Genomic DNA, 487587 nt, shown 5'->3' with positions numbered 1-487587 from the left:
CTCCTCCTGGGGAACCCCCCCCCCCTTCTGCTGAGGTCCTGAGATGGTAGCAGAGACTTCATCTTCCCAAGGGTTTTCTGACTTTCCTCCACATGGCCTGGTCACCCTTTCAGTCCCTTTGTCCATACTGAGGCGCCCCCTCACCAAGATGTTGTCAATTCCGTTTCTTTACTCAGTGCTCCTCACGGGGGTGGGGGAGGGCTTGCACCACACCCGTTGCATTAGCATCTTCTCTCCTTACCTTCCTTGTGTGGCTGCTGCTTACTGAGTTGGCTATTTAATGGAGAAGGTTCTGATCCAGCTTTACGTCTCCTGCTTGGATCTGCTAATATCTCCACGCTTTTTAAAAAGAAAATCTATTGACTTCCGGTCAAGATGGCGGGTAGGTAAACGCGGTATCGTCCTCCCACAACCACTCAAAGTTACAACTCAACTACAGAACAACCATCATTCAAAACCGCCTGAAATCAAGCTGAATGGCAGTCCTACAGCTACGGAATTAAAGCAGCAGCCGCATCCAGACTGGCAGGAGGGGCGGCAGCGCCGGAGGCGGAGGGGCTGGTCCCACACCCACGGGTGGCGGATAAAAATCAGGAGGACACCTCGGCTGGGAAGGTCCTTCCTGAGGACTGAGAGGTCCCCGTCCCACACCAGGTGCCCCGCTCAGGGTTCCAGTGCCAGGAAGAGAATCCCCATCACTTCTGGCTGGAAAAACCAGCGGGAACTGAGGCTCAGGGAGGCTGAGGGGCTGGAGCCCCAGGCAGCTCCTTAAAGGACCCGCGCACGGACTTATCGGACTCTCTCCCTCTGAGCTTGGAGGGGAGGCAGCTCGAGGGGCGCCAGAGACACACAGGGAAGAACTGAGCTGTTTGGCACTGGAGTGAGGGCTGGAGAGGGGGCTTTCTCGGGGACAAACGTGCTGTCAGAGGCCTTTGTTCCTTTGGTGAGCCCTTCCCGGGGGCGGGCAGCAGACAGAAGCCATATCTGGGACTCCAGAAACCTGGCTCACACTGGTAGCCCCGCCCTGGTGACTCCCTGAGGCCCCGGCCCACCCAACTTTCAGGCCCGCCCAAGCTGTTGCCACTTGCTTAACCATAGGATTGGCCTGTCTTGGATCCTGCTTCAGGTTTTCCTAAATTCTTTCAAACGAGCAGCATCGGGTCTCAGCTAGCCCCATACCTCTCGTTAAGTAATACACAGAAACAAACAGGGAGGCAGCCAAAATGAGGAGACAAAGAAACAGGTCCCAAATGAAAGAACAGAACAAAACCCCAAGAAAAGAACTAAGCGAAATGGAGATAAGCAATCTAACATGTGCTGAGTTCAAAATACTGCTTATAAGGATGCTCAATGAACTTAGTGAGGCCTCAAGAGCATAAAAAAGGACCAGTCAGAAATTATGGATGCACAGTCAGAATTGAAGGAGGCATTAACTGAAATAAAGAATAATTTACACAGCTTCAATACTAGAGAACGTAAATCCAAGAAGCAAACCATCGATTTGGAATATAAGGAAGCAAGAAAATGCCCAATCAGAACAACAAAAAAGAAAAAAGAATCCAAAAAGATGAGGAGAGTGTAAGGAGCCTCTGGGACAACTTCAAGTGTGCAAACATTCACATCTTGGGGGTGCCAGAAGGAGAAGAGTGAAAACAAGAAATCGAAAACCTGTTTGAAACAATAATGGCAGAAAACTTTCCTAACTTGGTGAAGGAAACAGACATACAAGTCCAGGAAGCACAGAAAGTCCCAAACAAGATGAAGCCCAAGAGGCCCACACCAAGACACATCATCATCAAAATGCAAAAGGTTCAAGACAAAGAGAGAATCTTAAAAGCAGCAAGAGAAAGGCAGCTAGTTACGTACAAGGGAGTACCCATTAGGCTGTCAGCTGATTTCTCAAAAGAAACTTTGCAGGCCAGAAGGGAGTGGCAAGAAATATTCAGAGTGATGAAAAGCAGAACCTACAACCAAGATTACTCTATCCTGCAAAGCTGTCATTTAGAATTGATGGCCATATAAAGACTTTCCCAGACAAGAAAAAGTTAAAGGAGTTCACCACCACCAAACCGTTATTATATGAAATGTTGAAGGGTCTTTTTGAAAAAAAAGGTAAAATATATGAACAAACAAAATGGCAATGAATACATATCTATCGACAATGGAATCTATAAACAAAATGAACAGGTAGAACAGAAACATTCTCATAGATACAGAGAACATTTTGTTGGTTGCCAGATAGGAGGGTGGTTGAGGGAATGGGTGAAAAAGGTGAAGAGATTAAGAAGTACAAATTCATTGCTAGACTGACAAACCTCAAAGGGAAAGGGGTTGGGGGGGGTGGGAAGAAATAAACCAAAAAACTTATATGCATAACCAATGGACACAGACAATAGTGTGGGAAAAGGCGGGAGGGGGGCGGGAGTGGGGAGGAGGGGGTCAATGGGGAGAAAATGTGGAACATCTGTAATACATTTTACATTCAACAATAAAGATTTTTAAAAAATAAAATAAAAAGAAAATCTATTGAAAAATGTAGGGTTTATTGAGTAAAATGTGCTCCATATTATGCATCTATACAAATTACTATAATGTAACAATAATAGTGTTTTTCCAATAGCAAAAAAGTATCCTCCGAGATATTTACAGTAGTTTTCTCTGTGATAAGATTATGGATGATTTTTTTCATTGAAATTTCTCTCTCTCTCTCCCCCTCCTTCCCTCCCTCCCGTCCACTCTCTAAAAAATCAATGAAAAAATATCCTTGGGTGAGGATTAACAAACAAACAAAAAAACAACAAAAAAAATGTTTGGAAACCTGACCTATAGAAACGTAGTACACAGCATAAGACAGGCCATCTACCTAAATTTATTACCCAATTTTAATGCAGCAACTGTTCTCGCCCCTCTTATTGCTGACCCATTAAGAAAACAGTTGCCCTATCTTTCAAAGATATGTAAAAAATAAAATGTTTGTAGTAAGATTTTTCATAATCCAGTCATGAAAAATCAAGTTCTTACCAGATTTTGATTTAGAAAGGTCTGTCTTTGTAAGTGCAGACCAGTGTTATAAATGTCAACAGGTCCTACCTAGGGCTGTAATTCCCATGTAAAATTAAAATAATGTTTTCACAAACTGGCAAGTAACTTCTTCAAGCATAAAGAACAACAATATTTTATTACCAATAAACATTTCACAAAAATTTAGTTGGGAATGTATAGGTACTGTCAAGCATAACACAGAAAACATAAAGAAATAAGATATTAAAGCCTAAAATATCATTTATAATCCCATCAACTCTATCTTATACATAGTAGATATTCAATACAACTGAACTTAAAATAAACACTTTATAATATGTGCTTGCAAAATGTGTAACGCTGTAGTAGTAAAGTACAATTTCCAAAAATGAGACTTTTGTCAAATTTTTAAGAGCCTTTAAAAATATGATATGCACAAGCTTGCCCTGAGGGAAAGTAAGATGGAATATAGATTACAAAATCTTCACATATTTTCCACAATAGCATTTTAAAACTTGAAAAGAGCAAACAGTTGTGGAAAAAACTGAATGAACCAATTACTAAAAATTCAGTGCACTCATAACTACCTGATGGAATATTTGGAAGCACCTTTTCTCTCGCCTTCTTATATTATAATATGAAATGTATGAATTATAGGCCTTGAACTTCAGAAACTTAAGAAAACTTCAAGTTATAAGCCAAAATGCCATCAGAAAAAGAAAAATCTGGTATAAAATTTGCTACCATAAGGCCACTGTTTCAAGTTCTTTCATGTACAGACACTATACAATTCAGATACTTTTGTTTTTTATTACATAAGCAAAACTTTCAACATATAAACGTTTCAATATAACTCAGTTAAGTTCCCTATGAAAACATGCTCAGAGAAAAATTCAACAAATAATGCCCTTTTGAGACTTTCTGCAAGAGAAACTGTAGTTAATACAGCTTTTCAGTTGAATACTATAATTTAAAAGCAAGTAAGTGTAAAAAAGTTGCAACATTCCACTACAGAAAAATAAAGTTATTTTATCAAGAAAGTTACAGTATTAGTGCTTTAGTGCCAATTCTAACTCCTGACAGAGATGCTCTCAAAGATCGTCCTGTAGTGTTGATTTCGTTGGAAACAATTCTCCATGAGACTGTTGTGGTGATGTTTGTATATTCCTGTTGAAAGAAAACAAAAGAAATACAGACCTCAATCAGTGGGGGGGAAAGGAGAAGCATCTGTAACAAAAAATAATTAATCAATAAAAAAATAAAAAAAGAGAAGCATCAGGTACAACATTTGAACTAGAGCTTTGTTTACATTGCAATTTGCAAAACATTTTAATATATATAGTACTGCTTGCATCCCAGATACCCACAAAGGTATGTGGAACCCCAAACACGCAAAGTAACAACACACATCAAAGCAGGTATCAAATGATGTCAGAAGGACAAAGAAAATACATGGCACTTGACCCACTGCTATTAGTAAGTTGATGAAAACAGCATTCTACCATTAGGTGAGTTTCACTGGGGACATCCCTGGACAAAAAAAAAAAAAAAAAAATCAAGGCTCTTAAACTTTAATCTCTCAAGTACAGAGCCTGATCTGACACATGTACAACTTTAAACTGGTATTTTATCTTTGTCATCGTATGTTATCTAATTCTAAAACTATAAGGGCTCTTCCAGCTTGGCTGATAACAGCAGGGAAGCTATGGGGGGAGCTTTCTTGCTTTTGGATGGTTACTTTCAACATAAATATATGTAAGGCTTCAATAAACAGAAAAAGAAGTTCATAAGAACAGTAAGAGTATGACTAAATGGTCATGACCATGAATTCTATACTGTGATGTTACGTAAAATATTAAATTACTAACCATGAACTAGACATAAGACCACACAACTAATAAAGGAGCAACAATGGTAGAGTGACATGTTTTTCTGGGACATTAAAAAATCATTAATACATATATCCTTACCTTGTACTGGGATCTTACGTTATTAAAACTGAAAGAAATTTAAAAGTTGATTTATTTTTTGGCATTTATATTAGCATGCAAATGTTTAATTCCAAACAAAAACAATAGTGATAAAAAAATTCTTATTCTTCTATTTTGGTTAATGAAATATTCAAAATACATGCATATATATTTGTAAACATTATTCCTTTAAATAGAGGTAGACTTCATTGTATCCTATTTCTTTATTCATTATATAATATAAAAATTATAATCATATAATATAAAAACAACTTAAAAAGAAAACTCTATAATAATTCTTAAAATTATTTCTACCAAAATACCTTGTTTATAAAAATATACAATTATTCTGAATCATGTTCACCTTTGACATAGCTTCTTCTGTACCATCTCTTGGATTGATCCCTCCATTCTTCTAATCATTTGAAAATCTGACTAAGCAGAATGCTGAACTAGCTAAATGAGTATCACCCTCATCTAGGTTTTCTTAACTTGATACTTACATCATTGCAAATGCCCCTTGTTGGTCTTCCTGCATCTCATCTCCTCCCCAGAACCCTGCCTACCCACTGCCCACCAAGCGATTATCCTCAAATACCACTTTCTCCTTCTCAGTCTAGGAAGATGTCCTATTACTGCATCACATCCTGTTCTACCCAGATTTTGAGGTCCTCTATAACATGTACACCCCTATCTCTACCCAACTCTACATTAAATGTGGATCTTTGGCCATAGTCCCTTCTGTGTCCTGCTCTTCCTCCTCTGTGAAGAGAGTAGAAATCAAAGTACTTACCATATATTCTGACCCTTCCTAACATACTGACCTTTTCCTCCTCTCTTTAGGCATTTACCATCTGCAAAATTAAGCTCTTCAAAAATATGGTTGTACAGTGAACAATTAATATAATATACCTGACTGCTATGCTTTGAAAGGCCTGCTTACAAGGTTGGCCACTGGCTGGCATCTGGTAACTTAGATTTTGAGAGGGTTCCCACCATTGATGAGTGTCTAAACTGTGCAAATAATAAAATATATGCTGAACTCCTGCTTCCCCTCTGAGAGTCTGGAATTTGGGTATGTGCCTGGCAGAGGGTGCCTATGTGACTGGCTCCCAGGAAGTCTTCAATGAGCACTGAGTCTCTAACAAGCTTCCCTGGCTAGCAACGTATCACATGTGTTTTCACAGCTCATCGCTAGGGGAATTCAGCAAGTCCTGAGTGACTCTACTGGGAGCAGACTCTTGGAAACTTGCGTCTGGTGTCCCCTGGACTTCGCCCAGGTACCAATTCCCTTTGCTGACTGTGCTGTGCAGCCTTCTACAGTAACACATCATAGCCATGAGTGTCACTATATGCTGAGGCCTTGAAGTCCTCCCAGTGAATCAATGGACCTGGGGGTGGTCTTGGGGACCCCTGACACAATAATTGCTGTTCACTAATTTTTTAGAGCTATGAATGGATGGATGTGCTGTGAGTGTATGTATGTATGTGGTGTGTGTGTGTGTGTGTGTGTGTGTGTGTGATTAGATTTGATTCATTCAACAAGGATTTTCTAAAGATGGGCTACATGAAAGCCAATAGGGGAATACATGAAAACTAATAAGGCACCTCTATCCTCAAGGAGTTGACCATCTATTCAGGGAAATAGAAGGTAAACAACAACAGTTAGAGATCAAGTGAAAGGACAGCTAAAGAGGGCAGGGGCTTTGGTAACGCTTTACAGTGGGTCTCAAAAGGAAATCAGGAATTCAGTAAGAAAAGATTGGGGGTCAGGAGGCTATTTCTAGCCAAGAGAACAGCAGGCACAAAAATACAAATACGTGAAAACATGTTATGCTCCAAAAAGCAGAGGGCCCATGGAGAAGTATGGTTAGAAAGGTAGCTTAAGGCTGGACCTGGCTAACAAATCTAGTCTCTTTTTTCGTAGAAACAAAACCCTTGGAAGGTGTCTGCAAAAGAGTGATATGATTCAACCTGTGTTTGGGGACAATACTGTGCGAGTAGTGAAGAAATGGAATAAGCAAATCATAGAAGGCAAGGAAACAAGTTAGAGGCTCCCAAGAGCCCCCAAACAGATCAGGATACACAAGAATGTAGCATACAGCGAAGATGGCATTTTCAACCAGTGGGGAAAAGACAAATTATTAAGTAATTTGTGTTAGAAAAACTGACGATCCCCCATTGGGAAAAAAAGTAGATCCTGACCTCACATCATATCATAAAAATATATTCTAAATGGAATAAATATCTATGTTTAAAATTTTATAACCATAAACTTAACCATTATAGTTATAAAAACAACCGTAAGGAATTTTTATAAGCATAAGCATGATGCTTGACAGATTTATCAACATTTACAAGTTCTGGAACATAAAAGCCACCAACACAGACAGCTGACAAACATCAAATACACACACACCAGCAAAATGTATGACAGATGAATACCCTCAGTAAATCAGGAGCTCCTACAAGTCAACAAGAAAAAAGTACCAGCCCTCAACAGAAACAAGGGGAAAGCGAAGAAATAAGAAAATCGAGGAAGAAATTCAAATGGTCAATAGATACATAAAAATATAGTCACATCATGAATAATCAAATAAAAGCAAAGGAGAGCTTTTTTTTGCATCAGATTGGCAACAGAAAAGAAAGACTGACAATGTGGAGTGCTGGCTAGGGTGTGGGTAAACAGGCCCCCTCGTGTACCTCTGCCGAGAGCAGGAATGAGGAAAAGGGGCACTATGGCAAGGTACCAAAGTGTCAATGTTTCCAGTGGTATTACCGAAAACAATGAAAACCTGTAAGCTATCCTGGAGTCATCAACAGAGGCCTGGTTAAGTAGGTCAGCAATCATCAAATGAGGGTATGCATATCCTTGGGGGTATATAAAGACTTTCCAAGGAGTATGCGGGTACAGCTAGTTTGGAGGGAATTAATTTCTAGATCTTCAAATTCCCAATGCTTGCTGTACAGAATTAACTTGCCTGCACATCTGATGAAGTCTGATGCCCCATCTCCCACTTTATACAAAAAAGATGCACCTTCTCATCCCGAATCTGATTACATTAGCTGGGGACCCCCCAAAAGGGGCAACTGGAAATACTGGTGATAGTGTGAAAACAAACCCAGCCTAGCAGCTAGTCATAAATACCATACTTCTGCAGGTGCGATGTTTTCTGATTCTTTGCTTTTGTTTAACAAACATAAAGAGGAAAAATTGAGCTATCAGTGAAAGAACACTCTAAATACTTTTTGATGATAGATCACTAAGTGATTTTCCTGGCCTATAATTCAGAGCGTGTCCAAAGAACCAAGTGGCATTGCTATAATAAAAGTCCTTTCATTTCCATCTATATAATCATATAAACAAGGTTTCTCAGGACTTATATCTATAAAAGGAAAAAATAGAATTAAAATGAATACTTGAACACTATATTATTCTACCAGCAATAAGTACTACTTATTTATGAATACATGAACTATTAAAAAGAGAAATATATTTCTAATAAAACTTCTTTGTCTAACAAATACTTAATAAAATATGAAATATATTTATGCTATTTTGATCAATAGTAATGTTAACTCAATCCAGAGGAAATATTTAACACCTCATAGTCACAGAAATCTATTAACATTTTATGTCAAATTTGATTTGGTTATCAATAAAAGACTTTCAAAGAAAAGTCTACGGGGAAAATAAAATGAAATCCAAATTCATGGGGAAAAAAAGGAATGATGTAAAATTTGTCACTGTTAAAAGAGTTTGTTTATACATATTTTTAAATGGATGATGTTAATTATCAAATTCCTGTGATGGGCAGGTTCCACTGAGATTTAAAAGAATGCTACAGTTTTATTTAAGACTCAGTATTTATAATATGCCAGATATTATATCCTTCATAACAATTTAAACTTATAATAAAAAAGTCAGATACCAGGTTAATAATTTTTCAAAACTTTTGGGTATGTAAGCAAAAAAAGTTTGAAAAGCAATAAAATAAATAATACATAGAGAGGAATAATATGCAGCCATTAAAAGGAGTGAGTTGAATTATGGAATGAATGAGTCACAGACATAAGAAGACTTGGAATGGCTGACGTTGGAAGGAGGACTAGGGAGACTAATGTGACAAGTTTCTGGTGTGGCTGTCTTGCTGCAGGAGCTATGGACTATGAGGAGAAACCAGTGATCTGAGGAGGTGAGCACATTTCATTTTGTTTTTAATAGTATTACTGTGATGTAATTCACATACCATACAGTTCACCCATTTAAAGTGTACAATTCAAAAGTTTTTAGTGTATTCAGAGCTGTGCAACCATCAGTCACCATTATCAGTTTTAGAATATTTTTCTCACCCCCCCCCCAAAAAAATCCCCACACCATATCAACAGTCACACAACCTCCCAGCCCCCATTTCCCGTTGCATCCTAGTCCCTAGCAATCACTAACCTACTTTTTGTCTCTATGGCTTGGTTTATTCTGAACATTTCCTATAGATGGAATCATACATTATGTGGTCTTTTGTGACTGATTTCTGTCACTTGGCACCATATTTTTAAGGGGTGACCACGCTGTAGCATGTGTCAGTGCAAGTTTGATTGTGATCATGCAGAATTTGAGGCACTTTCAGGACATCCACATGAGGGTATCTGGGAAGCAGCTAGAAATATGGGGTTCTGGAGAATATTTAGGGTTGAAGACATTACCAGAGGTGATGGCCAAAATCTTGGGAAAAGGTGAGGCCAATCCAGGCAAGTATAAACAAGGAATAAACAAAGAGAATAAAAAAATATAACACTAGGGAATGCTTACATTTTTAAAGGCTGAATGGGCGAAGAGAAATCACTAAGTAAGACAGAGAAGTAGGAAGTGAAATTAGAGGTTCCAGGTCACAAATGTTTGCAGGTGATGATGCTCCCATGCGACACTTGCGCACCCTGGCACATTTCACTTTGAGGAACACAGCAGGTATGTAACAGATATTTTGTTCATTCATTTGATCTAGGGTCCTGTTCTAATCTTTGTAACCCATAACTTTCAAGGCTTTTTTCAACTCAAAAGGCCATAAATCCCAGTCTCTAACTTCCTTCCGACAATGTCATTATGCTCTCTCCTTTGTCCCTTTCCTATCCATAGACAGAGCTCTGGTAGGTACCTGGTTCACAGGCACCTGAAGACTGCTGGAGAATCTCGGGTGCTAAGGGACTCCATGTATTCCTGACCAAATGCACAGCTGCTGACAGTTTTTCAGAGGCAATCCCAGAGGTGGTTTCATGAATTCTTAACTAGGTTCTTTGTCCTGGTTCATGGTCTGACCCTCAAGGGTTTCTGCAAACTTTCTCTGACGACAAGAGGATATTTAAAAGGGGCACTTGTGTCCTGGCTGGTTTGGCTCAGTGATTAAGAGCGTCGCCCATGGACTAATGACTCGTGGGTTCGATTCCAGTCAAGGCCACATACCTTGGTTGCGATTTGTCTCCGGCCCTGTCTGGGATCATGTGGGAGGCAACCATTCGATGTGTCCCTCTCACGTCAATGTCCCCCCACACACACACACACTCTATCTGAACAAAAATGGAAAAATATCCTCGAGTGAGGATTAAAAAAAAGAAAAAAAAAGGGAATCTGGGTGCCCAAATGTGATTGATATGACAAGTACATGATGAATGAGGAGAATTTCAGTTCTGTAGTTTCCTACTACTGCGTGGGAATCTTACTACTTTGTAGGCAGCTGGGGAACCAAGGCAGTTTTAAGCCACAATCATTCTGGTTAGTGGGGCAAGAGGACTTACTAGGAGCACATCTCCCCGACCCCTCCCCGAGACTGCTTGGAGACAGGAAGCACATGTCTGATTCACAGTAAGCAGACTGCACTACAGTTGAGCATCACAAGACTTTCAAGCCATAAACGATCAGCCCTGGTATTTCAATATGGTGGGTGAGTGAGAAGTCCAGACAAGATCAATCTAAACCTTCCTGGTGGACTTTGAGGCATGTGGGAAGAAGTTCCAGGGTACGTCGATTAATTCACTGATCACACATCCTTAATTAATCTAGGTGGTAGTCTAATAACTGGGACGGGAGCTTCAAAGTTCCCTCTAATGATGGACTTAGGATGAAAAGTGATGTAAATGGTACCTCACACCCAGTAACCCCATTGGAGCAAAAGTGCCCCTAACATAAGAGAACGGGAAAACAAGCAAGATTCGAAGAAACCAAAGACTCCAGGCTTATACCCCTTTTCTTTGGGGCATAAAGGTTGAGGTCAAATGGAACAATAGCCCTAAATCATCAGTTTATACACGTGGAATGGGGTTTCAGAACAGCACACTACTACTGAGACAGCGCTAAGGCCAAGTAAGCCTTAAGTATCTTAGTTTGGACCTTGGCAGAAACAGAGCAGCTGCAATACTTCATTACTTTTCCTAAAGGTTAGGAGAGTGTAGAACCCAACTATTAAGTAGGGTGCCAATAGCAGGAAACCTCATACAGTTGTGCCTTATTAAAACACAATCTATAAAAAGCCTGGCTATGCCCTGGCCGGTTTGGCTCAGTGGTAGAGAGTCGGCCTGTGGACCATTTGAGCCTCAGGTTTGATTCCGGCCAAGGGCACGCACCTTGGTTTCGGTTCGTCCCTGGCTCTGGTCAGGGTTATGTGGGAGGCAACTAGTCAATGTGTCCCTCTCACATCGATGTTTCTGTCTCTCTCCCTTTCTCCCTTTATCTCCCTCCCACTCTATCTGCAGATAAATAGGAAATAAAATAAAGTGTACCCTTATTCAGAAACTCATAAGAATTAAAATAAATAAAAAAAAATAAAAAGCCTGGCTATGGCTTGCTTGCAGGCACTGACAAGTAGCCAGACTGGAAAAACCCATGGCAAAGGAGCTACAATACAAAGATATATGAAGTAGCATCCAGAAGGGTATGCCTAAGAAAAACAATAGTAGACACTGTTTTCTTTTTACTCCAGTGTGTTGGGACCACAACCAGATGGCAGTGAGAGGCAACAGGACAGGACCGTGACCTGCATTGGCCCCTAACCATAACTGCTCCAGTTTAGATGACACAAAAAGCCTAAGCCCTAAAGACTGGAGACCTACAGCAGGCTGTGGCTCCTTCTAGAACACATTTCTCACTTCCTACGATGAAGGCTTGACATCTGGTTTCGATTTGCTGTTAAGCGAGGCTGGTGGTCAATAGGAACTGGGAAAGGTGAGGCAAAGAAAAGAGTGATGAAGTGGAGCATGTCCAATAAGGGTCCAGAATGCGCAGGCGGAAGCAGGCAGTCAATTACACACTTGGGAGCCCCAAATCATCGAAACAGAGGTAAAAATGGGAGTTAAATGAAGCTAACACTCCAAGTTCAGCAAAGAAATAGAGGAGGAGAAACACATCTGTACCTGAAACTCAACCTTAAAATTAAGGAATAAGTTTGCCTCGGCCTTCGTCCTCGAGTGGAAATCAATGACTAGCTTCCCTGAGACCATTCAGGCTGCCGCCTGTGACTGGGGACAAACATGTAGAAGCTCTGCTGCAAAGAAATTTGCGACACAAGAGAGGAAGAGCAGCAGCACCTCAATCTAACAGCAGGGAGGTGCACAAGAGGGATAAATGATACCAATTACACTCACATTTTTATGTATGTCACCTAGGTTGACACCCACAGTGAAATTAGAAACCTCTTCTAAGGTACTCAGTTAAAATTAGGGGTAAGAGAAGTTCAGAAGATATTATATTTAATTCGAAAACTTAAAAAAAATCAGTTGTCAACTCCATTCTGCTAATCCATGTTTCGAAAAATAAGTTTTACTAAAATGACTAAGCAAGCTCAGGGTAAAGGCTTCACAGGTATGAATATTTAAGGAAATATTTATGGTGAGGAAATTTATAAAACCACAGTTGGAGTATTTGATAGCAACACTAAATACATATAGATTTCTCAGAAGATTAGTCCATAATTATTAATAAAATTGAATAAAAAATTGATAAAGACACTTCACTTAACTGATGTAATGCTATTATTCTCATTTAAAATATAATATGTAGAGCCCTGGCCAGTTTGGCTGAATGGTTAGAGTGTTGGCCTGCAAACCAAGGAGTCCTGGGTTCTATTCTGGCCAAGGGCACGGACCTTGGTTGCAGTTCATCCCCGGCCCTGGTTGGGTCGTGTGGGAGGCAGCCAATTGATGTCTCTCTCTCACATCGATGTTTCTCTCCCTCACCCCGCCCCCCACTCTGTCTGAAGATAAATGTAAAAATGTCCTCGGGTGAGGATTAAAAAATATATATATAATGTGTAGAATATAATTTTATATCATATTTATGCTGTATTTTCAAATACCAACAGGGCAAATTTAAATAATATCTATCTACAACTAAAAGAGTATGGAATTCAAATTATCAAGCAAAGAAACATTTTATTAACATTATGAATTAGCATAAAGTGGTGATGTTTGCACAGCATTCTGAATGTACTTTGATGACATTGAATTGTACACCTAAAAATGGCTAAAAAGGCAGATTTTATGTTAAATATTGTATCAAAATAAAACATATATGAATGTGGGAAAAAAGAGTTAGTGTATCTTGCAATTATGCACTCTTATAAAGTCAATTCAGTATTTTTTGGTACTTAGATAATTCATATTTTATAAGGCTAAAATATATCAGTTAATAGTCTTTACCTGAATTTCCATTTCAAAAACTAATCATATAGCAGATATTCTAAAGTAAAAAGTTTAAACAGCTGGCATATTCAAAGTATTTGAAGTATAACAGCTAAAAGCATTTTAAGATTAAACAGTCTCACAACTCTATTACCACTAGTCCTTGAAGTTTTTCTGCAACTATCATACAATAAGAGTATTTTTGAAATCTAGGCTGTTTCTCAAGTCAAATTAAATTTTTAAAAAATGTATCTATTAAACAGAGATAATTTAGGAGTTCAAAAGTCACTCAGTATTTTTAAATAATCACAATCCAACTAACCTTTTTGTTCCTCAGTAATCTTTCTCTGAATTTATCAGTGATAAATCCCCTTGAACCAGCAAACCGTAAACGCTGATATTTGGCCTGAATGTACAAGCTCTTCTGTACTAGGCCTGATTTACAATGGGACTGGAATCTGCCACCTCTAAAGCTGAACTGTAAAGAAAAGAATAACTAAATGTTAAAACTACAGCTTCCAAATCTACTTTATTAGCATAAGCTGCCCTTGATTCTAGGCACTATAAATATTAAGTTAATTTTTTTTTTATCCTCACCCAAGGACAATTTTGCATTTTATCTTCAGATAGAGTGGGAGGGAGAGAGGGAGAAAGAGAGAGACAGAAACATCAATGTGAGAGAGATACACTGAGTGATTGCCGCCCACATGACCCCAACCGGGGCTGGAGAAAAGCTGCAACCGAGGTCCGTGCCCTCAGCGAGAACCGAACCCGGGTCTCTCTGGTCCGCAGGCCGATGCTCAAACATCTGAGCCAAACCGGCCAGGGCTAGGCACTATAAATATTAAAAGGGAAGAGGTTAAATGATGGTAATAAAGCACATTCTTCCTATTTTTTTTTTTTTTTGAAACTTTAAAAAAATTTGATTTTAGAGAGAGGGGAGAGACAAAGAGAAACATCAGTGTGAGAGAGAAACATCGACTGGTTGCCTCCCACACACACCCCAACTAGGGATTGAACCCGAAAACTAGGTATGTGCCCTGACCGATAATCGAACCTGCCACCATTCAGCACACAGGATGATGTTTCAACCAACTGAGCCACCCGGCCAGGGCAGGCCAATCTTTCTTTAATAAAAATTCCATTGCAGCAAATATTTTCAAGATAAGAGTTATATTTACAAAGACCATTTCCTCGCCTGCATACTGCCCAGTATTACAATGGATGTAAAAGGACAACAGATATTTGTGTTTCCCATGTGGGTAATGTACAAATGGTGCATTATAATGGAATTTCTATAAAAACTAAGTACATTCCTCTTTCCATAATTATTTAATAAAGGGTATGTCATACATAATGAAGCACGTAAGTTTATAAAAAGTATTTATGCCATTCCTGTTTTCCAATTATTTTCTTAAGGCTACACAAAATTTAGGTAAAACAGAATTATAATGAGACTGTAATTTTGTTAAAACTATCTGCACAAACTAAATAGATCAGAGCTAATCTTCGGATTTACACTGTCCACGTTACATAGCTAACAAGGTGGTTACTAATTCTGGCTTTGAATTAGTCCAATTAATATAAAAATTAAATTTCAATAATAAATAACTCCTTTTCTTAGGAGGGATTATTTCTCCCTCCTATTTTACTATAAAGAATTGTGGACTTGCCCTGGCCGGTTTGGCTCAGCGGTTAGAGCGTCGGCCTGCGGTTCAGAGAGACCCGGGTTCGGTTCCCGGTGCGTACCTCAGTTGCAGTTTGTCCCTGGCCCTGGTTGGTCGTGCGGGTGGCAGCCACTCGATGTGTCCCTTTCACGTTGATGTTTCTCTCCCTCTCTCTTCCTCTCTCTCTCTCTCCCACACTATCTGAACAAAAAATGAAAAAAAAGTCCTCGAGTGAGGATAAAAAAAAAAAAAGTAGTGGACTTCTAAATAATCATATGATATTACACAGCTTCAAATGAATAGTCAAGAAAATTATTGCATATATATTTTTTAAAAATTTATAATCAATGTCAAATAACTTTCCATTAAGGAGAAAGGGTAACAAGAACTAGATCTTATAACAATTGTAGAACAATACTACAATCAATTATATCTGACCAATGATTAGAACAACATGTAGGAAGCACTTACATCTGAAAATCCGGTGACGTAATCTCTAAGTTATGCAGACCTCACATTTTCAGTTAATGATTTTATGCCTCAAGAGATTTAAAAATGGTATAAGACATGTTTATATATTCTATGGCCATGGCTATTTTTGAAAACCTAACATCACGTTTTTAAGTACCTGAACCATTGGCTAAAAACGTTATCTACCCAATGCCTGCTAATTGTGTTGCTCCTAGTGGGAAAAAAATCTTTGACATCTAAAAATTTTGACTCTCAGGAAGCCAGCAATTAACAAAAGATCACTCCTACTCTGTGGTTTGGAGATAGTTTATATTACCTTTCTGCTCATATTAACTTCCTACTAATGAGCTAACTACTCCATTCAGCCTGCTTGCTCCTTTCACAAACACACACAAAAACTCAGAGTCTTTTCTTTTCTGCGGGGAGGGGAAAAAGACACCGTGGAATGAAAAAAATGAATAAAGTACCTATCACATAAGCAGGAAAATCCATCCAAATGGATTTAAAAAGCACTTCAACTTCTGAGAGCAAAGAAAGGAAAATACAATACTTGGCACTACAATTTTTATCCCATGTTTAGGGGATGAGGTTATCTGGATAATCAAACATGTTGGTTGATTAAAAATATCACTTACATCAGACACAGCTGTACAAGTAGAATGCACTGGAATATGCTTTAACAAAGCTTGCTGGATCAGAATCTTTCTCTGGTGACTGATCCAGAAGGCCTCTGAGGGCTGCATGTCTGTCTATGGGCAGGGTTTTTCAATCTGTGAGTCCTGGAGAAGGCTCTATAGCTATGCACTTATATCTTAGAGGTAAAGGGACAGACTGAGATGGAGGATTTGGGACCTAGCTTGCCTCCTCACCTAAAGCCATGTTATCAATATCTGTTTTATGTATTTGTATTTCCATGTAATATTTGTAAAAGGATTCTACTGGTTAAAAAAAACTGAAAATCAAGTCCTGAGAAAAAGGGTCATCATTAAATTAATTAAGGTTAACTATAAATGTCCAGAAATAATAGTTTATAGCTACTATGTGAAATATCACAAAACAGTTTTGAATTTACTAATACTTAGACCGTTATGTTCAAAGCATAAACCAAAAGCTAGAATTAAATAGAAAATAACACTCAATACTTAAAAAAATCGTCTGAAGTCTCTTGTGTTTTGATGGTTTCTCTCAACTTCAAATGGTTTGTGAGTAATGTTTTTTCTCTGCATAGTATAATTTTGAATGAAAAAAGTATTAGCATGGGCTAATACACTTTCAAGTTTACTTTTAAAACTTCATTTTATAAAACAACAACAACAACAACAACAAAACTTCATTTTACCATTTGAAAACACCCATTTTAGCTCTACCTTTGTGGCTCAGTGGTTGAGTGTCAACCCATGCACCAAGAGGTCGCCAGTTCAATTCCCGGTCAGGGCACATGCCCAGGTTGTGGGCCAAATTCCCAGTGGGGGCATGCAGGAAGCGGCCAATCGATGTTCTCTCTCATTGATGTTTCTATCTCTCTCCCCCTCTCCCTTCCTCTCTCACTAAAATCAATAAAGAAAAGAAAATAAAAATAAATAAATAAAAACACCCATTTTAAATGTACAGGATTAAGAACATAAAACATGTAGCATGTAGTTTAGCTACAGGAACATACACACATCTTCCTTCACATAACCCATGCTAATTTGTGAGGGGTTAGTTTAATTCATGATTGTGAGTAGTGTTAAAAAAAAATAGTCCTGCCTAACACAATAGGTAACTTTTATAAATGGACTAAAAATGTAGTATTTATTCAGACGTGCAGAAGAGAAACAAACCTATTATCATCAGGAGTTGCTAGAACTCCCTGCTAAGAAAACAAATTCTCAACACTGCAGGAGGCAGATTTTGCTGACTCAGATAACTGATTTGAAGAGATGATCCTGCCATGACTAGTAAACTGTCAGAAGTCAGAGTATTAAGATGGTAACTACAAAGAACCTGAATCCTTTGATGGGAACAGAAAAGATCAGGTCCATTCTGAAATATGGTTTCTTTTTTTCAAAATAATAGTCTTATAACCTTCTCTTTATTCCATTTGAGTCTATACTTCTCACATATCTTCCTCTTTCATACCTTTACCCTTTACCTCTCTCCTCAGTTTAAAAAAAATTGTCACATAAAACCCTTTTTATAGTAGTCATTTTGAATTTATATCAAGTCTACAAATTTGAGTAAGTGCATGAATATACATGTAGTGAGATAAAACTTTTGGGGACTCTGGGAGGGAGCAGGTGTGTTTTACACATGAAGGGATGTGACTTACTGGAAGCCAGTGGGAAGACTCTACCAGGCAGCTTCTGACCAGGCCCCCGATCACATCCACCTTTCAGTATTCAGATCCCTATGTCATCCCCTTCCTTTGAGTGTGGGCTAGACCTAGTGACTTGCTTCTTACAGAGTATGGTAGAAGTGATGGAACGTTACTTCTGAGAGTAGGCTACAAACACACTCTGGATTCTTTCTAGCTGTCGCTTGTTCTTATGGAAGCCAAGTGCCATTTGTGAACTGCCCTATGAAAAGGCAAATCCTGTTCAGTTGGTGTGGCTCAGTGGTTGAGCATCGACCCATGCACCAAAAGGTCACTGGTTTGATTCCTGGTCAGGACACATGCCCAGGTTGTGGGCTCAATCCCCAGTGTGGGGGGGCATGCAGGAGGTGGCCAGTCGATGTTCTCTCTCATCGATGTTGTTCTCTCTCATCGATGTTTCCATCTCTCTCTCTCCCTCTCACTTCCTCTCTGTAAAATCAATAAAGGAAAAAAAAATTGTTTTTTTAAAGGCAAATCTTTAAAAACAAAAAGTAGCCTGGCTGGTATGGCTCAGTGGTTGCGCATCAATCCATGCACTAAGAACCCTCCAGTTTGATTCCTGGTCAAGGCACATGCCCGGGTTTCTGGCTTGATCCCCAGTGGGGGGTGTACAGGAGGCAGCTGATATCTCTCTTTCATCATTGATGTTTCTATCTTTTTCTGCCTCTCCCTTCCTCTCTAAAAATCAATAAAAACATTTTTTTTTTTTTTTTTTTTTTTTTTTTTTTTTATCCTCACCCGAGGATATTTTTCCATTTTTTGTACAGATAGAGTGGGAGGGAGAGAGAGGAAGGGAGAGAGAGAGAGAAACATCGACGTGAAGGGACACATCGAGTGGCTGCCACCCGCACGACCAACCAGGGCCGGGGACAAACTGCAACCGAAGTACGTGCCCTTAGCGGGAACCGAACCCGGGTCTCTCCGGACCGCAGGCCGACGCTCTAACCGCTGGACCAAACTGGCCAGGGCTAAAAACATTTTTTTAAAAGGTTGATTAGTGATTAGTATGCACGAGGGCTCTTATTGAGTACACAAAAATGTTCTAAAACTGGATTATGGTGATGGTTACACATCTGGGTAAATTTTATAAAAAATCATTAAATCATGCACCTAAAACAGGTGAATTTCATGGCATGTAAATTATACCTTAATAAAGTTGTTCTTAAGTAAAGAAAGCCAGTATTATAATAAATGCAATAAAATCCTGCTAAATCAAGTAAGAGATGACCATTTCTTCTGTCATAATAACTATATGCCTCAACAGAATCTATTTTTTTTTAATCCTCACCTGAGGATATTTTTCTATTTATCTTCAGATAGAGTGGGAGGGGAACAGAGGTAGAGAAAGGAAGAGAGAGAGAGAGACGTCGACATGGGAGGGACATATCAATTGGTTGCCTCCTGCAGGACCCCAACCAGGGACAGGGACAACTGCAATCAAGGTACGTGCCCTTGACCAGAATCGAACCCATGACTCATTGGTCCATGGGCCGACGCTCTACCGCTGAGCCAAACCAGCCACGGCCCTCAACAAAATCTTAACGTTGAACAAAAGAATTATAACCCGCCCTGGCCGGTTTGGCTCAGCGGTTGGAGCGTCGGCCTGCGGTACAGAGAGACCCGGGTTTGGTTCCCGCTAAGGGCACGTACCTCGGTTGCAGTTTGTCCCCGGCCCTGGTTGGGTCGTGTGGGTGGCAGCCACTCGATGTGTCCCTTCACATCGATGTTTCTCTCTCTCTCTCTTCCTCTCTCTCCCTCCCGCTCTATCTGAACAAAAAATGGAAAAATGTCCTCGGGTGAGGATAAAAAACAAAAAAAACAAAACAAAAAAAGAATTATAACCCATATTTACCGAATAGTCACAAACATGAAAAATATTGGTCATCCCTGAACATGTAGATATATGTGAGAAGGAGAGTATAATGTACAAAAATGAAAAATTTGCAACTGCAGTCTTACCATGTAAGGTTTCTGAATAAATTTTTGAGAAGTTGACTTTATAATACATTCAGATTTTTGGAAATCCTCAATGTGAGATGAAAAACTGGAAGGCTGATCATTCCTAATAAAATGAGAGAGAGATAAAATAAGAATATTTTATTAGTTTACCTTTATCCAACAAATAAACAAGAGAAATCAAATTACCCCCTCCAGAGACAATTAAAGCAGCACAACAGTAAAAATAATCTCAATGCTCTATCACTACAAAAATTACAAATGATAGTTATCAGGATCAGAACCCTCATTTTTCAACAAACATTATTTAGCTAAGTTGGAAATTAGCAATAGGGGTAAGCCAGTATTTCTTTGACCAGAGTTCTCAATATGAGGTCCAAGGACAGGCATCCCGAGGGCTGTAACCCCTTAAAACCATACACAGAGTGTGTGTTTTCTGAGGGTAGATAATAACTGCTCTCAAGCCTTTGGCAGCACTGGACCCTCCTTGCTGGTGAAAGCCCTGGAGATGAAGTGTGTGATGGGCTCAAAATCCCCTCACAAACAGAGCTGGGGCTTCTGATACTGCTGGTCACAGCAACAAAGGACAGCTCCCCTCTACTGTTGCCACTAAGTCCAGAGGCCAACAAGGGCTCTTCCCAGAGGGAAGGCAGCCCCACGTGGGAGGGAGGGCCTTCCCTGGGCTTCTCCTCCAGCCTTGGGGCCTCCCTGCCATAGCCCTCGGGGAGTCCCCTCCCTGTCCAACCCACATCTCCCCAGGATGCTCCTCAGATCCTTTCTGCTCCACAGTGAACAAACATCTCACCGCCTGGGGCCTGCTTCAGTCCCTCCCTCAGTGACTCTGGGTTCAATCCACACTCTTCACCAGGACCCTGCCCCCCGCCCCCCGAGGCCCTTCTTGCTCTGTCTCTTGCTGTCCACCCGGCTGCTTTATTCCAATCTCCCCAGCATGCACACTGAGTTTCAGGAACATTTAGCTCCATGTGTCTCCTGGCACACACCACAATCTCTCCTGCTTCCACGCGTTTGCATATGCACTTCCTTCTGTTGTAATTTCCTTCTAACTTAGGGCAACTTCAAGATTTAGCTCCATTTGCACCTGTTCCAGGGCTTTCCCAGACCCCTCTGAGGTGGCCTAGGTACCTCTGCGAAGTGCACATGTAGCATCTGAGGTCTCCACAGGGATCACTTGCGTTTGTAACTGCTGGGGCACCTGTCTGTCTCGCCCAGCAAGCTGGGATCCCTTCGGAGGAGGCACTGTGGATGGTTTGTTTTGAGGCCCAGCTCTGAACCCAGAACCTGACATGAATTAGCCACTCTGGGTTTTTTGAAATGTTAAAAAAAAACCTATGTTCTGTCAAAATGTTCACGATAAAGATAGCAAGTCAAAAGAGTGGGGTGCAAAGCCACATCATAAGGATAATTTCAATTATTTTAAATATACACAGATATGCCCAGAAAAAAGTAAATGATAGGAAATGTACTAAATATCAACAGTGGTCATCTCGGACTGATTAAATTAAGAATGCCATATATATATGTTTTTGGTTAATCCTCATCGTAAGATATTTTTCCATAGATTTTTTTAGATAGAGTGGAAAAGAGAGAGGGGGAGAGAGGGAGGGAGGGAGAGAGAGAGAGAGAGAGAGCGAGAGAGAGAGAGAGAAACATCAATGCGAGAGAGACCCATCGATTGGTTGGCCTCCCACACAACCATGACCAGGGCCAGGGATCGAATCTGCAACCCAGGTACATGCCTTTGACCAGGAATCGAACCCCCAACCCCTCGGTCCATGGGCTGACGCTCTAACCACTGAGCAAAACCCACCAGGGCAAGAATATCTTATTATATTTTAGTTTTTAAACTTTGTTATATTTTTTTCAGATGTTTACTATTAGCATGCCCTACTACTTCTATAAACAAAATAATGGACTTTAAAAGATCCTCTTTGCAAAACATATATCTGATAAGGGAGTAGTATCTAGAATTATAAAGAACTCGTACACCTCAATAATAAAAAAGCAATAATCCAATTTTAAACGGACAAAGGATTTGAATAGATATTTTCCAAAGAAGACACACAAAATGCACATGAAAAGATGCTCAAGATCATTAATCATTAGAGACATGCAAATCAAAACATCAATAAAATACTACTTTATGCCCTCTAGGATGGCTATAATAAAAAAGGTGACAGAACCAATGCTCACAACAGCATTATTCACAATAGCCGAAAGATGGAAATCCAAATGTCCATCAATAGAAAAATGGAAAAACAAGATGGGTATATCCATACAATGAAATATTATTCAGCCTTATAAAAGAATGAAGTTTTAAAACAGAATCAAATTCTGACATATGACACAACATGGATGAAAACATCATACTAAGTGAAATAAGCCAGACACAAAAGGATGATTACTGTAAGACTTTACACATATTTATATATGGTAACCACAACAGGCAAATTCACAGAAATGAAAAGAATAGAGGTTATCAGGGGCTGTGGGCAGGGGGGTGGGGAGTTACAGTTGTTTTTTTTTTATCCTCACCCGAGGACATTTTCCCATTTTTTGTTCAGATAGAGTGGGAGGGAGAGAGAGAGAGAGAGGGAGAGAGAGAAACATCGACGTGAAAGGGACACATCGAGTGGCTGCCACCCGCATGACCAACCAGGGCCGGGGACAAACTGCAACTGAGGTACATGCCCTTAGCGGGAACCGAACCCGGGTCTCTCCGGACCGCAGGCCGACGCTCTAACCGCTGAGCCAAACCGGCCAGGGCGGGAGTTACAGTTTAGTTGGTGCAAAGCTTCTGTTTAAGAAGATGGAAAACTTCTGGAAGTGGACAGTGGTGATGGTTGCATAATATTGTGAATGAACCTCAACACCAATTAACTGCACACTTAAAAATGTTAAATTTATGATATGCATATTTCACCACAATAAAACAATTTTAACTCTTTGATATTTGATTTTTGACCAGGCAAATGAGTGTCCAAGTTAAAGAATATATTTCCCAGCCTCCCTGCAGCTAGGCATGGCCATGAGACTAAACTTTGACCACTGTTGCTGAAGTGGCATGTATAAATTACAGGAAGTCCGCCCTGGCCAGTTTGGCTCAGCGGTTAGAGCGTCGGCCTGCGGTCCGGAGAGACCCGGGTTCGGTTCCCGCTAAGGGCACGTACTTCGGTTGCAGTTTGTCCCGGGCCCTGGTTGGTCGTGCGGGTGGCAGCCACTCGATGTGTCCCTTCACGTCGATGTTTCTCTCTCTCTCTCTCCCTCCCACTCTATCTGTACAAAAAATGGAAAGATGTCCTCGGGTGAGGATAAAAAACAAAAACAAAAACCAAAAAACAAAAAAAAAATAAATTACAGGAAGTCCTTAAAGAAACAGGTAGAACGTGGACATGATGGCCAGGACACACACTCATCTTGGACCAGGAGGCAAATGCCATGGGCACTGGCTATCTGAGGAGAAAGATCTAAGGAGCCTGGTTCCCTGATAGCTCCACCCTACCATGCTCTGACTTCCCACCTCTAATTTCTTTTTTACATGAGAAAGAAAAAATTTTTCCTCCAGCTCTTACAGGTCATTTTCCACCCAGCAAGCAGAGTGGCCATTTTAAAATTTAATGAGATTATGCCTCTTTTTGGGTTAGAAGCCAAAATGTTTTCTAATCTCAGAGTAAACGACAAAGTCTTCAGTTCTTCAAGGCCCTTCATGATTTGCCTCATCTAACTCTCTTCCCTTTGCACTGTGTTACAACCTCACTGGCCCCTTTCTATTCCTTAAACAAGAGCAAGTGTGATCCTAGCTCAGGGTCTTCGCATTTGCTATTCCCACTTTGAAATACTATCCCTTCAAAAAACCCTATGGCTAACTCTCTCACATAATTTACAGCCCTGTTCAATTAAAAAAAATTCTAAGTGTATTCCTTAACTCTCATAAATAAAATCACACCGCACTAACACTCTATTAAAGTTCTTCTCTGCCTTACTTTTCACCTATCCCTGACCAACATATATTTATTTGTTTGTTTTCTTTCTCCTACCACTCAATTATAAGCTCCATGAGGGCAAGGGCTTGGTGTAGAAATTAAATATATAAATAGTTGTTGAATATATGAATAAAAGATTTCTATAAAGTTAATTCTTGATCAGTAAAGATTATAGATCGTTATGTAGCAAAAATAAAGACTGGTGTTTTCTGTAACCTGCCTAGCTAAAAAAGAAAGTCTTGGCAGTTTGATGTCCTCTTAATGTCTACTGATACTATTTTGAAACTGCTTCTTCACACACACACCATGCCTAAAAACAGCACAACACCTCAATAGCACTGTAGAGAACTTAGTAATGCAGATTACAAGAGGGAGAAATATTGTGTCAGAAGAAGACATTGGAGACAGCAGGGTAAGAGACTGGTCAAAAGTGGGAGAAAACAGAGAACAGGGTCTGGAGACTAGACAGAATGTCACAGTGTTAGACTTGCTTGGGAAAGATCACCTAAGGTATCAGGGAATAAATCGTGATCTAGCTCTAAATGCATTACCATTTCAGCATAACTCTGTCCTGTCTACTCCTTTGGAAGGAAGACTTCATTCATTCAACAGTTATGAATTGAGCTCAAGGCAGTGGGGATACAATGGTGGGCAAACATAGACACAGAGCCTGCATGCAACTCTTTGAGGAGAAAAAAAATGACACGGGTGGGAAATCACTACATCCTATGATTTATGATTTAATAATATTTCATTTCTTCTGAACTTCTATGGAACTCTATATACTAACTTAAATAAAAAGGCTTATGCAAAAGTATTGAGCTCAAATTTGATAACTGAATTTCTAAATAAAAAGATAAAAAAGGTTTTTCTTATTTTAACAAGGAAATTAAACTAGGATAAAATGAGAGATTAAAGGTTCTATAGTAGTTTTCTTTTTAGGATGAACATTAACAAATGTTGGTGAAGATGTAAAGAAACTGAACCCCCTGCCACACACACAAACACACACACACACACACACACACACACACACACACTTTGTTGGTGAAAATATAAAATGGCACAGCCATTGTGGAAAACAGCCAGGCAGTTCATCAAAATGTTAAACACAGTTATCATATGACCCAGCAATTCCAATCCTAAGTGTATACAGAAGAGAAATGAGAAAATATGTCCACACAAAAGTTCATAGCACCATTATTCACAATAGCCAAACAATGGAACAACCCAAATATCCACCAACTGGTGAATAAACAGAATGTGGTATGTCCATACAATGAAATACTATTCAACTATAAAAGGAATATTCATGCTACATGGAGGAACATTAAAAACATTATGCTACATGAAAAAAGTCAGTCACAAAAGGCCACATATTATATGACTACAATTATATGAAATGTCAAGAACAGGCAAATCCATACAGACAGAAAAGTAGATTAGTGGTTACCTGGGCCTGGGTTGGGGGAGATATAGGGAGTGACAACTAATGGGTATAGGGTTTCTTTTGGGGGTGACAAAAATGTTTTACAATTAGATAGTGGTAAAAGTTGTACAACTTTGTGATTATACTACAAACCACTGAATTGTTCACTTTCAAAGGGTGAATTTTATGGTAAGTAATATCTCAATTTTTAAAAAATCTTCATGGTTCCACTACACCACACCTGCTATCCAATACAAATAAAATAGTCCAACAGACCCAGCAAAAGACCTCTTGCAGGAAGATATCTTTGCATGTCACAACAGCACCATCCTCAAAGCTAACATTAATAATAGGTAACACTGACCAGCTACTCTGTGTCTTACATGCATCACTTTACTTAATCTTAACCACCACTGTGAGGTAAGTATAATTCTTATCTCTGTTTTATAGCTAAGGAAACAGAGATGAAGTAAATTGTGCAATGTCAGCCACATAGCTAGGTGACTACAGAGCCAGTCACTGAACTCAGTGCTCAGAGGGTGAAGACATATTCTGAAGCACTCCGTGGTCTTTATAGCATGTTGATTATCTTGAATCTGTTTTTAAAATCCTCTTTTCTTGGTCCACTGAGTCGCTTACACTTGCTGAGTCAAGAAAAGCATGAGAGAGCCTGTGTAACTAAATAGCACAGTCATGCCATGTCATCTTAGGAAACTGGAGACTTTCACCCACCAAGGAATGAGATTTTAACTATTTTACTTTCAATTGTTTTATATGCCTCAACAGTTTTGTTGTTGTTGTTGTTAATCCTCACCGGAGGATATTTTTTCATTTGATTTCCAGAGAGAGTGGAGGCGGGGCGGAGGGAGAGAGAGATAGAGAGAAAGAAACAACAATGTGATACAGATCAATTGGTTGCCTCCTGCACCCACCCTGACCTGGGACTGGGGATCAAACCTGCAACCCAGGTACGTGCCCTTGACCAGGAATTGAATCCACCCCACTTTGGTGTTCGGGCTGATGTTCTAACCACTGAGCAGACTCATCACCAGGTCTCAACAGTTTTGCTATCTTTAATTAGTTCCAAACTTAATGTCAGTATCAAGTCCAGTTGTTTTTTTTTTTTTAATCCTCACATGAGGATATCTTTCCATTGATTTTTAGATAGAGTGGGAGGAAGGGAGGGAGGGAGAGAGAAAGAGGGAGAGAGAAAGAGAGAAAGAGAAACAATGATGTGAGAGAGACACATCGATTGGTTGCCTCCCGCACGACCCAACTGGGGCCAGGGATTGAACCTGCAACTGAGGTACGTGCCCTTGACCGGGAATAGAACCCATGACTCTGGTCCACGGACCGACTCTCTAACCACTAAGCCAAAGTGGCCAGGGCTCAAATCCAGTTTTAAACAAGCTCCATACATTTTCTCTAAGACCTAATTTAGCCATAGACTTGACTTAAAAGGACCATGGAAAGGGAATCAGCATTGACCCTTTCTAGTCATACATTCCCACTTTCTGGGAGATCCAACTAGCATGAGGACCACTGAGGTGAACTGGAATTTTTGTCCCACTGAATTATACCTCACAATCATATGGAGTCTCACAGTTGCCATGAGTTCCACATAGTTTTCAGAACTAGAGATGAACTGGGGCCAATCTAGAATACTCAGACCCCCTAAACAGAGGTACAAGGTTAGAAAAGAAAAACAAGAATCTACTGCCAATCAATTTGCCATGCATGGCATAAGTACTTTGCATGTACCAGTTCATTTACATTCTAACCTCTCCATTGCAAATTGGTCATTCTCATTTTAGAGAGGAAAAGGCTCCAAAAACTAAGCAAGTTTGCCCAAGAGCTTATAAATTGGCAGAAGTGGGATTCAAACTCGGGTCTCCTCTGCATTTTCCATTATACCTGCTGCTGTTTCAAGGTCAGACATTCACGGTGAGTTCTGAAAGAGAACTCCACTGACCTCAGCACATTTTGTAATAGTCAAAGAATACCAAAATCTAAAGAGCAGAATGTGTTAAGAGTTTGAATCAGCTTGAGCCAAATAATCCATAAACTTGCTGGTCCTGGCTCTTGTTAATATTTTAAAAAGCTGTTATACTCCTTTCTCGAATTATAAAGACCTCAAATACTCACCTACTCCCCACAACTTTTGTTGTTTAAATCAAACAGCATATGATGATCACTGAATAACTTTGAAACATTTTAATAGATTTTACTTAAACATATAAAATAGATTTGAAGGATTAAATCCCTACACTAAAATGAAAGTTATAGTCACACAAAAAAATTGAAAAATATATGCTAATACCGAAAGCTCCCTGATAACAGGATGTTTTTCATCTACTGATTACCTCTCTGCAGCACTATCTATGTGAAAAATGTGCTCATCTTCATTCTGTAACCGTTCTTTTCTCCTTCTTTCAATGTCATGTCGTAGGTCATTTGGATCTATTACTTTGACCAGAGTCTGAGGAATTTTGACAGAAGACAAACCATTCACATTACTGTTAGTTGCACAAAGACCATATCTAATAAGAACCTTAAGTAAAAAGTCCTAAATAAGTTATCTTGTACTCATCCTGCGAATTGTAGTGTAAACTAATAAAAATATTTTGAGATACAATTGACAATACAGAGTCAGAGAAGTTTATGACATTGAACCAGAAATCTCACTTCTGGGACTCTAGCCCAAAGAAAAGGCTCTTTACCCAAATATATTCAAAGTGCTATATTTAAAATAACAGCAACAAAAAAAACAACGGAAGCAACTTAGATATTAAAAAAATTAAAGGGGAAGGGAAGAATGATTTTATGGTAAATTTAAGTCAAAGGAATAATGTACAAGCATTTAAATTATGCTAATATATACTATGTGGAAGTAAACATGAAAAACCCCTTATTGAAAAAAAGTTAATTGAAACTTAAAAGCCTCAATCATAAAAGGTCATGGGGAATTCAGAGATTTTTACATAAAAGTAGTATCATGGTTTAAGTAAAAAGACAAAAACATCGAGAACTGCCTATACTATGATAGCGACTACATCAAAATGCCAGACGTGGGACTGCAAGAAAAGACGATCAAACCAGATTTTGTGTTAAATGGTTGGATTAGAGGATTTCTTTTAACCTCTAACTTTAAAAAACCCTCAGATATCCTTTAAGTTGATTATAGTGCTTTGATGAGTAGAAATTTTCTGAAAATATGACTTGTTCAATAAACCATCTCTGTAAATTCGTTAAAAATTGTAACCATTCACAAGTGAAAAAATTATGTATATATTCTATCAGAAATGTATTATAATCCCTTTACAACTCTTTACTCTCAATGAATTAATTAGCAGCTCTTCTGGAACTTAAAAACTTCTAAAACAAGAGCCAGTTTTCTTCCCCCCTGGCTAGTTAAGATAGTGTCTTTAATTAGCCAAGAAATGGGGTGGGAGGGTCCATAGGTTTTGGGGTGGGAACCACTGCACACAACATGTGACAATCAAAAAATTCAGTATTATTTGCATTATTTTGCTCGTTCATATTGCATAGGATCTTTCACACATTCTACAATAAACAGAAGGGCAATATCAAATAAAACTAAGCTCTTTGCATTCATTCTACATACAATTTTTAAAATTTATTTCACACAACTGCTTTAGGAAAAGTAGGTATCAAACATACTTTCTGCAAGCTTTAAAGTGTGAAGTTTTGGAATGAATATGAAATGCTATAATTTTGTGTCAATTTTACAAAGCTGCTGCCCTTAGGGACTGTCTCTCCATTGTCATGAATATTTTGGTCTTTTGTCAGTTTTTTTTCTGCAACCTGGCCAATAACTAGAATCACTTGGAGAGCTTTATAAATTTCAGATTCCTGGGTCTCAATTCTTCTTCCTCATCTACTTTAACTCCCAATCACCAGTTCCCTTCCCCATTAGTATTATCAACAATAAGATAATCTCTCATCAAAAATTGTATTCACTTACCTGTTCTGAACCACATACCACATTTTGTCTGTTCTGAAGGTCGGCCAAAGACATATCTATTCTCCTAAAATAATAAAGGTATATTAGAATAAAATAATGATGTTATACACTGATACCTTGATACCGTTACTACAGAATGGAATTTGAAGTAAAGCTGGTGTGTCTTGGAGGAAGCAAAAGAAACTTGCTACCAGGTGGTTTTTCATCTATGTAGCAGTTTCCCAAGACATACATATCCTCTGAACATCACAGTTGCGCCTTAGTGATTCTCAAATCACTAGTCTGTGTAACTTTAAACTTTGCTCCGGTGATCTACTGCATTCTAACATTGATTCAACTCAGCTCACAAGACAGGGTACGCCACCTGCTCGGACAGGTGCCAGTAGCAGAAGACATATGTTTTCATCCGGCTGTTCTCAGAACAGCCATTCTGACCCCATGAAGCAACTCATGATTTCAATGGCTCGACAACTGTTTTTCATTCTTCCAGTGATAACTTCAGTAGGCAATTACTATAGACACAGCAGAATCAAAGTTAGGTAGGAAAATATTTTCAAAGTCCTACACATTTAAACAGTGCTAGTGAATGGCTTTATTTTTTATTTATTTTTTTTTTTATCCTCACCCGAGGACATTTTTCCATTTTTTGTTCAGGTAGAGTGGGAGGGAGAGAGAGAGAGAGAGAAACATCGATGTGAAAGGGACACATCGAGTGGTTGCCACCCGCACAACCGACCAGGGCCGGGGACAAACTGCAACCGAGGTACATGCCCTTAGCGGGAACCGAACCCGGGTCTCTCAGGACCGCAGGCCGACGCTCTAACCGCTGAGCCAAACCGGCCAGGGCGTGAATGGCTTTAATACAACCTATTCCATCAGCGTGCAGAGGCCCAGAGCCTGCTTGGGTCTGTCCTGTTTTTAGGTAGGAAATCTGATGCTAGAGTCTACAGCAAGCCCAGGAATCAGCACCTTCCCACATCTCTTATGAGGCTTATCCCCATGAGTTAAATGAGCATATGATAATTAATCATTACCTGTGAATTTCTGGATCTGGATTCGGTTTCGTTTCATTTGCAGGTGCAGCTTGTGTATCTTGTAGTTTTGAGAAACGCTCATGTAAAGTAATGTTAGGTGATGGAAAATAATTTGCTGGGGGTGGGAAAAAAGAAAGTTTTATCTCAGTGTAAAACTGATTCCACTTAAAAGATTATATATAAGCACAAGAAGAAAGAATTATTAAAAAACCTCCAACCTGTTTTCTCTTGAAATTATGTGGGATCTAAACATATTCCACAGACTAATTCATAGTGATCCCATGCTTTCTCAAGCCCAAGCAAGAGTAAAACACCTGATTTATGAACCCAAGGATTCTGTTCCTATTTGACATGCTTGCTTACTTACTTGTTGGGGAAAAAGATAGTAGCTCTCTCAAAATAAGGACCTTTCTTCTCTAAGACAAGCCCTTACTATATCTGGGGAGTAAAGATGGTCCAGAACTCTACTTCACCTAGAGTGAAAAGCAACTCCAAAAACCACCTTGAAATGTCAAAGTGATTCTGAACAAATGCTAAATGTTATGTTTACCTATCACACAAGGCCTCCTAATGCCATTTAACATTAACTGAAGCTCATGAAGACATTCTGAAACCACCTATGCTTCAGGCTTTTAACAGGATAGAGAGAAAAGAAAATATACTTAACTCATCAGAATGCTACTTAAGCAATCTTTCCTCCTAACTTGCTGATATTGTTCTGAGACATCTCCCGGATTTTTCTGCAATACCAGCTCCCTTTCTGCCAAAAATCACAATTCCTTTGGGTAAGAGGGACTAGAACTAAGGAGAATTGTTTCAGACAAACTACATGTTTCAAAGTAAATATATGCCTTAATTTGAGGAATGCAGAGAAAATAATTCATTTTCAATATGTTTTGTGAAGGTAAAATAGATTAATGCAATTATCTAGTAAGAAATATTTAAAATTTTGGAATTCTCTAAGGTGTGTAGTTTATAATACCCACAATTGCCTTATTTATGCAGGATCATTGAGAAAGTTGTTCTATATGACTGAGTTTTCCAATTAATGAAAATTGGCGAGAAGTAAAAATAAAGCAAAACAAGTCAATGCAAATCTTCAAAGTATTTACTCTGCAACTCCCTAATGTCATAAAGTATGCCAAATCGAACTGGAATCTTTTCTTGATCACTTATCATCACCTTTTTGGCATGAAGTCCTGTAATGCCCTCAGGGACAAATGACCTAGACTTCCAGATTTCTTAAGTTTCATATCTGCTTTTTGTTGCTACCTCCTTCCTGTTCTGTTATCAGTTATTGTTTCTTGCTGCTCTCAGTACACGTCTTTTGCAGCAGCCAACTTTTCCCTTCATAACTTTTGATTTCTAATCTACTATGAATCGAAGCACCAGGTTATTAGAACCACATATACAGAACTACCAGGCCTAGGTGCCATGGCTACCTTTAGAGTCTTGTACTCTTTAAAATAATAATTAAAAACCCCAAGTAAGCTTGAATTATTATCCGTTACTCTCTTCAACAGATTTTCTAATTAATGATCTAACTTACAATGAAATATGATTTTTATTATAATATCACAGATATGTTCCTGTATCTAAAATAATTGTTATTATTTTTTTTATCCTCACCTGAGGACATTTTTGCATTTGTCTTCAGACAGAGTGGGAGGGAGAGAGGGAGGAAGAGAGAGAGACACATTGACTGGCTGCCACCCACATGACCCAACCAGGGCCAGGGACAAACTGCAACCGAGGTACGTGCCCTTAGCAGGAACCGAACCCAGGTCTCTCTGGTCCATGGGCTGACACTCTAACCGCTGAGCCAAACCAGCCAGGGCAGTACATTATTTTTGTTATCCCTAATGTATGTACAAAATATACCAACCTTTAATTTGATGGATTACAGTTACGATTTCGTGAGCAAATTCTCCTGTAGTTTTGTTTTCAGTATTAGGAGTTGAGTTAAGATGTTCAAACACTGGATGGAAGGTCTCACTTTTCTTGCCAGCAGCAACCAAATCATGTGACATCTGTCTCTCTGTCTTGCTAGAAGCAGCAACCCTAGAATAATTTGTAAATGTTTTAACTAAATTTGAAAATATTTTACTGAGAACAAAACTTACTAAAATGTAATCAAAATAGCTATAAAACTAAAAAGATGTTTATCTTTTCTTATAATTAAGGCACTAAATTGTATGCCATAAAACATGTACAATAGTAAGTAGGAAAAAATAGCTATAGATGCATGGTTTTGAGTTCTTTTCAAATCAGAGATCATTAAATATTTGCCACTTTAACAATAAGATCCTCAAAATCCTAAACTGAATTATTTTTACTTTAAAAATACAACAAGGCATTAAATACACACCATATGCGAAGTATAATCAGATTATTTTCGACTCCTAAATGTCCATAAAATTGTAAATCCATTAAGGTCATAGAATCTTAAAATACTATCACACTTTAAAAGCTGACATCAAACATAATAATTTCTCTGACTTCATAGAAATCCTTGTATCTCTATCACTAGTAAGAAGCTTACAATAGTATTTCAAAATAAAATTCTGTTGAGATTAATTCAATCACTTAGAAAAGTCTCATTAAACCCTCAGAAAACAGTCTCAGTTGTTAGCAAAGTTATGATCATTAGAATGATAGTGCTTACCATAAATGTATCCTTAAAAAAAATGCTACCGTTTATTATATAAACCCAGCTATCTTACAACATTAATGCTTTCTGAATCCTTATAACTTTCACTAAGTTTCCTGACCTTTTTTTTTTTGTTTGTTTATCCTTACCCGAGGACATTTTTTGATATTTTGTTCAGATAGAGTGGGAGGGAGAGAGAAAGAGAAACATCGATGTGAAAGGGACACATCAAGTGGCTGCCACCCACATGACCCAACCAGGGCCGGGGACAAACTGCAACCGAGGTACATGCCCTTAGCAGTAACCGAACCCCGGTCTCTCCAGACCACAAGCCAATGCTCTAACCACTGAGCAAAACCAGCCAGGGCAAGAGTTTCCTGACCATTAGGTACCATTATAAAGCTATTATTATGACACATAGCTAACAATTATTAAGAGCTTACTGTATATACCAAACACAGAAGCACAGAGCTTACAAACATTATCTCATTTCATCTTTACAATAGCCCTATGGGGAAGGTGTCACGACACTGAGACAATGGATGTATGGATTGTTTTGTTTTATATGCCAGAGGTCAAGCATTCATATGAACATAATCCTTGTAAGTATCATAACGGGAAACCATACCTTATTCCTAGAATGTTGCCTTGCTTATAACTACTTTTTAAATAAATTTTTTATTGCTTGATTCTAGAGAAGAAGGGAGAGGGAGACAGAAACATCAATGAGAGAGAACATCAATCAGCCACCTCCTGCACGCCCCTCACTGGGGATCCGGCCCACAACCAGGGCATGTGCCCTGCAGGAATTGAACCAGGACCTCTCGGTGCATGGGTCGATGCTCAACCACTGAGCCACACCAGCTGGGCTAAAACTACTCTTAAATTCTTCATTGAGAGGCAGTTTATGCATTACTGAAGAAAATGTCTCACTATTTTATCTTTATACCTCATTTTGAACCCCAAATGGCACTAACCAGCTTATACCCATCTTATTCCTGGGCACTTAACTAATAGCTTTTGGCTCTTGCCAAAAATTAAGTTCACTGTCCAAAGAATTGAGATTTACAACTGCTAGGGTTCTTTATGAGTATGTTACAGGCTCTGATGATACATCTGAGAGAGAAACCTGAAATATGTTTTAAACAGCAGCAGCACAGTTCTTATGTTCTTGGTTGGCGCCTTCTCCATCAATAAACCTTTCCTTAATCCAAAATAAATAAATAAACAAACAAACAATTAATTAAATAACTAAATAAACCAGTCAGTTAAAAGCCATATATTCAAAACTGCTCCAGGGTTATGAGGGGCTTACAAATTTTTTTAAATCCTCACCCGAGGATATGTTTTCATTGATTTTTAGAAAGAGGAGATGAGAAAAGAGAGAGAGAGAGAGAGAGAGAAACATTGATCGGTTGCCTCCTGGATGTGCCTTGAACGGGGATCGAACCTGTAACCTGGTATGTGCCCTGACTGGGAATTGAACCCACAATCTTTTGGTGCACGGGACGATGCTCCAACCAACTGAGCCACCCGGCCAGGGCCATATTCTTTAATTAAAAATTTTCACTCTTCTAACAAGATGGTTTTACATGCCTATTTTTAACTTATCAGAGGAAAGGCTTCCATGACTTTCCACGCTCCCTGCTCTCAAACCAGTGCTGTTGGGACAACCCCGTCAAGGCAAAAATATGGAGAAGTGATTACGCAGCAGGTCGATGTCATTGCTGTGGATTCCTTGAATCATCAGAAAGACTTTCATGAGAAGGCCCATTTCCCTTCTCTCCTCCTAATTTGCTCCAAGCTTCCCACTGTGTACCTGACAACTAGCTAAGAGACATTTGGTGATTATAGCTAGAAGCTAGAATGGCCCTGTAACAACCTTCATTAACAAAGAACTATTAATGCTCTTTTTAAAAATGGGTTTAATGGTACAAAAAGCCTGCCATACCAAGAAAAACATAGCTTTTTAAAACATTTTATAGGATAAAAATAAGATGTTTAAATACAACTATAAAAATGGTCCATCCATAAAGAAAATCCATTGATAATGGTTTTTATTACAGCCTCAGTTTCTCCCAAGAGGAAATGAGCTGATAAAGGCTTGCAGTAATTATTAAAAATTTACATGTAATTTATTATTACTGGCATATCACTTATCCCCCCTCCATGCCCAACCTTCAATCCATAGGAGTAATGTGATATACAACGAAGCTGTATTTAATTCCTCAGATTTTAGTGTTTAAATTTGCTATCAGTTAAACAAAATTTATCCTAGGGTTACTCCACTGCAAAATTGTTAATAAACATGTTAAAATAATTATTTTCTAAAAAATATCCATGAAAATAATATACCTAAAATTTTAACTTTTAAAAAACAATTATGCTTTTGCTATATGAAAAACCTTCTTGAAACTTGAGAATAAAAAATGTTCTAGGTATTCACATTTGTAAATTTAATCACCTCTTAGTTCACATTTTCCTTTATACTATTTCCTATGACATTATAGATCAAGTTACCGATTTCAGGAAATAGCCCCAACACAGTTTAAGTAGTTAAACTGAAAAGACCAAATGTTTTCATTTGAGATGAATTTTGGACAGTTAAAATAGTTAAAATCGTCCTGGCCGGTTTGGCTCAGCGGTTAGAGCGTCGGCCTGCGGTCCAAAGAGACCTGGGTTCGGTTCCCGCTAAGGGCATGTACCTCGGTTGCAGTTTGTCCCCGGCCCTGGTTGGGTCGTGCGGGTGGCAGCCACTCGATGTGTCTCCCTCACACTCTATCTGAACAAAAAATGAAAAAAATGTCCTCGGGTGAGGATAAAAAAAAAAAAGTTAAAATATAGCCCTGGCTGGTGTGGCTCAGTTGGCTGGAGTGTCATCCTGTGCACTGAAAGGTTTCAGGTTTGATTCCCGGTCAGGACACCTGCGGAAGGTTCCAGGTTAGCTCCCCAGTGGGGGCAAGTATAGGAGGCAACCTATTTATTGATGGTGTTCTCTCTCTCTCTCTCTCTCTCTCTCTCTCTCTCTCTTTCTCCCTCCCTCCCTCCCTCTCCCTCCCTTCCTCCTTCTCCCTCCCTCCCTCCCTCCCTCTTGCCCTCCCTCTAAAAATCAGTAAAACATATCCCCAGGTTAGAATTTTTAAAAATTAAAATATAGCCAAATATCTGTATTCTAAACTGTTCTGATTAAATCTCCCAGGTTCCTCTGTTCCCTCAAGCCCTCCCCATTTTTTTCTGTTTAAGAATATTCCCCTGATGTTCTGAATGTTGTACATAATAACTAAGAAAACATAAAAAGCTACATTAAACCTTACTTTTTCCTTATACACAACTAAGATCCATAAAACAAAACAAAACACCAACTGCAGGGCAAAACAGTAACAAAAAAAAACCAACCACCACCCAAATCCTGCCCTCTGGAAGCTTATAACAGGTAACAAAATCCACACAACACATAAAGGTTTTCTTATCTTAGTTTTCTTCCAGATACAACTAACATTTTGTATAGCATCCAATAGTTCCTAGAGCACTTCCCCAGTTATTAACTTATCCTGTCTCCCTAAGAACACATTTAGAATGTTTGAAGTTGAGGGAAAAGAGTTATAGAGACTGCTACTCCCTTAATCCAGCATTTCATTACTTGTTTCACAAAAGTCCCCTAAGTAGCCTTGCCAACCCCAATGCCCTTCCAAGCCTCCTCATAGAAGGCAGTCCCCTGGCAGCCAGAACTGAGCCACCTGTCCTCTCCTATTAGCTCAACCTGTCAAATCAGGCTGACAGTGTGGTAGTCCTACCTTCTCAGTCTCCCGGACCTCCATTCCCTCTTGCCACAGCTCAAAGTTCCTGTGTGTGGTTTCTGCTTTTATTAACCTATAAACATAAAATGTTTTTCATCTTGTCATCAGGTGTCTAAAACACACCATGTCCTTTGAAGCCTAGCTCACGTTTCAACTCCTGAAAGAAATCTTCCTTAAACCCCCCAGCTTGAGATCATTGGAGTTGCACACCATGTCATACCTCATTCACTGTGCCGTGGTATTACCTACATCGCCCTATTGTCTGTAAGACCAGAGGAGAAGAAACTTAATCCTATGCCTATCTACTGTCCCAGTACCCTAAAAGGCTGTCTCACACAGGGTAGGGCCTCAAAAAATACCTGCTGAATGAATAAATGATAAATGGAAAATGATTTGGACCATTTCAAATGAGAGAGTCAGCTAAAAAGATAAGAGACTTCAAAATTCTAATTGAGGCCAATTTAATTTGTTTTTTTAACTTTCTTGGCTTACTTTGTATTTAAAATTTTTAGTTAATTTAGAATAATTTAAAATGTAAATATTTCATTTTTTATAATACAGAATCTCAAATATACACAAAAATTCAGAGAATCCTATGATGAGCCGAGCCTGTCAACCCAGTTCCAACAGTTGTCAGCCAATCAAAGCAGACTCATATAGCCAAAAGAAAATGCAGGTTAATTTGGGCCCAAAAAAGGCATGGCCAGGTTACCTGCCCAATGTCACAGAGCTGCTCAGTGACCCGCCAGAAGACAAAAACCTATGTATCCTAAGCCCAAACAGAATGTTCAGCTCTCTGTACCAGGACCCCTAAGAAACACTAGGAGAAGCTAAGGTGACAGGAGTAAAAGGGAACCTTCTCTCAACTAACTCTTGATTTAAAAAGTATATGTGAGCCCTGGCCGGTTTGGCTCAGCGGTTAGAGCGTTGGCCTGCGGTCTGGAGAGACCCAGGTTCAGTTCCCGCTAAGGGCACGTACCTCGGTTGCAGTTTGTCCCCGGCCCTGGTTGGTCGTGCGGGTGGCAGCCACTCGATGTTTCCATTTCACGTCGATGTTTCTCTCTCTCTCTCTCTCTCTCTCTCTCTCTCTCTCTCTCTCTCTCCCTCCCTCCCTCCCTCCCTCCCTCCCTCTCTCTCCCTCCCACTCTATCTGTACAAAAATTGGAAAAATGTCCTCGGGTGAGGATAAAAAAAATAAAATAAAATAAAAAATATATGTGAGAAATATTTTAGGGGGAAAAAGCCTTACTTTTTTGTGATATACAACAGTGAGGTAGTAGGCTTGTGTATCACAAAAATATCTCCACCCACAGCTTATTTTGCCTCCAGCTGAACAGTGCCTAGCATAGGTAAACTTGTGTGATTAGGTTACCTTCCTTCAATCCTTGCTATGTTTTTTTTTTTTTTTTTATCCTCACCCGAGGATATTTTTCCATTTTTTGTACAGATAGAGTGGGAGGGAGAGAGAGGAAGGGAGAGAGAGAGAAACATCGATGTGAAGGGACACATCGAGTGGCTGCCACCCGCACGACCAACCAAGGCCGGGGACAAACTGCAACCGAAGTACGTGCCCTTAGCGGGAACCTAACCCGGGTCTCTCCGGACCGCAGGCCGACGCTCTAACCGCTGAGCCAAACTGGCCAGGGCCTTGCTATGGTTTTTTACATTATTCCCCCACCTACACAGTGCCCCTTTCCTCAGAGCGTCAGGGCGCCAATGTCTTCTGGGACTACTAGATGCCAGCACCCGGGGAGGTCAGAGGAACCTCGGATCTATCCACACAAGCTTATTCTTCTCCAGAGACTAGCACCTCCTGCTCCTCCCTCTCATTCCCTTCCTAGCCTGACCGAGGTTCAGGCTCTCATCTACTCAGCCCAACATTCAACTAAAACTCCCTCTTTGTCCCATGAAGACTTCCATATATATACAATTGGGTTTGGGGGTTCATAATAATCTCAGTACAAATTTCCATATTGTGATTCCCTAACTTACATTCTGAAACATGTAATTATGAGACATGTGTAACTTCTACCTCTGATAATGCAGTTTCTGGGAAAGTGGGTCACTAGACTATGTTCTTTGTTAACAGAAGCATTAACTATGCCACGAACATTCAAGCAGGGGTCTACCTACCTGTTCTAGATACAAACTGGAATCTATAAAAATCACTAGGTGATAGCCACATGTTTTTAACTACGTGTCAATACTTGAAACAAGCTAAGAAAGTAAACAAATGCACAAAATGAACCATCTTGGTCTTTCAAAGTGTGGATAAACTCTCTAGATTGTAACCAACAAATATGCCTTTCTCCACTTTAGGATTATTATTATTTTTTTTATCCTCACCCGAGGACATTTTTTTCCATTTTTTTGTTCAGATAGAGTGGGAGGGGGGGAGAGAGAGAGAGAGAGAGAGAGAGAGAAACATTGACGTGAAAGGGACACATCGAGTGGCCACCACCCGCATGATCAACCAGGGCTGGGGACAAACTGCAACCAAGGTACGGGCCCTTAGCAGGAACCGAATCCGGGTCTCCCTGGACTGCAGGCCAACGCTCTAACCATTGAGCCAAACCGGCCAGGGCCACTCTAAGATTATTTTAATCTTTTCAAGCAAAGGAAAATCTAATGTATGGCATAGCCTAGAACACGACTCTATTGAGGTTAGCATTAACTATCTTTGTTGTTTTTTTAATCCTCACCTGAGGACATTTTTTTTTTGCATTTATCTTGAGACAGAGCAGGAGGAAGAAAGAGAGAGAAACATCGACATGAGAAAGACTCATCAAGTAGTTGCCACCCACACAGCCCCAACCACACAACCCCAACCGGGGCCGGAGACAAACTGCAACCAAGGTACATGCCCTTAGCAGGAACCAAACCCGGGTCTCTCTGGTCCACAGTCCAATGCTCTAACCGCTGAGCCAAACTGGCCAGGGCTAACTATCTTTGTTTTATGGACACTTCATCAGTCCATACATAATTCAACCCAACCTCACAAAACTCTTCCACTACTCATTAACCAATAAATAATTGTAATCAAAAAGATTTTGTTGAGCATGATGTCTTATCATACTGAAAAGATGACTATATTTACTAAGTTATTCATTCTTCAGGTTTTTTAATAGAAAGGATTTGTAGTGAAAGCTTTTTATTACATAAGCTATCTTTCAGTTCCTTGTCAGGCAATTCAAACATGCTGAAAGACCTGACTGACAGGCCATAAAATTTCACAAAACTATAGCTTATAAATTAAAAAAAAAGATATAGCAGCCACAAGAGACATTAAAAAATGCTCAATGTCACTAATCATCAGAGAGATGCAAATTAAAATGACTATGAAGTACCACCTCACACCTGCCAGAATGGCCGCCATCAACAAATCATCAAACAACAAGTGTTGGCGAGGGTGTGGAGAAAAGGGGACTCTAGTACACTGCTGGTGGGAATGCAGACTGGTGCAGCCACTATGGAAAACAATATAGTGTTTCCTCAAAATATTAAAAATTGAACTGCCCTTTGACCCAGTGATTCCATTTCTAGGAATATATCCTAAGAAGCCTGAAACACCAATCAGAAAGAATATATGTACCCCCATGTTCATAGCAGCACTATTTACAATAGCTAAGATCTGGAAACAGCCCAAGTGTCCATCAATAGATGAGTGGATAAAAAAGCTGTGGTACATATACACAATAGAATACCATGCAGCTATAAGAAAGAAGGATCTCTTACCCTTTGAGACAACATGGAGGAACCAGAGAGTATTATGCTAAGTGAAATAAGCCAAGCAGAGAAAGACAAATATCACATGATCTCACTTATTTGTGGAATATAATGAACAAAATAAGGTGATGGACAAAATAGATCTAGAAATATGGAAGTAGGGAAGACTGACAAATCTCAGAGGGAAGGGGTGGGGCATGGGAAGAGATAAACCAAAGAACTTATATGCATGTATGCATAACCAATAAACAGACAACAATGCAGTGAGGGCCTGGGGGGGGAGGGCGATGAGACACATAGGAGGGGGGAGGAGGGTGTCAAAGGGGGGAAAAAGGAGGGACATCTATAACAAAATTAAATTAATTTTTTAAAAAGCTATAGCAGCCTCAATTTTAGGAAGCTCACATCTGTGACACATGATGAAGATCAAGCTACCATTTCTCAATATCAAATTATAAAATTGCCCTGGCCGGTTTGGCTCAGCGGTTAGAGCGTCCGCCTGCGGTCCGACCCGGGTTCGGTTCCCACTAAGGGCACGTACCTCGGTTGCAGTTTGTCCCCGGCCCTGGTTGGTCGTGCGGGTGGCAGCCACTAGATGTGTCCCTTTCACATCGATGTTTCCCTCTCTCTCTCTTCTTCTCTCTCCCTCCCACTCTATCTGTACAAAAAATGGAAAAATGTCCTCAGGTGAGGATAAAATAAATAAATAAATAAATAAATAAATAAAATAAAATTAACAGTGTTCAGTATCTTTAAAATAAAACCCTTCAAAATTGCTATTTCTAGCACTCTTTAAAAATGTTACAGCCAATTTATTCTCTTTTAAGTATAAAATTCATTATTAAATGTGGGGGTACCATTACTTTTATAAAATAATTCAAGATTTTTTGTGATTTGATTATATGTCATTTTCCCTCAAAAGAAAAAAAACTGAAGTATTTAAAGGGGAATGTACTGATATCTGCAATTCACTTTGAAATGCATCGAAAAATAAGATAGAACAGATGGACAGATACGTGATTATAAAAGTAGAGTAAAATGTTAATTGTAGATTCTTGGTGGTGGGCATATAGTCTTTCACCTTTTCTGTATATTTGAACATTTTCATGATATAATGTTGGAAACAAAAAAAGCTTAATATCTCTAAACTTGATGCTTTGTGCTCTTAAGATTAAGAACTGGTAGAAAACATAACAGCGCAATATTATTAATACAGTATTATGATAACCATGTAAAATATACATAGAAAAATAACAAAAGGAACTGTACTAGAATATTAATAAAATTGTCCTAGGGTAGTAGGATTATAAATTATTTTCCCACCTCTATTTGTCTAACTTTCTATGCCATAATTGTATCTGTAAATGTTTTAATGTTTTATATGCACATATAAATATACATATGTATATTTAAAAATATTTTTGCAAGTACAAAAAACAAACAACAACAACAAAAACGAGGGCGGGGGACTGCCATACCCAACTTTAAGAAAAAGAACAAAATTTAAAAAAAAAGAAAAAGGACTTTGGGTTTACCTAACTTCCTGTCACATCCTAAGCTTGGGTTTTGTTTTCCCTTGTTTTTCATTCAAATACAGGTATGTCAACTGTAAACATAAATGTACCAAATTAATGTGGTCCATCACTCTTGTTTTTGATTCAAATACAGATATAGGAATCAACTGTGAACATAAATGCACCAAACCAACATAGTACATCACTTTTTATTCACATACTGGTAGTGTATTAAAGTAATGAACAGGCTTAGCTGACAAAGCCAACTACAGTGCCTTATTCTTCTCAGAATTCATAGAGAGAGGTAACATTCATAACATAAGAAAGCATGCAAACCACTTTCGGAGAATATAACCTATTATGACAGTAGTCTATCTTTTTAAAGAATCATTAGAGCTAAACCAAATATCTTATAAACAGGCCTCTTTCCAGACTCGTCTAATTTCCTCTACCTAGGAGAATTGAGTAGGTTGAGCCCGTCTTTTTGAGATGGCAGCAAGAACCATGTTAAGTCACATAGATTTGAGACCTAGGCATTCCAACTTAAACAAGTTGCTCCATATCTCAGGGCCTCACTCTCCTGGCTCTATAAAAATCAGAGACAACTAAGGTCCCTTCCAGGTAAAAAAATTCTCTGAATTTCAGGCAACTGGGAAAACAGGCTCTGAGAAACTGAGCAAGGAATAGGTCTCCTTGAACTCTATGCAGCCTATCCCTGGATACAGAAAATCTGGCAGCATAATAACACCCAAATTCAAGAGGAACAACTCCATAGAATGTTCTGCCCCCCAAAACCATCTTAAGATACGACATGGAAACAAGCAGATCAGCTCATATTACTAATCATGAGATTCATCCTCATTACAGGGCTTTTTTGAAAAAAGTCTAGGTAATCCTTCTCCCTTGATGGACTCTAAAGACACTATTAATTTCATTTTCAAAGCTTTAAATAAAGGTGGCAAAAATAGTCAGAGAACCAATATCATTAAGAAAAAACAAAGATAATACCTGGATGTATTTACTACTTTCTTCACATCTACTTTAACTATAAGTGATTTCTTCTTGAGAAAAGTCGAAAGTTTATTTTCTTCCAGGGGGGTACCAGGAGAGCTGGTCTCCTTTTTGCCATCCCCTTCATTCTTTATTTTCTTCTCCCGTTTGTCATCACTGGGTCTCGAACCATCATCACTTTTATGTGAGTGAGTAGAGGCAGAGCCGTCTTTCTTAGATGGTTGAGAAGGTTCTTTGCCTTGCCCATCTTCAGTCTCTCTCTCTCTTCCAGCATTAAAACTGGACTCCCGATGCACAGGGTCACTTTGAGAAGTGTGTTTTCTGTCTTCCCCCTTAGAGTATTTCTGAGTTCTTTCACTGGAAAAATCCTGCTTTCCATCTGAGGTCTTAGAACGTTTGTGGCGATAGTCACCGGATATCTTGGTTGCTGAACTGGTCTCTGAGGATTTCTTGTGAACATGTCGAGAAGTGTGCTGTCTATCATAAGGTCGGAGGGAATGCCTGGACTTCCACTCTGGTTTTCTGAAAGACTTTCTGTCTTCATACCTCTCCACGGAGGGAGATCTTTTTGATGTGTGTCCATGTTTTCCATATTCACGATCCTCGGTATACCTGTGGTGACATAAAGCAGTTTATACTTGGCACTACAGAGAAGAAAGCGAGAACTTATATGCGTGGAGTGTTGGGTAGCATGGCTTTAAATGCAGAATGCAGAGGCAAAGTTACCCTAGAATCCTTTAAGCCATCTCAAAGAGGCTCGAGGTAGTTAGAGAGGAAATGCCATCTTATTTTTCAATATTCTAGCCATGCACACGATTTACTCTAAAAAGAAATACTTTACTACCAGTAGACATAACTACATTACAATGCTTTTTTTTTTTTTATCTTTTCAGACAAAAGCTTTTCAAGGTGGTTATCTTCGACTTATAGTTTATAACACACCTTTTCACTTGAAGCTTTATACCAAATCACCCAGGTTTAATGTTTTCCTATACCTCGTGTGAAAAGAGCTCCTTTTCTCAAAATCTTCAGAGATTCTTCTAAATGACTGAGAATATTTTTCATCTTGTATCCTCTGGTAACTCAACTCATCTTCAAGCCACTTTCCTTCGAATCTAAAATAATCTGCTATTGACCTCTGAGGTGATTCCCCTCCTTTTCCACTTCTTCTAACTCTGTGGTCATCATGAATATACCTTCCTTGCATTTGCTGAGGGTAACAATCACACCGATACTCTTGGTAGTGTACATTTTCTGAGTATCTGGGCATATAATGAGATCTTCTGTTACCGTCCCTTCTTTCTGGTGAATATACTTGGTAAGGCTTATAAGAATAGAAATAGTCTAAAGAGCTTCTTCTTATGTTTGGAGAAGGTGATCTATGTTCATAACATCGATAATGTGTATGTCCATGAGAAGGAATCCTTGGTTTACTCTGTCCATGTTCCCTATTGTACATTCTCCAAGGGGATCTTTTCGAATCCTTCCTATAGTCAGAGCCATAATACTCATGAGAATATCTTTGCTTGTAGTATTCAGACTTTCTAGGTATTGGTGATAAATACCTATGTAAACAAACACAAAAAAGTTTAGTTCATTTAAAGACAATAAATTAAGTTTGTCTTAACATGACTTACCCAAATAAAAGATTTGTGTTGTACTGTTTCTTCAACTCAAATTAAATTAATCAGTTTGCTATGTCTGCATTCTAAATTGTCCATGTGGGGGTCTGATTATGCTGGTCCTAATTCAACAAGCATAATCTTTCCATCTGAACTAATGTATCCCATGTGCATATTAAAATGAACTGAACACACCCATCCTGTTGGAGGACAAGCTTAGGTACACAGCCGGATCCATTTTGGAAGGTTGATGACAGCAAAGTTCTGGCAAAAGGATCGGTCAGCAAGAGCTTACATGAGGTTCAATGTTCAGGTAAGAAAAAAGCAGAAGGACACCGTGGTTGGGTGGCTCAGTCGCTTGGAGTGTCACTTCATACACCAAAAGGTTGTGGGTTCAACTCCCAATCAGGGCGCATATCCAGGTCGCAAGTTCAATCCCCAGCTGGGGCGTGTATGGGAGGCAATGATTGACGTTTCTCTCTCTCTCTCAAATCAATAAAAATATTTCCTCGGGTGAGAATTAAAAAAATAAAAAGAAGAAAAAAGAAAAACACAGAAGGAGGGCTGGATTCATACAAATAAATATGTAGGAGACTCTGGCAAACTGAACATAACCTCTAAAATTAAATTCGATTCTAAGAGTTTGATACTACATAAACTCAAACTCAGACCCAAAACTGCCTCCATAGTTTCTCCAACTGTTTATTCTCTCTACTAAGGCCATATTAAAGAGCAAAAAAAAATACATACTTAAACAGTACGTGGAGGTCAGGGAAGAAGAGGGTCTTAAGACTTGAATCTCATGCTTGATGACTCCATAAATACTACTGACATAGGTAAGTTGCTTTTCTCTCCCAGACCACTTCCCTTACACACAAAATAAAAGCTGTGTTGCTGAAACAGAGCTAGTAACTTCTATGAATGTGTGCTTTTATGCTGCTATAATGCTCTCCAGGCACAACACATCCTTTCTGTAACTCTAACGCCTCAGCATTGCCAACATCGAGCCTTCCATTCCCACTGAGGAGGAAGACTAATGTATCCAGGGAAACCAGTCAGTCTAAGTTGCCTAGATTTCAGGATAAGAGGGAAGAGCACCACTATCTGGAATACATCGAAGTACAATTCTGCACCTGGGGACATTTCCTCCCATCGAACCTGGGCAATCTCCCCATCTCCTCCCTGAGGGTTTTATTATCTTCTAATCAATGAGGCTGCTACCCTTGCTGCTTTTGTTATCACTTTGTCTTCAGATGCTGTCCCAGAGTTGGAACAACCATGAGTAAAACTCTTTCCACTTGGTGACCTGTCTGTGTACTCCCTACAAGAAAAGAGGCAGATTTAGCTCCCTCACGTACATACTGGGATTTATATACTGGACTCGGCAATATCTCCTTCTACAATCACCAAGCTACATGTACTGGTGAATGTGTTATTTAGCTGAAGCAGAAGCTGTCATCCAGCTGGCTGCACCTCATCAACACAGGGAGAAGCAACTGGGGGGCCTCTGAGGACTTCCTGGAAGATTTCATTTCTTCCACCGCTAGGGAGCAACGCTGGCGGCCAGAGGCCGAGGACTTCCAGACTGGACAAAATAGTCAATCTCTTACTTTAATTCATACTTCACATTGAATACACTTTGATATTCTATTTCACTTTAAGGTTTTATTGCATAGTGCCCCTTTCTTCTGAGGGAGATTGCTGGAATGGTTGCTATTATTTTCAGTTCTCCTAAAGGGAAGAAAGAGACCCAAGGAGTCTGTTGGGAGATAATTCTCCATGGGTCTCTCCTACTCTACACACCTTGCAAGCGGAGGCACCGACAGCTTTTGTTCCAAGGCAAACAGCCTGGGAAGATGGAGCCAGGGCCTCCCTCAGGGACAGAGGGCTGATTTGTTTGCTATCCAGGATAATACGATAATGTCTCCTCTAAGACCAAAGCCCCTCCGGGGACTTGGGTTCCTCAGCTATGTCTGGGACTTGGGTTCCTCAGCTATGTCGTCACTCCACTGTTTCTTCTGCAAGACCTACCCTCAGGGGGTCGGGGGGTGAGGGGAACACAGGGAACAGGAAGCTCAGGCTGTGTGCTGTACTATGAGAAATAAAGACCTTTGCCTCTGCTCCAGGAGCACCTTGTTATAGGCTCACGTGTTAGCTTGCAAGTCGGGTAAAATATCAGACCCTTCATAATTTTTCAGAGTCCTAAGAAGGAATCTGGAAATCAAGCACTAAGCTTGGCAGATTCTTTTGTGCCCCCTCACCAGGGCCTGCCACAAAAGGGTGACACAAAATGACCTCTGTGATGCCCTCTATGTTAAAATCATTCGCTTCTTCACATGCCCCATTTTTGAAGATCCTCCCCACTACAACCTGGTCTTGTAAACTCCACATTAATATTGTTGAAGAAATGATTGATTAGTCATTGTAGAACCACAATGAAACAAGCACAATGGCCAAGTCTCATATTAACGTGAAAAATCTTGGTCTGGCCCAGCCGGTGTGGCTTGGTGGACTGAGCGTTGACCAAAGCACCAAGAGTTGCTGGTTTGATTCCCGGTCAGGGCACACGCCTGGGGTGTGGGTTCGATCCTCACCAAAAGGCGTGCAGAAGGCAGTCCATCAGTGCTCCACCCTCACGTTGATGTTTCTCTCTCTCTCTCCCTCTCGAATCAATAAAAACATTAAAAAAAAATCTTTGTCTGCCTTTTGTGTATGTAATTATGGTCCTTTTTATGAGCTTTAGAAGGCACTAGTCACTTTCACAGCTCTGTGCCTTTGTTCCTGTTGTCCCCCTTACCTGGCAAACTATTCTCTCCTCCTGCCTTAAGAGATTTTACTCATCTTTAAATGACCAGCTAATTTCATCTCTTTTTGAAGACTTTCTTAGTATCCCCCTCCCCCCTCCACAAAAGCAGAAGTATTCTCTCCCTGTGGATTCAGAATACTCTGTCTCACTCAGTAGCATCACATTTTCCCCCCCATCTCATAGCTGGCTATGGTATCAATCTCCCCAGCCAGCTTGGGAGCTTGCTAAGGGCCATTAAGGTGTTGTATTTGCCTTTGTAGTCCCCGAAATTGCCTATAGCAGGTATACAATAAAATTAGTAGAACTGTTGCAATCTAATTATATATATACACGTTTGATACTACCAACCAGGAAAAAGGAGAGCTGAATGACCTCAGTTATTCAAAACTCTATTATTCTGCCATGAAGAAGAAATAGGAAACTCCCAATTTTCTAACTCCCTATGTCTCCAAACATATTGATTATGCGAAAAATAAAATACACACTGAAAAGTTCTAAACCACTTACTAATGCAAAATATAGAACACTCTCAAAGACGTTTCTCACTCTCCCTTGCTGTGGTCATTGCATTTCTTTTTACTATAGATTAATTCTAGCTGCCAGCCATAATTAAACTGTCAGCCCTGGCCAATTTGGCTCAGTGGTTAGAGTATTGGCCTGTGGACCAAAGGGCCACAAGTTCAACTCCCGGTCAGGGGCACATACCTGGGTTGCAAGTTTGATCCCTGGCCCTGGTCAAGGTCATGTAAGAGGCGACCAATCGATATGTCTCTCTCACATCAATGTTACTCTCTCTCTCTCCCTCCCTTCCACTCTATCTAAAAATCAATGGAAAAATATCCTTGGGTGAGGATTAACCAAAAAAAAAAGAAAACTGCCAGCTCCTAGAAATACAACTTCAATTACTGTAAAGCACTTACGATGAATAACCATGTCCCATGAGCTCATTAAAATAGGTTCTTAATAATACTGGTGAATTTGAAAGTCAAAGTATATCTCAAATCCAAGCTTGCCCTGCTAAGCTAAGAATTGCTCACCTGTATTTCCACCTGGGGGATCTAGAACGTGACTGTGCCATTCCGTGACATGTAAGCCACTATCCACTTTTTACACTGAAAAGAAACACAATATTAGCAAGTTTGTAGAAAGAGTCTACAATCTGCTCTAAAAACAGTGAATGTCACCGACAAAAAAAAAAAAAATTACTTAAGCCCTCTGTGCCTCAGTTTCCTCATGTGTAAAATGAGGATGAGGACCCACCTTATCGTAATGTTGTGAGGATAGAAATGAATTGAATCAGGGGTGAGCAAACATTTTCTGCAAAGGGCCAGCTGGTAACTATTTTAGGCTTTACGGGCCATATACAGTTTCTATGCATCTTCTTCTTTTTTTAAATAACCCTTTAAAAATACAAAAACCATTCTTAACTCAAGCCCCCCCCCACACACACACACAAACAGGCCCCAAACACCAAATGCAGTATAGTTTGATGATCCCTGAGTTGATTCATGAAAAGAGCTTAGAATAGTGCCTGGCACAGAGCAACTGCCAAGTAAGTGTTCCAAAAAGGGGGAAAAATTACCCAGAATTATTCTGAATACAACCACTACTACCCTCCTGTCTTTCACCATGTACAAAGACACTTCATATAATCACAGTTAAAATGTTTAAGAATACTTGATGATAGCTCCTGCTTTTAAATGGTCAAATAATAAGAATTACAATGCTCAATTATAATTTTCAAGTTTACCTAACTTCCACCAGGTAAATATATCAAAACTTAATTAAGCATGATTAAACATTCGGCTTGCTTCTGATTTTGGTTTTGGCTAAAATATGTCAAATAAGTAAAATTTAAAAGATACAAACTTGACTTAAAAAAATATATACTTCAGTCTTGCCCTGGTGGGGTGGTTCAGTTGGTTGGAGTACTGCCCCGTACACCAAAGGGATGCAGGTTCAATTCGTGGTCAGGGCACATACCTAGGTTGTGGGTTCGATCCCAGGTCAGGCTTCCTATGGGAAACAACTAACAGATATCTTTCTCCCTTCCTCTCTTTCTAAAAAATCAATAAATTTGTTCTCGGGTGAGGATTATTTATATATATATTTCAGTCTTTAAAAGAAACTGATAGCTTTAGGGACTGAATTTTAAAAACGCGTGATTAGGGTATAATCTATACTACCTATTATGTATATTTCAGTAACCCTCCTTAGTTCTGATACTATAATTAAGTAGTTCTGAACTTACTGGCCCCAAACCTCTGGTGACTTTCAAGATTATTGCCATGGGTCCATGAGTAATACATACATCCACCATGCACGTATGTAATATATGTCTCACATATTATAACCTCTATTTTACAAATTTCTGAAGATACTGTGGTGATTGTTAAAATATAAATGGCTTCGCCTGGCCGGTGTGGCTCAGTGGATTGAGTGTCATTCCATGGATGGAGAGGTCCCAGTTCAATTCCCAGTCAGGGCATATGCCCGGGTTGCGGGCTCAATCCCCAGTAAGGGGGAGTGCAGGAGGCAGCTAGCTGATTGATGTTTCTCTCTCTCTCTCTCCCCTCTTCTCTAAAAAGATCAATAAAAACATATTTAAAAAAATATATATATATATATATATATATATATATGGGGCTTCTTGCCACCATATAGTTTTTTTACTGACTGATATAGAAAGTACAAGTATCATTACGCTGATATCGGTTTAAAAAGGGATATCTGGTCGGTGCCGCTCAGTGGTTAGAGCGTTGGCCTGCACACCACAGGGTCACCAGTTCAACTCCCAGTCAAGGGCATGTACCTGGGTTGCAGGTTCGATCCCGGTCCCAGTCAGTGAGCATGCAGGAGGCAACCAATCGCTGTCTCTCTCTCATAGGGCTGTTTCTCTCTCCTTCTCTCTCTCTCCCCTCCCTTCCTTCTCTCTAAAAAAAAAAAAAAAAAAAAATCAATGGAAAAAATATCCTCCGGTAAGGATTAACAAAAAAAGGGGGGGGGGGGGTCTTTACGGTCAGACATTTGCAAACTATTGTCATAATGAAACTCAGAAGAAAGTAAAAGCATATAAAGTCAAAGGACTTAAATCAGATCACTCACCAGAAGAAGCACATTCAGTTCAATTCATTCAATTATTACACTGCTTCATTCCGAAACGAATTTGAGGCTAGGAAGAAGAATTAGTTCAGATGTACTAAGAAATTAAGATAAGGGGGAAATATTTACTACTTCCTAACTAAAAATATCAAAATGCATTCCTTCAAGAAATGTTACTGAGTACCTATTATCTGCCAGGCACTGTTCTGAGGATACAGCAGTGAACAAAAATAGGCAAAAAGTTCTGCCATCTGAACCTTACATTCTACTGAAGGAACTTATAATTTGACTAAAGAAGCTTTGGATATCAGTTCATTCCTATTAAACTGAACAAAAATAATAAACCTAAAGGTTGTGTGGGGTGAACACCAAATAGTCTTGGTGATAATGAAAAAGCATTTTTTTTCCTGGAAAGTAATCTTATTTTCCATTTTATGTTTTTGAAAAATAGGTTTATTTAGATATAATTCACATACCATACAATTCACCTATATAAAGTGCACAATTCAACATTTTTTAGTATATTCACAGGAATGTACAGCCATCACAATTTAATTTTAGAACATTTTCATCCCCTCTAAAAGAAACTCTATTAGCAGTCTCTCCCCCTTCTTTCCCTCCTTTGATAAGTCCCTGCCTGACAACCACAAATCTACAAATCTACTTTCTTTCTTTCATTTATTTATTTTACAGATGTTTCTCCTTTTCCCCCCACTGACACCCTCCTCCTGATCCTGCCCACCCCCCCCCAACATTGTTGTCTATGTCCATTGGTTTCAAATCTCCTGTTTCTCTGGATTTGCCTACCACGGGCCTTTCATATAAATGGAATCACACAATATGTGGTCTTTTTTAACTGGTTTCTTTCCCTTAGCATAACATTTTCAAAGGTCATCCCTGTTTTACCACGTATCAGTACTTCATTTCTTATGGCTAAATAATATTCCATTTTATGGATATACCACATTGTGTTCATTCATTTATCTCTCAATGGACATCTGAGGTGCTTGTTTTTTTGGTTATTATACATAATGCTGTTATGAATATCTGTGTGCAAGTTTTTGTATGGACATGTTTTTATTTCTCTAGTGTATATACCTAGGAGTGAATTGCTGGGTCATATGATAACTCTGTTTTACTTTGAGAGACTTACACATTTTTCTAAGCAGTTTCTTCATTTTACATTTCCACCAGCAACATTTCCACATGTTCACCAACATGTGTTACTGTCTGTGTTTTTTATTATGGCCATCCTAGTGGGGGTGAAGTGGTACCTAAACTGTGGTTTTGATTTGCATTTCCTTAATGATGAGGCATCTTCAAATATGCAAGAAATTATAACACTAATCTCGCCTACTTTCCTTTAATCTAATAATTTCAGTTTAAACTTATCATTCCAAGATAATAATTTAAAAGAAATAAGCAGCTATATATACTAAGATGTTTGTATCAGCTTTATGATAGGAAAGAAAACCACTCAAACTTATTACAACCCAAATGCCCAACAATCAGTAAGATTAAACAAATTTAAAATATGTACATCTAGTCCCTTCCTACCTTTCTCCCAGCCTTATGTGTGTCTTTTCCTCCACATATACCATACTACTTGCTTTCTCTGTAGGCCATGCTGTTTGTACCATATCGATGGCCTTCCCTCAGTCTGCCTGACAAATCCCTAAATCCCTATTCTTTTGGGACTCTTGGACCATCATATTCCTGGGGATTCTTTCCTTGACTTTATTTTTTTCCTTCTGAGTTTATTTGTTCTTGGGAATTCTGGGTTTATTCTGTAGTTATTTCAATACACTGTGATTATTTCAATACACTGTGATTATTTATTTATATAATTGTATTTATTTCAATAGGCAAAAGACTCCAGATAGCATATTACAGAACATAAACTCAGATGACTTACAGACATCTGATATGTTCAACCTCTTTAGTCACTGAGTAAATACAAATTAAGATCATAACCACCCCACACCCCTCGGATAGACCAAAAAAATAAAAAGAAGTTGCACGTTCTAGAGTGCTGGTGAGGATGTGGAACGATGGGAACTCTCATATACTGCTAGGTGAGTATACATAAGTATAATCAATTTGGAAGGGGCTGGCAGTACCCATTAAATTTGAGCATGCTCATATCCCATAGGCCCAGCAATTCCACTCAGGGATATGCCTTAGAGCAACGGTTCTCAAACTTTAGTGTGTATCAGAATTACCTGAACGGCTGGTTAAAACACAGATTGCTGAGCTCTACCCCAGGGGTGAGCCCCACTTCCAGCAAGTTTCCAGGTGATGCACACGACCATGCTGCTGGTCCAGGAACTACAGAGTCACTGGCTTAAAGAAATAGGTGGGGGTCACTTGGGAGAAAATGTTTCCAAGTGAGATTTACTGATTACATGATAAAGAAAAAGTGTGAGGATATTTTCCTTTGCTAATATTAAAATAAGCTTTATAGACATTCAAACTATTTACTCAAAATGGTTACATTCAAACTATTTACTCAAAATGGTTAAGTTTTGTTGCACACAAATTATACCCCAAAGCTATAAAACAACAACAAAAAACCCGAACAAGCAAGCTTTGAGTGAGGAAGATGCTCTATTTTAGATCAGGTATTACAGAGATGGTTGTACAGCTCTGCAAACATACTAAAAACCACAGAATCGCACACGTTAAACCTGTAAATTATATGTCACTAAAGCTGTTTCTTAAAAAGTTAACTTCACTTGCAATTGCTTAGTGCACATCAGCTAGTAATGAAAAGCACTGGCTCAGGGGCTTAATGGATAAGAGAGGAAAGTTTATTTAAGCCTTTGAGTCTGAGCTAAGAATGGTTTTTACCTTTTTAAAGGGTTGTGAAAAAAAAAAGAATATGTGACAGGCTATCTGTAGCCTTCAAAGCCTTAAACATTTACTATTTTAGGTAAATATTTTATTTATTGGTCCTTTACAGAATCAGCTTGCTGACCCCTGATTTAAACTAACTTACTTATGACTAGCAAAATTAATTAAAGGAACCAGCTTTAGAAAAGGGAGGGAGGGAGAGAGAGAGAGAGTGAGAGAGAGGAGAAAGAGAGAGAGGGACTGGAAGAGGTAAAGGGTGAAGAGGGAGAGAGCCAGGGAAAGTGGGAGAGAGGGCCCTGGCCGGTTTGGCTCAGCGGTTGGAGCATCGGCCTGCGGTCCGGAGAGACCCGGGTTCGGTTCCCGCTAAGGGCATGTATCTCGGTTGCAGTTTGTCCCCGGCCCTGGTTGGTTGTGCGGGTGGCAGCCACTCGGTGTGTCCCTTTCATGTCGATGTTTCTCTCTCTCTCTCTCTCTTCCTCTCTCTCACTCCCACTCTATCTGTACAAAAAATGGAAAAATGTCCTCGGGTGAGGATTAAAAAAAAAAAAAAAAGAAAGTGGGAGAGAGGGAGACAGAGAGGGAGAGGAAGAGGGGGAGAAAAAGAAAGGGAGATAGTGAGGGAGAGAGGGAGAGGGAGAGGGATAGAAAGAGAAAAAGAGGGAGAGGGAGAGGAAGAGTCAGAGGGAGGGAGGGAGAGAGGGGGAGACCAGGAGAGGGTGGAAGATAGGGAGGGGGAGAAAGAGAGAGAGAGAGAGAGAGAGACAGACAGAGAGAGAGAGAGAGACACTACGACAGCAGGTTTTGTGACTAGGGATAAAGACATGTCAATAAGAGAAAATAAATTTGTTTTTACTGCTACTTCAGAGGAACTGCACAGGGCTAGAGGCAGTGAATGAACCCATCTGCCCTTATACATGAAATGATGGTTACTAAGCCCAGACTTCATAGCTCAGTTCGTTAAAGTGCTGTCCAGATATGCCAAGGTTGCGGCTTTGATGATCCCTGGTCAGGGCACATACAAGAAGCAACCAATAATAAAACAGACTGCTTGCACAATCACAAAGGTTTGAGAGACAACCAAAAGGTAGGGGAAAAAAACAAAAAGAGGCAACCAATGACTGCATAAATCAGTGGAACAACAAATCAATGTTTCTCTCTCTCCCTTCCTCTGAGAAAAAATAAAGATGATGACTGGACAGCAGGCGCGTCCACTCTCAGGTGGATGCTAAAGAGAATTCTGGTTCCATAGTGGCCATCCCTAGCAGGACAGCACTGGACACATCTCCCCCAGCTGAAGACCCAGCTTCAGCAGTTCTTTTTTGGCTCACAACAAGGTTCCCCTCTCCAATAGGTCCTTCCAGTCACCATAGAACCTCGGGCAATTCCCCCAGCTCTCAGGAACCACAGCCCTGGGGCTACCGACATATCTCTCCTTTTACAAGGAAATTTCTCAAAGGGCTGCCAGTAAACCAAAGCCATTCCCCCTGATTACTCCCTTTCCATTCTTTTTTTTGGGGGGGGGCTGGATTTGTTTATGTTGTGGCCATGGGGATGTGCATAACATGTTTATTTTAGTCATTCTTTACTAAAAAAAAATTCTATTACAGTTGACAATCAGTATTATTTTGTATTAGTTTGAGCTGTGCAGCATAGTCATTAGACAACCATATACTTTAGAAAGTGTCCCCCCTGATATTTCCAGTACCCAGCTGGCACCATACATAGTTATTACACTATCATTGATTATATTCCCTATACTGTGCTTTACATCCCTGTGGCTGTTTTGTAACTATCAATCTGTCCAATTAAAAAATGGGCAAAGGACCTGAATAGACACTTCTCCAAAGAGGACATACAGATGGCCAATAGACATATGAAAAGATGCTCAACATCACTAATCATCAGAAAAATGCAAATTAAAACCACAATGAGCCCTGGCCTGTTTGGCTCAGCGGTTGGAGTATCAGTCTGTGGACCGGAGAGTCCCGGGTTCAGTTCCTGCTAGGGGCACGTACCAAAAAAAAAAAAAACAAAAAAAACCTACAATGAGGTATCATCTCACACCTATCAGAATTGCTATCATCAATAGATCAACAAACAAGTGTTGGCCAGGATGTGGAGAAAAGGGAACCCTCCTCCACTGTGGGTGGGAATGGAAATTGACACAGCCACTACAGAAAACAGAATGGAGGTTCCTCAAAAAATAAAAAATGGAAATGTCTTTCCATTCTTGCTTGGTCCTTCACCAATCTGGCTTTCTACTCCACCACTGCAGCAAACTGCTCTAGTCAAGATCACTAATGAAATCCATGTTGTTAAATCCAATGGTTATGGCTCCTCCTCCTCCTGGACCTACTAACAGCACGTGACCATCATACCTTGGTCTCCAAAACATTTCCTCACTTGGATTTCAGAATACTGCACTTTTCAGGTTTTTCCCCTACCTGTAACAATTCCTCTATCTCCTTTGCTGGCTTTCTCATCTCCCCTGTCACCACCCTGACCCCTAAATCGCGAATCCAGTCTTCCTCTGAATACCGGCTTCAGTGTTTGGACTTCTCACTGTCTAGACTTTCTCCCCAGTGTACACGCTCATTCAGTTTCACGGCTTTAAATACTCTATAAACCAAGAATCGCCCTGGCCGGTTTGGCTCAGCGGTTAGAGCTTCGGCCTGCGGTCCCGAGAGACCAGGGTTCGGTTCCCGCTAAGGGCATGTACCTCGGTTGCAGTTTGTCCCTGGCTCTGGTTGGTCGTGCGGGTGGCAGCCACTCGATGTGTCCCTTTCACATCGATGTTTCTCTCTCTCTTCCTCTCTCTCCCTCCCACTCTACCTGAACAAAAAATGGAAAAATGTCCTCAGGTGAGGATAAAAAAAAACCAAAAAAAAAAAACCAAGAACCACCGATCCTCTGTGCTTCAATCGTACATATCCAGCAGCCTACTAGATGCTGTAAACGTGTCCAAGAACGAACGAACTGACCTCCCTCCACAACCTGCTCCTCCTACAGTCTGTCTCACCTCAGTCAATGGCAGCTATATCCTTTGAGTTTTCAACAAAGAGGAAACATAAATGTCCAACAAACATAGGAAAAGATACTCAACCTTACCTAATCAGGAAAATAAAATCAAAACAATAAGATACCATTTCATACTTATGAGATTTGCAAAACTTGTAAAGTCAGATATCCCAATGTGTTTATAAAAACGTGGAGAAATAATTTCTCAACTGAGGGAAATTCCTCCTCCCAAAAACCATAAAGCAGAAGAAAGTTCTAAGTCTGTAGTCCAAACAGAATAAATATAACTCAAAGCATTTAAGGATATATCTTTTAAAAACCTTACTTCGAATCATAAATTTTAAAATTAAGAACAGAAATACGTAGAAACACACAATTTGGATCACAAAACAAAACTCAAGGAGGTATATAAAAGATACAACTAAAACAAAGTGATTATGTCCTGGCTGGTTTGGCTCAGGGGTTAGAGCATCGGCCCACAGACCAAAGAGTCGCGGGTTCGATTCTGGTCAAGGGCATGTACCTTAGTTGCAGTTTGTCCCAGGCCCTGGTCAGGGTTGTGTAAGAGGCAACCAGTTGATGTGTCCCTTTCACGCTGATGCTTCTCTCTCCCTCCCTCCCTCCCACTCTATCTGAAGATAAACAGAAAAATATCCTCGGGTGAGGATTAAAAAAATAAAAATAAATAAATAAATAAATAAATAAATAAATAAATAAATAAAAAAAACAAAGTGATTCTGAAAGGTTAAAAGTAAAAGCCTGGCCAAAGTGTACCAGGCAGATGTTTCCAGAAGGAGAGCAGGGGTAGCAATCCTGGGATAAGGCAAGGCAGAATTCAAGCCCCAAAGCATGCATACAAAGAAAGACACTTTTTAATGCTTAAAGCCACAATTCATGATGAAGATAGAATAAATTAAAATTGACATATTCACATGAGTGTGACATAGCATCCACTTTTATGAAACAAAAACTACAAGAGATGCAAGGAAACATAGGTAGAAACACACTAATAATAGACTTTAATACAGCATTCTCAGTGGTATATTAGGTGACCCAAAAATAAGGAGATAGAACATCTAAATAGCACAACCAATAGGGTAAATGTTAAGGCTATTTATCAAACTCTACACTCTGATATTAGAGAATACACATTCTTCTAAAGTGTCCACACTACATTCACCAAAAATAATCATATATTAGATTACAAAGAAAACACCAGTAACTTCCATAAAACAGAAATATTACAAACAATAGTCTCTGATTATAATGCAATAAAACTAGAAGTTACTAACAAAAACAAACAAAAACAGAAAAGCCCTTCTACCTAGAAATTTTAAAACCTTCTATTAAATCACTCCTGTATTCTATAACTAAAATGATAATTTTTTAAAGAACTAATGACAATAAAAGCATTCATATGGGATTCAATGGTATGCATTTAAAACAGCGATCAAAGGAAAAACTCATTACACTAAATATATTTATCAATACAAATGAAAGACTAAAAATCCATAAATTCATTTTCATGGTAAAAATAACCTAAAAAAAATAACAAGGTAAACCAAAAGAAAGCACAGAAAGGAAATAATAAAGATAAAAGTAGAAAATAATAGAAAACTAGATTTAAGTAATAACTCAAAATTCTGTAGTTTTTGAAAATATTAAAATAGATAAAGCACTATACAACTTAATTAAGAAAAAAGGGAGAAAGTACAAATATACAAAATAAGAAATGACAAAGGGGAAATAACCAAGGAAATAGAAGAAAAAAAATTTAAATCACAAGATATTATTTTGTAGTCCTCTATCTAATAAATTTGAAAATCCAGATGAAAAGAATAATTTGCTAGAAAAATACAAATTATTAAAATTGACCCCATTAGAGTTAGAAAGTTTAAATAGATCAATTTCCATAGACTAGAGAAAATTATTAAGGAGATAATAATTTACTCTGTGAAAAAGCATCAGGTCCAAATGGTTTCACAGGGGAATTCTACCAACCCTTCACACCAGATAGCCTCAATGCTCTATAAATTATTCCAGAGCCAGTATATCACAAAAAAAAATATCAAGCCTACAGAAACACCAACCTTTTGAAGATGAACTAGCCAAAAAGACTAAAAGGTATATCTTCTGAGGAAGGAAGAAACCCTGGAGCATAGAATCTCAGAAACCAAAGAAGGATATTTCAAGAAAGGAGACTTTAATGGCAAAAGCTGCACAGGTATCCCATAAAAGAAATGAAAAATGTGACCACATGGTTTCGGTGGAAGGTAAGGAGACTGAGAAAGCTAATTATTAACTCCTTCTAACGGTTTAGCTGGAAAGGGAGAAGGGAAACTGGGTTGCGGCCCGATGACAGGGGTTTAAGGAGGAGGTTTCAAAATGGCAGCAACTTGAACAGGTTTATTGTTGATAAGGGAGGACTCTGTGCCTAGCACTGAGAATACATTACAGGAGGACAGTCACAATAGAGATGCATCTAGGTCCAATTAATTTAATGTTTCCTTGGTTCCTGAATATCGACTCCAAATAATAAAGTCAAATTTCTCCCAATATTCCACATTTAAATATTACTTTCTTCACCCCTGGCCGGTTTGGCTCAGCGGTTAGAGCGTTGGCCTGCGGTCCTGAGAGACCCGGGTTCGGTTCCCGCTAAGGGCATGTACCTCGGTTGCAGTTTGTCCCCGGCCCTGGTCAGTCGTGCGGGTGGCAGCCACTCGATGTGTTCCTTTCACATGGATGTTTCTCTCTCTCTCTGTTCCTCTCTCTCCCTCCCACTCTACCTGAACAAAAAATGGAAAAATGTCCTCGGGTGAGGATAAAAAAAAAAAAATTTAAATATTACTTTCTTCAACGGTCCAAATTGAATTTTTATCAGCAGTCATTTAGCAAACATTACTACCAGTGACTGTTAGGGGCTTATTTATTTATTTACTTATTTATTGTTAATCCTCACCCAAGGATAGTTTTCTATTGATTTTTTAGAGAGAGAGAGAAAGTGTGTGTGTGTGTGTGAGAGAGAGAGAGAGAGAGAGAAAGATCAATGTGAGAGAGACACATCTATTGGTCGTCTCCCTCACAACCTTGACCAGAGCTGGAGATCAAACTTGCAACCCAGGCACATGCCCTTGACCAGGAATGGAACCCATGACCCTTCAATCTGCAGTCTGATGCTCTAACCTCTGAGCCAAACTGGCCAGGGCACAACTACTATCTCATTTAATCCTTACCTGCCTTTGAGGAATCTGGGATTACTTCCATTTCATAGGTGAAGAAATTGAGCCTCAAAAAGATTAACCAATCTGCTCCAATGAAGGACCTGAAACTAAAATCCAGGTTCTCAGACTCCAATATTAACACTTCCCTACCTTGCAACTCCTACCTTCAGAAAAATGATCCTGAAGAGACTGCCTGGTCATTTCATAGATGCCCAGTCAGCAGAACTGGACTTTAGCACACTCCAGAAGAGTTGATATCCTGCATCACATTTAAAATTGCTGTCTAAATTTGGAAAGCAGCTTTTCTGCCCTCTAATTGCTTGGACGTTCTGTAACCTGTACGACACAAAAACTGTTTTATTTATCTTGATCCCAAGAACTGCGTTTTATTTAGCTTTATATCTATCCTCCTCAGCTTTATATATAGTGCCTTTAAATACTTTCTCCTTCAATATTTGTGCAGATTCATTCATTCACCTAATTTTATAACTCTGATATTGTTTTTAATATAATCTGAGGCAGTAGCATAAAACTTCAGATTTAAGGAAAGAGTGTGGGGACAAAGGCTATCACAAAATAGCTTTCTAAATTCGGATATTTGCTTTAAAAAAAATCAAGAAGCTTTTGTGCCCTGAAATTTTTACAAGATGACAATAATTAGCAACAAGACAAAGTATGCTTAAATGTATTTTTCCATAAATGTCTCATTTGACCCTTAAAAACACCTTGTAAGAAAGGTAAGGCAAATGTTCTATAATCTCTAATTCAGAGTTGAGGAAACAACCCCTTACAAAAGAGAATGATTTGTTCAAGGTAATCAGATAACACTGGAATTCAAGGAAGTCCTGACTTCAAATCTCCCACTCACTCTACGATGCCTTGCTTCACCTAAATAACCTTTCTTTACTAAACTGGTAAAGGTGGAATAAAAGATGAGAAACTGAAATGTTATCAACAAATAATTTTAAAAAAGAATATGTCCTGGCCGATGTTGCTCAGTGGTTAGAGTATTGGCCAGCACCAAAGGGTTCTGGGTTTGATTCCCAGTCAAGGGCATTTAGCTGGGTTGCAGGTTTGATCCCCACGCTGGTCATGGTGTGTGCAGGAGGCAACCAATCGATGTGTCTCTCACATTGATGCTTCTCTCTCTCTCCCTCCCTCCCTTCCTCCCCTGTCCCTTCCACTATATCTAAAAATCAACGGAAAAAATATACTTGGATGAGGATTACCAAAACAAAAGAAAAAAAAAGGGATAGCTAGAGAAGGATACCTGTACTTGGTTGGAGATAACAGAAATGGTCCCATAGAAATCCTTTAAAGGTTGCCTTTTGCTAGGGTGTGGAAAAGGTCACTTCAAGATTGTTGGTGGGAGTGAAAACTGGCACATCTTTCCAGAGGGAAATTGATCAATTCATATTTTAAAAAAACAATTCTATCATTTAGGAATGTACACTAAGAAATTCATCATGAATATGCACATCTTACATTTATCCAACAATGCATTTAAGTAGTGAAAAACTGAGACTAATCATCTAAATAAATTACTGCAGCCATATAAGGGCATGGGCAAAAAAAAAAAAGGTTACCAAGAGTACCCACTTTAGAACAATTCATGCATTCATCTCTGCACAGAATAAGACTGGAGGTATATACCCAGTGCGAGCACATTCGCAATGTTTACCTGGATATTTTACAATATTTCTAATAAGACGTGTTTTAAAGACTTCGAGGGGGGTGAGTGAAACAGAGGGGTTTTCCAAAAGAACATTTTAGTAGCCATTTTATCACTAAAAATAGCACTGAATTATATAATATTTGTACTCTGAAACTTGTTATTAACCAATTTTCTACCAATTTTTAAAATACTGTTAAAAAAGCAAAGCACTCATGAATGCACACCAAAACCTTTTCTTTTCCAATTCCAGTCTTTCATTCGTACCAGTTCGCATTCAGAAAAACGCTACAAAGGTTGCCTGGCCAGAAGTCTGGCAGACATTCCCTATTTCTACCGGTAGTTTCTACTTTGTTCCAGAAAAGAAAAGCATCACCTAAGGGGCAGCTCGTAAAGCACCGGGCCGCTAAATATTTGGGAGGATAAGTTTCTCTCCCATGTCTTTCTCGCCCTCCCTCCCGGACAATCCTGAACGAGACTGGCCCAGTTTCCTCTTGCACCCTCGAGAAGCACAGGAGATGAGCCAATGTTCAGTATCCGTCTTGAAAAAGACTAGTTTTACTCCAATGCAGGGGAGACAACAGCCTGCACCCCTCGTTCTGGAGGAAGATGCCGCGGCGCGGCAGGAGCGCCCCTGGAGAAGGACAAAGCGGGGGCTCCACCGCTCCGGCCACTCAGGCGACGCGTTGGGGGCCGCATCAGAGACAAGGGCACCGTCCCCGGACACCGCTCCCCCCGTCCCCACGGCAGACGCTCCCGGGCCGCAGCCTGCCCAACAACGGGGGCAGGATCGGGGCCGCTGCAGTAGGTGCCCGGGTCACCGAGCCTAAGAGAAGTCACCGGCCCAACGGCCGAAGGTAATGGCAGGGAAACCGTCGCCCGGGAGTCCGAGCCCGGCCGCCGCATCCTCCCCGCCGCCCCACTCGCCATCCCAAGAACTGCCCCTCCCACACGACAGGCACGCCCTCCCCGCGGGTCGCAGCCATCGCGCCTCCTCTGTCCCCTAGAGCCGCTCACCCGTCCGGAGGTCCCGGCAGCCGCCGCCGCCCCCTAAGGCCTCGCCCCTAACACAGCAACCGCGTTCCACAGCCGCAGCACCACTGGCGGAGCCGCGAACCCGGAACCACTTCCTTCCGGAACCGCCTCGCCCCGCCCTGGCCCCGCCCACTGTCCGCGGCTTTGCGCGGGGCCCACTCTCCCGACCCCTGCTCTCAACTCTTTCCCAGCCAGAGTGCCCCTCCCGGGCTGCTGGGGCCAAGGCGCCTGCGCCCTCTGTCGGCCATTCCCACCTCTGCTGCTCTGTCCAGAGCGCGTGCGCCGTCTGACGCCCGGTCCGCCTGGAAGGAAGGACCGCATTGGGCGTTCCAGGTCCTTGGATCCAGGGGTTGGGGCTTAGGGACTGGAGCTCACCCCTCAGTGAGGGACAGGAGCATGGTTCCAGCCTTGGGCAGATGGGCGCACAGGAGGCCTTCCAGCCCCTGGCTTGGCCCTCAAAGCCCTCCCAGGGCCATCCCACCTGAACATGCACTTCTATGGCCTCTCCCTACCTACTCAATCTCTAACCATTCCCCACGACCTCAAAGTAAACTTCCACCCGAAAAAACAAAACCTCCCCTCTGGACCTCCCAAATAGGTTAATGGTATCAACATCTCTCTACAAGCAATTAAAAATATTGATTCATGTTTGTCTGCTGTCTTGACTTTTCTCCTCCCACACTCCAACCACCAGCCCCAAAGGTAACATGTAAAAGGTCTGCGCCTGCGGGAGATCACATCCACGGCACAAGGCCAACGTAGAGCAAAATGGCTTTATTGCATGCGCCTGGGTGCAGGCGGGCTGAGCCAAGCAGGGGTCAGCCTCAAATATCAGTTGGGGGTGTAGGCTATATACTCTAGTTTTAGCTTCCGGCAGTTCCTGTTGATGTACTCTGCCTGGCCCATTGTCCACTTTGCAGTTGGACTGGTCTGGTATCTCGTAATGCCCTGCGGATAATCCAGATAATCCTTATCCATACTCAACAGAAGGCTGAGCAAAGGTCATGATAGCAACACAATTTCCAGTTTCCACCTTTTGCAAACTTTTACCTTCACCCTTTAAAACATTACTAACCCTTTCAACATGTCCCTTTTTCTTGGAGCTTTCTCACTTGACACTTGGATATTCTTTTTACCCCTTGCAAGATTTCTCCACCTCGTCTGCTAGTACCATCTTTTACCTTCCCCGTCACTGTCATCTACTTACTACAGTAGTTTCCCTCTCCTTCTGAAGTACTGCCATCATCCTGATGAATTCAACACCCATGACTAAGCCGTGTTTCCTTAACTTCCTCAACCCAGATGACTTTACTTTCTCCACCCATTCTCAGGCACACCTTCTAGAAAAATCTAGACACTCATCACTTTATACTGCTCCATCTCTAAAACATTAAGTTCACAAATCCCATTTATTTGGACTTACAATCTTCACCCTGGCAGTCCCATCTCTTCCTAAGTCCCAATATATCCTTCAAAGATCCCAGAGCTCTCACATCCCCTGAGCCTTCTGCCTGCCATAAGCCCACGGCCTTTGACTTAAACCCCTTTCGCAAGCAGAGCCCTTTGATTTACCCTTTCACACATTCTATCGTGAAACCGCCATCTTAAAACACTCAAGTTATCTGCATTTTCCATTCCTGCATCTGTTTCCAAGCACCGCTTGGGAGGAAAAAGCCACACAATTATAACAAAATGATGCCACAGCAAATTTATGGACACTCACCACAGTAGAGAGCCTTTGTACCTCTTAGGAATCCTCCTACGTGACCTCTTTAATTTCCAGTAAGTACTCTTACTAACCCTTACCACTCTCCTTCAGCTCCATACCAATGATCATTTTCCTCCCTTCGTACACAACTTTACTTCCTGTTTTGCAGAGAAAATCCCTCAGCACGGTATGTAAGGCTTTTTATTGTCTGGTTCATGTTTACCTCTCTAGTCTCTCTCCTCCTTGTACTCAATGCTCCGGCCATACGAAAATGTTTGTGCTTTGGGAGAAGTGCTACTTTTGTTTCCACTCGGTGTACATGTTGTTCTAGCTGTCTGGTGAAGAAGTATGTGTCCTTTTCTGCATATATATGGCTTTAGTCCAAGAAATTCTATTACTGAGATTTTTGTTTCCTTGTGTCGGTTCTTCCTCCGACCCCCTTCAGCTCATCCTATTGACTTTCTATCTCATCCTTTCCTTTTCTCATGAATTTCTGTTCTGGTTTTATAGAAGGCCTATCTTCTCACAAAAGGATGCTAAACTGATTATAAATTTTTTTCGTTTGGATTTTGTAGTCAGTCATTTTTATAAGTATTCTCTTCGATCTCTTCCATGATTAAATGTGTGCATTTCATTTTATATACTGACATCTTTGAACAAGATGATCTTTGTTCGGACTTATTGCTTACCAGACAGCACACGTAGATGGCCCTTGCCCTATTTGCTGTCCCCTTGTGCGGACAGAAAGGTGAAGGAGTTAGCACAAGGTCCTGTGGGAGAGGAACAAATTTTCATCTACCCTTCTAAGTTCTTTCCACTGGTCTAACAATCAAACCAAATTGATATGAGACAGATTAACAAGAGAAAACAACCACATTTAATCACATACATATGTGTGGGAACCCCACATACATGAGAGTCAGAGACCGAAAGGGGAAAATGAGACATACATGGCATTCTGAGATAGGGGTGAGGTAAGGTGACTTCAGGCTTCAGAGAGCAGGAAGGTCGTTCACAAGATGATAAGAGGTGCAGATATTTGGTAATTAGAAGTTTGCCCTGCCCTATAGACAGGTCCAAAAAAAGTTATTTCTGGTAATAACTATTATTAAGGACAAGGCCCCAAATTTCAATTCTTTAAGAGAGAGGGAAAAGTTTCTTGTGAGCCCAGAGGGTCTCTCTATTGCCTTCAGCTCAAAATAATTCACATGCCAAAATGGCTCATCTTGGGGAGGCCTGTTGCTCTTGGTGTGTCTATGAATATTACACACATATACACACAACAAGCCTAAGAGAAACGGACTATTAACTGCCCTTCCATTTATTTTATTTATTTGTTTATTTATTTTTATCCTCAGCCGAGGATATTTTTCCACTTTTGTTCAGATAGAGTGGAAGGGAGAGAGAGGAAGAGAGAGCGAGAGAGAAGGAGAGAGAGAGAGAGAGAGAGAGAGAAAGAGAGAGAGAGAGACATCGATGTGAAAGGGACACATCGAGTGGCTGCCTCCCACATGACCCCAACCAGGGCCGGGGACAAACTGCAACCGAGGTACCTGCCCTTGTCTGGAATCAAACCCGCGACTCATTGGTCCTCGGGCCGATGCTCTAACCGCTGAGCCAAACCGGCCAGGGCCATTTATTTTATTTTTCTTTGATTTTTCATGCACAGCTAAATGTGCTGCAGAATGCCAAGTATGCCTAATACAAGGATTCTGTATTAGTAAAAATACGTTATGCTATAATAGCAATCCCCAAATCTCAGTGGCTTATAACAACAAATGTGTATTTCTCACTTACAAGTCCGTTATGGTTCAGCTTTGGTTCTTCTGTCCGGGACCCGGGCTGAAGGAACAGACCTTATCTGAGACGTTACTGGAGTCAGATCAGGAGAAAAGGAGCAAGAGTGGGACCAGGCACTAGCTCTTAAGGCTTCTGCTTGAAAGTTGAATCAGCAAGGGGGTGGGGCCGTCTCCAAGCCCTCCGGGGGATTCTAAAGCTGGCTCACATCTGACTACAACTTCTCTATGGCTGTGTGCCCTGTAAACCAGAGGAGACGTAGAGGCTTGATGAAATTCAGAGTGGTTTTAAAACTCCTAATTATTTAACCGGGAAAAAATAAAATTAAATTAAAATAAAAAAGAGGGAATCAAGCTTTGCTACAGACTTAGACTCAGTGGCCACTGTTGCTGTCATTTTTTTGGAGGGACACTGCTTCTGGGGAAACCTGCTCTGACATGCATCACCAGCTGTCCTGTAGAGCTAGCTTTCTTTTTAAAATGCTGATTGATGAGAGAATAAGATAATTAGGGAGGAGCAGGACAAGTAGCTTTCTCATCCCTGACAACCCTGCTGGCCCAGATTTTTCTCATAGTTTTTGTATAAATTATTTGCATTGTGTTGGTCATATCTTCAGCATCTACATTCTTCCTAATAACCCAGGGCTGACAGAACCAGGTGAGTTTTCTCTTTCCTTATCTATCTGACTTTGGCTGTGTTCCTTAATATTCATAATGAAATGTGATGTATATGCTTCACGGGCCATTTTCTCCCTTTTTTCTTCCACGAGACAGGTATTTTTTGTGGATGCTGTCCTTGCTTTACCTTTACTTTTTTAAAGGCTTTGTCAACAGCAGAGTGTAGACAGAAATGATTTATATTGTTTGAAAGAAAATGTTTTTAGACAGAATTATGCTGCAGACTCCTTTTGCTTATTTTAGTCACCGATTTTATGTCTGTTTTCCTGAGACAGAGGACAAATTCCTAAACAGGATTGGTAATTTCCACCAGCCCACTGGTCCCATAAATTATTCCCGATGACTCTTTTGCAATGTAATATACGAAGTGGCTTGGCCCTGGTTCTGCAAGTCATATGATATTTGTGGTTTTAAAACAATGTGTCACAACTCAGCAATTATTTTTTGGGGAAAAATTGATTGATATGGATTATCTCCATTGATGCAACGCAGAAAGGAATGATGAGACTAGGCTTAAAACGTAATTTTACTGCAGAATAATTTTTTAAGTTCATTACTCCCTTATTTAAATCTTTAGTGCTCCCCCAAAGCTCTTTCTCAAAATCCTTGATAGATTCACTTCATATATGGCTTCCTACCAAGCAACCTGGTTGTGTCCCGACATAAACCAGACACCAATTGAAAAGCCATTAAGCTCTCAAAAAGTGTTATTGCCTGATAAATTTGCTTTAACTCCATATTTATTAAGTACACCTACCGTTTCTCCTTAATTTTTTACACCAATTCTCACTCTCCTGGAGACTGGTAGGCAAAGAGAACCTAATGGACCCTAATGGACCCCGTGGTAGATTTTATAATAATACAATAAAAATTTGTACTGTCCCTCTCTTCCCAGGTCCCCTATTTGAAAATGACATGTGGGGCTCACTTAATATTCTCATGACACAGTTCTGGTCTAAGTCAATCATGACATGGCAGAGACAACTAACTATCCACCAAATTATTTGTGCTCTCCCTTGCATAGTACAGCAATATTTTCAGTAAGAAGTAGCCCTGGCCGGTTTGGCTCAGCGGTTAGAGCGTCGGCCTGCGGTCCAGAGAGACCCGGGTTCGGTTCCCGCTAAGGGTGCGTACCTTGGTTGCAGTTTGTCCCCGGCCCTGGTTGGTCGTGGGGGAGGCAGCCACTCGATGTGTCCCTTTCACGCTGATAATGGCAAGGATAAAAAAAAAAAGAAGTAAACCAGCCAGGACTATATGCCACCTCCGTATCCTATCCCTTGCAGCTAAGTGGGGTCATGTGACTAGTTCTTGCCAATGAAATGGGAGTGGGAGTGGAAATGGTATGAGTCCCTTAGAGGCAAGGTGGTTGGGAAGCAGTGTGTCTCTTCCATATTCTTTCCCTATTCTGTCAGTTTGATGCAGAAAACCATGATAAAATTGTAAGATAAGGGAGCTACATGATGCAAGAAGCCCAGTCCCTGAATTATTGCTCAGCGGAGAGTAGCAATAAGGCATACCTGTTTTGGACTTCACATGAGGGAGAAAAAACTTCAATTGTATTTGAGACATCCTGCATCTTGGTGTGTGTGGAGGGTGTTGTTATAGAAACTAGCATTGCCTTAAGCAATACATGTGATCATCACCTTCCTTTGGCCAGTGATTAGCTTAGCTTAGGAGTCAGTGTAAGACCTAGTACTGGCCAATGAGATGCACAACCAATGGACACAGACAGTAGTTTGGGGAAAGCAGGAAGCGGGTGGGAGAGGGGAGGAGGGGGGTCAACGGGGAAAGGGAGGGAGTCTGTAATACTTTCAACAATAATTCTTTTTTAAATTCCTCACCCGAGTATATTTTTCTGTTTATCATCAGATAGAGTGGGAGGGACAGAGAAAGACAGAGAGAAACATTGATATAATGCAGCCGCATCAATTGGTTGCCTCCCGCACGACCGGACCGGGGCTGAGGACGAACTGAAACCGAGGTACGTGCCCTTGACCAGAATCGAAACTGCGACTCACTGGTCTGCAGACCGATGCTCTAACTGCTGAGCCAAACTGGCTAGGCAACAACAAAAATTTTTTTATTTTTATTTTAAAAATATATAGCAAGCATTTGTTAGAATCGACTTGGATGTAAGTGTATCATCATGGAAAATTCTATAAGATAGCAGAAAGAATAAATGTATAAATAAAATGAATAAACAGCATGTGTAAGATGGAAAAAGAGAGAGAGAAGCAGAAATCTGTAGGGAGTTTCTGGGAGTTTCCTCCCTGGTGGGAGGGAGCAGTGCAAGGAGCAGCCTGCCATTAACTTCACACCTTTGGCCATAGTGAAGTGAGGATGGGATGCTGGTGCCACAGCAACCTTCTTAAGAGCCAAGAGACTCAAAGAAGTGCTGCCCCAGAATCCTGATGTCATTGAGCTGCCTTTGAAGCTTGTTATGTATTATGTGTGATTAATAAATAATAACCTTAATGCCCTGGCCAGTTTGGCTCCGCGGTTAGAGCGTTGGCCTGTGGATGAAAGAGTCCTGGGTTTGATTCCTGCCAAGGGCATGTGCCTCAGTTGCAGTTCGTTCCCAGCCCTGGTTGGGGTCATGCAGGTGGCAACCAGTCGATGTGTCTCTCTCACATCAATGTTTCTCTCTGTCTCTCTCTCCCTCCCACTCTGTCGGAAGATAAATGTAAAAATATCCTCGGGTGAGGATTAAAAATAATAATAAATAGCCCTGGCTGGTTTGGCTCAGTGGTTAGAGTGTCGGCCTGCTGACCGGAGAGTCCTGGGTTCAGTTCCTGCTAAGGGCACTTACCTCTATTACAGTTTGTCCTCAGCCCCGGTTGGGGTCATGTGGGTGGTAACCAGTCGATGTGTCTCTCTCACATCAATGTTTCTCTCTCTCTTCCTCCCCCTCTCCCTCCCGCTCTATCTGAAGAAGATAAATGCATAAAAGTGTTCTCAGGTGAGGATAAAAAAAAGAGTCAGGACAAGTAGCAAGGAGGTATCTGAAGATAAATGAAAAAAAAAAAATAATAATAATAATGATAAATAACCTTAATATTGAAGCCACTTTCTGCTGTGTGTGGTAGAACCATCCAAATTGGCATACATATCCTCAGTTTTAAAAAACCATTTATTCAACAGTTTTATTGTGGGTCTACTCTGTGACAGGTACTGTTCTAGGTGCTGGGGATCCGAAAACAAACACAAAACTCAGGATCCTTGAGACTGCTATCTCATGATCAAATGCGGTTCTTGCAGAAAGATACGCAGATCAGAGGCCATGGATTTTAATTCATAGATTTCCTCAGGGTCAACTGTGTTTATTCCCTCACAGATATTTACTGAGTACCTGTGTTAGCAGTAGGAATATGGCAACCCTATCGAGAGGCTTACAGTGAGGGAGACAGGCATTAATCAAAGAATCAAACAAAGAAATGTCTCAGCTCAAACTGTAATAATATGAAAACATGTAATAACAGACCTGACCTCATTATCCATCCCAATCGCAACTAACAACTTTGTAAATTATTTGCCTACTGTCTCTCTTCCCTGCTAGACTGGGCTCCATGAGGGTGGGGACAATATCTGGCCACATTCTTTGCTCCATCTCATCCTTAGCAAAATGCTTGGCATGGAGGAAGAGTAGGTATTCATATATAGTTGCTTCATAAATGAGCATTTCCTCCTGGATGACAGAAAAAAATCTAATACCGACTTTCTGTGCTTCCAGACAGAGGGTGCAGGTGTTCTGCTGGCCTGGACGATAGAAAGAGATCAAATGGCCTCCACAGAAGATTCCCAGGGATTTGCAAAGTCAGCAACAACTTTTGGTGAGGGAAGCTGGTTGAGATCAAATGGGAAGCTTGCAGATATAGCTAGGAGATATGCAGACTGGCAAGGGCCTCTAGGGTTTGGGTCTGTGTGATTGCTCCAGGCAGGAACTTGGACGCGTGGTGGGCCTAGGCAAGAACAGACTCCAAAGAAAATCTTGGGCTTGGAGCGCCCCTCTGTGCTCCCTGGTATATGTGACCTTGGACAAGGCACTTCACCTATCTCGGCCCGCCTGGTAAAGCGAGCACGGCAACAACAGTGCCTGTTTCCTAGAGTCGTTCTTTTTTTTTTTTATCCTCAGCCCAGGACATTTTTGCATTTATCTTCAGATAGAGCTGGAGGGAGAGAGGGGGGAAAAGAGAGAGAAACATCGATGTGAGAGAGACACATCGAGTGGTCGCCACTTACATGACCCCAACCGGGGCGGGGTACAAACTGCAACCGAGGTATGTGCCCCTAGTGAGCACCGAACCCAGGACTCTCCGGTCCGTGGGCCAACACTCTAACCGCTGAGCCAAACCGGCCAGGGCCCGAGAGTTGTTCTTAAGGCTAAGAGGGAATGCGGGCTCAGGTGAGGTTCTCCAGGAACAGACTCTGGGACCAGTCAGCATGCAGGAAGTACATGGGGAGTGCTGGGGGAAAAGAGGAAGCAGGAGCAAGAACTTGGGCCGCAATGCAGTCTCAACAAAAGGCTCAGGTGAACCCACAGGGAGCTCTGAAGCTGGAGGGAGAGAGAGGGAGAGAAAGGGAGAGAGAGAAAAGAAGCATAGATGTGAGAGAGACACATGGACTGGCTTACTTTGCTCAACCAGGGCCGGGGACAAACCGCATCCAAGATATGTGCCCTTGGCTGGAATCGAACCTGCGACTTATTGGTCCGCAGGCCGACGCTCTAACTGCTGAGCCAAACTGGCCAGAACGAGGCAAAGGTCTTTATATGCCCAGTTATCCAGTCTTTGGATACAGGCTGCCCAAGTGAGAGGATTTGACCTCCTTCAGTCAAGGGCAATGCTCAGAGGGGAACTCTACTAACAAGACTCAGCAATTCTACCTTCGGCATCTGGAAGGAGACATCTGGAAGGACAGATACCTCAGTCCTAAAGGCGAGGTCCATCTGGGTGGCACACCACGACGTCCACTATACTAGTATTTAATGTGAACCTTTAAAGCCATTGTAGCAGCTGTTTAAAATTCCCCAAAGCCTGCTGAGGACTTAAAGCTTCCTCATTCTCAGAAGTACTGTATAATTTCCCAAAGATTCAAAGCATAATTGTAACGTAAACATACAGTGATCTAAATATATGTGTCAAAAATGTGTTTAGCTCTGGTTGGTATGGTTCAGCAGTAAGAGTGTCGCCCACAGACCAAAGAGTCCTGGGTTCGATTCTGCCCAAGGGCACGTACCTCGGTAGTGGTTCGTCCCCGGCCCTGGTCGGGGTTGTGCGGATGGCAAGCAATCGATGTGTCTCTCTCACATCGATGTTTCTCTCTCTCTCTCTTCCTCCTTCTCTCCCTCCAGTTCTATCTGAAGATTAATGTAAAAATTTCCTCGGGTGAGGATTAAAAAATAATAATAAATAAATAATGTGTTTAACTCATTAAGGAGCAGGCTGACAAAGTTGGATCCAGGGAGGATATGGGAGTTGATTGTTATGTACATGCTGATGTGGGTTTACATAGAGCAACACACATACACACGGATATTACACATGCAGCAACACATACATATCTTTAGTGGGGGGACATGCTGGAATAAGATTGCAAAGTTAGATGCTAAATTGTTTAGTGCCCTACAGAGACAGACAGACATAACCTTTGGAGTTAGCTTTTCTCCAGGACAAAGCCATCTGCAACTTTCTGTCTGAAGTGAAGAACTCCAGAGACTGGGTCCTGGTCAATAGCACACGGTCCGCCATAGGAAGTCACATCCCCTGAAACTCAGCAGCCCCTTAGGCTGCCTCAGTGAGACCATAATCCAGCAGGGCTTTGAAAGAGTGCATAGCCATCTTTTGGCCTCATTTCCACATTCTGGGTAATTTCTTACCATTGGTGAACACTGAACATCTCACACCAGCTATCAGTGCTGTCACTGCACAGGGGTGGCCCCCTGAGAACACTTCTGAAGGCCAGGTCCACTGAGAAAATGGAATTTATTCTTTCCTCTTGGTGGTACCAGTAGGATCCAGCTCTTGTTCTAAAACAGCCTTTGAGTCGCACCATGGGGACTGCATGCTCCAATCCAGTAAGCTCTCGGCATGTCTGCTGTGGATGACCTGGGCCCCTCCCAGCTATCACTTTTTGTTGACCAATTTCTGTTTGTTTCAAAGATGAGCCTACGTACCACTAGGAAAATGTGATTAAAAGACAAGGACAGCCCTGGCCAGTTTGGCTCAGCTGTTAGAGCGTTGGCCTGCAGACCAGAGAGTCCTGGGTTCGGTTCCTACTGAGGGCACATGCCTCGGTTGCGGTTTATCCCCGGCCCTGGTTTGGATTGTGTGGGTGGCGACTACTCAATGTGTCCCCCTCACGTCGATGTCTCTCTCTCTCTCTCTCTTCCCTCCTGTCTCCCTCACGCTCTATTTGAACTACTGGAAGGAGGAAAGGGGGATATCACTGGTTCAGGGAATACCATTTTCAAATCCCATGTTCTTGCTTCCAGGTACAGTGGGAACTTGAACTAGTCATAAAGCCAAGCTCTGCTGCTTTGAGTAGACAGATGGATAAGAAATGTTTGCAAAAGCACACTCAGATGATAATGTTCTAGAATTAGATAGTGGTGATGGTTGCACAACTTTGTAAATAAATGAAAAGATGGAAATGTGTACTTTATTATTTTTCTTAATCATCAGATAGAGTGGGAGGGAGGGAGAGAGAAAGACAGAGAGAAACATTGACGTGATAGAGCCACATCGACTGGTTGCCTCCCCCACGACCCTGACCAGGGCTGGGGACAAACCGCAGCCGAGGTATGTACCCTAGACTGGGAATTGAACCTGCGATTCATTGGTCCGAGGGCTGATGTTCTACCCACTGAGCCAAACTGATCAGGGCAGAAATGTATACTTTAAAGGGGCAAATTTTGGGGTATGGGGAGGAGGGTGTCAATGGGGGGAAAAGGCGAAACATCTGTAACAAAAATAAATTAATAAAAAAAAATAAAGGGGGGAATTTTGCCTGGCTGGTGTGGCTCACTGGTTGAGCATTGACCCATGCACCAAGAGGTAGCCAGCCGGTTCGATTCCTGGTCAGGGCACATGCCCAGGTTGTGGGCCTGATCCCCAGTGGGGGGCATGCAGGAGGCGGCCAGTCAATGTTCTCTCTCTCGATGTTTCTATCCCTCTGTCCCTCTCCTTTCCTCTCTCTCTAAAATCAATAAAGAAGAAAAATTTTAAATAAAAATAAAAAATAAAAGGGGGAATTTTATGGTATGTGAATGATACATCTTTTTTTTTTTTTTTTTCCATATAAAAGCACACTCAAAACTAGGATTCCCCAGGAGGGTTTGGACCCTTCTTGGGCATAAGCACCTGCTCTAGCAAAATACTTCTCTGCCCCTGCCTATCAGCTCAGGGGGAACGAAAGCTAGGGCCCTGGAGTCAACCCCAGCTCAGTGCCCTCAGGGACGTAACCCTCTTCTACCTACCCCATTAGTCTGGAGAAGTCTTAGGACCATCTCGCATACAGAAGACACTCAGGACCTGCCGACTGTTAAGGGTTGTAGAGACTGCTTCTCACCTCCTCAGCACATCTGGGGAGAGGGGCATCAATTTAGGATCTGTGAAGGTTGGTACCTTGTATCTAAATTTTCCCGACTTAAACTTTGAATCGTAATTTGTTCCCACACCTTGGATCCTCCTATTACTTCCTCACTGCCTTCTCGGCCCTTACTCCACTCCAGAGATGCTACACTCCCTCCCTCAGGAGACACTGAACTGCATGTTCTCTTTACAGGAACAAATGTTCCAACCCCCGCCCATCATGCCTTAACGTCTTTCAAATCTTGGATACATTGCTGATTTCTAGTTTTATTCCAAATTTTGTCTATTTCTCTATGAGATTAACTGCTTTAGTTTTCAAAGTTTAATCATATAGTTTACTATCTGTTGGGGGGAAATTCTCCCTTTTTAAAACTTTTCAAAATTCTCTTTAAAACACTCATGTTTCTTAGCTTTGTGTTCTTTCTTTTCTTTACAAGAGAACAAATCAATAGTATTTAGTTTTCAGTAAGTTTAAATCCTTGAGGGGTACAACATCACACAGATTCTGGGTCCGGTGGCCTTAGCAAAAAGGTTGATTGGGTATTTGGCATTCCACCATTTCCATGAGTTGTGTTGTTCTGTGCTGTGCACACATAAGCACATCTCTTGCCTAGATAGAATTTCATCCTGAGCATAAACACTATCAATTTTAAGAAGAGCTGTGTGCTCTCTCTGGTTCCAGAGACCCTGCTTATAGCCGGCAAAATGGCCTTGGACCACAGCCTTCCACACGTATTTGTCCTCATAGAAGTCCTGTTCCCAGCAGCCTCCACCGGCTCCAAGATGGCAGAAAGAGTGTGTTTATTTTCTTACATGAACTGCAAAATTACACTTTCAAGTTGCAAAAAAGAAATCCCATTGATTGGAACTTCATTTACAAATGCTGCACAAATGTGAGGTCCACCTACTATTTGTCTTATTCACAAGCACAGGTTTTCCCATTTGGGGACATGGCTTGTCTTTCCATTTATGTCTATGTTAGTGTACTGCCGTCAAGTTTAAAATGTTCTTTTTTTTTTTTTATTTACTGATTTTAGAGAGGAAGGGAGAGGGAGAGAGAGATAGAAACATCGATGAGAGAAAACATAGATTGGCTGCCACCTGCACGCCCCACACTGGGGATCAGGCCCACAACCTGGGCATGTGCCCTGACTGGGAATCGAACCGGCGACTTCTTGGTGCATGGATCGACGCTCAACCACTGAGCCACACCAGCTGGGCCTGCAATCAAGTTTTAGACATAGCTTGTTAACTCTAGGAATTACATGGGCTTTGTTGGGATTTACTTCCTATTTATTGTTAATGTGTAGGAAAACTATCAATTTCTCTTTATTTAGTAGTTGGCTCCCCTGTGAAATTATTCTAAGAGTTTTTTAGTGGTTTACCCCAAAAGAGACTTCTCTTTTCTAATGTTTCTAAGAGTTCTAGCTCCATTTTCTTATATAATTGTGCTTCCTGAACGATGCTGCAGAGTGGGGAGAGAGATCACCCTGTAGTGTGCCCCAGTGGAGTGGCGACACTTTATTTTCCAATAAGCTGAAACCCAGACCAACATTTTTGTATCTAATTCATGGCGTGCCTGCAGCCCGGGAGATAGTACCAGCCAGGATCAGGAGCCAGGGAGGCAGTGGAGTGGAGATGGGTATACCTCTAGAAACAAATTAGTTCTATACATTTGCTTTCTTTCTTTTTCTTAATTTTAGAGAGAGAGGAAGTGAGAGGGATAGATAGAAACATCGATGAGAGAAAACATCGATTAGCCGCCTCCTGCATGCCCCCACCCCGGGATCAGGCCCACAACCTGGGCATGTGCCCTGACCAGGAATCTAGCTGGTGACCTCTTGGTCCATGGGTCGATGTTCAACCACTGAGCCACACCGGCCGGGCTACACATTTGCTTTCTAAATTTAGTTTACAGAGACATTTGCTAATAGGAAATCTGTACATACTAAGAAAAATTTAGAATGTTCACAAAATAGAAATTGCTCTTAGGAGTAACTGTGACCCTCTGGCCAGAGCTCATGATGACAGAAGCTACTTGTAATGCCACTGTCAAAGGCCAGCATATGGAAAGAGTTAGGGTGTCCGCTCTTGTGCCCTCACCAAAGCCTTTGTCAGCAGAGCCGGGGAGGGCTGCGGTGACTGGGTCCCAGCTTTGGAGATTGCAGCCCAGAAGTTACCGTGCGGGTTCCAACATCTCCACCCCACTGCCTCCCTGGCTCCTGATCCTGGCCGGTACTATCTCCCAGGCTGCAGGCACGCCATGAATTAGATACAAAAATGTTGGTCTGGGTTTCAGCTTACCGGCAAATGAAGTGTCACCACTCCATTATCATTTCGTTTAAACGCCAGATAGTTATGTAGAATGTTTTCACAGGTTACAGTAAGGTTAACTGCATTTTAGCTATCTAGAAATCCCTCCCGTCGGTGATCTGAAAGGACAGCAACTTGACTGTACTTAGAAGTTCATCATGTGCTAGGGCAGCTCATCACTTAAGCTTATTTCCACAGTTGGCTTTACTTGGAACTGACAAAGGAGGAATTTTAATGTGTTTGACAGGAAAAGGACAGCCACACAGGATTTTAGTGTTTTTTGTTTTTTCACGTGTGTTTTTAAAAATCTGGTTTGCTTTCAGCAGATTTCTTCATTGAGCCCACAGAAACAAACAAAACACTAGCACGCCATCAAGCTCGAGGGAAAATGTATTTCACAGCAAAGACAATGTACACATCGCGCAAACGCGGCATCATCAACCGCAGACACAATGATGCTGTGAGGGACAACAGGTCACAACGAAACACACCCTTAGCAAAATAAAGCTGTAAGAAAGATGGCGAAGATCAATGGCAATGCTTTAGTGGAGGCATATCTTTTATTTAGTATATACACATACACAAACATACACAGTTTCCATAACTAGTAAAGTCTTAAACTGTAGCTGGTTTTGAAAGCACATAAACAAGATTACTATTGATACTGGTTTCCTGGTTGCAAACCTCAGTCAGAATTATAGATCTTTCTAAACTCTTATTGTACAAGTCAAAAAAAGAGTTTCCAAGAAGAAAAGGTCATTGTAATCTGAAAGTCACTTTTCACAAGAAATTAAATTAAGAAAGCACAGTATATGGCATAAAACGCGAGGAGTATACATTCTAGCGTCATCTGTCCTCCATTCAGATGTTTTATGTTGAAGTCCGTTACAGTGACATACTGAGTCCCATTCAGGGCCCCCTGTTTCGGAGCACTGTCATTTTCATCTGTGCCTGGTTTTATTTGAGTTTAGCACACACAGGAGCAAACAAACAGAAGCCCCAGTAGCAACAACATGAAAACCAACCACCAGTGCATGAGACACACGGTTCATTCAGTCCAAAAGTCACTCAATGGTTTGGAGTGATTGCAGCTTGGAGATTTTAAGGGACAACATGAGAAGGTCCTTGCTAGATAGATACAGCTGCTCATGTCTATAGGAATATGCATAAGAAAGCAGAAATCATTCCACATTGTTTAATGGCTTCCTTACTCAACCAGACGTATTCCGTTACCTCCTCGAGGAGTAACGTGGTGCAACGCATTTTGCAGGTGACTAAACCTAGTAATAAAAAAACTGGCTTCATGATAGTAACTTTCAACAAAGAAACCCCAGCGAGGGGAAACCCCTCTGGAATTTCTTCTTCTAGACACGGATGGGAGATATGCAGCCCAAGCTCAGTACATGTTTAAGTAGAGTCTGGGTAAATGTGTAGAATATTTACAGGACACGACATCTAAATGTTTAAGTGCTCCAACTTTGGGAATCAGAACAGGTTACAAGGTGAATTTCCCAGCTGGGATGACTCAGTGTCGGATGATCACTACGATAATAGAGTAAGTAGTACAGGAAGCACTTCATCAGCAGCCGAAGCTCATAAATAGAACCTTAACATGAAACGTCGCTAAAGCCAGACAAGGCCAACTTCGCAAGGTTTCTACCAAGAGCGGCCAGTGTTGGACATACTAACTAGGAATATAGTTACATTTCGACCTAATAATTTGGAATCCAGTGGTTAAGGATGACAGAAGCTTCTTCCGAGGGCCTGCAGCTCGGATCTGACTACCGGCAGCTTCACGGCTTCTCGAAACACCACCTGTGTCAAGTCACAAACAAACCCTGGTGAGACCAATGAAGAGACTGAGTCCTTCGCAATTTGTAGCCTCTATTCCCTCTCACGAAAATGCTCACACACTGTGGGACTAGCTGCCTGCTTGGTGATTTGAGTTCCCTTGGCTCACACGGTATCTCAGGACAGAAGTGCTACAGCAGTTTGTGTAGGACTGTTCTTTCAGGTGGGTGTCTTGGGGGGGACTGTCTGAAAACCTACAGGATGTTTCAAGTCCCAAGCTTTGCTTTCCAAATGCCAGTGCTGCCACCAGCCATTGTGACAACAAAAACCCCCAACACATTCTCAATCCCCACCCCCAACCCTGCAGGGGTGGTACCACCTCTGGTTGAGAAGAATTTGAGAACTGGACTATAAGACAAATGAAAATATACAAGCAATATGAATTGAATGCAATTATATACATATATATATGTATATATGTATACATACACATATATTTCGTTTTGGACAGGGATTTTGCACTTCTTTTAGTTAGAGATGTAGGAAATAGACTCGAGGTGCCTAGGTTTTGTGGATTTTCTGGTCCTTACTGGATAGTGAGGTCAGTGAACGGAAGGGTTCAAGGTACGCTAACAACAAAAGAAATCTTTTACTAAATATTAAGCTGTGTGTCAGGGAAACAGAATGCTCTGGTGAACGGTTTTTGTTTTTGAAGTGTCCAAGAAGGCAGCTACTCTTCCGAACCAGGGATAGTCTTTACTCTAAAAGTTACCTGTCACACATTCCCTCTCATGTGTGAAGGGACCACCACTGCTTTCCCAAAGGCAAAGAGAAGTGAACTCTAAAATGTGCTGTTGTACCGCCAATAGCTGAGGTCAGGGAGAAATAAATATACGAAACAGCGCGACCTCGGGCATGTGACCTCCCCAACCCGTTTCCTCATTTGAAAAAGAGAAATATTGGACTAAGTCCTATCAGGCATCAAAGTTCTGTTATTAGAGTGGAGCATCAGAAAAACCAAAGTGACCGAGAGAATGCTGGGACTATAAAAATGTCTAAAAGGGTCTAAAGTGGGAGTAAAATTGACATTATTAAGTTATAAAAAAATTGATGATAAATTATGTTTTCATCACTGAAAAACCAATGAGCCCCAAACTGAAGTAAATCCAATGTGAGGTATGAATAACTAAATGCACACAAATGCAGAGGGTTTAGAACCCATAGATATGACTTACTCAAATGAGAAGAGCTTCTAGAAGGACTTCAGCAAGAAAAAAGGCCAAAGGTGGGGAACAAAAGCTGCAGGGCACAAACTTCAGTCCCCTGTCTCTCCCTCAGGTATGCTCCAAGAACATGTGTTTGTTTTGGAAGACTCCAGAACACGAAATCATTTGGCCTAACATCAATTTATAGGGATGATTCTGGATGGACTGTGAGATGTCACTGAGCAAAACTAGGGGAGAGCCCTGGCCGGTTTGGCTCAGTGGTTAGAGCGTCAGCTCGTGGACCAGAAAGTCCCATTTTCGGTTCCCACTAAGGGCACATACCTCGGTTGCAGTTTGTCCCCGGCCCCAGATGGGGTCATATGGTGGCAAGCAGTCAATGTGTCTCTCTCGCATCGATGTTTCTCTCTCTCTCTTCCTCCTTCTCTCCCTCCCACTCTCTCTGAAGATAGATGCAAAAATGTCCTTGGGTGAGGATTAAAAAAAAAAAAAAACTAGGGGAGAAGTTCATTTTATTAACACCACCTTGCACCACCACTAGAACATTCTCTCTCTGCTTCTAAATAAGGTGCTACTCAGACAGGTGGTGGGTCAACCTTTTAGGCAGTGCTTCTCCACACACACACACACCCCCAAACAGCAGGGTTGGGCATGGCAGGTGTGGTGCTGAGGGCTCCCATATGAAGGATTTACCTGAAATCCACTTCAATTCTTGCGTGTGCTGAAGTATAAACCATATATTCATATTCATGTTTGCATTTTTCAGATAAAACTGACCATCCAGGAGGCTGAGTGATGTTTATCCTACCTTCACGACCCCAGTTGGAGAGTTACAGATTTAGACTATCATCAAAAGACTGTACCTTTCATTAAAGAGATGCTGTATTTGTCAACAGAAGGTGTTCAGAGTATTTTCTTGGCTGGGACTGTTAAATCCTTCGATCAGGTTTTTGTTACAGTCATCCAGGCTGAGATTTTCACTGGATCTCTTGGGGAACATGGGGGGGCCGGTGAAATCTAAGATATCTTGAAGGGCTCGGGCATTACCAGTTCCATTTTGGTCCAGAGACACCCCAGGAATCATTTCACTCACTGGTGAAAATTCTGGGATGGAGATAAGCTCTTCTTTTGAAACAGGACTGGGGGGGGGGGAGGGTGGAGAGAGGAGGGGAAAGGGAGAGGGAGAGAGACAGACAGATAGACAGATAGAACTATTAATTCTAATATTTTGTTATACTACTCTTCTTTTCTAGAGAAGACTGATTCAGAGCCAGAGTTTGTGTGTAACACATTGAAAAAAAAAGGTAAGTTAGTCCCAATCTAAGACGCTGACAGACACAAGGCCCCCGTGGATGAGAATGAGGGAAGGAGACTGAGCAGGGCTGTGAAGGTCAAGCTCACACTATCCACAGGAAGGAAGAAAGTAAGCAGCACAGGCACCGGGTCTCTACTGCAGAGAAGCCAAGCGCTTCCCAAACCTTCGAAACGGGAAACCCAGACGGAACACAAATGCTGGAAGTTAAAGGTGAGCCGAGAAAGGGCCCTAGCTGGCCCCGGGGCTCATCCTCTGCTGTAAAATGGGACGAACAGTCACTTCTCCCTGCCAGGGCTTCTGCGTGCAGGAGGTACTCGAGCTGGGGGAGCGGTCGTGTGCAGCCGCCTGCTGTGAGTGCTCAGTTGAGGTTGGGACCACTGTCACCTGCAGAGCGAATGTCCCCCACCACTCCCTCTCTACAGGGAGGCTTCCTCTCCACCCCACTGGCTTATCCAGCTCCTGCCCAGTGGGCCTGGCTCGCTCTCCCCTCTCCTTAGAGATGAAGGCGGGGTGCGTCAACCATGGGGGGTGCACTGCAATGCGAGGGCCTGTCACCTGGAGTCTCTCTTAACAGCCAGAGTAAGGATGCTGCCAGGTCGGTCTGTTCTTTATTTTCCTCGATAAGCTCCTAGAGAAAAATCTAGAAAAGCCCCCTGAGCTACAGAAGCTCAGAGGATCCGTCTCCATACTGAGCAGCTGCTGACCTAACGCCACTTCTGGTGGCTGGAGCCGGGGCCAACTGCCTCCTGAGCAGAAACACCCGCCCCACCTTCACTCCTTGGGTTTAAACAGCTGGTCAGGGCGTGGGGAGTAGACAACGCCACACGCTTGGGCGCAGCCTCCAGAAATCACCTCCCTCCAAAGGCAGCGGTGGCCACGGGGAGAACTCAGTGCACACACCAAGCCCCTTCCCTTTCTTGAACCTTGGCCAGTGCCACGTCTTGCCCCCTTCCCCGATCCCGAGATGTAACGAGTAAGTGGGCTCAGCATGGGGGCGGGGGAATGTTGTGTTCACCTTCAATATGTCTTAGCTGTTTTCCCTGGGGGACGGCCTGCCATGACGGTGGCCGGTGGTAGCAGGGGACATGGTGATGGCGGCAAGGGCCGAGGAGACCCTGCTATCAGTCCGCACAGGACTTGCTCTTCTGGTGGCTGGGCTGCTGGACACATGTGGCTCAAGGCCAGGGTGCACGAGCTGGGGTGGTTAGAGTCAGCGTGCCTGGGAAAGCCCCTCTGCCCAGGCCCCTTGCCCGAGACTAAGCTGAGGATTCACAGCCGAGGAGAGCAGGGTTAGCTCTGGGAGAGCTTGTGCATAACACTGCCGGTCCCTCGCGACTCGGAGTCCTTTCCCCGGGCTCTCCGTTCCGGTGTCCTTGCCCCAACCTCACGCCGACTGACTTCTCCTTCCATCTGGGATTAATTTGCCAGGGGGTCATCCATAAACATACCAGTTTAAGAATTCCTTAAGTTTTTTTAGAATCTGAAAGCAAATTAGTTCCATAATCAAGTCTCCAGTGACAGGTTCACTTACTCATGAGACACCAGACACAGTGGCCCTGTTGGTGCCCTTTTATCTGCAGGCGCACCCATCCCTCGGCTGCAGAGAGAGCTGGTGGCTAAGGACTCAGAGCTGCCACCTGTTTTCTGGACAACTGGCTGCAGCTGACGGGACCCCATACCCACAGACATTATACCTGCACCCCCGTCTCTGTGGTCCACAGCCAATGATTGACGGATGCAGTAGCACGAAGGTCGCCTTCCATATCTCATTCAGAGCACGCTCTGGTGGAAATTCATCCTCCACGGCTCCCATGGGGACAGCATCCTTGCCTAGTGACTTCCCCTGCCCCATCCTGTTCCCTGCTCCCTCCACTTTCTCCTGAGAACTCTCTCCAACAAATCCCAGGCCCTAGACTCCCTGACCCCAGGCTCTGCTTCCAAGGAGCCTGACCCAAAACACTACTGTACCGCTGAGAGCTTTCCTGAACGGCACCTGAACCGGCCTGAGCTGATCTGGGTGTGTAAAAAGTGAATAAATCAACTACGAAGAGGGGGAGGTGTTTGGAGAAGAGAAGAGGCGCAAACGCAACAGAAATCGATTTACCTCACGTCCATTGACTGAACTTCTTCAGTTGAGTCGTCCAGATTGTTTGATTTGCCATCGAGGGCATCCAGATGAACAAGTCCTCCAGCTGGTTTAAGCCCACTGGAGAAACTGTCTCGGGGAAACGTCGCTGGGGCAGCCCGCTCCACACCGTTAACTTCCTGGCAGGTGCTCAATCCATTGATTTCTGATTGAGAACACAAAGTCATTCTGTTAATCAAAAAATATCCGAAACAATGGAGCCACCGAGGAAATGTATATACGGCAGCAATTCATTTGATCCTCTGTTTGACCAATAACGCAACGTCTTTTGCAAAAAGAATTCCAGGCAATCACTTTTCACGTGGGAAGATAAGTGGCATTACCAGTGTATGTGCAGCAGGGCTCATGACCCAACCAGGAGACTTGGTGTCATACACTGTACAAGTCCCCAGGGTCTGGTAGCAGGTTCTTGAGCCACAAAGCGAAGGAGAAACATGGAAAGTGATTCTGAGATGGGTATGCCTTTTTTGACTTTGGCTGCCATGAAATATTCAAGCCTCAGTTTTTTTTTGTTTGTTTTTTTTAAATCCTCACCTGAAGACATTTTTTTTTGCATTTATCTTCAGGTAGAGCGGGAGGAAAAGTGGGGAAGAGAGAGAGAGAAACACTGATGTGAGAGAGACACATCAACTGGCTGCCACCCACAAAACCCCAACCAGGGCCAGGGACAAACTGCAACCGAAGTACGTGCCCTTAGCAGGAACCGAACCTGGGACTCTCTGGTCCGCGGGCTGACGCTCTAACCGCTGAGCCAAACTGGCCAGGGCAAGCCTTAGTTTGTTTTTGTTTTTTTATCCTCACCTGAGGACATTTTTCCATTTTTTTGTTCAGGTAGAGTGGGAGGGACAGAGAGAAAGAGAGAGAGAGAGAGAGAGAGAGAGAAACATCGACATGAAAGGGACACATCGAGTGGCTGCCACCTGCATGACCAACCAGGACTGGGGACAAACTGCAACTGAGGTACATGCCCTTAGCAGGAACCGAACCCAGGTCTCTTGGGACCGCAGGCCGACACTCTAACTGCTGAGCCAAACTGGCCAGGGCAAGCCTCAGTTTGTTTTTTTTTAATTCTCACCCGAGGACATTTTTCCATTTTTTGTTCAGGTAGAGTGGGAGGGAGAGAGAGGAACAGAGAAAAACAGAGAGAGAGAGAGAAACATCGATGTGAAAGGAACACATCAAGTGGCTGCCACCCGCACAACCGACCAGGGCCGGGGACAAACTGCAACCGAGGTACGTGCCCCTAGCGGGAACCGAACCCGGGTCTCTCAGGACCGCAGGCCGACGCTCTAACCGCTGAGCCAAACTGGCTAGGGCAAGCCTCAGTTTTAAGTGTACGTGCCAGAAAAGAGCTGGGCTACCCAGAAGTGTGGAAGGTAGGAGAAATGGCCATAGAACAGCAGCCAATTCATAACTGAACCTGCCCAGCAGTTAAACTCCCTGGAGAGCAGCCTGGGCCAGCAGACGGCTGGCTCCCGCACTGTGATTATGAGAGTAACCGAGGAACCCAGTGCTTCCCAAATGGACCTGTGCTGGAGAAGGAGACTCCACAGGGAAGGGAAAGTGCCCAGCTCCCACCCGGCACTGATGCTCTTAGGACCCACAGGAAGTGCGCCAAGCCCTCACCCGCTGAAAGGCGAAACCCCAAAGCCAGACCTCACCTCACACTCACCTATTTTGTTCGGGATAATTGGTTTTGTCTTATTTTCCATGCACACAGCAGGCTGAAGCTCTATTTTCAGGTCCTCTTTCTGAAAACAAATGAAGGGAAGGCTGACTACATAGAAAGACAAGTGCTTTTGAAAAGCATCAGAGGCTGTTTGGAACCATGCTGGCCTAGCTGCCTGCTCCACGGTAATTCTTTGGGTCTTCTGAGCTTATTACAAATCAGCCGTGTTTCCCTTATTTATTTATTTTTTTCTTTATTGATTTTTTAGAGACAGAGGAAGAGAGAGATAGAAACATCGATTGGCCGCCTCCTGCACGCCCCCAACTGGGGATTTGGTCCACAACCTGGGCATGTGTCCTGACCAGGAATCGAACCGGCGACCTCCTGGTGCATGGGTCGATGCTCAATCACTAAGCCACACCGGCCGGGCTGTTTCCCTTATTAATATGTCTCCATTCTCTTTTTTATTCATGACTACTGTGTCTCTCCCTGCATCCCCACCCCCATTTCTCTAAGGATATTTTTAATTACCACCCCATCTCTGAAAGTCCTCTCTTAGACTGCTCTTTTCAGGCACCTGCAGCTTCCTTCATCTAGCCAGGAACAAAGCAGGAAGGGTCCATTTTGTCTGGCTGCTCCTCTGAGATCCACGACTCCACTGAATGCATTCTGCCACTCGGCACGTGAACTATTAAAACGGTGTTCCAAATGCCTACCTTCACTTCCGGAGACACATCACTCCTCCTCGTTCTCTTCATGATTTCATCTATTCTCTGGAAACCAAAAAGAACCAGGTCAGAGGAATATAAGACCAAAACCACATCAACGTAGCTGGGTCTATATGCAATTTCACATTTCTCAGAAAACTCACGAGAGAGAAAACAGCAGCAGAAGATAGATAGTGAGTACAGAAAGGGTTTCCATTGGTTCTGCGGATGTACACCTTTGCCCTATGAACAAGGTCAACTGTTTGAAAAGTGAACTAGTAGGTATCTAGAATCAACATTTCATGTCTAGCTCATCTTTCTCCTTCCTCTCCTCATGTTACGTAAAAATCAGTTAACTACCACCTGCCATTCCAGAGGACCACCCTAGAGAAAGTGAGGCTGAGATGCAAGTCGGGAGGGGAGGCCAGTCCCTGGCTCCCAAGCCTACAGCAACACAAAGCCCAGGCTAGAGCTAGGACGCTATGAAAATGGACCTTTACAACCAGCCTCCTTAAACCCAACTTTATCCATAATTGCATTAAATGTAAATAGACTAAACACTCCAGTTTAAAGGCAAAGACGGTCAAACTGGCTTAAAATAACAAGTCCTGACTATATGCTGTTTACAAGAGATATACTTATAAGGACACACATAGGTTCAAAGTGAAAGGTCAGAAAAATATTTACTATGCAAATGCCAATCATAAAAAGACTGATGAAGTGGACTTTAAGACAAGTATTACTAGAGATAAAGTAGGACATTTCTAATGATAAAGATGTCAACTCAAAGGAAAATTAAGTCATTTGAAATATATATTCACCTAACAGCAGGGCTTCAAAACATATAAAACAACTTAAAAGATGATAGAACTGGAAGGAGAAATGGACAAATTCATAATCACAAATGGAGCTTTTAACACTCCTCTCTCAATAACTGATAGAAAACTAATAAAGATATAGAAGATCTAAACAGCACTATCAGTGAACCTGACCTAATTTGACAATTCTAAGATCACTCTACCCAACAATTGCAAAAGAGAACTGGATTCGCTTCCTGTTCCTGCCTTACCCTCAGTCCTCCTAATCCCTTAGCCCTTACCTTCTTCCTCTCCAGTCGCTCCTGTTCAATCTGCAGCATGATCTGCTCTCTTTCTAGACGCATCTGTTGAGCTGCCTCCTGAGCCTTGGCTTCTGCTGCTTCCTTCTGATACGAACAGGTAAACAAAGGCATAGGCTTTACTAAGCTAAAACAAAATCAATACAGTAATTCCCTGGAGTTTTCATATGTTCCTTGACCTCATCATCTACCCCAAAGTGGGTGCCGCTCCAACATTCAGTGTGGATTTACACAGCCAGCTCTAAGACACAGCAGACTGGCTGGGCTTCATCATCTACCCTTGGTCCACCATGCAACAGTTCCCGTACATGGTCAAGGTCTTTCTGTGTCTGATGGCAGCTCTGGCCATGAACTGTGTATGTGGCCAGGAGTTTCAGGAAATTAATTTCCCAAGGAGTTGGTGGATAAATAACCCAGTCTCCTTGCCCTGTAGAGGGACAATTCTAAGGCATGTTCCACAGTTTCTTAGATAGTTCCAAAGGGAGTGAGTTCCAATTGCCCACAGTAATCCACTCATCAATGCACTCACATTGGCTTTACCCTCACTCCCCTACCAGCTTCCTGGGATGCTCTCCTGAATCAAATACTGCCATGCAAGTTCTCATCCAGGGTCCGTCACCGGGGGAACCCAAACCAACATACAGCAAACATTACAAAGTTCACTTTCATTGCCCAAAGCAACTCATATTTAATAACCAGCCCAGTTGGCTTAATTTTATTTTATTTTATTTTTTATCTTCACCCGAGGACATTTTTCCATTTTTTGTTCAGGTAGAGTGGTAGGGAGAGAGAGGAACAGAGAGAGAGAGAAACATCGACGTGAAAGGAACACATCGAGTGGCTGCCACCCGCACAACCGACCAGGGCCGGGGACAAACTGCAACCGAGGTACGTGCCCTTAGTGGGAACCGAACCCGGGTCTCTCAGGACCGCAGGCCGACACTCTAACCGCTGAGCCAAACCGGCCAGGGCCCAGCCCAGTTGGCTTAAGAAAATACTTCAAGCCCCGGCTGGTGTGGCTTAGTGGTTAGAGAGTTGGCTCAAGCACCAGAGGGTCACAGGTTCAATCCTCGGCCTCGGTTGGGGCACGTCCGGGACGCAACCAATCAATGTGTCTCTCACATTGATGCTTCTCTCTCTTCCTCTCTCTCTCTCTCTCTCTCTCTCTCTCTCTCCCCTCACCTCCTGTCCCTTCTAAAACAATAAATAAATAAATGCAAAAATATCCTTGGGCGAGGATTAACAAAAAAAGAAGAAAATACTTCAAATAAATATTACGAGTCATTCAAATTTAACTAATTTTACCCAATGTTAACTAAGGCCCTGAAGGAAAGTCTATATGAAAACTCATACAGTACCTGCTTTTCAATCATGGCCTTTTCTTGCTTTTCTTTTTCTTGTTTTTCCTTTTCTTGCTCTTCTTTCAACAGCAGCTCCTCCTTGGCCTTCCTCTTGGCCTCCTCTTCCTCCAGTCTTTTCTTTTCTTCTTCCTGCCGCTTCTTCTCCTCTTCTTGCCGCTTCTTCTCCTCGTCCTGCCGCTTCTTTTCCTCTTCCTGCTTACGGGCTTCCTCTTCTTGGCGAAGTCTTTCCTCCTCTGCCTTTCTTTCCAGTTCCTCTCTCTCCAGCCTTTTGAGAACATAACTGTCGTTAGAAGACAAGGACATGCTCAAAAGACAGACTGCCAAAGGACCGTGTGTCCACAGGCCTATAATGCATGACACAGTCACAGACACATGCACTTGAATTAGTATCCACTTAGCCCTGGCCGGTTTGGCTCAGTGGTTGGAGTGTCGGCCTGTGCACAGAAGAGTTGTGGGTTTGACTCCCAGTCAAGGGCTCGTACCTGGGTTGCAGGTTCGATCCCTGGCTCCGGTGGGAGTCATGCGGGAGGCAACCAATCAATATGCTTGTTTCACATTGATGCTTCTCTCTTTCTCCCAGTCTCCCTCCCTTCTACTCTCTCTACGAGAAAAAAAATCGATGGTAAAACTATCCTCAGGTGAGGATTAACAACAAAAAAATATAGTATTCACTTAAGAAAATGACTCATCCTTCCCGGAAAGCCACTCCAGCTCATATACTTACAGAAAAAAAATTAAGCAGGGTTGACTTTAAATTCTGTTGTAAAGAGTAATGATGATATTGATTTGTGAACATACTGTAATGTAGACACAGATGTTCTCCAGTCAATCTACAGATGACCAATGACCACAGCCCTGTCGTTCTTATTTAATGACAATTCTTTAGAACACTAAGTAAAATAAGTATTTAAAACCAACTTAGGCTAGAACACCCTAAGTGTCTCAGTGGCCAAAACTGTGCCAGTCAGCAATTTGGAGCAGTGACTATGGACTCAAAAATTTCACTCCGGGTTTTAATTGGTATATGACTTCTGAAGCGGTTCAAAAGAAACTTGACATTTAATACAGAAATTATCGTACCTATTTTCCATTTATTTTGGAAATCTGTAACAATCTGTTTTAGCTTTTATTCTTTGCTGTATAAGATTAAAAGGCAGTGGAACATTTTTCTTTCTTTCTTTCTTTTTTGTTAATCCTTACCCGAGGCTATTTTTCCACTGATTTTTAGAGAAAGTGGAAGGGAGGGAGGAGGGAAAGAGGAAACATCAATGTGAGAGAGACACATCAATTGGTTGCCCCCTGCATGACCCTGACTGGGGCCAAGGATCGAACCCATAACCCTTCAGTCCACAGGCCAATGCTCTAACCACTGAGCCAAGCCAGCCAGGGCCATTTGGACATTTTTCATCCACAGATGAATAGCTGGTGATGTGATGAGGGCAGTGAGGGAAAATTCTGTAACATGTAAGTGCTTGTTTTTACATTTCTAATGTGTTTGCTCACCTGTGCATCACTTTCCTGACCTATGAAAAAACATGAATAACCATACTCACCATGCAGTGTGTTCCTGACTGGCAATGTGACATACGGACAAGACCAAGACTGCATTGTGATTGTACCACTCACCGTGTGACCCTTCCTTGCAAAGTGACTGCACATTTCTGATGCCCATTTACAAAATGGGAACAGCTATGTTATTGGCTCTATCACTGTGAGAATGAAATGAGATAACGCATGGGGAGCACTTCGCACAGTGCCTGACTCTGGGTAGATTCCCAAATGCTAGTTTGTCTTATAATTTAAAATGAATCCTCTCTCCAACTCCCAATGTCCTTTTAAGAGCACCTATAAAATAACGTTTTTCAGAAATTACCTTTATTTGGAGGCATGTGTTACTGATTTACTGGATGCTGTTATATTGTTATAAAAAGATCAAGACTTAGCCTTGGCCGGTTTGGCTCAGTGGTTAGAGCGTCAGTCCGCAGACCAAGGAGTCGCGAGTTCGATTCCAGTCAAGAGCAAGTACCTCAGTTGCGGTTTGTCCCCGGCCCTGGTTGGGGTCATGCGGGAGGCAACCAATCGATCGATGTCTCTCTCTCACATCGATGTCTCTCTCACATTGATGTTTCTCTCTCTTTCTCCCCCCTCACACTCTGAAGATAAATGAAAATATATCCTCAGGTGAGGATTTAAAAAAAAAAAGAAAAAGATCAAGACTTAAAAAGATCCTTCTATCCTAATGGTTGGTTTCAGGAATCATGGAGACAATTAGCCTATTTGTCACAAAAGAGGCATTTTAAAAGGTAAAAAAATACTTAAAGACACCATCTAGCCTAAGACTGTAACTGTACACGACACACATATTCTACATCGCGGAGGTTGCACTGCCCAAACGCATTGCTGCAACAACTGAAATTATTAACGGACAATCTGGAAATCTCTGGAGAAGAGCATTATGGGGCCTAATCAGAAAAAAACCATCCAGTTCTTAGATTCCTCAATACCAGACTAAGTGTAGCCAACACAGGATTCTCACAAATGGATATAGAGAACAAGGTTTATCCAGAGGTTAAGCGGAGCACTGTTTCAGTTCTCATCTCTTTAAGGAGGCGGTTGTGACTGTCCCAGACAAGTTAATACATGAAGGATCTGTTGTGTGTGAATAAATGCCCAAGTTCTTCGCCTTTCTTTTTATCTTCAGGACCTGAAATTCCATGAAAACTTCAGAAGTGCCCAGTACACGTACACGTACACACGTACACGTACACACGTACACGTACACACACACACACACACACACACACGGAGTAAATAACATAATCTCTTGACTCCTAAGTCTCCGCAATCATCCACAACAGAAATTCTTCCCCTCAATATACTCTCCGAGGATGAACCGGAGAGAACATGGCTTTGGTCATTTCCCCTCTTCTGCAGGCTGCCCACACCCCACTGGCTGTCATCAATACCCAGTTCCCTCCAGAGTTCACTGGATCCGTGTACAGTTCTGTTGCCCTCTCTGTCATTGTTCCTGTCACCTACCCAAACTCGTCCCGCTTCCTCACCAGGTAGAAAGTACCAGAAAACTGTGCAATGTGGTCATCCTTCAGATGTACGCTCATCCCCATCACCGGCCACTGGTGAGGGTCTTTGTTGACTCACTTGCAACCTCCAGCACTTCACTGCCTCTGGTCCCGCCCTTTCGCTTATACCACATCCCTGACGTGCTCAGCCTTGAACTGTTCAGTCTGTGGACAAGTATGTGGGTTCCACTACTGCCTCCTCCTCATGTCCTCACTGACCAAGATTAACCTTTAACATCCTAAATCCCACCTTCTGTGATCTGCTCTCACGCTCTCCTTCACCACCGTCTCTGCTGACCTGCCTTGGGTAGCACCGTGCAGTCACTTGTGTCTCTTCCCTCTCCTCTGTGCCCCAGGCCTCCGATCCCCCGAGCACTTCCAGGACAGCAAGGAGCCCGTTCTGCTGCCCACCTCCAGGCTTAGGTGGCCCCCAGGACCCCTTGTGCCCTCCTGAGCTGCTAACACTGGTTAGAGTAAGGCCCAAACAAGGGTGACTGGTCATCTGTGCCTGGGCCTCGGCTACCACTCCAACCTTTTTGCTCCATCCCTGCCCCTGATCCATGTGGAAACCATTCAAATCTCTACCTTGTTTCAGTCTTCAACATCCTCCTTTGTTGATGGCATCACCAACCACTTTACAGAGAAGCCTGCGGCTACCTGATCTGAGTTTCCTAATCTTTTGTCTATTGCACTGCTGCTCAGAAATTTCCCCTTTCTTCTTCTGCTTAGAGGCAAAGGATGGTAAGTGCCACCACTCGTGCTGTTAATACACACTCTCCCGTGACTTCCGTCCATGGTTTCACCCTTGCACACATACCCCGCCATGGCCTGGAAAAACACTCAGGTCTCAGGCATCCCAAGCTACTCTCCCCTTCCTCACTCACAGCCTCTTAACATCCAGCTGACAGTTCAGGACCTCCTCCCCCTCCCCTCTTCCAAGCTGGCTTAGGTCTCCACAATTTCCCTCTAAAACCTCGGTTCATCTCTTAAAAGTCAAGACCAACCGCCTTTCCTCAGCCTCGACCTATCTTGCAGGTACAGACAGCGTTAAATGTCTCTCCCGTGAGGACCTCTCCCCAGCCCTGTGCGCATGAGGTTCTCCCGTCCTGCCTTGGCTGCCGCCGCCCCGTGTCGGATGGGCTCCACCTGCCCCATCTCTCGCCTCGACAGCTAACCACGGAGGCTCAGCCAGTGAGGCTCGAGATCTGAGCAAAAGGAGGACCTCTTGTGTGGACACTGTGATCTTGCTCACGGGGGTTAACTTGAACGTCTTTCTGCGTGGGCACCTGGCAGCTACTTCAGCTTCTGAATGTGACTTACTGGGCCCCATTTTGGAATCACAGGAAGATCTCTGGCTTGCTGGCTTCTGCCAGTGCCTTCCCCAGGGTGGACCTGGGCTCCAGGCTTCCTTGCCCGGACTCCCAAGAGTTCTGATTTACATCTTGGGTCGCCCACTAGGCCAGGGGCTGTGCCCTGCTCTGTGTGCATCTGTGACAGCCCTGATGTCACTGCTAGAGGGCACTGGGCCAGCTTTTGCTCTTCTTCCTGGGCCCCAGCTATTTGGACTCTTGTCAGTCCCTCTGTTCTGAATAGTGTCATGCCTGACGGCATTTCTCTCTTCAGTTTGTGACAATAATGGGCTTTCCACGGTTTGGATCAAGGACCTTTATTTTCCTCTCATGTTTTTACTTGGCAACTGCATGTCTGTGGCTTCAACTACTGCCTCTAAGCACACAAAAGATGTGGGGTGATCTTATTCCAAGTGATATCCGCTGTGTTCCAGCCCCAGGTTGTCTGGTACTGTCTCACCTCCCACGTGGTGCTAGGCAAAGCTTCACATTCTGGCAAGAGAGAGGAAAACTGGTTTTGGGTCAAGAGTATTACTCTCATTTTTATTTAGGCCCCAGGTATCAACTCCATTTCCAATCACCTGAACATTTTGTAGGCCCTTTCAACTCTATCTAAAATCAAATGAATAGTTTTTTACCTTCTGAAACTAATTCCCTCTGTCCTTCCTTTATCAGTGATTGGGTATATCATTTCCCTAAGTCCTTGGACTCCAACCTCAGCATTGACTTTGAATCGGCCCGTTTCTGTTGGGTTGCACGAGTCCGCAGATGTCAGCTGGGCCACCTGCCATGAACTGACCCTCCCTTTTCCAGGTCTACCTTCACCAAACTGCATTCATCTTTGCCTTCTCTTAGCCCATGACTGTAGTGGTGTCTTAGCTGGGCCTCTTCATTCTCTGCCTCCCTTGTACATGTAATGAGCACCAGTGTCAGTGATCCAAGGACTGTATCCCAGCCTTTTAAGGCCCTTGCATGGGGGACGAGGGCCAGTGAACAGACGGGGCTGTGCCAGTCAGCAGAACAGCTGAGCTCAGGAAGGGGGAAAGGGAGAACGGGGGAGACGTCAGTTCTCTCCCAGATGCAGGGCCAGAAAGACTGCAGACAGCGAGCTAGGCTTGACCTGAGTCTGGAGAAAAGATGTGTGTGGTGAGGAGTATGAGTCCATGTGGCACAGAGGAAAAGTGGAGGCGTGGAATCGCGTGGTGGGGTCCTGTCGGGGAACTCTGCACGCCGGTGTCTGGAATGCTGGAGGTGGAAAGGCAGGTGGTGGCCAGGTCATGTCCAGCCTTGAAGGCCTGTTGAAGGGTTTAGATGGATCTTGTGGGCAGGGGAGTCGCTGGCTTGTTAAAGAATGGTAGCGTGACAATGACACTTATATGTGAATAGTCACTGGGGACACAGTGTGAACAGCGGACAAACTCTAGGAGACCTAGGGCAGGGAGCTCAGCTGCGATGTCACTGACACAGTCCAGGTGAGAGACAACAGGGGTCAGAGCTCAGAGGAGAGGACGGGCTGGAGGGGAAGGGAGAGGGGAGAGATGCTAAAGAGGCAGCCTGGATGGACCTGGCAACTGATGGGGCGCCGAGGAGGAACAGGAGGGGAGAGTTGAGAGCTGGCTGAGACTTCTGATTTGGGTGCCTGGGGAAATGGGGGGCACACAGCTTGTGAAAGAAAAAAGGAAGTTCGAGAGAAAGATAATACATTCTGCTTTGACATGCTTGGTTTGAGGTGCGCATGGCACACACTCAAATGAAAGTATATGGCAGCTGGAAATAAGGTCTCGTAAGTGCTATTCCGTAGGACGCACTACGAGAAGGGAAACGAGCTACAGATTTGCGCTGTCCATGGTAGCTACTAGCCATAGCTGTTGTGCGCTTGCAATGTGGCTGAGGGACTGAAGTTCACTTAATTGTAGTGAATTCCCATTTCGGTACCACGTGGAACTAGAGGCTATAATAGTGGATAGTGCAGCCCTAGTGAGGGACCAGGAGACAGGAACAGATGCAGGAGTCAGCACTATGCATGTGTCACGTAGTGCCTTTCTGGTACCAGAAAGTACCGAAGCTTCGCAAAGTAAGAAGAAATGCGCTTCAGAAACAGATACAAAGGGAAAATGAGGGTAGAAAGGGAGATGAGGGCAGAGTTGGTTTAGCACACCAAATGCCCACTATGAAACCATGGCGTGAAATGTGAGCCCCAAATCTTGTGAAGCTGGACAAGCTGGCAGCGGGACAGGGACGCTGGCAGAGCAGGAGGACTTGTCAGGTGAAGCGGGCCAAGGACTGAGGGCTAGGAGCCCAGGCGACACGTGAGGGGAAGAGGGGTGGACAGAGGGAGCCCGAGGAGAGGCCAGAGAAGCCAGGGCAAGCTGGACAAGGTGAAAGCCAACAAAGAAAGGGCTTAGGCGTCTGGCAGCTGGGAGGAATGGTGAGTGTGAGGTAAGAGGATTGAATGTGAGTTGAGGAAACAGACAGGGAAGTACAATCAATTCTTTCAGGAGCTGAGCTGGGAAGAAAATGCGAGAGAGGGCAGTCGCTGGAAGGTAAAGACCTTCACTTTCCTCAGCACACAACTACAGTCGTGTTACTCACCTGCTCAGGGCCTACAATTACCAAGGCCTGTCATGTGAGGTCCTGTGATGCATCTTCATTCATCTCCTGTGACCTCCCTTCACACACCCGGTGGCCCACCCAAAGCAGCCCAAGCACACCACTCAGCAAACAGGCCTGCTGCTGGAGGTGGGACAATCATCAGAGAAGTCCGTAATTTCAAAGGACACAGCCACCTCCCAACACCTCAACTTTAAAAAAAAAACAACAACAAATCACCAAACTTGTAATCAGAGAGCACCAAAGACTTGTCAAGGTCACTTCAGGATGGAGAATACTACTCTATTATTTATTACTTGCAATTCAGTGCCGGTCCTGAAGGGCTGCTTCCTGTCCTGTTAATTCTCTAAATAGTGTTGGATTGCACTCTGTGATTATCCTAAAAGCTTCCTTTATCAATTTGGATATCAAATATACCTTGCCCTTCAACATACATTCCTTTCTGAATACCAAGATCAGAAAAGCCAGGCCGTCTATATTTTGACCAAGTGCCCAGTACTGATGATGAAAACTTTGGCGAGCTGTTGAGGCAGGACAGGGCCTGGGCCTGTGTGTTTTCATTGCCTTTCTGGGATGATTTGGACACCCTCCAAAGTTTAGGGACCAGATCTGAGTCCCCATACCTCAGATCTTGTGGACTATGAGGTCAGCTTCCACCTCATCCAGGGGCCTCGCTCAACCCTCCTATCTCTCACTTGGGGGTGGGAGTTAGGATAATTGGGGAAAAACACGATTCAGGAAGCACAATCAAAACCCCACATCCAGAACCTCCTGTCTTTTCAGGGAGAACCTCGTTCTATAAACAAAGCTCAAACTCCTTTGACAGCTCTACGAGGCCTGGCTGGTCCTAGAGTCCAAGAGGAGAATGGGAAGCTGTTGGTAACCTTTAGATCCAGGAGTATTACTTTCTAGGTCGTCTGAAAAGACCAAAGTTCATTGCTGTTAATGACATCTAATAAAAGGTGCAGTCTCCTGGACACCTGCTAGGCAGACCTATACTTCTGCCGAGGCTTTATCAATTCCCAAACTCTAGAAAGAAAGGCGAGTTGCTCTTTCTACCACAGCCTTCTCCGTGAGCTCGCGGCAAAACTCTGAGCATCCCCATACCTGTCTTGCTCGATCTTCTCCAGCCTTTCCTGCTCCTTTTGCAGTCGAGCCTGGCGTCTCTTTTCGGCCAGGATTTTCGCAGCCTCCCCTGCATTGGTGGTGCCTGCTGTGGGCTTCCCTGAGGTTGCATCAGAGGAAAAGATCGAGGGAAATGAAATAGTGATCATACTCACATAGCAGCTGCCGCTTGCAACCTTACGTCCCTACCCAGTGGGGGATGGGAAATGCTGCAGGACTGGCACAGTCAGGCACTGAGCAGAGATGCTGCAATGGGCGGCTGTGGTCGAATGCATTTCACAGTAGAAGGCAGTGGAAAGGCGAGGAGGAGAGACAGGGTCGCTAGCAAGTCCCACAGCAGCCACCACCACTGATGTGCCCATCTGGGTGAACTCGCTGCGTTCATCACAGCAGCTGATAGGACCAAAAGAAGAGCCCCTCTGTGGGAAGTGCTGACACCAGCCCGATGCAGCAGGGGACCCTCAGGAGACCGAGGGGCAATGTGCAAACCTGAGAGAGCACAGGGTGTGCAGCTGTCTAAGGGAAAATCCCCTCCTCCCTCTCTCCCCCAAACATGAGACTCCCACATGGATCGTGGATGAGGTCAGAGCGTGAACCGGCTGAGACAGCGGAGGCTGCGGAGGTGTCAGCAAGGAGGACCTACCGACGATGCTCTCGCCCTTCCCTCCTGCAGCCACGTGCTTCTCGGTGACATGCTTGTCTACCACGTGCTTCTCCGAACCTTCCCACTCAGCCAGGGCTCCTTCCCTTTCCTTGTTGCTTTTTTCTTTGTCTGCTTTCTTCTTGGGTGTTTCCTGGTTGGAAAATGCATCTAAGCGGTACTTCACGAATGACTCGGGATGTGGCAGATTCACAATCTTTGGAGACAGTGGAAACCCTTTCGGAGTAGCCCTGGAAAACCAAAAACACGCCAGAAGGTAACTCCCGTGCCTGAGCACAGAACTCTCTGTTCCTAAGACACTTGGTTCCAAAAAGTTGAACAATTTCATCCTTCAAGGAGAATGTAAGGCTTGGCACACACTCGAAAGTCCCTGACACATGACAACCCTAACGGGAACATGTTATCTCTAAGATGTCCTGGGTGGAAGGGACGATGTTTTAGAAAGCACAGTTGGTGGTGCTATGTCCTAATTTCACTTAACTTTGATGACAATGTGAAGATAGAGTGTTAGGCATTTTTCCGCCACGTCTTTTTAGACAGACACCAGAAAGAAAGATCTCTTATCCTTTGAGACCACATGGAGAGACCTGGAAAGTATTATCCTGAGTGAAACAAGCCAAGCAGAAAAGGACAAATACCACATAATCTCACTTATTTGTGGACTATAATGAGCATAACAGTCTGAGGAATAGGGTAGACCCAGAGACGTGGAAGTAGGGTACAGACTGATAACCCTGAGAAGAGAGGGTGGGGGGGGAGGGGAGAGATAAACCACAGAACTTATATGCATGTACACATAACCGATGGACATGGACAACAAAGCCGGGGATGGGGTTGGGGGGATGGGGAGGAGGGTGTCAATGGGGTAAAAAAGGAGAAACATCTGTAACAAAAAAAATAATAAAATAAAATAAAAGCAATTAATCTATATAAAAAATAATAATAAAATAAATGCTGAGGAACAAAGCCCGTCAAGGGTTGGGGCTGGGAGAAGGCATGCCTTTTTATAACACTTAAAAATGGTTAAGGTAGCCCTGGCCGGTTTGGCTCAGTGGTTGGAGCATCCGCCTGCAGTCCGGAGAGACCCGGGTTCGGTTCCCGCTAAGGGCACGTACCTCGGTTGCAGTTTGTCCCCGGCCCTGGCTGGTCGTGCGGGTGGCAGCCACTCGATGTGTCCCTTTCACATCGATGTTTCCCCCTCTCTCTCTTCCTCTCTCTCCCTCCCACTCTATCTGTACAAAAAATGGAAAAATGTCCTCGGGTGAGGATAAAAATAAAAAAAATGGTTAAGGTAGTCAATTTTACGTAACATGTATTTTGCTATCATAGAAAAAAGGAGCCGCTTGGCCACTGCCAGGTCCTAAAGCCAGATCCAGCTCTGGTGTCTACCTAAAAAGAGGCGGCGGAAAAATGCCTAACACTCTATCTTCACGTTGTCATCAAAGTTAAGTGAAATTAGGACATGGCATCACCAACTGTGCTTCCTAAAACACTGTCCCTTCCTTTTTGGGTCTTCAGGTTTAAAAGAATCTCTCCTGCTACTAGGAAGATGAAAAAAGTGAGGACAAGCCCGTTTCCATCCAGGGAAACACTGCTTTGTTAGAATACGGGAGCTTGCCTAGCTGGTGTGGCTCAGAGGTTGAGCATCGACCCATGCACCAAGAGGTCACTGGTTCAATTCCCAGTCAGGGCACATGCCCAGGTTGTGGGTCAAATCTCCAGTGGGGGGCATGCGGGAGGCAGCCAATCGATGTTCTCTCTCATTGATGTTTCTATCTCTCTCTCCCTCTCCCTTCCTCTCTCTCTCTCTAAAACCAATAAAGAAAAAAAAATTTTAAAATAAAAAAAAATAATACAGGAGATTGTGCCCTGACCGGGTGGTTCAGTGGGTTGGAGTGTCTTCCCTTACACCAAAAGGCTGTGAGGTTTGCTCACTGGTCGGGGCATGTCGGGGAGGTAACTGATCAATATTTCTCTCTCTCTCCCTTCCTTTCTCTTCCAAACCAATTTAAAAATCACATCTCCTCAGGTGAGGATTAAAAATAAAACACAGAAGCTTGTCTTATGTTTTGTGAAAGAAGGTCCGTCACAGGTGCACTGGCCTAGCCCCGGCTCCTGGTGAGTGCTGGATGTTGATGATATAGGTAACAGCCTAACTTTAGATGCCGAGTTTACCCAGAAGTTCGCACAGGGATGCGGCATTTATAGAGTTCCTTTAGGAAGAACATAAAGTAAGTAACATGCACGTAAATTATAAATTGTCACCCAATCCTGTAGCAGGTTGAAAGACATGAAATTGCTAATATTCAACTGTTTTTGATCTATATGAACAGCAATAAAAATAACCCAGTCTAATATTAAAGGCCAATTTCTCACCAGAGGCTCTAAGAGTTACCTAACTGAATCTTGATGATAAGAAAAATGTATAATCAGGTCAATATTAAACTTGATCTTGAGCTGTGAAATAATCCTCAGGTGGTATGCGGATTGGGTAACATGCAGACCAGTTTTCCAGTGATGTTCTCACGCTAAAAAGGCCAGCTCCGAGTGCCCAGAACACCTTCTCTCAATCAATACCAGGCTGAGGGCCACCTAGTAATGTGATCACTTACGCCAATGAATACGACTTGAACATGATTTGAATTTTTAAAATTCGGTTTTTCAGCATCGGCCATTTTATTGATATCCTGGAATCAGTTCAGATCCTACTTCCATGCTGGGCTGCACGCCTCTCTCCAGCAGTGTGCTCCCAGCTGGACAGCTCTAATCCCAGAAAGAACTGCTTCACACTGGCCACACTGAGTTCCCTGTGACATCTCATCTACGTGGACGGTGCCTCCCCTCTGCAGACTGTTCTCCTTTCGTCCTTGGGTGCAACTGACTCAGGTCCACCATTCCTAAGGGACTTCTAACCAACCAGGCGTTTCTTTCCAGATGCACTATTATAACCCTGTTTATGTTCCTAGACAACCAAATGAAAGTGGTACACAGAATCTTCCTGTCCCCTCCAAATACCTGCATATGCACCAGGGTTTCTCCAACCCTGCCATTACTGACGTTTGGGGCTGGATCATTCTTTGCTGTGGCGCTGTCCTGTGCACTGTAGGGAGTTTAGCAGCATGTCTGGCCTTGGCCCATTAGATGTCAGTAGCAATCTCCACTTCCCTACACACAGGTTGTGACAACCAGAAATGTCTCCAGACATTGTCACATGTCCCCTCAGGGGCAAGATCGCCCCCCGCTGAGAAGCACTGAAAGGGAGACATGCATACAGCGACCCTCCCACACCTTCTATCTGGGTAAAGCAGATCAAAGTAGAGCCGTTATGGTTGAAGGCGCAGCGTCTGAATCCCCACAGTGACCCGAGGCACACCTATGGGCTTCCCGAGAACCTGAGCTTGAGAGGTCATTACTAGTGCCTTGTGTGTTCTGACAGAGTCACACCTGATCCCTCCCTGAATGACATGGAACTCAGACTTCCATGACCAAAACTGGGTCCATGCTTCCTGAGTGCTGTCTACACACCAGCCACGGTGCTGCTAAGTGTATACATATACACATTTGTGTACATACTTGCGTATGCATGTGTCTTTTAGTTGTCAAAGCACAAGCAGGCTGAACAAAGTCAAGGAGGCTGTGGAGTTACGGTCTAAGTCCACGTCTCTCTGACTCCTCTTCTCACAACGCTACCCTCCCTGTGTTGCAATGGTGACCAAACCTGAGTTTGAGGTCACCAAGACCCCTCAGATGTTCATCTCAGGCCTGGCACAGAGTAAGCACTCAACAGCTATCCGTGTTGTTTAAATATTTGATATAATAAAAATCTGCATTCTCCTCACAGATAACAATGAACTTTTGCAAAACCAGGAGGAACTGTGCCAAGAGAGACCATAGCCCTGCCCTGTCATGATGACAGTGCTCCACTGAGCAGTTTTCCGATCAGCTGCCAAACCCTGTGTTTAGGTTTACGTCACCTGTACAAACATATGGTTGGCAACATTTTGCTCAGCAACGCCCTCCATACATGTTGTTCACCACCAGGAGGGTGCCCCGAGGGACCCAGTCTGATGTCATGTGATGATCAAACGAGTCACCCACTCCCTGGAATATCATGTGCATGCTAGGTGTGGCTTCAGTCCAACCACACGGTATGGCCAGGGAATGGCAAAGAATTACCTTGGATTTGGGATTTGGAGAGAGAGGCAATGGAAAGACTGCTATTTTATGGTAGATGGTGCAGATGGAGACAGCTTCCCCTCTGTAAGCATTCCTACTTTGACACATGAAATAGGAATCACTGGTATTAGAAAGACGGTTCATAAGCCTTCTGCTCTTCTTCCTTGCCTTCCTCCTCCTCCTCTCTGATCAGTGAGACTGAGCAAAGGTGCTGGGCAGCTCTCCACTGGACCTGCCTGCAGTGAGCTGCACCCTGGGCTTCTCTATGTGGTACTTGAAGAGGCAGGCTCCATCCTGGACGCCTGCAATGTGCTGGTACCCCTGCCCACAAATGGGTAGATGGATAAGGAGCCCTTCTATAGACGTGACTCCCAGCATGAGGGCCCCAGGGCTAGACTGGAGGGACTGGGTAAGAGGCCTGAACTAGCAGCAAGCCCAATCCATTTGACAGTCCAGCCTCAGCAGCAGAAAGCCAGCATCTGGATCCCAACGGGACCCCTTGGATCTGGTTTAAATGGCTCACTATCAGAAGGGAATGGAGCGTGATGAAGTCACACTCTCAATCAGTGTGCCTGGAGTCCGTAGATAGCAACGTGGAGCAGGATCACAATCCCAGGGACGAAAGGCCAGACTGGCCTGGGTGGGAGAGGTTCTGATAGCTCAGGTTGGCTCAGCCCTGAGCAGCCTTGCTTTAATTTGCTTTAACAGAGCAGTCACATGTAGGTTCTGTTCACACCACAGACTATTATTCTAAATAAAACTGGACCAATTATCCATGAGAACATACCTAAAAATAATTTCTACCTGAGAAGTAAGGGTGTATTATTTGGGACAAACTCAATATATTAAGAAGTCTGTTTGTCCCTCCCAGTGATGCCAACAGTAATCAAGGTTCAACTACAACAGGACAGTGTACACAACCCACACAGAGGTGCAGCTGAGTGCCTAGCCCGGGTGCATGGAGAGGCTGCACCCCGGGGCCCTACAGGATATCTACTACACAAGGCCACTCTACCAAGTCCATGAAACATGGCAGCTCTATCTTACACATAGAAATAAACAGGGAAGCAGCTGAAACGTGGAGACAAACAGGTCCCAAATGAAAGAACAAGAGCAATTGCTAGAAAAAATAACTAAATGAAATGGAGGTAAGTAAACTACCAGATACCGAGTTCAAAACAATGGTTACAAGGACACTCAAGGAACTTAGTGAAAACTTCAAGAGCATTAAAAAGGACATAGAAACCACAGAAAAGGACCAGTCAGAAATGAAAGATACACTAACTGAAATGAACAATAACTTAGAGGGAATTAACAGTAGAGTAAATGAAGCTGAGAATCAAAACAGCGATTTGGAATATAAGGAAGCAAAACACCCGATCAGAACAGCAAAAAGCAAAAGGAATAAAAAAAACCATGAAGATAGTGTAATGAGCCACTGGGACAAGTTCAAGCGTACCAACATTTGCATCATAGGGATGCCATAAGGAGAAGAGAAAGAGAGAAAGCAATTAAAAACCTATCTGAAAAATAATGACAGAAAACTTCCCTAACCTGCTGAAGAAACAGATGTACAAGTTCAGGAAGTACAGACTCCCAAACAAGATGAGCTCAAAGAGGCCCACACCAAGTCACATCATAAATAAAATGCAAAAGGTTAAAGACAAGAGAGAAACTTTTTATTTATTTTTTTAATCCTCATCCGAGGACATTTTTCCATTTTTGTTCAAATAGAGTGGGGGGGGGAGAGAGAGAGAGAGAGAGAGAGAGAGAGAGAAACATCGATGTGAAAGGGACACATCGAGGGGCTGCCTCCCGCACAACTCAACCAGGGCCAGGGACAAACTGCAACAGAGGTATGTGCCCTTAGCAGGAACTGAACCCAGCTCTCTCTGGACCGCAGCGGGCTAACGTTCTAACAGCTGAGCCAAACCGGCCAGGGCAGACAAGAGAGAATCTTAAAAGCAGCAAGAGAAAAGCAGTTACTTACCTACAAGGGAGCTCCCATAAGGCTGTCAGCTGATTTCTCAAAAAAAGTTTGCAGGCCAGAAAGGAGTGGCAAGAAATATTTAAAGTGATGGAAAGCACAACTGGCTGGTGTGGCTAAGTTAGTGTGAGCATTGTTCTGTACACCAAGAGGTGGTGGGTTCAGTTCCAAGTCAGGGCACATACCCAGGTTGTGGGTTCAATCCCTGGTCAGGGTGAATGCAGGAGGCAGCCGATCTATGTTTCTCTCTCACATCGATGTTGCTCTCTCTCTCTACCTTTCTCTCTAAAATCAATTTTTAAAAAATCTTTAGAAAAGCAAGGACCTACAACCAAAATTACTCTACCTAGCAAAACTATCATTTAGAATTGAAGGTCAGATAAAGAGCTTCCCACACAAGGAAAAAGCTAAAGGAGTTCATCACCACCAAAACAGTATTATATGATACGTTAAATCATCTTCTTTAAGAAGTAGAAGAAAAAAAAAAGATTAAAAAATAGAAACAATAAAATGGCAATAAATACATATCTATCAACAATTGAATCTAAAACAAAACAAAACAAAACAAAATAAATGAACAAGCAGAAGAGAAACAGACTCTTAGATACAGAGAACACTTTGACAGTTGCAGATAGGAGGGAGGTTGTGGGGCTGGGTGAAAAAGGTGAAGGGATTAAGAAATGCAAATTGGTTGTCACAGAATAGTCATAGGTATGTAAAGTACAGCATAGGGAATATAGATAATAATATTCTAATAACTATGTAACTATGTGTGGTGTCAGATGAATACTAGATTTATGGGAATGATCACTTAGTAAGTTATATAATCACTGGGGTGTACACCTGAAACTAACACAATATTGTACATCAACTGTAATCAAATAATAAAAATGATTAAATGGCAAAAAAGAAGTCTGTTCATAATCCCCTATCCCAGCTCCTGCTCAATAAACAGAAAAATTAGAAAACATACACACACCCCTCAAATTAGGGAAGTACAGGCAACTCATAGATTTTTTTTTTTTAAAAGCAAGTGATCAAAACACAGAAGAAAATCTTAGAAGTTCCCTACTTGATCTCCCTATCTTTAGAGTTTCCTGCTTATCCTGCCTCATCACTTCCCTACACAATTCAGCCCCCCGCCAGGCAACTGCGAGAGCTGCTGAGCTTGTGTATCTTGAACCAGGAGATGTGGGTCTGGCAGGCCCCAAGGCTCTCTGGCCAGCTCTGCTCACACAGAGTTTGGCAACCCCCGCCGGCCCCCCGCCAATTATGTAGAAGTAAGTACCTTGGCTGATGTAAGACATTAAACACAAATTAATCATGGGAACTCACTATGCTATCATAGAGTTTTATTTTTAAGTATTATTTTGTCTGTTTAATAAGGGTCTATTTGCTTGCCACGAGAACCCAGTGAGCAGGTAGGAAATTACTATTAACCATATTTCAGATAAGAAAACCTGAGTCACAAATGCATCTTTCCCAAGAGATGTCAAAGATGAGAGAGCCAAGGCTGGCATCAAGTTGCTGATTCTTCATCTTGCTTTTCAATAGCTCTTTCACTTTAATTTTTAAAAATTCAATACATGCAGTGATTAAAAATCTAACAAAGGGGGTTCACAACTTTTGCTGGGGTGGTAGAGATAGGCCTTCCCGGAATACAAGGCAGGATTACATAACCTTTTAGGGTTCCTGACTGTAAGAAACATGAACAAACACCTCTGTAAGTAGAGCAGCAAGAATAACTCTCGGGAGACAGTTGTCACGCTTCCGAACATGAGTTTACTGCAAAGCAGAACCCCCCAAAACTCTTTTCCTCCACAGCTTAGAATGCAGTTCTATTTTCTGCAAAGCCACCTGACTCCAGGCATGGCGAACACAGCCCACCCACAGGATGGGAGGGACCTATGGCCTCATCAGCACAGGCTGGTCAACGGTCTTTAAAATCTATGTTTATGATCACAGTTTACGCCTTCCCAGAGAGAAAAAGAACAATTTTATACCAGAGAAACCTGTGGATACTACCGTAACACAGTGATCAAAGTTACCATCATCAGTAATGTAGCAACCTGACATCTGGCCTCCTGATATGATGCACTGAGAAGGAGCCAGCATCCCTCCAGTGGGATTCCTGCCCCAGAAACACAATCATTAGGAAACAGTAGACTTACCCAGCTGAAAAACAGTTCCCCAAAACAATTGGCCCGTGTTGTTTTTTATTCCTCACCCAAGGACATTTCTGCATTTATCTTTAGATAGAGCGGTGGGAGGGGGCATCGATGTGAGAGAGACACATCGACTGGTTGCCATCCACACGACCGTATCTGGGGCCAGGGACAAACTGCAACCGAGGTACGTGCCCTTAGCAGGAACCGAACTCGGGTCTCTCTGGACCACAGGATGACGCTCTAACCGCTGAGCCAAACCGGCCAGGGCTGGCCTATGTTCTTTTAAAATGTCATGGTCATAAAGAAGAAAGGCTGAAGAAATGTTGTGAGTTAAAGGAGACAAGACACCTTAATGTAGTGTGGAAGCCTGGGGTGGATCCTGGAGCGGGAAAGAAATGCTTACAAAGGATCTAATTGGCACAACTGGTCAAAGTGGCACATAGACTGTGAGTTGAGTAACAATATTATACCAAAGTTAAAATTTCTGATTTCCACAATTGTTCTGTGCTTATAGAAAGGAATGTTTTCATTTTTAGACGTAAAGGGTTATGATGTCTTTAAGTTACTCCCAAATGGTACTGGGAAAAATCTGTGTGTCGCGCGCACACGTGTGTCTATGGAAAGTGAACGAGAGTGAGTGGGGGGAATGGGAACGATGAAGTAAAATGTGGCTAAATGTTAACAGGATGAAGATTATACAGTTGTTCTTCGTTCTAGTCCTTCAATTCTTCTGTAAGATCGAAATGGTTTTACAATAAAAAGGCTTTTAAAAATTGGCCCACACTCAAATTACTCTCTAGTAAGACTGAAAAATACAGGACTCTGGACTGGGTTAGTATATAAGTACGACTGTGAGGAGGGGTTGTAACTTAACATTTTCAATGATCCTTTCCAAGAAAAATTTCAGGTAGGAATATAAAAGCCTATTTGAGCATGGGGGGAGCGAAAACAACAGTGAAATTGCCAGGGCTGGGAGCCCTGACCCACTGAAGACACTCACCTGTGGGCAGGGATAACCATGCCACACTTCTACCGCAGAAGCCTATGGGAATGGTGCCCGCTAACAATCAATCAATTCAATGTCCTCAACCTCCAAAGGAAGAGACTGGTTCCAGGAGCCTTCCTTGAGCCTGTGATTCTGAGTGGGAGGTACTTATTTGGAACCATTCAGACAAGGTGGTCTTAATTTTTCCCTCACATGGACAAACAAAATCTGCTTTGTTTCCAATGCACGATAAAGTGAAATAAACCTAAGCCGGGTTCCTGATACAAAACTGATCTCAGGTATGAGCTATGGGACAGTGATTATTTGGCAGACTGCACTTTCCAAAGATGGCCAGAATAATAGCTCCTCCCCACCACATGATCTTTTGAGTTTATTTCTCTATCCCACTAAATATGGGTTGGCCTGCCTGCTTTGACCAATACAGTACAACAGAGAAGGAATGTTGTACCCGTTCAGGGCATAGTCCTTGCCTGGCCTGGCAGCTTACTCCCTGTCTTGGGAGATACGCAGTCTTGGGGACACTCCCTGGAACTCGGCTGCCATGCTATGAGATGCCTACATCATATGGAGAGGCTACATGTGGGCATTCTATTCTGGTTGACAGCCCCAGCTGAGCTCCAGCCAACAGCCAGCATCAACTGCCAGCCAGGTGAATGGGCCATTGTGGACCGCCAGCTCAGCTGAGCCCTAGGTTAACCCAGCGGACACTGGATGGTAATTGTGTGGAAGACTCCAAGTGAAAACCGCCCAGTGAGCCCAAGTCAACCACGGAGCAACCACACTAATGACACACAGAGAGACCTTCCAGTTAGCTTAAGTCACAGAGCTGTGAGAATAACAGGTTGTTTTTTGTTTTTTTTCTATCCTCACTCGAGGACGCTTTTGCATTTATCTTTAGATAGAACAGGAAGGAGGGAGACAGGGAGGAAGAGAGAGGGAGAAACATCGATGTGAGAGAGACACATGGATTGGTTGCCACCCACAGGACCCCAACCGGGGCCAAGGACAAACTGCAACCGAGGTATGTGCCCTTAGCGGGAACCAAACCCAGACTCTCTGGTCCACAGGCCGACGCTCTAACCACTGAGCTAAACTGGCCAGGGTGATTTATGCCACTAAATTTGGCGGCGGGGGGTGGTGGTGGTAGTGGTTCTTATAGCAGCAATAAACAACTGACACATTCCCCATCATAATGAGCAAAGTGACATCGAATATATTTCTATGAACCTAAAACCATTGGAGTGTTTCACACTGAGGAACTCACCAGACAGGCAGCACCCACAGAGGCTGGGGCAAATCCACTGGACCACACTTGATTTCCCCTTTCCAGGTTACACAAAGAAAGCTATGCTCCAGCCACATCTTTCAGAGTGTCGCTGAAGCTAGTTTGTGAAAACCCATACAAGTACACGCCAATGTGAACAATAAAAATAAACTTGAACGCTGAAAAGAGCAATGCCATTACTATGCACAGCCACCCACCAGTGCTTAGTTTATCTGACATCTGCGAGGGGAACAATGCATTGTCAGAGCTATTCATCACGTAAGCCGTCTGGGTTTCTGGATGGGAGTTCAAAGGGACTAAGCCCAAAGCCACGTCACATCCAGTGTGCTCTATAGATCACACACTAGGTCTGTGCAGAGGGAAGCTTGAAATGCCACTTTGGTTGGGGTTTGTGTGTGACACCATTTTAAAAATCAAGTGTTTCTTTTGTATTGTCTTTCTTAAAAATTGTGTATGCAAATGACTATGAAATACAAAAGATATATAGAGTCATGTAACAAATCCACCAACCAGTTCGAAAGAAGGACACTGTAATTATGCTGGACTCTCCTGTTTCCCTCCCTGACGGCCGCCCCCCTCCTCACTCAGAGGCCATCAGCACTTTGCATTTTATGTTTGCCACTTTCTTTCACTAAAACTCATTTTACCATGTTTATATTCTTTTTTTTTAAAATCCTCACCCAAGGACATTTTTGCATTTATCTTCAGATAGAGCTGGAGGGAGAGAGGGGGGAAGAGAAAGATGCGAGAGAGACACATCCAGTGGCTGTCAGCCATATGACCCCAACCGGGGCCGGGGACAAACTACAACTGATGTGCCTGCTTTTGGCAGGAACCGAACCCCGGACTCTCTGGTCTGCAGGCTGACACTCTAACCACTGAGCCAAACCGGCCAGGGCACCACGTTTATATTCTTTAAAAAACAGTGTTGCCCGGTTGGTGTGGCTCATTGGTTGAGCATCAACCCATGAGCCAAGAGGTCACTGGTTCAATTCCCGTTCAGGACACATGCCCAGGTTGTGGGCCCAATCCCCAGTGCGGGGCAGGCAGGAGGCGGCCAGTCAATGTTCTTTCTCATTGATGTTTCTATCTCTCTCTCCCTCTCATTTCCTCTCTCTCTCAAATCAATAAAGAAAAAACAATAATAATAAAAAAAGAACAGTGTTTAATTTTGCACACTTGAGAACCCAATAGATGCAAATTCTACAACTTTTTCTGGTTGTGGGCAGCTGTGATCCATTTTTTTTCACTGCTATATAGTCTGGTTGGGTTTTCAAAATTCACTCATGGTCTATGTGACTTCACACATTTCTCAGACCTGGTCCATACCCAGTATGGTTCAGCCATTAATTTTCACCCGGGGAGAAACTATAATTCTTTCCGAACATCTTAAAATAAAGAAACATTTGCTTCTCTTTAGATCTCTCAACTTGCAATTCTGATGTAATAGGGACCCAAGCAACTTCTATCCCCAGGGCCCTCTTTTTTTTTTTTAATTCTCACCTGAAGATTTTTTTTTTTTTTTGCTTTTATCTTCAGATAGAGCGGGAGGGAGTGAGGGAGGAAGAGGGAGAGAGAAACATCGATGTGAGAGAGACACATTGACTGGCTGCCACCCATACGACCACATCGGGGCCAGGGACAAACTGCAACCAAGGTACATGCCCTTAGCAGGAACCGAACATGGGTCTCTCTAGACTGTAGGCCAATGCTCTAACCGCTGAGCCAAACTGGCCAGGGCTCCAGGGCCCTCTTAAGGAAGATAATGATTCTGGTAGTTTTGACAGTACACAAGGAAGTCTAGCTGTGTTTGAGGTTACTGTTTCCTGCCTGCACTAGAGATGACATGGCTAGGGCTCTGTAAATATAGGCCATTCCATTCATTTCTCTTTGCCGAGTTGGCAGGAATACCCGGCAGCGCAGTAAGAAGCTGGCATCTTTCATCCTTTAAAAATTCCCCAAGTGAGCCCTGGTTGGTTTTGCTCAGTGGTTAGAGCATTGCCCCTCAGATCAAAGGGTTTCAGGCAATCAAAATACCCTTCCTTCTTTTTGATAATACAAAAATAATATGTGATTTTTGTAGATAATTTTGAAACTAGAAATACAAACAAAAAAGGAGGTGGTGGATAAAGACCTCACTGCCCCAAGAACCACTGATTGTCTACACATATATACATTCACCAATGTGATCAGGTATATGCATATTAAATATCTATCAATCTTTTAAAAATAATTTATTCATCTTATGTTTGAAAATTTACCTTAAGAAAAGACTCAAGAGCCCTGGCCGGTCTGGCTCAGCGGTTAGAGCGTTGGCTGCGGTCCTAGAGACCTGGGTTCGGTTCCCGCTAAGGGCACGTACCTCGGTTGCAGTTTGTCCCCGGCCCTGGTTGGTTGTGCAGGTGGCGGCCACTTGATGTGTCCCTTTCACGTCGATGTTTCTCTCTCTCCCTCTCTCTTCCTCTCTCTCCCTTCCACTCTATCTGAACAAAAGTGGAAAAATGTCCCCGGGTGAGGATAAAAAAAAAGAAGACTCAAGAGTATGGAAAATATGCACTTGATAAAAATTGAACCATGTTCCATATAACATTTTATCACAATATCCTGATCATTTTTCTATGTAATTACATATTGTTCTCCATAAATTAAATTTTTTTTCTTTATTGATTTTAGAGAGAGAGGAAGAGAGAGGGAGAGAGAGATGAAAACACTGATGAGAGAGAATACCGATTGGCTGTGTCCTGCATGCCCTCCACTGGGGACCTGGGCATGTGCCCTGACTGGGAATCGAACTGGTGACCTCTTGGTGCATAGGTCGACACTCAACCACTGAGCCACACTGGCCAGGCATATTGTCATTCATGACTTTTTATGGCTGTATAGTACTCTACTGTGTGGACACACACACACAGCCTACTGAGAGCTTTTTTCCAAAACCTGAATTCTCTGTATAGAGAGGGCAACAACCTCTTGTTCATCTTAGTGAAATTTACAATGATGATGATGAAACTTGTCGGCTACAATCCATGCAGGAACCATGAGTCAATATCCTGGAAAGTGGTGGTGGGGAGAGAACCTGGAAAAACCTCAGTGTGAACAGGCTTTTTCTCTCTGTTAATGCCAATGTCCCAAACTATCACCAGAGTAGTGACATGTGAATGAAATGCTCAGAAATAAGACAAATAGAGAACTTACAGCCCACCTATTGAATTTAGAGTTAGCAAGAGAGCAATACCATAATCAAGGGCAGGCCATACTAGAACAGAAAGGATGAACGGACTTAAAACATTAACAAACCAAGATGCTATTAATTTAGCAACGCACTATAGAAGGCTTTTCCTTATGGAACATGGATACAGCAATAGCAGGACTTAGTAGTCTATAACAGCCGTAGTGATATCTGAGCAAAATAATAGTGAAAATGGTACCTGCTAGAAAGGAACAAGTGAGAAATAAGAGCTGCTGTCACCTTGAAATATTTTAAAGAAATTTCCAAGTGTTCCTTAAATGTGTGTTTTATCCTGTTCTCCGAGCCAAAATGATGCACTAAACAAGTTTTATCATTCTCTCTATATAAAGAGTTTCCTATTTTCCCAAATGAAAAGCATATCCCAGTGAAGGTGTTTCCAATCTACTGCTGGATGGAGTTCCTTACTGAGTCATTCTTGTCAGTTACTTTAAGACAAAGCCACGTAGCATAAATATTTTTCATTTACACAGTTTCATTGGTGAGTTCACCTAATTCTTAAAAAAAAAATAAATAAATAATATATATAAATAACCATACGGCTAATGGTGGCTGACAAGTTATTGTTGCCTCTTTTAATTAGAGACCCAAGCACAATGTAATCACATCACTCCAGATGCAGCTGAAGGACAAAAAAGGAGCATGCCAGAAAAGCAGAATGGAATTGATGGACCTAAAGAGAAAATGCTGAATGGATCATCTCCGTAACCAGAGATTTACCAGGCAACAAGACCTCTTAAGAGACCATTGTTTGTCCAGAAGATACTCAGAGAGCGGAGTAAGTAAGTCACACTTCAGCATTCCTCCTGCTCACTTCTTAGGGCCACCCACGCCACTTGGGGGAGCAGGAGGCACACCCTGCACTGCACAGAGCCCAGCCAAACGGCTTTAATCGTCTGTCTGGGACAAAGGGGAAAGATGCTTACCTGGATGTCATGGGAGTAGATGAACTCTTATAAACATCTCCGGGATATTCAGATCTCCTCAGAGGGGACGCAGGGCTCACGTAGGAGAAAGAAGATACTGTTCGTGTTCCCCTCTTCGTCTTCTCCGTCTGTAGGGGACATCGAATAGGACAGCCATGACCCACAACTACAATTTCTAAAAATACCACGGATGGAAGCGATGCACAGCTTTCTTTCAGAAGAATCCATCCAAAGCTATAGTGCTTCCCACGATAGGAATACTTGCAGAGAGGCACCATGAGGTCATTATATTTAGGCAATTTAATTAAAAATAAATACATTCAGCCTTGGCTGGTTTGGCTCAGCGGTTAGGGCGTTGGCCTGCAGACAGGAGAGTCCTGGGTTCGGTTCCTGCTAAGGGCACGTATCTCGGTTGCAGTTTGTCCCCAGCCCCAGTTGGGGTTGTGCGGGTGGCAACCAGTCAATGTGTTTCTCTCACGTCAATGTTTCTCTCTCTTCCTCCCTCTCTCCCTCCTGCTCTATCTGAAGATAAATGCAAAAATGTCCTCAGGTGAAGATATAAATACATAAACAAACAAACAAACAAACAAACAACTGCAAAGATTTCCTTCTCCTTGTTATCTTGAGAAGCGCTACAACAGAACCATACGATGGTCCTGGATACAGGTGCAGGCAAAAATAGGTTACATTACCATCCATCATTACCTAAAAGATCAATCATATGTAAGGATATGAAATAACAACAATAAGACAAATACTACAAACAAACAATGTAATTAATAAATAAATAATACAATGCATTCTGTTTCTCGTACTCGCAACTGTAAAGCTAATTTTGCCCCCCACCGTACATGGAAAGTGGAAAGAATACAAAGATCTGCAATCACTACTAAGAGCTGTAGATGGGCGTAAATGTGGTTGTAACACTCCAGATGGTGAGCTGTGGCCCTGGCCAGGTGGCTTGGTTGGTCGGTGCATCGTTCCACACACCAAAAAGTTGTGGGCTCAATTCCCAGGCAGGGAACATACCTAGGCTGGGGCATTCTTTAGTCAGGGTACATATCGGAGGCAATCGATCAATGTTTCTCACATTGATGTCTTTCTCTCTCTCTCTCTCTCTCTCTCTCTCTATCTTGCTCTCTCTCTAATACCACTAAAAAACATATCCTGGGGTGAGGATTTAAAAAATTAAAAGACAGTGAGCTGTGGACACCAACAGTGTACCCTGGAACCTCACCCATCCCTCTATGTCTTCCCCATGACCTACCTCTGCGGGAGGCTGGAGGTATGGGCCTCCCTGCTGGGCCCCCAGTGGTGCTCTGCAAAGGTGGTTCCCTTCGTTCCCTATCACACTTTTGCACAGCAAGTCCTTATTTGGTCCATGCACCCACATACATTGGCCCCCTTCTACACAGTAGGCCTCCCTAGAGTAAAAACCAAGGGTCTGAAACATTCACTTCTTATGTGAGAACTTCAGGGCTACCCTGGATTTAAAAAATAAACAAGGTGTTATAAAAAATAAATGTCCTGCCTAGCTGGTGTGGCTCAGTGGATTGAGCGTCATCCCATGGACTGAGAGGTCCCGGTTCAATTTCTGGTCAGGGCACATGCCCGGGTTGTGGGCTCGATCACCAGTACGGGGTGTGCAGGAGACAGCCGATCCATGTTTCTCTCTCACATCCATGTTTCTATCTCTCTCCCTTCCTCTCTCTCTAAAAAAATAAATAAAAATATATTTTAAACAAATAAATACAAATAAATGCCCAATAGTACAGTAGTGTGGCGGTTTTAAAATAAGTGCACACATCATTGGATGTTGTCCCTTCAAAAGGTGCAGCTCGCCTGGCCAGTGTAGCTCAGTGGTTGTGCATCGACCCATGAACAAAGGGGTCTCCGGTTCGATTCCCGGTCAAGGCACATGCCTAGGTTGTGGGCCCAATTCCCAGTGGGAGGCATGCAGGAGGCGGCCAATTGATGTTCTCTCTCTCATCGATGTTTCTATCTCTCTCTCCCTCTCATTTCCTCTCTCTCTAAAATCAATAAAGAAAAAAAATTAAAAAAAAAAAAGAGATGGAGCTCAGTTCCCATCCCCTGTGTTTGGGCTGGTCTCAGTCACTTGCTTTTAACACACAGCATGTGGCTGAAGTGAGGGTGTGCAACGCTTGAGGTTGAGGCTAGCACAGAAACGCACTGCAGCTTCCTCGCTCTGTCTCTTGGATCTCTTGCTCTGGGGGAAGCCAGCTGCCATGTCGTTTGGACACTCAGGCAGCTCTATGGAGAGGTCCACACAGTAAGAAACTGAGGCCTCCTGCCAACAGCTATGCGAGTGAGCCAACCTGGAAGGGCCTCAGCCAAGCTTTCAGGTGACTGCAGCCCGGGCTGCCACCCTGACCTCACGCTCATCAACCACAAGCACCCAGCTACGCCACCCTCAATTCCTGATCCAAAGAACCAGTGAGGTAATAAACATTTGTTTTGAGCTGCTAAGATTTGGTGTAATTTGTTACATAGCAACAGACAACTAACAAAAGTAGTGTAGTATGTATAATTTCTAAATAAATACACCTAATTGGGAGTACCTACTCAACATTTGTTTTGCTGATGGTGTTAGTATGACAGAAAAAAAATGTTTATTTCTTTTCTTTTCTTTTCTTTATTGCTTCTAGAGAGAAAGGAAGGCAGAAGGAGATAGAAACATTGAGTGAGAACACCGACTGGCCGCCTCCCACATGCCCCCCACTGGGGATCGGGCCCACAATCCAAGCATGTGCCTTGACTGGGAATCGAACCGGCGACCTCTTGGTGCATGGGTTGACACTCAACCAGTAAGCCACACTGGGCCAGAAAAAATGTTTAAAAGCCACTGCTGTGGTGAATGACGGCAGGCCCAGAACCTCAGCTCTGGTTACCTATAGAGGCAAGACTGGCCCAGATTCAGATACCCTTGAAGCAGCAGCGAGAGGACACTCAGAACATTCCTTCTGACTCCTGGCCTCTGGAAGGCAGGCTGGCAGGAGGACAAGGTCTTTAGGAATTTGCTCCAAGGCACCAAGATTTAGGAGGGTACAAAAGGTTCAATGATTTGCAAAGGCTGGGTGAAATTTTAAACCAAATCTGCCCCTTGAGCAGTGGCTGGACATTGACAGAAACAGGCCCGGGTCAAGTGCACAGACACTGTCAGTTAAATGGTCCCAAGGGTGAGTGAGTGGGTGTAGACATACCCGAGGTGTCTCAACTCCTGCAGAAGCTCCTTTGCCAGTATCTCCTCTAACAGGGGTGGATACAGTCTTCTTCTTGTTCATGATCCGAGTCGGGGAAGACTTGTAAGAACACTGAGGAGAGCTGGCAGTAGCTATACGAGGACAGATATGAAAGACTAGACAGTTACAGCATAACAGCCAGAGAGACGGGGAGCATAGGTGGGAAAAGCAGGTTAAGCAAGGAATTGGGAAGAACACATTTCTGTTAGAACATGACACGGGGAATCCACAGTTCAAAATACCGCCATACTTTTTCCCATGTGCACGGAAGGGACTCTATCTTTTAAAATTTTTTTCCCTTTATTGATCTTTAGAGAGAGAGGAAGGGAGAGGGAGAGAGACAGAAACATCAATGTGAGAGAACATCAATTGGCCCCTCCTGCATGCCCCCCACTGGGGATTGGGTCCACAACCTGGGCATGTGCCCTGACCGGGAATCGAACTAGCAACCTCTTGGTGCATGGGTCAATGATCAACCACTGAGCCACACCGGCCTGGCATCTTTTTCAAAAAACATATTTTTATTGATTTCAGAGAGAGTGAGAGGGACACAGAGACAGAAACATCGATTGGCTGCCCCCTGCATGCCCCCTACTGGGGATCTAGCCTAAAACCCGGGCATGTGCCCTGACTGGGAATTGAACAGGTCACCTCCTGGTGCATGAGATGATGTTCAACCAACTGAGCCACACCAGCCAGGCGAAGAGACTCTATCTTAAAAGACTCCCACACTCAATGTTGAAGAGTCCAGTTCATTTCAGGAGTTCAAAATCTGGGCTTTGGAGCCAGACAGACCTAATAGTCTGTCATCTAATAGTCAGATCACCTTGGGCAGGTTACTTAACTTCTCTGAATGTCAACTTCCTTGTGTAGAAAGAATTAACGTAGCAGGCCTGGCTACTGTCTTCAGAAAGACCTGCTTACAAGTTTGGCCCTTGGTCTGCATCTAAGAAATGAGATCCAGGAGGGTTCCCACCACTAAGTGAAGAGCAGCTCACTGCACCTAAGTCGTTTGTACAAATAACACGACTTCTCCTACTTTCCTTCTGCAAGTCTGGAATTTGGGTAGGTGCCTGGTAGGGGCTACCTACATGGCCAGCTCCCCATAAAACCCTAAGTGCTGAGTCTCCAATGTGCTTTCCTGGTCAGCAACATTTCACACATGTCACAACTCATTGCTGGGAGAATGTGTCCTATGTCACTATCCTGGGAGAGGACTCCGGAAGTTCGTACCTAGTTTTCCCTAGACTCTATCCCATGCACCTTTTCCTTTTGCTCATTTTGCTCTGTAGCCTTTCCCTGTGATAAGGATCACAGCTGAATCCTCCTGGAGAGTCACGGACCCTGGGAGTGGTCTTGGGGACCTTCTGACACATCCCTCTTCTCCAAATGGGAATACTTTTCCAGAAATGTATTTGTTTGAGATATAATTCACATACTATAAAATTCCCCCTTTTAAAATTTAGTCTTTTTTAGTATATTCACGAGGTTGTGCAACCATAACTACAGTCTAATTCCAGAACATGTTCAACACCCCCAAAGGAACCCCTGTACCCATAAAGCATTCATTCCCCCACCCCATTCCCTAGCAATGACTAATTCACTATCTCTCTGGATTTGCTTATTCTGAACACTTCGCATAAATGGAATCATACAATTGGTGGCGTTTTGTGCCTGGCTTCTTTCACTGAGCATACATACTGTTTCCAAGGCTCATCATGTAGCATGAATTGGTAATTCATTCCTTTTTATAGCTGAATAATATTCCACTTGATGGAGATAACACAATTTTATTTACCAATTCATCTGTTCACGAACATTTGGATTATTTACACTTTGTGGCTATGATGAAAAATGCTGCTAAGTACACTCGTGTACAAGTTTTGGTGTGAACGTATGTTTTCAATTTCCTTGGCTCTATACCTAAGAGTGGAATTGCTGAGTCATATGGTAACTCTGCGTTTAACTTTTTTGAAGAACTTGGCCAGACGGTTTTCTAAAGTGACTGCACCATTTTCCATTCCTACCAGCAATGTAGAAAGGTTACAATTTCTCCACATCCTCACCAACACTTGTTTTCCTTTTACTCTTTGAATTTTAGGCATCCTAGTAAAATGTGAAGTAGTATCTCACTGGGATTCTGACTAGCATTTCCCTATGTTGAGCATCTGTCGTGTTTATTGCCTATTCATATATCTTCTTTGCGGAAATAGCACTACTCACAAACAGCTAGAACTAGGTAGAGAATTCTGTATCATTTATATGTCATCTCACTGAATACACTATCTTGGGAAATAAGATCAGACCTACCCTAATGTGAACCCAGTGTTGCTCATGCGCAAACAGAGGACGCCAGCCCTCATTAATCTTGCCATGATGCTTTGACCCATTTTGGTCAAGGAAGGGCTTTGATGGTATGGCCCAGTGCTTCCCAGACTACAGTGTGCAGGTCTAGGGAGTCTGGAGTCTGCCTTCCTGACAAGCTCCCAGGTGATGCCGACGCTGCAGGTCCGCACACCAGCCCTTGAGTAGCAAGGCTCTAGACATTTGTTAGGCTCTCTCACTGTGCCAATCTCATTCAATCCTCATGACAATTTAAAATAACTCCATTATATAGATGAGAACAAACTACTGAGGCTTAGAGAGGTAAATTAACTTATCCAAAGTGGTAAGAAATAGCAAGTGATAGGGCTATTTACAGGACCCCAGAGATTGGTTTAAAGGATACTTTGCCAAACCATCTCTTTAAAAAGTCTATCCTCCAGCCCTGGCTGATCTGGCTCAGCAGTTGGAGCATTGGCCCAGGGAACAAAGAGTCGCAGGTTCGATTCCGGTCAAAGGCACGTACTTCAGTTGCGGTTTGTCCCTGGCCCTGGTCGGGGTCGTGTGGGAGGCAGCAAGTCAATGTGTCTTTCTCATATTGATGTTTCTCTCTCTCTCTTTCCCTCCCATTTCTCTCTCTCTCCCTCCCTCCCACTCTATTTGGAAAATCAATGGGAAAATATCTTCAGGTGAGGATGAAAAAAAAACAAGTCTAACCTCCAGAGCTCATGAAACGGATTCCCCCCTACTCCACATGCCTTTAATAATTCCCTCACTTTTATGACACGTAAAAGAAACATAGTGATACACTGGTGGGTAGGCATTTCATGAAGCCGGCAAAAGTGAAGCTAAGTACTAAAATTCAGGAAGAACTTATAGGCTAACCAATACCACTTCTGGCCATGTTCCTTAGTGTCACCAGCTTGGCGTCTTTTACCTGAGTCACTGTCCTGCCCAGACACTAACAGTGCACTTCTGCTTCTGGCTAAAGAAGCCTGAGTGGGTACCAACAGTCGAGTAATGACAAAGCTGTCCGAGGAACCAATGAGCATGCGATGAGCTGAGGAATGGAATCAAATAAAAAGTTTAAAAAGCAAAATGAAAGCAAAATAAAATAACATGTTTAAAACAACACAGTACATGATGCAAATTAACGTTTGGGTGGTAGAACGAATGTGGAAAATAAAAATATTCTAGCGCAGGATGACTTCAGAGTTCGCCGTAGTAAACTGAAACAAATGATGTGTCGTTTAGAGTGCGAAAGAGTGCATTGATTATCCTGGGGTGTTAAAATTCATTCAATATGCTATTATAGTATTACCTGTATCACTTCAAGACAATCAGCCCATCTCCCATGACGTCATATGGATTCAAGAAACCATTTACTCACCAAGTAGATCTAACACTGAAAGAAAGATTACTTCTACAAAATACTTGTTTTTGGATCCTCTGTAAAGAAATATTTTGTAAGACACAGAATTTGTTCATGTGTAAATATGCATCCTTTCATACTTTTTTCATGTAAATAAGGGCAAAATTAAATAAGCATAAAAGTAAAAATAGCCAAATGATTATGAGCTTTAATGGAAGTAATACTATTCATAATCCAAAATTCAGTGACTTAAATGTCATTCTGGCCCTGGCCGGTTTGGCTCAGTGGTTAGAGTCTTGGCCTGCGGTGCAGAGAGACCCAGGTTCGGTTCCCGCTAAGGGCATGTACCGCAGTTGCAGTTTGTCCCCGGCCCTGGTTGGTCGTGTGGGTGGCAACCACTTGATGTGTCCCTTTCACATCGATGTTTCTCTCTCTCTCTCTTCCTCCCTCTCCCTCCCACTCTATCTGAACAAAAAATGAAAAGATGTCCTCGGGTGAGGATAAAAAAAAAAAATGTCATTCTGATGGTTTTGGAACGTATTATAAGGTCATTGATTAACTTTTCCACTACCTTGTGTTCTCTGGGTACCCAATCGCCAGTAAATGGTTTGGGAATTAAAAATTTCAATTCATAATTCATAAGCAGATAATTTAGCTGCCAATCTTTACATACTAATCAATGCAAATACAAATTTAACATCAATTTGTAACCATGTGAATTCATGAAAGCATATGGAATACGCTCACTAATGGAACAGCATGTAAATGATTTAAAAGCATGTAGATGTTTTCTTATCCAGCTCTTACTCAAATTCAAAGTTTCCAGTGCTTACCCTCGAACTACAGCAGAGATCAGCCACTCTGACACTTACAGGTTTCTGACACACATGACAGGTGCAATGTCAATGCCATTGCAAAACAACCAGGAAGATACACCGGCTTCACCAAAGTCAAACATCCTTCTGCTGGCCCTTTGGTGATGACTTGAAGTGCTAAATACTCCACTGGTACCTGACACGTCTTCAGTGATGCTTTAATTTTTTTTTTTTTTTATCCTCACCCGAGGACATTTTTCCATTTTTGTTCAGGTAGCGTGGCAGGGAGAGAGAGGAAGAGAGAGAGAGAAACATCGACGTGAAAGGGACACATCGAGTGGCTGCCACCCGCACGACCAACCAGGGCCGGGGACAAACTGCAACCGAGGTACGTGCCCTTAGCGGGAACTGAACCCGGGTCTCTCTGGACCGCAGGCCAAAGTTCTAACTGCTGAGCCAAACCGGCCAGGGCTTCAGTAATGCTTTAAAATACACATTTGAGGCATGGACAGCTTCCCTCCCTTCCTTAACCTGCGTGCTCTGAAAAGTCTCAGTTCAGACTTTCAATGACTTACCTGAGCCTCCATTGGAACCCAGGCAGTTTTAAATCTATTCAGTTTCTGGCACTGACACATGTCCTATACATATCATCCCCCACCTCGAAGAAGAGTGTTGGAAAAGGCCACCCATCCTTTTTCCCTTTTAAAGGCTTCATGTTAATTCTGAACTGTTTGGGCAGGCCCACAAAACACAGCAGTAGCAGAGCCCCATTTTTTCACACATCTAAGCCTCCCACGAACCTCTCTGCCTCATCAGTTCTGCTGTTTCTGGCTAATCAATTACATCACACCAATAGCTGGGGCAGTTACTTTTTAAACAGTCACAGCTGCCCACTGGCCAATGAATTCTGAGGCAGGATAACTCCCGCATGCACTGTGGAAGATGGAACAGTCTCTTTCAGGTGGGGAACGGCAGTAATTCCTGTCTCTATACAACCATGACCTGGCCCTAACGGGTGATGTCACTTTCCAAAGTCCCACTGCGGCCCTTACATTCAGACCACAAGACAAAGATAATGGAGGTATTTGCAGAAGGCTCAAGAGGGGCTATCACGAAGACTGACACTGAAACACTCACACTAGAAAGAACAAAACTGGAGAGACCAGGTCTCCATATTCACTTGCCTCTGTCTGGAGAACAGGATATTGCTGCGGAGGATGAAGACAGGCGCTTGCTCATCGGAGGCTCGGTCTGCTTTGGTAAATTCATAGTCGATGTGGAAAGTTTGTCACATGCTGCAGAGAAACGCAGTAAAGACATTGGTACCCACGCCACTGTAGACTGAGACACACCCTGCCCCCCAGCATTGTTCCTGTCCGCATCCACACGCCTTCTAAGCCACTGTGGCACAGCACACTGCTTCCAGCATCCTGTCTGTCTAGTCTGTCTGGAAATGCCCAGGTCATGGCAGCCACTGGGCTGAAGCAAGACGCTCTCTTCTTTTACTTCTCAACTCTGCTCTTCTCTTCGATTTCATCAAACCTCACTCGACTACTCAATTAATCCCACCAGCAAATCACTTATCTCCTTGTGTCCAGGGGCTTTTATTCAGTATATTCAGACCACATGCAAACACCACCAACCTGGACCCAGAGACAAACTCCACCAGAAAATGTTCTATGGCCTGACTGGGTGCATACTGGGAACTGGACTCTTTTTTTTTTTTTTTTTAAATCCTCACTCGAGGACATTTTTGCATTTTTTTAATCTTCAGATAGAGGGAGGATGAGAGAGAGAAACATTGATGTGAGAGAGACACATCGACTGGTTGCCATCTGCGCAACCCCAACCGGGGCCTGGGACAAACTGCAACTGAGGTACGTGCCCTTAGCGGGAACCGAACCCGGGCCTCTCTGGTCTGTGGGCTGATGCTCTAACTGCTGAGCCAAACTGGCCAGGGCTGGACTCTTTCGGAAGGCTGTCTACAGCTCAGGTTGGAGAGAGTCTTTTGTAAGGTGAGGAGCTCTAGTTAAAACAGAACAACCTTTAGTAGCTGGATTCTTCCTCTTATTAAGAGATGGGGTCACAACGGCCTTTTCTCAAATGCTATGACTGCTTATGCTTAGGATGTCAACATGTGGTCCCCAGTTTGGTGCTCTTATTTTCCAGCCGGTAGCTTAGAGTGCTTTCTACATGAAACCACTACTGCAAATAAAGTGTTAAGGATGGTGCCCTGCAAAGCCATATCAGAGCCCAAGGCAAAAAAAAAGGTGTGTGCCCTGGCTTGAAAGGAAGAAAACTCATCAATAAAATGTTCAAAATCTACTCTTGTCATGTTTTCAAATGAGGTAACTGCCACGTTTGACTATTTCTTCTGACCAAGTGATGATCCTAAAAAAATTTTAATTGACTTATAAGCGGAAGTAAAATTATAATAAATTCTGTTTTGGTATAAATAAAACATTTAAACTTATGCCCTGGCTGGTTTGCACAGTGGTTAGAGCATTGGCCCACAGACTAATGAATCATTCCGGTCAGGGGCATGTACCTTGGTTGCGATTTGTCCCCGGCCCTGGTTGGGGGTCATACGGGAGGCAACCACTCGATATGTCCATTTCATGTTGATGTTTCTCCCCCCCCCTTTCTCCCACTCTATCTGAACAAAAATGGGAAAATGTCCTCAAGTGAGGATTAAAAAATAAAATAAAATAAACGTACAGTTATGTGAGTTTTAACACACCTGTATTTCATTTTTTCAGTATTTTGGCAGCTACTTTAATGTTCTGAAAAATAATTAACTATTGGTAATTATATGAAGTCACGTATATAGATAGGGGTACACATTTCCCCCTTTGCCTCAGGCTCTGACATAGCTCAGCATGGCACTGGTCTTTAGATAGTTGATATTTTGTTCATCATACATTGTTCTGCATTAATTTTGATTTAGTAAAATAGTATTTTATCTTGATGTAGTGAGATTTTTGGTGCCCCCTTAAATTGGGTGCCCGAGTAAAGCTGCCTCACCCTGGCCTGGGTTCTGGCTACGATTCCCAAGGGGTAATTATCAACTCCATCTGCCCCTGTCTGTCAAAGAAAGGCCAGCGCCCCCACTACAGTTCCCTCGGCCCAAGCAGCAAAGCCCCTTCTACTCAGTAACACTAATAAAGACTCTTCTTTCTCAAAGGAATGCTAGAAACCAAGGATATTTATTCCTACTGCTGTAAATTGACCTTCTGCATGGCTCATAAATAGTACATCCCTCTTACCTCTTTTTTTTTTCTTTGCTAGCCAAAGATGGGTTGGATTTCTAAAATTATTAAATGGGGGCAAAGTTTGGCTAATTCTGATCTAGACTCTAAGAATTTCCCAAGCCTGTATCAAAAGCAGAGAGCCTATCTGGGAGGTGAAATCAAGAACTGAGCCCACTGATCTCCTTGTTTGGATCCCCAGTGTTAGTACTGATAACCCCCCCACCACTCCCTCTCCAACATCTCTCCAGAAAGCCATCGCATCAACACCCGGAACTCTGTGATTAATCAGAAGGGACTGAAACACACGACTACTTAATGCCAAAACCGATGATTAATGAGAGTGTGAAAGATCTGAACGCACGAACGTCAAACCTTGACAAGATTTTCAAGGCAGAGGTTAGTGAGCTACGAATGGGATGTCTCCGGGGCACTAGGATGGAAGGCATGCACAGCTCCACGATGACAGGAACAAAGAGATATAAGCATGTCATTCACATCGCTAGAAAAAAGTTCTAGGGGTCAGACTAAGAAAGCAATTGTAAAAGTGCTCAAGACAGACACGGTAATGGAGGAGGTGATCAGAGCGGTCATCACAAAACGCCATGGTATGGTGATGCTCAGATATACCATTGATGGACTCGGCGGCGGCAGAGGTCCCTGGATCCGGAGGGAGGGTGCTGGCTGCTAAACCTAGAGGAGGGGGTGGAGTGTTTTCTGATTCACCTACAGAGCAAAAAAAAATCAGAGCAAAGAGAGGTAAAAGAAAAAGTCCCACTTTCTGGTTGATTTAGGAAATTAGGAAAAGTAACTGAAATGGGCTGACTTCTCAAAAATAGAAATGACAAAGTATATTCACTGACAAAGGTTAAATGCACAAAACAGTCAAGTCAAGAAACGGTAATATAAATAAATGTAAACCCATCTGCTTTCAGGAAGAGCTAGTACACAACCCTGAGTAATAGAATGACTAGAAGTAAGACACTGAAGGGGGGAGGGGGGAAGCTACCCAGACTAATAGCAATCCATATGTTAAATTAAAGATCTGAACATTTCAAAATGAGTGTGAACTGGATAATGAAATAAGTCATCTTGAAACAAAATTGAAAGAGCAGTAAAAATTAATAATGAGGAGGGAAAACCCCTACCCCCTTTATAGATGGTAACTGCTGCTCAGCCTTTGTGGGTCAGGCTGCCGCGGTGACTTAGCCTACTGCCATCGACCTTCCCTGAAATCAGAGTGTCCTAGGGCTTGCCAGATGGATCCAGTTAACCAGACTCTATTCATTTTCTTTGCTTTTGCTTTACCTCATAGCCCAGTTATTGTCTCAACTGCTGCTTGCTAGCAAAAAGAACGCACAGATTCTCTTCATGAGAAACTTGCAAACACAGGAAGCTTGGCAGTTTGAAACAGCATATCTGAGAAAGGTACCTGCAGATTGCTACAAAGCATCCCCCAGACCCTGCAGGCTGTGCCCATGATCTCCTGCCTGCCCTGGGGCCCTGCAATGCAGGGACAGCCCTAAACTCACCATCTCGTCCTCCAGGCCCCGAGACTGCCGGTGATGTTCCTCCCCAGGAGTACCTCTTCTTCAGCTCCAGCTGCTGGGAGCGCTCTAGGGACCTGCGCAGCATCGCCTCCAGCCGCTCCTGCCGGGGTGGCCCAAGGGAGAGGAAAATTAACACCAGCCCCAGTGCTGGGGTGAGTCACCAAATGGGGCTTGGTGCTCAGCATCCAAAACCCAGGCACATGTGCTCTCTGCCACAAAGCACCTTCCCAGTGGGTGGAGAGTAAACAATGCGGCTGGCTGGTGTATCCCAGCCCCAACACTTCATCCCTGGGGGAGGCTGCCCCAGCCAGGCCTTGCTTTGTTTCAGAATAATGCTAGACAAGCATTAACCCCTTGGGGCCTGTCTCAAGTCCCAGTTTGCCCCACCTACTAGGAGAACTGGAGTTGTCCTCTAGAACCAACCAAACGCTCTCTAGTTCAAATGTATAAAGCGTTCTGATTTGAGGATATTTAAATTCAAATGTAATTTGAATTTTATAGCCTTAAGCCTAACTTTCTGGGGCACCACATGACTGTGAGGTTTATTTTGCAAAGCCCCGTGTTCATCTTAGAATTTCTTAAAGGGGGGGATCAATTGTTTTCTACATTGTAACACTTTTCTGCTCTATAGTTATCTAGGGATATTGCTATAGATTTCAAAATTTAAAAGAGACAAGCGTAGGGGAGCTTCTGGCCACAAAGTAAAGCATTCGTGCATTCTGAGTTGGATGGGAGGAGGGGGAGGAAGAACTCAACAGTTTTTAGTCCGAAAAGAAAAACACCCAGGCTTCTCTCTTAACAGAGCATTTATCAAAAGCACTCTCCTGTATTAATCCAATTGTCACTTTCATAAGCTTGAGCTTGACCGTTGGCAAGTATTTCCTTGGCACTGGAGTTCCGGTTCTACCCTCCTCAGTGCCCCAATGACGCTGCAAATACCAGACCCATGGAGAAGGCCGAAGCAAGGTAAACAGTTATGCTGACACCCTTTCGCTCTCATAAAACCCACCCTGAGGTGCTCCGGGAACTGGGCTAATCCTAGCCTGACTCCAAAACAAAAAGATGTTCTTTTCTCCTGGCTTAAATAAGCAAGCCAAATCAATCTGGGGCAGCACCAACTGAGTAACCGCGACTTAAGGCTCCCTTACTTCACTGACTGGAAACACAGCAAAGTCACTTAGGAGGTGCCTGGGCCTATCCTTTGTCTACACCAGAGGGATGAGCTGAGCATTCTCCACATCTCGGTCTCTTGTGCATAATTTCTCTCTGAATAACACTTTGCTAGGAGACAGCCTCTCCAGGGACCTGAGAGCAGAGAAATTTTTTTTTTTCCCTCCTGTAAATCTCAGGTTTGAATTTGCTCTCGTTTTTGGCTGAGACTCCACAATCAGGAGTGTGCATTTCCTGCCGGAGTCCATCCTCAAGACTTGGGGTCCATTAAATTCTGACAGCCAACCCTGGGGGTCTGTCTGAGAAAAGCTGTGGCCATTAAGGGACTTGAACATCTTGACTATTTGATGCTTGAGGTGTGGTTGCTCAAGACTGGGGCTGAATAGTATTTCAATACATGGATTTAAGATAAAGTATTTAACCAATGTTCTAATTTAAGTGCTGAAACCTTGCACCCCAGAGTAAATTCAGTATTGAGGGGGTTATGGGAGATTTCCTACATGCCCAGGACCTCATAAGGCAGTCCCTCATCTACTAGGAGACCAATGAGAAGAAAGAACACTAAGATTCTTCAGGCCAACCTTACACCGAGCAGCTATCTAGGGGCATAATTAGAAGGGAATGATCACCCAAAGCCAGAGACCTACTCTTGGACTATTCAGTTACCATTAGAAAAAAATACCTCTCCATCTACACCCCTAACCCACTGAGGGACTCCAAATTCCACCATTAGAGATTCATTCCTTTGAACTGTTCGTAGGCTTATGAAAATGAAGCTATCCCTGAGAGAAGACAGAAGTACTGTGTGTCACCCACTCTTGGAGAGATAATGAAAAACAGGTAATAACCAAGCTCTATGGTAACCAAAAACAGGTAATAACCAAGCTCTATTTATAGATCCCAATGTTGTCAGAATGGGGTGATTCACACATCAAAACAAAACTGAATCACTCCATTTTCTTAGAGGTGAGTTTACATAGGTCAGTATTACCTAGTTGTGTATCTTTCCGTTCCTTTGTGTGATGGAATAGAAAGAATCCTAGATTCGGAGTCAGGAGACATGGATTCAAATCCTACCTCTGCCTGCCATGTTTTAGCCCTGTTACCTTGAGTTACTTGTTTAAGATCCTTGGGCATCAGTTCCTCATCTATAAAATGGAGATATTACCGCCCGGCCAGTGTGGCTCAGTGGTTGAGCACTGACCCATGCACCAAGAGGTCGCCGGTTCGACTCCCGGTCAGGGCACATGCCCAGGTTGTCGGCCCGATCCCCAGTGGGGGGCATGCAGGAGGCGGCCAATTGATGTTCTTTCTCCCTTTCCCTTCCTCTCTCTCTCAAATCAATAAAGAAAAACAAATTTTTAAAAATTAAAATGGGGATATTACTTATACCGGCAGACCACTCAGGTCTACAAGATAATCCTGAGCCGATGCTAACTGAATCTCCATTTGAAGAGGAGTATCGACAGTTTGAGCAGTGATTCTCCAACTAGAATGCGCCTGTGTCAGAGTTCCCCGCGCGGCCTGTCAGAACACCGCTGCCGGGCCCCACCACGGCAGCTCTGCGGTGGGACCTGCCGAGGATTCGCATTTCTGACAAAGTCCCAGGCAAATGTTGGTGCGGCTCTGGGGCTACACTTCCCGAAGCACTGGTTAGATAGAGGAAAGGCTGAGCATGAGAGAGCATTTCAGAAAGTTCAATCACATCAGAAGAACAGTATTAATAAATATTAGAGCTGCATACCGCAGACCTCAATTCCTGCCAAGCGCTGGTTCTCCTCATGATCGAGAGGATGGGGAAAGGGCAAGGCAGACTCTTGTCCCTAGAATGTTCTCTATTGGGTGGGGCTTAGTAGAAGGACAAGGAGACCTCATCCCTGAGCTCTGGCCCTAGATCTGCCTGGATGAACTCAGGGAGAATCATGACCAGAGCTGGCCTAGCAGTATGGAAGGGTTCCAGCAGGGCCTGGCCTGGGTTCCAGCTCTGGCAGGGGAGGGGGGCTGGCTGTGCCTTTTCCAGTGTCCTCACTACATGTGTTCTGGAGATGACAGTGTGGGACAAGCCCCCAAGCAGAGCTCTGCAGAGGGTCTTTCTCTCTACAAAGATGTCCACCCCTGACCAGAAAGGCCACGCAGTCACCATGCCCCCACACTGGCCCTCAGCTTAGTGAAGTTTTTGTTTAAGGTGAGTTAGAAATTTGTTGTTTTGACACTCAGCTTGGTGGGTCTTGTTAGGTCTTAATCAACATCACCGTGAGAAGTTGTGATGTGTCCAAATAACTTACAGAGACGAAGCTACTGGCTGAAAGAGGCCTTTGCTGGTTATCTGTTTAGCATGAGGAACACGGAGTGGGCTTTGCCAGATTCCATTTTCCAGGGCCTCTCGTCCGAAAGCCATCCCTCCCAAGTGGAGAGTGGGCGACCATATTGTGTTCTCAGCCCTCACCCAGGAAGGGGACAAAGGGCTTGTTCTATCTAGAAGCTCGATTCTTGGGGCATGAGAGGGTTGGAGCAACCTGCCTTGAGGAAAAGGCAGCTTCCAGTGGACACTGGGCTGCTCCTTCCCCAGGAGGCCTGACCAACCCCCGGCCCTCCCGGCCCTCAAGATCCCCAGGAGCTGGGCTGTCCGTGGTGCCCACTTCTCTGCTGGCAGACAGGAGGCCTTGAGTCTGGGGCTCACCCTTACGGATGTGAAAAGTTACCCAGAGCAAGGTCATGGCAACTCTAGGGATGTGGCACTGGGACAGGGCTGGGGCGCGGTGGGGAGTCAGCGGGCCTTTCATGAGCTCCTACTATCGCACCCACAGAGCCAAGACTTGGTGGGCAACCCAAACACTTTCCAATAAGCTGGAGAAGCCAAACGGGGTGTGGTGGAATGAACCCCTGCAGAGGCTTCTCCCTGGCTGACAGAGAGCGTGACAAAAAGAACGGAAATCGGCCACTGACAAGAAAATGGAGAATCTCCACAGTGGTGTGCCAAGCAGGCAGCAGCCCTCCCGAAGATCTCCAGTGAATCATGGAGCCGTGGGGCAGAGGGTTTCCTTAGGAAAGGCGGTCCTGCCATGGAGACTTACCCACTCTCTCCAAAGATCACCCACGAGAATGCCAAACAGGCTTCTGCACAGACAGAGCCGAAGCCAAGGTGGCCAGCCTGCGTGTGGAAAGGCCCTAGGCTCCATCAGCTCGCCGGGGCCCCGAGGGCGGGAGCGCGTGGCCCTGCAACACTGCTCCACAACCACACAGGCCCAGCTCTCAGCCCTGCCCTGCTGTGTCTGGGGGAAGCCAGCTCAGCTTGGGTTTATGCTGACAAGGGTCAGGCAGCATCCCCGTTCCCTGCCATCAGCTGGTTAGGGATGAAAGGGAGCGCACAGAGCAAATAAAAAATTAGCCGGACGCGCATCCACTAAAAATTCAGCTGCATCGGCACCAACCACCTGGCCTGACATTACCTCGTCTGCAAGAGCGGGGAGTCTGAGAGCTTGATTTCAAATGCCTCCGGCACCACTGCTCTGTGAGAAAAATTACAGGCAGCGAGTGCCTCAAGGGCGGACCCCTGTGACACTCAGGTGTGCCAGGCTCAGGAAGTGTCTCCTGTGACTGCACAGTGCCCCTTTGTGGAGGCAGCAAGCCCGCAGGATGTCAGGAACCAAAATGAAGAGAGCAGGGAGGAAGGGGACACACTGTGAGTCAAAGGATGGAGGGCGAGAAGAAAACAGACGAGTCCACTGATTCAGGACAAATACACACAGGCTGGGAAAAGAGAGATCTGCCCTGGGTTACTGAGGTGGCCTAGGACACTGTGGCACTTTTCTTAGTCTATAGACTTGGCACCATAATCTTTTCTGGGTACCTCCCTCTTGACCTTGCTTCAGCCAAGGTCAGCTGAAGTCACCGAAAGGAATGGAACGTTTCTGAGCATTACTCTGTGCTAGGTGCTTTGCCACCACACCAGTCACCTCCTTTAATTCCTGTGATTACCCTGTTTGGTGCTGAGGAGCCTGAATTAGAGGGTTATGAGGGGCTAGGTGACTGGCCCCTGGCTACCAGCTGCCCTGTGGCAGAGCTGGGATTTGCATCGGGAGCTGATGAAGCCACCGTGGTGATATCACGCTGCAGCGAGCAATGGCGAACTGTGGCGAAGACCCTTGCTTAGACCTTCATTCGCTAAGAGGAACAAAGAAATCGCCATGTAAATGAGTGCTTTGTGGGCAAAGATTAATGTAATTGTGTGTGCAAGCGCATGATCGTGTTTTTTTTTTTTTTTTTTTTTTTTTTTTTTTAATTAGAAAAAGAGGAAGGGGCAAAGATACATCATGATAAACCATTCAGAGATTTCAAAAATACCGAATTTATAGAAACATTTCTGTATCCTATTGTGTTGGCAATTAACAAACCTCTCTGTCGTTCATAGTAAATGATGAGTCATTATACCTTATGAATAAAAAATGATCATCACCTGATACAAGGCTATGACTACATCCTTAAAATATACCTGTCAAAAAAATCTATACCCCCAAAATGCTTCCCAAATATATTTTCAAAGTTTAGTAATAAAAGACTCTGTAGGGGTAATTATATTGTATTTCTTTTTAAAAAGGTAACTGGAGAGAAAGGATAATCAAAGCCAGGAACTGCATTAAAATTTAAATATACCAGCATCTTTGGATTTAAAGCAGACTATTTGATTTTTCCAGCAGTGAATAAAAGGGTCAACTTCTCTTCCACCTTCCTCACAGCACTTCCTCAAGCCTCCTGTCCACCCTGCAGGCTCAACCCCCAGCGGAACCCCCAGGTCTACATCACCTGGCCCCCATCCACAATCCCCTCTGAGTCCTAGTGTTAGAGATGGTTAGGCCTGGAAGAGGCCTTCCAAATCTAACCCACTCACTTTAGAGACCAGTAATTCAAGGCCCAGAGAGGCCAAGCGGCTTGTCCAAAGTCACACAGCAAATGAACAGCTGAGTTGAATGGATAAGTCTCTTTGTTCCTAGTCTAGTGCTACTTCTGTAGAGTGTCATGCTGCTGAAAAAAGGCATGGTGAGCCACCCAGGGGAGAGCTCAGGTTAGGAGCAGATCACTCTTGTAGTGCAAAACTGGGAAGACACACAGGCACCCTGAGCACCAAGCCCTGTGTGAGCCGCTCAGGCGGCCTAGGGGTCCCAGGACCTTACCCCATCCTCCCGGAGCTTCTGCCTCCTCTTCTCTTCCACCGCAGCTCTCTTCTGGTTCTCCCGACGCCGTTGCTCCTCCAGTTTCCGCCATCGCTCCTCCATTTGCTTTTCATACTGCAGCTTAGCCCTTTTCTGTTTCTCCAGGAACTGCTGTTCCCGGGCGGCTGGGGGAGGAAACCCAGGAGAGGCGGCATTACCAGAGCACTCCACACTGTTTGGATTAAGACCAACGATGCAGAAGCAAGAGCGAGGCCAAAACAAGAGCCCAGTGGGAGCTCCGGCTGCAGTGACTGAGACGAGGGGTCTGGCAGCTCTGCCACTAGCTGGGTGACCCTGGCCATGCTAACCACACACTCTGCTTTTGGTTTCCTCCTCTGTGAAGAGGGGACAGTCATGTCTGCAGCATCACAGTGCTGTGAAGGCTGAACGAAACAAGGCATGGAAAGTGTACAGTAAGTGCCCCTGCATGGGGCAGCTACGACTATCATTATTAGCCTCGAGTCTGTCTTGTCACCCTGGGTAAGCCATACACTGGTTGAGAAATGAGAGTTGTAAGGGTACGTTCATTCCAAACATGTTAACCATGTAGGTGTCACGCATCAGTCACCGAGCTGGGCAACGGGATAAACACATGAATAAGCTTGGCCTTCCCCACAAAACAATAAAGGCGCCTTAACTCCACCTGGTGGAGTCAGGAAAGGCTTCCCTGGAGGGTGCAATACCTGAGCTAACCAGCAGGAGACTGTCAAGGAGAACTTGAAAGCTCCTCTTTTATTTCAATTCAAGAGGGAAATCGCTATCCATCTACCTCAGAGCACCCTGTGGGGACACCCTACTTATCCATCTACAGCCTTCAGGAGGGAAGACAGCAAGCCTGGTCAGTGTGGCTCAGTGGTTCGATTCCCAGTCAGGGCACACGCCCAGGTTGTGGGCCAGATCCCCAGTGGGGGGCATGCAGGAGGCAGCCAATTGATGTTCTTTCTCATCAATGTTTCTCTCTCTCTCTCTCTCTCTCTCCCTCTCCCTTCCTCTCTAAAATCAATAAAGGGAAAAAAAAAAGAGGTAAGTAAGCCTTTCTCAACTGGGTTCTCCGTCTTAACACAGACATTGTCTTAATTGGTCTTTGTAGATGCTCCAGAGAGAGCGAGAGCCTGAGTGTTCACAGTGGGGGGTGGCGGGGGCAGCTACCCCTTCTCAGGTTGTGTTCTTCTTGCTAACCACAGCCCGAGCACAGTGCCAGGAACACAGCACCATTCAGTGTTCGCTAGGCGAGTAAAGGAACTGCTTGGAGAACTGCATAATGTGAACGTGCCATTCACAGCATGGGTTCACCCCCAATTCCCCTTGTTCATCTAACAAGTGTCCTAGCTCTTCCAATTCCATCACAGATTTCTCAGGCTCTTGAGGAAAGACACCGCCTTATCTCCACTTCCTTGGACCCAAACGACCAACGTACAAGACTTACCTATACATTTTTCTCTTTCTTCCCGTCTTTCTCTAGCTAGTCTTTGTCTCTCATCAGATCTTAAAAATCCATCCATACCTACAAGAAAGAAAACATGGAGAAAATGTCTTCACTCTTTACCTCCCTGCTGAGTGCCAGGGGCTGCTGGGCCCTCGCCCTGGGTCTGGCCACATACATGCATCATCCATCAGCATGGCTTTGTCCATGGACGCCCCATCCATCACTCCCCACCACACACACGGCTGGCCCCAGAACTAAGGGGGTGGCAGCAACGGCTGCCACACTCACCCACCAACACCAGCCCCAGAGAAATAAGCCCGTTCCCTAGTCTTCTGAAGCCGGGCCTGGCCCTGCAGGTGTCAGAAAGTGCAGTAAGTGATAGAGAACCCAGGCAGTGTACAGAAAAGCCCACCAGGCCTCTTCCAGCCTGGATCTCAGGGGAGGGGAGAAGCAGGGCAGTAGACATGATTACACATTCTAGTGTCTGGAGGGGGTCAACGGCTGTGGGACACACAGGAGCTCCGAGGGTGAACACTGAGAACCACACTTCGCAGATTTCGGTTCTGCGAAGTTTGCTCTGATGTCAATCTTAGTATTTTACAATCACAAAGAAGCAATAAACTCCTGTTTGTCACTTAAATATCTAAAACAAATAAAATGGAACAAATGGCACCCTCCCCCCAAAGTAAATGTCCGGGAAGCATCCCAGGAGCTCCTCACTGTTACCCATTTCATCCCTATTCTACAGGACCCTAAAGGGCTTTCTAAATCAAAGATGAAGTGATATTTACACTCCTTACAGGATGGGAAATAATTTATTGCACTAGGTCACAACTGGTCATTTATGACTATTTATATAATGTTCCAGCACAATGTTCAGGAGCAAGAAGTATCAGTGTTAGCACAACCATTACCTTTCCAGTGCTCCTGAGCCCTCCTCTCTGGTTACATCACAAGCTGACTTCATAGTGCCCGCTGCCATGGTAACCTCTCATGAAGGTTCCTGCACTGGCAGGAGGGACTGAGAGGCTGGACTACAGAGTAGGCATGGGAACAAGAACCGGGATGAACGAGATAATCAGTGGATTGTCACAATTCCCCACCAGTGTCTGCTTTCTCAGCCTGGATCACAGACAGTGAAAATCACTGCTTATAAATAGACAAACACTGGGGGAACAAAGGGGGAACATCTGTAATATTTTCAACAATAAAGATAAATAAAAAAACAAAAAACCAAGCAGTGGGAAATCAACCCTGGACAAGTGCCACTCCCCATGTTTGATTTCAGTCAACTTTTAATCTTTATGATGCTACCAACAACATGGATAGCATCAAGAATTTCAAGCTCCCCTGCCCCAAATAAGAGAATTTCAAGGCCCAAGTTCTCAGCTCATCACTGCTGGCCCCCACAATCAAACCCCAAACTCTCTTCCCAACTTGACCTCAGCACTGCCCTTTTCTCCCACACACCATCCAGCTAAAACTGCCCCTTCTCTGCCCCGGCCCCCTTCAAGATCCCACAGGTCCCCAGGCCCCAGGCAGCTCTGTGATTCTCCCATGACAGAAGCCGCCTAATTTCATTCTGCTTGGTTGGGTTCTCCTCTAACTTGGTCTCCCTGGGGACAGAGAGGCTACTGAACCAAGGCGGGTTAGGAATCTCTGGGTCACGCAGCTCAGGCCACTGCCCCCTGTCCCACAGTGGCCCTCTCTCTCCATCTAGCTCTATCTGAGGATTAATGCAAAAATATCCTCGGGTGAGGATTAAGGAGGAACACACGTCTCTCTGTATTGCCCATGCCACCCTCGAGGTGTTAATGGGCCCTGTCCCATATCTAAAGTAGAGCCTAAGAACTACTGAAAATGTGAGGGAAAAGGGCCAAGAACATTTGAAACTGATCACATTACCTCTAGGTTTCACAAACAGAAGGCTGGGTTTCCCCCAGACATGCACGGTTTTAGGCTGCCTCCATGTGGACATGTTCAAGAGTCACACCTTCAAATCATTAAGATGTTCAGAGTCAACACTTGTTTTCATCATAATAGGAGGTGACAACAGGGCAGTTACTATGGACCAGTGCACTGCCTGGATTACTATCACGATCCTCGTTTTATAGGTACAGAAAGGGAGGCACAGAGAGGTTAATTAACTTGCCTGAGGTCACACCATCGAAAGTGGAGAAGCCAGATTCCAATCCAAGAACCACACTCCAAAACCCACACAAACACACACTCTTTTTCTTCTTTCTTTTAAATGTTTACGTATTGATTTTAGAGAGAGAGGAAGGGAGGGAGAGAGAGAGAGAGGTATCGATTTGTTGTTCCACTTGTTCATGCATCCATTGGTTACTTCTTGTATGTGCCCTGATTGGGGATCGAACCCACAATATTGGTGTACTAGGACAATGCTCTAACCAACTGAGCTACCCGGCCAGGGCCAAGACCCACACTGTTAACCACTGCTTTCCTATGTGGCTCCAACAAAGAAGGAAGTGAAACAGTGTGACCTTAGCACCCATGAATGAAAGCCATGACCCAGTATCCAAGGCAGGGAACAAACCTCATCCTTGTCCCAGGAATGAGGCAAATTTGGAGAGAAGTATAAGTCTAACTCATTGTATCAAGCACTACTGCGAGCCAAGCAAACTATTTTGTTTCCTCTTAAACTGATGGCTTGGAAATGTTTGTTCAAGGATGTTTTATTTTATTATTATTATTAGTTTTTAAATCCTCACCCGAGGATATTTTTCCACTTATCATCAGATAGATGTGAGGGAGGGAGAAAGAGAGAGAGAGGGACATCGATGTGAGAGAGATACATCAACTGGTTGCCTCCCGCATGACCCCAACCAGGGCCGGGGACCAAACCGCAAGCGAGGTTTAACCAGAATTGAACCTGCAGCTCTTTGGTCTGTGGGCCGACGCTCTAACCACTAAGCCAAACTGGCCAGGGCTGTTCAAAGATGTTTCAGAAAGGCTGATGATGCTGGCTGGGGAAGGGGGTAGCCAGAGAATCCTGGGGACAGCCTTGGCCAGCAATTCTGCCTTGGTTCCACTGATGGGGGTGGAGTGACTCCAACAGCCCAACGTGGGTAAACCCGAAGTCTCCGTGGTGCTATCATATGGCAGCCAGGAGCCTCAGATGGCTATTTAAATTTAAGAGAATCAGGACTTCCGGTCAGGATGGCAGCATAGGTAAAGGCGGTATCGCCTCCTCCCACAACCACATCAGAGTTACAACTAAACTACAGAACAATCATCACTCAGAACTGCCTGAAATCGAACGAAATGGAAGTCCTACAACTGAGGAATTAAAGCAGCAGCCACATAGAGACTGGTAGGAGGGCGGAGGGGACGGGCTGGTCCCACACCCACATGTGGCGGATAAAAATCAGGAGGACACCTCGGCTGGGAAGGTCCTCCCTGAGTAGTGAGGGATCCCCGTCCCACACCAGGCACCCAGCTCAGGGTTCCAGTACCAGGAAGAGGAGTCCCCATAACTTCTGGCTGGAAACACCAGCAGGAACTGAGGCTAAGGCTGCTGGAGCCCCAGGCAGCTCCTCTTAAAGGGCCAGCGCACGGACTTACTCTGACCTCGGAGGGGAGGCAGCTTGAGGGGTGCCAGAGACATGTGGGGAAGAACTGAGCTGTTTGGCCTTGGAATGAGGGCTGCAGAAGCAGCTTTCTCCTGGACAGACGTGCTGGCAGAGGTTGATGTTCCTTTGGTGAGCCCTTCCCTGGGGCGGCAGACAGCCACCATATCTGGGACTCCAGCAACCTGGCTCAGTTTGCCCCACCCTGGTGATTCCCTGAGACCCTGCCCCACCCAACTTTTGGGCCCACACAAGCTGTTTCCAATGGCTTTACCACAGGACTGGCCTGTCTTGGATCCTGCTTCAGAGTTTCCTAAAGTCTCTCAAACAAGTAGCATCTGGTCTCAGCGAGCCCCATACTTTTGTTAAGTGGCCCCAGTCCTGGCACTAGAAGCAGCCAGCCTTGGGTCACAACTCGGAATTTCCTGGACACCTCCAAGCCCAGCACAAGAAGCAGCCATCAGCAGATCACTCTGTAGCTTTTCTGGGTGGCCCTGGATAGAACACAGGCTGTGGCTGACCTTGCCCCAGAGTCAGCACACCCAGTGGACAACTTCAGACCACATCGAAACACCACCACCCAACCACCTCCACAAGTGACACACTCAATGAGTGGACTCAGTGGGTACCAGAGCGCTGATGAAGTAAGTCTTGCTCTACACAGCTGATCCTCCAAGGTAGTCAGAGGCCAGTGGTCAGTGGGCATAGCCAATTCTTGCAGCTGATCAGCCTGAGTAAATCCCTCCCACTGACATGCCAACAGCAATCAAGATTCAATTACAACAGAAGGGTGTACAGTCCAAACTAGGGGTGTACCTCGAGGGCCCAGCTGGAGTGATCAGAGAGGCTGTGCCACTGGATTCTATAGGACACCTACAACAATAGGCCACCCTACAAAGCCTAGGAGACATAGCAACTCTACCTAATACATAGAAACAATCACAGGGAAGCAGCCAAAATGAGGAGACAAAGAAACATGTCCCAAATGAAAGAAAAGAACAAAACTCCAGGGAAAGAATGGAGATAAGCAATCAATCAGATGCAGAGTTCAAAACACAGGTTATAAGGTTGCTCAAGGAACTTGGTGAGAACATCAACAACATGAAAAAGGATCAGTCAGCCCTGGCCGGTTTGGCTCAGTGGTTAGAGGGTCGGCCTGTGGACCAGAGAGTCCCAGGCTCGGTTCCACTAAGGGCACATACCTCAGTTGCAGTTTGTGCCCAGCCCCAGTTGGGGTCATGTGGGTGGCAACCAGTCAATGTGTCTGTCTCACATTAATGTTTCTCTCCCTCTCTCCCTCCCATGCTATCTGAAGATAAACGTAAAAAAGTGTCCTCGGGTGAGGATAAAAAAAAAAAAAAAAAGGACCAGTCAGAAATGAAGGATGCACTAACTGAAATAAAGAATAATTCACACAGATTCAATAGTAGAGTAGGTAAAGTCAAGAAGCAAACCTTTGATTTGGAATATAAGGAAGCAAAAAACACCCAATCAGAACAGCAAAAAGAAAAAAGAATACAAAAAAAAATGAGGATAGTGTAAGGAGCCTCTGGGACAACTTCAAACGTACCAACATTTGCATCATAGGGGTGCCAGAAGGAGAAAACAGAGGACAAGAAATTGAAAACCTATTTAAAAAAATAATGACAGAAACTTCCCTAACTTGGTGAAGGGCACAGACATACAAGTCCAGGAAGCACAGAGTCCCAAACAAGACAAACCCCAAGAGGCCCACACCCAGACACATCATCATCAAAATGCCAAAGGTTAAATACAAAGAGTGAATCTTAAAAGCAGAAAGAGAAAAGCAGTTCGTTACCTACAAAGGAGCTCCCATAAGACTGTCAAATGATTTCTCCAAAGAAACTTTACAGGCCAGAAAGGAGCCGCAACAGATATTCAGTGATGAAAAGCAACGACCTACAACCAAGACTACTCCATCCTGCAAAACTGTCATTTAGAATTGATGGGCATAGCAAAAGTTTCCCAGATAAGAAAAAGCTAAAGGAGTTCATCACCACCAAACAAGTGTTACATGAAATGTTGAAGGGTCTTTTTGAAGGAGAAGAAAAATATGAACAATAAAATGGCAATTAAAACATATCTATCAACAATTGAATCTACAAACAAAATGAGCAAGCAGAACAGAAACAGACCCATAGATACTGAGAACTTTTTGTTGCTTGCAAGATGGGCGGGGGCTGGGGAGATGGGTGAAAAAGATGAAGGGATTAAGAAGTACAAATTTGTTATTAGACTGATGAACCTCAAAGAGAAGAAGGGGGTGGGATGAGATAAACCAAAGAACTTCTATACATATACGCATAAACAATGGACACCGACAATAGTGTGGGGAAGGCTGGAGGGGGGTGGGATAGGGGAGGAGGGGGTCAATGGGGGAAAAAGAGGGGGACATCTGTAATACATTCAACAATAAAGATGAGTAAAAAATATTAAATTTAAGATAATCAAAATTAAGTGCAATTAAAAGCTCAGTTCTTCAGCCGTACTGGACACATTTCAGGTACTCACTAGCCACAGGCTGGTGGCTCCCGCATTAGACAGCACTGAATGAGTGGCCTAGCAGCTCAGTCCTGTACTCTCTCTCTTCACCTTTAGCTGCTCTGGGACACATGTATAAGGAAGCCTCTGAGTTCAGTCAGGGTTGAGTTTTGCTGAGTAAGGCTGGCATAGGGCCTTGTCCTTCCACACAGCATCCGCCTTTCCTGATTAAAATAATTGTCAATCACTGGCAAGGGAAACAGACACAAAAATAAACAATTGGGACTACAGCACAGTAAAAAGTTTCTGCACAACCCTGGCTAGTGTGGCTCAGTTCATTGGGTGTCATCCCATGCACCAAAGGGTTGCCAGTTTGATTCCCGATCAGGGCACATGCCCAGGTTGTGGGCTCAATCCCCAGTAGGGGGTATGCAGGAGGCAGCAGGTCAGTGTTTCTCTCTCACCGATGTTTCTCTCTCTCTAAAAAAAAAAAAAAAAAAATCAATAAAAAAATATTTTAAAAAATTCTTAAAATTTCTGCACAGCAAAGGAAATTATCAACAAAATAGCAAATTATATTTTCAATAAGGGGTTAAAAATCCAAAATTTATAAAGAATTCACACAACTCAACAGCAAAAAAACAAACCGGATTAAACAATGGGCAGAGGATCCAAGGAAGATATACATATTGTCAACAGGACACAGGAAAATATGCTCAACATTACTAATTAGGAATATCACTTAACACCTGTTAGAATGGCTATTATCAAAAAGACAGGAAATAAGTGTTGTACAGGATGTGGAGGAAAGGGAACCCTGGTGCACTGTTGGTAAGATTGTGAATTGGTGCCGCCACGACAAAAAACAGTATGGAGCCCTGGCCAGTTTGACTCAGCAGTTAGAGCGTCGGCCCGAGGACCAAAGAGTCATGGGTTTGATTCTGGTCAAGGGCACGTACCTCGGTTGCAGTTCGTCCCCAGCCCTGGTCGGGGTCATGCAGGAGGTGACCAGTCGATATGTCCCTCTCATGTAGATGTTTCTCTCTCTCCCTTTCTCTCCCTCCCACTCTATCTGAAGATAAATACAAAAATATCCTCAGGTGAGGATTAAAAAAACAAAACAAAAAACAGTATGGAGGCTCCTCAAAAAATTAAAAAGGGAACTACTGTATGAGCCAGTAATCCTATTTCTGGGTTTTCCAAATATGAAAACACTAACTTGAAAAGATATATGCACTACTATGTTCATTGCAACATTAATTACAATAGCCAAGATATGGAAAACAGCCTAGGTCCCCTTGATAGATGAATGGCTAAAGAAGATGTGATATTTATATGCAGTGGAATACTACTCAGCCATAAAGAATATGAAATATTGCCATTTGTGACCACACGGATGGAACTTGAGGGTATTATGCTAAGTGAAATGAGTCAGGTAGAAAAGGACAAGAACAGTATGATTGCACTCATATGTGGAATACAAAACAAAAGAGAAATAATGAAAAACAAATAGAAACAAACTCAGACACAGATAACATACTGCTGGTTACCAGAGGGGAAGAGATGTGGGGTGGCAGAGGGCGATATGGGTAAAGGGGGTCAATTACATGGTGATGGAAGGAAACTAAACTTTGGGTAGTGAGCACACTACAGTGTATACAGATATCAAATTATAATGTTGTATACCTGAAACTTACATAATGTTATTAACCAATGTTCCCTCAATTTAAAAAACAAAGAATTGTCAGGCAAACATTCCCAGAACATCCATTTGAGGAGAATCCAAATAATTAACTCACATCTCAAGTTTCCACCAGTGACTCTTAATGACCTTCCAGGGGCCCCTGCTGAGAGGCCCTGGGCTTAGCCAGAGGGAAGGGGCGTGCACAAACCAGACAACCCCTATTTGTTAGGGGCCATGGGCTTGACCAGTTATTACCACTACAGTACTGGTGCCAGAGAAATTGAGATAGATAATGATTAACAGACCCAGAGCAAGTGATCTTAATACCTGAACACAAACAGTACCAGGAGACATTCTCTACAGGCACCTTATACCCCAGAGTTAATGCTGAATTTGGTTCCAAAAGGAAGCCTTCTTTCTGTATGGCTGAAGTCCTCAAGTATTTAGTTCTCCCAACTAATTGCCCTTCATCCCTTATATTATATATATAAACATATCATCTTTTATTAAACCAGAGACTCAATTTTATCTCCAAACCCTATGAGCACAGTTGGAGAGTAGTACTTGCCAGGGGGCAGGGAGGAGGGGTTTTGCAGGACATCACAACGTGTCCTTGGGGTGATGGAAATGTTCCCTATCTTGATTGCACCAGTGTCCACAGCCTGGCTGTGACAGTGCATGACAGTGCTGCATATCAGCACCAATGTTCCAGTGGGAAAAACTGAAAAAAAAAAAGTACATGGGATCTCTCTGTACTGTTGCTTATAACTGTATATGAATCTACAGTGACCATAACATAGGAAGTCTAATTTTAAAAAATCTGGCCCAAGTGTGAAGCCCTGTGAGGGATCCAAAGACAAAGAGGGAGCAGAAGAGGTGTCCCACCCACGAGGACAAGGGGCACCCATGTCAGAGGCACCCCTGTCCCATTCTTTTATTTTTTTAAATTTTTTTCTTTTTTCTTTATTGATTTTAGAGGAAGGGAGAGAGAGAGAGAGAAACATCGATGAGAGAGAACATCGATTGGCCGCCTCCTGCATGCCCCCCACTGGGAATTGGGCCCACAACCTGGGCATGTGCCCTGACTGGGAATGGAACCAGCGACATCTTGGTGCATGGGTTGACTCTCAACCACTGAGCCACACCGCCCGGGCCCTGCCCCATTCTTGATGCCACCTTGTTTCCCAGGACAACAGCATTCAGGTGACGCGCGCCCCTGAAATGGAGGCCTTTTCCTTGGCAATTCATCCCTACAGGAAATGAGAATGAAACAGGGGTACTGAGCTGCTACACAACGATTTTATGTTAACAGAACAGCATAAAATTCCATACTTCACTGATTTGTTCTTGCTTGGAATAATTTCCTGTTCGTTATGTCTTGGCCGCAGCAACACATTTTTAAAAACTAATTTTAAAATGAATTTTATTAGCCCAAGGCACTCTCCCACTAGAATATTAATGAGATTATATTAGTCAATTATTCATGGTGCTGATAATAACCATTATCGAAACACAAAGTTTTAGGGGAAGCCAGCTGTGTACGACTTTTAAAAGTGAATTGCATTAAATGAATTTTAAAGTACACTTTCCAGTCATACGCACATCCGTGCAACTGCAACGTCCTGACAAAACAAAGGGGACCAGGGATGAAGAGCTCAAACGGGAAGTCCAATGCCAGCTGTGCTGATCTGGCCGCACAAGGGAATCACCTGGGAGCTTTATATTTTAATTTTTTTATCCTCACCCAAGGACATTTTTTGCATTTATCTTCAGATAGAGTGGGAGGGAGAGAGAGAGGAAGAGAGAGAGAAACATCAACGTGAGAACGACCCCAACCGGGGCCGGGGACAAACTGCAACCGAGGTACGTGCCTTTAGTGGGAACCGAAACCGGGTCTCTCTGGTCCGCGGGCCGATGCTCTAACTGCTGAGCCAAACCGGCCAGGGCCACCTGGGAGTTTTAAAACTTACAGGTGCCGGCAGGCGACTCCCTCCCAGAGGCTGACCTAGTCCACGCAGGTGTGGCTGAGGCCTTGGTGCTTTCAAAAGTCCCACGTGACTCTAAGGTGCAGCAGCAGGATGGAGAACTGCCCTTGGCCTGCTCCTCCCACTGGAGGGTGCACCAGAACTGCCAGGAAGGCTTATAACCCCGGGCTGCTGGATGGCACCCCCCCAGAGTTTCTGGTGGAGTTCACCTTGTCTGTGGCCTTCTTCCAAGTCCCCCAAGTTACTGGTTTTACTTTTTCCTCTCAAAGGTCCAGATAGATCTGGTTCCAACAAAACATTTCTTAAATTAAATTTATGGGTTAATGACATTATATAAATTTCAGGTGTACATGCAACTTTATAATACACATCTGTACACTCTTATTACACGCTCACCACCCGAAGTTTAGTGTTCTTCTGCACCATACATTTCATTGCCCTTCCCTTTGGTAACCACCATTCTGTCTATATCTATGAGTTTATGTTTTTGTTTGTTCATTTTTTGCTTTTTGTTTTATATCCCACATATGAGTGAAGTCATATGGGTCTTGTCCTTCTCCGTCTGACTTATTTCCCTTATCACAACACTCTCGAGATCCATCCATGTCATTGCAAATGGCAATATTTCATCTTTTTTTATGGCTGAGTAGTATTCCATTGTATGAATATGTACCACATCTTTATCTAATTATCTGTCGAAGGATACTCAGATTGTTTCTATGTTTTGGATTTTGTGAGTAATACTTCAATGAACATAAGGATGCATATATTTTTAAGAATAAATATTTTCAAAATGTTTGGGTAGATACCCATAAGAGGGATCACTGGATCATATGACAGCTCTATTTTTAATTTTTTTTTTTTTTACTCTCACCCGAGGACATTTTTTGCATTTATTTTCAGATAGAGCGGGAGGGAGAGAGAAACGTTGATGTGAGAGAGACACATCGACTGGTTGCTACCCACAACCCCAAGCAGGGCCGGGGACAAACTGCAACCGAGGTATGTGCCCTTAGCCGCTAAGGCTTAGTGGGAACCAAACCCGGGTCTCTCTGGTCCACGGGCCGATGCTCTAACTACTGAGCAAAACTGGCCAGGGCTCTATTTTTAATTTTTGAGGAACCTCCATAGTGCTTTCCATAGTGGCTACACTAATTTACATTCCCACCAGTAGTGCAGGAGGGTTCTCTTTTCTCCACAACCTCTCCTACACTTGTTATTTCTTGTCTTACTGATAACAGCCATTCTAACAAGTAAGAGGTGGTATCTCATTGTGGTTTTTTTTTTTTTTTTTATCCTCACCCGAGGACATTTTTCCATTTTTTGTACAGACAGAGTGGGAGGGAGAGAGAGGAAGAGAGAGAGTGAGAAACATCGATGTGAAAGGGACACATCGAGTGGCTGCCACCCGCACAACCAACCTGGGCCGGGGACAAACTGCAACAAAGGTACATGCCCTTAGCGGGAACCGAACCCGGGTCTCTCCGGACCTCAGGCGGGCGCTCTAACCACTGAGCCAAACCGGCCAGGGCTCATTGTGGTTTTGATTTGCATTTCCCCTATATCTAGTGATCCAACAAAGCATTTTTGTTGTTGTTGTTGTTAATCTTCACTGGAGGATATTTTTTCTACTGATTTTTAGAGAGAGTGGAAGGAAAGGAGGGAAGAAGGGAGGGAAAGAAAAGAGGGGAAGGGAGGAAGGAAGAGAGAGGGAGGAAGAGAGAAGGAAAGAGGAAGAGGGGGAGAGAGAGAGAATCATCATTGTGACAGAGACACATTGATTGGTTGCCTCCCACATGCACCCTAACTGGGTGGGGGATTGAACCCATGACCACTAGGTGTAATGGTCTGACGCTCTAACCACTGAGCACACTCTCCAGGGCCAACAATGCATTTTTGTTTTATTTTATTTTTTATCATCCTCACCTGAGGACATTTTTCCATTCAGACAGAGTGGGAGGGAGAGAGAGGAAGAAAGAGAAACATCGACATGAAAGGGACACATCGAGTAGCTGCCACCTGCACAACCCAACCAGGGCCGGGGACAAACTGCAACCAAAGTACATGCCCTTAGCAGGAACCGAACCCAGGTCTCTCTGGACTTCAGACCGACGCTCTAACTGCTGAGCCAAACTGGCCAGGGCCAACAAAGCATTTTTAATAGAATGCAAAGATATGTGGTTCATTTGAGTATGGAAAAATCACATATCCTTATAAAGTGTCTTTGCCACACAATCTCAAGAGCTTTGTTATTATGTTTTATAAAACTGGGGAGCAAAATGAATGTTGACAAGTTGGAATAAAATAGTCTGCTACTGTTTGTTAAAAAGGGAGGGAGAGGATGAAAAAACTGCCAATAAATGATAATGTGCTGTGATAAACAGTTATTGTGATTACAGGAAATTATGTATGTAAAGAACTTCCCATTAAATGTTAATGGCCATTATTATTATTATTTTAATCTTCACCCAAGGATATTTTTCTATTTATCTTCAGATAGAGTGGGAGGAAGAGAGAGGGAGACAAAGGGAGAGAGAGAGAGAGAAAAACATTGACTTGAGAGGGACACACTGACTGGTTGCCTCCTGCACGACCCTGACCAGGGTCGGGATGAACCACAACTGAGGTACGTGCCCTTGGCTGGAATCAAACCCACAACTCATTGGTCTGTGGATTGATGCTCTACTGCTGAGCCAAATCGGCCAGGGCAGTGGCCATTATTATTATTAATTTTTTTATCCTCACCCGAGGACATTTTTCCATATTTTGTTCAGATAGAGTGGGAGGGGGAGAGAGAGAGAGAGAGAGAGAGAGAGAGAGAGAGAGAGAGAAACATTGACATGAAGGGGACACATTGAGTGGTTGCCACCCGCACAACCCAACCAGGGCCGGGGACAAACTGCAACTGAGGTATGTGCCCTTAGCGGGAATCAACCCGGGTCTCTCCAGACCGCAGGCCAACGCTCTAACCGCTGAGCAAAACCGGCAGGGCAAGTGGCCATTATTTTTAGGGGGAGATTATATTTCAAGATTAAAAAACGGAGACTCAAAAATGTCAAGTGACACGTCTAATGTCATATTAAGTAGAAGGACACTCAGTATCTCTCTGACCCTTAAATCTGTTGTGATTTCTCCTAGAGTCTGCTGTTCTCCCAAGTGGGGTGAGGGGAGGCAGGATCAAATTCAGATCAATGAAGGGCAGGAAGGTGGACCTTCCAGGCAGGGGTAATGGCATATGTAAAAATATGCTAGAGAATAACAGTCAAAGCCTGAAACCTCATTGACCTTCAGTCCTTCCAGTGGGAACTGAAAATCAATGGACCGAATCCAGAACCTTGTTCATGTTTGCATGTAGGTAGATTGAGAAAGCATCACATATTCCTGCCTCATATTTTCTATTGAAATCTCAAAACCAATTACAATCCCAAAGGGTCAGTAAACCTTCCGTTTAAATGTATTTCCTGGTGGAGCTAAAATCTCAGCTCCTGTGGGTGTCCATCCATCCACACCCCAGGACGACCGTTTCAGTGCAGTGAGTGGACTGGGATGAAAACCAACAGCACTAACAGCTACAGAAGATTCTTGTCTGGCAACCTGATTTTTCTCCAAAATGAAATTCATATCCATTAAAGGCACTCTGAGAATATTAAATAAATCCACCCTTAATACTGTTAAAATCATACCAATGAACAAAAAATGCACAAAAGCCCCTAAAAAGTACCTTTAATACATGATCGATACTTTCAAAATTCCAAATCACCTGTACAGGGGGGGAGATCTCTCAGGGGCCCAATTCCAGGCTGGACTTCCTTCAAGACAGATAGAAGGCTGCTCCCTGTCCTCCGCCCAGAAAGAGAACTGTCTTGATCCTCTCAGCTTCCTCCATTCTGCTCACCCGACGTGGTGACTCAGTTCTTGGGCTTTTGTTAGTTATACAGATGGAGAATGCAGGCAGAAAGGGTTTCGGGGCTGCAGGAAGTGACTGGGCTTTGATTACTGACCTTGGAGAGGGGAGCAAAAGCTGTGTGAGGGGCCGATGGAGAAGGAAGTGAGACATGGAGGGCAAGGGAGTCTGGAGCCATGTCAGGCTGTCTCTGGGGAGAATGATGCCTGAAAGCTGAGCACTGGGAGGAGTTAATGACTCTCAGAAGGGGTGTGTGTGTGTGTGTGTGTGTGTGTGTGTGTGATTGGGAGAGTGAAAGAGGCGGGAGAGAATAATAGAAAATATTAGAAGAATAAGAAAGCTAATCATCATGAGGCACTAGCCACAGTCACCAGAAATGTTAATCATCCTTTACAATGTGAATCGTGATTGCTTTGTTCTGATGAAAGAAATGCCCATTCTGACCTGCCTGGGGGCTGTACACCTTGGGAGCTTATCTCAGGAATGCTGTCCATTCTCCTAACCTGAGAGCAAGGGGGACCACCTGACACCATGGAAAGATTAACAACCTGGTTATCAGAACATTGGAACCGTGAAGGCGACTCACTGGTGACCAGCCCTGCAACTCCCCAGCCCATATTCCTCCCCCTTGCCTATAATCATTTTACCCATTTTTTTTTCTTTTTGTCTAACAGCCTTTCTCACAGTCTTTGTCTCTCTACCCTGTAAAAGCGGCTGGCGGGTGGGGGGGAGTGCGTGCGCAGATTTTACAAGGTTACCCACTGCTCCCCCATACTGGCAGCAATATTGGAATAAACACTCATAGCATAAGATTCAACCCTGTCTCTGCTTAATTGGCTCAAGTAGTGACAGGTGTCCTAGACCCATTTGTTGTCCGGTTTCAAGAGGAACAGACAAAGAGCTGCAGGTTAGAATTCAATCCTGATACTTCACATGTCCAGTAAAGATCTGAATCGCTTTCCATCTGTTTTGACTACTGAATTCTACTTCTTTGGCTATCACATAGGGTTCTGTATTTGGGATATTTATTTTAGAAACAAATACCTTTGCAGGAACTAGACTTAGGGGAGTCACAGGGTTATAAAGACCTTTCAGGGGTGATTTTTTTTCCATTTTCTGTTTCTGATAAGAGCAGAACCAGGCGGCTTCAACTGCAATTTGTGTCTTTGGAAGATGCCATTTCTCCCAATAGCTTAATAACGCAACTTAGAATTTTTTTGGGGGGGAGCCCTAATCCAGTGATTCTCAGGCTTTAGCACACATCAGAAAAATCCCCTGGAGGGCTTGGTAAAACAGACTGCTGGATCCCTGTCCCCCACAAGAGCTTCTGATGCAGCAGATGGGGGTGGGAGGGAGCCTGGGAATCTGCACTCTAATGAGTTCCCAGGTGATACTGATGCTGCTCATCTGGGAATGACACTTTGAGAACCGCTGATCTAATCCATTTCTCACCTGCTATAACCCAAAATACATGAAATGTATGTATACAGATAACCAGAAAGTCCTTGGGAAGAAAGAAGTGGAGAAATAGGGAACCACATTAAAAATATACACAAATCTATGTTATGTTTTTGTACAATTTGCTTGCTAAATTCCTAGAGGTTTCCTTTAAAAACTTCCAAATTACATTTTCCAGAAAAATGCAGCCATGCTAAGAGCATTACTAAATGATTCAGATGACTCCTAAAGGATTCTCTTAAATCACAATTGCACAGCTAAGAGAGACTCGTTTTTCTTATGGGTTTTTTGTCTGATTGTTTTTATTTTCGAACTGAGTGAAATCCAATCAATCACAAAGAGCAGAGCAGTATGACATCAAGGTCAAACAGTAATGAGAATGAATCTCCTCCTCTTCACCCGGGACCCTGGCTTGTAATCCTCACCAATCTGCTATAAAACCTGCACGGGGTTACTGGAAGAAGGTGCACCGGCAGTCTGTTCCCAACCTCCTCTTCTGTAAAAGGAAGGTAATGAAAGCTCCTGACTTACAGGCAGGAGTAGGGGAGATCACCAGTACTGCTTCGTTGCATCCAGCACACAGTGGGAGCTCCATATACTGAGCTACTCCCCTGTTAGCTACTCTAGCCCGCCTGTTCTTATTTATTGCTCTTCGTCTTCCACCACTGAGGTCTTCTGCACACACATCGGAAGACTAAGAATGCTACCTTTCCTAGTGGGCGATCAGACAGAGTGCATGCAATACTGCCAGGGTAAATCCAAGGCAGGCATTCTTTTTCCATAAAAATTATACTAGAACAGGGATGTGTCCCCTTGACTTCTCATCTTCTGCCAAGGGTATCAGTCACTGATTATTGTTTGTGTCTATACGTGTAGACACATGCCCCGTTCTGATTAAATCCACAGAAATGAGATCCTACCTTTACCAGGATAATGTCTTACTAAAAACAAATATGTAGATGACATTTCATCTGTGAAGGTGGTGTTCTTCACTATTTCAACAGTAAATCACCTCATTATATTCATACACACATATCTACTCATCCCAGGGACTCCTATACCAGCAACTCAGATACGCTTCCCCAGAACCAAATAAAAACATGCTAGTTATAAAATTCAACTGTGCCCAGCTTTGGGAGCTGTACACACATTCATGGGCCAGACTGTCCTTCTCTAAAGGTAACACTTATTAAGTATCTATATCGATGAGGAAATTGAAATGAGGAAATTAAGACTCCAAGAGGTTAAGAAATCTGTCCAAAGTCACAGCTGGATTGTAGCAAAGCTTGGATTTGCGGCCAGTCTGGCTGACTCGTGAGCTGACAGCATCAACTCTGTTCTGAGAGGGAAGGAAGGACAGCTAAAGGAAAGAGCACTGACCTAGGGATCTCGATGTCCAGAAACTGGGAGCTATTCTTGCTGGGGTGCCTGGAGGAGCATAGTGAGGAAATGAGCTCAGTCTGAGCTCGGTTGAATCCCTGCCCAGCACGTAACAGTGCGACCACGGGGGAAGCTTTTCAGCCTCAGTTTTCCCATCTGTGAAATAGGTATAATAATAGTACCTGTGGTAAAATGTGAAGCTTGAAGAATATTATGTCAAGCTCTTAGCACATGTTAAATGTTTAATAAATACTCACTAATGGGCCCGGCCAGTGTGGCTCGAGTGGATTGAGTGTTGTCCCATGGACTGAGAGGTCCCACTTCAATCCTCAGTCAGGGCACATGCCCAGGTTGCAGGCTCGATCCCCAGTAGGGGGCGTGCAGGAGGCAGCTGATCAATGCATCTCTCTCATATTCATGTTTCTATCTCTCTCCCTTCCTCTCTCCTTAAAAAAAAAATCAATAAAAACATATTAAAAATATTCATTAATGGTATCATCATGATCACTGCTGTCAGGTTTGGCATGGCCCTTAAACTGGAATGTAAATACAAGTGCTTAGGATATATTAAGCTCTCAGAAAGGATTACAGTTCATCAGTATCTATATTATCATCCTCTTACCACCAACATGGCTACTACTATAAGCTAGAACTAGACCCCCCCACTGATATTTAAACGCTGCTTTCAAATCAGCAGTGTCTTCAGCTTGCACCCGGCCCCCAGTGGGGGACCCACGGGGCATCTCAGGAACTCCTGTTCTGGCCTGGAGCCCTGGCAGGCTGGGCCCCCAACTGTTAGAGGACTACCATGCTAATGAGGGGGGCCTGGGCCAAGGCAATGTACGAAGCTGTGAAAAATCATGCGATGGTACACTTAAAATGTGTGTGGTTTAGTGTATGATACTTAATGCTGTAACAACTGCAACAACAAATAGAAAAGACAAAATTCGGTGCTGGCTGACCTGCTACATGTCCTTAGTGCCCAAGGCTGCAAAGAGTAACCCTGGATCTCCCAGGCAACCACATCCTCACTGTGGCACTGTGAGGGGAGGAGGGAACTTAGACTCCAAGGGCAGCATGAAGACAGAAGGTACGCGTCGCTAGGGCCAGCATGGAAACTGAAGTCACCTGCACAGGCCAGGGGATAGGCTCAAGCTGCAGGGCTCTTAAAGAGCACCTCGTGATCAGGAGATAAGGAAGTGTAACAATCCAGCTCCTTGGTCCTGGACCTTATCTTGACAACTGTTCTCTTCTAGGGCCACTGTTAACCTGCCTTTCTCATGGCGTTAACCATCTCTGTCGCACACCAGATCCCAGCTGCCAATGTCCACATGGCCTGGCTCTGTCTACAGCCACCAGTAACACTGTCTCTGTTGGATCACTTCCCCATTCACGTGTAAAGCTCAGCCCTGGGATCTCTTCTTGGCTCCTTCCGTGGGGCCTTCCCGACAGTACCCCAGTCAAGGGACCGTGAGTAAATCCCTTTATATCTCAGAGCTTTGGGCTCCTTTTTTTGTGAAGCAGGAATATTACCACCTACTTCCCAGGGTTGGGGTGGGGGGCTTATGAAAACGCTTGGCAGGGGAACAGCCACAGTTGGCTCCTTCCCCTGATGAGAAATGAGAACACAGACTAAACAAGTTCTGGCAGATGCTCACTGGGGCCCCGAGCCCCAGGCCATGGAATCATAAGCTCCATATTCCAGTCTTCCCAAGAACCCCACAAAATGCCCCCAGGAAACTCCTCACAACTTCCTAAGAGATCAGTTTACATTCAAGACTTGCACTGCCTAGCTGGTAATTCCCTTAGAAGGTGAATGGACAAAGTCAAAGGCGGCTAAAAGGAGACGATGAATGGCTAGAAAAGTTCAACCTAATTATCTGCTGGGCACCGTGATGCACAGCTTCACTCCCACCCTGGCTCCTCACCCAGGGGGCAGGAGTCACCTGGATTCCTGTGCTTCCACAATCCATTAAACACAAGTATCATTTCAAAACACCCAGTATCTACTCACAGTAAGACTTGCTAGTTACATGAAACCTACATAATTTTCTCTCTACCCTTCTGAGTTCTTGGCTGGGACTCCCTGTAATACAAAGAGAAGTCCTGTCTATATGGGAGGGCCCAAGAAAAATACTAAAACTCTCTGAGGTGGCCCACGCCCCAACCTTAAATACAATCGTCAGCTAAAGACAAAAAAAGGGGGGCGGGGTTTACAATTTCTGGCCACTGAGAAGAGGAAATGTTTGTTAAACAAGGGTTGTCCTATTGTGCAGATTACATGAAAAAGTGGTAGTAGCTCTCTTCCTGGTACAGGCCCATTACTAATGTTCATTTCCTTTACTAATGTACACTTCTATTTTCAGAGCTCGTCTGGTGTCTGCAGTTTCTCAAAATAACCCTTATGACAACGGGACATCCTTTTGGGTGGCACATACTGCCCCCTTTAATAGCTAAGTGTAAGGCTTGCCAAGGTAACTGGGTGGCTCTGTGCTGTGGTCCACCCATCCAGCCTTCTTCCCTGTGTGGTGGCTGCATAATCAGCTCTCTCCACCTTCACACTCCCCTGCTCTGTGTATCTTTGGTCATCACAGAATTGTTTGCAGCCACAAGAATTTGGAGTCTACCCATTCCATCAAGGGTGATCACTCACACACACACACACACACACACACACACACACACACACACACAACAGTTAAGTGGGAGCTGGCACCAGAAAAGGGAGTGAACGTGGACTGCAGAGCAGGTATAAAGGTTTCCCACCACGGACAGGACACACAGGGCCAGGTATCTGAGCTTGGCCTCAGGGTCCTGTAGAAATAGAGGGACTTTGACACGTGGGCCTTGGCATAAGCACCTGGAGGCTCACTTGATACATGGCCCCCAATCAAGGGGTTAGGTTCCAATCTGCAGATAGAATGACCCTTGAAAAGACCTCCCATCCCCAAGGAGGTATGGAAAGGCCGCTGGGTATAGTGCCTAGGAGCCAGAGCTAAGAGCTCAGGGAGCCAACCGGCCTGGGTTCATTCCCTCAGAGATCATGGCACATCAATGCAGAGGGAGAGGGATAGGGAGAGGGAGAGGGAGAGGGAGAGGGAGAATAGTGAGCATGTGTGTGTGTGTGCGCATGCGTGCGTACGAGCTGCTCAGAACACTGCCTGCTGCACAGTCACTGCTCAATAAATGTTAGGCATTGTTATTTCTAAGCCTAACCGGGCCAGGAAGGTCCTTCAGTGGTGGGGCAGAGACAGGTTCCGTGGCTGCATACCAGGGGAAGTGGTTGTTTACAGTGCGGGTTGTGTAGTGTGAAAATGCAAACCCCTAAACTCCCCATCCTGAGATAAGACTCAGAAAGGCCTTGGACATCTGGAAAGAGTGCCTGACATGGGCAAAAAAATGATTCTTCTTTTTTTTTATTCCTCACCTGACGATATTTTTCTAGTTATTATCAGATAGAGTGGGAGGGAAGAACAGAGAGAGATAGAGAGAAACATCGATGTGATAGAGCCACACTGACTGGTTGCCTCCCACAGATCCAACCAGGGCCGGGGACAAACCGCAACCGAGGTACATACCCTTGATCAGAATCGAACCCACAACTAATTGGTCCACGGGCCGACGCTCTAACTGCTGAGCTAAACTGGCCAGGGCAAGATGATTCTTCTTATTTGCATTTTTCAGCAACAAAGAACAAGAAGTTTAAAATATCTCTTTGGAATGTGGACAGAATCCAGCAGGGAACAGCCAGCAAAGAGAAACTAACCATGGCCTTCCCATTATCGGCACTGTCATTTGATGTTCTCTTCAGGGTTGAGTGTGTTTAATGACCATGAATGTAAAAGATGTATAAAGGGCCCTGGCTGGTTTGGCTCAGCGGTTAGAGCGTCGGCCTGCGGTCCCGAGAGACCCGGGTTCGGTTCCCGCTAAGGGCACGTACCTCGGTTGCAGTTTGTCCCCGGCTCTGGTCAGTCGTGCGGGAGGCAGCCACTCGATGTGTCCCTTCACGTCGATGTTTCTCTCTCTCTCTGTTCCTCTCTCCCCCTCCTACTGTACCTGAACAAAAAATGGAAAAATGTCCTCAGGTGAGGATAAAAAATAAAAAAAAAAATAAAAAAAAAAGATGTATAAAGGATCCCAGAGGTCACTGAAGACCCTTCTGGCCAATCTTCATGCCACTCCCAGCCCAGTTACCCATAAGGTTCTTCCTGTGGGAAGAGCCGTGGCCCTGAGCAGGCCAGAGAGCTCCTTGTCCCAAGCCCTTTATTTTCTCCTTGTTTCCTGAGTATTTGCACACACTGACATGCTCATGGGCACTTGGGGTCCCTCCACTCTTGCTGTTACAGGGTTGACAAGAGCCTTCAGGTCCCCTCCCTGAGGACAGCCCCTTGGTTCAAAGGCGACCTCCTCCTTCTCTGCCATCTCACTGGGCACCAGACCTGAACTTTGACCACTGCTGAGCAACTCAACCATCCAAAGTGAACCCTCCAGCTCCAGGCCCCTCTATTCCCAGTTTCAGCTGGCGGCAGCTTGGCCACACATCGGAAATGGCCACAGTTATGGTGAGTCGAGGGGCCACTGACAGGGCCCCTGAAACCAAATCCAGGTCATCCATGTGGTGCTCAGGCCTGCTCCCCACTAGCTGGCGTTCGGTTCCAAGAAGATTCCTCAGTTTTAAAACAAAATACAAAGGGGAAATAAAGAGGCTAGAAAATAAATCCCAAACAACTTGCAGACAAATGAAGAACTTTGAAAGTCGCAACCCTCCCCACTCCCGATCCTTTTGTCTCTGAAAAGCACTCCCAGCAGAGAGGTTGCTCCACCTTGCCCAGACCAACAGGCTCTGCATCTGGCACCTGCAGCTCAGCTGCAATTCTTAAACAAGGACATCTTCAAGGGCACTTGGAGGCCTGGAGGCAGAAACAGCTTCCCAGACCACATAGATTCTTTCTAAACCGCAAGGGCAGCACAAAACGTGTGCCCCCCTCTCCGTGTTCAGGGCAGTCTGGCTGCCTCTTAGACAGCCTTGCAGATATCTACTGCTTACCCCTTCCCACACCCACCCCCTACGCCCATCCCCCAAACACCTCTTTAGAGAAACACAAGGCATGTGAATCTTCAAGTTCTACTCACTGCTGCTGGTGGTCAAAAGTTTAACAGTAAGATTAGAGAGATTGCGATACTGACAAGAGCAAAGGTAAAATGGGAGTCTTTGTTTCTGGGAGAGATTTTTGCAAAGTAAAAGGGCAAGGCCTTCAGAGGTGAGGTCCCAAGGTTCATGGACATGTGCAAGCTTCTCTTTGGGCTGTTCCACAGAAAAGGCCCCTGCCATTCAGAACAACACAGACGAAACGCTCCTTTGTGCGCCCCGGCTCCGTCTGAGCATGGGCGCCTGACCTGTCCTGGCTGTCACTGATTCTTCCCTTGTTTTCATTGCAGGAAGATAAAAACTGACCATATATGTATTTTCAAACCCCATTTGTTGCCTTTCACCCGCCAAAACCATCAAAGAAAAACAATACTGTTGCTTTTTTTTTTAAACCCTTACCCGAGGACATTTTTCCATTTTTTGTTCAGATAGAGTGGGAGGGAGAGAGAGGATGAGAGAGAGAGAGAAACATCGATGTGAAAGGGACACATCGAGTGGCTGCCACCTGCACTACCAACCAGGGCCGGGGATAAACTGCAACCGAGGTATGCTTCCCTAGCAGGAACCGAACCCGGGTCTCTCTGGACCGCAGGCTGACGCTCTAACCGCTGAGCCAAACCCGCCAGGGCATACTGTCGCTTTTGAAGCATGTTAGCTCGTCCCAGCAATCGGGTTGGATTCACCCCATTATTTTGAACCGGCCACACTGTCACATTTCTATTACAGCTGAGCTAAAACCAGTGCTGAAATGACCACTGCCTTTAAAAACAGCATGCTCCCCCCGCCGGTGTGGTTCAGTGGTTAAGCGTCGACCCATGCACCAAGAGGTTGTCAGTTTGATTCCCGGTCAGGGCACATGCCCAGGTTGTGGGCCCGATCCCCAGTGGGGGCATGCAGGAGGCGGCCAATTGATGTTCTCTCTCATCAATGTTTCTATCTCTCTCTCCCTCTCCCTTCCTCTCTCTAAAATCAGCAGAGAAAAAAAATAAAAATAGCATGCCACACTACCTACCTTCCACTCCAATGCACTGGTTCTCAACCAGGGGTGATTGTGCCCCCAGGAGACACTTGGTAATGTCCAGAGATATTTTGGTTTCACAACTTGGTGGGATGTTACTGGCATCTAATGGGTTGAGGTCAGGAAAGCTGCTAAACATTCTAGAGTGCACAGGACACACACACACACACCCCAGAATGATCCCGCCCCGGGTGGCAGCAGTGCTGAGGCTACGAACCTGCTCCAGTAAGCTGCACACACATGACAAGCAGCAAAACATCCTTACACTGCACACACCTTGGTTTGTGCCACATCAATATACAGCACTAAGAAAAAAGCTAAAAAATAATAAATACCCAAGAAATATGATTCCCATGTGGGCAACTCCATTAAAACACTGTACCAATTTGTAGTAATAGCCACTGCATTATAAAATCCTTCAAAAATAGAGAATCGCTCGAATTCTTATAGGCGTTCAACATCACCAACAGGCATAATTTGTTCCCCGGGAAGGACTGTGACTAAATGCATTAGTTGTCATGGTAAGGCTTTTAGAATAATCATTAAGGAAGAATCTGTCCCAATGCCTCTTTCCTGGACGGCAACACAGGGAAACCATGGTGTGAATTTGCAGTGGAAGCAAAGACAACCCGCTGCCCTTGGGAGCTGGAGTGAGAAGGCTTACAGGGCACAGTCACTCCCCACAACAGGGGAGGCAAAACACACTCCATCTGCCTTCACAGGCCCTTGGGGCAAAGAAGTTCCCTCCCAAAGATTTTAGTGTAAATATACCCTTAATAATAATCCCTGCTGATGAAAACAACACATCTTGTGTCTCACAACAAATATCCTGCCCACTTACCAGGGGCACCAGGGAAGACAGATGGATGGAGGCAGCTGTGATTTGTGTAAAATCCAATAAGCATTTGAAAACTGGGTTTACTTATTTCATCAGCACTAAAAGGAAGTCTTAAGTATTTGATCAGAGATATTATAAAATTCAGCCTTTCCCCCTAGGCACTTTTCTACCACAAAGAATCTGTAAAACACAGGTTCATGACTGCAGCCGCTGCATCCCTTTTTATAGTAACAGGAAGGACGTCTGTGTTGCCAAGGCAACCTGAGGTTTCACTCATCAATATAGCACTGAGTGCTGTCATGGAGCACAGTATCAATCTTCTAGGGCTGCAGAACTGGGCCCAGGACAGGGCATAATGTCCTCTGCACACCACAGCCGAGATGGTCACCAAATGTCGGAAACAAAGATATAGAGCAAGTATTAGGGTAAAACACTTTCTAAAGTTTTTCTGCAGGTGACCATTCAAGCTGACGACACGCCATTTGTCCAATTCGGTCTAAGGCCTTCGCGTCGTGCAGAGAGGTGGCCACCAGGAGCATGTTAAAAGTAAAGGCAGTTCAAATACAAGGGGGCCCCAAGGTGTAGCCTAGTCCTTTCCAGAGCCCTCACCCCGCTGTCTTTTCGCCTTGCCCCTCATATTACGGACGCCCACCCTGCACCTAATCCTGTCCTCCCAGCCCACCCAGGAAAGTCCTGGGCTCGGCCCCCTGAAGCCCTAGATGCTGAACGAATAACCCAGATGAAAGTTCACGAGAATGTGAACCAAAGGGGAATGCAATGCAAAGGGTGGATTCTAGCCCAGAGAGGGGTGTGTTACACACATAGGCAACTGAATGCAGGTGGGAGGAGAGTCAAAGGAAACCCGAGGTTCTGGGACTAGGGAGCCGGGAGCACAGTGGCTGGCACCATGTGTAGACACAGGGAAGTAGCCTTGGGACATCTGAGGGGCAGGTGATGACTTAAGTTTGGTTGTTAAAGAATTTGGGGAATTGAGCCCTGGCCGGTTTTGCTCAGTGATTAGAGCATCGGCTCGCGGACCAAAGGGTCGCATGTTCGATTCTGATCAAGGGCATGTACCTTGGTTGCGATTCAATGCCCGGCCCTGGTCGGGGTCCTGTGGGAGGCAACCAACTGGTATGTCTCTCTCACATCAATGCTTCTCTCTCTCTCGCTCCCTCCCTCCCTATCTGAAAATCAATGGAAAAGTATCCTCAGGTAAGGATTGAAAAAAAAAAGAATTTGGGGAGTTTGGAAAACAGCTAATGAGAGATTTCACAAGTAGCCACACTAGAGATGAAGGTAAGAACGATAATGATGATAATCAACCTTGACCGTGCCAGGCCCAGTCCTTCTTTACATGTTTAAACTCATTCAATTTTTCCAACAAAGATTTGTTATTTGTAAAGTACTGTTATTGTCCCCATTTCCCAGATGGGAAAACTGAGAGGTTAATCACTTTCCTGGAGTCACAAAACTGGTAAATTGCAGAGGTGAGATGCAAACACAGCCCGTCTGATTCTAGAACTACAGGGAGGAGGGGCAAGGCCTTGCCTTAAAGGCATGGATCGCAGAGGAAAATATATTCCACATTCACAACACAGACTGCAACATGTACGCAACCCTGGGCTTCTACCACAAGTAAGGAAAGGACTTTTAGAACCTGCCTCAGACGATGAAACTTCACAAATCTAGCCCTCTGTATTTTCAGAATTTACAATATTTCAGACACGTGTGACTGACTATTGCTGAGCAAACTATTTGAAATCATTTCACCTTCCTACAAACTATCAGGGTCTAACTCACAACCAGACAGCTGGTCCAGGCTAAAAAATATGTAGACAAATCAACAAGGGTTTGCTTTGGCTGGTGTGGCTCAGTTGGTTGAGCATCGTCCCATGCACTGAGAGGCTCAGGTTCGATTCTGGGTCAGGGCACATGCCCAAGTTACAGGCTCGATATCCAGTAGGGGTCATGCAGGAAGCAACTGATCAATGTTTTCCTCTCACTGATGTTTCTCTTTCTCCCTCTTCCTTCCCTCCTCTCTCTCTAAAAATCAATCAATATATATATAGATGTTGTTAATCCTCACCCAAGGATATTTTTGCATTGCTTTTTTAAAAGAGAGTGGAAAGGAGGGAGAGGGAGAGAGACAGACAGGCAGAGACAAACATAGAGGTGAGAGAGACCCATCAATTGGTTGCCTCCTACACAACACTGACTGGGGCTAGGGATCGAACCTGCAACCAAGGTACGTGCGCCCTTGACCAGAATTGAACTCAAGACCCTACGGTGCATAGGACGATGCTGTAACCACTGACCCAAACCGGCCAGAGCAATAAAAACATATTTTTAAAAAGATCAACAAGGGTTTAAGAGGGTCAACACTCTTTTTTATCCTCACCCGAGGATATTTTTCCATTTTTTGTTCAGGTAGAGTGGGAGGGAGGGAGAGAGAGAAACATCGACGTGAAAGGGACACATCGAGTGGCTGCCACCGGCACGACCCAACCAGGGCCGGGGACAAACTACAACTGAGGTACGTGCCCTTAGCGGGAACCGAACCCGGGTCTCTCGGGACCGCAGGCCGACGCTCTAACCGCTGAGCCAAACCGGCCAGGGCTAAGAAGGTCAACACTCTTTTAACTTATAAATTCTACACATTAAAGTGCCAGTCAATGTATGATGCATTATCATGTGACAGACATTTACTAAAAATAACTTGCTGTGTAAAAATATTTCTGTGCTTGGAAGTCATGTCACAGGGTCTTCGACCAATAAAGAGCCACTTTTAGCTGAGTTAAGCACTGCTGTTACAGGGCTGCTCCACTCAGGTCTGGGACTCTGCATACTGTAGGCGGCGATCAGTATTTTAAATAACTAGTGTAGGGTTGACTGTAAAGAGGCAAAAATGGCCCTGGCCAGTTTGGCTCAGCGGTTAGAGCATCGGCCTGCAGACCAATGAGTCACGGGTTCGATTCCGGTCAAGGGCACATACCTCGGTTGTGATTTGACCTCGGCCCTGGTTGGGATTGTGCAGGAGGCAGCCACTCCATGTGTGCCTTTCACGTCAATGTTTCTCTCTCTCTCTCTGTCTCTCTCCCTCCCACTCTATCTGAACAAAAGATAGAAAAATGTCGAGTGAGGATAAAAAATATAAAATAAAAAAAGAGGCAAAAGTGAACATTTCAGGATGATAGAAGTGTTCTAAAATGTAATTGTGGAGGTGGCTGCATGACCATATGAACTCAAACTATTCACTTAGAATGGGTGAACTTTACTGTATATATATATATATATATATATATATATATATATACCTCAAGAAAGCTGTAATAGGAAGAAAGGGAGGGAAGGAGGAATAGGGGAAGAGAGGAGAGGAAAGGAAAAGGAATAGAAAAGCAAATACATATCTAGGAATGGTAGGCATCTGTAAAAACCTGTTTTGCGATATCAATATGTACATTGTAACGTGTGTTTCTAACTGTGGAATTATTCATGATCCAAAAAGCCCCAAAATGCTTGCTTCGGGGGAATAACATCTAGGTGAGTGCTTTGCAACCTTGGTGGGAATTCCCTGGGGATCTCCTTATAAGGCAGGTTCTATCCAGCAGGTCTGGGCAAAGAGAGTCTGCATTTTGAAAAACTCCCCAGTGATGCTGACATTGCTGGTCCATGGACCACACTTTGAGAAACCCAGGCTTCCACTGGTTAAACCACAGAGACATTTGTGATCTCGTTTATGAAGAGGTATTAAGGAAAATAATCTTGGGGTTCCTTCAGTGGCTAGAAGAAGGAGCCCAAGATCCTTTTGTTCTTCACTCAGCCATCCTCAGTGTGTCTTGCCTCATGATCACAAGATGATTGCCACAGTTCCAGCATCACATTCTCGCAAGAGAGATGAAGTGGAATGAAGAGGGTAGGAGACAAATCAGGGAGGAAGGGGCTCTCTCCTCATGCTCATTCCTCTCTGATCCCAGAAGACCCCTAGTTGTCTTCCCCTCAAGTCTCCTTGGCTGGTTCTCGGTCACTTGGCTAAAAGGGAGGCCACGACAGTGAATACATGGCAAAGGAGAATGGAACGACCAAGAATGACTTAGGCCTGCAGTGACTCATAGCCTGGCCCCACCGCTGTCTGCCCCAATCTCTGAACTCTGTAGGAAGGGAAGAATGGCTGGTGGGGAGGCAGTCAACAGCCTGCCCCATTCACACTCTGTGTCGATGGCCCACTGCCAGTCAGGAAGACGGTGTCCCCCAACAAAACCACCAGCATGCTAATAAAACCAACCTGCCTCTATACACTAGCTGTTCAACAGACTTAGCTCGCTCGGCCTCTTTTCTCCTTGTAAAACAAGGTTAGTTCTGCCTTTGCCATAAGATGAAGGGGAGAACTAAATAAAAGAATGGGTTTGCGCCTGGCCAGTGTGGCTCAGTGGACTGAGCGTCGTCCCATGGACTGAGAGGTCCCAGTTTGATTCCCGATCAGGGCACATGCCTGGGTTGGGGGCTCAATCCCTGGTGGGGGTGTGCAGGAGGCAGCCAGTTGATGTTTCTCTCTCCCATTGATGTTTCTATCCCTCTCCCCCTCCTCTCTCTCTGAAAAATCAAATTAAATAAAACATAAAGAAAAAAAACCCCACAAAGAATGGGTTTGTCACCTGACCAGTGTGGCTCAGTTGGTTGAGGGGCATGCAAGAGGCAGCCGATCCATGTTTCTCTCTCATTGATGTTTCTCTCTCTCTCTCTCTCCCTCCCTCTCTTGGAAATCAATAAAACATATTGAAAAAAAAAAAGAAAGAATGGGTTTGTCCACTTTTTATGTTTACCAGACTGAGCCTTGCAAAGTGAAGGACTGTGTTGGCTCTATCAAGCATCAAGGGTTGGCACAGGTCAGGTACTCAATAAACGTTGCAAAGTGGACCAAGAAATTATTTCAATCACCTGTCCTTAGACTCGGTCAAGGCCATTAATACAAATACTTTCTGGGATCTTCATACTAAAGGAAGATGCTACTGAATTAGAAGCTGGAGCCTGGCTGGTGTGGCTCAGTGGTTGAGCATCAACCCATGCACCAAGAGGTTGCCGGTTCGATTCCCAGTCAGGGCACATGCCCAGGTTGTGGGCCCGATCCCCAGATTGCATTCAGGAGGTGGCCGATCGATGTTCTCTCTCATCGATGTTTCTACCTCTCTCTCCCTCTCCCTTCCTCTCTCTCTAAAATTAATAGCGGGGGAAAAAAATTAAAAAAAAAAAGAAGCTGGAAAGAAACGAGAACTAACACATAAGACAAGTAGAAGAGACTAGCCACTATAAAAACAAGGCAAAGTGTGTCAGATGGTTGTGATTTAGCCAGGCTCGTGTTTAGACAGGACGTTCAAAAGAATGCCATACAGGAGTGGGGGTGCAGGTCAGCAACCTTACCCACACCACAAGCTGCAGGGGTGACAACCAGGCTGCATCTCTCCTGCCGACCATGAAGGTCCCATAAAGCAAACTCACCAGTCTTTTCCAGGCCTGGAATGGCTACCCCACAGCTCTGACCCACAAAAGGCAGTGTGTGGCATGCTTTAGATGTATTTTTTCTAATCCTAATACAACCCCAAGAAGTAGGTGCTATTGATCCCATTCTACAGACAAGAAACTGGGGTTCTGAAAGATTTTCCCCCGAGACAACACTGAGTTAAGGGGCTGAGGCTATATCTGAGGGTGCCTCTGGGAGGCGCTCTAATGCCCGACCCCTGGGGGTTTGAGCCAGCACCAGAGCCTGGCTAACAGATCATCTGGAGCCAGGTAGAAAGTGGTCCTTCCAGGCTGAACTTTCTATCATCAGGATGCTCATCATTTTCTCTTTTAAGAAATAAACAAAACCCCCAAAGTTCCTCCCCAAACAGGAGCTTATTTCATTTCAACCAACCTATACTCTGGAACACAAGGAGAGGCAGGCTAGATCTTGTTCTAAGAGTGCGCTGAGCTTCTCTCTCATGTGGCTCAGGAAATTCCACAGAAAGGGCCTGCTGGTACTAGTCCATCCGCAGCAATAAGGAGATGGAACAGAATGGGAGATATATATAGCATGCCTGGGAACGAACACTGCTGATGTCGTTTTAACACCAAAAACAATTAGTAGATTCATTAAGCATGACCCTGACTAGGTTGTTTTGAGCAAGATGGGTTGCCTTGATTAAAGCAACCAATTGCCCAATAATAAATGATAAAGTGTTTTATTATGCCCACAAGAAATTACAATGTGGGCCCTGACCAGTCTGGCTCAGCGGTTAGAGTGTCGGCCTGTGCTCCAGAGAGATTCGGGTTCGGTTCCCGCTAAGGGCATGTACCTCGAGTTGCGGTTTGAACCCAGCCCTGTTTGGGTCGTGTGGGAGGCAGCCACTTGATGTGTCCCTTTCACGTCGATGTTTCTCTCTCTCTCCCTCCCACTCTATCTGAACAAAAAATGGAAAAATGTCCTCAGGTGAGGATAAAAAAAAAAGAAAAAGAAATCACAATATGTATGGTCCCCAGTAAGAACCTAAGCTTAGCCAAATCTTTCCTGTGCTGATGTCTATCATCAACAGTGTTTTGTGAAAATGATTTAATAAGACTCAGAGTTCTAAAGAGAAGAATGAAACATGACAAACCACCCAGCTTCTACTTCCCCAGCGTGAATAGCCCAGCTCCAGGCACACCTGTAACATCAACAGGGCTCTCATTCCATTCACAAGACTTTGGCTTATTTCTGGCAGAACTTAACCAAGCACCTTGTCTACAGGAGTAACATAAAATATGGCCCGATACCAGCTAACATGTATTGTCAGATGCTAGCTATAGTAAGTGTTTTACACACATTACCTTACTTAAAGCTCAAACCTCATGCAGTTGGATTACTGTCCCCTACTTCTATGAAGGAGAGGGGGGTTCCAGAAAGGTGAAGTGACTTGCTCAAGGTCACTTACGTAATAAAAGGGTCAGAACCAGTATTCAAACCCTGACAAAGCAAGGAAAAGCTATAATGAATGAATAAATACTTGCGCCCAAGAGCATACCAATATTTCTCACTGCCAGTAACAGTGATGGGCAGGCAGGCTACATACTGATATTTACAGATTTCGAAACTGCACCCCCATTAATGATTACTAAATACTGTTTCTGTTAGAGAAGAAGCAAGTTAGTGAATTTATGCATCTAGAAATTATGCACCGTGAAGCCCACTGCGGCACTCGCGTGGGATCACCGATCAATCCCAGGGCAGCTTCTGGCCTCGTGGCTCTCCAGGTTCCTGCAGCCCAGACAGTGAAAAAAAGGCCAGCTGCAGAGTGACAGAATAAAGGCAGGTGGCTCAGAAGGGTGTTCCAGGACTTAACGGTGGCTATCTGTCCACCCTTGCTCTTTTGATTTTTTTTTTTTAGAGAGAGAGGAAGAGAGAAGAGAGAGAGAGAGAGAAACATTGATGAGAGAGAACATCGACTGGCCACCTCCTGCATGACCCCCACTGGGGATTTGGCCCACAACCTGGGCATATGCCCTGGCTGGGAATGGAACGAACCAGCATCCTCTTGGTGTATGGGTGGATGCTCAACCTCTGAGCCACACCGCCTGGGCAACCACCCAGTTTTTTGTTTTTTCTTTATCCTCACCCGAGGACATTTTTCCATATTTTGTTCAGAAAGAGTGGGAGGGAGAGAGAGAGAAACATTGACGTGAAAGGGACACATCGAGTGGCTGCCACCTGCATGACCCAACCAGAGCCGGGGACAAATTGCAACCGGGGTATGTGCCCTTAGCGGGAACCGAACCCGGGTCTCTCCGGACCGCAGGCCAATGCTCCAACCACTGAGCCAAACCGGCCAGGGCTGTCCTTGCTCTTTTGGATGAATTCTGAAGCTGTGTCCCATCCACCAATTCATCCATTTTGACAGCTATTTAAGGAGGATTTACAGATGATCTGCTAATATCAGAAAAGTTAAAACAAAACAAAGGACAAATGACAAGAATGTACTAGGGAGAGAAAACAGGGTGGATGGCTTATACTATAATTTAGGGGGGAATATCCTTGTGAAACAAAGAAGCAAGAAAGCTGGACCCAAATCTAAAGAGACAGAATAATTTAGTGGCTGAGTGCCAAGGGCTAGGGGTTGGGAGGAAATGGGGAGCAACTGCTAATGGGTGGGATTTTCTTTTTGGGGTGATGAAAATGTTCTGGAATTGACTGTGGTATTGGCTGTACCTTGTACAACTCTGTGAACATGCTAAAAAAATCACTGAATTGCACACTTTGAATGGATCAGCTGCATGGTACTGAAAAAAGAAAGGAAGCTGACCATGTATTAGAAGACCACATAAAACCATCCCCAAAGCATAAAATACTAAAATCACAACTACATGATGAGAGTGAGTGACAATCAGAGTCCCCTGGTACGTAATGAATGGCAGAGCATCTCAAAAGAGGATGGGTTTTATTATGTGCTTCAAAGCAGAGCAATCTGAAATCTAAAAATGTTTAAGGCATTTATTATAAACGGCCTGTCTTATGTTTACAAGCGTAAGTAGATGCAGAGTTTGGGATCAGAACCAGAGAAGAAACAGAACCAGTTCCAAGCCAGGGAAGGACCTCTGACAAAGCAAACATGAGAGGTGCGACAGAGCAGAAAGAAGCCATGCAAAGGCCGGTCTGCTCCTATAAAACCAGGCTTCCAGGGCATTCCTGAGGAGTCTGACCCATTTGTGAGGTTATCCAACATCCTGTTCCATAAAACAAGGCCTCATAAGTAGCTGAAAATATGTCAGGCAGCAGGGGAGCCTTTCTGAATTTTGGTCTGAAAGCCTTGCAGTGGGCAGTGTATCCTTGGTAAAGACTGCACTGCATCGCAAGGATTTGGTACAAGCATCCTTCTTCTTAAAGAGTCTCATATAATCCTGCAAGTTCCCCCTCTTCCTTACACCCAAGCTGCCTTCAAGATTCTCTCCCAAACCCTCTGGTTCCTAAGAGGCTATAAAAATCGCTGCCTAATGGGGATGATTGCACAAGCTTGTGAATATACTAAAAACCACCAAACTGTACACTGTACAAGGGTGAAATTTATGTTATATGAATTATATCTCAATAATAATTTTTAAACTGTTTTTAAAAATCAGGGACAAACTTAGAATTCCCATATTACCCAGCAAGTCCATTTCTGCTTATATAACACCCCAAATTGAAATCAGGGACTCAAACAGATACATGTACACCCACGTTCATAGCAGCCCTGCTCATATAGCCAAAAGGTGAAAGCCACTCAAGTGTCCATCAACAGATGAACGAATAAGCAAAATGTGGTCTATCCATACAATGGGATCATTTCCTTTATTGACTTTACAGAGAGAGGAAAGGAGAGGGAGAGAGAGATAGAAACATTAATGAGAGAGAACATCAATTGGCCACCTCCTGCATGCCCCCTACTGGGGATTTGGCCCACAACCTGGGCATATGCCAGGACTGGGAATCGAACCAGCAGCCTCTTGGTGCATGGGTCGACGTTCAACCACTGAGCCACACCAGCCGGGCTATACAATGGGATCTTATTCAGCCTCACAAAGTAATGAAATTCTGACACATGGATAAACCTTGAGTACACTATGTTGAGTGAAATAAGTCAGTCATAAAAGATTAAATATTGTATAATTCCACTTATATGAGGTACCTAGAACAGACAAATGCAGAGAGACAGAGAATAGAATGTTGGTTACCAGGGACTAGGGGGAAGGGGTAATGGGAGTATTTAATTGCTACAGAACTTCTGTTTGGGATGATGAAAAGTTCTGGAAATAGTGGTGATGGTTACACAACACTGTGAATGCACTTAATGCCACTGAACTGTACATTCAAAAACAAGTTAAAATGGTAAAGTTTATGTTATATATATTTTGCCACAATAAAAGACAATTTCAAAAACTTAGGGCCCTCTCATCTAAGAATCCACACTTGATATCTGCTTCAAGGTAATAAGGCGATACAAAAAAAGACTTCAGAAAGTGAACACTCTCTTTGTATTACAAACCTGGGGTCAAAACATTTTAATTGCGTTAGTCAAGTTTAGGTTGATTCGGATATGCATCCAACTTGGTCACTTGGAAGAAGGACCAAACCATCATAACATGGATGAACACCGATATATTTTCCTCTCTCCATTAAGTACTGTAGCTTAAGATAACCCTCTATCATTGTCCCATGTCTCTTTCTACAATGATGGAAATATTCTGTATCTCTGCTCTCCAATACAATAGCCACTAGCCACATGGGGCTACTGAGTACTTAAAATATGGCTAGTGCTGTCCAACCGGTGTGGCTCAGTGGTTGAGCATCGACCCATGCACCAAGAGGTTGCCAGTTCGATTCCTGGTCAGGGCACATGCCCAGGCTGTGGGCCCAAACCTCAGTGGGGGACATGCCAGAGGTAGCCAATTGATGTTCTCTCTCATCAATGTTTCTCTCTCTCTCTCCCTCTCCCTTCCTCTCTAAAATCAGTAGAGGAAAAAAATATGTTTTTTAAATGTGGCTAGTGCAACTGAGGAGTTGAATCTTAAATTGTATTTAATTGTAATTAATTTAAGTAGCCATGGATGGCAACTGGCTGCCACACTGGCCAGCACAGAGCCTAAAATCCTCAAGTCAAAAACCTACAGCACACCACACAATTCTCTTATCTTGTCAAAAGCCCTATGTGGTTTCCACAGTTCAGCAAGTCAGATGATCTCTTGAGCTCGGGGCCATTTTTGTGGGGTGAAGCACCTAGCAATGGGTGTCAAGGAGGCGTAGAAGGCAAAAAAAATAAGAGTGTCCATCTGTTCTCCTGTGTCCTCTGTGGAAAAATGCTAAGTGCACAGAGTGGGAAGAGAAAGCTCACCTGGGACAAAGAGAAATAGGACCCAGGACAAGGCTGACATACTTGAAAGGAAAAGAAAAAGGAAAAGGAATGCCCCTGGCTGTAAGGGCTCCTGAATTGGGCTTGACTTGTGTGCTTTAAGAATTTCAATATGTAAATTAAGTTCTGAGAGGGAGATAAAGCAGCATTCCTGTGCAGAAACTGGGGAGCAGGGCCTAAGACCGGCCTCCACTATTTGCTGAGTACCCGGGGTACTGTCCTGCTTACCATGGGGCACCTAAGGACAAGTGACTGTGGGACTCACAGAAGCACAAAGATTGTCCCCAGTCCTCCTGCCAGAAAGAACTGTTTGCTTCTCATGGTCCATTTTTCTATTGCCGTGTATGGTACTTGTCAGTGTTAGACTCAGATTGCAGTTAAGTTAGAGAAAGCCTTTCACCAGGTCACTAGCTCCTTGGAAGGCAAAACCAGTATATAAATATACCCATGAAAATACATCGATGTAGATGTATACTATATACAAAATATGTTTGTTTGTGTCCACAGACAGGGGTCTGGGGCCTTGTACTCGATGCACAGGTGATCGGGCTACCTCCTTGGAACACTACCTATGGGCAAGCTTTCCACGCATTACCTCTTACAATCTCCTGTCGACCCCACCAGCAGTTTCTGTTATTATCCCCATTTTGTAAGTAAAGAAAGAAGACTAGACCAAGAAACTAAGCCCCCCCTCGTCGCCCCCTGTCTAGTTAGTGGTCAAGCCACTAACTGATCAGATTAAAGTCTTAAGTGGTGAATTCTTTTACATTTTTCAAAATTTTACTTTATTGTGGCTAAGAACACTTAACGAGATCTACCCCTAACGAACTTTTCAGTGCACAGTACAGTCTTGTTGACTCTAGGTATCATGTTGTACAGCAGGTCTCTAGAACTTTCTCATCTTGCTTAAGTAACTCCCCTCTTCCCCCTCCCCCAGGCTCTGGCAACCACCATTCACCCCTTGATTTTATGAATTTGACTATTGTAGAGACTTCATATAAGTAGAATCATGCAGTATTTGTCTTTCTGTGACTGGCTTATTTCATAATGTCCTCAAGGTCCATGCATGTTGTCACATATTGTAGCATTTCCTTTTTTTAAAGGCTGGATAATATTCCATTGTATTTATACACCACATTGTCTTTATCCACTCATCTCATCTATCCATGGACATTTAGGTTGCTTCCACATTTTATTTATCTATCTATCTATCTATCTATCTATCTATCTATCTATCTATCTATCCTCACCTGAGGACATTTTTCCATTTTTTTGTTCAGATAGAGTGGGAAAGAGAGAGAGAGAGGGAGAAAGAGAGAGAAACATCAACGTGAAAGAGACACACCGAGTGGCTGCCTCCTGCACGATCCAACCAGGGCCAGGGACAAACTGCAACCGAGGTATGTGCCCTTAGCGGGAACCGAACCCGGGTCTCTCTGGACCGCAGGCGGATAATCTAACCGCTGAGCCAAACTGACCAGGGCTATTTTATTTTTATTTATTGATTTTGAGAGAGAGAGAGAGAGAGAGAGAGAGAGAGAGAGAGAGAGAGAGAGAGAGAGAGAAAGATATTTGTTGTTGTACTTATCCATGCATTCATTGGTTGAATCTTGAATGTGCCCTGACCAGGGATTGGACCCACAACCTTGGCATATTGGGATGATGCTCTAACCTACTTGGCCAGGGCAGTTGTTTCCATATTTTAACTATTGTGAATAGTGTTATTATCGCTTTGAGATCCTGATTTCAATTCTTTTGGATAAATACCCAGAAGCAGGATTGCTAGATCATAAGGCAGTTCCTTTTTCAAGTTTTTGAGGAAACTCCATACTGTTTTCCATACCGGTCACACCATTTTGCATCCCCACCAACAGTGTACAAGATTTTCCCTTTCTCCACATCTTCCTCAGCACTTGCCTTTTTTCTTTTTTTTTAAGTGCCATCTGACAGGTGTGAGGGGCTATTTCATCAGCAAATTCTTAACTGAAGAAAAGAGGTGAAAAGGTTACAATATGGCAATTCGTGCAAAAGGTCAGGGAAGAGAAACACCAATATCACAGGAGTAAACACCACATAGAAAGTCGCGTTAGAGGCTTTAGGGAACTGGGCCCCATAGAAGGTCCCAGGTCATTTTATGGAGGCTGGGAGGTATTGTGAAGAGGATGCTGAGTGGTCGTCCCACCTTCCCACAGAGGGCATTAGCAAGAGGAGAGGCCTTTAGGAGACGTTCGTATGAACATAAAGGATTTGTTAACCCAGGAGGCAAGGGGTGCCCTTCCGGCCTCAGAGCATGTGGAGCAAAGATGCGCCACCTGGAAAAATGTAACATGGGTGGCAGCTCACCCCACATTCTCTCTCGAGATTGCTGGAGTCCAAAGAAGGAACTCCAGCCCTGGCCGGTGTTGCCCAGTGGTTAGAGCGTCGGCCTGCAGTCTGGAGAGACCCAGGTTCGGTTCCCGCTAAGGGCGCGTACCTCGGTTGCAGTTTGTCCCCGGCCCTGGCTGGGTCGTGCTGGAGGCAACCACTTGATGTGTCCCTTTCACGTTGATGTTTCTCTCTCTCTCTCTCTCTCTCTCCCTCCCACTCTATCTGAACAAAAGAATGGAAAAATGTCCTCGGGTGAGGATAAGAAAAAAACAAAACAAAAACAAAGAAGGAACTCCAAAAGGCCAGGCCCTCAGCCTCCTTGATCCAAGATGATGGGGAGTGAAGGCAGAGCTGGGTCCGGATCTGGGAGGGAAAGTTCTCAGCAGGAATGCCACCACTTGACCTTCTCCACAATTTGAATACAACAGGCAGAGAGGAAGTCACCGGGACTCCACAAACACTGGGCCACGGCCCTGTTCACGGCCCCAACCCTCCTGGTGTGTGTACCGACCACACCACTCAAGGCCCAAATATGTCTCCATGGTGACACAGCTGGCCTGTTTTCTGATCAGCCTGTGAATCACGTGTACTTAATCAGATCACGTAAGCTGTGACAGTTTGTTTTTAAAAGGGACCAATAAACCTAACACAGGCCCGGTACAGTAACGCCTACCCTGAGATAATACTTTTCTTAAAAGACCGATTCCTTTATGATCTAAATACCCACCAGCCAGGTCTTGGTTGACTACAGAGATTTTCCTGTGAGGGCCGAAGAAGGCCCCTGCTACATCGAGGGCGAGGTTTCACACACACACACACACCACGCCCCAGAGGGTCAAAGTCATGCCAAGCCACAGGGACGCTGCCAACACCTCGGTGGCCTAGAAAGATAAGACCGAGGCCCTGAAACCTGACAGCCCTCATGAAACCAGGTGTGTGTCCAGCAAAGTAACCTGGGGAACAAGCTAGAACCCAGAAGGTGGTTCCTCACATCAGGATGTTCCCAAACCAAGCCACGATCCTGCCTGCCTTTTGTCTCATACTAACTAACCCCACTTCGAGGGCTAGCTCCCCAGCACCAAGACATTTGCGTCCACCAGTGTGTCCAGGGCAGCAGAAACTCGTGTCTACTCTGATGTCACCTTCCTCAGAAATCCCAGCCTCAAGTTCCCAAGGCATTTTGGTTCAAGTCGACACACACCACATTCCCGATGCTTACCTTCCAGTTCCGTCTGCAAGCGAGAAGTGGAGGTGTGTTGCTACATGAGCAGAGTCCAGGAAAAGGCAAGCTGGAGTCTCTGCAGGTCCAAGATCAGACTCCCCACAAGCCTGCTGAAGGAACTGCATTTCCCTCCTCATTTACATACATGGTGACATCACTGTAACCAACGCTCTCGGGAGTTGGGGCCCTGGTTCTCCTTCTGGAGCATTACTCACTTATAGATTAACTACTTTGGGAAAGAACAGCATGCAGAAGCTAGAAACCAGGTTCTTTGCTCTGGTCCTGTTTTTTATTTGGGAGAAACCCTACCTGGAGCCAGAGATGAGACTGTGCATGGGCTTTCGCTTCCATCTTTAGCTCTGTTTGCTTCTCTGTTGAAATTGCTCTCAGACACTTCTTATCATCCAAGAAGCATGTACTGAACCAGCTACTATATGACTTGCTTCATGAAGCAGTGTACAGCTGGGCCAGGACAGAGGCACGTAAATAAATATTTATATATATAATACCGATAAGTTGCAATAAAGCTGTATCAGAGCAAAGGAGGTCACACTGCCTGGGAGTGGTGGCTATGCCCCCAGCTCCCCACCAGAATGGTTAAAATGAAAACGACTGACAATACTGCCCTGGCCGGTTTTGCTCAGTGGTTAGAGCACTGGCCCACGGACCAGAGAGTCCCGGGTTCGGTTCCCACTAAGAGCACATACCTTGGTGGCAGTTTGTCCCCAGGTCCGGTTGGGGTCGTGTGGGTGGCAACCAGTTGATGTGTGTGTGTCTCTCTCTCTCTCCCTCTCCCTCTATCTGAAGATAAATCTAAAAATGTCCTTGAGGATAAAAAAAAAAAAAAGACTGAGAATACTAAGTACTGATAAAGATGTGGAGGAACTGGAAGTCTAGGGCAAAATGGTATGGACATGTGGTAGGCAGAATAATAACCTCCTAAAGATGTCCACATTCTAGTCCCTAGAACCTGTGAATGTTACCTTATGTGACAAACAGGTGTTCGCAGGTGTGATTAAGTTAAGGCTCTGAAAATGGGGAGATGATCCAGGCTTTTCCAGGTGGTCCCCATGTAATCACAAGGAAGGCAGGAGAGTAAGAAAGAGAGAGGCGATGTGACTATGAAAGCAAAAGTTGGAGAGAGAGACTGGACGATGCTACGCTGCTGGCCTTGAAGGTGGAGGACGTCATGAGCTAAGGAGTGCAGGGAGCCTCCAGGAGCCGGGAAGGCAGGGAAACAGATCCTCCCCGACAGCCTCCAGAAAGGCTCCACTGACACCTTGATTTTCGGACTTGTGACTGCCAGAATTACAAGATAATAAATGCATGTTGCTGTAAGCCAGTAAATGTGTGGTAATTTGTTATAACAGGAATAGGAAACGACTTCCAACTGTTTGGAAAAGGGTTTGGCGCTATCTGCTAAAGCTGAACATACGCCTACCATAATATCCAGCAATTAATTCCACTCCTAGGTATGTCCACGACAGAAATGCATCGATAGGCACCGAGAGATGGGTGCAAGCATGTTCACAGCAGTTTTAGTGAAAAGAATAAAAAACTGAAAATAACCCAACCGTCCATAAGCAAGAGAATGGATAACACAAATTGTAGTACCGTTACACAATGTAATAGTACTTGGAAATAAGAAAAGGTGCTGGAGATAGATCATGGTGATGGTTGCACAATAATGAATGTACTTAATGCCACTGAACCAAACTCTTAAAAATGGCTGATATGGGCCCGGCTGGTGTGGCTCAATGGAGATCATCATCCCATGGACTGAGAGATCCCAGTTCCATCCTGGTCAGGGCACATGCCCGGGTTGTGGGCCCAATCCCCAGTAGGGGGCATGCAGGAGGCAGCCAATTGATGTTTCTCTCTCTCCCTCCCTAAAAAAAAAAGTAAATTTCATGTTATGTATATTTTGCCAAAATAACAATGTACATACTACATGAATCTATTTTAATAAAGTTAAAAAATAAGCAAAACTAATCCACAGTGAAAAGAGGCAAGAACAATGGTCACCTTTGGGGGGTTATGGTCGAGGAGGAGGTACAAAGGAGTCTTCTAAGTGTTAAAAATGTTTAGTTTTTTTGACCTGGGTGTTGGTTACAAAGGTAAATATATAAACATTCATGAGACATTATGCTTAAAACATTATGCTTAAAAATCTATGAACATTTGTTTCCAAATGCCAACCCCAAGTTTATTTGCACATGATTTGATTTACCTGCATTAGTGTTATCAACACTGTAATGTAAATGGAAGAGCAAAGAAGAAACCACCAAAAGTGTGCATGGTTGGGGATAGCTTCAGGGAGGAGGGGAGGTGTAAGCCAAGTACTGAAGGATGAACATGGCAGACATAGAGAGGAAGGGAATTCTGGGCATAGGGTAGAGCATGTATGTGGGCAGTGAGGTGCAAATCCATGCAGAGTGTCCTGGACACCACAAGCTGGGGGTAGTTGTTGGCTAAAGAGAAGGGGCTAGAAGGGTAAGTGGGAGCCCATCCCAACACGCCTGGGAATCCTCATCAACAGCGTAGACTGTACTCAAGCTAGCCAGACGTCAAAGGTTAAGCCAGAGAGTGACATGATGGATCCATGACAGAGAGGGTGATACCTGGACAGAGGGACAGAGACCCCTAAGGCTCTTGTGATAATGGTCAGGCCCCAAATGACCCGGTCTGTCTCAGGGGATGGGGATGAGGCCATGAGAAATGAAGAAGACAGAACTCACTATCTTGGATGTAATGGGAGAGGGGTGGAGGAGGCTGTTAAGTCTGCTGCCTCCAAGCCTATATGGCTGGTGATTCCACTAATACAAAGGGTGAAGACCAGACTACCCTTCCCTCTGCTTCCTGGGCTGGCCATGGAGGATCACAGCGTCTTGGAGTTGGAAAGCACCGGTCAGATTTCTTAGTGTACCATCTCACGTATAGACAAGCAACCAAGTTCTTCTCATAGGCCAACACCTGAGGCCACAGTTTGTGAGGAACAAGCTGGAACGGGAGAGCTGAGGCTTATCTACTTTAGTGAGCATGTCCTAGAGACGAAGAAATATGACTCACTTGGCTGTGGCACCCAATTGCCCCCAAATGCCCTCACCAACTCACCTCCCATCACAGGGTTCTCCAGCCTAGGCCTGTGGTCTCAGTCGCTGCCAGCCTCTTAGTGGAGAAGTTCTCCCCACAGTCCACCCAAATCCTGTACAGCTAATGGTTCCATCTAATGGTTTGGTAATGCCTTGTAAGTCAATCTGGTTTCTCTTCCAACCAAGTTATTTAACCAAAACGGAGGCACGGGCAGAAAGGGGCGAGCTGACCACGGGCAGCCCAGGGCTACCAGGAGCCAAACATAAGTCTTGGCTTCTAGGTTCCACCTCGGCCCTACAGACCTGATACGAACCACAGGAGCTAACTGCCGATTCTGATCTCGGTGGCCTGCGCACAGCTGAGCATGGTTGAATGACAAGTGCCAGTACCAGAGCCTAGAGAGGGGACACCAAGAACAGATAGGTCTGAAGTGACTTGTTTCAGGCCTGAAACTCATTCTTCATTTGTTGTTCCTAATCTGGCAAAGCAAGTCGACATCTAGGTTAATTGCATGGTCCGGTTCAGGAGCCACTACCACATGCAGCTATTTAAAATGAAATGATTTAAGATCAGACACAATTTAAAAATCAGTTTCTCAGTGCTCAATAGCCACATATGGCTGGTGGCTGCCATATGGAATAGACGCAGAACATTTCCATCCTCACAGAAAGTTCTGCTGGACAGGGCTGCACCCGCCTGTGGTATCTCCTTTTTGAAGTGGCCTGATCATAAGAGGCACGCACGCTCGGCCGGTGTGGCCCACTGGTTGAGCGTCGACCCATGCACCAAGAGGTCGCCGGTTTGATTCCCGCTCAGAGCACATTCCCAGGTTGTGGGTCTGATCCCCAGTGGGGGGCATGCAGGAGGCGGTCAGTCAATATTCTCTCTCATCGATGTTTCTATCTCTCTCTCGCTTACTTCCTCTCTCTAAAATCAATAAAGCAAATAAGTAAATAAATAAATAAGAGGCACTCACTCTGAAATCATCTTTACATGCCAAAATGGCAAGAATGCTTTCTATGTTTAACTAATAAAGATAAAAATGATATACCACAGAGGACATTCAACACTGCTTAGCAGAAAGGCACTGAGTTTCCTTGAGTCCCTCAGTCGAAACTGAGAGAAAGTAAAAGACAGCTAAGGGAGCAGAATGAGCCCTGGCCGGTTTGGCTCAGCAGTAAGTGTTTCAGCCCAAGGACCAAAGGATCTCGAGTTTGATTCCCGTCAATGGCATGTACCTGGGTTGCAGGTTCAATCCCTGGTTGGGGTCATGCGGGAGGCAACCAATTGACGTGTCTCTCTCTCGCGCATCGATGTTTCTCTCTCTCTCTCTCTCTCTCTCTCCCCCCCCCCCTCTCCCTCTCTCCCTTCTACTCCCTTTACAAATAAATAAGTAAAAAAGAGGAAAGCTGAACAGGGTAGAGTGAAACAGTCCACGTGGCTCTCTTGACTGTTCTGCTATCAAAAGAGTTAATCTCATCCCAGAAGATTAGGGATATGTGGAAATTAATGGACCATTAATAAGAAGCAATTACTCTTTAGAAATAATTCGTGGCTGATGAAAACAAAATCAAGTGAAGTGAAAATCTGGGTGGATGAGGAGGGAAAACAAGGAGAGTGGGAACATTTTGCAGTAAGAAAACTGCAATTACAATCAGTGATTTTTTCAAGAGTGTTTTTAGTTCTGAAGATGTAACTGAAACTGTTTACATAATATTGGTTACTAGCTAATAAAAATGATTGCTGTTAGACTATGTTTATAATCACACAATTCCACTGGAGTTATCCAAGTGTGAGGAAAGCTTCCGTCGAAAGCTGTCACAGTATTTCACCACCAGTCGTCACCCTGGACGGGTGCTCGAGGGAACTGCACACAAAATAAATAAGGTAAAGAGGAAAACCTCCTAAGAGATGACACTACCCCCATGCATAAGGACTGTGGGATGTTGAAAAGGCATGCCTATGTGCTAAGGAAAGAAAACATACAGGAATCTCTGTGTTTGTGTGTGTGTAAAAAGTAAGCATAGCAGGAGAATCCTGTTTTGCCCAGTTCACAATTTGGATGGTTATTTATTTTATTTTTTAATTTTTTCCCCCTTCATTGATTTTAGAGAGAGGGAAAGAGAGAAACATCAATGAGAGAGAATATCGATTGGCCACCTCCTGCATGCCCCCCACTGGGGATCAGGCCCACAACCTGGGCACGTGCCCTGACTGGGAATTGAACCAGTGACCCCTCGGTGCACAGGTCGACGCTCAATAACTGGCCGGGCTCGGATGGTTATTTCAAGTGAAGGGCACATATTAAGGTGTTCTGAAACAGGGACACAGAGCCCTGCTTAAGGGCTTTAAGCGCCTGGTGCAAGATTCAAGCTGCAGGGGTCTTTCCTGCTCCATGTTTCTGAATTTCAGGTATTGATTTATACCCTCCGTCTGCTTACATAAAACATAGCAGAAATAAATATGAAAAGTAGATGAGAAGGAAAAAAACTAGTGTAGGGATAGAAACATGAAGTCAAGAAGGAAATTAACTGAATATACGTAGCATAGCAATTGGGTTTCTTCACTGGCTGACGTGATAAACCAACAGTTAAGTCTTTTTTTAAAATTTCAAACACAGATTGCATTCAGTACCATTCCATACCAGTTTCAGATGTATAGTAAAGTGGCTGAAAAACCATGCACTCTGCAGAGTGGTCCCCCCACCCTCTGCCCCAAGCACCCACCTGGCCCCATACCCCACGATCTCAACATTATTGACCATATTCTCCAAGCTGCAATTAGCGTCTCTGTGGCTATTCTGCAACTACCAATTTGTACTGTTTAACCCCTTCACCTATTTCACCCAGCCCCCCACCACCCTCCCCTCTAACAGCCGTCAATTCTCTGTATTTGAGTCTCTGTATTTTGTTAGTTTAACTTGTCCATTAGATCCCACATGTGAATGAAATCATATGGTATTTGTCTTTCTCTGATTGGCTTATTTCACTTAGCACAATACTCTCCAGGTTCATCCATGCTGTCACCAAGGGTAAGATTTCCTCCTTTTTTATGGTAGAGTAATATTCCATTTTGTATATATACCACAGCTTTTTATCAACTCATCTACTGATGGGCACTTGGGCTGCTTCCATATCTTGGGTATTGTAAATAATGCTGCAATGAACATATCTTTTTTTTTTTTTATCCTCACCCGAGGACATTTTTTAAAATTTTTTTGTTCAGATAGAGTGAAAAGGAGAGAGAGGAAGAGAGAGAGAGAAACATCGACGTGAAAGGGACACATCGAGTGGCTGCCACCCGCACGACCAACCAGGGCCAGGGACAAACTGCAACCGAGGTACGTGCCCTTAGCGGGAACGGAACCCAGGTCTCTCTGGACCAAAGGCTGACGCTCTAACCACTGAACCAAACCAGCCAGGGCCTTATCTTATTTTTTAAATAGAATTTTTTTTGTTGTTTTTTGTTTTTTATCCTCACCCGAGGACATTTTTCCATTTTTTGTTCAGGTAGAGTGGGAGGGGGAGAGAGGAACAGAGAGAGAGAGAGAAACATCGATGTGAAAGGAACACATCGAGTGGCTGCCACCCGCACAACCGACCAGGGCCGGGGACAAACTGCAACCGAGGTACGCGCCCTTAGCGGGGATCGAACCTGGGTCTCTCAGGACCGCAGGCCGATGCTCTAACCGCTGAACCAAACCGGCCAGGGCTTAAATAGAATTTTTATTAAAAATTTTTAATGTTGACTTTATTATACATTTCCCCCATACCGCCCTTTGCCCACCTCCCCCTCCCTTGGCCTTTACCACCGTATTGTCTGTGCCCATGGGGTATGCATATATGTTCTTTAGCTAATCCCTTCACCATCTTTATCCAGTTACCACTACCACCTCTTCTCTGGCTCCCACCAGTCTGTTCCACGTATCCATGCCTCTGGTTCCATTTTCCTCGGTTTACTTTGTTCATTAGATTCCACATGTGTTTGAATTGGTTTTTTTTGGTTTCTTCAGATATATTCCTAGAGTTCAAGCATTTGTCCTGTCAGCCAACCTGAACTTTCTGGTCACAATTATCGAGTGGCTTCTGTGAACAGGCGCTAGGAAAGTACACCACCAGCCCTGGCAGGGGAATAACCAGACCTGACCCCACAGAGCCCATCTCAACCCAGATCGGTAGACCACACCCAGCAGATGGGATTCCGCCCGGACCCAATATGGAATCTGGAGACCCGAGGCCAGCCACTACCGCCCTCTCCTCCCCATTTCCATCAGTCGCATACCATGCTTTCCTTCGGTACCAGCTTAGCAATGACCAACAAGCCAGGCCCACCTCCTTTCCACAGCCTGTCAGGTCCTTGAGATGATGTTCTGTGCAGACCTTGCCATTTGCCCATTCTGGGGAAAACAAAAGCAGCTTCTCTCCCCAGGGGCTTAGGGGTCCGGCATGCTTTGCCTTACTGTAGGTAGGAGAGACCATTTCGTCAAAGCGTCTTTCCATGTCCGCTAAGCACACCCCTGCGGAGACCCAAGGCAGACTGAACACCACAGCATATCTGTGCTTCATCCCACACTTGACTGACCCCCTCAGTACCACTGTGTCCTATGTGACCATGGGCTCATTCTAGACTAAAAGAACTTTCTGCCAGGATGGAAATGTTCCAAGACAGTGCTGTCCAATCTGCCAGCCACCAGCCACAGCTGGCTACCGAGCGCCTGAAATGTGGCTGGAAGTGTAAAATAGACACTGGTTTTTGATGACTTGGTGCAAAGAACAGAAAGTAGGATATCTCGTTAACAATTATTTATATTTATTAGATGTCGAAATAATATGTTGGATATATTGGAGTAAATAAACAGCATTATTATATTAATTTAACTTGTTTGTTTTACTTAAAAAAATTTTTTTTCTTTACTGATTTTCAGAGAGAGAAGAAGGGAGACATAGAGTGACCCGTCCCGCAGGTCAAGCAACGAGGACTCTAGAGGGGGAGTGAGGATGAGGAGGGACAAGAGACACGAGAAATGGAGACAAGACAGGGCTCTGATCAAGTCTCGTTTATTCTGGGGAGATCCACAGTATATATAGGGCAAGAAGCAGAAAAACAAGAACATTTGTTGCCAAGTGATGTTTGTGGTGACCACCCCGAAGCCATTTCAAGTAAATATCATGTAAATATCACAGGTGGAACAAAAGACAAACAGAGCATAACTGGCTGAGTAAATGGTTACTTAAAGGAATACAGAGCCCTGGCCAGTTAGGCTCAGCGGTTGAGCATCGGCCTGCGGACCAGAGAGTCCTGGGTTCGGTTCCCGCCAGGGGCACATACCACAAAAAAAAAAAAAAAAGGAATACAGAAACATTGTATGCAGAGATGCAGAGATATCCTGCCTTGGGGCAGGAGATGGCAGAGCAGATTTTTGCAAAATGGATGCCATGCAAACAGTCTCCCACAATAGAGAGAGACATCGATGAGAGAGAACACTGATTGGCCACCTACTGCATGCCCCCTAATGGGGATCAGACCCACAACCCAGGCATGTGCCCTGACTGGGAATTGAACTGGCAACCTCTTGGTGCATGGGTCGACGCTCAACCACTGAGCCACACCTGCTGGGCTGTTTTACTTTTTAAATGCAGCTATTAGAAGTAGGATTACATATGTGGCTATCATTCTTTGTTAGTAGCCAGCACCAGCCTATACTATTATTTACTATTTTTCTTTAAATTCTCATTTTTAGTTGTTTCAAAAATATAGATGAAATAACAGTTTGATGTACTAGTTGTAATTTTACAATTAATCCACAGAACTATTAATGTAATTTTTTTTAAATTTTTTGTTTTATCCTCACCCGAGGACATTTTTCCATTTTTTGTTCAGATAGAGTGGGAGGGAGAGAGAGGAAGAGAGAGAGAGAGAGAAACATTGACGTGAAAGGGACACATCGAGTGGCTGCCTCCCGCACGACCCAACCAGGGCCAGGGACAAACTGCAACCGAGGCACGTTCCCTTAGAGGGAACTGAACCCGGGTCTCTCTGGACCGCAGGCCGACGCTCTAACTGCTGAGCCAAACCAGCCAGGACATAAAATTGAAGAGATAAGTTTGTCCACAATAAGGACATACATTGAAAGTGTTCATTTAGCCCTGGCTGGTGTAGCTCAGCTGGTTGGGTGTTGTCCCATGCACTGGAGGATAGGGATCTGATTCCCAGTCAGGGCACATGACTAGGTTGCAGGTTAGGTCCCCGCCTGGGGTGTGTGCAGGAGGAAACCAACTGATGTGTCTTCTCCCACATCAATGTTTCTCTCTTTCTTCCTCCCCTTTCCTCCATCTCTAAATATGAAAAAGTGTACATTTAGAAATGTTTATAGCAATTTGACAGAGTAATCTGATATCCACTGATAGCTTAGAACTTAATATCTTATCTAATTTAACATTTAAAAATTAGGACTTATATTTTCCATGTCTTTTATTTTTATTTAATTAATTTATTTTTGTTACAGATGTTTCTCCTTCCCCCCACATCGACACCCTCCTTATCCCGCTCCCCACCAACAGCATTGTTGTCTATGTCCATTGATAATGCATATATGTTCTTTGGTTTATCTCTTCCCGTCCCCCCCGCCCCGAGGTATGTCAGTCTGTCAGTCTGATCCCTATGTCTGTGTCTTTGGGTCTATTTTGTTCATCAGCTTATTCTGTTCATTAGATTCCACAAATAAGTGAGATCATGTGATATTTGTCATTCTCTGATTGGCTTATTTCACTTAGCATAATACTCTCCAGTTTCCCCCATGTCGTCTCAAAGAGTAAGAGATCCTTCTTTGTTACAGCTGCATAGTGTTCCATTGTGTAAATGTACCACAGCTTTTTTTTAAAATCCTTACCCGAGGATAATTTTACATTTATCTTCAGACAGGGTGGGAGGGGGAGAGAAAGAGAAACATCGATGTGAGAGAGACACGTAGAGTGGTTGCCACCCGCACAACCCCAACTGGAGCTGGGGACCAACTACAACTGAGGTATGTGCTCTTAGCAGGAACTGAACCGGGGGACTCTTTGGTCCATGGGCTGACGCTCCAGCCGCTGAGTCAAACTCGCCAGGGCTATCACAGCTTTTTTATCCACTCATCTGATGGACACCTGGACTGTTTCCAGATCTTAGCTATTGTAAATAGTGCTGCTATGAACATAGGGGTACATATATTCTTTCTGATTGGTGTTTCAGGCTCCTTAGGCTATATTCCTAGAAGTGGGATCACTGGGTCAAATGGCAATTCAATATTTAATTTTTTGAGGAAACGCCGTATTGTTTTCCACAGTGGCTGCACCAGTCTGCATTCCCACCAGCAGTGTACTAGAGTCCCCTTTTCTCCACACCCTCGCCAGCACTTGTTTGATGATTTGTTGATGGCGGCCATTCTGACAGGTGAGAGGTGATACCTCATAGTTGTTTTGATTTGTATCACTCTGATTATTAGTGACAATGAGCAGTTTTTCATATCATCTTTTATATTTTATTTTTCTAGTAAGTCTTTTTATTGTATTTTACCAAGAAACTGGTCAACAATAGATTCAAAATTAGAAAACAAAACTGATCCTTCACCAGAGTTAGTTTGAAACACACTGGCCAAGACTATAAGAGAGAATTTTCCATGGATGTTCCAGAGTGATGACCAGAGAGCCACAATGCTCAGTCACTCCCAATGCAGTGTCCCACGACAGGGAAGCATACTAAGGAGATCTTCCAGACCCCAACAATATAGGCTGGCGTAGAGAGGAGGGGGGCTAATTCCTAGTGAACCAGAAATTTTGTTAAATGGATCTTCTCTTCCTCTAAGCATTTTAGTTAATAAAATTTTTGCTCTAAGAAATGAGGGTCCTCATCACCTTTGGGGAGAAAAACAACTATGTACTATGGAAAAGGAACACAAAATCCTCATAAAATGTGGATCGACAGTACTGAGCTAGATCGTGGGAGGGGTAGAGGAGATGTGGGCAGCATGGTTCATGTATGAAAGGAGATGGTTATAATCCATCTGAGAAGGCACAGCAGCAGAGAAGCTAAAACTACTGAACTCTGGAGTCAATCACACTTGGGCGGAAGGTCTGGCTTGCCACTTATGCTTGACCTTGAGTGAATGAGTTAATCTCTCTTTTCAATGGATTTAGCTGTTGTACTAGAGAATCTCCAAAAAGAGATTCCTCTTTTCCCAGTAGGCACTTACTACTCTTCACATAAAGAAGAGGAATCTAAAATATCACATGATCTCACTTATTTGTGGAATAAAATGAACTAAACAAACTGCTGAACAAAATTAACCCAGAGACATGGAGGTGGGGTACAGACTGACAAGCCTCAGAGGAGGGGGGTTGGGGGGGGATAAAACACAGAACTTACAGCCATGTATGCATGACCAATGAACATAGACAACAAAGCTGGGTATGGGGTGGGGGGGTGTCAATGGGGGAAAAATGAGAAACATCCATTACAAAAACAAATAAATAAAAAATAAATTAATTAATTTTAAAAAAAAGGGAGGGGAGTCTAGCTGGGCCGGTGTGGCTTAGTGGATTGAGTGTCGTTCCATGGACTGAGAGGTCCCAAATTGATTCTGGGTCAGGGCACATGCCCTGTTTGTGGGCTCGATCCCCAGTAGGGGGCGTGCAGGAGGCAGCTGATAGAAGATGTTTCTCTTTCACATGGGATGTTTCCATATCTCTCTCCCTTCCTCTCTAAAAAAAATCAATAAAAACATATTTTAAAAAAGGAAGTGGAGTCTATTTCCTTTCCCTTGAATATGGGCTGGCATCGTGACTTGCTTTGACCACAGAATGCAACAAAGTGACATTCTGGGACTTCCGAGCCCAGGCCTTCAGAGAACTGGCAACATCTACTTCCTCACGCTTGAAGTGCAGATATCACACTGTGGAGTTCAGGGCAGTGTGGCCTTCAGGGACACTTCACGCCCACTGAGCTCCCACAAGACTGCAACAGCAGGAGCCACTCAGCTGACACTACAGGGACCAGAAGAATTGCTAACTGCTCAGTTGAACCCAACCAACCCCAGAATCCTAAGAAATAATAAACTTGTAGTGGTTTGTTACCCAGGCATAGATAATGGAAACATCTCTAAAATGAGGAGTAGAACACTATAAAGCCCTAGCCGGTGTGGTTCAGTTGGTTGGAGAGTCATCCCACACACCAGGTTCAAATCCAGATCAGGGCACAGGCCAAGGTTGTGGGTTTGATCCCGGTCGGGGTGGGTGTGGGAGGCATCTGATCGATGTTTCTCTTTTTCTCTTTCCCTTCCTCACTCTAAAATCAATTTTAAAAATATTTAAGAGTGTTTGTGAGGAATAAAGTAAAATAATGTGTGTGAGTGGTTATAATGGTGCTTGACAGTGAACAGCGGTTACTACCTGAGAAGCTAAGGTTACCACAAGTGCAGGACATGACCGCAGACCTCCCGGGAGGCACGTTCAGGTTGTGAGGGCTCAGGACCCTGGGCAACAACAGAGGTGAAAAGGAAGGTTTCATTCAGACTGTGAGGACCCTAGATTAAGTGGACCCCTGAAGGGAAAAAGGGACAGGGGATGCCAGGCTCATGTGGCTCAGTTGGTTGAGCATTGTCCCATGCACCAAGAATTCACTGGTTTGATTCCTGGTCAGGGCACATGCCCGGGTTGCAGGCTCGATCCCCAGCAGGGGGTGTGCAAGAGGCAGCCGATCAATATTTCTCTCTCATCAATGTTTCTCTCTCTAAATAAAAATCAATAAAAACATATTAAAAAAACAAAAAACAAAACAGAGTTCTGGCCCTGACCGGTTTAGCTCAGCGGTTAGAGTATCAGCCTGTGGTTCCCGCTAAGGGCACGTACCTCGGTTGCAGTTTGTCCCCGGCCCTGGTTGGTCATGCGGGTGGCAGCCACTTGATGTGTCCCTTTCACGTCGATGTCTCTCTCTCTCTTCCACTCTATCTGAACAGGAAATGGAAGAATGTCCTTGGGTGAGGATAAAAAAAACATTCTGGCTGATTTGGTTCAGTTGTTACAGCGTCGGCCCACGGACTGAAGGGTCGAGGGTTCGGTTCCAGTCAAGGGCACTTACCTGGGGGTTGCAGTTTCAATCTCCAGCCCCGAGTCGGGGTTGTGCAGGAGGCAACAGATTGATGTGTTTCTCCCACATTGATGTCTCTCTCTCTCTCTCTCTCTCTCTCTCTCCCCCTCCCTCCCTCCCTCCTTCCCTTCCACACTGTCTAAAAATCAACGGAAAAATATCCCCAAGTGAGGATTAACAACACCGGAAAAAAAAAAAAAAAAGAAAGAAAAGAAAAGCGGACAGGAGACATTTCGGTTTGAGGGGAGCACAGGACCTATGTGATACTGAGGCAGCCTGACAGCTGAGATCTGGTGATTCTACCTGCTGGCTAAAGGTATGTAAGCAGATCCAAGCAACAGGCGCTTGTTCCTCCTTTGTTACCCTGTGCATATAACATACGCACTAAAAAGAACAGTGCATCTGATCATTTCCATGGGGGAAGGAAAGAAAACATCACTGGAGGATAATGGGAACATGCAATGGATTTTGATATCAGAAGAACCTATTGCTAAAGGAAACAACCAGAGGCAGTCCCCTGCCACTGACCTGGGCCCCTTGGCTAAGGCGACAAATGACTCCATTTTTATCATCAATGGACCTTCCTCGATATTTTTCCAATAACAGGCTTATTACCCCTAGAAGTAAAGGAATTTTACCTAAGATTATAGTTGCCCCATATGTTGGGAGGCATTTGCAGTTTTGTATCCTATTTGCAGGCACTTGTGTATAATGCTAATTTTGACTTCTGTAATCCCTGTCACACCCACTATTGTACCATTCCCCTGAGGGGGGGGGGCAAATGAGGGTTGGGGCTTCTGTCTTTAAAATCTACGCTGCTGAGGATCTGGGGAAGCTGTATCCCCCCCCCCCCCAGCCAGCTGGTGTAATGAAGTGCTCCTTTACAGATGGGCTGTGCGTCTCTGGTTATCTCGCTGACAGGTTACAACACCACCTTCTACAACAGCCCCCAGGAAAACCAGTCACCAACTCATATCCATCCCCCAATGTGCCCACATGAAAGGGTCCGAGAGCCTACACATCGCAGGCCTGTCTTTTCTAGACCTCACAGCATTCAGTACAAACTTAGGAGCAAAGGCTGACCCTCAAGAAATGCAGGGTTGAATCTTATTAAGAATGATACGGCTTTGGAAGACCAAAGCACGATCAGATTCTGGGGTGGGTTATAATAAAACCTCAATAATCAAGACTTTTCTGAGGATGACATTTTTCTAAGTATCTGACCTCACAAACCCTCAAAAGAACAAACCGCAGTACTATCTGGTACCAAAATTGAACACTCCGTTTTTTCCACACCAACCCTAATTCACACAGAAATTTATTTAGTATTTTTTTTTAATCTTCACCCCAGGATATTTTTCTTTTATCTTCAGATAGAGTGGGAGGGAGAGAGAGGGAGAGAAACGGAGAAAGAAACATTGATGTGTCCCTCTCACATGGACTAGTTGCCTCCCTCACGACCTGGACCTGGACCAGGGCCGGAGATGAACTGCAACAGAAGTACATGCCCTTGGCCTGAATCGAACCCACAACTCATTGGTCCAAGGGCAGACTCTGAGTCAAACAGGCCAGGGCTATTTACTATTTTAAACCTTCACACATGTCTTTCCATATTTCCAATCTCAAATGAAGGAAAATGGCTTTAAGCTAATCTAGCTATAAGTGCATTAAATGGTTCTACAATAAAGTTTCTTCCAACTAGAACTTGGTAAGAATGCCCCCTTATTAAGTTCCTTCAAATAAATTAAAATCTCACAGATAAATTGTAGGCCCAACCATACAGCCCCTCCCTGCCTCTAAATGCTGAAATAACCTATTATTTAAACTCCCAACCAAATATAAATGTGAACTTCAACAACTTCCCTTTTCCAATGCTTGATTCTACTAGGTCCCCCTCCCCCACAGCTGGCTCTGATAGGTGAGTGGGTGGTGAGGGAAATCAAAGTTTTGCCTCCTCAAAATGTGCCCTTTGGGATACTAATTTAAACAGGTTATTAAGAAACAAAAACCCCAGAAAGAAGCTTTGACTCTCCCCCTTCCTGCCTAAAAGAATTCAGATGGAAAAACCTGCTTCAAGAAGGGAATCAGTATAATCACCTTGGCCACATATAAATTAGCACATGTGATAGACTGGAAGAAATCTAGCAAAGCTTGTCTCCCTCTGTGTCCCATTGTTTCTGGGTGGCCCAGCAAGAATTTACCATCTGTTTGTTCTTTCTGTGAACTACCTACTTCCCCTTTGGAATCCCTGACCCCTACTGCCCACCCCCTTCTCCTTTGTCCAGAATGGCATATAAGCCTTAACTGCCCAATGCCCCATTTGGGGTTTCATACCTTATGACACCTTGGCATGTAGATCCGCAATAAACTGTACATTCTCCTGTTAATCTGTTAATTTTATTATTAGCCCAGCTAGAAGAATTTAGAAGGTGGGAGTATATTTTTATGCCCCCAACAGTGGTTCTGGGTTCTTCCCTAGCAGATTCAGCAGGGTTTCTCAAGCAAAACGGATGAAAACAGAAGTACATATTTATTTATAGTATTTATGTCACTATCCTGAGATGTTTGTTAAATTCTGCCTTAAAAATATGCATGATGAAAAAAAACGCTAACTGGGAAAGATTTAAGCCACCTCCTCCTTCTATGAATGATGCAAATGAAGGTTCAATCACAAATACCCCTCCCCCCGACATGAAAAGCATGTTTTAAGTGACTAAACATTTCCCCTGATTTGTTTCCCTTTCTTGGTACACCTTATATAAAATAATCAGATCTTCACTATGTGATAATTCTCTGAATCGTATACTTAAGATCTGTGAGCTTTTGTGGTACGAATGTTATACTGCAGTAAAAAAAAAATGTTTTAAAAATAGCTCACATTAACTTTTTTTTTAAAAAAGGCGTTTCCAAGATAAACAGCATGAAATCAGTAAATTAGTTTCCACGTTGTTTACACCCCCACACTACCTGCAACAACTTTACAGAACGTTAGAAGACTCGGGACCGGCTTATCTAAAACTGCCAAATTCCTCAAAATTTCCCCCTGCTGTGCTCACTGCTGGGCAGCCAGTCCGGGGACCAGCCCCCCATAGGTCCTCGCAGCTGCAGCTTCGCTGGCCCGGAGACTTGTTCGTCGCGCTGCCACGTGAAGGGGCCGCGGCTCCGCCAGACCCCTGGGCAGCACTCGCGGGCGGCAAGGGAACCCGGCCAGGGGCTCGCGGCGCTCCACCCGCCCCTGCCAGTGGGGGACCCACGGCTTCTGCCCCGGGGACGCCGCAAAGCCCGCAGCCGTACCACCTTCGCATTCCTCTGCAGCCACCTCTCGCTTGTTTCCCTAGACGCAGAGAGGGCGGGCGCGCAGGCCCGGGCGAACCCCCGCAGCCCGCTCCATCCCTCCCAGCGCCCCCGACCCCCGCCACTCACGACGAGGCCCCCACCCCGGACATCAAACGTGGGCCTCGGCACTCCAGGTCAAACACACTTGCCACCCACCCTAAGCCACCCCCAAGCTCACTCACTCACTCAGGCCAGCGGAGAGGAGACCCTGCCACCCGCACCGCGAGGGGCGCGGCCCTCCATCCAGTGCCCCGCCAAACCCAGGCAAGAGGAAGGGCGTTGATTCTACCTCCGCGCCGCGCCTCCATCCCCTGCCCTCCAGGGCCACTGACCTGTGCGGCCCACAGCGGGTCCGCACTGCCCCCCGGGGACCTGAAGCCCAGGCACCCACTGAACCCGGGGACCTACCTGAAAACCGATGGTTGGGCGGCGAGGTCCGCACCGCGCTTGGATCGGCCATCTTCCCAAGGAGCGGGGAGCCCCGCGTAGTCCCCTGCGTCCCGGCTCCCGCCTCGCAGCCGCCTCCTTGCTCCATCAGGACGCGCTAGCCGCACAGGCCCACTGCCCCGGCCGCTGCGTCGCACAGCACCGTACCCGCGCCCGCACGCGTCCGCGTCCTCACGCAGCATGCGCAGCCGGTTCTCACGCTGCGCACGCGCACCGCGTGCACATGCTTCGGGCGCACCGATCCTCAGCAGACACGTACCTCGTGCACTGGCAATGTGGGCCCTAGTTCTCCAAGCGCGCGCACATACTGCGTGCCCGTGCGATGTGCACACCGGTCTTCACACAGAGCACCTGCACACACGTCGTGCACACACCGGTGTAAACACACCTCTCCATACAGCGCACACCCTTCAAGTGTTATACACATAGGATGCAGTTTCTCACTCAGCGTGTGAACAAAGCTCACACACACCATGTGCACCCACATGCTCCCCCAGCACGTACATGTTCTCACACACCGTGCACACACGTCTTCACATGACTTACATACGTTCACACACAGTAGGCGTCCACACACATACTCAGCGCTGCCGCTCTGGAAATAGTTTCTAGCTAGTGCCTCAGGCAGGCGCCCCTTGGGCCAGTGCCAATGTGTAGACGCAGTAGACCCTCCCAACAAGCACAGTTAGGTTCCCGTGGCCGGCGCTAGGTCCTCCCTCACGGAGCCAGGTGCGTGGCCACCCAGAGAGGGACTCCAGCAAGCCAGCCTGGACGACCTTCAAGGAAGGGCAGAGGCGCGCAGTCCGATGGACTTCAGCCTTCCACCCCACTCCCGCTGATTGCATCCAAGAGCTACTCAATGAATGATTCCTTTTTCCTGGGGTGCAAATAACACCCACCTGAGAAATGTCTGTGAGGAGGACCTCTCTGGGAAAACTGTTAAACGTGTAGTCCCGGAGTAGGTTCAGAGTTTGTGTGTGTGTGTGTGGGGGGGGGGGGGCTGTCTTTCCCCTAGACATCCTTGTACCCCTGCCATGAGCATTTATCTTTTCAAAATCATGCATATTGAGAAAGACATCTTTGTAGAGCCTGCTCAACCTGCAGGTATTTGCCTAGGTATAGCCTGCCAAGTGATAATCCATCCCAGTGGACCCCCAGGCTGCACCTTTCTCTGTTGAAGGGCGACCAGCCCTGTGAGGTTCTAAATCCCACCCTTAGGGGAGAGAGGAATACATGATTAAAGAGCCGGATTAAGTTAAATAAAGGTACAAGGTTTCTTTGGGGGAGGGGGATGAATGATGAAAATGTTCTAGAATTAGGTTATGGTGATGGTTGACTCTATAAGTATACTAAAAAGCATTGAATTGTACATTCTAAACTGGTGAACTTTATGGTATGTAAATTAAACAATTAAAGTAAAAACACCAAGCTGATGCCCAGCGAGTGTGGCTCAGTGGTTGAGCGTCGACCCATGCACCAAGAGGTCGCCAGTTCGATTTCCAGTCAGGGCACATGCTCAGGTTGTGGGCCCCATCCCTCGTGGGGGGCATGCAGGAGGCGGCCAATCGATGTTCTCTCATTGATGTTTCTATCTCTCGCTTCCTCTCCCCTCCTCTCTCTCTAAAAATCAATAAAGAAAAAAAGAAAAAAAAAATACAACAAACTGACCCCCAGGAAATGAAAAGCTTGGAGAGTCCCTTTATGGCACAAAAATATAAACGTGTTCGTGACACTCCCAAAGATGTGCCCAGAGTAGGGCGTGACTAGAGAGAGAGCCAGAAGGGGAGTTTAGATACAACTGAGCAAGTAATCAGGCATGTGGTGGCTGGTCCCTTGGCTGTCAAGAAAGCTGTTTCTAAGTTAATTAGGTCATGGGAGCTGTTTTCCACACACCCCTCCCCCCTTTTTTACAGCTCTTGGATACCAGTTTATAATTCATCCAATTCTTAAGCTCATTCATGACTTGCTGACGTGTCAGACTAGCATCCCTTTCTAGTATTATTCTTTTTATTTTCTATTCCACGCTATCCTCTTTCTAGTAATAGACCTCCCCTGTTAAATATAGTTTTCTAGCTGTATTTTTAAAATATATATTGTGAAGATATGCATGGTTTTAGTTTATATAAATGATATTGCTCAATAGTTATGATTCGGTTTGTTTTTCCTTGCTTGGAATTGTTTTCAACATCTATCCCTTGCAGCTGTAGACAAATGTATCAGAAATAGATCAGCCATTCATTCTGGTTTACTCTTCTGAAAATTGCCTATCCGATCCTTGTCCATCTTTCTATTGGACTACGTTTTTTTTTTTTTTCTGTTGATTCCCAGGAGTTTCCAGTATTCTAGATAATCCCTTGTGGATTTAAAAATGTTGCAAATATTTCACACTAGTCAACTAACCCGTTCAAAGATTAGCAATCCTCCTTAATTTTTATGCCCAAACGAACCCATTTAAAAGCTTCTTATACAGAAACTAAGAGTTTCTGTATAAGAAACTAAGAGTTTCGAGAATAAGAGTTTACAAAGAATGTTCACCTATCTTTTACTTGGATCCACCTATCATTGCCATTTTACCCCATTTAGTTTATCATTTGTACTTCTATCTTTAATATTTCATCAACTGTTCTTAAAGTTGCATACATACACTTGGCCCTTTACCCTTAAATATTTCAATGTGCATTTCCTAAGAATAAGGATATTCGCTTGCACAACCACATTAGTTATGAACTTCAGTAAATATAACATGGAAACAATTTCATCTAATTGGCTGTTTCTCCACTGTAGAGGTACTCTTCTAATTTATAAGCAATCTGTGGGGAGGCACTACTTTAAAGCCATGCAAATAACCTATTCCTTGTCAAAACTTCCCCCTAGATTTAGCATCTATTGATAGTTCTTGATCTAATCTTTCTCATGGTTACATAATAAAATCTTATAAAATTTTCCTCTATGGTTCATGCTTTAAGAGGTCTTTTCAAAATGCAGATATAAAAGGTCAAATTGTGGGAAGTTTAATGGAGCCCTTAAACCTCGATGGAGCTGAGAGTCAGTGGAGAAAAGGGGTAAATTCAAAGTGTAGCATCAGGTAGTCAGTAGAAGGAAGGAAATAAAAAGATTAAAGAGCTCTTGTTTAGCAAGGCTGGTGTGGCTCAGTGGTTGAGCTTCGACCCATGCACCAAGAGGTCACTGGTTCGATTCCTGGTCAGGACACATGCCCAGGTTGTGGGTGAATCCCCAGTGAGGGGCGTGCAGGAGGCAGACAATCAATGTTCTCTCTCATCGATGTTTCTGTCCCTCTTTCCCTTCCTCTCTCTCTAAAATCAATAAAGAAAAAAAAAAGTTTCAAAAAAATCTTGTTTAGTATATGCTTCCCCAATCCCAAAAGTCTGCATTTTCCTCCATTATAGATTTATCTCAACTCTAAAGCAATTGTATTTCCTGCAAATGGTATGATAAATCCATATTTACTTTTCTCTGTGGTTTTCCCAGCACCATCTATTCATCTATCCTTTCCCCAATCATTCTAAAACAAAGCACTTTTATCATATACCACATCTGCGTAGATACATGAGCTTAATTCTGAATTCTCTACTCTAATCTTTTTGTCTATTATGGCATCTATCATTATTATTTTTTATTCTCACTCGAGGACATTTGTCCAATTTTTATTCAGATAGAGTGGGAGGGAGAGAGAGGAAGAGAGAAACATCGATGTGAAAGGGACATATCGAGTGGTTACCTTCTGCACGACCCAACCAGGGCTGAGGACAAACTGCAACCGAGGTACATGCCCTCAGCGGGAACTGAACCCGGGTCTCTTTGGACCACAGGCCGATGCTCTAACCGCTGAGCCAAACTGGCCAGGACTATGGCATCTATTATTTATTACTATGGCTTATGGTGTGACTTAATACCTGATGTAGAGTTCCTTTAGACTTCTCCTAGAAATCTGTAATTTCCGTATGAAATTTCTTCAGAATCAGTCTATCCCTCCAATCCTGCTGGAATACTTTATGACAGTAATTCTCAAATTTTTTGTCTCAGAGCCCCTTCATAGCAGGGGTTGGAAGTACAGCTTGTGGGCCAAATGAAGCCGGCCACCTATTTCTGTAATAGTTTTACTGGAATCTGACCACATTAGTGTTTACATGTTGTCTACAGCTGCTTTTGCATAACAATGGCAGAATGGAGTTGTAACAGACCATATGGCCTACAAAACCTGAAATATTTACTGGTCCTTTAGAGAAAGTTCACCAACCCCTATTTTACACATAAAAGTGAAACTCCCAAGTAACTTTTATAAAAGTTAATGTTGGTGGGTGTTGTTTTCCAAAACTTTTTAAAAAATGTTTTTATTGACTTTAGAGAGAGGAAAGAGAAGTATCTATTGGCTGCCTCCCTAACTGGGAATCAAGCCTGTAACCTGGGCATGTGCCCCGACCTGGAATCAAACTTGTGACCATTAGGTGCCTGGAACAATACTCAACCAAGTGAGCCACACTGGCCAGAGCAAAACTTTTTACTTGAACGCACAGGTGTAGTATTGGCAACACCGTCAGTTGTCCTTGGAATGACAAGTTCACTCGTGGACTCTATGAATATGGACATGTCAGGAAAATTAAAAAAATATTTAGTATTTATTTCAAAAATAAATCCAATGCTTTAGCATACTTTTAGTGAAAAGTAACTAAAGAACAAAGTGATTGAGAAGAGTGGCAGTTTCACATTTTTGCAAATCTCTACTATCTTAACAGAAGACAGTCTTATACCTGCTTTTCTATTCAATGTGTTTTCAGTATATTATTTTGGTCAAAGCATATGAAGAAAATCTGGCCTCAGAGGTATGAAGTTGGAAAAGGGAAAAATTAATAGCCTTTTCAGATAACTGTGTGTTTTTCTTTGACACCACACCCAATCTTGACAACTGATTTTTTTTCATCCTCACCCGAGGACATTTTTTCATTTTTTGTTCAGATAGAGTTGGGGAAAGAGAAACATTGACGTGAAAGGGACACATCCAGTACCTGCCACCCGCACGACCAACCAGGGCCTGGGACAAACTGCAACCCAGGTACGCGCCCTTAGCAGGAACTGAATCCGGGTCTCTCTGGAGGGCAGGCCGATGCTCAAACTGCTGAACCAAACCAGCCAGGGTACAATGATAATTTCTTAAAGGTTACTTGCAATGTGGAGCCTAACACCGAATCAATGATCTTTTCATACTATTACATTAAAACGACCGATCATTTAGAAAATATTGGGTAAGCCATGAAGATCTTCCACAAGCCAACACATTTCACTCTACAATATTTAAAGTCACATTCATTAGTACCATCACTGATCTCTTCAGAAGTCTTTACTGTGAAGCTGTCAAGCTAGTGGTAGCAGATAGATAGTAGTTTCCCAAGTTTTAGCTTTCACTAGAAAGCTCAAATTTTATCACTGTCAACAAATGCTGTCAGCTATTTTCTTTGAAGTTGACAGTTTCTTTTTATTCACTTGTGAGAAAATGCTGACATCAAACCGAGTTTGAAAAACCAGTCCTTTCAAGTAAAAATGGTGTTTCATGAAAAGCAGTGGCCAGTTTAGTTTGCAACTCAAATAATCACACAGGTGTTTTTCCTTGAGTCAACTGTACTTCCCAGGTTGAGCAGAAGTGCTTTCTGTAGCACTTCCTATGCTGTCACATGAAATATTAAAAAGATGCATACTCGCCCTGGCCCTGGCCGGTTTGGCTCAGCGGTTAGAGCGTCAGCCTGCAGTCCTGAGACCTGGGTTCGGTTCCCACTAAGGGCACGGACCTCGGTTGCAGTTTGTCCCTGGCCCTGGTTGGGTCGTGCGGGTGGCAACCACTCGATGTGTCCCTTTCACGTCGATGTTTCTCTCTCCCCCCCCCCCATCTGAACAAAATATTGAAAAATGTCCTCAGGTGAGAATAAAAAAAAAAAAAAAGATGTATACTCTGCCCTGGCTGGTGTGGAGCGTTGTGCCTTGTACCAAAGGGTTGCCGGCTTGGTCCCCAACTGATGTTTCTTTCTCTCTCTCCCCCTTCCTCTAAAAAAAATCATTAAAAAAAAAGTATACTCAGGGGTGGTATTTAATGAGATTAATTTTAATGCTTTTCAGGAACATTCTTAAGTAAAATTGAGTTTTTAAAAAACTTGTATTTCTATGTTTGCTTTTGGTAGATAACCTTTATCAAGTTAATTCCAATTATTCTTAGATTACTGATATTTAAAATAATAAATTATGTATTAAGCTTTATCAAGTTGGCAAATAATTCAACGGATTCTATACCTCACAGTCCAGTAGATCAAAGAAGCAATGGGACTTGACTCAGATTCTGCCCCCACTTTTGGACCTGCCACTATCAAACTGTGAACTAAATGAAGCCTGGGCTGGACAGGAAAGAATGGCTTTTTAGGAGTGAGCAAGCTGACCAGAGGACAAATGCCTACTTTGCCTATGTATCTTCACATAGTACAAAATGAGGTCTGTTGAATGTGATTTTGGCAATTTGAGGTCATTCTGGACAACTGATTTAACATCAGAAAAGGCCATCTTCAGCCCAGGTTTGTAACAGATTTACTCACCCAGAAATTGCAAGTCTGAATGGATTCATCTGAATCAAATAACCAAAAACACAAAAGTAAAAAACAGGTAAGTAGTCCTGGCTGGTTTGGCTCAGTAGTTAGAGCGTTGGTGTGCAGGATTGATTCCTGGTCAAGGGAACATACTTTACCTGGGTTGCAGGTTGGATCCCTGGTCCTGCTTGGGGCCGTGCAGGAGGCAACTAGGCAACCAGTCTATGTGTCTCTCTCACATCTATGTTTCTCTTTCTCGCTCCCCCTCCCTCCTTTCTACTCTATCTTAAAAAAAAAAAAAAAAAAAAAAAATCAATGGAAAAATATCCTCAGATGAGGATTAACCAAAAATAAATAAATAAACGTTTGTTAAAAATGTCATAAAGTGTGAAAAGAATCAATTGCATACAGTGTTGCACATTATTTCATATTTTATTTTCTAATTCCAATTATTTTGCATCTGCTTTTTTAAAACACAATTCCACATGATGGAAAAGGAAACCTCCAAATCAATCAGTACTAATTAGCTTTCATGAATCTATAATAAAAAGATGTAAAAGGACTCATTAAAGACCTAAAAATGAAATATGATCAGAGCCATCACTATTAATAACTATAAACTTTCTCTAAAGAAATAAAGAACAGTTGGTATTTTGCAAAACATCTTCAAGCAATTTAGAAGCTTCCATCTGTTAGTCTTACACTGAAGTAAATGACAAAAAGCAATTATTTTAAAGTGTCGACATGTATATACAAATATATATTCTACCTTCACGTTTCTTTTATTATAAGAACCCAAGACTACAAGTAAAAGAAATGGTAAATAGAGAATATAAAATCAATATAAAATATGTGCATATTCTATTTTACACAATTCTGGCTATTGAGGGAAAAGCGGTAGACATTGCTCTATATATGAACACATTAAATGTTAATCCCCAACAATTCTGCAGGTACTGTTCTCATCATTCCCATCTTACAGGTGAGGAACCTGAAGCTCAGAATAGCTGAAGGTACCTGTGGTCATCTGCAAATAAAGGGAAGAGTTGGGGTTGGGACACAGGCCACCTGACCCCAGAGCCCATGTTCTTCACTCTCCATCACCTTGTCTCCTAAGTACCTGGCAGCCTGGGGGAAGAGAGGACACAGTCCAATATACTCTCCCAATTCCTTGGTTCTTTATACCTGAGAGGTTCGTGTCTTTGATCACACTTGTAGAAAGACTGAATTCAGACTGTGTACTTTTTTGAATAGGAAGAAAAAAGGATAAAAACGATGGTAGTTTAAGGTAAATCAAAAACACAAAGTGGTGTGTGAAAGTTCACAGGAGTCCAAACAGCATAAATGAAACTTCCCCTTGTGAAGCAGGATAAAGATCTAAACATCTTATATCAATACAAATCATTTTTTTTTATCTTTACGACAATCAGGCAACATAGAGAACCTCACTTTCATTCTGATGCTTGAAAAGTCAAGCCACAGTTAATGCTGAATGTTGTTAAATCTGTACATAATATAAATAAAGTATAAATGCAGCTAGGTATTTTATTTGAAACATGCTTTTACCTAATTGATCAGTCGATTGCTCTTTAGTCAATACTGATAGTAATTTGTATCTAAGATGTTATTCAACATCCTATAATTTAATATTTACATATGATGTGAGACTAAGTTAAACCACAAGTCACAAAGAGTTTTTTGTAAGCAACTATATTTATAACCACGATACCGTAGATGTGGTGAGTAAACCAATGGCCATTCCTTAATAAAATACAAGAATTTTCATCATGCATAGTTTACAGGCTCCTTGGGGGGGGGGGGGCCTCTTTAAGAGGCTGATTTCAAGAAAGATTCAACAGTCAAATACATCTTGGCAAATCTTTTTTCACACAAACACTTGGTTTGGTTATTTAGCCACTTCAGTAATACAACATATTTATACTTTAACTGGAAATGGAATAAACACTACATGAAAAATGCAAGCCTATCAAATTTGTTAGTAATAACTATTACACCTCTTAGCAGTCAACTATTATCCTTGGATTTCAAATATTTTATTTTCTTTCAGAGCACACTTTATAGCACTGCATTTTAGGAATCAGAGTATAACAAAAACAAACCAAAAAAAATCCCCTAAACACCCCCAAAACAAACAAAAAAAACTTTTCTTAGGACCACTTCCATTCCTCATTTGAAATAATAAAACTGATGAAATTATATATTTCCACATTAAAGACAAGTTACTAAAATAATTCCAAATAGTGTTGATATGAGCTACAACTTGAGCCCAACTATTTTACTTAAAGGTATTATGATTTCAGATTTTCAAGGATGCAACAGCACTACATTGAACTGTTACTACCAAGGCAAGAAGGAAAAAAAAACAAAACTAGAAAACACATGGATTGAGCCATTATTGTAATTTTTTGAAGAATCTTTAGATAAGCCATACTTATTGGAGGAGATAAATAGAAAAATGAATGTTTCAGAAATACCATCCCTACTATTAACTGTATCATACACAGAGTTAAAACATTCTTGGTAATTAACGTGGATCTATATGTACTGCAAATTTAGCAAAACTCCTTTATGTACAAATGCCTAAATATCTTAGGAGGTTTAAATTACTCAGGAAGACAATCACTAGTGACAATTTCTAGAGGATGGTTTCTTTTAAATATCAAAAACTAGCCCATGGGCTCACAAGTGTTCAGGAACACCAAGTAAAAAACATGAACTGCGGCTGCCCACACTTAACTTCTATTCTTGATTTAACAATGTTTTATAGAACCTCAGATTTTGATTCCAGAGTTTGCACACTTTGAATATTATACTAAGCGTGGGGTGAGAGATTTGTTTTTGTTGCAAACCATGTGAAGGTCTATTCCCCTTTATATTACTTTTCATCACAGCAAAGTTCTCTGGAGACCAGCAGAATAAAAGCTTCACATGCTATATGGTGGATCTCTTCTTTTAAAGTTGTACACAATTTCAATGTGATCAGTGAGGTCTAACTAGTCCAGCCTTTAATTTCATTTTACTTGAGTTCATAATGAAAAACTAAATAAGGAAGGGCAAATCTAAATTCCAAATAACATACAAGCAAAACAACAACAACAAAAAAACCCTGTACACATAAAATACACCCTAAACATCAAGGGTATAATATACTGTGCAGCATGACATTGTCTCTATTATATTTCTCCACTGTAGCTCTTCCATTCAGAAATTGGAGACTATCTTTTCATTAAGTTGTTATTCCCTCCTCTTACCCCAGCTTAGGGATAGTTTGAAAAGGGCATAATTTGTACAAGTTGCTAGGAAATTAAATTTTCATTTATACATTAAGTCATGTGTTTATAAAGCATTCAAAATTGTAGCTTACATGTATATGACTTCTGAAATAAAATGACATAATATCTTTGTTCTGTAAAAATTATTCAACATACATGCATATGACCAATACAATCTTCTTGGTTGGGAAATTTCGTATGCACAGTTAAGTGTAAAAAAGGTTTACAACTAAATCAGTATTTCCAATGTTAAGATAATTGGATGCCACCTAGTGTTCAATTTCTGCAACTACTAACCTCACAAATTCAAAATTGCTATTAAAACCCAGGTCTAATATCTGCATGTTGGAAATGCTGTTTTGTTGATGTTTATAGTGGCAAAACAAGGTCATAAAAAGAATGCACACAATATCAAAATTAGTATAAAAATAGCCACATGCTACTTAAACATATGAAAAACAGACCGAATCATTTCTTACTTCAAATGCAGACTTCCACCTCCCTTAAATTTTATCAAAACATCAAGTATACATCTAGGTAACTGGAATATATAGAAAGTCACTGTACAGTCAACGGGCTAGTCAAAACTAGGGTTTAATCATAATCCACGAGTATAGGGCAAATGGTTTATTCAAAACACCCACTGATTTACTGGAAGTGGTCAAAGTAGGAAAGGTTTTTCCCTCCCCCTTTAAAAATAGTAGATGCGCTCTTTTACCCATAAGCTCCATTACACCAAAAGAACAAAGTGGGCTTAACATTTTACTTCATTCGGCACTACCAGTTTTTAAAGAAATACCTTAGAAACAAATCAGTCTGCTTTAACAATCTGCACTCAAATAAATGAAAATTTTAATCTTCTTTTACAGGCCACAGCCAAAATCCAAATTAATGAACAATCCTCAGAGAAGTTGGAATGCAAAATGTTGAGGTCAATTTAGATCTGAAAGGGAAAAGAACATCAGAACAAATGAAAAACAGATTTTTATATTGAAGCAACCTACCACATAAGGGAGACCTCCAACCTCCCATAGGCCACCCGGAAACAAATCCAGTCTGAAGAAGAAATTCTGTACACGATGCTTTTCTCAATTCTGGTCTGTTACCAGTAAATCTTTATAACCTCCTTCAGACTGTTATATGTTATACTGAATATTCCTAATAAAAGTTTAGTGTCTCCTTCCTTCTGTGCTGGAGATTTTTTATTTTGGGGATGGGAGCAAGACACTTGAGAACATTGTGTCTTAAAGAAAGGAACAAGTGTGATACTGACCAAATTCTTCTCCTTCTAGTCAACCTAGTTATATGATTGAGGGCTAGAACACCTATAAACCACCTAGAGAAATGTCTTGGGGAAGTAAGGTTCTCCAGTGATAAAGTCACTCTTACAACTGTTTGTTAACTCCAATTCTCTTAAGAATCATTATCTTGCCTGGCCGCTGTGGCTCAGTGGTTGAGCATCAACCCATCACCCACCAAGAGGTCGCCAGTTCGGTTCCCGGTCAGGGCACATGCCCAGGTTGTGGGCCCAATCCCCGGGGGGGGGGGGGGCATGCAGGAGGCGGCCAATCGATGTTCTCTCTCGATGTTTCTATCTCTCTCTCCCTTTCCCTTCCTCTCTCTCTAAAATCAGTAAAGAAAAAAAAAATTATTTAAGAACCATGGTTTTCTTCATCTTTTACCCGCCAGTCTGCTGAGCCCAGTTTAGAGGAAGCGCTGGCAGAGATTCATTCTTAGAGAATCTTTCCCGTCTAGATCCTCAACCTATCACCTCTGTATGTGGCTTCCTATTCAGACATGTTCTCTGGTTTGGAAGAGGTCTTCCACCCCAGCTCAACTGTCCAAATGTTTGGATCACCCTTTAATCTACAACACAATATTCCATGTCATGTCACAGAATACAATCAATAAATCTACTGTCAAAATATCATTAACAATTTAGTCACAAGAATCCTCTGGCTCAGGGTCTCCAAAAGGAGTGACATTAAAAAAATAATAGAATGATGTATTGATTTCTTATTCTTTTTCATTTTCTATTTTAGGGTATGCTTTAAAATGAACAAAGCACTAGTATAGTAGTACCATACATTTAAAAATTCATAAATGTGTCTAATGGTTTGGAGATACACCAAAATATAAGATGGATTAATAAAGATATAGACAGATACACGATAAATCAAGTGTAGGAAAACGTTAATTGTAGAATCTCGGTGGCAGTATCACTTGTGATGCCTAACTCAAATTTTCCCAAGATCAGTCTTTCTGTTTTTTAAAAGCTCTAGTAATTCTGCTACACCATCTTAGGAACAAATGCTCTAGGTATATGAAAATTTCATCTTTAAAGCAAATTAAACATTAGTATTATTTTTAGACATATATACACAGGTGGTTTCTGAACATTTTTATTTAAAGGACGTTGAAAAGAGCCCAAACCAGATATGAGTAATTCATAATACCCACCCCAACTATTAAATAAATTTACATTGCCAAAAACTAAGCTTGAATTTCATTTAAACATTGTTAAGAGCAGAAGGGCAATGAGGCATTTACTCTTGTGAGCATCACCGCTTTTCTGCTAGGGAAAACAACACATTTTCCTCAGAATAACCACACAACTCTAAACCAAGAGTCTGCCAATAGTGCATATCCAGCAGATAAAAATCACATAATGGCTAAAGGTCTAGATTTTAACAAAGCTTTTTATGTATGTTGTAATTTCAATGCTTCTCATCATGCTGGTTCAAACAAGATTCTTCTTTTAACATACTAGTATTCCAATTGAGAGAAGATCTATTTCTTTGATAAGATGTTGTGTTTCTTACACCTAAAGTTCCCCCCCCCCCTTTAAAAAATTTTTTCTTTCTTTATCTTTAGAGAGAGAGGAAGGGAGAGGGAAAGAGAGATGGAAACATTGATGAGAGAGAACATTAACTGGTCGCCTTCTGCATGCCCTCAACTGGGGATGGGGCCCACAACCTGGGCATATGCTCTGACCAGGAATCAAACTGATGACCGCTTGGGGTATGGGTCGGTGTTCAACCACTGAGCCACACCAGCTGGGCTTACAACTAAAGTTCTTAAAAGAGTTCTCTTTAGACACTCTTTTTTTTGGTTTTATTTACTTATTAACTTTATTTTTATCGCTGACACTATTAGAGATGTCTCCCTCCCCACCACCCCCAGCCCCCACCCCCTCTCCTCCCTGGCCATCACCACACTGTTATGTCTACAGATTATGCTTATGTTCTTTGGCTAATCCCTTCATCTTTTTTCATCCGCCCTCCCTGCCTCTAGACACTCTTAATTAAATAAGTTATGCTTCCAATGACTAGTATTCACATTGCCAAAGCAAATACTGATCTTTCTAGGAAGAAATGTTAAAAATAGATGAATTCTCAAAGTACAAACAGTTTGATTAATTATCTACTGAGTATATTAATTCATGGACAGGTCTCAAAATATATCCTTATTTAAGTGTTCAACATTCTTAGATTAAAGAAGTTTGAGCAAAGAGCTAATTTCTCTGTGGATAATTCACAAACATTGAAAAACACGAGGTGCATCTACTTACATCATCAATGTCTTCATCATCATCTCCAATGTCATCAAACTGGATTTCATCATCATCTCCAGGACCAAAAGTATCAGTTTCATTGATTTTAGCTAAAGAAACAATAACAAATATACTCATATAACATAACCGAGATGTTATTAAAATAACTGCCCACTAAAAGTGGTCTGATATCAAATGTTGAACTATAAAAGGAGACTTACAACTTAAAATTTTAATTTAATTAAATCTAAGTTTTATAATCAGAAAGATCCTAACTTCGACCTAACAACCCTACTATACAGAATAGTATTTGATACAACAAAACCTCTAACAAAGTGACTGCTAAGTCAAGATGGAATGTACTTGTGTTACAATTTTAGTTTATAAAGAAATTTTTAGTAAGACAGGCTCTAATGACACAAATTCTAAAGCTATTACACCTTTCAGCTACATCTTAAAAGAGGTTTGAGCAATGCTAGAAACTCACCAATCATCAGACTCATCATTTCCTAAATAGGAAATGCCAAGTAATTAATTTCAGCAGGATTTTCATGGCCTAGAGTACTATATGTTTAAAAATTCACAAATGTGTGATTATTCTAATGTTTTGGAGATACATCAAAATATAAGACATAACACAAAATATCATATTGTTTTTATAACATGCAACAGAGCCAAAAAAAACCCCCAAAAACAAAAACTCCAAAGAACTACCAGGTGAAAAATGCAGGCTTACAAAATAGTATGTAAAGAATATTTCTCCTTTGATAATCTTGTGAGGGACTTATTTTTGTTTTCCTTAAGTTCTCTACTTTAAGAAGGTATAACTTTTGTATTAGGGGAGGAAAAAGAATGTCGGCTTATCCTGTGGTATACTATGATCGGTAAGATGAACTGAAGACTGCCTTTGTAATAAAAATCAGCAATAGTACCTAATTACTATCTTTGTTACACATTTAAAGTTATATGAACAATGACAGTCTCTTGTAGAAGTCCAGGGTTTATAAAGTATAACTCGTAACCAAAAGTGTTATTAGAAAGAGAATTTCGATTATTTTCTTAAGGCATCTAGTATTATGAAGTATAGGCAGTTAGACTTAAATCATGTAAGCACAAAAGTAAATATGCAAAATCCACAAAGTTCTAACAAAATCCCTTCGCTTATTTATTTATTTTTGGTTAATCCTAACCTGAGAATTATTTTTCCATTGATTTTTAGATGGAATGGAAGGGGAGAGGGAAGGAAGGAGAGGAGAGAAGGAGGGAGGGAGAGAGGGAGAGAGAGAGAGGGGAAAGAGACATCAATGTAAGAGACACACATTGATTGGTTAGCCATCATGGCCAGAGATCCAACCTGCAACCCAGGTACGTGCCTCTGACTGGGAATCGAACCAAGACCTTCAGTCTTCGGGCTGACACTTTAACTGCTGAGCCAAACAGGCCAGGGCCAAAATCCTTTCACCTTAATTCGACCAGGTAATAGCACCATGACAAGTTAATATAGTAACTTAGACATTACCATGCTCTGGAAGCTCGCCATATGCCTTCAGACTTCTTGCTTCATCTGCATTGTATTTTAAAATTACATCAGCTTTATTGTCCTTTAAGAAAGAAAAATAACTTTTAGAACTGGTTATGGCAAAATATTAAGTTTTCTCCTACCCTCTGAAAAACATCCTCAGGTTTAACCCACTATGAAGCTTGCATGCATAAATATGATCAAAGAGTCTGGGGAAGGTATTCACAGAACTCACTTTAATAAGAACATAACTGTACAGACCCAATCTTGTAGATTATGTACCATTACCCTTTGGTTAGAGAAGTCTTTTGAAATATAAAAATTCTGCCTGGCTGGTGTGGTTCAGTGGGCTGAGCGTCGTTCCATGGACTGAGAGGTCCCAGTTTAATTCCTGGTCAGGGCACATGCCCGGGTTGTGGGTTCACTCCCCAGTGGGGGGCGTGCAGGAGGCAGTTTCTCTCTCACATCGATGTTTCTCTCTCTCTCTCCCCCCCTTCCTCTAAAAAATAAAAATAAAAATAAAAAATAAAAAGAAATTGCCCAGGACCATAATCTACAGGGTGATTGATTAAACACTCTAATTCAAAAACTGAGACTGGTGTAATGACCTAAGGAAATTAATATACTTTTCCACGTATCAGTGGTTTCTTAGGGTAGAACTGATCACAATCTCACGTGGAGCTTTTACATCTCCTGAAGACAGATTAGTAGATGCAGAGTGAAGCCATGAATGTGTATTTTTTAAAAGCTTTTTGGGTGTTTCAGATGCAAATGTCCCACTGAAAACCACTGAATTAGAATGTTCATACTTCCCCATTTGAAAAAAATATGACCCAGTGAAGAAAGAAAAGTTGAAACTGATTGTTTCAAAGGCAACGAAAATGATCAGTGATGTGATTCAGACCTGCACTTCTTAAACTGTAATGTGTAAAAGAGTCCAGAGGGATCTTGTTAAAATGCAAATTCTGATTTAGGAGGCTTGAGGTGGGAGCTGGGGGTCCAAGGATCTGCATTTCTAAAAAGTTCCAAAAGCCAGTGATGCTACTGGTCCCCCTAAAACACCTTTTAAATGGCAGGGGCAGAGAAGGAGGATCATGGGAAATTAAGAATCAGAAAAGCTGGTCCTGGCTGTCATTTTCTAGTCATAGTGTTTTACCTTTTGGCACCTTGATTTCCTATGTCAAACAGGGACTTTTTCTCCCTGCTTCTGGGGTCATTTTTGAGATCAAAGGAAGAAAATGGACATTAAAATGGTATGAATTTAAAGAAGACTTTCTTAACCTCAGCATTACTGATACTTTGGGCTGAAGAACTCTTTGTAGTAGGCCCTGTCCTGTGCACTGTAGGGTATTTAATAGCATCTCTGCTCTCTACCTACTAGATGCCAGCAGCACTGTCCCCTTCCCTCAGTTGTGACAACCAGAAATGTCTACACTGCCAAATGGACCCTGGACATAAAAACAAACAAACAAAAACAAAAACCACCCATGGTTGAGAACCACTGATTTAAAGTAAAGATTTTAATTATTTATTCTGGAATATATATATTAAATCAAGTATGACCCAAATTATAAAAACCGAAACATCTTATCACTCACAATGTGATTTAACACACAGTGATAAGTTCCAACAGGCATAATCAAATGGGTTTCACAGACCCACAATGTCTCCAGGTTGAGATCATGAGGGGAAACTACCATTTTCTTACCTAAGTGCTTATCTAAATTTAGAGTACCTACTTATATCATGGTCTATACTATAAGTACCTTATTCCCCTCATTACCAGGCCGTGTGCATCTTGTAGGATGGCAGAGTGAATCACTCAGCTGAAGCCCCATGAGTAACAGTTTCCAGATTTTTATTTCAAGATGTATATATTTTTTAAAAAACTGGGGTGGGAGGACCAACATAAAATTACATTTTTATTTTGCCAAGAACACTAACAAAACTACTACTATACACTATCACTCATTAAAAAGGGACACTTTCGCAAAAGTCAATCTTCACCCGAGGATATTTTTTTTCATTCATTTTTAGAGAGCGTGAAGGGGGGGCGAGGGAGGGACACATGGATTGGCAACCTCTTGCATGATCCCAACAGGGCCCAGGGATCGAACCTACAACCCAAGTACATGCCCTTCACTGGGAATCAAACTCAAGACCCTTCGGTTTGAGGGTAAAGCTCTAACCAATGAACTACAGGGCTAAAAAGAAAACCTTTTAAATACACACACACACACATACACAAAGGGAAAAGTGACCATTTTGCTTCATGAAATAATTACATGGCCTGTATTTTTTGTATAGTGAAAATGTGAACTCCACAGGTTGGCATTTGGGAACCATAATCTCTGGGGTACTAAGCACAATGTCTTATGAAAGAAACATTTGTTGATACAATGGTGAGGAGCATACTGGGCTGGTCAGGTCAAATACGGTTAGGATTCATGTTCCTAACATTAATGGATCATCAAAATCAAGCAAGTGAACAATAAACATTTTATTTTATTTTACCTGGTAGTCTCGTAGGCCAACCAATATTATGTCCGAGGTATTTATCCAAACCTATAAAAGAAATAAAAATAAAAAATCAAGAACAACATTGAGTCAGCATTCCCACAAAGTGCTCTTCACCCAACTGTGGTTGAAGTACCTATATTTAGAATTAGGAGGGCGGGAAAAAAACAACTATAACAAGCAGCTGTGCCTGCTTCAATTTTTGTATAATTTGGGATGTTAAAAAAATTACTTTTAAAATAATCTTTATTGTTGAATGTATTAGAGACGTTTCTCATTTTCCCCCCATTGACCCCCTCCTCCCCAATCCCGCGCCCCTCCTGCCTTTCCCCACACTATTGTCTGTGTCCATTGGTTATGCATATAAATTCTTTGGTTTATTTCTTCCCATCCCCCTTCCCTTCGAGGTTTGTCAGTTTAGCAACCAATTTGTACTTCCTAATCCCTTCACCCTTTTCACCCATTCCCCCAACCCCCCTCTCATCTGGCAACCAACAAAATGTTCTCTGTATCTATGAGAATGTTTCTGTTGTGCTTGTTCATTTTGTTTGTAGATTTCATTGTTGATAGATATGTATTCATTGCCATTTTGTTTGTTCATATATTTTATCTTTTTCTTCAAAAAGAGCCTTCATCATTTCATATAATAATGGTTTGGTGATGAACTCCTTTAACTTTTTCTTGTCTGGGAAACTCTTTATATGGCCATCGATTCTAAATGACAGCTTTGCAAGATAGAGTAATCTTGGTTGTAGGTTCTTGCTTTTTATCACTCTGAATATTTCTTGCCACTCCCTTCTGTCCTGCAAAGTTTCTTTTGAGAAATCAGCTGAGTCTTATGGGAACACCCTGGTAGGTAACTAACTGCTTTTCAGATTCTCTCTTTGTCTTGAAACTTTTGCATTTTGATGATGATGTGTCTTAGTGTGGGCCTCTTGGGGTTCATCTTATTTGGGACTCTCTGTGCTTCCTGGACGTGTATGTCTGTTTCCTTTACCAAGTTAGGGAAGTTTACTGCCATTATTGTTTCAAATAGGTTTTTGATTTCTAGTTCTCTCTCTTCTCCTTCTGGCACCCCCAAGATGCGAATGTTGGCACGCTTGAAGTTGTCCCAGAGGCTCCTTACACTTTGTTCATTTTTTTTGGATTCTTTTTTCTTTTTGCTGTTCTGATTGGGTGTTTTTTGCTACCTTATATTCCAAATCGATGGTTTGCTTCTTGGCTTTACCTACTCTACTATTAAATCTGTGTAAATCATTTTTTATTTCAGTTAGTGCCTCCTTCATTTTTGACTGTGCTTCCTTCATTTCTGACTTGTCCTTTTTTATGCTCTTGAGGCCCTCACTAAGTTCACTGAGATTTCTCACTAAGTTCATTGAGCATCCTTATCAGCAGTATTTTGAACTCAGCAACTGTTAGGTTGCTTATCTCCATTTCGCTTAGTTCTTTTCCTGAACACCTCTACTATGATGGGAAATTAGTCACTGCTTTCCAGGAAACCCATTCATGATCATAATTCAGTTAATTTAACATTTAATAACACTCCAGCCTTTCCCCCCCTTTCCTGACACTAACAATGCATTAAAAGCCAGGCCACTGCCCTGGCCAGTTTGGCTCAGTGGTTGGAGCATTGGCTTGCGGACCACCAGAGTTCTGGATTCGGTTCCTGCTAAGGGCACGTACAAAAAAAAAAAAGCCAGGCCATTTGTTTTGCATAGTCCCTCAATTTGGATTTGTCAATTATTTGCTCATTATTAGATTCGGGTTAAACATTTTTGGCAGGCTGGCCCATAAAAACTGTAGAGCCACTCCCCCCATATCAATTTTGTATTAAAGTAAAACAAATCTCCACACTTACCTTTTTTCTCAATTTCCCTCTGATGTGACACAACCTCTTTACACCATCAAAACACATTGCTTCCAAGCGTCCATTTCCCAACATTTTGATTACTTGAGCATATTCTAGGAGAGGGAAAAGGGCATAAAGATATTGTTCAACTTTTGATAAAAGCAATTTAGAAGTCCACATAAAACTGACTAGTATGTACAGGTATACTAGTTGGGAATAAATATATGCAGTAAAAAAAATGCAAGGAAGTGATAAACCCCAAGCTAGTCAATGTCAGAGCCACAAGCAAGACTCTGACAAGCTGTCTGCCTGCTATCAGAAATGTTTCTTTATGACTTTCTGCTTTACTTTTGGAGATCAAGGTGGCCTATCTGAAAATGTACACACTATACCTCCTCAATTTCTCGAAGCCTTTCCCAATTTTGGACCTCCTTTCCCTTAGAACTTTTAGAAGCTAATCTCATCACAACATTTGGTACATTTGACAAATAAAAGTAGCTTAAATATTAATTATGTCTTTGCTATATTAGAATATCTTAGTGATTATTCTAAAGTTTTTGTAAAGCCAGAAAGATGTTCTCAGGCAAAATGCCAAACTTTTCATTAAAACCTTTTCAAAAGGGTACCCAGGAAGCCAACTGGTTTCCCTGCCCTTTGAAAAACTGAGGAGACTATGAGCATTAGCTTGACCACGGGCCTGTTTTTTTTCCCATTAAATGACAGAAGACATAGGAAGTGGGGAGCATCACTTCAGAACCTTTAGCTTACTCAAGCTGTACATTAGCCTAACCCCCAAAGAGGATATCCACTAACTGGTAAATATGGAAATGTAACTTTGAAAAGCTCGAATGTGGGGTTGACACGTGAAGTGAGTTGCTCAGACTACACAGAGTGAACCTAGCACCTCAACATGGTTAGTCAATTCAAAGACAGCCTCCCTTTCAAAATGGGGGGAAAAGTATGAAAAAGAAGTAGTGGCAGTCGAAATCAAGTCAACTGCTAATGGGGGCCAGAATGACTAAGGCTAAGAAACGGAAAGGTCTCTTAGCCAGAAAATATATTTCATTTTTATGTGGCATGAACAAATCACCAAAGCTCTATAAAGACTATAAATAATTATGTTAAATTATTGGGATTAACTGGAAAATTTTGAATAGGGACCATAACCTGGATATATAATATATTCAAGTTAAGTTACCTGAGGGTTCTGTTATGTAAAAGAATATACCTGTTCTTGAGACACACGATGAAGTAGTAAGGGAGCGGTATCACGATGTCTACAACTACTGCAACTAACTTTCAAATGGTTCGGGAAACATAGACATGCACCCAAATTTAAGAAAAGTTCATTGGTCTGGTCTGGTTTGGCTCAGCGGTTAAAACGCTGGCCCACAGACTGAAGGGTCATGGGTTTGATTCTGGTCAAGGGCACGAGCCTGGGTTGCAGGTTCAATCCCCAGCTCCCATAGGGGTTGTGCAGGAGGCAACCAATCAATGTGTCTCTCTCACATTGATGTTTGTCTCTCTCTCTCTGTTTCCCTCCCTACCTTCCACTCTCTCTAAAAGATCAATGAAAAAATATCCTCAGGTGAGGATTAACAAAAAGAAAAAAAGAGAAAAGTTTGTTGTACTAAACACAGTAATTTTTCTGAAGGTTTGAAATTACTCAAAGTAAAAATATAGAAGCTAGTATTATATATCTTGGGCTGGCACTTACCAAGTCCTAATTAGTTTGAAAAGGTCAGTCAAATGTTTAATTTCATTTTATTATATTTTATGAAATTATATGCTAATGACACCGGAGAAGTGAGGGGACGGCTTCAGATTCATCCCTCAAGTATTCATGGTCTACTGCACATACTATGTAGCACCATTTACTATCAAAAAAGGTCTACTAAATCATGGACTTGTCAACCATCACTTTTAAAGCTTAATTCCCTCTGAACTTTATAATTCATTCTTAGAGATGAGTGTTCACACAAAACAATGAAACCTATACATTTACAGAAACATCACCAATCCTCAACAGGCTAAGTACACCAAGAAATGAATACCAATAGAAATGGAGAAGAGAAAAAAGAGACATGAGATTCACTGCTAAGAATTATGAATAGTATCTCTTTTATGTTTAGAAACTGAAATTCTACAATTAAACCACAAAGCCATTACTAAAAGAGACCTAATTTATGAAAACGCTTACCTTGCCCATCTTCTTTGAACACCAGTTCTCTTTTCTCGGATTCATTTTCATTCTTACCCCTACGTCTGTTTTTACCTCCTTTACCTAATGGTTTTAAAGAAATAAAAAGACATTATCTGCAAAACAGTAGGAAAATAAACTAAATTAAGGTTTATAAAAACGGTTTAAAAAAAAATCACTTAAGCCCAGTGGTGTGGCTCAGTGCATTGAGCATCATCCCATGGACTTAGAGGTCCCAATTGGATTCCTGATCAGAGTACATGCTGGGTTGCGGGCTTGATCCCCAACAGAGGGCATGCAGGAGGCAGCCGATCAATATTTCTCTCTCACATTGATGTTTCTATCTCTCTCCCCCCTCTTCTTTTTCTAAAAAAAAACAAAATAAAAACAAAATAAAAAAAATCTATAAAAACATTAAAAAAAAAACAAAATAAAAAAATCACAAATTTAAAAATTCATCAAATTTTGTCATATAATCATTAAATTTACAATCTCCAACCATATTAAATATATACATATCATCACTCCGTTACCCTTCTTGGAAATTCCTTTGGAGTATTTCTGACATAAAATATAAACAAACCAAAACAGGTATTATATAAAAGTAAGCATATCCCTTTCTGAGGACACCTGCCTTCAATGACCAAGCTGCCCTGGATCATAAAGATAATGACCACTTGGTTGACTACATTGCTCAGGGACCCCTCCTACAGCGGCCCACATGGGACAAGGTGAGAGATATAGCGGGTCTTGATAAATTTTATAAAAATACCTTGTCTCTCTTGTACCCAACCACCTGAACCCCCCAGCCCAATGAAAGGCTGAGTGCAAGATGACTGAAAAGAAACAGAGCAAGGTGAAGAAGAGCATAAACCCACCATTGATGTAAAAAAAAGAAATTCATATTCATATCTACTTATATATACATAAAATATCTCTGGAAGGGCATACACAAAAAAAGTTAACAATGCCTGCGAGAAAGAGAACTAGTTGGCAATGAGACACATCCAGGAAGACAGAGTTCACTTTTTATAGTTTTTGAAATCTGAATCATGAATATATTTAGTATTCAAAAATTTTTAATTAAAATATACTTCAACAGCCCTGGCCAGTTTGGCTCAGCGGTTAGAGTGTCGGCCTGCGGTCCGGAGAGACCCGGGTTCGGTTCCCGCTAAGGGCACGGACTTCGGTTGCAGTTTGTCCCCGGCCCTGGTTGGTCGTGCGGGTGGCAGCCACTCGATGTGTCCCTTCACGTCGATGTTTCTCTCTCTCTCTCTCCCTACCTCTCTCTCCCTCCCACTCTATCTGTACAAAAAATGGAAAAATATCCTCGGGTGAGGATAAAAAAAAAAAAAATACTTCAACAAAAAGCAGAGGTGTGACATGATCCTCTGGGTGGGAAAACTGGTGAGAAGATCACTGTTCTTATCACAAGTAGACTGAAGCAAGCTGAGCTTAGTCATGAAGAGGAAAGGAACTTGGAAGCAACCAAGATGTCCTTTGGTAGATGAATGGATAAACTGTGATACGACCATACAATGGAATATTATTCAGAAGAATAATAAAAGGGACATTTTTGAGATGGAAACGAGAGAATTAAGATCAGATGTAGGACGAGGGAGGAGTAAAGGATACTCCTTTATGGAGCTTTCATACACACACAAACAAAAAACCCAGGATCTGGCTCAGCCTATGTAAAATGAAGGAGTTAGAACAGAAGATCCAAATACTTCCATTTAGGATTCTAGAACTCTTCTGTCTATTGGTGACTTTAAATATCTGTCCTTTTCCAGTGCCCCTTTGTTTTCCATATATTAAAATGACACTGCTGATCATTTCTCAACTCTCCTTTTTCTGACCTTGAAAAGGTCACTAGCACTATTCTTGACTTTTCATCAGTCCCCCTTCGTTATGCCTATCCCTTTCAAGCTTCATCCAGTCCAAATTCCTACCTTCTGCTCACTCACTTTCTAAGGAAATTTATATTTCTCTCACCTATCACTTCTATGCTAATAATTTTACACCTCAGCCCCCTATGTCAACTAAGCCTCGGTCTCCTATTTTTAATGGCTCAGTACATTTCCAGTGAATATGTTACTGTCATCTCAAGCTCAATTTTATTCAAAACTCCATTTAGTTTCTTTTACAAAGCTGGTCCTTAATCACTATCCTTGTTTCTGTTAGTGGTAACATAACTACCTTAAAAAATTAAGTCTCACCCTGGCCGGTTTGGTTCAGTGGTTAGGGCGTTGGCCTGAGGTCCAGAGAGAACTGTGTTCGCTAGGGGCACGTACCTTGGTTTTGGTTTGTCCCCGCCCCGGTTGGGGTCATGTGGGTGGCAGCCAGTGGATGTCTCTCTCTCACATCGATGTTTCTGTCTCTCTCTTCCTCCCTCCCTCTCTTGCTCTATCTGAAGATGAATGCAAGTGTCCTTGGGTTAGGATTAAAAAAAAAAAAAAGAATTAAATCTCTCAATCTATAAACATGAAAACAACCTATCTCTCAATATTTCTCCTCCATTCCCTTATGCTTCAATCCAAGTAGACTACTCACTGTTCTAGTAACTCGCCCCTAACAAGCCTATGCCTATGAGATAGGTACTATTTTGTCTTTATTTCACAAGATAATGGACTTCAAATGGTTAAGTGGCTCATCTGAAGCTTTATCACGTGACCTGAGACCTGGGATGTGAAACCCCAGAGACTATGCTCTTAACCACTACGCAACCACCCATTTACTTGTCACAATTACCCTATGAGGCAATAAGTCATTTATCCCTAGTTTACCATTGAGTTCGTCTAAGCTCAAAGAAGTAACTCACTTAACATTTGTCAGTGAGTGTGGGTGACCAGATTCAAACCTAATCTTCTTTTGCCCTGGCCGGTTTGGCTCAGCAGTTGGAGCACTGGCCTGCGAACCACAGACTCCCGGGTTCGGTTCCCGCTACGAGCACATACCAAAAAAATTAAAACAAACAAACAAACAAAAAAAACCTAATCTTCTTTTGTTCCTGGCCCCCACATTAGGGTATCTCTCCACAGCATTTTGTTCCCATTCCAGACCCTAAACCACATTGGCAGTCATTTGCAAAAGTGGCTATTCGTGGTAGTGACATTAAGGGATATATATGAGCATGGAAGCAGCAAAAGATTCACAGCCCAAACAGAATAAAGAATGTGTACTTGGCCACTGTAAGGACAGACACACTTAACTTCTTGCATCAAGTGCACTTACCCTGTCTTGGGCGCAGTCTCACAATGCTCTGTGCGATTGCTAGGTGGGCCTCTACAATTTCCTGACCCACCAAGAGTCCTTAGAATTCAGTAAGTATTTGAGGATTTCCTAGGGAACACCAAAACTAATTTCCTAGGAAGAGAAAAGTATCTTCTGCTTCAAGTTATTAAATCATGCCAGATCTTCAAACTAGAGTGAATGCTCCAATAGGGCAAGAATCACCTCCTTTGTTTGCTGAGTTATATACCTGAGCTGGCAATTCTCTGAATAAATCAGTCAATAGTAGTCCATACACTCCTAAAGGAGTGGTGATTTTAAAAATCAAAGGTAGTAACATCCTGAAAGTATGGGAGCACCTCACCACAAAATGCTCTTCTGAGTGGGCCAAAGGATACCCTTTTTCCTGAGTTAATAAGGTGACAGAATCTAGAGGAAATCAGCTAAGAATCAGCCCAAAGCTGAAGTCTTCTGACACACAATTCACAGCCTTACTTGTGTAACCATCATCAAGATTATCTTCACAGGGCCTCTGGCTTTTCCAATGAAAAAAAACAAATTTATTTCTACATTAAACCTCATCTCATAAAATGCAGGGGTCTTGAAAAAAAAAATCTGAGTTGTAATTCTCAAGTTCAGAGTAATGGATTCCCAGGTGTTCACTGCATTATCTATAATTTTTGTACACCCCAATGTTACTTATAAAAGAGATTCATCAATTGTAAATTTACCAGAATTAACCATACCCTGATCACTTCCCTCTCTATTTTATTGCCATATAATGGAATTAACTTTAAAGGAGGCTAGTGAACTAGATGTGATTTAATGCAGAAGTCCTGTCCCCTTGGAATCAAAGGGGAATGAACCTATTATTCACCTAAGGGTGTACTCAACAGAAGTGAGGTGACTTAATCCAAAAAATATTTATTGAGCATCTAAGTGTCAGGTGCTAGCAATCCAATGTTATTAAGACACATCTATTATTGCCCTTTACAGCTTATAGTCTAGTGAAGGAACTGAAAATCTCATGCTAGAAATAAAAGTGAGAATAAGATACCTACTGAAGGGATCCAATTACCATCTCATAGGTAATAAAGGATTATATAGGTTACCAGAAAACTATGACTTTTAAAACCCTATTTTATCACCCTGTCTTTCCAAGAATAATTAGAAGTAAAATCCTTGCTACAAAATGGACCTACAAATTAGATTTCTTAGGGCAATAAGGTAGAGTGCCCTGAGGCAACGGCACCAAATCTTGCACAGAGCCGCAACCAAATATCCCAAGGGATAAAATGAGTAGTGACAGCTACAGAGGAAATGAGGCAGAAACGCTGGAGCCAGCTGTGAAGTAGAAAAGTGAACAGAAATAGGCTAGCTAGGTCAGGGCAGGAGGTCTCAGGATGAATAATCAAAGGAAACTTCTTGTGGGTTCTGAAATATGCTCTTCTCCTATTGGAAATACAGTTTTCCCAGTTTCTACTTACACAATTTCCTTTGAGAAAATATAAGGATGATCTAAAAGCAGAAACACCCTTAAGTCTAAAAAAGGGAATTTTCTTTAGGGCTGTTCTGCTTTTACCTAGACTACGCTTTCCATTTTGGAAATTCCAAATAAACTTATTCTCAAGTCTGACAACCTGTAAATATTTAACATCAGAATGGAGGGAATTTAAAGGTCTTTACTTCCAGCACAATATATCCATGATCTAAAACAAAAGTAGAAAACTTGGCTAAATATCGAACAAGTTTTTTTTTTTTTGGGGGGGGGGGTAAACCCCGTAAAGGGATGGGGAAGGGTATAACTACAGAAATGAACCACAAAAATGCATCCAGATTTCGCTCCCTGTTTACAGGAGAGTAATAGTCTCAACAATATTCAACAACTGTCCATAAAGAAACCCATGCAGGAGTACCTGATGGTCACTAAAGCAAGCATCACCCTCTAAAAGTTAAGAACTGCTTCCAGGATTAAACTTCCCTTGCCTGGGAAGCCCAAAAGCGCCCATTTGCGAAGCCCAGGCGCCCCAGGGGAGGGCTCCCACGGGTCCCCATCGCGCCGCGGTCACTGTGGCGCGAAGCAGGAGCAAAAGCCCACGTTCTCCCGCAGGAAGCCCTACAAAAATGGCGTCGGCTCCACCCCAATGTGACCAAACTGGAAGACAGGAGTAACTTCTCAGCACCTCTCCCGAGCCCGGAATCGCGTCCGGATCGCCCAGCCGCCTGCAGGCAGGGCGGAGAGGAAGGTCACGGCGGCCTGAGCTATCCCGAAGCAGCAGGCATGGCCAGGAGACCCGGCAGAGAGGAGTCGTGGTCCCGGAGTCCAGGCGGCATTACCTTTATTCTTGGGCATGGCGGTGACTGCGGCCTCGCGGCGTTTGCGACTCTTATTCGGGCGGGGGCGACAGCGGCGGCGGCAGCGACTTCTCCAAGGGGCGCGAGGGGCGACGCGTGGAGCCGGTCGCGTGCGCGGGCTAGTCTCGAGACCGAGTTCTTCCGAGATCAACCTTCACACACGCTCCGCCGCAGCAAATGGCGTCGCGTCTGCTTGCGTCGCTTCTCTCCGCCTCCACGCCACCTGGGCCCGCCCCCCCTGTCTCTACTGCGCAGGCGTGGCCGACTGACCCCCTATTGTTAAAGCAGAGGGACACGCGCTCCCGGAGCGTTCACTATAGTTCACACAGCACAAAGGGGGCGGAGCCAAGGCGTCACACGAAAGGGCGGGTTCAGGGAGCGCCCGCTGCTGGCTGACGCCAGAGTTCTGCCGCTTTGCGACAAACCGGTCTGAGTTTGAGCAGCTGACTCATCAACTATAACCTCACATCTGTTTTAAAGCGTCCTTTTCACCCGACCTACCAGGCTGGGAGTCTGAGGGGAAGGACAAGGCTTTCCTGCCATCCCCATTACCAAAGCATAATGTCTGCATGACACTTGTCATTACTTTATGAATATGTCTTCCCTACCTCAATGTAAACCTTATTAGGCTGAGACCACATCTGTTGCTTTAGGATTACCAGCACTTAGCAGAATGTCTGGCACAGAGTAGGTGCTCATTACATACAGGAAGGAATAAAGGGAGGAAGGAAGGGGAGAAGACCTAAATTCAGTGTTGTGAGCTGAAATGTGTACTCCCAAAATTCCTATGTTTAATTCCTAACCCCTAATTCCTCAGAATATAACTTTATTTGGAGATAGGTTGTTTAAAGAGTTGGCACTTTGATCTTGAACTACCAGACTCCAAAACTGTGACAAAATAAATTTCTGCCAGTCGGTGTTTTTTTTTTGTTTTGTTTTTATGGCGTTGTAGCAAAAACACCATCATAATATAAAACTACTAAAAATGTCTACTGGGAAGGAAGGGATAACTGCAGGTCTACAATCCATTCCCTCTCTACAAGCAAGCAATGACCTCAAATTTCCTTTTAAAAGTGCTAGTGAGCCCTGGTAGGTTTGGCTCAGCGGTTGGAGCCTCAGCCTGCGGACCAGAGAGTTCTGGGTTCGGCCCCCCGCTAGGGGCACATACCAAAAAACAAAACAAAAAAGTGCTAATGATATTTATTAGTAGAAAGAAAACAAGAAGTCCTTATCTCTAAAATGCTTTTAGCAAGATACACTTGGTCTATAGAGATAGCTTATTGTAAAACTTGGACTTTGTGGATTTATGAGGCATGGTTGGCTGGAGAATGGGGGCTTATCGTTTAAATTATGTAATTAATGAGGCATAGAGGGGGGTGTTGCAAAACTAAAGACTCCTTTAAAAATAATTTTTTAAAATTGATTTTAGGAAGAGACAGAAACATCCCTGAGAGAGAACATCAATTGGCTGCTTCCTCTGTGCCCCCAACTGCGGATCAGGCCCACAACCTGGGCAGGTACCCTGACTGGAATCGATCCAGCAACCTCTTGGTGCATGGGTTAACGCTCAACCACTGAGCCACACCAGCACGGCCCAAATGACTCCTTTTGTTTAAATAATGTCTCCATGTACAATGCACAAAAGGAAACTTGTTCTTTAATTCTGAATCAGTGAGGGAGAAAAAAGTCATTTTGGAGCTAAATCTGATAATTTTGGACTTCTCCAAGAAAAGATTCTCATTTGTGCCTGGTGATTACCCTGTGTCCTTTGAATGATTATTCAAGTTTGGTATTGGGTAAGACCTATGACGTATGATATGAGTCCGATTTGGCAAACTCGTCAGGCTAACAAAACTTTGCATAGAATAATTTAGTTTTTACTTATTAACTCAGAAACATTCTTGTTTTAAGTTCTACTAATTCAATGATATAAATTTATACTTTGGATAGAATTTGATAATATGAAGGATTAATCATCATGTAATCGAAATAATCTGATAAAAGAACATGCATGCATTTATTTGAAACTTTATTATATAAATTTTCATTTCTTTTAAAGATTACAAAACCTGTTCTGTGACAGGAATACAAGCAATATTGTTCCAGGATTATTCATGGATACATCTGAAAGAGCTTAGATTATACATTAATAGTATGATTTGAAAACTTCCCAGATTAGACTCTTATTAAGTAAAACAATTTAAAGTACTCAGTGATATTTAATCCTTTACAAGCATTTCATAATTACGGCAGCAGTGCCAAGCATCTGATACGATTTAACCACCAATAAAAGGTACAATACATATGAACTCATGATATGGTACCTTGGGCTTCTGGCATGCCTTACTAGAGAGAAACTAGTATAAAGTAAGATCATATATAATAGTAGAAAAATACTTGTGATTTTTTTCTTTTTTAAAAACTTTTAAGTAGATGCCCACCCCATTCCCACCCATGGCCAAAAATGCAAAATAATTACATCCCTTAGGTGTATACTTTCCCTTCTGCATGGGGTAAGAGTTAAGATAAACCTAATACATGTACATAATTTTAAGAATTAAAAACTTATCACCCATAATTATTAAGGATGCTAAGAAATGGCAATACCTTGAAGCATTTTTTGATTAAAAAACAAAGCTTTAGTTGGAACACTACACTTAGAGGAACACAAACCCAAACCTTTATCCTTATGCCCTTGCTTTGTATTTAAAAGTTCTACTTTAAATACTTGTTTTAAAAACTCAGTATACGGTTCCCTCAGTACTATAGTGATAATAGGAGTAAAGATTTTCACTTCCATTAGATATTGAACTAATCTACTTAGAAGACTATTAATAGCAACTCTCTTCTCACATACATTTACGTATATTGTACTCAAATGGTATGTGCTCTAAAGAGGTTTTCTTGAGGTTTGCACCTCTGAACTTAGTCTCTAAATTTTCCTTCCCACTAATCTCTATTCAATGACATATACTTTGCTAGTTGCTCTGGGAGAAGTCATGGACATTTAAACAGCTTATCATGCACTTCAAGGTTACATGGAAAAATAATAAGTGCCTTAAGAGGTAGGAAGTAGGCTCTTATCCCAACCCTTGGTATGCCCTGTTATGAACAGTTAAAAGACTGGAATCAAAGTGGTAAATGTGAGACTAATATAATATAAGGCTTAAGAAAATTAAGTCAACTTAGTTACTAGACTTCTTTGAGAACACTCACATTGGAACCAGTTACAAGTCACTCAATCACACAGAATACAGCAGTGTCAAAAATACATAAAGCACACTGTAGGTATAAATTCTTCTTGGCCATCCATACTTAGGTATTATCATTCTGTAGATTCTTCACTAGAAAAAGTGGTTAAGCATGGCTCTGCAGAATACCACAGTCCCAAGAAAGTGAATTTCATTCCTTCATTAATTGGTCTCCACCAATGGTCACTTGGGGAGACCAGCAAAATGTAAGCAATCTGGAGGTGAAAAGAGGACTATTTTCATTTATTGAAATAAAAATATGGAGTTAAGTCAACCTCTCTGTGAATTAAATAAGGCTCAAAGTATACATCCAGTTTGTTAGTCACATGGAGTTGGACCTTTTGGAGGGGCAGAACTCTAGAACTAGATTGGAACCTCCTGGTTTAAGCACCAAGGGTCAGCCATGAAACCCATCAAATTTGTTAATCACAGAAAACAGACCTTTTCTGACCCTTTACATTCCTGAGATATCTGTCCTAATGTCTTCATAAATCTCAAATGTTCAATACCATCATGAGAGAGAATTTTCTCTACAAAATATAGTCAAGGAAACTGAATAGGAAGTAGAGAATATCAAAGCCATGTTGAGATGTGTATTGCTGGCTTCTGTGGTGATTGAGCATATCTGTACCAAGGCTCCCAAATCCTGAATATTTTTCTGCTCTCATCTCAGGGGAGACCTACCCCAGCCCCTTTCCTACGCAAACTATTCTGCCTACCCAGGGAGCCTTTGCACCCCTCTCCCTCTTCAAGTCTTTCCTGGGCCAAGGGTATAGGGCACAGCTAACGGACAACCCCACCTCCCATGATGTCTCCTGGTCCCAACAACAACCACTTCTCCAAAACAGATGGGAAATGGTTGAGCCAAACCTGCTCTTCGCAGCCCACGTGTGAAATGTGCTCTGCCATACACACCACACCCTCTCCAGACACTCGCTAAGTTGACTTTTCCCATCTGTCGGCTTCACAGCATCTCAACTCTGCCTTGTCAAAATTATTACATTTTTGGACTTTTGGGGTTGCTTGTGAATAAATGAATCCATATAAAATCTGCTAAAGACAAGGGTCTCTTGTACTTAGAAAGAAGACATCTTTATAAATTAGAGGGAATGAAAATAATTTATATAAAAAATTAAAAGGACAAAAAAACTTACCTTAGTTTAACATCATCACTTGCAAGGGAAGATACAAAACACATGGTAGTATAATCTGTATTTTCTAGTATGTACTTGGCAATACTAAATGCTAATCTACCAATTTAGGATAGTATTTTGGATTATAAGCTAACAGGAGGTTTGTGAAAGTGGCCTGATAGTTTAGTTCCTTCTTTCACACTGAAATATCTTTAAGACTGAACTAAAACCTCCTGGGAGAAGCCCTGGTAATCAGCAACACTATCTGGTGAAGGGCCTCACTACAACCATAGGGGCCTGGAGGAACTGGACTTGAAGAAATTAATGAAAAGGTTAACCCAGCACAAGCACTACATTTAGAACACAATGTTGGCCAAGTTTGTCTACTGTAAATCAAAGGCAATAGGAATACCAGAACCACAGATACAATAAATTATGCTCATGAACTGCTTTTTAGGCAGAAAACCTTCAGTTTTGTGAACATGTAACGTTTTTACCCAATAAAACTGGCAGTTGGACTAGACAAAGAAGGCAATTCTTTGAAAGCAATAAATTGGCATTCATATACCAGTAGAGGAGTGCCCCAAGAAATATGTAGTTTTTGAACAACTCAGCTCCCAGTTGGGTGATAACCTGAAGGGAAGGCAGCATGGTGCTATGGGGAAAAACTGAATGGGAAGTTAAGGATTCTAGTCTTTGCTTTGGGTCACAGGTTCTTTACATGCAACATGAGAAAGATGGACAGATGACTAATAAGTTTTTATACATTTACTTCTGTTTCTAAAAGACTACGATGGAAAATACACCTAAGCAATTATGGAATAGCATCAGTGTCAAAAATCTGAAAATATATGCCCAGTTACATTAACATTTTAAAAGTGACAAGAATTTGGGATGACTGTGATTTATAACACTAACGAGAAAGAGAGAGAGAGAGAGAGAGAGAGAGAGAGAGAGAGAGAGGGAAGGGAGGGGGGAAGGGAGGGAGGGAGGGAGGGAGGGAGGGAGGGAAAGGAAAGGAAGAAAGAAAGAAAGAAAAAAGCTTTCTTTCCAGGCAATGAAAAGCATCCATATATTCAAGAATTTAAAAAACTTTCTCCATCCGGATCTTCTGAAATCCCTCCTCTCATACATTTTTTCAGACGATAAACTTACATTTGATTTCTACACAATAATCATTTTGTGTCACTTGGGCAAAAGGAATGTTATAGATTTTCCCTTTCTCTTTAATTGCATAGAGGAGAAATTAAGGAATAACGAGCGGCTTCCAAAACAGACAAACCACACTTTCTTGGCTTTGTACTCCCATGGGAAAGATTTAAAGCTTCTGGCAGGAAAACAGATTTCTGTTGTAAATGGCTCAATACATGACGAAGGAAGATCTTTTTGGGCACATTCTTGATGAGGTAAGGTAAATCACTTTTTCCTTGTTCAAATGTTTTTCATATTACATAGTAATGTATGCTAGGGTAGCTTGGCAAAGATACATGTCATAATGGAAATTTCTTTAATCAAATAAAATAATGGAAACTACCACATTAGATGTAGATAATGAATACTGTAATCTAAGCCGACTCAGTGACCATTATGAAAATTGATCGTATCTGAAGTTAAAGGAAGTATTACATGGCTATAAATCATCAGGAAGAATTCAGAAAACGCTCAATGCTAGACATTCATTTAACCTACCTTAGCTATGATTTCAGGTTAGAACAGATACTGTTTGATCAAGAATGTTTTATTCCCTAGAGTAAGAAAGTTTTAATCCAATTTCATAGAGGACTGTGGCTTTTATTACACTCAAATTAGTGTTCAATATAGAGCATCGTAATGGGATAGAAACTCATTATGATTTACCGTTTAAAAAAAAAAAGCATACTTTTCTCACAGGTATACAAGAACAGGTATCCTGTTATTCATATGCTAAATTTTGCAATTTGATCTATTTAAATATGAAGTATCCAATGTGACTTAAATGACCTGTTGCTAAAATTTCCTTTGCCAATTTCTTCACCATGACTCTCAAAAGCCTTTGATGTATATTGGTAAAATTCCAAATTATATGCCAATACTAAGTATGGACACTATTTAAGATTAAAAGTGCAAGAACTACATTCTTAATTAAAGAAAAAAGAATCCTAAAGAATTGCAAAGTATATGAACTAACTTCATAGTTGTACTCTTGATGTCATGCCACAGACATATAACTTTCTCTACCATAACAGCTCTCTAAGTTAGTCTGACAGAGCACCCGACTTTAAGTAACAAACAAACTAAAGAACCAGTGAAACAGACATGGGGAAAGATATGTACATTTTGGAAGTATTACATTCAACAGCTGTTCCACAATCTGGCCATTTTTAGGGTTGTCCAACAATACTGTTAATCCAGGTGAACTATTTAACCAGATTTAATAGTCAATTGATTAATAATAATAGATTCCAAGTTAAACAAGGCATGTATACATTAAAGAAAGCAGTACAGAAATGTACTGTATATGAATTGTTTACAAAAACATACAAAATGTTGGATGGCACAAGGGATACAGTGCTAATATAAACGGATTGTTTAAGCTAAGTGCTTAACATAAACTGTCCATCCCTATAACTAACAAAGAATATTTAAGGGACATGAAATATTTCCTATAAAAATAATGCTATATGGTGTAGAGTACTTTATTCAGTGTATTTTTAGGTGGTATTCATGTTCATTATTCTTGTTATTGATTCAGTGAATATATCTTCGTCATGTTTCCATTTTCATTTCATCCGAAGCTCCAGGAAAATCTAACTTGCTAACAATCATGTAAAGCGAGAAGAGATGAAAGCAGGAGCAGCAGCAGGAGCAGCAGCATTATGGGTACCAGCTGGGACAGTGTGTGCTTGCAGGTGTCTCTCAGATATGTGCTACCTGTCGCCAGAACTTGTGCTATCAGCTTACACCATGGTACCAAATATTTCACTGAGGTCACTTCACAGGGCTGTGGAGGTGATTTTTTTAATACCTCTCCGCTGAGCAAGAGTAGAGCGGCCTACTGGTTCCAAAACTGGTGACTGATTACGGTTTAAAGCAGAATATGTAGCTGCCATGGCACCCTGAAAACAGGAAAGAAATGTCAAAACAAAAATGACAATGGGTAGTCACGTACACAGAACATGAAATGAACATTTTTTTCCCCAGATAATTTCTTCATTAGCAAACTTATGTAGATTTTATTAGGCTCATCATGAAAATAACCACACTGGCAAAACCCTCTGATTTAACTAACACTGAAGAGGCCAATTGTGGGAGGATAAAATGATGAATAAGGAAGGACGGGGCGGGCTCATAACATGCAGTCTACTGAACATTTTTTCCTTTGCAATCTTTCTCAGAGGCAGCAAAGCATGGTCTTTTGGAACTCGTAGTTTGCTTTGGGTTGTGCATAAGAAAGGAAAGTATAAAGAAAATAGGAAATCTTTAAGCTTATCTGATGGGTAAATTCAGGAATTTAGAAGTCATTCTTGAACTAGATTTATTATAATACTTTGGCACGGCTTGATTTTTTCTTTTCTTTTTTTTTTTCTCTTTTGCTTTTATCTTCAGATAGAGCAAGAGAAAGAGAGGGAGGAAGAGAGAGAAAGAAACTTCGACATCAGAGAGACACATCTAGTGGCTGCCACCCACATGACCCCAACCGGGGCCAGGGCCAAACTGCAACCCGAAGTATGTGCCCTTAGTGGGAACCAAACCCAAGCCTCTCTGGTCCACGGGCTGATGCTCTAACCGCTGAGCCAAACTGGCCAGGGCGTCTTTTTCTTTTCTAAATCATCCATTGTAAGAGAATCTCACAGGAGAAGTGAACGCAGGCTGAGGTACAGTGAAAGGTGAAGGTGCTGCGACGTGGAGAGGGTGTCTCATAGTAGTTCTTGGAGGACATATGGAAAACAGTCCTGAATGGGGCCGCTTACCTTGACTAGATGTGGTGCGTCCTGTCTGTTTAGTTGGTATTGCGGCAGTTGGTCCCAGTGGACTATCCAAGGGTGTCTGAGCACAAGGGCAGCAGTCAATCTCTGATGAGGGTCTACATGAAGCATCTTTGACACCAGGTCCTGTAATAGGAATAATAATAATAAAGCAAGCTTAAACCTTTTTGACTTTTTTATAGCACTTGATAATATTGAGCACTTTTTCTAACTATGACAATATTTTTTCCTGGTAGTAGATAGACGTTTGGATTCAAAGCAATTATTTGGTCAACACAACAATTTGTTTTGTTTTATTTTTTAATATTTTTAGAGAGAGAGAGACAGACAGACAGAAACATCGATTGGCTGCCTCCTGCACACCCCCTACCAGGGATCAATTCCCTGACGGAATCGAACCAGCAACCTTTTGGTGCACAGAACAAGATGCCCAACTGAGCCACAGTAGCCAGGGCAACACGACAATTTGTGTTTTATTTTTTTATATTTTATTTTTATTTTTTGGTGTAGCAAATGCATTAATAAATAAGTGACTGGGAAATAAATGTGCTGTAACTTCTGGCTCTGTGACCAGCGCTATGCAGCATAGTATATTTCAGTGCAGACACAGGGTTCTGCCGTGGCAGAGTTTGGCCCCTATGAGCGAAGTGCCACAGAAGTGCTCAGTTCTACAAATCTAGGTGTGGGGGCCTTCCACTCTGGGGACCATACGTGTGGTTCCCTTGGGCAGCTGCCTCTTCCCAGCAAGCTGCAGTGTCCCAGGTGCTGGCTGAGGTAAGGCTGTCACCTTGGCCTGTAAGTATTCCTGCTCTGGTCTTGGCCTGACAGCTTGGGGACCTAAACTGCACCAGAAGCAGAGCTGGGCCACCGGAGTGCATCCGTCCTCCAGCCCTGTTGGACATGCTCTCTGACCTGGTCTATTCCACACCTCGAGGGGACCAAGGTGAAGGGTCAGAAGCACACTCAGCCCCACGATCTCCCAGAGTTTTATTGTCACATGCCGAGAACACCCAGCCTATCTCCTGTCTGGGGCTCACAGGCCATGTGTAGAAAGAGCTTCTGGCCCTACTCGCTTGTCACTAAAGCACTGCAGGCAGTGAGGGCACCAAAGGCCACCCTGGCCTCTACAGGCTGCTCCAGAGCACCGGACCTCTACTGGGGAGGCCAGACACTGGGATCCAGTCTCAGGTTGCGGGCCATCAGGCACCAAAAACTCCACAGCATCGGTCTCTAAGTACTTGGGGATTTTGCTCCCCATGTGAATCCAGCAGAAACCTGGCTCCCTGGGGTCCTGTCTGCGGGATGCCTGGCGCTGCAGGGTGGCCACCTGGTTTTCAAGTTTCTGAACCCTGTTCTGAGCCCACTCCTGATCCGCTCTCTCCAAAGTGAAGTCCTCCTGTATGTGAGAATCTGCTGCTCCAGCATCTCAGTCCGCTCCCAAGCTGCCACCAGTTTCGGGGAGGCCCGGAACACTTGCTGATTTTCTCCTCCAGCTGCTTGTTGAGCTGGGAGATCTCCTTCCTCATCAGCTCCATCTTGGGCTCGGTAGCCTACACACTCCTCAGCTGAGCCCACAGCTCCCGCATGTACACCTCCCTACTGCTACTGGTACTGTAACGCTGCCATTTGGTGTTGAGGTCTTCCACATGAATCACCTTCTGTTTTAACAGTCAGCTTTCTTCCTGTAACTTCCCAACAGCAACTTGGACAGAGGTGTCCCTGCCTGCATGTTCTGAAGCTGGGGGGCAGGCCCAGCTGGGAAGTCTCATGAAAGGTCCTTCTGGGTCCTTGAGAGTTAGTGCATTTAACAACACAGAGAGCTGGACACTGGTGACAGTGTTTTGGAGAATTCCCCTTGAATGACAGGAAGTACGTGTCCTAACCCAGCCAGCACTGGGGAAGCCCCGGTAAATCAGCCAAGTCTGGTTTTTTTAAAGCAAAAACCTAAGTCTCTCCTCCCAGAGTAACAGTAATTTTGGTGTATTACAAAGGGCAAATTACCATATTTTATGGGGTTTTTTTTTTTGGCTCTTTTTTTTCCCTTTAGATATTCTGAGGTTTCCACATTTTTGTAGGTTTATTTCTAAGTAATTTTTAGCCACTTAAGACTTTTTAATGCTGCTGGTAATACTGAAAAGCAGAACTATCCAATAACAGAAATTTAATTAGACAGTTCTAAATGCCCCTCCCTAGATTAAAGAATTCTATTTTTTTCTACTTCAAAAGCAACTCATGGTCATTATAGAAAAATCAGAAATACAGAGAACCAAAATAACATAAAGAACACCAAGAATCCTACTCTTCAGAGACAAATGATTTCTATCTATCCAAAATGCTTTCCTATGCATGAAACATAGACCCATATAATTGCTAAATAGTAGTTTTATATTCTCTATACCAACACAATTGTGATTTATAAAAGCCATGTACCACTTGTTTCATTTTCTTTTCAAAAATGTTTTTATTGATTTTAGAGAGAGAGAAAGTGGGAGAGGAAGGGGGGGAGAGAGAGAGAGAGAGAAAGAGAGAGAGAGAGAAACGTCAATTGGCTGCCTCCTGCACACCCCCAAGGGGGATCCAGCCTGCAACCCCCTCAGTAGAAAATGAAGGGAATAGAACTGGCGTCCTCTGTGTGCAAAGGGGCAAAGCTCACCCCTGCCACGGCTTGTTTCATTTTCATTCAAAATATATCTATTGAGTATCCATTAAAGGCCAAGCATTGGGTATTTAACACTGAACAAGATAGAAAGGAACTGTGACCTCAACAAGCTTTCAGCCCAGTGAGGGCATCAGTTACAAAGTAAATAGTAAGTTCTTTGATGGGATGAATAAATGTGAGGTGAAGCTGGAGGAACACAAAGCTAGATTTGACCTGAACAGGGTAGGGTGGCTTTGACGTGACTCCTTTAGAGAAATGTGAGACCTGAAGGATAAGCAGGAGTTGGATTAGAGAAGGAACAGAGAAACAGCATTTCAGGAAGACAGAATAAAGTGTGTTTGAAGGAAAGCCCTCAGGTAGGAGAGAACAGGTCACATTAAGGAACTGAAAGGAATGCATTGTGGTTGCAGCATACATCATAAAGGAGAATATAGCAGCAGATAAAGTGGGAGAGGTGAGAAGGGACCAGACCATGAAGGCCCTTATAAGCCATGTCAGCAAATTTGGACTTTTCTGGAGGCATTGAATCATTTAAAGCAAAGGAGTGATGCGGTCAGGTTTTTACTTTAGAGCGATTACACTCACTATGTGTGGAGAAAAATGGATCGGAGGGGGCAAGCCTAGAGACTCCAATTTGAGACTGGCGAGAAAGAACAGCTTTGGTGAGTGGATATAAAAGACAGACAAATGTGAATGGAATTGAGATACGTAAGAGAAGGAATTGACAGAACCTGGTGGTTGACTGGATATTGGGAATTGGGGAGATGCTATTTCAAGTACTCCTCTATTAGATATTTATAGTTTCTTACTTTTACTTGTCATTAACAGCTAAGAACAGGAATACTTGGACAGAATAGAAATAAAAAGCAAAAAATAAAAATAAAAAGGGATCTCGCCTTCCAAATTCTGGATGTGTGCAAATGTGCTTTAAATGAAGAAAAGGTTGCAAAACTGCCCAGAGGCACAACACAACTCTGTTATAATTTTAATCAGATCTGTGTGTTAACCAGTGCACTTTTGGCCAAGTCACTTAAAATCACTTCTCCTACGCTACCCTTCAATGGCTATTCCTCCTAAGGTTTCTCTTTAAATGAATTCCTTCCATGGCTCTCTGACGGCGCTCTGCTCAGATAAACTCATTTATGCTCATGGCTTTAGCTACTAGGGGTGATGTCAACTCCTAACTTCAATGACCACCCCAGACTTCTCTGCTACGAGCTACACCCACATAGCGAGTTGCCTAGTGGACATACATCTCTTAATTATACATCACAGAAGCATTTCAAATTCCTAATCTCCAAACCTGCAGTCATCACTCCTCTCAAAACTACTTTATTGCACATCTTGTTGAAGGACACTAGCACCCACTCATTTGCCTGAGGTGGAAACGTGGACTGCATGCTTGATATCTGCTTCTCATTTGCTTCTAATGTCCAATAAACCAGAGATTATTCTGCCTCCTAAATTTGTCTTCCATTTGGCTCAAATCCCACTACACCTGTTTTGGTTTACTCATCCTTCATGATCCAAAATACTGTAAAACCTTATGTGTAATATACCCCTTATATTAGGTCAGTGAAGGCTGAATGAAATAATTTAAATAAAAGTGTTGGATGCCCTGGCTGAGTGGCTCAGTTGGTTGAAGTATCGTCCCATATATCAAAAGGTTGCAGGTTCAATTGCTGACCACGGCATAAGCCTAAGCATCGGGTTTGATCCCAGGTCAGGGTGTGTTTGGGATGCAAACATGTCCCCTAAAAATCAATGGACATGTCCTCGGGTGAGGATTAAAACAATAATAAAAAAAAGTGTTGGCATATTAAGTATTCAAAATGATAGCTATAGTCCTATTCTCAAAGCCACATATGTTACATGATTCCTATGCTTGATGACATTCACATGTGAAACTTGCTCTTGAGGAGACACACCAGATTGACAGTCCTCTCTCCCAATTTTGTGGGTATTCACTATATTATATCATGATTATAATCACAAGTCTTAACTGGACAAATTAGCAAAAATTATTAGTAATAATGTGGCATTTATAAGACAGGCTTTGAAATGGATGCAATATTTTATGCTCTATTTGTATCTCCTCCTTACCTGTGTTTCTCTTTCACTAAAAAAGGATACTGGAATGCAAGTGAGTGAGAACCAAATTATAGAAATTAGAGATATAGCCTTGACTTGTTTTACTTATTAAAAAAGCAGGAAATGTCTAAACTCTGACACTTTATTTGGTAACATTACTTGATATGGCCACAACTGACCACGACAGTTTGTGACAAACTTCATGGATAAAAATTACTGCTCCACAGCCCTGGCTGGTTTGGCTCAGTGGTTAGAGCATCGGCCCTCGGACTGAAGGGTCTTGGGTTCAATTCCTGGTCAAGAGCACATACCTGGGTTGTAGGTTCAATCCCCAGCCCTGTTCGGGGTTGTGTGGGAAGCAACCAATCGATGTTTCTCTCACATTGTTTCTCTCTCTCCCTTCCTCCCTTCCTTCTACTCACTTTAAAAATTGATGGAAAAATGTCCTCGGGTAAAGATTAACAGAACAAAAAAATGTTAAAAAAGGAAAACCTGATTACTATAATGCTTAATATTTTTAAATAGTTCCCCAATACCTAGAGTGAACTCCCAAATCCTGAGCATGACCCATAAGGCCTTTCATAATCTGGGTTCATCAGCTACCTTCTACATGTACCCTGTACTAGTCACATTAAACTACTCACAGCTCCCTGGCGACATTCTGCTCTTCCTATGCCATCATGACCACAAAGAGCATGTGGGGATGATCCCTCAGTGTGGGATGGACTACACCTAAGATATAACAGCAGCAAAACTACAGTTATGAAGTAGCAACGAAAATAATTTTATGGTTAGGGGTCACCACAACATGAGGAACTATACTAAAGGGTCATGGCATTAGGAAGGTTGAGAACCACTGGACTACATCCTCTGTTCCCCAAAGCTATCTGGAAAATCCCTTCATTGCTTCTGGAAAATTTTCCCTGAAATTCTTCTGACCGAGCATCATCAGCAAACTTCTTTAGCACAGAAAACGTACCACTGTAACAGCACATGCAACACTAATTGGCCATTTCCCAACTAGACTGTGAGCTCCCTGAGATCAGGAGTTCTGAGTCACATCTTTTATCTCTGGAGTCTTCACTTATTAAGCACATTGTAGGTTCTCAACACATGAATGGAAAAGAAAACAAGTACCCAGAAAAAACGAATTATCTGGTTTAAGAATTTTCATTGTTAAAAAGGAAAAGGCTAACATTTCATTTTAAATGCAGTTTATAAAACCAAATCATCTCAAGTTTCCACCTCAAAGAAAAATCAGTAAGCACTTTTACCAGTATGTATTTTCTTCATCTCCTCTAGGTTTTTCTTATTTTGAAGTGGAACAAGGAGAATTTTCAATGAACAGAGGGAAACTAGAGTCAAGGTGGGAAGCAAGTCAGTGCTATTCAGGGGATGGCAGATCTTCCAGTGAGAAAGGCTTTCCAAACGGATTTCAAGCTGACACTATAAAACTATACTACTGTTTATTGTGAGAAAGATAGGACCCCTTTCTTTATAATGTGGACCAAAAATAGAACATGGTACAGTTATTATACGGATTGAAGGCTTTGGAATCAGCTATTTAGTTTGAAGATCCCACATGCATCTGGTGTATAACTATGGACAAGCTCAGACTAAAATTCTGGGCCTTGGTTTCCTTCTGTGAAATAAGGATACTGCCACTTATTTTACAGGGTTGTTAAGAGGATTAAACAGATAATTTAGGTGAAATGCAGCATGAAGTACAGAGTAGACACACAAATCATGAAGACTACCACTATTATTATTTATCATGTTCCTCAGCAAAAAGTAACTTTAGATGTAAAGATAAAAAAGCCAAACCAATGCCTTTCGGGAAACAAACAAAATTACTGGTCCATTTTTTTAGTTCAAATTACTTGGTAACATCACTTCAAAATACTACTTTATGCACAAGTTTCTAATTGATATTATTTATTCTTACCAAGGATTATGAAAAATTACCTTTGCTGTGTCTGAAACAGAATTCCAGTAACCACCACTGAGTGAGAATTTTCCGCTGCCAATGCGTGCCAATATTTCCTCTGGTGTATCATCAGGGCCATTTGCAAATGGAGTGTAACTAATTTATAATAAAATCAAAATGCTAATGAATAAAATTTCTTTTTTGGTTGGTAATCTTTATATTTATTTGCAGCATCCAAAAGTACTGTAATTAAATTAATGCAATACTTTATTTAAAGTAAAAACTATCAAAAACATGAAGCTCCACAAAGCACCAGATCAAGGTGTGTTATAAAATATTACTTAGATTTAATATACAAAAATATAAATACTTTAAGATATGATACATTATAGAGTAAATTATTTAAAATTGTGCATGTTTATGACATAAGAGTAGAAAAAAGTATGGAAAAATCAATTTAAGACCTCAAGACATTAATAAATAGTACATTGTATAAAATTGGAAATACAGCTATAAATGTGGTATATATATTCATACACACAGGATTGTATTATTAGAAAATGAGAAACCATGAAAAGAAAGATATTATAACAAAGATTTTAAAAACCTAGATAGATAATGTAAACAAAATATTGTTTAATAAATAGTTATAACATATATAATACACACTTACCCAGTAAGCATTGTATAGAGGAGGACACCAAGACTCCATATATCACAAGCAGCATCATAGCCTTGTCGTTTCAAAACCTAGAATAAATAAAAATTAGTATTAACACACCACTGTTTATTATATAGATATAGATAGGTTGTGGGAATGGAATTATATCTCCTAAATCGATACATATAAGAAAAACCTCAAGCCCTGGCCAGGTAGCTCAGTTGGTTAGAGTGTTATACAGATACACCAAGTTTTTGGGTTAGATCTCTGGTTAGAGCACATACAAGAGGCAACCAATGAATGAATATAAGTAAGTGGAAGAGCAAATCAATGTTTTTCTCTCTCTCCCTCCCCCTCTCGTTCCTTCCCTTCCTCTCTCTCTCTCTTTGAAATCAGTAAATTGAAAAAAGAAAACTTCAACAGAACATGATTAACAAACAAGACAATATATTAATGCTACTTTAGAACCTTCTACTACTAAAAATTTATATATACACACATATGTATATGTATACTATATACATATATATGTATATATAAATTTTGGTATTTGAATTAACACTTATTGAATGCTGTCTTGGCACATAGAGAACTATGAAGGTAAGTTTCTTATTTAAATGAATGTATATTTTGTATGGGACTGCAGAAATGGTTACATAAAACAGTACTTTTAAGAACATATATAACAGTACAAATGATATAGTGCAAAATTGTACTTTTATATATATATAATTTGATTCACTCAAAGCATTTAATAATCACCAACTATAATCAGGCAAGAACTGTGACAAATACAACACAACTCTGATTTCCTTAAGAAAATCAGAATCTGGCAGGGGAAATAAACATACAGGGTGGGGCAAAAGCAGATTTACAGTTGTTTGTATGGCAAATAATACCATAATTAATAAATAGTAATATAAGAGCCCTGGCCAGTTTGGCTCAGTGGTTAGAATGTTGGCCCACGGACCAGAGAGTCCTGGGTACGGTTCCCGCTAAGGGCACGTACCTCGGCTTCAGTTCATCCCTGGCACCGGTTGGGGTCGTGTGGGTGGCAACCAGTCAATGTGTTTCTCTCACATTGATGTTTCTCCCTCTCTCTTCCTCCCGCTCTGTCTGAAGATAAATGCAAAAATGTCTTTGGGTGAGGATAAAAAAAAAAAGTGATACAAGAATAAATCCTGTGTTTGCCATACTCACAACCATAAACCTACTTTTGCCCCACCTGTATATGTAGTTAACAATTCAACATGATAAGTATCATCAAATTATGTTTAAAGTTCTACAGGTATAAAGATGAGGAAGCAATTCATTCTTTTTTTTTTAAATCCTCACCCGAGGATATTCTTCTATTTATCTTTGGAAAGAGTAGGAGGGAGGGAGGGGGGCAGAGAGAGAGAGAGAGAGAGAGAGAGAGAGAAATATCAATGTGAAAGAGACACAGCGACTGGTCGCCTCCTGCACAACCCCAAGGACGAACTGCAACTGAGGTATGTGCTCTTGACCGGAATCGAACCCGTAACTCATTGGTCCGTGGGTTGACATTCTAACCACTGAGCCAAACAGGCATAAAGAGCAATTCATTTTTTTTTTTTATCCTCACCCGAGGACATTTTTCCATTTTTTGTTCAGATAGAGTGGGAGGGAGAGAGAGGAAGAGAGAGAAACATCAACGTGAAAGGGACACATAGAGTGGCTGCCACCCACACAACCCAACCAGGACCGGGGACAAACTGCAACCTAGGTATGTGCTCTTAGTGGGAAATGAACCCAGGTCTCTCTGGACCACAGGCCGACACTCTAACCACTGAGCGAAACCAGCCAGGGCAGCAATTCATTTTTGATATGAGGAAATAAGGAAGGCTAGGGGACAACCTTCTTGTACTCTGCCTGTAAGTAAGAATTCAGGAGGCAAAGGGAGGAGGTGGGGGAGTGCAGAGGACACTCAAAGGGCAGAGGCAAGAGAGCAGAGCATAGTTAGCAACAGTTCCGTATGGCCAGATCTCCAGGTAGGGGATACTAGAGAAACTGAAGGGCTTTTATACATTATGTTGTTAGGAAATTTAGATTTTTTTCTGTAGGCAATCAGATGCTATTGAAGCATTAAATAGGAAGAGAAAATAAATAGATGTGTATACCAGAAACATAACTCAAGGTATTGAGGAAATGACAAGAAGAAAGACTAGAGACCAGGCCACCCGACAGGAAGCAATTTGTAGCAAACTAAGTGAAAGGTTGTGAGGACTTGCACTAGGAGAGATTGAATGTATATGACAAGGGAAAAAGAATCTAAAATATTTAGGAAACAAAATGGAAAGGATTTGGTGATAGAATGGATGTAGAAAAATAATAGGGAGGACTTAAGGAAGACTTCAAAGATTTAACTTGGATGAATAGGAGACAAAGCATTAAAAGAGCAAGTCTAAGGAAAGTTTAATCATGGAAAATATCCTGAAGAAGATGAATTTGTAGGCAGGTTTTGAAGCAAAATACATTCCAATGGGCCAAGGCATAACAGCTACAGAGTGATTTCTAGAAGCAGACTGCTTCTATGCATTAGGAAATACTCATAAGAAAAAATGAGATGGCTAGATTAAGTGGCCATGCTTGGACACCAATGTGTGTCAGAGGCTATGGATATATGGACAAACAAGCAAAAAAATCTGTCCCTTATCAGTTCTAGTACCACCAGGAGAACAGATGCAAGTAGTCTTATAGAAAATATTTTATATCTAAAAAGTAACAAAATTACAAACAAGCTTGAAAAATAAATGGGGAAAATTAAACTCTATAATCCAACTGTCCTAATATTACCATCTATTATTGTTTTTGTGAAATTATTACTGCATGTTAAAAACAGAGACTTTGCAGCCAAATGGCCTGGGCTCAAGTCTAGATCTGACCTCAGGCAAATTACATGGCCTCTCACTGTGCACCTGGTTTCCTGTAAAATGCTAATAAAAGTACTCACCTTACATAGTTATAATGAGAATGAATTATTATATGTAAACTACATGTTGGGAGGATGAAATCAGTTAATACACATAAGCCCTATATCAAGGTTTACTATTATTTTCTATTATCTTGTTCATAGTTACACTTTTTTTTTACACAGTGATAAAAAGGTAAGAAATCTTGAGGGCAAAGCAGTACATTTTATATGTACTACAATGGGGAAATACAATTTCTTAAGAAAAGAAGCAACTTGATCAAAGCAGTGCCTGAGGAAGACTACAGTAGCTTTGTAGCTCTCTTGTGGAATGACCGTAGAATGACAAGAAGGGGCAATGTGCACTGAAGCTGTGGCAATCACCTGAGGGATGGCGAGGGAAGCAAAGGTTAGGATGGCAGTTCTGTGAACAGAAGAACTCTGAACTGGTTTTGGGGGATAAGAGATGGTAATTAGTTATATAGCTAAAGACAAGAAGAGACTATGCTGTTTTAGCCTCGGAGATACAGGAAGATAGGGCAAAACCAGAGAATCAGAAGGATATTAGGAAAGGTGGAAAATAAGCTAGTTTCCACTTACTTCCATGCACCAACAAGCACAAAAGTGATAGTAGGCAGCTATAGATGTCTGATTATACAGAAAGACAGAAGTCAGAGCAGAGAGAGGATTATAGGTAGTAGTGGACTTATGACAGAATGAACTATCAACAGAAGAAAAAGGGCTACTATTTTATTAGAATTATTTGTTCAGTAAGTCTTCAGTTAAACAACTATTAATTATTCTATATTAAGTACAGAAAATGAGTTTTTAAATATACTAAAATACTACAAGTAAACTCCTTCATAATTACCTCTGGTGCAACAAAATTTGCAGTATAACAAGGCGTCATGAGAAGACCGTTTTCTGCTCTTAGCTGTTTGGCAAAGCCAAAATCACAAATTCGAATAGATTCTGGATTGCCAGATTCATCCACATAAAGAATGTTGCTAGGTTTCAAGTCTCTGTGAACCACCTAAATGAAATACAAAGGAGTGAATTTACAATACATTTCCATTATAGAAAATTATTTATTCAAAACTGTCAGGCAATGCACTTAAGATAATGAGTGCTGACCTTTAAATTATCCCAATGTTATACTGATAATGTAAGTATAACTCTAACACAGAACTGGAGCAAAGAGAGGAGGACGGAAGAATAGTATTTTTACCTTCACCCTCTTTGATCAACTGAATAAGTGGGCTAAGGAGAAATGCAAATAGCAATATCATCAGTCTCCAGGTTATTCATTCACTAAACACATATTTACTGAGTGCCTATCATGTGCCAGGGTATTATATAAGGAGCTGCACATACAAGACACATAAAAGATCTTTGCCTTTCTGTGCTAGGAGCTTACACAGTAGTAGGGAGGCAAAGAATAAACAGGTGAGAGATGGGGGCATAACTAGGGAGGTCAAGGCGGGTCTCTAGAGGAGGTATATCTGATCTAAGAACTTTAGAACAGAACAAACAACCATTGTCCATGCTGTAATAACAAACTTGTGCTGATGAGCTCAATGGATCAGACATGGGGTTTAGGAGTAGAAAGTAAAAAACATCCAGACTTTATATATTTCCAATTTGATATCCATGCAACAATGACACAAACAAAAAGATAACAACCCTTTAGAATTTTATATTATTTTCCTTCTTTAATCACCTACTTGAATACTTCTTTTATCATAAGCCTCTCTGACACCCCTTATTAGACTTATGTGTTTCTTCCATCATCAATTTGTGAGTCTATTTTCTGATCAATCACCTCAGTTTTATGACTTCTCCAGACCATTTTAACAAGTTATTACTGCTGAGGCACTGAGAAGAGAACTTAGAAGACTTAGATGACTGCAGTCATAGATTCTTCAGTTCTAATTTCTGGCTATAGTACTAGGTGACTCTTGACCAGCTAGAAGTCAAGAAGCTCTAGAATTAAATCAAAACAGTCTACTTGTTAACTTCTAGGGGGCAAAGACAAGCAAAATGAGAATAAGTATTGAAAATAAACTCCTTAAGAAGTAATCTCTTTTTTTTCTTGTTTAGCATTCTTTTTCACCTCTGCTGTTCTTCTTTCTTCCCTCTCTCCCCTCATTTTCTCTTTTGCCCTTGTTGCCCCTCCCTTCAATTTCCCTTCTTTCACAAACATGATTTTTCCTTTTCCATTTACTAATAACCTGCAGGAAGAAATGAGGAGAGCATCCATCAGCCAGAAACCAGGTGACTATTTGACTTCATTCATTTGAAGGATTTCCTTTTATAAATGAATACAACCCATGATTCTCTGGTTCTGTTTCTAAACTAAAAATGGGCCCAGTTCTCAAGAGTACAGAGTAGCCTAGCAAAAACAATGCTATGTCTTCCAATTCAGAAGATCTCACCCACTTTTTCTTGGGAAGTGTAAAAATTTAATATAAACAAGGTAGAATTTCAAAGTAGCACTTCAAGCTTAATGGGAGAAGTTTACATAGAGGGAGAATAGAAGGATAATTAAGCTAATAGTGATTTTCCATTAAATGTATAAAGTAACTTCTTCTACCTATGTAATCTTAACTCAAACACGAAGATAAGAAAAAAAGTATTTATGTGTGTATTTGTGTATACATGTACATATATTTATATATAAAGCGTTAATTAAAAAGACTTACCCCTTGAGCGTGAAGATATTCAACTGTTTTGGTTATAGTAAAGAGGACAGCGCTGGCCTCTCGTTCAGAGAAAAATTTCTGTCTAAGAATTTTATCCAGCAATTCACCTCCTTTCATAAGTTCTGTCACTACATACACATATTTTCCATCATCATATACCTATAAAATTCAACACCAAAAGGTAAAAAAATTATTTGAAACTTTCTATGTGCTCAAAACAAAGTTTTGCATATTAAAGAGAAATTAAAACTTACTTTATATTCAAGAAAAATTTTACTTATCACAACCAATGGAGGATATAAATCTTGCAAACAGTTTTATACATGTAAGAATATTAAGTAGGAATTGATGAGATTGAATATCAGAAAAATAACCCATAATTTCCTTCTGTGAAACTTAATTCATGGAAATCAAAATAACTATGGGCATTGTATACAAAGGGGCACTGAATTTTTGCACTTAGGGTTTGTTCCTCTTGATCTTTCTATCTACTGCTAAAGGCAGGGACTGCTACAAAGACATACTCCTGTGATTTTCCTGGAAGTTCTGAAAGTACAGAAATTCTATATTTATATGCACAATGCAATGAATTATTCTGGTTTTGGTTAAACTGAAAGTCAAGATGTGGCAAGAATTAAGTAGGAAGACTAGGTAGCAAAGAGAAATTCTATCCAATCACCCAGAAGCACACCAGTTTACTCCTAATGTAGAAATAGAACGCTCACTATAATTTTGTATTTATATTTCAGGCAATCCTGAACTGAAATAACCCCTTTATTAAACTTTAGTCTCTTTTATTCCCCCTTCACCACAGAGTTCCTGCACACCTTTATTTAGCTTCAAAAGAAGTATCATGTACTGGGGCCCCAAATATGGAAAAAACAAGGTACCTGCCCTCAATGTTTTTATTCCAGGAGGGAAAAACAGAAGACACAGATCTAAGAAATTTTAAAATATTGGCGATGGTACAAATAAAGGAAGGAAAATTTTTAAAGACTTTGGAATTTCAAACGAGGGAAGGAGGAAAGATGTAAATGATGACAGCGCCTTGGCTGGGTGGCTCAGTTGGTTGGAGCATTGTCCTGTCCACCAAAAGGTCATGGGTTTGATTTCCGATCAGGGCACATATCTATGTTGCTGGTTTGATCCCTGGTCAGGTTGAGTATGGGAGGCAATCAACTGATGTTTCCCTCTCACACTGATGTTTTTCTCTCTCTCCTCACCCCCATTGTTCTCTCTTAAAAAAAAAATCCTTGGGTGAGGAATAATAAAAAAAAAAAAAAAGGACAGCTTAGGAAGTTTCCAAGGCGAGGACGAGAGAAAGTATTTTTCTATACTTCCTTTTTATTTATTTATTTTAAAATGTTTTTATTGATTTTTTAGAGAGAGAGGAAGGGATAGAAACATCAATGTGAGAGAGACACATCGATTGGCTGCCTCCTGCATGCCCTCTTCTGGCGATCAAGCCCGCAACCTCAGCATGTGCCCTGACCGGGAATGAAACCGGGACCTCTCAGTCCATGGGATGACACTCAATCCACTGAGCCACACTCGCCAGGCTATACTTCCTTTTTATTTACTTATTTATTTATTTTTTATCCTCACCCGAGGACATTTTTCCATTTTTTGTTCAGGTAGAGTGGGAGGGAGAGAGAGGAACAGAGAGAGAAACATCGATGTGAAAGGAACACATCGAGTGGCTGCCACCCACACGACCAACCAGGGCCGGGGACAAACTGCAACCGAGGTACGTGCCCTTAGCGGGAACCGAACCTGGGTCTCTCTGTACCGCAGGCTGATGCTCCAACCGCTGAGCCAAACCGGCCAGGGCTATACTTCCTTTTTAATTTACTTGACTGGATTCTTGGAGGTTATATTAATTAAAAAGTCACTCAGATTAAACAACTTCACATTTTAATGGGACTAAGTTAACATCCTCCTAATAATGAGCAGTGATAAATTAATCTGAGAAAAATGGAGTTTTGGTTTGGAAGGAGAAGAGAGGGTAAACTTTGGAATTCACAAAATCCTAGAGGTGAAGGGGAAAGGTGAAAGGTCCCTCAGAAATCCTCTGGCTCAGCAGGCCACCTGTCATCTGGTCTACAACAACCAGATATGGTTTTTGAACCTATATGACTACCATCAGCAAGGAAGGACTTAATGCTACCTGGGGAATTCATACCCTTTGCCAAAAGCTCTGTTATGATAAAGGTCATAAGCAGCAGGGAATGGATACTCACTTGTGTGTGGGGGGTGATGATGAGCAGGGAAGGCTTCATGGGGAGAAGTAATGCTTTGGCAAAGTCTTAATGTGCAGTAGTTAGCCAGGTAAAGAAGGGAAATGCTCTCAATTGAGGGCACCATTCATTCAATGACAGAGCAGCATGAGAAAATGAAGCATGTTAAAAAATTTGTACATACTGGAGCATGGCTAGAGCATACATAGGGTGTATGAGAAGGTGTGAAAACTACTATGGATGGAGGAAGGCAAGGACCAGAGGTAATAAAGGGTATGAACTATAGGCAGGGATGTAACATGCTTAGATATGAGTACAGTTCTCTCTGGCAGTATTGTGAAAGACAGTTTAGGGAGCCCATAGAGTGCAAGACTAGTCAATGCTGAATATTAACTAACACCCAGATGTTTCAGTAAATGCAGATATTAAAAGCAATAATGTCAACAACACTTTTACCTTACAGCAAAAGTAGGAAAATTAATTATATAAACATACTTTTCTTTATAACTAAAATTATGCTATGTATGTTGTCTTCAAACCTATTTTTTTACTTACTAGATTCAGTTCTTTGTCTACCACATGATATTTGAAAACATTTCAGATACAAGTTAGACAACTGATTCAAATGTCTACAGTAAAGAATGTACTTACATCCTTTAGAGTAATAATGTTTGGATGCTGTCCATAACGAAGAAGAATTTCAATTTCTTCTGTTGGGTCTCTCTTGCTTTTATCAATAATCTAAAAGGCAAATATTAATCACAAAATCCCATGAACTGTATAGTTATAAGCCTTAAGTATTTATAGCTACAGACCTTGGGTAGCATCCTACGTAAACACTATATATATAAGGCACTTATTAACCAGTTGTTATTCAAGTACCTGGCCAGACTGTCTAATCAAAATTCAAAAGCCAATCTTGATGTAGATGACAAGGCTATAAAGTAAATTCTATGCCATGAGTCACATTCCCATCAGGTCTCTCCAGTTTAAGTTTGTAGTAAGTTTAGAATTTACTAAAAACTCAAAACCCTCAAGAAAAGGTACCAAGAACAGTTAACATCTTTCTTTCATCCTTAAACATCTTAAACTTTTGGGAACTCAGTCAACTTCTAAACCCTGTCAATATCAATCTGTCAATACAGATAATTAAAATACACACACACGCACACACACACACAAACACAACAAAACACTACTACTAGCATCTGTTTATTGAATTAACTTTACTTCCTTTAAAAATGCTTCAATGGAATATCCCATTAGTTGTAAGCTACTTATAAAATTTAATTAACAGGTCAGTAGAACAAGATTATTTTTGAAGCTAGGCAGAAAGCTAAGCAGAAAACCACATCTAGAATTTTGCTTGGCTAGAATTAAGTTTAATTATTATAATAAAGCCCTTTAAAATACTAATGTAACTTTCCGATCCTTTTATGTCAGCTGCTTCTTAAGAATACTTCTCTTAATGATTTAATGTTAGTTATATCATATTTAAATAAGGTTTGCTTTCATTTCATCCAAAAGGTAGTAGAAAATAAATTTTGTGACCTTCATATTTTCAATTTTAGAACAGCTTAGTAATTAACGTATACAATAAATAACCAAATATTCCAGCAACCTAGCTTGTAATTCTCAGCGTGAGCCAAATCTGCTATCTGAAATGGATTTAGTTGTAAAACAATTCTGTATTTGGAAAACAGAGAAGACAAACGTATAGGTTTCCACTGTAATCGACTGTAAATGATAGTGTGGAACTAGGCAAATGGATGATTAAGAGGAATGGTATATGGAATAGACATGCTAATTCAAGGGATATGATTTGGGGCTAGTCTTTTGAAAACCAGAACATACTGGAAGTGTTATTTTTGGCAACAGTCTCTCTGATCTGCTAATCTGAGCCCAGTTTACGTTAAATTCATACTTGTGCTTGTGAATCTTAGATTTATAGTAATTTCAGTAGAATCAAGTTGTGCTGGAATTGGTTTTATGAATCTAATTTAAGTCACAATAATCCACAAATAGCTGCAAAATATTCTCAAGGTTTTGGTATACTGCTCCTGGTTTCTATAATTCAAAAGGGTCTTGGGACATTTCTGCCTTTTTCTGATATGTTTTTTTAGGGTGGTACTGCCTACCAAGTACATTATTCAACTTCTCTCCTTTCATGTAAGCAATTTGAAAATTTCTATTTACCACAGATTTCATTATGGGCAATGAGTACAAGAGCAAATTATTATTATTACTTTTAATTTTTTTATTAATTTATTTTTGTTACAGATGTTTCTCCTTTTTAGAAGAGCAAATTAGCCTTGGCTAGTTTGGCTCAGCAGTTAGAGCATCGGCTCGTGGACTGGAGTCCCCAGTTTGTTTCCCACTAAGGGCATGTACCTCATTTGCAGTTTGTCCCTGGCCCTGGTCGGGGTCGTGTGGGTGGCAATCACTCGATGTGTCTCTCTCACATCAATGTTTCTCTCTCTCTCTTTCTCCCTCTGTCCCTCCCACTCTATCTGAAGATAAATACAAAAATGTCCTCAGGTGAGGATAAAAAAAATAGAAGAGCAAATTAAAATGTATTTCTGGCTTCTCTTTATAGCTGACAGAAAGCCTTATGGACATTGATGAGTTTTTAAAAAAATGTTTTCCTTTATTGATCTTAGAGAGAGAGAAGAAGGGAGAGGAAAAGAGGGACAGAAATATCGATGAGAGAGAACTTCGATTGGCCACCTCCTGCATGCCCTCCACTGGGGATCGGGCCCACAACCTGGGCATGTGCCCTGACCGGGAATAGAACCGGTGACCTCTTGGTGCATGGGTTGATACTCAACCACTGAGCCACACTGGCAGGGTGACCTTGATGACTTTTTAAAGCAATTAAATCCAAGTTTAGAATAGCAATAACAATTTTTTTTGTGTGTTTGTCTTCCCAGATATTTGCTATATACGTATAAAACACATTTATTTTTACTTTTCCATATGAAATCATACTATATATTTAGATAAACAGATGGACGAATGGAAGTAATCACAATTAATGCCACTCTCCCACTAACTAAATATGAGCTGCCTATTCTTACACACTAGTTCTAAAGTTGCAGGTAAATTGAAAGCTTTAGACATTACCTGAATTGCTTGTAATGGGAGAGCAGAGGCTACCATTCTAAGAAGAGAAAAGCCAGAGGCTTGAATATTAAATTTTTCACTTTCAACTAAAGCTTTGCAATTCAAACTTTATTGTAGAACCATGTGTCTTGGTTTTGGCTTAGAAAAATCTGCCTTAGAACAGCTGATGAAATTAAAGCAGCTAATGATAATGAATTTAATTATGGTGGTTTGTATTCTTTTATTGGTTCACAGATCCTTTTAAATGTGAAGGATGGTATGAACAATTTTGCTAGAAAAAATGCAAACATACAAAATTTGGTATACAATTTTGAGGAATTCCCTGACATCTTGACCATAAAATGGGAGATTTCTGAGAGTAAAAGGGGTGCTGCAAAAAATCAGGTCAGGGGTAAACTGGTACTGCCCTGAGCAAACTGGATGTACGCTACCTTACCTTTTTAGCTCACAGGGGAATTCATGGTTTCCTGATGATCAGTGGTCAGAAATTTAAATTAACTTTACCTTTTTATAACAAAAGGCACATTTACCAAAGAAGAGTGTAATTTTTAACTGGTACTAACATGCATGAATAAAAACTGTTAAAGTTGCATTTTAAATCTAAAAACATTTACCTTCACTGCAAACTCCATGTTTGTGGCTTTATGTATACATCTCTTGCAAACAGAGTAGGAGCCAACTCCAATATCTTCTTTTACTTCATATCCATCAGTAAACTGAATACTGTTCCTGTGCAACTGCTACAAACACAATTATAAATTGACAGAGTTCTGTAATGACTTTTCATAATAGGGGAATATATTATTCAACATGCATTGTTGATGTTACTGATGAATATCAGTAAAAATAAAAATCAATTTTTACACCATTTATTCTTCTACAATTGCATATTTTAAAAGTGTTTACAATAAAATGTACAGCATGAAATATGCCCTTTAAAAAAACTTACGTTAGCTCTGGCCAGTTTGGCTGAGCGGTTAGAGCATCAGCCCACAGACCGGAGAGTCCTGGGTTCGGTTCCTGCTAAGGGCACGTACCTAGGTTGTGGTTCGTCCCAGGCCCCGGTTGGGGTCGTGTGGGTGGCAACTAGCCAATGTGTCTCTTTCATGTTGATCTCTCTCTCTCTCTTCCTCTTTCTCTCCCACCCGCTCTATCTGAAAATAAATGCAAAAATGTCCTCGGGTGAGGATTAAAAAAAAGCTTACGTTAAAAAAGGAAGAAAATTTTACCCTTTGCAACAGCATGGATCGACCTGGAGAATATTATGTTAAGTTAAATTGGCCAGTCAGAGAAAGACCAGTACCATTATGATTTTATACATATGTGGAATTTAATGAACAAACTGAACTACCAAGCCAAATAGAAACAGACTCATAGATAGAGAGCAGGCAGAAAGCTCTGGTGGGTGGGGGGAATGAGCAAAAAAGGAAAAAAAAAAGAGAGAGAACTCATGGGCATGGACAACAGGGTGGTGATTGGTGGGGGGAGAAGTGATGGGTGGAGGTGGAAGAGGGCATAGAGGGGATAAACAGTAATGGAAAAAATAGAATTAAATAAAAGATTTCTGGCCATAAAAATATAAATAAAAGAAAAGCTTACGTTAAAATGAAAAAAAATTAAATATGTATAACAGAAAATGCAGAACTACTTGATAAAGGGCCAACAGCCTCGCCTATGACTGAGCCCCAGTTTACTCCCCAGCAGGGTCTTTGAAGTACCTTTGCAAATAGGGAGAAGTTTGACTTAGCAGGATTCAGAATTAGAACATCTGGATTCTTCTCTCAGATGTATAATTTGCAGGCTGTGTAACCTTGAATTTGTGTTTTCTCTAAGGGTAATGGTGACGATTAAATAACACATTTGAAGGTGATATCTATTACCATCATTTTGGACTATTGGTAGCCAAGTCTTCCTTTCTCCACTGTCAAGTCATAGCTTCAATACAACTTCTGCTAGAGAAGTTATTAATGGGCGAAGGACTAATAACATGGAGGATGATTAATAGCAAATTACTGGTTCCATAAATGTGCTGAGGGATGTTGTGCTGCCCTGAGCTATACTGATAGGATATCCCCACCCCACCCCATGCCTATGAGCTTCATATAGGGTAAAACTTGAATTCTATAGAATATGTTTGCAATTTCTCTGTTAGGTACAGAAGTTATCACTTTAAAACTTGCCATTATCACATGGCTGTCATAGTAAAACAGAATATGTCAACATGAACTTTGTTAAAAAAAAACAACAATGTTCAAATTGGTTTTCTAGAAAGTGGAGAAAGCAAGATGACTGACTTGTTAAAAAAAACTTTAGAGCAAAAGCAAGTTAATTATCAAGTAAATTCACGCACTAATAACACCCTCAAAACAATTCCCTGTGATTAGGAGGATGAATTAAACTTATCTTTCCATGATACTAGAATGAGAAGAAATCAATCTAATGTTTTGTACTACTTGTATCCCTCTAATAACATTTATCAGTCCAGTCTCCTGTTACAAACACATATACATATCTAGAAACCTGCTTCTGTGGTTTTTACTTTTTTCTCCAATTCTGAGAAACAGATGGGATAATGTGGTAGGAGGCACCCTAAAGCAGTACCCATAACCATTTTTTTAAATCCTCATCCGAGGACATTTTTCCATTTTTTGCTCAGATAGAGTGTGAGGGAGAGAGAGGAAGAGAGAGAGAGAGAAACATCGACGTAAAAGGGACACATAGAGTGGCTGCCTCCCACACGGCCCTGACCCAACCAGGGCTGGGGACAAACTGCAACCGAGGTACGTGCCCTTAGCAGGAACCGAACCCGGGTCTCTCTGGACCGCAGGTCAATGCTCTAACGGCTGAGCCAAATCAGCCAGGGTCCCATAACCATTTTTGCCTAATGACAATGGGGACTCCAAAATAACAAGGACACAAAACGTGGCAAATTTAAGATTTTTATTTCTTATGTTTCAGTGATAGAGGTTGGCAAACTATGGCCTGTGGGCCAAATCTGGTTCACTACCAGTTTTTCTAAATAGTTTTATTGGAACATAGCCATGTACATTTATTTTTGTATTGTCAATGGCCCCTTTTGTGCTGCAATGGCAGAGTTGAGTAGTCACAACAGAGATCATATAGCCTGCAAAGCCTCAAATATTTATCATCTGGTCCTTTATGGAAAAAGTCTGCTGATTCCTCTTCTAAGGCATCAGGGAACCAGGAGACCTCAGTTTATGCTGGCTGACCTGACAGAGGCAGAGGTGGAAACAAACCAGGCCTGATGAACATTTGGGGGGCACAGGAGAGGGGAGAGACAAGATAGAAATATTTATCTCAACTCTCTCAGAATTCCACTTTCAAATCAGTAAGTATAGGATTCTGGTGCATGCAACCTTTTCAAAGGCACATGAAAGATTTTTCTAAGAGTAACATCAATGATATAAAATATATTTTAAGCTGCTCACTTAAGTCAGTAGATAAAATCTAATCTAATTACTCATACAATAAACTATATCTTACAACATTTCAAGCTTAAAATTATTTAGACATTCACTCACCTGAACAATCGAATGCACACCAACAGTCTGCATAGCTTGGCTTTCATCATCTGAGGTAATAGCAACAAAACTAAACCCCCGAAAAAGCTGATGTGCATTAGCACTAGGTGGAATGCCAGGCGAATCTGAAAAGAATGATACATTACCAAGAAGGTAATTACTTGAAAGGCAATTCAGGGAAGAATTGTCCATATTACAACCTTTCACACTTTTTCTGGAATTCTATGTCTCAGGCACCTAGTACTTCCAGGGTTAACTCAATAAGGCACTGTATCAGATCTTTCCTGATGGTTTACTGCCATCACAACTCTAATATCCTAGTCCCCCAGAGCCCAGAAAATAATAAATCAATGAATTACTGGGTTAATGCTATTCTAAATTAGCATTATCCCATAGAACTTTCTGCAGTGATGAAAATTTTCTTTATCTGTGCTGTCCAATATGGTAGCCACTATAGCTGCATGCAGCTACTGAGCATTTAAAATGTGTTTAGTGTGACTGACAAACAAAATTTTAAATTTTAATTAACTTAAATGTAAATAACCACACGTGGCTACTGGCTGTCATATTGAATTGTGTAGCCCTAACTGGTAATGCACCAATGCTATGGCTCCTGGTAGGGGGAGATACAAGGTTGAGCTATAGATAATTTAGAAGAAAAAAATTTAGTTCAATGGTCTCAGTACAAATGTCGGAATCTAAATACAAGTTAAAATTATATATATTTAAGAATCAGGGGGGCAGGATTGGGGAGGAGAGGGTCAATGGGGAAAAAGGGGGGGACATCTGTAATACATTCAATAATAGACATGAGTTAAAAAAAAGAATCAAAGTAATTTCTAGGATAATCATGGTATGTAGTCCTTAATATATTTTATGACATGACATGCAATGTTATTCAAATTATTTATTGGAATCTACCGGCATTGACAAAAATAGAAAAAAACCTTTTATAGTATAGTTAATGTTCATTTTAAAGACAAACAATAAATGTGTTATTCATAAATAAAAACACATAATTAGGCATACTATTATTTATAAACATACCCTAAAGGCTAAGCGCAAGCCAAAAACAAATAGGTAAATCTACTTAAACACCAACTCCATATAAAGCTCTTTTGGAACATCAGCTTGATATTCTCAGCAATATATATTGTTTAGGGAATTTTAAATCAACATGACAGTATTATACTGAAGATTTCTACTAAGAGAACCTATCTGGGCAGAATGCAATATAGAACTGCTCTATTCTGAGATTTTTCCTCTACCAGGACAAATTATATTGAGAAGGCAAAGTAAAACACCACCATAGATTATTAATTCTATGCATATCACTGTCCATGTATTTGCTAAAATTTTGTTCATATATTAATCCAAATTTCTAAGACTGTCTTATAAAAATAATAATACACACCCATCAATGCTCAATAAAAATTGTGAAGATTTTGGCTGGAAAGCTCTATAGCAAGGTTTGATTGATGTACTCTATGGAAAATATACGTAAGTACACTTTCTATTTATTTGCTTGTCAATGATAAACCTCAAGTCTGGTACTAAATGAGAGAGTATTAAGGTGCAAAACACACCATTATGTATACACGTATACTAATTAATGAAATACAGATTATCACTTCAAAGATTATTTCTCTATAATAGTCACTGTTTATACAATTTTAGGATAGAGCATGACTCAGGATATAATTCATTTTGAAGTTATCAATCCTCATATAAAGTTTAAGTATATTTGGGATTTGAACTTTATAGAATACCACCTAATATTAGAGTTTTATTTATTTATTTATTTAGAATATGTTTTTATTGATTTTTTTTTTAGAGAGAGAGAGGAAGGGGGAGAGAGAGATGGAAACATCAATGTGAGAGAGAAGCATCGATCGGCTGCCTCCTGCATGCCCCCTTGAAGTGTCGAGCCCAAAACCCAGGCATGTGCCCTGACCAGGAACAGAACAGGGACCTCTCAGTCCATGGGATGCACTCAATCCACTCAGTCACACCAGCTGTGCCTAATATTAGAGTTTTAAAGAACTATTTATACTGAAGAGTATTTCATGTAAAAATAGCTAGAGGTAGCCTGACCTGTGTGGCTCAGTGGTTGAGCATCGACCCATGCACCAAGAGGTCTCCAGTTGGATTCCCAGTCAGGGCACATGCCCAGGCTGTGGGCCAAATCTCCAGCAGTGGGGGGGCATGCAGGAGGCGGCCAGTTATGTTCTCTCTCATTGATGTTTCTCTCTCTCTCTTCCTCTCGCAATAAAATCAATAAAGAGAGAGTATTTTAAAAATAGCTACAGGTAAATAAACACACAGTTTTTTTCACATAAATAGTATCAAAGTTTAGGGCACAATCTAATTTGCTAAAAGATGTACAAGGATCCTAACAGCTACAAGATGCTATAAAGGATTGACTAATTATCTACTTATTGTGGCAGGGATAGGGTATAAAGGGGAGCTATGAGGATAGCATAAAGAATTAAACTAGAAAAGATTTTCTGATTGAACAAGAAAAATATTGACTTATATTTGGGTTTTCATGTTTTCTACTTACCTTTGGGAGTTTTTGCAGTAAACTCAGGATCAAAATAGAATGTATCTTCAGGCCTGCCAGTTGCAGGTTTAAAAGGTGGATGAATTTCTCTTCTGTATAGTTTCTGGAGGAAGAAAGAGAGACTTAGACATGTGTTAATTATAAAAAAAAAAATTCAAGAACGTTTTCATTCTATACTTACATTCCAATCTATTGTTGAGAAAAATAAATGTCTTTTAATTTCTTCAACTCCATCTGGTCCTGCACCTATCAAAAATTAACCAGTTTTGATTAAATGGTAACTTTATTTCAAAGAGGAGTATATATTGTTTATTTAGTCTTCACTTTTAATATTTGTCCTAATAGTTCATAATCCCACAATAAATATTCAAAACAAATATCAACCCCCCCCCAAAAAAAATCCCAACAAACACAAAGAAACAAAATAAAAATTTTACCTAATCTGTTTGCAGGATTTCGTTTGAAAAGCATTCGTAAAAGACTCTGGGCTTCAGGACTCAAAAACTGTGGCATTCCAAGTTTAGCTCTAAATAATCAATCCACATAATAACATTTTAGTTTTTGGAGGTATTTGTATTTTATTTTTAAATTAAACATTTTATTTTAAGATAATCATGCATTTATACTCAGTTGTAAGAAAAAATAGAGATCCTGTGTACCCTTTACCCAGTTTTCCCCGAAGGTGACATGATACAAAACCATAATACACTCTTACAACCAGGATATTGACAATGATACAATCCACTGATCTCATTCAGATGTCTCCAGTTTTACTTGCATATTGTGTGTAGGTATATATGTGTGTGTTTAGTTCTATCACATGTGTAGGTTCCTGTACCCAACGCCACAGTAAAGATACTAAACGGTTCATCACCACCAGGATCCCTCAACGATCTCCCTTTAAAACCACACCCAGCCCTGGCCAGTTTGGCTCAGCAGTTGAAGCACTGGCCTGTGGACCAGCGAGTCCCGGGTTTGGTTCCTGCTAGGGGCATGTATCAAAAAAAAAAACAAAAGCAAAAAACACACCCATATTCGTACCTCCCCAATTCCTAACTACTGGCAACCACTAAGCTATTCTCCATTTCTATTATTTTGTCATTTTAAGAATGTTATGTAAATGGAATCATACAGTAGGTAACCTTTTTTTAACTCAGCATGAATTCCTTTAAGATTTAGCCAAGTTATTGTGTATATTGATAGTTCATTCCTTTTTATTGCTACGTAGTGGTATTCCATGGCATTGACGTACCACATTTTATCCACTTACCTGTAAAAGGATAATTGGATTGTGTCCAATTTTGGGCTACTATAAATAAAGCTGCTAAGAACATTTGTGTATAGGTTTTGGTGTGAACACACAATAATTTTAGTCCATAATGTCCTAATAAACTTTTTCATTTTTCAGAATTTTACAAAAAGCACTACTGTGAGAGTAAGATAATCCAGTCTTAGTTCTGGCTCTTTTGCTAAGAACTTTGTGACTTTGGGAAAGCCAGTCCCCTTGGGCTTGTTACCACTCTTCATAAGCAAGGAAATGGGACATTAGATCAATGGTTCTCAAACTGTAGCTTTGGAACCCCTTTTTAAAAGGAATTTAAGAAATCTAACATTTAAAACTGCTAAAAGAACATGTGGTTCATATGTTTCGTTTTTTCTCCCATTCCCTTTAATAGCCTTGCAGGGAAGAGGAGCTGGTGGGAAAGGGATTAGTGTAATATCTACGAGTTTGTGGCACACAGTCTGAAAACCATTGGCCTGGATAAGTTTGAAGGTCTGTTTCAACTCTAATATATAATTTTATTCTTTTCTCCAAGCTACAAATTATGGAAACCAATGATCCTATAAGCATGAAAATAATAACAGAGCTGGGGAAAATGCCTAGCAGAGAAATTTCTATTTCAGGAATAGATCCATTTATTATTCAGTATGTTGTTATTGAGCTACTATGTGTTACACACTGCTTAGTGCTGAGGATACAGAGATAAAGACAGCCCCCGATGGTCAGTGGGGAAGATGGATACAGATAATCCTGGTACATTAAGAGACAAATTCAGAAGGACATATGGAAAGAATGCTAAGGGAACAGTAGGGGATATCTAATTTAGCACAGGAGATTGTGAAAGGCTTTCATTGCAATTTAATGGTTGAGAATTTATTCATTTGATCAGTGTTTCCCCAACATTTTACTGAATAACATTACTCTCTCTAGATAGTTAACAACAACAAATTTTCATGATCCAATAAGTTTGTGGAATGCTATCTATTATTCCCCCCTGCTGAAGACACAGAATTAAACACATGGCATATAAAAGGCTGAGACATCTAGAGTTAAAAAAAAATCAGTATTTTTCTAAACATTTGTTTCCAACACCTCTTTCTCAGAGAATACTATTAACATCTTGTAGAATATTAGGTTCTGTTGAACAAATCTGGGGAAACACTTCCATATAGGGTAACCGGGATACAGCAGAGGTCTTTAAACAGTAGACTAACACAACAAGATTTATTTTTAAGAAGGTAACTCCAAGAGTAGTATAAAACGATCTGGGATGGGAAGCATTGGTAGATAATAGGCATTCTACTTAGGAGCTTGGCCCAATAGTGTGGGTAGGAGATCACCAGAGTCTGATGACCTGTAAGCAGTTCAATGCAGAGAAAAGGCTGGGAAACTAAAATATTTCTGAGAACGAATTTGGTGAATACTTGCATATGCAAGAGAGAGGAATAAAAAGTAATTTCCAGGTTTCTGGCTGCATGGAAATGCTACTAATTGGGAACAGAAGAGGAAAAGTACAGCAAATAGAGATAAAAATGTCAAGTCGTGCATGTCATATGTTTTGAGAGAACTAGCCAGGTGAGTAAATGAAACATAGGTTTGGTGTCTGGTAAGTTAAGGTAAGAAAGAGTAATTTGGGAGTAATTAAAATGGTTAGAGTAGTTATAGGAAAGACTGAGGTTAGCCAGGAAAGTTAGTACAGAGGGGTAAAAAAGTGTATCAGAGATGGAACCCTGGGTAATAAGATTTAAAACGTGATCAGAATATGCCTGGCCAGTGTGGCTCAGGGGACTGAGTGTCCCAGTTCAATTCCGGATCAGGGCACATGCCCAGGTTGTGGGCTCAATCCCCAGTGGGGGGAGGGGGCGTACAGGAGGCAGCCAATCGATGTTTGCGTCTCACATGGATGTTTCTATTTCTCTCTCCAAAAAAATCAATAAAAACATTAAAAAAATAAAAGGTGATCAGAATAAGGACAATTTAGGCATTTAAAATAACAAATGCAACTGGCCGAATCACACTGATTATTAAATCCCACAAGTTTGCCCTGGCCAGTTTGGCTCAGCCATTAGAGTGTCGGCCCGTGGACCAGAGAGACCCGGGTTCAGTTTCCACTAAGGGCAAATACCTCGGTTGCAGTTTGCCCCTGGCCCTGGTTGGGGTCGTGTGGCAACCAGTCAATGTATCTCTCTCACATTGATGTTTCTCTCTCTCTCTCTCTCTCCCTCTCTCTCTCCCTCCTGCTCTATTTGAAGATAAAAGCAAAAATGTCCTCAGGTGAGGATAAAAAATCAATCAATCAATTAACCCCACAAGTTCATTATAGTAAAAAAAAAAAAAAAATCAAAGCTAACTTAAAAACCCAATTCACTGGACACTACCACCACTCTAAGTAACTAGGGCTCTGACAACTGGAAATAACTAAGAAAAGAATCAAACATTTATTCTTCCTTTCTTGTTTGTGCCTTATTTAAAGGTAGCTAAGCCCTGGCCAGTTTGGATCAGCAGTTAGAGTGTCGGCCTGTGGTCCAGAGAGACCGGGGTTCGGTTCCCACTAAGGGCACGTATCTCGGTTGTAGTTTGTCCCCGGCCCTGGTTGGGTCGTGCAGGGGCAGCCACTCGATGTGTCCCTTTCACATCGATGTTTCTCTCTCTTCCTCCCGCTCTGTCTGAACAAAAAATGGAAAAATGCCCTTGGATGAGGATAAAAAATAAAAAAATAAAGGTAGCTAAATAGCCCTAGTCGATGAGAGAAAGTTCATTATTTTGAAAAATAACCAGGTAATAAATAAAGGAATAATAATAATAGAAAACCACCATTTTTGAATCCCTAGTATAATAATTATTTCAAGCAATGATTATCAATAGGTGAAACCAACAGATGAAAGCCTCACAGGGAACTTTAAAATGGAGGAATCAGTTGTAACCACGGGAATTTATCACTTAAAGTGGAACAACCAGGTGTTGTAAGCCTTTTGATGTGATGCAATCTTGCCAAAGAAGTTTAACCAAAAACAAGATAAAGGAACAAGTTAAATGATATCACAAAGAGAGAAAAAAAATTTCCACTCCTTGAAAAAGACTAATTGTTATGTAACCATAATAACAACAGAGCTACCAGAACTGGTTTCACATCCATTCGATTGATCAAAGACAACCTGCCTAGGTGTACATAGTTGTCCTTTTTACAAACCAACCAACCAGTAACTACATACTCTCTGTGAAAATTAGCCAAACAAGAATGGGCTACCTCCACTAACCACACCTGAATGACAACTGATCAACAACAGTCCCACCCAAGTAACCACACTCTTACAGATGATGTCAACCCACTTATGATCCTGAAAAGCTGCCACTTCTTGAACTCCACCCTTCCCTAAAACTCTATATAAGAACAGAGGTCTACTCTGCTTGGAGAGACTACTAGACCAGCAATACTGTCCCTTACTACAATAAGCAGTAGACTCAGCTTTATGCTTTTTTTCAGATACTGGGAGGTGGTCTCCTCTTTTCACAAGAGAAATTCAGGAAGTAATTCTAAACTGACTGACTTGGTTTCTATAAGTAAATGGCAGGGGAAAAACAGGCGTAGACTGTTCTAGATGAACAAGAAATTTACGAAATACAATGAAATGAGACAAGCCGACTTAATTTGGGACTATAAAAGCACTGTTTTGGAGAATATTTGAAAAATTGGGTTAAAGACTGGTATTGGATGATACTTAAGCATCATTACTACTTTTGTTAGATGTGATTATGTAAGAAAATATCCATACTTTTTAGTGATGCAAACTGAAGCAGGTGAGAAATGAAAGGTTTGGAATGCTTAATATATTTCAGTAAATTAGAAAAAAAGGAATAAATGAAGCAAATGTGGCAAAATCTTGATGACTGTTGAATATGGGTGACTGGTATATGTGTGTTCGCTGTATTATTCTATTTTTGCAAATATATGTTTAAAAATTTTCATAAAAAGAGAAAAGCAGGCAGAGAAGGAATAGTCAGACAAGAGACCAAAAGAGGAATGGTTAGAGATAGGAGAAGCCCATGGGAGCAGGAAAAACTAAGGGGGAAGGGATTCGCCAATAGTGTCAAATGCTTCTCAAAGAGACCTTCCTTAACTGTCCCATCTAAAATGGCCCCTGGCCCTGGCCAGTTTGGCTCAGTGGTTGGAGCCTCAACCTGCAGACCACAGAGTCCCGGATTCGGTTCCCGCTATGCCCTAGCGGCTAGGGACAGGTACCCCCAATAAGTAAGTAAGTAAGTAAGTAAATAAGTAAGTAAGTAAGTAAATAAATAAATAAATAAAATGGCTCCTGTCCCTGCCCTCACCCTTCAAGAGTATCCTGGTTTATTATCCCCATTGCGCCTATTACTATCAAAAATTATTATATTTATTTGTTTAAATATCAATTCTTGTCTCCCCCAGTAGAATGCAAGCTTTGGGAGACCATAGATCTTGTCAGTCTTGTTCACACTGCATCCTAACTACCTATAGCAAGACCTCAAATCATCTGTTGAATGAATTATGTGAACAAATGGTAGAGAGTCAGCTTTCTAATAATCTGCCACTGGTTTAAGCAACCAGATCACTGATGACAATAGTGAGAGAAGTTTCAATAGAGTGGTGGAAAGGAATGACAAACTGACTATGAGCCCTGGCCAGATTGGCTCAATGGTTAAAGCGTCGGCCTGCGGTCCTGAGAGACCCGGGTTCGGTTCCCGCTAAGGGCGCGTACCTCGGTTGCAGTTTGTCCCCGGCTCTGGTCAATCGTGCGGGTGGCAGCCACTCGATGTGTCCCTTTCACATCGATGTTTCTCTCTCTCTCTCTCTCTCTCTCTCTCTCTCTGTTCCTCTCTCTCCCTCCCACTCTACCTGAACAAAAAAAGGAGGAATGTCCTCGGGTGAGGATTAAAAAAAACAACAACAAAAAACTGACTATGAAATAAAAGCAGCCCAAAAATGTATCACCTCACACCTGCCAGAATGGCTGCCATCAACAAATCATCAAACAACAAGTGTTGGCGAGGGTGTGGAGAAAAGGGGACTCTAGTACACTGCTGGTGGGAATGCAGACTGGTGCAGCCACTGTGGAAAACACTATGGTGTTTCCTCAAAAAATGAAAAATTGATCTGCCATTTGACGCAGTGATCCCACTTCTAGGAATACATCCTAAGAAGCCTGAACACCAATCAGAAAGAATATATGTACCCCCATGTTCATAGCAGCACTATTTACAATAGCTAAGATATGGAAACAACCCAAGTGTCCATCAATAGATGAGTGGATAAAAGAGCTGTGGTACATATACACAATGGAGTACTACGCAGCTGTAAGAAAGATCTCTTATCCTTTGAGGCCACATGGAGGGACCTCGAGAGTATTATGCTAAGTGAATTAAGCCAATCAGAGAAAGACAAATACCATGTGGTCTCACTTATTTGTGGAATATAACAAACAAGGTGGGCTGATGAATGAAATGGACCCAGAGACATAGAAAGGAGTACGGTTCAGATTGACAAACCTCAGAGTAGGGGGGTGGGGAGGAGGATGGATGAGATGAACCAACGAACTTATATGCAAATAAGTTTAACCAATGGACATAGACAACAATGCTGGGGGGTCAGGGAGTGGGATGGGGAGGAGGGTGCTTGGGGGGAGGGAAGGAGAAACATCTGTAGCAAAAATAAATTAATAAAAATTGAAAAAGAAAAAGAAAATTAAATAAAAGCAGCCCAAAAATGGTAACAGAAAGACTACTCTTTAAAGAGGCTTTGTGTTGAAAGGATGCAGGAAGATGGTGCAAAAATTTGGAAGACAAGGCAGGTAAAAAAAAAAAGTTGTCGTTTTTCTTCAAAATACACAGCTCAATGATTTACCACAAAGTGAACAGTCATCTGACTAAGAACTATAACATTGCCAGAACGCCTCATCCAATGTAACCACTTCCCTTATTTTGCCCAAGGCTTTTGTGATCTAAATATGGACCCTAAAGACTAGGCTTTAGTTTGTTTTAAAACTTTTATAAATAGAATCAAATAGCATCATTCTTTTGTGTCTGAACTGTCTTTGCTCAACATTCTTATGACATTTACCCAAGTTGTTGCATATAACTGTGGTTTGTTCATTTTCTTTGCTATATGGCACACTACACCCACGGGCTAAAGGTCTCAGCCTGTTTTTATATGGCTTTAAAGCTAAGGATGGTTTTTACATTTTTGAAGTATCAGAAACTAAATATAAACAGTAAGAATATGTGACAGAGAGTGTGTGTGTGGTTTGAAAAGCCTAAAATATTTTTTTTGAAAAGCCTAAAATATTTACAGGTAGTGTTTGTCAACCCCACTTGTATTCCACTGTATGAGCATACCATAATTTATTAATCCATTATATGGCTAATGATCAACCCAGTTTTCCACTTTTTGACTATAACAAATAATACCACTGTGAACATCTTTGGGCTTATTTTTTGAAGTGCAAGTACCTTGATGCATGTAAGTTGGGTTCATGCCTAAAAGTGGGATTATTGGATGAGGGTGTATGTATATATATTTGACTTTAGAAGATAGTGCCAAAAACTGCTTTCCAAAGTGGTTATTTAAGTATTTATATTCCTTCCAGCTATGTACAAAAGTTGCCACTGCTCCATACCCTGTAAGCACTTTGTATTATCAGCGTTACTGTTACTCATTCTGGTCGGTATGCAGCTGTAGTCTGTTGTGGTTTTAACTTGCATTTTCCGATTAATGAGGGTGAGCATCTTTTTATAAGTTTATTAGCCACTGAAGTCCCTAAGTCTCCTACCCATGTTTCTATTAGGCTGTCTTTTCCTTATTGATTGATTGGAGCTCTTTCTATATTCTGGATATAAGCCCTTTGTGGATCATATGTGTCACAGTTTTCTTCTACTCTTTCTTAATGAAATCTTTTTTTTTTTTTTTTTGGTACATGCCCCTAGCGGGAACTGAACCTGGGACTCTCTGGTCTACGGGCCGACGCTCCAACCGCTGAGCCAAACCAGCCAGGGCCTTAATGGACTCTTTTAATGAGAAAAAGTTATTAATTAATTTTAATGTAGTAATAACATATCAATCTTTTCCTTTATAGCTAGTACTTTTTGTGTCTAAAGACTACTTTTCCTACCCCCAAGGTCATGAAGATATTCTCCCATCCTCTTTTTTTTTTTGGTACGTGCCCCTAACTGGAACCGAACCCAGAACGCTCTGGTCCGCAGGCTGACACTCCAACCGCTGAGCCAAACCGGCCTGGGCTAGAATCTTTTTTGACGTTTTACATAAACACGTATGTGAGTGTGTGTGTACACACACACACATCTCTATTCATGTAATATACTTGGAAATGATTTTTGTGTATGGTGTGAGACAGGTTGTTTTATCTTTTTCTACATGAATACCAATTTTTCCAGCATGATTTATTTTATTTTGTTAAATATGTTTTTATTGTTTTTTTTAGAGAGAAAGGATGGGATGGAAACATTGATGTGAAAGAGAAACATTGATCGGCTGCCTCCTGCACGTCCCCTATTGGGGATCAAGCCTGAAACCCGGGCATGTGCCCTGACTGGGAATTGAACCGGGACCTCTCAGTCCATGGAATGACACTCAATCCACTGAGCCACACTAGTTGGGCCAGTAGGATTTATTTTAAAAAGCTGTTCTTTCTCTCTGGATCTGCAATTTCCAATGGTTGTAAATCAAGTGTCCATATATGTTTAGGTTTGTTACTGGGTTCTCTATTGTACTTCATAAGTCTATTTTCTATATTTGTTTCAATGCCATATTTCCTAATTACAGTTATAGTAAAACTTGACACTTGGTAAATAAAGCAAGTCTCCCTATCTTAATCTTCTTCAGAGTGTTTTAGCTATTTTTGGTGCTTTGTATTATCATATTAGAATCAAGATCCACACAAAAAATTTGTTAGTATATACATCTGATTTGCATTTAAACTATAGTTATGCTGTCCAATATGGTAGGAACTAGCCACATGCAACCACTGAGCACTTGAAATGTGGCTAGCCCATATTGTAAATGTAAAATGCACATTGATTTTCAAATAAGTATGAGAAAAAATAGATATCTCATTAGTGATTTTTTTTAATCCTCACCCGAGGATATTTTTCTATTTATGTTCAGATAGAGTGGGAGGGAGAGAAAGGGAGAGAGAGAAAAACATCAACATGAGAGAGATGGTTGCCTCCCACACGACCTCGACCAGGGCCGGGGACAAACTGCAATTGAGGTTTGTGCCCTTGACTGGAATCGAACCCGTGACTCATTGGTCTGCTGGCCGACACTCTAACGCTGAGCCAAACTGGCCAGGGCATCATTAGTCATTTTTAATGTTGCTTACATGTTGAAATGATAATGTCTTGGATATACTGGGTCAAATAAAATATATTACAGTCTTGAGTGGTTTAAAGACAGTAAGTGTTTTGAAAAATGTGTCATTAGGCAATTCCATCACTGTGCGAACACCATAGAGTGCACTTACACAAACCTAGATGTATGTATAGCTTACTACACACTTACGATCTGTGGAATAGCCTATTGTTCCAAGGCTACAAACCTGTACAGCATGCTACTCTATTGAATACTATAGGCAATTATAATACAATGGTAAATATATAGTACACATAATTATATGTGCTATACTTTTATATGAACGGCAGGTAGTGCATTAGCATGACCATAAACACCTGAGTAATGTGGCACTACAATACAATGGCTATGATGTCACTAGGTGACGGGAATTTTCAGGTCCATTATAATCTTAAGGGACCACCATCATATATGAGGTCTGTCATTGACTGAAACATTGTTATACAGTGCATAGCTATGTAAAAACAATCTTAATTTTCTTCTTTAGTAATATTGCTACTAGAAAATTTATAATTATGTATGTGGCTCACATTATATTTCTTTGGTTAACATTGATCTATAGAATCCACATTTTTATAACCCTGGGTCTGTAATATAAATATAGTACAACCTTTCATATTATTTTGGTCTTTTAAATTTTTTTTTTTTTTTTTGCAAAACGTACTTGAGGTTTTTATTGAACCCAAACAAAAACATTTGAAAATATTTTGAAATATGTGAAAAGTACAATATACATCTGGATTTGCCCAATCCTATTAAGGATACAGGAAATATTATTTCTACTTAACATTTATATGATAGCTGCAGTGTGCCTCAAACCCAAGGTATTTCTCTTTTTTTTTATTAATTAATTTTTGTTACAGATGTTTCTCCTTTTTCCCCCACTGATTCCCCCCTCTCTCTCCCTCCCCGCCCTGTCCCCAGTTTGTTGTCCATGTCCACTGTTCATGCACACATGCATATAAGTTCTGTGGTTTATCTCTCCCCCACCACCCCCCTCTTTAGGGGATTGTCAGTCTGTACCCCACTTCCGTGTCTCTGGGACTACCCCATTTCTCAGACTGTTATGTTCATTATATGCCACAAATAAGTGAGATCATATGAAACCTTGTCTTTCTCTGTTTGGCTTGTTTCACTTAGGATGATACTTTCAAGGTATAAAATTTTCTAGTTTTCTGTAGAGTTCTTTTTTTTTTTTTTTCATCCTCACCCGAGGAAATTTTTCCATTTTTTGTTCAGGTAGAGTGGGAGGGAGAGAGAGGAACAGAGAGAAACATCGATGTGAAAGGGACACATCGAGTGGCTGCCACCCGCACAACCGACCAGGGCCGGGGACAAACTGCAACCGAGGTACGCGCCCTTAGCGGGAACCGAACCCGGGTCTCTCAGGACCACGGGCCGACGCTCTAACCGCTGAGCCAAACCGGCCAGGGCTCTGTAGAGTTCTTACATAACTTCTGCTAGATTTATCCCTAGGTATTTGATACTTTTATACTATTATAAACAGCATTTCAGTTACTTGTATACAAATATGAAACAAATTTTAGTGACCTTTAATCCAGCAAATTTGCTAAACTCTTATTAATTCCAAGACTTTATATGAAGATTTGGATTTTTCTATGGACACAATCATGTTATCTAAATAATAATAATTCTATTTCTTCATTAAACCTTAAACCTTACTTCTTTTACTTGCCTTAACTGTACTTGCTAGTAGTTCCAGGACAATGTGAACAGAAGGGAAATAATGGGCATCCTTGTCATATTCCAAATCTCAAAGGTAAAGCTTTCAATACTTTACCATTAACACGAACATAATATGAGTACTCTAAATCTATGGAGTTTATTTGTATTTAAGTCACATAATAACTAATGTCATAATGTTGATAAATTTCTTAGTTATTTTTTATACTATAGCCAACACTCTAAAATCTTATTTTTAGCTTAAAACATTTACTATTAAATCTCATCAAAACATAGTAGGGAGTACTTACTTAAGGATCATAGTCATTGTTTCTTTTCGATCTTTTCCTTGGAACGGTAGTGTACCAGTGAGCATCTCAAACTACAAAAAGGCAAAATAATCAGAGGTATCAGTCAACAAGTATAAAATATTAAGGCCGGAATATAAGAGAGCATCATTTTAATTACAACCATATCTTCTAAAATTGCTACATAATAAACCATGTGAGTTATATTTCTACTCTCTACATTACTAAACTTCTAAAAAAAAAAGGCACCCCAAACCTTACCATTAACACACCAAAAGACCACCAGTCCGCGCTCTGAGTATGACCTCGACGATTAACTACTTCTGGAGCCATATATTCCACAGTTCCACAAAAAGAATATGCCTTCTTTTCATGGTCAATAGACTCTTTACTTAGGCCAAAATCTGACAAAATAAATACAAAATTCATAAATATCCTATAATATTTTGCACATGCAAAGTTTAAACTTTGAGTTCCAATATCTAAATTGATTATTAAAAATTTCTAATCCAATCCCATGATTGATCTTAAAGGAAATTTATAGAGAGAGTAGAAGAAAATATTTTAATAAAATGAGGAATTTTACCTGTTAATTTGATGTGACCTTCTTCATCAAGAAGTATGCTGAAAAAAAAAAAAAGACAGTCAGAAAATCTTTTCAAACCACTAGAGATTTACAGATGCTAAAACCAAATTACTTTGTTAAGCAGCAGATCACCACACTCATTCTAAAATATTGCTTTAGATCATAAATAAGAAGGCAAAGGTAAAGAAGAAAAAAGTTATTTTTTGGACACACATATATAACAAATCCTAAAGGTAAAGGCTTATAAACTTGTATTAATGAGCCAGGAGCACCAGAAAACTAATAGAAAAAGAACCAAAACCTATATGCTCTTCTAAGTTGCTCTTCCTAATGTCTTTCTGCAAAGGTGACCCAACTAAATTCCCTAGTATTTGCACAATAGACAGAGGGTCCACATATTAAGTTGAATGTGTTAAGAGTTGTCATTCTCTTGGTCATTTTTAAGGCATTTGACTCAGTCATTCTTTCCTAGCTTTTTACATGACACAACCAAAATAATCCTCTTCTCCTTAACAGATCTCCCTCACACTCCTTGGTTTTCATTGACCAATCCTTTCATTATATACATTCTCCAATGTTATCTCTCAGTAATCTGTGAGCTCCTAGAGGGTTTGACCTTATTCACCTTATAACTCAGTGCCTGGCGGAGCACACATAAATAAGAAATGCATGTTGAATGAATGGGCCAGTCTATAAAGGGCCGATATGGCATTCTAAATAGTTTGGGCTTCTTTTCAAGGGCACTGAAGACCATAAAAGGTTTACATGGGTGGAGGGTAGAAATGATCAGACTTATAATTTTAGAAAACAATTTAGAGGGAAAAATAAGGGGTATTTAGTGAGCTCCTAGATTATGAGGGATAAAGAAGAACAAATGGAGAAGACCTCAAGTTTCTGGCTTTAAAAGATACCTGAGTGAAGAGTGATGTCATTAATTAAGGAGGTATAAAAGGGCTAAGTACTAAGCTGTACGCCAAATGTATTTCTGGATAGGTATTTTAGTATACTAACTTGAAAGGTCAAGTAATAGTTTCACCCAGATTCAAAGCTATTCCATAATATAGACATTTCCTTACTTTTAATTATAACTAAAAAAATGTGCAAGTCAAGTTTTGTTATAATGAAATGTTACTATGTCAAAAATACTACCAATCTTCCTATGTCATCAATTCAACTATGATTACAACAAAGTTTACCACTAAGGGTAATTCAGTAGGGACATATTTTTCAACTCTCTTCATAACACGGAACTTGTTATAAAAAACATACTAATCTGGATTATACTTGATTATGAAGCAGACCAATACATTTAAAGGATATAAAGGGAATTATTAGGTATGGTGGAAATCATCCTCCCTTCTGTTTAATAAATACATAAAAGACAGTTATAAAAACAAAACAAAGTCTCAAATCATTCTTGATATTGAGAGGAAAAAGAAAACATGGCTAAAAGGGTATTACTTAAACCTTCTAAAACATTCTTTTTTTTTTTTAGGAGAGAGAAACATCCATGTGAGAGAGACACATTGATTGGTTGCCTCCTGCACAATCCCCACTTGGGCCTGGGACTGAACCGCAACCAAGGTACATGCCCTTAACTGGAATAACTTGTGACTGGTCTGCAGGCCCACACTCTAACCACTGAGCCAAACTGGCCAGGACTAAAGCATTCTTTTAAGTAACCATGTCCATCTGTTACCTTTTTTAAAAAAATCCTCACCCAAGGACATTTCTTTGCATTTATCTTCAGATACAGTGGGAAGGAGAGAGGGAGGAAGAGAGAGAGAGAAACATCGATGCGAGAGAGACACATTGACTTGTTACCACCCACACTACCCCAACCGGGGCCGGGGACAAACTGCAACCGGGGCACCCAAACCCAGGACTCTCTGGTCCACAGGCCAACACTCTAACCACTGAGCAAAACTGGCCAGGGCCATCGGTTATCTTTTAAAGAAAAAGTCAATTGTATTACTCTCAATAAGCAAAGTTCCCTTTCAACTATTAATAATTATTTTTTAGCTATATTTATAATAACAGAGTTCTAGTTTAAAGGTATCTGGAAAAATCCCTCACAGTAAATAAAACAATTAGGCTAAAAATTTAAATTTTGCCCTGGCTGGTGTGGCTCAGTTGGTTAGAACATCATCCCATGCATCGAAAGATTGTGGGTTCAATTCCCAGGCAGGGCACCTACCTAGGTTGTAGGTTTGATCCCCAATTGGGGCGCATACGGGAGGTGGTTGATCGATGTTTCTCTCTCACATTGATGTTTCTTTTTCTCTCTCTCTCTTTCCCTTCCTCTCTCTCTAAAATTAACAAGTATATCCTCGGGTGACGATTGAAGAAAATAAAAATAAAAAATATTTAAATTTCTAGCAAGTTCCATATGATGGTCTTTACTTGAATCATTTAACGAATATTATTTCAATATATTAGCATTGTCTACACATGTATATGAATGATCTCACTATAAGCAGTCTTATCTACATTTGATCTTATTCAACCTTTGAGACAGGGCCCATGTTTTATGTATAATTTTATGACCACATGATCTTACTTGTTTATGGAATATAATAAACAAAATAAACTGATGATCAAAATCAATCCAGAGACATGGAAGTAGGGAACAGACTGACAAACCTCAGAGGGAAGGGTGGGAAGAGATAAACCAAAGAACTTATATGCATATATGCATAACCAATGGACACAGACAATAGTGTGGGGAAGGCAGGACAGGGGTGGGAGCAGGAAGAAAGGGGTCAATGGGAAAAAAAGGGGGAACATCTGTAATACTTTCAACAATAAAAGATTTAAAAAATTTTTATGACCAATGTTTATACAATGGTCTAAATTAAGTATATTCAATTAAATAATATAAAACACTAACATATTTTTATTATGAATGTTTAATCTTATGTTTATAGTAACTTTTTCTTCTAAGGATTATTCGCTTGAATATATTTACTCTTACCAGGAATTATACCTTATGTCATGATAGTTAGAAATTGTGAAAATGATTTTTAAAAAACTCAGAAATTATCTGGGGAATATAAAAATAGAATCATATGAAATAGCCCTAAACAAAATATACGAAAAAACAAATATAAAATGTAAAAGTATAACAATTTCTAAATGATCATTTAAAAGGATTCCAACGCAGCATTTCCTGTTTCCTGTTGTAAAACATCATGCAAATTTTGCATGTAACATTTTTAATGTAAGTAATATCTAAATTCTTGACAAAAATGATGGTTGCATAACTCCAAATATAATAAAAATCATTGAACTGTATACTGTAAGTGGATGAACTGTACGTTATGTGAATTATATTTCAATAAAGTTCTTTTAAAAATTCTTGATAGAGCCCTGGCTGGTTTTGCTGAGCGGTTAGAGCGTCAGCCCGCGGACCAGAGAGACCCAGGTTCAGTTCCTGCTAAGGGCGCTAAGGGCACGCGTACCAAGGTTGCAGTTTGTCCCTGGACCTGGTTGGGGTTGTATGGGTGGCAACTAGTCAATGTGTGAATCACATCCATGTTTCCCTCTCTCTCTCTTCTCCTTCTCTCCCTCCTGCTCTATCTGAAGATAATGCAAAAATGTCCTCAGGTGAGGATTAAAAAAAGAAAAAATTCTTGATAGAGCAAGGCTCTTGTTTATTTCCTTAAACAGGGGGAAAAAAATCTTTCTTACTGAGAGTGATAAACACAAATTAAAACACAGAAGTGTGTACAATTTAAATATCAGCTTCTTGATAGCTATTATTATAAAAGCAATGAGAAATTTGCTCAATTCACACTTAAAATCTGAAATCATGTGGAGAAGAAAATTTTCCCTGAACAGTATTTGAAGGAAAGCATTAATTCTATGCCATACCCCATACCAAAAAAATTCTAGATGGAGTTAAAGTAAAACCAGAAAGCATAAAATTAAAAAAATATATATCTGATCATGGGATTAGAAAAGCTTTTTTAAGAATAAAAGTCACAGAAGAAGTCACAAAATTAAAGATTGAGAAAAAATACTTGTATAGGTTAAAATAACATAAATAAAATTAAAAGATAATCTAGGAAAATGTATTTGCAACATACGGGGTGAGGCCAAAGAAGGTTTATAGTTGAATATGCAAAACAGTTTATTCTTGTATTATCTATTATGTTATTATTTTCCACATGAACAACTATAAACCTACTTTTGCCCCACCCTCTACGTCAAATGGTTAAACTCTTAATTTGTAAAGGTCTCTTACAAATCAATGGAAAAAATTAACATTAAAAAAATGAGCAAAGGCCATGAACAGAAAAATCACACAAAAATACAAATTGCCAATAAACATATGAACACAGATTTCAACCTCATTAAAAAAATCAAAGAATACAAATGAAAGCAAGATAACAGCAGAAATTCTGGTGAACAGATATTTAAAAGTATGAGAATATATAGTGTTAGCAGAAACGTGAAGCACAGTGACTCTAATGCAATACTATGGTAGTTCTATGAAGTAATTTTATTTTTTATTACCTCCTAAACAATGATATTACATTGTATTCAACTTAGTAGCATGATTCCTTACTTTTCTGGTTTTAGGTCTCTATAGATTATTCCCAGGCTATGTAGATGGTCTAAAGCAAGTGCAAGTTCAGCCAAGTAGAATTTGACATCTTCTTCTGTGAACATCACCTAAAATAAAATAATAATTTTTCTGTCTTTATTTTCTTTTTGTCTATAATTTTCATTTAAAGTTCCATCCTAGAGTTTAAATATTCAAAAATTATAAATATGCTATTACATATCATTTTACCCACAATTTATGTATGAAAGGAATTTGTAAAAATTATCACACAGTCAAGTAATTACTTACTAAATGCTAAATATGCACTTGGGAGAAATAATTTTGCATTTCGTTAAGTAACAAGTATATTGAGATGGTGTCATTGTCGCCCCACCACAGTAACATCTTAGAAATAAAAAGTAATCTTTAAAATGCATGCTAAATTTCCACTACCAATTATTTAGGAATATATTATTGATATATTATTGCTTCTGAAAAAACTATAACTAAAAGAAGCAGGACGAAAGACCAAGATAATTAATTTAAGTCCTACTTTCAGAATAAATTCAAAAGGTAGAAAAAGAACTCCTTTTGACTCTGATACTTCAATGTAAGAATGTTGTGCCACTAGAGAAAATATGATAAACATAATATTTAAATATAACAAAACTTTAGTTGAAACAGGGTAAGTATAAATAGATTAAAAATAAAGATGAATTATATACCTCTTTGGATAAGCGTGTAAACAAATCTCCTCCCCTGAGAAAATCCAAAATAAGATACAACTTCCCTTCAGTTTGAAAAGCTGAATGAAGAAATAAAAATTTTTGTTTAATCCACCATCGTTTATTGTCTTAGGCTTATATTAGGTAAATTCATTCACAAAGGATTATTTTTAGCAAGTTAATAATTATATCATAGATCTAAACTGATTGTTTAGGAGATAACCACTGATTTCTTAGTTTCCACATAGAAATGTTAAATGCAGTGTTTCTTTTTATGAAACTACTAGAACATTTGTTCGATTTTCTTCAGGCAATAGCCTCTCAGGAATACAATAGTTTAAAAACATATAATCAATATGAAAAATTCCACAAAGAGAAAGACTTACTTAAATATGAAACAAAATACAAAAACCACCTCATTTTACTACAGAAAAAATGTGGGTTGGTTAGCTTTAATTACACAAAAGAATCACCATACATTTACCCACTGAAGAAAAGTACACATACCTTTGAGGGAAAGAGAGGCAATAAAAGTTTCAGGACATTAGGGATCTTTCTTGTTTTTAAGTTGAGCTAACACATATGTACCAAAAAAAGGCTGGTACATTATTATTAATTCATAAAATGATTATTATTATCTGTTCCTATGGCTACCCACTCAGGCACTATAATGTTTAAAAGAAACATAAACTAAATGTGATAGAAGTTTCTAAAGTGTGTTTAAGTAATTATTTAATTTCTATGACTTTACTATATGTATCTGCTAAACACATAAATATACACAAATACATATTTATACACATTAGCATATCTGAATGTACTAGAATGGGGATTGAGGTGAAGGAGTGAGGTGAAAGGTGGTTTAAAACTTACCATAATGCAACTTGACAATAAAAGGATGATTAACTTCTACCAAGATATCACGCTCCATTTTTGTCCGAACACGATCTCGAACTATAAAATATTGCATATATGGCTATATTGCAATTGCTTTCAGAGACAATCTTTAAAATGAAATGTCTTTGGTGCTTATTTTAAATAAAATTGTGCTTATATGTATAAAAAAAGTAAATTACATTTTATACATCTTACTCTTGAACTTTCAAAATTAATAACTATATTTTACTAAATTATATAACCAGAAATTGTACATATTTATAAAAAGCTGTGCTTCAAGTTAAAGAAAATAAATACAGAGAACATACTTGATATTGGCTTTCACATCAAATTTACAAGTATTTTACAAAGTTATAAAAAATGACCAAAAGAGAGCAACATTTAAAAAGCAAAGCATCCCAATGAAATATTAAAACAAAAAAGGGAATAGGTTTCAATAACCCTACCATCCCTATCAACTCAATTCAACAAACATTCATTAAGCATCTAGAACATGTGGCAGTTGTGAGGAAGGACGGATACACCCTAAAAGGTCTGTTTTGAGGGAGCAGGGAGAGGGAGAGGAAATAATGTGGTACAGATGATGGAGCAAAGACTTTGTGGAGTTAGAAAGATCTGGTTTCAGAATGCGTAACCTTGAGCAAGCTACTTACTTAAACTCTCTGAACCTCAGTTACCTTTCATCTATAAAATGTGGATAATACCACCATACCTCTGGGGGCTGTGTGACCATGTGAGATAAAGTTTATACATCCCAGATCTTGGTATATAAGAGACATTCAATTAAATAGTAGCTATAGCACTATGGATATGAAAAGGGGCAAAATAATTTATTACCAGCAATAAGTAGTACAGGAATTCAAAGGAGGAAACGATCAGTGCTACTTGCATAGGAAGGCTAGAGGGAACAGGTAGTGTTAGGGACTTTTAGAGTGGAATTCAGATGGGTGGGAAGGGCTGGGCCTAGAGAAGCAAAGTCCAGGAATGGAGTACCAGTGCAAGCAGGAAAATGAAGGCATGCATGGTGAACAGGAAGGAACCGTATCAGTGTGGAAAGCGGGGAGGTGAAGATGGGAGGATACAGATTCTGGACAATTTGAAATGCCAGGAAGAATTTACATTTGACCCTGTAAGCAAAGTTCTCTTTTACCAACCAAAAATTTGCTGAGCAATTCTACGTGCCAGGCACTGTGAAACAAATACAAATAAAATAATGTTCAAGAAGCTCATAATCTGGTGGGAATGATATACAAGTAAATAAATGATTACAATCCATCTTAGAAGTATTATAACTGTTGGCAGCTCAATGGATTCAAGAGGTGAAAATGATCACTCATTAAGGTTTCAATTTTTTCTGTGGCATAATAAGGATAAATCCTATATAATTTCTATTTTCAGGCCAGACTGACTAAATAGTTGTGCCAAAGATTAAATAGAAAGAATGGTAAAGATAATCTTTTTTTGTGAGGGGGTCAGAGAGAAAGATGAGATGGTTTTCTTTTCAATTTAAGGTGATTACAGATATTTAAAACACAGAAATAAGACCTCTGAGAAGAATAAACAAAGAAACTTTAAAAGTCCTGTTTCCCATTCTACTGGTTTTCCACTTCCAACTAGGAGATTTTGGTGCCAGTGACTGAAGATGGTCAAACCAGGAATAGAAATTGATTGCTCTCAATGTCTGTGAACCTTTTTTCACTTACTTGTCCAGCTAGTGTATCAAATTCAATACCAACCTCTGATTTCATTATCTTGTCCTATCACTATAACTCTGGTGTCTTATATCCAACAGATCCTTTCTATTATTTATGTGAATGAGGTTCATCACCTAGGCCTACTGATAATTCTATCTCAGACAAGCCCAAATATACCCTTTTTCCACTGCTACCCATACAATCTTGGATAAAGTTTCTATTACCTTAAAGCTGGATCCAAATTTCTACCTCTTAAAAAAAATTATACAGACCTTACAAAGCATATCATTTAAAAACCACTCCTCTGTTTAGTAAGCAGCAAAAAATATCCATCAATATATTTACTGTATATCCCTCTTCTATTATTCTACCATGATGAAAAGAATAATTATTTGGGGGTCAAAAGCTATAGTTTAATGGCCATGCTAAATAACTACAGGAGTTACCTTAGTCACATCCTTTCACTGCCCAGGGACTTCCTGCTACCTTCTCTATAACATGAGAGGCTAGAACAAGATGATTTCTTTCTATTATGATTATCTTGTGAGATAGTTCCTTATATGTAACACTGATGAGACTTTGTTTAGTTGAAAATGTGTGAAAAGATTCCCTCACTAAAGAATTCCTTTATTTTGTCTGAGGTAGGACTGTGTAATAATTATAATTTTGTTTCTTTTATTTATGTAAAGATCTAGTGACACATATAAATCATCCTATAATCAGGAATTTTAATTAGGATATACTGATTCATAAGAAGGCATGTTTTATGTGTTTATTATATGGCAGTTAAACCTCAATCAAGCTACTTTTTAAAATGTTTTTAAATTTATTTATTTGTATTTTTTAATTTTATTTTTCAATTACAGTTTACATTCAATTACATTAAATATTATTTTCTATTAGTTTCAGGTCAATAAAGCTGTTTTTAAAATGAAATAAAAAGGGCATGTTTTATGTTGGTTATACTCCAAACCCTAATACAGAATTTGTTAATACTGACTCATGCTGGCAAAGCAACTACATTCTTCTGAAATAATTTTTCTCATATACTAGTTATTAGTTTTTAAGCCCTCCTTGACTTTAACATGAGAAGAAACACGAAGAAATGCTGTTTATATTTCTAGGATGATGTATTAAGAAACTGCTTTAAACAATGGTTTACAAAATCTTTTAGGCCCAATAACTACTTTATTAGGACAAAAATCCCCATAAGCTCAACCTAACAATATTGACTTTTATTTGACCCCTCTTATTATATTAATAGGAACTTTAAAATGGAAAGAGACTTCTGGTTAAACATGGATGACTTTCTACTGTATTCCAAAATGCCATTGAAATGACAATGGAAAATTATGCACAGACTCACAAGGACAGAGAACAGGAGAGGAAGCAGCAGCAGCAGCAGATGAGTAAGTGGTAACACACACAGCAGATCAGAGAAAGCTAAAATCTAATCCTAAGGGAAGGAGGACAATGAGTAATAAGCAAATTCTTGCCACAGAATCCTTTCCAATCAGCTTTTTGTTAACCCACTCTTAAGCAAGGAAAAGACAGCAAAAGATCCCCAGGCATTTGAACATGAGAAAGTTATCAGAATAAACAGAAAAAGGGGGGATAAAGTAAGAGAGAGACAATGTAAAGAACAGAAAAATACCTAAACAAAACAAAATTCAACTTTATAAATGATGTCTACCAAGAAAGCAAAGACCATATGGCACCCATGAAACAAAAAGCTTTAAAAGAGGTAGGGAGGAAGGAAGGAGTGTTTTCAACAAATAAAGTACAATAAAAAGAAAGAAAAGGAAAGAAAAGAAAAGAAAAGAAAAGAAAAGAAAAGAAAAGAAAAGAAAAGAAAAGAAAAGAAAAGGAAAGGAAAGAAAAGAAAAGAAAAAAGAAAAGAAAGAAAAGAAAAGAAAAGAAGACAGAGCTCATAGATTAAAGACTTCAACTGCAAAATACAGACCTTACATAGATCCTGATTCAAACAAATTGCAAAAAGAAAAATGAGTTATAATAATAGGGACTACTGGAAATTTGAACACTGGATATCTATATATTAATTTTAGGGATATGATAAAGTTATATTACTTCTTCTAAGGGTCTGTATCTTTTAGATATACATACTAAAATATTTGTGAAAGAAATTTTACAATGTTTGGGAAGGGGTAGAACATATAAAAAGAATGAACATGAGTTGAGAAATAATGAAGCAGAGAGAAGGGTATATAAGGGTTCTCTATTCTTCTGTTTCTGTAAATGGTTGACACCATAATAAAAGTTTTTTTTTTAAAAAAATGGAATAATTAGAGCACAAGGAACATTTAAGAAATTAAAAAATATGGTAGAAACAAGAAGGTCAATGGAAGGGTTAGAATACTTTCCCAAAACTTGAAGAAATGAGTTTCTAAATTCAAAGAGACATTCCATATCTAGTATGATGAATTTTAAATATCCACAATAAGAAACACCGCTATACAAATTTCAGATCACCAGGGATAAAGAGTAGATTGATTCTAAAGACCTCCAAAGAGGAGAAGAGCTTACACACAAAGGGCAGGGAATCAGAATGGCAATAAACTCCATAATTCAACACAGGAAACTAGAAGACAATGGAAACAATGCCTTCAAATATCTGAGAAAAAATTATTTCTGACCTAGAATTTTACACCCAGCCAAATTATAAATTAAGTGAAGGGGTAGAATAACGGTATTTCAGACATGCAAGTTCACAAAAATTTACTATTCACTCACTCTTTCTGAGATAGCTACTAGAGGATGTGTTCCACCAAAACTAGAAAGTACATAAACTGAGAAACAGGCAGATGCTAAGGAAATGTGGCTCCAGTATATCATTTAGCTCAGCTAGTAACAATTTTTATAAAGCTGTAATAACAAAAACAAAACATAAAGAGAGAACTTGTGTGTAGGTGGTAGTGTAAGAGAACTAAATCCTAATCTTCCATGTTAGGATGTCAATAGGTTATGTCTCCAAGTGAAAACAATAAAAAAATTGCAACATAACAGTATTGAGTATTGAGGTAAATGGCAGGAGCATTAGCTAAAGAGGTAAAAGTCACTGTCTCTGGGAGTCAAGAATTGGGATAGAGAGGAGGGCAGATAAAGTGCTGCTATTTTATAAGACTCCATACACATATCATTTTGACAAAAATAAAAATTAAATTTAAGAACATATCAAGAATTATTCAGCAGTCTACAATTCCAGTAAGTCAAATATTTTCACTTTTCTTTTTTTTTTTAAACTTATCTTTACTATTGAATGTATTACAAATGTTCCTCATTTTTCCCCCACTGACCCCCTCCTCCCCTCTCCCGCCCCCTTCCTGCCTTTCCCCACACTGTTGTCTGTGTCCATTGGTTATGCATATATGCATATAAGTTCTTTCGTTTATTTCTTCCCACCCCCCAAACCCCCTTCCATTTGAGGTTTGTCAGTCTAGCAACCAATTTGTACTTCTTGGTCCCTTCACCTCTTTCACTCACTCCCCCAACCCCCCTCCCATCTGGCAACCAACAAAATGTTCTCTGTATCTATGAGAATGTTTCTGTTCTGCTTGTTATTTTGTTTGTAGATTCAATTGTAGATAGATATGTATTAATTGCCATTTTGTTTGTTTATATTTTTTACCTTTTTCTTTAAGAAGACCCTTCAACATTTCATATAATAATGGTTTGGTGGTTATGAACTCCTTTAGCTTTTCCTTGTCTGGGAAACTCTTTATATGGCCATCGATTCTAAATGACAGCTTTGCAGGATAGAGTAATCTTGGTTGTAGGTTCTTGCTTTTTACCACTCTGAATATTTCTTGCCACTCCCTTCTGCCCTGCAAAGTTTCTTTTGAGAAATCAGCAGACAGTCTTATGGGAACTTCCTTGTACGTAAGATTCTCTCTTTGTCTTGAAACTTTTGCATTTTGATGATGATGTGTCTTGGTGTGGGCCTCTTGGGGTTCATCTTGCTTGGGACTCTCTGTGCTTCCTGGACTTGTATGTCTATTTCCTTCACCAAGTTTGGGAAGTTTTCTGCCATTATTGTTTCAAATAGGTTTTCTGTTTCTTGTTCTCTCTCTTCTCCTTCTGGCACCCCCAAGATGCGAATGTTGACACGCTTGAAGTTGTCCCAGAGGCTCCTTACACTTTGTTCATTTTTTTGGATTCTTTTTTCTTTTTGGTGTTCTGATTGGGTGTTTTTTGCTTCCTTATATTCCAAATCAATGGTTTGCTTCTTGGCTTTACCTACTCTACTATCAAATCTGTGTAAATTATTCTTTATTTCAGTTAGTGCCTCCTTCATTTCTGACTGTGCATCCTTCATTTCTGACTGGTCCTTTTTTATGTTCTTGAGGCCCTCACTAAGTTCACTGAGGTTCTCACTAAGTTCATTGAGCATCCTTATAAGCAGTGTTTTGAACTTAGCATCTGTTAGGTTGCTTATCTCCATTTCGCTTAGTTCTTTTCCTGGAGTTTTGTTCTGTTCTATCATTTGGGACCTGTTTCTTTGTCTCCTCATTTTGGCTGCCCCCCTGTGTTTGTTTCTGTGTATTACTTAACGAGAGGTATGGAGCTAGCTGAGACCAGATGCTGCTTGTTTGACAGAATTTAGAAAAACCTGAAGCAGGATTCAAGACAGGCCAATCCTGTGGTAAAGCAACTGGCAACAGCTTGGGTGGGCCTGAAAGTTGGGTGGGGCAAGACCTCAGGGAATCACCAGGGCGGGGCGACCAGTGTGAGCCAGGTTGCTGGAGTCCCAGATATGGTGGCTGTCTGCCACCCCAGGGAAGGGCTCACCAAAGGAACAAAGGCCTCTGACAACACATCTGTCCAGGAGAAAGCCCCCTCTGCAGCCCTCGCTCCAATGCCAAACAGCTCAGTTCTTCCCTGTATGTCTCTGGCGCCCCTTGAGCTGCTTCCCCTCTGAGCTTAGAGGGAGCAAGTCTGAGTAAGTCCATGCGCGGGCCCTTTAAGAGGAGCTGCCGGGGGCTCCAGCAGCCTCAGCCTCGCTGGGCCTCAGTTCCCGCTGGTTTTTCCAGCCAGAAGTTATGGGGATTCTCTTCCTGGCACTGGAACCCTAAGCGGGGTGCCTGATGTGGGATGGGGACCCCTCAGTCCTCAGGGAAAACCTTCCCAGCTGATGTATCCTCCTGAATTTTATCCGCCACACATGGGTGTAAGACCAGCCCATCCGTCTCCACTCCTCCTACCAGTCTCGATGTGGCTGCTTCTTTAATTCCATAGTTGTAAGACTTCCATTCAGCTGAATTTCAGGCGGTTTTGAATGATGGTTGTTCTGTAGTTTAGTTGTAACTTTGATGTGATTGTGGGAGGACACGATATCGCGTTTACCTATGCTGCCATCTTGACTGGAAGTTCCTATTTTCACTTTTCTGTGTCCTCTTTTATAGCTTATATCTATGTAATTTTACATACTTATAGTAGCCAAATCCGTTATAATTGTTCACTTATATCTTTTCAATTAAGTTCATTTTTGTGATTATATTTTAAATATTTCATTTAAATAATATCCTATTAAGTGATATCCCATAATTTTCTAAACATTCCTCTATTTTTCAATATTTATGTTGATGTCTAAATCCTCAATAATGTAAATCATGTTACAATTACTGCAGTTTTATAACATGGGATTCATGACTATAAAGTTATAAAAGTAGTGATATAAAATAGGGCATTGAGGATATTAATTTAGTTCTCTGGTCCTAGCATGATCAAGTTAAGTAGTAAGGCAGGGGGTAGAGACCAGATAAGAAATAAATAAAATACACTCAAGAAGGGAACAAGAAAAAGAAAGCAAAGGATGATGTTTATAGAGGAAGGTGAAATTTCTTGGAACAATGATAATGCCCAGGGTGGGTAACTAGTTGGGAAGAATAACATTGGAAATAATAAATGATCATCACTAGTGTTTCCTCCAGAACATTTAAAAGCTTTAGAAATTACAGGTAAATTGAAGAGGGAAAAAAATGATGTTAGGAATCAATATATGAAACTAGAAAGTTTGTGGTAAAATAAGTAATATTACTAAATAAGAGAAAGATTTAAGTATTTAAAAATCTATGGACAATTTCTTCTAAATGACTGTTTACCTATAAAAGCCAAATGTTACATTACATTTTTTTCAAAATCAGAGGCTTGAAATAAAAACTTATTTGGAGACCAGAAGTCAAGATGACAGAATCCTTAGAACAAAATCTATTTTGCATTCAGTAAAACAGTACGTTTTCAAAACATTAAAATAATTATATTAATTTGAAGATGCATCAAATCTAGTTTTAGTCTTCTAAATGTTTACTTTTCTAAAGCCCAAGATGAACTCATTAATACTTCTTTTAAAACATGGCAACTCCCATTCTCACTAGTCATATGATTCCCAGCCCAGTAGGAAAAATTCACTAAAAGAAAGACTAAATTTAAAGATGGTAACAGGTACAGATTCAGAATATAAGTGGTCTAGGGGGGTCACATGATGTCTATTGAGATCTTTTAGTTTGTTTACATTACATGAACATTACAAACAGTAGCAGCATTTACCTTTCAATGTGGCCTTCTTCAATACTTTCATGGCGTAAAGCTGTCTAGCATCTGAGCCTGAGATTTTTTTGACTAAGAAAACCTGTATTAAATAAGAGAAAATAAGTTTACAAAGTGTCACAAACTATACCATTGTTAAAATAAGACCCCTGTTATATCATTAGAAAGATTCTGATATTTCTTTTGTTGTTTGCCAAATCCAAAAGAGTATGTAACATATTAGACAGAATAAAAAATCTTTAAAATATGTAGCAATTAAAGAAAAGTCTAACATGTTTAAAGTATAGCACATGTGGCAATAGTTCTGCTTTTTAACAAAACAAAAATTCTTCTGATTCCATAAAAATTGTTATATTGGAGTTCCCCTTGACCACAATTTTCTGTTTATATAATTATTCATTGATAAATAGTCTCTCCTATATATGAAAACTGCACATAAGTTTCTCACTGCTGGGCAGAATGATTTAAAACACACTGAATAAGCCTATTCACAAATATTTAATGTAACTTAGTAAGAACGTACCTTTTAAAAATCAATGACCACATACACCTAAATATGAAGAAGACAATTCCTAGGTATACTATTGAGAATCTCCATTTTCCAAACATTTTTAGCTCCTTTTGAGATACAGTGTGAGATTTATACAAAACCAATCATGGCTGCTCTAAATAGTTAGTGGTTACGCTATAACATGGACAATACAAAACTATCAGTAAATCTCTTCTACTCATTTAGATTATTAGTTTCATGTTCTTTTCCATCAAACCTTTAAACAGACTTGTAAATGGACCAGAATTTGAACTCTTTTTCTCCTTCCTATTATTTTCTAGCAGTGTTATTAAGCTGCCACAGATAGGAAGAAGAGACAATTACAATCAGGAATTAATTTAGGGTCAGCTCTCTATCTGCATTAGCATACTAGGCTATTATATTAGCACACATACACAAAAAGATTCATTCAACTGATTCTAGGGCAAAGCTGGATTCCTCACTCTGAGAAATTGTGCCAAAGGTAATGTGCAATGACTTCAATTGAATTGAACAGTACCAGAACTTGCACAGAAACCCTGATGCAGGGTGTGTTCCTCTCCCCAAACCACTCCCCTTCGCCTCCTTCACCATGCACCACCCTTTAGTTCCTTCCAGCAAGTTAGCAGTGAGCCAACCTAGGGAAAGAAAAGCATTCTTTTTAAAAATATTTTTTTCTTTATTGATTTTTAGAGAGAGGAGAAGGAAAGGGAGAGAGAGATAGAAACATCGATGAGAGAGAACATCGATTGGCTGCCTCCCGCATAACTCCCACTGGGGATTTGGCCCACAACCTGGGCATGTGCCTTGACCGGGAATTGAACCAGTGACCTCTTAGTGAATGGGTCAACTCTCAACCTCTGGGCCACACTGGCTGGGCAAGCAAAGCATTCTTAATCAGGGTGGTTTCTAAGGATGGAATGATGTTCAAATGTTGTTATCAGAGATAATTAATATTTTTGAACAGAAATAAATTCTAATTGAGTAGAGGTAATTAGGATTTATCTGATATTTGTTCACTCTTAAGATTCCCTAATCAAGCCCTGGCTGGTTTGGCCAAGGACCCTTAAAGAATCAAGGGTTTGATTCCCGGTCAAGGGCACATACCTTGGTTGTAGGTTCCATCCTTGGCCCCAAGATCACAAAGCAGGCAACTAATCGATATCTCTCTCTCATATGGATGTCTCTCTTTTTCCCCCTTCCCCCTTTCTAATTTATATAAAAAAAAAAAAAAAAAAAAAAAAAATCCCTAATCAAGCTTCTTTGGCCCATTGTACAAGAAAAATTCTCCTTGTGGATTCCAAACTTTTTTCATGCTTCTCTGAAAACACATTCTTTTTTTAAAAACTATCTAATTTTTAATCCTCACCCGAGAATATGTTTTTATGATTCTTAGAGAGGAAGGGAGGGAAAAAGAGAAATAGTGATGTGAGAAAGAAACATCGATCAGCTGCCTTCTGTACACATCCCAAACAGGGATCAAAGCTGCAGCCTGGGTATGTACCCTGACCAGGAATTGAACCCGAAACTTTTTGGTGTGTGGGATGATGTTCCAATCAACTGAGCCACCAAGCCAGAGCTGAAAGCACATTCTTAACACTTTTCAGTACTTCTTAGTTTGTAAAGGACGTTCACAAGCACTTTTAATACATCATCACGATAATTTGGGGAGGTAGACCTACTAAGCAATGCCTGTTTTATAGCTGCCCAAGCTAGGGATTAGAGGTTAAATAATTTGCCTAGTGTTACAGTGGAAATATCAGGACAAGAACCAAGCCAGCCACCCAGTTTTGTGCTCCTGTTTAGGGCACTCTTAATCCAGTCTCTTTGGCCTGTTACCAGTCAAGCATAGCAGGAGCAGCAGCCCCAGATGCCATCAGATCTTCCCCTACCAGTGCATTTCTGACCTTTCAAACTCCCCCATGAAGCTATTCTAGGCTCTGACAGGTCATCCCTGTTTCCTTGGCTTGGATTGGCTTTTTAGGATGAGTAAGGAAAAAGACGCCTAGTTTTTAATGTTTGCTATTTATAGTAAGGTATTTAAAGAAATAAAGGGAGAAGCACACTAACTCCAGGAGACTGAAATAGTGTTCCTTGAAAATCTAATGTATAGAAATAAAACCCTCTACTTGGGTTTATCCATGTACATTGCATAATACAATTTCATAGTGGATGTTATGTACTTGGCCTTACATCATTTAATTCTCACTACTACCCTTAGGAGGTCAGGACTATTAATTACTCATTAATTCCTTTCTAGAATTATATGCTAGATACTGTGCTACCAGTCCAATGCTGAGACATGGTACAAGATACGGCCCCTGCACTCATAGAACACAGAATATACTGGGGGAGATAGCCAATAAACAAATAATTATACAAATGAAAAAACTGTAATTGTGGTGAGTACTTTGAAGATTAGCAATATAAAGTTGAGAGGTTAAAATAGAGGAATATGACCGAGTCAGGATGGCAGGGAAGACTTCTTTGTGGCCATAAGCAGGAGAGGAGCTAACCAGATGAGAAAGGCATGGGGGTGGGGCAGAGTGTTTCAGGCAAAGGGCATGTGCAAAGGCTTTTAGTGGAATGGAACCTGGTGCTTAGGACTGAAAAAGAAGGCCAATGTGGCCAGGACACAGAGAGTGAAAAGTATATAAAGTAATCCTGAGGTAGCCAGGGGCCAGACCTAGGGGCTCCTCAGCCATCTTCACAATTTGTCTTTATTCTAAAAGCAAAGGAAGGTTACTAAAGGGTTAAGGGGATGAAACACAAGATTAGTTCATGTTGGCTGACATGTAAATAATGGCTTTAGGCAAGAATAAATTTGTGAAGCCCAAGTTAGGAGCCACCTTCAAGAGCCCAGGGAGAAATGGTGGTGCATAGACTGGAGGAATGGCAGTGGAGAAAGAAAGGACAGGCATGATTTGAGAAATCTTTACTAAATCCACAGGACTTGCTGATGGATCACATTGGTGGTAGGGGGTATGTGGAGAGGGAAGGGCAGGACTAGAAGAATTGGAGATATAAATCTGTTACATTGGCTGTATGTTGGTTATAATTAAGGCAGTAGGCATTGAGCCTGGCTGGTGTGGCTCACTGGCTGAGCGTTGACCCATGCACCAAGAGGTCACTGGTTTGATTCCTGGTCGGGGCACATGCCCAGGTTGTGGGCCCAATCCCCATGGGAAGCATGCAGGAGGCAGCCAATTGATGTTGTCTCTCATCGATGTTTCTCTCTTTCCCTCCCTCTCTCTCTAAAATCAATAAAGTATTAGAAAAAACGATAGTGGGCATTGAGAAATTAGTAGGTAGTACAGAGGAGAAAGCAGCCTAGAATGGAAACTTGAGGAACTTCAATACTAAATGGCTAACTCGAAGAAAAGAAAGGGGGTCCCAAGAGGTTAAGTAACTTGCTCAAGCACATACAGCAAGTAATTAGAGGGGAAAAAATGAATCCGAGTCTGGCTGACCTAGAGGCTAAACTTGCAACTATTATGTTCTGCTGCCTAATCTATATTTGGATTAAAAGCATCACTTTGGGTTTGAAAGAGGTTAAGGACTATAACAAATTATCTATGTTAGCCAAGAATTGCTAACTAGTCCCATGAAAACACACAAGAGAGCTTAAACTGGTGTTGTTTTAAACCTTGCAAAGCATATCTTCAAAGGTTTCCTCACAGAGAGGTGGTAAGGAAGCTCTGCAATGTGAAAGCTGAATGCGATCTCAGAACTTTCCTCTTGCTGAGAAAGGGGCTAGAGAACTCAAGTAGTAGTAATTATAATGCTGTACTTCTCAAAATGGAGCACAGGAAGTTCTCCTGAGGTGTGTGGCAGGGGGACAAAGAATACTCAAAGAAAACTGATATAAGATGTTACATCTGCTGGAGCAATTTTTAGTTGGTAGCTTTGGGAAATATTTTTAATATTAAAAACAAACATAGATATCACTGATTGAATGCAACCTTTGCATTCGTTTTAAAGATAAACTATAAGTCCCCCCAATTTCATACTTGTTGTGGTAACCCCCACACTAGTTCCTTGGGAGTACCATTCACTTCCTGCTGGTATTAGGGATACTGTAGAGGAAAGACTGAGATGCACTGTAAGACTGCCTTTCAATTCTACAGGAGAACTCAAAGAGGCCAGTGTTTCCAGGGAATATTTTGTGATTTTTAATCACTCAAGAAGTGCAATTAGAGAGGCCATATGGTCTTGAAGATAATATAAATAATGAAGTGAATACTGCCAATTTATGAAAGTTTTCAATGTATTTTTGAATGATTTCATTAACTTTCCCATGCTTATTGATAGAAATGTAAAAACAGAAAAAAATACTGCTTATAGGGAGATCGGTAGTATTTCATAAAATATTTCTGTTCCCCATCTGTATGAAATAAACATAAATTCCAAAAAACAACTTTAAAAAAAGTATATACTCTTGACTTACCTTTCCAAATGATCCCTGCCCTAATACTTTTAAAAGTTCAAATTGGGAAGGATCTGCCTTTTCATGTCCTTCCTTTACATGATGTGTGATTGCAATTTCTTTGATACTGCCTTCTTCCTGTTGATGCAAATATAAAGGAGAAAAAAAAAAAAACAGAGTCAGAGCTACTTCCTCCAGGTATAAATCAAGCAAAATAACTTTAGGGTATCGTATTAGAAATCTTCAAATTAACATACACTAACCACCTTTACTGATACACCAAGTAAACAGAAAACATATGCCAAGCAAATACACTTTCAAGTTAAATGTCAGAGACAGAATAATGCCAGCCATAGGCCAATTTAACCTCTACATAACATTAGCACTGAGTATTTTCAAATCTTCATTCTCCCTATGGGAGATAATTAGAATAGTTTTCATGGGGTGAGGGCAGAGGATGCAAAGAAGTGTGAAAACAGATCAGAGTAATGTGCTGTGTTCTGACATGTATTTGCATTAGGTAGAACTAATGCTATGTACAAAATAAACCCTGTTGATTGGGAAGAGGGGTTGAAAAATATTTCAGGGTAAAAGTAGAGATTTCTACCGTCAGCAAGGTCATTTGCATTAGTATGTTTAAGTTTATTCTGTTTGAAATACCTAAGTTATGGTCTGTTTCTAAGACTATCTGAGATCTGAGAGGAGAGAAAGGAATAACTGTAAAACAAATGAACTCTAAATGTTAAATAAAAAAAGATCTAACATTTGGAGGATTAGACACAGAAAAATATGACTATTCAGCATGATGGAACAGTGGAAGGTCTCAGGGTTAAGAGAAGGATTTTGAAAGACAGCGGACTTTCCAGTATATCTGAGAGAAGGTGTCAGAAGAAGAGAAAGGTTGACAAATATATAAATATACATAAAATTTCAATTACTTATTCACCCTGAGATCATCTGATTAAGTAAACTTTATTTAATCAGACACATACTATATGTTACTGCCAAAAACTACAATAAAACAAAACCAGAAATTACATAAGTCTGTCAAAGGCTATCTTCTTTTTGCCTACAATATTATCTTTTCTAATGCATAAGTATTATTAGTAGAATCTAAATGTGTTACACAAACATAAACAATTATTTTTATTCCTATTATATTCCATAAATGTTTGAGATCAATTAACATTTTCTAAGACACTCACAGAATGTTGGCAATATAGGGAATTACATAGATTTCTCAAAAAGATATAGCAGGGTATCTAATGCGGTAGCTTTTGAAAATGAGCAGTAAAAGGCAAAAAGAGCTCCTGAAAGAGTTTGATGAAAAAGGAATCCAGGCCCACCATTTTACTCTATAAGACAGAAGCTATAGTTTGTAGACTGTCCTATTACTTAGGAAACTTAATCATTTTAGACTCTCTAAAAACTTTGGCAACAAAAAACAATCCCCTAATATGGTGTAGTCCTTTGTCATTTCACATGTATTAGCTCCTTTAATTCTCACAATAATCCTGTGCAGTAGGTATTAGAGTGGAATCCGGCATGGGCTAACTCTGAGTTTCGACTCCCCTTCCTGGGCACTTCTCTCCAAATGAGAACAATGTATAGGGCCTGAGAGTGATAGCTTTTCATAACTATATTAGGAAAATCCAGCAAATATTTATTAAGAGCACCTACCATGTATCAAGCCTAGGTTAGGTGTTTTTCACCTTTTATCTTATATTTATGCTTCATGACAAATCTTTGACTACATATCAATGTTAGAGAGAAGTGATGATAACGCAGTGGAATATACCCCAGAGCAAGCAAAAACATTTCACAATTCTCTACGGACTCCCCCATTCACCATTAGAAATTAGACAGATCTTTTAAAGGCAAAATGGTTTGAATACAGCCTGAAGTTTAAAGAGATCACAAGCCAATAACTGGCAGACTTAGGGTTCAATTGCAGGTCTTCCGACCTCTAATAACATCTAAATCAAAGCTCTTAGCATTACACTACACTAAGATTGTCAGAGGCTCTTGGTGGTTCCCCATTCAAGATCAGTGATAGGAACAAACTAATTTATTCCCCTAGTCTTTGTAACTGGTCTGTATCTCTTGGGCCAGTTAGCTAAACTGATTACAGAAGTGGTCTCTGAACTTTTGGTAGCACATCCTTATTAGTAATAAAAATTTAGCATACACCCAATATTTGTATACTTATTGGCTTATAAATTATATACATGTACTTTTTGTATTATTAAATTATATATATATTATACATGGAAATGAAACTATAAAGAAATTTTCCTCTTTCTTTTCTGTACCTCAAAGTGCTGTCACTAAGCACTTCGAAGACTCGTGGATTAGAGGCCAAATTCATGGGCTGGATTCCAGCATGTGCCATTTAGCTTCCTATGGGGAAAAAAATCTGTTCAAGAGCCTCACTGGAATCTAACGGCCATTTAAGCTCTTAAAACATGAGGCTGGGAAGAACTATACTATGTAACGTTCCCTATGTTTTACCACTTTTCTTTATTGGGTATGTGGGATGTGACTTATTAGGTTGTAATATATATTTTTTATTCCTCACCTGAGGATATTTTTCTACTTATTTATCAGACAGAGTACGAGGAAGGGAGAGAGAGAAAAAAAACATCAAGGTCATACAGCCACATCTGATACAGCCACATCGACTGGTTGCCTCCTGTATGACCCAACCAGGGCCAGGGACGGACTGAAACCGAGGTACGTGCCCTTGTCCGGAATCGAACCCAAGACTCATATGGTCTGTGTGCCGATGCTCTAACCGCTGAGCCAAACCGGCCAGGGCTAGGCTATAATATCTTATCTTATATTTCATAGCAAATACCTACAGTTGTCTGTCACAAATAAAGATGCAACACAGGCAGGAAAGGATCACTGAATTAGAAAAGTTTTGTATTTTGTAGCAGGCATATAGGATTAAGCCTTATTCTCATAGTGTGACCTATGATCAGGCTATGGATCTCAAAAAACAAACAAACAAACAAACAAAAAAACAGTTACTATTCAAGAAAGGTTTTGTCTTTGATGTCTACCCTTCCTTTCCTCTGTCAAGCAAGTCACTATAAAACGCAGTCTCCCTTTGATTCTTTCATTCAATAAACATATACTAAAACACCTACTATGTATTAAGCATGGTACTGGGGATACCTTTCATTCTTTTTCTATTTCCAGTATCATCCAGGTATCCTTTATTACTTTTCCTGTAGAAAACTGAAACTAGCTTGGTTACTCAGTGTCCCTTTCTGCCACTGCCAGTCCAATTCATCCTCCTGAAAAATTCATTTTCTGAAAGTTGACAGCTCCAGTCATATGACCAGACTGCTGAAAAATTCTTCCAAGTTTTCCCAAATTAAATGCACTGCTTCGCCTTGGCATTTGAGGTTGTCTACAATATGGCCTCAACCCACTCTTTTGGTATTATCCCCAACATTCCCTTACATGTAGCCTGCTAACGTGGGTTATTTCTTGTTCCCCAATTTTTTGTTTTTAAAATCAAAAGTAATACATACATACATGTTAGTGACAAATCAGTAACAGAATATGATTTAAAAGCTTGTCTCTCCTTGTCCCTATACCTAGGCTTTTTAAAAAAATTAGTTCTTTTTGTACTTATTTTGATTATTTCTTAATCAAAATAATTTGTTAATTTTAAGACAATGCCTACCGATTTAAAAATAAGAAGGATGAGGGACTAAGTTATATTATTCCCCTTCCTTCCATCATCTTCCTCCTTGCTATTTGATAATTATATTACTTTTGCTTTTACATGGGCCTATAGCCCTGCTCAGTTTGGCTCAGTGATTAGAGTGTCGGCCTGAGGACTGAAGGGTCTTGGGTTTGATTCCCAGTCAAGGGCACATACCTGGTTCAATCCCCAGCCCTGGTTGGGGTCATGTAGGAAGCAACCAATCGATGTGTCTCTCTCACATTGATGTTTCTTTCTTTCTCCCCCCCCCCCTCTTCCCACTCTATCTAAAAATTAATGAAAAAATATCCTCTGGTGAAGATTAACCAAAAAATTATATGGGCCTATAACACTGACTTCCAGAACAATAATCCAAGGGGACTTGAAAAAAAAACCCACTTCATCAAATGCTTAAACTCATGATACATTTTAACTTTTATTTACAGGAATTTTTTGTAGTTTTCTATTTTTCCTGTTTCTAACAGCCCCACACATCATTCTTATGGGAGGGAGAGGTTAATTTGATCATTGTTCTTAATCTTTTCTTAGCCCTTAACCATACTTTTCATTCTTCTGAGGGCACTCTCTTGTTCTCCCATTGGTATTGGTTGTTTTCTAGGCCTTGCTGCACAGCTTTTATCTTGGGATATTTCTTTCCTGGTTGAGTCTACTCTTTTTAGTTTGCATGTCTTTCTCTTTCTTGGATTATTCCCTTGTAACTTCCGAAGAAAGGTGATGTGAAAACTTTCTGAACCTTGAACATCTGAAAATGTCTTTATTTTGTCTTCACATTTGTAGATTGGCTTCGTACCAATTTCTAGAATAAAAACAATCTTGCCTCAGAATGTCAACACCATTGGTCCATTGCCTTCTAGCAACCAGGGCTGCTGATGAGATGGGTGATGCTAACCTGATATACACTTTTTGGTTAGTGATTTGGTTTTTTATTTTATTTTTTCTGGAAGCTTTAAGATTTTTCTCTGTCCTTGTCCTTCTGAAATTCCACACTAGTGAGATAAATATGGGTCTTCTTTCCTTCAGAAAGCTAGATGCTTGGTGAACCTTTATAATCTAGAGAACTGAATTCCTTACCTCTGGGAGAATTCTAACATTTCTTTGATAATTTCCTACCATCCATTTTCCAGGGTTTCTCTTTTTGCAGCTCCTTTATTAGTTAGAAATTATATGCTTGGAATTGAATCCTTTATGTCACGTATCTTTTTTCTCCTATTTTCTGTGTCTATTTTTCTGAGACTTCCTTGACTTTATCTTCTTACCCTTATACTGAAGTTTTTATTCTGGCAAATCTTATTTTTAAATAAATTTTCAAGTATTCTTTTTCTCCATGTTTCTTTTTTTAAAATATCACCTTCCTCCACTTCCTTCCACTTCCTACCACTTCCCCCCATATGAATGCAATCATTCCAAATCTCTTTGAGGATACAAACTGGAATTTTAAATCTTTTTCTAAATTGGAGCTCAGAGAGTACAAAAAACGTTCTTGGGAGTAGAGAAAAAAGATCAATGCCTATGGCTCAAGTTCCAAAAACTTGTCACTGTTTTATCCTCAATACATTTTTCTGTTCTTTCCAAGTTTAATTTTTACTAAGCATATCAGCAACCTATTTTCTATCTACTTTTATATATATATATATGTGAAGTCATAGTAGCAATAATAGGCAAAATCTCCTTGGTTGGTATCCTGATGCCAAGACTGCGTTTAATGTCATACATTTTTCTAAGTTATGAATCATGAGTATTTTAGAAATGAATTTGAGATTCAACTGTGACATACTACAAATGCTTAGGCAATCTTGCACAACAGGTAGAAAATCAACAATGTGATCTTCCTAGTGGAATCCAATGACATGGATGCAGAGAGAAGTATCAAATTTCTGAAGGTACTGATAACCCAAGGGCAGACTGACATTTGCATATGACAATTATCTTATATCACTAAATTACCTGTTACTGAAATAAACCTGTCACATGAAATGCAGAACTACAGTTTGACAGTTTGTAAAATTGTGTTTTTGTCTGTAAGTACACAGTGAAACCACTATAATTTTATGGACAAAGAATTCTGTCAACAAAGTAGAGCACAGATATAAGTCATATCCATCATAATTACTCTGTGAGGCTCACATGTTTTTACATTCTCCAGCACAACTATATTTTAGTTATTTTTATTTTTAAAACATGTTTTTATTGATTTTTTAGAGAGAGAGGAAGGTAAAGAGAGATAGAAACATCAATGTGAAAGCGAAACATCGATTGGCTGCCTCCTGCACGCTCCCTACTAGGGATAGAGCCCGCAACCCAGGCATGTGCCCTGACTGGGAATCGAACCAGCAACCTCTTGGTGCATGGGTCGATGCTCAACCACTGAGCCACACTGGCCAGGCCTGGGCTATATTCTTAGATTGACATTTAACCCAACAAAAGAGTTGCCTTTTCAACCATCAATTTTTGTGTGTATCCTAGGAAAAAAATGACCATTTGTAAAGTCTTTCAACCAAAATTTTCTGCCACACTGGCTGAGCAAGTACAACTGTATTTTATTTTATTATTATTTTTTTTATCCTTGCTCGAGGACATTTTTGCATTTATCCCCAGATAGAGCAGGAGGGAGAGAGAGAGGGAGAGAGAAAGAGAAACATCGATGTGAGAGAGACACATTGTGTGGTCGCTACCCACACGACCCCAACCAGGGCCAGGGACAAAATGCAACTGAGGTATGTGCCCTTAGCGAGAACCGAACCTGGGACTCTCTGGTCTGCGAGCCGACGCTCTAACCACTGAGCCAAACCGGCCAGGGCACAACTATATTTTAAATGATATATGGATACTTGCCCACAAAAACCTTGCTTTATGTATTTTAAATGATAATAAATTACATCTTTTCATTTTTACAAAGTCTGTTTATTTGATAAGTAAAGGTCTATATCACAACCATGTATCATTCATCTATACTCCCATCACTTTTAACATTTGCCACCCCAAGACTGTGTTCAATATGCTCAAGCTATCTATTAGAATTCATCCATTTAAACATTTATTTATTGAGCACCTAATACATGCCAGACATTCTTCTAGGTGCCTGAGATATACAATAAATAAAAAAGACTAAAGCCCAGCCGGTGTGGCTCAGTGGTTGAGCATCGACCCATGCACCAAGAGGTCTCCAGTTAGATTCCTGGTCAGGACACATGCCCAGGTTGTGGGCCAAATCCCCAGTGGGGGACATGCAGGAGGCGGCCAATCGATGTTCTCTCTCATCGATGTTTCTCTCTTTCTCTCCTTTCCTCTCTCTCTAAAATCAATAAAGAAAAAAAAGACTAAAATTTCTGCCATTTGGGGAAGAGACATTATCATCATCATATGAATTATTATTATTCATGTTAAAACTCTTATCCTTTGAGACGACATGGAGGGACCTGGAAAGTATTATCCTAAGCGAAACAAGCAAAGCAGAGAAAGACAAACATCACATGATCTCACTTATTTGTGGAATATAACAAACATAACAGTCTGAGGAACAAGGTAGTCCCAGAGATGTGGAAGTGGGGTACAGACTGACAATCCCCTGAAGAGGGGTGGGGGGGAGATAAGCCACAGAACTTATATGCATGTATGTATGTATGAACAATGGACATGGACAACAAAGGTGGGGACAGGGTGGGGGGGGGATCAGTGGGTGAAAAAGGGGAAACATCTGTAACAAAAATAAATTAATTAATTTTAAAAAACCCATGATAAATACCATCAAAAAAGATATGTTGGGTAATAGGGATCTGAAGTGCAGGAATGGAAAGGAGGGTTTGCAATTTTAAATAAAGGCATCAGGGTAGGCTTTATTGAAAGGTAGTGTTGGAGCAAGACTCCAAGGAGGTGAGGGAGTCAACCACCTGGGGGAAGAACATTTCAGGCAAAGGGACAAGCCAGTGCAAGGGCCAGTGTGGGAGCACACATGGAGACAAGTGTCTCTGGAACAGAGAGCGCATTAAGAAGAAGAGAACAAGTCCGAGAGGGGATTAAAACTCAGGCGGCTCTCATGCTTTTTGCTTCTTTTTGATTGCCTGGTCCTAATGAAAATGTTTCTGATCTATGACATATTATCTTAGGCCCATTCCTTTTTGTTGGAAGGCAGATCAGATTATGGGTCAGGTACTATGTTAGCTGTTAGAGATTCTAAAATAAAGAGGAGTATCACTCTCTAGAAATTTACCTAGGGTTTCAAAGATTTATTACTGGATAAATACCTATTAAAACATGACCCCTGACAGATAAAACAAAGTCAATTCAATTAAAAAATACATAATTTTAGAAATTCTGTAAAGAATGTCATTTTAGACATCACAGAAAAGTGGCACAAGAAAATTCATGGACAGGTGGATCTTTTGATGTTCCTCCAGTCATACAGACAGCCACTTTGTTTGTGTTCTAGGACCAACAAAAGGTCTGTAGGTTCTCTCTTAAATGGTCTTTAAGGTTCACCATTTAATGGGAAAAAAATATTTCATGTTGAGAGGGGAAAAATGCAATTTTGTTCTCAAAAATGTAAAAAAGATTACAGAAAAGAAACAAATCAATGTTGTCTAAGTTATAGAAAACCTAATGGTATAACAAGCTAATATTAAGAAAACAAACGGGGAAATATTAATTGATTTTAAAGAATGATTCAACATTTGGCATTATGCCCTGACTTGTATACATAATTTCCTTTTTCCTCTCCTCCCCTTGAGCCAGGAAGTGTGTTCTTAAGGCATTTGTATTTTCTAAATTGTTTTGAATGTCAGAAAATACTGTTGAAGCTTGAAGTAAAATATTTAAATAGTCTTGGTAAAAGCCAATAAATATTTTCTAACCATGGATATGTAACCATTTTTTGGGTTAACATAAAGACCTAATACATGAAAAATATATTTGTTTACCTCTTAAAAGTAATTCAAAATTAAAGTATACAGATCCCTACAGTTCTATAATGTAGTTTTTTTTTATTTTAAAAAAGATATGTTAATTTTTTTAGATGATCAAGATACATAAAAATTATTTGGCTGCAATACATAATTAGACTGGTTACCCAAGCCATGGTAAGAAACCACATTTTAATTTATTCTAGATTACAATTCAACCAAATCCAATTTACTTGATTTGCTAATGGATGATAAATACATCGGGCATTTTTCATTTAACCAAATTCTTAAAAAGATTCTTCCAAGCCAGCTTCTTGTTTCCATGTTTGAGAAAACAACATTGCTGGTTCTTCAGAATAACACTCTCAATCACTGCCACACAAAGCACAGTTTTCTCCCAATCGAGAATCCCAATCAACCAATTTAATTAATTCTCTTTACAGAGCAGGAGGATAGCACAATTCTCACAGCAAAATATCAAGTTGATTTGGCAGGATTTTAGATTAAGTATAATGCAAATTACCATTCACTAAGCATGTTTTAACAAAATAATGCTTTGAAAACTGTGCCTATCCTAAGTTAGATAAAGTTACTTGCTTAAAGTTACTTAAATATAGTTAATTAAACACTTAAAATTTTTAAAGGAACCAATTTCAACAAAAATCTGATTTTAAGTTCTTAACCGTTTAATATATTCTCCCTCCCAAAAACATATTGTTTATACTATAGTACAAACATTATCTCTTAAATATTGGTAAGTTCATAATTTTGTTCACGCCTGATTTAATATTGAAAGTTACAGTCATCCGTTCTACCATACAAAATTACAAACACTAGCAAAATAAAAATTATTCCAGCACTAAAAACTCAACATAAAAATAAGTTTACAAAACACAGACTTGAAATGTATAATACTCATAAATGGTTTACTTTTAATAAATAGAAATATCCTTTAAAAGTTCTATAAAAACTGGTTTTGAATTTTGAAAAGCTTCTTAAAAGAACATATAAAGTAATTGCTTAATTAGTATAATTATACTGAGCACCAACTAAAACATTTTAGTCTTTAATGAAGTTGAATAAAGCTTACCTGTATAGAACGAACACGAAAAGACAAAAATTTAAACATGGCTACGAAACCATGATGGTGATAAAAGAATTTCTGACCGTAAAACTTAAGTTAGAAAGAAAAGGCCAAGCCCCTACAAAGTTTTCTCCTACCAGCTGTTCCGGCAATTAGAAAATTTCCTGTCAGGCGGGTCCTGAAATGTTAGAAAAAGAGGCCTGACAATTTTCCTGTGGTAAAAGAAAGGAGAAACAAATGGCGAGGGCACTAATGTAGCTGATAGGTAGAGAGGCCAGAACAGGAAACCAAAACAGATTTGCTGATAGCAAAATCCTGTTGAAAAGTTCTTTACTCTTGGTTCCCAGCAATCCAGTGAATTTTCACAACCAGTGAAGTAAACATTATTTTATTTCTGAATCTTGAGAAATGCTAGTATTTCTTAAGTATATGACTCTAAAAGCAACTGAAACTAGTCAGCACTATTAAAACAAATCATTGGTGTATATGTGATGTTTATACACACCACAGAATCCAAAGGATAGTCTCAAGGCTATTTTAAGGTTATATACAGACATGTCATGGGTGTTCCCTGTCACTGATGAAGTTTCATAACTATGGGAAGAAAATTATCACACGCAAAAGAAACTTTTTGATTGTGATGTAAGGACACATTCTTCCTGTCTTAAGTGAAAGTAAATTACATTTAAATTCACATTGGTTATAAACATTAATTATCAACCCGGTTAAAGTCTTCAAGGCCCATAAAACTCACATTCCTAGTTGATAAAAACTAAATAAAAAGGTCCAATCCCTAGGTTATTACTAAGCAAACAGAACACTTAATGAAGAAGTCAACCTGGAAAAGTTGGGGTAAAGCTAACAGACAACCCCTTACTGCATCTCATCCTCTAATAGCTTCTACAAGTTCTTCTAAGGCATTTTTGCCTTGGAAAATATTTTTTAAAGTATGCTGATATTCAGAACATTACCAAGATAGCGGCATTTAAACAAAACCAAAGAACAGAAGCATTGAGAGCCGTGGAAAATGCGGTACTTAATGTACATTTAATCTATGTGGAACCAATAAAAACCTCAAGCATTAATCTACATGGCCAATATAAATTTAATAAAATCACTAAATTTTCAAAGCCCGAAGAGCTTCTAAAAACACCAACAACAATCAGCTTGCTTTCTGAATGAAGGAACCATGGAACTATGGTCAAGGTAGGCACATATTTGATGATGGAGCTATCTATAATGGGAGTTTAGTTTAGCATTCCTTTATTGAGCAAACATTAAAGTGCCCATTAGGTGCTACAGGTACCACATGAAAGGCTAGGGGCTCTTCCTGCTATATCAAATTTTTATGGCAATGTTCTATAATAAATGTTCCTGCTATATCTAATTTTCATAATGTTCTATAAATGACCTAATGGAAGATGAAGAATAAAAAAATTTGCTCAAGTAAAAAAAAATATTATCCTAAGTAACCAAATATGTTAGAATCAACTGGAACCCAAATAAATATCCAAAATAAAACCCTGAATTCTGCCTGGGAAATTGTGCATTTCTCTTGATTAAAAATGCATACCTATATTTTTCAGCAAGGATAGCACTTAGAAAGTTTTCCATTAGAACACGAACCCTCCCATCTCCCAAAAGGAATTACTTAAGGCTCCTTACAATGCTGCAAAAGGGCAGTAAGGCTAGAACTAAACATCACAGTTATTGTACAAGGATTAAGATGAAGAAAACAAAATAGAAGTGTCTCTATAGAGCAGTCATCAACTTTATTCAAGTCATACTTAAGAACAGGAACAATCAAATAATCATTTTGGAATTTAAAGGATTAGTCTAAATTGGCTTTAATGACTACTGATACTCGGGTCAACAAGTCATATTTTGCTGTGCATTGTGTTTTGTAATATTAGCACTATGAAAATGAAGCAGTATTTCAGATATTAAAATCTGAAATAAGTCTCCCTGAGTTGAAATGACACCTTAATTAAAACAGTGCGGTTCTGCTATATAATACTTTGGAAAAAATAGAATTCACTCATTGCCTTAATTTAAAATATAGTAACTCTTTGGCTAAATGATCACATGAAGTTAAACATTATACTCTGTAAAGTCAGATTTACTCACCAAATCACAGGAAAACTAAAGTAACAAACAGAACAGTAAATGATGGTGCTCATCCACTGACATAAATTGAGCTACAACTTGTTACTGAACAGAGAGAAGTTTCTATAACTGCATAATGAAAGGGCAACCTACAGAGATAACCGAGACACAAAAATGCTGTATATTACATAGAGACAGATAGAGAGCAGGCAGACAGCTCTGGTTGCAGGGGAGGGATTCAGCAAAAAGAAAAAAGAGAACTCATGGACATGGACAATAGTGTGGTGATTGTGTGTGGGTGGGTGTGTGTGTGTGTGGAGGGGAAATAGGGCATAGAGGGGATAAATGATGATGGATAAAATAAAATGAAATAAAATAAAATAAAATGAAATAAAATAAAAGCTGCAAATTCACCAGGAAGATTGGGTATGAGTAGACATTTATAGACATTACTGGGAGAATAGACTTCCGTTTTTCATTGTTTTTAACCCTTGAAAGAGGGCCAATTTTACTGTGAACTTAAAACTGCTCTAAAAAACAAAGGTGATATATGGGAAAAAAATAAAAATAAAAGATAAACAAGGTGGCAAAAAAGAATAAATATGGCACTTTACATCTGAGGGAAATGTTAGGATATTTGGCTACCTGTTTGGAAAATACAGAACCCATAAAGGAAAATATTTATATAGATTTGATCATAAAACTCAAAAACTTCTCTACATCAAAAGGCACCATAAACAAACTTAAAAGATTAGCTCACACGATTGGAATCCCTTATAATTGTGTTACAACTCACGACTGAGCAACTGCTTTATTTGGGTGTTAGCTATCACCTAACCAGAATGAAAGCTCTTAAGGCCCTTTGGTATATTGCTTATGGCATTTATTACTATTTGAGCACATCCTATTGCTCCTACCAGATTAATCTTCAGAGTAGGCACCGTACTTAACCTTTGTATCCCCATAGCAAATATCACACAGTAGAAACTCAAATAATGGCTGACTGAATAAGTATCATATGTTGAAATCTGAAATGGTCATTACTTGTGGGGTTGTTTGCATGAAACTAGATATTATTGTTCAAACTTTTCCTGCCTCTAACTCAATTTTCTTTAAATTTATCTTGTTACAAAATTTTCAGCTACTTTTTCTTTCTTTGTAAATCTTACTACTTTCATCTACCTTACTAAAGAGTAACTTTTATTATAAAAATTATGCATGTCCATTATAAAAAATTAAAAAACAAAGATACACACAAAGGAAAAAACAAAAGAGAATAAAAATCACTATTTTGGTGCATTTTCCCCAGTCTTTTTCTGTATACACACATGCATATTTAGACCTACTACATATATTATTGCTTTTTTCTGTAAAGGGCCAGACAGTAAATGTTTTCGGCCTTGTAGGCCATATGGTCTCTGTCAACTCTGCCACTGCAGTGGGAAAAGGAATGGGTGAGGTTGTGTTCCAATAAAACTTCATTTACAGAAACAGGCGACAGGTTTTGGGTTTACCTTGCTGACCCCTGTTCTCTATTATTAAATAACCTTTCATGCATTATTTATGTGGTTGGGTATTTGATCTTCTATACCACTGGGATGTCCCCATCCTTTGTGCACATTGACAATCATTTAGAAATAGTTTTTAAAAGTGAAATTGTACTTCTAACAAGCAAAGTTTGCAGCTTTAAAACTTTATTTTATCCTAACATGTGCCAAGTCATCCTCCAGGAAGAACCTAAATAACGATGGAATCACACCAAGACCTCAGGCAGGGACAAACCACAGCCAGGCCCAGCCAGGAAAGGGCCAAATCTGGTCATGCCCATCTCTGTTTACATATGAGCTCCTGCTGTTTTTGCCCTACAATGTCTACTGCTGACTTGAATAGTTGCTACTGAGACCATATGGCTCACAAAGCCAGTAAAATATTTACTGCCTAGTCCTTTATAGACAAAGTTTCCTGACAAAGTGTGATCTAGAGCCATCAAACAGAAAAAGCAGCAGATGCAAAAGACCTGAGATAGGAATCAACTTAATGAATTCAAAACACAAAGGAAAGACCTCGGTGGTTAGAATGTGGACACCAAAGAAAGAGAAGGAGACGGAGAGGTAGGATAGGGTCATATTAGGATTATCAAGAAGTTTGGATTTGGATTTTATTTCAGGTGTAATGGGAAGCTAATCTTCCCAATTTTAGGCAACGGCATCATTACCAATCCCCAAAACCTTAAGTCCTTTTTGGCTCTTTCCTTTATCTAATGTCCTTCCCTTCATATTTGATCCATCAATAAATTTTACTTATTTTTCTCTGAAATTAATCTCAAATGTATTTGTAGTTCCTCTGCTACTCTCAGTACAAATCCTCATAATCTAGTGCCATCAAACTGGTTTTCTTGCTTTCCAATTTACCCTGTGCAATCCCTTCTCTTCACAGCAGCCAGAATAATCTTAAAACAGAAGTCAGACCAGGTTGCCAGGTTGTGCTCCTACCTTGAATTCTTCAGTGGCTTCCCATCACAGAACAAAACCCAAATCTCTCACAGTCTATGGAGCATAAAGCGAACACTAATAAACGCTGAGTTGGGAATATACTCGCTAAATCATTCAAGTATGACGTTAATATTTGGTTTTAGACATGTTTGATCATGTTAAAATCAGACTATTTTCTTATTACTAAAACAAGAATGAATATGCAGGGGTTTTTTTGTTTTTTTTTTTTGTTTGTTTGTTTTATCCTCACCCGAGGATATTTTTCCATTTTTTGTACAGATAGAGTGGGAGGGAGAGAAAGGAAGGGAGAGAGAGAGAGAGAAACATCGACGTGAAGGGACACATCGAGTGGCTGCCACCCGCACGACCAAGACCAACCAGGGCCGGGGACAAACTGCAACCGAGGTACATGCCCTTAGCGGAAACCGAACCCGGGTCTCTCCGGACCGCAGGCTGACACTCTAACCGCTGAGCCAAACTGGCCAGGGCTGAATATACAGTTTTTACAAAATGCCTTTTTATTATCTATTAATATGGACACTTAAATGTTTCTCCTTTGATCTACTGATTTAATAGCAGATCAATAGATGTCATAATATGCTTGTATTTCTGGGAAAATCCATTGTTTTAATATAAATCTGTATTTGATTTGTGATTTTTAGGATTTTTTACATCTATATTTATAAATCAGCAGTGTCCTTTTCTTTCATTTTCAGACCTTTGCTAACTTTATAAAACACACTAGAGGGCAATGAAAATTTTCTCTATGTTTTGGGACAATTTAAAGACCACAGGAATAATCTATTTCTTGAAAGTTTCAGAGTTTTCTCCTACCAAGTCATCAGGGCCTGGCACTGCAGTTGAAGGAGGGCTTGTTCTTTAATAACTTAAATTTCTCCCTTGCTATTGGTATACTCAGTTTTATTATCCCTTCCTAAATGATATAATTTAAATTTTCCTAGAAAACCACATATTTCAGCAGGACTTTCATATTAGTATAGAGTCACTCTTAGTATTCTATTTTAAATTAAAGTTAAGGAAAATTTCAAGCGTATTTAAAGTAGAATAGTAAAACAAACTCTTTTGTACCCAGCACTTAGCTTTAACAATTATCAACTCATGTCCAATCCTGCTTCGTACATTCATTTCCCCCCACTCCTATACCTAATTATTTTGAAGCAAATATTAGATATTATATCTTTTCATCTGTAAATATTTTAGTTGTTATGATATTTTAACCTCCTTCCTATCTGTGCTTATATCCTGTTTTGCTTTCCTAATGCTGTGCATTTGTGGGTTTTTTTTTTTCCTGTTTTCTAATTCACTGATTTTGGAATTTATATTTAATTCCTTCCTCTTGCTTTTTATAGGTTTACTTTGTAGTTCTTTTTCTAGCTTCTTTCACTGAGTCTTTGGTTTCTTTATTTGAATTCTCATTTATTAATACAATTAGTATCTTTCAAGTATAATTCTAACAATATCATTTATGATACTACTATGTTCTAAGCATCATGTTCTACATGAAATTATTTGTTAGTTCTCACTACAATGAGATAAGTACTATTATTTACACTACAGATGAGGAAACTAAGGCTTAGAGAGAGGTTGAGGAACCTGCCACCCAAGTTCACACAATTTGGAAGTGGGAAGGGCTGTGATGCTGGTGGGAGTACAACCATGTAATTCTATCTGAGAAAGGAGTGTGTATATGTATGGCCAGTGGCTAACTTAGGTCAGAAACCAGGAGGTGCTAAATCTTTTGATAAGACCCTGAAGGAAGACAGCTTAGTAGAGGGTCCACAGCAGAGTTTCTAGACACTGTTCTACACCATACATTTGGCTGACAAAACCCCAACCCTGGTCAAACCCAATTATCAACCATCTTCATGACCCCATGATGGCTGAACCCTTCTGGAGAAAAATCAACCCCTAGATAAAAACTTAAAATTAACATGTTATTAACCAATTCCTTTGGATACATTTGTGTATGGATGATTCAATTTTTCAGACACTAAAGGATATCCATTTAAGTAGAGGAGAATAACTCTCTAGCACACAACCATCAATAATGTTATAAAGTACTATGGTTCTAAAGTTTTAAGTCAGAGATGGAGAAAAAGTTTCATGATCATCAACTTGAACCAAATGTCAGTGGCTTCTGAGAGCAGAGGGGTTGCTTCTCAGGCGTCTCAAGGAAAAGCTCACTATGTTCCACTCAAAATATCTCCCATGAGAAGAGAGAGAGGGTGAGGGGGCAGCAGCACCAACGTCCCAGGTGGAATCTTGCTGTAAGCAGCAATACACCCTAGGTGGTATTGCTCATCTCCCTATGCAGATATTATTTTCTGCTTAGCCTGGTATTCTTTTTACTAAGTCATGTTTGTCTGAAATGGTTTAAAAGACTCATTTAGGTAAAGGGGTTTTAACTTTCAATATGTCAGTATTTCAAGTTGACTCAATAAAATATTCATACTTGAACACAATTTAATCAAATCAGTTTGCTCTCTTTCCAATAATGGATTATATCACTCAGACTGAAAAAAATTGGTACTGTGATAAATAGACCAGAGCAGAGGAGAAGCAATTTTGGATCAGAGACACCATATGAGTTAGGCAAGTGATGATAAAAAAAAAAGGAGGGGTTAAATTTTTTTTTAAAGTTCTTAGGTATGAAGGAAAGGGACACTAGGAAGTGAAAAAATAGCCCGAAGAGCCAAAAATGTAGGTAGCAAAAGGAAACCTTACACACTTGGAAATTCTGCCTATCATACACACACTTTTTTTAATGCTACTATACAGTGCTAATTATAATGCTATTTACATCAGAAATATTTTCCTAAGTGGTATATACTTAATTCTACTAGAGTTTATTTTTCCCATGCTCTGAATGCTAAAATATACTCTCAGCCAATGAGAATTAGAACAACAGACAACACTCTGTATCAGCAATTTTCAACTGGTATGTGCAGAAAGAGGCACACTGGTGTGCCACAAGAATTTTAAAAACATGCAATATGGCCCTGGCTGGTTTGACTCAGTGGTTAGAGCATTGGTACATGGACCAAAGAGTCTCAGGTTTGATTCCAGTCAAGGGCATGTACCTCAGTTGCGATTCCATCCCCGGCCCTGGTTGGAGTCGTGTGGGAGGCAACCAACTGATGTGTCTCTCTCACATCGATATTTCTCTCTCTCCCTCCCACTCTGTCTGAAAATAAATGGAAAAATATCCTCAGTTGAGGATTAAAAAAAGAGAGAAAAACATGCAATATCTGACTATTTAGGGACACTGACCTCTTTTCCCTTAGACTGTCAAATAAAAAAATGACAACAGCCAACACAACAACAGCAGTCTGATGTGAATGAATCAAAATTATACCTTTTTTTGGTCATATCAGCAAAAAAACATATTTTCTGATGTGCTGCAGAGTTTTAGTAATTAGTTTATGTGTGCCATGAGATGGAAAAGGTTGAAAATCGCTGCTGTACACAATTAGTCAGTAAGTGCTATTAATGTACTACTCCACAAATGCTCCCTGCCAATGAGCACTCTATTGTACTTTCCTGTGTTGAGTGGGTTCTTCACTGTCTATTGTCAACTCTGCTAGGGCTCACTTTCTGTAGCATATTTTGTGTTTGAATCATGATGACTATAAGAGGTGTGCAAATGTGTACTGGCCTCATGGCTATGAGTATCATTTTGGATTTTCAAATGCAAGTTTTAAGGCAGCTTGAGGGAACCTTCAAGGACATGGAGGAAACCTGTGGATAACTGGTAACTGGTGCAATTCCCTAGATATTGTGAAGGCCATCATATATATCGCTGCAGCCTTAGGGTTACTGTATAAATGGTAGCTGGAGTAACAGCACGCATGGAAGTTGGAAGAGACTATTGCCAAATGCCCATGATCACTTCAAAGGACTTGAAAAGAATAGGGCACTGCTGGTGTACTCTAGCCCGTATCCTTCAGACGGGTGCTGCTCCTTAATCTGACATTTAAGGTAATCTATCTTCATTTTACCTTTTTAAACCATTTTTATTACTACTACTTTTAACAAGTTTTCTCCAATCCCTGACAATCATGCATGTGACTTAATACAACAAGAGCTACAGAGTTGAAATGTATAGTATTTAGGACTACAGTAATATAATATTTACAGAGTTGACGTTATGAGCAATTAATGTATGCATGGTCATTAGAAAGAATGATAAGGGTAACAAAAGGATCAAAGGACCAAGTTAACAGAAAGTCCAAACATTTCATGATTTTGTCTGAGGCCAGGCCTAGTGTTAACCACAAAATCACCAGATACCACGCTTGTTCCTAAGGGGTCTACTTTATCTCTGGTGAACAGTCTGGGAGAGCAGGATCAGCTTCTGGTAGGAAGAGGACAGGAAAATTAACACTCGCTGGGCTCTTACTCTGTGCTAAGTATTTATTTATCTCCTTTAATTCTCAAGACCCAGAAGAATCTTTGCCTGGTACTACAAGAACCATTAAGAGAATTATTTCCCACTAAGCAAGAAACTGCTTTAATGACTCTTAGATGACTACTGAGACCTAAACAGTCAAGACTCCCTATTTCTTCAGCATGGATCATGCAGAGCATGGAGTCCTCTGGCCAGGTGATGAAGGATGAAAATTTCTGGAGCCCAGGAAGATATCTTGGCTTGAGGTGCTATAAAGCCCTCTACCTTCTGCTAGATAGTCTATCTCAGCAGCCCCACCAAAATAAAAGAGAAACATAATCAACTCTCCAGCAGGGAAAGGAGAATAAGACACTGGCTGCAGCAAGTTAACTGCTGAGAAATTCAACTAATTAGACATAAATATGGATTAATATGCAAACATTCCTGGGGGAGGGAGATGGGGAAAGGTGATGACTATCCATTATATTTTGGTATGAACCAATTTAATTACATATATTTTCTTATATTTTATAAGATACATGGAAAAAATTAAAGTTGTTACTTCAGGTGCATAAAGAAAGCCAGAAGAGCCCTGGCCTGGTTTGGTTCAGCGGTTAGAGAGTTGGCCTGCCGACCAGAGAGTCCTGGGTTCGGTTCCCACTAAGGGCATGAATCTCGGTTGCGATTTGTCCTGGCCCTGGTTGGGGTCATGTGGGTGGCAGCCACCCAATGTGTCTCTCTCACATAGATGTTTCTCTCTCTCTTCCTCCCTCTCTCCCTCCCACTCTATCTGAAGATAAATGCAAAAATGTCTGCCCTGGCCAGTGTGGCTCGGCGGTTGGAGTGACGGCCTGCAGAACAGAGTCCTGAGTTCAGTTCCCACTAGGGGCATGAACCAAAAAAAAAAAAAGTCCTCAGGTGAGGATAAAAAAAAAAAAAAAAAGAAAACCAGAAGAAAGGAAAACAGCATAATAATTGTAAAGATAGAAGAAAAGTGGGTCTAGGATATGGCAAGGAGTAAGACTGCAGGGCAAAGAAAGGGAAGAGAGGAAGAGATGAAGTGTGAAGAAGGAGGAAATGCAGCCAAAATGAAATGGCTTTACAGCTAACAGAAAGCAGGGGATATGTTCAAGAGCTATCACAGGAACAGCTTAGTAGGCTTTTACTTGGTCTCCCTATTTCCAGCCCAAGGCCTCACCCCATGATATTATGTCTGGGGTTTCCCAAGTCTGGAGCCTCTTTGGTTCATTTTTCTCTATGAAATACCTTCTGTCTCCTCCAGGGTTAGGAGAGAGGAGAGGGTGGAGGCTCTTTATAGAGACAATCAACCAATCTCTGTTTTCAGCCCCATGCTCTATCTCCACTTTCCATAGTACCTGGTGACCTCATTTGTAAGCTCTTCTGGGTCTTTGAGGCCCTGAATAAGGCTTGCTTCCTGTTGATAAACTCCTCTAAAAGCATTTAGGTCCTATAACTTCCTCTTGTTATGAGTCTTTTATCTGCTTTTCATACTTTTAGAGTGTGGTTCAATTACAGAAGTCTTTTAATTTCAAAGACCACATTTCTGTTTCTTATTATTGTTTTGGGTGATAACTTCCCAGAGGAGAAGAGGACAAAAACAGCTTTGTCTTGCCATTTGAAAACTAAAAGTTGCTCTTATATGCTTTTGTGTCTCCAAAACCTAATAGGATTCTTGGCACCCAATAGACATTCATTAACTACTTGGTTAATGAGTGATTAGCTGTAGTTACAGACTAAGCTGCTGTAACAAAAAGACCTCAAAATGCAATGACTCAAACAGGATAAGTGCCTATTTTCCTCTCATGGAGCACTACATAGGTAAGAGGGTAGGTCAGGGTGAAAAGGTATCACTAGACCATTAGGTCATTAAATGACCCGGGTTTCTTCTCTCTTGTTATATTCCATCTATCCTGCAGTGTTATAGTGGTCAAAACTGGCTAATCATTACACTCTGCATTCTAGCCCATGGAAAAGGAGCCAATCAACCTACTAGTTGACAAATTCCACACATACAATTATTATCTTGTAGTTTCTATAGGCCAGGAATCTGGGCCAAGAAAACATGTCAGCTTGGAAGTAGATCCTTCTCCAGTTAAGGTTCAGATGAGACTCTAGCCACTGCTTGACTGCAGTCTGTGAAACTCTGATCCAAAGAACCCAGTTAAGCTGTATACAGATTCCTGGCCCACAGAAACTGTGAGTTAATAAGTGTATGTTGTTTCAAGTTACTAAATTTGGGGTAATTTGTTATGCATCAAATATATAACTAATGTGACAGCAGCTCAACTTTCTTTCAATTATCAGTAACTGAGAAAACAAAAAACTTTTAATTGTACATTAAAGGCAAATATAATTTAAAAGTATAAAGCTAACATATATTTTGACAATCTTTTGGATTTAACACTATTAAAGAAATAGTACATATTAGGCTTCTATCTTATACTTAAAATTAATTCCTGTAATCTAGAATGATTATAATCTGTTCAACAAGTTCACCCACACTGCTGGTAATGTGTTAGTCCTGCACCTTTTCACCCTATTGGTACAATGCAGAGGTAAATGTTATGAATGCTATGCGTACTGTGAGGAAAAGTATGAACCATATAACATCACAATGGAAAATGCTTTTGATTTTAGACTGATGAGAATAAAACATCTGAAGGTTTTCCTTACAAAGGAATTGTTATATACATAAAAAAAGGCAGCTGGGGGCAGAAAAATCAATATTAACACTTACTGATTGTTTATATGTTTGCATAAATACTAATAAATATGCAGAAGTAAAATGTTTCAAATGGTTTGGGAGGTACAGAAATGAAGACCAAATGTGAAGGCAGCCTTGGGCACTAGGCCCCATGTCCAGGTCCCTGTGCTAGCAAAAGTATAATTTATGCATTCATTTATTTTTTTAAATATATTTTTATTGATTTTATAGAGAGAGAAAGGGAGAGGAAGGAGAGAAACATCGATGAGAGAGACAAATCGATGGGCTGCTTCCTGCACGCCCCCCACTGGGGATCGAGCCTGCAACCCAGGCATGTGCCCTGACTGGGAACTGAACCAGTGACCTCTTGGTCTATGGGTCGATGCTCAACCACTGAGCCAACCAGCTGGGCTCATGCATTCATTTAATTAACAAGCACTTATTGGGGTGCTGGATATAAAACAAGGAATAAGTCAGACATAATCACTGCCTTGTGCAACTCACAGCTTAGTAGAGAATATAAACAAATAAATAAGCAACAAAATCTAGTGTGGTGTTGCTATTTAGGGCATGTGTGGACTTCTGTGGCAGCACAAAGGAAAAACAATGAACTCAAGGTGAAAATAGAAGTGATAGTTGTATCAGGAAGATATCTCAGTTGAAATGATATAAAAACTTGGATCTGAAGCATGATCAGAAATTCAATGGCTGGGGTAGTAAGGGAAAAAAATTCTGGGAGAAGGAATATCACTTTTGAAGGCTCATGAGCAAAAGAAATCCTGATACGTTCGAGTGATTGGACTTTCAGTAGAGAATAGAGGTGTGAGGCCGGAGAGGATATAAAGAAATATGCAGCCCTGGCCAGTCTGGATCAGCGGTTACAGCGTCGGCCCGTGGACCAGAGAGGCCCGGGTTCGGTTCCCGCTAAGGGCACGTACCTCAGTTGCAGTTTGTCCCCGGCCCCAGTTGGGGTCGTGTTGGGTGGCAACCAGTCAATGTGTCTCTCTCACATCGATGTTTGTCTCTCTCTTCCTCCCTCTCTCCCTCCCACTCTATCTGAAGATAAATTCAAAAACGTCCTTGGTAAGATAAAAATAAAATAAAGAAATATGCAAAGGCCTTATTATGCAGGGTCTGATAGGTCACACTGTAGAGTTCAGACTTTATTTAAAGGAAGCACAAAACTATCAAAGTGTTGTTTTTTTAAAATATTTTTTCTTTATTGATTTTAGAGAGAGAGAAAGGGAGGAGCGAGAGATAGAAACATCAATGAAAGAGAACATCGATTGGCCGCCTCCTGCATGCCCCTTACAGGGGATCGGACCCACAACCTGGGCATGTGCCCTGACAGGGAATCAAACTGGCGATCTCTTGGTGCATGGGTTGATGCTCAACCAGTGAGCTACACCGGTTGAGCTATCAAAGGGTTTTAAGAACAGTACAATAATCTCACTCCTGCATAAATGATATAATGTTCATAACAATTTGGTTTCTGAAAAATTAACTTTCCCAAGATGTTAAACATAACTTTTTTTATATACTAGCAATAACCACATGGAAGACACAGCAGAGAAAACTTCCCATTTATAGAAACTACGAAATACCCATGAATTACCTTAATAAGAAATAGACAAAACTGTATGTAAGAAACCATAAAATTTTGATAACGGTTATAAAAGAATATCAGAATAAATGAATGTCCTTGGATGTGAAGACTCAATATTATTAAAATAATATTCTTCAAGTTAATCTGTAAATTAAATGTAATTCTGATAAAAATCCCAATAAATTTTTTAGGAGTACTTGATAAATTGATTATAAAATTCATCTGGAAGATGCATAAGACTACAATTTTGAAAAGTAAAAAGGTGAGAAGGCTGGCCTTATCATATATAAAAAACAATAAGGTAGAGTAATTGAAACTGTATATGAAGCTAAAACCTTCAGGGATGTTGTAGGTAGAACTATGTCCTCCAAAAGGTATGGTCAATTTTCCCTATGCTGTACTTTACATGGTGCCACATGGGTACTAGACTTATTGCAGTGATCACTTTGTAAAGTATATAAATGTCTAATCACTATGTTGTAAACATACAACTAACATAATATTGTATGCCAATTATAATTGAAAAATACATTTTAAAAAGGTATGTTCAAATTCTAATCCCCTATACCTGTGAATGTGATCTTAATTGAAAATAGGGTCTTTGCAGATATAATAAAATTAAGGTGAGGTCAAAATGGAGTAGGGTGTACCCTAATCCAATAGACTGGTATCCTTATAAGAAGAGAAAAATTTGGATACAGAAATATGCAGGGAGAATGCCATGTGACAATGGAGGTAGAGACTGAGGTGATATGTCTAACAAGCCAAGGAATGCCAAAGACTGCCCTACCAGAAGCTGGAAGAGGCAAGGAAGGATCCTTCCCTAGAGCCTTCAGGGAGAGCATGGCTCTGTCAACACCTTGATTTCAAACTTCTAGTCTTCTGGACTGTGAGAGAACAAATTTCTGTTGTTTTACACCACTCAGTTGTTGGTACTTTGTTAGGTCAGGCCTAGGAAACTGGTACAATGAGTATATGGCAATTTTATATATGATAAAAGAAGGATCTCAAATGAGTGGAAATGAATGAGTTTTATTTATTCCATAAGTAGAGATTAAGACAACAGGCTATTTATTTAGAGGAAGGTTAGATTTCTACATTACAACAGGTACTAAAATTCCAAGTATCACAAAATAAAACCACAAAAGTGATAGATGAAAATGTTAAGAGAATAATTTTTATAATCTTGGTGTAGGGAAGGATTTTCTAACCAAAACATGAAACCCAGAAGCCAGATCTAACAACTCAAAAATGAAAACTTCTGTACATTTACAATGACCGACAACAAAATCAATTTTAAAAAATAGGGAGAAAATATTTGCAAGATATGTTACAAACAGGGAGTTAACATCCAGAATATATACAGAGATATATATAGATCATAAGGAGACAAGTAACCCCAAAGAAAATTGGACCAACCCAAAAATACAAAAGCCAATAAAGTGTGGATACTCAACTTCACTAATGATCAAATGAGATACAAACTGAAATGAGAAAGTATTATTTATTTAGAGTGGCTCAAATTAAAAATAATTTCTGATAATATTCAGTGTTCAGTATCCTGTTTGACCACACTTTATTCAACATGTAATTAGTTTTTGGTTTGAAGGGCAATTTGGCAATGTCTACTGAGATTTAAATGTTCATACCCTTTTTTTCCAGCATATCCTTTTCGAAGACTATATCCTACCAGAACATAAATTCACAAAAATAAATAGGGGGAAATTACATTAAGTGTAGGACATGCATAAAACAGAATATTATGCAACCATTTAAGAGATGCAGATCTACATTTTGCCATAAAAGATGTTTAAGACATTAAGTGAAAATAAGTTGCAGAATGTATGTATTTTGTAAATATCAACGATAATTGTCTTATGTATAGAACAAAAAGAAAGTAATAACTGAGCTGCTAACAATGGATATCTTGCAGGGGGAGACAATTTATTAACTTGCCTCTAATAAATCTGTGATTAGTTTGATTTAAAAAAAGCTTTAAGGTACTAATAAAAATCTTTCAACAATATAAAAGCAATTTTTTTCATTATTTTAAAATCAGTTTTATCAAACAGTTCAAGAATGCATTTTGGTAAAATTCATGTGAAAGCATCAACAAATTTCTAATACCATAAAATCATTATTGTGCTCAGTTTAAAAGTAAGAATACTTAAGTTTTATGATATCTGATTTATCTACATCCCTTATTAGACAATATTTTACTTACAGTTTGTGGATTACTCTCCTCCTCGCCCATAGGTTCATCCATAATTTGCTGTCCATTCTGTGAAAAGCACAGCAAGAAGAAAGTTACCAAAGAGGATCTCACATCAGTTAAAGTTAAATGAAGGCAGACAAAACAAGATCATACAGGAATATTTTCACTCCTAAAGGGTTCTAATGAAGTACAGAACCACCATATAAGTATATAGTTGCCAATTTGCAACAGATTGTGCTTCAAAAGTTAATATGTAAATTGTTTATTTTAAACTATAAAAACACTTTTCAATGGAAATGATATAATAAATGATAATTACCTTTCCAGGTGAGCCCTTGAATTTATTTTAATAGTTAAATGCATTACAGATGATCTTATTCAAACCTCATCAACTTCATTTACAATACTTTCTATGGGAAAACACATTCTAAATTCCAACTCCAATGATAATTAATCAGGGCAACTGATTAATTATTTCAGGGGAAAATTAAGCTAGATCTCTACATCAAAATAGATTCCATATGTATTAAGCATTTAAATGTCAAAAAGAAAATTATACAAGTATTAGAAAAAATACAGGTAAATAATATTTATGGGGTAAGAAGGGTGGAAACCATAAAGAAAAAATGACATTTGAATCCATAAAAGTTTAAAACTTCTTCTGCCAGACATAAAAAAGTTAAAAGACAAACTGATTAAAAAATAAATGAAAGCAACATATGGCAAAGGGTTGGTATCCTCAATACATAAAAGAGCTTTGTTTTACAAACCTGTAAGAAAAAATGATGAACCTCAACAGAAATAAGCAATAAAGGAAAAAAGAGTTCATTCAGCCTCAGCACTAATCAAGGAAATGCATTTAACCGAAAGATACCTTTGCCTTTCAAATTGGTAATGATTTACAGAAAAAATAACACCCAGCACTAACATGGGGAAAAGAGCACTCAGAATATACTGCTGGAGAAAGTGTAAATCAGCTCAACCTTTCAGGAAGGCAATATAAGTCTATATTTAAAAAAATAAAACACAAAGGTTTGAAACAGCCCATCACTTCGATTTATTTTTTTAAACAATGGACAAGTGTGCAAAGATGTACATACAAGAATGCTCACCATAACTTTTTCCAAAAAGAACTCCAAATTGGAAATCTAAACTCCTAATAGAAAACTAGTTGAATATATCTAGTACATCCACATTATGGAATACTATGCAGTCATTAAAAATGATGATAAAGATGTAAATTTATTGACATGAAAAGACAGTCACATGTAATAAGTGAAAAAGCAGTTTACAAAACAATATGGATTGTAATGATCCCATTTTAAATAAATATATACATGTTTCAATGTATATATTTCTATGGGAAAAACTCTGGAAGGATATACACCAAAATGTTAACAATGGCCATCTCTGGGTGGTAGAATTTTAGACAATTTAATTTGTTTTTGCTTGTTTGAATTTTCTAATGTGTCTACAATGAATATGTATTATTTGCGTAATTTAAAACAAAATAAAACCAGAATCAGGAACATATAACTGTCTTCTCTAGTTCCCTTACTGGAAAAAGGAGTAAATTCCCTTGACCACTTGTTAATTCAGCAAATGTACAAGAATCTAAGCTAACCATCTTGGAGCACTATCAATTGGCAGATAAAAGGTAAGTTGTATCCATTACACTATACTCCTCGTGAGGCAGCTGCTCTGAATTTGAACTCCTCTCTCTACTCTCCCCATCCCTATTTAGCCATCCATTCATCCATTTATTTCATTTCATTCTTGCTATATTCTAGGCACCAAGTTGGAGATGAAAGGTGAATAAAACATAGCCCCCATCCTAGAGGGTCTCACAAGTCTACTAACCCATAAAAATGGCACCTTTCATTTTCAAACACTCACAAGAGTATGTTCCTAGGTTAGGAAATGCCTACACAATATTATAAAGCACAGAAATGGTGCCCAAATGCAGAAAAAGGGGAGGGAGGTATAAATCTTTGTTTTCCTAAGACACCTTCAGAGGCCCATTTCTATGGTAAAGATTCAACTCCAGGACACATCTTTCTCCTAACTGAACACAGATTATTTTTATTCAGACATCCCAGGTAAACCTTACACTAATTCTTAAGAACACTGGCTTTTAAGTCAAACACCTAGATCAGATTTCTGTTCTTGCACTAATTATGAAGATTTAAAGAGATTATTTAAACTATCTAAGCTTTAGTTTCTTCACATGGAAAGTGAGGTTTAAAAAGTCTTATCTTTAGAGAGTTATCTTTAATGAAGACTAAATTAGATAAATGATATAAAACCATAAGCACAGTACCTGGTACTTAGTAAACAATCAATGTTATCTATTTTAATTATGTACAAAATTCAATTCAATCACCCCCTCTGTGGCCCACCAATCTGCTACTTCTCCTGTGTTTGCTATCTTGGTGAATGTTACCATTATTCATCTAGCAACCCAAACTAGACTTTCTCATTAATTATAGAGTTCTCTTTCTAAAATAATCTGCTCAACAACTCCCCTATTGTTTAGCTTTTAGAACCTTGGTCTAACCAGAGCAACTTACATTTTCCATGGGAATATAATTTGAGAACCATCTGCTCCTTGTGACTTTCATGCATGCAATGCAAGAATCACAACTTATAATTTACTTTAAAGGTGAACAGAGCACTATACTTGGAATTGATGGACCAGGAGTAAAGTCCTAGGTCTGCCACTAATAAGCTTTATGTTTTGGGGCAATTCGGATTTTCTCCTAGCCTGTTACTTTATCTGTTCAAAAGAGGACACTTGCCTTGTCTACCCAACTGGTCATTATCAGGCTCAAAACGGAGTTAACTCATAAGAAAGCACTTTATAAACTGTAAAGAGCTATCTATACCAATGCAAATTACTATTATTAAGGTGAAGTTGATTCATGAGGATAAAATAATACCCTATAAAGTTCTTTTGATCTTAAAAAAAAAAAGTTGCCCGGTGTGGCTCAGTGGTTGAGCATTGACCCATGCACCAAGAGGTCACCGGTTTGATTCCTGGTCAGGGCACATGCCCAGGTTGTGGGCCAGGTCCCCAGTGGGGAGCATGCAGGAGGTGGCCAATCGATGTTCTCTCTCATCGATGTTTCTATCTCTCTCTACCTCTCCCTTTCTCACTCTCTAAAAATCAAAGAAAAAAATAAAGATAAAGAAAGTTTAGGATTTGTAAGTCTTCTGTTCCAAACATACCTCATATGTTTCAGTTCTTTCTATCTCATTCTCATCTATATTTAAACATTATCAAGACAAAAATGTACTACTTCACCAGGCAGCCTACTACACAATCTCAGAAAAGGCTTTGGCTGCTAGATAAAATTCAGTATATAGTAACTTTCCTCAGCAACAAATTCCCTTTAAGAGGATTACTAACATATAATGGCTAACTTTGCCTGCACTGTATCTGCAAAGTCACCGGAAGTAAATCTACAGCTATAACTACAAACCACCCAAGTGTGTTATTTTCTAGATAGCTCAAGTTCCTTCAAATATTCCTTTAAGACAGATGAGACTATCTCCTTTCTGAGCAAGCATCCAATTCCTCGTAAAGAGTGGTATACAGAATTGCATGCAATGAGCATTCCTACCTTGATATGACCAATGTAGAGTACAGGGCATATCACCTCTTCTGTCTTAGATAATAAGTTTAATATTAATGCAGTTCACGTATGCAATATTTTTGGAATGTCCACTATACATTGCTGAATCATACTGAGTTTTCTGTTGATTAAATCCTAGTCTTCTTTATTTATACTGCAACTAAGCCCTGCATCCTCTATTCTGTACTTGTTACTCTTAGTCTCATGAATAAAGCCTTATTTAAAAATTTTGTTTCATCTTTTTCCAGTTCTGATCTAAACTCTATAGATTAGATTCCAACTCTGGCAATCAGTCTCTTCACTATTTTCAGCTTCATGTGATCCATAAATTTCACAATATATATTTCCCTTTCTGAACTCAGCCAGCTAATTAACAGTAATATATAACAAAGCAATCTAAGAAAAAAATGGAATGAAACATGGTCTAAAGTACTTTATGCTCCACTTTTTGCAAAAATATCTACCTCCTTTCTGAGCTTAGCAAAGATTTAAAATTTTGAATAATTTAATTTTTAAAGCAAAAAAATATGAAGACCAATGTTATCTTACATACCAGTGCAGGATCTTCACAAAGATCTACCAAAAAAGGAACTTTACTTCAACAAATGTTTATATCATTTCATCAAAACAAGGATTCAAATGTTATCTGTTAGAAATGAGCATAGTTACTTCTGCAGCTAATAAGTTTCCCTTTTGAAAAATGACCCTTGGGCTCTGGCCAGTTTGGCTCAGCAGTTAGAGCGTTAGCCTGCAGACTGAAGAGTCAAGGGCAGGCACTTGGGTTGCAGGTTTGCTCCCTGGCCAGGTCAGGGTCTTGCGGAAGACAACCAACTAATGTGGCTCTCTCACATTGATGCCCCACCCCTCCCAAACTCTATCTTAAAAAAATCAATGAAAAAATATCCTCGGGTGAGGATTAAAATAAAAAGAAAAATGACCCTTGGTTTCATTAAAGATTAGGTTACATGGACCATCAGTCAGACTCAATATTGCAATATCTATAGTTCCAAAAGTTCAAGGAATAGCATTAAACAAGAAAATGAATTTCTCTAATTCAAAGAAACAGAAAGCAGGTGGTCTGAATCTGGCCAGTACCAATTTTAAACCCAGTCCTGTCAATTACTGCTATAGTTGTCTGACCTTGGGTAAGTCACTTACATTTTGAGCCTAAGTTTCTTCATTTGTAAGATGCATATAATATCTCCCTCACAGGGATGTTGTAATTATGGGCCCAGCACGCTTCCGCTGCGCCACTCTGCTACAGGGATGTTGTAATTAAAAGGATCCACCAAGGGACAATAGACGTTCAGTAAATGCTACTTCCAGTCCTTTCTTTTACCTCAATTGACTATGTAACATTCACATTTCTACAGCTAACTTCTAAATGCAATTCAGTGAACAAATACTGGAGCGTGTTGAGATACCAGTTTCACCACTTAGTACAGCCAAATTCCTGCCAAGCAGGGTGGAAGAGATCATTCATATGTGAGTATATTTTTATACAATGTGGCTAAAGAATGAGAACATACAAAAAATAGTTTAAAAGAGAGGCAAATGTATTTATTCTCTCTCATCCCACCATAATGCCTTCCAGCCAAAAAAACAAAAAACAAACAAAAAAAACACCAAAAAACTGCAAAGCTTGGCAGACTGTACCTATACAAATATTATGTGAAATACTAGAAAAGGTTAGAATATTCTAATCATGCTTTTCTGTTAGTCTGAAATATAAAAGCCAAAAATCAAATAATGTGCAATATGGGTCTCATCAGAACAAATCCGATAAAGGAGACTGTTAGCTTGAGTTTCAGCAGGAATTGTTGTCAAAATAACTTTTAATGTTGTGGTATAAAATTATCACTTAAGATCATCTTCCTGGTTTAAATTAAAGAGGCTGAATAATTCACATCAGTAATTCCAAATCAAGGTTTTAGGACTTCTAGAATATTCCCAGGAATTTTAAGGAAAATTCTGAAATGTTAAAAATAAGAACATTTTACTAATTAAAATAATTCATTTTAAGTAACCCTACTAAACAAATTGTTTTGTTGTAATGGCATGTTACAATAATGCATATTTCCAGGCTGCTGTTTGATACCTTTGAAGAAAATATAAAAGAAATTTTAAAAAATGCTTTGGGTTCAGCAGGAACAAGTATACTGGGACTAAAAAAATTATCTGTGGTTGATCAAATGCTAACTTTAACTTAGCAGGACATACCATGGTACTGATACCTTCCTACCTAGAAATGAAACGTACATAATAACATAGGGAGAAAAGAATTCCTCACAGAGAACAGTAGCCTGAAATAAGAGGAAGGAAAGTAAAGAAAGGGTCCAGACCCCTAGTGGAGACCCAGGTTGTAGGAATGAGCAAGGATCATACTTTTTTTTATTTATTTTTTACCACCTTCAAGTTTCCACAAGTATGTTTGCCTTCCAAACTCCATGGTATGAGCAATGGTTTTCTTGACCAAAGCATACACAACAGGAGTTCCATGAAGGTGCTGAGGATGAGGCATTAGAAACCTCTCTCAAACTTCAGTTAAGATACCATGAAATTGTTCAGAATCCAAAGAATCTTCTATGCAATCACATTGAAACAATAAGAAACAAGCATTTTATATTCTTAATAAGGAAGGTATATAATCCTTACCAATGTGACAGGATTAAGAATCAGCTCCTCATTTATCCTAAGGAAATATCAGAGATGTGCATAAAGACTTATGTACAGTGATAGTCATCATACTCATTATATACTGAAAAATAGAAAACAATCTAAATGACCAACAGGGGACTGGTAAAATATATCATAATACATCTATTCATATGTAGGAATACTATGCAATGGTTAAAATCAGGGCCTCAAAGAAAAATTAATGATGCAAAGATATGCTTGCAATATACTAAATTAAAAGGGATACAAAACTACATAGTATGACCCCAATTTTGCACCCCCCTCCCAACATGTATGCATGTAACTGGCAAAGCATATATAAAATCTTATCTGTAGTTACCTGAGTCATAGGATTTTCTTCTTTGTACTGTATTTTCAAAATTATATGCATTTGTTATATATTATTTTTATAAAGATAAAAACCAATCATGTAATTTGGAAAATCCGTTTATTCTAGCTAGGGTGCCCTTATGCCTGCTTTGCTATTCCTCCAGTAACTAAAGGCCTGCTAGTATTCAAGACTGTTCTATTTTCTAGACAAGGGTAGGAATGACCTCTGGTTATATCTTCATTTTAAGAATTTTTTTCTTTCCTTTTTGGTCCTGTGGTTTTGGCCTCAGGAAATAGATACATTTTAGGCCTCAATCCACCTCATGTTTTGTGGAGTGTATCCCTAAGGGGAATTCTGCTTATGAAACAAGAGTATGTTGGGATAGGAATAAAAAAAAGAAAACACGGGTAGCCAAAATTAAATCTGCATTGTGAATAGCAAGTATTAGAATTGACACTGCAGAAAACAGAATCCATGCCACGGAGAACAAACTTGAGTAAATGAAAAAGAAAGTGAAAGAAAATATTTAAAAACTATGGAGGACAGACATAGAAATAATCTATGAATAACAGATGTTCCTAAAGAAAAAACAGAGCAGTTTAATCAATCAAAAGTATAAGAATACTTTCCAGTTCCAAAAAAATACCTGAGACTGGAGACTGAGAAGGTTCAACAGAGATCATCAACACCAAGACATGTCCTGGCAAATGTTTTTAAATTTCAAGGATAAAGATATAATCCTACAAGCATACAAGCAGAAAAAAATAGGTTATTTTAAAAAGAACTAAAATCAGACTGACCTCAGAGTTTTCCTCTGCAATAATAAAATGCCAGAAGACAATGAAGTAATGACTTACAGAGAGATGAAAGGGAAATGTTATGATCTAAGAATTTTATACCTTGTCCTAGTTTTTCATGTACAAACGTCACAGGAAATTATTCTTAGGTCTGCAAAGCCTTATAAAATGTCACCATCCTGGTAGTACCTTTTTTCATAAATTGTTCAAAGGTGTGTCCTAGACTACTAAAAGAGAATCAAAATAAGAATTCAAGAATATTGAGGTAGGAAAGAACTGAAGTAGACTGATGCCAACTAATATCTAGAAATGATTGAATAGAATAATTAAGCCCACTAAAAAAGAAAGGGTCAAAAGTAAAGAATAAATAATTAATATAAGTATATAAACAATATAAAACTTTAGAAAGTTAAAGGTAAGATCTGTAACCTCAGGCTAAATTAATGTGGACTCAAAATAAAAGTTAGTGGAAGTAGGGAGAAACAAAGATTCTAAATATTCTATCTTTCCTAGAATGATATTTAAAAACCGCTATTTTTAATAATTAGCTAGTAAATATAAATTTTACAATGTTTTGAAAAACCATACAATAATCAATAATTTTATTTATTTATTGCAGTCCAAATCACTAGAAGATAATAACTGGCAAAGACTGTGAATAGTACTTTACACAGGTACTACATTCAACCCTAAGAACACGAGGTAGGTATAAGTATCCCTGTTTTACAAATGAGGAAACAAAGGTTCAGCAAAGTTAATTAGTGAAAGGCAGAAGAAGGATTCAAACCCAGGTCTTTCCAGTTTCATAATTCTTTCTCCACTATTTCATAACCTCCTCAACAAAATAATCTATATGGTACAAGTAAAAAACAATACAATAAAAAACTTAAAATAGGATGAATGATCATTCCAAAAGTAATAATGTAAGAAATGTAAAGTTTAAAGTATCTAATTAAAATCAAGGGTCTTACTGTATATTTAATGCTATTACAGAATTGCTGATGTTTTTATGAGTGATGATTGTATGGTAGTTACGTGTTTAAAAAAGTCTTTATATTTTCATAAATATAAATGTAAATATTTACATTTGACTTGATGTTTCTAGGATTAGCTTCAAAATAATCCACTGGAGCCAGGGAGGGAGGAGAGAGTATGTGTAAGGGTTGATGATTCTTGAGGCTGGGTTATGGGAATATGATGGTTTGTTATACTGTTCTCTCCATTGTGGCATGTGTTTAAAATGCTCGATAACAAAAACTTTTAAGAGTCTTAGTTTGTATTATTTAAAAGGTTAAAATACCCAAACAATCACTTACTACTTTAAAGAGAAACCCAAACAAAACAGACAAGTACAGAAAAGCATAAAGGAAAAGAAAGCAAGTATTAGTTAGATTAAGGCCAAAAATAAACTGTGAGGCAAAAACCTTAAGCCAGTTAAAAAGGTCATTTAATTTGGACTAAAAACATAATTAGTACTTAATACACACAGTAATAATAATTGCTATCATTTACTGAGAAATTACCACACACCAGACAAGTGCTAAGTACTATAAATCATCTTTCAGAGACATGATCATCAATTTACAAATGAAGAAATTAAGCCAAGATGGTTATGTCAAACTTTTTTTTTCCCTTTATTGATTTTAGAGAGAGAGGAAGTGAGAGGGAGAAAGATATAGAAACATCGATGAGAGAGAACACCGATTGGCTGCCTCCTGCATGTCCCCCATTGGGGATCCGGCCCATAACCTGGGCATGTGCCCTAACCAGAAATCGAACCCGCAACCTCTTGGTGCGTGGGTCGATGCTCAACCACTGAGCCACATCAGCTGGACGGTTATGTCAATTTTTTTCAATACTGTGTCCTCAACCCCTAGCAAAATGCCTAGCACACAGTAAATGCTTAATAAATATTTCAATAAATTTTGAAAAAGCCTAATATCCTGCCTAAGGTTAATAAGCAAAGCCTAAATTTAAACGCAAATTTGATTCTAAAACCCCTACTCTTAATCACACTTAATTTTGATAATGGTATTTCATAGCAACAGTATGAAATGTATATATTTCTCTATTTTTCAGATTTTCTATAATTAGCATGTGTCATTTTTTTCAAACAAGTCATTAAAATAATAAATGCAAAATAGTATTGAATATTTAATCACAGACTAACCTAACCACAAAACACAACATATATTTTGGGGTCCATAACATGAAATAAATGGAAACAAAATAGAAGGATAAATTTTAGCACACTAATATCAACTAGCATAGTGAACAAAATAAGGAAAAAGCATATGAAGTAACTTAGAATAGATATATACTGAATTTTACAATGTAAAATGAATATAGGTTCTTTTCAAGTAATTATAAAGACAAATCATGTTCTAGACCATAAAATTCAAAATTCTTAAAAGCAGAAATAACGCAGACCATATTTTCTGATTATGATATAAACTGAATAAAGAAATAAACTAAAGCACTCACTCAGAAATTAATATTCTTCTAAGCAACTACTGGCTCAAGGAAATAATAATAGCTATCATTTATACAATGCTTATTTTGTTCCAAGTATAGAATTAGTTATGTTACACATATTCTCTTGTTTAATCTCAACTAATCACTAATAAACCATGAGGTATGCTATTATGTATAGCAGAGAAAAAAGTTAGGTTGAGATTTAATAACTTGATCAAGATCACAGAGCTATTAAGTTTGCAAATAAGATAATTGAGCCCAAGTCTGAATCCAAAGCTTATACTACTACAAAGAAATGCTGTTGTATATTACTGTTAGAATTCAAATATAGGCATCTAGTTATGTTCATTTTTCTCTATTTATAAAATAAAACTTTGTAATAAAAAGTGGAAAAAACTACAGTTCTTCTTTAACACATGTTCTGAAAGTGTCCATTTGTTAAATACACTATTCTAAGAAGGTAATGGCTCATTTTGCTATCATTGATCAGATATATTATTTCAAATTGCATAATCTTCTAAGAGATTCCTTTGAATATATTTATATTCTCAATAGGACAATTAAAAAAGGAAGAAACCTGCCCTGGCCGGTTTGGCTCAGTGGTTGGAGCGCCGGCCTGCAGACCAGAGAGTCCCAAGTTCGGTTCCCACTAGGGGCACGTACAAAAAAAAAAAATTAAAAAAAGGAAGAAACTATAATATTAGATAAATAAAGTAGGGAAGATAAGGTAAACATGATTTGCCACTAAATGTATTTCTAAAAATCAGTGTGACCTTGGAAAAGTTACTATTTTCTGGTACTTATATGCAATCCATAAGAGTTTGATGGAACCTTGGCCAGGATGGATCTGAAAGTCAGCCACTAACTGTGGGCAAGCCCTTAAGCCTCTTCGAGTTGTGGCTTTCTTCATGAATAAAATACGTGGATACCTAAGAGCTCTTCCTGCTTGGAAATGTTATAATCCTGTGACTTCAAGGATTAAAGTTATTTAAGATTTTGTAAGGTTTTTACACCTGAGGAAATGACTGATTCTGTATTTAAAGCTGTTTTTATGTTATTTCTAATTCCTTCTTTCTCTTGTGCATCCAAAAATAGTTTTATCTATATCCTTCAGTGGTGTCTTTGTACTCAAGTGTAAGCAAGAAATAATGCCAAAGAAAGGATTGCACAAATGTCACCTGAAAGAGAAATACTAATAAAAAGAAAACATTGTTTTTCTCTGCAGATTAAGGAACCTAAAGCAATTTCATAATTTTCACAATTCAATCTTACTGTTCTTACTTTGCTAGTATTGAAAACTATTAAAATGTCAACTCTTTTTTTAAATGCTTCTGTCTACTTCTAGCCAGCCTTATGCCCGCCTTCCTAATACCTTCAAACCCCACTTCTTAGTTCTCATGGAGTTTGTAGTATTTCTCATACCTGCCTGATGATCAGACTCACCTAAGATTCCCGTTAATGATACATTATTTGGCCTTACCCCAAACCAAAAATGAATCAGGAGTTCCAGAACCTACTGGCTCAGTATTTCATTTTTTAAAAAGGTACCTTAGATGAATGATTCCTGTGATTAGACAGTCTGGGAAATCACAGTATAGAGAAAAGATGAAGGGCTTTGGAGCCTGACATCAAGTTTCAAAACCTGGCTTTGCCCTTTATTATAGGTGTGACTTTGGGCAAGTTACTTAACATGAGTCTCAGTTCTCTATCCAAAAGATTTGGATACTAGTTGTGTGGAAGGTTGTGGTAAAGTTCATTATGCCTAGCCAAGTTGGGTGTTTAGTAAATGTTAGTTTCTCTTTCTTCCTGCTCATCTTGCCACAGGAAATGAAAAATACAAATATTTGAGGGGATTCTGATGAGTCTCTTACCCTAATGGGTCCACTTCCATTTTTAGGGCTAAAAATCTGAGTACTAGATAATTGTTTAATGCATTACTTGGGTTGGCTAATTTAAGAGTCTCAGGAACAAATCTAATAATTTCTTCTGGTTTCCAGAGGCTTAAAGAAGCCCTCCTATCTAAAACAGAGATGACCATTATGCTAGGCTTCAAAGTTCAAGACTGTGGCAAGAATACCTGAACCTCTGTTTCCTCATCGGTAAAATAAGTGGTGCTCAAATGTTTCCCGAATTGACCACAATACATTATTGATAACGTAACTGTTAATTAATAATCACTTAAAATAATTAACTTATACAAGTCTTACAAACATCTTTATGAACAAAAAGACAGCAATAATAGCTTGTAAGTAAGTGAAACGAGACAGGATAGGACTTGCTCAAATACACAATAAATCAGAGCTTAACATCCAAGCAAAATTCTTGTGTAGTATCAACTGTCTTTTAAAAAAATTAAATTTATTGGGGTAATATTGGTTAATAACATTATATAAGTTTCAGGCATGCAATTCTACAATACATCATCTGTATATTGCATTGTGTGCTCACCACCCAAAGTCTAGTCTCCTTCCATCACCATATAGATGATCCCCTTTATCCTCTTCATCCTCTCCACCACCTCCCTTCCCCTTTGGTAACCACCATACTTCAACTGTATCTTAACACAAAATGTTTTAGACAAGTTTGGAGTTGAATGAGGAAAAAAACAATCCAAACTACTTATTCATTTTTAAAAATGTGTGTGTGTTTATTTAAAAATTATCATACGTATAAACACACAATCCGTCAACAAGACTTATTTCTGAAAAAGTAATCAGAAATACAGTTTCTAACTACAGATCCATGATTAAATCTAGCTTCATGTATATATATTATGCATATACACTGTTAATAAGTCTTTTAGTCCGCCTGGCTGGTGTGGCTCAGTGGTTGAGCATCAAACCATGCACCAAGAGGTTGCCAATTCGATTCCAGTTCAGGGAATGTTATGGGCCAAATCCCCAACGGGGGGGGCATGCAGGAGGTGGGCAATCGATGTTCTCTCTCATCGATGTTTCCATCTCTCCCTCTCCCTTCTTCTCTCTCCAAATAAGAAAAAAAATTTAAAGAAGAGTATTTTACTAAAAATTATTAGCATTAATTGTTTACTAAGCTATAAAATAATGAAATTTTAAAAGCTAAAAATCTGTGAACATTCAAGACAGAAGGAAGTTACCCTCAATTCTTAAAAAATAAGAAAAAAACAAACCTCGAATCCTACTGAAAGTAATTTATTTATTTTTCTAATGAAAGTAATTTAAAGAATCATAGCTTTCTCTTGACTTATTCAAATTATTCTTTAATGCAAATGAGTTCCATTCAGTTTCTTCCCTTTGCTTGTTATGTTTATTTCCAGACATTTACAGTAATATTTTTACTGCTATTTTGAATGAGATCTTTATTCTAATCAGGAAAGCTATTTATTGATTTCTGAATATATTTTGTATAACATCACCCTATTAGACTATTATTAATTTTAACAAAACTTTTTAGTGGGTTCCTTAGGTAATCTAAGTAGATGGTATCTATCATCTATGAATAGTAATCTTTTATCTTTCTTTTGAATACCTTTGATTTTCTTGTCCAATTGCATTAGCAAACTCTTCTAGAACATAAAATAGAGGTGAAAACAGCAGGCATGGTTTTAATGAGATGTCCTATATTATGTCCCCATCAAGCATGATGCTGGCTATTGATCTGGGATATTTTTAATAACATTAAGGACACAACCTTTTATTTCTATTTTACTAAATTTTTAATTGAGAACAAACATTGAATTTTATCTAATGCTTTATGACTTTTTAAACTTTCTAATTATAAATGATTATAGGATCACAGGAAGTTGCAAAAAGAGTAGAAAGGCCCCATATATCCTTAACCCAGTGGTTTCATATTACATAAATCCCTGTCAATCACAGAAAATGTATACTGGTACAATGCATAAACTTTATTCAGAATTCACTGGTTTTACCGGTTCACATGTGTGTGTGCACACTACATATTTTACCACATGGATAGGTTCCTGTAACTACCACCACAGTAAAGATACTGAACAATCTATCACCACCAGGGTCCTACGTTTTGCCTTTATAACCATACCCACCTCCCTCCCTCCCCTCTTCCTAACCTTAGCAAACACTAATCTAGTCTCCATTTCAACAATTTTGTCATTTCAAGAGTGTTATATTAACGCAATCACATAATATGTAACCTTTTTTCACTCAGCATGAATTCCCTTGAGATTCATCAAAGATTGTGTGTATCAATAATTCCTTTTCATTGCTGGGTAGTATTGGATGGTGTGGATGTACCACAGCCTGTTTAATCACAGCCTGTTCACCCATTGAAGGACATTTGGTTTCTAACTTTTGCATATTACAAATAAAGCTGCTATGAACATTTGTGTACAGACTTTTGTGTGGACATACATTTTCATTTCTCTGGGATAAATGCCCAGTAGTATGACTGCTACGTCATATAAGTGAGTGTATGTTTAGTGTTTTTAAGAAATGGCCAAACTATTTTCCAGAAGAGCTATATCATTTTACATTCCCACCACCCATTTGTCCACATCCTCAACATTTGGTATTGTCATTATTTTTTACTCTGGTTATTCTAATAGGTGTGTAGTGATATCTCATTGTGGTTTTTTCATTTTCCTGATAACTAACCATGTTGACATCTTTCATATACTTATTTGCTACCTATATATCCTCTTTGGTGAAATATCTGTTCGTCCCTTTTATCTAACTTCTAATTGTATTGTTTGTCTTTGTTACCATTAAGTTTTGAATGTTCTTTATATTCTAGATATAAGTCCTGTCTCAGATATAGGCTTGAAAATATTTTCACCCAATCTGTAGCTTATATTTTCATCCCCTTAACTGGATCTTTTTCATAGAAAGATCTGAATTTTTATGAAGTCCAATTTATTTTTTTCTTTTATGGATTATACATTTGCTGTCTGGTCAAAGAACTCTTCAATTAGCCCAGTCCTGAATACTTTCCCCTATATCTAAATTGTAAAAGTTTTACAGTTCTACATTTTATATATAAATCCCCAATCCATTTCAATTCATTTTTGTATAAGGCATGAGGTTTAGGTTGAGGTGATCATTTTACCTATGGATGTGTAATTGCTCCAAGCTCCACTGTTAAAAAGGCTACCTAGCTTTCCTCCAATGAATTGCTTTTGACAAAATCAGTTGGGCATACTTCTATGGCTCTATTTCTGGGTTCTCTATTCTGTTCCATTGGTCTGTGCTTTTTTCCCTTCACCAATACTAGAGAATTTTGATTACTGAAGCTATATAGTAAGTCTTAAAATTGGGTGAAGTGATTCCTCCCACTTTTATCTTGTTTTTCAATATTTTAGTTCCTTTACCTTTCCATATAACTTTTAGAATAAGTTTATGTTAAACCGATAGAAGAATTTGGGGATAACTGACATCTTGACCGTTGTTTTCCGATTTATGAACACGGTACATCTCTCCATTTATTTAGACCTTTGATTCCTTTCATCAGCATTTTTTAGTTGTCAGCATACAAATTCGAGTTTTGTTAGATGTATACCTAAGGTTTTCTCTTTTTTTTTGAGTAATTTCAAGTGGTACAGTTTTTCATTTCATTTTCCACACATTCATTGCTAGTATATATTCAATTTACTCTTGTACACTGATTTTGTGTCTTACAACTTTGCTGAATTCAATTAGTTCTAGGTTTATGTGGATTTCTTGAGAGTTTCATTGGAGACCATCATGTCATTCAAACAGGCAGTTTTACTTCTTCCTTTCAAATCTTTGTGTTTTATTATTTCCCTTTCTTGCCTATTATGCTGGTGAGAATTTTCAAGATTATGATGAATAACAGTGGTGAGAATGGACATCCTTGACTTGTACCTGGTATTAATGGGAAAGCGGATAGTCTTTCACCATTAAGTACAATGTTAGTTGTGGGTTTTTCGTAAATGTTCCTTATCAAGCTGAGAAAGGTCCCCTTTTATTCTTAGTTTGCTGAGTTTTTTAAATGTTTAATTTTGTTTAATGCATTTTCTGCATTAATACAATGATTTTTTTCCAGTTTTTTAATATGGTAGACTACATAGTTATTTTTGAATACTGAACCAGTCTTACATACTTGGAATAAAACCCACTTGGTCATAGGTATAGTTTTTTATATACTGCTGGATATGCTTTGTTAATAGTTTGTTGAGGATCGTGTGTTCCATATTCTTTTTTTGTTATTGTTCATCCTCACCTGAGGATATTTTTCCATTGATTTTTAAATAGAGTAAAAGGGAGGGAGGAGATAGGGAGAAAGGGGGAGAGAAAGAGAGAGAGAAAACATCCATGTGAGAGAGACATCGATTGGTTGCCTCCAGCACGACCCTGACTAGGCCAGGGATCAAACCTGCAAATCAGGTATGTGCCCTTGACCAGGAATCAAACCCGAGACCGTCGGGTCCATGGGCCAACACTCTACCGCTGAATCAAACTGGCCAGGGCTGTTTTAAGTTCTTGAGGGATACTGGTTTATAGTTTTCTGTACTGTCTTTAGGTTTTGGGATCAGGGCAATAGTGGCCTCAAAAAATGAGTTATGAAGTCTATCCTCTTATTTTCTGAAAGAGACTGTGTACAATTCATGTTATTCTTATTTCTTTACTCGTATGTTCTAGATCCTTCTTTTACCATTTTCCTTCTGCTTGAAGAACTACCTGTAATCATTTCAGGGTCTGGTACTGACAAATTCCTTAAGTTTTCCTTCATCTGTGACTGCTTTGATTGTACCTTGGTTCCCGAAGAATATTTTCATTAGGTATAGAATTCTGGGTTCAGTTCTTTTCTTTCAGAACTTGAAAAACAGTGTGCCATTTCCTCTGGCTTCCATGGTTTCTAATGTGGGATCTGCTGTCATTTGAATCATTGTTCCCCTGTAAGTAATAGTTCATTTCTCTCTAACTGCTTTCAAGATCCTTTCTCTTTACTTCTATATATCCTAAGAAGCCTGAAACATCAATCAGAAAGAATATATTCACCCCTATGTTCATAGCAGTGGTATTTACAACAGCTATGATATGGAAACAGAGTAAGTGTCTAGCAGTAGATGAGTGGTTAAAAAAACTGTGGTACATTTACATAATGGAATACTATACAGCTGTAAAAAATAAAGATCTCTTACCCTTTGAGATGGCCTGGAGGGACCTGGAGAGCATTATGCTAAGGGAGATAAGCCAATCAGAGAAAGACAAATATCATATGATATCACTTATTTGTGGAATATAATGAACAAAATAAGCTGGTGAACAAAACAGATCCAGAGACATGGAGGTAGGGAAGAGACTGACAAACCTCAGAGGGAAGGTGGGGGGGGGGAGATAAACCAAAGAACTTATATGCATATATGCATAACTAATGGTCACAGACAACAGTGTGGCAAAGGCAGGGGGGACAGGACTGGGGAGGATGGTGTCAATGGGGGGGAAAAGAAAGAAATATGTAATACAACAATAACAATTTTAAAAATTAGGGAACTTTTTTAATTGTGGTAAAATACACATACAATGTATCTTAAACATTTTTAATGTACAGTTCAATGTTAAGTATATTCACGTTGTGCAGCCAATCTCCAGAACTTTTTCATCTTGTAAAGTTCAAACTCTATACCCATTAAACAACTTCTCATTTCCAAAGGTTTGATTATGATGTGTCTGGGTGTGAATTACTGTGGGTTTATACTGTTTGGGGTTCAGTGAGCTTCTCAAATTTGTAGGCTTGCATCTTTTGCCAACTGGGGACATTTCAGTCTATTTCTTCAGGTCCACATTTTTTCTCTACTTTCTGACTCTGATGACATGTTAAATATTTTATTAATAGCCCTGGCTGGTGTGGCTGTATGGTTAGAGTGTTTACCTGCCCACTGAAGAGTTGCGGGTCTGATTCCTGGTCAAGGGCACATACCTGGGTTGCAGGTGATGATTCCTGGCCCCAGTTGGGGCATGTGTGGGAGGTAACCAATCGATGTTTCTCTCTCTCTATTTCTTTCTTTATCCCTCCCTCCCTTCCACTCTCTGTAAAAAAAAAAAAAAAAAAAAAAAAAAAGCAATGGAGCTCAGTGGTTGAGCATCAATCCATGCACCAAGAGGTTACCGGTTTGATTCCTGGTCAGGGCACATGCCCAAGTTGTGGGCCTGATCCCCAAGGAGGGCATGCAGGAGGTGGCCAATCAATGTTCTCTCTCGATGTTTCTATCTCTCTCTCCCTCTCTAATATCAATAAAGAAAAAACATCAATGGGAAAAATATCCTTGGGTGAGAATTAACAACAACAAAAATATTTTATTAATGTCCTCCAGCCCTGTGAGGCTCTCTTCATTTTCTGTTGTTGTTCAGAGTAGGCAATTTCGATTGCTCTATCTTCATTTTTAATGCCTCCTATCATCTCCATTCTTCTGTTGATGCCATGCAAGTTTATTTCAGTTATTGTATTTCTCAGTTCTAAAATTTCCATTTTCTGCTCTGTGCCTTTTATTTCTTTTCTGAGACTAACACTTCATTTGTTTCAAATGTGTTTGTGATTGCTCACTGAAGCATTTTTATGATGGCTGTTTAAAATCGTTGTCAGATAATTCAACATCTGAAGCATCTTGGTGATGGTATCTGTTGACTATTTTCTCATTTGTGTTGTCTTTTCCAGGTTCTTAATATAAGTGATCTTCAACTGTATAACGGACATTTTGGAGATTAGAAGACTCTGGCTCCTATTTAATATTTTTTTTTTAGCAGGCTGTCCACCAGTTGAGATGTAGTGTGAGGGCAGGGTGAGTGTGTATGTTTAACTTCCTGCTGTGCTCCACCATCACCACCTTGCAAAAGTGGAGCAATGAGTCACAATGCTTTTCTGCAGAAGGGTGGGATGGAAGTTCAGCTCCACTCTTGGTCCCAGTGAAAGTGGGGCACCAACCAGCACCACCTCATTGCTTCTGTGTAAGGGTATAAACTTAGCTCCCTGATGCATCTCACTGGCAATAGCAAGGAGAGAAACAGAGGACTGTCTTGTATTGCTTTGTTACTGCAAGGCAGAGTGGAAAGTTCAGTTCCCTAAAGGGCCCAGTTGACAACTTGAAAGAGAGGTGAGAGGGGGAAGTGGAGTGCTAATTAGCACTGCCATCCACCACTTTGTCCCACCTAGTAGACGCCAGATGGGGGTGGAGTCTCAGCTCCACAGTGGGCCCACTGACATCAGAGGAGGGAGGCAGTGTTAACTAGCCCACCTCCAACCATCTTGTTCTGCCTTGCTAATGTTGGGTGAGGGTGGAGACTCAGCTCCTCATTGACACAGGGTGAGGGAGGCTTAGTGGCGACTAGCCCTGCCTCACACCACTTTGATAAGTCTCACTGAGTATACGTTGGTGTGAAGGTTCAACTGGCTGCTGGACCTGGCTGACATTACCCTAGTGAAAGCACCATCTCCTTCTGCAGGGGATAAGATGAGGAAAAATCAAGTCTCTGATTACCCTACCAAAAACACCCAGCAGAGGGAATCAAAATGCTGCCTGCTTTTCCTAGGCAGGGAATGGAGAGATTAGGTCCCTGGTCTACCCAGCCAACACTACTAGGTGGAGGAATCTGAGCACTGCCACTTGCTTTCTTGGATTAGGGTGTTTTTCTATTGATGTTTAGCTACAGTAAGGGTGGGTAGTGCAAAAAAAAAAAAAAGTTTACTATTGTTAGGCTACCCTTTCCCCAGTCATCTGGCTAGAGAGAATAGGCTTTTCTTGGGGTCCATTTTGTCTGTGCCTGTTGGTGGTTTTAGGTTGGATGCTTTACAGCACCCAATCTAGGATATATGGGAGGAAAGGAGAAAACCCAGGGAACTGTTTGTGCCATGCCTTGAGTCCCAAAACCTGTAGGCAGTCTGCCTTCTTGTTTCTACCTTTCAGGTTGTTCCTGTGCTTTTGTGTTGTGTTATGTCTAAGGTGTTTAAGTTGTAAAGGAGGATGTAGAACGAGTAGGGCTACTCCATTCATCTTGACAGAGTCAGGGGTGTACTCTCTCCCTCCCTCTCTGTGTGCATGTTAAAAAGAACTTTATTGGGTGTCGGGCTGAAAACATTTATTTTGTAGCTTTCCACATTATGGTTAAGAATGCACTATGGGTCGTGGCCAGTTTGGCTCAGCAGTTAGAGCGTCAGCCTGCAGATCATCCAGTTTTGGGTTCAATTCCTGATCAAGGGCATGTACCTGGGTTGCAGGTTTGATCCCCCGCCCCATCAGCGTCATGTGGGAGGCAACCAATCGATGTGACACATCGATGTTTCTCTCTCTCTCTCCCTTCCTCCTTTCCACTCTATCTAAAAATCAACGGAAAAATATTCTCAGGTGAGGATTAACAACAACGACAACAAAAAAGCACAATGGAAACTGTTATAAAATTATAGATCATAATTTTGCCCTAAAGATCCAATTACATCTGTTTATATCATTCCTGGATAATTTAGCCTGCTTCATGTTTTTCAGCAGTCTGTCTACCTCAATACTTTTTAGACTATAATATTCCAACGAAAAGAATTTTATTTCATTCATCATCACCTATACTATACACTCTCAGAACAGCCAGAAGGAAAAGATAGCTTTAAAACTCATTTATGAGCTCTTCTTCTTAATAACCCAAGGGAAATCTTATTGTTAACTTGCTGGTGGCATCTCTTCAAGTAAACCCCCTGACTGCTATCAACATCCATTATGATATTTGTCTTGAATTATACCAATAGCCAGCAGAAACTTGAAGAAAAGGAGGCAAACATAGGTTTTATCACACATTTTTACTTCTTTATTATTATTTTTTTTTTATCATCCTCACCCGAGGACCTTTTTCCATTTTTTGTTCAGGTAGAGTGGGAGGGAGAGAGAGGAACAGAGAAAGAGAGAAACATCGATGTGAAAGGGACACATCAAGTGGTCACCAACCGCACAACCAACCAGGGCCGGGGACAAACTGCAACCAAGGTACATGCCCTTAGCGGGAACTGAACCCGGGTCTCTCCAGACCGCAGGCCGATGCTCTAACCGCTGAGCTAAACCGGCCAGGGCCATTTTTACTTCTTTAAATAAAACACCTGTATATTTCACTTTATTTAAGAGATGAGTTCTTGAATTCACTTATTTGATTTATATTTAATTTCAGATATTCTAGAATTTCTATTTTGATTGACCTTCAATTAATGTCTGTATTCTTGCTTTAAATAAGAAACTAGAAAATAGTATAATAAGACTGAGGAGAATATAAGAAAAATATTACTACCTCAATCTTTGCTTTCTTTCTATAATTTTCTATAATTAACCTTCAACTCTTTGTTGTGTCCCTTTAGGAACTCTGCTCTGGCTGGGAGAAGGGGTGGCGCAGGTGATGAGGTATCCTAAGGTACTTCCATAGAACATGAGGCTCTATTATCCCACTTGGAAAACGGCCGTTCTAGGAAAAGCTTTGTATTTATTAAACCTAAAAATGAAGAAAATCTTTTAAAAGCACAAATTGAAACTAAATTTTCTGAGAATTATGTATATAACCTAACATAGTTATGGATCTTCTATATCAGCATTAGAGCAAAACTCCATTTAAGTTCCCAAATCAGTAACATAATAAGAACAGGAGTTAATTTCTTATACAAGCAGATGATAAGCACATGAAAAGATCCTTCACATTCTTAGTAACTAGGGAAATGCAGATCATAAGCAACAATGAGATACCATTTCACACACACTAAGACGGCTATAATGAAAAAGACGGTAACAAGTGTTGGTGAGGATTTAGAGAATTAGAGCTCTTATATACTGCTGTTAGGAATGTAAAATGGTATAAGCAAGTTGGAAAACAATTGGCAATTCTTCAAAATTTTAAATATAGACTTACCATATGACAAAGCAATTCTACTCCTAGGTATATACCCAAGAGAACTGAAAATATATGATCACATAAAAACTTGTATATAAATGTTCACAGCAGTATTATTCATAATAGCTCAAAAGTGGAAACAACCCATATGTCCATCAGTCGATGAATAGATAATCAAAATGTGGTATATCCATATAATGGAATATTACTCAGCCATAAAAATGAAGCATTGACACATGCCATAACATGGATGAACCTTGAAAACATTATGGTAAGTGAATGATGCCAGACACAAAAGACATATATTGCTTCATTCCATTAATATGAAATGTCCAGAATAGGCAAATCTATAGAGACAGAAGCAGATTATTGGTTGCCAGGGGTTGGGGGAAGGAGGAAATAGGGAGTGACTGTTAATGAGAATGGAATTTATTTTGAGAGAGATAAAAATGTTCTGGAATTAATTAGATAGTGGTGATGGTTGCACAACCTTGTGAATACACTAAATACCACTGAATTGTAAACTTTACAAGGGTGAATGTTGTGGTAGGTAAATCATATCTCAATTTTTTAAAAGATTAACTAGGGCTATTTGACCTAAGTTTAGTCCCCACTCCCCCTGCAAAAAAAACCAAAAAAACAAAAACCACCAATGACTGTAACTTTTCTTTAAATTTCCTTTTCTTATACTGTAGCAAGATAATTGATAACTTTTTCAGGTTGAGCCAGATCCTGTTTTCTGGTACTTGGAGGGAGTATCAAATAGATTTTTCTGAAAAGAAGAGGCAAATATAGAGAGGTAATGATTTAATACACTGCAGTTAAAAACCAGAGCACAGTTCCTCAGCACACACTTAGGCACTTCTGTACGGAGAGCTGTTAAGTAACCTCTAATTTTTGTTTCAAATGTTCATTTATAAGACAGCTGTTTAGAAATCTCAAAACATTTTCCCATACAATGTCACAAAGGCTGCTTCTCAGGCCAGCTCACAAAAGTCTATTTAACCCATGCTGTATTTAGAGAATAATATCAATTTATTTTTCTAACTCTACCTATACATTCCCATAAAAATATCTACTCATGCAAATGACCTGTAGGAAATTTCATCTAGACCAAAGCAGTCACCTCAACTCAAGCAGGGCAGTTTAGATGAAAGCCAATAGAATTGGAAATCTGTGAGGCTTGGGTCTGAATCCTATCTCCTCCACTTACAAGCTATGTGACCATAAGCAAGTTACTTAACCTTTCTAGGCTTTAGTTTCCTCGTCAGTAAGTTGAGGATAATTATGTCTACCTCATTTGAATGGATATACAAAAGTGTCTAGTCAGAGGGGCATTCAGTAAATCTTAATCTCCAAGGTGTATCAATACCCCTTTCCAGTATTAATATAGCACACTATAGTGAATAATGCAACATATTTTGATAGCCAAAATTTCCCAATGTGTTGTTATCACTTGAATGAGAAATGTCACTGTAAAACTAGTTAAGTTGTAGAAAGTGCAGAATGGCTATTTGAGGGGCATGTATCACCTAGCAGGGCTTATCAAAATCTTCATGGTAGGAGAGAGACAAAACAAAGCTGATTAACCATAATTTGAAAAAGTATATTAAATATACTGTTCATTTAGAAAACACTTTAAATTTCCTTTTCTTATACTGTAGCAAGATAATTGATAACTTTTTCAGGTTGAGCCAGATCCTGTTTTCTGGTGCTTGGTTTTTAAGGTATGTAAGCCTACTTATTTCAATATATAAATAATATAAGGTAGAGTTGAATAACACCAGTGTAGGAAAAAAGGGTTCAATTTGTACTAATCCTGTAACCTAGAACTATGCTGTTCAGTGTGGTAGCCAATAGCCACAGGTGACTATTTAAATTAAAAAGTTAAATTTACAATTCAGTTCCTCAGTCACTCTAGTCACATTTCAGGTGCTGCTGAACAATGCCAATCTAGAAGTTTTTCTTTTCTTTTTTTTTCAATTTTAAGTGAATCTCTCCTATTATTTTATATGGTTTTGAGGCAGAGAATTCTGCCTCTAAATGTGAATAACTGAAATAACACTCTGGTAACTAAGGTTTTAGGTATAGGTTCTACAAGATTTCTGGAGTGAAGATTTCTCCTAAAACACTGCACATGAGATGCACTTCAATCTATTAATGTCAAAATGATCTTTTGCTTCAGGCTATCATTTGACATCTGCTTCTAACACATATCAAATAACTGAACCAAGTTTCATATAACAAGCTTTGTGGACCAAAGGATTAGAGGCCAAGTTCTCAGAAATCTAGATGGCCAGGTCAGATTTGAAGATGAGATCATCATCATATGTCAGATTATAAAAATCAATTTACATGGTGGATAAAATATAAATTAGTTTTTAAGGTATGTAAGAAACCATGGACATGTTAGTCAAGATAGGAAATCTGATTTAAGTTATGTATTGCTGTAATTCTATTTATATTAACAAAGGAGAATGACAGGAAATATAAAAGCACTTTTGTATTTACACATAAGTGTAGGGTATCTAATATTCAGGAAACTAGCACTGTTTTATGACACCCGACCCACCCTCCCACCCCCGCCCCACACACAAACACAAGCTAAAGGACAATGTGGAGTCCTGACTCCAGGTGGGGCAGTAGGCTAGCTTTTGGTCTTCTAGCTGCTTGTTCTTTAGTTCATGCACATTCCTTCACCTTCAAGACAGGAAGGTAAATATGCAGAATAGGTAATGCCAGTAATTGAGCCATTGTGTTATGGTATATTGAAGCATAAAATCACTGTTTATTAGTAGGTAATATGCCCATCAAATACTCCTGACCCCAGAAGTATGTGTATGTGATGGGCAGAGATCAGAAAAAGGTGAGGATGCTATTTTACATTTTTGGTCAGCTGTAAGGGTAATTTAAAAAAAAAATGATGTGACAATGCTCCCAAGTTAAAAATGTCTACATCAAAATATCATTAATCCTAGCTATCTGTTTTCTAGTAATTTCAAGTTAGAAGCAATTAATTAAAAAAAAGAGAATGGGAGAAGTAGGCAGATTGACAGCAGCATAAAGTAGCAAATGATAAGAGGGTCTTTTAAAACTATGAATATTACACATGAATTACAGAGCAAGTCAACGTAGGGGACATTTTGCAGGGGCAATTAGTTTTACATTAAGGTAGAATATGGCCATTACTTGTCAGAACATTGAGTAAAAAAGTTTACATTATTTTAAACTTTTATTTAAATTTTTAGTTCAATATTAAATAGATGGAAAATTGTTGCACAATTTAATTTAGAAAGATTTCAATTGAAAATGAAATAAAAACTCTTGACAGTTAAAGAAAAAAAAGTTTTGATACAGCCAATTAAACATAGCTCATTTCCAGGCAATACTTTCCAAAACTGTGTTTTGCAAAGCATTTGTGTTCTTTGAAACTTCACTGATGGGTCAGAAAAAAAGGGGTTCTGACGTCAAGTCTCAAATGCTGGGGCTATATCCTTTTTGCAGATTCAGCATGTACAACATCATCTCAAAAGTTCTAAGAAGTTATGCAGCAAAGATACTGGTCAAATCTTGTTTAACTCAATTCCTCTGTTTCTTTTTGGAGGGGGGAGATGGTTTTTGGGGTACAGATACACAGATTTTTCAGTTAAAATATTCTAAGTACTATTTAAAGTTCCTTAAGTATCAACACCAAACAGATCAAATCCAAAGGATTATATTTCTAGACAGGAAAATCCAGTTACTCATGGCATATTCAAAAAACCAAAACAAGCATGTTTAGACTAATGGGGAGGGAAGTGTGCCATATCAATTTTTGTGCCTAAAAATGAAAATAACAGAAGTAATTGATCCTAAATTTAAAAAGCACATATCCTTTTGGTATGTTTTAAAAAGTAAGTTAAGTCTGGCTGGTGTGGCTCAGTGGCTGAGCATCCACCCATGTACCAGGAGGTCACCGGTTCAATTCCTGGTCAGGACACATGCCCAGGTTGTGGGCCCCATACCTAGTAAGGAGCATGCAGGAGGCAGCCAATCAATGTTCTCTCTCATCGATGTTTCTATCTCTCTCTCCCTTTCACTTCCTCTCTCTCTAAAATCCATAAAGGGAAAAAAAAGTAAGTTAAAATTCTCCCTATTGACTTTATCTATTTCTTCAGGGACACATTTCCTTCAAGAGGTTGACATACAGGATATACCATATTTCACTGAGGATTATATCATATGTAAGATACACTATTATCTTATGTATCACTAAGGAAGAAAACTACTGATAATTAAAGACATGCCATGGATTGTAAGATACCTTCCAATTTGAGCAATGTTGAAATGTGAACATACTTTCCTTTCTTCCTTCTTCCACTCATATTCTTCAAAATGTTTTTTATCTGTTTTCCCCCTTTAAAGACAATATCGAAGAAGGGAACGATACAACAAAGAACAAGATTCAAGAGATTTTTGTTCACCTCACCCTTACAATTATATTCAGATATTATAATGGCTATTTAAATAGATCAATCAAACAAATCACTTTTAATTGCTCTGCTTGATTCTGAAAAACAAAAAACAAAACACAACTTCCTCAGACAGTTCTGTTAGAAATGATTCATTATAACTATCTGTTAAACACTTAAACCATGTACTGAACCAAATGCTTTACATATATTACCACTTCATTTAATTCTCACCACAATCCCATGAGGTAGATATTATTTTCATCCCTATTTTGCAGACTAGGAAGTTGAAGCATAGAGACATTAAATAATTTGCATAAGATTACAAAGTTATTAAGTGGCAGAGCCAGGACTCAAACCCAGGTCTTTATGACTCCAAAGCTATGTTCTTGAACACTTTGCCATACATCCAAATTACCCCACAAAATGACTTCTAAATTGTAAGGAGATAAGTAAAACTTAAATATTTAACTGTTAGTAACTAATGTATTTATCTAAAATAGGCCAAATGTATTAACTAACAGTTATGTTTTATATGCATACATTTCATCCTGAATCTGTTTCATAAAACATATATATTTGTGTTTGTTTTGTTAACTTGATACATTTTACTTAACCATTAAGATTTATAGTTGTTTTAGCTTTGCTTTTATGCTTTTTGGTATTAAACTGATAAATGGTATATTTAAAATCTAATTATGTTATAGATAAATGATATTGGAAACTATCAATTCTGAAAGGGAGAGAGCATCTAGTGACAAGATTTAAAATCCAGCTACTTAAAATAAGGCAGGAGGGTGGGAGCAGGGAGGGCGTGTTCAATGGGGGGAAAAGGGGGAACATCTGTAATACTTTCAACAATAAAGATTAAAATAAATAAAATAAATATAAATAATAAAGAAATAAATAAAATATAAATAAAATAAAACTAAAGACCAGAGAAGGATGGGAAAAAATACAGTTGCTTGTTTTGTCTTTGTATTCTGTGAATTGGGGAATACGATATGTAACATATATTTGCATAATTGCATTCCAAAGCTTTAAAACTTGTTATCTACCAAAGCACATACACACCTGGGCACTATCACACTCATGCATTACCAAGAAGAGACCACCAAGATGTCACTGTGGTACACTGTGATCTGAACCACTGGGTCTAAAGCATCTAATCTGCACTGGCAAAATGGGCCACTTGACTTCACCCATCATTCCCTGTCTGACAGATCACATGTCCTTGAGCATGGAACTTGAGAGCAAATCTTATCAATGACCACAATGATATGAATTTTTTAGTGGACGATAAAATTTTAAAAAATCTTTAAAACAATTCTTCTGCAATTCAGACTTCTGATAAATAATCTGCTATATTTTGATCATTCTATAATTTACAGAATGTCATATCCTTGGTCAAGAGTACACATGCCAATTATGCCACTCCTTATATAAAATAGAATAATACTCATTGTGACTTCCTTAAACGTACTGAAGAAAAGGCAAAGTCTGCATATACTTGTTTCTTTAATTAGTTAAGTTTATTTCTTTATCTTAAAATTTAAATATACCAAAGAAGTTTCACATTTTGGAAGGCAGCTATGCTCACCACTATACCACCAACGCCCCGAAGTTTCACATTTTGAATCAACCCCATTAGTATAGGATCAAGCTGCCAAAATAAAGCAAACCTTCCTAAATTTTAGTTTAACAAAGACTGACATCCTATATTATAATCATTGAAAACAATGAAATGTTCAGTAATGTGTCACAGTTACTTGACAGTTGACATGTAACAATACCTGTCCTTTCCTCAGATCTTCACTTGGGGGAAAGAAAAAAACCTGAAAGGTGGTAAAAATGAAACAGGAAAAGGAAAAGAAACTTAATAAAACATTTTTTTTTCTTTTGCAAAATCAATGATCATACTTTAATAGAATGTTTTTCCCTACAGATGAAATATAAGAAATCTAACATGATATAGAATCCAATATAATCTTTGAGGTTAAAAATGGCTGCACAACCACTGAAGATGGTTTCCAACACAAGGGTTTCATTTTTCATAAGGAAATATTTATATAGTTACTATTTCTCAATGCATTCTGGATACTTGTTATTTAAAAGAATTCAAGGTGGCTATTTTTATATAACACAGTTCTATAAAATAAAAATAACCTCTTTAATTTTATTTTTGAAAATTGTTCATATTTAGCTTTACTATCATTTATCCTTATCCTACTGAAACTGATCCCCAAAAAAGTATCACTTTGGTCAGGCTTATGATTTAGTAAATATCGTCCCTGACTGCAGTGGCAAGAAATCTGTAGAACAGGATAGCCACAATTCTTTGAACTCCATCTCCTAACCTAAACAGTAAAATATTCTAAAACATACTAGTGTCTTTAAATAACTCCTTAAAGAGCTCTGAATTCATCTGGACTATTTAGGAAGCTATTTTGTTTTTAATCTTGTACCAATCTTGACTTTGCTAACACTACTTCTTCTATCATCCTAAATTTGCTTCTTTAAACATTCAGCCTTATGCTAGCCTATCATGTTCTGACCCACGTTTGAGTTCAACCACAAGGGTTTTTGTTTTGTTTTAAGCACCATTAGACCTATGTGAGGTCTTAAAGCAGGAAGGCCCTCTAAAGGAATGAAGAAACTGCCTGTACTTGTAGTGAGGTACTCAGGTGTTTTAAGATTGTTCATATTTCAATGTAAGATTAAAATAAGAACAGAGGTAAGATTGACAATCACCCTATTCCTGACCTTCATAATTCATTCAGCGGACATCTACTGAGTCCACAATATTTATGTGCCAGGTACTGTGTTAAGTGCTGAGGATACAAAGAAAAAAAAAAGTTTCTGCTTTTGAGACTTCTCCTAGGGATGAGACCATAAATGTAAATTCTTATAGAGACCGACCCTGAAATCTTTTAGCCTGGAGAGAAAAAAAATTGATTCTTTACTCAAGTAAACTGACTATTTTTCAAAATGATTTTAGTCTGGTAAAATATAATTATTCTCTACTAAGAATTTACTGGGGAGGAGATAGCATAAAGGAGTCCAGTATTAGACTTCGTATGAAAATTCTCAACCTTTTCCTTACTGGCTTCAGTATTTTCAAATTTGTATCAGAAGCAATTTACTTAAAACAGTTGAATAACCAAAAGCAGCAAAGTATTTAAAGGTAATTTATAAAAATCTAGTTTTAATAAATGTAGGCAACACTGGCTCTGTTTGACATACCTTATGCCAGAATATCAAGAAAATTCTTTCAAAATGGCAAATTGTATAATTCTATCTGCCAGGTTCTGGAAATCACGACAGTAACTGAAATAACTAGGCTTTAACAAATGAGACCTCTGTAATACTGTAATTGTTTCTGAAAAATACATGACCTCTAACTACTGACTTATTTATTTATACCATGAATTCTTCCACAAAGGATTTGAGGCAACTACTCTAATATAAAGCAAAGCACAGAAATTATATCCACCTGGCCTTGAATTGTGGCTGTACCATTTACTATTTATAATCTTTGTGCCTTTAACTTCTGAGATTCAGTTTCTTAATCTGTAACAATGGGGACCATAATCCTACTCTCTTGGGTTATAGCATGTAGCATAGTGTCTGGCATATAGTAAGTCCTAAATAAATATCAGTTTTGTGTCTTCCTTATCCAAATGCATGATATACAGAAAAAGGATAGAGTGGAACTTTAAACGATTTTTTACACATTGATACGTGCCAAGCAGAAATGTGGACTGATTATAAGTTGCAAATGTTAACGTTTGCATCTAAAATTCAGGCTCAAAGCAAATTTAATTTCTTTCCACAAGGTCAGCACTTTGAGAACATATCTCATTAACCTTATAGCTATATTATTTAACAAAAAACTCTTGAGGGAAAAAAAATGAAAAGAGCCCTGGAATACTATTTTTCACACTATCCATTCACAGGATGATTGAACATTCTAAATTTGATTTTCTTATAAAAGGTTTATAGTATTAGTCTGGCTAACATAATTTTAAATGAAATTCTCGTAATTCTGCCAGTCTTAAAAGCATGATTTCCTTTTTTAAAACATTTAGGTAACATACATCAATGTCTTTTTCTATTAAAGAACATCGTTTAGTTTAAGGTTTAAAAATACGATCCAAGTCGCAAAATACCAAGCACCAATCTTAAGCACTATTACAACTCCACTTGCGTTAAGCATAACATTTTATACAGCAGTGGAGGTTACTAGGAAAAAAACTGAAAAGCGATTTAAACTGATCCCTCTCCCCTTCCCCTTTCCCCCTTTCCTCCCATTATTCCCGAACATTATGTCCCGCATCTCAGATCAAACTGAGCCTGGGTCTTACTGACGTAACCAGTAACCCTATCCACCGCTCACACTGCGGAGGCCGGCAGGGCAGCGGCTGCCGCCAAGTACACCACTCATCAGAGCCTGCCCCATTCCACCCCCGCGTTTCAGTCATGCTTTCCAGAAATGGGGTCACTCACACAGTAACTATTACACACACGCAGCCTATCATCCTGTAATCCCCCAAAGTCCGCTGCGGGGATAGAAGACAGCAAAAAGTCAAGAAGGAAGAATCACAGACGCGCCACCATCAGGAATTGATTTTCCACTCCGGAGAGGAGCGCGGATGCCCTGGAATAGGTCTTGTCTGGGTTATTTTTGCAGACCTCGAGTTGGTTCTGGGACAGGGGCGGCTGCGGAAAGCTCGGCGCTCTGGTGTGTCCAGGGAAATTCTGTTTTGTCCTGTTTGGGTGTATTTGTTGTTTTTGGCATTCGGGTGGGTGTCTCAGGGACGGTCACCAGATCCCAGGCGAAGAAAACCAGAAAGCCTTTTACAGTGGCTGCTGATCTCCTTGAATATCTATCTCCCTCTCACCTTCACCGACAGGAAACTCAAGTTAAACTCGCAGGAACGGGGTCCTCGAGCTCAGCGACCTCAGAAACGGGGGTGGGGGGGGGAAAGACCTCAGGCTTCCACTTTCTCCTTTGCAGCAGCAGAAACCTCTGCGGCAGATTTGGGGGGGGAACCCCTTGACTTCCCTGGACCCCTTACACGAAACCCCCACAGGTCACCAACCCTGCCCTGGGCGGTTCCTGCTCCCGCGCGCTTGTCTCCCCGCAGCAACCCCGTCCCCCGGCCGGACTCAAGAGTCCCTGCTCCACAGTGAACCCAATCCATACACCTCACTCATCCTCCAAAGCCATCAGGTCCATGGAAGCCCCCAACCACGCACAGCCAAACTTCCCAACTCCTCGCAAGACCCTGCTCCGCCTCTCGCTTACCCCACGCAAAGTTGATTAGAATCGGCTTCTCGCAAAGCCCCAGCGCCCACTCCAAACCCCACGCGCCACCACACCACAGCCCCCCCACCCGAGCGAGGGAGGGGAGGTTACGGGTGGGTAGAACAGAAGGGCAAACAGACCAACCCCAACTACCTGAACCGGAATCCCAGAGCGAGGGGACACGCGAGCGGCAGAGGAAGGGGCCAAGTGGCCAGCTCCGGGGAGGGGAGCCAGCCTTGCGGGGCCGAGGGGAGGGGGCGCGCCGGCCCCCGGCCACCCGGTTGCACTCACCTCAGCGCTGTCGGACGGGCTCTCCACAGCCATCTTCTGCCACGGGTCCGCCAGCTGCGCCAGCGGCATCTTCCCCCCCGGCCCGCCGCCTTCACTGCCTCCTCCCTCCCCGCCCGCCCCACGGCCGGCCCCACTCAGTCGCCGCCCGAGCCCCACGGCAGCGGCGGCGGTGGCGGCGGCGGCGGCGGCAGCAGCAGCAGCGGCGGCTGCCCGGGAAAGGGATCGGCGTCGACACCGACCCTCGAGCACCGCGCGCCAAGCGAGAGCCTCGCGCCGCTGCCCGGCACCGGGTCTCGCCCCTTTCTTCCTCTCCTCCTTCCGCCGCGGAGACTACAGCTCCGCCCCCCGCCGCCGGTTCCCGCGCCCGCTCCCAGCAGAACAGCAGCCGGCGCGCGCTCCCCCACTTCCGCTCACAACATGGCGCCTAAGCGGTACCTGTCTCTCAGAGCTAGGCTCAGCCGCCGCTGCCACCGCGCGCGCACTCGGGGTGGGGCTTGGTAAGACACGCCCCCAGCCCCCGGCTTTGCTCCGCCCTCCTTCCTCGCCCCAGCCTCAGCTTCTGGGCCTCGCCTACTTTCAGGAAGGGCGAGCCCCAGAGATCTGGGGGCGTTGGCGGGAGGCGGGGGAAAGAAGAGGGGAAAAGGCAGGAGGGGCGAAAGGCTGGGAGCCTTTAACTGTCTTGGGTCTGAGCAGGTCGGAGGCTCCTTGGGGATGTAGAGAACAGTGGTCCTCGCCGAGACGTGGAGGGAGATGGGCGAGGCGCAGGGGCCACAGTCCGGTGCCAAGGACCCGGGAAAAGGGCCGGGGGTTTCTATTTGGCCTGACTCCTCGGTGGGAGCCTGTGGGCACGCCGAGTCTATGGGTACATCCCGTAATGGCCAGGACCCGCCCTGTCCCTGTCCAGGGTCACAAGCTGAGCATTCACCTGCCCCCCTACACCTCCTCCCGCGAGGAGGACACCTGAAGGCGTCTTGCCAGGGAGCCCCCGGGGGGTTAGCCTCTCGGTTTGATTCAAAGCTCTCCAAATTAACGCTCTTCTGTTATATTTTTAATATTTGGAATTCATTCGTCTTACATGAGTCGTTCCCCCCGCCCCACCAAGTCCGCAGAGCCCTTAAAGCTCCCCACTTTTTGCTGCCTAAATCTTCACGAAGGAGAAAACAAGGAGGTTTCTTAAGGCTACCCGCGACTCTCCGCAGAGGTTGGCGAACTATTCTAAAATATCTTGTTGGCAGGAGCCCGGGGTTCCTGCTCCTCTGTTGATTTTAAATAAAAGATTAGATTAAAAAATCAGGCAGGCCGTGAGTGGAGGAGGGGGAGAAAGGGAGGAGTTCTAACTCCTCCTTCCCAATACAGGGAAGCCCTGGGTTAAGGAAACCCAATCCCGAGACAGTGACGGCGCCCAAGAGGACGAGGAGAGAGTGTGGGGAGAGGCCTGGACTTCTGGAATGGGTCTGGTGGGAGGTTGGGGTGGGATGAGGGGTGCGACCCTGCGTACCCCGTGCCAGGTGCCCTGGCGAGCTGACTGCTCCGGGCAGAAAGGTGTAAAAGTCTCTGGGCTGATTGGAAAGCTAGGGCAGTTACTGGCTACTCGCCCTACAAGGAGACGGAAAAAATAAATAAATAAAGGGAGCTCTCCAGACTGGCCAGTGCCCTCATTCCCTCAGGCCTCCGCCCGGGCGCCCCGGGCCTCCCACACTCAGCGACCACAGCGCGTCCCCCGCTGCGCTCCCAGCGCTCGCCTTTTAACAGCTCCCTTTCATCGTCTTGGGACCCAGACACCTGGAGAGCCCTAGCCTTCCTCCCGAATGCAGGTGTGAGGATGAGATTAGAGCCCCACACCTAGCCGGCCGGTAGTGCAAGGTTTCTCGCTGGGCCAGAGAGTCAGGTGTTGGGCTTTTTCTGCTGCCTTCGCCAGCGCGAGCGCCTTGGCACAGGCCACCTAAAGAGTCTCCATCTGTTTAGGGAGCTGAGGAGGGGGCCGACAATCCTCGCTGCCTTTCCTCTCCCTCAGCCTTGGACCCTGGAGGCAACTCAGGGTTGAGCAACCTCTGGACAGGCTCAGCATTGTCTGCGGGGTGGGAGGTGGGGAGGATTTAGCTTATGATTTTGTCACCTCCCCCAACACACTTGAGTCAAGTGCTGCAAATCCAATTTGGACCCTAACTCAGATATTTGGGCAAAAGTCTCCATAATTCCTGACGTAAAACCAGCTTGCAGAAGTTTGAAAATAAGGAGTTGTGTATTGTTTTGCATTTGTGTACGAAGTGCCAGATGTATCTTTCATTTACATTGCAAAGCCACATTACCATTTCTTATAGCCACACTAGTTGGTCAGTTTGGTTAAAGGTAAATTAGCCCCCCACACAGTGATCAATTATTCCAATTAACATTCTTGCTTTAGTAAAAATATACATAGTTGAGACAATTATGTGTCTAGCACTCAAATGGTGGACTAACCTTTTGCAATAAATCAAATTGTATACTGAAAAGTTGATTTCAGTGTCAACTTCTATTCATTTCTTTTTATTTTGAGAACTAGAGGAATAATTTTTAAGACAAAGTTAATTGATCTGAAAAAGTAATGTGAATAGTGTTCACACTGCAGAAATTAAGCATTAAATAAACTGTTAATGGGCTGAAGTACCACTTGAACAGCTAGCTGTCTTACGCATAGAATCAACTTGACAAGTATTTATGAACTGATTTAGAAAAAAACACTATTATCCCTCCTTTTGCCCCCAAAGAAAAAAAATCGAATTTTTTCTTTTGGTTAGCAATAAACTTTTCTTTTACTAAACTCAAGAGTGATGCAACCACTCACTGGCTGGGAGAATTGGGGAAAATCAAATGAAGCCGGGGGGGTTTTCTTGTAGGTGGCAGCAAAAGGAGTTATTTGAACATAAAAGTTGATATTGCACTGAGCAGGATTACTTTTTTATTTCCTGTTTAAGAAAGACAAAACTCTAAGTATAATTATTCAAAGAATAGCTGCCTCTAGAGATCACCCTTTGCAGGCTAACGTGGTAGCCACTAGCTACATGTGGCTCTTGAGCACGTCAAATAAGGTTGCCTTGTCACAATTGAGATGTAAAGTTCACACCAGATTTCAAAGACTTAGTACAAAAAAGAATGTAAAGTATCTCATTAATAATTTTTATATTGGCTACATGGTGAAATGATATTTTGAATACACCGAGTTAAATAAAATATTTCATTAAAATTTATTTCACCTTTTACTTTTTATATGACTACTGTAAGATGTAGCCTTACATATGTGGCTTACTTGTCAAGATTTTCATTATAGTTCTATAGGGCAGTACTGCTTTAGAATTTTCCTTTAACATTGAGTCTTTTATGTATTCCTATAAGTCATATAATGTGATATCCTTACACTGCAAAGTTTTTTTGGACTCCCCTTTCTGCAAAATCGGCAGAAAGGGCTGAGTCAGTTAACTACTGATTCTGTGCCCTGTGCCCTGCCCCCGCCCCCACATACACATACACTTCTCACTCAGAACCAAAATATTGGAAACGTATTACTTGAAACTACAGCAAAGGGAAACAGCAAACCTCAGTTGAAAATATTTCTAGATTTCCAAGAAATCATTCCTGATGTATGACAGGACAACTAGATTTAACCTCCTCTGTCCCCAACAATTTCCTGCTATAATTATAACCTTTGTATACAAGTTTAAATGGGCATTTACTTAACAAAATAACATTTGTTCAAAAAATGGAGTTACATCAGTCTGGAAAAGTTCCAAGATGACTAACTATGGCTCATGGCACAATCTCTAGCTCACATACATCCAAAATTCACAGCTCTTTTACATATGGGCTTGTCACTACTATAGAAAACCCATAAAGTGTAATCATCAACTCTCTGAAAAAGCTTTTTTCCTTTACACTATCTGAAGCATATTTATTTTTCACACAAAAAGAAAAAGTAATCACTAGAAACCATTTAACTATTTCTTTCTAGAGGGAAAGAAAAATAAAGCTTAGGCTCAAATTTCTTCTCACGTGTGATAATAATGAAACAAAATACAAGGTGACATATCTTTCATGTGCATGAATTTTGGGCTCTCTTTGAAATTTTACAAATAAAAATTTAGAGTATTTTCTTGATCGACACTCATCTCAAGAGACAATAGGAATACCTACACTTATTTGAGAGAATTCAAATTTTGGAAAATGTAAGGATCTTCTCTAAGTTCCCCTCCAAATACAAAGTTCAATGATTCTAGAGTTGTATATGATGAAAGATGCCAATAAAATATATAAGGGACTGAAGGGAAGGTATTCTATGATACATATACTTGAAATGTTTACTTTAACATTCTTCCCAGTTAGGCAGTATGGGATCATGATAAAAGCAGAGACAAGCCTGTGACCAAACTCCAGGTTCCTTTATGTCTCTAAGCTTCAACTTGAAGGCGTAGAACAGGGTCTGGCACAGAGTAGTTGCTCAACAAATATTTGCTGAATAAACTTTGGTTTCCTTAACTGAAAATAAGGATAATAACCACCTCATAGAATTGTTGGGAGGATTAAATGGAGATAATGTCTGTAAAGCATTAAGCAAAGTGCCTGCCACATAGAAGCGTTCAATAAAAGGAGCTATTGTTAGCAGCTTCAGAAAGGGAGTATCCCTGCATACATAATATAATTCAAATACTTCACTCTTGAAAGTTATTTCTTTTCATTCATTGTGTGAGCATTTTCTCATGGTATCTCTATTTCTTTAGGGCACTCTTGTAACACACACACACACACACACACACACACACACACAAATGATACTAACTTCCTGTGGAATTCAACAAAAGGGCATGTAGGGTAACTTGGTGTTCTGTTTTTCAAGCCACATATGTTGAAATGCAAATGATTACAGGTCAGTTGCCTCATAGGCTATGATCAAAACTTTGTTTATGTAATGCTCAAAAGAAACTAACAAATGTATGATTCAAAGTTAACATTACCTGACTCATAGTTATGTTGGGAGTATGGGAGGAACAGGGAAGTATGGAGGAGAGGTCTGTGTCAGACATGCTTTAATGTTTTCTTTTATTGGTTTCCAAAATGTTTAATCCTTCGAGGTGTCATTTAGTTTCAGGGTTGTTTGAAGGGGAAGAATTATGGGGCTTTGAGACTTGACAAGGAACTGAGAAGCCATTCTTGGAGCTTTAATAAGCTACTGTTTTTCTTTAGTTTTCATTTTACTAGAACAGAAAAGATCCTCTAAATGTTCTTGTTTATAAACACTTATTCATAAGAGAGAGATAGTACATTCAAATTTCATTTTCAAACTGATATTAAAACGGCTGCCTTGACATTAACCAAAAAATCACAGTATACAGTATTCCTTCAGAGGATAAACATTCCCGTTTTATAACTATCAATTTAGTTTAGTTGGTTAGAGCAGTGGTTCTCAATTTTTTTCCAGTCCACTAATTTGAAGCAAAAACCCAAGGACCACCGGTTCCTACTCATCACTATGAGGAAAAAAAAAAAAAAAAAAGCCCAAAGTTTCTGAAACTGTTGTTTTAGAACATGGCTGTTATTGTGGTTAAATTCTTTTTTAAAGTTTATATTTGTGCTCTTGAATGTAGATTTGAGTATGCAGCTAGAAAAGATACTTCAAAAATATCCTGACTTTTTTAGTGACTTGCATTTAAACTAGCCCATAATCAGATCTTAACTGGAGAAGTGACTTTGGGAAAACTATGGAATTAAACGGAATGCCATTCCTTGACCACCAACTGAACCCAAAATCTCTATGCTTGGAAAATATGCAGCTTTAATCACAAAAGTCATGTAAGTGAGGCAGCATCAAATCAGATCTGCTGCTGATCTGGCTGTGGATTAATAATGCCATATTTGTTAATGAAGTACATTTCCAACAAACAACACATCGATTATGATTTCAGTAGCATATTTTCAAGTTATGTTCCTGGTAACTAGTAAAATAAATACTTTGGAGGTATAAATATTAAGGAATTCATTTATTAAAAAGAAATCAAATCAAATTTGTATAACTTATAATTGCCTGCTAAATAAAGGATGGATGTTATAGATTAAATTAAATTTTAAGAAACCTCACCTAATGAATCTATATGCAAGTGTTAAGTTTGTACGTAAGCAAGAATAAACCAACTGGAAAAAGCATTGGCAGTTTTAGAAACTTAACCCTCTTACATAATGATGGTTATATTGACAGTAACAGCTAGACATTTATTGAGTATATACTGTGTCAGGCTGTATTATAAGAGTTTCATATGTATTAACTTCTTTAATTGTTATTGTACTCCTAAGAACACTAAATATATATTAACAACATTTAACAGCTATTGAGTTCTAGCAAACTGTTAAGTGGTTTACATATATTATCTTGTTTCACTCTAACAATAGGTATTGTTAGCAAATGTTAGTGTTTTATTCTGATCAAGAAAGAATGTTTTTCACTATAATTAATTCTTTCAAAAAATTGCAGGAAAATGCTTGGGGAAAATGTATCATAAAATATAATTGAATAAGTACTTAAAACTGTCTTTATTAAATCCATCTGCATGTCGTATCGCTTTCTTGTTCTTTATTTAATTTCACCTTGGTGGAGACAGCAAGATTCTGTGAATGTCATTTTGAGAAAAAGAGAGTTTCAGTTTCTCCAAAGAGCAATATAAGACTTTTGAAAGAATGCTAAAGGAGACAATTTTCAAATGAAAACTTTCTTTTCCATAGTTCATTATGAGTCTTTAGACCACTGTTATGGGTTGAATTATCTCCCTACAGTAATTTGTTGAAATCTTAACACCCAGTACCTAAGAATGTGACCTTATTTGGAAACAGGGTCATTGTAGATATAATTAGTTAAGATGAGGTCATACTTGAGCAGAGTGGGCCCCTAATCCAATATGACTGGTGACCTTATAAGAAGATGGCCATGTGAAGACAGAGACACTGGGAGAATGCCATGTAAAGACAGAGGATTGGAATGATGAATCTACAAGCCAAGGAATGCCAAGGACTGCTGGCAAACCACCAGAAGCTAGGAAGAGGCAAGGAGCTAGGAAGAGGAAAGGAAGGATTTCCTTACAGGTTTTGGGGGGAGCATGGCCTTGCTGCCACCTAGATTTTTTTACTTTTAGCCCTAGAACTCTAAGCAATAAATTTCTGTTGTTTTCAAGCACCCAGTTTGTAGTACTTTATTATGGCAGCTCTAGCAAATTCATACCACCACTGAAAAGATTTTTGCTCATCCACTTGTATAGCATTTTTCACTTCTGAAACTACTCTATCTACTACTATGGATTTCCTAAAATAATAAGTACATCTCTGTAACCAATAGGGAAAAGTAATGATAGAGAGGAATTTGGAAATTGTTTAAAGATGGATATGAATAGAGCCTAGAATTTATTTTCTTCAGGTGAAACAATGCTAGCAAAATAATCCCTGATTTTTATTTATAGATCTCTAGAATCCAGGTGATTCTATATGAGCAATTTCTCCATAGTATAGTGTAGTATGAACTCACTATTATTTATTAGACTGAAGTGAAAAAAAATTATGCTATAGTTTCCTAAATCTTTCCTTCTGTCTGGGAGGTCCATGTTTGGGGCAATTTTAGTTTTCATTTAGAAAGTAACCTCTCTCAACTTTTCTTCCTGTACTTCTCAGGGTGGTATGGGGCATTACTGTGCACTTAGTTCACCAAATTAGAAATCTAGCGTTCAGCCTATTATCCTACCATACTCCCTTTCGCCCCACCATCTACATTATTTGGCAGTTGATTCTGCTTTTTAATCTAGATTCTGTCTAGCTCTCCTACCCCATCACCCCCATCAGGGTTCAGGCGCTCACCATCTCTGGCCTGTATTATGACAGATATCTTTAGAACCTTCCTAACTTTCTTTGATAAAAAACTTTTTTTAAAATTGATTTTAGAGAGAGAGGAAGCGAGAGGGAGAAAGATATAGAAACATCGATGAGAGAGAACATCGATGAGAGAGAACATCGATCGGCTGCCTCCTGCATGCCCCCCACTGGGGATTGGGCCCACAACCTGGGCATGTGTCCTGACCGGGAATCGAACCTGCAACCTCCTGATGCATGGGTCTACGATCAACCACTGAGCCACACTGGCCAGGCAAACCTTCCTAACTTTCACCTGTTCTCCACACTATGGCCAAAGGATGCTTCCTAAAATGTTTATGCCCTGCTTAAAACCCACAATGGATTTCCATAGCTTTGAGTAAAATCCCAGCACCATTGCATAGATGCACAAAGCTTGCCTTTTTCTCCAGTCTTAATGACAATTAGAGACAAATAATTAAGAATTTATCATGCCTTGTATAAATTGTATTCCATATAATATTAGTTGATGAAAGTTCTTTATAGAAAAATACTGGCTTATAAATGTAGAAGCAATGATAGATTTAGAAAAGCACCATAATGAAAGAATTGATTCAGAAAAAAACTGTAAATGAATGAAGCCATAAGATGAAAGGTAGATGCAGAACTTGAAATCAGAAGGATTAGGTTATTGTCACCCAAACTCACTGATCAATCTTAGCATCAAAAAAGTTGAAACAATCAAACACTATAAGCCTTTTATGCCACGCAATAGGAAGCATATAGTACTACCTATGAAGTATTCTTTCCAAAAACCTGAAGTGAAATTCAATTAAACCATTTAGAGCTGCACTGGCCAATGTGGTAGCACTTGTGACATGTGACTATTAAACTTTAAATAAAATAAAATAAAATAAAATTTAAAATTCAGTTCCTTTGTCCCACTAATCCCATTGAAAGTGTCAATTTTCACCTTCGGCTACTGGCTACAGCATCAGTGCATGTTGTAGAACATTCCATCGTGGCAGAGGGTTCTATTGAACAGTGCTGCTGTAGTGCTAACCTCTGTTTTGGGCAAAAAGGGGGCTAGAGAAAGAAATTAAATGGCACCAGAAGCAAAAAAAAAAAATAGACAAATATGTTGACTGTGATATATTCTTCAGGTTTAGTTGATCCACTTTCTGCAACAAGTCAATAGAATGAATAAAAAGAGAGAAGGGGTAATGCTTTATACTAAAAGAGACAACCAGATGTAATGCATGGACCATGTTTGGATCCCAAACTGAACAAGCCAATTGTAAGTATATTTTTGAGACAATCATGAAAATTTGATTATGAATGAAAATTTGGTAAGTTTTTAAATTTCACTGCATGCTGGTATCCCATTCAGCTCTTGAGATGTCCATTTCCCTGACTTTAACATCTGCAGCAGCTTCAGGTGAGAAGCGGGATCCAGGTCTGGCCACAAGACACCCTGAATAGAATGAGTGAGCAAGCAGGGAGCAAGGCAGAACTAGGCAAATGTGGACATCTGGGATGGCAGAAGGGTCCCTTCTCTGGCAGCAAATGGACAGCCCACAGCAAACAAGTCCCTGACTGCAGCAGAACTTCCAAACCGCTCTAGATATGTATCATTCTTGCAGGGATGTCTGCTATCCGGGAGCAAGTTGGGGCTGTGGTTTTGAGAAGGATTGCAGGCAGATTGTATCATGAATAGGGAATAATGAATTTGATGTGAAGCTAAGAGACCAGAATTGAGGTCCAGGGTCAGGAGATGGGGCTGGCATTAATGACAAAAGAAGGTGCGGGGGGGGTGTGGAATTTTCTTTTTTAATCTTCACCCGAGGGTATTTTTCCATTTATCTTCAGATAGAGTAGGAAGGAGGGAGGAGGAGGAGAAGGAGAGAGAGAGAGAGAGAGAGAGAGAGAGAGAGAGAGAGAGAGAGAGAGAGAGAGAGAAACATCCATGTGAGAGAGACACATCAACTGGTTGCCTCCCCACACGACTCCGACCAAGGCCGGGGACTGAACCGCAACCCAGGTACTTGCCCCTGATTGGAATCAAACCCACAACTCTTTGGTCTGTGGGCTGATGCTCTAACCACTGAGTTAAACTGACCAGGGCTGGGATTGGAATTTTCATCATGACATTATAAACCTGGATCATTGGAGAAATTATGTGAACTCTAGAATTCTGGAAAGAAGAGGACACATGAGCAGATGCTCTCCTCTTTCCTCCACTGAGAAAAGGCTAAATTCTAGAACCCTTTATCTGACAGTGGTCCTTGAAGAGGAGAGAACCATTTTCAAGCCCCACTTGCTAGATTGGTTTCCATTAATTCCAGACTGGACAAAATTTGTTTCCTTTGGTTCTCATTTTCCTCCTCTCCCCGAAAGATGGGGAGGTCTATCTTTTGAAAAAGATATTCCAAAGCTCTATCTTTAAAAGTACTTTATTTTTAATTGTGATTACAAACACATAACTGCATTTTAAAGTGTATGTCAGTAGTGTTAAGTGTATTCATACTATTGTACAACTGATCTCCAGAAATTTCTCATCTTGCAAAACTGAAACTGTACCTATTAAACAACAACTCACATTTCCCCTCTCCTCTCTGGCCACCTCCATTCTACTTTCTATGACTTTCACTATTTCAAATATCTATACAAGTGGAAACATACTTAACTTTTTGTGACTGAGTTATTTCACTTAGCATAATGTCCTCAAGGTCCATCCATGTGTAGCATGTATAGATTTTCTTCTTTTTTAAGGCTGAATAATATTCTACTGCATGTAGATAGCACAATTTGTTTATCCAGTTATCTGTCACTGGACACTTAAGGTTGCTTTCACCTCTTGGTTATTGTGAATAATGCCTCTAGGAAACACGGGTGTGCATATTCAAATTGCAAAATGGCTGAAATTATTCCCCTTTCTGTATCTACATGCCTTTGTGAGGTGACTTTGCAGTTTCTCCTATCAAAGTGTGGAGTTTATTTCCTTATTACTCGAATCTAGGACAACCTGATGACTAGCTTTAGCCAATGGAATGAGATGGAAGCAATATAGTACTGGTTCCAAGTCTGAGCCTTAAGAAGCCATGTACACTTCTACTTGCTCTCTTGGAACCCATACGGACAAGCCCAGATTAGATTATTAGAGGATGAGAGAGCATATGGAGCAGAGATGAGCCATCTCAGATGAGGCCTGAAAGATGTGCATTCTGTATAACGGATAGGTAGCAATTATGGAGTCATGCTCATAATGTTTGAATAGCAAATTTTATAAAAATCCATCTCAATATAATTCCAACAACTGTCAGCAAAATTGACCTGTCAGATGATGCAGATACATGAATGAACCTACAAGAGACCAGTATAAACTTTTTCTAGTATCAGAAAGGTTTATTAAAAAATTCTCACACTGAACTGTGTAGCATGTGATGTAGTACAGCCACTCATTAAAAGTGACTGGAGGGCCCTGGCCGGTTTGGCTCAGTGGTTGGAGTGTCGGCCTGTGGTCCCAAGACCCGGGTTCGGTTCCCACTAAGGGCATGTACCTCGGTTGCAGTTTGTCCCTGGCCCTGGTTTTGTCGGGCAGGTGGCAACCAGGTTGGGTCGGGCAGGTGGCAACCATTCGATGTGCCCCTTTCACCTCTCTCTCTCTCTCTCTCTCTCTCTCTCCCTCTCTTTTCTTCCGCTCTACCTGAACAAAAACCGAAAATATGTCCTCGGGTAAGGATTAAAAAAAAAAAAAAAGTGACTGGAGGAAATATGCCTGTTTCCAAAGTGGTCCTTATACAAAATGTATAAAAAGCAGTTTCTGGTGTGACCTGTGCTCTGTATTTCTGCCCCTTGACATTCCAAAGCATCCCACCAATGGCTATGAGTACCCATTTGATAGATGCCCATTTGACAGATGGGGAAACTGAGACACCAAGAAGCTGTTGTACTAGTAGTTGTTAGGAGTTTCCCTTCTTTGCCCTGCCCAGATGGGAGAGAGAGACTGAGGGGTTATGAAGGGGAGGACAGGTCTGTGTGGTATCTTCCCGGTCCCTGAAGGAGGAGAGAAGGTGTTCAGCCTAAGTTGCTAATATGCAGAATTATGTGCTACAATATGATTGTTGTCTTAAGCATTTTTAATTTGCTATGAAGCAATAGATTACTAATACATACTATTTCTTTTTTAACTATATGTATTCTTCCCTAGAAATTGAGTCCAGTTTCACAGGGATTTTTTTTCCCCCTCACCCGAGGACATTTTCCTCAGTTGAGGACATTTTTGCATAGAGTGAGAGGGAGAGAGAGAAACATCCATGTGAGAGAGACATCGAGTGGCTGCCACCCACACGACCCCAACCGGGCCAGGAACAAACTGCAACGGAGGTACGTGCCCTCAGCGGGAACCAAACCTAGGACTCTCTGGAGCACAGGCTGTTGCTCTAATCGCCAGGGCTTTCACAGGGACTTTAATGATCACTTCTATATTGAATGACCTGAAATTACTCTCCCTAGCCCTGATTCTGATCTTTTGCATAGCTCTATCTTGAATTTGGAACTCCACGTTGGATACTCTATTGTGATATCATGTTAACACTTCAAACTCAATATTTCAAAAGCTGAATTTGTCGCCCGGTCAGTGTGGCTCAGTGGATTGAGCCTCGACCCAAGGACTGATTCCTGGTCTGGGCACATGCCTGGGTTGTGGGCTCCATCCCCAGTAGGGGGCATGCAGCTGATCAATGCATCTCTCTCACATCGATGTTTCTATCTTTCTCTGCCTTCCTCTTGCTCTCTAAAAAATCAATAAAAACATATTTTTAAAATGCTGTATTTGTCATCAAATTTCCAAGCCTTATATCCTCAATTGATGTTTCTATTACTGTTGGTGGTACTACCATTTTTTCAATCAACCATACTTGAAACTTCAGTGTCATCTTTGATTCCATTCACTTCTTCCCATGGTCAGTTAGATGACATTTTTCAAAGTAACTTTTTGCCATCTTTCCTCTCTTTATATCTGTAGAACTACTCACTCATCAAAGCTTTCTCACTGTTCCTCTATCTCCTGGCCTCTGCATCCTCAAGTTAATCTTACACATTGATTTAAGATTCATTCTTCTAAGATACCGAGTGATGAGTTCACTCCTCAGCTTTATTTGTTACAAGTATATTTTCCTTATGTCTGCTTATTTCAACATCTGGGTCATCCCCATTGGTTCTCTCCACTGATTGTTTTTTTTTTTTTCTCTTGAGTATGGGTCGTGTTTTCTTATTTCTTCTTATGACTAATAATTTTGGATTGTATCCTGGATATTGTAAATGACATGTTTTAGAGATTCTGGATTCTGTTCTGTTCCTCCAAAGGAACTTTTTGTTTGTTTTTGCAGGCAGTTAACTTGGCTGAGCTCAAATTCCAAACTGTCTCCCCCACGGTGGGCAGCAGCTGAAATTTAGGTTCAGATTTTTTTTTTTTAACCTTACTTAGGCTTCTTGGAGTCTGCCCTGCACATTTGTATTTCTAGGATCAGCCAGCGATTTAGGCAAAGTTTATATACAGAACTTAAAGTACTCCTTTTCTGTCCGTCTCCAGATAGAGATTTCCATGCCCCCACCTCATTCTAAACTCTGTCCTCTGGTTCTTTAAGTTAATAAGACTGAGGGTTTAACTACCCTGCTTGGTGAAGACTGGAACTTACCTTCAGGCAAAAGCTGTAAAATAAATATGGGAAACTCACAAAGAGCTGATGCTGCCCTTCAAATGTTGACCCCTTCTAGTATGTGCCTGCTTTCGTTTACTGTCTAGTGTCTTTAAGTAGGACTAAAAAAACAAAATCTTGTCCAGGGTTTATAGTTATTATATAGAGAAAGCTGATCACAAAGGAGCCTCTTGGACATTATCAGGAGCAAAATAGCTTCACAAATTGAAAACCTTCCATAATTCTTCAATGAAGTCTGTGGATCAAACCTAGGACTTGATATCTATTATAGGCTCTCCCTAAATGGGTTACCCATGCTTCCCCACTTCTGCTAAACACTTTCCTGTCCCTGAGCTTTTGTTTACTTTGTTCCTTCCTGTTAAATGCCCTTCTCATCTCTGCCTATGAAAATGTTATCCATCTTTCAAGTGCCCCAAGACCTGTTCCTCGGTCTCTGTCCTACTCTATCAACACTTTCTCCCTATTGATCTTACCCAGGTCCATGGCTTTAAATACATCTATATACTAATGATTCACAAATCTATATCCTTAGCCCTAATGTCTCCATTGAGCTCCAGATTTGTATATGTAACTGTCTACTTGATATCTCCACTTGGATGTCCAACAGATATTTCAAACTTAACCTGGTCAAATTAGAATTCTTGTTTATCTCTCTCCTCAGCCTCACTCCCTCTGAAGGCCTTCTCAGTTTCATTAAATGTCACTGCCATTCATAAGCGAAAAGCCTAGGAGTCATCTTTAAATCCTCTACTCCCCTTACATTCCATGTGCAATTTATCAGGAAGTATTTTTGGCTCTATTTTCACAATAGATCTCAGACCTATCCACTTCTCTCTAGCCCCCTGGCTACCAATAGTATTTACATCACCATGATCTCTTACCTGAACTCTTCTAGTTGCTTTCTGAGAGGTGGTCCTGCTCCCACTCTTACCTCCCTACAATCTCTTCTCTACCCTGCAGCCACAGTGGTCTCTTAAAAATGCAAACCAGATTATGTTACTTTCCTACTCTACCCTTTAGTGGCTTCCCAAAGTACTTAGAGTAAAATCCAAACTCTTTCCTATGGCCTGCATGGTCTTACATGATCTGAACCCCATCTACCCCTTTGGCTTCATCTCCTATAACTCTCCTGTTTTCTCATTACACTCTGATCACATTGCTCTTATTTCTCCCGTCCTAGTACTAACCAGGCCCAACCTTGCTTAGCTTCTGAGATCAGACAAGATAAGGCACATTCAGGGTGGTATGGCGGTAGACCACCTATTTCTTTTTTAAATTTATTTTTGTTACAGTTGATTCTCTTTTTTCCCTCATCAACACCCTCCTCCCTGCTCCTGCCCCTTCTTTCACAGTATTGTTGTCTGTGTCCATTGGTTATGCATATAAATTCTTTGGTTTATCTATTCCCACCCCCACCCTCACCCCTCACCTCCTCTGAGGTTTGTCAGTCTGATCCCTAATTCAATATCTCTGGGTCTGTTTTGTTCAGCAGCTTATTTTGTTCATTATATTTCACAAATAAGTGCGATCATGTGATATTTGTCTTTCTCCAACTGGCTTATTTCACTTAGCATAATACTCTCCAGGTCCCTCCATGTTAGGTGCCCTATTTCTATTTCTTGATTTTGCCAAGCTCTTTCCCTTTCCCTGGAGCACGCCACTCTCAAGTCTTTATTTGCTCATTGTCTGCCTTCCCTGTTGGATTGTAACTTCTGTGAAGGCTGGGACCTTTCTAGTAAATTTTTTCTTGAAAGATGGAATGAATTCAGCATCAGTGCTCTTTCCTCACAAAGCCTTTCCTGTATGTCTCTGGTGGCAATATACTCTCACTATCCTTGAATTTTATGTCCACATCTCTTTTAGCATTTACCACTTCCTATTTCATGTTATAGTCATTTACTTATGTGTTTTAGCCTCCCAAATTAACTGTGATATTAGAACAGGCAGAATCCCTGCCTGATTCATCTGACTATTCCCCCCATGTCCTACTGCAGGGCTTTTTGCACAGAGGGATGCTGATAAATGTTGTGTGAATAAATAAATAACCGAGTCAATATTTATTTCTATTGAAAGGGAGTATCATTAACATTAAAAACTGCCAACACTGTCTTAGTTAAGCTATTGTCAAATTCTTTTAGAATAAATAAAACATAATTTACAGAAATCTATTTTATGAAATGTTTTAAGTGGTTTGTAATGTTTTAGTGTTTAATTAGAAATGGAGAAAACTACTGAAGTATTCTGATTGTGGTACGTTTGAACAACACTGCCTGAAATGTTCAGGCAACCAATATATCTAAAAGTTCTAAAAACATACCAATGAGTCATGACTAATTCAGCCAGCAGAATTCTGTGGGTACATTCTATATAATGAATAGGTAGCAATTATGGGCTCATACTCATAAAGTTTGAATGGTGAGTTTTATCAAAATTCATTTCAACATAATTCCAGTCCCTGAAATGGAAAAGTTTTCACTTTAATTATACAAATCTCAGACCCGAACCTCAAACAGACTGCTTTTATGATCTCATCTTCCTCCTGGGTTCTGTTTTACTTGTTCTTTCCAGTCTTACAGCTCTTGATACTGAACTATGCCTTTCCCTGTTACTATTTCCGGCTTCTACTCAGCATCTAAACTCATTCACCAAGTCCATTAATGTCATAACACCTTCACCCCAGAGAGAAATACTTTTTAACATATTTTTCATCTCATGGAATTATTCACAAATTTTGCTGCCACAGTTTGCTGGTCATTTTAAGCTCTTTTTACTTGCTTTATTGACTTTTTGTAAAGCAAGACCAATATTTTAAATTGTGGGTTATTTATTTTGGGGTGATTGTTTATTTATTTCCATTTTTTTCTACTTTTGTATTTTGTTGTATTCTGTTGTATTTTTCTCAGGTTCAACAAAGAGTTTTAATAAATTAAAATGAGGAATTGAAGCATGGCCAGCATGGAAAATGTATAATTGAAAACTATGTGACCAAGGTAAATGAAATGTAAAGTTAAAATGCTTCTAATCTTGAACTGCAAAAGACATTGCTCATAAATGACACTGTGGAACAAAGTATTAAATAATTCAAGACCACTGATGTCATTGTTATCTGCACAAAAACATTTGACTGAAGATGAATAATCTTTTCTCTCTTCAAGTTACATTGTATGAGAGATTTTCCCCTTCTCATGCAGTTTCAATTCTATTGATCTTTTATCCCAGTGGTTAAGCTTTTAGAGTAATGCAAAAAAGTCTAGTTAACATAAAGTGAAGCTAAATATTGCCCTTTGGTATTTATACCAGGAATGGCTTATCAGTTGTTGTTGTTTTTTTATTGCAAAGAGCTAAAGACTCAACCAAAATGAGCTTAAGGAATAAGGGACTTTGTTATCTTATATAACAAGAGGACTAAGGGTAGAATGCATAGTTAATTAATTTAGTGACTGAAAATGTTATTAAAGGCCCAGGCTCTTTTCATTTTTTTTACTCTGCCTTTCTCAGAGAACTGGCTTGGGCCTTAGGATTGTTGCATCACAGTTGCAAGATGACCACAATAGTTCCAGCTGTCATATGTAAACAAAAGAAATCTATTCTCTCGTAGTTCTGTTGGCTGGAAGTCCAAAATCGGTTGTTGGCAGGATTGGTTTCTTCTGGAGGTTCTAGAAAGAATCTGTTTCATGCTACTTTCCTAGCTTCTGCTGGCTGCCGGCAATCCTTGGTGTGCCTGGGCTTGTAAATGCCCCCCTCCAATAATACCTCTGTCTTAACATGGTGTTTTCCACTGTGTGTCTCTGTGTCCTCATATGGTCTTATAAGATCACCAATTATTGAATTAGGGGGATCTTCCTAATCCAGTATGACTTCATCTTAACTAAATGCATATGCAAAGACCCTATTTCCAAGTAAGGTCACATTTTGAGGGGCCAGGTAGGCATGTATTTTTTGGGGGGCTCTATTTAACCTGGTACAGTGGTTAAATGCTTTCTACACCCATGTTACCTTTGATGACTTAATGGGAAAGAAAGAAGAATTTTTCCAAAGATAGTCAGTAGCCTGTCTGAAGGGAAGTGATATGAAGAACATTGTAATAAACTTCCTTCATTATTAAAAAAATTATACTCCATACTTAAGTATTTAACACATTTCTATCTATACAACTCTGTCAAACTGGCTGTTTTATTTTTTAAGGGTAGCTTTTCTATTCTTTGAATACATTATAGGTATTGAGCAACTATAAAATGTTCATGCATATATGTGTATACATGTGTGAGATTACATGAATACTGTAGGTAGCAGACAGCTTGCTTTGTAGTGAGTGATTAATGGAAAATATACATTTGATGAGATTTCAAGAAAATTATATTAAAAGAAAGCAAAAACAGAAATAGCAAAGCCTGATTAAATAATATTTAACAAAGAAGGATTCTCAATACAATATAATTTCCCCAAGTATGTCCAAATCAATTGTAAAGTTCTTAATGCAATTTTCACAAAGCTTCCTTTCACAAATATAAAGTCAAGGAAACCCATTCTTAAATATCTCTGGAACTATTATTGCTCAATTCTTAGATGTTAAGATGAACACAGATTTTAACTTGTTGGACTCTCATGATGAAAACTGGCCAGTAATTCATCAGAGTTCCATGAAAAATTGCTAACTCAGACCACTTCCCAGCATTGCTAGAAAGAGCAGGAAAGAGGATAATATGTTCATGTCTTAGAAAACTCCTTTTTGGTCTCTGTGACAAATATGGGTAAATAGATATAATGTTATTCCACTGTCCAGACAGTCTAGAAAACTTGGTGGATACATTGTCACAAATATAAAAGCACCCAGCTCTTCTGCTTATGCAACAATTTTCACACTTATAATTACTTGTTTATGATCTTCCCCATTCCAATGTAGGCCCTAGGAGAACAGGGACTAAGCCTGCTTTATTTATTTTTATGTCCCCAGAGCTTGGCACGGTGACTGACAAAAGGAAACAATGAAATGTTTGTTAAAGGGAATTGAAATGGGCCCGGCTGGTGTGGCTCAGTGGTTGAGCATTGACCCATGCACCAGGAGGTCACCAGTTCGGTTCCTGGTCAGGACACATGCCCAGGTTGTGGGCCAAATCCCCAGTGGGGGGCATGCAGGAAGCGGCCAATCAATGTTCTCTCTCATTGATGTTTCTAGCTCTCTCTCCCTCGCCCCTCCTCTCTTTATAAAATCAATAAAGAAAAAAAATTTTAAAAGGAAATTGAAATAGAAAAGGTCTTAAATCCTATGGAAATAGATAACTCTATTGCTAAATATTGAGTGAGATTTCCTGTTGATCTTTTAAAAGTGTTGACTTTTTTAGATGATGTATGTGACTGATACTGCAAGGTGTTCCCCAATAACCACTCTCCATCTGTAGTTGGAAATGTGGCCACCCAAAATGAAGACTATATCTCCCAGTTTCCCTTGCAACTTAGTGTGACCAAAGGAAAATTAGCAGAAATGGTGCGTGGCAGTTTCCCAGAATCTTCCTTAAAAGATGGCCGGTATGATTCAAAACCACCTGAAATCGAGCTGAATGGATGTCCTACAACTACAAAATTAAAGAAGAAGCCACATTGAGACTGGTAAGAAGAGTGGATGTGCAGACAGGCTGGTCCCACACCCATGTGTGAAGGATAAAAATCAGGAGGGAAACCTCAGCTGTAAAGGTACTCTCTGAGGAATGAAGGGTCCCTATTCCACGCCAGGCTCCCCAGCTCAGGGTTTCAGTGCCAAGAAGAGAAGTCTCCATAACTTCTGGCTGTAAAAACCAGCGAGAATTGAGGCTGAGAGAGGCTGAGGCTTCTAGAGTCCAGGCAGTTCCTCTTAAAGGGCCCGAGCACAGACTTACTTGGACTCCCTCCCTCCAGGTTCCAGCATGGGGAAGGCAGCTTGAAAGTCACTAGAGACATACAGGGAAGAACTGAGTTGTTTGGCATCTGGGAGAGGCAGCTTTCTCTCAGACAGATATGCTGGGGGAGGCCATTGTTCCTTTGGTGATCCCTTCCCCCACAAGGCAGGCAGATGGCCGCCATATCTGGGACTCCAGCAACCTGGCTCACACTGTTTGCCTCACCCTTGTAATTCCCTGAGGCCCTACCCCACCCAACTTTCAGGCCCACCCAAGCTGTTTCCAGTGGCTTTACCATAGGATTGGCCTGTCTTGGCTCCTGCTTCAGATTTTCCTAAATTCTCTCAAACAAGCAGCATCTGGCCTCAATAAGCTCCATACCTCTAGCTAACTGGCCCCAGGCCTGGCACTAGAAGCAGCCAGCCTTGGTTCACAGCTTGGCTTTGCCTGGGAACCTCCAAGACCACCACCAGAAGCAGCCATTAGCAGATAGCTTTGTAGCTTATGCCTGCTGGCCCCGGGTAGAACACAGGCAGTGACTGACTTTGCTCCAGAGCCAGTATACCCAATGGACAGCTTCAGACAATGGCGAAGCACCACAACCCAACCACCTCCACAAGCCACACACTCAAGAAGTGGACTCAGTGGGTACCAGAGCCCTGCTGAAGTAAGTCTTGCTCTGTGTAGTGGTCCCTGAACAGCCGATTTTTCAAGGTAGTCAGAGGTCAGTGGTCAGTGGACACAGCCAGTCCTTGTAGCTGATCAGTCTGAGTAAATCCTTCCCGTTGACGATCAACAGCAATCAAGACTCAATTATAACAGAAGGGTTGACAATCCTTAGGAGAGGTGCACCTTGGGGGCCCAGCTGGGGTGGTCAGGGAGGCTGTGCCACTGGACCCTATTGGACACCTACTACAATAGGCCACCCTATGAATCCTAGGAGACACAGCAACTCTACCTAATACATAGAAACAAACACAGGGAGGCAGCTAAAATGAGGAGACAAAAAAACATGTCCCAAATGAAAGAAAAGAACAAAACTCCAGGAAAAGAACTAAACAAAATGGAGATGAGCAATCTCACAGATGCAGAACTCAAAACACTGTTTATAAGGATGCTCAATAAACTTAGTGAGAATTTCAAGGAACTTAGTGAGGACCTCAAAAGCATAAAAAAGGACCAGTCAGAAATGAAGGATGCACAACTGAAATAAAGAATAATTTACAGGGAATCAATAGTAGAGTAGGTGAAGCCAAGAAGCAAACCATTGATTTGGAATATAAGGAAGCAAAAACCACAGAACAAAGAATCCAAAAAAATGAGGATAGTGTAAGGAGCTTCTGGGACAACTTAAGTGTACCAACATTCACATCATGGGGGTGCCAGAAGGAGAAGAGAGCGTGCAAGACATTGAAAACCTATTTGAAAAAATAATGACAGAAAACTTCCCTAACTTGGTGAAGGAAACAGACATACAAGTCCAGGAAGCACAGAGAGTCCCAAATAAGGTGAACCCAAAGAGGTCCATACCAAAACACATCATCATCAAAATGCAAAAAGTTAAAGACACAGAGAGAATCTTAAAAGCAGCAAGAGAAAAACAGTTCATTACCTACAAAGGAGCTCCCATAAGACTGTCAGCCAATTTCTCAAAAGAAACTTTGCAGGCCAGAAAGGAGTGGCAAGAGATATTTAAAGTGGTGAAAAGCAACAACCTGCAACCTAGATTACTCTATCCTACAAAGCTATCATTTAGAATTGATGGATATAAAGAGTTTTCCAGATAAGAAAAAGCTAAAGGAGTTTATCACCACCAAACCAGTATTATATGAAATGTTGAAGGGTCTTCTTGAAGAAGAAGAACAAAAATATGAACAATAAAATGACAATAAATACGTATCTACCAACAATTGAACCTACAAACAAAATGAACAAGCAGAACAGAAACAGACTCATAGATACAGAGAACTTTTTGTTGGTTGCCAAATGGGAGGGGTTGGGGTGATGGGTGAAAAAGTTGAAGGAATTAAGAAGTACAAATTGGTTATTAGACTGAGGAACCTCAAAGGGACGGGGGAAGGTGGGATGGGCAGAGATAAACCAAAGAACTTATATGCATATATAACCAATGGACATAGACAATAGTGTGGGGAAGGCAGGAGGGTGGCAGAAATGGGGAGGAGGGGGTTGATGGGGGAAAAATGGGGGACATTTGTGAGACATTCAACAATAAAGATAAGTTTAAAGAGGAAAAAAATGGCCGGTGTGTGCTTTTTGCCTCCTACCCTATTTCCCCCCTTTTCACCTTGCTGCCTAAGGCACAATTATGGTGCCTGGAGCTCTGGTCACTATTTCAGATCACAAGGATGAGGGCCTTATCCTAGGGTTGTAAGGAACTTGGGTTCTTAAGGACTTTGTGAAGTAATGCTGCTATACCATCCCTGTATTGCTTGCTTCTCAATTTTTTTGTGAGAGAGAAATAAATTTTTACCTTGTTTTAACCACAGTTATATTGGATCCTTGTTATTTCCTACCAGATCTAATATAACTATAGATAGAAATAAGATTTTAGGATGTTACAGCTGAAAGATGGCTCAGTTGGAGGTAACCACTCTCATTGACAGCTGATGACCAAAGAGGTTAAAATATATAACCAGGTCATGAAAGTAGAATGGAGGTTAAAACAGGTCTAAAATCCAATTCACTTCAGATCTCTTTCCTATTCCATGTTGCCTATTTAAGGATACACATCTATCAAAACAGTTTGTAACCTGATTCTTATTTTCCCATAGACTTTAGTTATAATATAACAGGTATTACCAATCACAAATAAATAATCTTTTAGCAAATTGACTTGAATATTTGGTGAAAAAGGAGGTTTCTTCCATATCTACTGATTCCTTAGCAATATACTTGAAAAATATCAGAATTTTGTCTCTGTTTCTGAGGACATTAAATTGGGCTAATACAGCTGGATTATAAGATAATGCTTCACAGCTGGTATAGTCATATACAATATAATCTACCCTAACTTGAACATTGTTTAGACATGAGTTTAGGTTAGTACAGAAAACTACCTATTTTATTAACTGTGTGTGCCAAGTTTATCAATAAGACATACTTTTTTGTGGACTATATAATAAAAGCTGAATAAGGAGGTCATGAGAGTAGATGTAGTTTCCAGAAGTAGGCTCAGGAATTGAGAGAAATCCTTAACTATAAAATATATTAAGAGTAATCAGGGACAGAGGCAAGAGCTTCTCTAGCTGAGTTTTGGTTCTGAATCCAAAATGGTTTATGCTCCATTTCTTACTAGTATAAATCTTGGAACTATCATTGCCAAACCTTAATCAAAGATCACATGCACAACAATGATTCTCCTCTAATATGACTGGTGCCTCCCATTAGAGTAAATTGATAATACATCACTAGAAAAAACAGTCAAACAGTGCCAAGGGATTGCCTATGAAATGTGTCTTTCTGGAATAATGAAGTTGCTAATTTGATTTTAATCATTTAGAATTTGCGGGTTTTATTGTATTCATTTTATATAAGCCTTAAGAAAGTTTAAGTAATAATGTAGTATAGAATATTGAGAGGGAGTATATGTTTGTTTGCCCTGGTGTGGGAGAATGTTAAAAGACATATGTTATACTAAGGCAGTAGTTCATAAACACTTTGAAGTCAGGATCCCTAGAGAATTTGAAGAAATTTATGGATCTATCCCCAGAAAATAAGTAAACTCAAGATAGTACGTATGTCTCTCTCTCTCTCTCTCTCTCTCTCTCTCTCTCTCTCTCTATATATATATATATATATATATATATATATATATATAATCTCCTTGGGTCCTTTCTTCTTGGCCTTTACATATGATTGGTCAGTAAATGATCACCTACCTGACCCAAGTTATTTTAATCAAAGTCTAAACCCAACCTTTTAGAACAGAAAAGGAGAAAAAGTCTGTCATCAGATACTTGAAAAAGTAAGATGTAAAGCTCTGAAGTCATTGTTAGCCATGTTTTCCATCACATGGAGACAGTCAGTTTGCAGCAAGGGAGAAGGATAAAGCCAGTGAGCAGAGAGAAGTATGATAGAATTCACCAACTATGTCTCTTATTCTAGTGGTTTCTGAGGCTCAGCTGGTCACATTTCTGGCTTTGGATTCTGGGAAATCTTTTCTTCCCATGTGTCCAGAGCATGAACTAGGTATGGACACAGACCAAAAGCTTAGATGGGATAAACAAGGAGTTACCCTGGCTGATATGAGACAAGCACCACCAAACCAGGTGCAACTCTACCCAGGTCAGGGACATCTGTGAGAAATCCTTATCCCAACTTCCTCTTTCTGCTTGAATGAGTTTATTTTGAGTTTTATTCAGTTGCAGCAGAGAGAGTACCACTTACAGCATACAGATACAGATGAAAATGTCTCTTTAATATCAGGGAATTTACTAAGGGTGAGGAACTCTCGCATTGGTGTAATTGTTTGTGATAACATGGTTTTGGCTAATTAGACATGAATCATCTACTAAATAAAGTAAATTCAACATATCTCATATTTATAAAAGTTGGTTAGCAGGTTGGATTATTGTATATATGTATGAAATAAAACTTTGTTTCTTTAGCAGTGTCTTACGATTGAGACTTTTTCCCATTTCAGACTTCTCCATCCATATTTATCAAGATTTTAAAAAAGTTTTAAGTGCTTTTAACATTAACGTATTGATTTTCCTTTTGCATATAAAATGAGAGAGAAAAGAAACAATAGCATGCCACTTTATTTCCTCCTGCTCTAGGAAGCAATCAGGTCCCAGCAAACCATAAAATAAAATTTATAGGAGTCCAGTTTGTGAACCAGATGAAATTTTTATTAATTTATGCAAGAGTGTAGACATTTCTAGTGCCTTGAGCCACAGAGTCTTCTCTCCAAGGTACTCCCTTCCTGGTATACCTAGAAACATCTTATTTATCAGAAGGTCAAGCAGATAAGGGTGGAATTATAGAGAAAAGAAATTGGATGATTATAAGAGCTGCAGTCAATTGGGAATTTCTAGATATCCTTTTCATTGCACTTATACATTTTTTTTCTTGGCATCTGTTCTGCTGGATAGATCCTGAATATTTTCTTGAATTTTGTTAATGTTCATCAGAGACATTGCCTTCTCTCTGACTTTTGACTGATTCACTCACTATTCGTGTAGTTCCTGGCGTTTGCCTTTACCTCTTGGGTCTGGAGCTCTTTATTAGTGGCCAGGTCCAGCAGGTTTGACCAAGAGAAGGTCCGTAGGAAGCTGACTATTGAAAGCAACTCCATTTCCTTTGAGAATAAATTTAATAAAATGAAAAGAAAAAAATATGGAACAACTTATGTAATTTGTAGGGTCATAGCCTAAGACTAAACTTGTAACCTAATTCTGACAGGAGAGACTAAGCTCTTTGAGGATAAAGTAATTCTCTCCAACCAAGTCTGCTCCCGTTTTATTTACATGAGGACTCTCTTTATAAGTAGGTAGCTGTTACAGAGTCTCCATGCTGAGAGATATTGCTTTTTATTATGTTTGCAATAGACTAGGAGCTACACACAGTATTTCATCAAAGAGATTCTGTCAAAATCTCAAGGCCCCTTATATTTCCTGCTTTAAAATACTCATGATTCTTTTCTTACTGTCCTCTTGATCTCATAAATGCTATTGTGTTTCCAAAAGAGAACACTTACAGGCTTTAGAAATGTACATGGTTGTAACATTTGTAGCCAGGGTCTGACATTTAGATGGGTTCATATTCAAAACACGTCTTTTGAAATTAGCATAGGAGCCAAGGAAATATATTCAGAGAAAGGTGACTGTGCACACATTTTAGGGTTTTACTTCAGGCATTAAGTACTAATTGAATTGGTCGAAATAAAAAAGTGTCTGCAGTGTTCTTGTGAGTAAACTGTCTTAGGAGTGGGTTATCCAGCCCCAGTCAAACCTTCAGATGACTAGCTGACATCTTGATGGCAACCTCAAGAGAGACCAGGAGCCCAAGCCTCTCAGCTAGATGACTGACAAATCTTTGACCCAAAGAGACTATGAAATAATAAATATTTATTGTTGTTCTAAGTAGCTAATTTTGAGGTAATTTGTTACATAGCAATAGATAACCCAATGCAGCCCATAAGGCACTATGTAATCTTGCCCAAGTACTTCTCTGACTGTGCCTTATACCACTATTCCCCTTGCCCATTGCCTACAGCCATGGCGATCTTTTTATTATTTATTGCCTCATTAAACATGTCCCCTCCTCATTAAGCATGTCTGTGCTCTTAATGTTCCTTCCACCTGGAGGGCTATTCCCTAGCTCTCTACATAATGTACTCCTGTAATTCACTCATGTGAAAATAAATAGATATATATTTTAAAAATCAATCATTTTTCTCTTTTCTAGCAATAAGTGCCTCAAAAGGAAATCGAAAAAATTTATCCCATTTATATTATTGGAAAAAACACACAAGATTCATAAGAGAAAGCTAATAAGAAAGATTCAGAACTGCCATAAAAAGCTTATAAATGTGAATTGAAGGTCATGAAACAAGATTCGACCAAATAAAAAGACACTTCTCATCTTGGAGGAGACAATATAAAAACTTGACTTTCTTTAAATTAATATATTGATTCAATTAATTCTAGTTAGAATGCCAATAGGTGGATTTTTGTATGTTTTTATAATACTAAATAAAATATCCTTTATTTCTTAGGTGGAAGACTAAATGTCTGAGAAGAATCAAGGTGTTTTTTTCTTTTTTGAATCAGAATAGAAAGGGCAATGTTTTGCCAGATGAGGGAAAATATTATAAGGCCCAATTAACATGGTAATTGATTAAGAATAGACAAATGGTTTAATGGGAAAATATAGAGAGTTCAGAAAAAGATTCCAACGTATATAAGAGTTTAGTAATTATCAGTAATTGCAGGAGGGAATAGAGAATTGCAAGAGAAACAAGGAATTATGTGAGAGGGAATTTTGAGAACAGAGGATTATGAGAGAGACATAGAACTGTGGGAAAAACAGAAAATCGTGGGAGAAAATGGAGAAATGTTTGAAAGAGGAATTTGTGGGAGAGAAAGGAGCACTGAAAGAAGAGAAGGGAGAGTGTGGGAGAAAGATGGACTATTTCATACATGGGGTAGGCTTAACTGGCCTGTGCATCTGGGAGAAAATAATATTGGACCTTATATATTGTACTGACAAATAAATTTCAGATGTGTTAAACTCTTACATATTAAAAATAAAATAATAAACATCCTGTTAGAAAATCTAGGAAACTACATGTAGCAGGTGGGGTGGGTTAGTTAGACCTTTTTAAGTAAAACTGGGCTCGGGTATATTTGACTTTAAAAAACTGTCTATAACTTTTACAGAAAAAACCATATATTTGGAAAAAATTAGCAACAGTAGACATACATAATATATTTCATTACAAAACCTTTTAATTCAATGTAAAAATGGGCAACACATTTAAAGAGGCAATTATTTCAGAAGTCACTCTTGGAAATAATTTATTGACCTATGTTCTTAAAGGAGCCCATATTTTTATTGAACAACTGAAAAACATTTAAAAATGTAGATCAGCTTACAGTATATATGTTTCAACAATATTCTTTGTAGAATAGGTAGGTTGAATATAAGTATCTAAAAATTGTAGTTATATGTCCTAAGCTTTCTATATTTCTCTTTTATACATATAATTTCTCTAACAATAGAAAAAGTAGGCTAAAGTGCCAATCCAGATGGTTAACAACACTTGAAAATATGCTCTTAGCAAAGGGAAAGGCAAATTAAGGTAATAATAAGATACTTCTCAAGAAACAGGCACAAAACTTAAAAGTATATAATTCTTTTTGATAATTGAATGCAGGGAAAAGGGAACTCTCATTCATTGCTGTATGAAATCTGACCTACTACAGCTTTTTGCAAAACAATCTGGCAGCATCTATTAAAACTAAAAATATCCATGCCACTTGACCTAGTCATCCCTTTTCAGGGCATCCAACTCATAGAAATTAAGAACAACAATTATGAACACACGCACATATACACTACACCACACATTGCTTGTAGTGGCAGAAGATGGTTATCAAAGTAAATGCTCATCAATAGGTAATGGTTGAATAGATTATGATATAGCCATCCAATGGAATATTGTGCCATCAGCTTAAAAAAAAAAAAAAAAAAAAAAAAAAGAATGAGAGGCATTCCAGTTTCCTTGGATATTTCTGAATGGTATTTCTGAATGAGAAAAGCAAGATGCAGACAATCATGTATAATATAACCTCTTCTTTCTAAAACAATGATCAATATATATGCAGTGTGTGTATAAAATATGAGTTTGAAGAAAATATGTACTGAGTAGACACTAAGTTGCTATTATGGATTATTTGGAGGGGGGTATATGCTGGAATATATGCCGGGGGGGGGTGGCAAGAAATGGGGAGAGGGAAACAAAGCTGAATGGGAAAAGAAGGAAAAAAAGACTGCATCAAAAATCGAAATGTGTACGATATGATCACATTTATGCCTTTTTGTAAAATTACATTTCTGAGTAGAAATGTAAAAAGGAAAATATTTTAAATGTGAATACCAGATTTTTTTTTTTTAGAAAAGGAAAGTAAGTATTCTGAGCTCAAGGCATAATTTAAAAACACTTTTGTAAGGTGAATTGCTGCCATGAAATTCTTTTCATTTTTTTCCTTTCCTTTTCCTCTTTCACTATGAGCCAAAGACCAGAAAAGAAGTGGCAATGCAAACGTTCTAGTTGCCTTCTGGTTATCACAAATTTTCCCTAAGGAAGGAGAATTACATTTGCCAACACTCCCTTAAATTTTCCACAGAGATGCCCTTTAGTAGAGAACAATACATTTATGTTTTGTATTTTGCTTTTTAATATACCCATGCTTGTGATAATATAAAAATATTTAAGTTTCTTAGTCAAATTATTTAATGTCCTGTTTGACTGTCAGGGTCTTGCCTGGACACAGATGGCACATTCAAACTGGGTAACTGTAGAGGGTTTGATAAATGGGCTACTTACGAAAGCATCCACAGGGGTTAGAGAAACCAGGAAGGGATAGTGCATTACCCTGGAAGTAGTATTATTGAGGTGTTACCACTTCTAGGCCTGGAGGAACAAGGAGAGGGAGTGGCTATAGGCACCCAGTTGTATCGCCTGGGCTGTCTGAAAGTGGCTGTGGCCTTTAGCAGAGGGATGCAGCCAACCTATAGAGATTTTGTAAAGACAGAGTTGAGGGCGTCAATATCCCTACTTCCTGTTCCTCCTGCCCTCTGATCTCCTGTTGATGCTCCCCATTCTTCAAATCCAACTGGAAGCCAGAAGACAAAGTAGCTCAGTGATGTTGTCCATACAAGTCAGCCTCAAGGAGCACATAACTGGGTCAAGAGGGATGGAGAGTGGATCTGAAGGGGCAGACATTTGATCATTCTTTTCCACCACCAATTTCTTCAGATAATTGGATGGGTTGTAAAGACAAATCATAATATTTAATCCATGGCTTGAATTATCCCATGAACTTGGCCATATAGTTATGGGAATCCATATGGCTTAACATGAAGCCATATGATACTTACTATCATGTGACTTGATTAAATTAATTAGGTGCCACCCAAAACACCAAAGAGAAGCTCCTGAGTTCAAAACCTAGGTCAAGAAATCTCTGATAGGAGTTGGAAAGGGGAATAGGGAAAGGAAAATTTAAGTATTATCAAGAGGGAAGGAAAAGCTCAGGGCACAGGGGATGGGGTTTAGAAGATAAATTTATTAATATAACAGTTTTGCCTAAAGTTGGTTATGTTCAGATGTATGTGCTCTATATGCAGAGCAAGATCATTTGTTCAGGAATTAGAATACTGGGTTCTGGAGCCCTGCTACTACTTACTTCTGGCAATTTGGGTAAACCATTTCCTTTCTCTGAGCTTGTTTCATTCTCTACATCAGAAGAGGGTCAGACTAATGATCTAAGCTTCCATTTGGTTCTATATTGTGTGTTGCTATTATTTCACCCAATTAGAAATTTGAAGAATGACTTAAAAACAGTTTAGAACATTCAGAACAAGAGTCTGATTAAAGTGATGATTTCAAGCAACTTATAATTTAACCATTAGTATACTTCACCATAGAATTCAGCAGGCTGCTAAGAAACAATAAATTTTCTTGTTTAATGTACAGTAAGTTCAAAACATTTTATCCAACAGAATTAGTGAGTACAATGGAACACTCTAGGAAGAGACAGTAAAAAGCGGTAGATAATTTGGCCTTAGTGTATTGTATTATAGATGAAAACCATTAAATAATGTGCACCCTACTTCTTGTAGTATCACATAGAAATCTTAGAAGAACACTAGTGAGAAGGTAAAAAAAGAAAAGAAAGAAAACATACAAGGATGGAACCATGGTACACTATGGCCTGTTGTGCCCCTTCCTATTTAGCAAAGAAAGGGCCTATCTCTAGGCTACCCCAAAATTACATGATCAAGTGTAAACACAGTAGTAACATTGCTGTGGTATGCTCAGAAAGTGGCAATTGAAGTCACAGTTTGACTTTTTCTTTATTTCTTATGTGTGTATCAAATGATATGTTCTTAGAGAATTAAAAAATAATTTTTCTTTATTGATTTTAGAGAAAGAAGAAAGAGAGGGAGAGATAGAAACATTAATTGTTCGCCTCCTGCATGCTCCCCACTGGGGATTGGGCTCACAACCTGGGCATGTGCCCTGACCTGGAATCGAACTGGCAACCTCTTGGTGCATGGGTCGATGCTCAACCACTGAGCCATATCAGTTGGGCTTAGAGCATTTTAATAAATGTATCCTCTCTCTCATGCTGCAGAAAAAAATCATTGATATCTATAGAGATTTTTTGATGATGATACTTGCTACCAAGACTGTCTCTTAATTTTAGAGCAACATTGATTTAGGTCTACTTGATTAATTCATATAAATAATAAAAAAGGAGAAGGTCCCCCAAACAGAGGAGAGGTGGAAGCAACTTATAATTTGTCAACATATGAGTATGAGTAACTTTATTTTAGGGACCTAAAGCCCTGGGAGTAGGCAATAATATCTAGGAGCCTAGAAAGCCAATATTCTATGATAGTCAATGTTGTATGGAAGAACATATTCTATGATAGAATATGGTATGACCCATTCGTCAATATTGTATGAGGGAAGATTAAGACAGGTTAGGACCTTGGATTTGGCCCACCTGCCAAAAGGGGCAGGGCAGTGGGTGTTGGGAAAGGAGAAGATCAAGTTTGTCAGATAAAGTACAATATCCAAAGGGGGTAGTAAAAACATGTATTCTAGGCAAGCAATCAACCCTAGGAGTTTAAGGGGAGATACCTGAAAGTTCTAATGAATGAGTTTGAATACATTTAGAGGAAATCTAGGGAGGGGAGAAGTGTATGAATCCAGGCAGACAGGCAATTAGGGTAACCTGCTGGAGTTTTGTAACAGGATTGTATTAGTTTGCTAGGGCTGCCTAAACAAAGCACCACACACTGGGCAGCTTAAACAACAGAAACTTATTTCCTCACAGTTCTGGAGGCTAGAAGTCCAGACTCAAGGTGTTGGCAGGGTTCCTCCTGAGAGCCATGGGGGAAAGATCTGTTCCAGGCCTTTCTCCAAGGCTGCCATCTCCTTGTGTCTCTTTATATCATCTTTTCTCTATGCTTGTCTCTGTGTCCAAATTTTCCCTTTTCAAAAGGACACCAGTCATACTGGATTAGAGCCTGCCTTACGAACTCATTTTAACTTGATTACCTGTGTAAAGACCCTATGTTTCAAATAAGGCCACATTCTGATGAGGGTCAGGACTCAACATTCATTTTTTTAGTGGGGAGGGGCACAATTCAAACCAGAGCAAGGACTGATTAGCATAAAATGAAGCCCTAGTGCTAGAAGGGATTAGGGGATGAGGCCGGTTCCCAAGATAGAAATTCAGACAGGAACGAAGGCAGAACTTGGATATTAGATCAGGGGCACATGTTGGGCAGAGTCTTGGTAATGAGACAATTGCCAGAACTGGAGTCTGGGGCCAAGTCTGATAGATGCTCTGGTACCTGAACTGAGGTAGAAGAACTGCTGGAAGATGGGCTAGAATTGGCTGGCTAAGCCTACATGTACCACAGAGAGGAAGTCTCAACTTCTAGCAGAGGGAGGCTAGCCAAACTGAGACACCATGGGGGTGAGTGAAGAATTGGAAATTTTTGTGGGAAATGGAAAACCGAAGTGGGAGACATTGACTCAGTATACTCCCTAGTGAAGCTTGGGCAGAGCAGTTTTGTAGAGATTGCCTGCTCCTCCTCAACACCCAAATGAATTTAGCCAGAAGCTCATTATCTTTGCTCTTGATTTCCTCAAAACTGGAATGTGTTCATCCTAGGTTCTCAAAGGCATGTCAGGGACAGGGTACTTGAAGACACAGAATAAACATGGTTCATAGTCCTACAGCATCACTTTAACGTGGAGATAATAATGGAATTAGATGCAAAGTTAGTGTGGATTTTTATAACAAATTATGAGGATTGAGAGAAATTTCATGCTTGCAGAGTGCAGCTGACTGTTCCAGTACTATCCATGTCCCCTTGACACTCACCATTCTTGTATAAGCCTATTGGTGTCTTACTGCAAACACTTGCAACTCTCCACCCGAAGGCTTTCTCTTGGTCAGAGTAGCAGGCAGTTAACAATCCTGGGAATAGCCCTTAGCCAACGATGAATGGAAGTTGGAATTAAAATACCCCAGTTTCGCCCTGGCTGGTTTGGCTCAGCGGTTAGAGCGTCAGCCTGCTGTCCACAGAGACCCGGGTTCGATTCCCGCTAAGGGCATGTACCTTGGCTGCAGTTTGTCCCTGGCCCTGGTTGGACCTGGTTGGGTCGTGTGGGTGGCGGCCACTCAATGTGTCCCTTTCACATCGATGTTTCTCTCTCTTCCTCTCTCTCCTTCCCGCTCTATCTGAGTAAAAAATGGAAAAATGTCCTCGGGTGAGGATAAAAAAAAAATACCCCAGTTTCCTTGACCTTGGGCAAGGGTGAGGACATGGGGAGGGGAAAGGAAACTTTGACTTATGTTCTACACTGTCTCCCAAAGTTTCCCAGTAGGATTGGGCCCCATGCCTACAGAGGTAATGTGCTCATTAATGTACCCTGGAATGACTTCCTTCCCTTCCTGGCTCACTTTCCACACACTCCCATTGGTGTTTCTTAGGATCACCTCCTGAATAAACCACTCAAATCCTTGTGTCCAGGTTTGCTTCTGGGGCAACCTTCCCAGAAGATACTGAGTCTGATCTGAACCAAGCCTCCAGACTACAGTGGGTGGGCTGATGGTGGAGTTTATATTCCCGTGCCTTTAAAGGAACTTTGCTGGTAAATTAAGAAACACTGACTTAAGAGACTTAATCATATTGCACTTGAAACTGGTCAACCAGTGGCCCTTAACCTATTTTCTCCCCTAACTCCTCTGTGAGGTTCCACATAATATTTTCAATAATCCAAGTGAATTCTGACAAAAGTACTTTAGGTTATTCTCCTTTTATTATCATCACAAATAGAAATCTAAAAGTAGCAAGAAGCCAAAAGTAATGCATCAGCCCATACTGAACCCCAGTGCCCTAGGGACACACTACAGGTCATTGAGGAATCACCATCACGATTCCCCCAGAACTAGCTTCATTACATTGAGTGCAATTAACTTTTTATTTGAAAGATATGTATATAAAAAAGTGATAGTGGATTTCTGAGTTGTTAGAAATTATTCGTTTTCTTTGGCTGTTATTTAAAAATGAGAATTACGAAGACTCTCCCAGGAGTCTTTATTGTTGCTTAATAACACACATTTAGTAGCAAAGTTGTCTCTTGTCTTGAGCTCAAACAGTACAAAGTGGTAAGTATGAATTATTTCATCGTTCTTCACCCTACTCATGCTTTATTACTTAATAATAGTGCTTTACACGGAGTGTAAACTGGCCACATACTAAATGACTGTGGCATTATGTTAAAGAGGAGGCACATTGTTGCTGCTACTTCTGCAAATGTTGCTCTATGATCTATGCGCTTAATTTTTATTTTAATCTTCTTTTATTATTTTTGTAAACAAATTTTGGTACCAAATAGAGGAATACAATAAATAAATGAAACAATAAACAACTTGCTCTTGGAGTAAATTGAATGTTAGTAGAGGTGTATTACTATTGATCATTTAACTAAAATCTTTATAATGTACCATCATTCTTTATTAAAAAGCACAGTGAGCCCTGGCCGGTGTGGCTCAGTGGTTAGAGCATTGGCCTGCAGACCAGAGAGACCCGGGTTCAGTTTCCGCTAAAGGCACGTACCTCGGTTGCAGTTTGTCCCCGGCCCTGGTTGGAGTTGTGTGGGTGGCAGCCACTCCATGTGTACCTTTCACGTCGGTGTTTCTCTCTCTTCCTCCCTCTCTCCCTTCTGTTCTATCTGAAGATAAATGCAAAAATGTCCTTGGGTGAGGATTAAAAAAAAAAAAAGCACAGTGAATAAAATCCCAGTAATAATAAGCTGTACCAATATAGTCTTCCTGTGTCCCCTAAAGAATTTCTTAGGATTAAACAAGTAGATATGTTGGAAAAATTTAAATAACAATAGTAAAATTGCTAAGAAAGATATATGCAAAGGGAATCTACTGGGATGCTAGAATGTTCTCTATTTAATTTTGTTTGTTTTTACTCACATTTCTATGTAAGAATGTAGGATAGTTAGGGTATTCCTAAGGAAATGAAGATAATTATTGATTTGCAATGTTATTTATGGAAGAGCCACTAGAAAGATACATTTATGTCTAGTGTTTACTTTTGTCTTGACTAGAAAGTAACCTCATGAAATTAGTGCTATCATAAATGGATTATTCACCTCATTTGTTTACTGAAACACTGAGTTTTTTTGTGTATGGACCTGGACCTATACAGTGGTAGGGCCCTTTCCTCATTTTTCTAAGTTGAGAGACTTATTCTACATTTATTTATTTATTTATTTATTTATTTATTTATTTATTTATTTATTTATTTATTTATTTATTTTTATCCTCATCCGAGGACGTTTTTCCAGTTTTTGTTCAGATAGAGTGGGAGGTAGAGAGAGAAAGAGAGAGAGAGAGAGAAACATTGACGTGAAGGGGACACATCGAGGGGCTGCCACCCGCACGACCAACCAGGGCCGGGGACAAACTGCAACCGAGGTACACGCCCTTAGCGGAAACTGAACCCGGGTCTCTCTGGACCGCAGGCCAACACTCTAACCGCTGAGCCAAACCGGCCAGAGCAAGAGACTTATTCTACTTTTAAAGACATTTTTTTTCCCTGCAAGAATTGAGTCTCTGGGCTGTGTGTTTCTATTTTTTTTTTTTTTGTCCTTGGAAAAGCAGTATGGGTATTATGAGGTAATTTTAGTAATACATTTATTATTTATAATCTTTAAAATATAGTTGTCTTTTCATGAGGGTTATAGTGATTTTTCTCTTGCAACTTGATCCAGATTCTGGGATCATGCAAAATAGTTCAAATTCTCTGTATTCTGGGATTTATAAAAATGCTGGTAAGGCATTTGTAATAAGTAGGATGCATGTGACACTAAAACCACAGGATTATAATTGTCCTACTGTGACTGCTTTGATTTATTTAAGATATTTATTAAAGGTCAGAGAAATGGCCACTTCTAGGCATCAATGAAACCAAATGCTGATTTGAAATTCAAATTAAATTTGAATATTGCAATGATATCATATCTTCTCTGCAGTAAAATTGGCTTTCTCTTCCTCCTCCCTACCCTGTCCTCATTTTTGATTGTAAGAACAATATTATAAAATCTAAGAGTTTTAAGAGAAAAGAAAGAAAATTCCTAATACTATCATTTCTATTCTTTGCCCATACACATTTATATTTTTAAATATAGTAGCAATCACAATATATATACAATATTGTATTCTGCTTTTTATTGTTAACTTTCTTTTGAAAAGAGATCTGGAATTTCTATAAAGCAATTGCAAAAATAGTACTAAGGAAGTTATGTCACGCTAGCTGGGGGAAAAAAAGAGGGAACATGTGTTGATTGTGTGGGTTTCAAGCTTTTCAAAAGTGATGTAACATTTACCTTAGATTTTCTTAGCCAGAGATATGAACCTAACCATCTTGGGTTGGAAAAGGGTATAGAATGTAACTAAGCTAAAATTTGTGAATGAAAGTAGAGCAGCATTTTCTTTCTGCCAATTGCTAATTAAATGCCATGGAAGACTTGCATATTTAATTTTATCCATGTAAAGAATGTGCATTAGTTGGTAGCAAGGGTTTTGGCCAGAAAATAAATGACTATATTTTTAGATCATTTTCCTAGCCCTGTTAATTTATTATCCCTTGATGTAGCTAAAGTGTAGAAATGGAAAGGTTCCTTCATTTGTCCAGAGTTACAGTTTTGCTAGGCGAAAGGATAAGGTACTTGAGGCTATCGGCACAAGAATGGTTGAAATAATGTGACATGAGTTCTAGACAGAAGAGGGAAGGAGATGGAGACAGGGGAAGACTGATAGATGAAGACAAAGCAGGAGATGTCAAGGGGCCAGAGGTCTCTCTCTCTCTCTCTTTTTTTTTTAAATCCTCACCTGAGGACATTTTTCCATATTTTGTTCAGATAGAGTGGAAGGGAAAGAAAGAGAGAGAAACATCGACGTGAAAGGGACACATCGAGTGGCTGCCACCCACACGACCGAACCAGGGCTGGGGACAAACTGCAACCGAGGTACATGCCCTTAGAGGGAACCGAACCCGGGTCTCTCTGGACCACAGGCCGACGCTCTAACTGCTGAGCCAAACTGGCCAGAGCTAGAGGTCTCTTTAATAAGAACAGACGTAATGGTAAAAATAGAGCAAGAAAATTGGAAAATTAGAGTGTTGTATTCAGTTGGTTTATTAAAACTGAAATAAAATCTGAAACGCAAGTGAGTTGGTCTATTAAAATTTTTATTTTTGTTTTTCCTTGGTTTTAATGTTGTAAAACATTTGAACCAGAACAGAGAACAAAGCAAGGGAATTGAAATCCAGTCATTAATTCATTTTTGCATTAATTTGACAAATACCTTGCTAAGCCCTGCTTATGTGCCAGGCACTATTTTAGGGGCTGGGAATACAGTAGGGAATAAGGTAGAAACAATTTTGATGGTTTGGAATTTATATTCTAATGGAGGGGTTGAACACTCAGCAAATAAAATATCAGATCATAATAAGAAAACTAAATTATAGCAAAGGCATAGAGGCATGAGGGCTGGGGAGCTATTTTAAACATGATGACTAGAGAAATGAAGAGGGGAGATGGAAGGGGGAACATGAAGGAAATGAGGGCAGAAGCCAAGCAGACATCTGGGGGAAGGATGTCCTAGGCATAAGAACAGCAAGTATGAAAGCCTGGAGAGGGGAATATGCTTGGCAGGCCTGTCCCTAACATTTGTGAAGCCCAGGGCAAGAGTACAAATGGAGGTCCATGAACTCTATCTGTGTCTAGACATTAAAAAGTTATAAAACAGCCCTGGCCGGTTTGGCTCAGCGGTTAGAGCGTCGGCCTGCGGTCCAGAGAGACCCGGGTTCGGTTCCCGCTAAGGGCACGTACCTCGGTTGCAGTTTGTCCCCGGCCCTGGTCGGTTGTGCGGGTGGCAGCCACTCGATGTGTTCCTTTCACATCGATGTTTCTCTCTCTCTCTCTGTTCCTCTCTCTCCCTCCCACTCTACCTGAACAAAAAATGGAAAAAAAAAAAGTCCTCGGGTGAGGGAAAAAAAAAAAAGTTATAAAACGTATCCTGTCATCCAAACTTGACTAATATACTTCAATGTTGGCTTGGAAGGTCAGGATTCGATTTTAAAATTTTGGATGCCTCAGGGTTTTGTACCAGAACCTGGTGGTACAGAAACTTCTGGCTTCTGGTCCTAGCCAGAGATACCCCCCCCCTTTCTCTTCCCACCCCAGGATTCTCCCATAATCACAAGGGGTCTCGCACAATGTGAGTGGACAGCCCTGCCTGCAGGTCTAAGCTCTGTCCACATAGCACTTATCAGCTGCCCTCTGATTGCTCCCTGTAACTAGGCATGTGCACACTCATGACAGAGTCTGCTCTTAAGAAGATGAACCAGGGAAGGGGCCCATGCTGGCTCTGGAAGCCAGCTCTTGGCCATTTGGGCAGCACCATTCATGGATACTGAGTACCCAGGATGTGGTCTTGATGGGGCACAGGCTCTGGATAGACATAGCCTCTTGACCTCACTGACTCTGCCCTGTGGGGAATGGTTTGGCTGAGGACGGACACAGCAAGACACTTGAAGTCATGGGGTTTGGAGAAGTGGCTCCTTTTGCCGGGACCTAAGGGTGGCACTTTTGCTTGTCACACTTGAAGAGGAACAAGGAGGCGATTCCTTATATCCTCAGGATTTGAACTGCGATGATGAAGGAGATATGAGACTTCCGTTCTTTAGAGGATCTATAAAAAGTAAAGGAAGGAAGAAAAGGAAACCAGAATGTATGGAGCATCTGTGCCAAGCCTGGCTGTGTGCAATATGCTTTTGCTCTTGTGATCTAATTTAATCTTCCAAATAATCCTGGGAAGTAGGCTTCATATTCTCTTGTGTACAGGTAAAAAAAAATAACCCAGGGAGATCATTTCCTTGTCCAGAATCACACAGCCAGTGAGCCTTGGAGCAGAGGCTCAAACCCAGGGCTCCAGGTAATTCTAAAGCCTGTATTCTTTCTACTACACTGCATCATCTTTGAAAGACTTTTTCTGTAATGAGAGTGAGGAACAATAAAGAAAGTAAAATCCTATACTGTGCGTAGAGGAAAATGAATGCAGAGATCCTTAATCCAGAGCTGATTTCTATCCTGAGGTCCCTAGAGCTCCCGAGAGTATGTGAGTTTAAAGTCTTTAGGTATTTTTCTTTTAATTGAGGTAAAATGTATATATAGTGAAATGCACAGATCTTATATCAGTGGTTCTCAACCTTCCTAATGCCATGACTCTTTAATACAGTTTCTCATGTTGTGGTGACCCCCAACCATGAAATCATTTTCGTTTCTACTTCATAACTGTAATTTTGCTGTTATGAATCGCCATCAGAAATATGTGTTTTCTTTTTTTTTTTTTTTTTTTTTTTTTTTATCCTCACCCGAGGACATTTTTCCATTTTTTGTACAGATAGAGTGGGAGGGAGAGAGAGGAAGGGAGAGAGAGACAGAAACATCAATGTGAAGGGACACATCGAGTGGCTGCCACCCGCACGACCAACCAGGGCCGGGGACAAACTGCAACCGAGGTATGTGCCCTTAGCGGGAACTGAACCCGGGTCTCTCTGTACCACAGGCCGACGCTCTAACCGCTGAGCCAAACCGGCCAGGGCAGAAATATGTGTTTTCCAATGGTCTTAGGTGACCCCTGTGAAATGGTCGTTTGACCCCCAAAGGGGTCACGCCCCACAGGTTGAGAACTACTGTTTTATATGAACAACTTGAAGAGTTTAGTTTTGCAAATGCTAACACCCATATAACCACCATCCCAATGAAAGTATTTCCTCTAGATATGTCCCTCATTCCAGAAATTTCCCTATACCTCTTTCCAGGCAATCTCCTCCCACAATAGGCAACCACCTGATTTCTATCACTATGGGTTCATTTTGCCTGGTTTAGAGTTTCATGCAAATAGAATCATACCGTATGTTTTTTGAGATTTATCCATATTATGGGATAAAAGGAGTTACCTTCTTTTTATTGTTAAGTATTCCATTGTATGAAGATGCCACCATTTGTTTACCGGTTCACTTCCTTTTTTAAAATTTTTTTTTCCCTTTATTGATTTTAGAGAGAGGAAGGGAGAGGGAGAGAGAGATGGAAACATTGATGAGAGAGAACATCAATTGGCCGCCTCCTGCATGCCCGCACTGGGGATTGGGCCCACAACCTGGGCATGTGCTCTGACCGGGAATCGAACTGGCGACCTCTTGGTGTATGGGTCGATGCTCAACCACTGAGCCATACTGGCTGGACTACCTGTTCACTTCTTGATAGGCATTGGGATACTTCCTACTTTTGGTTATTATGAATAAAGCTCTTATAAACATTCTTGCACATGTCGTTTTGTGAATATATGTGTATATATATTCATTTATTTTAGGTCTATAACCTAGGAGGGGAATTGCTGGGTCATATGGTAGGTGTAGATTTTACTTTTTAAGAAACTGCCACATTTTTCCATGGTGGTTATATCATTTTACACTGCCACCAGTAATGTGTAAGAGTTTCAGTTGATGATGTTATTTTTTTTCCCCTCACCCAAGGATATTTTTCCATTTATCTTCAGATAGAGTGGGAGGGAGAGAGAAAGAGAAACATCGACTCAAGAGAGATACATCGATTGGTTGCCTCCCACACGACCCCGACCAGGGCAGGGGACCAAACTGCAACCGAGGTACGTGCCCTTGACTGGAATTGAACCCGAGACTCTTCGGTCAGTGGGCCGATGCTGTAATTGCTGAGCCAAATCAGCCAGTACTGATGATGTTATTTTCAATTCAACATGTTTAATTTTTTAAACATTTCAAACATAAAAAGAATTATATTAATAACTATCAGCCTTTATTCTACCACGCAGATTTAACACATTAACAATTTCCTGTATTTGCTTCAGATCTTAATAAATGAAATATTACAGATGTACTTGAAGACTTTTCCCCCATCTTCTTCCCCTTCCTCCTCCCTGAAAATTAGCATCATCCTGAAGTTGGTGTGTATCTTCCTACGTCTGTCTATTTTTAAATATGTGACACGGTATATGAACCATTTTCAATATTTCACCAAGTCTAACAAAGATGGCATTATTTTCCTGTGATAATTCTTGGCACAGCAGTCAAAGCAGCAACATCTTAATAAATAAGTCAATTTGATCTTTAAAAATTTGTAATTTCCTATGTATTATTGTTTATTGATTCTAATATTAATTAGGTTGATTATACCTATAATTAATAGAAAATGAGGGATATTAATTTTATTTTAAAAGGCAGTTTACAAGGCAGATGAAAACCCTTCAAAGCTTAGAATTCTTGAAAAGTAACAAGGAAGTTCTTAGCACTTGAGCTGGTGAGAACTGTAGAGCTAATACAATCTTCCCATCTCACAGATAAAGAAACTGAGTCACATACCAGTTGTGATTTGCTAGGTTATTGCAGCTAAAGAATGCCAAGCCATTACCAGAACCAGGTCTTCTAATGTCCATTTTAGAATTCTCTTGACCTCACCATGCAGCTTCCATGCCACTGAAGGCAATCAAAGATAAAGAAGGAAGGAAAGAGAGAAGAAAATGAGATGTGGAGGCAGGAGGAAGCAAAAACTTCATAGAAACAAGACGGCAGAAATGTGGTATTTTAAGGAAGAGGTTGCCCTTCATATGAATGATTCTTGGATTTTGGTGTATATTTTTGGTAGCAGTATGCGGTGAGTCACTAACAAAGAGCTTAAGACAGATGAGTTAACATAAATGGACCAAAATAAGCTGTGGTCTCTAGGCTGAGCAGCTGTTGGACAAACCTGCCAATATTTTATTTCCCAGAGATACTTGCAGCAGATTTAAGTGAGCAGGCAGTGAGTGTTGCATTAGAAAATTCCATACCATTCAGAGTTTTCTGTGTCTGAGATGTGGCTATCCAGGGGAAAGGAGAAAACCCCCAGCTATTTATTGAAGCTCCACTTTGTGGAAGAGGGTAGGCAGAGTTGCAGGCCGTAGCGGGGTGCACAAGTGGAGGGACAATGCAGCGGCACATGAGTCATCCCTGGATGTCCCACTAGCTGTGTAACCTTTGGCTACTCTGTGGTTCTATTTTCCATCTTCTGAATGAGGGGCTTAGATTGGATGACCTCCTAAGTCCATTCCTGTTTAACAATGTATATAGCTTACATTTACTGAGCACTTATTTTGTGCCAGGCACTTTGTCAAGTGTTTTACATAGGAATTTTCCCCCCTCTGTTAAACCTTTGAGGTTCTTTCAATAGTAGTCCCATTTTGCAGATAAATAAACTGAGTCTTTAAATAAATTTTTTTCTTTATTGATTTTAGATAGAGAGGACATGAGAGGGAGAGAGAGAGAAACATTGATGAGAGAGAACATTGACTGGCCACTTGCTGCATGCCCCGCACTGGGCATCGGGCCCACAACCTGGGCATGTGCCCTGACCCAGAATCAAACTGGTGACCTCTTGGTGCATGGGTTGATGCTCAACCACTGAGCCACACCAACTGGGCAATAAACTGAGTCTTAAAGAGAATAAGAGACTTGCCTGAAGTCATATAGTGTGCAATGGCAGAACCTGAATCAAATCTGAGACTGTCTCAGAAACCTGGCTTCCTAATCACCATTTTGTATTGTGCCTTTGCCCTAAACAGGAAATTAGGAATGAGTTGCTTTCTTCTTCTTCTTCTTCTTCTTCTTCTTCTTCTTCTTCTTCTTCTTCTTCTTCTTCTTCTTCTTCTTCTTCTTCTTCTTCTTCTTCTTCTCCTTCTCCTTCTCCTTCTCCTTCTCCTTCTCCTTCTCCTTCTCCTTCTCCTTCTCCTTCTCCTTCTCCTTCTCCTTCTCCTTCTCCTTCTCCTTCTCCTTCTCCTTCTCCTTCTCCTTCTCCTTCTCCTTCTCCTTCTCCTTCTCCTTCTTCTTCAAATTGTTATGTTTGAGTGACACTGCAGTGTATTTTCAGGTCCTAATTGGAATCCCCTCACTGCATCCATACACTGCACTGTGGGTGAAGGACGTTAAAGATAGTAATCAAATTCAGGACACACACATTTCACACAGGACAGAAATAGCACTGAGTGGGGCACAGCAGGGCCATTTGATTTACAGAAGCATCATCATCTTGAATATTTCGTACATTCTCTCCAGTTCACTCTGTACTTGGTGTTCCTGCTGATGTCACTGGCAGAGATGTCTCATGAGGAGACACCTTGTTTGTAAAGCCAATTCAGTAACCTCCTCTATCCTGATTTAGTATGATATGGCCATGGCAACAGTGGTAATAGTGGCAGCTCCTTTGTTCCTTTTCACTAATGACACACAATTTACATACCTCTTGCATTGCCACTTGTCCTGTAAATACTTCAGACATAGAAAGAGCATCCCTCTCTCCAAAACAAAACAAAACAACCTCTAAGATTGTGGGTGATTTCATCTAACTTCTGTTCAAGATCGATTTTCAGTTGGTGACTGACAATCCTGTTTTTAAAGTCTATTGGGATGTTCATGACTAAAATCACACTTTCTATCATTCTTTCTTTGATGTCTACATATACAGGAATGGGGAACTGAAGCAATATCTAATAATTCAAACCAAAAAAAGCACTGCTGCTTCTATTTAGTTGGGTGTTTTAAGATGTAGAAACTTTGAGCTGAAAAAGGCAGGGATAATACACTCAACCTGCTGCATTTTTATACACCAATAATGAACTATCAGAAAGGGAAATTAAGAAAACAATTTACAGTTGCTTCAAAAAATAAAATACCTAGGAATAAAATGTTTTTAATCCTCACCCGAGGATAGTATTCCATTGATTTTCAGATAGAGTGGGAGGGAGGGAAGAAGGGAGAGAAACATAGATGTGAGAGAGACATCAATTGGTTGCCTCCTGCACGACTCCAACCAGAGCCAGGGATTGAACTGCAATTGAGGTACATGCCTTTGAGTGGCATCAAACACGCAACTCTTTGGTCTGAGGGCTGATGCTCTAACTGCTGAGCCAAACCAGCCAGGACTACCTAGGAATAAATTTAACCAAGGAGGTGAAAGACCTGTACTCAGAAAATTATAAGACAAAAGAAACTGAAGAAGATACAAATAAGTGGAAGCATATATGTTGTTCATAGATAGGAATAATTAATGCCATTAAAATGTCCATACTACCCAGAGCAATCTATAGATTTAATACAATTACTATCAAAATACCAATGATGTATTTCACAGAACTCAAACAAATAATCTGAAAATTTATATGGAACCACAAAAGACCCTAAATAACCACAGTAATCTTGAGAAAGAAGAACAAAGGTGGAGGTATCACGCTACCTGATATCAACCTATGCTGAGCAAGTGAGTAAATGTGGATTTGCATTTAAAACATTTTAAAACCTCAAATCAAGTTTTATTGACCATCTATTCCATGTGTTACATAAGGTAGAGGAATCAAAGGTGAATTTGACTAATAAGAAATACAGAAATACATAATTGATTATAAAAAATGGCAGCATGTAATAAATGCTATAAAAACAGATGCCAAAAAAATGTGTTAGCAGAGCTAGAAAGAGAGCAATGTTTTTATTTATTTATTTTTGTTACAGATGTTTCTCCTTTTTTCCTTATTGACACCCTCCTCTCTATCCCCTCCACCCCGTCCCCAGCTTTGTTGTCCATGTCCATCGGTTATGCATACATGCATATAAGTTCTGTGGTTTATCTCTCCCCCCTCACCCCCTCTTCTGGGGGCTGTCAGTCTGTACTCCACTTCCACATCTCTGGGACTACCCCATTCCTCAGACTGTTATGTTCATTATATTCCACAAATAAGTGAGATCACATGATACTTGTCTTTCTCTGTTTGGCTTGTTTCGCTTAGGATAATACTTTCCAGGTCCCTCCATGTCGTCTCAAAGGATAAGAGATCTATCTTTCTTACAGCTGCATAGTACTCCATTATGTATATGTACCACCGCTTTTTTATCCATTCGTCTACTGATGGACACGGGCTGTTTCCAGATCTTAGCTATTGTAAATAGTGCTGCTACGAACATGGGGGTACATATATTCTTTCTGATTGGTGTCTTCTTAGGGTATATTCCTAGAAGGGGGATCACTGGGTCAAATGAAAGTTCATTTTTTTTTAATGTAGCTGTCCAATTTGTCCAACACCATTTATTAAAGAGGCTGTCTTTACTCCATTGTATGCTCTTGTCACCTTTGTCAAATATTAATTGAACATAATGTCTTGGGTCAATTTCTGGGTTCTCTGTTCTGTTCCACTGGTCTATATGTCTGTTCTTGTGCCAGTACCAGGCTGTTTTGATTACAGTAGCTTTGTAGTATAACCTGATATGAGAGCAATGTTTTAATTGCAGCTTTGGGAAAGTGATATTTGATATGGCCCTGGAAATATTTCTGCAGGTAGAGCTGGGTGGGAGAGGAGACAAAGAAGAGGATAGGTGTGAGTGGCAGGGAACAAAGCCTCTGAGGCAGAAAGTCCAGGGCACACTCATGAAATAGAGAAACCTGAAGTGGTCAAAGTCAGGGGTGGAGAGTCATGGGGGAGTGACAAATAAGAGTCTGTCAAAGCAGGCTGGGACTTGCTCATAGAGGGCCTGGGCTACTTTGCAAGGAGTTTGGCCTTTACTCCACCCTGTAGGGATAACGTTTCAAAGGTTTTAAAGCAGAAGAGTAATTTTGAAGGGAGAATTATTATCTTTCCTAAATATTAAAAAATGTTCACTTACAAACAAAATCTAAACATCGAATTCAACACAAGGAACAGAAACCTGATATAGTCACTGCTATCAGTTTCATATGTTAACTCTAAGATGGTTTTTAAATATATATATATAATTCTCATACCATAAAACTCACCGTTTTAAAGTGTACAATTCACTGGGTTTTAGTGTATTCACAAGGTTGTGGAACCATCACCACTGTCTAATTCCAGAACATTTTCATCACCTCAAAAAGAAACCTCCATACCCATTAGCAGTCACCTGCCATCTCCCTTCTCCACAACCCTTGGAAACCACTAATCTACTTTTTGTCTCTATAGATTTTCCCAGAGATACTTTTCTATGCATATATGTACAAATATATGTTATATTTATATCGATATAATTATATATACATTTGCTTCTTCCCCACACCCCACAAATGGATTTGTACATACTGAGAAGTAAGCTGTTGACTCTTGACATATCAGATTGTTTGTGAAAAATTAGTCTGGGTGACAGGGCAAGGATGGATTGGAAAAAAAGAGTTTGGGGGCGGTGAGATTATTTAGCAATGCCTGCAGCAGGGGAGACAAAAAATCATACAGGCATGATGTAGGATGCTAGCAGTCTAGTGGATGCTATGGTGTGCTTCCAAGATCCCCAATTCAGGACTGCAGGAAATGCTGGCAGCTAATGGATACCAGTTAGGTCATCTTCTGGGCCTTGCCCTTACCTGAAGAGAGCTTGCTAGCTAGCCTCAAATTACTCTTTCTCTATACCCAATGATTGATCAATGGTAGGGGCTTATAAAGGCCCAAACACCTTCCCCAAGTTGAAGAATCTCTGAAGGGCTATCTCAGCTCTAGAGTTCCCTAAAAGCTGAGGCTTTTATTGTGACTGTACTGCAGCACAACTCCTCCCTCTGTCCAACCCTGCTGTCCTCACTCCTCCACAGGTGTTGTTCCTAATAAACTTCCTGTATGCATATCTCTACCTCAGAATCTGTTTTTTTCAGGGGACTCAGCCTGTAGCAAATAACGAGGATGGAAATGGAGTTTGCACAGGTAGATGTCTTTGTGGAGCAATTGAATGGACAGAGCATGGTGATCGATTGGCGATGTGGGGTGTGAAGGGTGTAATGTTAAAGAGAAGGAACAAAACAAACATATATATGTAGAAATAATTTGTACACTCAATTTATATATACCAGCACACATGCATTGTTTATATATGTAAATAATAATACAAACTCAGGCACTCAGTGTCTATTGTATCACAAATAGTTCTGGAAGCTGAAGGTGCAAGATGAGTTAGATCTGGCTATTTTGTTCACTGAATCCACAGTGTTTTGGGGCAGACAGAGAATAAAACAGCTAATTCTAACACAATTTGCTTGACACTATGGTAAATGATAGGGAAAGGTGATGAGGAAACATTAAGGGAGTGAATATGACGCCAAGGTTCTAAGCCGAAGTGTCTTGAAAGTTGGTGAGGCCATCAAAAGACATGGAAAATGCAGATGAAATTGCAATGCAAAAATAAGTATCAAGGTTAACCTGTCCTCCAGAGTTGGAAACGTGGGTTTGGAACTTCTCAGGAAGGTCACGAATAGAAATATATGTTTAGGTAGCATCTATAGAGAAATCATAGTTAATGCCTTGGGAGTACTTGGGATTGTCAAGATCAAGTGAGCTAGAAACTTGAGACAGATCTACAGCAGAGCTGACTATTCCCTATGCCAACACATATGGCAGACATAGCTAATTGAGCATATGGCCTCAGAATCCTTCTCAACACATGGCTTCAGGCAGCTATTATCGATGAATCTACTTACCATTCCTGGTTTCTTCACAAAGTCTAGGTGTGGTGATCAGGAACAATTGTGGGCCTCCAAGAAAGAGTGAGCTGCTCTGGTTCTTAGGCACAGAGAAAGCACCTAGGAAGGCAGGGGGAGTTTGAGGAGAGTGGAGTTCCCAGAAGAATGAAAAGTGTTTCAAGAAGAAAATAATAACATTTGTCAGATGACTGAGTTGAGGACTTGAAAAGAAAGTGTGATTTGAGGTGGGAGGCCAGTGGTGACCTCATGGAGACTGGTTTCCCTGGAAGTTTCCAAGAGAAATGAGAGGAAGGAAGTTTGAGCAGAGAGTGAGAGATATTTAAATGGACTACCTTGGCCCGTGGTAACAAGGAGCGAGGAGTGTGTTGAAATACATTTTTAGGACTCACCCCACAGCCATGCTCTTAGGCTATACTTTGGCCTCCCAGGCGTGCTTTGATCAGAGTTAACTGTGGGGCACAGAGAGCCTAGAAGGTACAGGTGGGCACTCACTGTAGCAGATGCTCTTGATATCCCTTTCAAATGCATTCAGCACTCACTATTTGATACACACTGCTGGCGTCACCCACAAACACATGTGACTCTTTGCCTGAGGACTTTCTCTGGCCACTGAAGCATGCTTGTTTGCTTGCCTGAAATGCCAGAGATTAATTTCCCAGGGAGAAGCTCTTAACCAACAAAGGATAGAAGTTGATGGATATCTCAGCTTCCTCACCACTCACATAGAATAATTCAGGGCTTGTTTTATACAGTTTTCCAATGGTCTCCAGTTGGATTGAGCCTGAGGTGCCAGAGTATGCTCATTAACATACTCTGTATTGGCTTCCTTATTTCTGTCTTACTTCCCTACTTTTTTCTCTAGGTGTTCTGAGATCACCTCTCACCTACACTATTATTCTTGTCTCATATCCTTGTCTCAGAATTGGCTCTTGGGAGAACCCAAAACTCACAATTTCATTTCCTCTTCCTGGGCACAAAGAACAACTACATATTTCAGTGGCTGGTTGAGTCCATGTGATTTAGGCTCTGACACATGGGAAGAACTTATATATATCACGTCCAGGCCTGGCCACAAAACTGTTGTGATCACCTTTTTGATCTTTCCTTTCCATGGTGACTTCAGAGTTCGTGTGCTTAAGATGGCAGCATCACAATATAGAAGGTGCCTGGATTCCGGAGTCATCAGTTAGAGGGGTCCTACTGAGTAGAGCTTTGACATGAACGAATGAGAAATAGAACTTGACTATGCTAAATCACTGAGTTTTCTTTCTGTTACAGCAGCTAGCATGAATTATTCTGAATAAAGACCTGCCATCTTAGTCTCCCCTCACTCCATTCTCCAAGATTACTGCCCTTCATCCTCTTTTAAAAATTTCCATTCCCTCAATGTGGCTGACAACATAGCTGAAAATAGCCATGTGATAAAGGCAAGGTATATAATTATCTGATTAAAGTGCACTCGATTATGAACAATAATTAACAAATAAGCTCCTGAAAGATAGTTCTGTTTTCAAATGGATTCCCGATTTATAGGATCTATGAGGGAGACCGTCTTGGTATCTTTGTGTAACTGTTGGCATAGCCTATTCCTAGCTTTATCTGTGTTGTCTGGAAGAAAGAGGGGTCAGACACTTCTAAGGGGTTGCTGACTTCCGGAATAAAGTCCAAACTCCTTAACCTGGCATTTTCAAGTGTCCCCAGCCTACCTACCCTAAACTTTGCTACCCACCCCTATGAAACTTTTCAAATCATACAACTCATGACAGGGTGTGCTTTCCTACTTCTGCGCCTTGGCTCCACTATACCCTCCACTTGGGGTGTCCTTTCCTCTCTTCTGCTCCTTTCCAGACCTGGCCCCCACTCACAGGCCTGACTCAAATCTTGTCTCCTCTCTAAAACCTTGAAATCCCAGTTTTCCTTTCCTTTTGTTGCTACCACTCCTTTGGTCTTCAGCATTTGCTACTTATTATTATTTCTATCTTTCTATGTGTTTATGTGCTCTATTCTGAACTAGAAGTAAACTATTTAAAGAAAAACATTATGCCTATTTCTCTTTTTAATTCCTATAGCTTTTAATATACTGCCAGGGGCATGATTACTGAAAATAGATAGATAGATAGATAGATAGATAGATAGATAGATAGATAGATAGATGATAGAGATACAGCAAATGAAACTTAAATATCACAAATGCAAAGTCTTGTTTGTATGATTTTTAAAAACTATTATTTGGAAATAATTTCAAAAGTTGCAGTAATAAAAATACTATAAATAACATCTGTGAATGTTTTACCTGGATTCACTTATTCACTTACTGTAAACATTTTATCTCATTTCCTTTATATTTCCATATAGCTCTCTATTCTTTCTCTGTCTCTCTCTGTCTCTCTCTGTCTCTCTCTCTCTCTCTCTTTCATTTTCTTTCTACACATGCACACACAATGTTTTTGAACCATTTGAGGGTAACTTTCATACATCATGAGCCTTTACTTTTAAATACTTCAGTGTGTATTTCCTAAAGAAAAGAAATAGTCTCTTATCTAATCACATAGAATGATCAATTTCCATCAGTTTAATACTGATACAACACATTTATATCAATAATTTATTCTCATTCTAATTTTGTCACTTGATCCAAGACTCCAAACTTGAACCCCCTTTCATTCTCATTCTGAACTTCTGATCAATGGTAATATTATTAACACTGCTGTACAGGAAACTTTGTCTTTATTTACAATATCTTTCTCTTTATTTAAGTGGAGTTGGAGTGGAAGAGGAAATTGCAAATTTCTTTCTCCTCCAGCCTCTGCTGGCCTGCAGGCTGCATGGGAGGAAAAGTCAATAGAGGAAGCGAGAGAGTAAACTGAGAAGTTGAAATCAAAGTGGTGGGCCGCTGAGTCTCTGCTGTGGTATATTTCTTCTCTGAAGTCAAAGCATTTTTAGAGACAGCATTCAACCATAGTTAAATAAAACCCCGTGCTGTAGAGAGGGAAGGCATTAGTAATTTCCGTCGTCTATGAGTGGAAACAATGATACTGACAGGCACAATGTCTTTTCTACTTTGAGTCTGAGAGACAGTGAGGAATCATGGAAAGAGAGCTGATAAAGGAGTGAAATCTGTTTAGGAGATTAGAATCAATTTATTACCACTGCTGCCAAATACTCATGTAGCTCAGCAAGTCACATCCTCTCTGAGCCTTGGTATCATTATCTGTAAAATGAGTGTTTGGAATAGATTAGATTCCCTCTAAGATTCCTTCAGTGATTCTAAAATTCAGTGACCATGAATTCCAGCACATTCAATGCACATCTATGGAGTGCCCACTATGTGCTGGGCACTGGGCAAGGATAAGTAGGGCCTAGTTTTTGTTCTCCCAGCATGGCGGTAGTACTGGTGGAGGGAAGGCATGTAAACAAAGAATTATGAGAAGGGCCACAGTATTAACAAGTGCAAGGTACAACAGTGTTACAGAGGCAGTAGTAAGCGACTTTCCCTGGGGAGTAGAATGCTTTATAGAGGAAATGACAATCATTGTTGAACTGACTCTTGAATGTGGCGACAAGGCATTCTAGACAGAAGGCGCATGACTGTTTGTAGACTGGATCTTCTATGGATTTGCTGGAACACAATGCATCTTAGGTAAAGGGAGGGTAATGAGGCTGGAATAGTATAGCTAGGCAGGGCCAGATCTGGAGGTGCTGCTGGGCCAGGCAGAGAAGAATTTGAGGGATGGGGTGAGACTCGAGGCAAGGAGGACTCAGGGGAATCTATTGCAGAAGATAAAGGATAAAGGATTGAGAGACACGTGGCAATGAAGAGTGGTAGGAGAAACAATTGAGAAGGCTTTCCAGTTGAGTGGGGAGGGGGATGACAGAGGTGAGGACTGTCACAGAATTCCCACGTTTCTGATTTGTGCAGTGGATTGGACTGTGGTGCTATTAAATGCAGTCAGAAATCCCCCAGGAGAGGCAGGCTTGGGAGATGTATACTGAATTCAGTTTAAGATACGTTATCCTGGAGGTGTGTATAGGGCACCCAAGTGGACATTTCCAGCAGGCAGTTGTATAAATGAATCAATAGCTCAAGAGAAGTCTGGACTGGAGACAGATTTGATGGTTATAGGTGTGAGGGATGTCACCCAGGGAGAGTATCACTTTAGGAAAGGACTGTGAGAAGGAAGAACCAGAGTTCTCTTGTCTTATTAGGTCTGGATTCTTATTTGCTGAGATCTTTTTAGCTGTATGATAGCAGGCAAGTAATTGTGAAACTCTATCCTCATTTAAAATAATGACCCCAATTTGTAGACTTATGAGAGTTTGAGATTTAAAAAATCCAATCGATAGAACTCATAAGAGGATCAAGAATGGGATCTTAGGACACACTATTAAGCTGTTTCCTATAGGTGTCAGAAGGAACTATTTGCTCGGTTCCCTGAACCCTTACTGCCTTTCTTACCACATCAATTTGTTACAAACTGCTTGATATTTCTGAGCCTTGGCTTTCTCCTCTGCAAAATGGAGACGATAGCAATGTTTCTGGTTATCTCAGAGAATTGTTTTCAAAATCAAGTGAGGTAAGGTGTGTGTGAACACTGCAAACTGTGATATAAATTTTAGTTACTATCAAAATGAATGGAACAAAGAGACGTGATCAATTCATCAGCATTGTCTATGCTGTTACCACAGTGGAGTGTGTTGGCCAGCATCAACACTGAGGAATGTTTTAACAAGTCAGTGGCAGAACTGGAATAAAATGAAGGGTCTCTGACTCTTGACCATAGTTAGGCTAATTGCTGTATCAAGCTATCTTACTGATCCACGAATTACCCAGGATTGTGGGGCAGAATGAAGTAGAACTATAGATTGGAAAATTTGTGAGGCTACCAGTGGCTTGGGGTTTCTTGTGATCGCTACTTGCCTACTCTGCTGTCCCCCCAATGGGGAACTGTAATGATGAACTCTGCCATTAATGGTGTGATGGAAACTCCTCTTGGAACATCAAATCCTTGTCTCCAACTGGGGAAAGATAACCCATACTGCAAAAACAGTAGCATTAATGCAACAACACAGAAAGTGTGCCAGCACCCAGAAGGCCCTCAGTAGATGGCAGTTCACTGGGCAGGTCAGATATTCAGAATGGAAGAAGACAGCAGTAGTTGCTGGGTGAGGCAACCCCAGGTCCAAATTAGCCCATGATCACAGAGGGACTAGGCCAGATTCCAGCATGGGTGGCAAGGATGAGTGAGATTGACAACTGGAGCTCAAATCAAGGTTATAGCTAATAAGCCATGCAAATAATATCCAGAAGAGAATAATGCAGGGATGTACATGCAATGTCCCATCACTTCTCTTGCTTTTCTTAGTGATCTTGGCAGCCTGGAAACAGTGAGATGTCCCCTAGCCCAGAATTGTGGGCCACTGACTTTTTGTTGTTGTTGTTAATCCTCACCTGAGGATATTTTTTTCATTGATTTTTAGAGAGTGGAAGGAAGGGGGTGGAGAGAGAGAGAGAGAGAGACATTGATGTGAGAGAGACACATTGATTTATTGCATCCCACAACTGCCTCAACCAGGGCCGGGGATCAAACCTCCAACCCAGGTACATGCTCTTGACTGGGAATCGAACCCACGACCCTTCAGTGCATGGGCTGGTGCTCTAACCACTGAACCACACCAGCCAGGGTGGCCCATTGCCTTTTAAACTCCATCCACGTCTGCACTTAGAAACAACTTGTACAACAATATAAAGCACTAGTCATGCACTCAGCAAGCCCCCTTACTCAGGCCCAAAGCCTAGGTTTGGTCCCTGAAATTGTTCCTGGAGCACCACAGGGGAACTGCCTCTTATCCATGCTTGTGCTGTGGGCCCTAGGAGTTTTCTATTTATGGTTACTACAGGTTTTCTGTGGCAGGCTTGCCCATGGACTATAGCAGAGAGTTAAACCCTATTATCTCCATCTTTCTCTTCTATTTCTTCTTCTCTTTCTTTTTCCCTTTTATTGAATTTGTTGGGGTGACATTGGTTAACAAAATTATACAGGTTTAAGGTATACAATAGACTTTATTTTTTAGAAGTTTTATATTTATAGAAAAAGTGATCAGAGAGCACAGATAGTTCCCATAAAGCTCACGTCCCCTACTACCTTGAACACATTCCCTATTATTAACATCTGACCTTAGCAAGATACATTTGTTACAATTTATGAACCAAAATTGATACATTATTATTTACTAAAGCCCATTGTTTATTCATATTTCCTTAGTTTTTACCCAATGTCCTTTTTTTTTATCCTCACCCGAGGACATTTTTCCACCCTTTGTTCAGATAGAGTGGGAGGGAGAGAGAGGAAGAGAGAGAAAGAGAAACATCGATGTGAAAGGGACACATCGAGTGGCTGCCACCCTCACAACCAACCAGGGCCGGGGACAAACTGCAACCAAGCTACACGCCCTTAGCGGGAACCGAACCCTGGTCTCTCTGGACCACAGGCCAACGCTCTAACCACTGAGCAAAACTGGCCAGGGCCTGATGTCCTCTTTTTCAAGATCATATCCAGGGTACCACACATTTAGTTGTCACATATCCTTAGGCTTCTCATGGCTGTGACAGTTTCTCAGATTTTACTTGCTTTGGATGACCCTGACAGGTTTGAAGAGGAATGGTCAGGTAATTTGTGGGATGCCCCACTATTGGGGTTTGTCTGGTTTGTCTGATGTTTTCTCATGATTAGACTGGGGTTCTGAATTTTGGGGAGGAAGACCACAGAGATAAGGTGCCATTTTCATATATCTATATCTCTATATCTCTATATCTATCTATCTATCTATCTATCTATCTATCTATCTATCTATTTATCTATCATCTATCTATATTTGTTGTTGTTATTGTTAATCCTCACTTGAGGATATTTTTCCATTGAGTTTCAGAGAGAATGGAAGGGAGGGAGGGAGAGAGAGAAAATCATAGATGTGAGAGAGACACATTGATTGGTTTCCTCCCCCAGAGCCAGAAATCAAACCTGTAACCCAGGTATGCACCCCTGACTGAAATCGAACCTGTGACCCTTTGGTCCTTGGGCTGTCATTAAACACAGAACCAAATAGGCCAGGGCTTATATTATATTAAGGGAGTATACTATCAACGTGGTTAATGACTTTTGATGTTAACCTCGGTCACCTGGCTAAAGCAGTTTGTCAGATCTCTGCACTGCAAACTTACTCTTCTTTTTCCCCCTTTCCACACTCTCCTTTTTGGAGGGAAGTCACTCCACATAGACCAAAGTTAAGGAGTAGAAAGTTATGGTCAACTTCCTTTAGGATGTAGAATATATAAAATTTAGATTCTATTCTAAATTCTTCTGCATGGAAAATTTCTTTTTTCTCCCTCAATTATTAATTTATTCAGTTATTCATTTATATTAGTATGGATTTATGAATATTTATTTTATACTTTGAGTTATAATCCAACACTATTTTTTGGTTCAAACTGTTCTAGCTTTAGTGATTTGGAGTTCTTTCAGTTGGTTCCTATCTTTTCCTTCCTTCCTTCCTTCCTTCCTTCCTTCCTTCCTTCCTTCCTTCCTTCCTTCCTTCCTTCCTTCCTTCCTTCCTTTTGGCACTTTCTTACTCTCTGGCATTACAAGTCTCTTTTAAAAAATAATTATTATTCATTTATTCACTCTACCAAAATGCAATGTCAACTACCTGCATATTAGGCAGAAAGAATTCAAGAATGAAAAGAACTTAACCCTGCCTTCAAGGACCTCTTAATAGGAGCAGGAAGGAGGAGAGATAGGCAAGAAAAAAGACAAAGATGAGAGTGTGTGGTGAGTGCTTTGGCAAAGGGTGGAAGCTCAGGATGCCTGCCTCAGTTACATGTTCTCACTTCCTTGCCTCTCCCAAGCATTTCTTACTGATTCTCTTAGGAGAACCTTCAGCTTCACATCCTGTGCTAGTTTCTCGTTCTTTCCTTGGTCTCTGCTCAATTCCTATACTTTTCTAGGCAGGGCAGTATTGTAGAAAGAGCATGGTATCCACCACAGATGAGCATTAATGATAATCTACATTGATATCTATCATACATAAGATGGCTTGTGACTGCAGCAAACAAGACTGTGACATCCCTCTATTAGCGCGTAGCAACTCCCAAGGACATGGGGTAGCTTATGGTTATGGGGAAAAGGAAAAGTGAGTGAAAACTCCAGAAGCAGGGATTTGACTTTATTTCCTCCCACCTGCAGCCTGTCAAAGATTAGGATCCCAGGAACCTGCTTTCTCAGCCCCCAGCTTCACATTTCCAAAGTCCGGCTGATGGCCAACCCTTGGTTAATTGACATCTGAGCAGTAATTATTTTTAGATCGCCCACTATATGTTCTGCCACTCAGTGTTATGCGACCATGTAATGAAATCCATGCCCTAGTGCATTAACTAACTGTCTGAAAAAAAACCTTTCAATATCATCTCCCCCCTATCTCCCCCCTTCACAAAGAGCTGGCAAAAAGCTCCTGGACTTGAGTGCTAAATGTTGAACCATTAAAAATGCTGGTGAAAGCTATGAAGTCATCAAGTATTGACCTGAGAGAATATTTAGCACCATCTGATTTCTCTATCCTGACATCAACATGAAACAGACCTTACATGCCAATGAATCACTTTCCCTATTTAAGTTCACAGGGTTTGTCTAAAATAACTCCCCTGGTACAAAATGGATATTCACCCCAGTTATTATAATGGTGAGTGGAAGATTTAAGTTTTATGCTTTCATCCTAAGAAAAGGAGGGCTCACTAAAATTGGATATTTTTGGGGGTGGGGGAAGGATGATAGGGTAGAAATGTCTTCTTATTCACAGAAGTCATTTGGAAATTAGAAGTGCAATCCCACTTGTACTATATTTTCTTTATACTCTATGTTCTCCTCTCCAGCTGTAGTGTGAGAAGCTTGTTCCACATGTAGATTCCAGCTCCACACATAGGCATGTTGAATTAGTTGGTATAGGAGATAATGCAGAGTGGATAGCTGGCTGCACCCAACCTGAGCCTACAGTGTGCTCCTCCTAGGGGAGCTAGAGTTGGAGACTCTGACAGAGACTTAGTGGTATGGCGCTGAAGTAGGGGCCACTTTCCTCTCATTGAGTGTCTGACTGTGCAGCCCCCAAGTAGGGGACCCACTAGCCCTGTCCTCCTGACCCTGGTTGCCCCACCCTACTGAGCATGTGACCTGTGGAAGGCTCTGCGGGTCTCAGCCAGCCTGGGTCCACTCTAAAGTCTTTCTTTGAAAGGATATAAGAAAAGACCAGGTAACCTCAGGGGGAGGCAGAGTAGCTGACAGGTGGAGGCAGACGTCAGGGAGCCTTGGACCTTTTATAGATCTGCCCCACCTCTAAGCTGGAGGAAGCAGACACTTGTATACAGATTGACCCCTCTCATGCACATTTAGTTTCAGTAGATTCAGCCACAGTGAATAGCATGGTAACTCCAGACAGGTAGCCCAAGGCCAGTTATACACAATGTCTGACCTCGACCTGTACCTGAACCCTACCAAAATGGACCCAGAACCAACACAACAAGTGGTGAACTTCAGACCACAACAGAGCTTGACCCAATTAATCACACAAGCAGCACACCCAAAGTGGAATTCCACAGGCTCAGGCCCTGCTGGGAACAACTCTGTCTCAGGGGCAGCCCCAGCATAGCATCTCATACACAGTGATTGAAGTTTATCCTTATAGTCAGCCAGCCTGAGGGTTAATCCACTCACAAAAGAGCCAACAACATTCAAGACTCAATTACAACAGGAAGGTGTATGTAACCCACAAGAAACATTCCTGGAGAATGGAACTCAGGTGATCTGGAAGATTGTGCCACCAAGCCCAATAAGACACCTTCATAATAAGGCCATGATAATATATATATTAAAATAACAATAAATATCTACCAATAATAACCTTAAATATAAACAGATTAAATGCTCCAATCAAAAGACATAGGTTAGTTGAATGGATAAGAAAACATGACCCATATATATGCTATCTACAAGAGATCCACCTCAGAATAAAATAAACACACAGATTGAAAGTGAAGGGATTGAAAAAATATTCCATGCAAGTGGAAACAAAAAATAGCTGGGGTAGCAATACTTATATCAGACAAAATAGACTTCAAAACAAAGGCCATAACAAGAGATAAAGAAGGTTACTACATAATACTAAAAGGATCTATCCAACAAGAGGATATAACCCTTGTAAACATATATGCACCCAACATAGGAGTACCTAAATATATTTTTAAAAATCTTGATGGACACTAGTGGAGAGGTCTTTCAAACAAAAAAATCTGCAAGGCAACAGTGACCTTAAACAATACACTGGATCAGATGAATTTAATTGATATTTACAGAACATTTTATTCCAAAGTATAAGAATATACATTCTTTTCAAATGCACATGGAACATTTTCAAAAATAGACCACATGATAGGACACAAAATGAGCCTCAACAAATTCAAGAAAATTGAAATCATATCAAGCATTTTCTCTGACCACAATGGTATGAAACTAGAAATCAATTACAATGAAAAAAAAAACAAAAAAAAAAAACCAACACAAAAAACCAGAAAAACATTTAAACACATGGATGCTCAGTAACACGTTATTAAACAATGAATGGGTTAACAATGAAATCAAGGAAGAAATCAAAAGTTACCTGGAGACAAATGAAAATGAACACAAAGAACCCAAAATATAGGGGACAGAGTGAAAGCAGTCCTGAGAGGGAAGTTCATGGCATTACAGGCCTACCTCAAGAAGCCAAAGAAAACAAAACAAAACAAAACAAAAACCAAAACCTCAAATAAACAATCTAACCCTATACCTAAAAGCACCAGAAAAAGAACAACAAACAAAGCCCAGAATAAGTAGAAGGAAGGAAATAATAAAGATTAGAGCAGAAATAAATGACACAGAGACTAAAAAAAACAATACAAAAGATCAATGACACGAAGAGCTGGTTCTTTGAAAAGATAAACAAGATTGACGAACCTTTAACCAGACTCATCAAGAAAAAAAGAGAGAGGACCCAAATAAATAAAGTCAGACATGAAGGAGGAGAAGTAATAACTGATACCACAGAAACAGAAAGGATTGAAAGAAAATACTATGAACAATTATATGCCGACAAATTGGACAACCTAGGCAAAAGGGATACATTCCTAGAAACATACAATCTCCCAAGAGTGAATTAGGAAGAATCAGAAAATCTGAATAGACCAATTATAACTGATGAAATCAAAGTAGGGGGTGGGGGGTGGGGGGGAGACCCAGCAAACAAAATCCTGCATTAGATGGCTTCACAGGCAAATTTTACCAAACATTCAAAGAACTAACACCTATTCTCCTCAAATTATTCCAAAAAATTCAAGAGGAGAGAAGACTTCCAAACTCTTTTTACAAGGCCAGCATTATCTTAATTCCAAAACCAGATAAAGATACTACAAAGAAAGAAAACTATAGGCTATATATCCCTGATAAACACAGAAGCTAAAATCCTCAGCAAAATATTAGCAAACCAGATACAGCAATACAATGATCAAGTATGATTTATTCCAAGGATGCAAGGTTGGTACACTATTCACAAATTGATAAACTTTATATATTACATAAAAAAATGAAGAATAAAAATCAGATGATATCAGTACATGAATAAAAAGCATTTGATAAAATCAAGCACCCATTTATGATAAAAACTCTCAGCAAAGTGGGAATAGAAGGGTCATACCTCAACATAATAAAGGCAAGATATGACAAACCCACAGCCAACATCAATGGACAAAAACTAAAAGCATTTCCCTTAAGATCAGGAACAAGACAGAGATGTCCACTTTCACCACTCCTATTCTACATAGTACTGGAAGTACTAGCCACAGTAGTCAGACAAGAAGAAGAAATAAAAGGCTTTGAAACTGGAAAAAAGGAAGTAAAACAATAATTATTAGCAGATGACATGATATTGTGTATAAACCCTAAAGACTCCACCAAAAAACCGTTAGATCTAACAAATGAATTTAACAAAGTAGCAGGATAGAAAATTAATATTCAGAAATCAGTTGCATTTTTATATACCAAAAATGAACTATCAGAAAGAGAAATTAAGAAAACCATCTCATTTACTATCACAATAAAAAAAACATAAAGTACTTAGGAATAAATTTAACCAAGGAGGTAAAAGACCTGTACTCAGAAAATTATAGGATATTGAAGGAAGAAACTGAGGAAGATACAAGTAAGTGGAAGCATATACCGTGCTCATGGATAGAAAAAATGAACATCATTAAAATATCCATAATTCCCAAAGCAATCTATAGGTTCAATGTAATTCCTATTAAAATACCAATGTCATGTCTCACAGATCTAGAACAAATATTCCAAAAAAATTGTTTTTAATTAATTTTTGTTAGAGATGTCTCTCCTTTCCCCCCTACTGATTCCCCCCTCCCCCTCCCTCCCCGCCCTGTCCCTAGCTTTGTTGTCCATGTCCATTGTTCATGCATACATGCATATAAGTTCTGTGGTTTATCTCTCCCCCACACCCTCTTCTGGGGATTGTCAGTCTGTGCCCCACTTCCATGTCTCTGGGACTACCCCATTCCTCAGACTGTTATGTTCATTATATTCCACAAATAAGTGAGATCACATGATACTTGTCTTTCTCTGTTTGGCTTGTTTCACTTAGGATTAATACTTTCCAGGTCTCTCCATGTTGTCTCAAAGGATAAGAGATCTTTGTTTCTTACAGCTGCATAGTACTCCATTGTGTATATGTACCACTGCTTTTTAATCCATTCGTCTACTGATGGACACTTGGGCTGTTTCCAGATCTTAGCTATTGTAAATAGTGCTGCTACGAACATGGGGGTACATATATTCTTTCTGACTGGTATTTCCGGCTTCTTAGGGTATATTCCTAGAAGTGGGATCACTGGGTCAAATGGAAATTCAATTTGTACTTTTTTGAGGTAACACCATATTGTTTTCCATAGTGGCTGCACCTGTCTGCATTCCCACCAGCAGCGTACTAGAGTCCCTTTTTCTCCACACCCTTGCCAACACTTGTTGTTTGATGATTTGTTGATGGCGGCCATTCTGACAGGTGTGAGGTGATACCTCATTGTTGTTTTAATTTGCATATCTCTGATGATTAGTGATGTTGAGCATTTCTTCATACGTCTCTTAGCCATTTGTATGTCCTGTTTGGAGAGGTGTCTATTTAGTGCCCCTGCTCATTTTTTAATTGGGTTCTTTGTCTTCTTTTTGTTCAGTTGTATGAGCACTCTATATATTTTCAAATATTCCAAAAATTTATATGGAACCTCAAAAGACCCTGAATAGCCTCAGCAATCTAGAGAAAGAAGAACAAAGTTGGAAGTATTACACTACCTGGTATGAAATTATACTACAAGTCCATAGTAATCAAAATAGCATGATATTGATATAAGAACAGGCATTATAGATAAATGAAACAGAACAGAGAGCACAGAAGTAAACCCACACTATTATGGTCAATTGATATTTGACAAAGGAGGCAGGAACATACAATGGGTTAAAGATAGTTTATTCAATTAATGGTATTTGGAAAATTGGATAGATACATGCGAGATTGAAGGCCTATTCTGGGTTAACCACATAAATGCCAGTGGTTCACTCTAGAGCTTTTATTGTACATTCTTGATGTTCTCTTTGGGATGGGAACAGACCAGTATAGATGACCCTTGAGACATACTAAACACAACTTATGGTACACACACACACACACACACACACACACACACACACACACATTCTTTTAAAGGAATTGGTTATTGATACAACTTTCAAGAAGACATCATGGGAAAAAGCAGAACTTTGTTGGATTTCTTTTAACTTATTTTCTGGTTTGGTGTTGTTTTTATTGTACATTACATAATCTTTTCAGAGTGTACAGGCTTTAATGGTCTGAAACTGGACATGAAACATACATTTTAAGGAGCTCAGCAGTAGCAGCCACATATACCACTGAACTGCCTTTTGTTTTGAATCCAATCTATAGTGTCCATTCTATGCTGTGAGTTCTAAAAAATGTATTTTTATTGAGTTTTTTTTAGAGAGAGAGGAAGGGAGAGGGACAGAGAGAGAGACACCTTGATGTTAAAGTAAAACATCGATTGGCTGCCTCCTGCACGTCCCCTACCAGGGATCAAGCCTGAAACCTGGGCATGTGCTCTGACCAGGAATCAAACTGGCAACCTTTCGGTGCACAGAATGACATCCAACCAACTGAACCACACGGACCAAAGCTGTGAGTTGATTTTTGTTCATACTACTAAAGTTCCCAACTGAACCCCATCTCATTTGACTAAGACTCTACCCCATTCCAAGCCCTTATCAGGCCCTCTTCCTCAAACGAGTTAGACTTTGTTGCCTGTGCCCCCTACGTGCCACTGAAATTGAGATCCTGCCACTCTTATTAATTTTTCCCAGAGCCTTCTGCTGCTCTTGGGCTTCTGCCCACTACATTATCAGATAACCTGGACTGTTGGAGCCAGCTGTACAGGCCCTGGAACACTGTGATATAGATTTCTGGCCATGTTCTTTGGGACCACCCTTATGGATCAACTCAGAATATTTAGCCACTCTCTCCTGAACCCTGTTATGTTGCTTCAAGATCCCAGCCTTAAAAAGTAACAATTACAAATGTAAGCTCCACCAACAATATCCATCTGTGTTTTCATTGGTGTTTCCCAAGCCTTTTTTTCCCTAAGCCTTTTGAACAGTGCCTGGCACAGTAGGCATTCAATGGAACTTTGCTGAATAGATGAATGATGTGATATTGACAAGGAAGAAAAGGAATACGGCATGTTACATAGGGAGTTTTTCAATTAGCTCAAATATGTATGCATTATAAATGGAAGGGGGACTAGACATAACTGCTTAATGAAGAGTTTCAACTCAGTGGGGATAGAAACATAAAAGTGTTTTATTTAGCTTTAATCTCTGCTTCCAACTGTGCTCTGTCTTATTGCCCTTCCCGTTTTCTTAATAACATCTTGGGCAGATTCCATAAACTTTCTGGTCATTTTTGATTATTAGAAGTCCAATCCAGTTTAAAATTTCAATCTCAACTTTGATCTCAACCTCATTTCCTCTTTTTGCCCATGCCTAATGTTGAGCTGTGTTGGAGTGGCCCGATCTAGCTCTAAAATACATCTTCGCCCCCTCTCCAAGGCCTAGTTCACCAAGTATGTTGGCTGGAGGGAGGTGAGAAAGGAAAAGGAATAAGGGTCTCTTTACTTACTGGGCTGCTATTGTTGCTCTCTCTTGGTTGTTGTAGCTTCTTTGGTGTGCACTACCAGGCCTCTGTGCCCTCTGGTGACAGCCTTCCAGTGCTGACTTTCTCATGAGGCACAAGGTAGGTTCCTTACGGCAGTGGCTCTCCGAGACCCTTTCTTTGCTATGCAAGATCAAAACTATTTTCATATACTGAGGTGTTATTTATCTTTTTCACTGTACTGGCATTTGCAATGACAGTGCAAACCAATGGTGGGTAAAACTGCTTGTGCCTTAGCAAAAATAAAAAAGTGGCCCCAAATTGTATTAATAGTCATAGTGTTCATCATTGCTGTCATTCTTGGTAACAAAACAAAACAGAATCCAATTTCAATTAAAAATGTCCTTGATAAAGCAGTAAAAATGACTCCTAAATCTTGACCTATCAGTACGTCTTGTTAATATTCTGCAATAAGTGGGAAGTACACATAAAGCACTTCTGCTATATTCTGTAGAGTTGCGAGATGAAGTAGCCACTTATTTTCATGGGTCATCATTTTCATTTGAAAGAATACCTGACAAACTATGGTTATTAGACTTGAGTATTTGGCATCCTTTTTCTTGCGCATTATAGAAGTAAGCCTTCTACTTAAGGAAAACAACTGACATCAATTGTTACCAAATGCTAACATGAGGTTTCAAGCAAAAATTAAAATTTAAAAAAACTTGTATACACCATTGCGAGTGTGAAAGCTTCCCAGTATTAAAAACTTATTTGTTGATTTTTGTAGGACAGGTTGCTTGTAAGTGAGCTGTCAAAAGTGTCCAGAAGTGTACGATGTGTGTGATACCACCATCTTCAACCTGCACTAGGTATGTGCTCAGTGTGGGTTTGGAGTGTGTATGAATTGCTACTGGATGAAGAAGAAAAATTGCCAACAGAGTACTGCCTACAGGACTTTCTCTTGGATAAGATGTGTGAACAGTCAGATCCATGAACAAGAGAACCTTATGCCTACACAGATCATCCCTGGAAAAACCCTCCGTGATGTTGGAGACATTGTTCATTCTGTAAGAGACAAATGGGGAATAAAGGCAAATTGTCCCTGTTTAAACAGGCAATTCAAACCTTTTCCCAAGCCAGCCTCAAAGGAATACATAAACCAGACTTCCTTAGCTGGAGAAAAACTGAGTCTTGGAACTATAGTCCAACAGAATCCCCTGGTGCATTTTAATAACATGCCCAGAGATCCATGGGGGCATGGTTAAGGTTGAGAAGTACTGTCTTAGACGACCCTGGAGGGCCTCCCCACTATATAGGTCGGTCCCTGATGGAGGAGATTTGGCTCAGCCTCTTTTTCCTCACTCTCCCTCAGTTACTTGGTTGTATGCTCCAAACCTCTTCCTGTTGAGGGTCCCTTTGTTTAGTGGGAAGCCCTCTTGAGACAGATACTGGCATGGTTGCTTAAGCCCAGATATCTTCTTCCTGATGTCACCTTGACATGTAAGAAATGTACTCATTTTTGCCTTGCCAAACTGTGCCATGCAGGCACAGCCACTGCCAGCCTTCTTCACTGTCATTCTAGGGTGGACTTTTCCAGCCTCCACCTTGTCCTACCCCATTCTGTACCTCCTGGCTAGAAACAGGCAACAGTTTCTGTGTTCACACAAGCTTCCAAACTCCCCAACACTCCCTCACCATCCTCTGATGTATGCGCTGGGATGGGCCAACAGATTTTGCCCCTCAGCAAAAAATGCAGCTGAAGAAGGGGTGGGGCAGCCCATGATGCTCCTCCTCTCCTACCCCTCCGTCAATAACATCTTTATTGAGATATGATACAGTTCACCCATTTAAAGTATACAATTCAATGGCTTTAAATATCTTCAGAGTTGTGCAACTATCGCCACAATCAATTTAGAACCTTTTCATCACCTTAGAAAGAAACCCTGTACTGCTTAGCCATCATGTCCCCTAAACCTCCCACTGTCCCCTCCTCCCAGACCTAGGAAACGTTTATGCAGACATATGTTTTCAATTCTCTTGGGTATATACTAGGAGTAGAATGGCTGGGTAAAAGTATGGTAAAACTATGTTTAATCTTTTGAGGAACTGTCACACTGTTTTCTAAAATTGTGTCATTTTACATTCCTATCATCTGTATATGAGGGTTCCAATAAGTGATAGAGCTGGCACTTGAACCCAGAACCTGCTGTCCTCTTGGCAAGCATGCTCGATGCTGTTGAGGATGTGTGTATATGTTTGAGGAAAGATTAAGGATTCAGCTATAGAAATCCTGGTTCCAGGAATTAGTACTTATTTTTTTCCATATTAGGTTGCTGTTTTGGTGTATGTGACTCAAAAGGGATTAGTGTGTGATTTGGCAGGTAGACAATGTAGCCATCTCAGGCCCAACCCCTGGGACTTAATGCTTAGGCACCAGAATTTGTCTCTATTTGCCCAGCATAGGTCTGTCTGTTTTGCCTTTCACAGGAAGACAAGACAAGGCAGTGGGAAAAACCTGAGCTGTGGAGTCAGAAAAAGCAGATCCATGTGTGAATTTTGTCAGTTCCCTCCCTTTCCCAGGAGACATCTTTTCTTAAAACTTAATGTCATGACCTCTATTTAATTTGTCTGCAAATGAGTGGATTTGGGGGTATTTCTCTGAGCCTCTCAAATTCACTCCAGAAAGGCCCCATAACACTGGTGCCCAAGTGGGAACTATTTTTCCTCAGTCTTTCATATCAGAGCTTCTTAGACTTTAACGTGCATGGGAATCTACTGTGGATCTTCTAAAAATGCAGATTCTGATCCACTAGGTCTGGGGAGGGGCCTGAGACTCTGAATTTCTAAGAAGCACCCAGCAGATGCTGATACCTCTGCTCAGTGGACCTACTTTGAACAGTGAGATTCCACATCACCTTTCAGAGCTCTGAGTCTATTAGTAGCTCAAAAATGCTTAGTAACCTGTAAATTTATCCAGACATGTCTCTTAAGAACATTAGTCATTAGTTACCAGCCTATAGAAAGCACTGTAAAATATAAGGTGAACATGGGTGGGGGTAGGGGAGTAAAGGATACTTTATATTTGCAATTCAGAGCAAGATATTACTGACCTTCTGACTAATTATTTGATGGTTCAAAGATGACTGGGCTCATTTGAAGAATCGAAACATCACTATTACACAGATGGCCACACAGGACTTTTCATCACAAAGACGGAAGGACAAGCATGACAGAAATTCTCTACACCATGAGTCAGTGGTGAGGGAAAGCCACAGGAAAGATCTTATCAACTCTTTTCAATCTATATTTATTATACAATCTATAGTTTCTTTTCCCTAAAAACTATCTTTAAAAACATCTTTGATCAAGATTGTCCTTTCCTCTTTGTCACTCTGGGTGTTATAGAAAATATTCTTGCTTTTTAGCTAAAAATCTTTACAGTGTAAGATCCAAATTTGTCTTTTTGGATTTTTTTCTTCAGAAAAGATATAAATATTCTCACTTTCTATATTTTGCAAATAGTCTTCTTATCTCTTGGGGTCTCTTCTGGACCCCTCAAATTCCCTCCAGAAAGGTCCTATCACATTGGTGCCCATGTGGGAACGATTTTTCCTTGGTCTTTCATATCAGAGCTTCTCTCACTTTATTTTTTGTCAGTCTACCTCGCTACTGTCCTAGAGCCAAAAAAATGGAGCAGGCCATGTAAACATTCTAAAGCCTGGGGAAACACATTGGAAATGAATGCCTGAAAAGATTGACAGAGGAGAAAAGTACAGACAACACCTGATGCAAGTCCATTTCTATTCCTAGATTGCTTTTTAAGCAAACTCATCTTAGGGAGAGGGTAGGAGGGGGGAATTAAGAATGTATAGTCAGCCTTGGCCTGAGTGGCTTACTTGGTTGGGTATCATTCTGTGCACCAAAAAGTTGTTGGTTCAATTCCTGGTCAGGGCACATACTCAGGTTGCGGGCTTGATCTCTGGTATGGGGCATGCCAGCAGCTGGTCGATGTTCTCTCTTCTCCCTTCCTCTCTCTCTAAAAATCAATAAACTATTTTTTTTAAAAGACTGTATAGCCAAAGATTAAGTTTGAAGCTCTCTCACTGATTTTTTTTCACATTTTTTGGGGACACAATTTATGAGTAGTGTGCCAAGGTAATTATTGATATATGTCTAGGTTTTCATTGACCCACTGGCTGGTGATTCCTATCAATGGCTTTAATGAGTTCATATCTGAATGTTAATTATAACTTTAGGAAGTTATAATTGCAACTTCCACAAGCAGCAGAATGCTAGACTTGAATGCAATAGTACATTCCCGACAGGCCATGTTATTTAATATCCTTTTGCTTTATGAAATCAATTTTTGCTCTAGTGTAGAGATTTCTGTAAAAGGTCAGTTTGATATTGGAAGGGAACATTTAATAAAAAATAGTATGTAAAAATAATGCAGAGATTATATCAAATAATAATCTTTCTTCTCTGGACATAAACCAACCATTATACCAAAAATATTGAAACACAAAGCTATTGTGTATTGAGTCACATTTCGAGATTAATACGAGCTATAAAGTAGCTGTTATACAGAATATTACAACTCAAAACCACGGTGTTATATTTAGAGAATTAGTACCAATCCATGAAAAAAAAAACCCTCATTTTTTATGTTATTAAGGTTAGTAAGTGCACTTGTTTTATTCAAGGCAATGTATCATTTAGTTATTATTCATATTATTGGTCAAACTATCACTGAATTTTTAAATATATCTCATTGAGGTTCAGCTACATTATGTTTTATTTTAGAAGAAAAAGAGACACAAGTGCAGTAAACATTTTGTTTTTAATGACAACATTCTCAAGTGCTGTTAATGTAAACCCATGCAAATTATTTATATATGTCCACTTTTCAATAATTTATTAGGAAATATAGGATTAATTCTAGAATGTACATCAAAATTAAAGGAACATCATGATTTTAGTAAGGACTAGTAGGCTCCAGTGTTGTATTAGGAATTTTGGTGTTTTGAAGGATGACAGTTGGGTAATTCATACCTGAGTATGTTGTTATCTTCATGCAAAAGGTAGTCTGTGGCAAAACATACCAATCTCCACCCCATGCTTCCTCCTGGAGTCGAATACCTTAAGACCCCTCCTTCCTCAGCTTTTCCAATCATCCCATCTTTCTTCATACATTCCCATCCGGTGCTTTCCCATCCAGGTGCAGAGGCCTGCTTGAATCTCAAATTAGCCATAATGGTTACTAGTATGTGCTTTGGTGGTGTACTACTCTGGGTTCAAATTCCAGCTCTGCCACTTCCCAGATGTGTATTCTGTACCTGGGATAACACTGCCTCATTGTCAGCATAATGGTGGGAACCAAATGAGACAAGGTACGTAGAATGCTTATGAGTGTGCAGTATGCCGACATTCAGCCACACCATTTCCTCTGTTTCTTTTCTCCCTTTTTTCTCATTTGTCATAGTCATTTATATTCTCCCCAGCTGGTATTGGCCCTGTCTTCTGTCCCCTCCTGGTCTTGCACCTGGTCTCGTCAGTGTAATCAGAGCCTGCAAAATCCTGCAATTAGGCCTGTGGTGGAACATGCGGATGGTTCTGGGGGCTGCGAGTTCCATAAGATGCACAGTGAGTTTCACCAGGGAAGGGGCTGTGTATTATTCATTCCAACAACATCCTGGTGCTTGGAACATAGCAGGCACTGATTAAATGTTGCTGGAATAAATCCATTGCTGCCTCCTGCCATCAGGGGTTCCAGACTGGGTTGGAGGAGGGAGTAGAGGAGAGTGTTAAATTGTATAAGTAACATCCCTAGGGTAATTTACCTCAGGACTAAAAAAATTTCACTTTCAAATCATCTTCACAGTTTACATTGTGCTTTCACATCCATTATTTGGTTTAAGATAAGATTTTACTACAATCTAATCTCCATAGAGCCTTCAGAGTAATTTTTCTTAATATGAATCTAAACTTGCACTCTCCTGCTTAAAATCTTTTAGGGCTGACTGGCTGACTTTAAGATAATATTTAAACTTCTTCACAGGGCATGCTTGGTCCCTTCTAGACATAATCTCGGCTCCCCTCATTGTCATCACTTACCCTCTCTTCTCCTTAGACATACAGAACCCCCTGCTAGTCCTACATTCACACATGTATTCCTGCCTTCTGTTCATGCTGTTCCCTCTGCCTAAAATACACCCTTATCTATCTAGGCCACAACATCCATCCATCCATCCACTCAAACTCCATCTGTGGGGCTATGGTATTGGTAATGGAGGTGTGAGGCACTATGGCTGAGGGTACAGGGACAGTAGATTTGTTAAGAGCATCTGTGTACAGGGTATGAAGAAGGCATGGGAATGGTTGGACTTAGGATCAATCTGAAAGTTGGTAGTCAAGGGGGAAGCAGCTGTTTGAGGCCAAAGGAGTACTTTTGAGTAGAACTGCTCCTTTGTACTAAAGGCTGGGAAACCCCAACCAGGAAGTCAAGATGGAATGAGGGGACAACACATACATGTTGTCTTAGTTTTGGTTGCCTCAGAAACAGATCCTGAGACAAAGATTTGAGTGCAAGCAGTTGATGTGGGAGGTGACCCCAGGAAGCACAGGTAGGGAAGTAGGAAGTGAGATAGTGAAGGAAAAGAAGCCAGAAGATGGGGTATTATTGAGCAGCATATTGCTGTGGGCAACTGGGGCTCAATCTACCTGGGAAGCAATGGGAAATAATGTAGAATATACTTTATGTTCTACCAAAGAGGAAAGGGAGCTGAGGAATTTCTCCACCAACTTCTGTTAGCCATTTGTGGGTGTGTTGGGGTGTTAGCTACTTACACACAGGCTGAGAGGGCTCCAGGAGTCCAAGAAATCCCTCAAGAAGAGTCACAGTTGCTTGTAGTTGGGAATCATTGAGTCAGCATGTATAGGAATTATACATTCCAGAGGGATATAGACAAGGATCTGATAGTATCTCCTGCACACTTGTACATGGTAGTCAAAGATGAGACAGGTAGAACCAATGGGACATCAATCTTAAAGACAGCAGGCCCAATAAAATTCAGGCATATGATCAGGAGCCAGAAAGGTGGTTCCTTACAGAAGATCACGGCCAAGCAAGCAGGGGAAGAATTGTCGAAACACTGGGTTAAGCAACAGGAATTCTGGGTCTGAGCCCTTTCTCTATCATCTTTTGTGTGCTCCTGGCCACATTACTGGGCTCCTTTACAACTCAGTTTCCTTATAAGTAAAATTTGCCTTTCCTGCTTAAAGACTGTAGGGAAGAACAAGTGAAAGAATTTATAGGAAGCTCTTAGAAACCTGTGTAGCACCATAGAATTGTCGAAAGGCATGAGATGATGAGGAACAAATGAGGAAGAAGTTTAATTTGAAAATAATTTTTCTGTCTCCAACTAAGGGGCTTCAGATGACTTCTATGAGGCAAATGCTGATGTCAGGTGTCTGACCAAGCTTGAATATTGAGTTATAAACATCTGGATGAGTTAAAGAGTGTGTGGACAGGACACGAAAGTTGCTTCTGGAAGTAAGCAACTGACTTTTAGTACTGTTGATGAGCAAAGGCCATTGGAAATGACAATGATTGACAAGTGATACCGGTCAACTGGAGGATGGGTGCTAGAATTAAGTGGGAGATGAAGATTTCAGATTAAAAAAAAGAGAACTTGAACCTTAAAAGGGGTGAATGTAATCCAAATACTAATACTTTTCATTTAAATTCTCCAAAGCAATCATCCCAGTTATACTTTTAAATGTGGCTCTGTCTAGATATGAACTTTCCCCTGAAGTATAGGTCAGAATTTTTGTTGCCAGAGGAGATATGCAGGTTGGGATAATCAGTCACTCTTCTATATAATATGTGAGTCTGCTGAGATAATTCTTGCAGTGGCTCTTGTTGAGTGTAATTGCTCCTGGTGCAAGTGTGAACTGTCACAAAGGGAAAATAAGAGGGTTATCTTAGCATCTTGGGGATGGCTGACATTTTCATCAGGATGTCTAATGTCTTTTTCCTCAAGGGATCTTAATAATATAATTTTCAGTGAACACTGCTCAATGGAAGGCATTTTGTGAGGGTTTCATAAAATGTAAAGGCTTGTTTTGATGGTTCAGCCCATACACTGGGATTTCCCAAATGTGGTACCAGAGTACTATTAAGAAAACTATTTAAAAAAGTACTATTAAGTGGTCCTGGCCAGTTTGGCTCAGTGGTTGGAGCGTCGGCCTGTGGACCAGAGAGTCCTGGGTTTGGTTCCCACTAGGGGCATGTACCAAAAAAACCCCAACAGAACAAAAAACAGTGAACGAACTAATGGCGAGGTAGGGGGAGGGGGGAACGTTGCCTGTGATAACAGAGAAAATACAACACAGTTTTATTACAGTCGAGTAAGATAAAAATATCTTAGTGGGTCTATCTGGGAAGCACCTAATTCTGGGAACAGGAAGGATATAGTTAGTATTTTACAAATAATCTCTTTAAATAGAATTTCCCCCACTTCAGCAGATTCCTCTCTTGCCTTACGCAAAAATTATTTTATACCTCACTTTCTATTTGCCTGTCATTTTGATATCATTTACTAGTTTCCCCAATTTCATTCTTGATTGGTAAATTACCACTGACATTTGGCTTATTTTCAAACAGACAAGGACAAGGTCCTGGAGTTTGCCAAATGTTGATGCAATAACTCATTGTAATAGAAAGAACTCTAGGCATCTATGCTGGACCCATGAGAGGTAACAGTTTCCAAACAACACGATTTTATTTGGCTGAATACTAGCCTTTTCTGTTCTTTAGCAATGTCTATATGCCTCCTGGAATGCAGGGAAGTGTGTTGATTTACACAGATTTCCTAAGTTCCTGACAGCCAACTCTAGCTTATTTTAAGCCCTTTCCTCCTCTACATTCACAGTTGGGTACTCAAAGGAGTGCCCGAGTTTAGCAAACCCTGTTATTGCCTCTCCTTACAGCTCTTCCATAAATATGTGGAAGGACCCTCTAAAGCATTCTTTTATATGTGTTAGCTTAGCCATTGCCTCACAAGAACACAGAAATTTCCTTGAAGGAAATTTCACATTAAATAATATACTTTTACTCCAAAGATCTTAGTCACCTACTCATTAATTGTTTCTGGGGCTCCCCTCTGAAGTGACATCAGCTTCTCCAAGACTCTCTTATAAATTTATTTGGCCAAGAAGTATAATTGGTAGTTTAGGAGAAAACAGTCACTATGGATACAATGAGTGTATTATGTGCCTCTCCTACTGTTCTCTCTGGAGGTTGACGTTGGTGGAGTTTGCAGTTACTAAAGTAAACTCTGTGAGCCTTTGTCCCTTCATCTGACCTTTGCCTCCCTCTCCAGTCTGATCCATTGCCAGAGTTCCCTTTGCTTTCTATTCTCCAGCTTACTGAACTATCTTCAGTGTCCTGAATTTGCCATAGTTTCTGTTTCAGTTCTATTGCAAACAATATAACCTACTTGCATCATTAGGTGCTGTAACCAATAAAATCCAACATCTCTGTGGCTTAACACAATAGGAACCTATATATCACTCCCATGAACCCCATAGTGGGTATTCTTGAGTCTTAGGTGGATCTACAAGTGGCCATTCTGGACCCATGTCTGACATTCACAGTCTTCTCAGACCTGGTCCCACTTACCTTTCTACCCTTCTTTCCTGTGGTCAGTATATGAAGGCACAGCATGGCACTTGTAGAATTTGGTGATATTTGTAAAGCAAATAAGAAAGACAAGTGTGTTACTGAAATCTGATCAGAAGGCTGGTGTCAAGAAGAGGTGCCTACCACAGATAGATTAACCTAGCACACCTCAATGAGATGACCCATGCAACCATTTCCCAGACTCCCTTTCTTTGGAGGAGTAAACCAAACTCTGGATGAGTTATGCAGGAAAAGGCTTAATGAAAAGATTTTGGGTAGTTCACATAGTATCTCCAGGAAGGCTGGAACCTGGCTCAGACATTGGCTGATACAGCCCAAACTTTCCAAAGCCAAAGTCACATCACAATGTGACACTCCTGCTGTTTCTAGTGAACACTTGATGCCACAGCTTGTGTCACCACACTAGTACCATTGGATGGTGGTTGCGTCCACCTCTGTCCTGGAATCCTGATGTGGCTGCCATTGCTGCCACTGCTGTTGCCACCACCACCAAAATGGATCCTCCACTGTCCCTGCTTCTTTAATTTGCTAGCTCCCAAATCCAAGACTGGAAAGAGTGTGTGCCATTGTTGGAGCAGTCTCAGATTGGCAAGTAATATGACATAACAAGTGTAATAAGACATTATTCAGCCTTGGCTGAATAGCTCAGTTCGTTAGAGTGTCATTACAATACACCAAGTTTGCAGGTTCAATCCCTGGTCAGGGCACGTACAGGAATCAACCAATGAATGCATAAATAAGTGGAATAGCAAAAATCATTGTTTCTCTCTCTTGCTCTCTCTCAAACAAATCAATAAATAAGATTAAAACAAGATATTATCCAACTTGAAGCATCTTTTTCCCTTCGCCAAACTTATAGCTTTCCAAAAAGTAAACTGCACAACTTGGTCTACGTAATACTAGATGACCTTTAAGTTCCTTTTGGCGTTCAAGAGCCTATGATTTGCTCATTTTCTATAGCTGACTACTTTTTCAGTGGGGGATTTATTCTCCAGGGCAAGGCTGTTACAAAAAATATGGAACTCTTTCTTGGTTCATTTACTTCTCAATTTTATGCTACCAATTTTTGTTTCAAAGTAGAATGGAAGGGCAGGATCTACATTTCTTCAGAGCAGCAGACTGCATCAACTTAATGTCTCAGTATTACAAGACAGCCAAAGGGCCATGTCAAAGATATTTAGTTGTTTTTTCTCTCATAATTACACTGGTTTTAGCAACATGGGTGTGATTTCTCAGGCACTCTATTATAGCTGGGAATATGAAACTGCCTTTCAAAATTGCTAAAAGCTCCTCTATGTATCAGCAATATGATAATACCAATCCTAGTTTGACATAAATGCTAGTTTTGTGGCTGCATAGTCTGTAAGAAGTATATTTTAGCCTGAAGAAAATGCCACTGTTCAGATAGTTTTGACTTTATTTTGTCTCTCTTGGTCTGTAATAATCATCTTTAATTTTGACAGATTTAGTTAGACATCTTGAAACCCTAAATGCTCTGTTACAGTAAAATAACTTAGAGTTGAACTAAAATTTCAGTAATTTGTTGAAGAATTGTGTGATCTACTGGAGGAAATTTAGTACTATATACATTGTCACTTAATTATATCAAAGTGTCAAAATCACTGGTCACATTTCTATTAGGTCTTCAGTGGAGGATAAAGATTTTATAGAATTATAAAATCTCTGATTTGGTAAGGATTGTTAATGTTCATCTTGTCCAATGTTTCATTGAATTATTATGTTTTCTGTCAAAGTAGGGGTGGTTCTGAGGTCAAAGAAGTATGGGGAATTCTTTATTCCATATCTCTCTTGTGGAGATTCATACTACACATTAATGCTGTAAAGGCACTGAGAAGTCCTCCAGTAAAAAAACCTTTAAAATTTCATAGCCTGCTTCTTAAATTTGATCATCAAATCCCACGCACCCCCCTCTTTTTTTTGTTCTCACAAAAACATGTTGACATAATGAGATAATGAAAGGTTCCATATAGTTTGGGAAACACATGTATTATAGCCTCCTAGCCCATTCATAACATCCTTGACAGACATATGGTCATCCAGGCTTTGCTTGATGGTTACCTTGGCAAATTCAAAGAGAGAATTAAAACATAGACATTGGTACTGGGGTGAGCAACATAGTGACTCTCATTATTCCACTGGGACCTTAAAAGAGAGAACTCACCTAAACTATAAAGTTACAAAGAAATACTCTGATGGGCTAAAACACAAAGTTAGCATTTTATCCATGTAATGTTCATCAAGCTACTTTTCAGTTCAACATTATTCTTAGAAAGACTGTTTTGAGAAATTCTTAATTATTGAGTACTGTCCTTAAGGTATCAAGTCATATTATTCGGTTTTTACTTTTTTTTTTTGTTATTACTAATGCACTGCACTTATAGTTAGTGCATATCAGTAATGTACTACAATATTGTGATTCTAGTATCAAAATAGAAACTTTCTATATGAGTCAAGAGGCATTTTTACATATTTGTAGCCATAGAGTGATGTTTGCCATCCCCTGTCATATTTGGAAATGGAAGGTGTGGTGCTGTCGCATTACTGTTGTCTTGGGGCCAACCCCCGCACCCCTACCCCAGTTCTGGGATATGGCTCAGGCCTGGCCAATCAATGCAATCCTTGCCCCTGATCATAGTGCTTGAATCAGCAATAAGCATGTGGCTCAAAGCAAACCTATGAGATTAAATTCTGGAGTTCCGTGTTGGGAGACAATTCTCCATGGGCCTCTAGAATTTCTGAATATCTTGCAAGTGAGGCACTGAATGCCCTTTGTTCCAAAAATGTAACCAAAAATCTTGGAAGACTAAAATGCTATCTTCCTCCACAGCAAAGGACCGGCATTCCTACTATCCAGTATAATAAAGGTAACAGTTCTCTCTACACCATTATAAAAGATTCAGATTCATAGAGCTCAATATTCCTCTCTTGCAGTGCAATCCACTGTGTGTACAGGTGTCACCAGGCCTTCTTTGTATTGCCCTGTGGGAATTGGGTCTGGAGAATCAGCACAAAAATGCTGGTAATCTAGCTACTGCTATTGCTGTGAGTAATAAACCATCCTTCCTCCCTGACCTAGGAGTCTTATGTCTTCTCCCAAAATCCATGAATCGGTGGCAGACTAAATTGTTAGCTTGCAAGTAGGGTAAAATCTCAGACCCTTCTTGCAGTTCTTGATACTTTGGCTATAACTCTTAGTTGTCTTCCTGGTGAAGTTGCTGAGGAGATAGGGTATATACTTAACCTGCCGGCACCCATCTTGCTACCACCAGAGCTTGTCTGCCTTGGAATGCAATCAACCCTAAGGGAATTAGAGAAATATGGGGAGGGGGAGGGAATCATTGTTACAGCTGCTACTTATTTATCATCTACTATGTGCCAGGTGGTGTTAGGCACTCTTTGTACTTTTGTCATTACATCCTTCTAGCAACCTTACGATGTTGGTATCCATATGATTTCACTTATATGTGGAATCTAAAGAACAATATAAGTGAACAAACAAAGCAGAAACAGACTCATAGATACAGAGAACAGAATGATGGTTGCCAGAGGGGAGGGGTGCTGGGGGACTGGGTGATAAGGGTGAAGGGATTGAGAAGTACAGATTGGTAGTTACAAAATAGTCACGAGGATGCAAAGTACAGCATAGGAAACATAGTCAATAATATTGTAATATCTATGTATGGTGCCAGGTGGGTGCTGGAAATATCTGGGGGGAAGATTTTGTAAAGTATATGATTATCTAACCATAATGATATACGTCTGAAACTAATACAAAATAATACTGCATGCAAACTGTAATTAAAAAAATTTTAAAATAAAAAAATTAAGAATTTGGCATTTTATTTCCATTTTACAGAAGAGGCAGCTAAGTATCAGCAGTTAGGATCATCTTAAATGTGTGCAGTAAAGAGAAATAGAGATATTATTTTCTTTCCTTTTTATGTAGTCTTTTTCTATTAAGACATTAAATAGTATAAACATTAAATAATTTTCCAATAATTATTTTTAAAAAATATATTAAAGAGTGATCTTAAAAGGAGGACAAAATCAAAGGTTCAAATGGCACGTTTTTCTATAGTAAATTGCAACCATTATCTGCCCCACCAAAGCCTATGCTTTTTTCCCCTTAGAACTCTTAGGCTCAGGAGTGCAAATACCTTGGGCAATTTTACCCTTATGTTGCCTCATTTGTAAAGTGAGGATTAATAAGAATACTCACCTCATAAGCTGTGGTGACTAAATGAGTTGCTACATTAAAAATGCTTAGACTAGTACTTTGCACATTCAAGGCCTCAATACATGGTAGCTATTATTATTATTTGAGGGGGTGAGAGTAGGTGAAAGGAGAAAGGAAGAGGAAGGAGAAGCATAGCTAAGGTCTTCAGAGCCTTGTTTATGGGGAGACTATCCCCCCTCACCTACCAGCTTCCTTTGTTCCTTTTCTTCCACTCAAAAGAGAAAACAAGCAGGAAAGAATATAACTTTATTCAACCTTTTGAAAATTTCCCTCTAATAAGCATCCTAGATTCCAGGCCCTAGATTTCCTTTCTATGTCATTATTATTAATAACTTTGTTATTTTTTTTCAGTTTTATTATCCGTTCAGATACCAACTTTTTTTTTTTTTTTTTTAAGGAAACCTTACCTCTTTTCCATTCCCGATTTCTGAGACTCATAGGAACAGAGCAGTTTAAAATGTTTTACACATGATTTCCTCCTTAATGATTCTGACTCTTTAGCAAAAAATTAAATCTCACGAAGCTTAAACAACATGAAACAGATACTTCTTCAGACTTTTTAAGAAAAAGAATTGGCCCTGGCCGGTTTGGTTCAGCGGTTTTAGCGTTGGTCTGCGGTCTGGAGAGACCCGGGTTCGGTTCCTGCTAAGGGCATGTACCTCCGTTGCAGTTTGTCCCCGGCCCTGGTTGAGTCGTGCGGGTGGTGATCACTTGATATGTCCCTTTCACGTCGATGTTTCTCTTTCTCTCCCACTCTATCTGAACAAAATATCGAAAAATGTCCTCGGGTGAGGATAAAAAAAGAATTGACCCCTAAAATACAGAAGTGCACATTTCCTCACTCCTTAATTTATTCCTTAATAGTTTATTTTAATACCAATCTTATTAGCAGCCACTGATTTCAATGTGAACCTTGCTCACCCCAGTGTTCCCTTGGCACCACACCCCTTGGGTTTGGTCTCTCTCTCTCTCTCTCTCTCTCTCTCTCTCTCTCTCTCTCCCTCCCTCCCTCCCTCCCTCCCTCCCTCCCTCCCTCTCTCCCTCTCAGCTTTGGACTTTTCTCCAGCTCCTTTCTTAAGTCAAGAGGGCAGGGTCAGGTTTGGGGAAAAGGAGGGCAAGGGGATGAGAGGGCCATTTCCGTGGCTCATTCTCATTGCCTGCTGCTCTGCTTTTTGGAAAGGTGTTCATTTTGCTAATCTACAAGCCTGACAACAGAATCCTTGTTCTATTCACACCAGTTTCATTCTACAAGGGATTTGAGATGATTACCTCCTTAATGCTGCCACAGATAAGCTGGGAACAATGGGGAACCTGGGCTGGGAACACTCTTTCTTATCTAGTGATGGGTATAGGTAAAAAACAAGAATGAAACAAAGTTGAGCAATTATATCATTAACACTAATAACATAGCTCAGCAGTGCTTGAATTTTTTTAAGTCCTCCCCTGAGGATATTTCCCCCCCCCATTTATCTTCAGATAGAGTGGGAAGGAGGGGAAGAGAGAGAGGGAGGGAGAGAGAGAGGGAGAGGGAGAGGGAGAGAGAGAGAAACATCAATGTGAGAGAGACACATCGAATGGTTGCCTCCTGCACAATCCCGACAAGGACCAGGGACTGAACCACAATCGATGTATGTGCCCTTGGCCGGAGTCAAACATGTGACCCCTTGGTCTGTGGGCTGATGCTCCAATTGCTGAGCCAAACTGGCCAGGGCAGTACTTGAACTTTTTCATTTCAGGATCCCTTTACACTCTTAAAAATAGTTGAGGACCCCAAAGAGCTATTGTTTATGTGGGTTATAAAGATCAATATTTACCATGTAATATATTAAAACAGATTTAACATTATTAATTCATTTAAAGCTAACATTAAAAATTATAGTTTATATTAAATATTATTTTGCATTAGTTTTAGGTATACAGCATAGTGGTTAGACAATCGTATACTTTACAAAGTGTTCCTTCTGACATTTCCAGTACCCACGTGGCACCATACAGAGTTATTTCACTATTATTGACTATATTTCCTATGCTGTACTTTACATCCCCATGGCTATTTATAACTGTCAATTTGTACTTCTTAATCCTTTCACCTTTGTCACCCAGCCTCCAGCCCCCTCACCTCCGACAATCATAAGTCTGTTTCTGTATCTATGAATCTGTTTCTATTTTGTTTGCTCATTTAAGTTTTGCTAATCTCTTTAATGTCTAGCTTAATAGAAAATACATGGGTTATCATCTGCTTCTGTGATATCATACATCCGTGTAGTTTTGAGGGAAAAAAGTCAAAGATATAAATAATGTCTCAGTATTATTATGAAAATAGTTTTGACCTTGAAGACCCCTCTCGGATCTCTGGCTCTACTCTGAGAACTGTTGATATAGATGAACTTATTTTTAAAGTGAATTCAGGCAGTTAAAAGTCATAGTAGTACAACTTAACACTAGAAAAAAAAGAATTTCACGGACAATCCATTTAAAAAATGAGCAAAGGACCTGAATATACACTTCTCAAAGAGGACATACAGATGGCCAACAGACATGTGAAAAGATGCTCAATGTCACTAATCATCAGGGAACTACAAATCAAAACCACAATGAAATATCACCTCATACCTGTCAGAATCACTATCATCAATAAATCAACAAACAGCAAGTGCTGGAGAGGATGTGGAGAAAAGGGAACCCTTGTGAACTGTTGGTGGGAATGCAGAATGGCACAGCCACTATAGAAAACAGTATGGAGGGTCCTTTAAAAATTAAAAATAGAACTGCCTTATGACCCAGCAATCCTACCTCTGAGTATTTATCCAAAGAAAACAAAAACACTAATTTGAATAGATATATGCACCCTTATGTCCATTGCATCATTACTTACAGTAGCCAAGATATGAAAACAACCTAGGAGTCTATTGATAGATGAATGGATAAAGAAGATGTGGTATATATAAACATAGACTGGAATATTACTCAGTAATAAAAAAGAATAAAATATTGCCATTTGCGACCTGGATGGATCTACAAGGCATTAAGTTAAATAAGTAAAAAAAAAAGACAAATACTGTATGCTTTCACTTATATGGGGAAACTGAAAAAACAAAATAAACAAATAAAACAGAAACAGACCCATAGATATAGAGAACAATCTGATAGTAACCAAAGGGGAGGGGTAGGGGATAGGTAAAAAAAAATTACAGCAGTTATGATACCACTGCTAGATCTTGTGGGGAAAAAAAGTCGTAGAGGAACTAAGGGATGGTACTAAAGGAAAAGCCAGATTCTCTATAATTAAGGAGGGCATTATTATTGTTTTCTTTCTAGGTGACTTTGAGGAATAAGATTCTGAGTAAATCAAATGTGGAAAAAGCTTCTAGACCAGACCTGTCCAATAGAACTTCCTGCAATGATGGATATGTTTATATCTGCTGTCTAACACTGTAGCCACTAGTGACTCATGGCTATTGAGCACTTTAAATGTGGCTAGTGAGACTGAAGAATTAATTTACAATGTTATTGTCTAATTTATTTAAATTAAAAATGAAATAGTCACCTGTGGCTAGTGGCTACCATATTGTATGGCATAGTTCTAAACAAAGGAACTCCCTAGGAGATGCCACGCCATCAAAGGAGCAAGAACTCTTTCTGTTGGAAAGAGAAACCCTTTCCTTTTGGAAGAGACACCACATGTAGAAAGAAGCCTCCATTCCCAAGTAACCTTAAGGTCAGAGTTCAGGATTCCATTGTAGGGATATAACAGTTTTTGTAACCAGTACCCTATTCATGGCCATTTAGGTTATTTTCTTTTTACATCAGAATTGTTATAGATTTAATAGGTTTAGATCTTTACATCACTGTTTTATAATGTTAAATGTTCACAGTATAATGATAAAAATTTAATGCAAAAACTATATCAACAAAGGTAAAAAACTATGAAAACCTAGAAGATATCATGATATACTATAAATGACAAGCCATTTTAATAATTTAAGCTACAATCTATTTTTACCAGACATAATGATCATATAATTTTCAGGAAGATATTCATTACATCAAGTAAGGTATACATATATAAATATCATAGGTTATTTTCAATATTTTCTTCAATCCAACTTTTGAAACGATTGGACCGCATAAAGTTGCCTATATTAGCATGATTCTCAGTGTGGGTGTCCTATATTTCTAGCAGTCAGAGGTTAAAGAGGGACAATAACTCTTTCCTGAGGGTGGCATGTTAAAGGCCTGAGGGTTGTATTATGGGGGAATCTCCCCTTTACAAAAACCTGATATCTTGCCCTGGCCGGTTTAGCTCAGTGGTTGGAGCATCAGCCTGCGGACCAGAGAGTCCTAGGTTTGGTTCCTGCTGGGGCACGTACCAAAAACAAACAAACAAAAAAACCCTGATATCTGAAATGATACATTTAAAAGCACATTAATTAGGAGGTGATGATTTTCTCTTAAAAATGCTTCATTTAATAAAACGTTTACTGAAGTGTTCTTTTAGACAGTTGCTCAGTCTTAAAAAATATTATTTTTTCTTAAAAAAATTTAAATCACCTTCATCTTTGGAGGAATATATTCAGAATATTACATAAAATAAGCTGTGCCTATATTGTTTTATATTTATCATGTACTGTACATAAAATTTGTAAGGACCATATAAGCAGTAATGTTATTGTGCTGAAATTTTGTTATAGTGAATGGGTTAGGGTTAAGGTTTGGCAATCCCATTGTTGAATCAACATTTTTGTCGAAATGGTACTTATTTTTATGAAATTCAATCTTGAATGATTCTTGGGGATCTTGAAAGATGTAGTTCACTTCTTAGAACCTGGCTTCGGAAAATATTTTGGCTTGGCATTGTAGAGATTTTGTTTTTAATCTGAAAAACCTTTTAAACTCTACCAGTTTTTTCTTTCATTTGTTAGAATCCCACAACTAAAAGAATAATTAAGATTTTCTCCAAGAAGGAAGGAGATGTTCTGAATATTTAAAAAACTGATTTCTAGATACAAAATTTTTTGTTTTTCAATTGCTGAGGACAGCCTAATTAAATTGGAGCTGCTCTTGTGACATTACAAGTAGTTTTCTGACTGTTTTTTCCCTCTTTTGACATATCAGAGTTATATGGCATAAATTATAATTTCAGGCTCAAAACTTGTTTTAGTTCACTTAAAGTAGCACTTTACTGTTAATTACCACCAATGTTACACCTAGACACATTGCATATACACAGCAGTGTCACTGATACTGTTTCCACAGAGCTGAGAAGTTGTAAAATGTTAATTAAATGGAAACATTTGTTCTTTACATGAAACTTATACTGTATAAGCAAGAGTTAAACATTAAAAAAAGAATCCATCCAATTTCTCATCAATATGGACTAAATAAAATATAACTGGCTATGCTAGAAATGAAATTGTTTTACATGAGTCCTGGATATTGCTAAACAAAACACTATGGTTTTATCATGATGTCCCACATTCGCTCAGATTTCATGCTCAAAGAAGTCTCATATTTTTCTTGAGGGTACTATACATTGTGTATTATCTATTTTATTTCTGGCTCTACATAAAATAAATAAAGCAACTGACAAAGAAAAATGAATTTGTTCTTTATAGATCAGTGTAACTTCAGTTATCTCAGAAATTGGGATTTAAAATTCCTCTGCCCTACATATTGTCCCTTGAAAATGTAAAATAAAAGTAGTAGTGCCCTGGCCGGTTTGGCTCAGTGGTTAGAGCATCGGCCTGTGGTCCAGAGAGACCCAGGTTCGGTTCCCGCTAAGGGCATGTACCTCGGTTGCAGTTTGTCCCCGGCCCTGGTCGGTCATGCGGGTTGCAGCCCCTCAATGTGTCCCCTTCACTTCGATGTTTCTCTCTCTCTCCCTCTTCCTCTCTCTCTCTCCCACTCTATCTGAACAAAAAATGGAAAAATGTCCTCGGGTGAGGAAAAAAAAAAGAAAAAGTAGTAGTTGTTGGTGCTTTAGTATATGCAGGTAAATATTAGTTCAGGTAAGGGAGGAATGTATTACCTAAGGAGGTTGGGGGTAGGGGGAGTGGAGAGCAAGAGAGAGAGAGGGAGGGCGGGGAAGGAGAGAGAGAGAGAGAGAGAGAGAGAGAGAGAGAGAGAGAGAGAGAGAGAGAGGCTCTCATTACACTAGGGAGGAATTTTAACTGAAAGGGCACTTTCTAAATTTCCGGAGGAGCCCACAGAAATAACAGACAGTGAAGAGTCACAGACTTTTTTGAACAGAATTTTGTGGCAAAACATGGAAAACAGGGAAAGCATTTCATGTTTTATCCATGTGCTCGGTTGTGCCAATATTGGCTGAATGTTGCATAACAACACAGTAGCTGTACTTACCGCAGCTGTCGTTTAAGGAATGTGGCAGATTTGCTCAACTTAAAAACTCTTCCAGCAAAAATTCCATTTTTACTTTAGGAATTTTACTTAGGAATAGGGGGGGAAGGCTTAGAAAATCGCAGAGTTGAATTTTTATTTACTTGTCCCATCCATCTCTCCTGATATTTGGGTTAGGGGAGGGCAGGATCCCAGGGGGCTGGACAGGGATGGGGAGAGGGGCTTAATCCAGGGTTGCACTGTGTGAAGCTGGTGGGCAAACAGAATGGACTCTGTTGGAGATAGAGGGAGGCACTCACCCCAAAACAAGATGGGGTACAGAAATGAGGCCATCTGCCTAGTGAGGAGTTAGGAAGCCAGTGGCAAGAAAGTGAGCCTGCAGGAATTTTGCAGCCCAAGTGCACTTTTTATAGTTTCCTTGCAGGCTCTCATGGGCAGCTCGTGCATCCAACTCTCCTTTCTCCCTTTCTCTACAGCTCCTTTTCACCAGTTGACCTGGTGTGGAACTCTGAAAATCTAAGAGCTCACCCATCTGGAATGTTAAGAGGCAGCATCTAGATAAGACGGGTTTGGATTACAGGAGAGAAACAAAGCTGCTTTTTCCTCATCTTTTTTTTTTTCCTTCTATTGACTTTTTTTTTTTTTTTAATGATGTAAAATACACATAATGCAAATTCACCATTTTAACCATTTTTAAGTGTCCAGTTCTGTGGCTTTAGGTACATTTACACTGCTGTGCAAGCATTATCACCATCCATCCCTGTACCTTTTTCATCATCCCAAACTGAAACTGTCCCTATTAAATACCAACTCTCCATTTCTTCCCCACTTGAGCCCCTGGCAAGCACCCTTCTATTTTCTGTCTCTAAGAATTTGATGATCCTAGGTGCCTCACATAAGTGGCCTCAACATATTTTTGAGAGCATAAAAATTGTTAACAGCTTTATTTGTCATATACTTGCTGGCTGAGGGCTTGCATTTGAATGTAGGCACTACAGATGAGGAAAGACAGGAAGGTGTGTGTTCAGTTGGGCCAACGCTAAGTGAGGACACACTGCATATCAACAACACACACACGTGTCCAAGCAGACCACCGGGAGCTGGTGAAGAGGAAGCTGCCATTTTAGACTGGAGTTTGGGATGAAGAGTCTGTATTTCAGTTACTCACTGGTAGACAGAGGAAGTTGAATTTTAAAAGCTGTTTAATGAGGGAATGGTGAGGGCTGGGCAAACAGGATTAGTCACAGAGCTCCCAGCCTAGGTTATTTATTCTCTGGAGGAGCCCAGTGCTTGTGAGTGGGATGGATTGCGGACTGGGAAGCTGAGTAAATTTGACCAAGAGGCCTAAACCAAGGGGGAAACTGGTCTCTTTATGAGTTCTATTGACACTGAATAGAAACGTGGGCTTAATTCCAATTTGTTTCCTAGCAAAATAAATACACAAAATATCAAGGGAACTTCCTTGTTTTCATAAAGAGGAAAGACTTGAAGTTATTATAAGTATAAAAGGCAAATGAAAAGGAGATGAGTGGTTTTGAGGATACGATAAAAATATCTTGGTAGGCAGTTCCACGTAAGTGTAAAAGGATACTCTGAAATCTTTCCTGGCTGCAAGGGCGAGGAGGAGTGAATTACATTCCCCAGAAAGGTTGTGGGTGTGATTATATTCGTGGATATGCTGGGCTTGGACACCGGACCAAGTCGCAACATAAACCTTAGCAATAACATTTGTTTTTTGCCAAAATCATGACAAACTCATCTCTCTTAAAATGTCAACATTACAGTTAAGTCTAGATCCATAAATGCATGTAGATATTTATTGAGTGGACGAGTAAACAATACATATACTTTAGAATGATAAAGAAACCCTATATATTTTAGGATGCATTGACAAATCCCCTGTTTCCGACGATATTTAGCTTTCAGAGCTCATTGCTGCATTTGCTTTAATTAGGGATCTTAAGACTATGATGCAGCCCTGGACGGTTTTGCTCAGTGGTTAGAGCGATGGCCTGTGGTCCAGAGAGTCCCAGGTTCGGTTCCCGCTGAGGGCACGCACCTTGGTTGCAGTTTGTCCCCTGCCCTGGTTGGGGTCGTGTGGGTGGCAACCAGTCAATGTGTCTCTCTTACATCGATGTTTCTCTCTCTCTCTCTCTCTCTCTCTCTTCCTCCCTTTCTCCCTCCCACTGTACCTGAAGTAAATGCAAAAAAAAAGAAAATGTCCTTGAGTAAGGATAAAAAAAAAAAAAAGACTATGATGCAGACCCCTTCTTGTTAGGAGCTAAATTGTTACAATCAATATTTTGCACTTTCAAGTAGAGAATAGTCTCTACATGGGCAGCGTCCATCTGTTATTACATATAATAAACCAAACATTTAAAAGTGAACTGAATCACATGATCTCACTTACTTGTGGAATTGAATGAACAAAATAAGCTGATGAACAAAATAGATCCAGCGACATGGAAGTAGGTAACAGATTGACAAACCTCAGAGGGAAGGAAGATTGGCGGGGCAGAAAGAGATAAACCAAAGAACTTATATGCATATATGCACAACCAGTGGATACAGACAACAATTCGGTGAAGATGGGGGGTGGGGCAGGAGCAGATAGGAGGGTGTCAAGGGGGGAAAAAAGGAGGGACATCTATAATACTTTCAACAAAAAAGATCAATTAAAAAAGATGAACTGAGAGCCCTGGCTAATGTGGCTCAGTGGTTAGAATGTTGGCCCTTGCATTGAAGGGTCATGGGTTCGATTTCAGATCAAGGGCATGTACCCGGGTTGCAGGTCCGATCTCCCCTGGTCGGGGTACATGCTGGAGGCAAACAATTGATGTGTCTCTCTGACATAGATATTTCTCTCTCTCTCTCTCCCCACCCTCCCTTCCACTCTCTCTAAAAATCAATGAAAAAATATATATACTTGTGTGAGGATTAGCAAAACAAACAAACAAACAAACAATAAAAAAAACAGTGAACTGAGAATTCAATGTCAGTTCACACTTGTAGTTTCTTGCAGAAGCTTTTTTAAAAATTTTTTTAAATTAATTTGTTTTTGTTTGCATCTCTCTGATGATTAGGCGAAGCTGTGGAGAAAAGGGAACTCTGGTACACTGCTGGTGGGAATGCAGACTGGTGCAGCCACTATGGAATCCAATATGGTGTTACCTCAAAAAATTAAAAATTGAACTTCCATTTGACCCAGTGATCCCACTTCTAGGAATATACCCTAAGAAGCCGGAAACACCAATCAGAAAGAATATGTGTACCCCCATGTTTGTAGCAGCACTATTTACAATAGCTAAGATCTGGAAACAGCCCAAGTGTCCATCAGTAGACGAATGGATCAAAGAGCAGTGGTACATATACACAATGGAGTACTATGCAGCTGTAAGAAAGAAAGATCTCTTATCCTTTGAGAAGACATGGTGGGATCTGGAAAGTGTCATCCTAAGCGAAACAAGCCAAACAGAGAAAAACAAGTATCATATGATCTCAATTATTTGTGGAATATAATGAACATAACAGTCTGAGGAATGGGGTAGTCCCAGAGACGTGGAAGTGGGGTACAGACTGACTATCCCCAGAAGAGGGGGTGGGAAGGGAGAGAGAAACCACAGAACTTATATGCATGTATGCATGAACAATGGACAGAGACAACAATGCTGGGGAGAGGGCGGAAAGGGAGGGGGAGGGGGGAATCAGTGGAGGAAAAAGGAGAAACATCTGTAACAAAAATAAATAAATTAAAAAAAATTAAATAAATAAAAAAAATTTGTTTTTGTTACAGATGTTTCTCCTTTTCTTTCCACTGACACCCTCTTCCACATCCCCCCGCCCCATCCCCAGCTTTGTTGTCCATGTCCATTGGTCATGCATACATGCATATAAGTTCTGTGGTTTATCTCTTACCCCACCAACACCTCGTCCTCTGAGGTTCTTGTAGAAGTTTTGATAATTTATTATTTACTTAACATTTTCATATCCCGATTCTAAAAAAAATAGCACATGTATATTATAGGAAATTTAGGAAATACAGATAGCTATAACAAAATAAAAATCACTGGTAATCCACTATTCAGAGATAAATATTGTTATATTCTGATGTATTTTCTTTAGTCTAATTTGAGATATATATATATATATACATATTATATATACATATATATATATAAATGTAGATGTACACCTTTATGTTTTTTTAAAAATTTAATAGTTTATCATGAGCATTTTTCTCGGCCATTAAAATATTTTCAAACATGGTTATGATAACGGCTGCATCATCCTATCGTGTGGCTGTAACATAGGTTATTTAACTATTCCCCTAGTGTCAGACATTTAGATTCTTTCAAGTTTTTGTTATCAGAAATGGCTTTTTGATATGCATTTTTGCCCCCAAATCTTTGACTTTCTCCTGAGGTCAGAATCCCTACAATTGGGAATGAATAATTTTAAAGTTCTTAAAACATTGCACTACATTCTTTCCCTCACTTATACTTTCACCAGCAGAGCAGGAGAGTGCCTGTTATTGTTATCCTTAGAACAGAATAAACACAAGAATTTGAAAATAAACTTTTCCACTTTGGCAGGTGTAAAATTATTATCTTAGGGTTGCTCAAATTTGCATTTCTTTGATTGCTAGTTAGGTGGAAAAACTTCAATATGTTAATTGGCTATTTGTGTTTCTCCTTAAAATTGTTTGTGTGTGTCTTGGCCCACTGTTTTTCTATTTGTTTGCCATTTTTATGCTTGATAAGAGCGTTTTTGGCACTAAAATATAGTCCTTTGTCACTAGCACTAATCAACAGAAAACTCAATAGGAAAACTCAGATATTCATAATATCAGTATGTATTAGAAAGTTCCTGAGAGGATTTTATGGAGAAAAAATTTTAAACTTTATTGAAGGATCTGAATACATGGAAAGCTTGCTACATTTTTTTTTTTTTTTTGGTTAATCCTCACCTGAGGATATTTTTTCCATTGATTTTTTTCAGAGATAGTGGAAGGGAGAGCCAGATGGGGGATGCGAGGGGGAGAGAGAGAGAGAGAGAGAGAGAGAGAGAGAGAGAGAGAGATTAATGTCAGAGAGACACGACCATTGGTTGCCTCCCTCATGTGCCCCAACCAGGATCAGAGATCGAACCTGCAACCCAGGTACATGCCCTTGACCAGGAATTGAACCCATGACCCTTTGGTGTGTGGGCCGACACTCTAACCACTGAACCACACTGGCCTGAGCAAAAGCTTGCTACATTTATACTTAGGAAGACTTAATACTCTGTGGATGTAAATTCTGCCTAGGTTAAATTGTAAATCCAGTGTAATTAAAAACAAAAACCTTTAGCCAGGTTGGTGTGGCTCAGTGGTTGAGTGTGGACCCATGTACCATGAGGTCACTGGTTCAATTCTCGGTCAGGGCGCATGCCCAGTTTGTGGGCCCAATCCCCAGTGGGGGGCATGCAGGAGGCAGCCAATCGATGTTCTCTCTCATCGATGTTTCTATCTCTCTCTCCCTCTCCCTTTCTCTCTAAAAGCAATAAAAAAAATAAATAAAAAAACAAGCAAAAAACCTTTATAAGATTTTTTGGGGAACTCAACAACTGATTCTAAATTTAATTTGAAACAATGAAAGTACACAAAAATCTTAAATAATTTTGAAAAAGAATAAAAGATGGTAGTGGTGGGGAAAGGGAGAGACTCATTCTACCAGATATCAAAACATACTTCAAAATCACAATAATTTGAAAAGAATGGTATTGCCATAGGACCAAATTAATCCATGAAACAGAATAGAGACACCCCTACCGCCAAAAAAGCCATTAATATATAAAATGGCTTGTTGCACAAATCAATTGGAAAAAGTCCAACTGTATTCAACAAACAGTGTTGGAACAATTGGCTCTCCATATGGAAAAAAGTCAAAATTAGATCCCTACACCATATCCTAAAATAAACCTTGCTACATTATAGTCCTAAAGGTTAAAGCAACAACAACAACAACAACAACAACAGCAAAACAAACAATGCTCTTAAAGAGAAGAAAATGTAAGAATAAGATTATGATGACCTTGTGTCTGCAGTTATTTCTTGCCTGGACACTACAATTTCTTCCAACTAATCTTCCTGGTTTCTCTCATGCCTCCCTGTACCTGTTCTCTCCACTGAAGAATTGAGTGACCTTCTCAATTATAAGATAAACTATTTCTTGCCTTTCTACAGTGGCCCACAGGTGGCCCCTGACCTGCTTACCTGTCTCTTTTCATTTCCTACCACTTGCCCCTGGTCACTGAATTCCATCCCCACTGGTTCCTTGTTGATTGTTCCTCAAATACTTTAAACATCTTGACTGTCACAGGGCCTCTTCTCTGGCTTTTCTCTCTGTCTGGGATGCTCTTGTCCTTGATAAGTGCATAGCTTATTTTCTCCCCCCCCCCCCAAAAAAAAACATAAAAAGCAAAAATCATAAAGGAAAAGACTGAGAAACTTATGTATCGATATATAAAGTGTCTGGCACATGATATCACAAAAAAGTTAAAAGCCACATGATGAAGAACAGAAGACATTCAAAACTGACAAAGATTAGTATCTAGAACATACAAAGAACTCTTACAAATCAACAAAAGACAAATAATGGAATAGTAATGAATAAAGAAATATGGCTAAACAATTCACAGAGGAGACACTAAGTACTACCATCCCTAGGGATAGAAGAACATAGGGAAAATGTTGGAATTTTTAAGCCTTGGTGTCTTTGAGTTCAAAGATAGCATGATGAGCTCGTACTAGGAGTGTTAGAAAAAATGCTATCTGGAATCTACTACTGCTACTAGTATGAATCACCACTGCTGGGGTGAAGAAGCATTACTAGATTAATGCTGACAGATACAGGAAGTAAATAGGAAGAAGCACTGGCTATTCTTTCTTCCCTAGATTTCTAGTATTCTTCTCAAGTCCTCTATTGGCAGAGTCAATATAGGGAACCGGCAGCAAAGGAGAAACGTGGTTTATAGAATCTCAGCTTCAGCATCACAAAGTGGTATACAGGAGAGAGGGCTTGAAGCTGAGAAAAAATAGCTTAATAACTGACACTCTTCTATTTTCTGAGTCTTTTTGGGAGACAGCATCTTGCCTCTGTAAGGGGGTCAGATATACCCTCTCTCCAACCCTGACAATTAGAATGTGACCTAGGATATTTGAATGGACTTTGAATCTTAAGAGAATGATGCCAAGATGGAAGAAGAGTTGAAAAATTGCTCAGGGTTGAAATAGCCATATTGAGAGTCCAGAGGTAGGGGTGTCTAATGTGCAGGTGTGGTAGGACCAATGGTGGCACCTACTAAGACTGTTTCTGTGCCATAACTTGGCTGTGCTCCTTGTTGCCTAGTTGCCCTGGTACTTGCCCATCATATGAGATTGTTTCCAGACTTTCCTTCTATACTTGAATGACCCAATAAGCAGTATATCCTTTTCTGTTTACTTACATTCATGTACTCAAATTGATAAAAAATATCGTGCATATGAATTTTTAGCAAATGGCTAGAAGCAAACATTATAAAATATCACCAGGTGTTAATTCCAGATGATGGGACTATAGGAGTTTGTTATGTTTTCCTTTGTTTTGTAACTTAAACTTTTTTTCAAGAATACACACAAGTAAAAATTAACAACTGAGAATTACTTTAAAAGTCTCATAAAAGGCAGAAATCAGCCCAATACCCATATATTTTGCTATATTTTAAAAAGATGGGTTTAACTCTCAAATCTACCTGAAAATTTATTGGTAATAAAGGAGGTGAAGTCTATTCTGGAAAATTTCCCCCAAATAGTAAATTTTCCCAGTGTCTAATTTCCTAGTTCCACTTGCCAAGTAATATTAACTCAAATTAGTTTTTGAAAGTCATTATGCTTTTTAGGGATATTTTTCTGGTGCTTTATAAATCTTTTAGTAATAGGTTTGGACAAGTTGTATTAGTACCAGCCACAGCTACACACCATTTTAAATCCTGAATTCCAACTATTTATTTATTTCTACACTCTCCAATTGCAGGTTGGGTTGTCCAGGAAGCAGGCTGGGAGAAAGAGTTTAGTGGGCAGGATGTTTATTAAGTGTGCCCTTGGAATCAACACCAGTGGAAAGGAGGGGAAGGAAGCAGGAGAGGACAGAGGGAGAAGTTGACCTGTGAAGTGGACCCAATGACAGCTTAGGCCAACCCCACAGGGAGCTGTGTAACTAAAATGGCCCATCAATGTTGTCTTGTGTTGGGTCCAAATAGCCAGGCCTTTATACCCCTGCCCTTCTAGGGTATAGGCTACCCTGGAAAGGGTGTGCCTCAGGGGAGGAGGCTCTCTGAAGCTAGGGTGGTCCCTGGAGGGGCCAACAGCCCTCCCAGCCACAGGGGCACCCAGTCCTTTTTCTGAAGGAGGCTCTGGATGGCGTGGTTCTATGTCCACCACACGCTCTAACACTCGAGAAGCATGTTCTCTGCGTCAGGCCTGTGCTGGGGCACGTTCACATTATTATATCATACAGTTCTCACAGCACTTTGAGGTACAGGTTGTGTTTTGCATTTTACACATGAGGAAACTTGGCTTGTGTTTGTTTTTCCTGATGAAAACCCAGCATGGGGCAATATTTCACAGGTGGCCGACTACTTGGATCAGCCTGCTTGCTTATGGAGAGGAAGAGAGCCAGCCAGCTCTTTATTGGGGAGTGTCACAAATTTGGACTTGATGTTCTGCTTTTAACTTCCTCTTGCACGCTGGGGTAATCGCTTTTCTCTCCTTGGTCTCACTCCCTCTTTCATTTTGGTTTATAATTTTTAAAAAGATATATAGTTGAAGTAAGACTAGTGAAATTTGTAAGGAATTCTCCTTTCTTTTTTCCTGTTAAGGTTTTTGCAATGGGGTGGGTTGTGTTGACCTGACAGGCACAAGCATGACTGTACCAAAGAATCAATGTCTGCACCTCTGACTTGTTGCCCCAGAATTGTTTCCCTGCCCTTCATTGTATTTCTCATTAGTCAGCAAATGGATGTCCCAGCCTCATGGAACACAGAGGTGACTCAATTTGTTATCTGATGATCCGGAAAGTTAACACCAGCAGGGTAGTGCTTTAGTATCATCAAGAAAAGCAAATTGGTATTTATTAGAATGTTGGAAGCCATTTCTGCTGGGAAAGTGGCAAACACAGCTTTCAATGTGAGCAGTTTGACAAGAAAGAGACTGAAGAAAGCCAGATATAAAGAGAAAACCAGTGACAGTGAGGCAAACCCAAGGTGGCATGGAGCAGGAGAGGACTGGAGTGAATTCCTGGACTGGTTCTCTCATCAAGTTGTGAGGCCAAAGATAGCTCTCTGGGTCTTGATTTCTTTCTCTGTCAAGATTCCTCAAAGCTCTGTACTTCTATAGAGAGTAACTTCGAAACATAGGCATTGCATCAGTGAAGACACACACACACACACACACACACACACAGACACAGAGAGAGAGAGAGAAATAAATAGCCCTGCTGGTTTAGCTCAGTGGTTAGAGTGTTGGCCCTCAGACCAAAAAGTCTCGGGTTCGATTACAGTCAAGGGCACCTCGATTGCGGTTTGGTCCCTGGCCCTGGTCGAGGTCTCGGGAGGCAACCAATCAATGTGTCTCTCTCATGTCAATGTTTCGTTCTCTCTTTTTCTCTCTCCCCCTCCAACTCTATCTGAAGATAAAAATGGAAAAATATCCTTGGGTGAGGATTAAAAAAAAAATGTGTAAAAGCATAAGAAATGAAGCAAAGGGACTGTATTAAATATTCCTATTATTTTAGTTCTTTGAATCATATGAACCTGCTAAAACAGTCAAATTCTTTTCATATTAAGATCTGATGATCATGTGAACTAATGGGAGAAGGGAGGATTGCTCAATATTTAAGAAAATCAAGACTCAGTCAATTTTCTTTTCATGAGTGTTAGAAAGTTCAGTCTTGAGATGGCCATCTTTATATTTGGAAAAGGTATTTTCACAATAAGAAAAAGATTCTGAAGAACTGGCACAGTATAGGGAGAATTATAAATTCTTTGATATAGCAGATTGTGGCTCATGTTTACAAAAAATGCTATGTTGGCCGAAACAGAATAATGCAAGATAATTCAGATAAGCAGAGGCACAAGAGGTGGAATTAATTTTAAAAATGTACAAGATAAAGACTTAGTAGAGACTCTGTGCTACAATAATGTAAAGGAAATGTAGGGCCTCTAACCTTTATTTAGTAAAAATAATGTCAGTGAGCTCAAGGGTATTAGTGTGGTGCCCTAGCTTCAGATTTCAGCTCCCAATTTACTAGCTTCGTGTCTTTGGGAAATCTACTGAAACCTCTTTGAGCTGTAGTTTGTTCAGCTATAACATAGAGATAACATTAGTACCTATCCTTTCTAGGAGTAAAAACACCTGCACAGGGCCTCACATAAAAATAGGAGCTCAAAAATATTAGAAGAACATAAATCTGAAATGAATGCCTTAATTTTTATAAAGCTATTCTGAAAATGGTAGCAATTATAGAACAGATAGCGATACAAAATGAGGATGTCTGACTAATGTGACTAAAGTCATCTACAAACTCAATCATGAAGATTTTAGCACAGGAAAGAGAAGCCAAGACTTGAAATTCTATATTCTAGTCATCATGCCATTTTCTGCCAGAACTCCAAAGTTTCATTACTATTTCCTGTTGCTTTAAATATTGCACTAATTACTACGTCCTCTGAGAATGAATTAACAAAATTCTGTCTAGACTCCTGAGTGTAGAAATCGCCTTTTTTAATAAAGATTTTAAATGGTTACATTTGGAGTAGATACACATGCAGCAGGATATTCATGTAATTGATTTTTTTATCTTAGGAAAAAGGTTAATCAAATGCCCTGTTTGAGAAAGAGAGAGAAAAACAACCCTTACTGTTTGTGCTTCTTTAAAATGCTTTCCTGGCATTATCAGTTGGTTGACTCAAAATATGACCTTATCCTGTGGGCAATGAACCAAATCCTTTTATCTAACTCAAAAACTACACACACACACACACACACATATATAAATATATCCTTAATTTTGGCTATTTCACTCTGAAGTATTCTATGACAACATACCTGTTCTGAATTATGCAGAATGGAATGTTTCTTTTGGCTCCTTCCATTTTCCTTGTTGCTTAAGTAGTTTGTTGTGTGTAAATATGTATGTATGAGTGTGTGTATGACTAAAATCCTATGATAACACTTCACCTCAAATGAATACAGTGATGTGGCAACCTGACCTTTCAAGAACTTGGTTGAGAGCTAATAAATAAATAAAATAGACCACTGAGTGTCTAAACTAGGTATCACTCAACCCCTGTACAAAAGCCAGTGCATTTTATTGTAGCAAAGCTTCCCAGACCCCTATTCAGCGCTGCTTATTTATTTGTACTTAACACCTAATTCTTAGCCACAAGCTTATCTGCCCTCACTCTTACCCACCAAGATTCACAACAGATTTGAAGCACTAAATTAGAAGTGTTGTTCTGGGGAAGCAGATTCATGGGGGGCAGGGTGGAATAGAGGCTGGGGGCATGCGTCACTGCTGATAGCTTATAGAAAGGGGTGGTGGGGAGAAAGACAAATTATAAAGCAGTCAGAAGGACTAAAAAAGCACAGCAACCTAGGCTCATTTAGTTTTGGAGAAAATAGACTCCAAGGGCATCAATTTTATATGGAAGAGAACAAGTGTTAGAATTCATAATAATTTTCAAATCCTAAATCAATAAAGGCCAGATGATGTTTAGAGGTTAAAAATGAACAACAGTAAGTAATAAGATTTCAAAATATTTCAATCTGAATCGATGAAAAAATTTTAGAAATGCCTATGGAGGCATAATTTACATATAATTAAATTCATCCTTTTTGGTGTATAGTTATATGAATTTGAGAAGCATATACAGTTGTGTAACTACAGTATGTAGCCCTTCAAGTCTGGCTTCGTATAATGCTTGAGATTCATCTATGTGACCTGATTAAAATTATAAAAAATGTTTTGTGTTTAAAACTGGAAGAACTTGCTCATCATTTAAGGTTTTCTGATAACTGAGATTCGTTCTACAGATAATACAAAAATAGTGAGTTCTATATACTGCTGGTGGGAATGCAGACTGGTGCAGCCACTGTGGAAAACACTATGGTGTTACCTCAAAAAATTAAAAATTGAACTTCCATTTGACCCAGTGATCCCACTTCTAGGAATATACCCTAAGAAGCCTGAAACACTAATCAGAAAGAATATATGTACCCCCACGTTTGTAGCAGCACTATTTACAATAGCTAAGATCTGGAAACAGCCCAAGTGTCCATCAGTAGACGAATGAATAAAAAAGCGGTGGTACATATACACAGTAGAGTACTATGCAGCTGTAAGAAAGAAAGATCTCTTATCCTTTGAGAAGACATGGTAGGATCTGGAAAGTGTCATCCTGAGCGAAACAAGCCAAACAGAGAAAGACAAGTATCATATGATCTCACTTATTTGTGGAATATAATGAACATAACAGTCTGAGGAATGGGGTAGTCCCAGATACGTGGAAGTGGGGTACAGACTGACTATCCCCAGAAGAGGGGGTGGGAAGGGAGAGATAAATCACAGGACTTATATGCTTGTATGCATGAACGACGGACATGGACAACAAAGCTGGGGAGAGGGCAGGGAGGGAGGGGGAGGGGGGAATCAGTGGGGGGGGAAAAGGAGAAACATCTGTAACAAAATAAATAAATTAATTAATTTTAAAAAGTATAGTGAGTTCTATCACAATAAATCCACACTGTGGGAAAACAGGCAGCAGCATTCACTATTAGTGGGGAGAGTAAATTGGCACAAATTTTCTAATTTTTTCCTAAGTTTTTCTTTCTCTCCTCTTCTTCTTATTGAATGAACACATCAGAAAACCTGTGGTAAGTGCTCAGCATATTGTCTGACATAAAATAAGTGTTCAATAAATAGTCATTCCTTTCCCCCTAACATTTTTATTATCTGTTTATATGCCACTTTCTCTTTTTTTTCTACACCCTGTAATGCTCTCCCTTCAATCTGCTTTACAGGTCAGCCAAGGTAAGTAATTATGATAGGAGTTGCTCATTATTGCCCCAATTTCCTTGACTTGTAAGAGGTGCTGTACCAATGTTAATCTTTTTCCAAGCCTCTGAGTCTTAGTCACCTGTTGAAAAGTTATCCAAAGAAAATAGAGTTCACAGTTTTAGCTTTTCATATTGTATTTATTTATATGTATGTTTTAGGTCCATTTTAGGATGCCAACTGTACTCACCCTTCTTTGATATTGCCCTTTTGGAAGGAGAAGGCACAGCCAGACATGTTTGTATTGTGTGACCTTTGGCCTCAGTTGATTAGGCTGGGAGTAGACACTTCATCTGAGACAACCAATCATAAACTGCGATGGCTTACTCAGATAATCTCTCTTGAGAACTGAGACAGAAAAATCCAGAGATCCTGTAGTGGACTCTTGAATTAAAAAGTTATGTAGAGCTGGTTACCAAAATTGGTGGCTGAGCCCTGGCCGGTTTGGCTCAGTGGTTGGAGCGTCGGCCTGCGGTACAGAGAGACCCGGGTTCAGTTCCCGCTAAGGGCACATACCTCGGTTGCAGTTTGTCCCTGGCCCTGGTTGGTCGTGCGGGTGGCGGCCACTCGATGTGTCCCTTCACATCGATGTTTCTCTCTCTCTCTCTTCCTCTCTCTCCCTCCCGCTCTATCTGAACAGAAAATAGAAAAATGTCCTCGGGTGAGGATGAAAAAAAAAAAACAAAAAACAAAATTGGTGGCTGAGAGAAACTGGAGTATGAACCAGATTTGCTGAGAGATCTTTGGGGCCCATGAGAGGCCCCAGAATTACTCTCTGTCCTTGACATGCCAGTTGCTGCCTCCCCATGGCCTGACAAGACTATACTTCCTCCCTGGATGTCTGCCTGTGGGCTTGTCTGTTGTACCCTTAAAGTCACCACTTCCTCTTGTTCATGCAAATATCAATGGCTTCCAGTTCACTGCAACCAATGTCGAGTAGGATAATTGCCTTGCATTTAGAATGTTTTTTGTTTTTTTTTTTCTGATAGAAATGTACTCATGTATAATAGAATCGTCATGGAATATTTTAAAATTGCAATGTAATGAGTGTATTAAGTTCTATTGCTATTGTAACAAATTTAGTGGCTTAAAACAACATAAATTAATTTTCTTAAAATTCTGGACACCAGACATCCAGAATCAGTTTCACTGAGCTGAAGTCAACGTGTTGGCAGGATTGCATTCCTCTGGAGGCTTCAGGAAAGAATCAATTTCCTTGCCTGGCTGGTGTGGCTCAGTTGGTTGGGCAATGTCCCGTGCACTGAAAGGTTGCTGGTTCGGGCTTGATTCCCAGTAAGGGGAGGAGGCAGCCAAAGTCACATCTATGTTTCTTTCTCTCTCTGAAAATCAATGTAAAAATAATTTTCCTTGCCTTTTTCAACTTCTAGAGGTCACCTGCATTCCTTGGCTGTGGCTGCTTTCCTCATATTACTTTAAGCTCTTGCTTCATCCCAACCTCTTCCTTCCATCATCATATCTCCTATTACCTCTGTTAACCTTGCTTTCCTCTTACAAGGGCCCTTGTATTATATTTAGGACCCACTCAGATAATCCAGCATCATCTCATAATCTTAAATTTTTTTGCTTAATGACATCTGCAAAGTTCCTTTTGCCACATGAAGAAACATCCACAGGTCCTAGGGATCAGGATGTAGACATATCGAGGGCCATTATTCAGCCTGCCAGAGTAAAGACTTTTTCAGTCCTACAAGGTCAGAGTATATCAGGAGGAAGGATGTATTACTGAAGTATGTGAAGCTGAGTGAAAAATGGAGTAGGAATTAAGGGACAAGCAGGCACAAAGTCATAGATTCTGAGACCCAAAGGCCAGAGGGGGAAAATGAAGTATATCGTTGTAAGGTTCTTATATGATACACGAAGTGGTATATTACTTGAAGGTAGACTGTGACAAGTTAAAGATATATACCACAATCCCTAAAGCAAACGCTAAAATAAAGACCTTTACCTAAGCATATTAGTTATATTTATTTGATTTTTAAAATTATTTATTTTGTTATTTTCTTTCAAATATGGCTAAGTATACTAGATATAACATGAAGTGAACATCTTATGTATGTTTTGCATTGAAATTTTACTCATCAGATGAAGTGTAGATGTATATTTATTATTATAAGACAGTAAGATCTGTTCATTTTAAGTACAATAATTATTAAGAACTCTAAAATAGCTAAATAAACAAATGTACTAATTATAGGAATATTAAGAGAGTGTCTTAGCTTAGGAAGTTTAGAGACTTTATTATATCCTTTTTGAGTCAACAAACATTTACAAAAATGTAAATAATAATATAAGGAGAAACTCCAAAATCACATAGAACAACATTCATGAGATATCATCCTCAATCCCTACATAATAAGGAATATTAAAAGCATACAGATAAGAGGAAATTATATTAGAATAAAAATGTTACCTGAAAATACCTTGCTCTTCCACCAGCCTCAGCTGAAAGTGAGCATTTATTGAATATCCCAAATTATTATTCCTATACTATAATGGCAACTTCAAATTTTTGACTACTAATTTTTTTTAAGTAATGAAATTATAATTACAGTTAAATTTTGGATCGAAGTCCTGATTTATTTTTGTATTTCAGAAGTTCCTCCTTTGATGGTGAAAAACAATTTCAGCCAAAATATGCCTTCAGTGTGATTCCAGTGCATGTGTATGTGTCCATGTCCTGTTTTTAAACTAAACATTGTAAGATGATATGAAATGCCCTTAATGTCTAACATGCTTTTTATTTATTTTTTATTTTATTTCACTTATTTTTTAATTTTTTATCTTTATTGTTGAATGTATTACAGATGTTCCTCATTTTCCCCCCATTGACGCCCTCCTCCCCACTCCCGCCCCCTTCCTGTCTTTTCCCCCTGTTGTTTGTGTCCATTGGTTATGCATATAAGTTCTTTGGTTTATTTCCTCCCACCCCCCAACCCCCTTCTCTTTGAGGTTTGTCAGTCTAGCAACCAATTTGTTTTTCTTAATCCTTTCACCTTGTCACCCATTTCCCCCAACCCCCCTCCCATCTGGCAACCAACAAAATGTTCTCTGTGTCTATGAGATTGTTTCTGTTCTGCCTGTTCATTTTGTTTGTAGATTCAATTGTCGATAGATATGTATTCATTGCCATTTTGTTTGTTCATATATTTTATCTTTTTCTTCAAAAAGACCCTTCAACATTTCATATAATAACGGTTTGGTGGTGATGAACTCCTTTAGCTTTTTCTTGTCTGGGAAAGTCTTTATATGGCCATCGATTCTAAATGACAGCTTTGCAGGATAGAGTAATCTTGGGTGTAGGTTCTTGCTTTTCATCATTCTGAATATTTCTTGCCACTCCCTTCTGGCCTGCAAAGTTTCTTCTGAGAAATCAGCTGACAGTCTTATGGGAACTCCCTTGTAGGTAATTATCTGCTTTTCTCTTGCTGCTTTTAAGAGTCTCTCTTTGTCTTGAACCTTTTGCATTTTGATGATGATGTGTCTTGGTGTGGGCCTCTTGGGGTTCATCTTGTTTGGGACTCTCTGTGCTTCCTGGACTTGTATGTCTGTTTCCTTCACCAAGTCAGGGAAGTTTTCTGCCATTATTGTTTCAAAGAGGTTTTCGATTTCTAGTTCTCTCTCTTCTCCTTTTGGCACCCCCAAGATGCGAATGTTGGCACGCTTGAAGTTGTCCCAGAGGCTCCTTACACTCTCCTCATTTTTTTGGATTCTTTTCTCTTTTTGGTGTTCTGATTGGGTGTTTTTTGCTTCCTTATATTCCAAATTGATGGTTTGCTTCTTGGCTTTACCTTCTCTACTATTGAATCTGTGTAAATTATTCTTTATTTCAGTTAGTGCCTCCTTCATTTCTGACTGTGCTTCTTTCATTTCTGACTGCTCCTTTTTTATGCTCTTGAGGCCCTCACTAAGTTCATTGAGCATCCTTATAAGCAGTATTTTAAACTCAGCATCTGTTAGGTTGCTTATCTCCATTTTGCTTAGTTCTTTTCCTGGAGATTTGTTTTGTTCTTTCATTTGGGACCTGTTTCTTTGTCTCCTCATTTTGGCTGCCTCCCTGTGTTTGTTTCTATGTATTACTTAATGAGAAATATGGGGCTAGCTGAGACCAGATGCTGCTTGTTTGAAAGAATTTAGGAAAACCTGAAGCAGGATCCAAGACAGGCCAATCCTATGGTAAAGCAACTGGCAACAGCTTGGGTGGGCCTGAAAGGTGGGTGGGGCAAGACCTCAGGGAATCACCAGGGCAGGGCAACCAGTGTGAGCTAGGTTGCTGGAGTCCCAGATGTGGCGGCTGTCTGCCACCCCAGGGAAGGGTTCACCAAAGGAACAAAAGCCTCTGACAGCACGTTTGTCCCGGAGAAAACCCCCTCTGCAGCCCTCGCTCCAATGCCAAACAGCTCAGTACTTCCCTGTATGTCTCTGGCACCCCTTGAGCTGCCTCCCCTCCAACATGAGTCCTATAAGTCTGTGCGCGGGCCCTTTAAGAGGAGCTGCCTGGGGCTCCAGCCGCCTCAGCCTCCCTGAGCCTCAGTTCCCACAGGTTTTTCCAGCCAGAAGTTATGGGGACTCCTCTTCCTGGTACTGGAACCCTGAGTGGGGCGCCTGGTGTGGGGCGGGGACCCCTCAGTCCTCAGGGAGGACCTTCCCAGTCGAGGTGCCCTCCTGATTTTTATCCGCCACACGTGTGTGTGGGACCACCCCGTCCGCCTCCGCCCTCCTACCAGGCTCGATGCGGCTGCTTCTTTAATTCTGTAGTTGTAGGACTTACATTCAGCTTGATTTCAGGCGGTTTTGAATGATAGTTGTTCTGTAGTTTAGTTGTAACTTTGATGTGGTTGTGGGAGGATGCGATACTGCATTTACCCACCCGCCATCTTCAATTATTCTTTTTCTAACATGCTTTTAAAAATGGAATCATTCGACTGCATCATAATTTAATTATTTGCTTATTTTGGCCATTTGGTTTTTCCCAAACTTCTGAGTGATTATAAATGTTCTGAATGTCTAGTACAATATATCTTTAATTTAATCTCTGAATTGTCTGCTTTACAGAAACCCTGTGCTAATTTCACCCTACATCTTATGTATGAGAGCCATTTCCCTAAAGCTTTGCCAACACCAACTATTACACATTTTATAATTTCTGACAATTTGATAGACAGAATTGGCATCTCATTATTAATTTACTGTACATTCTCTTTGGTTATTTGGTCAAATTTATTCTTTTCTGACATCCTATTTATGTCCTTTCCCTGTTGTCCAATTGATGTTAGTATTTATCAGGTTTATTTATGAGTTCTCTGTTTATATAGCAAGGATATTAACATTTACTCATCAAAAATGAAAAATATTGACTTAGAAATGCCTTCCATATTCTCTTATGTTAGCTACTTTGATATGCTCAGATAGAGTGGGTAGAGAGGAAATGTGAGGGTGTTTACTGGGAACATTATTAACAGGGGAGCTTGTGAGAGCAAGCAGAAATTCAGTTCATCTTCTGTACACCTCCAGACTGATTCTCCTAAAATAATACTGTTAACATGCCTTCTTTGCTCAAAACCTCACAAGTTATCTTTATCAGCCATCTAGCAAAGCATAATTTCATCTGCCAGTCATTAACATTTCTGTATATCCGGGCCCTAAATATTTATTTTCAAATTGTGTCCAACCCAACCCAACTCCATTTGGGCTAGTGTAATGTGTAAATGTTGAAGGTATAGACACTACAGGTCTTTGTCTTCAAGGGGCTAACAGATGAGGTGGAAGGGACAAATAAACAGAAAGACCACAATTTGTTATATAAACCTCATGTCAGAAACATGTGAAGTGCATTGGTGATGGATGGCCTGAATGGAAGAGAGAATACAGAAAAGAATAAAATGCATCTCAATGGATGGATAGTTGTCAGTCAGCCAAAGAAAGGTAGTGGGAGAGGAGGGATATTTTAAGAGGGAAAATCAGGTGAGGCTCGGTTTAGGTCCAGTAGAGGATTGTAGGGGAAAGTAGTCAAAGCTGAAGTGGGCAGAATCCAAATCGCCTGTTTTGTCAAGAGGGTTGGATTTTAACCAGGATAGTGGAGAGCAATTTGAGAGCTATAAACAGAAGACTGACCCCATCAGGGTTATGCTTTAGAAAGGCCACCCACCCTGGCTGCATCCTGGAAAATCAATCAGAGGGGAATATTTAGAGTGACTGTAAGTGTGGTTGGCTTGAGACAGTCTCAATTTACACCTGTTGTCCAGGGGTTCTGCCCAGTTTAGCATTTGTCCTGGGTTTTTCATTTGTAAATAAAATATTTTAATTAAGAAGCATTAAAATAAGTCTAGATGAGTTTGGTAGACCTCCATTTTGTACTTCCAGCTTCTATCATGGTCTTGTCTAGTAGTGAGATACATATCCACGGAGCAGAGGTCTCATTTTATTGTGCAGATAAATCTGGAATAAGACCATTGGTAGCCTACCTCTCTTTTCCAGGTGCAAGGTAGCTAACACCTGCCTTTCAACGAAGAGGAGCATGCAGGCTGCTCCCTGATAAAACCAAGTAGGTTCAGACATTAGCAGCTGAGTGGATAGAAGCCCTTCTGGTCTCAGGTGGTTGTGGGAGAAATATTTGAAGCTACTGTCCCTGCCAGCCTCTTTGTGTGCCAGACAGTTGCTGTGACTCATGATGAGAGGCCATCTCTTGGCAATGTCAGTGGGAAATGTGGAACATCATAGGTCAGATGTATGTGAAGTATGCACAGGAAATAGAAGCCAAGCAGTGTTGTTGTGGATGCAGAAAAAGTAGTCTCAATACTTTTGCCATAGGGGTTTTGCTGTTCATTGTATAGTACAAACCTATATGTATTCCCTCATTTATTGTATTATTTGCTAATGCTTTTTTTTTCTTACAATAAACCTTTCTGATACCAGTGAGCTTAAAGGAATGTTAAATGAAAATTTAAATACTGATTTGAACCTCTGAAGAACATTGATGTTGAATGTATAACCTGCACAAAGTATTTGTGCACATTTATCACCTGTTGTGGAGGCCACAGAGATGTCACTCACCATGTGGAAGACAGAAGACCCAAAGCTGCTGAAGAAGCATTATCATTTGCTTCAAAAGGTAATCGTCACTGTGAGGAGTCTGCCTGGAGATAGTGATTTACCACATGCAGCTGCAGATGGTGTGTTCTGCCTGCCCCTGACATTTGTGGGTCCGGGCGAGAGGACAAATGAAGGCCCACATTCCATTAGGTTTAAATATTTACAAGTTATAAATCAAGCTAGCAAACTGTTAAATAAAATATGTTCTATGCTCCTACCTTGACAAAATACCTTCATTAAGACAAAAAAAAATGTGTAAAGCTATGGTTTTTATATGGAGTTGGCAAAGGCTCAAAGTTGACTGAACTTAAATATTAAACATGTCTGAATGTTGTCTTGAAGAGCTGGCAAAGTTTAGATGAGTAATATAAGTAAAGTATTATGTAATTTATAAATTATTATATATTTATTCCATAAAATTGTGTTTTCCTTCATTTCAGAAAAACCACAAATTATATTTTTATACTTGAGATCTTCATATTTGTTTTCTATTGACAGTAAAGATCTAAAGGACTAAAAATTAAAATTTAATTATATTAAAATTAAAATTATATTATATTAAAATGTATAAATCTTGAATATATTTCATCCAAATATGTAAATTATGAATTTAAAATATAAAAATATTAAGCTATTTTTAATGTTTTCAAAAATGATATTTTTCTTTTAAAATATTCAAAATTATCAGTTAAAATTAAAAGGGAAAATACAAGTTATAATTAAAGAATATCATCAAATTTTATAATAAAAATTACATAAAGGTGAACATTTCAATTTGAGTCTGAAATTGAAATTAAAATCCACTGTATTAAGGAATTTTATAAAAATAGAACTATTAAAAAAATAGAACTATTCACAATTTTAGGGTTCATGTGTCGTCATCCATGTTATAGCTAGATTTATATATACTTATACATCAATATATAAAACTAAATAGATGTATACATATATATGTGTATATGTATAATATATTATATATATATGTGTGTGTGTATATATATATACCAATTAAGAATAATATGAGTTGTTTAATATTGGAAACATTACAAATATGTATTAAATCATTAGTACCTTTGGAACCAAGAAATGGAACAAAAAGAAAAGCAAGGCAATGGATACTCAGCACTAATTGGAAATAATAGTCGATTATGCATAAATCTACTGCATTCTTCCTATCTGCAGGGAAACATTTGACAAGTTAATTAATTTGCCTTTTCTCTTACATAAGTCCCTCTACTGTTCAGCTTCTCCAGGTACTCTGTAACTGTTTCTGTCTCTGATTTCAGTAACAGCATTTGGATATAGTTGCTTTTTGTTTCTGAAACAGTGGTAAAGAGTCCTGGAAAAGATATTCCTGAGTTTTGAAAGGTGTTAGTCTTCAGTATAGATTTTCGGGGTTTTGGTTCATAGTCTAGCAGCACTGAGATTTGGACCTTGAGTGACAGAGCTGTGAGTTTTGAAATGTACTTATTTTTGTATCTGTTTGTGATATGCAGGGCTTCTAACATTTAGAGCCCAGGGTAGGATTCCTTCTTGTCTACATCTAAGGGTATTTACATGTCATTTTGTGAAGCATGTATTTTCACTTGAACCAAACAGCTGAACCTCATTCCAAGTTTTCTTGTGTTCACAAGATAAGTGAAGTAACAGCTGTCAGTGTATTGGCTCCATCAGAAGATGAAGTTCACAAAGAGTTAAACGATATGTTTTATATTAGTGTCATCAGATACTTTGACTAAAAAAATTAATTCATTCCAATTATAGTTTGATACTTTCATCCAACTCAAATGAAATTCAACTTTTGGAGTTTATTTAAAAGTAAAAGGTGATTGTGGGGATGTAAAGAACAGTGTAAGGAACATAGTCGATAATATTGTAATAATTGTGCATGCCATCAGGTAGGAACTAGACTTATTGGGGTGATCACTTCATAAGTTATACAAATGTCTAAACATTATATTGTACACCTGAAACTAATATAATATTATATGTCAACTTTAATTAAAAATAAAAAAAAATTAAATGTAAAGGTGAAATGTCTGTCATCATTGTTAGTAAAGTCATGGTAAAGTTATTTAAAAAGTTCAATATTTGAAGATAAAAATATTTGTTTTTAGGGTAATGGTTAAAATACAAATTTTGGCGCAGCACAACAACATAATGAAAACAAAATTAAGAAATCTGTGGAACCAAAGTATACTTGGAATTAAAGTGTATACATAATTTATAATTAATTGTATACAAGCAAGCTGTAATATTCTACCAATCAAAATAGAAGATGCAGTTGTCAAAACTTACAAATGCTTCTATTTATACAATGTCAGAGTAACTACAATATAAGATTTTTATGAGCAAGCTGAGGTTGAATTAAAAATACTTAGCACAGCCCTGGCCGGTTTGGCTCAGCGGTTGGAGCGTTGGCCTGCGGTACAGAGAGACCCGGGTTCAGTTCCCGCTAAGGGCATGTACCTCGGTTGCAGTTTGTCCCCGGCCCTGGTTGGTCGTGCGGGTGGCAGCCACTCGATGTGTCCTTTCACGTCGATGTTTCTTTCTCTCTCTCTTCCTCTCTCTCCCTCCCACTCTATCTGAACAAAAAATGGAAAAATGTCCTCGGGTGAGGATAAAAAAAAAACACAAAACTTAGCACAACAGTATGTGCTTTCTCTTTTTCCTGGCAGTCATCAGGTGGATTTTAGAAATGTTTGAGGCTTTAAAGAACTACTTTGTAAATCAACCTAAGTGTCCCTCATTGTCACTGAATGTTTTTGTAAGTGAGTCTTCTAAATCCTATTTCATTGTTTCCTCAAAACCATTTGGAAATCTTTAATCAAAGCATTCAAAGAATGCTCACATTTAAAGATTTTATAAAAATAAAATCATTGCAAACAAAGCTTGCCAAAAGAAAAACAGTGAGATTTATCTATTCAAAACAACAGGGGAACTAAACGTGTAGAATTTAAGATGCCTGATTCAAACTCTTCAATGATTTCCCAGTGGTTTTGCATTATCCTTAGAATTAAGACTGAAATCCTTCAGATTCCAAACAACTGACTTATAAACAGTCTAAGAAGAACCCCATTCTTAAGTTAAAGAAAAGAGTTGGGAATAGGCAATGTTTAGATTTTAGGTGATACAAGGCTGAGATGTGGTCACCAAGGAGGCACCAAGATAGGAATGTGGTTGCTGGGATAGGCTAAAAATGCAGAACTAGCAGCAAGAATTCATTCAAAGTTGGCAAGTAAGTGGCCTGGTGTTAAACGGGTAGTTTGGAGAGGATCCTGGAAGTAAAGTGGGGCAGGGGATCAGGCAGAGCAAGGAGTCCTGCCTACACTTTTAGTTTTTCTGAATGCTGTAAACCAGGACTAGGATTACACAAGAGAGCTGCCAAGGGCACAGAATTTAAGGTGGCATTCACTCTCACATATGTGCAAGTATACCTGAGACCCTGAGAGTGAGTGCTTCCTTAAACGTTGTATTCTAGGTGCTTCTCTTTCCTCATTAGTTCAGGCTCTGCAGAAAACACTTTTTCTCTACACCTTAACAAGGGTTAACAAATCTAGTTCAACATCATCATCACCTAGGGGGAGTTATTCTTGAGTTATTATTATTTTTTTGGTACGTGCCTCTAGCGGGAATTGAACCCGGGACTCTCTGGTCTGCATGCCAATGCTCCAACTGCTAAGCCAACCTGGCCAGGGTGAGTTATTTTTCAAGGTAGATTTTAAAATGCAGATTTCTATATCTCCACTTCAAGTATACTGGTTTAGGATCTCTGAGGCTAGAATTCAGGGCCTTGTATTTTTAAAAAGTGCTTAGGTGGTCATCAGTAGATGGGTGGATAAAAAAGTTGTGGTACATTTACACAATGGAATACTATGCAGCTATAAAAAAGAAGGCTCTCTTATCCTTTGAGACAGCATGGAATTACCTGGAGAATATTATGCTAAGTGAAATAAGCCAGTCAGAGAAAGACAAATATCATATGACCTCACTTATATGTGGAATCTAATGAATAAAATAAACTTACAAATAAAATAGAACCAGAGGCATGGAAACATGAAACAGACTAATAAATCTCAGAGGGAAGGGGAGGGGGGTGCAGGAAGAGATTAACCAAAGAATTTATATGCATATATGCATTGCCCATGGACACAGACAATAAGGTGGTGAAAGCCTAGGGTGGGGCAGGAACTAGGTGGAGGGAGGCAATGGGGAAAAAGGGGGACATCTGTAATACTCTCAACAATAAAGATAAATTTTAAAAAAGTACTTAGGTGATTCTGTTGCATGAAGTCTATAGGGTTATCTGACCTTTAGCACTTAGATGCTATTCTTCATGTCTAACCTCACCGCTTGATCCTGTTAGGTAATTGAGTGGAGGATATTAAACACACCCCTTTGGCATATGCATTCTGAACCAACTGAGAAATAGGTGCAGGATCCACGTGTGAATTAAAGAATAATATCATTGGTCAAAGAAGAAAACACAAAAGAAATTAAAACATACTTGGAATTGAATGTATCAAAAATTGTGTGATGCATACAACAGTACCTAGATGAAAATTTATAGCATTAAATGGTTATGTTGGAAATAAAAAGATTCTCAAATCAATGGGCCATGCTTCTACCTTATGAAACTAGTAAAAGAAGAGCAAATTTAACCCAAAGCAAGCGGAAAGAAAGAAATAATAAAACTAAGAGCAGAAATCAATAAAATAAGAAACAGAAAATATTAGAGAAAATCAAACTAGAAGTTGGTTCTTTGAAAAGGTCAATAAAATTTATAAGCCTCTAGACAGGCTAATCAGAAAAATAATAAAATGCAAATTACCATACCAAAAATGAAAGAGGAGATGTCACTAAATAAATATAGACATTAAAAAGATAACTGGCCCTGGCCAGTTTGGCTCAGCGGTTAAAGCGTCGGCCTGCGGTCCGGAGAGACCTGGGTTCGGTTCCCGCTAAGGGCACGTACTTCGGTTGCAGTTTGTCCCCGGCCCTGGTTGGTTGTGTGGGTGGCAGCCACTCGATGTGTCCCTTCACGTCGATGTTTCTCTCTCTCTCTCCCTCCCGCTCTATCTGTACAAAAAATGGAAAAATATCCTCGGGTGAGGATAAAAAAAAAAAAAAAAAAAAAAGATAACTGAATATTATAGACAGCTTTATATCAATAAATTTGATAAATTAGATGAAAAACTTTGAAAGGCATGAATTACCAAGAGCTCACTGAAGAAGGTATACAGGATGGGCAAAAGTAGGTTTACAGTTGTAAGTATGTGAAACAAAGTTTATTCTTGTTATTATTTATTAATTATTATATTATTTTCCATACAAACAACTGTAAACCTATTTTTGCCCCATCCTGTAGATATTCAGGATAAGTTTATAGCTGTTGAATTGCTTTTATAGTGAACCCAAAAGCTAGGGTGAATTCTACCAAGCATTTAAGGAAGCAATAATACCATTGCTATACAAAATCCTCAATCAAGTAGAAGAGGAACAAAATTTTCTCAACACATTTTAAGATGCCAGTATTATCCTGATACTAAAACCACACAAATACATAACAAGAAAAGAAAACTATAGACTAATATCCGTCATAAACATAGATGCAAAATCTTTAACAACGTAGTCACAGATCAAATTCAGCAACATATGACAATATTACACAGTGAAGAAGTGGGATTTATTTCCGGAATGCAAGGCTGTTTCAACATTTGAAAATCAATCAATGTAATTTACCATATTAACAGATTAAAAAAGAAAAAAATGATCATTTCAATGTTGTAAACAATTTTTGACAAAATTCAACACCAATTTTTATAAAAAACTCTTAGAAACCTAGGAATAGAAAGGAACTTTATAGCTAAACTTAATGGTGAAAGAAAGACTGACTGATTTTCCCCTCAGACCAAGGACAATGCAAGTATATTTTCTGTGATCATTCCTATTCAACAATGTACTGAAGGTCCTAGCTAATAATACAAGAAGGCAAGCAAAATAAATAAAAGGCATACAGATTGTATAGGATGAAACAAATCTGTTCTTATGAGCAGATAAAGTATTCATCTACACAGAAAATCCAGAATAATCTACCAAAAAAGCTACTAAAACTAATAAGTGAATTTAGCAAGGTTGCATGATATAAGGTAAAATGCAGTATACTAGAAGTAAACAATATTATTTACATGACCATAAAAATGTGAAGTACTTAGGTGTAAATCTAATAAAATATGTATAAGATTTTAATGCTGAGAATTATAAAACATTGCTGAGAGAAATTAAAGCATACCTAATAAATAAAGAGATATATCATATTTATGAATTGGAAAACTCAGTGTTAAGATGCCAATTCTCTCTGACTTAACCTGTAGATTCAGTGCAATCCCAATCAAAATTCCTACAGGATTTTTTTGATAGACATTTGCAAATTGATTCTAACATTTGTATTCATGTGTAAAAATATAACATCGGCTTTATTGCTAGATAAAATAATGCTGGAAAACATTTATTGAATGTTTATTGTGTTCCAGGTATTGCTTCACATATTTTGAATGTGAAGAAATTGAATTCTTACAACAACCCTCTAAGGGAGGTGAAATAGAGCTATCCTATTTTATGGACATGCAGACACAAAAAGATCAATTCACTTGTCTGAGTTTATCAGCTTTTGGCTTGTGGAGTTTGCCACTGAATTTAGGCTATTGGAATCCAGAGTCTGGCCATAATTACTTGGAATCATCAGCTTCTATACCGATTAGCTATTGGTACAAACTGCCACACGATTTCAGTGGCAAATAATAATAAGCATTTAGTTTTCACATGTCTGCAGGTTGGCTGGCATGGCTTTGCTAACTTTAGGTGGGTTTATTTGGGCAGCTCCAACTGCAGATTGAGTTCACGTCTGCTCCACATGTCTCTTATCCTCCTTGAATTATTGGCTTAGTCATAGACTGCTCTTTACATGGCAAGAACAGAAGCAAGAAAGATATTAGAACTAAGGCCCACATCAATCTTTCTAACATTTCTACCTTTAACTAGCCAAGCAAAGGGGGAACAAGAGGAGCAAGTAGAAAACTGCAAGTCTCTCCTGGCAGGACAAAGAGCTCCACCCTGGTATGCTTATAACTGGGAAGAGAAGGCAAGCTCTTAGAATTCCTCCTACAGGCAGGATGTCTTCAGAAAGTCAAGTGCAAGGGAGGGGCCATTTCTATCAGTGACAATCATATCACCTGAGGAAGATGAACAGATGTCAGATATTTGTCTATATTCCTAATTGTCTCACAAGTAGAGGAGTGAAGGGTGAAAACTTCCTGCCCACCACTTCCCTGAGGACATAAAAGTGTTAGGAGAGCCCTGACCAGTTTTGCTCAGTGGTTAGTGTGTCAGTCCACAGACTGAAGGGTCTAACTAGGTTTGATTCCCAGTCAAGGGCACGTACCTGGGTTGCAGGTTTGATCCCTGGTCCTAGTAGGGGTCATGAGGGAGGCAACCAATTGATGTGTCTCTCTCTAAAAAAAACAAAAACAAGCCCTGGCCGGTTTGCTTAGTGGTTGGAGCGTCAGCCTGTGGTCCCGAGAGACCCGGGTTCGGTTCCCGCTAAGGGTACGTGCCTCGGTTGTGGTTTGTCCCCAGCCCTGGTTGGGTTGTGCGGGGTGGCAGCTACTCGATGTGTCCCTTTTGCATAGATGTTTCTCTCTCTCTCTCCCTCCCACTCTATCTGAACAAAATATAAAAAAATGTCCTCGGGTGAGGATGAAAAAAAAAAAACCCAATGATATAGTCTCAGGTGAGGATTAAAAAAAAGTGTTGCCCTGGCTGGTTTGGCTCAGTGGTTAGAGCGTCGGCCTGCGGTCCAGAGAGACCCGGGTTCGGTTCCCGCTAAGGGCGCGTACCTCGGTTGCAGTTTGTCCCCAGCCCTGGTTGGTCATGCGGGTGGCAGCCACTCGATGTGTCCCTTTCACATTGATGTTTATTTCTCTCTCTCTTCCTCTCTCTCCCTCCTACTCTACCTGAACAAAAAATGGAAAAATGTCCTCGGGTGAGGATAAAAAAAAAAAGTGTTAGGAGAACTTTCTATTAGGGCCAAGGAGAAACATAGAGAGAAGAGCCTTTTCTCTCACAGGAGGTAAGGACGGTATTCTGTACTTCATAACATTCCTCTTCTAGCACCTAACACAGAACTGTTAACATAGAAGTGTCTCAAGAAAAATTGGTAATTGAACAATAAGAGAAACTGTTGTGTTTCACTCTTGAAGAACACTCTCCAAAATTTCCCTCTCTCAAACCTCACTTCCTGGAGGTTCTTGGCTTGGCAACAGAAACACTTGTTTGTATTCTGAAGAGTATCTTGGTCTTTTGTTTCAGTCACCCCAAGTTTCTCCAATATGGCACAGAAGAAGCTCATCCTGCTGAGGTTTAGACTTGATTGCAAAATTAGCCCTGGCTAGCAAAACTGGCAAATCCCGCTTAGTGTATATATGTTTTTGTTGTATTTGTTTGTGGCGTGTGTGCGTGTATATGTGTGTATGCATGTGTGTGTGCTTTGAACAGAGTTTCCATAGGACAAAGAAAGGCAAAATATGGCCCAGCTATATTGTTGTGGAAGAACTTTTATTTTTATAAAAGTTTTTTTTTATTCCTCACCTGAGGATATTTTTTCACTTATTATCAGATAGAGTGGGAGGGAGGGAGAGAGAGAGAGACAGAGAGCAACACTGATGTGATAGAGCCACATTGACTGGTTGCCAACCGCAAGACCCCACCAGGGCCAGGGATGGATGGCAGCTGAGGCACATGCCCCTGACCGGAATCGAACCCGTGACTCATTGGTCCGTGGGCCTACACTCTAACTGCTGAGCCAAATCAGCCAGAGCTGGAAGGACTTTTTCACATAATTCTCCATGGACGTTCTGCAGCGCTCCTCCCCCTCCCTGGCTTCCTGCATCCAAGAATGGCAAAGATTTACTGAGTCTCTCCAGCTGTAGCCCAAATTCATCACTGAGACAGTTTCAGACTGCCCATTCTGAGGTGGGAGGGTATAGGATAGGAGGTAAGGAGACCTGTGCTCTATAATATAAACCAATCCTTAGTGGAAGGAATTTGGTGTAAGCAACTAGTAGTGCCTACTCCAGATGTTTGCTTACTAGCAATAACTTCCAGCATAAGTTTTCTTTTTTAAATTAATTTATTTTTGTTACAGATGTTTCTCCTTTTTTCCCCATTGACACCCTCCTATCCATCCTCCCCACACTGTCCCCAGCTTCGTTGTCCATGTCCATTAGTTATGCATATAAGTTCTGTGGTTTATCTCTTCCCTCCCCATCCCCTCTTCTGAGGTTGTCAGTCTGTACCCTACTTCCATGTCTCTGGGTTTACCCTGTTCCTCAGATTAATGTATTCATTATATTCCACAAATAAGTGAGATCATGTGATAGTTGTCTTTCTCTGCTTGGCTAGTTTCGCTTAGGATAATACTCTTCAGGTCCCTCCATGTCGTCTCAAAGGATAAGAGATCTTTCTTTCTTACAGCTGTATAGTACTCCATTGTGTATATGTACCACTGCTTTTTTATGATGGACACTTGGGCTGTTTCCACATCTTAGCTATTTTAAATAGAGCTGCTATGAACATGGGGGTGGGTACATATATTCTTTCTGATTGGTGTTTCAGGCTTCTTAGGGTATATTCCTAGAAGTGGGATCACTGGGTCAAATGGAAATTCAATTTTTAATTTTTGGAGGTAACACCATATTGGTTTCCATAGTGGCTGCACCAGTCTGCATTCCCACCAGCAGTGTACTAGAGTCCCCTTTTCTCCACACCCTTGCCAACAAGTGTTGTTTGAGGATTTAACAGCGGCCATTCTGACAGGTGTGAGGTGATACCTCATTATTGTTTTAATTTGCATCTCTCTGATGATTAGTAATGTTGAACATTTCTTCATATGTCTCTTAGCCATTTGTATGTCCTGTTTGGAGAGGTGTCTATTTAGTTCCTCTGCCCATTTTTTTTTAATTAATTTATTTTTTATTAATTAATTTTTGTTACAGATGTTTCTCCTTTTCCCCCCACTGATTCCCCCCTCCCCCTCCCTCCCACCCTTTCCCCAGTTTGTTGTCCATGTCCACTGTTCATGCATACATGCATATAAATTCTGTGGTTTATCTCTTCCCCACCAACCCCCTATTTAGGGGATTGTCAGTCTGTATCCCACTTCCGCGTCTCTGGGACTACCCCCTTCCTCAGACTGTTATGTTCATTATATTCCACAAATAAGTGAGATCATATGAAACTTGTCTTTCTCTGTTTGGCTTGTTTCACTTAGGATGATACTTTCCAGGTCCCTCCATGTAGTCTCAAAGGATAAGAGGTCTTTCTTTCTTACAGCTGCATAGTACTCCATTGCGTATATGTACCACAGCTTTTTTATCAATTCGTCTACTGGTGGACACTTGGGCTGTTTCCAGATCTTAGCTATTGTAAATAGTGCTGCTACAAACATGGGGGTACATGTATTCTTTCTGGTTGGTGTTTCAGGCTTCTTAGGATATATTCCTAGAAGTGGGATCACTGGGTCAAATGGAAGTTCAATTTTTAATTTTTTGAGGTAGCACCATATTGTTTTCCATAGTGGCGGCACCAGTCTGCATTCCCACCAGCAGTGTACTAGTGTCCCCTTTTCTCCACACCCTCGCCAACACTTGTTGTTTGATGATTTGTTGATGGCGGCCATTCTGACAGGTGTGAGGTGATACCTCATTGTTGTTTTAATTTGCATCTCTCTGATGATTAGTGATGATGAGCATTTCTTCATATGTTTCTTAGCCATTTGTATGTCCTGTTTAGAGGTGTCTATTCAGTTCCTCTGCCCATTTTTTAATTGGATTCTTTGTCTTCCTTTTGTGGAGTTGTATGAGCATTCTATACGTATTGGAAATTAACCCCTTGTCTGATATATCATTGCCTCTGCCCATTTTTTAATTGGGTTCTTTGTCTTCCTTTTGTTGAGCTGTATGAGCACTCTATATATATTGAAAATTAACCCCTTATCTGATGTATCTCTGGCAATTATGCTCTCCCATACAGTGGTTTCCCTTTCCATTTTGATGGTTGTTTTTTTCAGCATAAGTTTTCTAAGAAATCATGACAGAACTGCTAAGGTTTTAAGGATAGAAATGTAGCTTTCATTACTTCTGGGTTTTAGTCAATGGACTATACAAGCTCACTATGCATCAGACCACTCTTATCCTCCTCTCCAGACTCTGTCAACCTCACATGTATCCTGAACTCTCTGCCACTTGCATAACTATGGCAATTATCTCTGTGTGGGTCCAAGTGGTCCCTTTGTGGAGGCTAAGGCCTGGACTCTTTGGCTCCTCTCACTGTTCCCCTACTCAGATACAACCAGTGGGTGTGGGATCTGGTTTTCCCAGTTGACTGTCAGAGAGCTTAGGTGAGGCAACAGGAAAGTACAGGTGAGTTAATGACACATGGAGTGAACTTTGACCTATGGGAAACAGGAGACAGAGAAAATCCCCTCTCCATTCCTTTCTTCCATGGACTGCTCTGAGACAACAGACAACACTTTTTTTTTTTTTTTGGTACGTGTCCCTAGCGGGAACCTAACCTGGGACTCTCTGGTTCACAGGCCGATGCTCTAACCGCTGAGCCAAACCAGCCAGGGCTGAGACAACACTTTTCTCTGTAAAGCCTGTCTGAGGAATCCTGCATGTCTTTTTGAGAATCACTGTCAGCTCTAGAATGCATCCTTTTATATTTCCTATTAATCTTTCCCAGCCTCACTTCCTTTCCCTCCTCTCTTGCTGTCCTAGGACTATACCTTCTAATACAGTATTAGCACTTAAGCCTTGACTCAGGCTGTCTTTTTTTAATGTTTATTTATTTATTTTTGTTATAGATGTCCCCCCGCCCCCCGCCATTGACACCCTCCTCCCAATCCCGCCCCTCAGGCTGTCTTTTATAGAGAATATAGGCTAACACAGTATGGTTCAAAGTTTCTGCAATATCCTAAAAGCAAGATTTGTAATGAATCATGCAGCTAATTTGGCCTAGATCTGTGGCTTCTTACCTTCTACTCCAAATGTATATACTTTGGGGTTCACATTCAGGGGGATATGACTGAACTTGTAGAACAGACTCAATAACCAACCAGTTATGAGATCAGAGGACTGCCTCTGACCTAGACACAGATTGGATCTAGAGCAGCGAGCGGTTCTCAACCTGTGGGTCGCAACCCCTTTAGGGGTCAAACAACCCTTTCACAGGGGTCACCTAAGACATAATAGTAGCAAAATTACAGTTATGAAGTAGCAACAAAAATAACTTTATGGTTGGGGGGTCACCACAACATGAGGAACTGTATTGAAGGGTCGCGGCATTAGGAAGGTTGAGAACCACTTTTCTAGAGTAATAGACAGCACATGTATCCCATATGGGGATACCTGGCTTGGTGTTCCTTTTGCACAGAGTCAAAGAGTTAAAAGGTGGGCAAGTGCTAGAGGTGTCCATGTACCTGAGTCCCAACAAATGAGAGGGAAAGAATAATGGGAAAGCCCTGTAAGGTGGGTTTGCATCATGGGAGCTGGAAGCATAAGTGAACTTGGCCCCCAGATCTGATCCATGAGGCAGGCCACAGGAAAGGAAGTGTGGAACTATGTTCTCACATTAGAGGCCTGGTGGTCCTGCCCAGTGGTAAATATGGCCAGATTAGGCTACCACCACTCAGATTAGCCTCGCCTCCGTTTTTGGAGAGGAACAAGAGATTAAACTTCAGATGGGGGTAGAAAGCCCATTCTCTGGGGAGATCTGAGAGAAGGATAAGCAGTGCTACTCTAGGAAGAGATAATCTCATTTCTTTCTTTGAAATGGTATCTAGAATTTTAAAAATATCAAAGATACATGTTAGAAACAGTATATCTGGATTTCATCGACATGTGACAGTCTCTCAGGATATCCTCGGACTGGGCTTTGTCATCTTTGGTGCTATTAACACTTTGTGTAGCATAATTCTTTTTGTGGGCGCTCTCCTGTACATTGTAGGATGTTCAGCAGCATCCATGGCATCAATCCACTTTGTTAGTAGTACCCCTGACCCAGTTGTGACAACCAAAAATGTCTCTAGACATTGTCAAATGTCCCCAGGTGGGCAAAATTACCCATGGTTGACAATCGATGCTTTTGATGTTGATGTGCCCCAAAGTTTTATCTCTGATCATCCTATTGTCTCCCTGTACATTCTTGGTGATTTATTTACTTCCTGTATCTCTTCACAGTATGTGCTATCACCATGTAACCAAATTCCTCAAGTGAGGAAAGGAGTCATCTTTCCATTCCTCTCCTTTATCACCACCACGCTGACTTAGTCACTCCACATTCAATCCTGCTTCCTAATAGTTCTTGAAACATCCATTGTCCTCCATCTTCAAGACTCCTGCCTTAGATAAGGCCATTATAATTTTTTGTCTGAATTAATCTCCCTTCCTCCATTCTTTCTTCCTGCCAATCAGTTCTCTATACAACAGGCATGAATTATCTTTCTAAAATCTGAATCCCTTGTTTAGGCTCCTTCAAAGTTTCCCTATAGCCTTCAGGATGTAACCCAAGCTCCATAATTTGAAAACAAGGCATCTTGTGCAAGGCTGGAAGTAGTGTGAGGCAGTCAAGACACTTTGGGTGTAAATTTTAAGGAGGCACTCACTCTCAAGGATTGTGCAAATGCAGAGCTGGCACTTGAGAATAAGTGTCACTTTAAATTTTACTCCCTAGGTAGATAGCTTGCCCTAGTCCTGTTGCTTTGCCTTTGTGCTGGCCCCTGTTAGTCTCTCTGGTCTCACCTCTCATCACATCCCCACTCAAGTTCTCTTTTCTAATGCAGTGATCTGCTTACAGTCTCCTGAACTCACCTTATTCTTATCGGTGCTACCATGACAGCAGTGGATTCTTCCTGACGCTTCTGGGTAGTGATAGAGGAACAGAAATCAAGAAAATATTGGTCTTGTGATGAATTGCAAACATTAAGTCTGCATTAAGTGTGAATTTTTTATGGTAAATTAACATATAAAATTTATCATTAAGTGTAAAGTTCAGTGATATTAAATAAATTTTATTGTTGTGCAATCATCACCACCATCCCTTGCTAGAACTCTTTTTAACTTGCAAAACTGAACCATTCCCTCCATCTCTTAATCCCTGGCAACGACCATTCTACTTTTTGTCTTTACGGTTTTGACTATTTTAGGTACCTCATATAAGTGGAATCATACAGTATTTGTCTTTTTATGATTGGCTTATTCCACATAGCATAATGTCCTCAAGATTCATCCATGTTTATAGCATATATCCCATTTCATGTATATTTCACATTTTCTTTATCCATTTATCTATCCATGGACACTTAAGTGGTTTCCCTGTTTTAGCTATTGTAAATAATGCTGCTATAAACATGAGTATGCAGATAGAGGTTGCTGAGACCTTGCTTTCAATTCATTTGAGTATATACCCTGAAGAAGAACTGCTGGGTCATATAGCAGTTCTGGAAAATGTAATTTTTTAAAAAAATTGTCACCCAAGGATATATTTTTTCTCCATTTGTCTTCAGATAGAGTGGGATGGAGAGAAAGAGAAAGAGAGAGAAAGAGAGAGATGTAAGAGGCACACACCGACTGGCTGTCTCCCGCATGACCCTGACCAGGGCTGGGGACTGAACCGCAACCAAGGTACGTGCCCTTGACCAGAATTGAACCCACAACTCTTTGGTCTATGGGTCAATGCTCTAACCACTGAGCAAAAATGGCCAGGGTGAAAATGTGATGTCTTAAGCCTAATTCAAAGGCATGCATTTTGACAAAAGCTTATACGGGTAAAACAAACAAAAGTATTGAAATCCATCTTTTATTACAACCATTGCCATAGCAACATCATATCTCATAGCATATGGTTGCTGTGGTATAATTTACTTTAAAATACTTCAGCAAAGATAGTGTGGGATATATTTGTGCATGTTAGTTTGAATCTATACCATAGGGGCAGTTGTTAACATTCAAAGTCATCTAATTGAAGATATTAATTCCAGGGATTATTCTTCCTTGAAAGATGCTAATCAGGAATCAACATTCCCAAAGCAACTACTATAAGCCTTAAAATATCTTTATCTCAGGTCAATATTACAGGCTTTGTTAATTAGCCAAATGGATGTTAGAAATAATCTCTCATCAATGAAATGAGTGGTATTCAAGTGGTGTTCATTAGCTAGAAATATTGTTTAGGAAGTCTGCCCTTGCACAACAGGAGTATAAGAATCCAGTGAAGTCCATAGCCCATAGCCCTTTAGAATGGCTCTTTAGGTTTAAGATTCCAGACTGGTCCCTTGGTTAGCTACTTATCAGGGCACTTGGTTGTCTGATTCTGACTATAATTTTTGGTAATTCAATATTCCTAGTATCACATGTGGACCTTTTATGAAAGGTACAGTAGGAGCAGGTAAAGAGTTACTAAACTGGGACTTCATTGAACTTCCAGAACAGATTATATGGCCACCTAGGTGTCTTCTTGCTATGATTGAGTGAGTGTCAGAATTTTCTCTGACATTTGCTTTTAGTATAGCACACTATATGATAGTGAGTTTGTGGGAGAAGAGACCTAGTGCCCTCACCTACTTCTAACTATGATAGGCTATTCCTTTCCATCCCCAAATCCTAAAACCTGTGATTCATCAATTTGTGCAGGTTGATTTGCAGTAGGTGCCTTATTGGAAGCAAATGAGAAGGTAAAGCTGCCCAAGCAAATAATCTTTGTCCTAATTTGCATATGCTTATCTATTTGTCAAGGAGCTCTCACCCGTCCTTTGGCCCTTAGCATCTTGTAACATATAGACCCTGCACAAAAGAACTGGGGAAAAATCATCCCTGTGAACCTAGGTACTCCAATACCTTGGTAACTTGTTCCCGTATATTGCCTCCCCAATGTCCAGAAATAAGGCTTATGTAAATAAAAAATTACATATAGATAAAAGGTGAAGGTAGAATGTTCTACTACATGTTTCTTTAATGGCCTTGGAAAATAAAAGATGTTAGATGTACTAAGCTTTACTGAAGAGAAACACTGCATATTAAAAATGTGTCTGAAAGAAAGAAAAGACATTTCATGGTGTCACAGCCAAGGATCACTGACTTACTTAAATGGAAAATCATAAAATTTTTAAAAACAATTAAATGGAGAAAAAGCAATATATGATTTGAGTCATAGTTAACATTTTCTTTAATTGTTTAAGCTGCAACCATATTTTATGAGCAGCAAATTACAAAGACTAAAAATTCATGATATAATTATAAAGTGAGAAGATTAATATTCATATATTGCTCATAGAGTAAGTCTCATGGATTATTGTCATAATCAAATATATATATAACTTGAAACCATATCAACAGGACACATTTTAATGATATGCACGTAATTGCTATTGTGCTGAGTGGTGATTTAGCGTAAACAGTAAATAGATCACTTAAAGGATACAATTAGTATTACATTTACAGAGGTGAATCACTTTTTGTGATTTTCTCACTCTGATGCAGATTATAGATTTTGGAGAATTAAGGCTGACAGTTTCCTCTATTTTTTTTTTTTTAAATTTTAATCCTCACTAGAGGATATTCTTCCATTCATCGTCAGATAGAGTGGGAGGGAGGAAGGGAGGGAGGGAGGGAGGGAGAGAGAGAGAGAGAGAGAAACATCAATGTCAGAGAGATACACTAACTGGTTGCCTCCCACACGACGCCAACCAGGGCCGGGGATGAACCGCAACCAAAGCATATGCCCTTGGTCGGAATCAAACCTAGGACTCTGGTCCATGGGCCAATGCTCTAACTGCTGAGCCAACCCAGCCAGGGCTCTCCTCTCATCTTTAAAATTATCTCATGCACTCACAGAAATTGGTATCCAATTAAAACTGAGGCTGGTCCCTGGCCAGGTTGCTCAGTTGGTTGGAGTGTCATTCTGTACACCAAAAGGTTGCAGGTTTGATTCCCGGTCAGGGCACATACCTAGGTTGCAGGTTCTATCTCTGGTTGGGGTGTGTACAGGAGGCAACCAATTGATGTTTCTCTCTAGCTCCCTCCTCTTTCTCTAAAATCAATAAACATATCCTCGGGTGAGGATAAAAAACAAACAAACAAACAGAAAAAAACTGAGGCTGGGCTCAACCATACCAACATTTGGGGTTCCCATTGTCACTCACTCATCAACCCTCTAGGGCTCAAGGTGGTGGCTTCGATGCTGCCACTCCCCACCTTGGGGTCCTTGTGTCAGTTTTTAGCCTGAGTTTTAGCATTAATCCAGTGAATATGGTGGTATCAGAAAGAGGAAGGTATACCCGTGGAGTACAAGGGAGTTTACTGAAGATTGAGAGAACCTGAAATATAAGGAACAGTGGGCCCAAGAATGACTCAAGTGGGCTCTCTCTTCTTCCTCTCACTCTTTGTTCAGTCTCTCCCCAAACCATCTTGGAGCCCAGGGCAGGGAAAACACAAAATGAAATAGAATATTCAGTGTACTTGTTTGGTACCAAACTGCTATGAAAAGCCACCAAAGTAAAAATTTTATGTCAATATGTTTTAACAGTTATTTGGGGATAGATTAAGTGTATGGGTACATTTTGGGGTATCAATTTTTTAGAAAAGCATTCCCTGGTAGCTTTCTTGGGACTCCTACTCATGTGTCCCTGACTTTGCAACCTCAGGTGTGCTCTCCTCCTTCGAGACCGCCAGTCTAGGCTTATCACCTTCAGCTCAATGGTCCAGAGTCTGCAGCCTCAAGACCTCCTTGATGCTACCACCTTGGCTAAATGTGGGAGACTTTTGCATGGCATCCATTTTGTTAAAATCTGCTCTGCCATCTCCTGCCCCAAGGCAGGATACCTCTGTATACAATGTTTCTGCATTCCTTTAAGTAACCATTTACTCAGCCAGTTATACTCTGTTTATCTTTTGTTCCACCCATGATATTTACGTGATATTTACTTGAAATAGTTTCCCCGGATAGCTTGGCAACAAATGTTCTTGTTTTTCTGCTTCTTGCCCTATATATAGTGTGGATCTCCCCAGAATAAACAAGACTTGATCAGAATCCTGTCTTGTCTCCATTTCTCCTGTCTCTTGTCCCTCCTCATCCTCACTCCCCGTCTAGAGTCCTCGTTGCTGGACCTGCGGACCAGTCAGCTAAAAGCTGATACAAGGGTCCCAAGGTGGAGAGAGGCAGCACAGTAGTATCTTTCAGGAGTATGGAGAGCCTTCATCATGGATTATAGAGAGCTTGGGAATCAGGGACAAGGGAAGCCCAGGTATAGGTGTGTTTGAGCTCAGCCTTAGCTGTTAAGTGGATATTATTTTGTGTGCGGCAGTGAGTGCCATTAATTTTGTGCGCGGCAGTGAGTGCCATTAATTTTGTGCCTGGAAAAAAACAGATGGGCATTTCCTCTGGAATCTGAATAGCTGAAAGTCCTGGAGTAGAGGATGATAGTATTGGGGTGAAGGCTACCAGGGAGAGAAAGGGAGATAAAAGGGTGTTTTTGTTTTACAATTCTACCAGGGAATACCCAGTGGAAACAACTAATGAATATATTTCCAGGAACTAAACTTAATTGCGTATTCCAAAGCTAGTAGGACAACCTATGCTTAGTGAATTGAGCCATGCCTCTGGGTTCAAATCTAATGGTAACTTTGGAATAGTTTCTTAGCTTCTGTAAACCTCACTTTCATCACCTACAAAATAAAGCTGCATCTGGATTTATTTAGTGGACGAATGTATTAAAGCACCTAGGATTATAGTATAGAGGAGCCATGGCAGTCTATTACATCATTAGTCCCCATGAACCATGTCTCCCCATATTCCTGATCTTGTGTAGTTTCATCCCTTAAATCTGGGGTGGCCTTGTGACTCACTTTAATTAATGGAATGTGCTTAGCACCTAAGCCTTAGGAAGACCTGATAGTTTCCATATTTGTGCTCTTAAGTGTTCTGAGCCACCACATAAGAAATCTGGCTACTTTGCACTACATAGAACACATTGAGAGGCTGTGTGAAGTGAGAGAAGCCTTGAGACTACATGGAGAGAAGGTGATCCAAGCATCCTAGTGTCCCAGCTGAGCCTAGCCCTCAACGAACCTGCTGGTTGAATGCAGGCACATGCATGATTGCTGGTAAGACCAGCAGAAGAACCACCTAGCTGAGTTTAGTCCAGATTGTGGAATTGTGAGCAAATAAAATATTTGTTGCTTTGAGACATTAAGTTTTGGGGTAGTTTGTTACATAAGAATAGATAACTGAAATAGGGAACACACATGTTATGTCATTCATAAGGTATGTATCTCAGGCTCTTCTTGAATACATTAAGCTATTTAAACTCACTCAGCATATGCAGTCAGGTAAGACTAAAATAGCCCCTTCAGACTTATGATGATTTTTTAATATAGTGTATTTGTAGTTTACTTATTAAAAACCATATCATTTCTTCACTTCAGGTACCAACATCAATAGTTGCTGTCAGCAGAGGAAAGTTAACACTAAGGGACATTTTCCCCTTGTTAAGGTTTTTTTGTGTAGATGCAGGAGAGAAGAACATAGCCACTGAGATGTGGTTGACAGGTGGTCAGCTAGGTTCATTCATTAGCTAAGCATCTTTTTATTGCTCTCTGGCCTTGTAGCATGGGTAGTGCAGTCTTGTGCCTTAGCCAAAGTACAAGTTATGAGTGCCATGGGTATTGACTCAGGAATAGTTGTAACCATAAATGTTAAACCCAAAAATGAAAAATATATTAAACTAAGGTAGGTGTAGTTATTGTCTACCTAATACAACTATCCTCCCCTCCCCAATCTTCTTGTAGCAGAATTTACTTTGCTTATGGGCAATCCATTCTGGATGGATGTCATGGAGATGACTCCTCTTCCTTGCCACAGGGTTGGGCACATGATCCAATCTGGCCATTCAGCAAATGTTGGGTTCCCCTGGTAATTGTTGGCAGCCTGTGGTGGTTAGCAGTTGGTGGAAGTCATGTGTCCTTTCCCCCATAACCTGACTCCCAGATAGTATCTTACAATGAAAGCAAGTCTTAGACGAACTACTACAAAATGTGTAAGTATTTATTAACAAGCAATCCCAAACACAGCATTCAGTCTATTCTGTAGTTCAGGGAAGATCCATTCTTTCCTACATTAAAAATAGCACCTTGCATGAGAGTCCTTTGTAGATGCCACAATATTCTGACAGTAGGATAGGCCATCCCTGGAAGTGGGCCTGGTGACAGGTTCTCCTTGAAGTGGAGTGATGCAGGGCAGGGGGGTTCCATCCATCAAGCACTGCCCGTGGCATTAGACTGCTGGTCTTGCCAGGTTCTCATGTAAGAGTGGTGGGGCTTCTGCAGCTTTTCTAGCCATTCTTTATGTTAATTAGAAAACATTCTATGTGTAGATACTAAGCGCTACATCATCAAATCTTTTTCTGTTTGCCCATCTAGATTGCACCCTCTACCTTTCTCTCTCTGCTTTCTGGCATGGGAGGCTGACTTGTATGGATTATATGGATGGGCTCCCATAACCTCTGGCTTCCATTTGGGTTCGACTAATTGTGAGCCCATCAGGTGACTGGCAAGAGAGAGAAGAGTGGGGTTGGGGTATTTATTGCACAATTCTATCCTTGCAGGTTTTCTTCAAGCTAGCTGTGACCCATCTTGAAGGTCACAACTCCTGTCAAGGTGGCAATCTCTATATGACTTTCTCCTTCCAAGTTCTGCTTACTGCTTCTTTCTCTCATCCCTTTGGGCCTATGGTGGTAACAGCCTTGTTGTTACTAGATCCCAAGTACTGTATTATCCTTTGAGATTTCCCTATCCACACCTTCGTATACCATACCTTTATTAAATCATCCTTGAATTATCCTAATTTGAGTGGGCTTTCTTTTTCCTGCTGGAACCTTGGGAAGGCACTGATTCCTAATTAGAGTACTTTTATGGTAGTTAATCACTCCTGGGGTATTGATTCCAGATTAGAGGATTTCAAATGCTAACCCCTAGGGTGGAGATTAGACTTGATTTACACACATATTTCACATGGTTCATTTTGAAACATTTAAAAAATAAATGGTCATATAGACAATTGAATACAAAGCTTCCTGGCAATAGTGATTGGTTCAAAGATTACAACCCTAGATAGACCAATTGGATCTTTCCCAGGAATTTTTGCCAGGACAAATAGTAACTGCTGTGATTGCCAGATATAATGGATATATCTGCTATCCAGAGATTGAAAGTCAGTAAGAGGAAGAGAGAACTGAGAAGTAGATAAAAAGGGAGGAATTCTTGGTTATATGGGGCGGGGGGGGGGGCAAAAGTAGGTCTACAGTTGTGAGTATGTGAAACACAGAGATTATTCCCGCATTATTACTTATTAGTTATTGTATTATTTTCCGCACAAACAACTGTAAACCTACTTTTGCCCCACCCTTTATTATTGAACTTCTGGATCCAGCTATGCCTGAAGCTGACATTTTCTTTTAGAGCCTCTCAGTTATGAGAAGAAATAATTTTTTTTTTTTTGGTTTGTGTATCTAAGCTGATTTGAGTTGGGGCTTATTTCACTTATAACCGAATGGGTCTTGACAAATACATCAAGGGTCTATTTCATAATGTTCTTATATCTTTTGCAGAAAAGACTACACCTGCACAGGTACCTGAAATGAGTTCAACCAAGTGCAAGAAACTGTTAGATTTTGACAGAAAAGATAGATATAGCATCAAGAAAAGATAGCTAGCTACCCAGGCTGGGGTTTAGTAGGCTGGTGAGACCATCAGTAAGCTGCACGTTGAGACTTCAACACTACAAGTTCATAAAGTTGACAGTGTGATGGAGGCTAACCAAGTTTGGGGGCATTGGCTCCTGCTATACAGTGTCACAGAGACTGATAACATAAATCTAAAGTGAATTCACAATATAAAAATCTGACTGCTGAGCAGACCAAAATGTTTGTGTCTCTAGTTGGTGCGGTCTCTCTGTTTTGGTGAATGTATTAAAAAAAAAAAAAAGCCACATTACTATCCAGAAGGCTGATTAGAAGGCAAAGAATCAGAGCCTGGTCATCAGAGATCAAAGGCCCAGGGTAGAGCTCAGGGAGCAGGGAAGAGAGGGTCAATTGCATGAGTGCAATGGAGGGTGCCTCTAAGCTCTGACTACCTGAGGCACCCATCCTGAGATAGGGGTGTATTAATTCCCTTTGGCCACTGCAAGAAATCACCACAAATTGGATGGCTTAACACAAAAAATGTTAATTCTCTCACTGTTCTGGAGGCCAGAATTTCAAAATCATTATCACTAGGCCAAAAGTAAGCTGTCAGCAAAACCACACTCCGCCTGAAGGCTCTAGGAAAGAATCCACTCCTTGACTCCCCCACCTTCTAGTGGCTGCCTGACATTCTTTGGCTTGTGGCCATATCACTCTAATCTCTTTCCACCTTCACATCACCTTCTCCCCAGTGTGTGTGAAATCTCCCTCTGCTTCTTTCTTATAAAGATACATGTGATGGTATTCAGGATAATCCAGGATAATCTCCCCATCCAAGATCCTTAACTTAATAACACCTGCAAGTCCATTTTTCTCACCTAAGGTAACATTCACAGGTTCCAGGCACAAGGATATGAATACTTTGAGGTAGGGGGATATTTTTTTCATCCTACCACAGGGTAGATCTGTTGAGTAGAAAGGATGCCCAATTTGGCTGTTCAGAGCTCCTTTACCCTTGAATGGCTATAGAGACATTAACTGATTCTTGGTTTCTCATTCTTCTTTTTCTAGGCTCCAATCTGAGCATCCTTTTGTTGTTGTTATTAAAATCATTTTTTAAACAGAGGATAATTCAATCAGCTTCTAAAAGTTTCAGTCATATTTCTTGAGATCATTCTTAAAATGTTTATGAGGAGATGCGGATATCCTCAAATACAAGATTACAGGGTCTATATAGGTTATTTCGGTGAATGCTGATCACATTTATTACTTAACCTCGTGCCTTTCTGGGTGTGCCTAATTGTCATCCCTCCATATATTGACTGCAACAGACACACTGGAATATCCGGCACCAATATATCTTTCCACCCAGTCTGCTTTTCCCTGCCTCCCTACCTTAAGTCACACACGTGCACACAGTTTCTTACAATTCTGGAAACTTCTGGACAGTTCTCCCACTTATGTAATTATTTTGGCTTGTTTAGCTTTATAGCCAGAATTGCATTTTCACCTCTTACCAAATGAATGAGATTTAGCTTGTTTAACACTCCCAGCCAGTTTTAAATTAGTTAGAACTATAAGTATATGAAACAGGCACACTTTTCTTATTTTCTCCTCCTTAGCATAGAACAGTTAAGATACCTAGGATGCTGGGTAGCTTTCAGAAAAATACAAGTCATTCCTTTAACCTTGGCAGGCATGATAGCCACAAGGAAACTGCCAGCATCTGCTTGCAAATTGAAAGGGTAGAAAACGGAAGTCATAAATTTGACAAGCTCTTTATGTTCTATGCATGAAGGTTGACAATAAACAAATCTTGATTAAATGCTTATTTGTGCTGTTATCAGCTTTCAGAAGAAGAACATTTTTCATTCCACTCTGATTGTAGACTACTCTTCTTGGGACTCATGTCTCCCATGATCAACAAAGGGCAGATATGATTAAATATTTAATGTGTAAACACATGGCTCAGTGTCAGGGGTGACCACTTCTGGTCACCAGGCCCCAGTTGAATGCATCTCCATTCAACAGAGATCTTTATTTTTTTAATTAATTTATTTTTGTTTCAGATGTTTCTCTCCCCCCACACTGATGCCTCCCTCCTCCTCCCTCCCCTCCCTGTCCCCAGCTTTATTGTCCATGTTCATTGTTCATGCACACATGCATATAAGTTCTCAACAGAGATCTTTGTATTGGTTTACAAAGGTTGAGAGACTCAAGCTAATTATTGTTCTCTCTCTCTCTCTCTCTCTCTCTCTCTCTCTCTCTCTTACTACATGCTATTATCTCTATTAAATAAATAACTTAAATCATATTCAGGCGACCTTGGAATACCTGTTGATGGAAAAAAAAACAACTTCTGGAGAGAGCTTATCTGATTCTACCTTCTTGCTTAAAACATTTATCTGTAGATCCTCATGACTTACAGATAAAGAGTGTACTTGTTTTCTTATATTCATGTTTCTCTACCACCTGCCCCCAGGAAACCTCGCCAATCTTATCCTTGCTAACTATTTGCTATTATGCAATGACCCCTGAATATTAACTTCCACTTCCTTCTTTCCTGCCTCTCCTGCCTTCTGCCTCCCTTTCTCTCCCTCCCTCTTTACTCTCCTTCAATCTCTCTCTCCTCTCTATTCCTTTCTTCCTTCCTACTTACAGTATTTATAATGGTGGATGAATAACCCAGCTTTGCTTGAGGAGATCAGAGAAGTCTTCAGGGAAATGATGACTTATACCCTGAGCTTTGGAGGATAGTTGGAGCTCACCAGGTAGACAAAGGCATGGTGTTTATTGTTGGCAGAGGCAACAGCACAAATGGAAGAGTGTGGTAAGAAACAGTGCACCTTTCCTCTCTCCTTTCTCCTTTCCACATATATTTACTGAGTGCCATGAGGGGTGAACACCACTCTATGCCCCAGAGATATAGCACTAAACAAGAATGACAATAGCCCCGTGCTAGGGCAACTTGTCTGCTAGTGCTGGAATAGCACATGATTTGCTGAGACCAGCATGTCCTAAAAATGTGTCCAGGGGCACCCCGGTCCTATGAGACACTCCACAAAATATTCAGGAAATATTACGCTGTGAATACTTCCTCCTACTGGAGATAACAATGTATAATTTCACAGTCAAAGTCCTGGGAAGTTCTACATCAAGGCCCTGTTATCTTCATTTACTCAGAATTTCCCAAATGTGCTTAACCAGGGGAGACTCATTTTAAATAACAGTTATTAATATCACACAAAGCTAGTCTTTTAAAGGAGTCTCTGCAGGAAATACTCTAGTGTTCCATTTTTCCAACCTCTTTGCCTATTATATCAGTTGCCTATTTTCATAATAATGCTGCATAAAAAGTCACAAAAGCACAGTGGCATTCAATAATAAGCACTTAGTGCTCTCACACCGGGGGTGGCAGGGTAGGTAGCTCTGCTGATCTTGGCTGAGCTGGCTCATGTGCCTAGGGGCTTGCTGGAACAACTATGGTGAATTGGCTTTGCTGTGCTTGTCTCTCAGTCTCCAACAGACTAGTTGCTGCATATTTTCCTGGTGGTGACTGAAATATAAAAGGCAAGCGGAACTGTGTAAGCAATTTTTCAGACCCCTGCTTTGGGAAGTCTTGTAATATCCCAATATCCAAAGCAAGCCACTTGGCTGAGATCAGAATAAAAATGACCAGGGAAGTGGGGGTGGGGAGGCTACACAATTATATGACAAAGGGAGGACTTGTGGTCACTTTTGTAACAGGCCAAACATATTTAAGGCCCCAGTTCAGGCATCACCTCTTCCATGAAGCATTTTCTGACTTTCACACACATTTTTTTCCTTCTGAGATCCCCCACTGCATGTCTAATCCTTACTGCAAAGTTTAGCATTTTCTAGAACTCTCTTAAATTCTCAGTTTGCTTCACATTGGCTCTCCCAATTAGATGACAAATCCCTTGAGAACAGAGATCTTATTTTACACTTCATTTTTATTTCCCACGCCATCTAGCACAGTGCTAGGCACACAGGGGGCATTTACTAAAGATGAATTAATTGATGTCAGAAGTAACACAGACTCGTGGGAGCCAGGGCTCTAGGTCAGGCTGTGGGTGCCTGGGGGACTACCCCTCAGTGCCCATGCCACTTAGGTGCTACCACCCAAGTTCTTACCCAACCACGGGGCCTGGACCAGCTCAGAGGGTTGGGGTGGGTGGGTTGGATCTTGCATCAGAAAAATGCCAGAAAAGCCCCGAGGCAGAGCCGGAAATTGCTCCTGTGTGTGCACTTCTCTGCTCTTGTTGTGTTCTCAGCCCTCGCAGGGACTCTAACCACTTCCCCTGAACTTCAGGCCATATGTAAACCTCACCTCTCTTGTGGTAGTGGTCCTCCTAGATTCGGGCCACTCAGCTCATTCCTTCCTGTCTCATTGTGGTCTTCCTGTATCTTCTGACTATGGAGGCCCGAAGGCCTGCTCTCAGTTTCCCTTCTTGGCCAAGCTGCATTTCTGACTGCACAACTGCATGATTGGAGATGAGAGTGGCGCTGTGAGAAAAGCACTCTGGGGCTGTACTCTTCAAAGTGACCATGAACCAGCAGCTGGGGGCTACCTCAATGTTCAGGTGTAGCCACCAGGTGACAGCCTAACAGGGTCTCTGGTTCCCTAAGAGCTGGTTAGAAATACAGACTCTCCTGAACCAGACTCTGCATTTTAACCAGACCCCTGGAGGCACAGTTGATTCTGGGAAGCAAGTCTGAGAAGAACCAGCATCTGGTCGCAGCTGCTCAGCCCCCAGCTCCCCAGACCTGGGCAAGTCACTTCATTTCTCTGTTTCTCACTTGTAAACTGAGGAAGTTGGACAAATTGATGTCCCTGATGTCACATTAAAAGCATTTAATTATGCTTGCAGTAATACAGATTACTTTGTCAGCTAAGTATAAAGGTATACAGAGTGGCAGAAAATTATATTCTGTACAAAATCAAGAACTTTTAGAGCTGGTAGAAACTTTATTATCACCTCCTTAGCTCCCTCTTTTTTACAGAAAAGGAAACAGGTCCAGGTCCTACAGCCACTTTGTGAAAAGCCTTGCTGGGGGAGAATGTCCATTGCCCACTGCCGGCCCATCCCTAAGCGAAGTGTGGTCCCTGGTTCAGGACCATCAATGCCATCTAGAAGTGAGAAATGCAGATTGTTGGGTCCAGGCCCAAAACTTTTGAGTAAGAATCTGCATTTAACAAGCTACCTGGTGATTTGTATGCACAGCTAAGTTTGGGGAGCACTGGGCTCAATAACCTAGTCACTGGGAAGACAGTTGAGGCCCAAAACAGAACTGTCAGTCATTTCATAAGCAGTAAGAATGCTGGCGCTAGAAGCAAATAAACCTGGATTTTGAATCTCAACTTGCCACTTTGAGCCTTGTGATTTCCAGGAAGTTGCTTAACCCTTTCTGAGCTTCAGTTTCCTTTTCTGTAAAATGTGTAAAGCACTTAACCTGATGCCCAGCACTTAAGTGCTTAGTAAATGTTAGCATGGCAGGGCTAAGTGATTAAAAGCACAGATTCTATAGCCAGACTGCCTGGGTGAATAATCATTACTAGTTGTGTGACCTTTAGCAAGGCACAAACTTCTCTGTGTCCCAGATTCCTCATTTGCAAAATGGAAATGACAATAGGGTTGTAATGATACTTTCATGGGTTAATATTTGTAATGCGTTTAAACAGTATCTGGCATATAGTAAGAACTAAATGTCTATCAAAAAAGATCATATTGTTATTTTATACACTTCGTGAAGGGAGGAAAGCCAGGCATAATTATTTTTAGCTTCAACAGGAGAAGAGTCTATCTCTCCCTCATATAAAGGACTTCAGTAAGTATGCAGCCGCATGCTGGCTTTCAGGAGGACCCAGATGCTTGTCTTCTTGCTTTGCTATTCTCACCATGTAAATTCTATCCTTGTGGTTGAGGATGGCTTCTGCTGCTCCAGCTCTCATACCTGCTGACTTGTGGGGGGTAGTAGAGTCTGTTTGAACAAGCTCTCTAGGGGGTCCGGATGCAGGCTCAGGTGTGAGAGCCACTACTCTAGAGGACAAGTTAGCTGACATTCATAAGTGTGTTCTACAAGAACCAATAACTTGAGGTTGTCATTAGTGAGCATCAATCGTGAAGTGGGAGGCTTTTAAAGGTGAGGTGGGCACTATCTAATGATTTATTACAATCCACTTTGTTGATTCCATCTTAATATTACATAGAATTTTATCAAGTCATAAGCTCTATTGTTCAGATAAAGCAAAAGAGATCATGAATGAAGTTTCCTTTATGGTGAGCAAAGAACTATAGAGTCTTGGTAGCTGGAAATTCCAGACCTAAGTAGAGAACCATAGTAGGGTTATGTAAAGAACCACTTAAATAATCGAAGCAAATAATCCAGCAAAGCTGAATGTTTTAATCAAAACTCAGGAAATGATAGATGAGGGCACGCTGGAAAAAATGGGTGCTATGGGTCTGAATGTTTGTTTCCACTCAAATTCGTATAGTGAAACTTAACCCCCAAGGTGATGATATTAGGAGGTGGGGTCTTTGGGAGGTTATTAGGTGATGAGGGCTCTGTCCTCATGAATTGAATTAGTGGCCTTATAAAAGAGACCCCAGAAAGCCCCTTTCTCTTTTTACCAAGTAAGGTTATAGCTGGAAGGCATCATCTATCAACCAGGAAGTAAGCTTTTACAACAGACACCACATTTGCCAGTGCCCTGATTTTGGACTTCCAGCCTCCAGATGTGTGAGCAATACGTTTCTGTCATTTATAAGCCACCCAGTCTCTGGTATTTTTTTTTTTATAGCAGCCCGAACAGACTGAGACAATGGGAGACAAATAATCCACAAGGAGATTGTTGGGAGGAAGCTTCATGGCATTGAAGACAGAGCATGGTCTGCAGCCCAATTCCATTTGTCCATGAGCCCAAATCTTAGTAAGATTCAGGATCTCTGAGTTCCATTTTTCTCCTAAAATGGATATGGTAGTAACTACAGGTTTGTTTGGTAGATGAAAGAAAATTCTCCGATGTCCTCCATATGAAACTGTGAACTTAATCCCTGGCACATAATAGGAGCCAACAATATAATGTGGTCTCTCTTCTTTCTCTTTATCTAAGTAATATGTAGAGAGATGATTAATAGTTATAATACTCTTAAGTAGTTTCAGAACTTACAAGGAAATAACGTATTCTAAAGTTGGTTTTGACTTCCTTGAAAATCTGTGTTTTCTTTTGCTTTATTTCATTTCTCTCATTCTGCCAGTTTACAGCAAGTTACATGATTCTTACTCCATTTAGTGTTTATTGTCAGTCTTTAGTTTTTCTTTATTGTTGTTACATTGCTTTTTTTGCAAATAGATTTTTTTTTTCATTTAAACACTCTGGTTCTTTTTGGTTTTCATTTGTTTTGGCTCTCCTTTTAATTAAACATTTCTGACAATTTCTTGCTTATGAAGACCTGAGGGCATCAATCAGAATCCATAATTTCTGTGTGCCTCTAACTTAGGAAGGAACTATGACTTCATGCTGAGGTGACACACTGCTGAAAGCAACCCTATATCTTTCTATTACTGCATATGTGTGTGTGGCCCCCACGCTTCTCCCTACCCACCTTTGCTCTAGGGAATGTTCAGCCTCCCTCTTCAGCTCCTTGTTTGAAATGCCTGCTGCTGTAGGGGAAGGGCCCCACCCCCAACTCCAACCTAAGAAGGGAGCTATTTTTTTGGTTGAATGTAAGGTCCCTTCTCTCAGACTGGGACTCAGATGGTGGCATAGAGATTCTGGGGAAGAAGCTCAACAGTGAAAACTAGCAGGCTTTCTGAGGGCACTGGGCCCCCATTGGCTGACAACCCAGAAACCTTTGTATTGGTCCTCTTCTCTGCCCTGGCTTCTTGTATGGTTTTAGCTTTGGCACTTAAGAGGAGTTGACACACCTTTTGGAGAAGAAAGGGCCTTTCCTTGGTGGCTGTGAGGTGTGTTGTTCTTTTCCAGTTTCCCTTGTGGTGAGGAGGGGTGTATAGAAAGTCATTTGGTTGCCTTGTGGGAGCAGCCTATCCTTGGACTAGTTCTGTCAAATCACTTGCGGTCTGGTATTAGGCAGGTCCAATCAAGGGACAGAAGCCACACCAGTTGTTTTAAGAGTGAGATTTTCGTATGAAGACCGTAACTAGGTATAGTTATTAACTAGGTAACTGAAAGGGTAAAAGGAGAAACTCTAAGGTGTCACAGAGGTAGCAACTGCAGGAAATAGCCCCTACCTGGGAGGCCCAGGGAACAAAGGAAGTCTCTGGAAATAGGAAAGCCTAGAAACTGAGGGGAGTGGTCCCATTTGCTCCAACTCAGACTTCTGAGGAGGGGCAGGGCTTGGCTGGTACTGACATCTCTAATCTCAGAAGAGGAGTTTGTGGGGCCAGACATAGACCCCTGAGTCGGAGGATGTTTTGCTGGTAGAGCTGAAAAGCAAGCAACTGGCAAAGCAGAAATATGGTTTGTAGAGACCCAGACCTGGCGTCACAGAGCAGAGCATGGAAGGGTGGCTTTGGGACTGAGAGAGAATCAATGAGTAACTGGGCAACAACCAATGAAGGCATAAATAAGTGGAACAACTAATCTCTCTCTCTCTCTCTCTCTCTCTCTCTCTCTCGCTCTCTCATCAATAATAAAAATAAATAACACAGGAAGGGGACCCATTCATGCTAAGTTCAGGTGGTTCCTCCTATGCTCCTGAAGATGATGCTGTATTGATGACTGCCATTTTGTGACAAGCCAACAGGATGTTTACTCTCCAATTTTCTCTTTAAGTGGTTAGGAAGAATCCCAAACACACACATGATCACCACACAGGCTCTCAGTACCATATCCATGTTTTTCTAAGGAGATCATCTTGCCAAATTAGTTTGAGGAGAAAATACAATGCCCTCAAACAGCCTGAATTATAAGACCATACTTTATAAATTGAAGGTATAACAAACAGGGTGGTGGCCTCAGTCAGAAAGTGGAAATCTGGGAACATCTTGAGAAAACAGCAGCCAAAGGATGAACTCAAAGCAGCTGTGGCCAACATGAGCTCTTGGCAGCTTGCTATGGGATCTCAGGTTGTTGTTGATCCCAGTAGCTCCAATGGTGGACCCAGCCCTCAAATTCCCTCTGCGGCAGACATTTGAAGCTGGCCTTATGTTTCCTTATCACAAGTGAGTGCTCACAAGAAAGTGGATGCAAATGTAAGTGGGCAGTTAAAGATAAATATTGCGATTCATTTCTGGCCTTGGTTATTTATGCTTTTCATGATGGTGTCCATAGGAAAACCTTCCTCCTGGCATCTGAAGTTATAGGGTTTCAATCCCTTTCCTCATTCATATACTAGGAATATTATTTCATGTATGCTCACCACAGCCTTCTGAAATAGGAGCAAGATGACATTTTGAAGGTCAGATTTTGTAAATGAGAGAGCTTGACAGAGAGAGAAGTTAAGTGACTTTCCAGGATGCAAGGAGGCAAAATTGTGATCTAGTCCCCTGGCCTAGAAAGATAAGTGCTCCAAAGACCCCGGAAATATGGCTGCTGGATTCTGGGGCCCATTGCTTTACATCCGAGTTCAGCAAACTTGCTCTGGAAAGGGCCAGATAGTAAATATTTTTCGCTTTGTGGACCATATGGTCTCAGTTGCAGCTACTCAACTCTGCCATTGCGGCATGAAAACAGCCACAGTGTGTAAACAAACATGTTAGGCTGTCTTCCAACAACACTTTATGAAAACAGGCAGAGGCTGGATTTGGCCAGAAGGCTGTAGTTTGCCGACTCCTGCTTTAGACCAACAGCAGAAGTGGAACACATAATGCACATACTTTATTTATTTCTTATAGGAATAGAGGATAAAAAATATAACACAGAGAGGAAGATGGGTGGTGCAAGGGACACATAGGTAGGTGGGAATAGGAGAGTTTGGTGAGGAGGAGTGGGAAATAAATTAAATTAATGGAAGGAGACAACAGGGGACAAGAAAAAGAAGGGATAGCTATCAAAACAGTTTCTTTTTTTTTGAGACCAATAAATGTGTTTTGAGCCTTCCCCAGCACTGTGTGAAAGCCAATGAAATTTTATCATAGTTTTCCCGTATGAGATGAATTCTCTTTCCTCAAACCATTTTATTTTCAAATGGCAAACTTAATCAGAGCAGGCACAGTGAAGTTTGTAATATGAACTCACTATCAAGTTATGCCTCTGTAAAAAGAATTGTCCAACTTATTCCATAAGCTTGCTAACAAAAATTTGGAAATACATAATTTATGACCAGGAATGATGAAATCTAGAAAATATTTCCTAGGAAAAATATGTTTTAGCTGCCCGAGTTAAAAAACACGTTCTTTGTTATTAATACACTGATGCTATGATGTCTTTATTATTTCAGAAATTAAAGAATATTTTTGTAGATGTCAAGTGCTTGGGATTGCTAAAGCTTTTGGAAAGTTTTGGAGACAGTTCTTATTGTTTTACAAACATATTCCCCTTTTATATACTTTAAAAGATGGTTTCAGATCTCTTTAAAGAAGTTTTCATCTTTATAGTTTCCTTATTGGCTTGATTGTTTTCCTGTGCCAGCAAGAAACTATCTGAGCCAGCAGCATAGAGACTTCAAGACATTTGAAGAAGCAATTCATGCTGCTACTTTAGACAGTGTGATTTCCTAAAAACACAGAAATCTGGGGATTGGGAAATTGCATGACATTGGGCAGAGAACCAAATCAATAGGACATTTATCATGGTTGCACTGTTTTTACACCTCCACTTTAGAATTTTGGAGTATGCCATGTGTCCAGAAGTCCTGTAGGTATTGCTGCCTCCTTTTGCTGGGGGTAGTGATGTGCAGTGCTTATGGGCACTGGCTTTGGAGACAGATCACCTTGTTTTTTGAATGATTAAATGCATAAAACATCTCTAAACTGAATAAATTATTAATCAGTTAAACTGAAATGTTGGACGCCTGAAACGCTGATGTAGATATGCTGGTCAAATTTTATTTTATTTTTATTGATATTGATTAATACGATTATAAAGGTTTCAAGTACACATTTCTATGATACATGGTCTGTATATTGCATTGTGTGCCCACCATCCAAGGTCAGATCATCTTCCATCACCATATATTTGACATCTTTTACTTTTACTAACTCTCCACCCCCTTCCCTCTGGTAACCACCATACTGTTTTCTGTGTCTGTGAGGGTAATGCTGATGTAGATATGCTGATCACATTTTAAAGTAAACAGAATTTATTAATTTCTATAAAAATTTCAGTGTTTCACAAAGTAAGCACCTGCGATTTCATAAATGTACCAAGCCTTCTTTTCAAATCAATTGACCACTGATTTCACAATCCTTTAAAATAAAGCTTCATGATCTAAGATCTAATTCCTTCTGGTTTATTATCATTCATTTAAAATTTAAAACAGAATCTGTTTACACTAGCCCAGTTCGCATTTAGTGATTACAAGAGAACCATGGGCTGATAGGAGAAAAGGAATGACAGGAGGCAACGCTAACAGCTTGGAACCACACTCTCTGGCTCACAAATGTAAATACCCCACAGCAAATCTCCTTTAAATATAGTATATTAGAGATATATATTTATTGACAGTTTTATTGCTTATTATGACTATTAGAGCTTCTAATAATAGATGTAAGTTTCACTTAGGGACAAAGGGGGAAAAACCCTCAAGAATCCCAAAGTACACCCCCTCCCAAAAGTCTGAATCTCAGGATGCTCATTTTAGTAACATTTTTGCCTTGAGTTAAATGTGGCATAGCCAGAGTGGTTTCAGCATTAAATTCATATATCCTATACTTATAGAAAAGTGTATGTATACTATAAGCCATGGGGCAGAAGCTATGCCTAGATTTCCAGACATTACTTGGCACTCTGGAATTTGAGAGATCAAGAGAGGCAACACAAATAGTAGAAGGGTCTTTGTTGACCTCCTTCGTGATGCAGGTCCCTGTCAGGTGAGGTTAAGTCTTACTAAATGTCAGTCACTGGATCAAGTAGTCCTATTCTTTTTCTGATGAGAAGCAACTATTGATTTCTATGAAGCCTTCTTTTGGCTGATGGACATGTGAATAGGCTGTTAGCTTCATTTTCATTCCCAAGAGTTACAGAGAGGAGGAGCTTGAAAACCAATCAAGAAAGGCTATAATGTACATTAGCAGATAATGACAATAGCAATTTACCATTTATTAAGCACCTTGGATGCCTCAGGCACTTTACCTATATTATAGAAAATCCTTATAACAACTTGGCATGGTAGAGATTCCTAGGCTGAATTTATAAACAGGGAAACCAAGGTTCAGAGAGGTTAAGAAACTGGCCCTAAGTCACACAGCTATCAAATGTTTCTTAGAATTGGAACTCAGCCTATCTGCTTCCAAAGCCACATGTTTTCCACTTAGCCAAGCTGACTTCCAGAGTTTGCTCTCTAAAGACAAGTGCTAGTCCTTTGGTAACTTATTGCTATGACAGCCTTAGATAGTACCTGGATTTCTTGCTTTTTCAAACCAAGATATTTGGACCACAAGGCATGTGTGGTGATGTGCCAGGGTGAGCAGAACCACATAATAAACTTGATGCATCTTTAATGTCAAGTAATTCATGATGCATATTTTTATAAAAGTAAAAATTTTAACATGAAACAAGATATTGAAAATATATTTACTGCTTTTGGAAACTGCTTTTGGCTAAACCATCAGATGCCAGGTATGGAGGAAAAAGAAATCACATTCATCCTTCTCTATCTTTAGAGGGATTCTATAGAAAAGTTTGAGAAATATTGCAATAGTATAGGAAAACTTAGTTGTGTTGGTGTATCAGTCAGCGATCAGTCAGGAAGACAGAATCCACTCTAGGTCTTTCACAGGGAACTTAATACAGGCAATAGTTTATCAAAGTGTTGACAAGGCACAAGAAGCTCAAGGGGAAGGTGAGAAAACCCCAAGACTAATAACTGTAGTAAGCTACCCTAGAGGCTAGAGGAACCATTGCTAGGACTGGAGAAGCAATGAGGAAGAGGTGTTATCAGAGTTCAGGAGCATACTCTTCACTGAAATTGTTCAAACACTGCTGATGCTTTTGGGATCCTGTCACGCCTGATAACACCAAAGGCCATTGGAGCCTGCAGCTGCCCATGATGTCAGATCTGCTTCACTCACTGCAGCACTCAGTTGCTGGCAGCCACTAGCAACTGGCCATCACAGGTGCTGGAAAGATAGAAGTATCTTTCTGCTGTGCCAGGGATACCACCAGAAGCAGGAGAAAAATGTCTTCTCCCTGTCCTGGTTGTTCTCTTCCATTGGCAGAACCCAACCAGAAGCCAGTAGTCATGGGAGTCTGGGAAATGTAGTTTGCAGGTTTCCAGTCCCTCCAATAAAGAGATGCATAAAGAAGTACAGGAATGGTGAAATCAGGCAATTAAGCAGCCGTGGCCTGCTATGTTATGTATTTTCATAAAAGTTCCTTCTATTTCTTCCTCAAGGAAATTAAGGAATATGTATCTCATTTGAGAGAAGTATATACAAGTATTCCTTGCTTTCCCATATCTATTTGGTTTTGGAGTCAGATAGTGAGAGTCTGCATAACAGGTTCAGATAGTGAGGGATACCTATTATTTTTTAGTGACCAGCCTTTATTAAATGTTACTGATACATAGAATAATGGAAGTCCTCATATATTGAATAATGGAAGTCCTCATATAGAATAATGGAAGTCCCAAAGACATCCAATGGATTCACTTCTAGTTCCAGCAAGTAATCATATGGTAGCCTTATTGAGAACACTTTCATTAGGGAAGGATTTCACATACTATACCCTACAGTTAATATATATTCTGTAAAAACAAAACTTTCCATGGACCAATATTTTCTCTTTGGTAAATGATGTATATACTACAGCCTCCTTGTGTGTGTGTGTGTGTGTGTGTGTGTGTGTGTGTGTTGGCATTGATTCTTTTCCTGCCCAGTTTTGAGATATAATTGACATATTACATTGTGTGCATATAAGGTATACAGCATGATAATTTGATAAACTTAACTATTATGAGATGATTACTACAATGTTTTTTAACACACCCATCACCTCACATAGTTGTCATTTTTTCTTGTGGTGAGAAATTCTAAGATTTACTCTCTTAGCAACTTTCAAATATATATTATACAGCATTCTTAACGATAGTCACCATGCTGCACATATACATTACAGGCTTTGAGAAGTTCTGCAGGAGACAACCCAGTTTAACCTAATCTTATTTGATTCTAGAAGCCTGTTTTCACTAGCAGCTGGCAGGACTCTATGACCTGCTGCCATGGGAAATCACCCATCAGGTGTGTCTCAGTCAAACTGTGAGATGTGCCCAAATTTTCCTTCAGGGAGTCATAATATTAGCTCTGACCTTTATTACCTGGCCTCAACTTTCCTTGTTTTGTAACTTTGACAAGTTATTTTTCATCTTCTGAGCCTTCATTTTTTTTTTTTTTTTCCTACAAAAGGGGGCAAGTAAAATATCTACTTTCCAGGCTTATTCTAAAGGCTAAGTGAGAGTAGATGAAAACTCTCTGGCAAAGTGTAAAGCGCCACACAAATGTAAGGACTGCAGGCTTCTCTAAGGTCTATTTGAGGCCCCCAATGGGAAAGGCTGTTCTTGATGCCTGTCTGTGGCAGGCCATCTTGGGCAGAGGCTTGATTCTGGATCCCTTTCAACACCTTGCTGGGGCTTCTCACACTCCTCCTGCTCCAGCTCTCAGGTGAATCCTGACAGCCATTACTGATTTTCTGGTCCCTCTTCTCTGTTCCCCTCCAAACCATCCTAGACACTGTTGCTACAGACATCATTCTAAAGCACATCTCTGATCTTTTCATTCACATACTTAAGATAAAACTTTTATGAACTTCCCTTTGCTTACCACATCAAGTACATCTGTTCTTAGGTAGACAGTCAAGACCCTTTTCTAACCTCATCTGCCCGTCACCTCCAGCACCAAAGTTCTAGTCATATAGTCCATTACTTGCTCTCTACTAAAAATCTAAGAGACCTGGGTTAAAATTCTAATAAAGCCACTGTTTGCTATGTGACTGTGCACATGCTACTTAACCTCTCTGTGCCTCAGTTTTTCTCCTCCATAAAAGGAGGTAACAATAATAATAATAATACTTGTTTTATGGGATTGCTTTTTAGCATTACATGAAGTCATGTATATTAAGTTCTTAGGACAGTGCCTGGCATTATTAAGTGGTAAAAGAAATGTCATACATTTGCTATGGAAACTTTTTGTTACTATTAGATCCTTATAATGTGTTTCTCTTTTGCTGCTGTCTCTTCACCTGGGGCTGTCCTTTGTCTTAGTTTCACCATTTCCAATCTCACTCATTTGTTTTCAATGTAACTTTAGTAAATTATTTTTGGTCTCCCAGTCTTCATTTCTTCATCTACAAAATTGAGAAAGTCGCAGATACTTCACACGATTGTTCTACAGGAGAAATGAGATTATGTGAAAGCTCTATGGCAAAGTATAAAGCATCTTGCAAACCTTCTCTCTAAGCTTCCTTTGACCATTTCCTGACTATTCATCTCCACTTTGACACTCCCTGAATACTATAATCTCATAGGACTTTGGACTTCATTTTTTTTTTTTTTTTTTTTTTTTTTATCCTCACCCGAGGACATTTTTCCATTTTTTGTTCAGATAGAGTGGGAGGGAGAGAGAGGAACAGAGAGAGAGAGAGAAACATCAATGTGAAAGGAACACATCGAGTGGCTGCCACCCGCACGACCGACCAGGGCCAGGGACAAACTGCAACCGAGGTACATGCCCTTAGCGGGAACCGAACCCGGGTCTCTCAGGACCGCAGGCCGACGCTCTAACCGCTGAGCCAAACCGGCCAGGGCTGGACTTCATTTTTGGTATTTGTCATTTCACACTCTCGTTATAATTTGCCTTGTTATTTATGCACATGTATAAATTGGAATCTCCTTAAAAGTGAAACTGATGTTTCAGCTGGCTCAGTACAAGGCAGCAGAGTAACTTTGCTGAGTTGAACTGAAAATCCGAATTCATAACATAGTTTTAGTTGATAACATGAATTAGTATATCGTATTTGCATATTTCTTTACCCCAGAAAAGGAATCTCCAAAGGTGGAATTTCAGCTTCCAGTAAAGAGGCTACTGGGGGTTCCCAGCAGCACATCAGCATTAACAGGGGGCTTGTTAGAGTGGCAGCATTTTGGGTTCCACCCAAGCCCTATTCAATCAGAGTCACTGGGGTGGGTAAGGACCTGTATTTTGATAAAACGCTAAAGTCTTATGCATGCTCAAGTCAGAGAAGCATTGGTATAGACAGTTTGAAGGAGGGCATCTTAATTTTCTTCATTTGACATTTTATAGAGGACTGCCTACTTGTGATAGCCTGTCTAATCAAGGCAATTTATTTCTAGCAGAGTGTACCATGTTTTAAAATAATCAAATTTCTTAGACTCCAACAGAATGCTCTCTCGTTCCCCAAGGTGTGAGGAACACTGATTTTTATTGGTTTATTTTACCTGTGGCAGATTTTAATTTAAAAAAGAAAAGGAGAAAAAAAGAGTAAGAGAAAAAAACCCAGCCTCCACTGGTACTTTGTTGATGAGGGCTATAAAACTGTGACTTGTTTTTGTAAGAATGCAAGACTGATGACTGTATCCTCCTTAAAAGGGTTATTCCAAGCTGTTAAATGGAAGAAAATATCTTAGGTTTTCTCTTTTAATACTTTGAAGGCTTTTTCTTTCCATATTAAAAATGAGGATGATATATTGTAAAGAGTAATGGTTTGTTGCTAGAATCTGTTATAAATGTTGTCCTCTCGGTCTGCGGGAGTAAACACTTCAGAGCTTAGATACTAATTACTGTCACATGAAAAACAGAGAGAGATATTGTGATGTCTCGGGCTGTCAGAAAGCCCTTCTTCTTGCAAATGGCAGCACTTCACAGGAATATTTGCATGGTACAGTTTATAATTTCCATGGGTGATCTGTTATTTTAAAATTCCAACAGGAAGATTAAGAATGTGTCAACACAATAGCAGCACCAACCAATGCCTGTTGGCCCTCCTGAACTTGAACCAGAAAGCTCCCTCACCTTTTAAGGAAAATTATAATCTGCCAAAGTGGAATAAGGGGTTATGAAAAGATTATGTTCTATTATAAGTTTAGGACAATCCAGAATTTTCCTCAAGCAATTGCAGACTACAGCATAATTTGTATACATATGTTTGCCCTGACTCGGTAATTTGGGCATAGGTTGTTTCTAATAAAAGAGTAGGACAAAAGATGGCTAGCTCTAGAAACATTTTTGCCTCAAAGTTTGATCTGTTCCTGAATTCTGGACAATTTTTGGGTCTTATCCTTTGGCAGATTTACAATGGAATAAATTATGCAGTGCTTTTTTGATGAGATATGCATGACCTAAGGACATTGGACTTCACTAAGCAGATAAAACTAAATGGGATTAAATGAATTAATATTTGTAAAGCAGATTGCATAATGTCTGGCACGCAGTAAGTGCTATATAAATGTTTGATAAATAAATGAGAAGTTCTACTTTGAACTAAGGAAGGTTTTATTTGTACTTCTAGGAAGATTTTGGATTAGGAAATGGATGGATCTTGAAAGAATGGGTTTATTAGAGTTTGGACTGGAGAACCCCACGGTTCAGTTGGCACCAACAACTTTTTTTTTTTTTCTCATGAATGCCATATACACTCAATTTCTACCTGGGATTCCTTGTAGCAATGCAGAATAGCAGAAAAAGCACATTGCATCTGTGGTCTCATTCTTGAAAGCACTGCCACTGATTAGCTTAGGAGTTTGGACAAGTCACGTCACCTCTCCATTTTTCTCAGAAGTGGAGGCTAACATGAGGTACTATGTGTCAAAGAGCTTTATGAACTTGAAAGCGGTATTTCCATGAATGGTTTTATCCTTAGATATTTACTTCCAATACTACTGTGAGGTGCAGCCCATATATTTGGTGAATCACTAGAGATAAATAGCTAAGAGTTAACATATTTCCCAAAGGAATGGGAGGATGTCATACAGGAATATCAGAAAACTCCCTTTGGGTGAAATGACATGTAGGGAGGGAAGGGAATTAATCAGTTACTACCAGTAAACTTTGTCAGAAGTGTTATCTAAGATACTTCAGAAGTGTCTTCTTTACTCACAATAAAGTAAGTTAATGAAAAATACCTATTGTAATCGTCACTTTGTTTTGCCTACCCAGCATCCATTGTGCATTCTTATCTAACAGAATCTCGTGTTTTTAGTCATGTAACCTGGGGGAAGCTGATCTCATCCACATCTTCAGGGATAGCCTGGTGTGTTTAAGATTATTCCAATTCCCCTTAAATAGATATGTAACCTAAGTTGGCTAATGAGACTGAGGAAAAGCCTACTGGGACTCTTCTAGAAAAAGTTTCCTCACTCCCATGAGGGAGCCAGAAAAAGATTCTCTTCTTCCCTGGACTTGCTGTGCTATTGGAGATGCCTGGCACTGCTGTAGCCACCTTGCTGCTTGCCGGAGGCTGTAACCAACACTGGAGATGGTGGGACAGAAATATACTAAGGGGTATGAGCTGAAACCACTTCACTGACATGGAACTTCCCATATGTTATCTCATCAATTACAACAGTCATCTTTGAGGTGGGTGGCATTGACTGAGAGGTTAAATTGCTCAGGGTCACCCAACATGTAGGTGGAAGATTTAGAACTCAAACAGATCTGTTCAACTTCAAAGGCTATGCTCAGGTTGTTGTGGTGGTCTCCTAAACCTTGCCTCTGATGACAAATGGTCAAGAGGCAGCATATTTACTGTGGCCATGAAGTTAGCAGAGCCTGGGAGTTGGATAGCCTGAGGGTTTTGTTTTTTTTTTCATGTTGGCTTTGCTGCCCAACATTTGACCTTTCTGGACCTCCATTTCATCATGTGTAAGACAGTTGGACCAGATGTTTACTGAGGTTCTTTTTGGCTCTAAGATCTTTCGAAATGCTTGGTAAACCACAGGGAGGGATAAGACAAAATAAATAGCATACATTCAGTATCTTGAGAAAGGGCACTGGGCAGGATTTCCCCTCTCAGTCTGAGGTTCAGGATTGCAATACATCGGAGATGTTGCTGAAGAACAACAGAAGGTTCTGTGTGGCACTAAACGGGACAAGCCAAAACCAGATAAGTTGTCCTCACTATGGCAAGGGGAAGAGAACTAAGAAGAGACCAGATGAGAGATATTTTCTCTAGAGTCCTCCTCATCAATCTGGCCACTTGACCACTGAGTTCCTGATGAGGGAGTGAGGTTCTGCACAGCATTTGCGCCGTCTTTCACTTCCTTCTTATTCTTGTAGTGCTTAAACAAGGAAGGGCATGGTGTACCAAGCACTTTTAAACACTTGACTTCTGTTCCCCTCTTATTGCTAGAAAACTTGTTTCTGTGATATTATCATTAGAGATAGCCATAGTTCTTAGAGAATCGTAAGCCACTAGTCATGAGGGTTGGATCCCTTGGATGAGACACTGTAGACCTTCGCTGGGGCTAAGAAAGGAGCTGGGACAGTTATAGACACTTATAGCCCCATCAAGTCCCTTCCCCAGCTATATGTTTCTGAGGGCTACTGTGACAATGTGCTGAAAACTGGGTGGTTTAAGACAACAGAAAGTTATTGTCTCACAGTTTTGGAGGCTAAAAGTTCCAAATCAAGGTGTCGATAAGGCTACACTCCCTCTGAAACCTGTAGGGGAGAATCCTTCCTTGCCTTGTCTAGCTTCTGTCAGTTTTCCAGCAAAACTCAGCATTCCTTGGCTTGTAGATACATCACTTCAATCTCTATCTCCATGGTCACATGACCATCTTCTCCCTGTGTGTGTCTTCTCTTGTTATAAGGATACCAGTTATATTGGACTAAGGGTCCACTCTACTCCAATATAATCTCATCTGAACTAATTACATCTGCAATGACCCTATTTCTACATAAGGATACAGTTTGAAGTATTTGGAGTCAGAAATTCAATATTTCTTTTTGGTGGATGCAATTCAACCCAGAATAGCATCCATCTAGACAAAGTCCTAACCCTACCTAATCAAGATCTTGCTATACGAAGCAGCATGTTTGTCTGTTTGGGCCTACCTTTCTTCTTCAAAGCCACTTTTTATGTTTCTCAAGAACTGAATCTTCCTGCAAGAAATCTTGTGGGAGCAAAGGAGGAGCTGGATGTTCTTGGAGCAATAGCCAAAGGATGTGGTCCCCCAGACCAGCACTTCTCAAATATTAGTATGCACACAAATCCCTTGAGAATCTTGTTAAAGAGCATATTGTTATGCAGTAGATGTGGGGTAGGGTCTGAGATTCTGCATTTCTAACAAGCTCCCAGGTGATGCTGATGCTGTTGGTCCAGAATAGCTAGGCTCTAGATCTAGACAAGATGGTGGTCACATCTTTTTATGCAAAATAACTAAAAATTATTATTTTGGGGAGGTTTCAAAACTTCAACTGTGTATTAGCCAGAAAAATCCCACTAAACTAAGTCAGAGTATCCCAAAATGAGAAAGATCAATTCAGTGACTTTTTTCATGTGAGAGTGAACTCAGAAACATCTGTGCATATTCATCTGGATGGATACAGTGTTTTCTAATTTCTGGACTGTGGTGAATAGTGGAGAGATGTACATGTCAGAAACTTTGATTCTTAGGGACAGACCAATTTCAAGGTTTAGGGAAACCAAACAACTTCCCCTTTCAATATGCCAGAAAAACTACATTTGGGGAAGCTTTAGGCCAAGTTTGACATGGACTGCCCACTTCCTGCTGTGAGAAATCAAATGCCCAGATTTTCTTGTGTCTCAGTCCTGTTGGAGGCTCAGTGCTAGGGCCCACCCAGATGATCTCTGAAGACCACATCTGTGACTTTGCTCCTACCCATACCTGTAACCTTCCTCATCTTCCGTACTTGCTGCTTTTCTCATACCCTCAAAGACTCCCAGATAATTCCCATCTATGCTGGTTAGGCCCTAGGCTGGCATGTAGAAGGACCAGGTGGACAAGCCAGGGTATATCCCTTGGAGGGTTCCGCCTCTGGATGAACTTGCACAGAGAAGTTTCCAGAGAAGAGCAGTCTTTTTTTTTTTTTTTTATCCTCACCCGAGGACATTTTTGCATTTATCTTCAGATAGAGTGTGTGTGTGTGTGTGGGAGAATGTGAGAGAGACACACCGACTGGTTGCCATCCACACCACCCCAACTAGGGCCGGGGACAAACTGCAACCGAGGTACATGCCCTTAGCGGGAACCAAACCCGGGACTCTCCGGTCCACAGGCTGATGCTCTAACTGCTGAGCCAAACTGGCCAGGGCAAGAGTAGTCTTTTAGTGATGTCAGGGGCTGGCAATTTTGTTTTCCAAAATCAATAACGACCTGATTATTTCCAGCTCAGAAACACCCATGCACTATTGGCTCTCTGACAACACTTAGTTGGAAGTTTCTAGGAAGATAGCTTTCTGAGTGTTTGGCATGATGCATCTTTTGGGTCAGAATGTTAGTTAGTTTATGTGGTTAACATAGTGACTATAGGATTTATAATAAAAAGCCAGCTGTGTCAGACTACAAGTTCCTGTAGCAATTTCTTGTAGTTGAGAGAAGGGGGAGAAAAAGAACAGCACAGAGAGTTTTGGTTACCTATTGCTGAATAACAAACTACCCAGAACTTAGTGATCTAAAGCAATATTTATTTTACTTGCTCATGATTTTGTGTGTCAGAAATTTGGAGAGGTAGAGTGAGGATGGCTTCTTTCTGCTACACAATGTCTGGGTCTTGGCTAAGTGGTTTGAATAACCGGGAATTGGCTGAGATGGTTCAGTTGGTGTCATATGTCTGGGCCCTCAGTTCTTCGCCATGCAACTTTCGACATGGCTAGCTGGGCCTTCCTATGGTGGTCTCAGGATAGTTAGACTTCTTAACTGATTGCTGACTTTCCCCCTAGATAGTAGAAACTGCCAGGCTTTTCAAAGTCTTGGTCTAGAATAAGGACATTATTGTTTCTGCCAGGTTCTACTGCTCAAAGTAAGGCACAGGACATGCTTAGACTCAAGGGGAAGGGAAATAGACTTCATCTCTTGATGGGAGAAATGGCAAAGAAGTTGTGGCTCTCTTTAATCTACCACAGAGAGAAGTGGAAAGAAATTTTTTTATTCACGTTCTATCCAGGTTCTGATCAGGTTAAGTCAAGCCTAAGTAGTCAATGCCAATTCCCTGTGATTCTTGGCCTCTTTTTTCCCAGGGACCAATTTTTAACTTTGTGATAGTGAATTAGTAAGTGGTCTTTGAAACTTCAGCTACACACAGTCACTCAGTCTTTTATTTTTCAAAACCTTCATTTTTCTTTTCTGCCTTCCAATACCAAGTCGTTTCTAGATGAAGGCTTTAAAAATCTTTATAATGCATTTTTGTTGTTATACAAACATCATTTAAGTGATAAATACATTTTCACTTGCTAAAATATGACAGTACTGTAGCACACACAGTAAAATGTAAAAATGCCCCTTGACTTTGACTCTCCATCTACTTGCCTTCCCAGAATAACTACAGTCTGTCCCCTTTATACCTTTTTCTATACATATATATTCAAGCATATGCACATATTCATATAGAGTTTTTCTTTCCTTTAATGAGATCCTACACTCTGCAACATTATGCAAGTTGCTTTTTCCATCTACAATATGTCATGGTGATTGTTCCATATTAATATATTTACCCACTGCTTTCTTTTAACCTACTGTATATTATTTCATTGAATTGATGTGACAATGACTCCCCTGGTAATGGACCTTTAGTTGTTTGTAACTGTTTTTCAATGACAATTTAAATAAGTATTCTTGTATATATACCTTTTTGTACATGTGCAGCTATTCTTATAAGATAGATGCCTGGCGATGTAATAGCTGGGTCAGAAAGCATGGGTATTTGTAATTTCAACAAATACAGTTGACTCAAAATGTGGAGTACCAAATTACACTCTTCCAATATATTTCTCCACACCCTTGACAATATTGGCTGTTACTAAAGTTTTTAATTCTTCCAGGCTGAATGATTGATGAAAATGGTATCTTACCATTGTACTTCTTTCCCATAGTTATTTGGTATTTATATTTCTTTCTCTGTAACATCTTCTATTACACTAATTTGCCAATTAAAAAAGTATGTTCTTGACATATGAAGAAATGCTCAACATTACTAATCATCAGAGAGATGCAATTTAAAACAACAATGAGGTATCACCTCACACCTGTCAGAATGGCCACCATCAACAAATCATCAAACAACAAGTGTTGGCGAGGGTGTGGAGAAAAGGGGACTCTAGTACACTGCTGGTGGGAATGCAGACTGGTGCAGCCACTGTGGAAAACACTATGGTGTTTCCTCAAAAAATGAAAAATTGATCTGCCATTTGACGCAGTGATCCCACTTCTAGGAATATACCCTAAGAAGCCTGAAACACCAATCAGAAAGAATATATGTACCCCCATGTTCATAGCAGCACTATTTACAATAGCTAAGATCTAGAAACAGCCCAAGTGTCCATCAGTAGACGAATGGATAAAAAAGTGGTGGTACATATACACAATGGAGTACTATGCAGCTGTAAGAAAGAAAGATCTCTTATCCTTTGAGATGACATGGAAGGAACTGAAGAATATTATCCTAAGCAAAACAAGCCAAATAGAGAAAGACAAATATCACATGATCTCACTTATTTGTGGGATATAATGAACATAACAGTCTGAGGAACAGGGTAGACCCAGAGAGGTGGAAGTAGGGTACAGACTGACAACCTTCAGAAGAGGGGGTGGGGAGGGAAGAGATAAACTACAGAACTTATATGCATGTACGCATAACCGATGGACACAGATAACAAAGCTGGGGATGGGGATGAGGGTGTCAATGGGGAAAAAAAGGAGAAACATCTGTAACAAAAATAAATTAATAAAAACAACAACAACAAAAAACAAAGAATGCAAGGCACATAGAAAAAAAGTATGTTCTTTATATGTTTAATAAATATTTGTGGGGGCTCTTCATATATTAATCCTTTACTATTTCCTAAAAGTAAATTCCCAGATGTGGAATTGCTAGGTCAAAGGATTTATCTGTTACAAAGGCTTTGATGTTTCCTAATTGAGTTTCAGTAAACCATCTCAATTCTTCCTTCAGATTGTACTCTTGGAAGGGAATAATTTCATCCCATTGATAAATTGAGTCTCATTTCTTGCCAATATACAAGCTCTCTGTATAAAGGAAATAAAGCTGTGCATTGTACATTAATACATTTGAAGGCTGTTGGTGCCCAGCTGTACATAGCTACTTCACATATAATTAGCAAACTTCTTCCTGAATGTAGCTGAGCTGATAGGTGGCTCACTGGCCAGGAAAAGAGCTGAGAAAGATCTTTCATTCAATGATTATATACTTTTTGTTGGTGTTGTTCTTGAAGATTTATGAGGGTAATATAAACTCTGGTTAGTCACTGAGCCATTTGCTGAGTACCTACTATGAACCAGTCCTGCTGTTTATTATTATGAAATAGAGTCTCTAAGGATGACTTAAATATCTGAATACAGCAGTATATTTGAGGAGGCCATTCACAGTTCCCTTTTTTTTTTTTAGTGTGACTTGAATTTTATGCTTTATTAGGCTGTATTACAGAAGTGTATCATTTAACCACTAAATTTAGCTGACTAGCCTCTGAACTTTAATGAGGCTCGTGTGTTCTCTTTTCACATCAGGTACAAAGGCAGTTAAAAGTGTTTCTTTGTTAGACATAGCCGTAAGTGAAAGAGAAAACATTAGTAAAAGTTGAAAAAGCAGATAACTTGTGGTGTGTGGACATGCACAGGAAATAAGCTACTCTTAAAGGAAATATGATTTAGGAGATAGCCAGTAGCTTGCACAAACATTTGTCATTTGACAATTTAGAAATCGTCTTCTGTCTATAATGCGCTTTAGATACATTTTATGAAAAACTGTTCCTATAAGAACAGCTATGGCTAAATGACTTGTGTTTTAGTGATCTGAAACTTTAAAAAAATCTAGAACACTAAATTTTGTACTGTGAGCAACTAGAGAGTTGTTACTACTGGAAGTGGTTTGTGTTGTTCATTGGGTAGACTAGTGACTTGCTTAGTTCAAACCTTTGAAACAAATGTGGGTAACCCTGCACATACACAGCATGGGTGTGTTTGCAGTCCATGCTCATTAATTGGAGGGACACAGCTAATCTTAGTATGATACAGGCACATGGGATTTGAAGTACAAAGATTTCATTTGAGTCCTGGCTTTCTTCCTAATTGACTTTCACCTTTGGGAAGTCACCTAAATCTCAGAGCCTCATTTTCTTATCTGTAAAATTATACATGCTGGGCATAGAATTTTATAAAAACCTAGCAACCTTAGGATGGAAAGGTACTTTATAAACATAAAAGTGATCTTCCAATGTGAGTTTATTATTTTGCCATAACAGTAAAAAGAGGGAAATTACATTCATTCATCCCTCTATCCATCCATTAACTGATTGTCTGCCATGGGCTAAGCACTGGGTTAAGTGCTGGAATAATGAAACAAACAAGACCTGGTTTCTGTGTTACCGAAGTTTGCAGGCCAGTGGAAATGATGGTCAAGATAATGTCCAGTCCAGTCAATGCGGTGCTGGAGCTGGCTCATTCAGGCTCACAAGAGCCAACTGTTAAATTTTCAGGAATTCTGTGAGTGGGTTGTTAAACAGAGCCATTATTTAAAATTAAGTTATATAGTTGACTTTCATTATTCATGGATTTCATATTTGTGAATTTGCTTACTTGCTAAAATTTACTTGTAAGCCCCAAATCAGTACTTGAGGCACTTTTGTGGTCATTAACAGACATGTGCATGTGCAGAGTTGTGAAAAACTCGAGTTGCCTGATGTGCACGTTGCCAGCTGAGGTTGAACAAGGCCTTCTTGTTCCAGCTCTCATAATGTAAATAAGTGTCCTTTTCGTGGTATATTTAGTGCCAGGTTTTTTACATTTTTGTGCTTTTTGTGGGTGATTTCACGGTTTAAAATGGCTCCTAAGTGTAGTGCTGAACTGTTGTCTAGTGTTACTAAGCACAAAAAGCCTGTGATATGCTTTATGGAGAAAACACATGTGTTAGATAAGCTTTGTTCAGGCATGAGTTACAGTGCTGTTGGCTGTGACTTCAATGGTAATGAATCAGCAATACATATTAAATAAGGTGTCATTAAACAGAAACACACATAAAACAAGGTTATGCATTGATGAGTTGACAAAATATTTTGACCAGAGGCTCGCAGGAACCTAACCCTGTATTTCCTCTAGAAGCAATGATTCAATATTTGCTAATTCCATGTTTGTAGCAACTTTATAGGACACATTAATTGTGAATAATGAGAATTGATGGTATATATTTACACAGAATATATTATAAGCATATACTTATATGTATAAAATACATTTTATTATACAAAAGGTAATAAATACTCAAAACGTCACACTTCCTAATTATTTTGCTACTTATCACTATTATATTTTGAGATTATTTATGTGTGCTGTATCTGTATAGAAATACTACACAATGGAGCGTGCTGCTGTCTATATCTTTCTAAGTCCCCATACTCAGTGATGTCAAGTTAGTAGTTTAACATTGGCCTTGGTGGAAGTATTTACACCATAGAAATTAGCAAATGTTACAAATCCAAGCTCTGTCCCCCAACCCCCCAGCCAGTTGTTAAACATTTACCAGTAAACAATTATCTTCAGCTTCCTTTAGGAGTCTGTCTTTTTTTTTTTTTTTTTTTTTTTTTTTTTTTTTTTTTTTTTTTATTAGGCTACTGGAGCCAATCTTCTGACACTAGAAGAGAGCCCAAAGTTATCGAGAGTTTATTCCCTTTACCTCTATCCCAGGTCCATTAGCCAATGACTGGTGCTCTCATGCTTCAAGTGGGATTTGTACTACAGAGCTCCTCATGGGATCCACATGAGCTGAGTACCCCTGATGCCCGAGATCATACCCTTGTTAGGCTTCCTCCCTTTCTCTGTCCTGCTTCCCTCTTCTCCTGGGAACTCTTCCTTGATTAATCACATGCAGACAAACACAAGTCTCAGGGTCTGCTCTTAGAATACCCCATTTAACTTTAAAAGACAATCATGGGTCAGTAATGGGTATATAGGTATCTCAGATTGGCCCTGAAGATCTACCAGTAGATCTTAATATTTTGGTTCTGACTCCTCCTTAAGAAGGCATTGTTTTCCAATTTTATTCTTCAATTTATATGTCTGATAACCTGCAAATAGGTGTAAATTAAAGTTCTTCAGGTTTTACAGTTGCAACTTATGTGTTTAATGCATTTACATTTTGATAAAATATAAAAGATTGCTGGAGTGTCCTTCACTCAGCCTAGCTTGGTGG

General features: G+C 40.5%; 4 protein-coding genes, 1 non-coding gene and 1 pseudogene across 17 annotated transcripts; all 6 read right to left on the bottom strand.

The window, feature by feature from the left end:
* Positions 1-3357: 3357 nt before the first annotated feature.
* Positions 3358-53048, bottom strand: BCLAF3 (BCLAF1 and THRAP3 family member 3). Of its 2 annotated transcripts, XM_036270863.1 has the most exons (13): positions 53008-53048; positions 50789-50855; positions 48721-48795; positions 44251-44820; positions 43253-43867; positions 32443-32618; positions 30558-30672; positions 29524-29587; positions 27902-28017; positions 20112-20214; positions 13981-14136; positions 4992-5019; positions 3358-4188 (listed from the first exon to the last, which is right to left on the bottom strand). In XM_036270863.1, the coding sequence occupies exons 3-12, from the start codon at positions 48759-48761 to the stop codon at positions 5014-5016; spliced, it is 1962 nt and encodes a 653-aa protein (XP_036126756.1). In that variant the 5' UTR covers positions 48762-48795; positions 50789-50855; positions 53008-53048; the 3' UTR covers positions 3358-4188; positions 4992-5013. The 2 variants fall into 2 exon arrangements, with proteins under 2 accessions (XP_036126756.1, XP_036126757.1); XM_036270864.1 differs by lacking the exons at positions 44251-44820; positions 50789-50855; positions 53008-53048 and having other exon boundaries at positions 3364-4188; positions 48721-48776.
* Positions 53049-77270: 24222 nt separating this feature from the next.
* MAP7D2 (MAP7 domain containing 2) lies at positions 77271-187079 on the bottom strand. Its single transcript, XM_036270832.1, has 18 exons — positions 186942-187079; positions 131991-132068; positions 130526-130689; positions 124167-124284; positions 123265-123360; positions 120571-120681; positions 118137-118259; positions 114839-114969; positions 111618-111745; positions 96805-97052; positions 96144-96261; positions 87995-88262; positions 86619-86723; positions 85529-85585; positions 84816-84894; positions 83102-83288; positions 80546-80821; positions 77271-78483 (listed from the first exon to the last, which is right to left on the bottom strand). Exons 1-17 carry the CDS (start codon positions 187066-187068, stop codon positions 80572-80574), a joined length of 2388 nt encoding a protein of 795 aa, XP_036126725.1. The 5' UTR covers positions 187069-187079; the 3' UTR covers positions 77271-78483; positions 80546-80571.
* A 7055-nt stretch (positions 187080-194134) lies between these two features.
* Positions 194135-214163, bottom strand: EIF1AX (eukaryotic translation initiation factor 1A X-linked). The gene is made up of 7 exons (XM_036271067.1): positions 214064-214163; positions 208496-208579; positions 206305-206408; positions 204444-204494; positions 201930-202011; positions 200429-200520; positions 194135-197800 (listed from the first exon to the last, which is right to left on the bottom strand). The coding sequence occupies exons 1-7, from the start codon at positions 214077-214079 to the stop codon at positions 197795-197797; spliced, it is 435 nt and encodes a 144-aa protein (XP_036126960.1). The 5' UTR covers positions 214080-214163; the 3' UTR covers positions 194135-197794.
* A 6696-nt stretch (positions 214164-220859) lies between these two features.
* RPS6KA3 (ribosomal protein S6 kinase A3) lies at positions 220860-335657 on the bottom strand. Of its 12 annotated transcripts, XM_036270404.1 has the most exons (27): positions 331765-331810; positions 329824-329916; positions 320810-320847; positions 311320-311441; positions 311067-311160; positions 310069-310171; positions 303788-303844; positions 278530-278646; positions 273554-273635; positions 265272-265352; positions 264399-264478; positions 263695-263801; positions 259125-259162; positions 258800-258942; positions 258542-258612; positions 247302-247390; positions 247046-247110; positions 246865-246967; positions 244302-244426; positions 241374-241499; positions 238288-238377; positions 235400-235558; positions 233569-233730; positions 229781-229857; positions 229146-229263; positions 222416-222556; positions 220860-221560 (listed from the first exon to the last, which is right to left on the bottom strand). In XM_036270404.1, the coding sequence occupies exons 7-27, from the start codon at positions 303827-303829 to the stop codon at positions 221438-221440; spliced, it is 2139 nt and encodes a 712-aa protein (XP_036126297.1). In that variant the 5' UTR covers positions 303830-303844; positions 310069-310171; positions 311067-311160; positions 311320-311441; positions 320810-320847; positions 329824-329916; positions 331765-331810; the 3' UTR covers positions 220860-221437. The 12 variants fall into 12 exon arrangements, with proteins under 12 accessions (XP_036126297.1, XP_036126304.1, XP_036126294.1 ...); XM_036270411.1 differs by lacking the exon at positions 311320-311441; XM_036270401.1 differs by lacking the exon at positions 320810-320847 and having other exon boundaries at positions 311320-311444.
* LOC118636021 lies at positions 223443-224199 on the bottom strand (annotated as a pseudogene).
* A 23545-nt stretch (positions 335658-359202) lies between the features above and the next one.
* LOC118636842 lies at positions 359203-359332 on the bottom strand. The gene has a single exon (XR_004960811.1). It is a non-coding gene; the product is annotated as a small nucleolar RNA SNORA48 (small nucleolar RNA).
* Between the last annotated feature and the right edge of the window lie 128255 nt (positions 359333-487587).

This window comes from Molossus molossus, unplaced genomic scaffold (genome assembly GCF_014108415.1).
Source record: "Molossus molossus isolate mMolMol1 unplaced genomic scaffold, mMolMol1.p scaffold_m16_p_2, whole genome shotgun sequence".
Classification (NCBI taxonomy): Eukaryota; Metazoa; Chordata; class Mammalia; order Chiroptera; family Molossidae; genus Molossus; species Molossus molossus.
This window is presented reverse-complemented; position numbering and strand designations above follow the sequence as displayed.

Coding starts and splice junctions, on each gene's coding strand:
- BCLAF3 (XM_036270863.1), bottom strand. CDS start 48,761: ATGGCACAGTCACGTTCTAGATCCCCCAGGTGGAAATACAG. Junction 44,821..48,720: donor TCCCCCAGGTGGAAATACAG/GTGAGCAATTCT, acceptor TTGTTTACATAG/GTATTTATCACCAATACCTA. Junction 30,673..32,442: donor TGTAATCCATCAAATTAAAG/GTTGGTATATTT, acceptor TCCCACCCCCAG/CAAATTATTTTCCATCACCT.
- MAP7D2 (XM_036270832.1), bottom strand. CDS start 187,068: ATGGAGCAAGGAGGCGGCTGCGAGGCGGGAGCCGGGACGCAGGGGACT. Junction 120,682..123,264: donor CGCCGCCGAGTCCATCAATG/GTATATCTGAGC, acceptor GTTTCTCTGCAG/CATGTGACAAACTTTCCACA. Junction 97,053..111,617: donor TCTACTCCCATGACATCCAG/GTAAGCATCTTT, acceptor TTGGTTTTCCAG/GGCTACTCCGAAAGGGTTTC.
- EIF1AX (XM_036271067.1), bottom strand. Junction 206,409..208,495: donor GTTCAAAGAAGATGGGCAAG/GTAAGCGTTTTC, acceptor TCCCTCTCCTAG/AATATGCTCAAGTAATCAAA. Junction 200,521..201,929: donor TGGCGAGCTTCCAGAGCATG/GTAATGTCTAAG, acceptor TTGTTTCTTTAG/CTAAAATCAATGAAACTGAT.
- RPS6KA3 (XM_036270414.1), bottom strand. CDS start 335,639: ATGCCGCTGGCGCAGCTGGCGGACCCGTGGCAGAAGATGGCTGTGGAG. Junction 259,163..263,694: donor AGAGACCTAAAACCAGAAAA/GTAAGGAATCAT, acceptor TTTTTTTTTCAG/CATACTTCTTGATGAAGAAG. Junction 229,264..229,780: donor CTCTATACAATGCTTACTGG/GTAAGTGTGTAT, acceptor ATTATAAATTAG/TTACACTCCATTTGCAAATG.